The sequence below is a fragment of the Gorilla gorilla genome, chromosome 7, assembly GCF_029281585.2.
Source record: "Gorilla gorilla gorilla isolate KB3781 chromosome 7, NHGRI_mGorGor1-v2.1_pri, whole genome shotgun sequence".
In the NCBI taxonomy this organism is placed as follows: Eukaryota; Metazoa; Chordata; class Mammalia; order Primates; family Hominidae; genus Gorilla; species Gorilla gorilla.
Genome location: NC_073231.2, coordinates 65,172,818 through 65,749,533, shown reverse-complemented (window position 1 = coordinate 65,749,533; position 576,716 = coordinate 65,172,818). Strand labels below are relative to the sequence as shown.

Below are 576,716 nucleotides of genomic sequence, written 5' to 3'. Positions count from 1 at the left end.
CCAGCTATTCAGGAGGCTGAGACAGGAGAATGGCGTGACCTGCGATCATGTCACTGCATTCCAGCCTGGGCGACAGAGCAAGACTCCGTCTCAAAAATAAGTAAATAAATAAATAAAATAAAACAAACATTTTTATTTACTAGAACCATTTCTTTTTGGCTTTTAAGTTATTGTCTGGTGGCCAGGTGTGGTGGCTCACGCCTGTAATCCCAGCATTTTGGGAGGCCGAGGCGGGTGGATCACTTGAAGTCTGGAGTTCAAGACTAGCCTGATCAACATGGTGAAATCCTGTCTCTACTAAAAATACAAAAATTACCTGGGCGTGGTGGCACACGTCTGTAATCCCAGCAACTTGGGAGGCTGAGGCAAGAGAATTGCATGGACCCAGGAGGCGGCGGTTGCATGCTGCACTGCCCAGATAAATACTTGATTGAAACAAAGAGAAAATGTATTTCCTTTTTCTGGACTTTTTTGGCTCTCACAGTTTTTATATTTATTTTACATTTATTGTTACCTTATATAATTTTGTCAGAAGACACATGGTAAATATTCCTAAAGGTTCAAGGAGAGCCAGTACAAGAATGTGACAAATCTAGACTAGGTACAAGAACATGACTTGGGGAGTGGGGAACATTGGCATCTGGGAAGATGGAGTAGGAATGCTTTTCCATATTCCTGCCACTTAGCGCAACTGAAAACCCTGGACCGTGTATGCAGAACAACCACAGGAAGGTTCTGAAAGATGGAGATGGAAGATTAACAGGGACATGGGGACACTGGGGCCTGAGGAACAACCCTGCGTTTTTTATTTGCCTCACATATCAGGCTGAATAGTGGACAGGTTAACACCTGGAAAGGCCAACCCTCCAAATAAAATTTCCGCTCCCTCCAGACAAATGACAAGGAAAGGGCAGCCTACAAAGACAGAAAAGCTTTCAAACAATGACCACTCTACTCCAGCCAAACACCATAGAAAAAAAGGTCTGCTTCTTCACTCCCTGCCACCAAAAGCTGAATGGAGAGGCCATATTTCCACACTCCCCAGACCATAATAACTTTCCCAAATGCCCTGAGCAGAGTGATATCAGAGAAGAAGGAGGAGAAAGCCATAACTCTCATCCCCACTGGAGGGTAATGAGGTCCCTTTTCCACAAGATGACAATGAAGACCACATTGGGATCCTGGACTTCCAATTCACCTGGCAGTAATGAGGTACTCTTCCTTCCCCTATCAGAAGAGGACCAGTGAAGTGTCAGGACCTTCACCACCACTCAGGGGCAGCAAGGATACTCCTCCCCATAGTGTGAGCGGAGGCCACATGGGGCACAATGACAAAGCACTCCTACCACTCCCAGCCAGGGTGGTATCTGTGGGGACCCAACAAGGGGCTGTAGCTCCTATCCCACCGAGTTGTAGTGAGGATCACTCCCACTCCAGGATCAATACAGGTCAAGTGGGGAAACTGTACTTCCACCCCCTACCTGGCGGTCATGACGCAGTGACCCCCACCCCGACTCCTATTAGAGTAGTATCAGAAAAGGCCACATAAAACAAAGGATTTAAATAAGATCCAGAGTTTTATAACATAATACCCAAAGTATTATGTAATTAGAAATCACTCATTATGCTAAGAATCAACTTAAATAAGAAAAAACAATCAATAGACCAAAAACACCAACATGGCAGAGATGTTAGAATTATCTGGCAAGCATTTTATTGTATTATTTTTGTTTTTATTTTTACTTTTTGAGACAGGGCCTTGCTGCCACCCAGTGACATGAATGCAGTGGCATGATTATAGCTCACTGCAGCCTCAACCTCCTGGGCTCAAGCAATCCTTCCATATTAGCCTCTGGAGTAGCTGGGACTACAGGTACACGTTATACGTGGTTACTTTTTGTATTTTTTGTAGAGATGTGGTCTTGCTTTGTTGCCCAGGCTGGTCTCAAACTCCTAGGCAATTCTAGGTCTCAAACTCCTAAAGCAATCATCCTGCTTCAGCCTCCCGAAGTGCTGGGACTACAGGTGTGAGTCACTATGTCCAGCCTGACAAGGATTTTAAAGCACTCATGGTGAAAATGATCCAATGAGCAATTATAAACAACCTTGAAAATAATGAAAATATAGAAAATCTCAGCAAATAAATACAAAAAAGAAGGCCAAATGGAAATTTTAGCACTTATAAAATACAGTTACCAAAATACAAAACTCAATGAATGAACTCAAGAGCAGAATGGAGGAAAGAATCAGTGAACTGGAAGACAGAACAGGAGAAACTACCCAAGCTGAATAACTGAAGGAAATAGACAGGAAAAAAAAAAAAAAAGTTCAGAGCCTTAGGGACCTGAAGAACCATAATAATAAAGATCTAATGCTTACGTCATTAGAGTCCCTGGAGCAAAGTAGCTAAAAATATTTGCAGAAAATAATGGCTGAAAATTCACCAAATTTGGCAAAAGACATATGCCTATAGATTTAAGAAGCTATATGATCCAAACAGGGTAAATCCAAAGAAATCTATATAAAGGCACATTATCGTCAAAGTTCTAAAAAGCAAAAATAAAGAAAAACACTTGAAAGAAGTTAGAGAGAAAGAAAAGCTTACCTTTAGAAAAAAAAGCAATTTGAACAACAGCAGATTTCTTATTAGAAAACATGGAGCCCAGATGAAGAAGCACAATATTTTTAAGAGCTGAAATAAAAGAAGTGTCAACTAGAATTCTATAGCCAGTGAAAATGTCCTCCAGGAATGAAGGGGAAGTCAAGTCATTGTCAGATGAAGGAAAGATGAGATAATTTCTTGCTCACATACCTACCTTAAAAGAATGGGGAAAGAAGTTCTCTAAACAGAAAGGAAATAATAAAAGAGAGACTCTTGAAACATTAGGACAGAAGAAAGAACAAGATAAAGAGAAAATATATGAATTAATATTAATTTTCTTCTTTCTGACTTATGTTTGAAAGTTGAAACAAACATTATAACACTGACGAATGTGATTCTCAATGTATGTAGAGGAAATACATAAACAATTATAAATGGGAGAATAAAGAGATGGATTTCTACACATCACTCAAGCTGGTTGCCTCAGGAGATTGAAATAAGCCATATATACACATGCACAAACACACACACACATACACAAATATGTGATATATAAACCACTGAAAATCTTTGTATACAAAGTTATATAAAGAGATACACTCAAAAAATCTATAGATAAATAGAATTACTGGAATTATAAAAATAAATTCAAATAACTCAAAAAAAGATAAGAAAAGGAAACACAGAAACACAAAACAGAAAGAACAGATAACAAAAAATAAAATGGCAGATGTAAGCCCTATAATGCCAATAACTCCATTAAATGCATCAATTCAAGGACAGAGATTGGTAAATTTAATTTTTAAAAAACCATGACCCAACCATATTCTGTCTACAAAAAACTCTCTTCAAATATAATGATCTAGATAGGTTAAAATAAAAGGGTGAAAAAAGGTATACCATCAAAACACTAATCAATATTAAGCAGGGTGGGTATATTAATATCAGATAATGTAGACTTCAGGTCAAGGATAATTACAGGGACATTGAGGGCCATTACATAAGATCACTTCTTGATCTATCCACCAAGAAGCATAGCAATCCTGGTGTATCCACCAAACAATAGAACTGCAAAATATGTGAAGCCAGAACTGATACAATGAAAGGAGAAATAGACAAATCCACAATTATATGTGGAGACATCAACATCCTTCTTTCAATTACTGACAGAGCAGCTAGACAGAAAATCCAAGGATGAAGAATAACACAGCAGCTGACATTAATAGAACATGTTACCTAATAACAGAATAGATATTCTTTTCAAGTGCCCCAGGAACATATACTAAGATAAAACATATCCTGAGTCATGAAACAAACCACAACAAATTTAAAAGAATTTAAATCATTCAGAGAGTGGACTCAGTGACCACAATGGAACCAAACTAGAAATCAAAAGCAGAAAGTAACAGGAAAATCTCCAAACACTAAACAACACACCTCTAAATAAGCCATGAGTCAATGAGAAAGCCTGAGGGGAAAAATGAAAATTACATTTAAATGAATGAAAATTAAAATACAGACTATCAAAACTTTCAGAACACAGGTAAAGCAATGCTGAAGGAAATTTGCAGCACTAAATGCTTACATTAGAAGAGAAAAAGTTTTAATACAATAATCTAAGCTTTTACCTCAATAAACTATAAATATAAGATCAAAATGATCCCAAGGAAGCAGAAAGAAATAAATTATAAAAAAGCATGTATCAATGAAGTTAAAAACAGAAAAAAATTAATAGAGGTAATCAATGAAACAAGAACCTGGTTCTTTGAAAAATTGATAAAATTGTCAAATCTTTCACAAGTTTGACGAAGAAATAAAAAGACAGAAGACAATTACTAACTCAGGAATGAAGCATAGGATATCATTGCAGACCTTACACACATTTAATAAGGAAATGCTGCGCACAACCTCACAAATGTAAACTTGACAACTTAGATGAGGTGAACCAATTTCTCAAAAAGCGGGAACTATCACAAATCACCCAATATGAACTATATCATCTAAATGGTCCCAAAGTTATTAAGAAATTTACCTCTGTAGGGCCGGGCGTGGTGGCTCACGCCTGTAATCCCAGCACTTTGGGAGGCTGAGGCGGGAGGATCACAAGGTCAGGAGATCGAGACCATCTTGGCTAACATGGTGAAACCCCGTCTCTACTAAAAAATACAAAAATTAGCCGGGCGTGGTGGCAGGCGCTTGTATTTCCAGCTACTCCAGAGGCTGAGGTAGGAGAATGGCGTGAACCCGGGAGGCGGAGCTCACAGTGAGCCGAGATCGCGCCACTGCACTCCAGCCTAGGCGACAGAGTGAGACTCCGTCTCAAAAAAAAAAAGAAAAGAAAAGAAAAGAAAAGAAATTTATATCTGTAATTTAAAACTTTTCAAAGATTACGGATGGTTTCACTAAAGAATTCTTTGAAGCATTTAGGGAGAATTGGCATTGGTGCTACACAATATTTTCCAGAAATAGAAGAAGGAACACTTGCCAATTCATTTTATGAAGCCAATACAGAAACCAGACAAAGATAGCACAAAACAAAACTACGAACAAATACCCCTCATAAGTATAGACACAAAAATACTTAACGAAATATTAATTAATTTAATTCAGTGATACAACTATTTATACATACCTTAACCAAATTAAGTTTATTCCAGGGATGCAATACTGGTTCAATAATCAAAAGTCAATGTAGTCCATCATATAAACATTAAAATCACATAATTCTATCAATCGATGAATCATTTAACAAAATTCAGTACTTATTTGTGGTTAAAATCTCAGAATATGGGAGCATCAGAGTAAATAAAAATTAAATAAAAAATAGAAAGAAGAAAATCTCAGAACACTAGGAATAGATTGGATGTTCCTCAACTTGACAAAGAATACCTACAAAAAACCCACAACTAATATGGAATTAATGGTGAAAAATGGAATACTTTCTCTTTAAAATAGAAAAGAAGCAAGAATGACTAGCTCTATCACTGTTATTGAAATAGTACTAGAAGTTCTAGCCACTGCAATAAGGCAATAAAAAGAAACAAAGGCATGCAAATTGGAAAGGAAGAGGCAAAAATTATATTTGCTGATGATGTGATTGTATGTGTAGAAAATCCCCCCAAAATCTATTAAAAAACAAATATTTTAGAACTAATAATTTAATTCAGCAAGGTGACAGGATATGAGATCAACATAAAAAAATCAGTTGTATTTCTCTATACCACATGTCTACAATGGAAATGTGGACACTGAAATTAAAAATATGATAACATTTATGATCCTTAAAATATAAAGTGGGGAAAAACTTATATGTAAATCTAACAAAGCATATAAAAGACTTTTATGTTGAACACTACAAAAAGCTGATAAAAAGAAATCAAAGAATATCTACATAAATGAAAAGTAATATATGTTCATAAACCAGAAGGCCCACATAATATCAACTCACCCTAAGTTGATATACAAGTTTAATGTAATTTCTATCAAAATAACAGTAAGATATTTTGTAGACATAGAAAGTTATTCCAAAATAATATGTGGGAAGGCAAAAGAGCTGGAATAATTAAAACAATTTTGAAAAATAAGAATGAAGTAGGAAGAATAAGTCTATCAACTTATTATATAGTTATAGTGATCAAGACTGGGTGGCATTGATGGAGGGATAGACATATAGATTAATAGCACAAATTAGAAAACACAGAAAAATCCCTACACAAATATGCCTAACCGATCTTTGACAAGGGTTTAAAAGTGATTTAATGGAGGAAGGAAAGTCTTTTCAACAAATAGCATTGGAGCAATGAGACATTTATAGCAAAAAAGAAATAAACTTCAACTTAAACCTACCACCTATGCAAAGCAAATTAACAAAAAAAAACTGAAAATGTTCAAGATGGATTATAGGTTTAAAGGCAAAATGTAATAAAACAATAATATGTTTAGAAGAAAACAAGAGAAAAACTTCAGGGCCTATTGTTCACCAAGAGTTCTGAGACACAAAGAACACAATTCATAAAAGAGAAAAAAAATAATAAATTGGACTTCGTTAAAATTAAAAACATTTGCTCTACAAAAGACCCTTTTAAGATGACAAAAAGACAAGCTACGGACTGTGCAAACCACATACCTGTCAAAAGAGTCATCTCTAGATTATATTTTTTAAATTCTCAAAACTCAATAGTAAAAAACAAAAAAACCCAATCCAGTTAGAAAATAAGCAAAAAGCATAAAGAGACATTTCACTAAAGAAGTTATAGGGAGAGCAAATAAGCACATTAAAAGATGTTTTGCATTAGGAAAATGCAAATTAAAACCACAATGAGGTATCACTTCACACCTGTTAGAACAACTACAGTTTAAAAATAATTGATAATACCAAATGTCTGGGAGACACAACACAGAGAAACAGAACCTCTCATTCATTGCTTGTGGGAGTGTAAGATGGTGGAGCCACATTAAAAATTAGTTCAGCAGTTTTTTAAAAGAAACTAAACGTACACTTAAAATTGCCCTTCTGGGCATTTATTAAAGAGAAATAAAAACTTAGGTCCACACAAAAACCCATGCCTGATTGTTCATAGTAGCTTTATTTGAAATAGCCCCAGAGTAGAAAGAAGAAAAATGTCCTATAATAGGGGAATAGTTAAACAAACCTATACCATGGAATACTACTTGGCAAAAGAGAAGAATGGACAAAAATGAAAAGGAATGGAACTTGGATAGACCTCGAGAATATTATGCTGATTTTTAAAATCCAATATAAAAAAACACATATTTGCTATATGATTCCATTTACATAACATTCTTACAGTGACAAAAATTGGACTTCAGAGATGAAGAAAATATTAATTCCATGAGACAGAGATGGTGAGGAGGACGGCAAGGGATGGAATCATTGTGCATCTTGATTTCAGCAGTAGTTACAGAATCTACACATGTGATAACATGACATAGAACTATGCGCATACTTTATATCATTGTTAGTTTCCTAGTTTTGACCTTGTGCTCTATATAAGAGGGAGTCAACGAGAGAAACTGGGTGAAGGGTACACAAGTCCTCTCTGTATTATCTTTGCAATTTCCTATGAATCCATAGCTATTTCAGAACAAAACATTTTGAAAAGTTCCTAATTTGGCTGTGATATTCTATGGAACTCACAATCTATATTGACATCCTGTGCTTCAGAATCAAAGGACTTTTAAAGTATATATATATAGTTTTTTAAATGAGGGGGTTGTTCAATCAGGTGTTAATTTGGGTCATTGTCTTCTAGGTTCTTATCCCATTAACTTGGAAATGATCAATAAAGTACTACTTGGGCTGACGACTTTGAGAAGCAACACGTACCTGTCTTTATTATTTTAAAACGCAGAATAAAGCAACAATGGACATGTTTAGTCATTCTATAAATAAAACACTTCCTCTTCCTTTTAATGGAGACAGATGAATCGAGGCCCTGCTGAGTGACCATTAAGGGAAGCACTGTCTGTGAGGTCTCTATCTAGCTGTATTGAAAATGATAAATGATCCTAGAGGCTAGTATTATCTCGGTGACATTTTTCTCAAAGCACTACTTTTTTTTGTATGTTTAAAAATTTGTGAAAAGCCATCTATTACTCCTAGATTTAATTCTAATTAAATTGGAATTCATTTGGTTTTTGTTTTAGAATTAGCATAACTTAAAGCAAGTTAATTTTTTCCACACTTAAAGCTTTTCTAATAATGCATAGCTAAATGTGACTTTGCAAATTGCTCTACTTTCACATCCTTCAGCATCCTTCAGTGCTACTTTCTGGTGCCAGGGTGGCTCAGATCATAAAACTAGAAAAGACCTCACCCACCATCTGGTCCAGAGGTCTGGAATTGGCAGCCAATAGGTATGTTATCTCTTGGAACTTGACTTCTTTATTTTCCTGAAATTTGAATGTCTTTAGATTGGGCATGGGGTCTCCCATGGGCCACAGCTCATGCCAGCATCTCTGGGTTACCTCCACTGTTTTTCCCACGACCCCTTTCCTTGGTTGGAATTTGATTGTGAAATGCTTCCTCCTTCTTCAATACTCTCACAGATGGAGAAGCAGGGTATATTTTATCAAGGTCACATAGCTAATTCACTGCAAAACTCATAACATGCCCATGTCTCAGTCTCGTTCTGCACTTACTCTACTGCCCTCTATACCCCAGAGACATTTTTTTAAAGGGGTTGTGGGGCAGGGCTGGTCCTGAAGAGACAGCCAGAAACCTCACATGTACAGAAGGATTTCTTTGTGTCCAAAAATGCTTGAAGGTGCAGCTCAGCACAAGACCCAGGCTGAGTACAGAGTGATTTCTTGTTGCTTAATGTGGATCAGACCCGACGGGAGACACAGCCCGCCTCTCCACCAGCTTCCTCCCACCTCCAACCCCAGTTCAAATTGATTTTGTGCTTCCTGTTTTTCTGTGCTTGACAAAGGAAGCAAAAGTAACATGCTGTCAGTGGGTAGTTGCCAAAAAGCAAAGTGGCCCAAATCACCCGCTTCAAATTTCCAACTACAGTTCAAAGTTGTCTTGCAAGCAGCCACTGCAATTTGCTAATAAAATGCTAAATCATTAAGGTCTTCTTATTTGTCAACTGATTGTTTAAGTGGGATGTTATGACAGAGAAGTATTGGTGCTAGTTGTATCGACCCACCTACAGGGTGTTCTTAAGCAGGCAACTCCACCATAGGCATTCCACTAACTCTGATATATTGCTTGTCATAGCCATTTCATCAGGACCCTTGACATTACGCTGAGACAGTCTTTTAGGAACTTTAGCTTTCTGGAAAAATTGAGAAAATAGAGACTTTCATATAAAAATAACATTAATAATTATGTATTAAGTGGTTTCCCTGAGCCAGGTAAGGTGCCAGGATTTTGGCCTATATTATTTCTAACACAGCAATGCTACACATACGGATTGTTATCTTGCTTGTACACTTGGTGAAAATTGAGCTCTGAAAGGTGAAGTCACTCTTCTAAACTCTCATGGCTGGTAGTGGCTTTGTCAGAATTTGAACCTAGTCCATCTGAGTCGGAGTCCATGCTCTTAAATATATTGGTACATTGCTTAAGGAATAACTCAAACTTACTTGATCGTATTTCTGGTATCAGACTTCTGGGGTGTCAGATAAGGAATGATGGCTTAGTGAGTGAGTTGGAGAGTTCCAACCTTCACTAAAGCCAGTTCTCCTCCCATTGGTAACAAGGCAAAGGACACTGGGAATGGAGTGAGTCCAGCAGAGCAGCGTCCCCCTGTGATGTAGAAAAAAACACCCATGATTCATGCACATGCTTGGCACTACCCAGAGCCCAATGCACACTGCTGGTGGTCTAGATACTCTTGCTGACCCTCCAGCCCAAGCCTCCAGGGAGGCTGAACAGAGGAGAATGGGGAATATTGGGATTAGGAAGGTTACTTTGACACATGGTAAAACACATAGTGTTAAAAAATAATAGTCAAGTTTTTTAAAAGGTTAAGTAAATTACAGAATGGTTTTTAAATTGAGATCCATGGAGATGTCTCACCAGACAGAAGGCTGGAGAAAGAGACAGGAAGAAGAGTAGAGGGAACTGGAGTGACAACACATGGGGTCCCCACTGGCTTTGAGCAAAGAGGCATTTGTCTGTCATTATACATTAGAGAAAATGTATAAGCTTTGTCCAATAAAGAGAGTATTCTATGTGGGAAAAACCCTGAAATAGGAGTTGAATTGGCCTGAAGTATCTGGAAACCAATCTGAAATGTTCAACTTAATTAAATTAAATTACTTTGATTTAATTTAATAACTAGAAAATCATTTTAGAAAAATTTATGTTTCTTGACGATTCAGGTCTCTTCTTCTCTGATGTGGTTGAAATGTGCCCCTCAAAATTCATGTGTTGGAAATTTAATCCCCAGTGCAACAGTGTTGGCAGATGGGGCCTAATAAGAGATGATAAGGTCACGAGGGCTCTGCCTTTATGAATGGATAAATGGCATTGCCATGGGAATGGGTTAGTTATCTCGACAGTGAGATTGTTGAAAAAGTGAGTTCTACCCATTCTTGCTCTCTTGCTATCTGGAGTGCATGTTCTCCTGCTGCCTTCCTCCATTGGAAGACACAGCATGAAGGCCCTCACCAGATCCTGGCAACTTGATGCTGGACTTCCCAGCCTCCAGACTGTGAGGCATACATTTGTTTTATTTATAAATTATCCAGTCTGTGATATTCTCTTATAGTGACACAAAATAGACTAAGACATACACACTCTCTCTCACTATTCATTTAGAAAGTAGGATTATTTGACACTAAAACTATCCTGACTATGGACCTCCTTCTAGATTTCACCTTGTCAGCAGAGCTTGATGCACTGTAACCACATGCTAACTCTCCATTCATGCATTTCATGGATTAGCTTTCTGTCAAAGGGCCAGCCATTATATTCCACTGAGCAATTACTAACAACATTCCTTCTGTCATCAGGGACTAATGGTTTTCTTGCTGCCTTTGCTCTGAGCTTCAAAAAGCCTCTCTTATTTTCATGGATTTTTTTTCCCACCCACAATACCTTTTTCTTATCCATGTCTTCATTCATTAATCCTTCTTATGCATGACTCATTTTCCCTGTGTACAAGACAGCTCTCTTGGCTGCTTCTACGCCAATTGTTTTTTCATTAAGCTTTGGGTTCATTTCAAAGTCTTTCTAAATACCTGTTCCCCTTTCTTTCCCTTTTCATTTCCTCTTAACATTATTTACTTAAAGTGTTTAAAAGTGAAATTTCAAAGCCCTTCCCCAGACTTGGCTCTCATCAGCTGTGTTCCCTAGAGAAGAACAAGGTATCATCAAAAATTAGATAGAAAATCTAGCATTGTTTATATTTCAGTTCAAGGAACATTTGTTGAATCCTCCTACTTAAGTCACATGCATAGTACATAGAATCGCATAATTAAAATAAATTCTCAGTGCCAGAAACTCTCCGGTCCAGCCTCTGTATTTCCATAACCTTTGTCCTGACCACTTGCTCTCAGCATATAAGCATGCCTCTCCCATACACACATACACACACACACACACACACACACCCCTGAACCACACTGACATACAATTGATGCTGTCAGCTTCACAATCAAGCTTTTTAAAATGAAATATTATATTTCCTGTCTTCACTCCTTCAGCTCCTATTAAATGTTCTAATCCATTGCAACTTTCTCCATCTGTTAACATACCACCCATACTACTCCTACTTTTTAAAAAATATAACCCACTATTAAAAATCCTCTCTGATTATTCACCCTGCACTTGCATGTATTTATTTGTAAGTCTGCTTTCCTTAGCAGACTGATGCCCACGAGGACAAGCATTACATTTAACTTTGACTTAAACCCTGATTAATTACTGTTTAAATTGCTATTAACTGTGTTTAACTTATAAAAACAGCGATTTTGGTTCAACCTACTATTTATGTGTTCTTAGCACGAAATACAGTGAGTGGTACAAAGCTTAAGTTCAATAAATACTCAATAACCGAATTAATAAATAAAATATCCATAATTTATAGACTTGCAGAGTAGCTGTTGCAAACTTCAAAACTTACATTTATTTTTCCAAATGTATCTTTTCTTAAATATTTTCTTCTCAAAAGCTTCAAGGACCGAAATATATTTTACTAAAAGGAAAACCTATATATATATATTAGAATCTAATATATTGTAAACATTATTCTGTAAGTGTATAAGAAATCACATTATAGATTTTAGAAATAAAACATTTAACTGACATTGTTATTATATTACAATTATTAACATCATAGTAAAAATTTGGAACTTATATTATTTTTTATGAAAATTGTTTCAACTTTCTTTCAGTGTGTTTCCTTAAATGAAAAGACAATACTATGATTGAGAAGTAAAGTTTACATTTAGAACAATAACCTATAAGTCTGTTTCTTATCACAGGGCAGTGTTTAAGAATCAGGTGACACTGATTTCTAGCCATTTTCCTGAGTTGGAGAATTTACTTTACCTTAAAATTTTATCTTTGGAAACATTTGAGGCACAAAGATCTTTTCTCTAATCAGAAACCACATCCAAAAAAAGGTAGAAAGGTATTCTACCTTTCATTCTTTCTAGAAAATGCATTTCATTTTTCCTTTGCCTGAGTTAATAATGTTTTTCCAATTCTCTTTTTAATGGCTTGATCGTGATCCCGGACATTATTTTTGTTGCTCTTATAATTTTTTGTCCTGGAGGGTGTTGAACTGGGCAAATTATATCATATCATCCTTTATATTATCAAATCAAATGTATTATTTAAGTAAGCTAGAAGAGTTGAAGGAAAGTGTATTCAGTACAGATAGCTGGAGACAAAGGAAGCCTTTGTATCAAGCAGGAAAATTACGGCTCAGACATTCACCATGTAAGCATGGAAGCCAAAGTCCACCCTGGGACTGCACTCCTATTCATCTGAGAAAGCCTGGGAAGCGCAATGGAACAAGTGTCACTACTTGTGCATCCTTGTGGGGGAAGGACACGCTCAGGTGGATTTGTTTGCCTGTCTTCTGTGAAAGCCTATTGGAAACAGAGGGTACAGCAGTCCTAGCAAAAGGAGAATTCCAATAACAGAGGGAAGGAAACAAATCATTATTGTTCAGACACAGTGTTGTATACACCTTTACATATCTACTTGTATACAGTATTGGATACAATTAGGTAACCTATGGAAGGCTCAAAATTCTGTTTTTCCAAGAAAAGTCCAAATGACAGTGCTAATTGGATGGAAAAATGTTTATAATGGTGCAAATATCACATTGGCTGATTCATTTCAAAGAAATAACTCAACTTTCTAAAAGGGAAAATGCTCATGTAGAATTGTGTGCTAGATAAACAAAATAGTTTGAAGCCAGATGAGGTAGATTAGAACTGAATTTTGCAACTTTGGGCAAATTGCCTGAGTCTTGGGACACGGCTTCCTCAAATGGAAATGAAAATAAGAATTTATGCTTTTAACAATGGATAGATCAACTAGAAAGAAAATTAATAAAGAAATACTGGACTTGAATTGCACTTTTGTCTAAATGGACCCAACATACATTAGTGGAACTTTCCATGAGCAGCAGCAGAATACACATTTTTCTCTAGGCACGTGGATCGTTCTCCAGGATAGACCATATGTTAGGCCATGAAACAAATTTTAATAAATTTAAGGAATTGAAATAATATCCAGGATCATTTCAGATCATAATGGAATGAAACTAGAAATCAACAGCAAGAAGAATCTTGAAAAACTTACAAGTATGTATAAATTAAACAACAACCTCCTAAATGGCCAATAGGTCAAAGAGGAAATCAAAAGGAAAATTTAAAAACATCTTGAGACAAATGACAATGAAAACACAACATACCAAGACCTATGGGTTGCAACAAAAGCTTAGCTGTTCTAAGAAGAGCAATAAATGTCTACACTTGAAAAAGAAAAGAGATCCCAAGTATATATTCTAACACTAAGCCTTGAGGATGTAGAAAAAGAACAAACTAAGCCCAAAATTAGCAGAAGGAAGGAACTAATAAAAATCAGAACAGAAGTAAATCAAATAAAGAAAAGAAAAACCATAGAAAGAATCTATAAAACTAAGAGTTACTTTAAAAAAATAAACTAAATGTAAAAGCTCTTAGCTACTTTAAGAAGAAAAGAAGACTCAAAAATAAAATAAAATAATGAAAGTGAAGTTACAACAGAGACCTCAGAAATAAAAAGGATCCTAAGAGACTATTATGAACAATTATATTCCAACAAATTGGGTAATCTAGGGGAAATAGATAAATTCCTAGAAAATACAACTTACTAAAATTGAGTCAAGAAGAAATAAAAAGCCTGAATAGACCAATAACAAATAAAGAGATTAAAGAAGTAAGCAAAAACTGCCCAAAGAAAAGCCCAGGACCAGATGGCTTCCCTGCTGAATTCTGCCAAATATTCAAAAAAAGAGTTACTACTAATACTTCATAAACTCTTCCAAAACTACAGCTAGAGGAAATACTTCCTAACACATTTCATGAGTCCAAAATCACCTTGGTACCTAAGCCAGACAAAGATATCACAAGAAAAGAAAACTATATGCCAATTTATCTGATGAATATTGATGCAAAAATCCTTGATAAAATATGAACACTGAATTAAACAACATATCAGAAAGATTATATATCATGACCAAGTGGGATTTATCTCTGGCATGCAAGTCTGGCTTAACATACACAATCAATCAAGGTGATACATCACATTAGTAGAATGAAAGATAACCACATGATCATCTCAACTGACATGGAAAAAGCATTCAACGAAGTCCAACATTCTTTCTTGATTAAAAACTCTCAATAAGTTAAGTACAGAAGGAAAGCTCCTCAACAAAATAAACGGCATTTATTTTAACTCCCACAGCTAACATCAGTGGGGAAAAACTGAGTTTCTCCACTAAGATCTGGTACAAGGTAAGGGTGCCCACTTTTACTACTATTTAGCATATTACCATAAATACTGACAAAGGTAATCAGTCAAGAAAAAGAAATAAAAGGCATACAGAACTGAAATTATCTCTATTTGCAGATGATGTGATTCTATATGTAAAAAAACCCAAAGATTTTACCAAAAAAATCCTGTCAGAACTAGTAAGAGACTTCAGTAAAGCTGAAGGATACAAAATCAACATACAAAAATCTGTAGTGCTCTCACACACAAATAATGACCTAGCTGAAAAGAAATCAAGAAAACAATCCCCTTTATGATAGCATGAAAAATACTTGGGAAAAATTAAACCAAGGTGAAAGATTTGTAACTATAAACTGTAAACTATAAAACATTCATGAAAAACATTGCAAAGACACAATAAACAGAAAGATATCCAAAACCCATGGGGTGGAAGAATTAATATTGCTAAAATATCCATACTACCCAAAGCAAGACATAGATTCAACACAATTGCTATCAAAATCTCGACAACCTTCTTCACAGAAACAGAAGAAAATCCTAAAATTCATATGGAAACATAAAAGACCCCAAATAGCCAAAACTATGTTGAGCAAAAAGAACAAAGCTGGAAGCATTACACTTCCTGATTTAAAATTATATTACAAAGCTAAAGTAATTAAAACAGCATGGTACTGGCATAAAAACAGAAACACAGACCAATGGAACAGAATAGAGAGTCCAGAAATAAATCCAAACACACATGGTCAACTAATTTTTGATAAATCACCATCAAGAGGACATAATGGGGAAAGAACGGTCTTTTCTATAAATGGTGCTGGGAAAACTGGATTTTCACATGCAAAGGAATGTAATTAGAATCTTATCTTACATGATATGCAAAAATCAGCTCAAAATGGATAAAAGCTCTAAATGCAAGACCAGAAACTATAAAATTCCCAGAAGAGAACACAGGGGAAAAGTTCCTGGACATTGGCCTTGGCAATGATTTTCTGGATATCACACTAAATGCTCAGGCCACTAAAGGAAAAATAAATAAATGGGACTATATCAAACTAAAAACTTTTCCACAGCCAAAAAACAATTAACAAAATGAAATGGCAGCCTACAGATTGGAAAAAAACAAATATGCAACCCATACATCTGATAAAGGGTTAATATCCAAAATATGTAAAGAACTCATACAACTCAATAATAGAAAAGCTAATAACCTAATTAAAAAATGGGCAAAAGACCTGCATAGACCTTTCTTCAAGGAAAACATGAAAATCACCAACGGGTATATGAAAAGGTCATCTACATAATTAATTATCAGGGAAATGCAAATCAAAACTACTGAGATAACACCTCATGCCCATCAGGATGGCTATTATCAAAAAGTCAAAAGACAATAAATGTTGGCGAGGGTGTGAAGAAAGAGGAACTCTTGTACACCACTGGTGGGATTATAGATTGGTACATTCTACATTGGGAATGTAGAATGTAGATTGGTACAGCCATTATTAGAAATAGAACTACTGTGAGCCAGCAGTCTTTCTTTGGGGCATATACACAAAGGAAATGAAATCACTATCTCATAAAGATATCTGCACTCTGTTCATTGCAGCATTATTCACAGTAGCCAAGATATGGAAACAATCTAAGTGTCCATCAATGCACGAATGGGTTAAAACACCTGTGGTATATACATACCATGAAATATTATTCAGCCCTAAAAAAAGAATGAGATCTTGCCATTTGCCACAATATGGATGAACTTGGCATTATGCTAAATGAAATAAGTTAGACCAAAAAAATGCATAATCTCACTCATATGTGGAATTGTTTTAAAAAAATTCAAACCTACAGAGCTGGAGAGAGAACAAAACAGTGGTTACCAGGGGCAGGGTGTTGGGAAGAAATGGGAGATGCAGGTCAGAGGATACAAAGTAATAGGAACATAGAATGAGCAAATCCAGAGATGTAATGTACAAAATGAGGACTAGAGCTAATAAAATTTTACTGTATTTGGGTTTCATGCTAAATGAATACATTTTAGCTACTCGTGCCACAAGAACAACAAAAAAGAGGTAACTGTAAGAGTTGATAAATATGTAAATTGGAGTAACTATATGAGTTGATAAATATGTAAATTGGGATAAATATATGAATTGTTAATATGTAAATGTTTGACTCTAGTAACATTTTTACCATCTATATGTATCCATAACATCATGTTGTATACCTGAAATGTACACAATAAAACTTACTTTAAAAAATTTAAAAATAGCATGATTGTTACATTCAGCAGTATTTGATGTTCAACATGCAGCCATTTGGACTTTCTAAAGTTTAGTTAAATAATAAACCACTTGAAACATGGGAGAAAAAAGAATTCATGCTTCTCAGGGGGTATTGTGAACATTGAGCCTTTGAAAGTGTTTTGTATGAATGAAATCTGGAACTAATGTTAATGACCTTAGCTTCTACTTTCAGAGAGGTAGTTAGCAAGCTACAGCATAGTTGCCTGCTTTTTAGCCCTCTGGCAGTGGCCTTGTATTTGCTCACTGGGCCTTGAAAGAAGGTCAGCAAAGCAGAAAGAGTGGGGTGAAGCCAGACCTTACTTTGAATCCTGGCTCCATTACTGACATGTTGAGTAACCCTTAGAAAGTTATTTATTGGGAAGGTAGTGTGTGTAGTGGTCAAGTGAATTGAGTATGTGTTTCGAATTTCATCTCTATCACTTAGCAGTCTTGTAACCTTGGGGATATTGTTCAACCTCAATTAATATACTTGTTAAATGCAGATAACAATGTATATTTCTCTTAGTATTGAGAGGAATGATAATAATTCGATATTCATAGCCACATCTGATGGAGACTCATAAAAGAGAGTTCATTTGTGTTTTTGAAATGAATAAATAAGTTTTATCCTTAAAACTCACCAGACAATCTGGTGTGTAGGGACGTTGGGAGGAGGACTTTTAGCAAATATGTAGACTTGGAAATCTTCCCCCATATGTGAGAAAAGCAAGCTGTCTCATGAAGGGTCAAATGTTTCTACAGAGCTCAGGATGCTAATTCCCACACTACATTCCCGTACCACATGGACTGACTATGACTATGAAATAAACTTAAGAATGAATAACGCTTTAAACATAGTCTCCTGTACACCCGTAAGTATGGGTTGTCTTTGGAGACTCTGGTGACTGCCTTTATGGTGCACAATTCACATTGTTAAGACACAAGGCAGAGGTTCTAGCAACTGTAAACCCTATAGATCCTTCTCAGTCTCCAAAAAAAAAGGCAGGGGATGAGACATGTTCACATACAATGAGATGAAAAGCCAAACATCAGAGAACTGAACTCTGCCATCTGGGGCCTATTTCACATTTGTCATGAAATCCGGGCAAGGATCAATTAATGACAGGCAGCAATACCAGTTGTGAAAGGTGATGCAGCATCATGAATAACATGGTTTGGGGCAGAAAGAACTGGAACTGCAAGCTGTCTTCTGCCTGGAGATTCAATTCTATTTTTCCATATTCTATTTGTGACCAAAAACACAAGAAAGATGTTGGAAGCCCAGCTAAAACTTCTTATGACTGGAAGCACATGCTACCAGGGCATCTGTCTCTCTCTTTATTATAGCGAGTCATCAATCTTCCACTGGGTGAGACCTAACCAATCCCTCTCCTTACAGACATTTAGGTTATAATAATAATAAAAATAAATAATTATTATTATCCATAGAGAACTTCATAGTTTGAAAAGTCCTCTTTTATGTATTAGCTCATCTACTTCTCACAATAATCCCAGTGAATAAATGCTATGCGTTATAGGACAAAAACATTTGGCTGGAATTCTAAAATAAATTCTTGGTTAGCTGTCTACAATCATCACATATGTTGAAGGAGATGATCTCATAGAATTATCCAGGCAAAGGAAGACTCTAATACTATGCAAAGCTTCAGTTCCAAATCATTTTACTATGGCAAAAAAAAAAAAAAAAGGCTGGACAAAAGGTAAGATTTCTTTCTTCTTTTAAATCACTTTCCCCTGATCTTATGCTTGTTCCCACTTGATCATGCAGAGATAAAGTCACCTTTTCCTAAGTGTGAGGGTGATGAGTTGTAAGAGAGAAAAACATTCCAAAATGGAAAAAGGAGACCAAACAAGACCAAGAAGCAAATAGATAATCTAGAGTCATCAGTTTCACAGAAAACAGAAAAGCAACAACTCTGTTCTCTGTCCCAAAGCTCCACCTCTGGCTTACTACCCAGGAGTGTCATTTGAGTGATATTTCTCAGCAGTTCTCCTCCACAGAAAGGAGAAGATGGAGGAGATTTTGCACTCCACTCATGAAGGATCCAAGTGATGCAATGTCCCACTCAAGAAGGGAGAAATGAGATTGCCATACTAACAGAAAAAATCTTTTCTTCATCCCTCTGAGGCCAGTTTTCCAAACTAGCCTCTGCTTCTTTGTATCCATGTCATAACAATTGACATTGACCCTTCATACCTCTGAAAGGTATGCTTCTGGTTAAGATGTGGAAAAAGATGAGACTTTCATTCCCTTGATAACAAGCAGTAAAACCTGGGCAAAATTTTGAGGGTGTTTTCGACAGGGTTAGCAAGGAATGGTGAATGCAAGTGAGCCTCAATGCACCAAATTAGAAATTACCTCTAAACAGATGAGCCAAAACCAGTGGCAGATTGCATAAATAGGACCAGGTACCTAATATAATTATTGTCACGCAGAAAGGTTAATTAGCTGTAGATAGAGAGGCATTGTAGAAATGAGGAAAAAACAGCTAAGCCTTAGACCACAGTGTAGGCTGGCAACACTGATACTTTTTTTAATTTTTGATAAAAATTGTAGACCTATAAATTCAAAGAGCTGAAATAATTATTCAGGAGGAATAACTACCATATGACAGAGGGAGAGAGATTTTTAAAATAAAAAGACAATTAAAAAAACAAAAAAACATTAAAATAGCAAGAGAAAATGACACATTGCTTAGACATCATCAACAATAAGAATTATAACTGATTCTTTATCAGAAACAATGTAAGTCAGAAGATAATAAAGTGACATCTCTATAGTGTTATAAGAAAAAAAGATAACAACCCAAAATTCTATTCTATTATTCAAGAAGAATAGTCTTCAAACATTAAGGTGCAATAAAAATATTTTCAAATAAATGAAAGCTGTGAGAATTTGTCACCAGTACATTTGCACTTTAAGAAAGGCTAAAGGAAATACAGTTGTCTCTTGGTATATGTGGGGGATTGGGTACAGGACCCCTCTCTATAAAAAAAACTATGCATACTGAAGCCCCACAGTCAGCTCTACAGAACTCACAGTTAAGTAGAGTCTGCCCACTGTATGCTGATTTCACATTCTGCTAATACTGTATTTTTGATTTACTTTTTGTTGAAAAGAATCTGTGTATAAGTGGGCCTGTGCAGTTCAAACCCACGTCATTCAGGGTCAACTGTATTTCAGAAGAAAGAAGTTATACCATAAAGAAACTTGACTCTATAGGAAGAAATGTATATATGTATTAGGTAAATACAAAAAAATAATTTTTGCTTTTTATATTTATGTTAAATACCACTTAATTTTTTTATAGAAAAATAAGCAAAAATAATATCAGTGGGTTATAACGTGTAGAAGACAAAAATTGACAGCAGTACAAAGGATAGAAGGAGTTTAGATTAAAGTACAGCATTGTATTATTTTACAGAAAGTAGTATAATATTATTTTAAGGTTGATTGTGACAAGTTCAACATATCTATAATAACTCCTAGAGAAACACTAAAAGTAGAATAAAGAGGCATACCTAAAAAGTCAATAAATAGAAGACACAGAATACTAAAAAATACTTAAAAAGGTCCAAAATAAGGCAGGAAAGGAGGAACAAAGAAACAAATAATGGATGGGACAACCAGATAAGAAATTTTAAAAAAATAGCTTTAAATAAAACCTTATCAAAAATAAATTAAATGTAAATGAACTAAATGCTATCACTAAAATTCAGAGATTTTCAGACTGGATAAAAACATAGCATATTATGTTTATAGTTTCAAATATAAAGACAAATTGAAAGTAAAAGACGAAAAATGATATAAAATATAAAGCACTGAACACAAGAAATTGATGTGGCCAAATTAACATCAGTGTAGACTTCAAGACAAGAAATATTATCAGAGATAAGTTGCCCATTTCATAAAAATAGAGGTCAATTCACTAGGAAGACATAATCCTGAATGTGTTTTTAACCAATAATAGAGGTTCAAAATAAATGCACTAAAATTGAGAGAACTAAAGGCAGAAATATAGTCAAATTCAATTATCATGGAATATTATAACACTTCTCTGTAACCAATTGATAAAACAATTAGGCCAAAAAATCAGTAAAAATATAGAAGATTTGAACAACACTATCAGCTGTCGTAACCTAATTGCCTTGTAGAAGATGCTCCACCCAAGAGCAGCCTTTTCAAGCATGCATGGAGAATTCCCCAAGATATGCCATAGAGTGGGCTATTAAATATCTCATTAATTTTTTTTTTTTTTTTTTGAGATGGAGTCTTGCTCTGTTGCCACGCTGGAGTGCAGTGGTGCGATATCTGCTCACTGCAACCTCTGACTCCCTAGTTCAAGCAATTCTCCTGCCTCAGCCTCCTGAGTAGCTGGGATTATAGGCATATGCCACCATGCCCAGCTAATTTTTGTATTTTTAGTAGAGACGGGGTTTCACCATGTTGGCCAGGATGATCTCGATCTCCTGACCTCATAATCCGCCCACCGCAACCTCCCAAAGTGCTAGGATTACAGGTGTAAGCCACTGTGCCCAGACCTCATTAAATTTTAAAGGATTGAAATGATATGTATTCAAAACCGTTAACAATAAAATGTTGTGAAATTCCCCCTACAATTAGAAATTGAGCAATGAATACTCTCCAAGGAAGAAATCACAGAGAAATCAGAAAATACTTTGAATGGTGGTATGAACATAGCATATCAAAATTTATAGGCTGCAGCTAAGTCAGTATTTAGAAAAAAAAGTATTTGTTGGATTTTTATATTAGAAAATAGAACTGTTTTAAAGACAATGACTGTGCTTCCATATTAAGAAACCAAGAAAAAAGCAAATTAAACCCAAAGGAAGTAGAAAAAAATAAAATAATAAAGAGGAGAGTAATAATCGATGAAATAGAAAACAATAGAGGAAACCAACAGAACCAATAAGTGGTTCCTTGAAAATGTTATTAAAATTGTTAGATGACTAGCAATGCTGTTCAAGAAACATAAAAGTCACCAGTTACCAATATTAGGAATAAAATGGAGGATATAAGTATTGATCATACAAACAATAGGGAAGCATATTATAAACACCTTTATGCCATTAAATTTTACAGGTTACATGACATGGACAAACTTCTTGAAAGACATATGAAGAAACAGAAAATGTGAATAACTATCTGTTAAATAAATTGAATTGATGATTAAAAACCTTCCCATAAAGAAAATCTCTGAGCTCAAATGTCTGCCATGAATAATAGCAAGCTTAGACAAACTCTTTTAGAAAAGAGGAGAAATTATTTCTTCCCAACTTATTTAATGATATTAAAATAGCTTGACAACAAAAACATGACAAGGAGCATTATAAGAAAGGAAAATTAGGCCCGGCACAGTGGCTCACGCCTGTAATCCCAGCACTTTGGGAGGCCGAGGCAGGAGGATCACAAGGTCAGGAAATCAATACCATCCTGGCTAACATGGTGAAACCCCGTCTCTACTAAAAATACAAAAAATGAGCTGGGCGCGGTGGCGGGCACCTGTAGTCCCAGCTACTCAGGAGGCTGAGGCAGGAGAATAGTGTGAACCCAGGAGGCGGAGCTTGCAGAGACCCGAGATCGCGCTACTGCACTCTAGCCTGGGCGACAGAGCGAGACTCCATCTCAAAAAAAAAAAAAAAAGAAAGGAAAATTAAAGACTAATATTCCTAATGAACCTAGACATAAAAAGCTTTTACCTAGTATTAGCGATTATGCGAAATTATATTTAAATATATAATGTAATTAGTATATATAATGTAATTATATGTAAGTTACGTAAGTATATATAAGCATTTATATAAATTTAAATATAGTTATATATTTTTAAGTACATATAAGTACAAATTATTGAATTAGTATAATTTAAGTTATACTAAATATATACGAGAGGACTTCAAACACTTTGTGGAAAATGGAATTAAAAGATGAAAATAAGAAATGCAAAGTTTATTTTTCAATATAATCTCCATCAAGTTCAAGACAATTTTGTAAGTGATGATACCAGCCATTTAATTCATCCCTAAATAACTGAGAGTCCTGAAAATTTAACCATGTCAATGCAGTCTTTTTTATATTATTAACTGAAGAAAAATAGTTGCCCTTTAAAGATATTTTTAAGATTGGGAAATAAAAGGAAGTCAGAAGGAGTCAGATTAGGACTGTAACATGGACACCTAATGATTTCTGACCAAAACTCTCACAAAATTGCCCTTTGATTAGAGGAATTGCGGGAATACCATTGTGGTGGAGAACTCTCTGGTAAAGTTTCCCTGCCTTTTTTTTTTTTGGCTAAAGCTTTGGCTTTCCCAAAACACTGTCATAATAAGCCAATATTATCATCCTTCAGCCCTCCAGAGAGTCAAGAAGCAAAATGCCTTGAGCATCCCAAAAGCTATTGCCATGACTTTCGCTCTTGACTGGTCCACTTTGGCTTTGACTGGACCACTGCCACCTCTTGATAGTCATTGCTTTGATTGTACTTTGTCTTCAGGATCATACTGATAAAGCCATATTTTATCTCGTGTTAAAATTATTCAAAGAAATGCTTCAGGACTTTAGTCCCGCTTGTTTAAAATTTTCATTGAAAGCTCTGCTCTTGTCTGCAACTGACCTGGGCACAACAGTTTTGGCACCTGTTGGTGGAAAGTTTACTCAACTTTAAGTTTTCAGTCAGAATTGTGTAAGCTGAACCAGTTGAGATGTCTGTGATGTTGGCTATTGTTTGTGCAGATAATAATCAGTTTTTTTTTTTTTTAGTTAAGGCACAAGCAAGATTAATTTTCCCACACAAATTGATGTGGCTGGTCTGCTGCTGTAGGCTTCATCTTCAACATTATCTCATCCTTTTTTAAAATGAGTTATCCATATGTAAACTGCTAATCTGGGGGACAGACATTATCCGCATAAACTTTTTATAAAGCGTCAATAATTTCAGCATACTTCCACCAAAACGTCGTCATAAATTGGATGTTTATTTCTGTTTCAATTTTAGCAGAATTAATATGGTTTTGATAGGGGCTCTTTTAAAACTGATGTCTTATCCTTAGTTCCTCAAACTAGATCTGTTCAGACATGGTATAATATGATATTAGTATATTTTAGTGCAAAAAGTAATTGAAATCCATGTATAGTTTTTTGCATAATATATATTTTCCATGAACATTTTGAAGACTCTTCATGTGTGTGTGCGTATGTGTGTATGGACAGTGGGGAGGAAGAGAGAGAGTATGAGGAATTGCTTTATGCAATTATGGAGATTGACAAGTTCCAAGATCTGTAACTGGCTAGCTGGAGATCCATAAAAACTGATGATGTAGTTTCAGTCCAAGTTTGGAGGCAAGAAAATCCAATATCCCAGCCTGAAGACAGTGAGGCAAGAGGAGTTACCTCTTGCTCTTTGAATGGTCAGCTATTTTGTTCTATTCAGAGCTTCAGTGGATTGAATAAGGCCCACCCACATTGGAGAGAAAAATCTGTTTTTATTTTATCTACTGATTCAAGTGTTAATCTTATCCAGAAACACCCTCATAAACTCACTCAGAATAATGTTTGACCAAATATCTGGGTGCCCTATGGGCCTGTCAAGTTGACACACAAAATTAATCATCACGCTCCCTAAGATCAGGAACAAGACAAAAATATTCCCCTTTCACCATTTCTGTTCAACACATAATGGAGTTACTAGCCTGTGCAATTACATAAGAGAAAGAAATAAATGGCATAAAGATTGGGGAAGAAAAGTAAAGTTGTCTTTATTTACAGATGACATGATTATGTATGTAGAAAACTCAAGTAAATCTACCCCAAAATAAAAAAGATATTAGACTTAATAATTAAAGTTTTTGAGGTAATGAGATGTAAGATCAATATACAAAACTCAATTGTACTTCTATATACTAGCAGCAAACAATTGGTGAATGAGATTCAAATAAAACCATTCACATAACAGCATCAAGGAACATAAAACAGGAAACAAATAATCAAATGTGTATTAAACCTTTACTCTAAAAACTATAAAACATTTCTGAGATAAATTACAGTAGACATAAATAAAAAGACATAGCATATTTATTGATGGGAAGACGTAAACTCTCCCCAAACTGACCTATAGTTTCAAATAAATCTCAAATCAAATTAAAATAGCAGCAAGTACATTTTTGGTGAAGTTTATAAACTGGCTACCAAATTTATATGTAAAAGCAAAGGAGCTAGAATAGCCAAAACTATCTTGAAGAAAAAGCTGAAGTCCTTACACTACTTGATTGCAAGATTTACCATAAAGCTATGGTAATTGATAAAATTTGTTATTGGTGAAACAATAGGCAAGTATATCAGTGGAACATAATAGATCCCATAAATATTCTCACTTATAGTTACCTTATTTTCACAAAAGCATCAACAATTCAATGGGGAAATTTTTTTCAAAAAATTCTTTTAGAACTGGTTAACCAATTGAATAAAAGTGAACTTTGACAGGTACATCACACTTTAATAGAAAATTTATTCAATAAAAATCATAACAATTAACTCAATAAAATGCAATTTTGAAGGCAACTAGGCATCAATATAGGATAATATATTTATGACCTTTTGGTAGGCAAGGATTTATTCTAACACAATGAAAAAGTAAAGGATGTCAGCAAGATGGCCAACTAGAGATACCTGCCATTTGTTCTCCCCACTTAGCCACAACAAAAGGACCAAAAGCAACAAATAAACAGCTAAAATTTGACTGGAGTATTGAAGGGAAAGAGCTGGAGTACAGTGGGGTAGTGAAGAGGCACCTGTGGTGATTGGAAGTTTAGGAAGGCAGAACAGAGGCACTTGGCCTCTGAAGCCCCATCTTCCCCATCCAGATTAGATCTGCCTGGAATCAGGAGGGACTTCCTGTTTTGGGGAAAAGGTAAGCACAAGATCCCCGGTGACCCCCATTACCACCACAAACACTTACAGTCCTTACAACAGAAGAAACCCAGTCCTTGCAAGCCCTGAGCCCAGTTTGGAGAACTGTCAGGAATTCATGCAGCTGCATTGCCGCAGATTAAGAGCACAAGATATGCACTCCCCACCCCCTACACAACCCTTGTGAGTCAAGCTGCTGCAGCATGGCACCATCATGAGACCAGAGCCACCTCTGGAGTGCATCATGCTGTGGAGACCAGTAGCCACTGCACTGGGGCTCCATCTTCATTCCACCAAGCCCACAGAGGTGGTGGAACACCACAATTCCAGCTGTGTGGAGCCTGGGCCCAGGATTGGCTGTGACTCTGGTCCAGCACAGCAGAGAAACCAACCCCTGCTTTTTCCCTTCCCACTAGAGGAACAGATTGGCAGTACTGTTGAAGGCAAACTCACCTTTGAGCTGGCCAAACTGCTTCTTGCCCTTTCTCAAGATGGAGAGGCCCCCAAGCCTCCAAGCAGCTGATAGGTTCCCAGGCCAGAGGAACAGCTATGCACTCATGCTCAGAACCTGAGAAACAGACCTGCAGAATCCCCACCAAGCACAGCCTGCTCAATGGGCCTGCATCTATAATCAGGGACTAAGAAACAGTCCCACAGGCCCCCAGGCCAGCCAAGTAGTCAAGAGTTTAAACTACTGTAAGGACAAAAAACCAAACACCGCATGTTCTCACTCATAGGTGGGAATTGAACAATGAGAACACTTGGACACAGGAAGGGGAACATCACACACCGGAGCCTGTCATGGTGTGGGGGGAGGGGGGAGGGATAGCATTAGGAGAAATACCTAATGTAAATCACAAGTTAATGGGTGCAGCACACCAACATGGCACATGTATATATATGTAACAAACCTGCATATTGTGCACACGTACCCTAGAACTTAAAGTATAATTAAAAAAAAAAAAAAAAGAGTTTACAACTTGAATGTGAGAAACAGCCCCATGGGCCACTCCTGGTGGGTAAGTCCCAGACCAGTCAAGCAGCCTTGTTGCAATGTCACAAGCCTGATGCAGGGCCTTGTGCCCACAGACACCACCCCTAAGACCACCCAAGCAGCCTTGCACCAAGATCTCAGGCCAAAGAAGAAGAGCTGTTCCTAGCAGGTATGCCTTCCACATGCTTGCGTTCCTAATCAGAGTAACAAGCCTGAGGCCACAACCCCAGCAAGTCAGATCCCAAATTGGTAGATGCACTGTTTGCCTCTGAACACCCCGATATGAGAAATATCTCAGCAAGCACCCCTGACAAAGCTGTACTACCATCACTCAAACTCTCTCAGCCTAGGCTACTGAAAACCTCACAAATTCCATCAGTGTGGATTACAACTGAAGAAAGTAAATGGAGAATGAACTACTCCATTCACTTAGAAGCAAATCCAGTTCATTCTACTAAATTGACACCCTAAGACTCATTCATAGGAATAAGTCTTTCTCCATGAAACCTACTTCATAAAATTGGAAGAGGCAACTTCTCTACCAGATGCATAAAAATCAGTGTAGGACACATCAAACAGGAATAAGGAACGAAACATGATACTCCAAAGGGAAACAATAATTCTCCAATAACAGCCCCCAATCATGAGAAAATATATGACACACCAGAAAACAGACTTCAAAAAAAATCTTAAGGACACTCAGTGAGATACAAGAGAATACAGATAGACAATTCAACAAAATCAGGAATACAATTCAGATTTGAATAGGAAATTAAAAATATATATATATCATTAGAAAGAACCAAACAGAAATTCTAGAACTAAACAATTCAATGAATGAAATTTAAAAAAAAATACAATTGCGAGCTTCAACAACACACTAGACCAAGTGAAAGAAAGAATTTCTGAAGTTGAAAGCAGATCTTTTGAAGTAACACAGTCAAAGAAAGAAAAGAATAAAGAATAAAAAAGAATTTAAAAGCCTACAGGTTTTATGGGACATCAGTAAGTGAACAAATGTTTGTGTTATGGGCATTCAGAAGGAGAAGAGAAGGTGAGGAAAAGGTATGTAATGAAATCATAGCAAAAATATCCCCAAGTCCTGAGAGAGAGATGGACATCCAGGCCAAGGAAGTTCAAAGAACTGCAAATAGTTTCAATGCAAACAGGTCCCCATTCAGGCAGAGTATGGTCAAGCTGTGGAAAGTCAAATACAAAGAATTCTAAAAGCAGCAAGACAAAAGTATCAAGTCAAACCTAAGGGAATTCTCATTAGACTAGCGGCTAATTTCTCAGCAGGAACCTTACAGGCCAGGAGAGAATGCAATATTTCAAAGCATTGAAAGAAAAAAAAGCTGCCATTAAGCATATTATGGCCAGCAAAGCTGTCTTTTAAAAGTGAAGGGGAAATAAGTATTTTCACAGAGAAGCAGAAACTAAGGGAATTTATTACCCTTAGACCAGACCTAGAAGAAATTCCCAGGAGAGTTTTACATCTGAAAGTGAAAATTCAATACCATTGTGAAAAAACACACAAAACCATGAACCTCACAAGTAAAGCCAATACACAAAGGAGAAAGAGAAAGGAATAAAATGTTATCACTACAGAAAACCACTCAACCTCAAAAATAAGCAATAAGACAGGAATCAAGGAAAAAAAGACATACAAAACAATCAACAAAATGACGGGGTAATTCCTTGAACATCAATAATAATCTTGAATGCAAATGAGTTACCTTCCTTATTTAAAAGACATAGACTGGCTGAATGGATTAAAAACACAAGACCCACCTACATGCTGCCTACAAGAAACTCACCTCATCTCCAAAGACACACAAAAAATGAAAGTGAATGGATGGAAAAAAAATCCTGTGTAAATTTTAACCAAAAATGAGCAGGACTAGCTATATTTATATCAGACAAAGCAGAATTCAAGTCAAAGGTATAAAAAGAGACAAAGAAGGACATATAATAATAAAGGGATCAATTCAGCAAGAGAGTATAACAATAGTAAATATTTATGCACTCAACAATGGAGCACCCAGATATATAAAGCAAATATTATTAGATCTAAAGGGAGAAATAGGCCCCCAAATAATAGTAGTTCTGGACTTCAACACCCCACACTGAGCATTGGACAGATCATGTAGACAGAAAATCAACAAAGGAACAATGGATTTAAACTGCACCACAGACCAAATGGAATTAACATTTACAGGACATTTTACCCAACAGCTGCAGAATATGCATTCTTTTCATCAGCACATAGACTGGCCATATATTAGGACCCAAGGCAAATCTTAACATATTTTTCAAAGTCAAAAATCATATCTGACCACAATGGAATAAAATTAGACATCAATAACAAGTTAAACTTCAAAATTATACAAATACATGGAAATTGAACAACATAATTCTGAACAAACAGTGGGTAAAGGAAGAAATTCAGAATAAAATTTAAAATAGAAACACAATATACCAAAACCAATGCACAGCAAAAGCAGTATTAAGAGGCAAGTTTATAGCAATATATGTTTACATAAAAAAACTAGAAAGATTTTCAACAAACAATCTAAATCATTAAGTTGTTCACTGCAAGGAACTATGTATTAGTCAGGGTTCTCTAGAGAGACAGAACCTAGAAGAACAAAGCAAGCCCAAAATTAGTAGAAGGAAATAAATAATAAAAACCGGAGCAGAAATAAATGAAATTGAGACTTAAAAAACCACACAAAAAGATCAGCAAAACAAAAAGTTGTTTTATTATGCCTGGCATGATAGCTTGCACCTGAAATCTTAGCTACTCAGAAAGCTGAGGTAGGAGAAAAGCTTTAAGCCAGGAGTTTGAGACTAGACTGGGCAACATAGCAAGACCCCATCTCTTTAAAAAGTTGGTTTTACGAAAAAATAAACAAAATTGACAAACCATGAACTAGACTAAGAAAAAAGAGGAAAAACCTAAATAGATAAAATCAAAAATGAAAAAGTTGTCACAACAGATACCACAGAAATACAAAGGATCATTACGAACTAGTATGAATAAGCCAATAAATTTGAAAATCTGGAGGAAATTGATAAGCTTTGGTACACATATAACCTATCAAGACTGAAGCAAGAGGCAATAGAAAACCTGAAAGAGATGGAATCAGTAATAAAAAGTGTCCCAACAAAGAAAAGTCCAGGACTGGATGGCTTCACCACTGAATTCTGTTGAAAATTTAAAGAGGAATTAATACCAATACTTCTCAAACTATTCCAATAAATTGAAGGGGAAATAATTCTCCCTAATTCCATGAGCTAGCATTACCCTGACACCAAAACCAGACAATGACACAAGAAAAAAAGAAAACTACATGCCGATGTCTCTGATGAACACTGATGCAAAAATACTCGAGATAACACTAGCAAACAGCAACTAACAGCACATCAAAAAGATAGTATACCATGATCAAGTGGGATTTATTCCAGAAATGCAGGGGGATTCATTATCTGCAAATCAATAAACATCATACATTACATCAAAAAAATGAAGAGTAAACACCATATGATCATCACAATAGATCTAGAAAAACATTTGATGAAATTCAACATTCATTCATGATAAAAACTTTCAACAAATTAGGTGTATAATAATAAAGGCATAATAGAGGCCATATGTGACAAACCCACAGCTAACATCATAGTGAATGGGGGAAATCACAAAGTTTTTCTTCTAGGAACTGGAGCAAAATAAGGATGCCCACTCTCATTACCTTAATCAAATGGTAATGAAAGCCCTTTCCAGAGCAATTAGGCAAGACAAAGAAATAAAAGCCATCCAAATTGGAAAAAAGGAAGTCAAATTGTCCCTGTTTGTAGATGACATGATCTCATATGTAGAAAAACTTAAACTCTACCAAAAACTCATACAACAGAGCAGCAAATTCAGTAGTTGCAGTATCCAAAATTGATATACAAAAATCAGTACTGTTTCTATATACAAACGATGAACTAGCTGAAAAAAAATCAAGAAGGCAATCCCATTTACAATAGCTACAAATAAAATAAAATAAAATAAAATGCCTAGAAATAAATTTAACTAAGGAGATGAAAGGTTTCTATAAGGAAAATCACAAAACACTGATGAAAGAAATTGAAGAGGGTACAAACAAATGGGAAGACATCCATGCTCCTGAATTAGAAGAATTAATTTTGTTAAAATAACAATACTACACAATAAAATCTACAGATTCATTGTAATTCCTATCAAAATACCAGTGATATTATTCATGGAAATAGAAAAATAAATAAATTGTATAGAATCACAAAAGAACCTGAATATCCAAAGCAATCATGAGCAAAAAGAACAAAACTGGAGACATCACACTACCTGATTTCACAATTTACTACAAAGCTATAGTAATCAAAATAGCCATGGTGTTGCCATAAAAACAGACACACAGACCAATGGAATAGAATAGAGAACCCAGAAATCAACCAACCTATCTACAGCCAACTAATTTTTGACAAAGTTACCAAGAACACTCATGGGGAAAGGACAGTCTCTTCAATAAATGGAGCTGGGAAAACTGGATATCCATATGCAGAAGAATAAATCTAGACCCCTACCTCTCATGCTATATAAATATCAACTCAAAATAGATCAAAGAACTAAATGTAAGAACTGAAACTTAAAACTACTAGTAGAGGCTGGGTGCGGTGGCTCGTGCCTTTAATTCCAGCACTTTGGAAGGCTAAGGTGGGCGGATCACCAGGTAAAGAGATCAACACAATCCTGGCCAACATGGTGAAACCCTGTCTCTACTAAAAATGCAAAAATTAGCTGGGCATGGTGGCACACACCTGTAGTCCCAGCTACTTGGGAGGCTGAGGCAGGAGAATAACTTGAACCCGGGAGGCAGAGGTTGCAGTGAGCTGAAATGGTGCCATTGAACTCCAGCCTGGGTGACAGAGCAAGACTCCATCTAAAAAAAACTGCTAGTAGAAAATATAGGGAACATGCTTCAGGACATTGTTCCAAGGAAAGATTTTATGAATGAGAGCTCAAAAGCACAGGCAACACAAGCAAAAACAAATAAATGGGATTATATCAAACTACAAGCTTCTGCACAGCAAAGAAAACAATCAAGAGAATGAAAAGACAACCTACAGAATGGGAGAACATATTTGCAAACACTCATCTGACAGGGAATTAATATCCAGAATGTGAAAGAAACATAAATATCTCAACAACAACAACAACAATGGTGGCAGCCAAGATGGCCGAATAGGAACAGCTCTGGTCTACAGCTCCCAGTGTGAGCGACGCAGAAGATGGGTGATTTCTGCATTTCCATCTGAGGTACTGGGTTCATCTCACTAGGGAGTGCCAGACAGTGGGCGCAGGACAGTGGGTGCAGCACACCATGCATGAGCCGAAGCAGGACGAGGCATTGCCTCACTCGGGAAGTGCAAGGAGTCAGGGAGTTCCCTTTCCTACTCAAAGAAAGGGGTGACAAATGATGGGCTTAAAAAATGGCACACCAGGAGATTATATCCCGCACGTGACTTGGAGGGTCCTATGCCCATGGAGTCTCACTGATTGCTAGCACAGCAGTCTGAGATCAAACTGCAAGGCGGCAGCGAGGCTGGGGGAGGGGTGCCCGCCATTGCCCAGGCTTGCTTAGGTAAACAAAGCAGCCGGGAAGCTCGAACTGGGTGGAGCCCACCACAGCTCCAGGAGGCCTGCCTGCCTCTGTAGGCTCCACCTCTGGGGGCAGGGCACAGACAAACAAAAAGACAGCAGTAACCTCTGCAGACTTAAATGTCCCTCTCTGACAGCTTTGAAGAGACCAGTGGTTCTCCCAGCACGCAGCTGGAGATCTGAGAACGAGCAGACTGCCTCCTCAAGTGGGTCCCTGACCCCTGACCCCCAAGCAGCCTAACTGGGAGCCACACCCCAGTAGGGGCAGACTGACACCTCACAGGGCCAGGTACTCCTCTGAGACAGAACTTCCAGAGGAACAATCAGACAGCAGCATTCACAGTTCATGAAAATCCGCTGTTCTGCAGCCACGGTGCTGATACCCAGGAAAACAGGGTCTGGAGTGGACCTCTAGCAAACTCCAACAGACCTGCAGCTGAGGGTCCTGTCTGTTAGAAGGAAAACTAACAAATGGAAAGGACATCCACACCAAAAACCCATCTGTACATCACCATCATCAAAGACCAAAAGTAGATAAAACCACAAAGATGGGGAAAAAACAGAGCAGAGAAAATGGAAACTCTAAAAAGCACAGCGCCTCTCCTCCTCCAAAGGAATGCAGCTCCTCACCAGCAATGGAACAAAGCTGGACGGAGAATGACTTTGACTAGTTGAGAGAAGAAGGCTTCAGATGATCAAACTACTCTGAGCTACAGGAGGAAATTCAAACCAAAGGCAAAGAAGTTAAAAACTTTGAAAAAAATTTAGAAGAAGGTATAACTAGAATAACCAATACAGAGAAGTGCTTAAAGGAGCTGATGGAGCTGAAAGCCAAGGCTCGAGAACTACGTGAAGAATGCAGAAGCCTCAGGAGCCAATGCGATCAACTGGAAGAAAGGGTATCAGTGACGGAAGATGAAATGACTGAAATGAAGCGAGAAGGGAAGTTTAGAGAAAAAAAAATAAAAAGAAATGAGCAAAGCCTCCAAGAAATATGGGACTATGTGAAAAGACCAAATCTACGTCTGATTGGTGTACCTGAAAGTGATGGGGAGAATGGAACCAAGTTGGAAAACACTCTGCAGGATATTATCCAGGAGAACTTCCCCTATCTAGCAAGGCAGGCCAACATTCAGATTCAGGAAATACAGAGAATGCCACAAAGATACTCCTCGAGAAGAGCAACTCCAAGACACATAATTGTCAGATTCACCAAAGTTGAATGAAGGAAAAAATGTTAAAGGCAGCCAGAGAGAAAGGCCGGGTTACCCACAAAGGGAAGCCCATCAGACTAACAGCGGATCTCTCGGCAGAAACTCTACAAGCCAGAAGAGAGTAGGGGCCAATATTCAACATTCTTAAAGTAAAGAATTTTCAACCCAGAATTTCATATCCAGCCAAACTAGGCTTCACAAGTGAAGGAGAAATAGAACACTTTACAGAGAAGCATATGCTGAGAGATTTTGACACCACCAGGCCTGCCCTAAAAGAGCTCCTGAAGGAAGCACTAAACATGGAAAGGAACAACTGGTACCAGCTGCTGCAAAATCATGCCAAAATGTACAGACCATCAAGACTAGGAAGAAACTGCATCAACTAACGAGCAAAATAACCAGCTAACATCATCATGACAGGATCAAATTCACACATAACAATATTAACTTTAAATGTAAATGGACTAAATGCTCCAATTAAAAGACACGGATTGGCAAATTGGATAAAGAGTCAAGACCCATCAGTGTGCTGTATTCAGGAAACCCATCTCACGTGCAGAGACATACATAGGCTCAAAATAAAAGGATGGAGGAAGATCTACCAAGCAAATGGAAAATAAAAAAAGGCAGGGGTTGCAATCCTAGCCTCGGATAAAACAGACCTTAAACCAACAAAGATCAAAAGAGACAAAGAAGGCCATTACATAATGGTAAAGGGATCAATTCAACAAGAAGAGCTAACTATCCTAAATATATATGCACCCAATACAGGAGCACCCAGATTCATAAAGCAAGTCCTGAGTGATCTACAAAGAGACTTAGACTCCCACACAATAATAATGGGAGACTTTAACACCCCACTGTCAACATTAGACAGATCAACTAAACATAAAGTTAACAAGGATATCCACGAATTGAACTCAGCTCTGCAGCAAGCAGACCTAATAGACATCTGCAGAACTCTCCACCCCAAATCAACAGAATATACATTCTTTTCAGCACCACACCACACCTATTCCAAAATTGACCACATAGTCGGAAGTAAAGCACTCCTCAGAAAAGGTAAAAGAACAGAAATTATAACAAACTGTCTCTCAGACCACAGTGCAATCAAACTAGAACTCAGGATTAAGAAACTCACTCAAAACTGCTCAACTACATGGAAACTGAACAACCTGCTCCTGAATGACTACTGGGTACACAAAGAAATGAAAGCAGAAATAAAGATGTTCTTTGAAACCAACGAGAACAAAGACACAACATACCAGAATCTCTGGGACACATTCAAAGCAGTGTGTAGAGGGAAATTTATAGCACTAAATGCCCACAAGAGAAAGCAGGAAAGATCCAAAATTGATACCCTAACATCACAATTAAAAGAACTAGAAAAGCAAGAGCAAACACACTCAAAAGCTAGCAGAAGGCAAGAAATAACTAAAATCAGAGCAGAACTGAAGGAAATAGAGACACAAAAAACCCTTCAAAAAATTAATGAATCCAGGAGGTGGTTTTTTGAAAGGATCAACAAAATTGATAGACCACTAGCAAGACTAAAAGAAAAAAAGAGAGAAGAATCAAATAGACGCAATAAAAAATGATAAAGGGGATATCACCACCGATCCCACAGAAATACAAACTACCATCAGAGAATACTACAAACACCTCTACACAAATAAACTAGAAAATCTAGAAGAAATGGATACATTCCTCGACACATACACTCTCCCAAGACTAAACCAGGAAGAAGTTGAATCTCTGAATAGACCAATAACAGGAGCTGAAATCGTGGCAAAAATCAATAGCTTACCAACCAAAAAGAGTCCAGGACCAGATGGATTCACAGCCGAATTCTACCAGAGGTACAAGGAGGAACTGGTACCATTCCTTCTGAAACTATTCCAATCAATAGAAAAAGAGGGAATCCTCCCTAACTCATTTTATGAGGCCAGCATCATTCTGATACCAAAGCCGGGCAGAGACACAACCAAAAAAGAGAATTTTAGACCAATATCCTTGATGAACATTGATGCAAAAATCCTCAATAAAATACTGGCAAACCGAATCCAGCAGCACATCAAAAAGCTTATCCACCATGATCAAGTGGGCTTCATCCCTGGGATGCAAGGCTGGTTCAATATACGCAAATCAATAAATGTAATCCAGCATATAAACAGAGCCAAAGACAAAAACCACATGATTATCTCAATAGATGCAGAAAAAGCCTTTGACAAAATTCAACAACCCGTCATACTAAAAATTCTCAATAAATTAGGTATTGATGGGACGTATTTCAAAATAATAAGAGCTATCTATGACAAACCCACAGCCAATATCATACTGAATGGGCAAAAACTGGAAGCATTCCCTTTGAAAACTGGCACAAGACGGGGAAGCCCTCTCTCACCACTCCTATTCAACATAGTGTTGGAAGTTCTGGCCAGGGCAATTAGGCAGGAGAAGGAAATAAAGGGTATTCAATTAGGAAAAGAGGAAGTCAAATTGTCCCTGTTTGCAGATGACATGATTGTATATCTAGAAAACCCCACTGTCTCAGCCCAAAATATCCTTAAGCTGATAAGCAACTTCAGCAAAGTCTCAGGACACAAAATCAATGTACAAAAATCACAAGCATTCTTATATACCAATAACAGACAAACAGAGAGCCAAATCATGAGTGAACTCCCATTCACAATTGCCTCAAAGAGAATAAAATACCTAGGAATTGAACTTACAAGGGACATGAAGGAACTCTTCAAGGAGAACTACAAACCACTGCTCAATGAAATAAAAGAGGATACAAACAAATGGAAGAACATTCCATGCTCATGGGTAGGAAGAATCAATATCGTGAAAACGGCCATACTGCCCAAGGTAATTTATAGATTCAATGCCATCCCCATCAAGCTACCAATGACTTTCTTCACAGAATTGGAGAAAACTACTTTAAAGTTCATATGGAACCAAAAAAGAGCCTGCATCGCCAAGTCAATCGTAAGCCAACAGAACAAAGCTGGAGGCATCATGCTACCTGACTTTAAACTATACCACAAGGCTACAGTAACCAAAACAGCATGGTATTGGCACCAAAACAGAGATATAGATCAATGGAACAGAACAGAGCCCTCAGAAATAATGCCACATATCTACAACTATCTGATCTTTGACAAACCTGACAAAAACAAGCAATGGGGAAAGGATTCCCTATTTAATAAATGGTGCTGGGAAAACTGGCTAGCCATATGTAGAAAGCTGAAACTGGGTCCCTTCCTTACACCTTATATAAAAATTAATTCAAGATGGATTAAAGACTTAAATGTTAGACCTGAAACCATAAAAACCCTAGAAGAAAACCAAGGCATTACCATTCAGGACATAGGCATGGGCAAGGACTTCATGTCTAAAACACCAAAAGCAATGGCAACAAAAGACAAAATTGACAAATGGGATCTAATTAAGCTAAAGAGCTTCTGCACAGCAGAAGAAACTACCATCAGAGTGAGTGAACAGGCAACCTACAAAATGGGAGAAAATTTTCGCAGCCTACTCATCTGACAAAGGGATAATATCCAGAATCTACAATGAATTCAAACAAATTTACAAGAAAAACACAAACAACCCCATCAAAAAGTGGGCGAAGGACATGAACAGACACTTCTCAAAAGAAGACATTTATGCAGCCAAAAAACACATGAAAAAATGCTCACCATCACTGGCCATCAGAGAAATGCAAATGAAAACCGCAATGAGATACCATCTCACACCAGTTAGAATGGCGATCATTAAAAAGTCAGGAAAGAACAGGTTCTGGAGAGGATGTGGAGAAATAGGAACACTTTTACTCTGTTAGTGGGACTGTAAACTAGTTCAACCATTGTGGAAGTGAGTGTGGCGATTCCTCAGGGATCTAGAACTAGAAATACCATTTGACCCAGCCATCCCATTACTGGGTATATACTCAAAGGATTATAAATCATGCTGCTATAAAGACACATGCACACATATGTTTATTGTGACACTATTCACAACAGCAAAGACTTGGAACCAACCCAAATGTCCAACAATGATAGACTGGATTAAGAAAATGTGGCATATATACACCAGGGAATACTATACAGCCATAAAAAATGGTGAGTTCATGTCCTTTGTAGGGACATGGATGAAATTGGAAATCATCATTCTCAGTAAACTATCACAAGGACAAAAAACCAAACACCGCATGTTCTCACTCATAGGTGGGAACTGAACAATGAGAACACTTGGACACAGGAAGGGGAACATCACAATCTGGGGACTGTTGCGGGGTGGGGGAAGGGGGGAGGGATAGCATTAGGAGATATACCTAATGCTAAATGACGAGTTAATGGGTGCAGCACACCAGCACGGCACATGTATACATATGTAACTAACCTGCACATTGTGCACATGTACCCTAAAACTTAAAGTATAATAATAATAAAAAAAAGACATACATGTGGCCAAGATGCATATGAAAAAAAGCTCAATATCACTCATCATTAGTGAAATGCAAATCAAAAACACAATGAAATACCATCTTATACCAGTCAAAGTGGCTATTAATGAAAAATTAAAAAAAACAGATGCTGGCGAGGTTTTGGAGGAAAGGAACGCTTATATATTGCCAGTGGGAGTGTCAATTAGTTCAACCATTATGAAAAGCAGTGTGGCAATTTCTCAAAGAATTGAAAGCAGAACTACCATTTGACCCAGCAATCCCATTTCTGGATATATGCCCAAAGGAATATGAGTCGTTCAATCATAAAAACACATACATGTGTATGTTCCTTGCTGTACTATTCACAATAGCAAAAGACGTGGCAGCAACCTAAATGCCACATTGTCTTTTTATCAAGTCTAAATGGTAGACTTGATAAAGAAGATAAAGGATAGCCATAAAAAAGAGCAAGATTATGTCCTTTGCAGGAACTGGATGGAGATGGCGGCCATTATCCTTAGCAAGCTAATGCAGGAACAGAAAACCAAATATTGCATATTCTCACTTATAAGTGGGAGCTAAACGATGAGAAGACAAGGACACAAAGAGGGGAACAAAAGACACTGGGGCCTGCTTGAGGGTGGAGGATAGGAAAAGGGAGAGGATCAGAGAAAATAACTATTGAGTACTAGGCATAGTACCTGTGTAACAAAATAATCTGTACAACAAACTCCCATGACACGGGTTTATCTGTATAAAAACCTGCACATGTACCCTTGAACCTAAAACAACAGTTTAAAAAAAGAGGAAAAAAAAAGAAAAGAAATCATTATTCATGAGAGAAAGATAAAATCACAAGGAGATATATTTTTGTTCTACTAGAATAGCTAATTAAAAGGGCTAACATCACTAAATGTGGAGGAATTAGAACTTTCATACATTATTAGGGTGAATGTACAATGGTACAACCATTTTGAAAAGCAATTTGCCAAATCTTTACAAATGTAAACACGGAATTATCCTATAACAAAGCAATATCACATTCCCATATCTGCAGGAAAATGCCTGTGTAGTAATGTTCATAGCAGCTCTCTTCATAATTTCCTATAACTGAAAACAACACAAATGTCCATCAGTAAGAGAATGGAGAAATATATGATGCATTCCTACAAAGAAATACTTGTCAGTAATAAAAACAGCCAATAACCAACAACATGGATACATCTCAAAAACATAATCTGTTCAAATAAAAAATACATAAATAGAGTATGTGCTATAGGATTTCATTCATGTGTAGTTTAAAGAACGGGTAAAACTAATCTACAGTGGCAGACATCAGAATAGTGGTTGCCTCTTATTGGGGAGAGGATTAGTGAAGAACAGGAAAAAAGGGTTTTCTAAGTCAACATTCTTCATCTCAATCAGGGTATTGAGCACCTGGCTACATGCATTTGTCAAAACTCATGAACTATAAAATTAAGATTGATGCACGTAATTGTGCAGTAAATTATGCTGACGTTAAGGGAAGAGAAAAAAACACACTTAGACCATCTACCAGGTCAGAAAACCATCCTCATCTCTGTTATCTTAAGTTATGCTCACCTGCATCAACCAACAAAGCCCAGCAGATGAAATTAAATATCGTGTACTGGATTTCAACACTGTTCATAAAATAGAATAACAGCAACATAAGTGGCTTAAATTTGCCATCATCTCATAAATGTTTAGTCGTATTCATTAAATAACTCTTTTGAATCTTTCTAATTAATTTAGAAAAATGTAAATTACAAGACATGCACAAAGCTTCTTCCTTCTCATATTTTCCTTTTGCTCAGCCTTGGCAAAAGTGTTCCATTCTAAGGCCTGATGTTGAGAGGTGAAGCGGCTGGGCTTCTGGGTTGGGTGGGGACTTGGAGAACTTTTCTGTATAGCTAAAGGATTGTAAACGCACCAATCAGCACTCTGTCAAAACGGACCAATCAGCTCTCTGTAAAATAGACCAATCAACTCTCTATAAAATGGACCAATCAGCAGAATGTGGGTGGGGCCAGATAAGGGAATAAAAGCAGGCCACCCACGCCCACAGGGGCAAACTGCTGGGTGGTCTTCCATCTTTCGGGAGGTTTGTTGTTTTGCTATTCACAATAAATCTTGCTGCTGCTAGCTCTTTGGGTCCGCACTACCTTTATGAGCTGTAGCACTCACCGCCTAAGGTCTGTAGGTTGACTTTTGAAGCCAGTGAGACCACGAACCCAGCAGAAGGAAGAAACTCCTGACACATCTGAACCAGAAGGAACAAACTCCGGACACACCATCTTTAAGAACTGTAACACTCACCGTGAGGGTTGGTGGCTTCATTCCAGAAGTCAGCGAGACCAAGAACCTACCAATTCCGGACACAGTGTGAGCTGGGGTCACTGGCTGGTAGCTGAAGGTCAAGTCGGCTTCCACTGGAATTCATCCAGCTGTTTTCTCCTGGAAAGAGGAAATAAGCTAACGCTGACACTAGCCCATCTTCGTTTCAGTTTCAGGAGCCAACTGAACACAGCGGTGGACTGTAGCCACCACATCTGCAATATGTCCAAAGCACTGAACCCCAGAGCGTAATGACACCTCTGCAGTAGCCAATACCCCTAGTACATTTTTGTAAATGTCCCCCTAGCAAACAGGCTATTCCAGAACCAGACAATACTGCCATCAAGAGCTGTATGTCATTATTAGCTGGACAAGAGAACAGAGACAGTGGCTATGTCTGTTGTCTAGCAGGAGGAAGCAAATAGAGAAAAGGGAGGAGAAGAAAGATGAAGGGATTTTAGTTTTTGTTTATACCAGTTATCAAGACTCTATCACCAGTGATTTTATTTTATTTTAGAAAAGTCTAAAATAAAGGCCAGGGCTGCTCTTGAACAACTGGCCTCAAGGGCTCCACCTGCTTTGGCCTCCCAGGGTGCTGAAATTAGCAGAATGACCCACCATGCTTGGGCACACCAGTGATTTTAAAAATGCATTTGGCCGGAGGGGGTGGGGGCAGGTGGCTCACGCCTGTAATCCCAGCACTTTGGGAGGCCGAGGCGGGCGGATGACGAGGTCAGGAGATCGAGACTATCCCGGCTAACACGGTGAAACCCTGTCTCTACTTAAAAAAAAAAAAATACAAAAATTAGCTGGGCGCCGTGGCAGGAGCCTATAGTCCCAGCTACTCGGGAGGCTGAGGCAGGAGAATGGCGTGAACCCGGGAGGCGGAGCTTCCAGTGAGCCGCGATCGCGCCACTGCACTCCAGCCTGGGCGAAAGAGCGAGATTCCGTCTCAAAAAAAAAAAAAAAAAAAAAGAAAGAAAGAATGCATTTGGGGCAAGTTAACCATAAATAGGTTAACTACAGAATTAAGATTTCCTCAACTGTACTGACCATCTCCTCTGCAAGAGAATGCCTCCTGAAACTGTGTTTCTAACTACCTTTAGAAACTGTAAATACTGCCAACACTGGCGCTGGGGTCTTCCCTGAGGCTTTTTCATTCTCTTTAGCATCCTTAATACATATTTAAAGAACACTCTTTTAACCTTTCTCTTTAGCAGTTCCATTCCTGATGCTTCGCTCCTGAATTGAATAACTCGTCTAGGACAACCTTTCCGTCTGTGAGCATTTGTAATAGAACGTTTTCCAAGCAACACCAATGCCTGCGTCCTTTGGTAAGGGAGCTAAAAAGAAAGAGTACCTCTGTTTCATTCATCTGTGTCCCAAAGCCGCTGCTCAGAATCTCTGCCTCTCCAAGGGCAACCTGCTTGTCTTCAGAGGGATCCTCCTCCCTGTTGTACTCAGTTAGGATGTACACATCCAGGACTGCAGCTACTTTTGCTGCTTGAGAGACCTAAGTGAGGCTGCTTTACCCCACCCGTGAGCAAGCTTCTCTCTCAAAACTTTACCTTTTTGAGATAAATAAAAATGGATCCATGAGCTGTGCAGCTGCTCCAGCTTGGGGCTCCTGTGTGACCCAGCAAATAACCAAACTCAACTTTGGTTTGCTGAGCACTGTCAGGCATTCATCATTCTCAGGAAAAGGGACTCAGATAGGATCCCAAATCTTTGATTGCCTAACGTAGCCAAAGCCCAATAAAATCCTGGGAAAAATAAATGCAAGAGGACACTAACGGCAAAAGCGCATTCTGCAGGACTGAGTTCTAGCTTTGGGCCTAAATTCTAGCTCAGCTCTAACCATTGTGAGTTTGAGTGATATATAACTAGACTAGGGAGGACAAATTAGTGAGCTGCACGCTCTGGGACCCCCTGAAACACCCCTGGCAGACACTGATGATCCATAGTGACCCAGATGTGGCCTCAGAATCCTTCCCGACACAGCACTTTTTGGTACCGGAGAGGAAACCTATCTACAACCTTGCACTAGATTAAGCATAGACCTAAGAAGCCTGTCCATTGGCCTCTGTCCTAGTCTTTGTTCTTTCTTGTCTTTGGAGGGTGGGCAGGTGTTGTAATGAAGGAGGTCTCTTCTCTCCAAACAAGAGGTATTCTAAATCCCCTTGTAGCCCTAGAAGAGAATTCTTAGAAATTCTTAAAATTAGGGATACAAAAGGGCCTGAGATTCACCAAACAATTCTCCAAGTAGAAACAAGACTTTTTAATGCTTTACCCCAAACTGTGTTCTGGATCCATTTCAGATTGCTTCCTCTCTCGGCTAGCACTGGCAGGAAGGGTCATAGTGGGAGGGAGGATTGGAGTCTCCAGTCATGTTCAAATGTGTAACTAATTGTAGGGATTTGCATTGCTATTGTTACGTGAAAAAATATGGTTATATTTTCATTTTAAAGATTAGAAATCAGAGGCAAAGGTCTTGAGGTCATAGAGCCAGCAGGGGTCAGAGCTGGACTGAAAAATGTCCATGGCGGGGCGAGGTGGCTCACACCTGTAATCCCAGCTTCTTGGGAGGCTGAGGCGTGAGAATCCCTTGAACCTGGTTGCAGTGAGCCAAGATCCTGGTACTGCTCTCCAGCCTAGGTGATGCAGCAAGACTGTCTTAAAAAAAAAAAAAAAAAAAAAAAAAGCCCATGGTGTGGGTCCCTTGCTTCAACCTTCTCTTAGATAGTCCCCTTGACAAGAGGACTAGGAATCAACAATGTCTGTGGATCACAATAGGACTGGGCTTAACAGTAAACTGAATGATAATGTGGGCTAATGAAAAAGCCCACCACCTCCTCACCACTGCTCCTTCCGCACAACCTCCCCTCACATATATCTGCCTCAGCCCCAGTGCCCTGGTCCCTGGCACTCTACAATAAAGAATTCATCGTTTTGGAGTAATCATAGCTTCCACTGGTCATTCTTTTTTTCCCGTCAAGATACCCCTGAAAAGAATACACTTCCTTCATCACTCTCACCTTAGCATGGTAGTAGGCTGACAGAAGGCTTTTCTCTAGCACAAAACTTACCCCAGCTTTAGGGATGCACTAGCTACCTTGTTAGAAAAAAGGAGAGTATCTCCTACAAAGGCAGAAGGAAGCTTGGACTTGACAGCTGGACAGAAAGAGCTCCACCCCCTAATACTCACTCATGTGTGGTCATCCCCCTGTGGTTTCACTTTTCTTGTTTTCAGTTAGCCATAGTTAACTGCCGTCTGAAAATATTACATACAATAAGATACTTTGGGAGAGAGAGAGAGACCACATTCACATAACTTTTATTAAGTATATTGTATTATTATAAGTGTTCTATTTTATTATTAGTTACTGTTGTTCATCTCTGCTATAGTTTGGATGTTTGTCAAGTAAACCTCATGTTGAAATTTGATTCCCTATGTTGGAGGGGGGGCCTGATGGGAGGTGTTTTGTTCCTGGGTGTGGACCCTTCATGAACAGACGGATGCCCTCCCTGGGAGTGGGAAGACAGTTAATTGTCTCTCCGTTAATTCTCAAGAGAGCTGATTTTTAAAAAGAGGCCGGCCCCTCCCTCCCCTCTCTTGCTTCCTTTCTTCATGGGATCTGCATATGCCAGCTCTCCTTCCCCTTCTGCCATGAGGGGAAGCAGCCAAATAAACCTCTTTTCTTTATAAATCACCCAGCCTCATTTATTCCTTTACATAGGCACACATGGACTAAGACAATTCTTCCTGTGCCTAATTTACAAATTAAACTTTATTATCCATATGTACGTATAAGGACAAACATAGTGGACATGGCATTTGGTACTATCTATGGTTTCAGGCACCCACTGGGGGTCATAGAATGCATCCCCCATGCTTAAGAGGGGCTTTCTGGACTAACAGCCTGGCCTTTTCTAGATGAGCACAGATTGGCCCAGGGCAAGGAAGATGACTCATAGATTCTACTAAGTCTTGAATCTACTTGTCCATTTTAGCTCTCCTCCGTGGTGGGGAGTAGGTAGTCCTCCTCAGAAAACAAAGGCTTTCCAGAAGACAAACTTCCAAGCTTGTTACCTGAGTTTAACCTGTCCTTTTTCTTATGCTTTCTGGCTAAAGTGCTAACAAATCTCATTTTCATATTGATTTACTTGGCAGAAAGTTCATTATGAACACTGATAAGCCAGAAATTCAAGGAAAAAAAACTCAGCCTCTTCCATTATTAATTAAAAAGAAAAAAAAATGGCTGAGTGTGGTTGCTCACATCTATAATCCCAGCACTTTGGGAGGCTGAGGCAGGAATTATCACTTGAGGCCAGGAGTTCAAGACCAGCCTGGGCAACATAGTGAGACCCTGTCTCTGCAAAAATAAAATATGAAAAAAAAAAATGAGAAAGAAATAAACAAATTTTAAAAACAGAGCTGACTCTGGTGCTGAAATCATTCCTAATTCTCAGGTGACAAAGGGCCTGGATGCAGTCGGGGGACATATCAAATGAAGGTGCATGCAAGTGACACTAAAGCTCCAGGACGTGATGCAGATGTCCGCATAACTGGCTGGGACCAAGAGCGCATCTGAGCCTCTGCAACTCTCTCATCTCAGGACCACTCAGACCCCCTTGGAAGAGGAAAGGTGAGTCTTACATCCTGTTATATTAAACCTATTAACGTTACTCACACGACACTATCATTCTCTTCAGGTTCTGACAGGAAGGAAATCTTTGTAAAATGTGATATTTATGGGTCAGCTACTTTCTTCCTTTTTTGAGACCCCGAGTATTTTCCACTGCTTCAGCTACCTGAGCATAGGCCAAGGAGCAGGCTGGGTGAACATGGGGAGTGTTGGCTGTCCGGGCAGAGTCAGGTATTGTGATGGATGAGCCTTGGCTCCTGTTCCTTGGAGTTAAATGCTCCTATCTTGTTATATCTGTTCTCGTTCCACCTCCTGCTCTGTCAGTAATTCCTGTGCTGTGCCTGTGATAGGTGTGCAGGTCTGTGACCATTTTCTGAAGTTGTTTTCTTGATCTCGTTTCCCCATTTATTGCTAATCAGTTCCAAAATCCTTCAAGACTTTCTTTGTTAGCGAGAGATGTTTACCTTGACAACCACATTTTCAGGCTATATCTCCAAAAATAGATTTACAAAGGAAGAAGACAGAGAGACCAAGGCTAGCAAAGGGCTTCTTACGCTGCTGAAGATATTTTTAAATGTCAAATCGCCAATGGACAAGCTACTAGAGAAGGAGGCCAGGAAGGAACATCAAGGGGCTTTAGGGGGGCTTGGTGGAGGCCACAGAGAACAGCAGGTGGAGGGGCAGGACCAGGATCCGAATCCCGAAGACCTGAGCTTCCCATTCTGAAAACGGAGCTCAATAATAACCTGCCCTACTTTTGTCAGAAAGCATCGTGTTAATTATTATTACTGGCACAGCCTATGGAACCATACTTCTTTTTTCTCATCTGTATGTTTACAGTGCTCTAGAAGAAAGAGTCAAATTTAATATTTATTGCCATCTTTTAAATAACAGATGATGGGAGATAATATCATATTTCAAAACTAAAAAGAGGGTGAACTTGAGCATCATGACAACATCCAAAGCACTTATTATATTTTACTCCTTTCCATCTCTGAGTATCCTGTGGACAGAGGGCAAGAATAATAAAAAGTAAACTATCTGACTAGATTGGATATTTTCTTAAATTGCAGTTCCAACCATGTCGCTTTCCTGCTCAAAACTCTGCAAGCTGAAATCCCTTCATACAGGGCTAAGCCCTCCCTTTCAGCTTTTTATTTTACATCCTAATTGGATGACTTTATAGGTTCCCAAGTTTACTCTGCCCCCTCCCAAATTCAAAATCTTCACCTGTCAAAACCCTGCTAATTCTTCAAGGTCCATCTCCAAATCCCTTCTTGATTCCTTCTCCTTGATATAAATTCAATTTCTTTCTGTTCCCTTAGGGCATTTGTGGGTTTTGTGTGTGCATTCGTGTGTGTGTGTGTGTGTGCACTGAATCCACTGTGCATTATAGTAACAATTATTTGTACCAGCTATGCCAGTGTCCGAGTGTAGGTGCCTTCCTAAGGGACAGGTAGATTTGTTCATTATTTGGCTGCCTCTTCAATTCCTAACACTGTTGGTTGTGCAGTGTTCCCAGTATTAAATGCCTGTTTACTGAGTCCATTTGTCAAATTATAACTGAATGGGGACCTCATCCTCCACGTACCCCACTTCAAAGTTAGGAATTATAAGTTAATAACTTGGGAACTATATGTTTCATGTTTGAAGAACAGAATATTAATTCTGAATGGATGCACAAAACATCCTGTCATTTTTCTATTTGGAGCAGTCACCACCCTGACCCAGCCGAGATCGTGACTTTTAATGCTCTGACTTTATGTTTTAATAGCCCCATCTCTTTCTATTTTAAAGTCTGAGATATTCCATATTAAAAAAAAATCTGGGACAACTAGAGAGAATTGAATTTGGGCATAATGGAAAAGGACTTGGTAAGTCCTCCTTATGCAAAATTTAACTGAATTGGAGTTATCCCAGATATCTATCAGTGTCTTTTATACTCAAAGAAACTGCCACCGACTCTGTTACTAAATATGTGCAGCAGGAAGGCTGAAAGACCAATGTGACCAGCTGTCCTTTCTGCAGTGCATTTGAATGAAGGCTGTTCTTTCCTGAGCAGCTGTAGATGCTGTTTGCTGAGCGTGTTGCTATTTTTGATTCTGCCTTCTTCAAAAGAAGAAAAAGGAAAGAAAGAAAGGAAAAGTCACACCATCTTTGACAGCCCCATACCCAGCTGCTCTCTGTGCACCTTCCCCAGGCTTGGGACTGTAAATCAGCAAATATTCCTAGATTTTCTGTTCCATTTTCAGCTCACTTTATAGCGATTGCTACTAATTGAATCTATGGTCATACATTTGTCTCACATCTGGATCAGCAGAGAAGTTGTAAGCAATGTTTCAGTAGAGCCGGCTCACTGGCTGTATTCCAGGGCTTCATTTTTTTGTTCCCATCTAGCAGCTTATTAATGGGTATTAGTTTCTGGGTGACACTGGTTAAACTGCCCAAAAAGATTCATGTGAAGTCTGGAGACGAATCTGTCTCCTGGCCACATGGCTGCAGGTTCCAGCATTCTGTCAGCATTTAGATCTTCTGCAGCTTGACGCTTCACTTGACCTGGCAGAACCTGCACAGGCAAGGCCACCATCTTGATTGATCTCTCTGCGCTGTGGTCTGCTGGTTAGACAACTTGCCTCTTGGGAAGCAGAGTACAATGACTGCTTCCAGATCTTTATTAGCAAAGGAAATCTTTGGCTTTCTGCAGCTGCATGTGTACCCTCTATTCCCCACAGCTCACTCCCCTATTGTGCTGACTGGCCAGTCTAACATAATTGCTTGCAGAATCCTCCTGGCTCTAGACATTTATACCTCTGGCCTACATTAACAGATGTTAGAGAACATGCACTCCTGCCCTCCAAACCCTCCGGCATCACTAGGGTACCTTGTTCAGCAGGGCCCACTACCCCTCAGCAAAGCTGCTCAGGCCTTCCAGCTGTGACCTTCTTAGGCAGCTTCAATATTCTTCTCATCTGTCAAGGACTTCCTGCAAGAAAACAAGGCCTCTCTAGTATTTCCCAGTAAACAGTGCTCAATGGAAAACATTCTAAATTATTCGTATGAAACTTATAAACTGACCACAGTGTAACTGAAATAAACATACAAGATCCTTCAAAGGAAATCCTACTCCTTCACCTCTTCATGGCGAGGTCTCTGTGGGGTAGGGGCTCATGGTGAGGTCTCTTTGGGGTAGGGGCACAGGCGTGGCTCTGAAACTTGGTGTCCTGAGCTCATCACCAGCCTCTGTCTATTGTGAGCTCACAATCTTTGGAAGCTATTCATCTTCTCTCTCTTTCAGTTAAGTCATCTGTACAAGAATAATAATAGTACGTACATTGTGGAGTTGGTATGAGAAATAAATGATTTAATATATGTGCATATTATACAAATAAATATAAATTAATTAAGCTATGGAAAATTCTCATTTACATAAACAATTTGTATGTAGTTTATAAAAATCCACTAAATCCGTAGTTTTCAGAGTATTTTAGCTGGCCAAGATGTTGCCAGCACTACCAGATGAATTGCTTTGATCAGTTTTTATGATCCTCCCTCCCCTTCCTGGTTGTGAATCATGATAAAGATTTTTTGAAATCCTTATCTTTCCTCAGCAGCTTAAAGGTCAAGGGAAAAATTATGTAGAATAGTTAGGCATCCTCTTCCACCTATGGTTTTAAAATATCAAAGGCAGATTGTCTACCTTTGTGAGCCAATTTCTGTATATGCAATAGTTGTTACTAAAATATTAGTGTGCAGAAAGACATACATTTCAATCAGATTTTAGTGAGCATTTACAAATGCACTTAAATACACTGGAGTCTACCATTGTCTTCGTGTGCTTGCCATAAGTCAAATCAATGAATTACACATCAGCATTTCTCCTTTGAATGGTGGTAGAAAAGCATATTTCTTATATTTTGTGAACACAAATCAACTAGACTGTCGTGATTGCTTAGGCCAAGAAAACAATCACTCATGTTTATTAAATGCCAGAACTATGCTGAAATGTTAATGAAGAAAGAACTGAGTCTGTACAAAGAAGAATACATAGCACTGTTCTTTGAGATAAGTGTTTGTATTAGTGGAAAGTTACAATTTAGTGGGGCCACATGACTTACAACAATCATAATTTTATCAGTGAAGTAACTGAAGCCCAAAAAGATGGAGATCACAAAGCTAATTGTCCTTTAACCAAGTTCCTTCCTTTCAACTGCACTGCTCAAGTCAACAAAACAGCTCTCAAATAGAAAATACAGCCAGTGTGAAGTGCTCAAAATAGACATCTGTAATCCTTATTAGGTGCTTGCCAAAATCTCAAATATATTAGATGAGTAAATGCAGTGCAAAGCCTGAAGGTGATGAAGTAACTTCTACTTTAAATCTCATCTATTTAAAAATCTCTGTTTTTCTCAGGGGGAAAAGAAAATCTCTGGCCAGGTTTCCGTGGCTCATGCCTGTAATCCCAGCACTTTGGGAGGCCGAGGTAGACAGATCACTTGAGGTCAGGAGTTCGAGGCCAGCCTGGCCAACATGGTGAAACATCATCTCTACTAAAAATACAAAAATTAGCAGGGTATAGTGGTGGGCACTTGTAATCCCAGCTACTTGGGAGGCTGAGGCAGGAGAATTACTTAAACCCAGGAGGCAGAGGTTGCAGTGAGCCGAGATTGCGCCATTGCACTCCACAGTGGGTGACAAGAGCAAAACTCTGTCTCAAAAAAAAAAAAAAAAAAAAAGACTGGTTGTCTTACCTGGCCAGAGCACCAAGATCTACATTGTTGGGCTTTACTCACATTCTTTAATAGCATTTCACAGTAGGAGAAGCAGCAAAAATTAAAATGTAGACATTGGTCCTGCATTGCCTCATGTTGCTAATTTGATGTGATTCACTAAGCTGCTGTTTGGACTGCACTTTAAATGAGATCAAAACTCACCTTCAGGATTTCAGGCTTATCCTCAAAACCCCCACCACTAAATAACTTTCTAAAATGATCTGAATGGTTTATGTTATGGCTTTTGGTATAGGGTATGAGGAAGATAATAAATACTTCTCAGGCAGTATTTCTGTACAAACCTTAGGCTAGCGGTAAGAAGAAAAACAGAGAATCTTTATCTATGTCTGAATGTGCAGCATATTAAAATATTTTGTCACTTGAGTATTTTTCCCCTACAGCTTGTGGATGTTTGCTTTTTTAAAGTAGAAATTATAGAAATATCCAGGGAGAAAACACAGTTCACAGTTCCTTCTTTGCAATACGTATTTGCGTTTTTGTCTTGGAGTGAAGCCATCTTATAATTTATATAGTCTTCATCTATTGATATACTTTCACTTTCTACCTCTGGGATTTCTATCTTTCATCACTATATTAAATCAATTGAATGAAGATTCTTTTGATTCTAAGAACTTACTCTAACTTATAATAAGTTCATATTAGCTCAACTCAAAAAAAAGGAAATTTGTTTGTTTGGGCCTGTGGGAAGGCCAGAGGTAGACTGTGGCTCAAGCAAGGCTGGATCTACAAACTGAAACAATGTGGACAGTTTCTCTCTCTCAATTATAATTTCTTTTTTTCATAATTTCTTCTGTATGTTGGCCTGATTACCTCTTCGTGAAGATGTGCTTACTCTATTTTAGCAGGATGAAGGGCAAGGTGGAACCTCAGATTTACATGCCAACTTGGTATCACTGGTAGGAAGAGACTCTCTCTTTCCTTTCTACAAATAGCAGTCCAGGGAATGGGCTCTGAATGGCCTTCTTGAGTCAGATCCCCAGTAGATTAACATGTGCTGCCAAAGGCATGGGTGACTGTTACACATGCAGCCTGGGTCACATGCCCACCCTTCAGATAGAGGTTGGAAGTGGGGCACCATCTCTGGTATTTCCATCAGAACCTCAAGGAATGGGTAAGGAGTTCTGCAAACAAAAGGGAGTGCCGAAAGCAGAAGAAAAGATAGGTGAAAATGTGCTAGGCAGACCCAAAACAGTAACTGGCGTGTTCGGCGCACTTAGCTTTGGCTTTTTTAGCAGGGTTGGCCTAAAGATGAGACGCATGACCCCAATATGCATGCTACACTGCTGCTAGTGACCAACCCACCATCTGAGGGGCATCGCCTTCTTCAGCACCTCAAGTGTTCTTTACTCTTGTCCCTTATATAAGCTCCCACTTTATTCTCTGCAGGAGTACGGGGCAGCTTTCCTGCCAAGGGCCAGGAAGTAGACCGCTGAGGTGTGCCAAAGGCGATACAATGGGTGCTGGGAAACATGTATAGTTATCAGAGCACAGGCTTTGGTATCAGAAAGGACACACATTCAAATTGTAACGAAGAAACAGGTTAGTTGCTTTCCACATCAGAGTCCAATTAACAAGAGCCAGGTCTGATACAAAATAAGTGAATTCATTCTGAAGTTAGCTTGGGGAAGGGGCGCAAAATGTTCTACCTTTAAATGTGCCACTCCACCTCTGGAGCAGAAAGCAGGCACTTATATAAGGTTGCGAAGCAAATGAGTAAGGACAGGGGTACCCCTGCTAGCTTGGTGTCTTATCTACTGGGCAGTTGAGGTGGTGCCTTCCTGGGTAGAAGGAAGCTGTAAAAGTGTTCACGCGGGCATGCTTTCCATAAGCCCCCCTGATGGATGAAAGTTCCAAGGCAACCCCATGGAGGTGAGAGTCCCATGGTGGCTGTGCTTTAGTCCAAGAAGAGATCTGTCTTGGAGCACACAGAACTTGCCCTGTATGGAATGTCTGTGACGGGGCAGGTGAAAGGCTATACTTGCATTTCTGAAGGGCTAAGTAGGAAACAGGGAGCCCAGGAATACGAAAAGAAGAGGGAGAGGGGAAAAAAAAAGCCACCTCTAGAACAATGGGGGCACTACGTTACAAAACCCCAGCTTGACAATTTAGCAATTTTGTGACTCTGATTTTTCTGAGCCTCAGTTTCTATCTCATTGAGTTGTCAGAACTGGTTGAAGTATTATTTGTAAAGCATATAGCATAGCACCTGGTGACAGGTAAGCTCTTAATAAACAGTAGCCACCATTATTATCAAAGATATTATTATTATTTCCCTCCTTCCACTTCTCAAGCTAGGAATAAAGAGCAGCAATTTGGGATGATGGAGCCCTCTTGAATTAGGAGCTGCCTAGTACAATGACATACACAATGTGATATAGGTGCACAAAGCTTTTTCGTACAATAGCTTTGTGTTTTCTCATTTAGCCTTCAAAGCCCCCACTGAGCTGGATGCCATTAATATCTAGTTTTCAGGTGAGGAAGATGATGCCCAGTGGGACTGTGATTTTATTAGGTCACATAGCTGGTAAGTCACGGAGACAGGATTCAAACGTAGGCTTTCTGAATCCAGATTTTGTTCTCTCTTAATTATACCACACTGTAAAGACCTATTTTTCTGAGAGCCCAGCGTGTGCCCTGCTAATCAGATGGCATAATGGGCAAGAACAGGGCCCGAGAAGACCTGGAGAATTCTCATTGGGTCACCAAGGTTTTGAACGTTTTTACCAGGGATTGTTCCAGAAGGTGATAATAGCTGGCAAGCTGTGACCTGTTGGAGGGAAGAGAGGAGAGAAAAGTTAAGAAGAAGGAAAAGAAGCAGAGTGGAAGAAAGAAAGGGATTAAGGTTGGGGTGAGGAAAATTAAAATCTGCCTGATTAGAACTAGCAAAAAGCCAAAGTAATTTTTTAAACCTTAATGTACTTTTTGATTAAAGAAAATCTTTGCTCAAATGCAAGTATTACTTAGAAAGCCTAAGAAAGGAAAACAAATGATAATGCCCATTATTTTTGAAATGAATTATAAGATTTATCTGTGAATCTTTTAGATTTTAACCCTTGGGATGTGATATCCTTAGGGATTTCAATAAACACAGACTTATTTCACTTATGTATTTCATTCACCTTTGCATATAAAATCCCCCAGTTTTAATTTATATATCCTGTTACTCAAAGTATCATCCTCTAAAACACTCTTTATCCAATATTGACATGGAGATTTCATTTTTAATTACTATTCTAAACCCAATTTTCAGCTTCTCTGTTTTTCTCTGATATTTTCACCTTCTTTTACGAAAGTCTTGAAGCTGTCTTGAAGAGAATGGCAAACACGTAGAGATGAGTCATACAATATACACTTGAGATCTATAAAACGCCGAAAGATGCATCTATACAATGAAATCACAAACCTGTCATCTGATCTCTTCATTTTTATTCATCTAATTTTTATCTTTTGAGTTTCAGCCATTCTCTTCCCTACATGTGCAGGCAAAAGTCAGAGAGTATGCATGTATGAACAAAAGAAATGTCATAGAGGCTTCAGTCAGCCATTCCTTTGAGCAAAACTGTGCTGGGAGGAGGAAGGCAAGGCTGAGGCCTTGGACCTCTGCAGCAAGCAGTTCTACGATAACATGGGAGCGGAGGCCCTGGCTCATGTAATTTCAAAGCAAATAGAGACTAAAAGTGAACTTCCGGTTTCCGGTCCAGGAGGTAAGAAGCTTGGAAATCATTTCATTCATCTACCCAGCAAGAAAAAAAGCTGAGTGAATGCAAATTAACAACTTTCTTAGATCCATCAGATAACTAAGATCACAGGACAACCCTCTGCTCTTCAAATTAGAGAGGCAGATGGGCAGATGGGGAGGATCAGGACTTAGTGGCACAGGAGCCCAAACGCAGAAACCCTCAGGGGAACCAGAACCGGAGTTAGAATTGACTAATTGCTGGAGGCTCAGTGCAGACAAGGCTGAGGGTTAAAAGCTCCAGGGGGACCCAGTCATGGAGGGAAGAAGCCCACACTTTTGTGAGTTTTACCTCCTTCTAGGAGCCCTAGCAGGTTCTCATGGTGAAGATGAGAGAAAATTCCCCTCATGTCTCCATGGGTGGGGTGGGAGTGGATGGGGTGAGGGGGTTGGGGGTGCTTTTGAAAAACTCCAGAGCACTCTGCCCTTATAAGTTCTGCCCTCAGGAGACACAAACCTGGAAGCCTGGCTGAACTGGGGGAAGGGAAACACAACTCCAGGCCTCTCTTGCCTGCCTCTGTCTCACCCAGGGGAAAACAAAACAAAATAAACAAGACAAAACTGAGAAGCACTTGTGAAGATCATACCCCAGGGACACAGGCTCAGGAAAAGACTGAGACCCAGTACTTAGGATTAGCAAAACTAAAACATATCAGGAGAGACACATGTTCCAATAAAGTTTCTTTTGTTTCTAGGATTTAAAATCCATTCATACTTGCTCAAATATAATGAAAAAGTCTTCTTTGAAAGGAAGCAGAGAGGTCTTATAAGAACTCGGTGTAACGGGGCAGGGGGTTGGGGTGGGGGGTAGGGGAAGTGTCTCCGAGGCCAGATAAAGGGCACTACTGGAGCCTACATGGCCTGTGCCCTCAGCCTCCCCTCTGTGACTCTCCCTCCCTGTCACCCTCACTCCCTCCTCTGAGCCTCACTGGCCTCCTGGCTGTGATGCCAATATGCTGGGGGGCCCTCTAGCTTAAAGCATTGGCAGGGACTCCCTCTGCCTGAATTGTTCCTCCCCAACTATTAGCATGACTCACTGCTTCTCCATTCAGGCCTTTATTCAAATGTCACCTCACGAGCATTGACAGAGGCCTTCCTTAAGGATCTGATGATGTTCCTTGTTCCTAGCTCCCTTCCCCAGCTTTATCTGTCCTCAGAGCCCTTATTAGCACCCACTTGAACAGTAGCCCCTGCTAACCCACAGTGGGTTTATTCCAAGAGCCCAGTGGATGTCTGACCAAACCCTATGTACACTATGTTTTTTCTTATACATACATGCCTATGATAAAGCTTAAATTGTACCTTAGGCACAGGAAGAGATGAACAACAACAAATAATAATAAAATAGAACAATGACAGCAGGTTCTCAAATAATGTCATTTTGTTCAATGTTGTTTTGTTGATGATTTTAAAAAATCAGTTCCTGGCCAGATGCTGTGGCTCACCCCTGTAATCCCGGCACTTTGTGGGGCAGAAGCGGGTGGATTACTTGAGGTCAGGAGTTCAAGACCAGCCTGGCCAACATGGTGAAACCCCATCTCTATTAAAAATACAAAAATTGGCTGGGTGCAGTGGCACATGCCTGTAATCCCAGCTACTCAGGAGCTTGAGGCAGGAGAATCATTTGAACCCGGGAGGCGGAGGTTGCAGTGAGACGAGATGGTACCACTGGACTCCAGCCTGGGCGACAGAGTGAGACTTTGCCTCAAAATAAATAAACAAATAATAAATAAAAACATCATTTCCTGCCAGATCCACTGCATGGATGGAGTTTGCATGTTCTCCTCATGTCTGCCTGGTTTTTCGCCGGGTTCTCCAGTTTGCTCCCACATCCCAAAGCTGTGCCCATTAGGAGAACTGGCATGTCTACATGGTCCCAGTGTGAGTGAGTGTGGGTGTATGTGTGAGTGAGTGTGGATATGGGCGAATGTGGTTGTGTGTGAGTGCACCTTTGTTGTGGGAAGTCAGGGACCCCAAATGGAGGGACTGGCTGAAGCCATGGCAGAAGAACATGGATTGTGAAGATTTCATTGGACATTTATTTGTTCCCCAAATTAATACTCTTATAATTTCTTATGCCTGTCTTTACTGCAATCTCTAAACATAAATTATGCAGATTTCATGGACACTTATCACTTCCCCAATCAATACCCTTGTGATTTCCTATGCCTGTCTTTACTTTAGTCTCTTAATCCTGTCAGCTGAGGAGGATGTATGTCACCTCAGGACCCTGTGATAACTGCATTAACTGCACAAATTGTAGAGCATGTGTATTTGAACAATATGAAATCTGGGCACCTTGAAAAAAGAACAGGATAACAGCAACGTTCAGGGAATAAGAGAGATAACCTTAAACTCTGACTGCCAGTGAGCCGGGTGGAACAGAGACATATTTCTCTTCTTTCACAAGCAAATGGGAGAAATATTGCTGAATTCTTTTTCTCAGCAAGGAACATCCCTGAGAAAGAGAATGCGCCTGAGGGTAGGTCTCTAAAATGGCCCCCTTGCGTGTGGCCATCTTCTATGGTTGAAACTGTAGGGATGAAATAAACCCCAGTCTCCCAGGCTTATTAGGAAGAGGAAATTCCGGCCTAATAAATTTTGGTCAGACCGGTTGCTCTCAAACCCTGTCTCCTGATAAGATGTTATCAATGACAATGGTGCCTGAAACTTCATTAGCAATTTTAATTTCACGCCGGTCCTGTGGCCATGTGATCTCACCCTGCCTCCATTTGCCTTGTGATATTCTATTAACTCGTGAAGTACGTGATCTCTGTGACCCACACCCTATTCGTACACTCCCTCCCCTTTTGAAAATCCCTAATAAAAACTTGCTGGTTTTGCGGCTTGTGGGGCATCACGGAACCTACCGACATGTGATGTCTCCCCCGGACGCTCAGCTTTAAAATTGCTGTCTTTTGTACTCTGTCCCTTTATTTCTCAACCCGGCTGATGCTTAGGGAAAATAGAAGAGAATCTACGTGACATATTGGGGGTGAATTTTGCCCGATATCTGGCTGAATTTCCCCCTATACACCTTGCGATGAGATGGCACCCTATCCAGGGCTGGTTCCTACCTTGCACCCTGAACGGTTGATAGGTTTAGCCACCTGCCACCCTGAACTGCAATAAGTGGGTTGAAAAATAAATGAATGAATACAAATGGTTACCATGTAAAAATGTGTAAAGTATATGATAGTCATGCAAATACACAACAATATACAATGCTGGATGAAAGCAAGCCACCATGTTTATGATAGTTTTTTTTTCTTTTTTTTTGACAGAGTCTCGCTCTGTCACCCAGGCTGGAGTGCAGTGGTGCGATCTCGGCTCACTGCAGGCTCCACCTCCCAGGTTCATGCCATTCTCCTGCCTCAGCCTCCTGAGTAGCTGGGACTACAGGTGCCTGACACTACACCCAACTAATTTTTTTTCTTTCTTTTTTTTTTTTTTTAAGGAGAGATGGGGTTTCACTGTGTTAGCCAGGGTAGTCTCGATCTCCTGACCTCGTCATCTGCCAGCCTCGGCCTCCCAAAGTGTTGGGATTACAGGTGTGAGCCACCATGCCCGGCCTTGTGATGGTTTTTGAACTGCACGATGTGAGGAGGTGCTCCTAACAATTTTTTCTTCACAAACATTTATTCCTTGATTTAACTCACCACCACTTTGACCTCTGTTGCTCACTAATTCACCAAAAATTGAGTAAATAATTTTCTTATTTGTTATGAATCATTCTTAAATGTATGTACAGCTCACATTTATTTCAATGTTTAGTATTAGAAGTGTTCTGGGTCACTACTTAGTTTGGTGACTTTTTTAACCAGTAATGTGTTGTAGCAACTGAACTCTTGCTTATGTCATTTGCCATGGGGAAAATGGTTTTCTTATAATTAATTTTGCTCCAACAGCTATTGTAATAAAGATGTAAATGGTCTCTGTCTCTCTCAAAATATCTTCCTGTACTGTACTCATCCTTCTGCTTATGAAAGGGTGAAATGATCAAATGCTTACCTGATGAGATGAAGTGAGGTGAGTGTTATAGGCATTGTGATGCAGTGTTAGGCTACTGTTGACCTTCTGCTTTGAGTGATTCTGGTTCCTCGAGCCTTGACAACGTCAATGGATGAATGTCAGGATCAAGCAATGTTGATGGTGGGGAATCCTCAATAGTAGAAGGTTTTTTGGTTGAAACTTTCCGGAAGAACACTGTAATCAGAAGGTGTTGTCTCTTTTTAACTCATCAAAGTGTTTCTGCAGAGGTTTTAATCCTTCATTGATCATATGGGTGACTTTAATGCTGTGTTCCATTTAAGAATCATATTCCACAATTTTGTCCTTTAGTGTCTGTGCAACTCAAAACACTTTGGCAAATTTTGGTAATTTTCATATTGCTGGTTCAGCTTCAGTTCTTCTTTATCTTCCTTTTCCTCTGCAGAGGACTCAACAAGTTCTTCCAATTCTTCATTTGTTAATGCTTCTCAATGGCCTTCAATATGTTCTTTCATGCTTCCAAGCATGTTGGCAAATCTTTCTTCACCAACTTGTCTTGCTTCACGAATGGTCTTTCTAATTTCTCTAATGCTCCCCAGAAAGCCTTTTAAATTATTCAGGTCAGCACTCCATAAGTCTGTCCAGTAGCCATTTACAGCTTCTGGTTGTAATTCATTCATTGCAGCTTTGATAAATGCTGTTGCATCAGCACTGCATTATGTTCAGATTGGTGTTTGCATTAATTGCTGATCATGTGTGATCAAATATCAGGCAGTTGTATATTGACTTGACAAATCAAATGATGCCCAGGTAAATGAGCTGAAGCAATAAGATTGTATTTGGAGGTAAAAATATGACCTTGACTTTTCATTTTCACAGCAAACAGATTCAGGATGGCCAGGTTCGTTGTCTATTATTAATAGGACTTAAATTTCAACCCTTCCTCTTCCAAGTATTTTGTCATTTCTGGGATGAAGCATTGGTGGAACCATTCCATAAACAAGATGGCTGTCACCCACACTTTCTGATTATGTTGCCAGAACACAGAGACATAATTTTTGTTTTTGAGAACACAAGGGTTTCCTGTTCTGTACACTATGCTTGGCTTTGTTATATGCCCTGCATCATTGCTACACAGCAGCAGAATTGATCTGTCCTGCCATGTTTTATGCCCCAGTGTCTCTGTTGTAGGTCCTCTTAGGCGTTTTCTTCCAGAAGAGCCAGTTGAAGCCTTGCTTTGGATGCTAGTCTTTCTTCTTAATCAACTCTTCATTGGCAGACACAGACTTTCCTGTAATTTTTATAGTTTTCAGTTTAAGCCCATTCCTGAATCTGTGTAACCATCCCTTACTTTCTATGTAACCATTCCTTACTTTTAATAAATGGCTTGGTGTCACTCCTTTTCAAGGACCCCTTGCTGAAGGCTTCACATAGGCTCAGTGCTTTCTGGAGCACATATTGCCATCAATTGGAACATGTTTTCTCTTCATGTCTTCTACTCTCAAAATTACAACCGTAACAGGCCCATTGCCCAATGCACGTGGCAAATCAATATACCAAGCCATGGGGTTGCTGCAGAAAAAGAAGTTTAATTATAGGGTCACTGAATGAAGAGCTGGAGAAAACTTCAAGTCCGTCTGCCTGAGGAGTTTGGCACTAGGGTTGTTAAGGATTTTGGAGTGGGCTGAAGTGTGGAGATTGTTGGCTGGCCAAAGAGGACAGGGTGAAGTCATGGGACAGGGAGAGGAAGAAATTGTATGCTCATGATGTTTCCTTCCTTTGTGGGGATCTGCAGACTGAGTGGCATTCGCGGTTTTGCTACAATTTGGCATCCAAAAAACATCTTAAGCAATTCTTAAAAGCTTTATGAGTCTAACATAAGAAATCCTATCTAGCTTACACAGAATTCTTATGATTCTAATGTCAGAGATCCTACCTATAGGAACAATGGAAATGCAAATGGTGTCTACTGGGCCAAAGGGCAGCTTGATTAATGCTTAATTATAACTATACTATTAATTATACTTCTGTCCAGAATTTTTGTTAACCCTGTGAGGATGGCTTCAAAATTTAATGCCTTTTCTATCTTAACAAAGCACTTATCAGACACTGTGGCTGTAACTTTTGCAGTTGAAGTATGACAACAAAATTAGCACAAATTTCTTTTCCCTCCTTTATAATTTCACAGATAGAAGATTTGCTCTTACTGTAAATCCTAGCAACCTCAGCATACAATTTTTTTTCTTGGCTTATTAAGTTGAGAACTTTCACCTTTTCACTTAAAAAAAAAAGCAATTTAGGGCTCCTCTTTGGCATATTGGAATAGCCAGCCTCACTACTCTTTTGCTTTAAGGCCACTATTAAGTAAAATAAAGGTGACTTGAACACAAGCACTGCAATATTGTGACGGTCTATCTTATTACTGAGAAGGCTTCTGAGTGACTCACGGGCAGGGACTGCCTACAGCACAGATGTGCTGGACAAAGGCAGGATTCGTGTCCAGGGTGGATGGAGTGAGAGGACGCCAGACTTTGTCGCACTACTGAGAATGGTGTGCAGTTTAAAATGTATTAATTGTTTTTCTGAAATTTTACATCTAATATTTTCAGGGGTTGACTGGGTGTAATTGAAACATCAGAAAGCCAAATCGTGGATGAGGAGGGACTGCTGTATATGCCTTTCTGTTTATTTGTTTTCTCTTTTCACCCTAGAATGGTTCACAGTAGGCTCTTAGTAACTATTTGTGAAGTATTTGTGGAATAATTAAACAAATGGGTAAGCAAAGAGCAGGTTTTAAGGGATACCAGAGTCTACCACCCCAAAATATGCCTCTCTGGCATATGAATTGTTTTGAGTGAAAGGCCATTGAGAACCAGCAGAGGAAGGAAAGATTCTAAAAACAGCATCTTCCTTTTGGAAAGGAAATTTACATTTATAAAGGAAATTTTCATTTTTAGAGAGATCTGCTTCTCTGCACTGGGAAGAGGAAACTCTTAACAAGTCTTAAGGATGGAGAAGGCACAGACTTAAATCAGCATAACAAACCTTACTAAACAACCCTGGTACCAGGGCACGGCAGCTCACACCTGTAATCCCAGCACTTTGGTAGGCCAGGGCAGGTGGATCACCTGAGGTCAGGAGTTCAAGACCAGCCTGGTCAATATGGTAAAACCACATCTCTGCTAAGAGTATAAAAAAAATTAGCCGGGCATGGTGGAGGGGCACTTGTAATCCCAGCTACTCGAGAGGCTGAGGCAAGAGAATTGCTTGAACCTGGGAGGTGGAGGTTGCGGTGAGCCGAGGTCGTGCCACTGCACTCCAGCATGGGCAACAGAGTGAGACTCCATCTCAAAAAATCAAAACAAAAAGAAACAAAAAACAACTGTGGTTTGCATTACTTTTCCTGGTCACCTTCCCATAGCTTGCTTCTTCCTCATCCAGAGGCTGCAAACCCCTTTTCCTTTAGCCTAAGATGGTAGATAAGCCTAAGTTCTAAACACCCCCTTTGTGCTACTCATCTCTGGGTACTGTCGTGTGTCACATGCACGATGCACATGTTAATGAACTTCTATTGTTTTTCTCTTGTTAATCTATCTTTGCCCTGTCTGATTCAGTATAGAACCCTAGGTGGAGAATCTAAAATGGGTAAAGGAAAAGATTTTTCCTACCATACAGTACCAAGTCGGCTGTAGAGATGAGCTTGGATCTTACTGCTGCCTTTTAGCTTTGAGAAAGAAAAAAGCCTTTTATTTGAGGAATGCAAGCCCCTCTAAATTATCAGGCCCAGAGGGGCATTTAAAATGTAAAAGCGGTTATGTCTCACTTTCCCTGTGCTTAATAGTTACCTCTGGAAGCCACTTGCTTTGCAGGCTCTAAACTGATGCCTCGTAGCCATAAAATGCCACATACCCTGTAGTTCAACAATGTATAGCCAGTCACTAACCAGTGTTATTTCTGCAAACCTAAGAGAAGTCCTGGTGAACAGCTTTTGTAATCACTCTCTCTCATGAGTCGTCCTTTAGTTCTTTAATGACTTGATCCTCGCTTTTGTTCTCTGGAGCGCTCCCCAAGGCAACTTGGAAATGTGTCCTGGACTGCAGTCCTTAACCTCTGCGCTTGAATAAACTCTCTTTCAGCTACATTCTGACCTTTTTGATTACCTTAGGTTGACATCTTCTCTCTGTGTGTTTGCTTAATTTCTCTTGTTCTCCCACCTAGCTTCTGACTCACTGCTCCCTATGACATTGGGGAGCAATCACCTAAAGACCTGCACTCAGCCTCAGCTCTGCTGTTAGATCCACTGAAATGTTTATCTCCACCTGCTACTTTCCTAAGTCTCTTAGTTCAGGGTCATTACTTGTCCAGCAGGAGTTTTTCTTAGTTCTGGGTTTTCGTGTATGTGTTTTTGGGGGTGCGGGTGGAGGAATGAGGTATCACAGACTCTGCACCTACTTCTTATAGGTTGGGATTCTTCTGGAGGGAGTATGGAAGGAGAAGGCATGCACTTGAAACATGTCTTGTCAAGGTAAGATTTCATTCGAAGGAAGGAACTAATATTTACTTGTGGAGCCCCTGCTAACTGCCAAGCACTGAGCTCAGCATATGGAAAGCAATTCACTCAACCTTTCTATCCACTTTCCAAGCTAGATGTTATTCTCACCATTTTCACAGAGAGGTGCATGTGGGAAAAGAGAGAGAGCTCTCTGGGGTCTCTTCTTAGAAGAGTACTAGTCCATCACATCAGAGCCAGTCCTCCTGACTTCATCTAACCCTAATCACCTCCCAGAGGCCCTACCTCCAAATACGGTCACATTCGGCATTAGGGCTTCAATACATGAATTGGAGTGGGGGTGGTATAAACACTTCGTCCATAACATAGGCCAATCCAAATAAGAAAGATAATTAATATGAAGATACCATCAGAGTGACCACCTACCTCCTGAGAGCCTGTTTCCTGCATGAATCCATATGACTTCTGAGGGACCTGGCACCCAAAAAGGCAGACTTGGGAATTCAAATGGAGACTTCAAAACTGAAGGAGATCGTTTGTATAACGCCACTCAATTTAAAATTTTCCAGTAGCGCTTTCTGCATAGACAAAATATGAACTGCTGTTCAAACCCAAAATATTCCTCCAGGTAATTCAGCTGCTCTCCTTGCTCCAGTGTGGTCCACAAATCCTTATTGACTGTCATAAAAAAGGTTTATGAACCAGGAAGAAAGCCTATAGCTCAAGAAGCATCTCATTTATAGGAAACATAAAGTGGGGATTTTCTTTTGTCCTGAAATATCCAAATAATCCATCCAAAAAAATGAAATAATAAATCTCTCACTTGAGCTCTTCGCTTTGTTTATCTTCAGATTTACTTCTCAATTGTCTCATCCTGGTACAACCAGCTCAGAATCAGACACTAATCTGTGTATGAATGATATACAGCAGGACAGGGAAGGGAATGAGCATTTTTCAAACACCTGCTCTCCACCACACTTTATATATATTCCGTTGTAGAACTACCGAAACCCTAAAGAAAGTGTGTCCATAATGGGTATACATAGGTGAGAAAACTGAGGCTCAGAGAGATGCAGCTGTTTGTCTGAACAATCCCTGATTAGTCAGAATGCCAGCTGCAAAACCAGGGATCATGTGCCGGCATTTTTGCTACCTGAGCTGTTTCCCAGAAGCCTGTAACATTGAAATCGGCAGGATTTTAGTCACTCAAAATAGGTTGTAGTCCCTTAACAAGCCTTTTTTTGCAAAGCTTTAAAATTCCTCTAGGTCAGGATGCCAGAACAGTGCTTATTAGATCTCCTTCATCCAAAGGCTGAAAGAGATGGTTGTGGAGCTTCACCCATCATTTGCTCGTTATCATTGAGACTCCCAGGACTTAGGAGTGCATTTTGGTCCTTCAGGGATACTAAAGGTCCCCTGTGAGAGGCCGCTTTCCATCTCCTTGGCAAGATGCTTCTGTGCAGGCTTTTGGCATTCTGCTGCCTTGCAGTTGAAGCCTCTACTTCCTTTCTCACTACAGACGGTCCCAACTTACTATGGTTTGACGGTTTGACTTTACCATGGTGCAAAAGCGATATGCATTCAGTAGAAGTGGTGTGATAGATACTCTCTCACGATGCTGGCAGCGTAGCCAGAGAGCTCCCAGTCAAACACATGGTCATGAGGGTGAACAGCTGACGCTCTAGAGTGTGCTGTGCTGCTGGATGACTTTCCCCAACTGTAGGCTAGAAGCGTTCTGAGCGCGCTTACGGAAGGCTGGGCTCAGCTATGGTGTTCAGTAGGTTAGGTGTATTAAATGCATTTTCGACTTAATGATATCTTCAACTTATGATGGTTTTATCTGATATAACCCCACTGTAAGGTGAGGAACATCTGTGGTCTGAACTACACTTTGAAAGAAGGTATATACTGTCCCTGGATTTTTACTAGCAATTTCTATATTCCTCAGTATCTTCCATTCACCTACATAATGCACTCAACCAATATCTTAAAGAAGTCACATATTTATTCCTGCAGCAAAATTTTATACTGAACAAATAATATTTGTAAAAATTAAAACATAATAAAGTTCTTCACAAGAATCCCAAATCTTTTTCTTCTATCACCTCACAGCACCTAAGAAAACTAGGAGCAGAGAGCAGGTTTTCAATGAGTATCCACTGTGTGTGTGTGCCTTGGGGAAAGTCTTAGACAACAACCAATTATTTCTTCAGTGTGTTGGATGAATCACAGAAATAGCAATTTAGTTCATTTTCAGGACATAAGCAGGATAATTGGGTTTCAGATGAAGTGAGGATTAGTCCTTACAATTAGGGAACGTATTTGCTAACCGCCTCTTGGATTTACAGTGGGTTGTACCAATGGCCAGCAAGTTTTTCTCTCTCCCCAACATGGGTCACTGGTGGAGTGTGAAAGCAATGGACTCCTTGTTATGAAGCTTTACCCATGAATCTGCTTTTGGGTTTTCCAGCATTTATTCTTCATGTACTTCTCCTTTTTTTCCCCCTCAAGTAAAAGCTAATTTTATTTCTCACATTTCTTCACCTGAAATTATAAGCATATTATTATTATTTTATGAAGCATGTCAAAACAATACACTAATAGCATTGTAGTGTTTAAGGCTCTTTAGTATATAACCCATTTATAGGCAATAATAAGTAGCTTTGCTAGAATGATGAGTAAATAAAGAACAAATGAAGACACATGCTGGCAGTTTGCCATCTTTGTACATTTTCTATATTTGCAAGCTAGTTCATGTGCAATTCTTTGAATTAAGAAATTGTCCTTACATCTAGTAGCTGATTGTCCATATGGCTTTTAATAAGATGATATGAAGGAGTGATGATTATATGTGGACACATCTTTTTTTCTCCCAGGAATTTTTTACTGGATTTATATGGAGAAACATGGCAATGTGTTAAATTAATACAGTTAAAAGCTGAACTGGATGTGGTGATGACCTTTCCTCCTTCTCTTTCCAAAAGTTCCCAGCTGTGGACTTTGAGTGGGAGTAACCTTATTCTCTGCTGTAAGGGTGAGCCTTGGCTTAGTCCAATGGCTGTGTTTCTTCTGTCTGAAATTTGTCATGGATGAACATACATTGCAATTTGGGCCAATAAGACAGATGTTTACTAGGGACTCTGGAAAATAAGCTGCCTCTTCATTCTTTGGAGGCTGTCAGAAGAGAGATAATTTCTTTCTCTGGATAGTGTGCTATGGATTTGAGGTTGGAGCTGCTGCAGCTATGTTGCTGGCCAGAGGGGGTCATCCTAGAGATGATGACCCCACGCAGAGGAAGCCGATGCTGAGAGACTTTGGGGGAAAGAAAGGCTGATCGTAATGACCTGGGAAGCTCTGGATTCAGTCTCTCCTGAGTTAGATCTACTATTCTTTAGTTATGTTAATCAATATATTACCAGTGTTGCTTAAACCAGATTGAATCATACTTTCTATTTCTGGCAACCAAAGCATGCCAACAAATGTAACTTTCCAGCTACCCAAGCAAGAGAATCCTGCATCTACTTCACATTGATGGTAGTTTTTAAAGAGCCGTCTCCCCGCCCCCACTTTTTTTTTTTATTTTTCTATGCCAGAAAAGCCTTAATTCATATATTTTTTTTTTTTGTAGAGACGGAGTCTCACTATGTTGCTCAGGCTGGTCTGAAACTCCTGGCCTCAAGCCATCCTCTCACCTTAACCTCTCAAAGTGTTACAATTAGAGGTGTGAGCCACCACACCTGGTGGCTTTAACTCTTTATTCAAATTTTCAAAAGTAATTTAACCAAGATGCTCTGTGGAGTTCCTCACCTGCCTCTTAAATGAGTTTGAGATTCAATTTTTCAATCGGAGTTTACTGACCACATACTATGTAAGTAGCCATCACCCTTTCTTCCAAAAGAGCACTTCCATTTTTATGCAGCTAAATATATGAACTACTGATTTGGTCTAACCTCATCCTGATGATTACAGAATTGAGCCTAAAGGAGGCTAAGTGATTTGTTTGAGGTCTCCTGGTAAATTTCAGAGTTGAAATGAAACTCCTCGTTTCTTGATCCATGATTCAATGGCCTTTTGTTAGATTCTACTGCCTTCTCACATTGATTGTCACTACTTTCGATAATAATTATGATATTATTATTTTTTTCCAGGCTTTAATATCCAAATCAGTTTGGTCTGCAAAAATTGAATCAGAAAGCTAACAAGAACTGACTTTCCTATGAAATTTCTAGCACTTCCTATTTTCAGACAAGCTAGAAATACCCCGTGAACAGCCTTTCTCATGAGATTTGGCATCTGCCTCTTGCTATGATCAGAAATAAAAAGTGTAGAAGTTGGAGAAAATTAACTAGAAAAATACACCTGAAATGTCTTGGGTCTACATACACATGGGAATGTTCAAATATCAGACCCAGGTCCTAACACTGCTCAAACTCTGTTGATTTTTCCCTACAGACCAAAGGTTTGTCTGGACTTGTCGTGTTTTCACAGTGATCATTTGCCTATTTCGAAGCGCTATATGTTGTGATAATAATAATTTCAGAATTGAGATGAAAATTCTTTTTTTGCTTTTAACAATCAGATTCAGAAATGATTATTTACTGATCATCTCCTGTTAAGTTGTGACCTTTCTCCCAAAAGAAAACTACAGGGTCCACTTGGACATTGATCTTGGAAGTTTCTCTGTGTCCTGAATGGTAATAATGCAAGTGGCCCCTGATAGGATCCAAGAAGACAAATAAAGACATAAAATCAGCCCTTCAGAAATATAATTTCCTTACTTACTGCTGCAGTAGGGACTGGAATGGATTTTAACTCCAATCCCAGGAGTGCAGTCGGGTTACTTAGTATCAGTGTTCATTATACTAAACCACTTTGTGATCCACTATGTGCTTTGTTTCATTCCTGTGCCTTTCATTAGTTGTGTGTAACATAATTCTCTTTGATGCCATATTTGATTTTCATGTGTAAATAAGCCCTGCCTAATCTATTTGTTTTCCTTTAGTGGCTGTGTTGCTTATTGGGGTGGAGGATTCACCCTCTACCTCATCTGTCCTTTGTCTGATGAGTGTACTCATCCGGGGCGGATCAGCATGGGAAATGTATCCTAATCTTAAAACTCACTCAAAATATGTTGTTTTTATTGTGATCAAGTAGTGAGGGTAGTCACTTCCATCTCTTATATTAGAGACTGTCCTTGGAGACTACAGTCCCAGGCTTTCAGAGAGCAATGCCCAAGTTGCTTATATAAATGGAATGTTGGAAAAATCAACTGAACGAATAACTAGAAATATTTTATTTGAAAAGAAAAGAGGAAGTATAAACTGAAGAATGGGGTATCCCATTTTAACAAAGAGAAAAAACATTTGTCTTTCTGCCGTGGAGTGCAGTGGTGCCACCTCGCCTCACTGCAACCTCCGCCTCTGGGGTTCAAGCGATTTTCCCACCTCAGCTTCTCAAGTAGCTAGGATTACAGGTGTCCACCATCACTCCCAGCTAATTTTTGTATTTTTAGTAGAAACGGGGTTTCACCATCTTGGCCAGGCTGGTCTCGAACTCCTGAACTCAAGTGATCCACCCATCTCTCAAAGTGCTGGGATTGCAGGCATGAGCCACCATGCCCGGTCTCTCTTTCTGCTTTCTAAACTTTCTACTATGTCATATGAATATTTTATATAGGAGATTCTGGATAGGCAGATATATAGGTAGGTGGATAGATAGATAAATGGATATACACATATATGCGTGCATATACTTAATTATGAGGTATTTTTAGTAAGTAGATTACTCTGAAACATTCATTAAGTCAGGAAACAAATAGGAGATTTTTTAAAGCATTAAGGTAAAAAAGATCTGTAGAGAAATTTTAAAAATTATACAGACAAATATTTATTAAGTGAATCCTAATAACTTTGATTCTATCTCTTTTGGCCATCATCACGCTACAAGAAAGTTGTTACCCTGTTGTCTATAATAGTTAAATGATGGAGAGGATGCAACAAGATACTGAGTCTTGTTCAGTTGAGTCTTTTCCAACAATGCGTACTTGAATACATCCACTCTAGATATATTAGAGTTGTTCCTGATATAATTAAAAACAAACACTGCTCAAAGTTTCCTGATGGTCAAATCATGTCAGTCATCTCTTCTATGGTGTAGGCACCTGCAATGAACCCTCACAGTGTGATTTCAGTATAATGAGCTTAGTAGTGCGTCTGAGTGCTTTGTTTTAAAATCCTCAAAATACAAGTTTGGTTTGCTCATCAGTTTCATCTGACTGATTTACTTAGTTGGTAAGCACGATCAGAGCCAAATCCTGCCCTAAGAGTTTATGTGTCCTGTCACTGTGGACCAAGAGGGAGCAACACTGTCCTGATACCCCAGGGGCTCTGGTTAGCAGCCAACTGTGTGGTGATTGACCCAGTGTTTCTGAGTGACGATCACTGTCCTCTTTCCCACATTCACCTTCTTTTACAAGTCTCTCTGTTCATGATTTCAACACTACTGGACACATAACCATCCCCAAGGATGGCTTGGCAAGGATCCTTTGGTACAACCAGGAAACACCAGGGCTTCCAGCTTATCCTGCTTATCAACAGTGACATTTTCAGGATTCAAATGCAACACAAAATGGGTCTAGTGTGGACTTAACTCAGGCATCTGAAGCTCATCTTTATTGACTCCAGACTCTATTGATCCTAGAACCTCATGGCAGTGAAGACAGGTCTTGACCCTCCTCACTTCACCCTGGTCTCTGATTCTCTTCTTTCCTAATGAAGTATCTTTTATACTAAAACCTATGGCCTATAGATAAAAAGCTGTAGACATCCCCATTTTCTTGATTCAGGGAAGCCATTTGACTTCGTCACGTTCCAAAGATAAGAAACTGAATCCAATATTCAGAAGAACAAAGTCTGACTGACCTTAGTGCCTTTGACCTTGATGACACCCACAGTTTAAACAGCACCAGACTCTGTGAATGAAGCATATGCCAATATCATGTATAATCCACTTATTCAAAAACATACTTGTGTTGAATACATGATGTGACATTTGCTCTGTAACTACCCCCTGGATGTTGGAATTCTCAGGGAGGCTGTACTGGGTGGGCAGTCCACACAATATTCACTATGTATCCACAGCATGCTTCAGCAAACCAAATTTCTCATTTGAATCTGCCTTCTGAGAGTTATTTCATCAAAACCATATTTCTCCTTGCACTTGTTCCTATGTGAAGCAGACAGTTACACCTAACCTTTGTAAATTTAGAAAATAAAAATTGCATTTGAGTATAAAAAGTATTTGGTAGGCTTTTCAGGCTATTTAACTTAATTATTTCCATTAATCCTCTGTATATTTCTAATGTATTTACACATTTCCTTAAGAGTTTTACAGCATCTCAAATAATATCATTGCATTTTGGTGGATGTTTTACTAAATAATGTCTGTTTATTATCACCTTAAACAATTTGTCATGATTCAATTTAATTCAACTGAAATCAAATTCTCCTGAAATTGTTTATGTAAAAGATTATCAAATATTTTATCCATCCTGACAAGTGGTTTATTATATTTCTACAATTTATGGGTAACACACACTAGAGGCTTTGGGAAGCAGCAGGAACATTAAAACATTAAATACCTGTTATAATTCTGTCTGGGTGTTGAGTGTTTTTGCTTGTTTTGGTTAGGTTTGAGGATTTTTTTTTTGAAAGTACAGTATAAGCTTGAGTATGACAGAAAAGAGAATTATTCCAGCATTGCACATTTTCATTTTTATGTTTTATCTTTTTATCAGAATAATTAAAACCAATTTCAATCTACATCTAATTTGCGAAGAAGAAAAGTTGAACTGCAAAGCCACTGGGTTTTTCAATATCTTCCAGTTTTATTAGACAAACAATAGGGAGTTTCCATTTCTGCTGCTTTCTGCATCTTCATATTTTCCGAGGCATGCATGAATCACCTCCGTTTGTTATAATGCACTTTCTCAAGGAACTTCGGAACTTAATTAGGAAAAAGGAGCTCAGCATCGGCTGGAGCGGGGCCCAGTTCTCTCCAGACTTCAAAGGGAGCTCCTGCTGGGAAGGTGATTCAGGAGTAGGAAAGAGGAGGTGAGCATGGGGTCTCTGGACCCTCTGGAGCTGCTCTCTCCACTACCTTTGAATGAACGAAGCCCTGGGAGCCAATCTAGAAGCAGATTAAGGATAGTGAGGATCAAGTGCTGTGGGACAGAATTTGCTCACATCAATACCAGAGACATTGATGTTACAGCAATTCAGATTTTGATGGGCCCATTTTTCCCTCATCATCTTTTTACACCTTGAATATATCCCTTTAGGTGGATGGTTTTGGAAATTCTCTTCTCTCCATGTACTTATCTTCTTGTGAAATTAATTACACATAATTCACTAAATGTGCCATGCATGATTTCATGCAATGTCTCTACTCTGCTTCCCTGCTGAATTCCTGCTAATTCTTTAGGAGCCCTCATCACACATCATCTCCTCTGCAAAGCCGTCCCTGATTCCAGAGTTAATTATACACTACTTGAATTCTTGTTTTATGTTATATGTATCGCTAATATACTTTTCATGTTATATTATTGGTATGCATGTTTATTTGCCAAGGTAGAGCAAAAGCTTTTTGAAAGAGTGATCTACATCTTCTCCGCATTTTTTTTTTTTTAATTTGAGACGAAGTCTGGCTCTGTAACCCAGGCTGGAGTGCAGTGGCACGATCTCAGCTCACTGCAACCTCCGCCTTCTGGGTTCAAGAGATTCTACTGCCTCAGCCTCCGGAGTAGCTGGGATTACAGGCGCCCGCCACCATGCCCAGCTAATTTTTTTGTATTTTTAGTAGAGATGGGGTTTCACCATGTTGGCCAGGCTGGTCTGGAACTCCTGACCTTGGGTGATCTACCCACCTCGGCCTCCCAAAGTGCTGGAATTACAGGCTTGAGCCACTGCGCCTGGCAATCTTCTCCACTTTTTATACTCACGCATCAGGTACCAGAATGAAATTGTGATTGGCTGGATCTTAAAGTCCAGCGTCATTTAAGGCACTGCTATGCTCACTCCCTGCAGTTGTCTACACTTAGAAAGTGTGCCCTCCGTGTTTGTTGCATTAATGAAGTAATTAATTTGAAAACTTTTGGCCACACTCTTGGTACTTGAGATCTGTGCTACATGTGTGATGATCAGTTTGCGGTCAACTAAGAGAGATGCTCGGCTCTAGGAATAATAGACCTTAACAGACAGAGCTACTGCATCTTCTCTGGTTTTCCAGAAAATCCCCCTGGAGTAGGCGCTGCATGAATATAAATAGCGGGGTCCACAAAACACCAATGCACCCTCCATATGTTCATTCACACAGAGACCCACAGGCTTGGAGGACATGTCACATGTTAGGCAGCTAGCAAGTAGCAAAGAAGGGACCAGTGCAGAGGGAACTTGACCAGAATTGGTGGCAATCGGGATTTCTGATGTGACATGAAGCCAATAAAGCTTTGATTACTACTTATTCCCTCTGTTCCTTATCACTAGGCACAATTTAGCCTTTCATCTTTCTATATCTCCTTCTTTATTAAATAGAACTGGCAGAGGGCAACCTGGATCTCTTTGTTGTAAACCATAATGCCTTTACCTTTACCCTTTGTAGAATTCCTTGATGCCAAGTGTGGGGAAAGAACCTTCCTTGCCTCTTCCAGTTTCTGGTAGTTCCTGGCATTCCTTGGCTTGTGGTGACATCCCTCCTACTGCTGCCTTTGTTTCACATCATTTCCTCCCTTGTGTATCTGTGTGCCCTTTTCTGTCTCTTATAAGGACACTGTCATTAGATTTTTTAGGTCCTACCCTATTAATACCAGGATGATTTTATCTCAATCTTTTCCTTAATTATATCTGCAAAGACTCTGTTTCCAAATAAGGTTACTTTTTGTTGTTGTCGTTTTTTGAGGTGGAGTCTCGCTCTGTTGCCCAGGCTGGAGTGCAGTGGTGTGATCACGGCTCGCAGCAACCTCCGCCTCTTGGGTTTAAGTGATTTTCCTGCCTTAGCCTCCTGAGTAGCTGGGATTACAGGCATGCACCAGCACACCTGGCTAATTTTTGTAGTTTTAGTAGAGACAGGGTTTCACCATGTTGGCCAGGCAGGTCTTGAACTCCTGACTTCAGATGATCTACCTGCCTTGGCCTCCCAAAGTACTGGGATTACAGACGTGAGTCACTCACTGTGCCCGGCCTAAATAAGGTCACATTCTAACCTTCCAAGTGGACATGAATTTGGGGAGACACTCTTTAAGCCACTACAATGGAAAAAAAGTGTCTCTAAAGGTGGCTTGAAAGGTAGCCCCTGTCCAAAGAAGGCACATGGTGCACACTGCATGCCCTTCCCACCAGGCTGCCCATCCTCAGCCACTCTCCACTGCCAGCAAACCTGAGCTGGGGGGTCAGTCACCTGGCCACCTGTGAGTGAGTATATTCCTGATCCAGTGTCTTCTCCCAATACATCCTTTATTCTGCCCTCCCAGGCATATGTGAACACCTGGAATAATGGAATCCAGTGTGCAGAAAAGCCCTGCCTTGTGCCATTCCTGCATCTGGAAGAGGAGCACCCAGGAGCAGGAGGGGATGCCCTTGTCTGTGGTTCCATGCTATCTAGTCCTGGGCTGGTTGTGCCATGCTATGCCCACTCCCTCTATTTGCCTCATTTGGTCATTTCTGCAAGTTCATCTCTTTATTAAAACACATTGTGTTCTTTCCAGTCCTCCTTCTATCCCTCTTCTGAATTCCCACTGATCTCTCACAGAAATCTTTCCTCATTCTTGTCTTACTTCCTCTCCCCATCTCATGTGCATTTTATTTCTTAGCCCTTTATATCCCCAAAGCCCTAAAGTTAAAAATACTAGTGATATCTCTGCATCAACAAAAAGGACAACTATAAATTTTGAAGTAAAATCAGAAGAAAGAACCTGAACCATCAGCTTTTAATGCCCCTGAGAACAGGAGGCTGTCCACTCTGTCCCCCAGGTGAATGAATATCAGAAAGACTTTTTTTTTCAAGTTTCCTCCTTCCAGAAAGAGAGGAGAATGTGTTTTTCTGATTAGTGACAATGGAAAAAGCCTCTTCCTGGTTCTGTCTCCTCCAGCCCCTTATCTAAGGGAAACACCCTTGGGTAAGAGTTCAGTCTTCTCTACACATCCCCATGCAGACAAGTCGTGCAAAGCCAGAGCCAGGGACCAAGATTAGGAAGTTTAGTGCAGATGGATGGAAGCCACACTACCCAATGCACCTTAAAAAAAAACATTGAAGCTGATATTTTGACCTACAGAGGTGTGAAACTTGTGTCTGGTTCTCAATTGATTTGGAACTCAGAAGACTAGAAAAGGATGCTTGTAACTCTTACCTGCAAACCACAATAACTGAAATTGGAAAAAGCGATCCCATTGGCCTATCTGTAAATTTTCAAAATAAAATAATATGTGTTCCACCATTATAGAGAGCAGACACCATATATATTTTTTTAATTTAGGCAGGATTGTGCTGTCCATTATGGTAGCCACCAGCCACACATGGCTACTGAGCATTTGAAATGCATGGCATGGATTAAGAGGTGCTGTAAAAGTCACATACACATCAGAATACAATAACTTGGTTAATAAAAAGTAAAATATCTCAGTAATTTTTATGTGGATTATATCCTTAACATAGCAATATTTTGGACATAAGGGCTCAAATAAAATGTATTATTAAAATTTTTTAAAAAGAAGTGGGAAGGTCTCCTTCAATATATTTGCAAAACCCTCCTAGGTGTTTTTTCCTAAAAGTTGATGAATTTATTGGTGTAAAGTTGCTTATAATATGTCCCTATCATACACGTGTGTACTTTCAGCTCTATGCAACTTATCACATGTGCAGGCTCGTGTCTTCCCCACCAGTCCAGAGGCAGAACATTCTCACCATGACAGGATCTTTTTGTAGCCATCTCCACCATCCTTAACTCCTGGTAAGCACTAATTTCTTTGTCGTTTCTGTATTTGTATCACTTGAAGAATATTCTCTAAGGTTATACCACAGTATATAACTTTTTTTTTTTTTTTTAAACAGAGTCTTGCTCTGTCACTAGGCTGGAGTGCAGTGGCGCAATCTCGGCTCAAAGCAACCTCCGACTCCCTGTTCAAGTGATTCTCCTTCCTCAGCCTCCTGAGTAGCTGGGATTACAGGCACGTGCCACCACGCCCAGCTAATTTTTGTATTTTTGGTAGAGATGGCATTTCACCATGTTGGCCAGAATGGTCTTGATCTCCTGACCTCGTGATCTGCCCATGTTGGCCTCCCAAAGTGTTGGGATTACAGGTGTAAAAACCACACCCGGCCCACAGTATGTAACTTTGAACTGCTGAGTAGTATTTCACAGTGTGAATGTACTGCAGTTTGCTTAACCATTCACCCATTGAAAGGTGTCTGGATTGTTTTGTGTGTTTTTTTTTTTTTTTAGGATAATTACGAATAAAACTGCCATGAACATTCCTTTTCCTGAAAATGTAAATTTTCATTTCTCCAAGATAAATGCCCGAGGCTGCAATTGCTGAGCCCTATGGTCATTCTATGACATATTACCTTTTAAATCCTAGTGGAATTTGAAGTGACAGCCTCTCTTTCACACTGGATATTGATAATTTTTGTTTTCTCTTTTTCTTGCTTTTAACTTTATTGATTTTATTAATCATTTCCAAGTACCAATTTTTCCAATTTTAAAAAACGACAAATTTTAGAGTAGTTTTAGATTTACAGAAAACTAACAAAGATGGTACTGAGTCCCCATATACCTCTCATTGAGTTTCCCCATTCATGACATCTCACATTACTATGGCACATTTGTCACAACTTAGAAATCCACATTGGTACAATACTTTTAACTACCTCATAGGCTTCATTCACATTGCACTGCTTCATTCACTAATGTCAGCTCCAGGATCCCATCCAGGACACCACATGACATTCAATCATCATGTTATGCCCAGACCGTTAGTTCCCCAAAGAAGATCACCAGAGTCCAGAGTCAAAGCCAAGCGGCAAAGATCTTTACTACAAGTTCGAACCTGATCCCTCCATTCCACAGCATACAAGAGGGCCCTGAACAACGCGAGTGTTTGCTTTTTATAGCCTGAAAGTTACAGGGGAACAAAGGAATTCTTTTGGTTCCCGCTCTTTCAGTAAAACTTTGAATGGCTGTCCTCTTATCGGAGACTTTCCTGGTGGTGTTTGTACTGGGCTCAGGAAGTTTGAGAGATATATGGCGATATGTGGTGGGATGGGAGGATGGGATGTGTTTGTACTGGGCTTGTTTGTTTTGAGCCCGGGGCTGAGGAATGTGCCCGGCTCCTTTTATTCCCCCCCTTTCTTTTCAGGTATTTTTTTAGAGCCAATCTTGGGTCTTATAAGTCTGATTCTGTTTCAGCATTTACAGGTTGGTATTGGGCTCTGAGGACCATGAGTTGTACAGTGTTAAACCTTTCTTTAACGAACCACAAAATTCTGTTAACAACACAAGGTCCTACGATAAGCAGAAATAGTAGACTCAGCAGGGGTCCAAGGAAGGGGGCTAACAGAGAAAACATAGATGAGTTCCACCATTGGTCTGCAGCTGAAGCAAACTGCCATGTTCTTACTTCTGTGCTTAACTTGCATAACTGTTGGACCCGGTCTTCCACGAGCCCTGATTCATTTATGTAGAAACAACAGTCTTCCTTTAGAAACATACACGTTCCCCCTTTTTTAGCAGTGAGTAGGTCTAAGGCCCTCCGGTTCTGCAAGGTTACCTGTGCTAGGGATGTGAGCTGCCGCTGGAGGGAGGCAAGGGACTCAGCTGACCCCTCCATAGCAACGGCAAATTGTTGGTACAGCTTGTTACTTTCTATGAGGGTGTGACCTAGGGCTCCCCCAGCCAATCCGGCCGCCATGAAGGATGCGGTGAGGGAGATTCCTGCAATGAGGGGGAGAAATATGGCTCGTGCAGGTCTCGGTCTAGGGTCTGGGTGAATAACAGCACTAGTCCAGTTACTGGTATATCCTAGGAACTCGCCGGCAGTAAGTAGAGTTAACCGGGGGACTAATGTGACAGGAAGACACAGTAGGTTGGTAACAGAGGGGCTTGATAGGTTTTTAGATAATGTTCCATTACACCAGAAGAATATGCCTGACGGAGCCCTTAAGGTGATATTAGGGGGCATTGCAGTGATGTTGCAGAGGCTGGAATTAGTTCCTGAGAAACAGTAGGGAAACTTTTCTTGACTGGGGTTTAGGTATAGTGGCACGTTAGGGATAGGGGCATATGAGAGGTTTCGGTGGTTGTTAGCTTGGGCAGAGGTGGAGGATCCCCATGGCAGGGGGACAGCGGTTAGCGGTGGACACCCTAGAGTGGCACACAGAAAGCAGCCAGACAGGCTGTGAAGTCCTGTAAGGTTGGCAAGTTCTAACCCTTCTTGCAATAATTTTAACCAGGAAAAAGGACGTAAATCTTGTGTCAGGAGGTTTTCTTGTCGCTGGATATTTCCATGGACCAGGGGCCGTACCTGCACTAGACCCCACCACAGATAGAGGTGACTGCTAGGCCATGTGGAGGCGGAGGAGTAGTATACAGCCCCGTGTTGAGGCGTGGTCCAGCGGGAGTTCCAGGGGTCTCTAACTATCCATGTATATGAAAGGTCTCTATCTCGTCTGCGATGGAAGGGCCATCTGGGATCTATCTGTTCTTCTCCACCCCACCATTGGTATTTATGGATGTTACGATAGTTATAAGGGCAGCCGGCACTTTGGTGCCACCAGTAGTGCTTACAATTGTATTTAGTCTGATCATACTCGAAGCATATTATTGGTGCCACTGGTTTGGCTACTGGGAAATCGGTAAAATTTAGTAAAATTGGGCTATTGCACCCTGAGGAGGGGCAATCTGCACTGGCCACTAATTTCCCGGGCTTATGAGGTTGCCCAGGGTGGGTTTGGTTTTCATGAAGCCAGAATCTCCAGACAAAGGGATTAGGAGCTGGCTTTATGTTTTCCCCAGCGGCCACTAGGGCGACTAATGTTAGAGTTAGACTACCTAACTGCATGTTTGCAGTGAGCTATGCTGCCGGTGCAGGGTGAGTTTTAAGGGGTTGTTCTTAGCTCTGTCCACAGTCCACGTGTCCGGTGCTTCAGCCGCCGCTGTGATTGGCCCCAGAAGGTCGGAGGTTGGGTCCACTGGCTTGATGTGGGTGTAGTGGATCCACGACGCAATGCCTTCTGCCTTCAGGGCGGTGGGTGTGGTCAGGAGTACTTGGAGTGGTCCTTTCCACCTGGGCTCTAGGGTCTCTTGTTGGTGTCGCTTAACCAGGACCCAGTCTCCCTGCTGGTACGGATGGGGTGTCGGTGGGGGACTGGTCTCATATAACTCTTTCAGCTTGGGCCAGATTTCTTGGTGAATTTTCTGTAAGGCTTGTAGGGAAAATAAGAATTCAGAGACATTTTCTGTTTCAGACTTAAGCAGGTCATCTTTTAAGCTAGGAACCAGGGGTGGAGGTCTGCCATACATGATTTTGTAAGGGGTAAGGCCCAGTTTGTAAGGGGTATTACGGGCCCGGAACAGAGCATAGGGGAGAAGGACTACCCAATTAGCACCAGTCTCTATAGTCAATTTAGTTAAGGTCTCTTTTAAGGTCCGATTCATCCTTTCTACCTGTCCTGAACTCTGGGGCCTGTAAGCACAATGTAGTTTCCAATTTCCCCCAAGGATGGAAGCCAAGTCCTGACTTACCTTAGCGACGAAAGCGGGCCCATTATCTGACCCTATCTGGATGGGGAAGCCATACCTGGGAAGGATATCTTCCAGAATTTTCTTTGCTACGACCTGAGCAGTTTCTCTTTTGGTTGGGAATGCTTCAGTCCACCCTGAAAAAGTATCTACAAAGACAAGTAAGTACCGGTACCCGTACTTTCCTGGCTTTATTTCAGTAAAATCTACTTCCCAGTAGATACCGGGCCTGGTTCCCCTGAGCCTTGTTCCTGTTGCAGCTTGAGATTGGGGGTATGCGTTGTTAAGCTGGCAGACTTTGCAACTTGTCACGATACTGCTGGCCGTCTCAGCTATATGTCTGATTTTGAGCTTGGAGCGTCTGATCAGGTCTATCATCTGCCGGGCCCCCAGGTGGGTGGTTCGGTGGATGTGTTCTAACACCTGTTGTCCTAATTTTTCTGGTAGGACGGTTTGGTCATTAGTATCAGTCCACCACCCATTCTGGATTTGTTTCAGGGGAAGTTTGTCAATCCACTGGAGATCTTGTTCTGAATATTCAGGGAAATATGGCAAGTCCTGGGGGCCCGGGTCAGGGAGCTGGAGTGCAAGGAGTTGGCTGGGAGCCTTCGCCACATTCCTTGCAGTTTGGTCTGCCAGAAAGTTGCCTTGAGCAGTTGGAGTAGTTAGTTTCTGATGCCCTGGGCAATGTACAATGGCTAATTTTTCTGGCCTCCATAAGGCTGTTAGCAGGGCTAGGATCTCTTGCTTGTTTTTTATCTCTTTTCCTTTAGCCGTCAGTAACCCTCGCTCCCTGTAAATGGCCCCATGTATATGCGCCATTGCAAAAGCATATCGGCTGTCTGTATATACTGTCAGCTTTTTCCCCGCCCCTAAGGTAAGAGCTTGGGTGAGCGCTATCAATTCGGCCTTCTGGGCCGATGTCCCCGGGGGCAGGGGTTCCGCCCAGATTACCTCAGTCTCTGAAGTTACTGCCGCTCCAGCGTACCTCTGGCCTTGATGCATGAAGCTGCTCCCATCAGTGAACCAGACGAGGTCGGCATCAGGAAGTGGGCGGTCCTGCAGGTCTTCTCGAACTCCGTGCACCTGAGCTAGCATCTTGGTGCAGTCATGGAGTGGGGCATCCAGGTCCAGGTTGGGCAGCAGCGAGGCAGGGTTTAAGGTCGTTGGGGGCAGGAAAATTATCCTGAGAGGATTTAGTAGTAGTCCTTGGTAGTGGGTGAGCCGGGCATTACTCATCCATCGATTAGGTGGCTGTTTGAGTACACCTTCGATGGCATGTGGAGTAACGACCCGCAATTCTTGCCCCATGACAAGTTTATCAGCATCTTGCACCATCAGAGCCGTGGCCGCAATCATTCGGAGACAAGGGGGCCACCCGGCAGCCACTGGGTCTAACTTTTTTGACAGGTAGGCAACTGGCCTCCGCCAGGGGCCTAAGTTCTGAGTTATTACCACCTTGGTGACACCCTTATTCTTATCCACGTATAAGTGGAAGGGCTTGGTAACATCAGGTAGTCCTAGTGCAGGCGCGGAGAGTAGAGTGGTTTTAATCTGTTGGAAGGCCAACTCGGCTTCGTCTGTCCAATTAAATGGCTGTTGCCCCCGTGTTGCCTGATACAAGGGTTTAGCCAGTTCTGCGAACCCAGGTATCCATAGTCTGCAAAATCCTGCCAACCCCAGGAATTCTCTCACTTGTCGGGTGGATTGTGGCCTGGGGATCTGCAGAACAGTTTGTTTCCGGGCGTCTGTTAGCCAGCGCTGCCTTCCCTTAAGCAGGTACCCTAGATACGTTACCTCTGGCTTACAGATTTGAGCTTTCTTTGCCGAGGCTCGGTAGCCTAGATTTCCCAGAGCTTGTAAGAGACCCTTGGTCCCTTGGATGCAAGCTTCTTGGGTCTCAGCAGCAATTAGGAGGTCAACAACATACTGTAGTAAAATTATTTCAGGGTGTTTACATCGGTACTCACCCAGGTCTTCATGGAGGGCCTCATCGAACAGGGTAGGAGATTTTTGAATCCCTGCGGCAGCCTGGTCCATGTCAGTTGGCCACTTATGCCCCTATCAGGGTCATTCCACTTGAAGGCGAAGAGCTTTTGGCTCTGAGGGGCTAAAGGCAAACTGAAGAAAGCATCTTTCAAATCTAAAACAGTGTACCATTGATGTTTAGGGTTTAAGGTACTTAGGAGGGTATACGGGTTAGGCACAGTTGGATGTATGTCCACAACCCTCTTGTTGATTTCTCTTAAGTCTTGTACAGGTCTGTATTCTCCACTATTAGGTTTTCGTACCGGCAACAATGGAGTATTCCAGGGTGAGTGACATGGGCGAAGGACCCCTTGGTCAAGGAGCCGGCGGATATGCGGGGCAATCCCTTTCTTGGCCTCTAGGGGCATCGGGTATTGGCATACCCGCACGGGGTCTGTCCCAGGCTTAAGTTCAATAAATAAGGCAGGACGGTGTTTTGCTAGACCTAAGCCCCCCGTTTCCGCCCATGCTTCTGGATATTGCTGGAGCCAGGTTGCTATGTCCTGGTCAGGGGCTGCTTTCTTCTGGTGGAGCCGGTACTCATCTTCTAGGTTTATAGTCAGGACGGACACAGGTCGATTGTGGGAGTTGGTCACGACGGGCCCCTCAGGGAGGAAATGGATCTGTGCTCCCATTTTAGTTAGCAGGTCTCTCCCCAGTAGGGGACAGGGGCTCTCAGGGATGACCAGGAAAGAATGGGTTACATTCTTGGCTCCGAGGTTTACTGTTCTTTGTGTTGTCCGTGGGTATTTCTTAACTCCTGTGGCCCCTTGTACCCACGAGGATTTGGAGGATAATTTCCCATTACTTTTAACTAAGACCGAGTGCTGTGCTCCCGTATCGACCAAGAACTGGACTGGGGACCCCTCCACTTGCAAAGTTACCCTAGGTTCGGGGAGGGGGTCCGAACCCCGTCTTCCCTAGTCTTCGTCTTGAGTGACTAGTACGGGTGTAGACCTAGGGGGTCCGGGTCCCTGTCCTCATGGTTTCTTTTTGGGGCAGTCTCTTACCCAGTGGCCAGCCCCCTTACAGTAGGCACATTGGTCTTTGCTCAGATTATCATGCCGGGGGGGCTGCCTAGGTTGGGTGTACTCTGGCTGTAGATGCTCTTTCTGTATCACTGTTGCCAGGACCTTGGTCATTTTTTCAGTGGCCTTAAATTGCTTTTCCCCTGGAGTATCTCTGTTATTGTAAACCCGCTGGGCTATCTGAAGGAGGTCCTGAATCTGCTTTCCCTCCAAGTCTTCTAATTTCTGGAGTTTTCTCTTAATATCTGGGGCTGCCTGATTTACGAAAGACATTACAACAGCTGCCTGACTTCCTGGAGCCTCTGGATCTATGGGGGTGTACTGTCTAAAAGCTTCCATTAATCTTTCTAAGTAGGTAGCTGAGCTCTCTGTCTTTCCCTGCAGAATAGAATATACTTTAGCCAAATTAATGGGCTTGCGAGCAGCTGCCTGGAGACCTGCCATTAGAGTCTGGCGATAAAGGTGTAGCCGTCCCCTACCTTCTGCCGTGTTGTAGTCCCACGCCGGCCTGGTCAGAGGAAAGGTTGCGTTTATGAGGTCGGGGTTGGCAGTCAGTTGACCGTCGTCCCCCGGGACCAGCTTTCTAGCTTCTATCTGTATTCTCGCTCGCTCTTCCATGGTGAACAAGATTCGGAGGAGCTGCTGACAATCATCCCAAGTGGGCTGGTGGGTGAACATGACACTATCCAGTAAAGCCAGTAAATCTTTGGGGTTGTCTGAAAACCGAGCACTCTGAGTCTTCCAGTTATACAGATCACTGGTGGAGAATGGCCAGTACTGGAGTCTGGGGATTCCTGTGTCATCTGGGGGTCCTATTTCCCGAAGGGGTAAAGCCACCGTGGAGTCAGGCGGCTGAGGGGGGCTAGTCCACGAAGTGCGCCCTCGCGTCCGCCCCGCCGGCCCTTCAAAGTTACTTTCCCTTTCAGCGGGCCCGTGTGTGCTGGCCACCTCCCGTCTGCCTGCTCCCTCCCGCAGCTCAGCCAGGGGGGCTGGGGCCTGGGGCCCGGAGGGGTACGGAGGGGGTTCTGTGAACAGTGGGTCCCCGCTGTCAGGTAGAACAGGATGGGGGGGGCAGTTGGTTGCTTGGATTTTAGTGGTCGAGCAACCAGTGCCTTACAGGGTTCAGAGGCTAATTGGAAAGGGGACAGCCAAGGAGGCAGGTTCTCAACAAGGTCCTGCCATATGAGGATATATGGGATTTGATCTAAGTGGCCCGCACGCCCAGGTAGGAAAATCTTGGACTTTACCCTAGTGATGACAGCAAGTCGGAAGGTCCCTTCGGGCGGCCACCCCACATCAAAGGCAGGCCATTCAGAGTGACACAGAGTAATTAGCTTTCCTTTCCTGATTTCTATACCAAGATCATGGCCCCTTGCTCTAACTTCTTTGAAATTACTTGTAAGGAGAGATAGAGGAGTGCTCTGGGTATTACCCATCCTGTAATAATTTGTAGTCTCTTCCTGTAAAGGAATGTGGGTTTGAATCCCTGTAAAGGAAATCTGATCTGACTTATTAATGATATCTAATCGCAGGCGCACTTTGGCAGCCCTGGTCAGAGTTAGCTGCCTGGATCGCGATCGCGCTGGGGCAGCCCAGATAAGAGACGGCTGCTGCCCGCCAAACCAGGGCAGCTCAGATTGCAAGCGCGCACCGGAAGCCCGGGTCAGAGTTAGCTGCCTGGATCGCGATTGCGCTGGGGCAGCCCAGATCAGAGACAGCTGCTGCCCGCCAAACCGGGGCAGTTCAGATTGCAAGCACGCACCGGAAGCCTGGGTCAGAGTTAGCTGCCTGGATCGCGATCGCGCTGGGGCAGCCCAGATCAGAGACAGCTGCTGCCCGCCAAACCGGGGCAGTTCAGATTGCAAGCGCGCACCGGAAACCTGGGTCAGAGTTAGCTGCCTGGATCGCGATCGCGCTGGGGCAGCCCAGATCAGAGACAGCTGCTGCCCGCCAAACCGGGGCAGTTCAGATTGCAAGCGCGCACCGGAAGCCTGGGTCAGAGTTAGCTGCCTGGATCGCGATCGCACTGGGGCAGCCCAGATCAGAGACAGCTGCTGCCTGCCAAACCGGGGCAGCTCAGATTGCAAGCGCGCACCGGAAGCCCGGGTCAGAGTTAGCTGCCTGGATCGCAATCGTGCTGGGGCAGCCCAGATCAGAGACAGCTGCTGCCCGCCAAACCGGGGCAGCTCAGATCAGAGACGGCTGCTGCCCGCCAAACCGGGGCAGCTCAGATCAGAGACAGCTGCTGCCCGCCAAACCGGGGCAGCTCAGATTGCAATATAGATCAGATGAGAGCCAGGGGACGTCTCCCACCGGTCTCCACTGGCTGTCCTATAGCGCGTCCACCAGAACTGTGCCAGCTCCAGTTTCAGACCTCGTGAGTCACAGATTCAGATTCAGAACAGACACAGACAGACAAACGGAGACGAGCCAGCTCACTTATCAGTAGATCGATCCTAGCAGATCCGTTGACCAGGGGTCTGGTGGGCTTGGGGAATCCCGGACGAGCCCCCAGATGTTATGCCCAGACCGTTAGTTCCCCAAAGAAGATCACCAGAGTCCAGAGTCAAAGCCAAGTGGCAAGGATCTTTACTACAAGTTCGAACCTGGTCCCTCCATTCCACAGCATACAAGAGGGCCCTGAACAATGCGAGTGTTTGCTTTTTATAGCCTGAAAGTTACAGGGGAACAAAGGAATTCTTTTGGTTCCCGCTCTTTCAGTAAAACTTTGAATGGCTGTCCTCTTATCGGAGACTTTCCTGGTGGTGTTTGTACTGGGCTCAGGAAGTTTGAGAGATATATGGCGATACGTGGTGGGATGGGAGGATGGGATGTGTTTGTACTGGGCTTGTTTGTTTTGAGCCCGGGGCTGAGGAATGTGCCCGGCTCCTTTCAATCACATCTCCTTTGGCTCCTCTTGGCGGTGACAGTTTTTCAGATTTTCTTTGTGTTCAGTGCCCTCGACAGCCTTAAGAAATACTGGTCAGGTGTTTTGCAGGATGTCTCTCAATTTATGTTTCTCTTTTGTTTTCCTTATGTTTGGACTGGGGTCATAAGTTTTGGGGAAGAAAACCACAGAAATGAAGTGTCCTCATTCCATGTTGACAGCGGCGATCCCTTTTGATGTTGATCTTGATCACCCCGCTAAGGGAATTTTTGCAATATTCTCCAAAGAAAGTTATTCTTCCTCTTCCCACACTTTACTCTTTGGCAGCAAGTTGCTAAGCGCAGGCCACAATAAGAGGGGCTTGGTGGGAAGAATTAAGTTCCTTCTTCTGAAGGGCTCATTTACATTTCCATTATCTTACTTTTCTCTGAAGTACCAGCTTCTAATAGAAATAAAACTCTCTTGATAAATCTTAATTTTTTAATAATAAGTGTCAGTATGGAAATGATATGTTTTCTGCTTTTCTATTGCAAATTTACGTTTCAGCGCTGTCAGGGTTAAACAGGTTTTATTGGCTGTCTTGGGGATTTAATCACCATTTATCATCTGTTCCTATTGGAAAATGATGTCAATCTTTTGATTGACATCAAATCTAAACCTGTGTTCAATCTTTCAATTGATATCAAATCTAAACCTTTGTTTCCAGCATTTGAGATGCTTCATTTTGGATCCTAACCTACATTCTTTGTGGTTTTTTCCTTTACTTAGTTGATATTGCTATGCCAATATGGAAATTAAAATTTTGGGACAACTCAACCCCCTCAATTCTTCTAATGGCAATTGTTGCTACTTGTATCTCTTAGCACTAACCTGCTCCTTCTTCAACTAACTTTTAAACTTTAGTCTTTTAACATTGCCCTCACTTTTTCTGAACAGTCATTTTTGCTGATTTTTTGAGTAGCATTTCAGCAGTCTCTATGCTGTTCAAGCTTTAGCATTTCAAAAGCAACAATTATAGTTCTAACAATCCTCAGAAGAGCTGCAGAGTATTTGTCTGGGAAAGCGTTTTCTAGAATATTTATTAAATGTCTGTTAATATGCCAGACACTGTGTTAGGCTCTGGGCATGGAGTATACATGAGAGATTAGTGGACTATCATAAATCAGAAAGGTTTTATACAAAGTCGCCCTTTAATTCTCCACTCTGCTACCAGAATGCATATTTTAAAACACAAAACCAGGCATGCCACTCTTTTATTTTAAATGCTTCAAGAGTCTCTGTAGTTTTGGGAGAAAAACATTACACCCTCTTAACTTATCCCATAGGAATTGTGGTATTGGGCAGTCTTTCAAACTCTCAAAGTCTTATTTGACTCTCTCTCTCTCTCTCCTTTTTTAAATAGTAGTAGTAGATCTGTCTGGGTTTATTTCACAAACGTGTAATGAGGCTTTAGTAAGGCAATGTATCTGAAAAACATAGGGCATAACATAATTTTATTTCCTCTTGGTTGTAAGCTTTTAATCTCATAGTTTTACATTACATTACAGAGCCATGTGTTATTCCCTTTATTAAATGGATATCTGGAAAGTTAGTTACAAAAACGGATTTTGCAGCCTGGGCAACATATTGAGACCTCATCTCTACAAAAAATTAAAAAACAAAAATAGCTGGGTGTGGTAGCACACACTTGTAGTACCAGCTACCTGGGAAGCTGAAGTGGGAGAATCACATGAGCCCAGGAGGTTGAGGCTGCAGAGAACTATGATCATGCCACTGCACTCTAGCTTGAATGATAGCTGAGACTCCATCTTAAAAATAAATAAATATTTTTGACTATTTCCTACCATCCTCCCTGATCCCCCTGATTTGACACACAATTCTCTCAGCTAGATTCTTGTCTCCTTACTGGTCTTTCTGTTTTCACCCTTGCTTTCCTACCCTCAACAGAGCAGTCAGTGATCCTTTTAAAAAGCATGCCAGATCACACTATTCAACTACTCACTGACTGCTCCTCAGAGCTGGCTACATAACTTGTGGGGCCCAGTGCAAACTAAAATGCAGGACCCCAGCCAGGGGCAGGGAAATAAATCCCCCTTCCCATTGACCTCCACCCCAACCCACAGTGGCTAAGCAATTTCTAAGAGAGTGTGGTCTTTACCTGGACATGATCAGCACCTGGATCCCAGGTGGGCGACAGGCCCCAACTTAGTCTTTGGCTGAATGCACCTGGTGCTGCCAGCCCAGGGAGGAGAGAGTCACCCTTTCTCATCCTGAAATGTCATGGGGCACATGCTTGACTCTGACACCGCACACTTCTATGCCCAAGCCCCCATTGGGGTGGTGGGCAATAGCACAGAGGGAGTAGCCAGGCAGGCTACTCCAGGAGGTAGTTAGTAAGCATCTGGAGTCCATCCTAGGAAGACAGGGAGCCAGGAGCATAGGTGAGCTGAGGCGCCAGGTCCCTGGCACATGCTCTGTCATCCCATTGCACTTCACTTACAAAACACACAAAGATAAAATGTTGGAGACATGAGAGCACTGAAGCATGAGGACATTCTGAGCATGGAGCCCTGTGTACCTGCTCTGGTTGCACACCCATGAAGCCAGCCCTGGCTTATAGTTGTCCAATACCTTGTCATCTTGCACACATGAAAAGGAGAGTTTTTGTATTAGCATACAAGGTCCTACATAATCTGACCCCCAGAAAATCGGTTTTTCTCTAACCCTATTTCTGACTCCTCAGCTACTCTTTTCATCCACTCCAGCTACACTGTTCTCCTTACTAGTTCTCAAACACACCAGGAAAGCTACTGCCCCAGGATGGTTGCATGTGCTGTTCTTTATTCCTGGAATGTTTTTCTCCAAGTAGCCATAAGTCTTGTTTCATTTTCTTTACACCTTCACTACATATCCTCCTTTGGTTATCCTTATTGTGAGTGGGGTACTCTCCTCCCTTCATTCAGATACGTAATTCCTACCTCTAGGCCACCTTCAAGGCGGTCTTGCTCTGTTACCTGCCTACCTAGGGCCTTATAATTCTGATTTCCAATCCAAGATTCCACCTCACTTTGTGGTGACAAACATGGAGGAACAGGATAACTTCTCCATTCTGCAGAGAGCCTACACACTTCCCACTGAACTCTGAACTTATCCTAGTAGACGCCAACACAGAAGCCACACCAGAATATGCATTACTGCTAACATCTGACTGGGCCTCACTATGTTGCCTAGGCTAGTCTTAAACTCCTGGCCTCAGGCAATCCTCCTGCCTTGACCTCCCAAAGTTCTAGGATCATAGGTGTGAGCCACCACACCTGGCTTCAAAAATGTAATTTGAAGGTAGAACCAAAAGTATTTTCTGGCAGATGAGACAAGGGGTCTAAGAGAAAGATATAGTCAAGGATGATGACCCTGTTTTGGCTTGAGAAACTTAAAGAACAAAATTGTCATTAAAGGAAATGAGGAAGAAGCAGCAGATTTTGAAGGGGAAGTTCTGGAGTTCAGTTTTGGATGTTTTAAATTTGAGATGCCTAGAGGCATCCAAGTAGAGATGTTGAGAAAGCAGTTTGGTGTATTCTGGGATCCAGGGGGTTTCCAGCCTGGGGAAATAAATACAGGAGTCACCAGCATATAGGTGTAATTTTAAACATGACATTTTATGAAAGTATCAAGAGAGTGAGAATAGGTAGTAATATGGTTTGGCTGTGTCCCCACCCAAATCTCATCTTGAATTGTAGTTCCCATAATCCCCATGTGTCATAGGAGGGACCTGGTGGGAGGTAACTGAATCACAGGGGCAGTTACCTCCATGCTGTTTTTGTGATAGTGAGTGAGTTCCCATGAGATCTGATGGTTTTAAAAAAGGCTTTTCCCCTGCTTAACTCAGCACTTCTCCTTGCTGCCGCCATGTGAAGAAGGACATGTTTGCTTCTCCTTCTGTCAAGTTTTCTGAGGCCCCCCTAGCCCTGCAGAACTGTGAGTCAATTAAATCTCTTTCCTTTATAAGTTACCCAGTCTCAGGTATGTCCTTATAGCAGTGTGAGAATGGACTAATACACGTAGAGAAAGATATGAAGACTGAACCAGCTTAAAGGTAGGAGAAATGAGAAGAAATTAGCAAAGGACCCAGAATTAGCAAAGAAGCAGGCTTCAAAACAGGGGAAAACCCCAGAGTGTGTGATATAGTGAAAGCCAAGGGAAGAGCAGATTTCACTGAGAAGAGAAGGTTCTACCATGTCAAATGCCACTAGGGGGTCAAGGAAGTTGAGACTGAAATGTTCAGTAAGGTGGCAATAGGCTGCCAGCGACTTGGTAAGAACAGTTCCAGTGGAGCAATTGTTGGTTTATTTGAATGTATTCAAGAGAGGATCGAAGAACAGGAATTGAAGAAAGAAAGTTTAGGCAACTTTAGAGAGCTTTGTTGCAAAAGGTTTCAGGGAAATGCAGTGGTGACTAGAAAGGGAATTGGAATCAAAAGTTTTGTTTTGCTTTGTTTTTTAACTAGTGGATACATAGGAGTGTGTTTGTACACTGATGTACAGGAGAGAGGGAACATTGATAATTGAGGCAATGAGTGTGGAATTGAGCTCTTGAGCAGCAAGAGGGGTGGGGGCTGGTGAACAGCAAGGGAGTTGGCCTTGTAGAGCAGGAGGCTGAGTGGTACACATGCTAGCAGGTGGGCAGAGAAGGTGCTGAACGCTTGTGTGGGTTCTGCTCTGGTCGCTTCATCTTTCTCAGTGAAATAGGAAGCAGAGTCATCAGGGGAGAATAAGAATGGGGAAGGAGGTGTTTAAAGCTTGAGAAAGGAAAATGTAAAAAGACATAATTTAAAAGAGCAGGAATGCAAATGGACTGGGAAGATGAGGTGTGACTGTGGAGCAGCCTTTGGGTCCACTTCAGGGTAAAGGTCCGGGATAGAAAGAAGTGCAGTGTGCAGGGCCACGCCCCTTCTCCAGCTACAGCCAGTTACACAGGGTCAGGCCTGATGTAGGTGGAGAACAGAGTTTAACCAGGGCTGGTGTTTTGTCGAGTAAGAGGGACAACAGAGATGAGGAAATGTGTGAGAGGTGCCTATCATGATTGAGCATGGAATTTACATCGTGTAAGAAGAAAGGGGGGGGCATGAAGGGGTTAAGGGACATGAAAATGAGGTAGAAAACAGGTCCAGGGGTACAGGAGAGAGTGAGCTCATGAGTTAGGAGGGGTTAATCAGAGTGTGAGGTATGTAAAGTGGAGATTATGAAGCTGTTGAGTAATGCTAAGGTTTAGGTTATAGCAGCTGTCTCCAACCCTTTTGGAAGTAGGGACCGGTTTTGTGGAAGACAATTTTTCCACTGGGGTTGTTGGGGGGATGGTTTTGGGATGAAACTGTTCCACCTCAGATCATCAGGCATTTGTTAGATTTGCACAAGGAGGACACAACCTAGATCCCTTCAATGTGCAGTTCACAATAGGGGTTGCACTCCTATGAGAATCTAATGCCTCCAGGGATCTGACAGGCGGCAGAGCTCAGGTGGTAATTTCACCCTGCCTGCCACAGCTCACCTCCTGCTGTGTGGCCCAGTTCCTAACAGGCCACTGACCTATACCAGTTTATGGCCCAGGAATTGGGGACCCCTGGGTTATACAATGAGAATAAATCTCTAAGATTGGATGGAAGACAAAATCATTGATGGAGAGATCACATTTCTGATAGGCCAGGAATCTGTAAGAAACAACAACTGATTGTGATGCAGGTAGTCCAAGGACTGTGTTTTGAGGAACTCTAGTTTTAAGTAGAGTTGGAGAGCCAAACACAAAAGTTTAGAAGCCAGAAGACATGAGGGGGCTGGAAGAAACAGGAAAGATATTAACAGAATGTTGTGTGTGGAGTGTGCTGGACACAGCGTTAAACAGTTCACATGCCTCCTTGTTATTAGTATTAGTATTTGTTTCTGGCAACAAGACCAAATTCTAGAGATCATTATTGTCTCTATTTAACAAACGATGAGCATGAGGGACAGGCAAGTTAAATAACATGCACAAAGATAAGTCCAAACTCTGAACTTGCAACCATTATGTCCACCTGCCTTGACAGGTGCAATGATTATGATAGAGAAGGTAATATTAAAATCTATATCCTAAAATGTGATTACCAGACTTATGAGATTAGAGACTCTTGAGAACAGTATTGTATACAAAGCCCCGTAATATACATGATCTCATCTAATCCTCATATTAATCCTGTGTATTAATTTGCTAGGGTCATGGGGCCAGTAATTAGCAGAGCCTGGATGTGAAGCTCATCCTCTGACCTCCTGCTTGTAAACTCCTGCCACTAACTACGCGTCACCATTACTTTCCAGATACGGTTCAGACAGCAACCTTAAAGAGACTTTTGAATAAATGTATTGATAAAGAAACCGTTACTAGTTATTTCTTTTTAGAACCTAACATAAAAAGTTTCATAATTCCTATGTTTCCATGGGAACATTCGTTAGCACAGAATGCAGCATTCTTCCTGTCATGGAATGTTCTTTCTATAAATTCATGCATTCACTCAACTAATATTTATTGAGCAAATAGTCTGTGCATGTGCTGTGCCAGGTGCAGAGGATACAGTCGAATAAGAAACATCCCGTTTTAGGGGAACCTTTAGTCAGCCCCAGGTCTTCAGCACCTCAGATACTCTGCAGGGCCTTTTCATGCCTGGTGCAATTTAAGACACTGCATTTGACCTAGAATACACTCCATCCCTTAGGACCCAGTTACCTAAGAGATCATTTCTCTCCCTAATGGTTTGGCACAGAGTAAGATCAGCAGTAGCACCCTGGAGATGGAATCTTAGATTTGGACTCCAGAGAAATAGAATCAGGGTGTTTTCCAAAAAAGGATTCTTCTACTCCAAGAAGACCCAATTTTAAAGCTGGATTTAAAAATATACCCGCTTGCCTGGCATACTAAGCATCTTAGTGGGACTGTGTTGCCCCTCAGCCATCACTTGGCTATTCCTTTCGCTAGAAATACCGGATTTGTACATGCCATGTAATCGTGTAGAGACTCTATGACTCAACACCCTCCTGCCAAAATGTCAGGTCAAGGCCAACCAAGGGAGGGTCCTGGGCACCAGTCTGTGAGAATAAAAGGCAATGAATCCAGAGCGTGGGGCAAATTCCACTTTATCCAGGTTGGTGATGACACAGCCCTTGATATGTAGCACACAATGCGTGAGGCGGCTCTTTCCACGTGCAGAGAAATCCGTGCACTTCTATTTCATAATGTTACTCATTAAGAATGGCACTGTGTACTCGTTCGAACTCACCTGGCGCCTACCAGAGAGAAGCGGGGGTGGGTGGGGGGTGTCATGGTTTGCCTCCTGATTTAGAAGATCCAACTGGTGCTCCTAGTGGCAGTGTAACTCGTGTTGCCTCACTTACCTCCGCTCTTAAAGTATGTGAGTCACAGTATAATTTAAGAATTACACTATTTCTTACATTTGCAAAAGCTAAGTGTGACAAATCAAAGCTTAAGTTTCCTTATTAAAAAAATGAAGATCCTATATTTTATTGAGGTTTTAAAAATCTCTTAAAACCACAACATATTTTGTATTCTCCTTGAATCACTCCGATCACAGATTTAATTTTTCGAGTCATTTCTGGAGTTGTGGGACCACACAGCTAGTTTGCAATCCCTATAGCTTTAAGAGAAGGTATTTCTAGTTTTGGAGTAGGGAGTAAGGGAGGTGGCGCCTGCTCCGGGCTCCGCCACTCCCCGCCCGCGGGCCGGGGGTGGGGTGGCACTCGGTTTCCCGCGGCTGCCTGCCGCGCCCCGCGGCCCCACCGCGCCCCGCGCCGCCGCCAGGGGTGCTGCGCTTCCCACCTGCCGCAGGACGCCTCGAGGGCCGGTGCGGTGCCCACTGGGCTGCCGCTCCTCCCGGCTCAGAGCTTTCCAGCCGCCGAGAGCGTGCGAGGGACCCCGGCGTCGGGCAGGGGCCTGGGCCACGGAGGGCGGGAGCGCCTCCGCACCTGCCTGAGCTCAGGCACCCCCGCCCGCCGGAGAAGCCGGGAGCCCTCGGAATGCCGGCTGCCTCCACCGAGGGGGCTGGCTCGGGGCTCCCAGCGGACCCGCCCGCCCTCAGCTGCCGGCGCGGCACCAGGCTCCGCGCTCCGAGCCCCGTACGCCTTTCTCTCCCCTGCACTCTCTGGCAAGGCCGGGCACGCCCACTGCCGCTGCTGGCCTCTGAGCCCGGGCGCCCGAGTTACACCCATTCTCCCCACTATCGTCGGCCAGAGCCGCGCTCCCAGCCCTTCTCCAGGTGCTGGCGGCTCCGAGCGGAATACAAAGAGGCCTGCTCCTCCGGGGCCCTTGCTGCCGCCACACCCGTCCGTGCCCACTCTCCGCCGTCCTCCGCGAGGGCTGCACGCAGGGACCCCTCCTCTCAGCGCGCTCCTCCCCCTCCCCCAGTGTCGCTCAAATCCACCCAGCGTTCCTAAATCCCGGGAGTGGGGGCCTTCGACTGTCACCCTCAGGCCCCCTTGGCCGCTCCTCCCGGCCCTTGGGACCCGCCAGGGCAGTCCCCCAACCCCCGCCCGCCGCTCCTCTCGGTCCCGGCCCCTCCTCCGGGTCCCTCCTCCTCCCTCGCCCCTCCCGAGCTAGGGTGGGAGCGACGGCAGCTGGAAGAGAAGGGATGAGGTCATCCTCTCCCTCGGAGTCAGCTGGTGGAGGAGAGGAAGCGGGAGGAGGGAGCGCGCGCGAGGGGAGGAGAGGAATGTGCAGGTCCGAGGAGCGCCGCGGCGGCCGCTGCTGCTCCTGCTGCTGGCGGCGGCGGCGGCTCGGGCGGCAGCAGCGAAGCCGGGACGGCGAGGAGCGCGGGCGGCGGGCAGGGGCGCGCGCGGGGCGCCGCGAGCAGCTTGGCTCCGCGCAGGCAGCCAGGCGGCGCTCCTGCCGGCCCCAGGCGCGCCGCTAGCCCGGCCCAGCGCCCAGCCCGGCGGGCGGCGGGCGGCGGCGGACGGCGGGCGAGCCGGCGCAGGAGCAGGAGGAGGGGGAGCCGCACCGCCTGGGAGGGAAGCCGGGGCGAGGCGAGGAGGTGGCGGGAGGAGGAGACAGCGGGGAAAGGTGTCAGATAAAGGAGGGTTCTCCTCCGGTGTGGAGGCATCATGGCCGCTAAATCAGACGGGAGGCTGAAAATGAAGAAAAGCAGCGACGTGGCGTTCACCCCGCTGCAGAACTCGGACCACTCGGGCTCGGTGCAGGGATTGGCTCCAGGCTTGCCGTCGGGGTCGGGAGCCGAGGACGAGGAGGCGGCCGGGGGCGGCTGCTGCCCGGACGGCGGCGGCTGCTCGCGCTGCTGCTGCTGCTGCGCCGGGAGCGGCGGCTCCGCGGGCTCGGGCGGCTCCGGCGGCGTCGCCGGCCCGGGCGGCGGCGGGGCGGGCTCGGCGGCGCTGTGCCTGCGCCTGGGCAGGGAGCAGCGGCGCTACTCACTGTGGGACTGCCTCTGGATCCTGGCCGCCGTGGCCGTGTACTTCGCGGACGTGGGCACAGACGTCTGGCTCGCCGTGGACTACTACCTGCGCGGCCAGCGCTGGTGGTTCGGGCTCACGCTCTTCTTCGTGGTGCTCGGCTCGCTGTCGGTGCAAGTGTTCAGCTTCCGCTGGTTTGTGCACGATTTCAGCACCGAGGACAGCGCCACGGCCGCTGCTGCCTCCAGCTGCCCGCAGCCTGGAGCCGATTGCAAGACGGTGGTCGGCGGTGGGTCTGCAGCCGGGGAAGGCGAGGCTCGTCCTTCCACGCCGCAAAGGCAAGCATCTAACGCCAGCAAGAGCAACATCGCCGCGGCCAACAGCGGCAGCAACAGCAGCGGGGCTACCCGGGCCAGTGGCAAGCACAGGTCTGCGTCCTGCTCCTTCTGCATCTGGCTCCTGCAGTCACTCATCCACATCTTGCAGCTCGGGCAAATCTGGAGGTACTGTAATGGGTGGGGGAAAAGGGAGGCTTGCTGCTGCTACGACATCCCCACTGCTTTGCTTTTGCACGGAAATCTTTCAGGGTTGCTTTGGTAGTAACCCTAGTCACACTCTTCCAGTTTTTTGGGTTTCTTTTGAACTGGGGGCTTGCATTTTTAAAATTTGCAATCTCAGTCTAGGGTGGGAGGGAAGTGAGAAGCAAGGGAAGGACAGCAAAGTGGTTTCGATCACCTCATCCCTTCTGTCTTCCCACTCTGCCTTACTGGCTTCTCGCTCTTGGCATGCCACAACCCCCCTCCCCCCTTCCCCATTTTTAGTGATATTGTTTCAGTGAGTAGGAGAGGATTCCTGTCACATCTTCTAAAATTCCTTTATTATTATATTGAATTTGAGGTGTGTGTTGCCATTTGGATGGTTTCTTTTGTTCCCTGGGAAAAAAAAATTGCTAATTCTAGTGAAATGGGAGTTGCTGCTGCTCAAAAGTACCCACATATTAATGATCACTGCTGGAGAAGTGCTTTGCTCAAAGTAAAGATCCTAATAGGCAAATGACTTTGTGTATATATATATAGATATATATATATATATATATATATATATCCCCGAGCATGATTCAGTAAACTTTATGGGGCCCAGATTTACTTTTAGAGTGCCCTTTCTGATTATCTTGCAATATCTCCATATCTAATTTCTCATATAATTACAAGCCTTTGGAAAAGGGGTGGGGCACCATGTTAACTTTAGTTGTACCTGGCATCTTCGTTGGCTACTTTGCTACTTGTCATCTGATCTACCAAGTCTTTTTACACAGGGATCACTTCAGTTATAAACTGGAATACAAGGCTAAACTTGGGCAGAGGGAAACCACCACTTGAACAGTCACTGCATGGACTTAGGAGCAGAATGAAATAGTATGCTCAGGAATACATTCTTTTGACTTTTATGTGCTACTAGCAGATTTCGAAGCAATATTTTACATCTATAAAAATTACTTGTATGGACGTCTATAGATTCTAACATGTCAGAGCTTTTTTGGTTTTAAAATAACTTAGTAAACAGGTGGTATAAGCGAAATGAGGACAATTCCTAGAAAGTACACCAATATGGGACTGTGGTACTGGTGCTCTTTTTCAATTTTATTTGTGGCTATTTTTGTGATAAAAGATATGAGTTGTTGACTATGCCGAAGTATCCCCTGTGGAAACAAGTTAGACGATTTGTGGACTAGAACCACAAACTTCTTTTTATTTGTGATGAACAACCATATGTTCACCTGAGAAGAGCAAGTGTGGTGATTTCACAACCTTTCCTGGGACCAGAGCTTTGTAAAGCAGACTGAACATTGCCATAGATGGTGACCTTTAAGATTGTGAAACATTTTTTTTTCAAGCACACACTTTCTGGAAAAGTGATATTTGATATGCAGTCAGACAAATTGATGTTGGAAACCTTCATACATATTTTGGACTCAAAGTAACTTTTTGAAATGCTAGTTAAATATGATAGCTATATTTCCCATGGATGACTATTGGGAAGACTTACAGCTTGATGCTCTTCAGGTATGATGAAGGACTTAAGTGCTTAATTTAATTACTGAAATTACTGACTGGCTAGGATGCATCTGATTAGCATTTCTAATCTGATAATTTGGTAAATTAAGCTTAACATTCCATTTGTTAACTTTTTCAAACTTTATCAAGATTTGGAAATCACTTAATTTCAACCACCTTTCAAGTTTCTAGACTTATGTAAATAATTCAAATACTTCTCTATCCTATTAACTGAAAAACTGTAATTTTTTTTACAGATTGATTCTTTATGAAAAATCTGATATTAAATTCTGTGAACCGAGGAAGTCCTTTTAATTATAGTTGTGTTTACTATACCTTCTAAACCAAACATCTCCCCAATTGAAAAATGATTCTTAATTTTCTCGGGGAATAATATACAGAGTGTGAGAAATAATTAGGAAAAGATATGAGCCTAAAAACATGTCAGAGAGACCATAGCCACTGGGCCAACTTATCATACAGAAAAGTTATTGCAGAGGTAGGGAGTGGGGGCGGGGAGAGAAGGGATGGAAGGGTAAGGTTTGAATGTAGAAAGAAAACCGCAGGCTGTCAGACAAATGCACTAACTGACCCAGACTTGGAGAAACTGTGGTCACACATGGCTCCTTTTAGTTAAGCATTTCTATAGTATTTTCCTTAGAGGCTTTAAAGTTAATACTGATAATGCGTGATCATCTAGGAGGAATATTGTAGTTGGAAATATTATCAGATATAATATTCTGGAAATATTTGTTAACATTTTCAGAATAATGTGTGTAGTAGATAAGTTTGAATTATCATCTAATCTAACTATTCTCAGATTCTGATTAAAATATTTGGGGGATGCCAGAGTAATCTGGTGAAAGCATGATCTAAGACTAATCAGCATCATTTTCTGTTTATGAAGTATAGTTTTCAAAAAAACAAAACTTTAGCCTAATGTAGGAAGTTGGAAAGGGATAAGAAAGCTTATGGAACTTAACACTCAGATGCGCTCTAATATGTTTCTATTTCTCTGAGTGTTGAACATTCATATGGAACTTTGGGGGAGTAGATGCATCTTTGATAATAAGCCGACGAAGTGCAACTCATCTCACATTTTTCTATTAGACTCACTATGATTCCTTAAATTAGAAGCATCCCTCTGCCTCTTCTAGCTTTTCTTTTCAATACATTATACACAAATATTGCAGAAACACCAGAGTACTGAGTGGTTCAAAGCACAGAGGTCATTATTCATGTTTTAACATGCTACTTTCTGGGATCAATAAAATAGATTTTAGCTAGGTTGGTAACTGCTTCTTGTGTTTCCATGAAATTCTAATTATTTTAGGGAAGGACCAGATTCTAAAAGCTTTCTCTAAATACAGTCTTTTGAAATAACATCAAAGCATTTGCTTGTTTAGAAATAGCCATTGAAACATTGTGGGTAAGATTTGCATGTATTTATACATGTGTTACAATGCAACTGCTAAAAGCAATGATACATATTCATTTTAATTAAAGTTTACTAATGGGAAATTAATGGCAGCTTTTAAAGTCACAGGAGGTGAGCTTGGGAAAGAGCTATTTGAAATAATAAAGTGAATTTTTGCTACCATGTGAAAAGAGCAATTATGACTTTAAAGGAACTGTGCCTGTGAATGAATGCAAAAGTACTTTCCTTTCTTATTTTTCTCATATGATTCCAGAAATTACTAAGAGTGCAGTTTAGCCAGTGGGAATCACAAATTCCCTAAGAGAACAGTTTTTAGTCCTCATGCTTTTGATCAATTGCCTCCAAATGTCTTTTTCCTTCAGAAATTATGAAGTTTACTCTTAAAACTCTACCTGAATTTCTCCTATGTATGTATGTACATAGTTAATTGTTTTCTAGAAAATATGCACATTGTAAAAAATAAGTCAGTGGATGGTAGAGTGGGGAGCATTTTCACTATTCTTACTCTTTTGGGTTTTGTTTTTGAGTCTCCATCGTGAGAATTATCTGGGAAAAATGTGAGGAAAATGCAGTTTTTTCTGCTCTTGTCATGCTTGCTATTCCAGAAGGCACTGATTGTGTCCCATGTTCAAATAAGTTGGGAAAATGACAGATTAGACAAAGTTAAACAGATCTCTCTACAGCAGGACTTCTCAGAGCCTTTTATAAGCTAAGGTACAGTTATCAGTAAGTTTTTAAAATCACATCTATTAAATATTCTTATAATGATGCATGCAAAGCACTTTGATAAACATGCCATTCTTAAAACTGGCCAAACAAAAATAATAACAATTTTATTGGCACTTAAAAAATATACAAATGTTTTTTTCTACTTTTTATGTCATCTACATTTTAAAATAACCTAAAAGGAAATTATTAGTATCTGTATATGTGAGACAACTGTCTCAGAGAGGTTAAGTAAGAGGCTTAACCTCTTAATAGGGTCACCCAACTATTATGTAGTGTAGTTAGGATTAAAAACGGGGCCCGTTTTACCATACAGTCTATGCTTTTTCTGGCTGAACTGGCTACCTCCAAATGCCGACTTGGATAATGATGACAACAATGTATAAAAATAACAATTTACCTTCACTGTGGAGGGCAAAGTGGGAAAGGGAGCTGCAGTTTAGATGGATTAGGGGATCTTTCCAATAACACACCGGTAGTTAAACAGTAAAACAGAGACTTGAGCTTAGCTCTTTGAACTCCCAGTTCATTGCCTAACTTACTATACCATTTGGACATACTGAGGTTGTTTTATTAAATCCCAGCTAAGGAACATGATCTCGTAGTAGTTTTAATGATTACATGGCATAATGTATGTGAATATGTGAAAAGTTAATTACAAATGATAAAGAGGTTCTAGAAATAAGGAATGGGTAGAAAAACTAAGGAGGATATAGGTTACACATTTGACTATTAAAAAAGGTGATTTTCAATTCTGAGTTAGTCCTGAATTCTGATATAGATTAGGCAAGATTGGTGCCATTTGCTGAGTTTATCAAATGGTTATTTTCTGCATATATGTGTTTCCCCTCTATACATATAAATTAATTAGTCATTCAACACACACTGAGCACCTGCTATGTGCAAGGCACTGTGCTTGTTACTAATTATTCCAAGATGAATAACATATATATATTTCAAGGAATCTACTCTCTAATAGGGAAGACAGAAAAGTCAGTAGACCATCTCAATAGAAGAAAATAAGCACGATAGAAACAGGAAACGCAAACTGCCTTGATGGTTCAAGTAAGACTCTCTGGAAGAGGGGATATCTGAGCAAAGGTTTGAGGGATGAGAAAAATCTGCTTTCTGAGTAAAGTGGGACATTGACTTTAGAGCCCTGGATGCAATGTGTAAAGGCAGAGAGGCAAGAAAGAACAAGGCAGGTTAAGTGCATGCTCTACCTATGGAGTGAGGGAGGGAGAGTAGCTAGAGATGAGATGAAGAACTAGTTGGGCCAGATAATGAAAGGAATTTAGATTGTATTTTGAAGGCATGAAGGAGTCATGAAGGATTATAGGGGGTGAGGACTGTTAACAAAAGTGTTAAAACACTGTTTTATTCAAAGGAATGGCAGAAAGTTGAAAGCTTCAGAGGCTATGTCATTATTCATCTCTGACTCAGTCATGTCTCTGTCACTCATGGAAATCTATTGGCTTCACAGGCTTTGAGTTTGGATGTCATTGGGACATATAAATAGACCCATCATAATGGGAGAGTCATTTTTCAGAAAAACAAGTTGGTTGAAAGTTTTAATTGTATTTATATTAAAGTAAATTATTGGCAAAACTTTCTTTGGTGTTACTATTTGAAGAGTTATTTTCTTAGGATACAGTGGTTTTTACCTTATTGAAAGTTAGTTCTTCTGATACATAGAAATATATTCCTTATGTTTATTAGTCACATTTAACTGTCCAGAGAGCTTCTATGTTCTATTTCTTATTTGACCCTTTGAATTATCTTGGAGGTAGCACTTCTATTTTGCAGATGTGGAAATTGAGAGAGAGAATTTTAATTGTTTTCCTCCTTGGGTCATATATTTCTGGACAGATTTTAAGCTAGAACTCAATACTGATATGGGAGGGGTGAAAGCAACATGGAAAATGGCTGATGGTACTGAGGATGATGAGGTAGAAGAGAAGCCCGAAAACTTGAGAGCTCCATAGTAAGTGCTGAACTGTTGTAACATGGAAGAGGCATTGGACTTTTGTGTAGGCCCCCGGGACAAAATGGGTGGGACCTATAGGAAGAGATTTTGAATTGATGGAAGGAAGAATTTTTTTAGTAGTCGAAGATATCTGCAGATCAACTGGGCTTCCTTAGAAGCAGTGAGTTTCCCATCACTGGAGTGTCGAAGCATAGTCAGGAAAATTAGGTAGAGATGTGGTAGAGAGACTAACTCTCATACAGAGGGTTGTACCAGAAGATCATCTTCCAGCTCTGAGATTTTGTGATAATCTCCATCATAACATGCTGCTCCAAACATATTAGACTAACCTTTGCTTTTTTGTGGATGAAAGAAGTAGAATGCATTTTCGTGCAACACTGTAATTGTGCCACTTTAAAATCTATTCATTGGTTTATAGACTCAGTATCTTCCCTGGAGCATCACAAATCCATATGCCACCCCTGAGTGCTGGCTTTGGCATCAAGATCTCTGAGTTAGCTGACAGGTATAAATCCACACACAATCAGACAGCTCCTTGTGCATTTACCTGGGTTTCTGTATGAATTGGAATAATTTATGTATAAATCTCTGTGGTGGGTATATCTCTGTGATATCTTTGCAATAACTAGTGCAAAGATTGTAAATTTTTTCCATTCACTTGAACTATGAAGTGTTTACTTCATAAGGGTAAATATTTTTATACTTATTACTCCCCAACAGACTAACTTAACAGAACAGTTGAATGTGTAGCATCTGTATACATGTATACTATCAGTTTTGAACAATGTCCACAAATCCTTGGAGCAATAGCTTTGAAAGTCTTTGCTCAATCTCTTACAAAATGTTTCTTCATGATTGAGTATCCAAGCACACAACTTGCTAGTAAATATATTTTATATGTTACAGTTTGAATGATATAGTCCACCTATGAATTTAAGTAACACCAATCACTGTCTAACAAATAATGTACTGATTCTCCTTCACATGGACTTACTGGCTAATCTGATTAGTACATTTCTTTACTTACTTTAGAAATTTGTATGGAACAACTAACTGGACCTATGGAAGCAAGACCAGAGATTAGAGTTGGATTTATTATTCTTATGCATTTTCACATAAAAGGCTCAGTATGGTGCTAGTCAGGAGGGAAGGTTTTATCAGGTGTGATCTTGTAATGTGTAATTGTTGGAATTTAGGGAAAATTATATTTAATAATACTCTATAAGAAATATTCTCTTAAATGGCATTGCATGATTCTGACCACCATAACAAGTGACCTCATCCCAACAACATGATGGTGTCCTTGGTAAGTGACAGCATGGCTGGTCAGGAGGGAAGACCATGGCAAGTTCTCATGAAGTTAGTCTAGTGGTTGTGGAACTTAAGGTAAAAGAATACATACTCAGTGAATATCTACTGATCTGTGAATAGAACCCAGGCACTATTCTTTCTTCTTGATGAAGGTGTAGCTAAACTTACTACTTAGTGGCTTCTCTGAGATTCTAATGGTGCGGTGAATCAGAAAAGGTGCAATGTCATCTGGGAAGGATAGGAAAAATCACCCCGGCTCTTTTTTTAGATTACTAGTGTTGGGAAAATAGGGGTAAATTTTGTGAATCGCTAGTTACACTCTGAGAAAAATGCAGCTAGAAGCCCAGCTTTGTATTCCTGGTTTTGCTGATAGAATAGTCAGGGTGGAGAAGCTATCTGATAGGTATTTTTCATTGAATTCTTACCTATACTTGACTATCTGAAAATATACTTATATGTGGAAGAATTTTTGGTATTTTTTATGCTTCAGTCTACTCAAAACGTTTGCAGCCTCCACTGTTACTACCACCACCACCATCATCACTGTAATTCTTATCATCATAAAACATCAATTCTACATCTAGTATATGTATAGAACTGATACAGATCGCTGGTTGTAGGAGAACCTAGAGAAAGATTAAAAGGAAAATGGATCAGTCTGGAAATCCCTGAGGTGGTCTGAGTGACACCATTAGGTCTTTTTTAACCCTAAAATAGACAGAGAGGGTCATAGTTAGAATGTCAGTGATAAACCTTATTTAAAGAGGCATCTGTCCTTTTGGGAACTGGACTAAATATGGGGTATCAGAAGAAATGATTTGGTCTCCAATAGCAGCAGATTCCAGGCAGGCTATCTGACTGCTCTGGGTCATGTGCCATTGTGGGTGCAGATGACACACACGGCCCAGCTCCTGGAGCCTCACAGACTAGGTCTTCTTTTGGTTTCCTCCTTCTGGGTCTTAATTTTCTATCTGTATGATGTGATTGGTTAAAAATAATATCCTAGGTTCTTTCCAGGTCTAAAGTTCTGATTCTGCTCTTATTATACATTCTTTTCACTTGCCTAGTACCTAGGGTATATGCACTAGAATGTCTACAGGTGTTCTAAGGCCACTGTTGTAGGCTTTCTCTGTTTATGTAAGTCCAAGGGGATATACAAGGGACTTTCCAGGGTTGATAATATTAGTGTCTAAACTCCCAGGAACTGGCATGATTCATACATAGAGAGTCTTAAGCGTATTTACATAATGCAATTAACCTTACGTCATTTCCAAATTTTAGCTATAATCCAATAAAACAATTTTCATTAAAAACACATATCTACGTATTCGAAATGATGTCAAAAGTCTTCCGTGTCACTGATTCTAAGATATATACCATATAGACTGGAGAAGCCAAAATTGCCATCTAGATTTCATGTGGTGAGGTATGCACAGCTGGAGTGCTGTGATTAACAAATAAGAACAACGCTTCGCAGGCTTGAAAGAACTATCCATTATGTCAATGAGAAAAATGGTTGCCAGAGCTAGATTTGCTTTTAAATTAAAAGCTTGTCCTGGGTTACACTGTCACTGATTTAATATTCTGAAAATTGGATTTAAAATTGGATTTAAAACAAAGATATGACATCCAGGCCTATCCTTGTTAAAAACAGGGATATGGTGCACTCTGCTAGAAGAACAGAGCATTGCATTAGCCTTCCCTGAGAACTCCCTGGGGATGGGAATTCCCTGGATTCTAGGTTCTTAGAAATCTGATGTGAAGCTGAACGATTTTTAACCCCATGCCAACATTTCAGATTTAAAATTTTTAAAAACCTTAAGCATCTGTTTTAAAATTATCTGAACAAAGTATGTCAAACTATTTTCTCATCTTTATGATTCATAAGTAGGCTGTTTGAATCAGTTCTACTTCTTTTGTTTAATTTATACACATGCCATATTTCCCTGTTGGGGAATCCTTTTACATAAACAGAGCAGTGGGCATTGTGTGGGGTGAGTAACGATGAGTCGAACAGAGAATCATGCACATATAGAAGTAGGATCTATAGTGAACACCACTTGAAAAAGACTTGAGATGACTGGTTTGACTTCCCCTCAAGTCCATTCTATTTAAGAAGGACAGAGTTGCCTTTCTGAATCACCAATCTGACAGATTTCATCCATGTGAAAGCAGTCTGACTTCTTTTATCTGCAGTACAGGTAATAGTCATGAATAAAGATCTCAGTCTGGGGCTGAATTCTTTACTTTTCAGGTTTTTTTTTTTTAAGGTAGCAGAGAGTCAATAATCAAAGCAAAGGTAGCAATCGTAGCAATAACAGCAACTACATGATTCCCTATAACTTCTATCATTAGTTCATGGCATAGTCACTGTATCAGTGTGACGGTAACAATGAGGAAATGATCCTTTAGTGAGGCAAGGAAAGGATTTGTAAAGGCTTTTTTTGTTTTGATAGACTTTCAGCTCATTAATTAACTTCCTGTTTTGCAAGAGTAAAATTAATAACAATCCATTTTTAAAATGTAGGCTAATTCCAGAAGACTGTCCCAAACACTTTATAATACCTGAATTTGTTATTATAACATAAATTAAGAGGCATGTCTCAATAAAGTTTTGTATTTCCAGGAAATCTACTACTCGTAAGAGTGGCAGCCACAAATATATACCTTGTGGGATTTTCTTCCTGATGGGGTGATGGCTAGGTTTGAAAACTTGAGTTCTAGAGGGGTGTGGGTTTCCTTACCCCACCCTAAGGAAAGCACAAATATTAGTTGAGTTCTTACTTCTGAAAAGTCATAAAGAGTTACAATTATTTAAGGATATAATATCTACCTACTTTGAAATAAGATTGGAATCAAATGAGAAAGAGGGAGGAAGCCTGAAGGTTTTATCTAACAAGCATGTCCAAATACTCTAGAAAATATCACTGTGTTGCCTTCTCTAACCTGCTAATAGGAAAGTAGCATGTTGTCCATAAGGCATGCATCTGTTAGCTAGTGGAAGAAAAATTTAGCCCTGAGAGAAATGAACAAAAAGAAATAATTTTATTCCACAATCGGAGAGCAGATTTTCAGTTCTTAGAAGGAGTAGGAAAATCGTACTGACCTCCATTATGAGATACATCACAGCTAAGCTTAAAGCAGGGCTTCACCAGCCAGGCCAAGCTCCTCTTAGATGAGTTTGTTCCAGGGGCAAAGAAAGAAAAACTTGAGTTGTGATAATGATCAGGTTTTTGAGGTCAACTTGATATATATTTATTTAATTTTTATAGATTAACTGGGTGCATGTACAGTTGTTTTACATGGATACATTGTATAGTGGTGAAGTCTGGGCTTTTAGTATACCTGTCACCCAAAGAGTGAACATTGTACCCAATAGGTGGCATTTCATTCCTCATGCCCCTTCCACCCTCCCACCTTTTGGAGTCTCCAGTGTCTGTTATTCCACTCTGTATGTCCATGTGTACCCATTGTTTAGCTCCTACTTAGAAGTGAGAAGATGTGTTTTTTGACTTCCTGTTTATGTCATTTCACTTAGGATAATGACCTCCAGTTCCATCCAGTTGCTGCAAAATTCATGATTTTACTCTTTTTAGTGGCTGTATAGTATTCCATGGCGTCTATGTACTACATTTTCTTTATCCAGTCTGCTATTGATGGGCATTTAGGTTGATTCTATACCTTTGCTATTGTGAATGGTGCTGCAGTGAACATACACGCACATTTGTTTTTATGATAGAACGATTTATATTCCTTTGGGTATATACCCAGAAATGGGATTGCTGGATCAAATGGTAGTTCTATTTTTAGCTCTTTGAGGGATTGCCACATTGCTTTCCCACAATGTTTGAACTAATTTAGACTCCTGCCAGCAGTGTATGAAAGCATTCCCTTTTATCTGCAACCTCACAGGCGTCTGTTATTTTTTGACTTTTTGATAATAGCCATTCTAACTGGTGTAAGATGGTACTCTTGTGATTTTAATTTGCACTTCTCTGATGATTAGTGATGTTGAGCATTTTTTTCATATGTCTGTTGGCTGCTTATATATCTTCTTTTGAAAAATGTATTGAGAGCACCAGTGGGGTCAGCAGTTTGTGCATGTTTGACTGAGAATTTTATGTTATCAGAAGTGGACAGGAAGTCAGAGTCCAGAGGGTGAAGGCCAAAGCACATCATCACAAATGGGGCCAAAGCACAACATCCCAACCCTGGGAATCCAAGCAAAGGCCAGAAATAAGCTTACTAATTGAAGAGGTGGGTGAGAATCTGAAATCAAGGACATCAAGACAGTAAACCATGCCCATGCTTCAAAATGTAAAACTGAAGAGAAATTTGTTTGATTTATATTCACAATAGATCTACTTCTGTTCCAACTGAGGGGAGGGCAGAGAGCTGGGACTGCAGGCAGGTTCTCACTCAGGGACGTCAACTGCCTGCAAGCTCATGAGCAACTCATCTGCTAAACCACTGCCTGGTCACTAAGATCAGTTGCTGAGAATAGAATGACTAAAATAAGCAACCAGTGTTAGCCCCTTTATTCATGGACTCCACAAACATCTGCTTAGGACTATAGTAAGGAAAATACATTAAAATAATATGTTTTCAAAAAGTCTACTCACTAGGTAAGCAGCCTAGTCATGGGCATCCCCCCTAAATCTCTTCGTGATGATGTGCCAAGGACAAAGCTGTGGGCTTGTTACTGAAGGTGGAATCTGCAAACCCAAACTGTCAGCATCTCTTGGAAGCTTCTCAGACATGCAGAATCTCAGGCCCACCCTAGCCCTGCCAAATCACCACCAGCATTGTAGCAAGATGCCCAGGTGATTAGTATGCACATTAGAGTTTGAAAAGCATGGAGCAACTACTGCTGCTACAGAGGAGGGAAATTTCAGCTCAAATGGTCAGAAAGGCTAATGTGAGCTGGACATTAATGGGAAATATGGTTGCTCCAGATATTTGTAACTGGCTTTCTCACCAAACACCTAGTATGAGCTAGGTTATATAGCAAGTGTAGTATAGCAAGGGTTGTTGCTTGGAAACTTAACAGTGATAGGTGCATACACACACACACACAAATGAATCTCCTTATAGACAATGCTTTAAGCAAAATGTGAAATGTTTTGATTGGCAAAAGAAGTGAAAGATTGAAGTCTTTATTGAAAGTCCATTATTGGCTGGGTGCGGTGGCTCACACCTGTAATCCCAGCACTTTGGGAGGCCATGCTGGGCAGATCATGAGGTCAAGAGATCGAGACCATCCTGGCCAACATGGCGAAACCCCATCTCTACTCAAAATACAAGAATTAGCTGGGCATGGTGGTGCGCACCTGTAGTCCCAGCTACTCTGGAGGCTAAGGCAAGAGAATTGCTTGAACCTGAAGGTGGAGGTTGCAGTGAGCCGAGATCATGCCACTGCACTCCAGCCTGGTGACAGAGCTTCATCTCACACACACACACACAAAGTCCATTATTTTATGGTTTTATGTTGCAGAACCAATCTCTAAGAAGATAATTAAGCACACTGACTGCCTACCTCTCACAGTTTTATGCAGTACTCAGACCCTATGTCATTTGGGCTTTAGGACTGGAGTCATCAAAGTGGACAGGAGGTGGTGAGAGAGGGACCAGGCCTTCACAACAGTGGTGGATGCTGAGGGAACCATTGGCTTCAGAGTAACCAGACACCAAGAATACAGAGTGAAGAGCTGTGACCAAGACATGATAGTGGTTGTCTTTGCTCAGAGAAGTGGAGTGGGCTGGTTCTGGGCTTATTTTTATATTTTTCTGAAAAAGAAGTAGTGAGGGTGGACAAAGTTTGTGTATGCTGGCTGGATGGAAGGGATAGTGGAGAGCGAGGCTGGGTTTCTGAACATTCCTCTGCCTTAGCTTTTAATCTCCTAGACCGAAGAGCCTCTGTATCTACACGGAGAAAGAACTGAGATAGGAACTGAGGAAAACTGAACTGGGACTCCAGGTGTGAAGGACTAATCCCCAGCCAGGAGTTAGCTGCATATTTAAATAAAACAATACAGAAAGAGTTCTGGTGAACAACCTGCTCCTTGCACTTCCCCTCCTCACAGTGACCCCTGAGGCCCACAAGGCACAGGTTTACTGTAAGGAGAAATAGGATGGCTCAGTGTGATGGCATGCTTCACCATTTGTCTTCCTACGTGAGAAATGTAACGTTCAACAATATGACAAGACATGTCAGTGTCTATAGTTTAGAATAAAGGGATAATGAGAATGATGCCTTATAAAATGCATATTTGTGTAGACATGTTATTGATTTCCTTATTTCACATTAAACAAGATAGAAATGGATGACCTTCCCAGAAATGCCTCTTTTCAAAGTAATAGTTTTCTGATTTCCCTTTCATGTAAGAGCTGGTGTTGCTATGCTGTCACTTTTCTTGCTAGGGTTCCCTCCCCCATCTATGTGCTGGGAGGTGATTTTTTGGTTCAGTGTTCTTAAATGTTTCCATGGAGAGTTACTAAGGTAATTTTTCTAAGTCTCCTCTTTCAGTAGGTGTGGTCACCCCACATGGCTTTCCATATGCTTGCTACTACCCACCTGTGTCCGCTGAGCACTTGAAATGGGCTGGTCCCTATTGAGATGTGTTCTAAGTGTCAAATACCCAAGGGATCTTAAAAGACTTGATATGAAGAAAAAAGATAATATCTATCGTATTATTTTTATTCTGATTTCACGTTGAACCAATAATGTTTTGGATATACCAGGTTAAATAAAAAATATATGATAAAAGTTAATTTTACTGGTTGTTTTTTACTTTATAAATATGGCTACCAGAAAATTAGAATTGTGTATGTGGCTTGCATTATTCTGTTCTATTGGACATTGCTGAGCTAGATGATGTCAGAGCTTTTTGAGGAGTGAGAAGAGGGAAATCCAAAGTGAAATATTTCAAAATACTAGATAAGAATTTACTAGAAGTTACCAGGGAAAGGGCAGTGAGTTATTTTGCTGCTGAGGCAGGTTTACTTAATGGATTTTGCAAATAAGATTAGCTGCTGGTAAAAATGGACTCTTTAGGAGACAAAATCCCTAATATGAGTAAAGCTCATTGCCTTCCCTGCTTCCTGCCTTGCTTAAGGCCGAGCGACATGCTGTGCTTATTTGGTGGATTAATAAATAGTACTTGATGATGATGATAAGGAGTAAATCTTTGTAAGTGCCATTGTAGCTTGCCATGCACATTCATTCTATTAAACCATCCGATCTTCTCATCAGGCTCCCAGGGTAGGTATTATTGCTATTCCCATCTGAGGATGAACCAGCTGAGGTTCAGAGAGGGCAAGAGACTTGCTCAAGTGCACACAGCTACCAAGTAGCAAGTACCTGGGCTCACTTTCATGACTTTTGTTTCCGAATCTCATGCTTTTCCCACTATATCTTACTATTCCAGGGTTAATCCAAGACTCACCTGGAGAAGCATTTCTTGACCTTTCAGACTGTGCTAAAAATGGTAATGAGTTCAATGTTACCATAATATCAATGAGAACTAATTAAGACCAATTATGGGATTTTCTGCTGACCACCAGGGTGACCACCAGCTGTTGGAGTCAAATTTGAGTCTTCACTTAGTGCTGTTAAATTCTCAGCTATAAAATGTTGGGTGGGAGTGAAATCAGATCATTTCCGGATCTTTTCTAGTTCTGCAGTTCTCTGAAAACTGGCACCTAAACCGAGAACATCAATTCTTTTTATATACCTTATTGAATATCTGCGTGTGGACTGATATTCACATTTTATTGACCTGGGCTAGATTTCTGATAAACTATTCCTGGAATTGATATGTCACACAGATTTCAAACACGGAGACTATAGGTCAGTTTTATCTAAAATGTGTCAAATTCATTTGATACCTACTGGTAAAATACATATTATTTCCATGGAGAAATGCATAGTACTAAAGAATGCTAAGTAGATTCCATTCCCATGTGAATAGTATATCATTAGCTTGTATTTATATCCTCATTTTGTATGTAGTCATGCTTTGCATATACTAGCAGCATTCTACCCCACATATGTTCATGAATTATGAATTCTACTACAAGCATTCAAGGCAAAGCTCCTCTGTCAGTCACATCTCTCTCTCTCTGAGGCCACTAGGATTTATATCTATGTGACATACTTCAAACTGACCTCCTAAGACCTATCTCAGAGGACCAACTCTAACAGTCCAGCATAGGCAAGTGCTAGAAGATTCATCATTCTCAAATGCATGCAATTCAAAATTTTCAGTATCAGATACAGCTAGTCTTTGTATAAACAATGCCAAACGTTCATTTCTAAAAATCAAAAGAATTCCCTTGTTCCCGTTCAAAAGATGCTTCTCAAAAGTGAATATGACTTGCATTGAAAGGGCTCACCAACTTTATTCTGGTCCTTATTTTAATTTCTTTGTAGCATTCCATGAATAATTGTGCAGTATCATTTTTCTTTTAGTTAAATGATTTTATTGCAAAGTATGTTTTTTTTGGAGAGACTAGGTGATTTCTAAATATGTTTTTCGAAGTTCATGGCACAAAAATTTGTTCTAATTTACTTAGATTTTTGATACTGAGTAATATGCTGTAAGAAACATGAAAATCTATAGCACTTTTTTTTCATGATTTTCTTCCATATATACATGTGATCATGTAGTTCAGGATGTGTGGGTAAAAGCAGACATGATTTAATTAAACTCAGATACTGTGGAGTGAAAATGCCTTCACTCATTCATTTAATAAATATTTACCAAGCATTCACTCTAAGCAGGCTCTGAGCACGCACACGTTATTAAAATGTGCTCTCTGACTTCAAGGAATTCACTGTCCTGCAAGAGTCTGCCATTTGTAACTGTTTATATCTCAAAGGTGCCCTGCATTATCAGCAAGGGCAGAGAGAATGTAGTCTGGGAAGGGACTCCCATACTGGGAAGTCCCTCCCAGAAGAGACTCTCAGACTGGGAAGTCCCTCCCAGAAGGGACTCCTGCTGGGACGGTTTCACAGAGGTAGGAGCTTTTAAGTGGGACTTAAGAGAATGTTAAGCAGAAAAAAAAAGGAATGGGCAAAGATATCTTCTGCTGTGTTGTGTAGAGGGCTGAAATGGAAGGGGAGAGGGAGAGAAGGACAGCAGATGAGAAGGGGGTTTGGGGCCAAACTAACCAGCAACTTGGGTGCTCTCTTAAGGAATCCGAAGTTGACTGTGTTGGGGAATGCGCAGCAATGGGTGTCAGGGGAGGCTCACAGGCCACACTCAGACATGTATTTTCAAACAGTTTCCTTTTCAAAGTGGGAAAGAATCAATTGCAGTTTGAAAATACTGGAGAAAGAAGTTTCCTGTACTCTTCAGAGGTGGGGAAAAGGAAGTGTGAGTGAGGGGTGGACTTGAAAAATCTTCTGAGCTTTAAAAGGCTCCATAATGAGTGGAGTGAAAGCATTTAAGTGGGCTTGGCTGAGTTCTTACTAAAGATTCTGGTAGTGCTGGTTAAGAGCTCTGCTTAATGAATTATTGGAAAAGGCATAAACATAAACAGAGTTGGGAGCATGTTAAATAAAGATGCTCTGTAAATGCAGGCTGGGCAATTAAAAAAGATTTACCAGAGTAAAGCTAAATACAGTATAGTGGATAATTAATGAGCCTGTGACAACTCAGTAATAACTACCCTGAACTTTTACAATGGTGCATGAACATGTGTGCAAGTCAGAAGGAGGGTTTGTTTTCACAATCAGCTCCAGTTAGCTAGGAAATTTCTTGACAGAAGTTAATTAGGGATTCCTGGTAATGGAGCCTGCTGCTTAACCAACCTCCTGTGCCAAAGGTAACTGACTTTGCCATTCATTCATGGGTTTCTTGTTGAGCCTAAAGGGAGTTTGGTTGTAAATTTGATTCTCCCTTTTCTCAGTTCCCTAAGCTCTCACTGTAGCACATGTTTTGAGTTTAAGTAGGGCTTACCTTTCTTACTTTAAGAAATGAACTTCTGTTTGTTTTATAGGCGGGTGAACTCCACCCTGGAAAGACCTCTGTTGGTGAGCTATAGGTGCCTGACTGGTCCAGGAAATTCAAATTATTAGGATGTGGTGAATTCTCTGTCTTTGATACTTTGGAAACATGGGTTAGAAACTGCTCAGTAAATATTCTTAAGAAAATGGTACTTTTGAGACCCCTGTCACCTTTTATTTCAGTATACCTTCATTTGAGAAGTTTTTGGTTTACAGAAAAATTGAATGGAAAGTACTGAAAGTTCCCATATGCCCTCTTCCCCTTCTCCCACCCACCATTTCCAGTTTCCCCTATTATTAACATCTTGCATTAGTATGGTACATTTGTTACAATTGATGGAAAATATTGATATATTGTCATGAACTAAAGTCTATAGTTTACATTAGGGTTCACTTGTTGTGTTTTAAATACTTGTATGATGACATGTATTTATCATGACGTATCATACAGAATAGTTTCATTGTCCGAAACCTCCCTTTTGCTCTGCCTAATTCACCTTCCCTCCATCCCCACAAACTCCTGGCAATGACTGGTGTTTTTACTGTCTGAAGTTGTGCCTTTTCCAAAATGTCATGTAGTTGGAATCATATAGTATGTAGCCTTTGCAGATTGTCTTCTTTCACTTAGCAGTATGCATTTAGGATTCCTCCATATCTTTTATGGCTTGACAGCTCATTTCTTTTTAATGCTGAATAATATTCTGTTGTCTGAATGTACTACAGTTTATTTATCACTTCACCTATTGAAGGACATCTTGGTTGCTTCCAAATTGTGGCAATTATGAGCAAGGCTGCTATAAACATCTGTATGCAGGGTTTTGTGTGGACATAAGTTTTCAATTTATTTGGGTAGATACCAAGTAGCATGATTGCTGGATTATGTGGGAAGAATGCATTTAGTTTTGTAAGAAACTACCAAACTGTCTTCCAAAGTGGCTGTACCGTTTCACATTCCCACACTTACCAACTTCTGAGCACCTACCCTGTGCCAAATGACCCTATGTTGGGCAACAGAGTAGTGAACCAGGGCACATGATGTTATTCTAGAAAGAGTTAAGATACTGTGAACTTGTCCAAGTTACAGACACACTAAAATTAGGGAGTAGTTTGCTATTTAGAATTTATGCTTTATAGTACAGATCACATAATTATGCTTGATGAGAAATGGATAAAATAATAAAAATTTAAATTACTGTAAAAGATTATATTTATTTCTAGTGATTAGGTAGTTCTATGGAATTATTCTGCTGGACATGTAGACATTGAGTTCTGGTACCAACTCTCTAGATTCACATGGGGGAAATAAAAAACTATTGGAAGAAAACTTGTCTTTGTACCTTGGGAATTAGTGATTTTTGTGGGTTTTTAAACTTGCTCAGTATAATTATTACTTTACAAATGTAATTATGAGGTAAATAATTTTTATGTTACAGAAAAAAAGGCACAGCACAAATACAACATTACACACACACACACACACACACACACACACACAGCCCTTTGACGTACTTTGGAGCTCTGCCTGAGAGTTGGACAGTTGCCCTGGGATGGCAGCCTGATTCACTCACCTCTGCTCCGCTTGGGCTGTGCCTCTAATGGGCCTGAATGGAAACTGTATGTATAAATGGCAGAAAATCTTCTTTTTAAAAAATATTTTAAAAGGCCTTGCCAGAATCTATATTTAAATTGTTATAGTATTAGCTAGGATTGAGCTGAATTATTTTTATAATTTTTAAAAGCAGATAATGAATTAAAAATTTCATCCTCATTTGTTTGACTAAAGCCAACAAATAAAATGGCTATGTTAATAATTTTTGGCCTAAATTATATAGTCAGATAATTTTATTGTTTACTTTGCACTGTATAGAAACAACTTTTGTGTCAAATGTCAGTGTCACATGTCAAAGTAGTAGAAATGTCTTTTCATTTTGCATAAAAATTTGTTTCAATCTGTGTTCACAAATTTGTTAATGTATCTTAAACCTTTTTGGTTTTAAAATTTTATACAAATATCTGTGAAACTGAAAATTTTACATGATGCATTATGACTATTCTAGTAAGGCTGAGAATGACACTAAAACCTTATTAAATTAATTAAACATAATCAGTATTCTATCTGGTTGAAGCGTCTTAGCTTTGAAAGGGATTGAGACTTTTACCTCTCAGGAGTGAAAATAATTTGTAAGTCTGTTGATTAGAATGGAATGACTTGTGAATAGTCAGTATGTGAGCATGTCTTTCTGTTTTTGGAATTAGCACGTGTTAAAGAATCACGTTTTCGTGTACTTCAAAGGAAGAACAAAGTTCTACCTGATTTAGAGATGAATGCTCTGGAATTCCACTGGACAAATGTGAGATGCAATAACAATTGAATGAAATATTGTTCAAATGAACTCTATTCTAAATGCTGTGACTTGCAGCAAAGTGCCTGCCTTTTTTTTTTTTTCCTTCTGTTTAAGAAATGATTAATTAAACTTGTAGTCACCTGAGGAGTTTACTGTGGTCACGTGGAGGGGGTCTTCCAGCGAATGAGAGGAAAGTGAACTGGAAGGATGGGTGAAGACGGAATGGCAGGGTGTGGATCGAGCTTCATGGGCTGTGTGTACAAGCTCCTCTATGAACCCACTTGTACCTGATATTTATCTGTTGGCTTGCACTTCTTTACTAATACCTTCCACTTACTGTGGAACAGGGTTATTGATTCAGATTGACTCTTGGTTTTATTAGCCTCACACTGGTTAGTTTCTTTTCTAAATTCTGCCACTTTCTGAAATGTGCTCCTCATGGAAAGAGAAACATTTTAATTTGCTCACAGTAGTATCCCCAGCATGTGGTATGGTATATGGTCCATGTCATTTAATACATATTTATTGATTGAATGAATGAAATGGAAATCAGCACATTATTAGAGGACTTTATATTCATTCCCATGAAAACTGAGTAAATTCCTCATTTCTAGATACTCTGTTTTACTTGTGAACCTCATCCACAGAAATGAAAAGGCATATGATGCCCAGGACATTCCCATGAAGCATGCCCCTGGCCTCCCTGTTGAGTTTAGCAGCTGGCATCAGGCCAGTGGGTGGAAGGAGTGGATTTCTGCAGTCCACACTCCCTTTGAGCCCAGAGCATAGGCTCAGGAATCTCAGAACCCTTCAGTCCACGATGACACTGCATTGTCTAAGTCTGCCTGTTGGTTCCCTTTGAGAACATCTCAGGAGCAGCTATCCACTGAGAAAATGGGAGTACCTTCCATCCCAGACTCAGGACAGGCCTGGCCCTTAACAAGTAGCTTTGGTCCTGCTGGTTTCACTGCTCCTTCTCAGAAGCAGCCTCGGACACATGCCTCTATGTAATATCCTCCTGCTGTGTGTGTGTCCCACAGGGGACACCCCCACACCTCCAAGTGGCAGCCATGATTTATTGATTTATCAGTGTGCTGATCCCATTCTTGTTTTCTCTTAAGGACTGAGAGCAAACAAGTGATGAAATTTGCACCATTTTTTTAGACTCTGAAACTACAATTTACAGTTAACAATTCTCATTGGACAAAAATCAATGGCAAGAGTAATCCTAGCATCCCCCCAATCTTGACCTGCCTGCACGTCACCATAAACTGTTTTTAGGTATAGCAATCCCATGAGATCTACTTTTTTGTTTTGCCACTATCTTTAAAACAAGGTGAGTTTTCTTGTCTTAAATGTGGCCCATACCCTCTCTCTGCCCTCCTCAAAGCTGTCATCTTAACACCACGCAGATTTACAAATGCCTCCCCTAACTTCCCCTGATTTCTCCTGCCTGACTTGGAATGCTGGCTCAGACTTTCCCAAGCTGGCGACGCTGCTCACTCTCCATGTGGTTCCTTCTGCTGTGCTCCTTGGCCATTCATCTACTTGCTTGCTCCTATCACCACACCCTCTTCTCAGCTCTTTCTGGAACCTTCTTTAGTAGAGCAAAACTGCATTCCTTCTCCCCAGCCTCTGGTTCATACAGAGTGAACAGCATTGTTCCCTGAAGGCGGGACAAAAGGAGCTGTGGTGGTTTCCCTTTTCAAGGTTCCTTTTAGTTTGTTTCTGAGCAGCAGTGCTGCTGTAAGATTTAAAGCTCGTGATTGTTTATTATTATTACTGTAATATGGTATCTCCTTGCATTCACTTGGTGTCATTTTTAATCTTTTCCATTAACTTTTAAAGCTACATTTTTAAAATCACAATTCCTTCTGTAACATGAGAGTAAGCGTTGAGCTTCAAAGGAGCTTTCAGCATCTCAATAATTCAGTGACATTTGGCCATGGTTTTTGCTGTTTTCTCAGACATACATGCCATCCAAACCATTTTCAATATCCTTTTATTTTATTTTTTATTCTTTTTAGATACAGCATTTTACTCTGTCACCCAGGCTGTAGAGCAGTGGCATAATCATAGCTCACTGCAACCTTGAACTCCTGGCCTCAAGCAATCCTCCTACCTTAGCCTCCCAAAGTCAATATCCTCATTTTTACTTGGAAAGCTAGATGGAGATTTCTAAGTGCAATATAAGATTACCATCATTTTATTCAAAGGTGATTAGTCTATCCATGCTTGAAATATTACATTTGATAATTCATCAAAGTATTTAATAAAGTTCTATCAAGTGCTAGGCAGCTAATTGTGGCAACATCTAGCCTCTGCTAATTCTATGAAGGTATTTTAAACTCATAAGTTTTAACATGAAGCTGTTTTCCTACAAAATGCTGTTGATGGTAGAAGTAAGTATAACAGATCTTACCTATTTTTAAAAAATCCATTTTAGCAAGTGCTTCTCATAGGGTTATAGATCGTAAGAAGTTTTATTTGCAATTATTATTATTAACTTGCTGGTTTTTCTCTTCTTTTTTCTTTTTTTCTTCAGATGGAGTTTCACCCTTGTCACCCAGGCTGGAGTGTAGTGACATGATCTCAGCTCACCGCAAACTCTGCCTCCTGGGTTCAAGAGATTCTCCTGCCTCAGCCTCCCGAGTAGCTGGGATTACAGGCATGCGTCACCACACCCGGCTAATTTTGTATTTTTAGTAGAGATGGGGTTTCTCCATGTTGGTCAGGCTGGTCTCAAACTCCCGACCTCAGGTGATCTGCCCACCTTGGCCTCCCAAAGTCCTGGGATTACAGGCATAAGCCACCACGCCCAGCCTTGGTTTTTTATTTCTTCACAAACATTGCCCATTAATATGGTAAAATCCTTTTGCAAAATAAGTAAAGGAAAAGCCATAAACAGTCCAAAGACATCGCAAACTGGAAAAATTTATTTGCAATATATATTACACACAAAAGCCTATTTTCCCTAGCATCAAATTTCTTACCAATTAATAAGAAAAAATGGCCAACAACTCATTTTAAAAAATGAGCAAAGAATATGCAAAGACAATTCCCAGAAAAAAAAATTAACATACAAAAAGATGAACAAGTTCATTTATAAGTAAATAAATCTGTCCTTGTTTTAAAATTCTGTTTGTATTTGCTCAATATCTAAAATCTGCCTCTCTTGAAACCAAATACAAGGCCCTTCTAAGTGTGAGCCCTGTGTTACTACACAGGTTGTATGTCCTTGAAGTGGGCCCTGTTTGTAGTCCTCACCTGGAGAGGTGGAGAGTTTTGTATTCCTTTTTTTTTGAGCAGTTATTATAGATTGGCTCACTGGACACCCACACCAACTCACTTCTGGTGCATCTTATGTGATAGAAACTGAAAGCTACAGAAATAAATTAATTAATAAAAGAAAGAAGGAAGGAAGAGAGTGAGGGAGAAGGAAAGAAAAAAAAGTTTCAGCCCTTTCATGCAGCTGGAGAACCCATTTCTACCAAAAACTTGTATTGGTGGTAACTTGGAATGATGAAGTGAGCAAGTTAAGGTAATGGCTGCGTGCTGGGAAATGTTTTGTTCTTCTGGGGAAACAGTGATGGAGATTCTAATGTCCTGTCCCTGTTGTCCTCCTTTGAGCAGCAGGTCATAGCTCCAGTAGAGCTGCTGGAAGTAAAGTCTCCATTGTTGTTCATCATTGTCCAGCTGCATTGCTCCTGGCCATGGGGCATCGAGGCTTGGTTCTGCAGTCCCTCCAGAAATTCTTCAAGTCATATAATATCTTGTAATAAATCTTTCTCTACTTAAACCAGCTGGAGTGGATTCAAAAAATACAATTCAGAAGGCAAATTGTGCTTTGGCAGTCGTAGGGTAGAGGTGGAATATGATGGGGAGAACAGAGGTATATAAAGAAATAAGCCCATCACAACCCAGAGAAGTTCCATAAAAAGTTCCCATCAGACTTTCAGTTCTAGCTACTTCACTGCTGAAAAATACAGTTTGTCAATTACAGCTAAATTTGCTTTAGGGTCTCCCTACTGGAATCCCATAAAATGCTATTTTTAGGCATTCACTCATTCATTTAGTCAAATAGCATGTATCAGTCAAGTGCTTCACCAGGTTAACCACGATTAGAGAATTCAAGTGACTTTGATTTATGCAATGTCTTTTCCTTAAAATGTACAAAAGCCCAAGTAATAACTTGCTATTTTCAAAACATCTTAAACAGGAATCCTTTTTATAAAACAAAGAGAGTTCACAGATAAACAGGATGTGGTTTCTGACCTTCAGGGAAATTTCATCCAGTTGGATAAACAGATCAGAAAACTAGTCATACATAGCAAGTGATGAGTCCTGTGCTAGTGGGTTGCATGGAGTACTGTGGGAAGACAGTGGCATGCAAGAAACTGGTTAACAAACTCAGGATTTCTCCACTTTTCACCTATTCTCTTATGAGCCAGCTAAAATGCCCCCCAAAAGAAGTGTTAAAACCTACTGAAGGCTATCATTTGCTATCATTTAAGTTTAGGTGCCTAACTCTTTTTTTTTTTTTTTTTTCATTTTTTTTTAATTTTGAGACAGAGTCTCACTCTGTCGGCCAGACTGGAGTGCAGTGGCATGATCTCGGCTCACTGCAACCTCCGCCTCCTGGGCTTAAGCAATTCTCCTGCCTCAGCCTCCCAAGTAGCTGGGATTACAGGCATGCACCACCATGCCCAGCTAATATTTGTATTTTTAGTAGAGATGGGGTTTCACCATGTTGGCCAGCCTGGTCTCAAACTCTTGATCTCAGGTAATCTGCCCTCCTTGGCCTCCCAAAGTGCTGGGATTACAGGCGTGAGCCACCATGCCCAGCCTGGTGCCTAACTCTTTTTTTTTTTTAATTTTATTTTATTATTATTATACTTTAAGTTTTAGCGTACATGTGCACAACGTGCAGGTTTGTTACATATGTAAACATGTGCCATGTTGGTGTGCTGCACCCATTAACTCGTCATTTAGCATTAGGTATATCTCCTAATGCTATCCCTCCCCCCTCCCCCACCCCACACAGTCCCCAGTGTGTGATGTTCCCCTTCCTGTGTCCATGTGTTCTCATTGTTCAGTTCCCACCTATGAGTGAGAACGTGGTGTTTGGTTTTTTGTCCTTGCGATAGTTTGCTGAGAATGATGGTTTCCAGTTTCAACCATGTTCCTACAAAGGACATGAACTCATCATTTTTTACGGCTGCATAGTATTCCATGGTGTATATGTGCCACATTTTCTTAATCCAGTCTATTATTGTTGGACATTTGGGTTGGTTCCAAGTCTTTGCTATTGTGAATAGTGTCGCAATACACATACGTGTGCATGTGTCTTTATAGCAGCATGATTTATAATCCCTTGGGTATATACCCAGTAATGGGATGGCTGGGTCAAATGGTATTTCTAGTTCTAGATCCCTGAGGAATCGCCACAGTGACTTCCACAATGGTTGAACTAGTTTACAGTCCCACCAACAGTGTAAAAGTGTTCCTATTTCTCCACATCCTCTCCAGGATGTCGAGAACAGGAAACCTGTTGTTTCCTGACTTTTTAATGATCGCCATTCTAACTGGTGTGAGATGGTATCTCATTGTAGTGCCTAACTCTTAAGCAGGGCCAGTGCTCTACTAGAACTTCTGCAGTCTCAGCTCTCATGCACATAGAAGTGCAAGCATCCCACTGAGAGGTAACTGAAGACACTCACAGGCTGCTGAGCTGGCCTTGACTTGGCTTCAGCCAAGAATGGTCATCCATGTGTCTCCGGATGAAGACACAGGGATGCAGAGTGACTTAGTCAAGTCTGACTTTGAGGCAAGCCTTCAAAGTCAGTATTCAGTTACTTCATCTTGTAAAAGCACCACACTTCATGTGACGACGTAAGTGAAAAAGCAGCTGAGTCTGTCTTGGATGACTGTTTAAACTCATTTAAACATGTCGGAAAAAAACACAAAAACCAGCAAACCAAACATACCATGATTGCTGACATTTCAGCTCTTTATGTTTGACCTGTGCAACAAACAGACAGATTCTTGTTTTCTCATTCTGGAGAAAGCTTATGGGAGGTTTCTCTCCAAGACAACGAATGACACAGGTAATCAAAGTGCAAATGGCACCCGCTGTCATCCATGCAGCAGTACTGTTATTCATGCAGCAGTACTGTTATTCAGGATGTTGAAACGCAGATGCTTGGTCAGGAGGTGGATTGAGGATTGGAATTTGGGAGAGATGGATACCAACATTTTGTTTATAGGATCGTCTAACCAACAATGGTGATAGGCTCTCAATCTTCATCAGCACAACCACAGGAGACCTGGAAGCTTCTACAAATATTCTCACATGCCAGCTGAACTTAGAAGACTTTTGACTCAGAATAAGGAAATATTAAACTTACAGTGAGAACAATATTTTTCATAAAATTTTTGAGACAGCACGAACATCTGTTGAGTTTTGAAAATGGAGAGAGAACCCAAAGAGGAAAATATAGTTTTTTCTTTCTGGTTACAAGGCTGGTTACCCATACGATATTCTGAGTCAAGAAAAGAATTTTCTAAGATAAAGAAATAATGCCCTCAAAGGACTTCTTTCCTGTAGGCAAATTCCAATGAAAAAAATTCTCCTATCCGTTCTCACTCCTGCAGGTCGGGTGCCAGGAGGTAAAACTGCCTTACACTCTGAGCTGAACCTCCTGATGAGGAGAGGTGGGGTTACAGTTACATTTCAGTTTTATAAACCATTCTCTTTACTAACCCGCATTAGTTTGACCTCATTTGTGTAGATCTTAACTGCTTGACTGTGGCATGTTTAATGGATTTAGTAACATGGAAACCCAAGTAAGAGCCGTTTTGCTGAAGTGCGGTGGCAGAGGCCAGATTTTTGAGAGTGGTGGACAGACTCGGGGTGAGAAAGTTGACCCTGAGGACCAGAAGAGGGGATGGAGAGGAATATAGGTCCAGGAAGGTAGGAGTCTTCAGTTTACTTTTTCTTTAGGGCCTTATTGTTATATTTTACATGAGAGAGTCTGGAACATGTTTGAATATAGTTGAAAAGGGTGAGGGGGGTGGTGGGAGAGGGAGAGGAAGATTAAAATTGACATGGATGATACTGGAGACTGAGTTTGATTCTACCTGTAGGGTTTCTGAGACACACAGAGGAGCGGTGTTAAGAGCACATGTGGAAGAAATGGTCTGTGTTGGGTGGAGAAAGGAGGAGACAGGTGCAGATTCAGGGATTGCTGTCCATCTGGTCACTTCCATTATCTTTGAATTAGGAGGCAAGGCTATCTGCGGAGGTGTGGGGTATGGGTAGAGCAGGATTACAAGTTTGAAGGAATGATGGTTGAAATCATCACTTAAGAGAATGGAAGAATAAGCTGACTAGAGAAACTTTTCAGCTCCAATCAGCTGTTTTGATATATCAGGTACTATTATTGGCATCAAAGATATAGCAACTTACATTCCAGAGAGGAAATACAGATATACTCAAAAAAGCTAATAAATAGGTAATATGTCAGGTGTTATCTGCTACAAAAAAGTAATAAAGCAGAAGGAAAAGAGAACAGGGAGAAGGGTTCCATTTTATACAGAGTGTTCTGCTAAGGTGACATTTGAGCAGAGAGCTGAAGCAAGTGAGGAAGTCAGCTATGCAGAAACCTGAGACAGGAGCATTTCAGGTAGCAGTAACACACCTGGTACAGTGACAAAAGCAAAGGGGCTGTGTGCCTGGAGCACAGGGAGCAAGTGGCAGCAGAGGAGGAAGGAGGGGCAAGCAGGGAGCCATGCCCTGGAAGTCTTGTCAGCCAAGGTGAGGACTTCGGGTTTTAATTTGGGCAATTGGGAAACTCAGATTTACTCTATCTGCCTCATACCAGCCCCTTTGGACAGAGCCTCAATTTGCAATGTCTGTGCACCTGGTTCCTGGCTTTGCCTTCACAGTGTTCCTAGATGCCAACCTGTTAGGTCAGGTTGACCAGATGACCAGGCCCCCATTATCTATGAGAGAGTTCATGTAAGTTGTAGTGTATATGTGCACGTGTGTGTGTGTGTGGACATGACACAAGTTTCTTTGGTAAAGGAAGTAAAAGCCCTGACAATCTGAACATAACCTATTGACCTTTCACGGCCTTGCTACTCCAAGTTTGACCTCACCTTCTTGTTAGAAATGCAGACTCTTGCGGTGGCTTGCGTCTGTAATCCCAGCACTTTGAGAGGCCAAGGTGGGTGGATCACCTGAGGTCGGGAGTTTGAGACCAGCTTGACCGACATGGAGAAACCCCGTCTCTACTAAAAACAAAATTAGCCAGGCATGGTGGTGTATGCCGGTAATCCCAGCTACTCGGGAGGCTGAGGCAGGAGAATCGCTTGAACCCGGGAGGCGGAGGTTGAGGTGAGCTGAGATCACACCATTGCACTCCAGCCTGGGCAACAAGAGCGAAATGCTGTCTCAAAAACAACAACAACAACAATAACAAATGCAGACTCTTGAGCCACACCTCAAATCCATTAGATCACAATCAGATTTTGCATTTTAATGAGTTCCTCAGGTGACTCATATGCACTTTAAACTTGAGAAGCCTGACTTTAGAGATCCTCAGAGAAAACAGGAAGGTTTTCCCCCTGCATTTAAGTTCATTTTTCAGGGATCCTTCTCATTCTAAACACATTCTAACAGGCCTTCTCTACTTTCTCTGAATGAAGTGGAAACATTTCTATGATTACTTTGTTACACAGTGGAGCATACGCCTAATTATTTGTGTAGTGGGAAATCATTCCTTTCTCTCTTGCCTATTCTCAAGATCCAGATCCTTTTGTCTTTCTAGATAAGAGTCCTCTCGCCTTGCAGTTTGAATCTCTTCAGCACATTAGATGCCTCGCATTAGCATCCCCTGAACTGAGTGGAGTTAAATAACTCAGTGCGCGACTGACATGCTCATCACAAGGCCTTTGTAAAAGATACCCCAGCATCTTCTTGATATTGAGTTCAGTAAAGGAAGTAAAAGCCCTGACAATCTGAACATAACTTTTTTCTGTTTCTTTTCTTTTCTTTTTTCTTTTTTATTTTTTTTTTTGAGATAGAGTATGCTCTACCGTCCAGGCTGGAGTGCAGTGGTATGATCACAGCTCACTGCAGCCAAAGCTGCATAGCCAGGACTGCAGGCATTGGGCCACCATGCCCAGCCTCCCTAATATTTGTTACAGTGAGCATGCTGTTTACACTTGGCCTGTGCACAGTCTTAATTAGAGCCATTCTGGGGATAAAATGATCAGATGTCTGCCCTAGAGGAGCAGTTTCATATGGCAGGTATAGCGCAGAGCCCGAAGGGTGTGGCACTACCAGATAATTGGTCAGGCCATGGGAATGTCCAGGTAACCAGCAGTCAGCAGTCATTATAGATGGGCAGAGTTTGGGAACATGGCCTGACAACAATGGGTTCAATTTATTGAGCTTGTATCATGCACCAGGCAGTGTGCTTCACATTAACGATCTCCTTTAATTCTCACAATCACTACAGAATATGCACTGTTGTTCCATTTTACTAACAGGTTGAAAGAGAAGTTAAGGGGCCTGCCCACTATCATATAATTAACAGGGAATGCTAATTTTCAATCCATGTGTATAGTTGTCCCCCCTTATCCACAAGGAATACACTTGAAGACCCCTTGAAAGTGTGGATAGTACCAAATCATATATATACTGTTTTTCCCTATGTGTACATACCTATGATAAAGTTTAAATTAGCCACTGTAAGAGATTAACAATAATAACTAAAAATTAAATAAAACATTTATAACAATATACTGTAATAAAAGTTGTGAATGTGGTCTCTCTCTGTGGCTCTCAGAATATCTTACTGTACTGTACCACGGGTAAGTGAAACCATGTACAGTGAAACCGAAGATATGGGGAGACTACTGTGCCTGACTCCAGGGCCATATTATTAACCTCTGCACTAGAACCCCGTGTCAGAAATTGAGCTCGTCAGACCATTAACTTCAAGGTGGTGTGGCTGCTGGGTCCTAACGTACTTGCCTGGTGAGGAGTTCCTAAGTGGGAAAGCCTGGGTGTAAAGGAGGAGTGGTGCATCCAGGATGTTCTCAGAATAGAATTCTACTAAAAGGAATGGGTGTCCGAGGCCCAGGATCAGGTGAGTTACTCAAACCAGGGTGTCCCATCTGTGCTCAGCTCCCTGTGCCATGTGATGGGGGGCCATTCTCCAATTTGTGAGGACAGCTGGAAGCACATGATCATCAGGTAAGCTTAGTCCTGGCTAGGGTGGGTTGAGCCAGTGGGTGACAAGTGACTATGTGACCAGGTTGGTCCTTGAAAGATGACTGAGGTTTGGACACCTTTGCGGGGTGGAGATGAGAGGAAAGAGAGAGAAATGCATTTTTGCCTGAGCAAAAAGGGGCCTTGTTTGTCTTGTTCATTTCATTTATCTAAATTCATGTTCAAGAAAAATACGAACAATTAGTGGAAAACAGCCACAAACTTATGGAAAAGCAGATAGTGGAATACACAAGAAATTTTTAAGAGTCTACAATAAAGGGTAAGTGTGAGTGTGGAAAGAAAACTTTTTAAACTGCTCTGGCTAAAACTGCTGGGCCAAGACCTGGAAACAGCGGGGATGCATCTCATCTTGCACAGGAATGTGGATAAATAGGTTTCAATGCATAAGACATGTGAGTCTACCCAAGGCACACACATGCAGTTTCCATCAAATTCCACACACTCGGTTCTGTTGGAAATAAGCGTGTCATCTGTGTGATTCAGTTCAATGGTTGGTGTAATGGATTAGGATGAAATGCTGCTTCATGAATAGGAATTGGGTGCTGAGGTATCTCATGTCTGTGAATAAGGTGAGAGTGACTGATTCTTGCAGTGGTTGATACTGGCGATTACCAAGTAGTAAGTTAACACTCCAGAGCCTAGGGAATATAAGTAGCGTGAATTAATACGACAACAATAGTTTGCATAGGAAGACTGAGAATGTGCTAACCAGCCAAAGTTGCTGAAATCTTAATTAGGTATTTTGATACATAATGAAGGATATTTGCTCCCCTCAGTAACTGTCATCAATTAAAAGAGATGGACAGGGAGAATTACATTGCACTTAATTTTATCTGAATATTTAATCACAAATAATGGAGATGAAAATTTATGAGATATTTTGACATTCTGGGAAATACAGCAAAGTTAATATTGTTAGAAGCTTCTCAGCTGTGCATTGCTCAGAAGTGAAAACGTCCATAATAGCTATAGAGACTGGGGAGATTCACAAATTCAACTTTTTAGATCATTTGGAAGAATTTTCTCTCCAGTTTTTTTTCCTAAAACAATTTGTCAATTGTTTTTAATTACTAAATTTCAAAGTAAAGACTGTTTATAACAGCTAATTACAGAAAATAATCATGTCCTCACAATGCTAAATTTATATCTACCATATATTAATATTTGCTCCCAAATGGCAACTGCCCAGGTCAGCTGAGCTCACCCGAAATTCTAGAAGAGAAAGCAGGTGAAGATCAGAGTAGTGGATGCTATTTGGAGTGGGACCTTCCTTTCTTTTCTGTTTTTCAAAGTTAATTTGATTTATCAAAAAATATTTATGTGATTATGAGAAGCTATTTGTGTGTGCTCATGTAGATGACAGTAGCCTGTATATAATTTGTGAGGGTAAAGAAAGCAAAATGTAAAAAGAAGAGATGTATACATTCGTGTGCCAATGCTCCTTTCATGTAAAACCTAGGAAAGGACAAAAAAGAAGGCAGAGAAAAAGTCAAAATAATGTTAGCTACGTTCATTCATGCATTCACTCTCTCTCTGTTCATTCTTCCCAGCATGGCAATGAGCTCCATTTTCCTGGGTGTCTCTTACATAGTGGGAAGAGAGACATGGGGTGGTCAGAAGACCTGGGTTCTGCCTTTATCACTGCCATTTATTAGCTGCATGACTGAGGAAGTTACAATCTCTGAGTTACAGTTTCTTCATTTGTATGTGGGGTAATAATATCTGTAACCCTGCCTTGGTGGGCTCTTGCACCAAATGAAGCAAGTTGTTTTGTGAAACTTCATTTAGCTTATACCCTTTGTTAAAATGCACACATATACTGAGTGCTGTTCACCACATTGAGCACATTCAGTGGATGATGTCATTTAATTCTCGCAACCCAAGCCCTAATAAGCAGACAGAGAATATGGGGTACAGAGTACTTTGAGGGCACAGAGCTAGTAAATGGAGAAGCTGGATTTTTTTTTTTAGTTTTTTGACAACATGCATAGTAGGAAATACATTTTACAGTCCGAATCAGTACAGGTAGATATGATAAATATACGCTTACATGTATCTACACATATATGTATGAATGGAAAAACAAAAATTTCATGAAACAGTGTAATGGCAAAAGCCGCAATTACATTTGCACCAACCTAATATACATGTAAGTCTACACGCATACATGGCTTGAAAGTAATGCCAAAAATCACAATTACATTTGCACCACCCTAATATATACAAATATATTCTAAATTGAATATATTCTGTTCTATATTATTTCTTTTTTATAACATACTAAATTGATTATACAAATCAATTGTGATGCACAGTTTTTAAAACACTTATCTAAAGCCTACACTCTTTAACCACTATGTTGTAATCCTTCTATTTAGAGCAGATCTTTATACATAGTAGATATGCAATATATATTTGTTGGATGTTGTATGAATAGGGACAGAAAGAATGAAATCTAAGGGTCCCCCCAAATCATATCTGAATCGGTGGCTTCACTCTTTGTCCATCTGTAATGTTAACTCTTTTCCCTCAGTTGATGACAAGGAGCACAGTCCAACATGTCCATTGCTTTCTGTATTGCTTTCTGCTTTCTCTGTCATCGGAGCTGTCTACTGAGGAAAAGCCAAGGACAGATGGCTCCCTGGATAGAGGAGTTTTCAAAAAACAGGGAGAGTAAAGTCGAAGCTGAGATTTTCCAGCTTATGCCCATTACACCTTGTACACCTCCTCTGGGCACCTTCCTGACACCTGACCCAGCAGGCCGGTGCACTCACACCCTTCCTGCGTGTTGACCACTTCCTCTCTCTGGTCTTTGGAAGTGGAACAGCTCTGAAGAAAACACTGGATATAAATCTTTTCTTTTTCTCTGAGATTTCCTTTCAACATGCTCACTTTTTTTTTTTTTTTTTTTTTTTGAGACAGAGTCTCGCTCTGTCCCCAGGCTGGAGTGCAGTGGCACGATCTTGGCTCACTGCAACCTCCGCCTCCCGGGTTCAAGTGATGCTCCCACCTCAGTCTCCCAAGTAGCTGGGATTACAGGTGCACACCACCATACCTGGCTAATTTTTGTATTTTTAGTAGAAACACGGTTTCACCATGTTGGCCAGGCTGGCCTCAATCTCCTGACCTTGTGATCCACCCCCCTTCACCTCGCAAAGTGCTGGGATTACACGTGTGAGCCACTATGCCTGGCCCATGCTCACTAATTTGTCTTTACTGCAAACAATTTACAATATACTCACCATTATTTTATAATCAAGACACATTGTTGGATGTGCCTGGGTGAGCAGGGAATTATTTTGGCAGCAGCAGATGCACTTCCTTCACAGAGAACAGTCTCAACTTGACAAATACTTGGGGTTGAATGAATGACTCTTCAAGTATTTCCTCAGTTTCATGACTGCTTTTTAAGCATTTTAAACAAAGATCATATCCTTTAATTTTTTTCCTCACACCAGCAAAGTGTTACGCACATAAGAGTTTTGAGTAAGTAGTAGTATGTGGGTAATAGTGTATTGAATATAATATCAACGCTCCACGAATAGTCTAAATGCCTTTAATGACTGTGTTATCAGAAAGCTTGGCCAGCAGTCAAACAATAATAATTGGAATAATTAAAATGTATAGATTTCGATCTTTTTTGCTCCCTAATAACAAATGAATTGTACATCCTCTTTTTACTGTGGGTAAACCTGATGTGTTTTAACAAATTGGTTATGCTTCTTTAGTGATGGAGACTTTAAAATGGTAGATATAAAAAAGTGAGAAAGTCTGTTAAATCATTTTAGCTTAAGTTTAAACAACTTTAGCTCTTAAAATACTTCCCAAAAAAACCTCTTGGGCTTCCCACATGTATTACAGTTTTAAATTAACAACAACTGGCATATCCAGAAAAGAATATGTAAAAAAGAAAGCATTCAAAGGCACCCGTCTTTGAGGCATAGAGAGAGAGCTAATTACAATATAGCAGAATAAGTGTCTGTTATCTCTGCTGAGGACAGAACTGGAATGAATATATGGCCTTAACTCCAGAAAACCGATAATGTTAGACATTTCTGAAAACAATAGTTTTTAGATTCTGGAGCTGAACTTCTAGTGTGAGCATTTTATGTCTAGTAATCTCCTAGACTCCCAGGTCAACTCCTGGGAAGATAGCCCAATAATCTGCTAGAAAAAAGGTTAGAAGACCTTCTACAAAGTCAAAAGAAAGTTGGAGGTGGGAATGGGTTAGGGATGTGAGTAGAGAGAGGAGGGGAAAAAAAAAGAAAACTTGTGAAATTCCTTGCAGGCCTTTCAACCTCTCCCTAAAGATTTTAAAATTTACCTTTAAAGTGATTACCTCAATTGCCCGTTATTTACCAGTCAATTATTATATATTGAGCACCTGCTGTGATCAAGGCATTTAGTTAAATCCAAGAGGAATCTAAAGAATAGCAGGTTTTCTCAAGGTCTTTTAGGGATTATTATATAATTGGAAAGGAAAATATAAAAATATCTGAAATTAATAATCTGAATAACTTATAACCCAAAGCTAAAAATGTTAAGAGGTTTAGATGCTTCACAGAAGATAACTTTTTTTTTTTTTTTTTTTTGAGATAGGGGCTTGCTCTGTTGCCTAGGCTGGAGTGCAGTGGCACACTGCAGTCTCAAACTCCTGGGCTCAAGTGATCTTCCTGCTTCAACCTCTCAAGTAGCTGGGACTACAGGTGCATGCCACCACACCTGGCTAATTTTTATTTATTTATTTTTTTGTAGAAACAAGGTCTCATTCTTCTGCCTAGGCTGGTCTCGAACTCCTGATCTCAAGTGATCCTCCCATCTTGGCCTTCCAAAGTGCTGGGATTACAGATGTGAGCTTGCCCTTCACAGAAAATTATAAAAGACCCAACCTTGGAATGAAAGAAAAATTTGGATAGTAACAATAATAACTTTATTATCTAGTATAAAGGGCACACCCAACTGTGTTATTTGTATTAAAAAGATTGTTCTGGTATCTTGAAAGTGTGGCTGTTTTTGCATGTCTAATTAATAATCTCACACAGTGAAGGAGCTGTCTCATTACCTTCTTGAAGCCCGCCATGACTTTGGCATTCTACAATGTATACCAAGGAGGGATGACTAATTCCAAAGCAAATGTCTGTCTGTTCATGCTCAGTCCAGAGGGTTCCTTTTTTTTTGTTCTCAGGCTGTCTCACCAGTTACTCCTTTATTGATATTTAGCTCATTTATGTAAGTTTGCCAGCTCAAGAGAGATAATAGGTGAGGGAGAACTTGAAGTCAATGGAGGCCACAAGGCTTTTGGATCATCGTTGGTACCAAAACCCAATTTATCCTACCCCTCCAATAACAAAACCAAGAGCGTGTGCTCTGGGAAGAGGAAAGAGAGAGGAGCTGGGCAAAGTGGAGAAATGGGAGAAGTTTTTAAAGTCAGCTCACAGGAAAGTATTTAGAGAATCATCTCAAAAAAAAATAGAATAGATAAAAATGAAGTCTTTCTTAGATGCTCTAGAAATATATTAATGTAACAGTGGTTGCTAAAGAGCACTTAAATATTTCTAAAGCATGATGTCTAAAAATTGAAGCTAAGTGCCACCAAGCAAGGGATGTGCTTCTAATTAAAGGTAACTGTCAATTTGTGTTTCCTTTTATGAAATGAGGCCTACATTCAGCTCATTTATTTATTCAACAAATATTGTTGAGGGTCTGCCATGCACTGGTCACTGTACTAAGGGAAGGTGATAGAGTTTCTAGATGGAGATGCAGAGTTGAGGGAGGTGGTTCTTTTGCTTGCTTCATTTTGCTTACTTTTTATTTTTTTGGAGATGAGAGTAAATTGATGTTGGTTATGAAGGACCCCATGTAAAAAGATTAAGTTGAATATGCAGGGATGAGAGAAGATAACTGTTGAATTAAGTCCTAGAAGAGAGTGGAGGGAACAAGGTTGAGAACACAGATTCAGTGATCACCCTTAAGTAAGAAATGATGTGGCTCGTCTGTCTGAGATCTTTAAATTCTGTGCTTAATCTGTGCACAGTAGGGAGTGAAAGTGTACATGGTACCTGTGTATATTTTTTTCATATTGGGACAAGATTCTGTAAACTCAAATTTGAATTCTCCTACAGCTGTCTGGCTTCAAACTCTGTTTCATCCCATTAAAAAGGGGGCAGTAATATCAGTCCCATATTTGTCTCAGGGGGATCCCACGTGCTGATGAGAAGGGACTTGCAATAAGGAAATGTAAGAAGTATTGGCTTAGGCCGGGCACAGTGGCTCATGCCTGTAATCCCAGCATTTTGGGAGGCCAAGGCAGGTGGATCATGAGGTCAGGAGTTCGAGACCAGCCTGGCCAATATGGTAAAACCCTATCTCTACTAAAAATACAAAAATCATCTGGATGCGGTGGTGGCAGGCCCCTGTAATCCCAGCTACTTGGGAGGCTGAGGCAGAAGGATTGCTTGAAACTTTCAGTGAGCCACTGTACTCCAGCCTGGGTGACAGAGCAAGACTCCATCTCAAAAAAAAAAAAAAAAAAAAAAAAAAGTGCTGGCTTAGCACCTTTGAGCCCTAACTGAAATAGGGTTCTCCTAAAACAGATGACTCAGAGAACATCCTTGACATCAATGCCATATTCAGAATGAAGATCTTGAAAAGCAGACATGTAATGTTAAAAAGAGAATAGTAGTTGTTTTTTTTTTTTAACAATGCTTAATTTCTTTGAGAGAATACTGAACTCCTGAAACATCCAATTCCTCATTTGCAAAATGGGAGTAATGATGATTGCTGCCTCAAAAGGTTTGTGTGAGCATTTCACCAGCAGATGTATTTAAAGTATGCCTGGCAGAGAGTATTTAGGAATGCTTAGCTATTATTTATCTCATCCTCATCAATAAAAAACAATGATAAAACCTTTTAACGTAATTAAATATGTACACCATTAAGCACATATCCTTAATTTACCAAGTTTTATATAATTAATATATTTACAAATCATTGCTTTTCCACTTTAATTAGCTAACAGTTAATTTCTAAGGTACCAAAAATTGAGACTCTTACTGAGAAAGATTCTCATCCTATTTTATTTATTCAATTAGAAAAACAGTACCTCTTAAGAGTTTACAAGGTGAATTTCTTTTAGATGAAAATTCTCCCTCAATTATTCCTGGGTTGGTATCTTGACTGAGTGTCTTTTCTTCTTTCTTTATCTCAAAGGTGAGTTCCGTCTGCAGACTCTGATAAATAATGATTAGTTTCAAATCATAGATTCTATTTTAACTCTTAGGAAGGGAAGTGTGACAATTCAGGAATGTGGTGTTCATGGAAGTCTGTGAAAACTTTGTGTTTGGGTCCATTCGTTTGTTCACACTGTTTAAGACTTTTGTCTCCTGATGCCACATGTGACAGAGAAACTTCTTCATTTTGCTCATGACAAGATGCTCCTGTTGCTGGGGTCCCACAGGGGTCTCAGTGCCTGCAGATCTCAATTTAAGGAATGGCTTCAGCCCAAGAGCTTAGGGCACAGTTCCCCAGGCTCTTACCAACACCATGATGCAGTTATTCTTCGCTAATAAAAGGTGGGCTAGAAAATGCATTGTTCTGGGGTTTTCAACTTCTGAGTTTGTTTGTTGTTCATATTGGAATGGACATAAGCTTATGCCTACAGGGATGTCTGGTGTATCAGATGTCTGGAGTGTTGCTCCAGCAGCTCCCAGAGCGTGGCCTGAGGGTGCTTGGCCCTGGGCTGGCTGTGGATTCGTGGGCCCATCCTGCATTATGCTTGAGGCAGGATCTCAGCTTGGTGATGAAGGGCGCCTTGCCCATCATCTGTGGCCTATTTTTAGAAGAGTAATCTCTGTCAACTAAGAAAATAAAACTGGGATCATTAGGCTGTCTGAGAGACCTTTCAGATGAACTGTAGATGTTCATTTGTCCATTTTGTGTTGTGACAAGCATTTTTTAATAAACTTTTATTGAAATATAACTCACATACCACACAATTCACCCATTTAAAGTGTACATTTCAGTATTTTTAGTATGTCCACTGGGTGTGAAAACATCACCACAATCAATTTTGTAACACTTTTGTACCCCACAGAAGAAACTCTGTACCCATTAGCAATCAGTCCCCATTCCCCTCCCATCCGCGCCTTCCCAGCCCTAAGCAACCACTAATCTGCTTTCTATTTCTATAAATTGTGCGGCAAACATTTTATTTTAAACTCCGCACTGGGACCGCCCTGCCTAGCAGCCTGGCTGTCGCAGGACCGCCTCCCTCCTCCTCTGCCTCCAGCTCCCTCTCCAGACGCATCTCCTGGAGGTATTCTTCCTCTCTTCCCCTGTGTCCTGTCCCTCCCGCGCCCCTCAACTGTGGCCGCTCTGGCATCGCTGTGGGCCACAGTGGGGAGGTCGGATTTCTCTTCTGCCCTCCTCCTCCTCACCTTCCGTCTCTACTGGGGCCCCAAATCCCATCTTCCTCAGGGACTTTAGGGTCACACGAGTCAGAAACCTATGAAAACCGATGCAATCAAAGGAGAGAAGAGTGGGGGAAGGCCAGGGGAACCCCAGTGCAGGGACTTGGCAGTGGGGGTTGATTCTCGTCACCCTCTGCATCCGAGTGGGTCTGAGCTCTCCTTTCTGTCTCTCTTGGTGCTTCTGCTTCTCTCTGTCTCTCTCTCTCTCTCTCTCTCTCTGTGTGTGTGTGTGTGTGTGTGTGTGTGTCTCTGTGGACTGGCGTCTTCTGGTCCTCTTCCTCCCAGTCCATAAGTAATAGTCCCTAAAACAGCTTGACACAGATTCAAATCCCTGAATCTCAATTATAAGCTCCCAGAAAAGAAAATGAGTTGACTTGGACTGAATTGGGTGAGTCAAGCAGCTCTAAGGGGCATAGAGGGGTGGAGGGTCACGTGCTCACTGCATAGTCCGCAGGAGCTCTACCTGCAAGTGGGAGCCACATGCCTACAGGCTTCAGAGCAGACCCTTCCCCAGGCCCCGCCTCTCTATTTCCAGGGGTGATAAAGCCATCTCTGGGCTGGCTTAAGAGACTGAGGGCTGAACTCAGAGCCCTGCCACCCCCAACAGCCTTGCAGCCTCCCTGGTGACTCTCTGGGCTGCTGGGGAGTCTTAACTATTCTCTCCTCCCTACCTCCATTCTTTCCCCCACAGGGAGCCCATTGGCCTCACTGCTGCTCTCCTGAGCGCTTTGTCTTCTGCTGATCTGCTGGTCAAAAGGCAGAACTTCACGTCATTGAAACTTGCTCTTAGACCTCTCCTAGTAGGAGAAGTTGCCATTCTCCTGGATAAGGAAAGGGTGTAGTACACACTGGTCTCTTCAGAGTACTGGCTGCCTGCCCTCTTTCCTACTTCCTCATCCTCATTAACGGTCTGTCCTGCCTCTTGGCAACCCACTGGCGCTCCTTAAGTTGTCTGTGGCCCACTTGATCCTCCCAGGTCCTCCTGAAAAGAAGGCCCCAGGGCCTCCAAACCACATGCAGGCAAAGAACATGTTCAAAATGAAGAGATTTCTATATTTTAAAATATAAATGCTTACTTAATTATATTTTAAAACCTTTTATTTCAAGTGTACCATAGCTTAGATTTGGAAAGTTGACCTCTAGAAATCTAAACACAAATAACAAAGTGGGACCAAAAGTGTATTAATTCTTAGTACCCGATAAACTTAAAAAAAAATTTCCAGTTTTGGTAAATAAATCCAGCAATCGTCTAGACTTTGAAGCTAGACAATTGGGACTGACATTTTCTGTGGCTGTCATTGTTGCTGTTTAGTAAGCTTTTATTGCATGTATGCGTAATGTGTAACATACGTGCACAAACACAGTGAAATGCAGCTCCAGGAGCATCTACAGAATGAACCCTCTCATATCACCAGCATGTGGACGAAGGAGCAGCACCTGAAGGCCCCTTTGATGCCCCTGCTAGGCAGCGGTCCCTTGCGGGTGACCGTGAGCATGGCTTCTAATACTCTGAATTCATTTGCCTTTTTTTTTAGCTTCACATGAATGGTATTATACAAGATATATTCATTTTTGTCTGACTTCTTTCACTCAAAGTTGAACTGAAGAGACACATTCCTGCTGTATGTTGTTATGGTTCACTTATTCTCATTGCTGTGTAGTATTCCATCTTGCAGATTTGCCAAGTCACTCTATTATTGCTTCATGTTTAGAAATTTATTTCCAATTTGGGCTGTTAAAAACAGTGCTGCTCTGATCATTTGAATGCATTTCTTTGTTGAACACATGCACACATTTCTCTGGGTATATACTTGGGAGTGGAACTGCTGGGTCCTAAAGTGTGTATGCGTAGACACTGCCCAATAATTTTGCAAGTTGTTTTGCCTTTTAATAATGATTTTAAAGTATAAAAAAATTATCTAACTTCTGATAAAATTTTGATTTTCCCCAAAAGAGCCAACATCTGTGTAATGCAATAACTACATTTTTTCTACTTCTAGAAGAAAAGGAATCGTTATTCAGAGAAGGAAATGGCACAGAAGAGATTATAATTTTTCGATTAAAAGGGGCCATCAAGGTCTTATAGGACACTGAGATATGAAACACACACACTTGGTGGTGTGCCCATAGTCACAACATGAAGGAGAGTCAGGACAGGATGTGCCTCCAAGTCCCAAGAATGACCCATGTGCTTTTCTTTGTTATTCAATTCTACAGACAAGTGTGGGTTCTTCTGTGGGCATGTCAGTACACTAAGCAATGTGCGAATTTCCGGTAAATACAGCAAAGAGCCTTGTGGCGTAGGAGCCTCCCCTTAGTGGAAAACCAAATCTCTACACACAGTAATTTTGCTGGAGTGAATTTTGGCTCTTACCAGACTTCTATCTCTAACAGGTAATCTATCATTTACAACAACTTGGCCCCTTTCTCTCTGCTTTTTATTACTTCTCCCCTAATTCAAATCCTCATTACTTCAGAGCTGAATTATCGCAGCAGACTTTTGGCTAGGTTCCTCATTTATAACTTCTGCCCTCTCTAATCTATCTCAGCCTATTTCTGATCAGATTAGTCTTTATAAAACAACACATTCATTTTGCATCTCTTCTTGTCAATATTATTTAACAGGAGTTTCACACCCAAATCCCTAGGGGACCTGGTAATGCAAATGTGTAAAGGCCAGATAATGGCCTTTGCAATGTTAAACATCTAGAGAATTATGCTTTCTTTAATTTTCATTGAAACCCAGGGATGTCTTGGTCTGGGTTTCATTTCCTGATTTGACAAAGTCTGTATGGAAAACAAAAAAATTTACTTTAAAAAAAAAATTCTATAATTAGAAAGCCAACAGCACAAGCCCACCTAGAAATAGTGCTTGAAACCCAGGGAAAACCCATTTAAAGAGAGCCGTCTGCAGCTATTCAGCTCCAGGCAACCGTTGCCATGATGGATTTTGGCCTAGTGCTGTTAGATCTTCCAATTTTTCAAAAGAAATTGGAAAGCCAGATTTTTCTGTGAAATTTCCTGATATTTAAATTTTGGCATCTAATCCAATTTTTTTTGGATAAAACTTGTAAGTCATAGACAAAACAAAACAACATGAAAAAGAGGTTCGGTATGTGAAGTGTGGTTCTCGAGCTGCCTGTTTGAGCTCTGCCCTGTATAAGATGCCTTAAATGCATTCACATAATCCCAACAGTCCTGACATGGGAAGCTAGGCCACCCTCCCTATTCACAGTATTACCACTATTTTATTTTATTTTATTTTATTATTATTTTTTGAGACAGAATTTCCCATTGTCACCCAGGCTGGAGTGTAGTGGCGCAATCTTGGCTCACTGCAACCACCACCTCCCGGGTTCAAGCGATTCTCCTGCCTCAGCCTCCCAAGTAGCTGGGACTGTGGGTGCCTGCCACCATGCCCGACTGATTTTTGTATTTTTAGTAGAAACAGAGTTTCATCATGTTGGCCAAGCTGGTCTCAAACCCCTGGCCTCCAGGGATCCGCCCGCCTTGGGCTCTCAATGTGCTGGGATTATAGGTGTGAGCCGCCACACCTGGCCTAGTACCACTATTTGTTATTCTCCCCAACATGTGCTTCTGCAGGCAGATTGGATCACCCCTTCATAGAACATGCCTACTCATTCCTGTGGTCATCACTTTGGTCATTTAAACATTTTAATCCACTCATACGGTCTGCAAACATCTACTCCATGTCCTTCTCTTCTTGAGTGCTCCTCTGACATTCTACTTCACCTATGAAGCCATTCTTAGTACTTCAGTATACATTGATTTATTCTTTTTCTGAACAGAGTGTATTTAAAATCACTGCCACTACAGTTAACACCTAAAATTTTTTCTCAAAAAAAAAATGTAATTTCCCTAAGAGGATTGCAATGTTTTAGATTCATTCTGTAGTGCTCCTCCTCCCAGAAATATTTGGCATAATTTGGGGCACTGGAGAGAGTGTCCAATATCTGGCCGATTTATACAAAATGTGAGATGGTATCTACAGCGCATCAAAATGATCCAAATATTTTTGCAACTTTTTGAATAGTTGCAATATATACATACTTTTTAACTCAAGCTGTTTTATTTGCTATTCAAGAACCTAAAAGAGATTTAAATAGTCTGGATTTTGAAATAAACTTCTCTAATTACATGTATGCTCATGAAAGTACATTTCTATTGTCCTTAAGAACAAGAGCTATCTGTTCACATCTTTTCGTCTCATAAATTTTGTGTGCAGTAGATGCAAAATGAATGCATAGCAGCCCTCCAGTTCACTCCAGTGTCTCATGGGGAGATTTGAGTGGTTTCATGTTTGGAAACAGATCTATCTGTGAAGTAAGGACATATCACTCATTTTGATTTGGAAAAAATGTTTTAGGTTCATGTGGTAATGTAGACATTATCTTTGGCTTATGTTTATTGATTGGGTGAGATGTGAAGGAAAACTGATGCTTTGCAAATAGGAACTATGAAATGACATTGTAACCTGAGTCATCATAGAACATGAAATGTGATCTAAGGCCACACTATTTTTGCTATACCTTTTATGTTTCATAATTTGAGTTGACTACTAGTGTTCTAAGAGGTCTGGAAGATGCATTCTTTACCTACTTTAAAATCAAGCTTGAAATTACCAAAGAAAAGCCGAGACTGCCTGGGAACCTTCCTAAACCGCTGACATGAGCTTGGCAGAGAAGACTGACGGGAAGGACTGTTCAGAGTTGAGGACAAGAAGGGACCTGTTTTCCAAGAAGTTAAGGAAAGACTTTCTGAAAGAATGTTCTTACATATAAGTATAATGAGGTGGAAATTAGTTTCCACCATGACAAATAGCATTCTTTTACAAAGTACCATATTTTCTAGAAGAGTGCTTTCCACTGCAGAACTTTCTGCAGTGATAGAACTGATCTGTGTCTGTGCTGTCCGACATGTGTCTATTTGCACACTTGAAATGTGGCAATGTGGCAATTGTGATTGAGAAATTGAATTTTTAATTTTAACTCACTCAAATATAAATAGTCACATGTGGCTAGTGGCTACTGTATTGGACATAACATGCTGGAGGAAACTGTATCTTTTTCATGTCTTTTAAAGGGGCTTAAAATAATTTTTTGCTCTGCTGTCTGGGTCAAAGACCTCAAATATTTTCACTGAGGGCATTTGCTTTTTAATTTCTCAAGGTGAAACGTTTTTAGGAAGAAATAGGGTGCGGGCAGTGCAAATGAAAGGTGGGACTGGCCTGGCTTCAGGGATGTACCACCTTCTGCTGTCCCTTGATACAGATGCCCTTTGGGTAGGGGATGGGGCAGCTGCTTCTGCCCACGCTGGAGCTCCCTTCTGGAGAGATGCACATAGCAGCCGATGTTGCAGTTTAGAGGTAATCATTCCATAGAAGGGAAGCCATGCAATATCCAACACAATGAAATGCTGTTTTTGAAAATAATTTGGGCACTTTATTAAAGCCAAAGGCCATATGATATGATAGGTCACAGTATTCAACATATTCATACTTATCACTAAAATGGGTTCTGGAGATCTTTAAAGTCAAGCATTTGTTTTTCAGTGTATTTTATTCCAGTAAATGTGAGAAACAGGTATATAAGAAAATCAAGCTTCAATTAACATGTCCTGTGACTCAAACAAAAGAAAGGAAAGCTTTACTTAGAAAAAAAATAACTCTTCAGAAAATAACAGAAAATGTGAACTGTCAGATAATACAACAGCCAATAGCCATAAGCAAGAGATTGGGAAAGCCTTGGGCCACTTAGGTGGACCAGCCTCAAGAGTGAGCTGAGAATGCTGAAATCACATTAAAGAGAGGAAAGTCTCTCCTATTTTTAAAGACACTTAGGGAGGAGACCTAATAACCTCTTTCAGTAATTATGCCTTTTAATTATGAAGCACAAACTATTTTGTGCTGAAGCTCATGATTCAGATTCTAGTTCACATGCTTTTGAGGGGCCTCCTTGCCTCCTGGTGGGGTAGTTCCCGTCCGAGGAGGCAAGAGGCTTGTGGCCTGCTTGTCCCTTTCCCATGCCTCTAAATCTGTCTCTTTGGCTTGAAATGTAGTGTGTATTAGAGCACTGGCATCGAGATTTGGGGAGAATTTCTATGAATGGATGCATGTGATGGCAGACCCATAAATTACCAATGATGCACGAGAAGTAAAATCTCATCTTTGAAGTTTTGGTCCTGTGGGCCTATTTTGTCCATTTTATGATTGTCCATCACAAATATGACATTGCGCCAAAAGAGAAAAATGTAACCAGATGAATGACATAAACCAAGAAAAAGAAGGCTATGACATCAGTGAGCCAAGATGTCTGTTCTTTATGGATCCATAGCTGTCTCTGTCTCTGGGGGACAAGACTCTTGGACTCTCAGTGGGGACAGGGGCTGGGACTTCTGGTGGCCTTGGTCTCTCATTCCTCATTTCTCCAACCTGTAAAAAAAGGAGGTGACATTGAATTACAGGTGCACTGGTCCATTTCACAAAACTGCAAAAAATGCATTAACACCGAGTGCTCAAGTGGTTCCATAAATACAGAGCTCTGATATCTGAATTTTAAGATGGAAACATTTCACAAAGGCATATAGCTTCCTTTTCTTAAAAATTACCATAGCTCCAGCCTGGACAACATGGTGAAACCCCGTCTCTACTAAAAATACAAAAATTAGCTGAGCGTGGTGGTGCACACCTGTAGTCCCAGCCACTTGGGAGGCTGAGGCACAAGAATCACTTGAACCCAGGAGGCGGAGGTTGCAGTGATCCTAGATCACACCACTGCACTCCAGTGTGGGTAACAGAGGAAGACCCTGTCTAAAAAAAAAAAAAAAAAAAAAAAAAATATATATATATATATATATACCATAGTTTAGGTTGACCAGTAAATGACAATCCAATCCCTATCTCCTTGAAGAGGACTGTGCCTCATGTTCAGACCTAGAATGCAATGAGGAGCTTTTTCTTTTCAGTTATTGTTATCAGGTCAAATAATGTAAAATGCATGTCAGAGCATAAGGTATTTAAATTCTGGACTCTTTATTTTCCCCAACAAACCACATTATATTTTATCTGATTTAATTACTTTAGGATTATAATTTATTATTTGTCTTTGAAATAATTAAAGATTTTTTTCTTTTCTTTATTTCCTTAAACAATTAACAGCCAACTCTAAACCCATGAAGTGGTCAATTAGCTCAAGTGGAAATTAAAATTTGGCGCATCTATTTTAAGGTCGATGGTATTTTATTTCTCAGAGCTGGACTGCAGACTTCCTTGGCTCTGTCACAGAAAGCATCCTTAGCAGAGAATGGGTTTCTCTTCCTACTGAGGTGCTTCCCCACTATGAATTATTAAAGACTTGAGGATGAAAGTGTTATTGAAGACAAAAGTACAAATAAGCCAAGTGCACCCATGTCTTAATTAGATGACATTGAAGAAATGCTGCTCAGGAAACACATTTACTTTTTTTTTCCTTTACTTCTAAGGTGTAGCCCTATTTAATCTTTGCCTAGAAACAAGTTTGTAATGAATGTATTTGGATAATGGGCAGCATGGCTTGGCCTGAGCCTTGCAAGCAGAGCTGCTGGCTGTGTCTCTGCCATTCGAGAGTCTATGGCTTCTTTACAACTTGCTAGACCCATCCAGGTATCCTGATTGTCCCCCATATTATCCAACTAATTGTTTCCATCATTTACTTTAGTCAACTAGTTCTCTCTTTCAATTGACTCCCTTTTTCTAGGTGCTAGGGAACATGAAAAAATATAATACTAGAGTTGCCTTACGCTGTGATGTAGGAGAATCTGAAGGGAGGTCGGGGTGGGGACAGGAGCAGGATATGATGCATTTGAAAGGCTTAACACACACAAGTAGGAGAGCAAGAGAAACAAAAGAAAAGAAGTGGGCCTGGATGGGGTAGTGGGGAGCCCTTGGCATCGAGAAAAAGTTTAAATTTATACATTACATAATGTTCATCAGAGTTTCTTGGCAGCACAGGGATGGTTTTTGATAACTAACAGGGTGATCGTTCTCAGAATGGTTGTCAAATGGGAAGAGCGTTTCAGAAGATGTCCCAAGCTCTGGCCTTTGGAGTATTTATAGCTTAGCTGAGCCCATAGCCGGACAGCAGCCAGCAGGCTGGGATTAGGAAAAAACTAGCTGATATATTTGAGTCTAGTTGTTTGTTAACTATTGCAGAAGCAGGTGCTGCCTTAAGATGTACCTCATGAACACCTTTCTTAGGAGCATGTGGTGCTGGATCTAAGGAAACTTGCCTATCAAAAATCATAGTGAGGGCCTTGGCTATTTATGGATAACCAATCCATACAAGGGGAAACCATATTGACACATTCTTTATATTGGAAAGGCTTGCCTTCAAAGGTGTACCACGGTTCAAGGGGAAAACCTGCTCTTCAAGCTCAAAGATTTAGATCCAAGTACTGGCCATTCTATTCCTAGATGTATCATCCCAGACAAATCAGCCTAAAGCTTCCATTTTTCATCTGTAAAATGTGGGACAATATTACCCGGATTATGTATTACTGCTCTAAGATTATATAAACACCATTTCATGGGTTATTTACTAAAATTGTTGTTGATCTACATAACTAGGTCTTCAAGTTAATCAGAGCAATAGTTTAAACACTGAACATTGCTAGGTAACTGTAACTGTATTTCTGTGCCATTTTTTTCTCTTCTTGTTTTGGTTCAGTTTACATTAAAATCTGTGCTTATAAGTAAAACACAGCAGATTTATTGCAGGCTGATGCTGGTATGTTTTAGTATACGGGTTGCTAAAGAGGAAAGTAGGAGGAAGAAAGTTGTTAGCAGAGGGTTAGATTTAACTATTCCAGACTACGTAGATAAAATATAATTTGAGCATGCAACGATTATAGTATGGTTCTTGTAAAGATATCACTCATACTTAGGAAGTCGTGCATGACCCTTCATAACTCTCCCCTTCCTCAGCTCACCCCCGGAACCCTGCCAGGGCCCTCTGCTCCCTATAACTGCACCTGTCTGTCCTTCTTCCCTTTTTCTGCTCAGCAAACTCCTCCTCACCCTGGAAAATCCAGTTCAGGTGTTACCAGACAATTTTTTTGTGTGTGGACATGCACAACCCCTTCTAAGCATCTCTTATATAACATTTATGACATGTCACAGCCATTTATGTGTTTTTATACCCCAGTAAAGTTCAAGCTCCATGGGTAGATGATGGTGTCTTTCTCGTGGTGGTCTCCACAATACTGGTGCATAGTAAGTGCCAAAAGTCATCGGAAAAAAAGAAGGCATAGATGGAAGAATGGAGAGTGAATGAACACATTTGTTTATATTTATGTCAGCAAGACAGCTAACATTTCTCCCTGCACCATTCCGTCTAACCTTTTTAAGAAACAGATGCTTTAGCCAAGGTATGATTGGTTGGAAATCCATCTCTAATTTTGGCAATTACTCAACTTGCACTCAGTATTTAAAGGAAGTTGAATAACAGCAGTGTATTAGTACTTTTTGTCAGTGTAAGATTGTCTTTTATTTATCATCTCTCAAGCTATAGGTAATACACACCCCAAATCATCTCCAGACGGAAAAGGCAATATTAGCAACATATGAATATTTAAAGAACAAGAATAGCACCACTATCTTGTTAAATCTAGAATTTATACTTTCATTTCCGGCCTGCAAAGCAAACTTCACAGGACATTATCTGACCTTAACAATTATCTGATCTAACACTGACAGTAAAAGAAGCTGAGGCTAAGGGAAAAACAGCAGGAATACAAGGTGAATTTCTATCACCAACTTCATCTGAAGCATAAGACATGCTGCCAATTGTACCGCAAACTTCTGTCTCTCCTCATTGTCTCATACATGACATGACTACAAAATGATCAGTGAATAAGCTGCACATAGAAATTCAAGCATTATGCTGCATTCCCAGCACAAATATCTAGCTATATGACAAAAAATAGATTATCATAATCTATTATAGTAGAGTGTACTTAAGAAACATTTATATATTGTTTTTTATAAGTATAAAAGTAATACATATTTCTTGTAAACATTGAAAAATCTAGAAAGGCATGAAAAAAGAAATTTTAAATTGCTGTATGCGCTCCCCTCACTATCAATAATTTTGTGTATTTCTATTGAAATGCAGAGACAGAGACAGGTCTACAGAATTGCACGCTACTATTTTCACTAACACTTCATTATCCTTATATCATTAGTTATCAAAAACATTATTTTAATGCCTTATTAATATTCCAATGAGTGAATTTACCAAAATTTATTTGACCAATTTAGCCATTTCCCTAACATCGTCACTATCTTTACTGTCAAAATACAATGAAGAATCTTGCAAGTAATTCTTTCTTGGTATTTTTATTTCATTAAATTAAATTCCTAGAAATGTAATTGCTGGGTGAAAATATGAAGATTTTTGAGGCTTCTGATTTATAATGGCAAATTGCCCATCTTATCTGCATTTTCTAAGAGCAGCAAGATCCACTTAAATGAGAATAATTTCTACCCTTCCAATAGAAGAAAAGTAGTTTTGAAATTACCCTTACCTAGAAAACTTCCAAAGAAAAGGGAATATTAGCAAAATAAGGTGCTTCTAACATGAACTATGTTTATGAAAGAGGACTCTAGATCACAGATTCACCAGAGGTTAATGAGGTACTAGCTTTGATAGTTTTGTTATCTTTACATTTCCATACTGTTTAAAGTTAGATGATAGATTCTATGTAATTTTAAAGGATTCTCCAGAGAGTTTTAAGGCCTGATTTGAAATCCAATAAGATGTTCATTATATACCATATATCTTTGCTTTACAGAAAAATGGCAGGTTTTATACAGAACCATTAATGAGGTAAAAATTAAGAAAATAATACACAGGTTATGAAAAATTTTTTTGTCTTCAAAGAATGATAAATGAATGGTCAGTCATTTACATTCTAAATTATTAATTCTTATAAAGGGTAGATTACTTTTTAATTGATTCTTTCCAACTTTCATGTAATTTAAATTATATACCAAATCTAGCAATGGTACTCATCCAAACAAAAAATGAGAAAAGCTGATAATACTAATGCTTTGTGAAGCTGGAAACACCAAGATAACTGATTAAAAAGTAAAGGGAAAAAAATCAACTGATTTGTTTTGCTCTAATACAGTTCAGTCATTTCAGTATTCAGATAATAGGAGATGACATAACGTTTTGGACTGAGATACTGAAATCCAATTTGAGCTCATCCCTTAACTACATTTGAGCCTAGGCAAGTTACTTCATGGCTACCACCTCAATTACTCACCTGTGAAGTGTGAGCATTAAATGATGCAGTGTAGCTCTAGGGTCTAACTTGAAGTCTGGTACCTGTTCTTTATAGTATGAACCCAGGGCTTTGGGGTTAAAATGGAGAAGTACTAGAGGCCATAGCTTCTATTCCAGGGGATGTCATTGCACTAGTTCTTTCTGGAGCTCCCATAGGAGGATCCAGGCTCACGCTGGGTTGACCTTAGTGTGCTTCCTTGTTTGGGAATGATCGAGACTGAAGGTCCACGCTTGCCACACACACACTCTAGCATCAAGGTGACCTTTTCTGAGGGCCTCCCAGTTTTAAAATTGGAAGAGTTGTTTGTGTTTACTCAACTTACAAACAATTCTTGGTCCAACTGAGTTATAGAAAAGCTTTTGCTGGAGCAAACATCAAAAAATAGACATTTTTAGTGTTTTTACCTTCTAGTTTTTCTCCCAAGGGAAGATATAAGAGAGAATGAATTAGTTATTTCTCAAAGCATTGGACTCTTAATGGAAGAAAATATTCAAAGACTATTCCATGACCTTGTGACCTTCGAAGAACATATACACCAACACTTCAGCCTGCCAGACAAAAGAAGAGGAGGAAATTAGCATTGCTGTTTCTAGGAGAACTACCTTCACAGATATGTGTCCACTACAATGACAAAAATAAAATCAATGTGGGACAATTTGAATCACATGTTTCTTCATACTTTATGATACGTGATGAACCCTGAGAATATGCCTTAAGAGTTCCAATACAAAAGTAACATGCTTGGATTAAGAAGAATTCCTTTCTCTTTGAAAGGCTTATTTTGATGACAAATCTTAACTGTTAAGTGCCCAGTGCTGATATCCTCCTGGGCATGGAGACAGAGATCAAGTGCTTGGTACAGACAAATCAAAGATTTCCTCTGCCACTAGCTGATATGCTCATGCTTTTTTGACACTATGCAAATCCACTTGGAAAAAAGAAAGCAAGATTTGTTAATGCAGGAAGATATTAGACATACAGGCAAATCAAAGATAGAGGGGAATTGATAAAGCATGTTGGCTTAGAGTATACTTTTGATGAGATGTATTCCCAGGAAAAGTAAACACATTGATAAACTCATTGCTCTTGATCTTCCTACACAGTTTCTATTGACATTTCTTTCAGCTCCAGGCACAGATTAGAGAGTATATGGCCCATTGATTGCATTTAGGACTCTTAATGACAGGAAAGAAGATTGAATTCCTCTCCCTATATACATAGGGAAGATTAGTAGCATTTCTGATCTTAACACATTCTTGGATTTGCAAATCTGTTTTCAGAATCTCTTACTAATTCAATAATTATTTCAGGGGATGCTTTTACTGTAATCCTTAAAAAGTTGAAAAATGTTATGCTATATATGACAATTTAAGTTATAGTTTTGAGCCTCTATACAAATAAAATTTTGAGAAAGCTGTTTGAAAAAGGCTCACATCGTTCTTGTGTTGTGATGCTTTCCATATAATATCAATCATACGTTTTACAAACTTGAAGCCTAGCGAGAGTTGATATTCTTATTTAGAGAACATTTTCTATTTAAATTTAATTTTCTACTTTTACTTAGTTTTTAAAAGTTAAATATTCCCAAGAAAAATGTACTTAATGCCAGTGACATCAGTTATTAGATTCCACCAAACCATGTCCAATGTTGGATAGGAGACAGTTAACCTGCACCCATTTGCCTTTCCTGGGCTTCAGACTTTGACAACATTCTTTGTATATTCTTGGTACTGGGCAAAATCCTCTGAAAAGCTTTCCAGGGAGATATGCTGGGGCCAGAGACCTATTTATCACAACCCTGCACTTTAATAGAGACAAGAAGTTCATTCCCATCATTAGGTTATTAGCAGCTGCAAATAGCCTAAATTCACTTAAAAAGTGTTCATAGAAAGTGGTTATAATTAATTAAAAGCAGCTTGTTTATTGAGAAGAGAAATAAGTCAATTAAAGAGAGATTTGGGAGTATGTATTGACTGGGAAGGATCACTATAAAATTTATATTCACACAGCCCATAAAATGTCGCTGGTGTACGACGTGAGGACCAAATCAGGGAACGTCAGTATAAACATGGCAGAATGGACACATGGGTCTTTGTAGCAGTTCAAGGAGCTCTTTCCTCCGTCCCAGGAAAACAGATGACTTCTCTTCTTCACCCTTTCTGCAGACCAGAAATTGATTCTCTAGAGAAATTGATTCAGAGGCTTTGGACATGAGTCCAAAACAGAGTAGGGTTTGAGGTGTCAGTCTGAAAACACATTGAATATAATGCTGCACGCTGATCTCCAAGATCCCTCTCCTCTTCCCGCATTGCTGCTCCCAGAGAGCTGCAGCAGCTGTATACCCGTCATCCTTTTCAGAAGAAAATGAACAACCCTGGTGAAAATACAACCACATACTCTTCAATGTGAGCAGACAGCTAACGATGACGAGAAGGCAGAACATCCTCGATGCGAAGCACAGACCAGAACAAATTAAAAAATGAAAGAATTATTAGAAATAATATGGGAGTAGAAGATTTCAAAATAGATATACATTTTAAAAGAGATTACATATGATGTAAAATAACAGGATGTTGTAAAAACAGGAACGTCAGAAAATAATAAAGTGCTCTTGGGAATTTAAGATAAGGTAGAAATGTGAAAAAAAAAGAAGTCGAGGATTTGGAAGAAGTTAATGAATTTCCTAGAAAGTAGAACAAAAAGATAAAGGCATTAAGAGAGAGAGAGAAAAAAATAATAAAGTTCGAAATTAAAAGGGACCATCAAACACCCAGCCTAATAAACAAGGAAGAATGCATATACCCACCCGAATCAAAAATATTAGAATATCGGGGACAAAGACTAAATACAAGTGTTGGGAAAAGATGAGTCACCCACAGTGAATAGCTTTCAACCCTGGCATCAACAGTAGATAACAGGAAACAGCAGAGATATACTCTAAAATTCTGAGGGGAATATGATTTTCAATATGAAATTCTATATTCAGCCAATTTATCCATCAAGCATAAGAGCAAAATAAAGACACTTTCAGACATGCAAGAACTCACACACAAAAAAATACCACTCAAAAACCTATCTTAAGACACTGCTAGAGAATGTGATTCTGCCAAATTAAGAATTTAACTGAGAGTGAGTAAGACCTATGAGATACAAGAAACCGCTTCAAACCCAGGAAGGTGGCCTTTAGGAGGCGATAGTGTTGATGGGAGCTGGGAAGTGTGACTGTGGGAGAGGAGCTTCCGCAGGGAAAACAAGGCTTAGACTGTTTAGTATTGTTTCTGTGTATTTGGTGGGGGGCGGGGAGGAATCTTGCTAGGTATTTGGCAGATCTGTTGGAACACTCAGGGAAAAAAATAGCAATAAATGTAAGAAAAAAACATGAAAATATGCAATAATTTTGAATCCAAATGACCGCGTAAAGACTCGTAAGGACTTGCAGTCAACAGTGCGCTCAAGGTAAGACGCTGCGCGCATAGTCACGGCGTAAGATGGCGGGGTGGGGGTGGGGAGAGGGAGGAAGGGCGGGGGTGGGGTGGGGTGTGTAAGTCAGATCTTTGCCTTCTGTAACAGGTGTTCACTAATAGTTCATTCTGTAACTGTGTCTAAGTTTCATAAGACAACAAATATAAAGAGTTTGGCGATAACTGAAGAAATGCCTAAAAAGGGTTAAAAGTGCTTGGGGTGTGGGATTGGGCATCCTAACTAGAAAAGAATGGAGTGTGGGCTTGTTTTTCTTTCCCCATTGTAAGTCTCTTGATACTATTTCATTTTAAAAAATAAGTTTAAACGTTAATAAAAGTTAAAAAGTTCTTAAGAAATGAAAGATGGGAAAAGGGATGTATGCTTTAAGTGTTCAGGGAGCCAAAATCCTGTGACATGTCCCCTGGGCCAGCATGTAAGGTTCACCTGTAGGAAGATTACACCAACAACACGTTTCCGTAAACTTTCTGCATAAACAAGTCTCTGAGAAAATTGTTAACAATTGGATGAAACTGGTATCCAGAATACAGTAACAGTCCATAAAATATGAAGCAGAGGAACAGCACCTTGTCTTCTGATTTGAAGCTCAGCAAATATGTACATAATCACTTTTCATTGTGTTTGAAGTTTCATGCTGTATGTTAGTGTCTGCTGTGAAAGCTTCTATAGCAACTTTCCATGACCCAGTTGTCCTATGGAATTCTAGAACAAACCACCACCTACATGTCTGACTTAAGGCAAATCACGAACCTTTATGATTTTTAAAAATCTGTTGACTAACATTGATTGTATCCTACATTATTTATAGAGATATTTATGAATAGGTTTAAAAATAGAAGTGGAGGAAGCTTCAAAGTGGAACTTATTCAGTGATTGTAAAATTGGAATAATGTGTATTGAAGGAATCTCTTTTTCTTAGGAATAAAGAAATTATGATAAAGAGATAGCATCATCTAGATAACACTAGATAACATGATAAGAGGGAGATGTGGTCTATTTTAGTTATTTAGAACATTATTTCAACTCTTAATGTTTGCTTTTCTTCTGCAAGATGAGAAAAGCTTATAATACCTCTAAACGTTTTTGGAAATACTTTTTTTTTTTTAAGAATTTTGCCTTTTAAAAAAACTTTTAGGTTCAAGGGTACGTGTGCAGGTTTGTGGTACAGGTAAATTGTGTGTCATGGGGGTTGGGTATACAGATTATTTCATCACCCAGGTAATAAGCATAGTACCTGATGGGTAGTTTTTTTTATTCTCACCCTCTTCCCACCCTGCACCCTCAAGTAGGCCCCAATGTCTGTTGTTCCCTTCCTTGTGTTCATATGTACTCAATGTTTAGCTCCCACTTACAAGTGAGAACATGCAGTATTTGGTTTTCTGTTCCTGCATTAGTTTGCATAGGATAATGGCCTCTAGCCCCATCCATGTTGCTGCAAAGGACATGATCTCTCTCTTTTTTATGGCTGTGTAGTATTCCATGCTGTCTATGTACATTTTCTTTATCCAATCCACTGTTGATGGGCATTGATTTCATGTCTTTGCTATTGCGAATAGCAATGCGATGAACATACGTGTGCATGTGTCTTTATGGTACAATGATTTATATTCCTTTGAAAATATACCCAGTAATGGGATTGCTGGGTTGAATGGTAATTCTGTTTTAAGTTCTTTGAGAAATCACCAAACTGCTCTCCACAACGGCTGAACTCCTCACTGGCAGTTTGTAAGCCTTCCCTTTTCTCTGCAGCCTTGCCAGCATCTGTTATTTTTTGACTTTTTAATAGCCATTCTGACTAGTGTGAGATGGTATCCCATGGTGGTTTTGATTTGCATTTCTCTAAAGATTAGTGATGTTGAGGATTTTTAAATATTTGTTGCTAGTGTGTATGTCTTCTTCTGAAAGGTGTCTGTTCATGCCTTTGACTACTTTTTAATGAGGTTATTTTTTGCTTTTTGATTAGTTTAAGTTCCTTATAGATTCTGGATATTAGACCTTTGCTGGATGCATAGTTTGCAAATATTTTCTCCATTCTATAGGTTGTCTGTTTACTCTGTTGGTAGTTTCTTTTACTGTGCAGAAGCTCGTTAGTTTAATTAGGTCCCATTTGTCATGTTTTGTTTTTGTTGCAATTGCTTTTGGCAATTTTGTCATGAAATCTTTGCCATATCCTATGTCCAGAATAGTGTTTTCTAGGTTATTTTATAGGGTTTTTATAGTTCTGTGTTATACATTTAAGTTTTTAATCCACCTTGAGGTGATTTTTGTATATGGTATAAGGAAGGGGTTCCGTTTCAATCTTCAGCATATGGCTAGCCAGTTATTCCAGGACCATTTACCTTTCCACATTGCTTGGTTTTGTTAACTTTGTTGAAGATCAGATGGTTGTAGATGTGTGGCATTATTTCTGAGCTCTCTATTCTGTTCCATTGGTGTATGTGTCTGTTTTTGTACCAATACCATGCTGTTTTGGTTACTGTAGCCTTGTAGTGTATGTCAAAGTCAGGTAATGTGATGTCTCCAGCTTTGTTCTTTCTGCTTAGAATTACCTTGGCTATTCTGGCTCTTTTTTGGTTTCATATGAATTTTAAAAGTTTTTTTCTAATTCTGTGTAGAGTATCATTGGTAGTTTGATAGGAATAGCATGGATCTGTAAGTTTCTTTAGGCAGTATGTCCATTTAAACAAGATTGATTCATTCTGTTCATGAGTATGGCATGTTTTCCATTTGTTTGTGTCATCTCTGACTTTTTTGAGCAGTATTTTGTATCTCTACAATTCTCATTGTAGAGATATTTCACCACCCTGGTTAGCTATATTTCTAGGTATTTTATTCTTTTATTGGTAGAAGTAGTCTTTTAATCCACAAACATTTATTGAATGTCAACTCTATGCCATACATTTCAAAGCACTTGGGATATATCGATGAACAGAGCAAACATCCCTGCCCTCACAGAGCTTAAATTCTAGCAGACAAGACAAATACTAAGCAAAATAAATGAGTCAAGTATACACACACATTTTATATTACAAGGCAATACATGCTATAAAAACAGAAAGATGAGTATGACGGGGTTGTAGGGAACATCCAATTTGAATATTATGAAATGGCATCTATCTTTTGAGCAAAAACTTGGGGTCATGTTGCCCTATATAAGAACAGTTTAAAGGGAATGATGAAAAAGTCTGAAGGCACGTGAGTAAGCGAGAACATGGGATGAGGAATGACTTGTAAACATCGAGTACAAATGACCCTATAAAACAATTTTCGTGCCAACCTGAACATCAAAAAAAGGCAAGATAAGATTCCATTTGTCTGTTGGTTTAAGATGGGAAAAATAATAGTTGGTAGAAGTAATCCATGAAGTTGAAACTGAAGAAGGAATGAGATCTAGAGCACAGAGAGAAGGACTAACTAGAGATACATGCGAGGCTAGTTCATCTGTGGTCCTGGCTGCATAGCATTGCATATAGACTCAAGTAGTGATGTGGTAGGAAAGTTGACATGATGCTAGGGATGGTTCTTCTCTGATCACTTCTTGTCATGAGATTATTGGATAAGAGTCAGGATGTGGGGAGGTGCTATTGATTTGAGCAAAGAAAAGAATGTAGAAAAGAAATGATTTAGGAATGTAGAAAAGAAATGATATAGGAATGTAGAGAATTGTCTAGGAAAGTAGGGAATTAGTGCACTAAGGAAGTGTGCATGATTGTCTGGAAGCGTAAGGGTGTAGTCATGAGTGGGAGTCAAGGGTGTAACATGAGACCATTGGCATGGTTGTATTTTTACTCCAGCCATATTCAGCTCATGGGTGCAGGCCTGAACTGGGCAGAAAGTTGAGTTTATTTAAGATGTGGTGTTTTCAAGTGAGAATGCAGCATTGTGTATGCAAGGAGTGTTTAAATTAGTTGCCATGTAATTTGCAATATAAGCTGGAAAGGAGGGGAGGAAAGGTGAGAGACAGTGAGAAGGGAGTAGGATCAGTGGATCAGGAGGGTTAGGATTAGAGGTCTGTAGGTATGAACTAGAAGAAAAAGAGGCAGGGGTAATTTAGTGGGATGGTGGGCCTAAGATTTCAGATTGGTTGCTAACTGCAGCTTTTGGCAAGGACAAGGTCTAGGGTGAGTCCAAAGGCCAGAGTAGGCAGGGTGTTATAATTTCACAAAACACAGTTCCTGGCAGAGCCTTCCTTACCCCCTCAGAGGGATTCACATGCCTCACTCTGTTTCCGTAATTCCCTATGAATATGCATTGTATTTCATTTTCATTGTTATATTCAGTTGAACCACACAAAATGGTCAATGTTTGACTGTTTTGCCTGTAAAAAAAAGGGCAGATTCATGTGGCTCAACCTAATATTTGTACTAGTCTGAGCTGCTTAAGAATAGGGACTGTTACATTTCTCTATTTCTAGCCCTTATCACAGTGTCTCTGGTATAACTGGAATTCATTAAATATTTGCTGAATAAATAAATAAATGAAATTCCATTAATAAAATTCACACAAAAAAGTTTGAAGGCAACATCTGGTGTATTTCGGTGGGAGGAGTTTTTCAAAGCATACTGGAGATTTAAAGGAAAGACAAGGGTGCTTTCTGGAGACACTGGTGATTGTTGAGTAGGTGTGATGGCTTCTTTAATCCAAATCAGACCTGCGTTCTGAGCTTCGGCTTTGGTGATTGTCTCTTCCATTGAGTATTGCCAGCACCTGGACCTGCACAGGAAGTGCTTCCCATGGTGGCTCTGAATGTGGGCTGGGGGTTCCATCCTTCACAACACGTGGCCATGTACAGGAGCAGCAGCCATCTTTCTACACAGTCACAGATACCACACAGGTGTCATAAAACCGGAAGCTATCCTTTCTGCTTTAACAGACACATTTATTTCACTCGCAGACATCTTTCCCAGAAAAAAAAAAAAGATGCAGATTTAGACTTATTCAAATGTGTTCATAGCATTTTTCTGTGTAGTGGGATTGGTTGGTCCCCTCCTTACATCACAGTGATGGTCATAATTCCCTGCTTCTCTCTGAGGTCCCAAGGGAAACTAGAGTCTTTGAGCACCTGCTGGGCTGGGCAGTGATGGGTTCTTTACAGCCACCATCTGAAAAAGCAGAAAAGGGCAGGATGAGCAGCGCTGAAAACCTCCCACTACTGCGGCTGTCTGTCTGGTCCTAGGCAAGTTGTCTGCATTTGTTAGATGTGGACGAATAGTAGTACCAACTTCTAATGTTGCAGTGGGGATTGGGTAAGTGAATACTTGGACAGCGTTTAGAAGTACCTGTTACCTGCCTACTGGTCACTGAGCAATTCCTCCAGGCAGGTGCCACCCATGGCCACTTACTGCACATACATTCATCACTAAATTCTTTTCTCCACTTCACAGGTTACAAAACTGTGCTCAGCAAAGTTAAGTATCTGAGGTCTTAAAAACCAGTGCATTTCTGTCAGCTCCTCTTTAAAATCCTATGATGCTTCCTATATTTTTGATCAATTCTTTCACAAACTGGCCTGTGCATTTTCTGCAATCTCTGCTTGCTACCACCACAGGCCTTTGATTTGCAGAAGAGCTGGTGGTGCCATATTATTTCAAGGCTTTAGATAGAAGTGTATTCATGATCTCACCTTTATCTATTGGTCATCCTTGTCTAAATAATTCCTACCTGTCTTTCAAAGCTCACCTTGATCACCACCTTCTCCAGGAAGCCCTTCCTAACCTAACTCCATGTCTGACTGTGACTCTTTTCCTCTCCACTCCTGGAGAACCTTGTTCATTTTCTCCTCATGATGTTCATCACAGTCTACTGTGGTCCCTAGAGTACACACCGAGTGCCTCCGACAGGCTGTAAGGGCTTCAAGAATACAACCCACACCTTATTTGTCTCTGTGTCCTTGGCATCCAGCACTGTCCAGCACTGTGCAGAGGAGCAGCAATAAGCGTCTTTTAAAATAAGTGAGTTAATGGTGAAGCCTACTGATCTTTGCCTTGAGATAGACCTAAATGTTACTGTCTCCTGCACAACTTGTAACTGAATGAACTATGTTTCTTAAATTCTTAAGACCACAACTTCTTCATTTGCAAAATGAAATAATAATATCTTCTTTATAAAAGTGTTGTGAGGATTAAATAAGACAATGTATCTAAGTGCTTTACTCAAAGCATGGTACATACTAGTCGTTGAATAAATGATATTATTGTTAATGATTGTTACTTTTAAAACCAGGGTTCCAAAATCCCTGTTCTTTCCACTACAATTGAAAGTCCCTCCTTGAAAACAAGGTAGACACACAGAAAGCATATTCAGTGTTGTGGTCTCAATAGTACAATTTAGGGTACTACTGTGTGAAATTGAACTACCCTTTCAATATTTAAACTACTTGGTTAGAAATGTCCAAAACCTATGCTAGATTCTTTTTTCTAATGAAAAAAAACTGTACTATATATGCACATATGAAATAGTTATTCTTAGCTGAATTCTACAGAATATCTGAATAGTATGTATCCCTGAACATTTATATGGGGCATAATTTTAAAAATATAATAGCCTAAAGTGTTACGAAATACATATTATACAAATATATAATATTGTAAAATGCTTTACATTTTTTATTAATGTCACCATGCAGAGAAGGATCAGAGTTCACATCATTTCTAGTCTTGGCCTTGCCTGTCACGAGGCAAAATTCTTTATGTTGTAATTTCAGTGACAGTAGAATGTCTCTCTCCCTAAAATAAATCCACCCCCCTCCCGTTACATACACATACCTGCTGGGACATCTAAAGCTTAATTCTTTGAACTTAAGCCTCTGATCTCTGTTAACATGAAGATAACCCTGGAAAGAGAAGGCTTTTACTTATTATTAGCTACTTGCTTTTAAGTGTGAGTGGCTTTCAGATCCTTCTATTAAAATAGATCGCATTTAGGTAAGGGCTGCAGGAAGAGAGGATGAGGCCCTTGTAGGCCTGAGAGAAAATACAGAAGCAAGTAAATGGCAAAAGAGGCAGCTCCAGTTTTGTTGGTGAGCTGTGTGGTTCCATATAGAATTTCACTTCAATGTAGACTTCTAAATATTCCCAGTTTATTCCTGCGGACTCTGTGTTTTTTTGTTCCATAGCTCAGATAAACATGTTACATAATTTGCATTATTTTAAATAATTATAAATATTAGAATGGGCATGGTGGCTCACACCTGTAATCCCAGCACTTTGGGAGGCTGGGGTGGGCTGATCACCTGAGTTCAGGAGTTCAAGACCAGACTGGCCAACATGATGGAACCCTGTCTCTACAAAAATACAAAAATTAGCCAAGCATGATGGCAGGTGCCCATAATCCCAGCTACTTGGGAGGCTGAGGCAGGAGAATCGGTTGAACTTAGGAGGCATAGGTTGCAGTGAGCCGAGATCGTGCCACTGCACTCCAGCCTGGGCAATAGAACAAGACTCCGTCTCAAAAATAAATAAATAAATGAAGTATAAATAAATAAATATTATATAAAGAATGTTAATTAGTACCAATAATGATCACTTGTGCTCTTTAAACTAGAATGGGAAAACATACTTAGAAGTGCTCAGCTCATTAATGCCTGCGTGCATATGCTAGCATGGAAGCAGTTATAAAAATATTTGCACACACATCCCTCGCACACATGCACACAAGTGCTTCAGGAGGCTCCTTTGCCCTTATCTGTGACCCACATTAAGACCTCCACCTTCTCTTTTCAGCAGACCACAGTCCCAGACCAGCCCTACAGGAGTTTGCTCCAAGCGCCACTGGCCTGGCCCAGCACACAGGTTGCCTCGTCCCCCGCCTCCCCACAGCACCTTTCCTGAATTCTGTAGGCATTGAGACCCATCCTCTCTTTCTCTGTCTCTCTTTGCCTGACCCTCATCCATTCTCCTAGTGGGCAGGATGCTGTCAGCTATTGCTATTTGGGGGGCGAGATGACCCCTGAGTAGAAATAACTCCTATAAGTTCAGAGGTTCAGCCTTTAACAAACTCACATTCCTGTTTGACTGGCAGATCTCCCAAAAAGGAAAATAAAAGCACCTTGAGGACAGAGCTGGAAATAGTCTACCTGGGTATTCTCCACAGCTGCAAGCTCAACGTCCTGAGCTTGCTGGTATTCAGAAAATGTTTAGGAACTTTTTTTTACGTTGAGGGTAGTGCTTATGGGCAAAATGAATGCCCATGGGCCTAGCCCTGAGATGGCTGGACAGCAAGAAAGGAGAAAGGACAGCATGGGCAATTTTCCACACATGTTTTAAGTTTACAGGGGGAAGGAGACCAACAGAATAAGATCAAGTCAAATCAAACCCATGTATAATAATACCATTACCAATTGTTTTCTTATTTTATGCTTTATTCTGATTCCTTCTAACAAAAGTTCACACACACACACACACGCACACGCACACGTTCAGCAGAGCTCAGGTTGAAAATAAGTGCCAGTCCTTATACCAAAAAGTAGTATGCTGTGCTTTGAAATTCCTGAAAGCTCATTTGCTGCCTCACCCTCCCTCTCCCCATGTCCTACAGACCCTGTGTTCAGGATCCATCCTTTGAATTCACTCGGAGGCAAGGTGGTCATTTCTTATCAAAAGGCGAAATCTACAAAATTATGGCCCAGTGGCAGAAAGGAAGTAGAATAGGCAGCCCTAGGAAGTAGGATGAGCAGATCCCGTAGAACATGGGACAATGAAAATTCAGTATGCTTGTTCCTCCCAATAGTTCCTTTTTGAATGCAGAGACAAAGTTAACTCAACTGGTCTTTACTGGAATTAGAATGCTGATTGGTGAGTCTCTCAATGTGAGACTAATGACATGTTAGAGGTGTGAATTTATGTAAAGGGAGACAAAAGAGGAACCAGGGCTAATCAAAATGCCAGCTATTTTAAGATCTTTGACCATGTAATGACCTTCATACATATTATGCACCATTAGTATTCATGACAATCATAGCTTTTTAATTTTCTCGGTGTTATAAAACATTAATCATCTGTACCAGCAAATAAGATATTTTTGCCTGAATAGTTCATATAAAATTTTGGCAATGCTAAACTTGCAAAGTATCATGAAATATATTTCAAAAAGGGCCGCAAACTGAAAGTAATCCACGAAACTCTCACTGAATTCTAATCATTGACAATTTTTGGTGTCATAATCAACGTCAGTGAAGAGGGGTTTCAAACTCTCAGTGACTTAAAATCTTCATCTCTTCATCTGAAAATTCATGAAATAAATACAAAAAATTAGCCAGGTGTGGTGGCGGGCACCTGTAGTCCCAGCTGCGTGGGAGGCTGAGGCAGGAGAATGGTGTGAACCCGGGAAGCGGAGCTTGCAGTGAGCCGAGATTGTGCCACTGCACTCCAGCCTGGGCAACAGAGCAAGACTCCGTCTCAAAAAAAAAAAAAAAAAGAAAAGAAAAAGAGAAAGAAAATTCATGAAATATGGTATTTGAAGGTCAAAGAGGTTTATGGGAAAATAGGATGTCAATGCTTATATATCCTGAGAAAAAGTAACCACTTGCCTACAAGTAAAATGAATCCAGATACTTTCTACCTTTGCTGTGTGTGTATCTTTGCTACTCAGGGTCAAGTGTGATGTCGTCAGAAATGACTTTGGCATTACTCTGAACAAGCTTAATGGGAGCAGGGAAACATACATGTAGTGAGGCCTGTGGATCTGGCTGCCTCTCTCATGCAAATGAGGTGGGAAGGGAGGAAGTAATGATACTGGGGTTTCCCAAATTGTGGCCCAATAAATATTAAATCAGCAATAAAGTTGCTCAATTCAACTGTATCTATTATATTTGGTCGTAGAAGGTATCTTCTTTTCTTTTGCTGTGATGCACAGCGACTCTGATTATCCTGAGGGATAACTGAACTCTGAATCTACAGAGAAGTTCCAGCACCATCCTTCTGCTGATGGAGCACAAGGAGACAGTCTGGTTGGAAGGGGAACAGTCATCTCTGCTGAGTCTTTAAAGGGAAATATTTTATCTGTTCATTTAAAAAATATGTGTTAAGCACCTACTATGTGTCACACAGTATCCTAGCACTGTGGATACAGCAGCAAAAGCAAACAAACAATAGACAAAAGTGTCTACCTTAATGGAGCTCACATTCTAATGGAAGGAAACAGAATGAAACACCTTAATAGAAAAGCACATAGTGTGTATGATGATGATATGCACTCTGAAGAAAAAATAAAGCAGAGAGTGGCATGAGGAGTTTTGGGTATGCTGTTGGAATAATTTAAATCTCCCTGAGAACATGATGGTAGTGAATTATGTGATATGTGGGAATATGCAGGCAGGGGGATCTCAGACAGATCACATTGCATGTTCAAGGGCAGCAAGAAGGTCAATGTGTCTGGAGTGAGCAGTGGGTGAAGAGCAGGAGATAAGAATGGGACCAAACCCAGTACCATCTGGTGGACTAGAGCACAGATTGTCTTTTGCTTTGAATGATATATGAAGCCATTGGAGACTTTTGAGCAGATTCATGATCAGATTTAGATTTTAAAAGGCTCATTTGGGCTAAGTGTTGAGAACAGACTTCAAGAAGGTGAGACATTTAAAGCTTTCAAGGGAGAGAGGATGGAAACTTAGACTAGGATGGAAGGGGCAAAAGTGGTGGAAAGTGACCTAGTTCTGGATATATTCTGAAGGTAGCATCAGCAGATTTCTTACTGGACTGGATGTGGGAAGTGGAAGGAAGACAGTTGAATTGGGATGATGCCATGGCTTGAGCAAATGGCAGAATTGAGTAGTTATTTAATGTGAAGGGGAAGACTCTGGAAAGGATGAGTTTTTTGGAGAGGTATATTATAAGTTCTGTACTTGGGTATACTAAGACTGAGATGTTTGTCACACTTCTTTCATGAGATTCAGTGAAGCTGTGTGTCCTGGCCTCCTTGCAGTGAGTCTGGGTTTGTGACTGAGCTCTAGCCAATAGAAAGTGAGCACAAGTATTATGTGTCACATCCAGGCTTAGCTGTGAAGACCTCATGAGTATGATGCTCCAAGCTCTTTCCCCATCCTTAGAGGACTGCTGAAAGGAGAAGTCAGAACCGTAGGATGAAAAGAGCTCAGGACCCCAAATAACCAGGTGCAAAGCCACCTGCCAACAAGGAATGATTGCAATAGACTTAGGAAGCAAGACATGAATTTGTGTTGCATATAACCACTGAGATTCAGTAGTTTATCTGCATATAACCACTGAGATTCAGTAGTTTATCTGAGACAGAAATTAGTGTTGCACTAACTAGTACGGTGTCCAGATTGGACATATACTTTTGGGAGTCACGAACTAACAGATGGGTGTTAGAGTCATACAAATGGATGTAATCCCCAAGGTAATGAACACTGATTGAAAAGAAAAGAGGTGTAATGATTGAGCTTTGGGGACTCCAACATTTAGAGACCAAAGAGATGGGGCTGAACCAGCATAGAAGCCAGAGAAGTGGCCAGGGAAGTAGGGCAACCAGGCAAGTGTGATATCCAGAAAACCACTTAAAGCAAGAATTTCAAGGAGTAACCGACTGTAAAATGAAGCTGATGGGTCAAATCAGCTAATAAATTGGTCATTTCATTATTAGAAATATAGGTACTTCTGGGAGAAGATTTTATGGTAGAATAAAATACAACCATGAAAACTGGGAAACTCTTAGATTCTTTAAAAATAATAATCATTGTTTAAGAAGAGAATCATACAGAAAGTCTGTTGTTCTAAATGATAGTCCAGTGAAATATTTATCATTCACTCTCTGAATCTGGAACTCTTCTATTGGCCAAACATTCCCTTTTTCTTCATTTCTGGACAAGTGGGACCCTGAGCAGAAGAGCTGTTTCCATTTCCCTTGCTGTTTTTGGTTTGTGTGTGATGGTGTTTTTCATCAAAAACGTAGAGGACAGAATGGATGTTTTAAGTTGGGGAGCAGGAGATGAGTGAATCCAATATCATCTGTCAAATCCTTCATCTTGTTTTGTTTCATTCTAAAGTACATGAGAGGCTGAAGGATTATTACCTTATAATAATTTTAAAATGCATCCTATGTTCCCACTTCTGTGCACTTTTCTCTGTTCCTGTGCTTTGAGTATCGGGTAAGTCACTCTGGAAATGTCACTCTCATTAAAATGAATGGTTTTGATCCTCACCTTGGAAAAAACAGATGTCTACTTCCCCTGCCTCATTTCATCTGTTTGCTTTAGTTTTTCACTCTCTTGTTTTTAATTCTGAAGCCTATCCAATGTATCTTCTTCTATCAAAACTGTGGTAAAAATTCTATCAGCTCATCCTTATACTTTTAGAGATGTTTCAAATCTCCTGCTCAGCTTCTCCTTGCTGGTCAGACTCTCTCCCTTCATTATGAGCAAGAAATGCCAGGACTGTCTGCCTTTATTTTACAAATGCAGGTATGGCAATTCATTCCAAGTATATATGCTGAATATTCTGAATCTACCAGCTTGTCTGTGTCCTGTTAACTGATTAACCAGTCGTGTGGAATAGTCCTAGCAAACTGCAGGCCTATGGAAAATCCACTTCATATTTGATAGATCACGTCTTGATGAACATTTCAGAAATTGATAGGTTTATTTGTTTCAAATCATGTTCTTTTAAAAATACTTTCTGGTCCAATTTTTATTCTTTCTAGACATGTTGCATACTAAATTCTGAAAGGGTAAGCAATCAGGTTTTTAACATGTGCCCTTTAAAATATTGACATGATTCAATACTTTCATATTTCATATTCAATTGTTCTTAGCCATTTGCAAGTGTCTTCATATGTAGTTTGAAACATTAGAAAACTTGTCTATCTTATTTCCCTTACCTCTGTGCTGGGTGGCTCGTAGTTCTTTAAGCCTTTCTGCCAGTGGTGGTTTCTAACTAGACTGTTGCCACTGAACGCTGCAGGGAGGAAGGTGGGAAGGGCAGGTAAAATGGCAGTAATGCCCATCCGTGGTTTCATCCCTTTTCAAAGATTGAATCTGAACAGTAAATGCCAAACCCAATATGAAAGTCATCAGTTTAGAGTTACAGAAGGGTATCGACTCAATGTTTTCTCCAGGTCCTGTGTGTTTTTACCTCTCACTTCCAACATAATGCCAGGTGGGCAAGGACCCAGCATCTTATCCTGGATTATGTAGGGGCACCAGGTTGGCCCTTTCACAAAACCATCATGACAGCATGGACACCTGGATCAGGACAGTCCTTTCTCTCTTGTTGTCAGAAACACAGTAGTGTGCAAAAAGATTTCATTTTTTCCCCACGTTCCATCTAACTGTATTTTATGATTTCAAAGAAAGTGGTATTAAACTCTTTCATTAATTAAATCAAAATTGAAAGTTGTAAAGCCACAGTGGAACTATCTCCTATTCAGAATTTAAGTGTAGAACTTTGAATAAGGATATTTGTATAGATAAGAAATCCCAACTAGAAAGGAGTCATTGTGTGCAAGGAATTCCTACTCTGCTCCTAAACAACATTGATTCTTATAAGAATAACCAGAATTTGCTAACACTTGTTGAGCCTAGCTTAACTTTTATTAATCTGCCATTTTATAATGTTGCATATATCTTGAGTTATTAAAATAACTTAGTTATTTCATAGTTCAACAAAACAGGCAATAGTTCTCCTTCCTCCTTCAAATTTGTATTCATATTCATATTCTTTATGTACTTCAACCAAAAGTTCACAGCATGTTCTAAACATACCACTTTTGGATTATGCATGATGAGCTAGTCAAGTTTGTAAGAGAGTGTGATGGGCAGAATAACGGGCCCCCCAAATATATTCGTATCCTAATGCCTGGAACCTGTGAACACGTTAGCTTATAAAGCAAAGGGGACTCCGTGATGCAGATGAAAATAAGGTTGTGAATCGACTGACTTTCGATCAGGGAGATTATCCTGGATTATGTAGGGATGTGTTGTCATCATAATGGTCCTAAAAGTGCAAGAGGGAGGCAGGAATGGGGAGTCACAGGCATGCTGTGGAGATGGAGGTATGGGGACATGAGCCAAGGAATGTGGTGGCCCCAGGCAGCAGGCAAGGACAGGAAGACAGATTCTCCCCAGAGCCTGCAGAAGGAACATAGACCCGCTGCTTGATTTTAGCCCAGTGAGACCTGTGTCTGAGAACTGACCTACAGAGCTGTAAGCAAAGTAAATTGTAGGGCTTTAAGTCCCTAAATTTGTGGTAGCTTGTTACAGCACCAATAAGAAATTAATGCAGATATGCATGAGACATATGTATTCATCACCTTCTCTGATTATTGATTACACCCATTTTAACCTGGAAGGCATAACGACTGTCATGATGGGCTCTACCGAAACATTTCAGTCAGCAAACCAAAGATGGAGCACTTAGGCCCCACAGTTTGAGTTTCTGGGATAAAGTTTTCCTCTGACTTTCCGGACACGGGCAGGAGCTTGGAACTTGGCAAGGGGTGAGCTGCACTGCTCCTAGTCTGCCCGTCCAACCTCAGAAGGTCAAAGTCTCTCCCGCTCCCTTCTTCTTTAACATGGAACTTTCTGCTTCCTGTCAGTATTATCTGATAATTTCCTGCCAACTCTCCTGTGGTATTTTTGGTATCAGATTATTACATACCTTCTGGAAATTAATATTTCCTGGGAATAGCCAATATACTTACTTCCTAGATTATATTGCTTTCTACAGATAAGAGCAGAAAATGGGTCAAAATACTTACACACACACACTGTACCATGAAGAAGAGCTCAGGAAATAGTGAAGATGATTTTCAGTACCTACAATCGAGAAAATAAAAATACATTTCTGAGTAATTAAGAAATATTTGTGAGGTGTTAATGCTGACATTGTATTTAATGGTGAGGCGTTTGATAGAAAATGTGTCCTTACCATCATCTGTTACAGCGTCTGGTGGGAGACACAGTGGAGAGAAGGGAAGAGATGAGGCTTGGGGACAGGAAAGCCGGTGCTTGAACCCCACATCTAGCACTCAGCCATAGACTTTTGGAAAGCTTCTCACCAGCTCAGGGCCTCTGTGGGCTCACCTACAACATGGATATGGCAGGTCTTCATAGGTCTCCGTGTCATTTTACCTGGTGACCAGCTTAGGTCTCCCTGGCCTTTATTTTGAGCCTTATACCTCTGGAGAGTTGCCTAATGGGACTTGGTTCCTCGTCTGTATTTTCTTAGCACCTAAAACACATTTCCAAAATGAATCCCTTCACCCTTCCTCCCACAAGTTGTCTTTTGCTTTGTTTTCCCTATCTCTGTTGGGCAGCCTGCCAACACTGACAGCCTACACTGTCAACCACAGACCCAGGCATTGCCCTGCATTTTTCCTCCCCTTTGCCTGACAGCCTGGTCATAAGCCGAGTTTATGTTGCCTTCCAGTATCCCCGAGCTACATTCCCTGTTCTCCATCTGTGCCTCCCGAGTCCAGATCCCCATCGTCCATCACCTGCACTATGGCCACTGCTTCCCGGCTGTCCTTCTTGCCCCACTGCCAGGCTTTACAATCCATTCCTCCAGAGGGGTCTTTCTGATAGACGTGTTCTATCATTAAAATTCTTCCCTGGCCGAGGCAGGCAGATCACGTAAGGTCAGGAGTTTGAGACCAGCCTGGCCAACATGGTGAAACCTCGTCTCTACTAAAAATACAAAAATTAGCTGGGCGTGGTGCCGCATTCCTGTAATCCTAGCTACTCACAAGGCTGAGGCATGAGAATCACTTGAACCCAGGTTGTCGGGGGTGGCTGCAGTGAGCCAAGATCATGCCACTGCACTGGTCGACAGAGCAAGACTCTCTCAAAAAACAAAAAAAAAGAAAAGAAAAAAGTCCCCATTTTCCTTCACTTACAGGATATAGGCCTTAGGAAGCTACTCACCTTTTCTCTGCCTCAGTTTCCTCATCTCTGAAATGGAGATCATCATGCTTTATTTTTAAGTAGGTAATATATCTTCATGGTACAAAAATCCATCCAGCGTGAAAAATCTTGCACCTACTCTTGCCCCACCCATCCAATTGCTCCCCTGCTCCAAATTGGTAAAAAATGTTATATTTTCTTCTACATCCTTTCAAAATTAATAAAATATATGCATATACACACCCATATGCATATAAATACATATATATAATTTTCTAAAATTCCCCCTTTCCTATAGTATAAAACAAAGACAGAGTGAAAAGCATTTAGAAAAAGAAACAAACTTGTGCCTAAGTATAAGGTGGATAGCCAAATTGAAAACAGCACGGGTATTTAAAAAACGCATGTATGACATTACCAAATTTATCAGGTTTACAGTCTGTCTGTTCATACAGACAAAAAAGAAATGTTCTTGCATGATTATCATAGCCACAAAGACCATGACACATTTTCAGATGTCTGCAATAGAAAATCTGGGAGTAAAATGGCTTTTGTTAGGGTATCAGTGATTTACGGGAAATGCTCAAGGTTTCATTTATCTTGGGAATGAGAGCTAGACGTATGACCCCTTGAGTTTCTATTGGTTGGTTGATCTGGTTTCGTTTCAGTGTTCCATGTGATAGTGTTCTTTTCTTTTCCTTTGACTGTAGAACATGCTTGCTCATCATGGTAGCAGGGAAAAATGTCAGTGTTGCTTGCACACAAATTTTGTAGCTGGAGTGAGTATTGTTATTTGTGTTATGGGAAATGCTCACTTCTTAACCTCTTTTGTCCTGGAGCATAGAATTACTGCAAATGCTTACCCCTGGGAGCTGTCCTGCCCCCGGATCTCCCATACAAACACTCAGCTGATAGGCAGGCACATTAGCACTTAAGAGTGCCCTTGGCAGGCCCCCTTTCCAGCATTGTGCCGACAATTGGATGGGTACTGCACGCACACTAAAGTCCGCTCCCAGCATGGCACAGGGGTTCCCATCAACATTTGTTTTTTTTTTTATTATTGTTGGTATGACCATACTCCTTCCTACTTCTTTAACCTACTTTCCAAATACTCCCCTTCCTCCATTGTCTTGCACTTCATGCAACATCAATACAAAAATGTATATAGTTTGTTTTAAAAATATTTCTTTAGCATTCTGTTTCTGAAAGAACGTATAGCTTTAGAACACATGATACTGTTTCATGCTTTATGCCTTTGATTGTGTTGTCCTCTATTCTCCACCCTTCCTCCAACACCTTTTCTGGTCTCCTTATGGAGGAGCTGATTTTTATTCTGACAGTGTTTTCCTCATCTCGGAAACCCCACTGCCTAGCACAGTGCCAGGCACATTGTGAAAAAAGTTTGTTGAACTCACGTAGGTCAATTACAAGGCTAGACACAATAGCCTTTCCCAAGCATACTTGGCTTGTCGGCAGTACCACCAATTAAGAATGCAAATGCTGTCCTACACTGCATTTCTTACTTATCTCCAGCATCAAAGGAATTTGAACAATTTGGCTGGTGGGCACAAGGGAAGGTTATGCCTCACTGTATATATAATCATTTACACACTTAGTGCTCTCAAAAATGTGTCATTCTTTCACAACTCAAATTTTGCATGATGTATTTATAAAAGATAAATTGACATATTTTAAGAAAATATTGCAAGAATTATGGATGTGAGCATTTGAAGCATCATTATACATTAAAAATCCATAAAGTTTTCAGAGATACTGCTATTTTGGTGTAGCATCAAATCATTGTTCTAATAAGGAACACTTTTGAACTATGAAATATTATTGGTATCTAGAGTTCGGTGCAGATAATACAATTAAAATGTTTTTATATGATTATTTAAAAAAAAAGAATGCAAATGCTTAGTCTAATGACAAGTTTCCTGTTTCCTGGCAGACTTTTTTTTTAAACAATGGGAACACTGAAAAAATATCTTCTAAATTTCTCGCATAAATCCATCATCCTAAGATGTCAAACGATCTGGCTTTTGTAGGTCAGTTTCTATTTAGAGTAAAAGCAGTTGTTTAAATGGACCTTGACTCCACCTGAAAGAAGAGTATAGCTGTTTTTTCTGCATCCTGCATTGAACATCTCACAAAGAACTAAAGGATGTTGCTTGGACTAGAGGAAAAGGATGGGGACTACATCTTCTGTATTTTGGAGTGTCCGGGGCTTCACAAAGTGCTTGTCATAAGGCATTTAACAGTGCTTGATGAATATCTAATTGAACATTTCCATTATAAAAAAAAAATACAACAACCACCTGGTGATGTTAGGTTAATTCCTACTACCCTTCGTCCGTAGCTGAATGGCTCTTTGTTGTAATGTGTTGGATGGTACGTAGGTAAAGATGGGAAGGCCTGGGGCTTTGACTTTTTTCAGTCCTACTTATCGGGTGGTTGAAGTAGTAACTGTCACTAGTCTCTCCCAGTTGACAGGATAATCCTGCACCACTTAGAGACAATTCAGGGATGGTTTGTCATTCAAGAGGCTTACGGTGGGACTGATTCGATGGCACCAGAAACATCTCACGGAGCAGCATGTGTCACAGCATGACTGTCTCAGCCAACGATCCCATATCATGGCCTGTTTGTCTCAGGTTGCTCTCTAGGATCTCATTAGGGATCTCAAGTTCCTCTCCAGATGAGAAGACAATCAAAGGAGATGTGATGGAGGTCAGCTACCACTGAAAGAAAGGAATTTCACTGGTAGATTTCAGAATTTTACACATGTACACACACTGTAATGTTAAATGGTATAATTCAAAATAAGACCTAATAAGATGCTGTTGCATTTGGCTCAGAGTATACCCAAAGATAGCATTTTGAAACTTATCATCATTCACGTGAGATTTGTCAGGAAACTCAGGGAATGTTGTGCCACTGTGAATAAGTAGAGATTTAGAACCAAAGTTTCACCTAACGGCTAAAGAGGTTTCAAAGATATTTTAATGAGAAGCTTAGGTTTTGTAACTGAAAGATTCAACAGAAATTGGCTTTGACAGAAAGCAGTTTTATATTCAATATTCTGGTTGCTATGGAGTCCATTTGGGCAGATTATGAGTAATATAAGAATAATATAAACTTCAGCTTCCAAAGACTTGATGCCCTGGTTAAGAGATGCAGCCACTTGACAAGTGAATGTTGACTACATTTTTAAATGCCCAGTTTTATAATTGAATATTCCTGCTGAAATAATCAAGATTTATGCTTGGTCGTTCAGTGACTGAAGAAACCTTATTTAGGCACTTTACTACATGTCTAGAATTATGTCAAATGTTAGTTCCACAAAGAATTGCATCCATTCAGAATCTGAGCTTTCTTAATGGCTAGGTCAATGTCATGGAAATAGAGGCACCAAAAAACATGAGCACCGTCAGAATAAAAATAAAATGCACTAAGCTTGATTATGCTCTATTTTAGGTTCTGTCTGTAAAGAAGTGATCTGCTTTTGTGTCATTTATAGAGAAGACCATATCAGTGTGTAATAATACTTAAAATAAATAGTAAATAAATAAAATAATCATGTATCCATTACGTGAGTGGTGCATAAAGTTCTAGGGAAAGTGCACATTTAGATGTTTGGGATGTAAGACCCATCAGACTAGTTATTGTTGTTAGAAGAAATATGTTAAGTCATATAATGGTCACTTTGCACTCTATAGAATGAAAATATTAATATCCATAAAAATATGCCACTTTTTTCTCTATTTGGCAGATAGAGAGTTGAGGCTCTCTTCTAAAGCTTGAGATAAACACACATCCTCTTTCTAAGTTACCTACTGAAATAAATCATAGATACGCAGGTGACCTGTGACAAAGTGCAGATCTATATTGTCAGAATGAAAGAACAATTTGTGCACAATCACTAATATTTATATCTGGCATGTGGAACTTACATTGCATCATTTTTCAAGGTGTTGAGAAGTATGTATTCTATAAATGCAGCATCCAGGGTTGGGGCTGAGCACTGCGACATGGATTAGATCCATTTGCCACTGAAAGAGTTCACTGTGGGGTTTGCTCTGCTAGCCTTGCACCCTGTGCATGGTCCCCAGCCACTGCCTCCAGAGACATGTTGAAAGGTAGAGTGCTCCACTCCATTGTGCACATCCTACTCACATGGCTGGGCACTGGGGTGTGAGTGTGTGTGCGTGTGTGTGTGTGCATATGTAGGAAAACTTTCCAGTTAAATCTTAATGTCAGGTCTTTGGAACACAGAATAAAGTCGTTCTTTCTAAAAGCAATTCATTTTATTTATAGTAGGCACCAGACATTCACAAGACATTGTTACTCTAGACCTTCATAAATGTCCAGTTTCTCAACTGTGGACAGGCTTCTGACTTCGACCTTATTTCTGTTGACAATCATGTGTTTCTTGTTCAGATTCCTCATGGTACACCTTGGTATACTTTTTACATCTATTAAAATTTCTCCCACAAGATAGCTAATTTTTTTCTCATACATAAATAATGGACTAATGATTGCATGAGAATCATGTGCCCAGGATGATGGTGATAGGGTGAGCTGTGGAAGTGTTGATCAGTTATCTTACTCCGTGGCTCATTCGCTTCTACACACCAATATCTATCTCCAGCAAATGACCACGAGGCAAATTTGTGCGCAGCCAAATTACAAAAGTACCCCATATAATTTGCCTAGTAATTTTCAGATAAACACAAGCAGAAGTGTTAAATCCATAAATGTGAGTGGCCTACCCTTCTTCTTCTTTTTTTTTTTTTTTTTTCCAGACAGAGTCTTGCTCTGTTACCCAGGCTGGAGTGTAGTGGCACGATCTAAGCTCACTGCAACCTCCGCCTCCCAGGTTCAAGCAATTCTCCCACCTCAGCTTCCCAAGTAGCTGGGATTACAGGTGTATGCCACCATACCTGGCTAACTTTTGTATTTTTAGTAGAAACAGGGTTTCACCATGTTGGCCAGGCTGGTCTCAAACTCCTGACCTCAGGTGATCTGCCCACCTCGGCCTCCCAAAGTGCTGGGATTACAGGCGTGAGCCACCACGCCTGACCACTTCTTAACTATAAGACAACTTGACTCTAGGGACTCCTAATAACACAGTTAAGTACTGGGCTCCCACCCAGGGGACATCTCAGGCACAGCTGAGTTTTGGGGAAGAATCTGAGTGTAGCAGCACATAAGAATATCAGGAAGAGGATCATGTGCCCACCTTTTAATCTCTTCATAGAGCTGACCCATGCACAGATCTCCTGTGGGCTTTGAAAGTTTGTTCCCCAACTTGAGTTAGCTGTGTGTGTCACAGAGTGAGCAGGCCTGTGAGCCCTGGCAGACATACTCCTGCTGGGAGGAAACATGTTCTCTTTGTCATTCCTCGTAGGCAGCCTTCACTAACACCAACTAGGGAGATGTCATTGTTCTGAAGTTATAAATGTCACATTGCTTCTTTCCCAGAGGATTTGATTTTATAGCATGGCTATTGTGGACTTTGAGATGGTTCCAATTTGTTTGGCATTTGTCATGGTTGTTCTTCATCTCCTGAAAGCTACTTTTTTTAAGGTGTGATGTCCATACCTTCTCTGCTCAACTCCAGTCCCCTTTCCTCAAATCCCACTGGCCAGAGCTGTGTAGGCAGCCAAGGATCAATCTCCTGCCAGGACCAGCCTTGACTCACTTAAGGACACCTCAGTGCCCTGTGGAGGTGCTCCAAAATTTATATTATTAAGGATTGAAATAAACCCCTTTAATAATGGTGATTTCTCAGGAAGAGAAGCCACTGTCAGCAATTTCTGCATTGCCCTCCGGTTTTTCCAAGGTTGCTCACATTCTTGTGCTTGTGTGCATACAAATGGACAAAGCGATAAGAAGCATTAGAAGCCTTCTAGGAAAATTGCTACAAAGCAGAGAATGTTATTCCTTACACTTAATTGTAGAAGTGGACAGTCATATAGTTTAATCCTCTCATTGTCTTGGTGAAGTAATCGCTGAGATACATTAAATAACCTAGTTGAGTGAGCTTTGAAGACCAGCTATACCAACTATTGTGTGATCTTGGGCTGACAGCTTAAACTGTGCCAGACTCTCCCCGTCTGTAAAATGAAAATGGTGATATCACCTAATTCACTGAGCTGTTATGAAGGTTAAAAGGGTTACTGAACGTCAAACATTTAGTACAATGCCTATCATATTTTAAACAGTGTTTTCTATAATAACTATTATTACTAAAACAGATCTCCTGACCCCACCCAGCAGAGGGCTTCTTCTATCATTCTATCATGTGTTCTCCTGGCAAAATAAAACCAAAACCTGTCTTTGTACTGTGGTGGAAGAGAGACCCCTGAGCTGACCATCAGAACTAGACCACATGGTTTCTAGTCCTAGCTCGACACTAACTAGTTGTGTGACCTCAGAAAATTAACCCAACTTCTTTTGACCTCCATTTCCTCATTTGCAACATTAAAACCAGAGTTGGAAAAACCTTTTGGAACTCTTCCGTCTCTAACAGTTCTGGTCTGCATAGACAAAAATGGCCCCGCTTATATGTCCTATCTTGCTTCCTACTGTTGGTTGTCACCATGGCCCCAACTACCTTGGTGTTCCCCAAAGAATAATCCAAGGCACTCCTCTCAGTAGCACAGAATTCAGAATGTTTACTTTTTGGCATCAAGTTGGTGGGGTATGGCATAGTTAAGTGGATTTATCTGAGGACTAGGGAAATATGAATATAGTGAGAACCTGTTCTTTGTGTTCCCAGAAAAAATTAGACAAGAGGAAGAGGGCTTAAATATGGCAGGAGGAGCTAGACATCATGAAATCAGAGATTGATTGGTATGGAGTCATAAAATATCAGAGTTTACTAGTAGAAAAAAATCCTGACAATAAAAACTGAATTGAATTAGCAAACAATATTTGGAATATCTACCTTAGAAACTTTAAAATAAAGCAGGCTAATTTTTCTGAGATGGTTTAACTACAACTCTGTCCAATGACAGGAGCATGACAACATTCCACCTATTCATTCACTCATTCGTCCTGCGTTGAGTGAGTGACTGCTGTATGCCAGTGCCGACATGCAAGACTTCTCAAAATTTCTTTCGGTTCTAACGTTCTCAGGTTTTAGCAAGAGGGGTATTGTTTTGCCCCAAAACAGGCCATCTCTCACATTTTCAGACTGGTATCCATTTGTGGCTTTTGTGCTGGGCCGTTGATCATTAGAAAGTAATCTGTAGCCTGAAAATGATTGATTTTTAAATAGCCGAAGTATATTAATCAGCTTTTTGTACAGATTGAAGGAGTCTGTTTCAGCTTTGCATCCTTATCTGTAAATGCCAAAAGCACAACTAGCTTGAGGTAGAGTATTTATTCTCTACGTTCTCGGTGAGAAATTGTCTAAGTCTATTTTTGTTGCCTAGATAATAATACAGCTTTACTTTGGTTTCTTGGAGTGCAGCAATAGTACAGAATGGATTATAAGAAACAGTGCACTGTGACTGGCATAATGGAATATTGTCAGAAGACTATCAGTTTTACCCTTTTTTATTTATCTTCTGTGTTATTCCCGCTAATATCACATTATAATAACATTACATATTTGAATATAATCATATTTTCTTTTCAATGAAAGCTGGAAAATTTAGAGAAGTATTTATAGAAGAGTTTCTTCCTCTAGCAGAACCTAGAATAACAAGCTCTCCTAGAAGACCTTAATTATACTCATTCTTTTTGTGCAGTGACGTTTAAACACAATGTTATTATAATTATATGCATAATAAGCTATATCTTGATGTCAACACATGGATTATAAACCCTTCTATTTGAATTAAATACTGGTTCAAATGAACTAAATCATCTTAGATTAGATAGTTGAAAAGATTCATGAGTCGGAGGTACTTTATAATGACCATCAATAGCAGCACACATTTCAGCATTTGTTGACCATTAATCAGTCAGGGATTATCTGTAAAGGCACAGCTGCATGGGGTGGTGTGTGAATATACCTTTACATGAATGAGCATAAATTGGATGGATATGCAGCTGCTGTATCCAAGTCTTCATCAAGGAAAATGAATATGCAATGTTGATAGCTCTAATGAATTTTATTTTAGAGAGGTAAAACACCAACTTTATTCGAGAGATAACTCATTCCCTATGTATCTTCTCTGCTAATATAGCTCAGGGGTGTCAATGTGGCGAAAGGAACTTGGGAGACATTTTTCTAGCGTCACCAGGTATATTCACACAAAAATACGTATTCTTTTTTTTTCTTTGAGACGAAGTCTCACTCTGTCACCCAGGCTGGAGTGCAATGGTGCAATCTTGGTTCACTGCAACCTCCGCCTCCTGGTTCAAATGATTCTCCTGCCTCAGCCTCCCGAGCAGCTGGGATTACAGGCACCCGCCACCACACTTGGCTAATTTTTTGTATTTTTAGTAGAGACGTGGTTTCACCATGTTAGCCAGGCTGGTCTTGAACTCCTGACCTCAAGTGTTCCACCCGCCTTGGCCTCCCAAAGTGCTGGGATTACAGGTGTAAGCCACCGCACCTGGCCCCAAAATAGGTATTTTTTTTTAATTATTTCTTTCTCACTAGGCTTTCTTGTCTAACAGAAGAGATTCACTTTTCTCTCAAATACTGAGGAGTTACTTGACACAGATCACAACAGACTTGCTAATGGGTAGTATGAATGAATGATGCCAATGATGGTATCAGTGCAAATTGATTGAGGAATCCATTGAATTAAAACATTAAAGTTAGACTTAAAGTCCTATTGGCAGATCTTCTATGAATAGATCCAAGCTCCTACTATGTCTCGAGAGTAAATTTGCAATTACAAGAAAATGAACCAAGTATTATTTATGACACCTACTCTGGTTTCTGATGTTGTCTTGGTACTTAAGCTTAAACGTCAAATAAGCATCTAGATTCTCCAGCTCATCCTTTGTGAGAATTAATTGGTTGGGTCTAGTATCATCGTTTCTTTCTCTGTGTGTGTCTCATTCTGACCCTAACAACAGTGTCAGCTCCTTGCATCCCACAGGTGTTCTCCATGTGTCACTCTGATAACTATTCCACAAACTTTTCTACATCCTCCCCTCATATCTCTACATTTTACACTCCTCCCTTCTCTCTTTTCTCCTCAGCCCCTTCCCCTCTTTACTGTCCTCCTTCCTTTCATCCTTCCAGAAACATGTATTATTTTTATTGAAATATCTTAGCCAAGCTGAGGGACCACTATGGATATGCAGTAGGCATTTGATAGACATTCGTGGAGCAGGTAAGTGAATAATTTGTATGCATTTTAGAAGGGTCATGTGGGCAGCAGCATGAAGGTTGAGGCAGTAATCCTATTAGAAGCCTGCTGCATCCTTGCAGGCAGGAGATGATGACAGTGACTTTGGGGATAGAGGAAAAGAAAACGGTGAAAGAAGAGGAAGTCAGCTGGTAGAATGAAGAGGACTTCGAGGTTGACTTCATGAAGGTCAGCTGTAAAATACAGCTATGGAGCACGGAGAAGGTAAGCATTTTTGTGCTGGGAAATTTAAGACCAATCAGCTTAAAAATCTTCTCCCGTGTGAATCCTTTTTGAACTCCCTCAGACTGAATTAATTGCTCCCTTATCTTGATTTCCATAATGCTATATGTAATTAAAATATTTGTTTTTGTTGATTTTCAGCATCTAAAAGTTATGATCTCCCAAAGGCCGAGGCTGTACCTGACTCTGTGTTCCCTCCTCATGTATTCCATGACTTACTTGCTATCCATTATTCTTTTTTGAAGTGTCTACTCAGATCTTTTGCTGTCTTTTATCAAATTTTTCGTTTTCTTATTGTTCTAGTTTAAAAATTCATTATGAATTTTGGAAGTTAGTTGTTTTTTTTTAATTGAATATGTGGCTTATAAATGTTACCTTCCAGCCTGTGGCTTGCCTTCTCATTCCCATAACATTCTCTTTCACAGAGCAAAAGTTTTAAATTTTGGTAAAGTTTATCAATTTTTTTCTTTTATGGATCACACTTTGGGTGCATTTCTTTTATGGATTACACTTTGGTGCATTTCTTTTATGGATCACACTTGGTGCATTTGCAAAAATAAAGATAATACAGATTTTTCTACTATATTTTCTTCTAAAAGTTTCATAGTTTTATGTTTTAGATTTAGTCTATAATCTTTATTGTTAGTGTTTGTACATGAGGTGAGGTAAGTGTCAAGGTTTATGTTTTTACATTTGGATGTCTAGGGTTTCTTTTTGTTGAAAAGGCTTCCATTTCTTAATTGAATTGCTACTTTACCGTTGTCAAAAATTGATTGACTATATTTGTGCACATCTATTTTTGGGCTCTCTGTTCTGTTTTATAGCTCTATGTGTCTATGGCTTTACCAATACCACATAGTTTTGATTACTGTAGATTAATAGTATGTTATAAAATTGTGTAATATGAATCTTTCAACTTTGTTATTTTGAAATATTGGCTTGACTATTCTAGACCTTTTGCCTTTCATATAAAGTTTACAATCAACTTAACATATACAAAAAAATTATCCTGAGATTTGATTGGAATTGTGTAGAACTGTAGATGAGTTTGGGAAAAATTGAGGTCCTAATTATATCTCCCTAATTGTGTCTCCCAAACCATGAACATGGTATCTCTCTCCATTTATTTGTCTTAAAACGTTTGTAATGAGCATTTTGGTAGTTTATGTCTTTCAGGAATTGATTGATTTTATCTGCATTGTCAAATTTATGAGGAGAGAGTTGTTCCTAGTATTCCATTATTATCCTTTTAATGTCTATGGGGTTAATATTGATTTTCTTTTTTTATCCCCAAGATAAGTAATTTCTGATTAGAGTTTATCAATTTTATTGATCTAAGAATCAGCTTTAGCTTCATAGATTTAAAAATACGTATCTTTCTATTTTCAATTTCATTGATTTTTGCTCTAATATGTATTATTGCCTTTCTTCTGCTTGCTTTGGATTGGAATTGATCTTTTTTTCCTCTGGTTTCCTATGGTAAAAGCTTAGGTTAATGGTTCAAGACTTTTCTTCTTTTGAAAATGTAATCATCAATGCTACTTTTCTCTTATCACTTTTCTCTAATGCTGCTTTAGCTGTGCCCATAAATTTTTATGATGTATGTTCATTGTTCATTTTCATTCAATTCAAAATATTTTAAAGTTTATTTTGACACTTCCTCATTGATCCATGGGTTATTTACAAGTATACTGCTTAATTTTCAAATTCTTAGGAATTTTTCTTATATCTCTCTGTTACTGATTTAGAGTTTAATCCCATTATGATCTGAGAACATGCTTTGTATGATTTCTATTATTTTAAATGTGTCAAGATTTGTTTTATGCCACAGGATGTGGTTTATTAGGGTGAATGGTCTCAGTGCACTTGAGAATGTCTATTCTGCTGCTATTGGGTGGAATGAGCCATAAAGGTCAGTTAGATCAAATTGGCAGTTAGTGTTGTTCAAATCATCTATATCCTTACTTATTCTCTGCCTACTTACTGTATTAATTACTGAGAGAGGAGTGTTGAAGTCTCTTAAGTACAGCTGGGATTTGCCTATTTCTCTTTTCAGTCCTATTAGTGTTCTCTTTATGTAATTTGAATCTCTATTAGGTGTTTACACATTGAGGATGGCTACTTTTCCCCTCCCCCTGCCAGCTCCATCAAGGATGCTTTCTCAGGATTCTTATCAAACTTTCCCGAATGCCTAATAGGGTTCATGGAGAGAAATCTGACCAGAGTGTGAACACTTTTATTCTGCATCTACAGGGCTTCTCCCTTTTTGGTAGCCCATATTTAGCCTATAGCAATATATTTAAAAAAAAATTTAGCTGAATCTTCTTAACAGCTTACATGGAGTGTTTGCAATGCTGGGTTTTGCTGGTCCCTGTAGATACCTTTCTGACCCCAGATGCATCTTGGTTGGTTGCTGTCCATCCTTAGTGTTCTCATGGGATTAAGAAAAGTTGTTAATATACTGTTTATTTACCCTTTTCCTTGTTGTAAGGGTGGGAGTGATACTTTCAACATCTCCAAGCTGAAACCAGATGTCTCGCAGATAATTTTGAGATTTGAAAATCTCTGTCTTTTTCTTTTTGCCACCATATTACTCAGCGCAACTTGTGCTTTTTGCCCTTTTGCTTCTCTTGTTGTAGGAATCAGAGTCCCCTGAAGCCCTTTGCTGGGAGAATTTTACTTACATCTTTCTGGACATTACCAAGCCTTGACTTTTCACAATGGAAGTTGTGTATTTTTCTGCTGTTTTCTTTCATGTGTATCTGCTCTGTGTGTCTGCACAATTACATTGGCTCTTCTTTGGAAACAAACTTCGTATACATCTCTGTGCCACGCTGGGTTTCACTGTTAAGTACGTGTTAAATAAGGGTGGTGATGATCTCAGTGATAATTTTGGTAAACATTAGTCACCTTTACAACCTCCAAAAAATTACTTCTCCAATGTCAACCTTAACTCTTACGTCTTCTAATCAGGATGTCTGTTGTGTTTAGGTAATATAAATTATTATTCTCGGGTGTAGATCTATTTTTTCTTTTTTAAGGCTAAATAATTATTAGTCACAGCATAGTAATATGCAACCAAAGGGTTATTTAATTCCCAAAAGTTATGAATATCAATATCTTAATATTCAATAGTGAACACGCCCAACAATGAATGCCAATCATTAATTACGGTTCATCTAACCTTATACCATTTGAGGTTCAGTTTAAAATTATTAAATAAAAAATGCACACAGCCAAACAATAGTTTCTGCACATAAACTGATCTGAGCCATTGTATTTTTAAGCAGTAACACAAAGTAAATTTATTTTTTAATAGCTTGGTTTGATGAAAAGGGATCAGAGAAATATGGCAATTCTGTTTTTATTGCTTGAGGCAATCTCATTTGCAAAATCATTTCAAATCAAAGTTCATCTATCACTATGTAAATGACATGGAATAATTTTTTCGGTATTGATATGTTTCAGTTGAGAAATCCCACTTCAACCACTGGCATTGAGGCAGTAATTCCTGTTGAAAGGTCACCTTCTCATGCTTTATTTCTTCTTTTAACTTCTTTACACTACGGGTGTGCATGTATTCCTCTTCAATAAGCTATTTTTCTTATCAGCTGGGTTTTCTGATGGACAGAAACAGAAAATAACCATAATTTGAACGCTCTTTTAATAATTGCGAGACAATCCAGGAGCTAATAAAAGGCCTTCTTGCTAGCATACCTGTTAATATAATATTTAGACTAATAGTAATGAAACAAGCTTGAACATTTTATGAAAAGCAGTTGTAAATATTCAAGTATTATTTGGAATTCTGGAACATTTGGGCTCCAGGGCTTGCCATCACTTTCTATAGCTAGGTAAAAGGTACCTGTTTTAAATACTTAGTTCTGGGAAGAGAACTATGTGCCTCATGGCTCTAGCTGAAATTGCAGATTATTCACTCATTAATGGACAGTGGGAATTTCTCAGAATAGAGTATAAGAGAGTTTGATTCCACCTAGATTGCCTAGTTGACCCTCAACTACCCTATCACTTTTGATCATTCTGGGGACTTCATGCAGTCAAATTATTGTTAATTTCATGTGACCCTCTTAGACTCAAAAAAGGCCAGTGGTGTTGTTGATATACCAAAACCTAAAATTGATCATAAAAAATCATTGGTAATTGCCAAACTATATTTTGGGGAAAGAAAATACCTCATATTTACATTGAAATAAGGGTCATTCTAAGGTTTTAGACATTCAAAGTCTAAAACAGTGTGGTACAGGCAAGCTGCAAACACAGTCATTCAGTTTTCCCACCCTCCTGGCTGCAAACCAATTCATCTCCCAGAATAATGTGAAAGATCAACAAGTTTGACCCTCGTATCAAAACTGCTAATTTGTATTTTTCCTAAAGGGCAGAGAAATAATAGTTTAGATTTAAAAGGTCTTTTCTTCTGATTCTTGCACATACATAGGCCCCATTTATTTTAACAAAATGCTTAATTAAGCCAAAAAGATGACCATATGAGTAAAAATTTGAAAACAATATTTGCCTTTAAAAATTCAAATAGAGGCCGGGCGCTGTGGCTCATGCCTGTAATCGCAGCACTTTGGGAGGCCAAGGAGGGCGGATCACGAGGGCAGGAGATCGAGACCATCCTGGCTAACATGGTGAAACCCCGTCTCTACTAAAAATAAAAAAAAATAGCCGGGCATGGTGGCGGGCGCTTGTAGCCCCAGCTACTCAGGAGGCTGAGGCAGGAGAATGGCATGAACCCGGGAGGCGGAGCTTGCAGTGAGCCGAGACGGTGCCACTGCACTCCAGCCTGGGGGACAGAGCGAGACTCCGTCTCAAAAAATAAATAAATAAATAAATAAATAAATAAATAAATAAATAAATAATTCAAATAGAGATGAACCCCTGACATAATCAACTGTGCATTCTTTTATATAGAATATATACTTTTTTTTCCACACTCAGATGTGCTTAATAATATATCCTGCTTTTCTTGAAGGAAAATATGATCCCCCAGATTAAGTAATAATAGTAATGAAATAAAAGATTGTTATATTTGTAATCAGTAATTATGCAGTCACCAAATAAGTGGCTGGTATCTAGGGAACAAGCAATTATATGAGCTATGATTACTAAAGAAGTAATTATGATGGAAGATAAACCTCTCTTAGTTGCGCTATTTTTTTTTTCTGAAGACTGGCATTTACATAATGGTTCCTAATCCACAGAGAATGTTTGTTTAGGTCTGAGAGAATGTGTATCTGTCATGCACAGTTTAGTACAGGAACCCTTGCCTTTCACAGCCTTGACATTCTCAATTTCAGCTCTTCGTTAACGGTTTGAAGGACAGTGGCTTCCTGTAACTTTTCTATGGCATGAATTTGAATCACTTGCTGTAGTGTTTCTGCGGGGGAATCTAGACTGCCAGGCACCACACTCCAGTGTTACTCAGGTGCGACATGTAGAGTCTCTTCTCTAGTGGGAAAATCTCTGTTTCCAGGACCGAAAAAAAAAAAAAAAAAAAGAAGAAGAAGAATACCTGCTATTGATAGTGACACAATTAAGGAAATATAGTGAACACATAGATACACTAAAAAGTGGGGAGAATTATAGACTGAAGTTGTTGTAATGAATTTAGGAATTCTTAAGATTCTGAGATCATGATGTCGTAATTAGGAAGGGGCTTTAATGAACTTGGTTGACAGGGGAGTCAAGTCGACCAATGTCCCCTTCTCAGGAATCTGACCATCAGGACTTGGTTTTAACTGGCACAATGTGACATAAGAACTTTACTTTAGAAATAATAGCACTTAAAAAATTACATTTGGCAAAAATACTTTCAGGTTATTGTTATTGTTTTCTATTTGTCTCTGTTTGGGGATGTTTTATGTTTTCTTAGCTCATTGGTAATTCTATGTGTTTATTCATGCTGCACATATAGAGAATAAGAGCTATGGTAGGCAGAGAAATTGAGATAAGACAAGATCACCAATCGCTGAAAACATATGATAGATCAAAAGTTGCAAGCAGGTCTCATGAAACATGTCCAGGAGTTAATTTATTTTTTGTAAGCAATTTCTTGCATTTAAAGTGACGATTAATTATATAAACCATTTCTTTTGCAAACATTTGAAGATTGAGTTTTCTGTATGTACTTGGAAATTTAAGTGCTTTTTTTCAGAATGTGCATCCTTTTTTGCCTTTTCCAATGAAGACAAAAATCAAAATAACTTTTGCCTAGTGCCAGTATCATTTTTTAACTGTAGAAATAACCTGTTAAAGTAATGCTGTTAATTCTGTTTTATAATATAAGACATATTTTTAAGTAGACACTTGGGTTTGAATTCATAGGAACTTAGAGGAGTATATAGTTGAGTTACAACTAGAATTAAATCTATGAAACACCTCTTGCAACTAATCTCCTTTTAAAGTTGTTTAGCAGTGTTTCATGAGTAATAGTCATGTTTATTGTCTTACTCTTCTAAGTCTTAACCATGAAGTCGATTTGATTTATTCTTAATTTTCCTTTATAATGGTGGGAATTGAATTTACCAAATTCAAAGTAATTACTTATTTCTCCTAAAAAGACAAAACAACCTCTCAACTTTGAGATCTTATAATAATCCACAATTTGTCCAAAGTAATCCTTAGTCATTAAAAGAAGCCAAATAGTAAGAATAAGACCTCAAGTTGAGACTACACCCTCTTCCAAGACAGTCGTTCGACAGCTCCTGTCTCATGCATCCTCTTAAGTTTAAAGACAGGAACGTTTTCTGAAGTGTCTCCTTTGAAAACAGAAACCTGAATTCCTGATATTAACCAAGTAAGTTGATACCTATACAAGAGTAAAGTGAAATACTCAAGAGTTTTTGGGTCTAGGGTCAAACTGCTAGGGTTTAAATTCCTGTTCCAGCACTTTCAAGATGGGTGACAAAATCATGAAGATGCTTAGTAATTGTGTGAGTTGGGCATGTTACTTAACCCTGCTAAGCCTCAGTTCCCCCATCTATAAAATGGCAATAATAATAAAAGTACCTACTAATAGAGTTATTGGGAGGATTAGCAAGATAATGCAAGTTAAAGTCCTTAATACAGAATCTATCCATAACAAGTGTTCAGTTAAAGTCGGTTATTATTATTTATTCAGCTGGAAGATATGGAATGCCTGCTCTGTGGTAGGTGATAGGATTCACAAATCTCTTCTGTCGTCTAGATCGGGAACTAGAATCTAAACACACAAGTGTAATTTGAGGTCCAAGCTGAGGTAAATAGGATTGGAGTCTTGAACTTCTCTCTCTGCCCTACTACATCCTGGGCTCCTAAGTTGAAGAGTTAATTGTGATTTCAATAGGATTAGGATGCCTGTTAAATTTATTTTCATTTATTTCCATTTTTTTCCTGAGAATAAGCATACCTTGGTATATAGTAAAAGAGCCTTGCATACTCTGAAAAAGGTGGAACTTTGCCTGTCAGCTGACAATCTTTTTAAAACTTCCTTTCAAAGATGTAGTTCTGAAGCTTCTTAAGAAATGTCTGCCGAGGCACAGCTAACGTATGAGTACAATCATGCCTCAATGAACGGCGGGGATACATTCTGAGAAATGCATCGGTAAGCAGTTTCATCACTGGGAACGTCACAGAGTGCACTTTCACAAACCTGGATGGTAGCACCTCCTACATGCCTAGGCTATATGATAGAACCTGTTGCTCCTAGGCTACAAATCTGTATCGTATGTTATTGTACTGAATACTGTAGGCAGTTGTAATGCTGTGGTACTTGAGCATCTAAACATAGAAAAGGTAATATGTTGTGCTATAACATCACAATGGCTAGAATGTCACTAGGTGACAGAAATTTTTTAGCTTCCACTATAATCTTATGGGACCACTATGGTAAGTGAGGTCTGCTGTTGACCAAAACATCGTTATGCTGCACATTACTGTATTTGTATTTGTCAGCACTTTTGTTTCCTGTTCTTTATAAAGTCTCCTTTCTGCCACCATTTGTTCTATGCTGAGTTGGTATCATTGTGAATCTCATATTAGGAAAAGGAGAGGGAATTAGAAAGAGGTGTTCACATAGCCTAAAAACTCACATGACAGGCACTTCTGTCACATTTCAACTAAGCCATATGCTTTATTCCTTAAAGAACTTTGGTTCTGTTAGTCAGAAAGGTATTCCTGAATTGAAATAAAAATTCTGAATCACCAACTCACTTGCCTGGAGACAAACCTACTGGGAGTATATTGCTAGACTGAATCCACCTGAAACATTGGCTTTAATCTGCATGTGTGTTTAAACCATTTTGAGATGACTTTTTATTGGAGCATGTCTATGAATGGAGCCTGTGAAGGTTTGTCCTCTGTTTGTGCAGTTTCTTTTCCTAAGCATGTGGGAGCAGAAGTGGGGCTGGAATGGCTGGGCTTGGAGGAGGAAGGACCATCAAGCCCTGCACTTCACCAAGTAAAATTGTCTGTGCCTAATGATACAGGGCAAACAATTACTAGGCTTCAGTGACTTATAGTAAGACAAGGGCAATAAGGGCAATTCCTTGCCAGTGGTCATAGCTGTATGATTAGGAAAAGAAATATTTCTTTTCAGAAAGTGTGAGGTAGAGAAAGAGGCCTTGGTTTAATTCAACAGTTCTTTAGCACAGTTTTTCCAAAAACTTCCCTCACTTGACCCAGCCACTCTTTACAAATGTACATTCTTGGGCCAACTACAAAAGTAGGGAATCAGACTGCCTGAGAGATGGTCCTCTGAATTTCTATGTTTAAGAAGAACTCCGTTGATTCTATGATCACTTAACTTTAGGAGACACTGCTATGTGGGCTTAGATAAAAATAAGGGAATAAAAATGTATGTGAAAAGGCATAATAATTTTAGAAAGGTAACGTGTGGTATGCTGAACAGACAGTGGCCATCACTTGTTTTAAAGTATGTTGTGTTCTGGACCAGCAGCAAAAAGAGAGGAATGCCAGGGTCCAGAGGGCCTCCGCTTTATGGAAACTCGTACATGACGTGCAGCCTTGAAAATCCGAAAATGGTTATTTTTGAAAATATTGAAAACAGTGTTTTTTCAGTCTTTGAAACCATATCGTATAGGATTAGCCTTTTCCTTCTCTCACTTCATCTTATATGGACTAAGCTTGCTGATAATGCCAACCTTTTCGTTTTAGCAAAGGGCTTCCATGGAGAACTAAAATGAGCCAGAACCAGTTGGATCCACAGGGCTTCCCATCTTTCCTAGGATTTGGTGATGGAGTTTGCCTTAGTCTGTAGCTCTGTGGAAAAACTCCCTTCTGTGCTTTAGAGCCTGGGTGAATAGGAGGACTTCTGAGGGGTCCTTCTCCAAGCTATTCATGAGTCTGGAGAGTCTTCCATGCACAGGATAAAGACCACCCCCACCTCCTCCTCCAGCCATCCAAACCCTCCTGGCTTTGCCACCTGCTTGGACTGCTCCTCTCTCCTCCCAAATCCTGCAACCATCTTGAAATGCATTCTACAGCAGGGATTGCAGAGTGGCCAGCCTTCTCTATGGTAATAATATGTGTTCCATTTATATCTACTGGTTTAGTCTTTCGATTTTATCTGAAACCAGGTCTATGGCATTAGACTTTTAGACCTTCATTTGTCCACTTTGGCCAGTAGAGCTCTTCTGTGCCCAGGGCCTGACTTTTACTAAAGATCATGATCTGCTCTCTAATGATCTTCCCACTCTTCACAAGTGTTCACTGAAATGGTCTGATGGATATGGCTTTAATGTCTATGTAAATAGTCATTAAGTCATTCAGCCATTATGTAAAGACACACTGTGACATTTAGACTAGGACACGCTTCCATTTCCCAGTTTCTTTCTCTCCTTCTCTTTTTTTCTTTTAATACAATTCTTTTTTTTTTTTTTTGGGAGTTTCAGAAAGTGTTTTTAATAGTAAAATTTTAGAATAGTCTGAAGATTTTTTCCTTTAATTTTACAATTTTACTATTACATTCTTGACAAAGAATCAGAAGAACATTCCCACTTTTTGACTTTAATATCCACAGCTGCCATTCCTAAAAGTATCACTGTATGGCCTTCAAAAATGCCAGCTACTTTTCTCCCTCCTGGAATCTTTAATACATCTTGAAACTCTAGTCACTTTCTTATCATTTGTGATGACATAATGACTTGCTCAGCAGATGTATAATTTATTAACTTTGAGAGAGTTCTGCCTTAAAAGTGTTACTTTTGTGGTTCTGCTGCTGTGTCTATGTACTTGTTGACAATTTACAACTAATGAATATATTTAGGAAGCAATAAATCTCAAAAATGATTACTTTTCACTACTATATACTTTTGTTTTTATGCTCCAAGTCACTTCTGACTATAATGGTTTGTGGAATGGCTAGCACAGGATTTCAACAAAGTTAAGGGACTTTGTAAGAATTGTATTAAGTCCCTTAACTTTGTTGAAATCCTGTGCTAGCCATTCCACAAACCATTATAGTCAGAAGTGACTTGGAGCATAAAACTACTAAGATAGAAGGGATTTTTCCCCCTCAAGTATTAAAAAAATGGCCACACTGATGTTTATTTAACAATATTTGGGGCTATTTTGAATGATTGGGAGTTGCACCAATTATTGAAAGTGAATGTTTTGTTTATGCAATTTTTCTATACCTACTTATTTTGCAGTTAGGCAGAAAAATAAAGCCTAATGGCTTGAAAAGAAAGTCCAACTTTTTCCATACTGGATCAAAATTAATCTGAAATACAGAGCCATGTGAAAAACAGGAGACTCGGGTTATTGAGGCAGACCCTGAGGGAGAATTCCAGATTTTTCCTGTTGTCAGGTGCAGACCAACACAGCAGCTGGGACTGTATGGGTACATTGTGCACATGTAAAATAAAGCAGTGATTCCTCTGTCCATCTTTAATCTCGGGGTCATTATTCTGGTTAGATTTGTGGGGCAAATGGGGGTGAGAACACATGAAAATGAACAAACTTGTATGTAGGAAGCTCCATTTGATTGAGGAAAACTGTGGAATTACAGTGAGGCTGGGCCTTTATGGGAGCGTTGTAGGGTGGAAGAGGCTGTGGGGGCTTTCCGTCCCCATGTGGGAGTGGGAACTCCACTGAGTGAGGCTGTGTGGATGTGTGACCAGCAGGGCCACAGTGTCATGGCTGTCCCCACCCCACCCCAAGGGCCTTTTTTTGTTTCTCCTCCTTCATTCTTCCCTTCCCCTCCTTTCCTCTTTGTGAGATGACAGAAGGCAGTGGTGATGGGAGTGTCCGTATCACAGGAGACCTTAGGTCTTCGGATGAAAAAAATTCAATTATATCGGACTGGGTTAGAACTGCACTTCCCATTTTCCCCCCATTACCCGTTGAACTGTGTGTTGCCTGAGAAGAATGATTTGCTTTCTCTGTGCCCCTCTTTCTTCTTTTTAACCTTCGTGCTTGCATGAGGATTGATCAGTAGATGTTTTTTCTGTTTCTACACTTCTCAGTCCCTTTCATGCCTTCTCTCTGTGGTTCCCTTGTTTTTCGCTTGCTCCAGTCCTTCTTCCCTCCCCAGGTCTCTCCGCCGCCCCACTGCATGCATCTTTCCCTCACTGCTCACTTACAGAGCTGCTGGGATGTTTCCCACCTGTCATCAGTCCCTCCCTGCCCTGACCTCTCTCTATCCGGCTGAGGCTGGGTCTCTCACTGCCACACATCTTTAGAGCTGCTGTGCTAGGGTGGCTGGGGCCCCCTTCTGGGCCTACAGCTGCTCTTTGGGGTCCATGCGCCTGTGCTCACCTTCCTGATAGATCCCTTCGGGAGCAAGTTATTTGAGTTGTCCCCACTGTCGGGGTTAACAAATGCTGCTCATCTGCAGAAATGAGAGTCCCCATGCTAAAAATAATCTGAAGCAATACAGGAGAGATTGAAGCCTAGCTGTGTGGTTTGCTTAGGACCCCGTGGGGTGAAGCCCCCTCAGGTCCCCAGATCCCCTGCCACAGTCACACAGGCTGGTGCTTAATGGTGCCTCCACCAGTGTTTGGGAGCTCTGGGTATGAGATGGCTGAGGATCAGAGGCTGTGCTTGTGACCATTTGGCCAGCTACCAGGCCACTCTGCCCTCCTGCCTCATAGCCGACCTTGCAGAGTGGCTGGGAATGTGAGGCCTCTTCACTGGCCTTATTTTCCTGTCCCCTGGGGCCCTGCCGTAGCCTTCCCTAGCACTTAGCCTGAAACCACAGAGCTCCCTGCCTGGGTCCCCCTCCTGTCCACCTTTCAGTCTGTGCCCCAGGCAGTGGTCAGGGCCTGCTCCATCAGTGAGCCACTCTCTTTGAGTACCTAAGTAACTAAATGCCAGGTCGGATTTCTCTGATGAGTCAGAGAAAGAGTGGTTTCTTAGCCCATAGGGCATGGTCTAGCTGTCCTGCAAATTGAGAGTGTGGCGCTGCCAGCAACCACTGAAATGATATGTCTTTTAGCCATGGAGACGTTCCTGAAATATTTTTGTCAGCTCCCATGAACCCTGACTACGACTGGCCAGTCCTCCCTCTCTGGCTGCTTCAGGGAGATCTCAAGGCTGACCCACTTAGAGGACCTCACAGCCAAGGCAAGTAAGCCTCCCTTCTCTCCAGCCAGGATTCAGGCTTAGGTGCCTTCTACCCATATATCACGATTGCAGGACATTATTCTTGCCTTAGCTACTCTGTGGGTGCCAATCAAAGTTACAGAAAGAGACTCGCAGCACACTTTAAGGCAGCGGTCTTCAAACAGGTATAAATATACCACTGGAAAAAAATGATGGCTCTCAACAGGATATGTGGGCTCAGACTTTTCAGATCATTTGCTTCCTTATATATTGTGCTAAAATTAATCTCCACAGTGCTCCCTTCCTGCTAAGGCTTTCACAGTCAGTCTTTCTCACTTTATGAGAAAGAGATGCACCCATTTGGAGCCCTCTAATAGCCCTGGGGTAGCAAAAACCTCTCAGGTGTCAAACAAAGGAATGATTCAAATATTGATGAAAGAAGTCAGTGGTATTAGTGAGTGGGAGGCAATCTGTGGCTAACAAATCCTTTTACAAGCTAGCTGGTTTCTAATTCTTTGCTTTTCATAAAATTAAAAGAGGGCCTAATCAAGTTGCCAGGTGATAGATGAGTAAAAAAATTATATTCCATGATAGATGTCTACGTGACTGGGAACGTATAATTTGGAAAGAGTACAGTGAATTGAATAGATCTCTAAAAAGAAACTGCTTCTGTTCCCATCTATTTATGTGAACAAGATTTTTTAGTATTTAATTCTAAAAATAAAAAGGGAGAGAAGAAATAGAGTCGATACTATCCCTTGTTTATTTCAGCAACAAATAATTTTCACCGACAAGTCCATGAACTAATTGGAAAAAAAGCAGTATCTATCTCATATTAGATGCATTTGCCATCAAATTTTACTATTAACGTTAATAATTATCTATCAAAAATATAACATTTATGTTTTTGATGAATTGTACACTAATAATAATATAACAAAAATAAAATTTAACACTGAGAGTTCTATGATCATCTCTTTTTCATTTTCACTTTAGTTTGTATACATACCTTTTATTTCAGGCAAATATAATTGCATGATCAATTAGTTTTTTAAATAAAATATACTATTATATATAACATATATTTTAGTATATTATAATATATAGCCTAAATATAAATAATTTATTATTAGCCTGAAATACAGTATAGGAAGTACAATGGAAATAAAAACTCAAGGAGAAAAAGGAGTTATAAAAAATGTCTAGTTTTTAAAAACTGTTTACATATTTTTAAAATGAACAATTTAAACTCCCAAATTGCTCAGATATTTGGATACCATTGCAAAATTAAAATTGTAAAAGTTAAAATTGAAAATGATGTCAATTATATGTCCTTTACAATTTTTAAAACTTAAGCACTTTTAGGTTTCTACTTTAAATATCAGAGGAGGTGTTTAGTTTTGCATATACAAACAAATATTTGAAGACTGCTATTTATGTTAGCTGCCATGGTTTCTAAACAAGGCTGCCCATCAAAGCACCTAGAGGTATTTTCACATTTTACCAATACCACAGCTCAGGCCGCGCCCCAAACCTGCCAAATCAGTCTCTCACCAGATGGCTTAGGAATTTATGGTTTTATAGCTGTCTCCGGGAAAGTCAGCGAGTAGTTGGCTTGCCATCTGCTGCTTTATGGCACCAGAGGGACACAGCATGCTCCTGTCGGAAACTGTTGCAGAGGGACTCTTCTCTAGCTCTCAGAGCTGAGGGTGGTGTCCTCATGCTGCAGGTCAGGCAGAGAGAAGCCACTCAGTCAAGAGACAGTTTCCCTCTACTTCTTTATAGTAAATATAGCAAATCCCACAGGAACATGAGGGTGGCTGTGCTTTCTTTTTTTTTTTTTTTTTTTTGAGATGGAGTTTCGCTCTTGTTGCCCGGGCTGGAGTGCAATGGTGCGATCTTGGCTAACCATAACCTCCACCTCCCAGGTTCAAGCAATTCTCCTGTCTCAGCCTCCTGAGTAGCTGGGATTACAGGCATTCACCACCATGCGCAGCTAATTTTTTGTATTTTTAGTAGAGATGGGGTTTCTCCATGTCGGTCAGGCTGGTCTTGAACTCCTGGCCTCAGGTGATCTGCCCGCCTCAGCCTCCTAAAGTGCTGGGATTACAGGCATGAGCCACCGCACCTGGCCGGTTGTACTTTCACTAAGGATTTTGAATCCAGATTTGGAAAGTTTGTAATGGAATATCTTTAAAACATTGCATTATTATCTAACAAACTAAGAAAATCAGATTGTAGGTTTGCAAGAGAAAATGTCATATGGGGATTAAGGCATGGTTTGCTTAAATAATGTTAAGTGCTGGGGAAATTTAGGAAACAATTGAATTAGCTGAATAAAGGAAAGAATCCAAAAAAAGCACCAGTGCTATAATATTTAGATTTTCATTCTATTAAAAGAATAAGAATGAATTAGAAAGAGGGAGAGTGAATTAGAATCTTTTAGGACAGCATAAAATGGACGGAATGAAGGATGACCCTCTTTTTGGTGCTCTCTGGGTGTCTGCCTCTGCTTGCACACAGTGAATGTTATGTGATTGGACGGACGCTAGAAGAAGAAAGGTAGCATTGGCTCAACAGAGGACGTCTGGCTCCTTCACCTATAGCCATTTCTGGTATGAATGATGATGCAAGCTCAGTAACTAGTAACACAACCCATAATGGAGACAAGTGGGGAGAGAAAAACAATTCATATTCCCTTACAATAATCTGCTAGTTATGGATGTCAGGAGGGAGAACTGAGGACCTGATGGTTTACACTGCAGTTTGAGGGGCTATGATAATGCCACTGATGCTTTGGGGTAATAACATAAAAGCTGTAACAACTCTTGATGATTCAGCTCAACAGTCGTCTCAGCCATTTCCATATATCTATAATCTGATTCTCTCCTGCTTTGTGATCCTTTGAATGGGGTGTCTCCACACACCTCTATATTAAGTGATACATTGCTGATATATTAATACCATTTAGTAGGATACGTCCTTAACCACATCAGCTGTTAAAGAGCTGCTTGTTAAGGAACTGCTTGCGAAAAGTGGATTTTTGCTACTTCATGGACAAAAAGTATTCACTTTGTGATATCTTTAATGTGATTACATGAATGGATAAAATAAGCTCCATATGAGCTTTCTATTTTAAACTTTAAAATGAAATCTGTCTAACACCAAAGCGCTGGGTTCAGCTAATTTTTTTTTTTTTTTTTTTTTTTTTGAGACAGAGTCTCGCTCTGTCACCCAGGCTGGAGTGCAGTGGCACAATCTCGGCTCACTGCAAGCTCCGCCTCCTGGGTTCACGCCATTCTCCTGCCTCAGCCTCCCAAGTAGCTGGGACTACAGGCACCTGCCACCATGCCTGGCTAGTTTTTTGTATTTTTAGTAGAGACAGGGTTTCATTGTGTTAGCCAGGATGGTCTTGATCTCCTGACCTCGTGACCCACCCGCCTCAGCCTCCGAAAGTGCTGGGATTACAGGCGTGAGCCACCACACCCGACCGGGTTCAGCTCATTTTTAAAAACAAAGTTTCATGACTAAAATTCCTGATTAAAATTACAGTAAAAAATTTTCACTGAAGTTGTGCCTAATTGTTTGTTGGGCCTGAGAATTGTGGTACCATAAATAAATAAATAAATGCCCAGACTGAAGGCCTCTACACTGGCCAAGTAAAATATTTTAATGAAAATCAAAGGTCTTGCTTACTTGGCAATGTCAGGCCCTAATGCTCTGGATCTGTTCTTCATGAAGCGCAGGAACATCTCTATCACGGCTGCCATTGATTCCAATTTGGCAGCCAACAAATTCAGGGCAGAATTCCTCTGCCTGTGCAGATCAACCAGGTTGGGTCTCCGTGGCCTGAGACCAAATAATATAATATTTGCGCTACCCTGATGGGGATTTTATCAAAGTAATGACTGGTTGTGACAATGACGTCTACTCAACCTGGATAACTTGTAGTGTGATGCCAAATCTAAAACATACCTTCCTGAATGTCAATAGCCTTTTTTATGGAATATGGTATGGATGATCAAAAACCAGTATAAACAGTAAAAGAACAACTTTAAACTGATAATAAGGCATTAGTTATTGAGGGTCTAAGTCAAGAAAAGTTATAAATATAATGTTATAAATAGGTGCATATTTTTATATGTTATAATAAAATGTATATATAAATATATGTTAATATATTTATTTGTATAACTGTAACTCATATGGGTGCTTTCATATAAGTTGGGAAATGGATTCTTACTTTTGGATACACTTGTCATCAGTTAGAAAATTATAGTAAAATACTGATTTTGCTAGAAAAATTATGTTCATATCTTAGAAAATGTTAGAAGAAATACTCGTATCTGCCAGAAATTTGTTATAATAAATAACAATCATTACAATGTGAATGGCATTCTTATAGCTGTATAATATACAACCCTGTAATAGTGGGTGATAGCCAGAATCCTTTTATGACATTAGGACAAGCACAGCAAACACACCCTGACCCCCCACTTTGTTATAGTGAGAGATGCTATGTATCTTGATGTCTACAAAAAATATAATTTAGCCTTAACTTTAGCAAACTGACAATCTAAGTTTGAACCAGCTATAAACCCCCCATCTTCCTGCAGTTGGAAAGGATATGCAAAACAATTTTTTAAAAGATTCAGCTCACGTATAAGGAAGTGATTAAAAACTTATCTCAATGTAGACAACAAGGTTAAGGCAATAAATGCACTCGTAGTACTTACAGTTTGTATTTAGGAAGTTCTTACATATTAATGCAGCATTGTAAAGTGGCTCATTACAGAGCTAGAGGTGATGTACAGTGATAGAAGGTCAAAGGCACTTCCCAAAACAACAGTGGACTGGGTCAGACTTTGTTTACAAAAAAGAAAAAAAATGGTAAAACTAGAGAGGTGAATATCAGAATTCAGCTATCCATAGATTGCTAAACTGCATAATTTCCTTTCTGTGATATCAGATTACAGTTAGGGACAGGAGATAATGAATCAAGTGCTTAGCATTGTGTGTAGTTCATAGATAATTGTTAGTTTTTGTCATCATTTCCTTTTATTTAAAACACCCATTAATAACTTACATCATTTAGGTACTGTGCACTTTCTAAAATAATTCTGCATATGGTTATTTTAGTTCATCTTTACCACAGACCTATCTGTAAGTTATCTTTAGGTTCCCATTGTGCAGATGAGGGGGAACAGAGGCTCACGGATATTAACGACCTGCACACAGTTTCAGAATTCATAAGTAACAGGATCTGAGCACTGAGTCTTTGGACTGTTAATTTGACTCTCTCTACCACATGCCAACTCTTCTGATCACAGCTATGGATCACTAACATTAGAGAAAATAAACAAACAACTCCTCTAGCTTGATCAGTGGTCCCTTTAGTGTTGTACTGTAGGATAGCCATGTAATAGTAGCAGCTAACATTTATCCGAGGCTTATTACATGACAGATACTGTGTTATGCACTTTATTTGCATTGTTTTTTAATTTTCTCAGTATCCTTTTGGGTAGGTACTATTATTTTCTCCATTTTTCAGATGAAGAAACCAAAGCTTAAAAAGGTTAAATTGCTTGCCTGAGGTCAGGTAGCTGGCAAGGTGTAGAACCTTGTATCAGTTATAATCTCTGATTCCAAAGCCCTCAACTCCAAACTGCATCACTATGTCACCCACATCAGTTAGACAGTACCATGTGGGTAAATCTGTATCCTTTTTTCTTTTTCGAGACGGAATCTGGTTCTGTCACCTAGGCTGGAGTGTAGTGGCACAATCTCGGCTCACAGCTGCAACCTCTGCCTCCTGGGTTCAAGTGATTCCCCTGCCTCAGCCTCCTAAGTAAATAGGATTACAGGCACCCACCACAAAGCCCAGCTAATTTTTGTATTTTTAGTAGAGACGGGGTTTCACCATGTTGGCCAGGCTGTCCTTGAACTCCTGACTTCACGTGATCCACCTGCCTCGGCCTCCCAAAGTGCTGGGATTACAGGCGTGAGCCACTGCGCCCGGCCAGTCTATATCCTTTTACAGTTCCAATAAAACATGGTGAGGGTAAAGGTAGCCAGACATGTGATTACAAATACAGTTACATATTCAGAACTTTTGGTGGATAATTTAGGCAATCCTACAATTTATACTTCATCTATTTGCTAAGAAAATTAAGTATAAACATAATATTAGTAAAATGTTTATGGAAATAGAAGTGACCATAGCTTTTCCAAGCACTTAAGACATATGAGTCAAAAAATCACTCTATCCAATAAGTCAGGTTATTCTCTAATTCAGATTTGCAATAATATGTTGACATAGTAGTATGATGTAGTGTGATTTTTACTGTTACAAAAAGAAAGCCTTGCTATGAAAGTCTTACCGGAGAGAGGTATCTGTGGCTGCTTGATTATACATGAGATAATTACCTTCTGGACTTCTGTAGCATATACCAGCAGAAACAGTAATGTTTTAATATTTTAATAATGGCTAAACAGGTTACACATTTGGTAATAAACTAAGAACTTTATGTTTGTAGACAGTTGCTATTAGCTGTATTAGTATTGAATCATAATTAACAATGGGCTAACTGAATCATACTAAAATATCCTTTCTATTTATATTAACTAATAATGTAGGTACTACTTATTTGAGAAGCATTTCCTGCCAGTGGAAACATCATATTAATTTCTTGGGGATTTTGTTATTGTTGTGGTTATCTGTTGTTTTTTTAAGGATATGTATTGGCTCCAGCACAGATAATTAAACAAATGTGAATTTAAAAATAAATCAAGTTTATAAAATTGACTTTATGTCTGCTAGTTGAAAGCCTTGAAGAAATCAAGATTAATCAGTGCTCTGTCTTTTCAATATATATCTGCAGAGCCTAGAATAAGGCAGGCAAATAAAGAGGTACTGAAAAATATTGTGGCTGCAGTTGAATTGAGAAGACAATGCATCTGAAAAATTGTCATGTCACTGGGACATTTCTATGCCAACAATAGGTATGGTGACAGCCCATGCTGTGATAATGCAAGCTTAGTTTAACCTGCACAGTAAGGAGACTACTCTGTTATATTTATATATCCCTGTCCTCTCTAGACTGGAGAGTAATTTAAAATTTGTCATTTTCCTCATAGCATTTCTGGGAAAATTGAGACCCAGAGAATGTCTGGAATTCATCAGGGAGGACACAGGTGCTATGTGGTGGGCAGCCCCCTCCTGTCTCCACTTTGACCTCTTACCCTGTCTCTAGAAAGCTTGCTATTTCTATGGCTAAAATTTGTGACTTAAGTGGGGAGCTTTGTAACCATAAGCTATAAGAACTGAAGTTTTAGACCTGTTTCTGGAATTTTCCAGTGTTCTGTGTGAAGTGAGGGATGGCTGCATGGCCCAATTGAAAGCCAATGTTCTGATGGCCCTGGATAAGTACTGAAATCGCATGCACATTCCTGCTGAATTGGTACAGCCTCTTGTTGCCTACAAAGTTGAGCATTTATAGGAAAGGATGGTTTCCAATCAGTATCTTGTGTCCATACAGGGCATCTATTTGTGTTGTTTGAGAAATGTGTTATTAAATCAGGTGTCCTCTATTAAAAAGGAGTGTCTTTCTTTGGTTGCTAAAACTTTGAGATATGGTTTATTTACAAAATGGAGGCCATGATATTAGCTTTATTACCCGCATTAAAGAAGAGTAACTGCTCAAGAATTTTCCCACTCAGGCAAATGGTGTGAAGAGGAAAGAACTGGTGCCAACAACTGCTCAGATTCTAATAAGGACAAAATCCTAACAAGGAAGTTGGCTCCAAATTTGAAGGGCACTTGATAGCTTGGACCTGCCTTTTAAAAGTTGGTGAATACATAATCAGTCGGGGGTATGAGGGACCTGAGGGTTCGATATGTCATTACAGCCAGTTGGCTCGTGGCCTTACCAGAAGTGAAATGATTTATGGAACCAGAGTGGGATAGCTAGCGAGGGAGGCTGGGAGTTGCCTCAGGAGGTTTATAAAAAGGGCGAAGCAATGTAGTTTCTAGGCTGGAGTCATGCCCTGAAAGGATGCCCTCACCAAGAGGCCCCTCCACAAACGTGGAATTCATCTTCAGTGCCTTCCAGACAATTCCAGGCCAACAATTAACATTTCAGGGTTTGCCAAGGAGCGTTAATTTCCTGCTCAGCATTTGGCTTACTATAAGGCTCTTTAGGTGTGTTTTCCAAAGTTTTGTCATCGTGGCTCACCTGGAAATGATGACCAGCACTTACAGCTGAAGGTCTGGGGTTTGCTGGGCTCCATGCCCTGTGCTGGGATCTCAGCATGCTTGTGATTTGTAACTTTCGAGATACTGGAGTACTTTCATTTGGCTAAGATTTAAGTCTGCTTCTAAGCAAAAGCCAGGCAGACTAAAATGAATCATCGTTGATTAAGATTTGAAAAACAAAATGAGACCATTTCTAAAGTCAAATGCTCAAAGGCAAACTTATTTTTCAATGTCCAAAAGAGCAACCTTTAGACATGGAGATTTCCAAGCTCATTGCAAAGTCTGCAGAGCAGCCCTGCTGGCTCGTACACCCTGACCTTTAGGGAGAGCCTGTGGATCCAGCCACAGCTGGAGGGTTGGTCACACTTCACTGAACGAAGTTGCAGGCATTTGAAAGACCGAGGAGACTGCTTCACTGAGTGCTTGTTCCCTGTGTAGCAAGGTACAAACAATTTCAGGCTTGGTAAAATGTGGGGTAAGGAGCTTGGCACAGAATAGCTACCAGGGTGTCGGATAAAATGACAGACATGTGTGCCCAGCACAACTGGCACCAGCTGTGATTCATTGTCTGTAATAATAAAGCATTGGCCCGCCAAGCACGGCGCCTGTAACTTGGCTTTGCACTATTGTGCCTGCCATGCTGTCCTCGCTTCTCTGCCCTTCCCTGCCAACCCAGTCCCCAACTGCATCTTCACACACCTCACAGCTGCATCCGCTGGGGAAAGGTTCGCAAAGGTGGGCACGAAGACGACATGGCACAGATGAATAAGAGTTGGCTTTATTGCACCTAGTTACTTTCAGGGGAGCCATGAGCTATCCCTGTGTTTCCCAATTTCCCTGAGGATAAAGATTACTGCAGGGGTGGTTAGATTTCATAAGAGAGACCTCATCTCAGACCTACTGAATGAGGTTGATGTAAGACAGGCTTGGTAGCCTGTGTGTACAATAAACTTCCAGGTCCTTCTTGCTGGGGAGGTTTGAAGAAGATTGTGGCAGGGGCAGCAGTGCTCAGCCTGGGCTGGAGTTAGAACCACCTGGGGAACCTGACTCAGCACCACGTCCAGGCCATACACAGACAAGTTAACTCACAGGCTTTGGTAATGGGGTCCCAGCATTGCTATCTTTTAAACTCCCCAGGTCACTGGAATGTGTAGCCGACACTGAAAACCACTAAGCTGCAGAAAATGACTCATAAAGGGGTTTCTAGCTCTCAGGAAAATCTGGGTCTTCACAAGCACTCACGTAACTTTTGTGTCCAGAGCACTTTGCAGGGCACTATGGAGATATGTGGCCTTATTTTAAGTAACAGAAAGAACCTCACCTTTCTGGAGTCTTTGATTCACTGGAAGAGATGTGTACATAAAGTGAATCCATAGTAGTTTTGGGTGTTTGTTTTGTTTTTTGTTTTTTGTTTGTTCGTTTTTAGACAGGGTCTTGCTCTGTCCCCTAGGCTGGAGTACAGTGGTGTAATCATAGCTCACTGCAGCCTCAACCTCCCGGACTCAAGCAGCCCTCCCACCGCAGCCTCTGGAGTAGCTGGGACTATACCAAGTGCCAACATACCCTGCTAATTTATTGTTTTGTAGAGACAGGTCTCGCAATGTTGCCCAGGCTGGTCTTGAACTCCTGGTTTCAAGTAATCCTCCCACCTCAGCCTCCTAAAATAAATCCAAACTTATTGACCAACAAATCACAACAACAAGCAGCATTAAAAATGGAATTAAATGGAATGGACCAAACTTTATGTCACCATTTAGCCACCGAAATATTTACATTATATATAATTTTTTCTTTTAAATAATTGTGATAAAAATCTTCACACATCTATATGTAATTCTCTGATATTTTGGATAAATTCTGAAGCACAAAAGTTCCTTGACAAAGAGTATAAATATTTGTGAGTGTTGATAAATATTGCCAGATGTCACCCACAAAGGCTGTGCCAGTTTATACCCACGTAGCCCATGTCTGCAACTCTTTTCTACACACGAGGTCGTCAATAAAAAATGAAACACATGAACAAAAAACCTGGATAACGTAAATCTGAGGATACAGAGAGTAGAGAAAGATTGGAATTTGGAGTGGGTTAAGGAAGGGAAAATTCTTGGAAAGAATATTTTGAGCTGGAATTTCAAACATATAACTTCTCATCCCTGAGAATAATTTATAAAAAATGTAGAAGTACATTTTCTATACTTTTTTTAGTTTCTGGTAATAATAGAAACGACAAAATGGAAGAGAATAAGAATGACTCGGTGATACATTTTCACATTTTGATAGTAGATACAAAAAGCTCTGAGACACTCCCAAAAGGGGCACTGTTAGATCAAATGGAAGGCAGCTGGGTGGGCCCTTGGTGCCTGGCTAGGCACTGACTCAGATCATGTGTCAGGCGTAACTCGTGTTCCTAATTGCTGCCGACGAGCTGTGAAGACAGTTCCCCAGGAGGCTTTCCAGAAGTGCTGTGATTAATGCTAGCACAGCTGGAAAAGTGAAAAACACCCATTTGATTTTGTGCTTTCTTATATTTACTAAAACATAAACAGCAAAATAAAATTTTCCTTATTTTGAGTAAAGGAGATGGTTATTAGGCCAGCCTTTTCTAAGAAGCAAAAATCTTTCTTGCCTAGCTGATCATGTTTTACAATTTTCATGTCATACAACATGCACATTGTACTTTTATTTTATTTTGTACTTAAATTATTTGACATGTATTTGTTGTCATAAAATTAGACTCAAATTTGTTGTCATAAAATTAGACTCAAATTTAGAGGCAGAGACTGTTCCTTCTATTCTGTTTTTATAACGAGAGGCTGCATTAAGACTTGGGAAATAAATGAACAAATGTACTTAGGATGACAACAAACCGGAAATAGCAAATTCAGAAAAAAAGAAGTGCAGCATTATTTTCTTGGGGATACTGGCCAAAGAATGTTTCCTATAACATCTTTTTAAAAAACTAATTATTAGTGAAAAATGTGACCTAGAAAAATCAACATTGTTTAATTTCCATTCTTTTGCAGTATCATTTACTCAATAATTTTAAGAAGGTAGTAAAGCCACAGTAAAGTTTTATATTTGATAAAACATTAGATGTGGGAATTCAAGTAAGTAATTTTTCTCTGGAGCATCTCATGATGAGAAAATGTACGTCCCATATGGTCTTACTGTGTCTGGAATTGGTTCCTTCCGGTGGGTTCTTGGTCTCACTGACTTCAAGAATGAAGTCGCGGACCCTCGTGGTGAGTGTTAGGGTTCTTAAAGATGGTGTGTCCAGAGTTTGTTCCTTCAGATGCTCAGATGTGTCCGGAGTTTCTTCCTTCTGGTGGGTTCGTGGTCTCGCTGACTTCAGGAGTCAAGCCACAGTTCTTTGCAGTGAGTGTTACAGCTCTTAAAGGTGGGGCGTCTGGAGTTGTTTGCTCCTACCCGTGGGTTCGTGGTTTCTCTGGCTTCAGGAGTGAAGCTGCAGACCTTCGCAGTTGAGTGTTAACAGCTCATAAAGGTACTGCGGACCCAAAGAGTGACCAGCAGCAAGATTTATTGCGAAAAGCAAAAGAACAAACCTTCCAAACCATGGAAGGGGGCCGGAGTGGGTTGCCACTGCTGGCTGGGTGGCCAGCTTTTATTCCCTTATTTGGCCCCACCCACATCCTGCTGATTGGTCCATTTTACAGAGTGCTGATTGGTCCATTTTTACAGAGTGCTGATTGGTGCATTTACAAACTGTTAGCTGGACACAGAGTGCTGATTGGTGTGTTTACAATCCTCTAGCTAAACAGAAAAGTTCTCCCAGTCCCCACCCACCCAGGAGCCCACCCAGCTTCACCTCTCATTAGGGCATATATTAATAAAAATAACTTATGAAGCATGTAAATTTACCTTCGTACACAGCACACACAAAACGAAAAACATTCTTTTTCCTTTTGCTCGTCTACATTTATTGAGTATCTGCTCTGAGCCAGAGATGAAATTAGAAATAAACCTACAATTATGATAAAGAAAACCCCAACTTCTCAAAAAGAGAAATTACCAGATAAACCACAAATATTGTCCCTGAAAAAGTTAGACTGTTCACCTTAGCGGGCATTTGATTTTTGACATACTTATGATTTTGCAGAAACATTAATTTTTGGTTAAAAATATGCAGTTTTGAAGACCATTTTTTTTCATGGTCAGGAGTAAAGATTTAGATTTGAACTGGTGAAAGAAATCCCATATAGTTATGCAGAAAGAATGTAAATTTTACTAAAGATGCCAAGGCTTAGAATTACAGAGCATTCTTGCAGGAATGGGAATTGGAAACCCTCTCATTCCGCTGAATAACTGACAAATAGAAGACCACCCTGCCCCGCGGCATAGTCTGCTTAATCAGGTAGAATCCAGCTGAGTCCTGTGATCCACTTGGCATTTCTACTAGCAATAGAGGCTTGGAAGAGAAATTTCACTCTCCCCAAATTCCCAAACTGAAAGCACGCTAAGCAGGGAAGGACAGGTCCTGCCCCAGATGGCATGGTGCTCTGCTGTCCCGTTCTCATCCCCCCTGCCTCACTGGTAAGGACTGTACTTCTTTGCAGCTTCCAAGCTAGCTAGCTGGAATTTATCATCTAGCATGCATGGGTCCTAGGGGCAGGGTGGGGCAGTGGCTGACCGGTGACCTGCCCAACACCCCTGTTCCTCCCACAGTGGGACATTTGTGTCCAGAGCCTATCTACAAATAGAGATTCAGGATGCTGTGTCAATCTCACATTCTCTGTGACCATGCCTTTCCTCAAGCATCGCCCCAACCCTAATTATTCCATTCATTCCCTGCACCGGAGATTGTATCATACTGTACATGTGTGTACTGGGCTTTCTTTTATGTGTGACACACTTGTCAGCCCCATTACGTTTTGAGTTCTGTCATAGCAGGGATCTTTATTACCTTGTCATTATCATCCCTAGCCCCAATCCTTCCTCAATTACTGTCCATTCTCTTGCAAAATACGAATGTCACACCTTATACACACGCACACGTGCGCGCACACACACACACACACACACGTCTTTTGCCCCTATTGAATTTTAGTAAATGGGACACCAATGCTTGTTCATCTTCTCATAAAGAAGAAGAGGAAGAGGAAGAGGAGGAGGAAGAGGAAGAAAAAGATGAAGACAGGGGGAGGGGGAGAGGGAGTGGGGAGGAAGAATCAATTTGGGCCATGTGATTAAATCTAACAAACCAGAGAGGTTGATTTTAGGGTGTCTAGACCTCACCTCCAGCACGTTCCCCAGGCCGTCTCTTCTTCCTCAACTCCCCTTGTTACAACTGCTTCAGGAAACCATGTCATAAATGTTTGGAGACGACATTTGACCCACAAACTTCCAGCTACCTTGTTTTAGCAGAATGATAGTAGCCTGTGGGCTATAGTGATCCTCTGGTCTAATGTGGGATGTTTTTTATTATTATGTTTATTGTGTATATTTAAGGTGCACATCATGATGTTTTGACAGACATATTCATAAATGACTACTACAGTCAAATAATTAACATATTCTTCATCTCACAGAGTTACCTTTTTTGTGTGTGGTCAGAACACCTAAAATCTATTCTTGTTAGCAAATTTCCAGTATGTAATATTATTAACTAGAGTCCTAGTGCTGTATTTTAGTTAAAGAAACTCAAGTCCGTAAAACCCAATTCGCTTGTTCTGTGACATGCCTAGTAGCAGAGATATGATGAAAATTCCTCACATTTAGTATTTTTTCCCAATACACCTCTTAGCCATTAGAGAAAATACCTTTAAGTGAAGCGGGTTTCTAATTGTGTTATTTTAGATCCAGTGATTAAGTGGGAATAAAGTTTCTCATTGTTGTAGTTTGTTTTCTTTTTTCTTTTCTTTTTTTTTGAGACTGAATCTCGCTATATCACCCAGGCAGTGGTGTGATCTCTGCTCACTGCAACCTCTGCCTCCCGGGTTCAAGTGATTCTCCTGCCTCAGCCTCCCAAGTAGCTAGGAGTACAGGCGCCCACCACCACACCCAGCTAATTTTTGTATTTTTAGTAGAGACAGGATTTCACCATACTGGCCAGGCTGGTCTTGAACTCCTGACTTTGTGATCTGCCTGCCTTGGCCTCCCAAAGTGCTAGGATTACAGGCATGAGCCACCACACCCAGCCTAGTTTGTTTTCTTTTGTGAGAGAAACCTTAAAACCCTACCGTGTGGACCCCCACAGTTTGTCCCCTGCAAGCCTGGCCTGTGCTGATGCACGTGAATGGACAAGCTGCTCTTGGATCAGTCCCAAGCTAATAAGTAAAAAGATCCTTCCAGTGGATGGACACATATCAAAGGTTGTATGTAGAGGATGAAGAGAAGTTTTGCCTTATTTGATAAACTGTAATTCGGCACTGTCATTGGTTTTCTTGGTCTTTTTTTCTCCAATGTTTCAAATTAATATCTTCCCAAAAGATCCCCTGTGGCTCATAGGCAACCAGGTTTGCGCTGAATAACCAGCTGAGTAGCTGCAGAAAGCCATCCCAAGCCAGTAAATTCCAGCTCTGACCTCACTCAATTCCACACAATGAACGTGACCCCAAAGAGGGAGAGCAGTGTGTTTGTGTGTGTGTGTGTGTGTGTGTGTGTGTGTGTGTGTGTGTGTGTGTTATTCTTCTCTCACCTGCTCAGCCCCCACTTGCTAGGGGCATGCACTGAGCTCAGTGCTTTACACATGGGCTCCCACACTTGCTGTCCTCGTTCCCATTTTGCAGACGAGGAGACTCAGCACAGAGAGAAATCAATTAATCTGCTCATCACTTAGAGTCTCACCCTAGCTAGTGATGGGTCTGGAATTTAAACACAGACAGTCTGACTCCAGAGCCCGTGCGCTTAATTCCACGCTGTGCATCCTCCACCTGATTTTATTAAGACACGTTTTTTAAGATAGAGAGTATTGTGGGGAGGGCAGGGTTAAGGATAGCAATCGTAACTGGTGTTGGCAGAGTTCTTCCACACACTGCTGTGGTGTGCTCCGCGGACATGCCGTGGGGAAGCCAACTTTCTCAGGAGGTCCCATTGTGGTCCATGTCCCACACATGGTTTGTGAGGTTGATGTGGCTGTGAGGCCAGGTGCATGTTGCTGCAAGGAGCTGCTCATCTGCTCTGCAGGCCAGGAGGCCTGTCCTCTTCTTTTCACATCACAACACACATCCCACCCCTTTCCAGAGAGAGACCAGAATAGGCTTGAGTGCCTGCTGGCCTTCTAAGTAAGATTTAAAGGGACAGACCAGTATGAGAACCCATGCCTTTTTCTGATTTTGAACATATGTTTTTTCCTCTAGACATGAGTCCAAGTATTTGGGGCCCAAGAAGACAGAATCTTTGGGAGTACTTGTTTTTTGCAGACCTAGTTATGGAAAGATCCTATAATTTTCCCAAAGATTGAATGATGAACTCATATTGGTGTCCAGGCCAGGAAACACAGACTTCATCTTTTCTAGAGTTTTATGCCTTCATCCTCTCCATTTTTTTTTTTTTTTTTTTGAGACAGTTTTGCTTTTGTTGCCCAGGCTGAAGTGCAGTGGCATGATCTTGGCTCACTGTAACCTCCACCTAATGGGTTCAAATGATTCTCCTGCCTCAGCCTCCTGAGAAGCTGGGATTACAGGTGCTCACCACCATGCCTGGCTAATTTTGTATTTTTAGTAGAGATGGGGTTTCATCATGTTGCCCAGGCTGGTCTCGAACTCCTGACCTCAAATGATCCACCTGCCTCAGCCTCCCAAAGTTCTGGAATTACAGGCATGAACCACCACATCCAGCCCATCCTCTCCAATCTTTAATTCTGGTCTTGTAATTTGCATTTGTCTAGGTAGTTACCACACCTATGTGTGATCAAGATTAACCGCTGTGGTAAATGTAAATATTTTTTATGACAGTTTTCAGACCTTTTTCATAGTTTTCATCTTTCTCCCATGAATAAAATGGCAGGTTTGTAAGTGATTATAAAAGGAAGAAAAACTATTTTTTCAGTATTGTTGAGGGATTTGAAGAAGCCCCATTTTCTGGGGTGACACCCAAGTTTTGTTGTCTCATGGCCACAGAGATCAAGGACGTGGACACACACAGGGTGAGGTTTAGAGCAGAAATGTAATAAGTGAAAGAAAGAGAATAGCTCTTTGCTACAGAGAGGGGTGGGTCCCAGAAAAATGGGTTGCCAATTCACAGTTTCGATACAGAGGCTTTTATAAGAAATTGACAGGGGGCGGGGTGTCTCATTTGCATAAGGTGTGCATTTCTGGTAGTTCCACCCTTTCCTCCTAGTGCATACATAGGTTCTTAGCTTTGAGTTACTCCATGCTACTTTGTTCCCCTGACTGCACATATGTCAGGGGATGAAATTTTCCATTGTGGGCTTGTCTCGGCAAGTATCCTGTGTAGTCTTTCTTAGCTATGCAGCTGTGGGGATATCTTAATCAAGGCCTTGGTCATGTTCCCTTATCTGTGCCTGCAACTTGATTTTTCAGGCTGTTCTTTTGTTTGAAAGAATTTAACCAAGGACCCACCTTAACTGCCTGCCTCATTGGTTTCTTCCTTTCTCCTCTCTCAGATTCAAATTGGGTTCTTAAACTATCAGTCAGTTAGAGACAATTTAGATAGAAGGTCCTAAAGCATTCAAATATCATTTATAGTACATCTACATTTATTTACTCAGAAGCTTTAAGTATTGCCATTTTGTTCTTTATATTTCAAAGAAGAGGAAAATTTCATTGTCCCCCCCTTAATCAGATTCAGGCTTGGAGATTAAGTCAAGCACTTTGTCAAAATGACCATTGCACACATCAAGATTTGAAATACAACTTCTTTGACAGGTGTCTGCCAGGAATGTCCTAGGTTGGGAAGGGAGTACTCAATATTTCCAACTCAAATTGGGTCTTTACTATGGTATGTCACTATATTAATTTCACTTTTTAAAATTACTGTTTCTCTGTCTTTTAATAATTACCATAAGACAGTTTTATTTAATTACTCCATGGGAAAGAATGTGGGCATGGGTTTTCAATTTTTAAGAATTTGTGCTTCATTTTTCACTCAGGTAAAATAAAGCCATTTAGAGTTATGTTTAAAGTATATCCTGCCCAAATACTAACCTACTGGTTTCAGTTATAGACATGAAAAAATAGTTTTCCACAAGTATTCTTCATTGTCTTTGTTGTTGAAAAAGAGTTAAACTCTGTAAAATATTTGAAGAGATTTATTCTCAAGCAAATATGAGGACCATGGCCCATGACAGAGCCCCAGAGGATCCTGAGAACATGTGCCCAAGGTGGTCACGGTACATCTTGGTTTTATACATTTTAGGGAGACATAAGACATCAATCAATACATGTAAGATGTGCATGGGTTTGTTCTAACTTGGAATGAGGTGGTGGAGGCCCCAAGGGGGTGGAGGGGCAGGGAGCTTCCAGGTCATAGATGGATTCAAAGACTTTCTGATTGGCAATTGGTGTTTATCTAAAGACCTGGAATCAATAGAAGGCAGTGTCTGGGTGAAAAAAAAAAAAAAAAAAGGCAGAGGTGTGGGGTTGCAGAGACCAAGGTTCTTATTATGCAGATGAAGCCTCCAGGTGGCAGGCTTCAGAGGCAATAGATTGTAAATGTTTCTTATTAGACTTTAAAAGGTACCATACACTTAGTTAATTCTCTCCTGGATCAGGAAAAAGACATGGAAAATGAAGAAGATTCTTTGTGGAATGTAGATTTTCCCCACAGGAGATAGCTTTGCAGGGCCATTTCTAAGTAGGTCAAAGAAATATATTTTGGAGTAAAATACTTCGATTTTATCCAAGATCTGCTCTCTGTCATGTTGGTATCTTATTGCTAGAAAGAGTCTGTTTGGTCAGTCTTAAGGTGTCTGTGTTAATGTTAATGCTGGTCAGCTGTGCCTAAATTCCAAGCGGAGGGAGGTATAATGAGGCATATCCTACCATCTATTCCCATCATGGCCTAAACTAGTACTTCAGGTTTACTTTAAAGTGCCATTGGCTGAGGAGAGGGCCAAAGGCATTTAAAGGCAGCTGGTTGGGAAGCTTAGAATTTTATTTTTGGTTAACACCTTTTTGTTTTGTCCTTAAAAATTCAGAGGCTACTATTATGAGTGCTATTCATGGAATTCAGACAGAAGCAAATCTCGTTACAGCAAAACTCTGCAAGGGATGATGCATTCCTGGGTTTTCTCCATTCTGAGCACCAGCCTCGACCAAATCGTTGGGTGGTGTTCATCCAGTTTTTGTAACAGAATAGCTATACATTAAAGAGTATAGGAATTATTTTAAAATATTAGAATTATTTATTAAAGAATATCGGAATACCAAAATAAAATTTACTGAAAAGGATTGATTGCACACTGTGAGATAAAGGTATTATTATCTTTAAAGCAAAATTAGGAATGCTTCTGTTCTCAAGATATTGGACTATCAGGACACTCGTAAGTCTGGGTCTGTTTAGTAAATGCTATCAGTCTGTTCCTTTAACCGTAAACGTCTAGAAGCTAGGAATGCCTAACTTTCTGAGAATGCAGCTAAGCAAGTCCCAGCCTCATTTTCCTAGCCCTCACTTAAGATGGAGTTGCTTTGGCTCGAACACCTCTGACAAAATCAGTCTCCCTGAAAATTCAGAGACTGGGGTTTTCGAAGCATAATTTGGTGGGTAGGGGTCAGAGGGTGAGGAGTGTTGATTGTTGGGTCGGAGATGAAATTATAGGGAGTCGAAGCTGTCCTCTTGCACTAAGTCAGTTCTTAGGTTGGAGCTGCAAGACCAGATGAGCCAGTTTATCAGTCTGGGTGGCATCAGCTGATCCATGGAGTGCAGGGTCTGAAAAGTATCTCGAGTACCAATCTTAGGTTTTACAATAGTGATGTAACCTCTAGGAGCAATTGGGAAAGTTTAGAATCTTGCAGTCTCTAGCTGCGTAACTCCTAAATCATAATTTCTAATGTTGTGACTAATTTGTTAGTTAGACTATCTTTAAAGGTAGTCTGGCTCCCAGGCAAGAAGGGGGTTTGTTTTGGGAAAGGGCTGCTGTCATCTTTGTTTCAAAATTAAACGATAAACTAAGTTCCTCCCAAGGTAGTTCAGCCTATGCCCAGGAATGAACAAGGACATTTTGGAGGTTAGAAGTAAGATGAACTCAGTTAGGTCAGATCTCTTTCACTATCGTAATTTTCTCTGTTATAATTTTCGCAAAGGCAGTTTCAATAGAGTCAATAACAGTTTACTATTAATACTTCTTTTTTTTCTTTTTTTTTTTTTTGAGACGAGTCTCCTGCTGCTGCCCAGGCTGGAGTGCAGTGGTGCAATCTCCGCCCACTGCAAGCTCCGCCTCCCGGGCTCAAGCAATTCTCCTGTTTGAGTCTCCAGAGTAGTTGGGATTACAGGCGTGCGCCACCACACCTGGCTAATTTTTGTATTTTCAGTAGAGACAGGGTTTCACCATGTTGGCCTGGCTGTTCTCAAATTCCTGCCCTCTAGTGATTTGCCTGTCTCAGCCTCCTAAAGTTGCCGGGATTACAGGCATGAGCCACTGCACCCAGCTGTTTAGTATTTATTATTTACTTTGTCAGTTCAGACAAAGTAAAATAAAAATTTAAGTAACTAAAACACAATTCAGTAAATTTAAAAAGCCCTGGTACCTGTATGCATATTGTGAATAAAAATGTTAGATCGTAAACATGGTGAGGGCAATACCATTTCTAAGCTCATCCAAGTCAATCATGCTGCCTTATTTAACTTTGTAATTTTCACAGTGCTTAACTTAGTGTCTAGTACTATTTTATTTTCTGTTTTTTACATAATTCTTAGCTCAATACCCTACTATAGTGAGTATTGTACATATGGTGATAAAGAAGGAATAAATGAATGAGAAGATTAATTTGTCCTGAATGTCCAGCTATCATTGATCACATTTATAGAGGTACATGGACATCACCAAAATATACTGAGTAGTGATGGTTTTTCATTTTAAAACACCACAGATTCATTTAGGAAAGCCCCTCAATCTCATTGAAATTGAAGTTTTGCATCCCTGTAATGACCGTGGTAATCTAGAGTTTAATTCTCTGGCCCAGGGGTGGAGTGGGCAGGGTTGCACTGACCCCAAAGTCCCCTGTTTACCTGTGGGTACCTAAGGGGAGGGGTAAAAGGAGGAGGAACTACCCTCCACTTTACTGTGTGAAGGAGCTTTTTGCTTGTCTCTGGGACCAGTAATAAAACAAAACAAAGCATCATTTTTTTATGTCTTTCTTGATGTATGAGAGAATTTTGATTTATGAAATACACATATAAAAGAAGAAAATATGCCAGAAATTATTCTTTCTCCAGGGTATGTGTCTTTAGCAACATAGAATAGTAAATTGTGATTCTACCATCAGTTCATATGTCCTATATTGTGAATTTTTAACATCTTTATCATTTGCCTCTTAAACTTACTTGGGTTTAGAGTATGGTTAAAAAAAAAAAAAAAAATCCTAAAGCCCAGACCAAGTTTGTTATTTTTTCCCTTACTCTTCATTTAGCTGCTGAGTATTATCACATGTGATAGATCATAACTCGTCATTCATCTCCTGTGACATTAGGGGGAACCCTGTAGGGCTTACTACTGAGGTCATAACTTGCCCAAACATGTATAGGTCGTATGCCTAAACTGGTCCAACAAAGCTCCTTGGGTGCATATAGCATAATAAAGCTTTTTCTGGAATAAGTAGTTAAGAATTATTTCAATCTTAAAATATTTTTCCCAAAGAATAGAAAAAAGGCAACACACCTTACAGACAATTCATTATATGATAAGAAACTACACAACATCAGTGTGAGAAAGAAAAATTTCAGACCCATTGCACTATGGATACAGAAGTTAAATTGCCAGACAAAATACTAGCAAACTGAATCCAACTAGGATCAAATTGGATTCATCTTTAGAAGGCAAGAATAATTTAACATTAGAAAACCTATAAATGTATTTCACCATAACAATAGACAAAAATGTTAAAAAATCTGATTTTTAGATTTTTAGGTTAAAAGCCTTTGTTTAATAATCGTCTTATTTGATGCAGGAAAAAAATAATAAAATTCAACAACTAATTATAATTAAACTTTCTCAGAAACTAGGACAAGAACATATTTCTTTAAACTGAGAAAGGGCCTCTACCTATAACAAACATTATTCTTAGTAGTGAGACATTAGAAATATTTCCTTTAAAATCAAGAGCAAGACAAAAATGCCCACTAGTGCTGATTTTGTTTTGAGGTATTGAATGATGCAAGGACACAAAATAAATAATGATGGCGATTGAAAAGAAACTGTTTTCTTGTAGATGGCATGATTGTCTACATAGAAAACTGCCCTCTCCCCACAAAAACATAGCACTTACCACTTTAGTAGAATCTAAACACATAAGTTACTAAAGAAAAATACATATGATGAAAATAAACCAGACAATTGTGGAAAAATCTTATAAGTCATTTAACATTTTTATAGAGGAATTACTTAAGTGGATATATACTATATTCATGGATAGGAAAATTAAAAATCATGCATTATCAATTCTCTACAAATTGATCAAGGAAAATGTAATCCAGATCCATAGAGTACTTTCACAGGAATGTGACAAATTGATTCTAAAATGTGTATGGAAGGGAAATGGGGGCAAAAAAGCAAGTATTGCCAAAACTCTCCTGGAGAAGCAAATGAGGTGTCACATGCCCTGCTTGCTATCAAGCCCTAGTGACCAAGGAATTAAAATTGAGCAATATACAGTAATATTTTTATGAACTTAGGGTAGAGAAGGACTTTTAAAATATTAAAAATTGTTAGCCACAGACCAGGCATGGTGGCTCATGCCTGTAATCCCAGCACTTTGAGAGGCCAAGGTGGGCTGATCACCTGAGGTCAGGAGTTCGAGACCAGCCTGTCCAACATGGAGAAACCCCATCTCTACTAAAAATACAAAATTAGCTGGGTGTGGTGGCACATGCCTGTAATCCCAGCTACTCAGGAGGCTGAGGCAGAAGAATAGCTTGAACCTGGGAGGCAGAGGTTGCAGTGAGCTGAGATTGTACCATTGCACTCCAGCCTGGGTGACAAGAGCGAAATTGCATCTCAAAAAAAAAAAAAAAATTATTAGCCACAAAACGTTGATAAGTTCAACAGCATTAAAATTAAGAAGTTCTATTTATAAAAAAAAAAACTATAAAGATAATGGAAAAGCAAGTCATGAGCTGGAGTAAGATATTTGCCGTATATATAAATAAGAAAGCATTAGAATTGCAAATAAATAAATATTTTTGACAAAAAATACTGAAAAGAAATATGCAAAAAAGACATGGGTAGTCCTTGCCAGGCACAGTGGCTTACGCCTATAATCTCAGCACTTTGGGAGGTTGAGGCAGGTGGATCACGAGGTCAGGAGATCGAGACCATCCTGGCCAACATGGTGAAACACTGTCTCTACTGAAAATACAAAAACTTAGCCGGGCGTGGTGGCAGGCGCCTGTAGTCCCAGCTACTCGGGAGGCTGAGCCAGGAGAATGGCGTGAACCCGGGAGGCAGAGCTTGCAGTGAGCCAAGATCACGCCACTGCACTCCAGCCTGGGCAACACGGCGAGACTCCGTCACAAAAAAAAAAAAAAAAAAAAAAGACATGGATAGTCCTTTCACCGAAAAAATAAATAAATGGCTGGTAAACATATGAAAATATGCTGAACTACATTAGTAATCTGAGAAATTCAAATTTAAACTACAAAGTGACACCACTTTATATCCTTCGGATTGGCAAAAACTAAGAAGTCTGATAATACTGAGCACTGGAGGAGATTGGAAGCCATAAGATCTCCTACATACTGCCAGTAAGAGTGTGAATTGGTACACCATGTTAGAAAATAATCTGGCTTTATCTCATGAAGTTGAACATGTGACCTAGCCATTGCATTCCTGAGGGAATATATAGCCCAGAGATACTCTTGCACTTTTGTGGTATATTCAAAGCATGGACTATTACTCAAAAGAAAAAATGAGTCATTGACAACTAAAAAGAGTTGTGGATACAGGCTGGTTCCTGAAGTTCAGGTAAGTATAATACCCTTTTTTACAGAGTTCAAAATACATAGGAAGACAGATTAGATAGATAGATAGATAGATAGATAGATAGATAGATAGATAGATAGATAGATAGATACACACAGGTAAATGCATTCTCAGAAGACTGCTTTGCAATGGCAATAAAATCATAAATATGAATCAGGATGGTAGTTACTTCTAATGGGGGAAAAAGTAAGAAGAGCAAAGGTAAACATATAAGAAGACTTTGTTCTATCCAGTACTCCAATGGCAAAAACAAACAACAATGATAGTAGAAGGTCTTTTATAATTCTTCCCTGTGCCTCTCTCCTTTCCTTTTTGACTGGATGTTTCAAAGCTGTTTGTCTCAAAAAAATAATAGGAGATGGAGAAAGGGAACTGTGGGCCAGCATTCAACAAATGTTATCTCATTTACTCTTCACAAGAACCAGTAAGCTACATATTACCTTACTTACTGCAAAGATACAAAAACTAAAGCCAAAAAGGAATAATTATCTGCACAATGTCTTACAGCTATAAAAGCTGAGGTTTGAATTCACATCCGTATTCTAAAAGTCCACTTTTGTAACAAGTGATATAATTATGTCATGTGATATGTGGTTATTATCCTTTAAAACCAAAGGACATTTTTTCCCTAGAAAAAGGAAGCATTTCAGTTTGCACTTAGCAAGAAACTCAACTCTCTATGAAACATAGTATGAGGCAAAATGCTCTAAAATTTAAGTGAGGGTTATCCACATATCAGAAGAGACTGAGATACTGTCTAATATACATTTGTCCTGCACAGGTTTTGAGTGATAAAAATAAACAAAAATTACCACCAGAATTAAATTTAAAGGTTAAAAACTGGTCTCCAAATCATTGCAAACAATCCCTTTTAAGTTATAAGAAATAGGAAGATTTTTACATCTATTGTGAAAATGGATTTTAAAATAGTTCCAATGTGTATGGGCCCATAGGCCTTGTTTTTCCTTATGATATAAACTTTCATACAGAACATTTCAGTGTTCAGTCACAAGGCACCTTTATAGCAAGCTATCATATTATTTGAAGTAAGTATAAATTTGAACAAACAGTAGATAATGATTCTACAGTTTTGGAGATGTTGTTACATTTCTCCAAAAAAAGAGCATTCCTCTCATCTGCTAAGAATCATTACTCGGCTTATGAAGAGCTGTTAGTGTTCTGTAGGAATTGTTCTCACATCTGAGACGCACACAAGAGCAGGCATTTGAAACACCTCCAAGGTTCAGATAGATATTTGTCTCAAAGGCCCACCCAGCAAAATTTTAGATCCTCAAATCAAATTCTAGAAGCAGTCTTTTTTTTTTTTTTTTTTTTTGTAAGATAGAAGGGCCTTTATTCTTTATTCTGGCATAAACGTCTGAAAAAAAGGATAGTCATGAATCCCTTGTTAGAGTTGGGTTTCTGTGAGCCATTCCCCAAGCAATCAGTTGCTCAGTTCTCATCATCTCTCAGTAATTACAGGAAATGGCAGTAATGTCTAAGGTACCTGTCAAAAGCATTGTTGTTTGCCGGGCCCTTAAGTAGTAAATGATAGCTGATTCATTCATGGCCCTGCGATGGATCTTTGTTCCTTTCCCATTCAGAATCTGCTCTTCCCACTTCACTCTGGATGTTTGCAGTTCATGCTGAGAGTAGCAATTCATTCTTGGCAAAGGCTCCCCTACGGCTTGGATTACACAGCTCTTGTGTAACTGAGCTCTGCACAGGAGCATGGCAGGTTGGGGTGGGGCGGGGGAAGTGAGTCGTACTGGTTTTCAGTCTGTGCCAGTTCTCTTAAAATTGATCTGCTTACCAAGCGGCTCCAAAAACTAAAATACCTCAGTTATTTTGTCTGGACTCTGAGAAGGATGTCCCTGCATAATGAATGATATGCTCTCTTCAGTCAATTTCTGATGAATCAGAAATGGACCTCAAGTCTTGCAAACCAACAACCTCTCCCCATCCCTTCTTAGAGCAAACCAATGTTGACTCCCAGTGAAATAAATTTTTTTTAAAAATCCAAATCTGAGGCTCATATAAATGTAAGCTATTCTATAGATGTTTGCTTTTTTATAATCTTTACTCTTCCCTTTGCTTTGGTGACAAGGGCTCAGAAATAAAAAAACTTTTTACATATCTTCTGTTTTATGGGAGCTTTAAGGAAAGAGAAAAATTGGAGATTTCTCCTGTGCATTTGTTTCACATATATATACTCCAAAAATTTTCTAGGATTCCATGTTTAGGCAATGGATTTTTTATGGGCACTAATCTGGAATTTTGTAAGAATAAGATTTCGTGATCTATTGCACTATGATAACCATGGTTAAAAATAATATATTGTATGTTTCAAAATTGCTAATGAATAGATTTTTAATATTCTCACTTCAAAAAAAATGAGAAATTGGTGAGGTGATAGATATGTCAATTAGGTTTACTGAATCTTTCTATAATGTATGCATAGATAAAAATATCACGTTGCATCCCATAAATATACATAATTATTATTTATCAATTAAAAATAAATAATTTTTTTAATGTATGATAGCATTGAAAACTACAGATTTCATTTTTTGGCCTGTGTAATCAAATGAATAGAATAAACAAATGATTAAGTGTAACGAATGTAAATGCTCTGAAAATGGGCAATTATATTCCACAAGGGAAAGGAAGCAAGTCAGTCTTTTTTGGACATTAAACATCTTATATAAATGCTGCAACGCCAATGAAAGTGAACATAAATATTTAATTTTCTTGAAATATAAAACAAATTTCAAAATGTTTAAAAGGATATAGCATTGTCTGTTTGTTCTAGCACCAACTGGGCTTCATGACTAAAGCCCACAGTTCCTGAGCCTGTAGTCATCAAGCCTGGCTCTAGAGGAAGTGGGGCAGGTCCCAGTGTGACTGAAATGGACTCCATAGACTCTCAAAGCTCTCCCACTGGGGCCTTCCCACTGAACTGCACACATTTTTGCTCTCAAACCCAGCCAGTTTGGTTTGAACTCCGACCACCTTCTAGGTCTTACCGTCTCCTTTTTCCCCAGAAGCTGAGACCTCCATTCTCTTCCCCCAGTATCTGGTTCTAGCATTACCACTTACTGAGTAGGTGATCTTGAAATAGTTAATCTCCATTTTAGTCTTTAATCATAATCTTTTAAATGAGGACATTAATATATAGGATTGTTATAAGGATTAAATCTAAAGTACTTAATACAGTGACTTGCATATAGCAGGCTCCACGTTCGTGGTAGATACTATACTAATGGTTCAATGTGGCCAGACCTTTCCTTACCTGCAATCCATGTCCAATGATTATCTCTTTCAAGAGATACTTATTGTTCCTCCCATCTCCTCATTGGCTTATATGTTTTGAGAATCATTGCCAGCCAAGATTTGATTTGAGTGGCCTTGGAACACTAGAATTTGCAAGGCTGGCCGGCCAATGTGGAGCCCAGCCCTGCTGGTTGGAGTAGTCCTTCTGGAAGAGTCTTCTAGGTTTTTTCTTACTTTTATTGCCTGTCAACCTATGGATAAAACAATACAAAAATTATATAAGATAAGCTGACAATGTGTTTTATGAACCTGGGACACAGATGAATTATGTCAACCTAATCTCTAAAGAGGTGTGGTAAAATAGAAAAGGATAAAGCAACAATAATGACAGTCTTTGTCACTAAGAAAGTCAATGAGACTGTCTCATTTTATGCTGTAAGGTCCCCACAGGCTTCATTTGCTCTCCTGGGCAGCCCCTCCCTTGAGAGCAGGGTGTGGTGGTTTCTTGGCCCACACACTGAAGGCCCTGGTTTGCACCCTGATGTTTCTGATGGTCAAAGCCAAGGTGATCATCACCTTAGGGCTCAGATGTCCTTGGGGGAACTTTGTGGTGCTCAGACTACACATTGGTGACCCTCTTTGCATTGGCACTATCATTCTTTGGCTGAGCTCAGGAAGTTCCCTCTCCCATCCCCATCACTCTCTTCAGCAACCTCCCCAGTGCAGTGATGGGGAGGGAGACACAAGCTCTTCCAGGGTGCTCTAGTGCCACAGTGACTCACTGGACTCACTCGCTGTCTTACAGCCCCTTCTCCAGAGGGTCTCACCGGACAAGTTTTCCTCTGTCAGCTGGGGTTTGGGTGACACCAATGGTTGGACACTGGCCCACTCCAGCCACCAACCCCAGCTGTCAGTTCATGAGGAAAGAGGAGGGTGAATCCACCTGTCTCACCAGATGTAGGACTAGACACAGAGTAGATTCTCTACTCTATATTTGTTGAATTGGAATGAGTGAATTCTTCCTTACAACTAATCTGTCCCAGGAGACTGAGTCCACGGACCCTGCATATTTCCTGTCCCAGAGAGTGCCCCCTGCCCACTTACTAACTCTGAGATGTGGGTGCATTCTCTTCTCCACCTTCCCGTCCTTGCTTAAGACTTTTGTCCTGGTACTGTTAGTTGTAGCATGTGTAGTCTCTGTCTTCTCAGATGTTTTCTTAGATCATGTTTTTCAAACTCATTTAAACCATGACCCATGGAAACAAAAATTTAATGAAATACTCACCTTTCCTGTGGGCGATGTTTTCTGATATTTCCGCATTCTGCTCTGCTCTGCTCTGCTTCTCTAGTCTATTTTATTCTGTCCTATTGCACTTTTAAAAGACTGGCCACAGCTCACTGAATTGATTTTTAAACTCCTGAATAGGTCACTGTTCACAGTTTTAAAAAAATACTATATGAAGACCATATTCCAGTAAAGCCACTGACATTCAGCCATGACATGCCACAGTCTCCTTAGTGAGGAAGCTTTTGTCCACCTCACAGTCTTCTCAGTTACTGAATCTAAAGTAGATCATTACTATGATTCTTTGTTAATTCCCTTCATAACATTAACAGCAATCCACACGTATTTTATTCATTTGTCTATGTCCTTATTTCTGCCTCTTCAAAATGAAAGATCCATAAAGGTAGAACTTTGTCTTATTCACGATTGTGTTCCCAGCACAAATTCTCTGGTACAACCATGTTGAATGATGGAATGAGTGAATGAAACCCTCACTACACATGTATTTACAAGGAAGTTTGGTTCTCTGAGGACATTTTGATTCTCTGTCAATTTTGTGTAAATGATTATTGCTAATATATTTAAAGGAGGGGATTTTTTTTTTTTTAAAGAATATAAGGTCATTCACACCACAGAAAGGGCAGGAGCCAGGCAGCTTCCAGAGTCAAAGTGGTAGATGTAGGGGACTATGTCATTAGGGCAACATCATGAGGTTGAATTGGCTCCAGTCACTGTTCAGATTCCCAGAAAAGAGCATCTGACTGTCTGCTCTTTATCTCATGGCCCTCTCTTGTCCAGGAGAGGAAAGAGCACCTGACTGAGGTCAAGACTGCAAGCATGAGGAGGCAAAGTTAGGTCCTCAAAGAAAAACCCTGATGCTATCAGCACAGGTAAGGCTGCACAGGCAGAACCAATGGGTGTCAACTACGCATGTCTTTATGTCTGTCATTCTTGCAACAGTTAAATTATAGCCCGGGTCTGATGTTCGCGTAACTGACATAAGATTTCTTAGTCTTCTAACCCTTCCCTTCTCCAGATCTATAGATGCCTCCCATGGAAGACCTCTCTTGTACTCTGGTTTTGTATTAGAATTATTCTGAATCTATTTATCCAAAAATTATTTAATATCCTGTTTTGTGTTCAGTAATATATGGGACACTGTGGAAACTTACAAGATAAAAATGTGACATCGTACCCTACTCCAGTTTACAGTCCAAATGGAGTTCAGACATTTGACACTTTAAGAAAGTGATATAAAATAGGATTGTATCAAAATTTGTAAAGTAAATAATTGCATTTCTTTCATTCTGCATTTCTAGAAAGTAGCTAAAATTTTTCCAATGCATTTCTAGAAAGTAGTTGAAATTCTTCTAAATGTTTGGAGTAGTTATAATGAAAAATATGATTGCTCACCTTCACTGTAAACATCCTTAAACAACTGCTTGGGTTGTTAGCTGATTGAATATAGGGATAAAAGAAATAAAAATGTTTAGAGTGAAGGCTAGATTTTTGTCATGGGCACTCAAGCAGACAGATATTGTTACCTTTCGCCGGAGGGCAACAGATTTTTGGGGCTGAAGAGAGATAGTCGGGTTTTGGACATGGTAAGATTAAGCTGTGTGATTCTTCACCAAACTTCTCTTTATTCTTTACCAAACTTCTCTTTATTCTTTCTGCTAGTGAGCAGAAAGAATAGACCTAGCCGAAAGAATAGACTTGCTCACAAGCAGAAAAGGAAAGGAATCAGAGGAGAGAAAGACAACTCTAAAATAAATTACTGCATTTGCAGAAAAATATTTAAACCTATTTGTCTTACATTTAGTGAGATGGAAAGAACATCGCGTAACTAAATGTGCATAAATATATACATCTGCTTTTTCTACATTTTCTTTTTCCCTCCTCTTTCCCTTTTCATTTTTGCCTCCTTCCTCTAAGAATTATATTCTTTTATTCTGTCAGGTACTGATTATCCTATTTCCTTTTATTTCACACTGGTTCTCATTTGCCCTGAGATATTAAATTTCTACCTTTTAAAATTAGTTCCAATTAATCGAGTCCAGTTTAGCAAATCTTAGAATTAAGAATATGGATAATTGTCAAACAATATAGATAATTGCAGTTGTGTCTTGAAAGGAAGTTTACCTTTCATTGAAGCAATTCTAGACTTTGCAAACGGATATATTAAGATAGAAAATTAAATGATGTTTGGCTCTTGTGTAGTCTACAGAACAGACTCAATGATTTTGTCATATGACTTAGTTCACTCTCAACTTTGTCACTTACTTTTAATTATTCTTGACTCTCTACGATTGATTTAAGCTATAAACTCCTTTAAAAATAGCACTTCCAAAAGTGTGCTGTATGGAACTTTAGTTTCACGAGAATTTGATGTTCAATATTGCGGGACAAAAAAGAATGGCCTAATGAAATACTGGGTTAAACAAATTTGGCAAATTTCATTTCTCAAGTGTGTTGAGGGTTACTGAGAGATGTATTATGTAGAACTTCCTAAACTCATTTAACTTTACATTCTTTTTTCCTACAAAGAATCCTAAATGTTTATTATCCCATGGTAAACATTTTGGAAAATGCTAGATTATATTATCTAAATGTTGCTTTATGGCATTTCTTGTTCTATAGAAACATTGGTTTCAAATAATGGCATTTACCGTGCATGATTTCAGAAGCACTAAAGGGGTTAAAAGACCTTAAGAATAAGAATTAGGTGTTTTCTGTTACTAATTAATGAACAATACATATGTTGATTTGGGTATATGGCATTGTGAATTAAGTAAAATAATTTTAAAGCTTATTAGTACATTATAAATACTTAGAATAAAACATAATATAAAACTTACATTCCCTGTGCTTTCCTTAAACTATTCAAGTAAATACCTGTGTCTCACTTCGTATTTATGCAACATAACGTCACACAGTATGACTATGCATAATCCCGATTTTACACACTTGAGTGACTCTTTTACTGCTTCATTTGGCTATTTTTAATTTTGGTAGGATATAATGTTTCAATTCACAATGTACATTTTAAAAAGATGACGACTAACTCTACAAGATAAACAGTTACTTACACATAAATATATGCACTGTATGGCACAATTGTAATATTTAGAAATTACACTTTAGGTGGGATAGATTATATAAAGAGTTAACATGGTGTTCTTTGCCTGTTAGCCATTTTGCATTGCCCACAGTCTAAATGGGCTATATAATAGGATCATTGCTATCATTGACCCTATCATGGTGCTCAGCGACCAATGGTCCTATTAATGACATTCCATGCCTGGAAATGTCTATGGAACCATTCTCCTCCTATGGAGACAGATGGTGGGTTTAACAGTGACCCACAAGGCCAGCCTAGTCGTCTGTTTTCATTTTAGTCATAATTCATCCAGAGCCAGATGCAGAACTATGCATGAAACCATCACATTCTTAGTGAATGCCCACATGAACGTATGCACATCAAGTTTGTTTGAAAGCAATGAGTGGTTGTTTTGAATGAAATGACATTGCCTTGCATGGTGCTGACGATTGTTTCCTAGAGAATTTTAGAGACAGGCGCCAACCAGTAAGTGAAACTAGATACTCCACATAAAATGTACTATTATAATGTCTCAAGTGTTTTAGTTTGTTTGCTTTTGTTGAGTAGGAAAGTTTGTTTTGTTCTGTAAGAAGTGAAGAGTATAGGAGGCATTTGGTGACCAGATTTGGCCAGGATCATGAAGGCCAAAGTTTTAGGACCCTTGCCTCTGTCTGGCCCAGACAACACCGTCCCTGACCAGGGTGCCCACTTTGCATCCACAGCAACTGTGGTCCACATGAATGCCTGGGCCAAAATGATCAATGAGTCAGCATTTAAAAAGAAAAAATCCTTCAAAATGTAACCAAGAACCTCAAAGTCCATACTCTGATGAGCTAAGTCAATCATATCTTTAAATACAAAGATTAACAAAACAATTTATTTGAGGATTCATGAAAGGAGACAGGAAATGCTGGAAATGTGGTTTAATGAACTTCAAAATAAAAGCAAGAGTATAAATCTTTTCTCAGGTCTATAAGAATTGTGTGCATTAATTCATGGAGGAAAGAAAATGCACTCTCAGTAGGTGATTGAACATATAAATTAGGCCGAAGGAGAAACTTTGCTATGTGTGAAGTTAAAAGCATGGTAAAAGAGGTCTTTCACACTGCCTGTAACCTATGACATAATTGCTGACTCAGAGAACAAAGCATTTTTACACTCAATGTCCAGGAGAATGGTGGTGGGGCTGGAGGTAGGGACAAGACGTATCCATCCTATTAAGTGAAAAATATCTTCCCAACCCATTTTTTAGAAATCCCTCCGAGATTCCTCCTTCCTCCTCAGAACTCCTGAAGTCCAACAAGCCATCCAGTGTGACCTGTCCTACTTTCTAAACATCTCCCAACTCTACCTTTCCTCCTCATCCCCACTGTCACTAAACTAGTTCATGCCTTCATTGTTCTTGCCCAGACTGCTGAAATCACCTTCTAACAGATCTTACCCTCCCACCTTCCTTTAATACCTCTTGTTTGAAGAATCTTACCACTGATAGCAGAGTATCTTCCTCAAACACGAGTCTTATCCCGTTATCCTGTTACCCAGGAGCCTTTACCAGCTATCCATCACTGTTGAGATGAAAGTCAGGAGCCTGAGCAAAATATGCGAGGACCTTGATCAACTTGCCCTTCCTATCTGGCTGCTTCCCAAAAGGCACCCACAACCCGGCTCACTCTTACTTACCTGTGTACTCCCAGGCATGCTCTCATTCAAGAAGTCCTCTGGAATACTGCAACACCACCCCCACCCCCTTCTGTGTGGTGGCAACCCCCACCTTCTGCCAGTGCACCCTGAGCATAGAGTCCTCGTGGCGTTTAGCACATGCCATCGTGGCTGTTGGTTTTCTCATCTGTGTTGTTCCCTACCCTATGAGCAACTCTGCCATTTGGCAGGCCTCAACTAATTATAGATGTTATTATCATAGCTGAAAGATGTGATGATCCCACTACACTGTGCACAAAGACTTACAAAGACTTGAAAATCTTTACTTAGTCAACAGATACAATTTCCAGATCATGGTTTCATTCTATAAAGAACCACTGAGGGACCAAGGCAGGCCCAAGACTGAGGGTGGTACCAACACTTGCTCACTACCCTCCCAATGACGTTGCTTGGTAAGAGTTGCCATTCCTTTCTCAGATGAGGAGGAGGAGGTGCTCATCCAGCCTGAGGTTGAATCAGTGCACCAACCAGGTGTGTCTGAGTCCAAGCCCACGCGCTCTCCACTTCCATTCAAAGATAATCACTGTCTCTTCCTTAAAATGTGGCAGTAAAATTAATTGCTTGAACTAATAAGACTTGAAAGGGCCCTGGCTGAGCTGCCTGACTCATGGTTACATTGGGACAGTTGGGTGACACTTCTGCAGAGACAGCCTGAGACCAGGTGGAGACAGATAGAGGAAAGGGGTGCAAGTGCTGAGAGCACAGATCTGCCACAGCCACCCCTGTGTGAGTGGGACATTCAATGCAGCCCAGGGACTGCTCCCTGCTGTGCATGGGCATGACCAAGAATGTGCAGCTCAGGCTGTTCTATGAATCCATGGCTTTTGTTGGTTCTCTGTATGCCACATAATGTCATTACCGTTTTTTGTTTTTTGTGTTTTTTTTTGAGATAGAGTCTTGCTATGTCATCCAGGACGGAGGGCAGTGGTGTGATCTTGGCTCACTGCAGCCTCCGTCTCCTGGGCTCCAGCAATTCTCCTGCCTCAGCCTCCAGAGTAGCTGGGATTGCGGACACGCACCACCACGCCCAGCTAATTTTTGTATTTTTAGTAGAGACGGGGTTTCATCATGTTGGCCAGGCTGGTCTCAAACTCCTGACCTCAGTCCAGGTGATCCACCCACCTTGGCCTCACAAAGTGCTGGGATTACAGGTGTGAGCCAGTGCACCCGGCCATGTCATTACTGTTTTTAGCAGAGCTGCCACGTGGGAACTGAGATCATCACAATAGAGACAGCGGCATGCATAGCTTTGAATATGGCATATTTCACGATGCAGTCCTTAAGTATGATTTGCTAAACATATTAGATATCAAAAAGAACCACTTAATAAAAAATAACTACTGTTCATCTAAAGAGGATGAATCTACAAGAAATCATTTTTAAGGAAAGTCAGATTTTAACCTAGAATCCTTGAAGAATGTCTTTTATTTATTATGTATTATTTATTTGACTTATTACAAGTTCTCATTCTCAGAAGCCTTAGGCACGTATGTGAAATATAAATGGAATAATTAAATCCAATAGCTACAATCCCCACAAAGAAAAAAAAATCAATGTAATGTTACTATTTGCAATTTAATTGAAGAAATCACTTAAAACATGTAGCAATTTAAGGAATTTAATAAGACCTTCACCTGCTTCTACAAAATGAGGAGGCAATCTACTGCTGGCCTCCTTCTGTTCTTCTTTATGTAGTAGCGCCATGTCTATATTCTTCATAGCTCACCACAGTTGTAATTACTTTGTTTTCATTTTGCATGGTTCATTAAATAAGTGTTAAAATGTATGTATATGTGTGTATGTACACACACACACACACACACACACACACATTCTGTCTTCTATTTCTATCTCTAAAATATGATTCTGGATTAGGGAATTTATTAAAAGAAAAGCCTCTGAAAAACTCTGATCATGGGGTTCCCTTCCATTCAACTGGTGTTTTTCTAAAGAACTTGAAAAACAAACAAACAAAACAAAACAAAACAACAACAACAACAAAAATACTCCTTTGCAAAGGGAGCTGCTGTCCCTGACTGGAGCATGTTGTCATATGTCCATGACCAGGTTCCCAATCCCAGCCTACCTGCTCTAGCAGGCTTCTAGTGGGGCTGCTTAAATCCATCCTGTTTGTAATGCAGGCAGCAGGCAGCCATGGAGCCTGCCCACTCTCTGAAAGGGGCCGGCTGACAGCACTACCCATCCACCCTGTGTCGATTTCCACACCGCACCTCAGACCAATGCTCCTGGACAGGACCAGAGGTTGTGGAGCAAAAGAGGTTAGTGAAGGAAAGAGACAGCTGGGAGACGCAGAGCTGACGCAGGTGAGGCACATCCCTCAGCTGGCGCTCCCTTCCCGGAAACCTGATTGTCTCCGTCAGTCGTTTCAGGCTTCATGGTATCTAGAGCAGCACTGGACTATTCCGTGTAGGGCTCAGGGCCTGGAACACAGGAAGTGCTCCACGCGCAGTTGCATGGCTGGATGGATGGAGGATGAATAGTGCATGGGTGGATATAATTAAGAAAGGAAAGAATTGAACATTATTTCTTTCATGTAAAAACTTCTGATTCCTCCTGAGTTTCTCCACTTTCACTTGTCTCCTTCACTGTCTGCTTCCTTCCTTTCTGTCAAGGATGTATTACTGTCTCCAGTCCTTGGTCCCTTGTGTGTCTCTCTTCTTGCGTCTACTGCATTTATGTGGGTTTTCCCATAGGATCACCTTGGCCCCCATACAGAAGCTTAGTCCTGCATTGCCAACTCGAGCTGGACATTCTCACTTATGCATCTACCATATCCTCAAAGCCGGTATAACTATTGTTAAGTTAATTAGCTTTTTTTTTTTTTTCTAATTCCTTCTCCAGATTTTCCTGGTGCCTGTGTAACTCATGCCCCTTTTGAGCACCTGGCTCGAGGCCTTGGCATCGTCTTTGCTCTGCTCCTCCGTTGCCTGGTGTCCTTTGTTGCGGGCCTTCCTGCCATTTCTCTCACTCTATGTGGGTTGTGTTGCAATCATTTTCTAAGTACACTTCCTGACTCCATTTTCTTCCCACTAAAGTTGATACTATCCACTAAAGAACAATTAATTTTCTCAAATTACTTCTCTGTTCATGTTACTCCCTGATTTAAAAATCTCCAGTGACTCGTTATGGCTTAAGGCAGTGGTTTCCCAGAATGTTAGATATGATAGAGTAGTAAATAAAACAATTAGAGAAAAAAATCAAAACTAGAAAAAACTAGGGAGGGGAATCACTTTTATTTCTCCTACTGCAGACATGTTTTAAATTACCATCTATGGTAGCAATGATTGTGTTTAGAAAGAGACACTTTTTTTTTTTTTGAGACAGAGTTTCTCTCCCATCACCCAGCCTTGAGTGCAGTGGTGCAAGCTCAGCTCACTACAACCTCTGCCTCCTGGGCACAAGCAATCCTCCTGCCTCAGCCTCCCGAGTAGCTGGGACTATGGCATGTGCCACCATGCCTGACTAATTTTCATATTTTTAGTAGAGACAGGGTTTCACCATGTTGGCCAGGCTGGTCTCGAACTCCTGTCCTCAAGTGATCCGCCCACCTCGGCCTCCCAAAGTGCTGGGATTATAGGCATGAGCCACCGTGCCCAGCTGGATGAGACATTTTAATCTTAAAAAGTAGGAATGAAAATCTCATAATGGAGGAAAAACTGGAAATAATAGAATAATAATAATAATAACTGGAAATAATGCTTTTATGAAAAGCTCAAACCACTGGTCACCTTTATCTCCTTGTTCTGGTTCCTTGACTGGTGACAACATCTCTGTGCTACACAGAGATCCCGCCAAGCCACTGGTGCTCGGAGTAGGAGAGAGCTTCAACAAGCACTCACGGTCCTTTCATCCATCCATCCTTCCACACTCATCTCTCCTCCTGCCTTCAGCTGCTCAGTCTGATTGTGTCTGAGCTCTGGGGATTTTGCTTAAGAGGCATGTGACACATTGCCTGGTCTCTTTGGGCCTTTCCTTCCTGCTCTTTAAAATGAAGAGTTGGAAGCTGACGTTAATGAGGTTTCTTCCATTGCTAAAGTCTGTATTCAAATTGATTGATTCGTTTATCTAATTAAAGGCGGTATCTATATATGCACTTAAATCTAGCTTTCTGTCTCATAAACTCAAAATTAAAATATTGAGGCTTATAGGCAAGCATTTATCATCTGAATATGAGGAATGAACTGAAGTATGCAATTGAAACCTTTCCTTATTTACATGTAGTTAGCTTGACATCAGGGAACACCCTGAGTAAAGTAGGACAAGATGATGAAAATACTCATTTCATACATATTGCTTTAGTGTATGTGTGTGGAACATATTATAATAGAATATCTGCCCTTCCATTTCACTTAGCTATGAAGGAACCAGTGATTTAACGTATACTGTTGTTTTTGCTTTTATCTTATTTTATTTTGATACAGGGTCTCACTCAATTGCCCAGGCTGGGCAGTGATCATGGCTCACTGCTTGTTTTTATCCCCAGCCTGCCCCATCCTTCCCACACAACTAAGATGGGGTTCAAATTGAAGTAGCACAGACAAAAAAAGGGGAAAGGGATGATCAATCATATTTTTTTTTCAAAGGAATTACCAGGCTTGGGATGGTTAATCTTGGCAGATGGATGCAGTCTCATGAGCCTGTTTTGCAGATTTCCAGTGCTATCTGGGCAGAGCCAAATGAAAAATAAATGCAGGGGAACATGGACACGGGGTCTAGAGTGGGCAATCCCTCCTGCAGAGTGGAAGTCCTTACAAATCCTATAAACTCCACTCCAGTCTCTTAAATTTGAGAGATTCCCTACCACTCTGTGTACATGAAGAGCAGAGAGTTTAGAGACCTTGAGATGCTTGGCTGTAATCTATTCATGTGCACATTTCCCACCTGAGGGCCAATTATCATCTCAGATTCATTTAGTTGTGACTGAGAGCTTCATAAACACTTCTTTGATATTGACATCACTATGAAACTGATAGATGGGCTCCTAAAAGAAAGACATGGGTGATTCAAAATGGAATCTTATCTCAATCCTGTCATTCTGACCACAGATCACATCTTGCCCCTCAGGAGTCATTTTCCGTTGGGTTGTACATCCCAGTCCCCTGGCTCTTGTGGCCAAGGGGAGGGACCTCTGGATAGCTCTCTTCAAATAGGAAAGTGGAATTCTCACTCTTGGGGTGGGCAGGCAACTTGCCGGACATTAGTGATGCTTGACCAAGTGCCAGGAAGAGGCCATTAGCTGGGTGCACTGCTGAGAAGAGCCCATTAGCACCCAGCTGCCAGGCCACAGTTTGGAACTTGGAGCAAGCTATATATTCACAGCTTAGAAATTGTGATTCTCTCAGTGTCCTACAGATGGCTTGGAAAGCGTGCAAAGATGAATCATACTCTATAATCATTTTGAAACTTTTTCCCCAAGACATCAAAAAGACAGAAGAAAAATTAAAATTGTGGTCAGTTTCCTGAACATTTTATACACTTGGGGCTGCTTTGGAAACATCAACTTTTTAAAATTTTTATGAACATACAAAAAATCATGTAGAACTTGAAAATTGCCTGAATTTTTCCCATAGTAGCATTTTGTTAAATGCAAAACCCATTTTTCAAAAATTACTCATGAGCTAAATAAAAAATAACAATTATAATGTATCAAACTCTCAGGATGATTTTCCTCCCTATTCTTAAGACAGCATCTGTTTTGCCCTCCAAGTCTTAGGTATTCCCACATTTCCAATGAGGAGATCAGGGACCAACCAGGGTGTGTTTATGAGCTCTCTGCAGCCTGGCCCACCTTCATTGTCTGATTCTTTCTGCTGTGCATTTTGGTCTCTTCCACTCTCTCTGTTCTGGCTCTGTATGACCCTTGCTCTCTTAATAGCCTCTGTTCTTGCCTCCTTTGCAAGCTATGTTAATCTATGTCTTTGCTGCCCACTGTAAGTGGGCATGGACTAGAATGAAGGATGGTGTATCTGCGTGGGAGGAAGTAGGTATCTGGAGGGCTGGATGACTGGTTTGAGGTCACTTTACACTCTGTGTTTTGATCCAGGCAACTGATTGTAAATTAAAGTCACTCAATTGAAAGGGGGAATTCATTATAAGGACACCGAGCTGCCTCACAGAAATCCAGGGAAAGCTACAACGCCTGGCTTCAGAAAGGGAGGAACTGGAGCATTTTTGTTGATCTCTGCAGCAATAATTCAGAGTTTCACCCCAGTTTTCTACAATGAATAAAATTTATCTATACTCCTCATGTCTTCTGGTTTTTGTCCTTTGTCCTTTTGCTAACGTAGTCTCTTATGTCATTCTAAATTCCCACTGGGGCCATCTGATCTTTTTTTTTTTTTAAACCAGGTCAAAGTTATGGTCAGGCCAGAGATAGCTACCTTTCAGGTCAGGGAACAGCACTTGGTCCCATCACCTGGAAGGGCATGGCCTCATGCCTGCACAGGCTTGCAAAGGAAGTGGGTTCATTGCAAAGGTGTGGGCATGCCAGGCACACAGAGCATGTCTTATCACATGGCTAGGGGCCATGAGGCCTGCCACACTGAGGTGGACCTGATTGTTCAGTCACACTGCATATTTGTCATGGGGGATGGGGACACCCCCAAAGTATGCAAATGCCTGAACTGTGATTTTAAGGAAAATGCAAAATCATGAAGTCTGACATTTTCGGGAACTTTTCCCACATTTGCTTTAGCCTTTCATTTCCTTAACCCCATTGAAACACCGTCCTTTAATATTGGATTAAAAAAATGCAGCAAGCACATACCTGTTGCTAACACACTGAATAAAGCATGAAAAAAAGCAGAAGCAGAAGATTGTATTTCAGAGACTGTGATTATTACATTTATGGACTTAGAGATGAAAGATAACAATCAGATAATAAAATTTGTCCTAAATAGGAACCCCAGAATACATGTGTCAGAGCCAGAAGGAGCTCATGGGTCAGTAGTACCAAAGCCAATACCATTATCGATTCCCTGAAGTCCGAATTAATAGCACACAGGATTTAGGAAACTGTGGTCAAGATAGATATTAGCAAAATGTGATTCCTGTGGACCAGGGAGACAGAAGCCTTTGTTACCCACAGAGATGCAGCTTTCAATTTCACACTGCTGTAATTTTAACAGCCTGGAGCTGCTCAGACCTGAAAATACTGTCAGCCTTATACCCACCCTATAGATTTGGATATTCTCCTCCAAAAAGAAATTGTTCCTTTTGTACTTAAAGTAGTGCAAAATCAGATTTTTGCAAAAATACATTGTTTTCCATCCTTGTTCATTTATGGCTACCTCGAACATATTTTTCACTAAAAATAAACTTGAATTTTGAACTAAAATTGTTAATAGAAATAGAAAATGCATAGCTTTTTAGATCACCCCAAATTGAGTATCTTTGGGGGCCGAGTCTGAAGGCTGCTTCTGAATTTAAACATCTCCTGTCTGAAGTAGACATTACTAAATGTCTCATACTGAAATCACTCTACATTACACCTCTCACAAAACCTTATTACTTCCAAATTCAAACTCTTGTTAAAATTTGCATCACTCCAGTACTTTTATATCAGTAGGAACACTGGCAATGTTGAGTGATTTTAAGGTAATTGAAGCATATTTATTTTAATAGGCATTGTAATCTGGCAGGCAGTGAAGCAAACACAGGAATATTGTAGCAAATAGGGATACTGAATGGCTCATCATCAAGAATACAATAATCAAACGCATTAAAGACACACAGTGAAAACCAGGTGTGAGGCTCTAGGGAAGCCTCTCAGGACATAGCGCAGACCCCTATGGCTGTGGAGGCTTCAGAGCAGGGTGACCGGGAACATGAGCTCTGCATCCAGGCTCCTTGGCCCTGCCTTTAATACCAGTGTGTTCAATGGGCAAGGGCATCAGCTGCCACACTAGTTTCCTGTGGCCGCCGTAACAAATTATACAAACTGGGTGGCTTGAAACAATAACAACTTATTCTTTCACAGCTCAGGAGGCCAGAAGTATAAAATGAAGGATTGGCAGGGTTGGTTGCTGGAGCCTCTGAGGGAGAATCTGTTCCATGCTTTGCTCCCACCTTCTGAGGCTGCTGGCAGTCCTGGTGCTCATTGGCATCACCCAGTCTCTGTCTCCATCCTCACATGGCCTTCTCCTCTGTACCTGTGTTCTCTCCTCTTCGAATAATGATACTGACCATTGGATTTAGGGCCCACCCTGATCCAGCGTGATCTCAGCTTCATCCTCACACTAATTACACCTGCAAAAGCCCTATTTTCAAATAAGGTTACATTCTAAGATTCCTGGTGGACATGACTTTTGAGAGGATCATGATTCAAACCACTACAGTTGCCTCAAACGTAAAATATGGATGCAAAAAATATCTGCTTCGTAGGTTGTTGAAATGTAGCACTTAATGAAAATAAAGTGCTTAGAACAGTATTTGGTATGTTGTAAGCAGTGTATGTGTTTTAACTATTAATTGTATTAGTAAGTTAAAAGATCACACTACATAAATATGTTTGTTTTTATTTGGCAAAGAATCATTTGCAGGTATGTTTACAAGAACATTACCTTTCCCCACCACACCAACTGTCTCCCTACCTCCCTCTCCTTGACCTACAAACTATCCACCTTTAACAAAAAAGAGAGTTCAGACCTGAAGGCAAAGCTTGGCATGAAATGATGCTGCAGCAATAGAAAGGAAAATGTAAGCCAAACCAGTGCCCAGCCTGATCCTGGGTGATAGAGGACAGAGAATCTGTCAAAAAAGCCCATGACTGCTGGGTGCCAAGTTACAAATTGGCAAGCTTTGTTGGGCCTAGATAACCAACTCACTTTAATTAAATTGCCTCTGATTGAGCTTTGGGCCATGATTTTTCATACTGAGTTTGGCTCTGTGGTGAGCCAGCTCAGGCCTCTCTGCATTAAATTGTTCAGAGGTGTCTTTATCTGACCATATTTAGAACCCCAAAGCTTGCCTTGTTCCAGGCCTGCTTGGCTGGTGTAGTCATCACACCTGGTTTGCACTGATCCTAAAGTGTAGCATGTTCCCAGCCTACAGGCTCAGGGTGGCCCTTGCAGGACACAGTGAGTCAGGGCAGGTGGAGAAAAATAAACACCAATGTGGAACTAATGAGGTTCAGGTGGGAGCCAAAGAAGCCCAGATCCTGGCAAAACAAAGAGAGGTGAGTGATGCTTTGCTGCCTTTTCTCTTCTCCTTACCTTTGAATGGAAAATGGTATTAAAGGGAGGCCTCATGAGGCTGCATACAGTCCAGCCCTGGCCTGGATCTCCAGTGGTTCCTGACCTTGTACCTCCTGGTCTGCATGAAGGAGCATTTCATGCCTCAGAGATAATCGATTCAACCTGACTCCAGTGCAATCCAGGTGAGGCTGAGACCTTTCCAAATGCAGGTGTGAAGGGAGTCACCTGTGCTTGCTTCCCAGAGGAAAAACAGTCAAGAGGCTGGCCTACAGAGCTGTCCTTAGTGGGCTCCCTGCCATCAAATGCTGCATGACCGATAAACCTCCCCCTGAAGCCATGGGTGACCAGACTCGATTGTCTAAAATCAATTCAGCACCCTTGATAGACCTCTCTCATCACACCTGCCCCAATCAGGCCCTCTACCCTCCCGCATCTCTCGCCCCAGCTCCTCCCCATTTCCTGAGCAACAGGCCCTTTTCTCCTGTTTCTCTTTGAATGTGTCTTCCCCACATCTCACCCGAAATATTGCTATTTGTCTTCTGAGAAGCCAGGCCATGTTTTCATGCCTTTGAGAGGGAGCCAAGGAAAAGGCTGGAGGGAAACCAAGCCACTTTGACCCGCCTTGTCTGGACTCTCTCTCCCTCTTTCTGGTGTTTTCAGTCACTATTCCTACCACCTCATTTAATGATCATGGTCTTCAAAACCTTCTGGCAAGCTGTCATCTATTTATTGTTGAAAAGTGGGAAATGAATTTCTCCCATGTCCCCTCTGGTTGTGCTTCTTCTTCAAGGTCTAGTTCAATTGTTCCTCTGATTTGAAGTCGACTTCCACTCTCTAAGGCAGAGGTAGTTTTAGTTTCCTCCTCTGAGTCCGCATAACTTTATAGAAAACTTTGTGATCATATATCACTCTCCTTCATAGAGCTGAATTCCTTGGGGAGGTGAGGGGGTGCAACAGAGAATACAGTTGACCTTTAAAAAACATGAGGGTTAGGGGCATCAACCCCCCACAAAGTCAAAAATTCACAAGTATCATTTGCCTCCCCCAAAACTTAAATAGCTTACTGTTGATTAGAAGCCTTACCAATAACATAAACAGTGGATTAACACATAATTTGTACATTGTACGTATTATATACTGTATTCTTACAATAAAGTCAGTTAGAGAAAAGATAATGTTACTAAGAAAATCATACAGAAGAGAAAATATACTTGCTATTCATTGAGTGGAAGTGGATTATCATAAAGTTCTTCATGCTCATTATCTTATCTTGAGAAGGTGAAGGAAGAGGAGGGTCTCAGGGGTGGCAGAGGCAGAAGAAATCCACATATAAATTGACCCATGCAGTTCAAGCACATGTTGTTCAAGGATCAACTTCTGCATATCTCCACTACTTTCACACCTTGATTATGAGCAGAGCGTCTAACATATAGTAGAAGAACTAATACAAGGACTAAAGGGGATGAACACTGTGTGACGCACATGATATTTGTTAATTGATTTTATCCTGATGTAGTATGTCAAAATCCATCAAGTATAAAAGACATAATCATTTTATTTTCTGTTACTTCACCTGATTTATGACTGACTCCTTGTGCTTCTAGACTGGTGGAAAATTAGCCTGTCACCATCTGTCTTCTCTCCTCCTCCATCCCCAGGGTAGTGCCTAGCTGAAGAGCTTAGGTAAGAAAAAAAAGGAAGAGGGAAAGAGACAGAAAGAGAGAGAAAGAAGGATGGAAGGAAGGAAGGAAGGAAGGAAAGAAGGAAGGAAAAAGAAAATAAACAAACAGAAGTCTTGGTCACACATTTCCTCTGAGACAGTGATATAAAAAAAATAAGATTTGAAGGAGCTAGAGATGAAAATGAGAATTAATTTGTAGGCAAAGCAACCCCAAAGTACAATAGCATAAATAGACATTTATCTCTCTCTCTCTCTCATAACACAATCCAAAAGTAGATAGGCCACCCAGCCACATGTATAGCTATGCGCCAAGAGGCCAATGAAAGCATTCTAAGCATGCAGGTTTCATCTCTAGGCCCAAGGCTGCTGGTTTAGCTGCACCATCTTCCAGCCAGCAGGGAGACGGAAGCAGAATTCAGGAAAAGCATGGCTAAGTGGAAGTGGATCATCATAAAGGTGTTCATCCTTATCCTCTTGTTTGAGTAGGCTGAGGAGGAGGAGGAAAAGGAAGGTTGGTCTTGCTGTCTCAGGTGGCAGAGGCAGAAGAAAATCCAGATATAATTGACCTATATAGTTCAAACCCTTGTTGTTCAAGGGTCACCTATATATGCCAGGAGGGGTCAAAGCCCCTGACCTGGAGTTACACATACCCTAAACCTGATCTGGAGTTACACATACCATTTTTGCCCACTTCCCTGTGCCCTCATCTAAATATGGCCACACCTAGCTGCGAGAGAGGCTGGGATGTAGGGACAGGAGCCAGCCACCAGCTGCCCAGCGAAAACCCAGGAGGAAGTGCAGTTCTGTTATTAAAAGGAGAAGGAGAAAATTAAAAGTGGGTCCCAGTCAGCAGTCTGCCACATACAGAGAGAAATTAAAACAACATAAATTAAAACCTCAAATTTCATCCATCCATGTTAGCAACAAAGTGATTCTTATTTTAATAAGTGAGGTTCAGAAACATGAATAATTTATCTAGGTTCATATAGGTAGTAAATAAGTAAATGGTGAAGTTACAACTCAATTCTCTATCTATCTGACTTCAAAACCTATGCATTTCCCCTAAACTCCACTAGTTGTTGACACATTTTATTCACACATGAGTGAATAAAATTTAAGTTCATCTTTCCATTTCCCTGGTTAACTGGCAGGTTTTATTTTTTCATATTAACCCATATAAAAAATGTAATAATTTGGGCTCTGTTTTAACATCCTTTGTTCTCCACAATGATTTAATTTATTGTTGCAGTGATGTTTGAGATATCAATAAATTTTTTGGATATCGGAGCCTGGAAAACACTATTAGCTTCACCATTCTGTGTTAGGTAGAGATGTCATGAATTTGTGTCGCTTTATACATGAAGTATCTTGTTGTTTGGTCACGGGTGATAGCTCAAATTGTGTTCAGATAGAAAAGGAAGGCAACAGATCAATATCAATAAAGCCTGTGCTCAACCATATGATACTTTTTTATATGCAAAAGACATACTGCCTGCAGCCCAGAGCAATTTAGAAATGCCTGTTGCTCACTGAAAACCAAGTAGCATCTTTGCACTGACTTTTAAGCTCTGGAGAATAGGAACATGTCTTTGTCTGCATAACTTACTGCACTACCTTTTGTCTCTGTGCCACTCTCCTTCTGCTGCCCCACCTGGCTTCTGTTGAATTGATTGTGTTCCTCTTCCCCCCTCAGCCTTTCTATGTAGACATTCTTCTAATATTCTGCCCTGTAACTGTTCTCATGTGAGGTGTTCCCATTCACTCCCATTTCTTCAATAATTTGGAAAAATAACCAAGTTTATACATCTGGTCATGACCCTTCCTGGTATATTATAATCATCTCTTGACATCACTTCTTCAATTATTCAACCCAAATTCCCATTCCATCCTGCAGCTTTCAAAAGTGGCCTCCTACACACCAGTTGCATGGTAGTTGATACTTCAAGGCAGCTCTTGAGAAGGAGAACTGTTGCAAACCATTTCCTCAAAGTGCTTCTTATTCACACTTGACCTAATGGTCTCTCCCCAGACCTCAGCACCCTCTGCCACCAGCAGGCTGAACTAAGTACCCTGCTTCTGTGAGTGTGTATATCTACCTATATCTGTATCAGTGAACCTAGAGTATCTCATTGTGTGCATGTTTCTGTCTACCTGCTAAACTGTTAAGATTTTTAAGGCAGGGGTCATGTTCTTGTCCCCAGCATCTGGCACAGTGCCTGAAACATAGTTGATGTGCAGGCAACTTTGAACTGAATTAATCATATCCTTTTCTAACAATGAATTCTCACAAGCCAGCCAATTAGAATACATTTATGAAATGCCCCAAATAGTAAAAGGATATATTTATTTTAAAAAAATATAAAAATACAGATCAAATACATAAGAAGCTAAATGAAATATATTAGACATCAAAGCTAACATTCAAGTACTAAACAACCTATATGTTCTAAGATATATAGTCCATGTGTTTTTAAAAAAAATACATTTACAGACATAATGCTGAAGGACTTTGTCACTTATATTGATGAATTATGGGACAGTTTAACTAGCATCTGAAGGAGTATCTGAACCTGACATGGCAGAGAGATAGGAAAGGCTCAAGAGCCAGAGAGAACATGATCAAGTGGAATGGGAGATTAAAACTTTAGTTGTCCAGGAATCATTTGAGCCTCATTATCCTACAGAGGACAATACGGAAAATAAATCTTATTTTCCCCACAAGGAGCATGAGCCTATGAGGAATATTAGTAGATTCCAGGGCACACAGGCAAGGGAATAGCCTCACATCTCTGGAAGTCCATTGCTAAAAAAAGAGAGAGAAAGAGCTTTTCATAAGTAAATTATCATTTCACAAGATAACATACTAACTTTATGGCCATGACATTTTCCAAGATACATGTGACTCATGTGACTCAGAAATGAAGAAATGATTGAGTTGCACATGGTGAGGAAAGCAACTCCAATATGAGAGACCGTCCTTATTTCCAGTGTTATACTCTGGTTTGTAGAAAAGGTAAGGCATTCTGGAAACCATCTGAAGAGGACTACTTTGCCCTGTCTTATAACAGATGACTTCACATGGTAATCAGACTGAGTCTTCAGCCAGCAGGGCCAAGCAGCCTGTCTATTTTAAGAATAAAGGCTTCAAACTTTCTGTGCTCACATCTACTTTAAAAAAAGAAACCTTCAAAACTAGTGTATTTGACTTTGCTTAACCTCAGACATTTGAGTGCACAGTAGATTTTTTATTCTTAGCCCATCAAGTGTTTGTTATTGGAACTTTCAACCCATGCATTCATGGACTCAGTCATTTATTCTTTCAACAATAATTTATTGAGCAACTTGTATATCCCTGTTTCTCTTCCCTCATAGATCTCTATCCTCATGGCACTTACCTCTCAGGCCCTTCTTGCATAGGAGTCCAGTGAGTCCTGACACACACTTAGTGTTTTTTCTGCCCTACAGCAACCTTTATGGTCCTGGCATTGCAGCTGTTCTCACTTTTCTTTAAGTTGCAGGAGCATTTTAATCATTAAAGTGAATAAGAGTTAATTTTTAAGTCCTGAAAAGCTAGGCTTTCTCTGTCTTCACTGCAGTCCATCAGCCCAGGCACATGACCAATCCCTGGGGTATTGGCCTAGGGACTCCTGGGACAGCAGTAAGTGATGCAAGGAGCCTTCAGTGTACCTGGCACTGATATGTATGTTGTTTCCTGCCTAAAGGAGGATTTCTGGCCTTCTGATAAGCCAAATTTGGCTTCATACCCTTTTCTTTCCAAATCTCAATACTAGAATTTCAGGGTTTCAATCATTCCCCTAGGTCTCCTTCATTATTTCTCATATATGGCTTAAGGAATGTGATGTGAATACCTTTCCTTCCTGCTTACCTTGATGTTTCAGAATTCTAGAGGTGGATTTTAATCTGATGAGATAATGTTCATAAAGTGCTTAACATCTAACAGGTAGTGATACTCAGTGAATGATATCTATTAGAGCTAGTCTATAATAATGATGACAAGTGTACAGATTAAACTCTGCACATAAACCTTGCTCTGTGTAGCAACAGCAAGATGACAATAATAATAATAATAATAATGTTATGGCTATAGCTGTGTTTATAAATCTGTACATGCTAAACTTTTAGTTATTATTTCTTCTTGAAATGTAAATAATTTTAAAAAATAAACCCTTTTATATTCTGAATGGTTTAAGTGCCAGAAGATTTTACCTATGAATGCAGCTCATATTCATTCATATATTCACTATTAAATAAATACTTGCCTCATTCCTGCTTCCCCTCAACTTAATCACATCTGAATCTTTTTTAGTCCCCCATAAGGTTTCAAAAGGTTTGTTCTTGTCCTGAGTGGCATGTGTTTCTTCAGAGACACCACTTTGGAGTGGAAGTCAGCACCAGCATCTCCTTGGCAATCTTCTCTCCTGACAGTGTAATTTAAGGTTATGAGTACAAAGGGTCTGGTGGGGACCCGTCTACAGCAGCCTTATCTCGGCTCCATCCCTGCCACATCAGCATTTATCGTCTTCCTGAGTCTCTGAGGGAGACAGACTGGAACTCAGGACTTGGATCACCTGTGACAAAGGAAATGAGAGGAGGTAACAAGGCACTGCAAGAAGGAAGCATAGACAAGATTCTGAATCACTTTGTTCAAAATTGGATATAGAGTAAATAACAGTATTTTAAGATGTTTGCTAAAAATCAAGTAAGTGCAAACAGAATAATTGATGAGATGCCATTATCACTTTCAAAATGGCATCGATTAAAAAAATAAGCACTCAGAAGGTTGGTGAGTGGGCAACAGAAGGGACGTGTGCCCACCCCGCAGCGGGATGTTGAGTTAGCCCCTGGCTTTAGAAGGCAGTTGGCAGGGAGCCGCAGAGGAAGCGTGTGTGCAGAGCTACGTCTCGGATCTAGTCTGCGGGCATTACCAGAGATGTGTCCAGAGAGTTCTACAGAGAGCTGTCTGTTACATGAGGGAAACTATGATGTGAAGTTTTTAAAAGTCCAAAAATAAGAAGTGGATCAGATAAATAATGGCACATCTGAGTCGTATAAACTATGAAATCACCAAAGTTATGTTTAATAAAACTAATACCTGGGGGTAAAGCAACTTATAAGACAATAGGCCTATTTTTGTTGTATTCCTTTTTTCACTATATTTATTTTTTAGAGCAGTTTTATGTTCACAGCAAAATTGAAGAGCAAGTACAGAGGTTTCCCATATACCATCTACCCCTGCACATGCACAGCCTCCCCACTTATCAACATCCTCCAGAGGAATACATTTGTTACAGTTGACTAACCTGAATTGACACATCATTATCACCCAGAGTCCATAGTTTACCTTAGGTTCACTCTTCGTGGTGTACATTGTTCTGGTTTGGACAAATGTACAATGCCATGTATCCACCATTGTAGTATCTTACAGAATAGTCTCACTGCCTAAAAATCCTCTGTGCTCTACCCATTCATCCTTCCCTCCCTTGAAAACCACTGATCTCTTTATAGTCTCCACAGTTTTGCCTTTTTCAGTATTTTACAGGATGTAACTTTTTCAGATTGGCTTTCTTTAACTATTAATATGCATCTAAGTTTCCTCCCCATCTTTTCATCGGTTGCTTCCAAGTTTTAGCAATTATGAATGAGCTGCTATAAACATCTGTGTACAAGTTTTTGTGTGGACATAAGTTTTCAATTCATTTCGGTAAATACCAAGGAACTCAATTGCTGGGCTGTTGGTGAGAGTGTGCTTAGCCTTATAAAAAACTACCAAACTATCTTCCAAAGTGGCTTTACCATTTTGCATTCCCACCAGCAATAAATGAGAGTTCCTGTTGCTCAATATGTGCATTTTAATTGCAATTCTGTAAGGCTCTAGAAAGAAGTAGGCAAAGTCCTGGCCCTGCAATCAAAAAACTTGAGTTCCAGACACAGCTCTGCCAAGGGACAACTGGAAGAGGAAGGTGATGGTAGGATCTCCCTGCATGGTAGCGATGAAGGATAACCTAGACAGTGCATGCAAGTGCATTCACAGCACCTGCCACACACAATAAACACTAAATAAACACAACAGTAATTATTCTATGTGCGTGTGCATGCTCATTTAGGAAAAAGTAGTCAGTGGCTACTTTTGAAAAAACCAAATATCCAATATTCTGGTTCTTATTTTTCTTCTTTGAGTATTTTACAGCTTTTTAGACATTTTTATTTTAGGTTCAGGGGAACATGTGCAGGTATGTTATACAGGTAAATTGTATGTCACAGGGGCTTAGTATACAGATTATTTCATCATGCAGTAATAAGCATAGTACCAGATAGGTAGTTTTTCTATCCTCTCCCTCCTCTCACCCTCCAGCCTCAAGTAGACCCCATGTCTGTTGTTCCTTTCTTTGTGTCCACGTGTGCTCAATGTTTAGCTGCCACTTATAAGCGAGAACATGTGGTATTTGGTTTTCTGTTACTGCGTTAGTTCGCTCAGGATAATGGCCTCCAGCTCCATCCATGTTGCTGCATAGGACATGATCACATTCTTTTTTATGGCTGTGTAGCATTCCATGGTGTATATGTACCACATTTCCTTTATTCAGTCTACCATTGATGGGCATTTAGGTTAATTCTATGTTTTTGCTATTGTGAATAGTACTGTGATGAACATACATGTGCATGTGTCTTTATGGTAGAAATATTTATATTCCTTTGGGTATATACCTAATAATGGGATTGCTGGATCAAATGGTAGTTCTGTTTTAAGTTGTTTGAGAAATCGACACTGCTTTCCATAACGGCGGAACTAACGTACATTCCACCAGCAGTGTATAAGCATTCCCTTTTCTTTGCAATCACACCAGCATCTGTTATTTTTTGACTTTTTAATAATATCCATTCTGACTGATGTGAGATGGCATCACATTGTGGTTTTGATTTGCATTTCTCTAATGATAGTGATGTTGAGCATTTTTTCATATGCTCGCTGGCTGCATGTATATCTTCTTTTGAAAAGCGTCTGTTCATGTCCTTTGCCAACATTTTTTTTTTTTTTTTTTTTTTTTTTTTTTTTGAGATAGAGTCTCACTGTTGTCGCCTGGGCTGGAGTGTAATAGCGCGATCTTGGTTCACTGCACTCTCTGCCTCCCAGGTTCCAGCAATTCTCCTGCCTCAGCCTCCCGAGTAGCTGAGATTATAGGCACCTGCCACCATGCCTGGCTAATTTTTATATTTTTTAGTAGAGATTTTATATTTTTCACCATGTTGGCAAGGCTGGTCTCGAACTCCTGACCTCAGATGATCCACCCACCTCAGCCTCCCAAAGTGCTGGGATTACAGGCATGAGCCACCATGCCCGGCCCTTTGCCTACTTTTTAATGGGCTTGTTTTTTGCTTGCTAGTTGGTTTAAGTTCCTCATAGATTCTGGTATTAGACCTTTGATGGATGCATAGTTTGCAAAAATTTTCTCACATTCTGTAGGTTGTTTACTCTGTTTCTTTTGCTGTGCAGAAGCTCATTCATATTCTTTTTGTAGCGGGGGAAAATTACCTATATATTTAATAATCCTATATTAATATAATATGTATATTTAAATAATCCTACTGTGTGGTATAGCAGCTTAAATAAAGGGTCCATACCTTTCCCTGCTAACTATCTCTGGCTCTCACATAATCTTTAGCTCACTGATTGCATCTCTGTTTTCTTTGCTGTCCTCTTTTCCCTGGTCTTGTTGCCTGTATAGTATCTCTACTTGGATGTCAAACTTGCCAAGTTCAAAGCAGAATTCTTAAATTTTCCACAGAAGCCTGCTGCTCCAAGAGTCTCCCCATCTCAGTGAGGAACTGAGGACCCCTGTTAGAATCAGTCTGAGAGTTTTGATGTCTTTGATTCCAATCTGTCTCTCACTTCACATTCAACCCATCATCAGCTCCAGTTAACTGTGTCTTAGAAATGCCTCCCAATCTAGGCTGGGTGCCATGGTTCATGCTGGTAATCCCACCACTTTAGGAGGCTGAGGTGGGTGGATTACTTGAGGCCAGGAGTTCAAGACCAACTTGGGCAACATGGCAAAACCCCGTCTCTACTAAATAAATAAATAAATAAAATTAGCTGGGCGTGGTGGCTCATGCCTGTAATCCCAGCTATTCAGGAGGCTGAGGCACAAGAACCGCTTGAACCCAGGAGGCAGAGATTGCAGTGAGCCGAGATCGTGTCACTGCACTATAGCCTGGGTGACAGAGTGAGACTCTGTCCTTCTCCCCTTTCATAGCCTCTGCCTTTGTGTTTTTATTTAGGGATGGTGCCTACTTTGTTTTTTGCTGCATCCCTAACACCCAACACCATATCTTGTGTATACTGCTGAACTGAAGAAATCACAAGGGTCTGAAAGAGGACTTAGAGCAAAGTTGGTATGGATAGGAATCTTCTGCTCCTCAGTGCCTCGGGGTCAGTGGACACAATCTGAGGGCAGCCACTAGGGAAGCATAGATAGCAAGGAGAGAGAGAGAAGAGCTTATCACAAGGCAGTATGATGTGGCTTCACCAGTGTATCACCAGCCAGAACATAATTTGGGGAAAGGGATTAAAGAACATCTTGGTCTCATCTATTTGTGATCACTTGTACCTACAGACAAATTGAATGTACTGATCAGCCATGTCAACTGAGTGGCTTACAGAACAGAAAGTTTCCTCATTCTAAGCCCTTGAAAAGCTCTCTTCTACTTACTAAGTATATAACTAATAGCATGCACATTTTCCTTTGTTTTTCAATCTGGGATGGATAAAGCAGATTTCTCCAAAAACTATTGAGAGTCATGGGTATTCTGTAAGGTTTTGGGGTCTGAAAAAGAAAGACCCCATTAAAGTCTTTTTTTTTTTTTGGTTCACATTCACATTCAACCCATGTGTTTTTTTAGTGTTTTTAGTTTACTTTGAGGGGCTTTGGATTCCATTTTCAGCTTCATCAATGACTCATAGTAGTTCTTTGAATCAATCACTCAACCTTTTAGCCACAAAACTTCCTCATTTGTAACAGGAGAATAATGAGAGCTGCTATAGGTAAGTTCCCAGAGAGTCATGGAGATCCCTCTTTATTCACTGTGCTCTGGATTTCTTCGAGGAAAATCCCTGGGGGCCGGCTGAGTACAGACCTGCAGAAAGAGAGATAAGATGTCTTAGTGTCTGGAGAAGTCATGACAAAGCCAAGCCAGGAGGAAAAGGGAAAGGCAAGTGTGCTCCCTTAAGAAACCAGGGCTAAGGTAAACCATCCCAAGTATCGTTTCTTTTTCTTCTTCTTCCTCATGTTCCAATATTTTTAAGCCAAAGAGGAGAAATTAGGTTAATATGAATAGCAGGGGGAGTTCTGAAAGTGAAAATGAACCTCCAATTGTCAGATGAAGCCCGAGGTTCCAGTGGTAAGTGTGGGCAGGAAGATGGAGAAGCTATGAGCTGGAAGGTTTCCTATAATCATCTAGGAGAAGGCCCCTTTTTCCTGCCCCTTAAACTGCCTCCCAAATTGCCTGACCTCAGCTTTGCTATAGGACTTCTTAAAGGAATTATTTTAAATTATTTAATAGACTTCATATGACATTGGTTTTCAAAGTACTTGTATAAACATTAGCTCTTTTGATTTTTACAAATCCTTATTTTGAGCAAAACCATCGTCATCATCATTAATTTACCAATAAAAAACTGAGTTTTAGAGGGATTAAATGACTTATTTGAGCCCATATGACCAACAGGTGATATAGCCAATAGAAAGCTGGATCTTACCACTATGAGTCCTATATTCTCTTGATACAAAAAATGTTGCTAAACATGCAGGGAGATGGTGCTTGAACTCCCGAGTCACCTTCATGATCTCATTCCCTTTCTTGACATTTTCTGCCAGACTTAAGATCTGGTTTCTTCTGCAGTTCACAATTACAATCACAGCGCTTCATCCTTTCTCTTATGAGTTCCAGAGCCCTACTGGGCTACTCTTTCAGTAACCAGTACAGAACCACTTACATTATTAATTTTAATTTTTCTTTTTCTTTCTTTCTTTTTTTTTTTTTTTTTTTTTTTTTTTTTGAGACAGAGTCTTGCTCTGTCTCCAGGCTGGAGTGCAGTGGCACAGTCTCGGCTCACTGCAACCTCTACTTCCCAGGTTCAAGCAATTCTCCTGCCTCAGCCTCCTAAGTAGCTGGGACTACAGGTGCGTGCCACCACACCCAGCTAATTTTTTGTATTTTTAGTAGAGATGGGGTTTCATTGTGTTAGCCAGGGTGGTCTCGATCTGACCTCGTGATCCACCCACCTCGACCTCCCAAAGTGCTGGGATTACAGGCGTGAGCCACCATGCCCGGCCTATTTTTTCTTATTCACCCCCCCAAAGATCCAATGGAGAGAGGCTGGAAGCCTCTTCCTGGAACATTTATCATTCATCACAAGGAACCCAGTTTCTAATAATATTTTTAGTTTCTTTTTCATAGGCATACAATACTACATAGGCTTTCTAAATAGCTGATTCATCCCCACCAAAGTGCATTCATCCTCTGTTCTGTAATTTAGTTTCTGCCATTTGACATTCATGCATACAAGTAATTGCCTCTACCTGTATCATAGCTCAGCATTAGCAGATGTGTAAGCCAAGTCTGAAAGTCAGATTGCATTACACACAGCTTGTACCTCCATGTTTCTCAGTCAGTGATAAATATTTTATCATATATCAAAACAATACGTAACACTAGTAGTGTTTATACAGGGCCTTGTGTTTATAAATGGCCCTTCTACTTCTCAAAGTACTCATATATTCACTCTGCTTCATTTATCTTCAGAGGTTTTCTAATTTTTTTTTTTTGCATGTTTCATAGGGCCACATGAATGTAAATAATGTAAATATTCTTATATAAGCAGATATATGTTTCAGCATATTTTCAAACTTAATATTCTTTCATGTAAGTTAAACTTTTTTTTCTGTATTTCTCGGCTTTTCCCTGTCTGGGGTCTCCTGCCTGCAGGCTGGAGTCTCAGAGTGTCCCAGGGCAATGTGACATCCCATAGACTTGTGACTTGTTTTTTTCCTTATTCTACTTCACTATCATATCTCAGTAGAGACATAAAGATGGGCCTTCTGGGACCTTGATTTGGCAAAGGAAGATGGAATCCTCACCATCTATCCTTCGCAGATTCCTTTGGCAGAATTTCTCTCTCTTTCTCTCTGTAGTCAATTCATTAACAATTTTTGTTGATCTTTAAGTATGGTTCCTAAGTCATGGTTAAAACAGGCAATATCCCTGCTTTCATGAAGTTCTTATTCTGGTCAGACACTGTTTGGCTATAGCAAAATGAAGCCCTCTCAAAGCAACTTAAGCAAAAAAAGATCATTGTTGAAAGGGGTATTTCCTGCAATTCAAGGACACGAATATAAACAGTACTCATGAAGAGCTAGAACCTGAAATTGGGAAGTCACTGGAGACAAAGCAATGACTCTCTCGCCCTCTGCTCCTTTTGCTGGAGCCACCTGGGGTTTATGTCTTCTCTTTTGGAGGGTGTTTAGCAACATCAGTCTCCTTTCTGTAGACGATTTATCTACTCAATTACATGGTCAATATGGTTGCCTAGGCTCAACTTCATGTGACCTCCTAGTCGAATCTGAATTGCCAGTTCTCATGATCAACCCTGTCCACCCAATGGGTTGACTCCTTTTCATCAGGAGTTCATCCCTGGGCCAAGTGCATGGTGCTGCTTACATGCTTTATGGATTTACAGTTTCAAATTGTCATTCAAGTTTTAAGCTTTGGAAAATTTTTAGTAATAGATTATGTTCTTTCCAGTTGTTTGGCAGCTCCATCAAATGAAGCATCAGTTGAAGATGCACCAAAAAATATTCACAAAGACCTATGTAAAGGTCAATTAGAAAGATTTTGTTTTCAATAAGCCAATGAGGTAGCCATACTCAAATTTAGAGTCTTATTTAGGATTGTCTAGTATTCTGTGGAATTAATGTGTCAACTCTTGTCATTCTTACTTCACATCCATATTGACTATCTTCATTTATACAGAGAATTACACAGTGTTAAATAGCACCATTTGATTTGCGGTACTCTAATGTATAAGAATGTGAGTAGGAAACTGAAACTTCAGTAACCAGGAAACTACTTACTTATTTTTTTTTAGTGCCCTGTGAAGCACAGAAATTATCTGAAAAATTAAGTGTACATATTTTTTCCTCGCATTAGGAAGTTGTGTGAGCCTTTTCTTATCCACTAAAATCTTAATGGAATTTAAGCTAATATACATTGTTCAAGGTCATTTGTAAGTTTTATAATTCTTTCAGGAAAAGGATCTTAGGTTCCTGATGGTTTCACTAGAAAGTTGCTATGGCTTCTTAAGAAGTGAACTTTCGAGACAGCTAAGGGATAGCTGTATGTGAATCTAAGAACACATTTTCTTTTCAAAAGGGCTGCAGCAGGTCAGTTTCCAAATATAAAGTCAAAATTATCAAATTATCTCTCTTCTGACAATAACATAATAGAATGAAGCACATTTATTGTAAAGAAGCCCATAGACCCTCAGAAATGTCTAAAAAAGCAGGTCATACAGTGCTCCTTTGATTTATTTACTTATTTTTTACATTCTAGCTCTGGCTGCCCTGATTCTGGACCTTTGGATGTCTAATTTAGGGCTTCATAGGAGGCTTTTCTCTAAGGGAGCTGGCTGTGTTCCCTAACTCCTACAAGGACATTTGGAATCACCTTGTGTGGTCCTGACCCAAGCTTCTCATTTCAGCTCATCCTGTACATCCTACCTGGCCTAACTGGCTGTGAACTCTCCTGAATTAAAAAGATATTTAATAGAGGCAATTTTGCCATTTGCACTTTCTAATATCTAAGACATTCTTTGGCTGCTAATCATCTTATTTGAAATGGAAAAAAATGTACTAGCAACTGTGAATGTCAATTTTAGAATGTTCAATTACAATAGAAGTGAAGACAGCACTTAGAATATACTAGGAAATTTACTCATACTTTTTGAATAATTCAAATAAATGATTATTTACCTTAAAACCATGGAAAACCCTGTTGTTAGGCACTTAGACAGCAAATTGGTGTTAGACCATTTTCAGTGGTCAACATAATTCATCCTTATCTATGGGAGAACCATGTTTTCACAGAATACACACAATTTATAAAGCACACTTTGAGAGTGCTAGGAATCCAACAGGGACGAAGTACACCCTCAAGAAGCTGTAGGTATAGGTGTACGTATAGATATATGTGCGGTATAGGTACAGTATAGGCATAGGCGTAGACGTAAGTATAGTTACAGGTGTAGTGTAGATATAGGTGTATGTGTAGGTATAGATATGCATGTAGGTGTATATTTAACTATCGGTGTAGGTATAGGTATAATAGAGGTAAGGTATAGACATTGGCATAGGTAAGAATACAGTCCTTTTCTGTAACCTGTTTTTACCAATGTTATTACTTTCAGGTGTCATCCAGAACTATGAAAATCGCCCACATTCATTTAAGGTCAAGATTAACAGAGGCAGAGACAGCTTTCAGCAGCTGAATTTTAGAGGAGATGCTGAATTTCAAATTGCATATAAGTGGCAGTTGGCTCTTTTGCAGGTTTATATAAAATTTTGTCTGCTGCCACTGCCTGCCTATTAACTTTTTTTAAACATAAAGACCATTGAAAGATAATTAGTTATGTGACTGGGATAGAATGGGTCCTATAGATCCATATAGCTTTGGAAAATTGTAAGTAGCTATTTCCTATAAAAGATTTGGAAGCTTAATGAATAAAAATATCCAGATTTTTTTTTAAGTCAAGACTCTAAATCTCTAAACCATGAAGGAAGTTCATTTTCTTTTAAGACAGTAGGTGTGGAGGATCAGAATGAACATGAAGTTGTGATTCTAATACCTTTGTCGCTTACGCCTCTTTTGAAATACAGTAATGAGATAGCATTCGTTTTGCTTTATGACTCTGCAAATGTTTGGCTTGAGCCACCAGTGAAACACTATGCCAACATAATTTATCAGTCTCTAAAACAAATACATTAGCCTTCTCATTCTCAAGCCTGCCTTACTCTAATATCTGGTCCCTTTTTTCATGCATTTGTTCTATTTGTCATTATTGGCCAAGATAGCAATTGTTTCACAGCATATTACACTGACTGGCCAATCCCATGAGTACCAGAGCCTCTGTATTTCTACAGAAGTATCAGTTTCTTCTCAAATGGAAAATGCTTATTTGTCCCACCTTGGATTAGAATGGATAAAGCTTTGTAAAAGTGTTATTCCCCCTCCAATGGATTTAAATTATGTGCATTTGTAGAAAACTTCTCTAACCAGACTCAGTATGTCCCAATGGTTTAAGAAAGAGGGTTTTTCCGGGTGGCAGCAACTGTATACTAAGCATACGAAAAGCAAATTTGTCTATGATGTCTTCGTTTCAGTTAGATTCTTGCCATCAAGTTGGGCAAGTCTGCTGAAACCTCCTGTTTAAAAAATGCAGATGTGAAACTGTATAAACCATTGCCTTTTATTTCCTAAAATTGAAGGATCTCAAACATGTACCCTGAGAGGCAAGGACTATTTTTGTTTTATTGTGTATTTTGACTGCCTACTCTTGGAACAAAGCAGACACTTAAATGTCTGTTGAATACACGGGTAGCTGGCTGGGGAGGAGGGCAACAAACACAAGACGCCGCCCGACCTTGATTCATTTGCCATAGATGGGAAATTAGGAGTTGGTGCAAATAACAATCCGAAATGTGTAAAATTTGTCAGTCCACATTCTTATGCATAAACTGACTCAGGTTTTGCTTTGACAGAACTGGGCCATCCCCAGGATACACTGCCTCGATGGCTATATGTAAATGAGAACATGCATTGTTTATGCCAGAAGGTGTGTAGTTTACTGCTTTCTGATGTGTCAGTCCGTGGGAAAGCCTCAAAAGAAAGAGACCCTCCTCAAAGTCTGTGAGGAGCTGGGACTCAGCTTGATTCTTTGTCCAGTGGGAGAGTCAGAGGCAGAAGGAATGGCAGAGAATGAATGTTGATCAAAATCAGAAAGAGTACAGACCAAATGAGATATGCATGGGCTATTTCTGGGGCTGGTTGCCTTCAGCTTGTCCTGCCTTATGCTATATTCAGGCAGGGGATGGAACATAGGGAGGAAATGTCATCTTGGCCTCCAGCTTTCCAAAAACCAGGGAGAGTAGGATATGATACAGGAAAGCGCAGGGAGTGGAAAGAACACAAATCAAATGCATTTGCTTGATTTTACCTGCTTTGTTGAAGAGTTTTGTATGTAGAAACAGAAACTGTTTTGAAAATGGAGCATTTGGGTGATCTGAAAATTTTAGTTGCTATGCTATGCCTTTTCCTTCCGACGTAAATATTATCTTCCTTCCTCAGCTCCATGGTAGTAAAAAAAAAAATATGACTAAAACTTTTCACCACCATGGAAGCCAAATGCAATTCAATGGCGACATGCCTCTGTGTTGCTTTCCTGAGATGCTTCTTTACAAAGACGATGAATTTAATACCATTTATCTACATAGATGGCAGGGAAACCACACTTTTTTTTGTAATCTTCGTCTATAATTTCTACTGGGTTTATTTTTATAGCTACAATTAAAGTGGCAATAGAATAATATCCAACCCCATAATTTTTCCAACTAACCATTGTGCAAAATAAAAGGCTAGCAGTTCTGTAATGTTTCTTTTCCAGCACTGCATAGATTGTGTCTTGTTCCAAGATTCTTACCTTAAGGATTTATGATGAACTTTAGTGCAGGCAGCAAGTCACATTTTATTTAGAGAAGATCAAAGCCAAGGAGGCAAAGGGGTTATTGTTTTTGTGACAGTGTTGTGGGGTTCAGAGCTAGTCTCTCACAGATTATTTCATATTTTCTTTTCTTTTTTTTTTTTTTTTTTTGAGACAGGGTCTCACTCTGTTGCCCAGGCTGGGATGCAGTGGCATGATCACGGCTTACTGCAGCCTCCACCTCCCATGCTAAAGCAATCCTCCCAAGTATCTGGGCCTGTAAGTGCACGTCACCATGCCTCAGGAATTTTTGTGTTTCTTGTGGAGGCAGAGTTTCACCACATTGCCCAGGCTGGTCTCGAACTCCTGAGTGTAAGCGCTTCACCTGCCTGGCCCCCCAAAGTGCTGGAATTATAGGCGTGAGCCACTGTGCCTGGCCTGTCGCCTATTTTCCTGTACACCTTGCCTCTCCTCTCTGTCTTGTGCTTGGTCTTATTTTTCTCTTCAACAAATGAGAGCGCTTGCTGTAGAGAAGTTGTTACATTCACATAGATTAATTCTTTAATCGAGCCTTTCTTCTTATGTTGTGTCAAGAAGAAAGAGAGATATATATATAGAGAGAGAGAGATAAGGTATGCTCTTTCTGTTCTCACAGCCCTTCTCTTCCATTCCAAATGAGAAAAATGATTATTCACTTGTACGGTGCTGTGAGAATGGACCTGAACACATTTTAAACACACTGTAACTGTTTGTTCCAAGCAAATAATCACTGTATGTAATCCTGTCACAATTAGTGCTCTCTTATCCATGGCCCACGGTTGTCATGGATTGGGCGTGTGGCAGTTCAGAGAGTACAGGATAAAGCACAAACTTCAAGTGCTTTTCTTTTTCTAGGCAAAATCTATAAATGACCTTTTTCAGTGTCTTGCTAAACAATCTCATGGAACTCGTGATCCTTTTTTTGACTAGAAAGGAATGTTCACGGTTTGACAAAGGAAGCATTGATCTCAGAACTGCACCTAGACAATATCGTTCCTGATGCTAGAAAGGCACTGAGCAGAGGGTCAGGTTGTGCCTGGAGGCTGGGGAGCAGTATGCCAAACTGTTCGGGGAACCCTAGAACTGCATGCTCTCTAGAGTCAGCCTGTCATTTCACCTCCCCACATGCGGTGGCCTCTGCCTCAGGGAATGAAGCCCAGGCTCAACCTGATTTCCCACAGGTTCGAACTGACTTATTTGTGGGTTAAAAACTTCCTGACTACCAAAGACTCCTCTTTCTATTTCTCCCCACTGGCCCCCAATATTGAAAGATTCTCTCTGCTCATGAATTATATTCTGAAATCATGATACACTTTCTCTGTTAGCGGATGTCATGCACAACAACCAAGCTGATGCTTTCTGGATGCTATGAAAGAATCAGCATTGCCACACCCAGTGCACTGAATTTAAGCTAAAGCCAAGCAAAACAAATAGGCTTTTAATTATTCTGCACAACTTCCTTGAGTATCAGTGCAAAATTTCCAGTAAATACCTGCATGTCTCCAAAATTACATTCATGAGCTTTTTAGAGAAAACTCTTATCTATGAACATGTTCTCTTTTCTGGCTCTGGATGGTAGAGTGCCTGGGGTTTGGAAATCTGTCAGACCTGACTTAGAATTTTACTAGCGGTGTGACCTTAGATAAGTTATTTTACTTCTCAGAGCCTACAGTCAGAAATAAAGAAAAAACATAGAAAGTGCCTACAACAGGATACAATGAGGAGTCAATGAATGCAGTATTTTAAAAATTAGGTACTTACTGTCTGCTAGCTATCATCATAATTTCCCACACAATTGCCAGCATTTATCCCAATAACTTTTTATTTTCATCCAATTACCAAATTAATATAATAAATAATTTATTGTAAATTTCATGAAGGCGAAGACTGGGTCTTTTGTCTTTGGATTCTCAGCACTTAGAGTGATGCTTAGGCATAAAGAAAGTGATCTGGGTATGCTTAGTGTGTAAATGAATGACCAAATCTAAAAACTGATGTTAAATAATAATTATTATATTTATATATCTGCACATATACAAATGTACAAGAATTGTAATTAAACATAAAAGTAAGCCCCTCGAGAAAAACTACACAAATAGGAGACAGTTAACCTTAAGAGATTAGCAAGGAGCTCTTTGTTTAAGTTTGTGAAGTCATAAATTACATGAACTGTGATAGACAAATTGCCTGTGGTCAGAGCTGGTGCGATACAAATGAGTGTCCGTTGTCTGCCAGGTAAAGTTGTAGGTGCTGAAGATGGTGCACAAAGGGTATGTTTCCTGCCCATAATGAGCTTACAGAAGAATAGTACAAGAGACACATCGTCCAATCATTCCAACAGAGGGAGATTTGTGCAATGATAGGGGTGTGTCTAGGATGCCGGGATGCGTCAAGCCCTGGGGTAGAAAAGGGATGCCCCTTTTCTAGGGGTTGTATCTAGGCAGAGTTAAAAGGATTAATAGCTCAGGGGAGCTGAAGCATGAGCTGAGGCTGAGGAAGGCAGGGTAAAAATATTCCAGGAAAAGGATACTTCACAAAATTAGGTGGAGACTTCATAGAGTCTTACATTGCTAGAAGGTAAAGTATGAGGCTGAGAATGAAGGAAGTTGAGACTGAGGACTTGGGTCTTATGGATCTTATTGAAGAACTTGAACTTTATTCTGAACTTTCACTGGTACCTTGAAAAAATTTAAACCAAAGAATGGCACGGCCAGATTGCATTTTGTATGAATCCCCTTGGTGGCTGTACAGAGAATGGATTTGAGGAAGATGAGACTGGGTTCTGGGAAACTATTCAGCGGCTGCATTTGCAATTAGTCCAGGAAACTGGAAACCAAGGCATTGAAGTTGGGATGGAAAGGAGATAGTAATTTGGGAAACATTTAGGAAACAATATCAGCAGAAGTTGGTAATTAATGGGATGTTAGAGTTGAGCTGAGGGAAGAGTCTAAGTTCTTCATTTGCATGACTAGATGTAAGGGTATTTTCTCCATTGAGAGAGAGAATGCTGATGGAGGAATGGGATTTCAGAGGTGGGGAATGAGGCATGTCTGAGATGCCTGCTAAATGCTAAAGGTGGTGGAGCTGAAACCTCAAAGGTGAAATTTAAAATAGAGTCTCAGTCAGGTCATCTGCACCTGGAAGATGAGAAGTTTTACTTCTGAGATGGTTCTGTGCATAAACCAAGACTGGGTTGACATGGTGTCTTAGTCCATTTGGCTGTATAACAAAATTTCTTAGGCTGGGTAATGCATCAATCACAGAAATATATTGCTCACACTTCTGGAGGCTGGGAAGTTCAAAATCAAGGGTCCAACAGATGTGGTGTCTGGTGAGGGCCCATTCTTCATAAACGGCACCTACTTGCTGCGTCCTTTCCACCTCTTTTGTAAGGGTACTGATCCCATTCATGAGGGTGGAGCCCTCCTGACTTAATCACTCCCAAAGCCTTCATCTCTTAATACCATCACATTGCGTATTAGGTTCCAACATAGGAATTTTGGGGGAACACCAACATTCAGACCATGCACACAGCTTCATAATGTAAGGAGGAAGCTGATCCAAACAGGGGCAGATAAAAGCCCATATATAGCTTTGTTACATATTCTAAGGCTTCCTTAAGAATTAGACAAGAGTCAACTCACGAAGTCTGAAATAAAGGACAGGGCATCAAGTGAGTTCATATAATAAATATATATCCACAGTTGAAAATTTAAAAATAGATATTTCTAAAGAGAAAGATGGAGTCAGAAATGAAAAAAGAGAGCAGAGTGGAGGAGAAAGAGAAGAAAGAGCAATTCAGAGAGAGGAAGGGACGAGGGGAGAAAATGAGAGAGAGAGAGAGAGAAAGAGAGAGAAAGGGCATGCACTTAAGAGAAGAAAAAGAGTTCCTGCTCCTGGGAATTTCAAAGCAATCCTGGCCACTCATCTGCAATCTGGAATGAAAACCCTATAGCAGAATGTTTCCTTTCTGCTTTAAGTTCAAAAACTTAAACTTTTATGCAAATATATGCAGAGTCAATATTATATGTGTATACTAAATACTCATGGGTTTGCATTTTAAGCTTTCAAGAGTATGTTTAGTTATGTGACACTTTATTAATATTGAACTGATACTGTGGCTTTTCGCTCTCAAATAAAGGAAACACATTTCCAGGGTTTGAAAAGAGGAAAACGATTGATTTTTGCATTCCGGTGTTTTCTATGAGCCCCTCCAACATCTAAAATGTATCTCAGGTCATATTTGTTTTCTTCATACACAAATTCTGTTCTCTCCTCTGAGGTGGCCTTTCTGTTGGCTTCTTCCTGCCCCCAGTGGGAATCCAGCAGGAGCCACACAAGATGAAACAGTCAGTGAAATAGCTCAGACCATGGGCTCTGGACTGGATTCCAGCCCCAGTGCTGAGTCCTGAGCTGGCGACCCCAGGCACCTCACCTAACAGCTGTGTCTCAGTTATGTTACTGAAAAAAACAGGGTACCTATGACTGGTGAGCAACAAACAACTCTCCATGAGAATGCAGGTTTTGCTCAGTAGTTTTATTACTTGGCACAAGGAAGGAGGACACTGGGTATATCCTTCAAAGCAGTGTCTTCCCGAGGGAAAGCGACAGACAGGTTTTACAGAGCAATGGGGAGGGAAGAGAGGTTTGGGTGCATCCTCACGTGTAGAGGAGGAGCCCAGTTGCTCAGATGCAGTGAGTGATTAGGCCAGCACATGGATCACAGGGAGGCTTTAGCAAGGTAAAGAGGAACGTTCACTTGGGTTCATCTATAAATTGCTGGGGTCTGTCAGAAGCTGTTTCTAAAACCACTGCATGACAGAAGGCTGTAAAACAGGCCAATTGCTCAAGTCAATTAAATTCCTATAATCCCTGGAGACCCTCCCTGCCTTCCTACAGTTATGAGAAACCTAAAGCGGGAATGACATCATTGTCTACCTCACAGAGCTGTCCGGTGAAATGGGAAAAATTTCAGCAAAGCACTTAGCCTGATGTCTGGTAATGGGTCAACACTCCATACTGAGCAATCATTATTATTATTTAAACAGATTTGATTAGTTTTTAATTAAAAGCATCATCATTTAATAGCTTGCTAATGATCATTTGTATTGTTATTCTTATTTAAGGATTAAATCTGCACTCCCATGGGGCATAGGCCTCTAGCATTGCTGTCACTTCCTTGCTGTCCCCTCCAAGCCCCAAACTCAAAAGTTCAGGACCTGTGGCCCCAGAAAGAGAATGTGCAGCCACCGGGGAGTGGGAAAAGCTGGGTAAAACCAAGATTGGTTTTAGGATCTTCTCAGATTTAAGAATACTCCTTCTTTTGGATGGATGGTGGCTTGAATGTCTTCATCACAAGGAGACTGAATTTCAGGACACAGAAGAAAGACAGGCTCAAGGCAGGGGAAGCTCAGGCATTCGTGTCCCTGCCTGCAGGGAAAAAGCCTGGGACTCTTTAGCCACCATGTTCTACAACACAGTGCATGAGGTCAGAGAAGGTGAACTTCATACTGGCCAAGCACTGCTGCACTGCAGATCACAGCACCTGCATGCACTGCGTGGGGACGCACCTGGGGTGGGCCTCACAGCTTTAGATCCATGATTCTGAGTTCAGGTTCTTCTTGAGAATTTAGCCATTGTAACCCTTGGCTTCCGTGTTTGTGAAATGGTGGTGAAATTACCTAGTTTGATCATGAAGATTAAATTAGATAATATATGTAAAGGACTTAATATCGGGCATTAACAAACATGATAGGAATGGTAGCTACTAGTGCGATATGAGTTGATTTCGTTCTCCTACCCTATGATGGATCAGTTGCTGAGGTACAGAGAATGACGGAAGAGTGCCCAAGGTTACAGCGATTGAAGAAGTGGTGAGGTTGGGGTTTGCCCTTCGTTGTAACTGACTCCAGAGCCCACACTCCACAGCTCTGAGAGGCTGGAGTGCATGGGGACCCTCGCTTGATGTGGGGACCCTCGCTTGATGTGCGTGAGGGTAAAGCACATTCCTGGAGCAGAGGGAAGTGATTCATCTCTCCCGAGGCTCTTGCACTGTAATGATGTAAATTATTAGCCCTATTGATCTACCTATCTGGTCATTTTATGGCACTTTTCAGTGGAGAACCGAAAGGCTTATGCTAATTAATAGTCCTGAATTCTAACAGACTTTATTACATTTAGAAATGGGAAATTCTAATTAAACTTAATGAATCTAATTTCCTTCTGGCCTTTATTCAAATTCACTGAGACCTGCCCTAGCCGTCCTATCTAAAATTTCCACACCACACACTCACCCACCTACCCACTGCCTCTCCCCACCCCTTGCGTATAAAACTTCCTGTGGCTCTTCCCTTCTTTCTGTGTTCACCTTAACACTTATCACTATCCAGGATTCTCTGCAATTACTCCTCTATCTCACTTGCTGTCTATCTCCCCTACTAGGTGTACTTCATGAGGGCTTGCATTTTGGATTTTTTCGCTGGCTGTATCATCAACACCTAAAGCAGTACCAGGCACAGTGGGCCCTTAAAGAATACTTGCAGAATATACAGACAAATGAATCCCTATTCTTTCCCCTACACCTGTTCACTCTTTAACCTGACTCTCTCAGAGATCCAAAATTCTCCAGCTAGTTGAACTACTCTCCTTTTTTATAATTTGCTTCTAAAATTCCTCATGGTGTTTCATTTCTGTTCCATCACCTGTTGTGACCTCAATTAAACAAGTAAATAGACAAAATGGATCTGTTTGCCCTAGAGGTATTGAATTGATTTCTATGAAAGGTATGGAAAAGGCTATTTAGTATTTCCACCACCCTACTGAAGCAGTATTGTTGTCTGGTGTAAATATCCAAGGTTTGTTGCCTCACGCCAAGGAAATCAAGGACATGGACACACATGGAGTGAGGTTTAGAGTGCGGGTTTACTAGGCAAAAGAAAAAGAAAAAAAGAGAATAGCTCACTCTCCTGTGAGAGAGAGGGGCCTGCAAGTGGGTCTTCCAGCTGGTGGCAGAGTGCACAGGGTTTTATAGACAGGCTTGAGGAGGCGGTGTCTGATTTACACAGGGCCCAAAGATTGGTTGGACCAGGTGTCACATTTGCATAGTGCATAGGGAAGCTGGCCACCCCACCCTAATTTTATTATGCAAGTGAAATCTTTGCCTGACTGGTGCCATGTAGTCTGCTCCAGACTGCACATGTGGTTGGCAAGGAAAAGGGAAGATGGAGCCGCCATTTTGAACATGCCTGGTCCCAGGTAGCCTTTTCCTATTGGCACAGCTGCCAGCATTCACCTGTGCAAGCTTCTAGCTTGTCTATGTCTGCAGCTTGATTTTACAGGCTGCTCCTTGTTAGAAAAGAAAATGATTTGGGGGCTGCTTTTCATTAAAAGCAAAACTTTATCAAGGACTTCCTTACCCTCACAATCTGTCTAAATAATTTCTTCTTAACTCATATATCACTACCTGGGAAGGTGAGATGTTAGGGGAACCATATTTTATTAAAGGGAAGAAAAGGAGAGGAAAGAAGAGACACAGAAGAAAAATTAGTAGACTAGGAATCAGGGTGCCTGGGTTCTAATGCTGGCAGTTGCTAATCACGTGACCTTGGGAAAGCATTGAACCTTTCCAGAACTAAGCTTCCTCTTCTGGAAAAGAAATGGGTCAGACAAGATACCCCCAAATTCTTCAAAGACCTAATATCCTAGACCTAGCCATATATAGATCTAACTAGCTCTAACATTCTGTGACTCAAGATAACTTAAAATATGTTTTCTAACATCAGAAACACTTTCAGATCTTAGTTTATGCTAGGATTTTTAAAAATATTATTTTCTTTTCTCGGGTGTAAGCATTGATCCAACAATGTTTAGGTCAAAGATCTTTCATTTTGAATTCCTTTGCGCCCAAGCCAACCCATCATTTTTTGAAGAGTAATAGAAACAAAACTGTCAGGATTTTCAAAATTGATGGAAGGTGGCCTTTGGCAGTCTTTTGAATTTGCTCTCTAGGCTCATGCAAAACATGCAAAATAAAGCTTCAAGCTTTCTTTGAAAATGAAATTGGTTTGAAACTAATAGGGATTTGGAAACAGGCAGCTGAGCAGATTTCCTTCTGTAAATATCACGTGAGTTCTCCATGGGGCATGGAAATTCGAGGAATTTAAAAATAGTCTTTGGTCATTAATAGATCAAAGTGTCACTTCTGGAATATGAGAAGGTGATATTAAGTTCTCATCTAAGAAAGAAAAGGGAAGATTTGGCTTTTTTTTTAAAAAAAAGTATATTCATATAAAGTATCTTTTTGTAGACTGTAAGCAGTATCTTTATCCACGTCCTGGAAGAGAGAGGGTTATTAGTCTTAATAAAATGAGAGGTCATGAGAGCATTGAGAAATTTCAATGAATAAGGTTGAGATGAACTTTTCCCAGATATCATCTGAAAACTGCCTTAGATGAGTTTTAAAATGAGTCTGACTTTGCATAATAATGGAGAATATAGATGTAAATATTTTATGGACATTAATAAATAGGTAGGATATTGATAAATTAATTCTTTAATGAAACATGTTAAGTATAATGGCTCTGACATTTATTAAGTACCTTCTGTGAACTAGTTATTTATATAAATTGCCAGAATTAATCCATGTAACAAATGTGTGAGGGAGATATGATTTTTCCATTAATCTTAGAGGAAACAGGCTCAGAAAGATCTGAATATTTGCTTAAGACAAAATATCTAATAAGTGGTTATTATGGACTGAATGTTTGTGTCCCTGAAAAAATTCACATGTTGAAGCCTTACCCCCATTGTGATGGAATTAGGAGGTGGGAGACTTTTGGAAGTGATGGGGTTTAGTTTAGGGCAGGAAGGCAGAGCCCCATAGAGCCCCAGTGATGGGATTAGTGTCCTTAAAGAAGATAACGGAAAGATCAGAGCTTTCTCTCACATGCACTGAAGAAAGGCCATGTAGGGACACAGTGAGAAGACAACTGTCTTTAAACCAGAAAGAGAGGCCTCTCCAGGAATCAAGTCAACCAGGACCTTGGTCTTGAACTTCCCGGCTTCCAGAGCTGAGAGCGGTAAACGTCTCTTGTTTAAGCCACACACCCTGTGGCGCTTTATTATTGCAGCCCAAGCTGACTATGACAGTGGTAGAGCTGGCATTAGATGCCCACTCTTAGATTTCAAAGTCCATGCCAACGAGGATGTGAGATCAAGAAACTGTCATGGGCTGGAGGCATCCCATAGGCTAGATGGATGCACTAAAGGATTTTGGATCACTGTGGTCCACGGGGCAAGAGCATAATGTGGTGAAATCTTTTCCTACAAGAATAGAAACCCTGAAGGCAGGGAGATACCTTCCCAAGTCTCTCACTTCCCCACACGCCCTGCACAGCATTGGCCTCTGAGTCCTGCAGCTTTTTCTCTGTCCCTCTGATCACCCTGCTCTTTCTGCCTCAGTTCAGTTCAGCCCCCTCTCCCCACTGAGCTTCCTGCCTTCAGTCTAGCCCCTTTAGTCCATCATAACCCAGGAGTGATCTCCTTAAAACTCTTAAAACTAGAAATGACTTATGTTACTTTCCTGCTTTAAACCTTTCTATGGCACATGGAGTGTCACTACCCCATGCGGGGAGCATTAGTGTCCCACTCTAAGGAGAACATATGGATGTGTGACACCACCGTGGCCATTGTTGCCATCACAAGGTGGTGCCAAGGGCTGTAATCTGTGCCCTGGTCATGGCCCATGAGGTGAGGTCCTAAGTGCACCCCATGTTGTCTTCTTTGTGTGATCTGATGCCATTCTTCTCATTTTCTTCCCTGCACTTTTCCTTAGGGTCAGCCAGATCTGGTAAGTAGGTATGCTCTTCTAGGGATAAAGGCAGAAATAAATACAAAACTAGAGCACTCAGATTTTGAAGCTGAAATAGCATGCGTATGTAAATAATGCATATTTGAAGTAATCACTGTAATGCTATTTATAGCACACCTTTTCACCCAAGGATGGCAAAACAGTTTACAAATATTCTCTTTCTAGTCCTTACTGTATTCCAATATATTGTGCTATACGTGCAATTTTGAGCTATGAATTTCTTTCTTTCACCTTACAAACAATATCTGGGTAATTTGTTGAGTCATTTAACATAGGGTCAACACTTGGGAATCGATGTCTTTTTGAATGCAGACTAAAACACAGCACTTGGCTGAAACAAACGTCTGAGTACTGCAGTCATCAAGCCACACTCAGGGTTGCAGAAATGCATTGAAGAACTTTTAGGGCCGCTTCTCATTCTCTTGATTGAAATTAGGAAAATGGTCATTGCAAGTGTATTGAAGGCCAAGGGAGCCTCCATACATGAGTTGTTTTAAAGGCACATTTCTTCACCATCCAGAACAGGACCCATGGCTGAGGCACGGTACTCCAAAGCACTACATAATGTCTCCCAAATCTCCCTTGCTCATCTTATTGCTGCTACCCTGGCCTCCTTCCATTACTAGAATATGCCGGGCATGGTCTGGACTCAGGGCCTTGGCACCTGCTGTTCTCACTGGCTGGAGGCTCTTCCCCTGCATGTCATCCCAGCTCCCTCCTCACTCCACTTTGGTCTAAAGCAGCATCCTTAATTATCCTTGCCTCCCATCACCCTGCTTTCTATTTCTCCTTTGCCTTTATCAGTATGTGGCAGATTTTATGTTTATTGGTTTATTTTTTTTCTTTCTTTTCCATAATACACACTCCATGAGAACAGAAATTTTGCCTATTTTGTTCACTGTTGTATCCACTAGTGCCTAGAACAGTGCCTGAAACATAGAAGTCCTTAGGAAATATTTGATGTAAGCAAATAGATGAACAAACTGTCCCTGGCTAACATCTGTAGGGTTACTAGAACAATCAGTATGATTATTCACAACTGTGTTTCACTGGCTCTTCTCCAGATAAACTGGTAAAGTCAATGTCTAAGCCACATTTAGTACCTTAGTATGTGAAACTATGAATTTCCATGAGGTTTGTAATTTTAACTAAGAAATCATGTAAAGGGAAGATACTTTCATGGTTTGCAAGTTGTCCTTAAGGCAGAAACCCTCACACAAAGCAATTAATTAGCATGCAGAATAGAAAACCCTGAATTGAGAATTGCAGTGCATCAATATGGTCATTATACATCATTCCTCTTAATATGATTTGTTTCTGTCTACACAAAATATAGACAGAAGGTATATTCCTATATATAACACACATGCTTTGTATTTGCTTTTGAAGACAGATTGCTTTTAAGACCTGGGGATATATGGGAAGAATCTCAGTCTTTCCAAATTCCAAACCAAAAAAGTCTCTTCTAGCTGCTAGATGCCAGATAGTTCTGTCTGCTACATCCAGGTTTCCACAGGCCATATGCATCATCTTAAATTATGACTTTGAAGCATTTCTTTTGACCACTGTGTTCGCAATCATCCTAAGATGTCTGCTTGTGTATTTTTCTGCAAGCCATCTTCCACCCTTATCCTGTCAAGGAGAAGCTAATGAAGCTAGTAGGATATCAGTACAAGCAGATGGATTTTATTCCAGAATCCCATTCCTGGTGAAGATGCACCATCATCAGGACCACTAGCAGTGTCCTCTCTGCAGAGTGTTTTCCAACTGGTCAGGAAATAAAGACTAGGAAATATGTGTCTACAACTGCTTCAAAATGTGCATTTGACACGTGTCTGTTTCAGGGCTGAAGTCAGTTTTGGCTTCATGCCAGCTGAAGGCAACTGTGAATTATTCCAGAAGGTTAAGATCCCCATGTGGCTCCAAGGCTGGCCTGAAAACGAACCCATTCCAAACTTGGTCCCTCAGCAGTGGGATCCCGAAGGCCAGAGCTGGGTTTGGCAGATGGGGTGAGTTTCTCAGGGACAGAAGTAGGGAAGATAAGTAGGGTGTAAAAACCATGTTCAACCTAAGAGTAAGAAAGGGAGGGGGCTCGGCATGGTGGCTCATTCCTGTAATCCCAGCAATTTGGGAGGCCAAGGCAGGAGGATTGCTTGAGCCTAGGAGCCTAGGAGCCTGGGCAAAATAGCAAGACCCTGTCTCTATAAAAATTCCTGGCTGGGCATGATGGCTTATGCCTGTAATCCCAGCATTTTGGGGGGTCAAGGCAGGCAGATCATGAGATCAAGAGATCAAGACCATCCTGGTCAACATGGTGAAACCATGTCTCTACTAAAAAAAAAAATACAAAAATTAGCTGGGTGTGGTGGCGTGCACCTGTAGTCCCAGCTACTTGGGAGGCTGAGGCAGGAGAATCACTTGAACCTGGGAGGCAGAGGTTGCAGTGAGCTGAGATCATGCCACTGCACTCCAGCCTGGCTGGAGTGAAACTCCATCTCAAAAAATAAATAAATATATAATAAAAAATTTAAAAATTCTTAAATATAGGCATGTAGTCCCAGCTACTTGAGGGCCTGAGGTGGGAGGATTGCTTGAGCCTGGGAGGTTGAGGTTGCAGTGAGCTATGATTGTGTCACTGCACTCCAGTCTCAGTGACAGAGTGAGATCCTATCTCAAGAAAAGAAATGGAAACTTACAAGTCTGATGATTCGGTGTGATGGGGCAACATGGGAGCAGGTATGAGGCAAAGCTGACAAGGAGTGATGTGAGCGCAGTACAGTGGGGCTTTCTAGGGGTATGGAGCAACCCCTGTGTTTCCATGGCTGCGTCCTCCAGCTGCCTCTGTCTTAGTGCATTGCATGGCACCATCCTCCAGCTGGCTCTGTCTTAGTGCATTGCATGGCACCCCATGGGTTTGACTTAAAGGTCCACAGTCAGAATGGACACAGATTTAATCTGCGAAGAGGGTAATAGAGCAGAAAGGGTGCCCGTGACATTTGCTAATGACAGCACACAGAGAAGGAGAGGCATTCAGCCCTTTTGAAAGAAGATAGAAACTCAATATACCCATGAAAAAGTTAAAGACTAGTCAGTTGCAACCAGAATGGAATACAAGATGTACATGGAGAGGGAGGGAAAAGCAACCTGTTCAAGTATGAGATCAAAAATGAGAGGTTTTGTGATTTTCTGGATGGAATGGCTGTGTTTTGCTGTTAAAGAATTAAGAAGGAAGCTGAGATTCTGTCTTGGGGCAAGAACCAGAACAGCCCTCTATTCCTCACCCTGAGTGTCCTGGGTGGATCTGATGCTCTTAAAGAGACCCCTCCTCTGAGTTTGTCTAATAGAAAGCAGAGACAAAAAGTGTATATCCTGTATAAATATCATTAGCATCGCATGCCTGTGGGATAGAGTGCATGTTATGTGGTGGTAGTGGCCAAGAGGCATTACAGGACTTGTGTCCCCTAATGATGGTCAAAATGAATTCACAACCTCTCTTCCTATTATGCAATGACAAGATCAAAGATTAGGTAATATTTTAATAATTACTGGAACAAGAAAGATGGAGAAATCTGATGGGGTTGGTGCAGGAAGCATTTTGGAAGTTTTAGTATAACCAGAGCATGAGGATGGTGAGGATATCAAGTAGGTGTGGGAGGTGAAGAGGAGCTAGCAGAAAATCAATGGAGCCAATTCAGAGGCTTAGACAAAAGTGAAATATAATAAGGAATATCCAAACTAGAGAAAAAAAAAACCTATGGGTTACTATATGGTAGGCATCTGGTGACCATCCAGTGTTACAAATAAACTAAATTCCAGTATAGTAAGTAACATTTATGTGACACTGTTGAGGCTGTAAAGAATGTCTGCATATAATGTAAACTGCTTTTTCCAGCAACCCTGTGGAGTAAGTGTAGTGTTATTATCCTCACTTCACAGGTGAGGAAGTGAGACCCAGAAAACTTAAATGACTGTCTCAAGGCCACAGAACAGGTCTTAGTTGGCATAATGCACACCTAGCTGCTGAAACAAACAATTCCCAAAGCAAAGGGACTTATTAATAGAGTTGTATGCTTGCAATCCACCAGTAAAATTAAGTACAGCATAAGGAAGAGGTTTCAGGCATTAAATTGTAACCAACGTGTTAATAAGGGTTGTGATAGTTTGGTGGGTTTAGGGTTTTATTCCTATTATCTTTTTTTTTCATTTTTGCAATAGAGTTGCATTATTTTTATAATGACTATAATAATTTTACAATTGACAAAAGATTTATAATTTGATAGAAGATCCTCTGATTACTCTCTGAACTTAAGGATAGACTCATCTAAGAGCTTCTTCCATACTGCACCTCACGTCCAATTATTTCTTAGACAGTAGAAGTGCTCTGTAGGAAGAAGAGAAATCTCATAAGATGTTTGCTGACCTGCTGAATAGTTTCTGGTGATGTATAAACTGAGCCAACCCTATTTCTCTTTTAAATGGTGTTAATTTAGAAAAACAAGTTCTGGCTAAGGGATAAAAGAGGACATATGGAAATGAAAGATTAAGCGATTAATTGAGGAGAAAAAGCCGTGCAGTTGGGCTCTGTCCTATATTGGATGTTCATTACACCAACTAATGGATAATATATAATTATGAAAAGACATTGTCGGAACAGCACCCAAGTCTATTGATTTTGCCATCATGAGTACATTATGCTCTATCTTCACGAGATTAAAACGAATGGAGAGGGTAACAAGATTCTCTATGAATTAGAGTCATTCATTTTCATTTCGAGAAAGGGAAGTTTGCTATATTTTCAGCATTTTAATTGAGATCTAGCAGATGAGAACTTTACAAGGCAATAATTTTAAACAGAATTTATTTCTATCTTAACAGTAAATTGGTATAATGATACCAATGTTAGTCTCAAGGTAAAATGTTGAAGAGATTTAGCACCATAGAGGAAAGATAGCTTGCAACTGATGTTGATACTGCTAATTGTGCTAGCCCATGTCGTGTACTTTAATACATGGTAGGTAAAAATGCTGCATTACATAATTAGGTTTTTAAAATTCAGCAGATATTTACTACATATCTACCAAAAGCAAGGCCCTATTTTATAGGTAATAAAAAGAATTTTAGTATATGTTCCTTCCCTTCAAAAAAGATAGTTAGGAAGATAATTAATAATAATAATAGCAACAGCATCAACGTTTGTTGGGCACTTAAAATGAACCTAGCCTTGAGTGAATTGTTTTTACTGGCATTAAATCACTTAAACCCCGCAAGATCCCTGTAAGTGCCATATTTCTATTCCTATTTTATTAGATGAGGAGATGGAGGTGGAGAGTGTTTATCTAGCTTTGTCAGATAAGCAGTTGTTCTACATAAATGAATTTCCAGGTAACTGAAGAAATATTCAAAGCCCCTACATCTATATGTTCTAAATAGACTTCTACATGTTTTAATCATTTTGGATGAACTTGTGCTAAAGTGTGTGCAAAAGTTCCACCTTAAACAGGATTCTGGAAATCTTTCCTTAATGACTTAGGCCGCTCATGGAGTACCTCAGATGTTTCCTTTTAACTTGGTGATTTGGGGGCTACAGCTTCTACTGTGCGTGGTGCACAGTAGGATTGACAGGAACCAAAATAGTTAGAATTTTATGTAAAATAAGAGTAAATTATCTCTAAATAAAGCCCAGATGAATTTTCTTTAAACAATGTAATACATTTTTTTAAATAAACTTCCTGTATTTTGGGCATTAGGGCTTTTAGTCATTTGTTTATTTTGTGGTCTCTCTTTCTCACTCTCTTTTTTTTTGTTGTTCTAAGCTGTGTTTTGAGGATTTAGTTTGTGGAATAAAAGAGTTGATACCATTGCATATGTTGCAAGAAAGAAACAATACTTTTTTTTTGTATAATTGGTGTAGGATCACTAAATCCATACCACAGTTTATAAATTGTTTAATCTGAAATTGTTAATATGGTTCAGAAAGACTTCAATTTTTGGTTCCATGATAAAAATATACATTTATATGCATGTGGTATTATCAGAGTTGTTGAAGGTGTGTGAACACTCCTTTCCCAGAATACTGCATATTTTAGTGAGTGGAGAAAGAATGAAGGGAGGAGGGATTATAAAGAGTTGTCATGCATACACTATGTCATGGTAAATAACAGCTCAGAGCCAAGTGTTGAGAAACTGGCCTTCCTTAAAAAGTTAGCACCCTATCAGAGCTACCATTAGTCTTTAAGAATCAATTCCGCTGCCCGAAAGCTCAGATTGAGTTGACAAAACCTCAAAGGAATCCTGGAATATGGAACCTGTATTTTCTGTCCGTTGTGGAGATTTTGTATATTTTTTCATGTTAATAATGGCACTAAGGGACCCTATATATGTTGGTAAATTAGTAAGCACGGAAACTTCAGTTATAGAAATGCCAGTAAATAAGTTCAGAATAGATCAGGGAAGAGGTTAACTATGGTAGGTTGATGATGCAACTGTGCCATGCTTTTGGAAGTGTTATTTTGGAGTCATTGGCATTGCTGTCAAAATCTTTACATGTCATTTAACAGTAGGCCAAATGTGAATTAAGCATCCTCACTATGTCACAGGCCATTTAGGTGTATTCCACAGAGGATGGAACCCTTCTTGTGGGGTGTGTTCCCTGCACTCTGGTTATTCCTTGAGAAGGATGAATGCCACATGCCTAGGGGGTGGTAGAGGGAGTTTGTGCATCAGATACATGTTGGAGTGAATCACCTCTGAAGTCCACCTTGCTTCTCTGCAGGTCCTTGCTGTGTGCCTGGCACTGCTATGACTCACTGTCTTCCCCTTTATCATTGTCCCCACCTCCCACATTTACCTCTACTGAGGTCTTGGCTGCTAGTGACCTCCTAGTCATCCTTCAAGTGTCATCTCAAATGCTTCCAGTCTTAGCATCCTCCCCACTCTCCCAGGAAGGGTTAGGAGTTTCCTTCACGAACCGCCTCAGTGTGTCAGGCCCAGCTCTGGAGTGTTGATCACCTCGTGTTGTTGTCTATCTGATGATTCCCATTGTGAACATCTCACAAAGGGCACCATGTGTTAACAGACTTATATTTCTGGGGTGTAACATAATGTTTGGAACATTACAGGTACTTATGCAATACTGTTGGAGTTTGATTCTACTCCTCTGAGAGTGTATGTCCCAAACATACCTACACTGGGTAATGTAAGCTAAACTGCTTTAACAAGAAGCTCTCAAATCATTCAGTGCTGAAGAGTATGAAAACTTATCCTCACAGGTAGCAGAGGTGCTCCATTTTGGTGATAGCTCTCTTTGCAAAGTCATTCATTTCTTCTTCCACGCATGACTTTCAGGTTACTCTGCACATGGCTATCTCAGCCAGGAGAGAGGGGTGAAAGGCATATAAAATAGAATCCATGCTCAGCCTTAAGACCCCTGCCTGCAGGGCTCTGGTTAAGAGTGAGCTGCAATACTTCAACTCGTTTCCATTGGCCAGAACATCAACCTCTGACCATACCTAAGAGCTAGGGAGGCTGAGCATGGGCTCTGCTTGTGCTCAAGAAGAATGAAGAACATGCATGTTGGTGGACAGTTGGCATCTTCTCCTCCTCCAGACTTCCCCTTTTTTTAAAAATCATGACCATCTTCCCCATCATTTGGCTTCAAAACATTACAATTATGTTTGCCTTCTAACTCTTCTTTCTCACCTCCCACCTAGAAAGTCTGAAGGTCCTCTTTCAACGTGTGGAATCTCTTTTCCTCTCCGTGGCTTCCTTTATAGTTCAACAGAACATAATACCTTAAAGTGAATCATTAATTAATAGTAAGCTACAAAGAATGAGAAAGGCAGAAAGCAGAGTGGCTATTACTAAATAAATTTGACCCTAGGGGAAATAAAATCATGGAAGGCAAGGTTAAGTGCACATATCTTTAACTACTTGTTTTTGTTTTGAGGATTTCAAAAAGTAGTAATTAAGAGAGAAGGCAGAGAAGGAAAAAACTGGAAATAAAGGAAGACCAACCAAATAGAAAAGAAGCAAAGAATATGCAGAGCCTGCTGTAGCAAGGGAGTCAGTCACCATCCCCTGAGTTTGGCAGAGACTCACTTATCACAGGCAGAGGGCTGGAAAGCTTTATAGAGGAGAAACAAATGGCTCCAGGTGTGCCCTGATGGCGGCTAATGGCCATGGGCAGCTGGAGGCAGCTAACTAGAAACAGGACATCCTGTGTGAGTGGTTGGGGTGTGTATTTGGCTTTCTTTGGTTGGTCTTAAGTGGGAACTGTGGACAAAACTCAGGGACACAGTCAGTTATTAATCAATTCCCAGCCATTTGGGGCTGATTGTTTCAGCAGTTTTTGTTTAGCTTCCTGGACTGTCTCTAGAGAGCAATCTGGCCTCCTGCAAGTCTCACTTACAGCAGGCTGGCTTCCTGGGTTGCTTATTGTATATAAAGGGACAGTTTCCTGGCAAGATGCTACAGATTGTGGGTCAAAATTCTGTTTTTTATATGGTCTAGCCTTGTCCATTTGTATCTTCAGTCTCTCAAGACAATAATGTGAATGAAGAATTTTCTGTTTTATACATAAAGGTGGTGGTGGCAGTGGATGGTGGAGAGTTGGGTACACAAGTGTTTAGGGAGAGTTTGATCCTAACAGGTACAATGAAAAGAACAAAGAATAAGAAGTGATTCTATGCATGACAAGCAACTACTGAAGTGGCTAGGGCTTCTTCATACAGGCATAGATCAAGCTCCATTGCTATCAGAGCAAGAACACAATGGAAGGCTTTTGATCTTTATTAAAAAATAAAATTCTGAGTAAGCTGGTAACTCAACATTAACAAGCAATTGGATAATAAGTAAAGTTTAGAATGGTGTGAGCAGCACCTTAAAGATGTTGCTGGGTAAAGCCACTGTGTCATGAGATAGCCCCATAAAAACAGCCATGGCAAAAGAAAGGTGTTCAACAGAATGTATGGGCCCTCCATTTGTCACAGAGCAAATGGCAGTCCCCAATTTTCAGTCTAAGCCTGCTCCTCAGGATACAGGCTTAGAACCTCTTTGACACGGCCTCAGCACTTCATACCGTATTTCTGTTTATTGCCTGTCTGCCAGCCCGCCCCCAGATCTGCCTTGGAGATCTCTGACTGAATGTCTTCCCTGCCAGCATGTTCAGTGCCTGCATGCCTCTCTCACACAGTAACTAACCCCAAAGTGTGTTAAATCAGCATACACAGCAAGTGTGACTTTCTGCATAAACATTCTCAGACCCTTAAAACTTGCTACCCATGACATCTTTGTTTAGCTACCATTGTGGCAAATAGTTAATTAATTTATTCTGTCCTTTAAAGAAGAATTCCAAGAATTATGTTTTAGAGTAAATTTTAATTAGCTGTAGAATGACTTCCTTTCCTCTAATAAATTATTCATGTCTGGAGATATTTCAACTATTGGGTATAAACTTCTCGGATAAACACCACTGCCTACATTGGAACAATTAACTGAATTTTCAACAAAAGTGTCTAGAATGCCTCAGCCTGTCTCTAAGGGTGTGATGTGGTGATGTAATTCCATTCAATGGAAGAAAACATTACAAGATCTGTTAGCTTCATTTTTCCCTCTAGTAAAATAGGAATAGCATAGAATGGAGATAATGTAGTCTGGAGAAAAGAGGACTGTGTGTGTGTGTGTGTGTGTGTCTGTGTGTGTGTGTGTTGCTGCACCCTCACTGACTAAATGTGCTCTTGTTAGATTTGTCACGAGTCACTACTGAAACCATCTTTGCAAAATTATGACTGAAACACTGAAAGAGATCTAACTTAACTGACTCCATCTTGCTTCTAACCTCCAAGCTGTCCTTATTCATTCCTAGGCGTAGGCTGAACTAACTTTGGGAGAAGTTTAGTTTATAGTTTAAACAAAGATGGTAACAGCTCTTTCCCAAAGCAGACCTCCTTCTTGCCTGGGGACTAGATTGTCTTTGTAAGACTAACATTAGCCACAAGATTAGAAATTATGGTTTAGGAGTCATGTAGCTGGAGTGTACAAGATTCTGACCCTCCTTAAACTTCTCCTAAGATCAGTGCTTGAGATATTTTGCAGACCCTGAACTTGATGGATCAGCTGGCACCACTCAGATCAATAAACTGGCTCATCCAATCTTGTGGCCCCCACCCTGGAACTGACTGAGCACAAGAAGACACCTTCGACTCCCTATGATTTCATCCCTGACCAATCAGCACTCCTGGCTCACTGGCTTCCCCCCACTCACCAAGTTATCCTTAAAAACGCTGCCCCTCAAATACTCTGGGAGACTGATTTGAGTAATAATAAAACTCTGGTCTCCCACACAGCCAGCTCTGCTTAAATTACTCTTTCTCTATAGCAATTCCCATCTTGATGAATCGGTTCTGTCTAGGCAGCAGGCAAGGTGAACCCCTTGGGTGGTTACACTACCATCTAGTGGGGCTAAAAGGAGAGGGTAGATATGAAGCCTTCTGATTCTGAATTTTTGCTTTTAAATTGAAGAATACAGGAATGAGGCTTATTTGTCCAGAGTCATTTCATTCACTGTCTTCATGCATAAGATCTTCAGCAAACTGAAATCAGGGCATTGAGCAAGTTCAGGACCTGAAGCAAGATAAAGATGATTACCAAAATCAAGAATCCAGAAATGTGAAAAACCAAGTTATGTCAGTGTCTCTATCACTAATAATATATGACTAGTGCTATATTACTTACTAGGGCTGCCATAACAAATACCACAGGCGAGGAGTCTTCAACAACAGAAATTTCTTTTCTCTCAGTTCTGCAGGCCAAAGCCCAAGATCAAGGGGCCAGCAAGATTGGTTTCTCTTGAGGCCTCTCTCCTTAGCTTGCAGACAGCAGCCTTCTCCCTATATCCTCATATGGTCATCTCTGTGTGTGCACATTTGTTGAATATATTTGTGGGTCCAAATTTCCCTTTTTTTTTTTTTTGAGACTGAGTCTCGCTCTGTCACCCGGCCTGGAGTGCAGTGGCATGATCTTGGCTTACTGCAGCCTCCGCCTCCCGGGTTCAAGCAATTCTCCTGCCCCAGGCTCCCGAGTAGCTGGGACTACAGGCTCGCACCACCACACCCAGCTAATGTTTGTATTTTCAGTAGAGACGGGGTCTCACCATGTTGACTAGGCTGGTCTCGAACTCCTGGCCTCAAGTGATCTGCCTGCCTCGTCCTTTCAAAGTACTGGGATTACAGGCATGAGCCACAGTGCCTGGCCAAATTTCTTCTTTTTCTAAGGACTCCATCATTCATACTGGGGACCTTATTTTAACTTAATCACCTCTTCAGAGGCCCTGTCTCCAAATACAGTGACATTCTCAGGTACTGTTGGTTAGAACTTAAACATGGGGAAGTGGGGCAGATAGGCGACAGTTCAGTCCATGACAGTGCCAACTGCAGTCAAGCAGGCTCCTTTATCATGTGCTTGGGTGGAAAACAGGACTCCTGTATTGAAACTAATCTGGGATTACATCTTATTTCCTAGGAAAATATTAGAAAACTGGAATTTGAAAATCTTATTTTAAATTTAATAAGAAGTTTATGTATTTTGCAGAAGATTATTCCTAAAAAATGAAACATATGTACAAAATATTTAGAAAGTAGATACGGTATTTTTGTTCTAAAGAAAATATTTCCATTTCAAAAGTAAAATACTCATCATTTCAAATTTCTATTTTAATAGATAATTAATAGGAGCAAAATGTCTAATAAGAGTTTTTAAAGCATGTGATTAAAATATAATATTCTTATAAGTCTATCTTATATCCTATTGTTACAGAAAAAAGTGTAAATGGATTTTATAGTAATAGATATAAGGAATAATTTAGCTAATATAGTTGAAACAAAAGGGAATACAAAAGTGAAATTTGCTTTTCAGTTACATAGGGAAAAGAATTAAATCACATGGATATCTTTGACTCCTCCAAGATATTGTATAATAAATATATTCATTTTTGGCTGAACAGGATAAATAGCATTGTTGGTTTGGGTGTAATTAAGCTAGAGAATATCAGGGAAGGGTCTCAGTGATGTTCAACCCCATGACCTTTCTTCATAACTGGGTCATCCTAAGAATAAATACATCCCCCATTGCAGAATCTAGATCTGCAACATTGATATTTTGCCATAAAATACTTTTTGTTATTTCAAGAAGATATTGCCTATACTCCTCATTAATTTCTTCTTGAACAATTTACTCAGCCAAGAAAAAATTTCCAAAGAGTCCACTGGTTTATAAAGTTCTTACCACATTTATCTAGCTTATACTAATTAGTCCAGGTCACCTGGAATAAGTGTTGATCCTAAGTATAAGGCTTTTCCTCTGTCAGATTCCCCTCAGAACACCTTGTCCTCACTAGAGGACCATGAGCCGAGACTGTCCCACCTGGGCCAGCCTTGCTAAGATCTCCTCCAAATAGAACTTCTGCTTTTCTTCTCCGCCCTGTTGTGATGCTAAAGGTTATTCATGTTAACATTTTGATGCCTCGTTTACATATTAACTCTTCCAAATCTTTCTTAACAGTGCTTCAAATAGTGTGATTGTTAAGGCTCCTGGTAAATTGGTAAAAACAATTTCTTCTTACTAGAGAGACTGAAATCGTTATACACAGTGCATCCCTAGTAATAGAACTATACTTCACACAGCGTTTAAAATGTCATTCTTTTCCTGGATCTCTTAGATTGTATTTAACACAACACCCTCGATGACTCGTTTATTTAAAGACATTGGTTTGGTGATGAACAGTAGAAAGCTGAAGGGACTTTTACCCAGAGAAACAAAGCTGCTCAGCAATAAACTCTACTCCCTCCGAAACAGCAGATTTTGGACAAAATTATTCCAATGATCTGACAAATGCACAAGAAAGTTGAATGCCTTTCTAACTCCCTTTGCTCAAGTAGTCGCTGTCAATACAACAATAGCTATAACCACTGAAGGAATGAGAGCTTTGTGAAGAAATTAATAATCACCCCTCCATCTCTACATTTTTGAGAAGGTAGCTTGAATGCTAGGAAACCACAATGCAATTCTTCACATTAATTTGTAGATAGAGATGCAAGGGCAAAATCTGAAGTAATTTCTATTTCCTATCATTCCTTAGAACCCCACAATTTCTGAGAATCCTGCTATGAAACAGACAACAATTTTTCTTACTGTTTTCTAAATAAGTGATTACAGAGAAATTTGATTTATACTATTTCAGTAAATATTGGGCACATTAATTACTGTTTTTGAAATGTCAAGACAGAAACAAATCATCGACTATTATTCTATTTTGCAATAATTCAAAAAAAAGGCAATTTCATTTTTTTGCAAATTCCAGAGAGGCATCAACATATGAAGTGGAAAGAGAAAGAACAAAATAAATCCAGTCAGACAAACGAAAAGATAAATTCAATTTTAGGTAAAGCCATGCAAACTGTGGTTGTGTCATGGAATATTTGTTTATGTGGAACTATTGGAGGGATTAAACCTATAAGGACTGGGTTTCATCAGCTGTGTTTGTGTATAGCTGAGTCTGACAGCACTTAGGAGAAGAGAGTTAAAAGCCAAGTTGGATCATTGAGCAATGCGTGACAGAATGACTGCTTCCCAGGATTTATGTACCAGCTCCTGCCCTTAAGAGGACTGTAGGCTCCCACTGAGGTCAATATGAACTATGGACATGAGACCCTGTTCAATTATGTGCATCTCTCAGCTATCATGATGTGTTCACCATCCATCATTTATAAATCCATGATGCTAAGGTGCTACTAACAAAGGTGCTGAATAAATAATAAATGGAATACAATAACATATTCACTGATATACTGTTTGATAACAGGCAGAGCTATTTTACATGTATATACACATACAAGTTGAGTATCTCTTATCTAAAATGCTTGGGACCAAAAGTGTTTCCATTTTTGAATTTTTTCAGATTTTGGGATATTTCCATAAAAATAATGAGATATCTTGGGGATGGGACTCAAGTCTAAGCATGAAATTCATTTCTACTTTATGTACACCTTATATACACATAGCCTGAAGTTAATTTTATATAATGTTTTTAATAATTTTGTGTATGAAATAAAGTTTTGACTGCAACCCACCATATTAGGTCAGGTGTGGAATTTTCTACTTTCTAGGTGTGTCGATGCTCAAAAACTCAGATGTTGGAGCATTTTGGATTCTCGATTTTTGAATGAGAGATGCTCAACCTGTACTTACATACACATATCTCCTCAAACACTTCTGGGTTGTGGAATAAAACTACAGAGGGAGGCCCATGTGCCATGTCTAAACACTTAAAAGTCAAAAATGAATCTTACAAATTGCTAAATGAAATATTTTCTATTGTGTTTATTCTCCTACTTTGATAAATATACCTTCAAAATGTCAAAATAAAAAAATATGTGAATGTTTATCATTATTGCTTATATAGGTCTGAAAGTGAGTGAAATATCAATTGTGACTGGACTTAATTATTAATGCAGGAGTCCTAAGCATTAGGCTATGGATCAGCAGCACCTGCTAAGTAATAAAACAAAGCATATGTCTAGTCAGGCGCAATGGCTTACATCTATAATCCCAGCACTTTGGGAGGGTGAGGTGGGTGCATCAGTCGAGTCCAGGAGTTCAAGACCAGCCTGGCCAACGTGGCAAAACCCTGTCCCTACTAAAAATTGAAAAAAATTAGCCAGGCATGGTGATGCACACCTGTAATCCCAGCTTCTCGGGAAGCTGGGGCACAAGAATCGTTCCAACCCAGGAGACGGAGGTTGCAGTGAGCCAAGATCCTGCCACTGCACTTCAGTCTGGGTAACAGAGCAAGATCCTGTCTAAAAAAAAAAAAAAAAAAAAAAAAGCATACATCATTCACAAATTATTATCTATTTATTGTAAATATTTGTCTTTATTTCCAAAAACCTCTAATATGTTGCTATAATCAATATCTTCACACAATTTTTGTCCTAAAGATAGTAATGTTAAATTAGGAAGTTTTCTTGGGTGTCGTTGTAATTTTTAAATTGTTTTTTACTAATTTCAGTTTATAAAAACTTCCCTTGACTGAGGAAGTACCAACTGGAATTGTCACTGACATTTTTAAAGCAATACTTAGATTCAGAACTCAAGTTCATATTTGAATATTACAATAGATTACATATAATAAGTTGTCATAATTTTATAAAATATTACAAAATATTTTAATTTCATTATATAACTCAACATCACAAAGTACAATTTTCACCACCTCTAGAAGCAATAGCCAAAATCATATGTAAAAATTGGCCTGCACTTCTTTCCTGTTACAGCTACAACTGCATATATAACAATTTAATTGTGTAATGAACTGTTTAGTATTTCAAAGTCTTCTCCAGCTTCTGTGGGCAACTCTTGAGATACTATGCTAACTCATGAGCACCTCAGGGAACCACAGATTGCAACATGAAGAGAAGCAAAAAAACAAAAACAAAAACAAAAACCCAGACATTCACTAGCTTTTGGGAAATAATTATTATTTGAGAACCTATTGTGTCCATAAAGATGAATTCATTTTTCTTTTCTCTTACCTAAGTGATTCCACAGCTTATATAATCACTGTACATCAAAGAAGTTCAACTCTGATGACAAAGTATCACAAAACTGCAAGGCATTTGGCTGTGATCTCAGACAGGAGATCCCATCACTGGTAACCAGCGACGTAGGTTGGGGAAGTGTCCTCACTTCAAGCTTTCAAGTGAAGCTTGAAAAGTGTTAACCGTGAGTGTGTTTGTGAACTGTGGGGCTCAGCTCCAGCTTCTCTTTGCAATGTCTAGGGTGCTGTAAGAGACACTGACTCTACACCATGGTTCTCCACCCACAGCGTATCTGTAAATTCCCAAATGATGCTGAGGTGGGAGCACTTTCAGTGGCTCCGCTCTCGGCTTGGCAGAGGGCACTTGCATTGCTCCAACTGTGATGTGCTCTTTTGCTCACTTTTTAAATTGCCAGCCGTTGTTTAGGTGAATCTGTGATCCTCTCCTCTATTTTGTTATACATCAGAAGTGGAAAAGGGTAGCAAATTATATAGTTTAGTAGATCAAATATAGTTTCAACTCAACTGTCATGTTTTGCTGGTTTGAAAGCTTCCTCTGAATCAAGAGCCTTTACTTTCCATGTGGACCACCTCTTCCAATGCTCATAGAGTGAGCCAGTATGGCGCTCTGGGGACAGCTGTTTGCCTCAACCCATCAGCCAGGGCACACAATCTTCATCATGAAGTCGTGCTCATTTCCTCCAGAATGGGGCCATGTCTTGGAGTGCTGTTCCCAGAAAGACGTATCTCTTAGAGACCAGCAGAGATGACTAGGTATGGGTGCAATAGATGTGAACAGCTGTGCTTTTTTGCAGAATAAAGCCATACATTTGCTCTTCTCTCAAATGTAAACCAATGATCATGTGAGGCTGAGATGAATAAGGGTTGACAAAGCTTTCTACATTGTTCTCGAAGAGATACACCAAATTTCTAAAGGTAACAACACCATTAATGATGACCAAATAATCTCCCTTTGGCCTTGTAATGTGTTTGTGTTTCATTCAAATGCAAGCTATCTGATATTAAAACATTGCCCACTTTTCAAATTAAAATGAAGCCATTTTATGAAGGTCTGTGTCAGGAGAGCACAGAAAAGCGTTCCAATATCCCTGACCAAATGTTGTGTTGCAAGCCTGGGTAAGAATGAGCCAAATTGTTTTTACGTTTGTCCGAGCCATTATTTCTCTTTCCTTTGGCTCAAAAGGGAGTTTGTTTGTTAGGCGCCCACTGAGCCATCAGATCTGCAACTGAGAATGCTGTCAAGATTCAGTAAATGTGCAAATGGGAAAACCCACTAGGTAAACTAGGTTAACTCAGGTTGTGCTGTTACTTAAACACAAACGTGTAGTAGCAAACACCCTGCTGTCAATCAGCTTGTAAATAACTACATTATTACAAGACTAGGAAAGGTGCTTCCTGCAGCCCTCTAGTCCTATGTGTGTCTATCCCCCTCATCTTTCCATGATGATAAGACCATATAAATAAGAAGCACAGCTTAAGCCTACAGTTTGCTTGACTATTTCTAATTGTTCTCAATGAGTGGACAGATAAATATACTCACTCTTTACTTTGGCATAACCATTTATAATCCTTAAGGAGTTAAAATCATTTTAAACTAATAGGATATATGAATTTTTAAAAAATACTTGATTTTAGATGTGAAAACATAAATTATTCAGAGGCCTTTAATGATAATATGAGGTATCAATGGCCTTACTGAAATCAATGAGTTTAGAAAACAAGACTAAATGCCCATTCTATACGTTAAAATACTGTAATATATATAGGTATGACGACTCTAAAATTTTATCCTAAAAATTCATCCATTTCCTGTTGAACGACAAAATTAAGTCTTCCAATGAACAGTTCTAGGTTGCTCGAAGAAGATTTTATTCTGTATCTGAACTAACAGTTTTGTTAAAATGTACTATATACGAACTACTTTTTCTACCACGTTCTTTTCTCTGGGAAGAAAGACAGGTCTTTCACAGTGGTTCAGGTTTCAAATGACAATAGACACTAATGGAAAAGTAACATCCTTATTTGCCCCTAGAAAAAAATCAGGGAACTTCCTTAGGTTTTAGTCTTTCCCTCTGTAGGAGCTGGGCACTGACTTTTCTGAGATAATTTCAATATTAATTATTCATACATTTTAAATAAATTACTAGTGCTATGGTGCACCTTAAATAATGATCCTCTGACCTCAACTGAGTTGGGTTGCCACAATTAAGTAGTTCATCAAATAGTCACACATACCGTTAAGAGAGGTTGGTTTTGTTATTCTGCAAAATTATTGGTTGATCAGCACCACACACCTCATGTATCGTATCCTGAAGGAATTCATGTGCATAGGGAGAGGGGAGAGGAGGGACTCAAGGTCAAAATGGGAAATGGGAAATCCCTACAGTTAAACTTAAATGAGAAAAAATACTGATTTCAGATGGAAAACATAGAAACATGCATGCCACTCACATTGACCTATGACCTCACAGTCAATGTCAAGTTCATCAACCTGTAAGAAAGGAGGGAAATACAGACTGCATGGAGAAAACTTCTTGTTGTAACTCATTCCACATTTGAGAGTGCTGGGGAACCCTGAGGGAAGTATCTTTTCATTGAAATGCTTTAAGTAATTTATCTCGCTGTTTATATTCTGGGGTCTTCACATGTTCTGTCAAAAAATCCCCAAATGAAATCCTTAGTATGATTTCTTCCCCCATATACCAGGAAAGACTACTTCACAACTTTACATCCCCAAACACCAAGCACAGCTCTCAGACTGTGTATTAACAATTCTGAATTGCTCTTTCTTGGCTAAACCTGCATTATTCCCAATGAAAATTGGCAAAGTAACTGTAGGACTCACCTAACATCTTCCCTGGCTTATGTGCTTCCTGCTGGAGCTTGGTCAGTGGAAGCAACAAAATAACCCTGATGTCAGCTCTGTGAAGTGATTAGGCAGTCAAGTGGGTGTTCTGATGAGATGGGACAGAGAGATTCTGGTCCAAAACTCACTTGAGGGAAAGAACTCTAGCCATAGTTCTTCAATAGAGCAGGGTATTATCCTGGTTCCTTTAATGATAATACAGTCATGTGCTGCAAAATGGCATCTCATTTGACTACGGACCTCATATACAACAGCAGTCCCATAGATTATAATGGAGCCAAAAATTCCTATTGCCTTGTGACATCATGGCCATCATATGGTCACAGCACAATGCATAATTCATGTGTTTGTGGTGTATCTTAGTCAATTTGCTGTTGCTATAAAGGAATACCTGAGACTGGGTGATTTATGAAGAAAAGAGGTTTATTTGGTTCATGAACTGCAGGCTATATAAGAAGCATGGGTGCCAGCATCTGCTTCTGATGATCATCTCAGCAAATTTTAAACCATGGTCAAAGTGGAAGAGGGGAGCCAGCATCACATGGTGCTAGATGGAGCAATAGATAGAGAGGAGAGGGACGCCACACTCTTTGAATCAACCAGTTCTCCTGTGAAGCAATAGAGCAAGAACTCATTCATTACTCTGAGGATGGCACCAAGCCATTCATGAGGGATCTGCCCCCATGACCCAGCCACCTCCCACTTGTCCTACCTCCAACATTGGGGATCAAATTTTGACACGAGATTTGGAGGGAATGAATATCCAAACTATATTGAGTGACATTGGTATAAACAAACCTACTGCTCTGCCAGTTATACAAAACTGTATAGTAATGGCCTAGGCTTTCACATTCACTCACCACTCACTCACTGAGTCTTCCAGAGCAGTTTCCAGTCCTTCAAGTTCCATTCATTGTAAAATTACTATTGTCATGGTACTATGAATGTATGATATATAAGCATACCATTTTTTAATCTTTTATATCATATTTTTACTCTACCTTTCTTATATTGAGACATATTCAGATACACAAATACTTACCATGGTGTTACAATTCCCTAAAGTATTGAGTACAGTCACATGCTGTACAGGTGTGTAGCCTAGGAGCAATAGGCCATACCATATAGCCTAGGTGTATAGTAGGCTCTACTATCTAGTTTTGCATAAGTACACTCTATGATGTTCACATAATGATGCAATTCTCAGAACATATCATCATCGCTAAGTGATGCATGACTGTAATAATTTATTGTGTTATTATCATATGCCTGACATGGTGCTAAGTGCTTTATTTTTTCATGACAGCTGGATGACTTGAAGAAGTAGCTATGGAATAGTGGACATAGACTGAGAAGGCCCAATTTTAAATACCAGCTCCGTCACCAGCTGCTCTGTGGCCCAAGGCAATTCCAGACTTCTCTGAAACTCAGGATCTTGTCTGTCAACTTTGTACATTAACACTTCCCTCACAAGACTGTGATGTAGATGACAAATTCCTTAGTTTATGTGAAAGTGATTTATAAACTGTAAAGTAGTAGCCAAATGTCAGCAGTGACTTTGATTAAAATTATGCAGCAAATGAGCACTCGAATAGAAACCACCATTCTGACAGCCAGGGCTATTTTTGTGGAGGAGAATGCTACTGATCTTTTTCTGAAGCTGAAAAAGCATTCCAGAATCTTCTTCTTGAGAAATAAACTCCAATAAAATTATAATTAACAAAATATTTGTTTTTGCACATCCAAATGCACATATATTTCTCTATTCAGAATAAAGAAAACTGTAGTTTCATCAGATGCTCTCCTGGAAGCCTGTGAATAACTCACAGTTATTTTCCTTGGGTCTGATGTGAGGCCAGCTCATTTCACAATGATGCTACTGGGACATTACCAAGAAAGAGAAAGTGGACAAAGGAAGCAATTGCCCTTTGGTAAGTTTTTAAACTAGATAACCAAATTGTGATTCTGTGACGTGATCCCTCCATCCTTCCAGCTCTGCCATGACTACACATTGAAGGATAGATCACAGAAGTCTAACATAATTGACTCATGGGTGCAACATGCCTTCTCTTCTCCTCTTTGGTACTATGCCTAGAAACCTATTTATCATTTGTTTTTCTAATAATAAAGAGAGACACAGAGGCTTGATTTATGATGAGATGATGGCCAAGATGTTAGGTTTCTTTGTAGGTAATAACTTCTTATTTCTTATGTGAGAAAATACAGAAATTATATCAATAAATTTACTAGGTTATATAATGTGAACTCTCATTAATATTTGTAAATGTTATTTTATTAAATTTTAATGATTCATTAGTTTGTTTCTAAACAACAAATATTTATTTTCTCACAATTTCCATGGGTCAGAAATTCAGGAGCAGCTTAGTTGGGTGATTCTGGCTCAGAATCTCCCATGAGGTAGGTGAAATAACATCATCTGGGGCTGCAGTCACCTGAAGGCTTGACTGGGGTTGGAGGATACCCTTCCAAGATGGCCCAACTCGTATGGCTACTGACAAAAAGCCTGGGTTCCATGCTGGCTGTTGGCAAGAGGCCTCAGTTGCCCACCACATGAGCATCTCCATAGGTCTACTTGAGTGTCATTGTGACATGGCAGCTGGCTTTCTCCAGAACAGGTGATTGAGAGAGAGAGAGCCCAATAAGGAAACCACAATGCCTTTTATGTCCTAGTCATGGGACATAGTCATGTGTCCTATGATGTGACACACACCCTGAGCCTGTCCCTCCCACCACATTCCATTCATTAGAAGCAAGTCACGAGTCCCACCTACACTAAAGGGGAGGGGAATTAGTCTCCACCTTCTGAGGGAGGATTGCCAAAGAATATGTAGACATATGTTTATTGCATCAGCCTCAACTCCTTTTCACTCACAATCTACATCTGATCCATGAGGGAGGCCTGTTGGTTATACCCTCAGAAAAAAACCTAGAACCCTACCCTCTGCCACTAATTCAAATGCTACTCCTAAGTCACTGCAATCTCTCGCTTTGCTGCCCCAAACCCTCAGGCTCTTTTAAATACAGCAGTCAGATTGATCCAGTTAAAAACCAGCTCAGATCATATCACACTGCTGTTCACAACCCATCTCCCTCAGAGTGGAAGCCCAAGATCTTACAATGGTTTGTAAGGGCTGTACTACTTGCTATGTCTTTAAACAAATCTTCTACTTTTTCTCAATTCTCTAATTTTTTTTAATGTCAGCTGATTGGATCTCCACACTTAAGTAGTACATCAAGTAGGCACACATACCCATTATGTAAAGTGGAGTATGATTCTACAAAATGATCAGTTGTCAGGGACATGAATATCATGGAATGGATGTGAGTAGGGAGATGCAAGGGGAGGGACTCAAGGTCTATGATAGGAAGCGGAAATTCCTAAAGTTAAGAGATGAATAGGAAAAATAAATCTTTATTTCAGGTGAAAACTTAGCAACAGACAGTATAGAGTGAATGAATGAAGAATTGAATTAATGAAATGGTAGATATGCATGACAGAGAGAGGAGAGAAGGAGGGAAGGAGGGAGGAAAGGAGGAGGGAAAGCACAGAGAATAGGTGGAAACAATTTAAAAAATGGTATATTTAGAGCAAGGCTTGCTAATCCCTTTTAATTGAATTGAAACAGGAAGAGAACTCCTCAAAGAGTTTTCGCGCCCCTTCTTCCAGTACTTCCATATTGTACACATTGCTTCCACCTCTCTGTTAGGGGTGTTCAGGATCTCCAAGTTGTCTGAGTTTATCTGGTCTTGGGGATGCATGGAGATGGCTTTGTCTGGCTCAGTCAGTCTATAGCCAAGTTCTATGGGCCCATAGGGGCAACTGTTTCTGAACGTGTTTATCAACCCCTATACCCCTCCCCCAAAACAGCCATCCTTGATGTCAACCTATTACACCTCTCTTACCTATTCACAGCAGTTTGATGGTGACATTGCCTCATTCAGGACACTAAGAAGCAAATCTGAGTTTATTTTCTAATGCAGTTGAAAGCAGGCTCACAGGAATTCTACAGACATCAATTTCTCACCTACTGTGTGTATAAGTCTATCTGCCGAGCTGCACAGAATCGGCTGTACCTGGCTTGGGAACAGCAGTCACATTTGTTGCCAAGTAAAAGAAAGAATTCTCATCAATGTTGTCAAAGAGCCCCAGTGCAAAACAAAGAGGGTCTCCTCCCTCAAAATGACAATTGTGAAATGAGTGGCTCTGAAAATACAGAGAAAAAGAATGGAGATCTTCTCAGACATAATGAGATCGTCTGAGAAGGTCAGAAGATGGTGAGATGGGAATTGGGCTGCGAAGAGAAATGTGGAGTTTATGAAAATGGGAAGAGAGAAGGGGCAACCCAGAGAATGCACTTAGCCTTCAGGGCTACTGTTGGACACCGCAGGGTCCGTTCTTCCCCTTCCTCATGTGAATGTCAAGAACAGACACCCTTCGAAGGCATTGTACCAAGGGGCAGCCTCTTTGGTCTGGAGTACTGGGTGGGAGGGCTCAGTCTCTGGCTTCCTAGGGGATACGGGGGCATGCATATTGTTTTTTGAGGAGCTAGCCCACAGTGAGGCAGCAGTGAGCGTCCCTGGAGAGGGAGCGCCCTCCAGCAGCAGGGCTGTTGGAGGTCCCAGAGCAGGCAGCTGTCAGCCAGTGTTGTCCTGGAAACAGATTTACACACCTTTCTCACAGCATGCCTTCAGCCAAAAGCTGCTGACAGCAGGGAGGCTGTGCCCTTTTCCTCTTTTTATGGGATCTCATAGCTTTTAACTTCATTCCTTTAGTGCACACACCTTATTGGGAAACCCTTGAATGTGATGGGCACTCACCTCCCATCAAATGGGGAATGTGTCTTTAAAATACCAAGAATTAAAAATATTTAGAGCTAAATGTTAAAAGGTCTACTTTCTAATGAAAGATACATAAAGTGATCAGCTACAGATTTTTGCTCAGGATTGAATTAAAGCCTTTTTTAAGTATATTAATTCTAGTTATTCCATACCTGTAAAATGTGAAAATTAGGCAAACCAGATCTGGTTGGTTAGAAGCTCTCTGTTTGGTTTTCTGTAGACCATTGAAACTATAGAAGAGAAAGTTATACTTTGAGGTTGGAAATTTAAATGTCAAAATGAGTTATATCAAATAATTATTGGGTGGTGGGGGGGAACCTTCAATAATACAGGAAGCAATTTAAATTAAAAAAAATACAAAAACAAATCACCAAACACTTTCAACCACCGACAAATCAAAATAAAGATTAGAAGTGCCAAAAGTTGGAGCACAAGCTATATATTTAGTAATGTGTTACTGGTTGCTGGAGAATTTGAAAAAAGCAACCTCATATGGGAGCTGTTACACTCAAGATCATATTTAGAAAATCAATTTAAATCTAAGCACATTTGCATATTAGAGGCTTCACGTGCGTCTATTAACACTATGACTGACATGCTATGCTGGTGAGCGTACCCATTAGGAATCCCAATATCCAAGATGTTTCAACTTCTCCTAAGAGGCCTTAGGATCCCAGCCAGGGAACCCAGAGCAAAACAGAATCTTGAACCTAATGAGAGACGGAATCTTGGAAATGAGTGCTGCATTGCACCATTGTGCCATCAGACCCTGCTGTCCTGACAAAGCCGGCAGCATATCACTCCAGAGGCTTTCTTTGCAGATTTGCAGGTAGCTCACCCTTTGTGGGGAGGGGATCAGCCTCTCAGCCCTCTTTTTCCTTCCTGTCTTCGCCATCCCCATTCTCCCTAAGGGGCTTACACAAAATGCCATTCCTTTGGGGCTTTGCTTTGGGGAACTAGGTGTGCTGTTGAAGATAAGTATGTTGTTTGCTAACAGTCTGCAAGCAAAAATTTTAAAAAGAAGCTTTCCCTGAGTGCTGCCTACCCTAGTTAGCAGGAATAAAGGAACTCTGACTATTAGAACCTGACAGAATTCACTTTGCACAAGACATATCCCCATCTTCCTTTCCTCCTCTAAATCTAATATGGCAAGCTTGTCCAACCCATGGCCTGACACAAATTTGTAAACTCTCTTAAAACATTATTATATTTTTTTGTGATTTTTTTGTTTTTGTTAGCTTATCAGCTATCATTAGTGTTAGTGTATTTTATATGTGGCCCAAGACAATTCTTCTTCCAGTGTGGCCCAGGGAAGCCAAAAGATTGGACACCCCTAGAGTATGGGGAAGCGTATCAGTTTTCAGAGGCAATGTGTCTCCACCAAAGGGACATTCAGTATTCAGTCACATACAAAGACTGCAATTCGGCTTTCAAGGGCTTGGGGAAAGAGCTCTGTTGTTTGTGAAGATTACAATGCCTAGTGACTTAATTTTAGGCTTTGCTGTTTTGCAGTAATTTTAAAAAGTTGCTAAAGATGTTGCCAGAAAAGTAAGGGGTGTAAAATTCATTTAATTCACTTAAGAACTTTATTCTTAAAATTTTTTAAACAGTAGCTTCTACAATGGATCCTGAAAGTACTTTCTGGAATGAAACCAGATATTTTAATTCACTTGTAAATGTAATTTCAGGCTCATCCTACTAGTATGCCAGATAATAATGAATCTTATACTTGGAGAATATTTAAGCTCAGTACAGAGCAAATTGTTTTTAAAGCAAATATTCATTGCTTTCTCCAACTACCATATTTATCTATTGTATTTTTAATACTTTTTTTAATTTGGAGAAAATTAGAGATTGGCATGCATTTGTAAGAAATAATACAGAGAGATCATTGTATGCTTTACCCAGTTTCCCCAAAGGTAACATCTTGCAAAACTTGAGGACAATAATCCAACACAAGGGTCCCTCATGTTATTCCTTGATAGCCACACTCAATTCCCTCCATTCTTACCCCCAGTTTGAACCATGGCAATAACAAATCTGTTCTCTTTGCAAGAATGTTGTATCAATGGAATCATGTAGCACATAACCTTTTGGAATCGGCTGTTTTTATTTTTTTCATTGAGCATGGTTATCTGGACATCCCACCAGGACGTTGCATGGATCGGCAGTTTGCTCTATTATTACCAAGTAGTGCACCATGGTATGGATGTACCCATCAGTTTTTTGTCGTTTACCTGTTCAAAGACACAAGGGTAGTTTCCAGTTTTTTACTATTATGAATAAAGCTGTCATAAACATTTATGTATATTAGCATGAACATAAATTTTTATTTCTCTGGGACACCATCCTAAGAGTGCTATGGCTAGGTTAAATGGAGGTTGCAGTTTTAGTTTTATAAGAAATTGCCAGGCCAGTTGAGGTGGCTCACGCCTGCAATCCCCAGCACTTTGGGAGACCAAGGAGGGTGGATCACTTGAGGTCAGGAGTTTGAGACCAGGCTGCCCAATGTGGTGAAATTCCATCTCTACAAAATACAAAAATTAGCTGGTCATGGTGGTGGGTTCCTGTAATCCTAGCTACTTGGGAGGCTGAGGCAGTAGAACTGTTTGAACCCAGGAGGCAGAGGTTGCAGTGAGCCAAGACAGTGCCACTGCCCTCCAGCCTGGGAGGCAGAGTGAGATTCTGTCTCAAAAAAAAAGAAAGAAAAGAAAGAAGGAAGGAAGGAAGGAAGGAAGGAAGGAGAGAGAGAGAGAGAGAGAAAGAAAGGAAGAAAGAAAGAAAGAGAAAGAAAGAAAGAAAGAAAGAAAAAGAAAGAAAAGAAAAGAAAGAAAGAAAAGAAAGGGAGAGAGGGAGGGGGAGAGAGAGAGAGAGAAAGAAAGGAAAGAAGAAAGGAAGGAAGGAAGAAAGAAAGAGAAAGAAAGAAAGAAAGAAAGAAAGAAAGAAAGAAAGAAAGAAAGAAAGAAAGAAAGAAAGAAATTGCCAAATTATTGTCCAGAATAGCTGTGCCATTTTTTATTCCCGCTTATAATGTATGACTGGTTAAATTTTTTGCATCCTCACTGGTATTTGGCATTGTCATTGTTTTTTAATTTTAGTCATTTTGGTAAGTGTTTAGTGGTACCTCATTGTGGTTTTAATTCATTTTCCTAGTGACCAATAATATTGAATTTTTGTGTGCGATGTTAATTCTTTAATTTAATTTTTTTTTTTTTTTTTTTTTTGAGATGGAGTCTCACCCTATCACCCGGGCTAGAGTGCAGTGGTGCGATCTTGGCTCACTGCAACCTCTGCTTCCCGGGTTCAATTGATTCTCTTGCCTCAGCCTCCGGAGTAGCTGGGACTATAGGCGCCAGCCACCACACCTGGCTAATTTTTGTATTTTTAGTAGGAATGGGGTTTCACCATGCTGCCCAAGCTGGTCTCAAACTCCTGAGCTCAAAGTGATTTGCCCAGCTTGGCCTCCCAAAGTGCTGGGATTACAGGCATGAGCCACTTCATTTTATTTTATTTTAAGTTCTGGGATACATGTGCAGGATATGCAGGTTTGTTACATAGGTAAATGTGTTCCATGGTGGTTTGTTTCACCTATCGACCTGTCACCTAGGTATTAAGCCCAACATGCATTAGCTATTTTTCCCAATGCTCTCCCTCCCCCTGCACCACCCCCAACAGGCCCCAGTGTGTGGTGTTCCCCTCCCTGTGTCCATGAATATTGAACATTTTAAAAATGTACTTATTTGTCATCTGTATATCCTCCTTGGTGAAAATTCTCTTCATGTTTTTGCCCAAGTACTAATGGTAATGTCTATTTTATTTTTTTACCATTAAGTAAGAAAATTTCTTTATATATTCTAGATACTATTCCTTTGTAAAATATGTGGTTTTAAATATTTTTTCCCAGACTGTGGGAAAAACAGACTTTGTCTCTTTAATGGGGTCTTTTGCAGAGCAAAAGTTTTTAATTTTTATGTCACCTAATTTGTTAATATCCTTTATGAATTATGCTTTTGGTGTCAAATCTAAGAACTTTGCTCTAGATCTCAAAGATTTTCTCCCTTTTTTTTCCTAAAAGTTTAATCATTTCATGTTTTACTGGGATCCATTGTAAATTAACTTGTATATAAAATGTGAGATTTAGGTTAAGGTTCCTGCTTTTGCCTATAGGTGTCTGATTGTTCCAAGCACTATTTATTGAAAATGCTATTTTTCCTCTGTTGAATTTCTTTTATATCTTTGTCAAAAATCAGTTGGTGATATATGTGTGGGTCCATTTCTAGATTCCGTATTCTGTTCCATTATCTATGTGTCTACTCTTGGCCAATACCACACAGTCTTGATTACTATAGATGTATAATAAGTCTTGAAATTGTGTGGACTGATTCTTCTCATGTTATTCTTCATCGAAACTGTTTTGGCTATTCTAGTTCCTTTGCCTGTCCTTATAAATTTTAGAACAATCTTGTCTATGTCTACAAACAATCTTGCTGGAACTTTTACAGAAATTTTGTTAAAACTGTATGTCAGTCTGGAAATAACTGCCATCTTTACTATGCTGAGTCTCCCAGTCCACCACTTTGGTATATCTTTCAGTTTATTTAGATCTTTTATTTCTTTCACCAGCATCTTGTAGTTTTCAGCATACAGTTTTGTACATTGTATTAGGTTTACACATAACTATTTCATTGATTTGAGTGACTGTAAGAGGTAATAATGTTAGTCTCAGCTCCCTGGTGTTCATTACATGTATGTAGAAATACAACTGAGTTTTTTGTGTTATCATACATCTTGCGATTTTGCTGAATTGGCTTACTAGTTCTAGGAGGGTTGTTGTTTTTTGTAGATTCTTTGGGATTTTCTATGTAGACAATCATGCCATCTGCAAATAGGGACAAAGTTTTTTGTAGATGCTCCTTATCAAGCTGAGGAAGTACTTCTTTATCCTTACTTTTCTGAGGTATTTTTAAAAATCATAAATGAATGTAGAATTTTGTCAAATGCTTTTTGTGAATAATTTGATATGATCATGTGATTCTTCCTTCGTGGCCTATTAAGGTGGATTACATTGTTTGATTTTCAAATATTGAAACAAACTTGCATCTCTGACATAAACCCCATTTATTATGGTATATAATTTTTATATGTATTGCTTAATTCTATTTGTGAATATTTTGTTAAAGATTCTTTAGTCTATATTCATGAGGGATATTGGCCTATAGTTTTTCCTTTTGTGCTGTGTCTGTCTAGTTTTGACATTAGGGTAATACTAGCTTTATAAAATGAACTGGGAAGGGTTCTCTTCTACATTTTGGAAGAGTGCATAGAGTTTATGTTAATTATTCAAACCAAGCCAATAAAACCATTTAGACCTGGAGATTTTTGCAGGGAGAGTCTTTAAATTATGAATTCAATTTTTCTCAAAGTTATAGGGGTATTCAAGTTATCTATTTCATATGGGTGAGTTATAGTGGTTTGTGTTTTTTTTAAGTAGTTTGTTTCATCTTAGTTGTCAGATTTATATGTACAGAATTGTTCATACCATTCTCTTTTATGGATTTGATGTCTGTGGGGTCTGTAGTCATGTCACCTGTTTCATTCTGGATACTGGTAATGTGTGTTCTCTCTTTTTTTACCCAAACTTGATAAAGATTGGCCAATTTTATTAATCTTTTCAAAAAACAAGCAATTGGTTGCTCTATTTTACTGTTTTTAATTTCATTGATTTCTGCTCTAATCTTTATTATTTCCTTCCTTCTACTTGCTTTGAATTCATTTACCTCTTTCTTTCTAGGTTCTAGAGGTAGGGGCATGAATTGTTAATTTGAGACTCTTCTTTTCTAATGTGGGTGTTTAGTTCTACTAATTTTCCTCTCAGTACTGTGTTAACTATGCATCATAAATTTGGAAATATTGTATTTTCATTTTCATTCAGTTTTTTATATATTTTTTAATTTCTTTTGAAACTTCCTGTTTGGTCCATGGGTTACTTAGCAGTGTGTTGTTTGGTGTCCATGTGTTTGGAGGTTTCCCTATCTTTCTGTTATAGGGTTCTAGCTGATTCTATTACATTCAGAGGACATACTCATTAGTGTTGCCAACTGCCATTTTTTCTGTTGTATTTTAAAATCCATATAGTTTGGCCAGGTGTGGTGGCTCACACCTGTAATCCCAGCATTGTAGGAAGCCGAGGCAGGCAGATCACCTGAGGTCAGGAGTTTGAGACCAGCCTGCTCAACATGGTGAAACCTCATCTCTACTAAAAATACAAAAATTAGCTGGGAGTGGTGGTGGGTGCCTGTAATTCCAGCTATTTGGGAGGCTGAGGCAGGAGAATCACTTGAACCCAAGAGGCAAAGGTTGCAGTGAGCCGAGATTGCAGCTCCAGCCTGGGCAACAAGAGTGAAACTCCATCTCAAAAAATAAAATAAAATAAAATCCATATAGTTTAATATAAGCTCTTTTATAAGAAGAAGGAACAAGTGTGAAATTATAAATGTTCAGTTGTAATCATTTAAAAAATATTTCGTATAAAATTAGTGTAAGAAGTTCTTTTTTGAACATGATTAGCTACATTATGGGGAAAAAATTCTAAATGACATCACATACATTTTATCATTTATATCTGCTTAAGTTTTGAGAAACACTTTATATATTATCAAAATAAATGCTTTTTATGATTTGATTTTAGTAAAATCATGATGTAATTTTAGTAAAATTGCAGATATTCTATCAGGAAGAAACTGTAAAAGCTTTACCCATTTTTAAGGAAAATATTCTATTCTAAGCCATTTTCCTAAAGAAAATGTTTATACGAAATTTTGTTTCTTTGCATAGATGGGTACTTATAGGATTCAAAGATAAATTTGAGGTTACAATATTGATTTGACTCATTCTGTCATAATTAATTTGATATAGTGAATCTAGACTCATAGTTAGGAAATAAAATACTTAGAAAAAATAACCATCCAGTCTTGATTTATTTATATCTGCATTTAAGCTGTTTATTCCAGTTACCATCAAAGTAACTTTTCAAAAAGCTCATTAACATCTACGTTTTGATATCTTGAAACATTAACCCATTGAAATTCTTCACGCCCAACACACTGGAAAACAGGAATATAAACATTTGGATCCATTGGAATATTTTCAAAGCCTTCTATCAACTTACCTTGCTACATCTTCAACTTTGTTTCTTATTATCCACCATTATGATTTTACAATACTGATAATTGTCTCCTACCTCACGATTTGCTCATTTCTGTTAGTTTGCTTCTCATTCTTAGAATTCCCTCCCAAGCCCTCTCTATCATCCTCATAAAGACTTAATTAAATTTTATCTTCTCTAAGAAGCTCTTGAACAGGGACAGGTATTCTTTACAAGGCCACTTGATTGGATAAATTTACACCAACTACTCCCATCTTGATCAAGTGTGTTTTCTTTCATGACATTATCACTTCTCAAGATATCCGTGTTCCTACCACCATTCCAGCACACACGCTAATCTCCTCCACCTTACCTCATGAGTGATGGTGTCTTCCCTGGGCTAAAGGGATGTAGTCGAGGTGGGAGACACTGAGAAAAGCCTTGGTGCACAGGTTATCATATCTCCAACTGGAACATTAATAGACAACATCTGGTGATTGGCAATCCTCAATGGATGGCATCAAGAGGGGCAATTAACTGCTGACTCTTTGTTCACACAACATCCTGATATGCTTTATTCTTGCTTCCTTACTCCCTCACTGTCACCAGACCTGTTCCATCTTTTTATCCAGTATCTTAAGATTTGGCAAATTTATTTGTCTAACATTCCTTTAGCATACTTCTATCAGTTAGACACCTGCTTTGGTTACTTAATAGGTGAGTGTTTGCAGCCTTTGTTTCTGGCTGTGCAATCGATGACTCAAGTCTGTCTTAATACCATGGGGGAAAGACGAAGACCTCAGGATGTGAGTAGGGAAATTCATGCAAAACCTATTGAAAATATTACCCAATGAATCCAGTGTTCCTTTGCACATTAAGTTGTCAATACAAAAGTATTGAACTCATATATTTCTCTCATTTTCTTTCTCCTTATTGTTCTTTCTCCATGCCAAATCAACAAGACCAGTTGAGATAATTCATGATAAAAATAATCTACAAAAATATGCATTTTATTATCATTATTCACATATTAATACTGCTAACACTAAGTGTAAGACACGAGGCTAGCTGTAAAGGGAAGGAATCAAGAGGTGATTCTGCCACGAGTTCTCTTCCTCCATTGCTTTCAAGCTCCACATAGGAGGGAAGAGGAGATAAAAATGAATTTCTGGGGGGGAGGAGCCAAGATGGCCGAATAGGAACAGCTCCGGTCTACAGCTCCCAGCGTGAGTGACGCAGAAGACGGGTGATTTCTGCATTTCCATCTGAGGTACCGGGTTCATCTCACTAGGGAGTGCCAGACAGTGGGTGCAGGCCAGTGGGTGCGCGCACCGTGCGCGAGCCGAAGCAAGGCGAGGCATTGCCTCACCTGGGAAGCGCAAGGGGTCAGGGAGTTCCCTTTCTGAGTCAAAGAAAGGGGTGACGGACGCACCTGGAAAATCGGGTCACTCCCACCCGAATATTGCGCTTTTCAGACCGGCTTAAAAAACGGCGCACTACGAGACTATATCCCACACCTGACTCGGAGGGTCCTACGCCCACGGAATCTCGCTGATTGCTAGCACAGCAGTCTGAGATCAAACTGCAAGGCGGCAGCGAGGCTGGGGGAGGGGCGCCCGCCATTGCCCAGGCTTGCTTAGGTAAACAAAGCAGCTGGGAACTCGAACTGGGTGGAGCCCACAACAGCTCAAGGAGGCCTGCCTGCCTCTGTATGCTCCACCTCTGGGGGCAGGGCACAGACAAACAAAAAGACAGCAGTAACCTCTGCAGACTTAAATGTCCCTGTCTGACAGCTTTGAAGAGAGCAGTGGTTCTCCCAGCATGCAGCTGGAGATCTGAGAACGGGCAGACTGCCTCCTCAAGTGGTTCCCTGACCCCTGACCCCCGAGCAGCCTAACTGGGAGGCACCCCCCAGCAGGGGCACACTGACACCTCACACGGCAGGGTATTCCAACAGACCTGCAGCTGAGGGTCCTGTCTGTTAGAAGGAAAACTAACAAACAGAAAGGACATCCACACCGAAAACCCATCTGTACATCACCATCATCAAAGACCAAAAGTAGATAAAACCACAAAGATGGGGAAAAAACAGAACAGAAAAACTGGAAACTCTAAAACGCAGAGCACCTCTCCTCCTCCAAAGGAACGCAGTTCCTCACCAGCAACGGAACAAAGCTGGATGGAGAATGATTTTGACGAGCTGAGAGAAGAAGGCTTCAGACGATCAAATTACTCTGAGCTACGGGAGGACATTCAAACCAAAGGCAAAGAAGTTGAAAACTTTGAAAAAAATTTAGAAGAATGTGTAACTAGAATAACCAATACAGAGAAGTGCTTAAAGGAGCTGATGGAGCTGAAAACCAAGGCTCGAGAACTACGTGAAGAATGCAGAAGCCTCAGGAGCCGATGCGATCAACTGGAAGAAAGGGTATCAGCAATGGAAGATGAAATGAATGAAATGAAGCGAGAAGGGAAGTCTAGAGAAAAAAGAATAAAAAGAAATGAGCAAAGCCTCCAAGAAATATGGGACTATGTGAAAAGACCAAATCTATGTCTGATTGGTGTACCTGAAAGTGATGCGGAGAATGGAACCAAGTTGGAAAACACTCTGCAGGATATTATCCAGGAGAACTTCCCCAATCTAGCAAGGCAGGCCAACATTCAGATTCAGGAAATACAGAGAACGCCACAAAGATACTCCTCGAGAAGAGCAACTCCAAGACACATAATTGTCAGATTCACCAAAGTTGAAATGAAGGAAAAAATGTTAAGGGCAGCCAGAGAGAAAGGTCGGGTTACCCTCAAAGGGAAGCCCATCAGACTAACAGCGGATTTCTCGGCAGAAACCCTACAAGCCAGAAGAGAGTGGGGGCCAATATTCAACATTCTTAAAGAAAAGAATTTTCAACCCAGAATTTCATATCCAGCCAAATTAAGCTTCATAAGTGAAGGAGGAATAAAATACTTTACAGACAAGCAAATGCTGAGAGATTTTGTCACCACCAGGCCTGCCCTAAAAGAGCTCCTGAAGGAAGCGCTAAACATGGAAAGGAACAACCGGTACCAGCCGCTGCAAAATCATGCCAAAATGTAAAGACCATCGAGACTAGGAAGAAACTGCATCAACTAATGAGCAAAATCACCAGCTAACATCATAATGACAGGATCAAATTCACACATAACAATATTGACTTTAAATGTAAATGGACTAAATTCTCCAATTAAAAGACACAGACTGGCAAGTTGGATAAAGAGTCAAGACCCATCAGTGTGCTGTATTCAGGAAACCCATCTCACGTGCAGAGACACACATAGGCTCAAAATAAAAGGATGGAGGAAGATCTACCAAGCAAATGGAAAACAAAAAAAGGCAGGGGTTGCAATCCTAGTCTCTGATAAAACAGACTTTAAACCAACAAAGATCAAAAGAGACAAAGAAGGCCATTACATAATGGTAAAGGGATCAATTCAGCAAGAGGAGCTAACTATCCTAAATATATATGCACCCAATACAGGAGCACCCAGATTCATAAAGCAAGTCCTGAGTGACCTACAAAGAGACTTAGACTCCCACACATTAATAATGGGAGACTTTAACAACCCACTGTCAACATTAGACAGATCAACGAGACAGAAAGTCAACAAGGATACCCAGGAATTGAACTCAGCTCTGCACCAAGCGGACCTAATAGACATCTACAGAACTCTCCACCCCAAATCAACAAAATATACATTTTTTTCAGCACCACACCACACCTATTCCAAAATTGACCACATAATGGGAAGTAAAGCTCTCCTCAGCAAATGTAAAAGAACAGAAATTATAACAAACTATCTCTCAGACCACAGTGCAATCAAACTAGAACTCAGGATTAAAAATCTCACTCAAAGCCGCTCAACTACATGGAAACTGAACAACCTGCTCCTGAATGACTACTGGGTACATAACGAAATAAAGGCAGAAATAAAGATGTTCTTTGAAACCAATGAGAACAAAGACACAACATACCAGAATCTCTGGGATGCATTCAAAGCAGTGTGTAGAGGGAAATTTATAGCACTAAATGCCCACAAGAGAAAGCAGGAAAGATCCAAAATTGACACCCTAACATCACAATTAAAAGAACTAGAAAAGCAAGAGCAAACACATTCAAAAGCTAGCAGAAGGCAAGAAATAACTAAAATCAGAGCAGAACTGAAGGAAATAGAGACACAAAAAACCCTTCAAAAAATCAATGAATCCAGGAGCTGGTTTTTTGAAAGGATCAACAAAATTGATAGACCGCTAGCAAGACTAATAAAGAAAAAAAGAGAGAAGAATCAAATAGACACAATAAAAAATGATAAAGGGGATATCACCACCGATCCCACAGAAATACAAACTACCATCAGAGAATACTACAAACACCTCTACACAAATAAACTAGAAAATCTAGAAGAAATGGATACATTCCTCGACACATACACTCTCCCAAGACTAAACCAGGAAGAAGTTGAATCTCTGAATAGACCAATAACAGGAGCTGAAATTGTGGCAATAATCAATAGTTTACCAACCAAAAAGAGTCCAGGACCAGATGGATTCACAGCCAAATTCTACCAGAGGTACAAGGAGGAACTGGTACCATTGCTTCTGAAACTATTCCAATCAATAGAAAAAGAGGGAATCCTCCCTAACTCATTTTATGAGGCCAGCATCATTCTGATACCAAAGCCTGGCAGAGACACAACCAAAAAAGAGAATTTTAGACCAATATCCTTGATGAACATTGATGCAAAAATCCTCAATAAAATACTGGCAAACCGAATCCAGCAGCACATCAAAAAGCTTATCCACCATGATCAAGTGGGCTTCATCCCTGGGATGCAAGGCTGGTTCAATATACGCAAATCAATAAATGTAATCCAGCATATAAACAGAGCCAAAGACAAAAACCACATGATTATCTCAATAGATGCAGAAAAAGCCTTTGACAAAATTCAACAACCCTTCATGCTAAAAACTCTCAATAAATTAGGTATTGATGGGACGTATTTCAAAATAATAAGAGCTATCTATGACAAACCCACAGCCAATATCATACTGAATGGGCAAAAACTGGAAGCATTCCCTTTGAAAACTGGCAGCATTCCCTTTGAAAACTGGCACAAGACAGGGATGCCCTCTCTCACCGCTCCTATTCAACATAGTGTTGGAAGTTCTGGCCAGGGCAATCAGGCAGGAGAAGGAAATAAAGGGTATTCAATTAGGAAAAGAGGAAGTCAAATTGTCCCTGTTTGCAGATGACATGATTGTATATCTAGAAAACCCCATTGTCTCAGCCCAAAATCTCCTTAAGCTGATAAGCAACTTCAGCAAAGTCTCAGGATACAAAATCAATGTACAAAAATCACAAGCATTCTTATACACCAACAACAGACAAACAGAGAGCCAAATCATGAGTGAACTCCCATTCACAATTGCTTCAAAGAGAATAAAATACCTAGGAATCCAACTTACAAGGGATGTGAAGGACCTCTTCAAGGAGAACTACAAACCACTGCTCAAGGAAATAAAAGAGGATACAAACAAATGGAAGAACATTCCATGCTCATGGGTAGGAAGAATCAAGATCGTGAAAATGGCCATACTGCCCAAGGTCATTTACAGATTCAATGCCATCCCCATCAAGCTACCAATGACTTTCTTCACAGAATTGGAAAAAATTACTTTAAAGTTCATATGGAACCAAAAAAGAGACCGCATCGCCAAGTCAATCCTAAGCCAAAAGAACAAAGCTGGAGGCATCACACTACCTGACTTCAAACTATACTACAAGGCTACAGTAACAAAAACAGCATGGTACTGGTACCAAAACAGAGATATAGATCAATGGAACAGAACAGAGCCCTCAGAAATAATGCCGCATACCTACAACTATCTGATCTTTGACAAACGTGAGAAAAACAAGCAATGGGGAAAGGATTCCCTATTTAATAAATGGTGCTGAGAAAACTGGCTAGCCATATGTAGAAAGCTGAAACTGGATCCCTTCCTTACACCTTATACAAAAATCAATTCAAGATGGATTAAAGATTTAAACGTTAGACCTAAAACCATAAAAACCCTAGAAGAAAACCTGGGCATTGCCATTCAGGACATAGGCGTGGGCAAGGACTTCATGTCCAAAACACCAAAAGCAATGGCAACAAAAGACAAAACTGACAAATGGGATCTAATTAAACTAAAGAGCTTCTGCACAGCAAAAGAAACTACAATCAGAGTGAACAGGCAACCTACAACATGGGAGAAAATTTTTGCAACCTACTCATCTGACAAAGGGCTAATATCCAGAATCTACAATGAACTCAAACAAATTTACAAGAAAAAAACAACCCCATCAAAAAGTGGGCGAAGGATATGAACAGACACTTCTCAAAAGAAGACATTTATGCAGCCAAAAACACATGAAAAAATGCTCATCATCACTGGCCATCAGAGAAATGCAAATCAAAACCACTATGAGATATCATCTCACACCAGTTAGAATGGCAATCATTAAAAAGTCAGGAAACAACAGGTGCTGGAGAGGATGTGGAGAAATAGGAACACTTTTACACTGTTGGTGGGACTGTAAACTAGTTCAACCATTGTGGAAGTCAGTGTGGCGATTCCTCAGGGATCTAGAACTAGAAATACCATTTGACCCAGCCATCCCATTACTGGGTATATACCCAAAGGACTATAAATCATGCTGCTATAAAGACACATGCACACATATGTTTATTGAGGCATTATTCACAATAGCAAAGACTTGGAACCAACCCACATGTCCAACAATGATAGACTGGATTAAGAAAATGTGGCACGTATACACCATGGAATACTATGCAGCCATAAAAAATGATGAGTTCATGTCCTTTGTAGGGACATGGATGGAATTGGAAACCATCATTCTCAGTAAACTGTCGCAAGAACAAAAAACCAAACACCACATATTCTCACTCATAGGTGGGAATTGAACAATGAGATCACATGGACACAGGAAGGGGAATATCACACTCTGGGGACTGTTGTGGGGTGGGGGGATGGGGGGTGGGATAGCACTGGGAGATATACCTAATGCTAGATGACGAGTTAGTGGGTGCAGCGCACCAGCATGGCACATGTATACATATGTAACTAACCTGCACAATGTGCACATGTACCCTAAAACTTAAAGTATAATAAAAAAATAAATAAATAAAAATAAATATTAATTTATTTCATAAAAAAATGAATTTCTATGACAGAAGGTAGTAATGAATGACATGAGAAAGACAGAAAAGTATTATGAGAAGGCACAGAAAAAGGGGATCATTTCCAGCTGAGGACATCAGAGAATATTTCTTCTAGGAGATAGATTCTGATGCTTGTACTTTAGTATTATTAATAAGACTGAGACATTTAGAGATAGGGAAGAGGTATTCTACAGTGAAGAAAGATTGAATTGTTCTTTTGATACATAGTAACTGGGCACTTACTATGTGCTGGTAGCAGGGACAAAGAAATAACAACAATATGTTAAATGATTTTTGCATGAAACTGTAAATAATTCAATTTAGCTAGAACAATGGTTTGAACAAAGGCATGGTGGGAAATATGGAATAAAAGTTGTATGTGTGTAAAATAAGATTATTGAGATAAGAATAAGGCACTTACTGATCTGACCCTTTGCAGGGTGTGTTTCCTTGGCATTTACTGAATTTCAAGCTTCTTTTTGGCTAGGACTGTGTCTCCTAAGCGTATTTTTCAAAAAGGATGATAAAATTGCTCAATAGAGCATAAATACTAATTATCTGTCTACTCTTGACGAGCTTATATATGGGGGTAGATTTACTGATCACATGTATTCACTTTATGTTTGAGTGTTTTAGTTAATGTTTTATTCCATTTTTATTATTTTGTACTCCACAAATCTGTTGACTGATTGAATAGCATAAAACAAAGATAGCATTTCATAGACTAACAGTTCACCTGTTGTAGCAGAGAAATTCAAAATAATGATGACATAGATAAACAGAAGTTTATTTTTCTCATGCAGAAGTTGGGATCAATGGTCTAAAGCTGGTATGGGGCTGGGCTGTCCTCAGGGGTCCAGGTTCCTTCCATTTTGTTGCTCTAACATCCTGGTCACACCTCCACCATGTGATACTGAAGGTGACTGCTCTGTCCAACAGCAACATCCCAGGAATCCAGCATGAGGAGAAGGAGGGAGAGGTGGGGGCATATTCTTTCCTTTTAAGGAAATGCTGTTGCACTTATCACTTCCATTTTCATTCCCTGGTTTAGAAGTTAGTCACACAGCCACCCTCAGCTACTGCTAGTGAGGCTGCAAAATGGGGTCTTTGACTGAACGTCCATATGGCCAGCTAAAATGTGGCATCCCACTATTAAAAGAAAAGGGTAGACTGGAGATCGGGCAGAAGCTAATGGTTTCCTTCATAATTACCTGTTAAGATTATGAACAAGTAATTTAATTAATTACCTTTTCAAAAGGCTTTTGCACCTTTTTCCATCCTCCAATTTGCCAATATTATTTTTTTTCTTATGGAGAAAACAAATACAGATACCACACAGAAACCAAGCTTTGCAATCCAATTCCAGTGCAAATTTAGAGAATTAATGAACAACAAGGAACCAATTATGCATAAGTAAGAAGGTCATAGTTGAGCTCCTGTTGAGATTAGAAGATGGAAGTAACAGTTTTAGATGGAAAGAAACTGCCCAAGACTATGCAGGACCAGAGGAGACCCTAAGATTGGAGAAGTCAAGCAGGACTGCTGAGATAAAGTTGGCAATTTTCATACTCACCACAACTGTTGTTTTGGACCAAAACATGTATGTGTTTATGAATGTAGGTAGATGTTCAAAAGAAATAACAAAATTATATATTATACAAGAAAGAATAAGGGCCATCAGTTAATACATTTGGGTTCTTATTTCTATTTTTAATACTTAGTTGTGTGACCCCAAACAAAATGCTTAACTATTGAGGGTCTCTATTTCTTCATCCATAAAATAGAGATGTTGACTTAGATTTATAAGCAATAGAAAACACATTTCAAAAGCCCATTCTGTGCTAGACTACATTCCAGACACGTAAGTAAATGCTTTAAGGAGCTCACAGTGTCTTGGGCTGGAGGATTGGTGTCTACTCATAAACAGACAATTCCAACATGCTGATCAACACAGCATCAGGAAATGATACCCAAGAGCTAGGGGAGCACATTTAAAAGAGGCTTCAGACTAGAAACGTGAGATTTGATGAATGAGTAATACTGGATTAAAATTTCATTAGCTCAAGGTCCAGTACGACGTTAAATTTGGCGATCAAATTAGAAAGTGCATACAATGTTCAGTTAAGGCAAGATGGGTTAGAATGGAGCTGTTTCTGCATAAAATATTTGTTAAAAATCAATATGTACCAGGTACTCAATGGAGGTTGAAACAGGCAAGATTCCTGCCCTTGAAAACCTACAACATATAATCTAGAATTTAGGATTTTTGAGATTTGGCACAGGGTGGCATGTAATCTGGCTATGACCTACTGAGATAAAAAAGCTCACCCTTACAGGGGAAAGGTTACAGTTTCTGCTTTATTGGGAAAGTTATACAAATAAAGAAAAGAGACTGGGAATGTTGTCATAACTTTTAAACACATAAGTTTTTAAAAAATATTTCTCTAATGAAGACATATGACTACTTAGGTACATAGATAATCAAGTAGTTCAAGATACGCCCAAAGGGGGCTCTCTCTAAAGGTACTTTACTCCCAGATCCTATCAACTGAAGCTTTGGGGAAGATGGACCTATTGGCTTTCTTTTCTTTATATAGTCATTGTTAAAGCACCTAAAATTTATTTGCAATCTTATTAACCAACTTACACATATTTACTATAGTAAATTAGAAGAAAACAGGCAATAAGAACAAGGAAAATGAAATCATGTAAAGTTCCATCAGCGATTTCATCATCCAATTATAATATTACTTTGTATATACTCAGAATTTTTCTAAACATTGCATATGATTAGTTACATTTATGGTCTATTTTTCTGGCCTTTACCCAGCAAGTTTTTAAATAAAATATTTTATACTGGAAGAATTTCTACAACACCTTTTAATTTTAGCTCTTATGTACCAAAAATAATGATGACAGAATCTCTCACATTTGCTCAACAGTTACAAAACTGGAAATCAAAGAATCCTAGAACTTCCTTTTTAACTTTCTTTTGTAAAATAATGTAAAAACTTACAGAAAAATTCCAGGAATAACACACAGATTACCTATAACCTTTACTCAAAATTCAGCAAATTTAATATATTGCCTGTGCTAGTCCATTTGCATTGCTATAAAGGAATATCTGAGACTGGATAATTATAAAGAAAGGAATTTTATGTGGCTTACAGCTCTGCAGGCTCTACAAGCATGGCACCAGCATTACTTCTGATGAGGACCTCAGGAAGCTTCCAGTCATGGCAGAAGGCAAAAAGGAGGCGGCATATCACATGGAGAAAGAAGGAGCAAGAGAAGGAGAGGAGGGGGAGGTCCTAGATCTCCTGTGAACTCATTACTGGAGGGAGGGCAGCAAGCCATTAATGTGGGATCGGCCCCCATGATTCAGCACCTCCCACCAGGCCCCATCTCCAACATTAGGGATCACATTTCAACATGATATTTGGAGGGGACAAACGTCCAACCTATATCATTGCCACATTTGCTCTACCATTTTCTCTTCTGTCTGTCCCTCTGTGTGCATGCACACACGTATATGTATGTACATATATAAACATAGATGTGTCATGCAAATATAAACACATATATGTGTGTAAAATTTTTTCTGAGCTATTCGAGAATAGGTTGAATACACCATGCCCATTTACCCTTTAATAATTCAGTGTGTATTTCTAAGGAACAAGGTTATTCTCTATTGGAACAGTCGTGTAGTTATCAAACTCAGGACATTCACACTGACACAAGACCTTTATCTGATTTACAGTCCACATTCTATGTTGTCAATTGTCTGGCCCTTCCTTACAACATCTTTTGCCTTTCAAACAGGGTCCAGCCCAGGACCATGTGTTGCATTTCATCTTCATGTCTCTTTCGTTTTCGTCAGTCTGGAATAGGTTTATTTCTCTTTCATTACATTGACATTTTGGAGAACACCAGCCAGTCGTTTTATAGAGTGACTCTCAAGATGGATTTGTCTGGCCCTGCTAATTTTAATAAGTAGGTGATAATAAGCACCCTCCAGGACAAAGTGGAGATATTTCTGGCAGCCTGAGGAGCACAAGGCTAAGAGAACAAGAGGGAGCTTGTCACAGATGAGGAAATGAACAAGGCTCCGTGTGACCTCCTCACCACTTGTGGAATTGAAGGGCTGAGGGAGAAGCAAACAGTGAGACCAGGCAGGCCAGCCAGGGTCAGGTGCTGAAGGGTTTAGACCGTGAACTTGATTCTGAAATCATTGGGGATCACTGGGGAATTTCAGTCAAGGACATAATAATGTTTGTTTCTGAGAAAGACAATGTCTTAAAGATAATTTAGTGACGATCTGAGAGCACAGCAGAGTGAGTAAGAATTCTGTTAAAATTATTGTGATATGGACTGCAGGAAGACTTGGGGTGAAAAGACGCAACATATTGGGATAAATGTTGTAGAAAATAGAACGACTTGGTGACTTGGTATACAGAGTGAAGAACAGGAAGGGCCAGGGTGACAGCTGGAATTCTGTTGTGTGCGCTGAATGTCAGGTGCCTGATCCTCTAAGGCTGGAGGTGGGATATAGGGGAAGCAGCTCTGAGTCAGAAGAGGCTGAACACTGTTTTGGACATGGTACATTCGAGGTCTCTGTGGGACATCCAAGGGGAGCTGTCTTCCAGGACCTGAGGAGGGAGATTTGCACCGGAGATACAGATTTAGACGTCACCAACTCACAGTCACTGAAACCATGGGCTGGAGGAGCTCCCCAGGAGAGGGAGGCCTTCTGGGAGGGGAGGGAGCATGACTAAGGACACAAGACTGTCTGGAGGTGTCAAAGCCCCAGCTGCAGGTGGAGAACCACGAATTCATGGATACCAAGAGCTGATAGGACGACTCTTCCAGCAGCACATTATTGCTCAGGCATGTGAAAGGTGAAGCAGGTGGTTCAGTCAAACCAGGGGTGCAGGAAAGGCATTGAGATTATTGATAAGGGAGTCACTGAAATGATGGATGACAGACTCTATGCTGTGTGTTGAAGGAGGGAAAGATAGATGAGCCTGAAAGATAAGTGTTGGGACCTGGAAGTCTCCATGGGTTAAATGACAGATGCAGGAGCTGAATCTGAGTGAAAATGAAGGCATTATAAACAGCAGGTGGAAATCAGAAATGGGAATGTTTGCGGCTTCAGAATTTCTTAAGTTTACTTCTGGGTGATGACTAGTTCAGGGACAGGTGACAGACAGGAGCTGAGGTGGAGTGAAGGTGGGAGTCCTCGAGGGCAAGGAGGTAGAGTGGGCAGGCATCTAAGCCTCAGATGCATTGTCCTCATGAGCATGAAAGCATCTGGATGGAGATGGGTCATGGAATGGAAAGTGAGTCTATGGGCACTGAGGCTGCAGTGGAGGATGGAAATGAGGGTAGACAGAGGGCTTACACAAGGGGGAGGAGCAAGCATGCGGAAATAGCCCTAAAGGGAGAGAGTCTGCTGGCCACCTTCAGGGCAGCTTTACTAAATGTGGGGGAATAAGGTGCTTCCATCGTGGGGATGCAAGACAAGAGTCAGGCAGGATGATCGCCCCAACAAAGGTGAAGCCATCATTGGAGAAGAACATCTGAAGAACTGGGTTTTCAGAAGGCAGCTTTTGGTCTGGAAAGGAAGGAAAAACGAAGGCTCTACACTATAAGGCTAAGAGTAAAGGAGGATTATATTTTAATTTAAGAATAATAGTGATGAAATGAGGTCCAAACTGGTGTTTCTCACTGTTCTCATCAGACACTTTATTTTTTTATTTATTTATTATTATTATTATACTTTAAGTTTTAGGGTACATGTGCACAATGTGCAGGTTTGTTACATATGTATACATGTACCATGCTGGTGTGCTGCACCCATTAACTCATCATTTAGCATTAGGTGTATCTCCTAATGCTATCCCTCCCCCCTCCCCCCACCCCACAACAGACCCCGGAGTGTGATGTTCCCCTTCCTGTGTCCATGTGTTCTCATTGTTCAGTTGCCACCTATGAGTGAGAACATGCGGTGTTAGGTTTTTTGTCCTTGCGATAGTTTGCTGAGAATGATGGTTTCCAGTTTCATCCATGTCTCTACAAAGGACACGAACTCTTCATTTTTTATGGCTGCATAGTATTCCCTGGTGTATATGCGCCACATTTTCTTAATCCAGTATATCGTTGTTGGACATTTGGGTTGGTTCCAAGTCTTTGCTATTGTGAATAGTGCCGCAATAAACATACATGTGCATGTGTCTTTATAGCAGCATGATTTATAATCCTTTGGGTATATACCCAGTAATGAGATGGCTGGGTCAAATGGTATTTCTAGTTCTAGATCCCTGAGGAATCGCCACACTGACTTCTACAATGGTTGAACTAGTTTACAGTCCCACCAACAGTGTAAAAGTGTTCCTATTTCTCCACATCCTCTCCAGCACCTGTTGTTTCCTGACTTTTTAATGATCGCCATTCTAACTGGTGTGAGATGGTATCTCATTGTGCTTTTGATTTGCATTTCTCTGATGGCCAGTGATGATGAACATTTTTTCGTGTGTCTTTTGGGTGCATAAATGTCTTCTTTTGAGAAGTGTCTGTTCATATCCTTTGCCCACTTTTTGATGGGGTTGTTTGTTTTTTTCTTGTAAATTGTTTGAGTTCATCGTGGATTCTGGATATTAGCCCTTTGTCAGATAAGCAGGTTGCAAAAATTTTCTCCCATTTTGTAGGTTGCCTGTTCACTCTGGTGGTAGTTTCTTTTGCTGTGCAGAAGATCTTTAGTTTATTTAGATCCCATTTGTCAATTATGGCTTTTGTTGCCATTGCTTTTGGTGTTTTAGACATGAAGTCCTTGCCCACGCCTATGTCCTGAATGGTATTGCCTAGGTTTTCTTCTAGGGTTTTTATAGTGTTAGGTCTAACATTTAAGTCTTTAATCCATCTTGAATTAATTTTTGTATAAGGTGTAAGGAAGGGATCCAGTTTCAGCTTTCTACATATGGCCAGCCAGTTTTCCCAGCACCATTTATTAAATAGGGAATCCTTTCCCCATTGCTTGTTTTTCTCAGGTTTGTCAAAGATCAGATGGTTGTAGATATGTGGCATTATTTCTGAGGGCTCTGTTCTGTTCCATTGATCTATATCTCTGTTTTGGTACCAGTACCATGCTGTTTTGGTTACTGTAGCCTTGTGGTATGGTTTGAAGTCAGGTAGCATGATGCCTCCAGCTTTGTTCTTTTGGCTTAGGATTGACTTGACAATGTGGGCTCTTTTTTGATTCCATATGAACTTGAAAGTAGTTTTTTCCAATTCTGTGAAGAAAGTCATTGGTAGCTTGATGGGGATGGCATTGAATCTATAAATTACCTTGGGCAGTATGGCCATTTTCACGATATTGATTCTTCCTACCCATGAGCATGGAATGTTCTTCCATTTGTTTGTATCCTCTTTTATTTCATCGAGCAGTGGTTTGTAGTTCTCCTTGAAGAGGTCCTTCACATCCCTTGTAAGTTGGATTCCTAGGTATTTTATTCTCTTTGAAGCAATTGTGAATGGGAGTTCACTCATGATTTGGCTCTCTGTTTGTCTGTTAGTGGTGTATAAGAATGCTTGTGATTTTTGTACAATGATTTTGTATCCTGACACTTTGCTGAAGTTGCTTATCAGCTTAAGGAGATTTTGGGCTGAGATGATGGGGTTTTCTAAATATACAATCATGTCATCTGCAAACAGGGACAATTTGACTTCCTCTTTTCCTAACTGAATACCCTTTATTTCCTTCTCCTGCCTAATTGCCCTGGCCAGCGCTTCCAACACTATGTTGAATAGGAGCGGTGAGAGAAGGCATCCATGTCTTGTGCCCGTTTTCAAAGGGAATGCTTCCAGTTTTTGCCCATTCAGTATGATATTGGCTGTGGGTTTGTCATAGATAGCTCTTATTATTTTGAGATACGTCCCATCAATACCTAATTTATTGAGAGTTTTTAGCATGAAGAGTTGTTGAATTTTGTCAAAGGCCTTTTCTGCATCTATTGAGATAATCCTGTGGTTTTTGTCTTTGGCTCTGTTTTTATGCTGGATTACATTTATTGATTTGTGTATGTTGAAACAGGCTTGCATCCCAGGGATGAAGCCCACTTGATCATGGTGGATAAGCTTTTTGATGTGCTGCTGGATTCGGTTTGCCAGTATTTTATTGAGGATTTTTGCATCAATGTTCATCAAGGATATTGGTCTAAAATTCTCTTTTTTGGTTGTGTCTCTGCCCGGCTTTGGTATCAGGATGATGCTGGCCTCATAAAATGAGTTAAGGAGGATTCCCTCTTTTTCTATTGATTGGAATAGTTTCAGAAGCAATGGTACCAGCTCCTCCTTGTACCTCTGGTAGAATTTGGCTGTGAATCCATCTGGTCCTGGACTTTTTTTGGTTGGTAAGCTATTGATTATTGCCACAATTTCAGAGCCTGTTATTGGTCTATTCAGAGATTCAACTTCTTCCTGGTTTAGTCTTGGGAGGGTGTATGTGTCGAGGAATTTATCCATTTCTTCTAGATTTTCTAGTTTATTTGCGTAGAGGTGTTTGTAGTATTCTCTGATGGTAGTTTGTATTTCTGTGGGATCGGTGGTGATATCCCCTTTATCATTTTTTATTGCATCTATTTTCTTCTCTCTTTTCTTCTTTATCAGTCTTGCTAGCGGTCTATTGATTTTGTTGATCTTTTCAAAAAACCAGCTCCTGGATTTATTAATTTTTTGAAGATTTTTTTGTGTCTCTATTTCCTTCAGTTCTGCTCTGATTTTAGTTATTTCTTGCCTTCTGCTAGCTTTTGAATGTGTTTGCTCTTGCTTTTCTAGTTCTTTTAATTGTGACGTTAGGGTGTCGATTTTGGATCTTTCCTGCTTTCTCTTGTGGGCATTTAGTGCTATAAATTTCCCTCTACACACTGCTTTGAATGTGTCCCAGAGATTCTGGTATGTTGTGTCTTTGTTCTTGTTGGTTTCAAAGAACATCATTATTTCTGCCTTCATTTCGTTATGTACCCAGTAGTCATTCAGGAGCAGGTTGTTCAGTTTCCATGTAGTTGAGCAGTTTTGAGTGAGTTACTTAATCCTGAGTTCTAGTTTGATTGCACTGTGGTCTGAGAGACAGTTTGTTATAATTTCTGTTCTTTTACATTTGCTGAGGAGTGCTTTACTTCCAACTATGTGGTCAATTTTGGAATAGGTGTGGTGTAGTGCTGAGAAGAATGTATATTCTGTTGATTTGGGGTGGAGAGTTCTGTAGATGTCTTTTAGGTCCACTTGGTGCAGAGCTGAGTTCAATTCCTGGGTATCCTTGTTAACTTTCTGTTTAGTTGATCTGTCTAATGTTGACAGTGGGGTGTTAAAGTCTCCCATTATTATTGTGTGGGAGTCTAAGTCTCTTTGTAGGTCACTAAGGACTTGCTTTATGAATCTTGGTGCTTCTGTATTGGGTGCATATATATTTAGGATAGTTAGCTCTTCTTGTTGAATTGATCCTTTACCATTATGTAATGGCCTTCTTTGTCTCTTTTGATCTTTGTTGGTTTAAGGTCTGTTTTATCAGAGACTAGGATTGCAACCCCTGCCTTTTTTTGTTTTCTATTTGCTTGGTAGCTCTTCCTCCATCCCTTTATTTTGAGCCTATGTGCAGACACTTTATTACCAGAGGCAGAAATGATAACTTCATCATAACAGAAAAGAGATAATAACAATAAGATGATTAAACACTTGAAGAAAATAACTGAATTTAAAAATACTTATTGATATTAATGTAAGACTATGAAACAGACTACAATCAGAAATGATGGGAGAGAGAGGCACCCAGATTGGGCTCAGCCAGTGGCGATGGGACTACAGGGGAAAGGTCTAGAACCCACTGTTCTGTATAGCAGCCACTGGCCTTACATAGCTATACAAACTTACATTTTAATTAATGATCATTAAAATTCAATTCCTTGCAGCACTACATGCCAAAGATTCAATAGCCACAGGTGGCTGTGGCTACTATATTGGGCAGGGCCAATACCAGACATCTCTGTCATTACAGAAAGTGCTGATGGCGTTGTGCCAGCAGGGGAATCTCATATGTGGCAGGGTGGGCCCCAGTTCTCCTGGAGTGAGTATTCCTGGACACCTGATGGCTCCAGGGAACCAGAGAAAGGAGGGGGTCACAGGAAGGCTACAGAGAGAGTCCTCATCTCTTACTCCCAAATTAGCCTAAAAAGGTCAAGCTTTTCTGCTTGTTAGAGTGAAGCAAATACTGGACTGGAAGGCAGAAGATTCAGTCAAGTTCATACGTGCCTTGAGTATGTCACTTAGCATGTCTGATTTTTAGACTTTATCTATGTAAATTGGGTATAATAATATTAATACTTCACAATGGCAATGAGGATTAAATTTGACATATTTTATAAAATTACTGATTAGCTTAACAAACACAGCACTGTATAAATATTAGGACTGATGCTGGTGATGTTGGGGAAATTAGCCTAATGAGATTCTAGCAGTTCTCATTCCCAACCCACCAAGCTCAATGCCCTTCCAATCACTGAAGGAAAAATATATGACTTGTATATTGATCCATGAAATGATCTTACCATTGCCCCTCAATAAAAATAAAACTCTTTCATACCCCCAATTAGATATCAAAAGCTTTAAATTCTTAATTTTAATGGTAGATGTACCATGTAAGTAAAAATTAGTTTCAGTGTATTCAACCAAGAAATGTAGGTAAATTGTTTAGTTTTCTCTCTTCTGATTAAGAGAAACTAACAAAAGGGGCTGAAGGGATCGGGTGAAAGATAAGATTTAGATGATGCTTGGAGAAGGCAAATTTTACAAACCACAATTTTGTTTAAAGTGGGGTGTATTTACCTGCTCCTAAACAGAGATGAAAAAAACTGTGTATTTTTGTCCAAAAGCTGTGCATGTGGGCCGGTAAACTGTAGATGGTTTATAAACATTGAAATGGGTGGTAGGCTGTTTTCATTTAAGGAAATGTTTATTGAACCTTCATTGTACTTTGCTATTTAGCATCTCCTGCAGGTAGCTATCCAGCTTTCAAGTACAGAGACACAGCAAAAAAGGTCAATGTAACTAAGACTAAGAAAAGCAGCTCCTAAAACAGCACAAAAAGGGTCCATATGGAATCATGACATGGTGATTTGTCCATTTTCATGCTGCTGATAAAGTATACCTGAGACTGGACAATGTACGAAAGAAAGAGATTTAATTAGACTTACGTTCCATGTGGCTGGGGAAGCCTCACTATCATGGCAGAAGGCAAGGAGGAACAAGTCACATCTTACATGGATGGCAGCAGGAAATAAAGAGCTTGTGCAAGAAAACTCCCACTTATAGTAGCCATCAGATCTCATGAGATTTACTCACTATCATGAGAACAACATAAAGATCTGCCCCCATAATTCAGTTACCTCCCACCAGGTCCCTCACACAGCACGTGGGAATTCAAGATGAGATTTGGGTGGGGACGCAGCCTAACCTTATCACATGGTATAAAAGGTAATGGATTCATATAAGTGCTCAACTGATTTTTGGCAAAGGTACAAAGGCAATTCAATGACAGAAAGATAGCCTTGGAGATGGAGCAATTGGTGGTAAGATGGATTTCCATATGCAAAATCCAAATTCTCTTGAATTACTATTTAAGGTGTGAGAGCAATTGGACATCCATATGCAGAAAAAAAAAAAAGAGCCTCAACCTAAGCCTCACACCTATACACAAATTAGATCAATACGGATCACAGACTTAAATGTACATTTTAAACCTATACACTTTTAGAAAAAAAAATAGGAGAAAATATTTGAGACCTAGGACTAGGCAATGAGTTCTTAGATTTGACACCAAAAGCATGATTCAGAAAAGGAAAATTGATAAATTGGACTATATCAAAATTAAAAACATTTGCTCTGTGGAAGACTCTGCTAAGGGGATGAAAAGACATGCTGTGGACTGCAAGAAAATATTTGCAGACCAGATACCCAACAAAGGACTAGTACCTAGAAGTTACAAAGAACTCCCAAACTCAACAGTCAAAAAACAAACAACCTAAGTACAAATTGGGCAAAAGACAAGACGAAACATTTTACTAAACAGCATATACAGGAGGGGTGCAGTGGCTCACACCTGTAATAATCTCCCAACACTTTGGGAGGCCAAGGAGTGAGGATCACTTGAGCCCAGGAGTTCAAGACCAGCCTGAGCAATATAGGGAGACCCTATCTTTACAAACAATAATTTTAAAAATTAGCCAGACATGGTGGCACATGTCTAGTCCCAGCTACTTGGGAGGCTGAGGTGGAAGGATCGCTTGAGCCTGGGAGGTTGAGGCTGTAGTGAGCTGTGATTGTACCACTGCATTCCAGCCTGGGTGACAATGAGGCCTTGTCTCCAAAAGAAAAAAGAGAATCTATAGATGGGTAGTAAGCTCATGAAAAAATGTGCAACATCTTCAGAAATTAGGGGAGTACAAATTAAAACCAAAGTGAGATATCAACATACACCTATCAAAATGGCTAAAATTAAGAACAGTGACAGCAGCAGTTGCTGGCAAGGATGTGAAGAATCCAGATCACTTATACATTGCTGGTGGGAATGGAGAATGGTAGAGCCACTCTAGCAAACAGCTTGGTAGTTTGTTATAAAACTAAACTAAATACAGTTATCATATGTATTAGTCCATTCTCACACTGCTATAAAGATACTACCAGAGGGCCAGGCATGGTATCTCATGCCTGTAATCCCAGCACTTTGGGAGGCTGAGGCGGGCAGATCACGAGGTCAGGAGTTCAAGACCAGCCTGGCCAACATGGTGAAACCCCGTCTCTACTAAAAATACAAAAATTAGCTGGGCATGGTGGCATGTGCCTGTAGTCCCAGTTACTCGGGAGGCTGAGGCAGGAGAATTGCTTGAACCTGGGAGGCATAGGTTGCAGTGAGCAGAGATCGTGCCCTTGCGATCCAGCCTGGGCGATGCAGCAAGACTCCATCTCAAAAAATAAAAATGAAAATAAATAAATAAAGATACTACCAGAGACTGGATAATTTATAAAGGAAAGAGGTTTAATTGACTCACAGTTCTGCCTGGCTGGGGAGGCCTAAGGAAACTTACAATCATGGTGAAAGGCAAAGCAGTCACCTTTTTCACAAGGCAGCAGGAGAGAGAGTGTGTGTGGAGGAGGAACTGTCAAAAACTTATAAAACCATCAGATGTCATGAGAACTCACTATCACAAGAACAGCATGGGGGAAACTGCCCCCAGGATCCAATCACCTCCCACCAGGTCCCTCCCTTGACACGTGGAGATTATGGGGATTACAATTTGCTATGAGATTTGGGTGGGGACACAGAGACAAACCATATCACCATACAATCTAACAATCTGAATCTTGAGTATTTATATCAGAAAAATGAAAATTTGTGTTCGTATAAAATCCTGTACCTGAATGTTCATAGTGGCTTTATTTGAAATAATCCAGAAACTGGAATCAGCCCAGACATCCTTCAACAGGTGAATAATGCCCCTCTCAAAGATGTCCACATCATGATCCCTGGAACGTGTGAATATGCTATAGTATATGGCAATGGCAAATTAAAGTTGCATGGAATTAAGATTGCTTATCAGCTGTCCTGGAAATGGAGAGATTCTCCTGGATTTTCTGAGTGGTACCAATGGAATCTGAAGAGAGGAGGTTGGAATGCTGCAAGTTCAGAAAAGGCCTACCCTGTTTTTGCTGGTTTTAAAGAGGAAGGAAGAGGTCATAAGCCAAGGAATGCAGCAGCCTCTGGAAGCTAGAAAGGGCAAGGGAATGGATTCCTCCCTACAGCCTCCAGGAAGAAACACAGCCCTGCCAACTCCTTCATTTTCACCCAGTGACACCAACACAAAAAGTTGTAAGTCACTTAGTGTGTGGAAATTCATTACAGCAGCAATCAAAAACTAATACACATACCATGGCACACTACTCAGCAATAGAAAAAGCACCAACACTCACAACAGATTGGATGAATCTCCAGAGAATTATACTGGGTGAAAAAACCCAGCCCTGAAAGATTACATACTATTTGATTCCACTTAAATCTCGTATTTAATATGACAACATTTCAGAAATGGAGGAAAGATTTAGGGGTTGCAAAGAGTTTAGAATGGGAATGGAAGAGAAAGTGTGAGAGGGAATAGATGTCATTATAAAAGGGCAACATGGTATTTGTAGTAATGGAACTTCTCAGTATCTTGACTATAGTGGTGTATACGTGAACATAAATGTGTGATAAAATTGTATAGAATTTAATACACACAAGCACACAAATAAGTACAAGTGAAATGAGAGAAATATAAGTAAGATTGGTGGAGTGTTATCATGTCAATACTCTAGTTGAGATATTATATTATAGTTTTGCAAAATGTTAGCATTAGGGAAAATAAGGCAAAGTGTACAAGAGATCTCTGTATTACTTCTTGCAGCTGCATGTGAATCAACAATTATCTCAGTACAATTTTTAATAAAGAATACTGTAGGAAATTGTTATCTTGCTGCTTATTATAGCCACGACTATGGATTGCCTTAGTTAAAACCTAGAATGTAGGGGCAAAGCTATCTAATTCGCTTGGTACACTAGCTCCCTTGCCATCATCTGCTGCTAATCATTTAGAGGCTTTTCATTAATGATGATGATATGTCTGAATGTGCCTTACAGCAGAGAATGTTAACCTATTTATGTGGATCCTTAATTCAGGGGGTCCTTCATTCATCTGGAAACTCTAGTCAATATTTGTGTGTGCATGTGTGTCTGTGTGTGTGTGTGTGCATGTTTTTGAAGAAAACACGTATAACTTTCAAAAGGGCTCCATTACCCCCTCTGAAAAAAAAAAGAAAAAGAAAAACACCAAGAGCCAAAGTCCTTAGAAACACACTAAGTGTGAACTTAAAAATATATTTCTTTGGAGTGATTTAAAATAATGCTATGCACAACTGCGTCAATATTTTTAAATCGGAGAAAATATGCATGGTCTTTGGTAGAATGGGCTCCGGGGTCAGACTTCCAAGTGCGTGACCTTCAGCAAAGTCCTTATCCTTTCTAAGCCCCAGTTTTCTCATCTATAAAATGGGAAAAATAATACTTCCTATTTTATAGAACATTGTGAGTTTCAAATGAAATAATGTATATGTCATTTAGCATAGCACCTGACACATGATAAGCACTCCATAAATATTAGCTTATTTCTGTTATTACTATTGTGTTTAAAATGGAAAGATCTAAAGATTCAAATTATTCTTTTCCAAGTATCTTTTCAATATAATGGAATAAATGGCATATAATTTTGTAGAAGGGGCACTGGTGTTAGTAGACTTGTTCTGCCATTGGTTCCCTGAGTAAGTTTGGACAAGCCTCCATCCATAACATAAGAGGGCTAAAAGTTTGGGTGTAAAAAGATGCTTGAATTAACTCAACAAACATTTATGGGAGTTCTTTATATGGTTTTCAGGTTGAGTTCCTCAGAAGCCAACCCTGAGTGGGAGATTCGTGAGAGAAGGTTTATTCCGGAATGCTCAGGAAAAACTTGGAGGAATAAAGAAGTGGGACAGGAAGGGGAAGAAAGGAAAGCAAAGACCCACAGAGGGTGTTATAGGGTCAATCCTTCAGAAAGCTCTAGAGAGACCACTAAGTCACCCTCAGCATCATCTCCACCTGGGAATTAGGGTGCTTATATCCCCACTGCAGCTGGTTATTATTTAAGGGCAGTCCACACTCGCATGAATTCCCAGGCACTACCTGCTCCATGTGTGAGCCAGCTGAGCAAATTCCAGCTGCCTGAGGGCAGCCTTCTGGCAAAGAGTTGCAACAGTTGGCATTTTGGGAGTGAAAGCCCACAGGGAGCTCATGTGCCTAGAATTGGTAAAGGGACCCAAGGGAAAACCAGCAGAGCAATGACAGCATATGCAAGCTCTCAGAGCCTTCCTCTGCCTTTGTGGATGACACTCACAGTGTCATGGGGAAACACATGAGCAGCCACACAATTGCTAAAGAACTCCCAGGAGAGGGCCTCAGTTCAGCCTGGAGTGTCAGAGAGGGGCTCAGAGGGCCCCCAGGAGCAAATGAAGACAGAGAAAGAATTAATCAAGCAAAATAGGGAAGTGATGAGAGGGTCCAGCCAGCTGAAGAGAGCATGATACTCAAGGAATTAAAATAAGCCCAGTGTAACCAGATCAAAGGAGCGGGGCAGCTGGAGATGTGGCTAGAAGGTGAGGGGAACCCAGATCATGCAGTGAATCAGGTGAGTTAATTTGTAGGCTCTTAGGGTCTAACACAGTTTGTTACAGACAAGTATCATAGCTAAGAAAAGGGTACAAATTTCTTAATATACAATGGAAATGATAGCCTAGTTTCCTATTAGCATCCCCAGGTTATAGAGAAAAAAGTCATTGGGGACATATCATCATTTTTAAAGAATTGAAGTTGGGTAGATTTAAAATTCTTTTTATTTCCTTTGCATGCTGGAAGGTAAAAGAAAAGTCATATAGAACCTAAAATAACTGAAACTGTCTCTGTAATTTAGCAAAAAAAAAAAAAAAAAAAAAAAAAAGAAAAAGAAAAGAAAAGAAAAGAAAAAACTAAACACAAGAAGAGCTTCTGCAGTTGATTATGTCAATAAAACCCTGGCTTCTCCTTGGTCTGCAGTCCCGAGTCGTCTACCAGCTACTGAATTAAAAATTAAATCAGTAGATTCTGGTTAAATTTGCTCTGAAACAGCCTGTTCTAGCACCATTTAATTTCATGGTCAAATGAGGATAATTATTCTAAAAAGCTTCCAGCCATGAGGTTCTTGTGATTTTTTAGTTAAAAATGTGGCCACTTTGAACCCTGTTCTGTGATTTTTAGATGTGGATACAATGAAGTTTTTGCCTTTATTCACTCTGACTCTGTTTTTTTTTAATGGGAAAAATCAGCACTTTCCATCTGAAAATAGGAGATTAGACCACGATATTTCTATCAATAGAGGTTACTAAACCATTTCCTCAAGTTAATAAAACGAAATAACAAAAATTCATAGTTGCCAACTTATAATGACACCTTTGTCTTTTTCAAGGTTCATGGAATGAGAACTTTAAGTAATGAATTTGATATTTGTTTCCTTTATTTATATAGCCAATTACAAAGGCAGAATAAGAAGGCATATTTAAGAAGTTGATACAAACCCCACACTATGGTTATTTTTGCCACCTCGGAGATTCTTATCCTGGGATCCCAATTTAGCACTTTTGGTGAGATTTAAACAATAAGTCTCTAAATAGTCAAAACTGCAGGCACTTTAGGGAATGATCATTGGAATTTAGCATGAATACCAAAATTCTTTATGTTGGAATGTCGGTAGAACAATAGTCCATCATTGATGTAATTAACGCCCATCAAGATCTTATTTAGAAGTATTCTCTTTTCATGAATTTTATGAGCATCTATTTTATTTGATGTTATTCTTTTCCTCTTTTGGGTTTAATTTAAATTTTTCTCATAAAGCTGTCTCTAATCACTAGAATCCAAAGACAGCTATATAATCTAAGACCCTTTCTATCATCTTCTATTCATAGATGGTGTCAAGACAAGGAGAAAGAGACTGGACCCAGGTTGTTGTGGTTCTTAGATGTGGACTCTGTCTCCTCCCTAGGATAGTTCTGAATTAGATTCTTTACACAAGACAAAACATTTGATTAGTTTTTTCTTAAGGAACTTCATATGACACAGTTGTTTGGTTACATTATTCTGCTTCCTTTCTCTGGTTTTATAGCATTTTAATTGCTGTTTTAATCCTGTGTTTTATATAAAGCATCTGTAATTCCCTTGGTGGATGGAAACCATAGAAGTAAAAAGTGTTATTATTATGCATTTCCCAGTCTGTTAGTGCTTTGATAGATTCCCTAATTCACTCTTGAAAAAAAATTGCTATATACATTGTGTTCTTTTTACAACATTACTATCATGAGTAGGAGGAATATTTTAGGTTAGGATAAACAGTAATTGGCAAGGAGCTATAACATTGATTTGTACAAGCTTCATGTCCAATCCATTCTGAGGATGCTATTAGAGTAATGGGTGAAATGAAGGGAGTGCTGATTTGCTAAATTTACTTCGGGAAAAGATCAAAGTGGTGCTAGGGCTTTGGAGGCACTGCCCCTGGCAGTTTCCTGAGGTGCACTCTGGCCCTTGTGGAAGAAAGAGCACAAGTTACCCAGCAGCAGCATGCATGGTCTTTGGCCAAAAGAGGCCCAAGATGCTGAGAGAGAGCAGGGTACTCTGGAAGCCACTAGATGGGGGTGTCTACTTGTTCAGTCTGGGCAAATACCCCACCAACCAGCTGGCATGAAAGAAATAAAGGTTAAAATGAGGGTAAATTCCATATTCCTCAATGCCATTCTTTTACAGAAAGTGAACTGTGTTGAATGTCAAAAGCAACTTCGAGTCACCTGCTGCCTCCAGTGATTTGGCCTGGGAGGATAGCCACTGAGATCTTCTCATGCTGGGGTTTTGGGGGCTCTCGTTTGAAAGCAGCATTCCTCTGGGAAACCAATGAATACAGAATAACGAATTAGAATGGAGGTGAGGTATTTCACCAAGTTTTTCTGCAGAGTTATGAGTGTTTCTGACCTAGTCATTTAAACCCTGGACACCCACAGTTTCCTACCTTTTCAACGAACAGACTAATCTTTGTCCATCACAGCTACCAATAATAATGATAACTTATGATTTTATAAGCAATCTCCAAATGTGATCAGTCCTAAAATAAATGTATCTGAGCAGGAGGAGGGGCAGCAGAAGCAGCTACAATTTCAGGATTCATCCAGCACCAGATGGAAATTCCATCCTTTGGTTAAAATTCTTCTAAGACCTTGGCTGGCTTGTGAACTTGGCAGACCCAATTATTATAGCAATTAAGATTTTAAAATGTGAGTCAAATTATGAGCCAAGCTCGTGCCAAAAGCTGGCAGACAGACACCCTGAATTTAGGTCAGGGATGTTGTTCCCTGTACCAGTGGTAATTCAATTACATCCCAGCCCCAGGCATGCAAGTTCCAACCCCAGGAGACCTGGTAGTCATAATAGGTCTTCTCTGGGCTAAAGAAACCCTGGGATGCCCATTCTGCCTGAGGCCCCCCCCATCGCTGGGGCACCGACCTCAAGGAACAGCAGGAGAGGCCACCATTTGTCCCGACATTCAGCTCCCGGGGAAACCGCCGTGCTGAGACAAACACCTGTGAGGGCCAAATCTGCTTTGCTATATTTATTACAAAAAGACTCCTGGAGGACTGGCTGGTATTCTGATAAGAACTTGAAGGAGAAATATTTTTCTTTAAGGATTAGAATTTTTTGACCACAATATTTGATTTTTAGCATTAAGTATTCTGAATTTAAACTACTAAAGAGAGAAAGAATGCGTGTGCACATTAGGGCAATTGGTAACAGGCTCCCAAAGTCTGGGAGCTAATCCCACCTCCCCGACCTAACTCTTGTGAGAGTCATTTCACACTCTGAACCTCAATTTTCCCATCCGCAAAATGGTGAGGATAAACTACATTCAAGAAGGGAAGGCCATTTCTTCTGCAGTGGCAGCTCAGTGTGGAGAAGGCTCTGTGGTTGGAGAGGTCCACATGGAATGTGTATCCAGAGGGACTGTGTTGGAGCCATGCTGACTGCAAGGACAGGAGTGGAGAGAGGGCAAAAACGCTGTGCATTTGCTGTCCCTAAACTAGGTGATTTCACGGTGTCATTTTCATTACAAACGATCTTTAAGACTATACATGCATTTCCTGAGTGTTCAAGTGAGAGAGCAGGTCCAGGTTAGAGCAATGTGTCAACTTGATACCTGAGTGGAATGGGACAGGGAGACCTATTTTAAATGACAGGTACTAATTTTATTAGCAGGTAGCTTTAGCACTCATTCATGGACCAGCTGTTGTGTACACAGCACTATTCTGAGCTGCAAGGACACAGAGATAAGTAAGCCAGGCACTAAATGTCAGGTGTTCAGAGTCCAGTGGTTCCAGGGGAATTTTTGTAAATGCAATAAATGGTTGGGTTTTCCGTCCAGCCTTGGTCAGTGTCCGTGAGGAGCATGTTCTTATTAATATTGCAAAATAAGTAAATAAGATCTGTGGCAGTGCCTAACCTGCTCTCTGGAGGACCTTCTGGAGAGGGCTATTGCTGGTACTCCCACGCTGAGGCTGTGCCATTCCCAGGAGAGACTCAGCACCCATTTGAATGGGAATAACTTGCCTGTAGTCCTAGTTAATTGGGATGGTGAGGGAGAAGGATTGCTTGGGTCCAGGAGTTCAAGGCCACAGTGAACTATGATCATGCCATTGTACTCCAGCCTGAGTGACAGAGCAAGACCCTGTCTCTAAAAAAATAAAACCAAATGGAAAGAACTTTTTATTCTACAAAACCACCTCATTAAGCCCATGCCTCATCAGTCTAGAAAACCCCCAAGGTGTGTTTAATCAATGTTCTGTGAAAAGGAGAAAGTGGCTACCTATTCAAGAAACACTGGAGTTTTTAATGCACTTTCCATATTTTCCATGCTCTTCTCCAAGTAAAAACCTTAACACAGGAACATGATAGCATCTCTCTGAAAATCCTAAAAATTTTATGGACCCTCATGATTTAGTGTGATTTGAGCTAAAGGCAAGAAGACTCACTAATGAATCTCACAGAGTCCCTGCTACTCTGGGATCTTAGATCTTAGCTGGTGGCTAGAAGAAGCCAAAAACAATCACCTACACTGTAAAAAATCATTGCAACATGAATTCAAAATTCAAATGAATGGAGTCTTAGCACCATAAAGGATTTTTCTAATTTCAGATGAACCCGTTCAATGTGGCCCCCTCCAAAGTAACAATGACAGCTCACGCTAATAATTTACAGTCTCTAAAGCACGTTCACAGCCATTTTATCTTATTTTGAAAATCTGTTGAGGGATGTTTCCTACCAAAACACCAAATCTTCCACATCTTGTGACCAGTAGCACCGATTCTCAGGCTGTGAAAAATAGGACAGTCACATCCGATCTCCAGCCTCACCGTGGTCCATCCCACTCTCCTCATTCATGATTCCTGGTATGTAGCGAGAAAGCCAAGGATGAGACAAATAGTTTTGGTTCAGGATTAAAGTCATGAGTTGTCTAGATATACTCCTTTTGTCAAAGGTGATTATAGCATAGATCTATTTAGGACAGAATCTTTGTTAAGAATATTTATGATTTACAGATGACATTGGAAGAAAATCACACATTGATTTTGGTTTAGAAAGATGGTTTACAGAACACAGTAGTGTTCTGAGACTGTGCGATTGAGCTAACCCATCCAAATGTCCAGTTCCTCCCTTTTCCTCTGCCCCTTCCTCTGGCCTGCCCCACCACATCCCTAGATTGCAGCAAACCTATCTGAAAACCCAGTTTCCCCTTTACCTGGTTCCTTCCTCCGGTCCACTCCACCCTTTCTCTACCGCAACCCCCAAGCATATTTGAGATGACTCAGAGGCATTATGGTTTGGACTGAATTAAAATGATGGAAACATAAAGGAATTCTTACACTGCTTGTATCTAATGAATTTCCCTGGTGCAAATTCAATATTAAATGCAGATTGAAGCTAAAATGGTCCTTAAGGGAATAACAGAAGTATATCAGATGTTAAAGGGACTTTTAATCAAAAGGAATAGCTGGCTGGGAAGCTTTTAATAAATATTTATTTTCAGTGGCTCAAAAAATAAGTCTCCCAGAGGAGGGCACCTACTACCTCTACTACCCTCTAAAATAAGAATTGTTTTTTATGCCAAAGTGTACATAGACATCTGTTCTGGAAACTTACAGACTAGGAAAAAAAACAAAATTATAGCAATCATTAGCTTGCTCATTTCTGAAAGATTTTATAATCACTCATGTGAAATATTTACCTAAATTACTTGGCATTCTATCATAGATGATGAGTGAACAAAATAATTACTTATATCTAAAGTAGCATTGAATTAGTCTGAGTTTTGCATCTAATGTCCCCGAAATGATTGATCACAGGTAAACAAATAAAAAGCCCCTCCCCCCATTGGTTGTTATTTTTCTAACTTCAGATTTATTGTGGCTTTTTGAGGCTGGGGTTTTAGTCTATGTTTTTTGGGGTAAAGCTTTGATAAATTAACATACCTCCTCACATTTCATTTTCATTAGAAAAAATAACATACTGCATCTGAGAAAGCAGGATTCATAAAATAAAGAGTTTTCATGCTAAATATTAACATTGGCTCTGATTTGTTTATGGATAAGAGACAGTACTGTAGCATTTTCAGCTCAGCCCCAGCCTTCCAGCCAGTTGTCATGTCAGACCTCAGTCCATGCTAGGCCCAGGCAGTGATGGAGGGCTCAGTATCTGGAGGTCACCCCGTTACTGTGAGTGACAGAGAACCACTGTGGACAACTCAGGCAGGACGTGGTCAACAAAAGCATGATGTCAAGAAAATACTGTGGAAATCACCCAGCAATACAGAGAGCTGATGAATGGCATAGGGGTCCTCGTGACATAGGAGGTCCTAACATCAGGGGCTGAGACTCAGGAGCAGAATTCTGAGCCCAAGGAAGATGGCTTCAATCTAAGTGTAGTTGGAGACTCCAGAAAAAATAAAAATAAAAACCACTAAGAAAACAGATAGGAAGCCAGGTCATGAAATGGTAGTACCACACTGTAATTCATTCACACGAACCAAGTAATAATCCAGTTTATTAGAACCAATGTTCAAGGTCGGACTAAAACCAGTAGAAAGTTAGCTTAATGCTAAGTTGTCTCAATTGTTGGCTTGAATCAATGTCTTCTGACACTAGATCATTTTAGGGTTAGAACTGGGAGACAGGCAGGATGATCATTTATCTTGTAAGTATCTTCCTAAAAATTACCCTGACTAGCCTGAATCATTAGCCCATATCTTCCATTTTATCAAAATCATGACAAATAGGTACTATGAGAGCAGATAATCCTGAGGGAAGTCAAAAGTAGCATTATAAATATCTCAAACATCAATAAATGGTTGTTATGGAGTATTATAAAAATGCAGTGAAGTCTTTCTGTTCATGTCAATGAGAGTTTGTTGAACACCTACTATCAACTAGAAGTACAGGAGGCTTTGATGGCACAAACCAAACAATTTTGACCTCAGCGCCTCTTCTCTGTTCTCATTAGCAGTTTGTCCCAAACTCAACCAAACCAAAGTATATCTCTCCATGGCATAGACCCAATCCAGGGAGAAAGCAAAATGCAATTTTGCTTTGGGCTTGCATCACCTTTTTGTTAAATGAGATTAATGCTTGCTACCTGGAAACATTCATTGAGAACCTACTACCCTAACATTACAATGAACTTTTGGAGTACAAAGATGAATACAGAATGGTTACTGTATTGAAACAGCTAACAGTTCAAGCGGGAAGACATACACGCAGAACATTAGAAACAAACATACCTGCCCCCATCAGGCACGCAACCTCCAGAGCAGTGTTTCATATAAGACAGTGCTTCCAACTTTGCAGGAAAAGAGTTGTTATAAGTTTCTCTATTGTCAGATGTGACAAATTAACAAGTAGGGCAATGTAGATCCACAACAGGAAAGAGTATTTGAAGACCTAAACAATTAGTTTCAATATTAAAATTCAATAGTACAGGATAGCAATGTTCTAGTACAGTACCTATTGTCAAAGCAAAAGAGAGGTGCCTCCCATGAAATCATAAGTTGTCTGACTTTTGTTCATTTTCTTCTCTTTGTGGCAGCTTGTTCTCTCTGCAACTAATTTTTTCCATGGAAAACTGTTAAGGTCATTGTGACATCCTGTGAAAAAGAAAAGAGAGAAATACACTGACAAAAATTCATAATCAAGTCAGATCAAAAGAACTCTTATATTACTTTTTTTTCCTGTGATATTTTTCTTTAAAAAAATCAAAAGAAAAGTAAAACCTAGACCTACAAGTTGTGACTTGATACCTACAAGTAAGGTATAGTTTGTGATTTGTGGTTCTTTGGTAGATTTTAAATGGTTTACTACAGAAATGCAAAAGCATTATTCTTTGACCATTAACATTACATGAAATAAAAGGATCTAAATTCATTTCATGTATCAAGTATGTCATTCTTTTGATGCACATACCATTGAACTCCAAAAGGTTATTGCAGTGAAGTCATTTGCCATGTTTCTAAAGGCCATTCCATTGTAAGGATAAAAAAATGAAACAGTTATTTTCTAATTTACATTGATTCATGGGCAAGAAACTGTAACGTTCTGCTGGCCTTCAAAGATGAATATGTTGCAATCTTGTTTCTGGAAGAGCTTACAGTCAGAGGACACAACTGTGAAATTCAAGGCACATCATAAAAAATGCTATAAAATATAATGCACATATTAATAATGTAACAAAGTATGAAGGACCTACATTAGGCAAAAGCTATTTTCATCTCCTTTAGTCTTTACAATTCTAGGAAGTAAGTTATTTTTATTTTAGACATAAAGAAAAGTTACTTGGTGAGATGAAATAATTTTTCCTTGTTTTCTCAGTTAGGCAGTGGTAGAAATGAAATTCATGTCCATCTGATTGCAGGATCCATAATCTGTACTTTTTAGCAAAGAGTGTGGTCAAGAGGAGGGAGCATTAATTGAAGATGTAGAATAAGGGTGAACCTTAGCAGTAGCCGTTATGTCTTTCTCTCCCAGTTTCTTGCTGGAAAGGTGAAACTTACTTCTCTGTCCTCTCTCATTTTAGCACTTATTTTTCTTGCACCATCTCTTGCAGAACACAAGGGCTTAATAATTCAGCAGCCAGTGCGTTCAATGTGTTATATTATGTTAGGCAGGCTAGAAAGCCTTACTCTGTATTGATCTGAAAAACAGTCATTGAAAAGCAGTGCTCTAACAGTGCAAAACAACAGAGCTGACAGTTGGTTCAAACAATGAGTACTTTTAGTGAGAGGAAAAAAGTCAGAACTTGCTTGACTTCTGTACAACCTCAAGACCTCACCTGTTAGGCTCAGAACTTGCCCTGATAATATGTAGGAGTTAAAGTACTTACCTACCCTTAACTTCCTATTTGAAGGAAGGAAGAGATTTAAGTTCAATGTAAATTAACTCACTCATCACCAACAAAAGATACCCAATTGACGCTGAACCAACCAAGCTCTGAGTAGTAGCTTGTTTTGGAAAAGGGTAGAAGGGGGAGAAAGTTTCTGCTATTCGCACAAATACTATGAAAGCTCACGGTATTTGGCCTTCTTTTCACAAAAGTAGAAATGTTTTATCCAGATGTTAAATTAGGGGCATTATATCAGGTCTGCCTCAGATCCTAACATGATTTGTGGGGAGCATATCCTTCTTTTTTCATCTCCACTAAATATTGCTTGATTCCATTATGCCTGATTCTGGCAGTCTGCATGTATAACAGATAGCAAATCATTTGTCAGACCCCAACTCAGTAGTAACCCTTTCTATAAAGTCAGACTCGATTCCTTCACTGACATGAGACACACCTTTCTTTGTGTTAGAAACATCAGAAACTATGACAGAAGGCTTCTGTCGTAGTTTTTTATGTATTGGTGTGCTCCCTCTAAATTTAAGGTAGCCACAAACTCCTTGAATGAAAGGACCATTAATCTGTCTTCTCTTTCCTTCACTTAACTCTTTACCTCCCCCAAACATCCTTCTTTGCATAGAAGAGAAGAGCCAGATTGGAATCCCTCAGCCTCCCACCACCACACCTGCATCTTATCTCTGCTTGCCTCTCTTGTGCCCTGATAGAAACGAGGAGGTAAGCTTCCTTGCATCTAGGTCCAAACCTTCTGTTTGGCTTTATTTTTGGTCATTGCCTCCTCCTGCCTTCTTATAACACCTAAACCACTGACTATCCCTCTTCTATTTTGCAGATTCAAGTTCTCTCTTCCAACAGATTCTTTGTCATTAGTTTCAACCCAGTTCCTCTCTCTGTTATTAAACTAAACAAAACAAAATCTTCCCTCAGCAGGCTCCTTAATCACCAGCTCCTCAGCCCTGTCTCTCTGGTCTTCTTTACAACATGAATTACTGAAAGTGTTGTCTATACTTATTGGTGCCATTTCTTAACCTTGACTTTCTGCTCAGCCCACCCCTCCCATGAGCTACTTCATCAAAACAAAGCTGTTCTCACGGAGGGTGTTACTGAGTTCCAGGACTCATCTGCACCTGAGACTATAGACCCTGGCCTTGACTCTGGGACAGCATACTCTGTGCTTTCTCCTCTTCATAGTCTGTCTTCCTTGTAGACTCATCCTTCCCTACCTACTTATTAGAATTTTTACCTTAAATGGTGGATATTTTAAAAATGTATTAACTAGATGAAGGGCATCTAGCATTCAGCATATATTTGTGAACCCACCACCTATTAAAAACATATCTTGGGCCAGGCACGGTGGCTCATGCCTGTAATCCCAGCACTTTGGGAGGCCAAGGCAGGTGGATCACGAGGTCAAGAGATCAAGAACATCCTGGCCAACGTGGTGAAACCCCGTCTCTACTAAAAACACAAAAATTAGCTGGGCGTGGTGGCACGCGCCTGTAGTCCCAGCTACTTGAGAGGCTGAGGCAGGAGAATCTCTTGAACGCAGGAGGCGGAGGTTGCAGCGAGCCGAGATCATGCCACTACACTCCAGCCTGGTGACAGCGAGACTCCATCTCGAAAAACAAACAAACAAACAAAAAATTACTTATCTTTACAATCTTTGACATCCTTCCTGACTTTCCCCAATTCCACCTTGCTTGTCTCCTCAGTGATAACCACTATTCTAAATTTTGTGTTCTTTATTCTTACACCCTTCTTTATAGGTTTACCACATGCTTTTATCCCTAAGTAATTGCTTAATTTAGCATGTTTTTCAAATTTTGTATAAATGGATTCACGTTGCAAGTAGTCTTTCTTAACTCGCTTTTTCACTCGAGTATGTTTCTAAATCTCATTCATGTTCTTATTTATAGCTGTAGTTTCTCTATCTTTACCTGTATATAGTAATTCTTATGTCCATATGTATTTGAATGAGTCATCATTATGATTTATTTATTCATTCCGCTGTTGTTGAAAATTTTCCTGTTTCAAGTCATTTGCTAGTAAAAACAGCAACTATGAACATTATCATACATGCCATCTCTTACAAATGTTCAAACATTTCTGTGGAACAGACTTTTGCTTGAAATTGTGAAACCATAAGGCAGAAGCATTTCTAAATTTTCCTGATATTTTAAAATTATTTTCCAAAGAATTTTAACAATTTATACTCCTACCATTAGAGAAGACGAGTTCTCTTGCTCTATAATCTTACCAAACATGATATGGCCAGATATTTGTTTAAGTTTTACCAGTCAGATGAGTATAGATTAGTATCTCATTAAGATCTTAATTTATACTTCCCTGCTAGAGTACGTGATATGTCTTTACATTATATTTGCATTTTATTTTTGTTCATTGATTTTGCTAACACTGTCATTTATCTTCTTCTATTCTTTTTGTTGTAATATAGGAACAATCATATTATCTTTCAAAAATGGCAACTCTGTTTTCTATTGTCAATATTTACATCTTATTTCTTTTTCTTGCATTCTTCCCGTGAGGACTTCCCATATGTTGTTGAATAAATGTTGTAAAAATAGTCATCTTGTATTTTTTTCTCATATTAAAAAGAAATATTCCAACATTTTGCCATTCAGTATGATGTTTTCTGTAAGGATTTTGCACTTACCATATATTAGCTTAAGAAATTTCTTTTATAGTTCTAGCTTGCTAAAATACTTTAAATCATGAATGGATGTTACATTATAACAAGTGATTTTTCTGCATTTATTGAGATGAGTATATAATTTTGCTTTTTAACATATATGTGGTAAATATTACTACTATTAATTTATGTGTGGTAAAATTCACTTTTTTTGGTGTAGAGTTCTATGACTTTTGACAAAGGCACACAGCCCTATACTCATCATTGCAATCAAGATACAGAACAGTTCCATCTCCCAAATATTCAGTAGTGCTACCCCTTTGCGGTCAATCCTAACCCCAACTCTTGCCCTTGGCAATCACTGACCTGTTTTTTTCTCTCTATAGTTTTACCTTTTCCAGAATGTCATATAAATGGAATCATACAATATGCAGCTTTTGAGACAGGCTTTTTTCACTGGAAACTTGAGATTTGAGATTTAGCCATGTTATTGTGTTTATAAGTCCTCTGTTCCTTTTTATTGCTAAATAGTATTCTATTGTGTGGATGTACCATTTGTCTATCCATTCACCAGTTAAAGGACATTTGGGTTGTTTCCAGGTTTGGGTAATTTTGAATAAAAACCTCTGTAAATGTGTATGTGCAGGTTTGTATGTAATTCTGTTTATTTCTCCTGTGTAAATACCAAGAAGTGGGATTTCTCAGTATGAGACTGTGGAACATTGTTCTATGTGTCCTTAATGCTTTGTTCATTTCAGCCCCCTCTCCAAGTCTTTTTTTGTCTTTGTTCTTCACATTGGATCATTTTTCTATTGATCTGTCTTCAAGTTCACTGACTTCTCTATTATCACTATTCCACTATTGTCTAGCCATTTTTTTAAATTTGAGATATTGTGTTTTTAAGTTTAATATTTCCATTTAGTTCACTTTTTATTCCTCTGCTTTCATTCCTCTGCTAGGAATGTCAACCTTTTCATTTACTTAAATGTGTTTGCCTTTATCTTATATAGTACAGTTATAATAGTCATTTTAATATTTTTGATAATTCTAACATCTGGGTTATCTTAGGGTTAACATTTTTTATTGTCTTTTTTTGAGACAAGGTCTTGCTCTGTCACCCAGGCCAGAGTGCAGTGGTGCAAATGCTACTCACTGCAGCCTCAACCTCCTGAGCTCAAGCAATCCTCCCACCTCAGCCTCATGAGTAGCTGGGCCTACAGGAGAAAGCCATCATGCCTGGCTACTTTTTTAATGTTTTGTAGAGACAGGGTCTTGCTACGTTGTCCAGACTGGTCTCAAAATCATAGGCTCAAGCAATCCACCCACCTTGGCCTCCCAGAGTGCTGGGATTAAGTGTGAGCCACCGCACCCAGCATTTATTTTCTTTGCCCTTAAGAAGTGGCCACATTTTCCTGGTTCTTGAATGTCATGTAACTTTAGATCATATCCTAGACACTGTGTACTGGTCCTGTTATTATCCTCTGAAGTACACATGTTCTCATTATTATACAAACATGCCATTTTCCTCTGACCACGAAGTTTTGCTCAGTGCTCTATTGACCTAATGCCTTTCCCTTTATCCCTTCATTTCTACTTACGGCTTAACTCACTGTAGGGGAAAACTATCATTTATTAAGTTCCTGATATGCATTTGATATTGTGTTAGAATGCAGTGTTCCAATTAAGGGATATGTGTATGTCTAATTTCTGTAGGAAGAGGCTGAGACTAGGGGACAGGAAATAACTTTTCCAAGATCACATAGATATTAAGAGTCAGCACCAGGTTTCAAACTCACCAAACTCCGATTCAAAAATCCATTCCTTTACCACTACCTCTCCCAACTTCATGAAACCTTCCCTTCCCATATCAAACTTTAAAATAACTTTGCCTCCTATACAAATATTTTACCACCTTTCTCATCACATAATTCTACAGGGTCACTGATTGTTTAATGTATATCTGATTCATTCAGTAAGAATTAAGGATCCTTGACAGTCAAAACTGAGTCTTCTATTTCTTTTACATACCTTTCAAAAGATGTACCACGTATTTTATGTGCCACAAAATTTATGTGCCACAAAGTAGATGCTAAGTAAATGCATATCAAAGAGATTTTAAAAAATAAATAAAAACCTAGTTAAAAGGTAAAATATGAGGCATAATTTTAGCACAAAGAATAGACCATTTGGAAGATGTTAGTGTTGCTGTGCTATAATCAGAAAACAAAAATGGAGAAAAAACTGTTTTAATTAACCCTCCTATACATTTGCCTATAGATGTATTCTGAGCTTAATGGATTGGGCTTAATTACCTATACTGCACTAACCTTTGAATGGGCGTCAGGGCTTTCTCACCTCAGGGATTTCTTCCACTCATCTCTTGAATTTCCAAGCAGGGGGGCAGAAAGGTGAGTTGTGACCCCAAATCTTCCACTGATTTACTGTATTGGCATGAGCAAATAATTTACCCTGCGCGGTCTTCAGTTAATTTTAAAACTAAAATAAGGAAAACAACTCTTAAATGTCTCCTTTGAATTTGAATATAAATAAAATATGCTAAACCTAAAGAGCTTTGAAGACTTCTAAGAAAAGCTTTACATAAACTTCCTTTATTTCTATTTTAAATATTATTTTTTCTTTCCTAACTAATTTTAAAAAGATTCAAGAAGAGGTGACAAGATGTCAAGATATGGCTCACTCCCCCATCATTGTTAGACATAATTTCCTGTCTTCCTGGCCCCAAATGTTATCACTGTGAGGAACAATTGTTTAAAAATTGTCTATGTAAGAGACACTATACAAATGGGTTCTATGGGGAAATTTTTACAAAAGAATAAGACCTGGTAATTCCTCTCTAAGAAATTGATATATAGTTGAGGAGATAAAGCTCGTTCAGACAGAAAAGAAACTGTTACATAAGGTGGAATATAAATTTCAAATCAGTAGCATAAATGTGCCAGGGTTTATGCAATACAGATAAGGATGAAGTATGGATTAAGCCAATTGTTTAGCCTGTGATTTTGAATGCCAAACCAAAGAATGTGGGCTTGATCCTGTAGACAACAGAGAGCACTGAGGACTTCCGAATTGCGAATGACCTGATATGAGGGGTATTTTGGAAGATAAATACAGAGGAAAGAAAACCGGAGACAGGCAGATCTGTTAGTATACTGCAATTGTTCAGGCAAAAAAAATCATATACACCTGGGTGGGGATGTTGGCGATTGTAATAATCACCATTTGTTTAATGCCTACTGTGCCAGGCCCTGTCATGAGTGCTTGACATAAGTTCTAGTTCTCACAATAACCAGGCATGATCAGTGTTGTTGTTTTATCTTGCAGATGAAGAGTTTCAAAGTGCTTATGTGATTTGTTTAATGAGATTATAAATTAAGTCTCTCTGGTTTGTAAGATATACTACACAATATTCCCCTCAACTGATTTTTTTTTTCTTTTTTTTTTCTTTTTTTTTTTTTTTTGGAAACAGGGTTTTGCTCTGTCACCCAGGTTGGAGTGCAGTGGCCCAATCTCGGCTCACTGCAACCTCCACCTCCTGGGCTCAAGTGATCCTCCCACCTCAGCCTCCTGAGTAGCTGGGAGTACAGGCGTGCACCACTGTGCCTGGATAATTTTTGTACTTTTTATGGAGACGAGGCTTCACCATGTTGCCCAAGCTGGTTTCAAACTCCTTGGCTCAGGCGATCTGCTCACCTCGGCCTCCCAAAGTGCTGAGATTACAGGTGTGAGCCACCACATCCAGCCTACAACTGGTTCCAAAAGTTGTGAAAGTTAGGCGGATTTGAGTTATGAGCTTAGGCTGCAAGATTATATTTGAGTTTTTATGCCTAATTAATTTGACTTTTCAAGGAGAAGACGGCCTAAAGAAGCCAGAAAGAAATGTGGCCAATGGTCAAATGTGGGATCACAAGATGATTTTCAGGGACAATGAGGAAACCTCTCTCCCTTGCTTCTTTAAGCTTGAAGTCACCTTATTCGAGAAAAAGACCTCGGAGGCCGGTAGCCTCAAGAACAGAAACACAATCACTTAAGATCGTTGCAAGGCGTTTATGAAACATGTCAGGTCATTCCAAATGCTTTTGTCTAGCTTGTCCAGAAATCAAAGCATAAGGTCAGTAGGCACCTAAATGAGAGGAACAGGGAAATCATTAGCTTCATAATCATTGTAAACAATTTATAATCATTAACATTACCTCACAATTTGGTTAGAAGTGACCTTTTAAAGTCAGGGCACTTTTATTGAAGCCACTAGGTTTTCTCCCCCATTTAGAAAAATAAAATGTTTATAATATATGCTCAAAATTCATCTCTTCCTTTGAAGAAAGCCAAAAAAAAAAAAAACTTTTTGTTTGGATGGCATCTTTTATGCTATCCCCAAATCAAGAGTGTGAAGGAAAGTAGGTGCTCATAAAGTACACAAACTACTCAAGTACCCTGTTTAAGGCACTTTCTCTTTCAATTTCTAACCATATCATTTATTCATTGCTGGATATGGCACAGAGGTCAAACTAGAGTTAAAATAAGCCTAATGCATAATAATTCTAATTATTATAGTTCTAAATTGCTTCAAGGTTGTATTTTGCTGGAGCCATACTTGAATGAGACCTTGCAATCAAATAGTATTTGTGTCTTTTAATACATATAAGTATAGCATGTCTTTTCAGTGATGGTCTTAATGTTAATTAACATTCTTTGGTCATAAAGAACCATATTTGACAGAAGAATTTAGCAAAATATCTGGGTAAAAACAAATGTTCTCTAGAATAGCTTTGACTTTTGTGACATTTTACATGGAGAAAAATAAAGTCTGTCCAACCTTTCAACCAGAACAAATAAGATGCCAGTTGCCAAATTCACATGGATAACTCTAGCAGCAAAAAATTAGATACAGCTTTGCGATAAAAATGCTAGTATCTAGTGCTGATGGTGTCAACCAAATCTTAGAAAAGTTCAGATTCTTACTGTTATTTGTATTAGTCTTTTCCAACACTGCTATGAAAAAATACCCGAGACTGCGTAATTTATAAAGAAAGAGGGGAAATGCCAGATGCTTATAAAACCATCAGATCTCATGAGACTCACTCACTATCAAGAGAGCAGCATGGGAGAAACCACCCTCATGATCCGATTACCTCCACCTGGTCCTGCCCTTGACACGTGGGGGTTACAATTCAAGATGAGATTTTGGGTGGGGACTCAGCCAAACCATATCACTATTGATTGAATTTTTCATATGTGGGCTTCAAGTTAAAGGCCCATACATAATATTACTGAAACAGTACATGGTGAATAAGGAAGAGGCAGCCCCCGTCTTCAGGTAGTCCACCTTCACCAGAACATAACATCAGTGTCCCAAACATGAGATACCATGCCAGTGCTATATAATTATTCCTAACGGATCATTGTCTTGAGATGCATCTCCTCACTCCCCACATCCTGTCCTTTGGAAAGTGTGGTCACTTTGACCTCTTGAAGGCCTTCAGCCCATCTAATTCCTTTTAACCTCACTACCATGACCTCTTACTTGAAGAGCACAACAGCTTCACCTGTGTTTCCTGCAATCCAATCTCCTCAGAGTAGCAATCAGATGGGTTCACATTGCACAGAGAGCAGAGCCCAGCCCCTGGCTCCCTCCAGTTTCAATTGCTGTCACTCATAGTGATGCCACCGCATGACCTTTTTTCTAGTCTTTGAATGTGCCTCACTCAACCCAGATTTAGCCCCTTGTGCTTGCACTGCCTGCAGCTCCCTTCCCTGAATCTTCACAGGGCTGGCAGTGCCATTTCTTTCGGATCTCAGCTTTACTACCCCCTCCTCAGAGAACCTGTCCTTAATTACCCAATCTAATTTACCACCAACACCCGCCATGTTTTCTTTTCTTCATAGAAATTATCAATTATCTTGTTGGTGTGTTTGCTCATGGTCTCTCCTCCACTACCTCGTAGACACCCTGGCACAAGGGTCCCTGATTCTCTTGTCCACTGCTCTGTCTCCAGTGCCTAGATCAGTTCCTGGAACAAGGTGGGCCCTCAGTGAATATGCATTGAATCTTCATAACAATCCTGATTTAATAGTGTTGTGTTTTCTTTTCAACCGTGAAATTTGAGTTCCTAAATCTCATGCCCCTGCCCCTGCCCCAGGATAGTAGAACTCAGAGTTGATATATTTAAATTCTGTGAAGAAAAATAGAATGAGGAAAAAGTTGAGAAAAAGGGAGACTACAGTTCCAAATTAGCCTATAGAGTCTTAAGCTTGTTTAACCCAACGCCCACAGCTGCATGTAGCCCAGGACGGCTCTGCATTGCCGCCCAACACAAATTCATAAACTTTCTTCAAACATGAGATTGTTTTTTTGCACTTTTTTTTTTTTTTTTTTTTAGCTCATCAGGTATCGTCAGTGTTAGTATATTTCATGTAAGGCCCACAATAATTTTTCTTCTTCCAATGTGGCCCAGGGAAGCCAAAAGATTGAACACCCCTGGTCTACATAAATATTCTACATGGACTAAGTTTCAGCAATAAAAGTAATACACTAAATAAAAGGGAACATAATCACATTCGTCATGTCTTAACTAAGTAATTAGAGATTCTAAATACCTAGTTCTTGTTTACTGGTGTGTGCTTCCTAGGCTTTCTGTAGGAACTCCTTCCCTTGTTCCTTCTCTAAAATGTATTGAGGTTTCCAAGTTCCATATGTTATAAGGCTTTGTTTAATCCACTCATGCAAATAAATCCTATTGTTTTATCATCAAGAAGTATACAAGAACATTGCTGTGTGTTTCCCTGTCTATGCCCACTTTCGACTACCAAAAGCACAATCACCCCAGTACATGAGGCAGCATAATGTAATGGAAGATACTAGGCATAGAGGTTTGGTTTAAATATGAGTCTACCACTCTCTTGTTTTCATTTAATCTCTCCAAGCTTCAGGCTCCATATGGAAAATAAGAATAATAACTAATTCTCAGGGTTAATTCTAGGATTATGTGAACAAATATATATAAAGGGACTTTATGAATTGGGTGTGGTTGTAAATATAAGGAGTGTCATCATCATCAGTATTATCATCATCAGCAGCACTATCACCATCACCATATTTGAGCCGGATCAGACATTACTGGTGATTTTTAATTGACATATAATATTTATCTTCTACCAGAACCAGTCTCAAAAACCAATAAGGCAGTGTAGGTAAGCAGTTAAAAGCATGGGCATGATAATCAAACCTACTTGAGTCTAAAGCCCAGCTGTGCCACTTACTAGGTAGGGGACTTCTCTCCAGTGACCCAATCTCATTAAGACTCAGTTTCCTCACCTGAAAAATTAGAAAAATAAAATTATCTCTACCCCAGTGGCAAGAAATGTGGATTAAATGAAAAAATGCCCAGAAGGGAGTAATATATCTGACACATGATAAGCAATCAATTATCACTTGTGTAAGCAGTGAATTCCCACAGAGTAAAAAATGGAAAAAACATGCTGTTCTATTAAAAAAAAATACATTGTAGTCCAGAGTAAATTAATTACCTTTAAATCCTCTTAATGTCATGGATTTGAAGGGCTGCTTCTTCTACCCAAAACAACTGAATTCAGCAGTAATGAAGTTATGCTCACTTGCAGCTTTCTACTGAAATCCTAAACTTCCTGAAATCTTCACCTACATATCCCCAAGTCATCCACATCCAAGCACCTTCCATGAGTCTCCGTGATAAGGCTCATTCCCTTCCTCCCCAGAAGTCGTGAGTGTTCATGGCATGAAGTACTTCTTCCCTCAGACACTCACCAATCTTGCTGACCAGGACAAGATGGCAAGAGTGGGGAAAGGACCGCAGTATTGGCTCACATGTGACTGGCTACAATGATCTGCATTTTGTACAAGTTGTGAGTCCATGGAATCATTTGCTTGCTGTACAATCTTTTTTTATTGTGGTATATATACATAATATAAAATTTAATTTTATATTTTAATCATTTTAATCATTTTCAAGTATACAGTTCAGTGGTATTAAGTATATTCACACTATTGTGCAAATATCACCACCATCCATTGCCAGAACTTTTCCATCACCCCAAACTGAAACTGTACACATGAAACCATAACTCCCCATTGCCTCGAGCCCCTGGTGTGTTGTTTCTATTTTTATTTGCCTGAAGATACTTTCTAATTTTCCTTGTGATTTCTTCCTTGGGCCATTGATTATTTAACAGTATGTTGTTTAATTTCTACATATTTGTGAATTTTCCAGTTTTTCTACTGCCATTGATTTCTAGTTTTATTCCACTGTGATTAGAAAAGATGCTTTGTATAATTTCAGTCCTTTTAAATTTATTGAGACTTGTTTTGTGTCCTAACATATGGTCTGTTCTAGAGAATATCTCATGTGCATTTGAAAAGAATGTGTATTCTACTGTTGTTGGGTGGAGTTCAATAGATGTATTTCAGTCTAATTGGGTATATATTGTTCAAATCTTCTATTTCCTTGTTCATCTTTTTTTTAGTGCTCTATCCATTACTGAAGGTCAGGTATTGAAGTCTCCAACTATTATTGTAGGAATGTTAACTTCTCCTTTACATTCTGTCAATGCTGCAGATATTTAGGAAGTCTGATGCTTGAGGCATATACATTGTAATTGTTACATCTGTTTGATAAATTGACCCTTTATCATTACATAAGGTCCTTTTCTGTACCTTATAACAGTTTTATACTTAAAGTCTATAATATTTTGTATGATATTAGTTTGCCAACCCTACCCTCTTTTGGTTACTGTATGAATGAAATATCTTCTATTCTTTCACTTTCAATCTATTCTTAGATATAAGATATGTGTCTTACAGACAGCATGTAATTGGATGCTGGTTTCTAAATCCATTCTACTAATCTGTGTCTTTTGATTGGGAGAGTTTAATCTATTTATATTCAAAATAATTACCGATAAGGAAGGACTTACTATTATCATTTTGTTGTTTTCTGTATGTCTTTTAGCTATAGCGTCCATTATTTCCTCTATTACTGCCCTCCTTAGTATTTAGTTGATTTTTTGTGGTGACATGTTTTGATTACCTTCTCGTTTCCTTTTGTGTATAGCCTATAGATTTTCTTTTTTTGGTTACCATAGGGATTACGTATAACATCCTAAAGTTATAACAAAACTTTAATTTCAATCACACACAAAAACTACTCTTTCACAACTGTACTCATTCACTTTTTATTATGGATGTCACAAATTATATCTTCATATATCATATACCCACTAACATACATTCATGTTATTTTTATGAATCTACCTTTTAAATCCTGCAGAAAAATAAAAGCTGGAGTTACCAAACAAATTATAATTTTTTTATATTTATTCATGTATTTACCTTTACCAGAAAACTTTATGCTTTCATCTGGCATCAAGTTACCATCTTGCATCCTTTCACTTCAATTTGAAGGACTCCCTTAAAATTTCTTGTAGGACATATCTAGTTGCAAGGAACTTCTTCAGCTTTTGTTTACCTAGTAGTGTCTTAATTTCTCCCACATTTTGAAAGGACAGTGTTGCCAGATATGGAATTTTTAGTTGACAGTTTTTTCCCCCTTTCAGTTCTTTAAATATATCATCCCACTGCCATCTGTCTGCAAGGTTTCAGCTAAGAAAAATGTTAATTATCTTATTGAGTATAATGTGTCTTGCTATGGGTTTAAGTTTATCATACTTGGAGTTCATTCAGCTGTTTGTATTTGTATACACATATCTTTCCTGAAATTCGGGAAGTTTTTGGCCATTATTTCCTCAAGTAATCCCTCTATTCCTTTCTCTCTCTTTCATTTTTTTTTTTACTGGAACTTCCATAATGTGTATGTTAGTTTGCTTGATGATGTCTCATAAGTCCCTCAGGCTCTATTTACTTTTTTTCTTCTTCTTTTTTTTTTTCCTCAGACTGGACAATTTCAAATGACCTGAATTCAAGTTTGCTGATTTATTCTACCTGTTTTGAGTCCGCTGTTGAACCCTCTGGTGAATTTTTCAATTCATTTATTATATTTTTTAGCTCCAGGATTTCTCTTTTTAAAGATTTTCTCTCTTTCTTGATATTCTAATTTTGTTGATACATTGTTTTCCTGAGTTTTTCTTTTTAGTTCTTTGTCCATGTTCTCTTTTAGCTCTTTGAGCATATATAAGATAGTTATTTTAAAGTCTTGTTTAGTAAGTCTGATGCCTGTGTTTCTTTAGGGTTGGTTTCTGGAGATTTATTTTGTGCCATTGAATTGGCCATGTTTGTCCATGTCTTTGTATGCCTTCTGATTTTGTTGAAAATTGGGCATTTGAACAAATAGCCACCCCTCTATCTTTGCAAACTGGTTCTATGGAGGGGAAGACCTTCACTAATCAGCTCAACCTGAAGACTTAAAGTCTTCTCAGGCCTTTTCTGGGCATGCCTCTACCTTGGGCCTATGAGTGTGGTTTATTCTGATTCCCCCATATACATGGCTGCTTTTAAAAATCTTAATTTCCCTAGGAGTTTCACCCCTTTTCTTTCTCATGACCTTAGCTGTTCTATTGTATTTCTCAATCAGTAATCTCTGGCCTCAGGTATCTGTGGGTGTGTAGTCCCCTTGCAATTTTCTTGAGTTATAACAATAGCCTCCAATGGCTTTCTCTAGCCTGAAATTCAAGCTGTGCCACTTTTGGAAGTCTGAGTGCTGAGTTAGGTGACACAGAGACCATTATCTGAAGATGTCCCCAGACAAGGTAGAATGTTACAAATTTGGTCTGATTCACACTCCTGGTTTGTAGAAAGGAGCTGGGGACTGGAGCACTGCTTTCCCCAGACTGTATTGCACCACATCAAGGAGGGGATGGGGCAAAGGTGAGTAAAAATGTCATGAAATGTTGTAGCATTTTAAATGTAGTTTTCTCTTAATGAGGAGATTGGTTGCTGTATATCTTTGACTGACTTCCAGTGCTCCTATAAAATTATTTTAGCCACTCTAGTTGTTTACTTAATGTTCACCTGAGAGAACAAGGATCTGGAGTTTCCTAGTGTATCATGTTTCTGACATCACTATAAAATTTTAATAGAGAAAAATGAAAGAAGGAAAAAAAAAACAAATCTAAGTTATAAACATAGAGGACATTACCTGATAGATGTCAGAGAGGACTGAATAACCTAGAAAGGTGAAGCTCAAGTGTTTGGTAATCACTATGAAGTGATTACATAGAAGAACAGAAGTGTCTGCTGCTACATATGGGGTAAATGACTTCACAAATACATTTATGGAAGTCCTTAGCATGTCTGGAGGATATAAATTAAATCAGGAGAACTGACATAAGTGCACATATTAATAAGACATAATTGGAGCTTAGGGCTGGGTCATGATAACATCTCCATCTATAACAGTTTCTCAATCTGTGGCCCTCAGAGCAGCAGGATCAGCAAATTCTTGATTTTTTATCCCTGGTCTACTGTTTCACAAATTCTGGGAGAAGAGCTCAGCACTTAGTGTTTTAACCAGCCCTCCAGGTGCCTCTGATGTATACTCAAGGTTGATCTGGACAAACTTGCAGCAATATTCCTGGACCCCTCTCTTCACTCCCAACTTCATGCCATCATAAAGACCAACCTCATATACCTGTGCATTTCAGAATTTTAAAGTAATTTTAAGAAAGCAACTGATGACCTGATGGCCTGAGATGTGTATGGGGGCAGGTGCACACATACAGATAATGTGTGGGCCATTGCTAGAATTACTGTCTTCCACAGGAGGAAGTCACACTAAAAAACAAAATTTCCCTCAGACACATGTCTGAAGGACTGGGGTTATGTGACCTCTAGTCCTGTGTGAAAATCAAGCACTTTGAGCTAATTTTCCTGGGTCCTTTGCTAATGTAGATACTGTTCCTGGATGACTTCATGCTGTTTCTGGGTCTGTCATCCATAGGCTTTGGATCAGCTCTTTAGAGATGGATAGCAGTGTACAAGAAAAGCCTCAGCCTATGAAACTGCTCCATGTATGGCAGGGTCAGTTCTACTGCTATTAACTCTGGAAAAATTTTAGACAACATAGGGCCTGGATTGTAGACATGACCTGGGTCTAAACTCAGATGGCTGCTGTCAGTACCTGATAATGTTTTCATCTATGAATAAAACCATGAAGCAAGCCCAGAGGCAATAAAGTTAACAACTATATTAAGGAAACCCAAGAAGCAGAAATCTAAATTCACTAAACAAATTATTTGTGGGGTGCATACATTTCCAAAGAATCATTTACTTCACAAAATGACTTATTATAGAATTATTTGAAGTAGAGAGCTTCTTTGAAGTACTATGCAGCAGTTTAAAAAAATCTTTATGTGAATTAGACATACACATGGCAATATCTATGGATCTTAAAAACATGGCACTGCGAGAAAAAAATAAAGGAAAATGTTTTTAACAAAATACCATTTAATAAAAAATGCATGCCAACAGAACAAATGCAAAAACAAATGCCAATAATGCCAATGTCTTAGAGTGTGATGCATGCAATTATCATGTAAAGCAGCAATCCCACTTATAGTTATTTATTCCAGTGAAAGGAAACCTATGTTCACACAAAATCCTGTATTTGAATATTTGTAGCAGTATATTCATAATTGCAAAAGCCTGGAGACAATCCAAATGTCCTACAAAGGGTGAGTGGATAAACAAACTTGTACATTTATACAAGAAAACTACTTGGCAATAAAAAGAAATGAATGACTGATACATGCAACAACTTGGGTAGATCTCAAAGACATTATGCCGAATGAAAAAAATCTAATCTCAAAATGTTATACACCATATAATTCCATTTATATAACATTCTTGAACTGTCAAAGTGTAGTGATGGAGAACAGATCTGTGGTTGTCAGGGTTAGTGTTGGTGGTGGTTAGAACCATAAATGGGTAGCATAATGGAGTTAATTTTGGATTATCTGCATCCTAACTGCAGTGTTAGTTACATGAATCCACATATGTTATAAAAAATTTTATGCAACTCTATACCAAAAAAAAAAGAAAGAAAAGAAAAACAGAGTACTTATAAAAGTGGGTGATATGGTTTGGCTGTGTCTCCACCCAAATCTCATCTTAAATTGTAACTCCCACAATTCCCATGTGTCGTGGGAGGAACCTGGTGAGAGGTGATTGAATTATGGGGGCGGGTCTTTTCTGGGCTATTCTTGTGATAGTTAATGGGTCTCACAAGATCTGATGGGTTTATCACGGGTTTCCACTTTTGCTTCTTCCTCATTTTGTCTTGCCGTCACCATGTAAGAAGTGCCTTTTGCCTCCCACCACAATTCTGAGGCCTCCCCAGCCATGTGGAACTTTAAGTCCAATTAAACCTCTTTTTCTTCCCAGTTTTGGGTATGTCTTTATCAGCAACATGAAAACAGACTAATACACTGGGCAAAAGTCAAAATAAGGTCTGTAACTTAGTTAATAGCATTGTTCCAATGTCAATGTCAATACCTTGGTTTTGATCATTGTGCTATGGTTATGTAGGATGTTATCACTGGGAAAAGCTGAGTCACATGAGAACTCTATATACTATTTTTTTCAATTTCTATGTAAGCCTAAAACTACTTCTAAATGAAAAGATTTTCTAAAGAACAAATGACAACTAAAATAATGCATATTAAACACATTTTAATGGTTGCCTGGGGGAGAAAGGGAAGGCAGATTAGAGGGGGAGGGAGAAAGATATTCCAGAGTATATTTAAATATTTGATTTACAATTTTGGGGGGTACACTACAATTCTCTATTATTAAACCATCAGCACCATGAGGTCAAGAACTGTTTTCTCCCAGTGACTAGCCTAGTGGTGTGCATGCATCAGGCACACATGAACCTTTATTCTATTATTAAACAAATGAGCTCCTGAACATGTATTTATTTCATAGCTGAACTCCATAAAGCAAATAATCCTAAACTTTCAAGGGTTATTTTGGTGGAAATCTTGACATTTTAGGAATACTTACTTTAAATATTATGCTTTATATTTGGGTCTGAAACATTTCTGTGTGCTGCAGTTACATCCTGGCCAGCCTTTACCCAACAGTGGATGTGACTGCCATCTATATATTCAGAAATTCAGTGGGAAACAGCAGATGGGGAGCCAATTTGGTCTCATCACTAAAAAGGGCCCTAGTGTCTCCTACTACCAAAATTTGCCTTTTATCAGAAAAGAAATTATAGTCCCTAGAAATATCAACATGGGGGTTTCTGGAACCCAAGCTGGACCCTTGAAGAGAGTGCCCCATTAATCAAATCATGGGGTTTTGTTTGTTTGTTTTGCTCACCAGTTTTTATATTTTCTTTATCCTCCTTTCCACCTTAAGAGGGTCTGCATGCAATTTAATATTTCTTTATGATATTTTATGAATCAGGGCCATGTTTCTCAACTAGTAATTGCAGTCTTTTCATGTGTAATGAAGGCTGCTCAGAAATGCACCAAGCTGTATTTTCTATTCCTTGTTGCCAGTTTATGCCTGGGAAGGGTGAAAACATCTAGGAGGGTATATCATATTAACAACTGAGGTGGAGGAAAGACAGAGGCCAGTGAAAGAGAAAGAAGGACAAAGGGAAACGATGAAAGAATTGTATGCAGTGGCAGGGGCAATGGTAAGATAAACAGCTATTTTAATAAATTAGTAGATATGAAGGGAGTGGCTGTGAAAAAATTACATAATCTGAAAACATCACTGAAATACCTAGAATAAAGGCTTTTTAAAGGAATACCCTTTGCTAGCTTGTCTCAGCTCTGAATCCTGTGGTCCTTTTGAGAACAGGATAAGTAGTTTTCTTATTCTTGACAGGAAAGGCAGAATATTTTCCTCACTGTGTTATGAGAAAGTCATACATGTGACATTTGGTTACCTTGCTGCCATATTCAATATGAAGGGTCTTCCTTTTGCTATGAACAGCATGTCTCCCATATTGCCTCTTGCCTAAGCTGACTGAAATCAAAAACTGATTACAGAAATAGGCCGATTTGGCCTGCCCTGTACGACAAAGCTAATTGAGCAATAAGAAAAAAATGTAAAATTTTCATCAGGCATTGTGAAGAGGGAAGGTCACATGGATATTAGAGAAATCTTCTCTTTAAAAAAGGATCTGTTTTTTAAAATGCTAATTGCTTTCCCAAATTTTGTTTTAAAATTTGCATCTTTTATTTGGGCAACTGTTGTTTTCCTAGATCCCCCTCCCACACAATCCTTGGTGAGAAAAATAAAGTTATTGATTCACTTATGGTAAACGTCTTACCTTGGGTCCCTCCAAAGCCCAGCCTGTGACAAGAGCTAGTGTGCATGTGCTGTATTTTGGGTTGTGGTTCCAGGGCACCAGAGTAGGAGCCAAGAAAGCAGCAATGGCTAGCCCAGGGTGCAATGGCAAGCTGGTCACCACTGTGGGGCATGGGAGCTGGACACCTGGAGACAGGATAGAGGGGGGCGCTTATCCAATAACTCTTCCCATCCTTCCTGGTCAAGGGGTGCCCCATCACATGCAACACCCTCTTATTTACACATTGTTTCTGACAAGTCCTGGGACAAAAAGTGGGAGCAAACACTGCAACTCAAGAAGATGTGGTCAGGTTATACCTGTGCAAAGCCAATGACCTTGGCAGTGGCTGGAGTACTGCTGAACTGGGAGGCTGGCCGCAATACAGTAAAGAGAGCCGAGAGGACACAATCATCAGCACTTGAAACCTGAAGCTCCTCAACCAAATTAAGCTTTAGGGGTTGATTTTTGGATATTTTGGATTTACATAGACAATTTAAAAATGCTCAAGAAAAATCATACTTGATTGTTTGGATTCCAGACAAAGCTAACATTTCTTAGGCCAGTAAGATTGCTCCAGATGAAGTTGAGCAATAAGTAAATTGAACTGTTTAATGCAGCTGTTGACCAGTAGATAGTTTGGTGTTAGGATTCACAGCAGGATTCCTTCTAGAAACCAGAACTATAAAGGCTGTTCAGAATGAAATAGTATATCAAGTTCAACTGCATATTGAGGGAACTAGATAGTTCCGACTCAAATAAAATTTTAATAGAAGAACAGAAGGCAATTTAGGCATGAGTAATTGACAAATTTTCCTGGACTGGAAACGCGAGGCTGTTTGATAACATAGGATGCTGTGGCCATGGGGCTGGCTGTGTCTGAAGGGCATGAACTTTGGAGGCCAACACAAATGGCATCTATGCTCAGCTCCACTTCTCACTAGCTGTGGAAACTTTACACGTGATCTAACCCCCCTACGGTGAAGACTCCTCATGGGTCAAAAAGAGTAAGTAGCACCACTTTCATAAGGCTTCTGAGAAGGCTAAGAAAACATATATAAAGCATTTTACCCATTAAGCACATATTTTAGGCAGAAACACTGTTAATTTCCTTTGCCTGATCATGCGTGTTCATTCCTGAAAGCTGACAGGCAGAAGCAAACCTTACAGCTGCCCACATACACAGTCATGCCTCACTTTGATGCATTCCTTCGACTGCCCCTCAGTCACCATTCATAGCCAAGTGGGAAGTTTGAATCTGGGTGACATGGCACCTTCTTTTTCTTTAATGTTAGCAAGTTTAAATTTAATACTAGGCTTTCATAAAACAGGAGGATGTAGGCAGTCCTTCGTTATCTATGCAGCATGCTAAAAATTGTATGCTAGACAGTAAATTAGAAAAAGCTGCCCTATAAATTTCAATTAATCTTACTTTAGTTTTAATATTTAATATGTCATCATGAATCACATTTCCACAAACCACACTGGAAGTTCAGGAAAAGAATATAGGAATGTGTTAGATTTTTACTATTATGTTTTTTCCAAAAAAAAAAAAAAAAAAAAGCTATTCCCTAAATAAAGCATGAAATCGGTTGGATTTTCCTCTATGACCTGAAAAAGAAAATCAAGTCTTATTGTCCACTGGTGTTGCTAAATTGAGTCCAAAGCATGACATATAACTTCAGTTCATAAATGACCAGAATGATTCAAATTATATCCTAAAAGAATACGTGTGCATGCCCATTCTGTATTGATTTATTTTGTGATTAAAAACAATTGGCTAGGAGGCACTGGTTGATAGTAAAATATGATATGGCACAAAAGGAAGGTCTGTATAGCACAATGCTCAAAGACAAGAACAAAAGAAATGGTTTAAAGTCCTTTATATTTGAATGCATACATAGTTAACTGTAAGCTCACAGCCAACAGAGATGCATTTTCAGCTGAGGCTGTGTGGTGTTTGGTGGTGGCATTGGTTCTTGACACATTGTGCGTATGTGCATGTGTGTGTATGTTAGAACCTCATAATTCAACTTTGTTTCAATTAATGAATTTACATTTAGAATGATGAGTTGGATAGGCACAAAGGAGAGAGAAACTATGTACAACAGAATCACCAGCCTGAGGAGTTTGTAATCAAGTGAGACAGTTAAGACTAAATAGTATATGAAGTAATTTGAGCAAATACCTGTTGCACTGGCTTCTGCTCACCAAAGAGCAGATGTCACTAACTGACACTAGGGATCCCAAAGGCCAGCTCAGGATCCTTCCCGGTGCAGTCACCTCCAGTGGGTCACAGTTAGGATGCACAACAAAATCTATTTTTCATTCATGAATTAGGGATCACTCCTCGGCATCAAGACTTTTCATGCCGAGTGAGTTCAGTAGAATCTCAGGGGACAAGAGTCACTGTGGTAGGAACAGCAGTTAGGGAAAGCTTGAGCTAAACCTGAAGGAATGGTTCTTGGATTTGGTCATGCCTTTTGTATAGGGGGTTGTCTCTACCAAGGGAGGAAGCAGTAGGGACATGAAGGACCAGGGAGAGCAGCCTGCATGGGTCACTCATGTGTCACCACGCAGAGATAACCTGTGAAGCTGGACCTGATAATCGACAACCTGAAGAACTCAAAAGAAGAATCAAGAGACAGTGGGAAAATTAGGAACCATTCTGGGGTGTTTGAGCATGGAACTCATGTAATACCAATGGTACTTTTGGAGGATTTATGTCTAGAGAAAGAAGCACATCATTGGGGGTGCTGCTGGGAACCTGTGATACAACTGAGATCAGGATTTGAGTGCAAGAGGTTTATTTAAAGGTGGTCCCAGGAAGTACTAGTCAGAGAATAGGGAAGGGGAACACACAGAGAAACTAGTGTGTTCATGAGCAGGTCACCTCTGTGGGCAGCTGGGACCCAAGCCCACTGGGGACTCCTCTGTGAGGCAGTGGTCAGAACCCTTCAGAATTAGGTTACCTGGCAGGTGGGCAGCAGGGGTATTGATGCTCCCATTCCCACTTTTCATTGGCAGAGGGCTGCTCCCAGGGCATTGGCTCTCCAGTCCTTTTAGGCTGCCCTGCATGAGGTCTACAACAAAACCCTCAGGATGTACCAGAGTGTGAGTGCTACAGGACCACGGGCAGAGACATGTCTCAGCGTACATATGCCAGGAAGGCGCCCTGGATTCTCTGTGTTTCCTTCTGTCCCTTTCCAGTAAGGATATTTCTGACTACTCTGCAATGAAGAACTTTCTGAAGACATCTGTGTCATTTCCACGAGCACACCCACCAAAAAAAAAAGACCAAAGAGCATGTAGGTTTAGACATCATGGAAACCTTATCTTCAAGTTAATTTCAAACCGATGCCATTTAATTTCCTCCTAACCCCATAGGTGGACAACAGGTCGGCTTTCAAACTCTTGGCCTTGGGAAGGAAGAGACCTTCTGAACATTCACACGTCCCTGAGAGAAGCTGGATCCTTGGCCCCTGGGGCCGCCTGATGTATTTAAGCATGGTGCCTTTTGAAGTAAAACCCTCTTGGTGGGCACTGAACCCACTCACGGTAAGGATGCACAGGAAGACATTAAGGCTGGCACTGTAAGTGAGGGCAGTCTCATCTTGTCTTATGGCTTTAAATACCATAACATCTCCCAAATAATCCCTTAGACTGGACCTGAATTCCAATGCATGCATCCAACTGTCTACTCAAGATCTCTGCTTGAATATTTAAAAAGCATGTCAAACTTAAACTGTCCAAAGCTCATCATGATCTGTGGATCTCGCATCTAAGTTGCCCCATCTCTGTAAATGGCAACTCTATCTTTCCAGGAGCTCAGGGCAAACATCTTGGAGTCAGCATTGCCTCCTCTTTCTCTCACACCCCACGTCTTCCATGAGTATTACAAATAACGTGTAACATGGTTACAAATCCCACTGGCTTTAACTTCAAAATAAATACCCAGAATCTACCCAGTTCCTCACTGCTATTGTGCAGGTCCTAACAACCATCATCACTTGCCAGGTTATTGCAACAGCCTGCCTCTGACTCTACACTCGCTCCCCTTCATGCCATTCTCAGCACAGCTGCTGGAAGTCCTCATGAGATGTTAGCCTCACTGTGCTCCTCCCCTTTTTAAGCCCTCTAATTGCTTCCCATCTCACTCGCATAGTCCACACAGTGCCCACCACGCCCTATGTGATCAGACCCTCCCACTGCCTCTCTGCTCTGATCTCCCACTTCTCCCCCCGATCTGCTCCACCACTCGTCTCCCTGATGCTCCTGGAATGGACCACACACACTGCCACCTCAACGCCTCCTGTTCATTCTGCCTGGAATGTTCTTCCAGATTTTAAACGAAGAGGGCTTGCTTCCTCTTCCTCCTTTGGACTTTGACCCAGGTTTTACCTCTCTAGTATATTTCCCTGCCACACATCTGAACTTGCAAGCCCCGTGAAACTCCTTACTTTCCTTCCTGGCTTACTTCATTATTGGCACTTAGCATAAACTTGTATATTTTATCTTGTACTTGGTTATTGCTTATCTTCCCCATCTAAAATGTAAGTCCCTATTTCATTTGCTGCTCTATTCCCTCGAGAGGAGTGTTGATCTCCAAGTAGGTGCTCAACAAATACTTGTTGAATGAAAGAGTAGAATGAATCAATTGTTTTAGTCAAAGGAGACTTTCCTTTTGGAAACACTGAACTTTTGTCTGTAGGCACAATGCCTAGGTAAAATTCTTTATAGTACCTAGCTTGGAAAGTGATCTCAGAAACTTTTATCGAGAAGGGCTCTGCATGCTGCTAGATGGTTTGTATGGAGGATCATCCAACTCCTGCCATGGTTAGCACATTGTTTTCAACAGCCCATTTACCAAATTCTTACACCCAGTTGTGGTATGATGATTTTCCCTGGGGTGCTAAAAACAGTTGAGAGCAAATATTGCTGAACCAATCAGATAAGAAAAATTATGGTTCTTATGATGGTGAAAGTTTTTCCCCCTTTCCTGGACTCATCTTCAAGAGCTGCTCTGTGCTATATTCCACGGAAGCCATTTCCAGAAACATTCCCACCACAGGCATGGGCAGGCTGTTGGCACAGGGAGCTCAGATGCTTTCCTCCTATTGGATTGGTCTCACAGCCTCTGAAATGCTGGCCCATGAAGCCTTTCAGCATTCCACTCTCAGAAATTAGCTGCCCACATGAAACAGTGATAAACTGTAGACCAAACCTGCCAATGTACGCTGGGAGCAGACAAACATTGTCTGCTCTCCTCCCAGAATCTTGCTGCAGAGGGCACAGTTAATGGCCCCTGCAGACTGGGCTCATGCAGAGAAGGGGCACTGCTGCTTTCAAGAAAGTCCTCCTATTCACAACCACTAAAGTATTTCAGACTCAATCTAGCCAGACCTTGGGTTCTTTTATTCTCCATCTTTGCACAACACTGTATTTTATGTTTTCTAATTCTGACAAGATTCTGGAGAGACACAGCTTGAATTTCTTCTTCCCCTAGAATGGATGAATGAATGAATAAATAATACAATTATAATGAGACAATAATGTGCACAATAACACACTGCCTTAAAAAGAACACAAAATGATTGCATTTGGACCTAAACCTCTGAAAGCGTTCAGATGAGATGGGGTGTGGCGGGTGCAGGTTGTGTGGCTGTAGATGCTGCAAGCATCGAAGCTCTTGGAAGTTGGCACTTTGCTGGTGAAATCAATCCCTGTGATGTGCACTGCTTCTGGACACTTCAGACAGGACCTCAGGGCCACCAGAAACACACAACACCCCAAGTTGTTACGCCCCGACTCTCTCTCTCCCCTCCCTACTTGGCTGCCCAATGGATGTGACGGGTCAGGCACCCTAGGCCTATGGATTTTTCAGTTATCTTTTAAAACTATAAACATCCATAAATCTGCTAAAGTGAAGCAGTAAAATGCTATAAGGTAGTGCTGTGACTTTACAAAGAATGAACCACTGCACAAACACATACACACAGACACTCGGTGCTTTCCTTATTTATCATAAAATCACTTGAACAGGGCTTAGGATGAAGATTCTGATTCTATCACGATCACTGCTTCCTGAGTTGTGAGAACAAATATTCTGTTAACCCTGTCTGTTTTTTTTTTAAATGTGACTAATAATTTCTGCCAGTAGCCTCTTAATCATTTGAAGACTTGGATCACAGTCACCATGTCAATATTATGTCAAATAGTAACCACCGCTCTATTTACTTCAAGCCACTCTTCTCCATTTGAATACACATTTTACTGTTAAAATATTTGCATGTAGGAGCTCTACAGAAGAATAATTTGGGGAGAAATGCTGCTTTTGTTAGGTACAGTTGCTATGAGGCGATGCAAGTACATAGAGAACCTTCCTTCCAAGTTCAGCAACTTCCTCTCCTATTTCAGCCAGACTCACCAAGTTGCCCAAGAGGCCCTGGCCATAGTGCCTACTACAGGAGAAATTATTTAATAGAGAAAAAACTTCTATTACTTCCTCCTCTAGGTCTAAGGAAATGCCTGGAGAGTAACTACTCATGTAAAAAATATCTTCATGAGAGATATGTATAAAATTTAAGCAAAACATATCCCAAAGATAAATCTTGTTTTCATATAATAATAAAAAGGAGACCAGGCGCAGTGGCTTATGCCTATAATCCCAGCACTTTGGGAGGCCAAGATGGGCAGATCACAGCAATTTGGGAGGCCATGGCAGGTGGATCACTTGAGGTCAGGAGTTCAAGACAAGCCTCGCCAACATGGTGAAACTCTGTCTCTACTAAAAATACAAAAGTTAGCTGGGTGTGGTGGTGCACACCACACCTACTTGGTGTAATCCCCACTACTTGGGAGGCTGAGGCAGGAGAATCACTTGACCTCGGGAGGCAGAGGTTGCAGTGAGCCAAGAACATGCCACTGCACTCCAGCCTGGGTGACAGAGTGAGACTCCATCTCAAAAAAAGAAAAAAAAAAGAATAAAAGAATAAAAAGGAAATAAATAAAAAGAAGCCTTTATGAAATACAAGATGCTGAATAAGTATGACTGTACTTTGTGTAAGCTTACAATGCCATATGCCATGATGTGTAGCCACTGAAACATGTTCTTCTTTGAGGGCCAAAATTAATTCTCCTTATTTCTATCTAGGAAGGAGATGGAGGCGATCAAAGTGCAGCTCATGGGTCAAGTGTGTGCAGAGAAACCTAAAGCCTCATTAGTCTGAGAGTCAGTGTTTCCCTTGGGAAGAACAATTAAAGTGTGCTTAAAAAGGAAAAAGTGATCAGGTTCAAGGATTTCTTGGAAGGCCCTGTGCATATTCCCCATCTCTCTTTTCCTGCTGTGAATGTTCGTAACATCAGCATGAGCGGGACATTACATGCACACTCATTGCTTTGGGAGAAGTTTGGTGCCTCTGGTGAGAGGTGGTGTGCTCTGGGCACTGAGACAATGACAACGAAGAGTGGAGTGTGGGTCACAGCCTGCTCTGGTACTCTCAGAGTGGAAGACAGCCCCAACTGTCCCCTATGACCATGACCCCTAATGCCTGTGTCAAATAGAAGGTTATCCAATTCATTCACTTTTTTTTTTGAGACAAATACTGCATGATTTCACTTATATCCAGAGAAGATATCTGGAGTAGTCAAATCCAGAGAAGACAGAAAGTAGAATGGTGTTTGTCAGGGGCTGGGGAAAGAGGAGGAATGGAGAATCGTTGTTTAGTGAGTATAGAGTTTACATTTTCTTTTTCTTTTCCTTTTTTTCTTTTTTGAGACAGAGTCTTGCTCTGTCACCTAGGCTGGAGTGCAGTGGCACAATCTTGGCTCACCGCAACCTCCACCTCCTGGGTTCAAGTGATTCTCCTGCCTCAGCCTTCCAAGTAGCTGGGATTACAGGCGCGCACTACCACATTCGGCTAATTTTTTATATTTTTAGTAGAGACTGGCTTCACCACGTTGGCCAGGATATTCTCAAACTCCTGACCTCAAGTGATCCACCTGCCATGGCCTCCCAAATTGCTGGGATTAGAGGCGTGAGCCACAACACTCAGCCCTGATTCATTCTTTCTCCCTCAATTCACATAGTTTTTTCTTCCTTTGGATGATTAGTGGGAAATAAAGTCTAATCTTGAAACAAGAGCCACTAGGAAAATGTTCTACCATAGAATATAGGCCAGAATTTTAAGTTATTTTTACTATTATTCACCACAGAATGGAGAAGGCAGAAGCCTAATATCCTGGTACTAAAACAAAGTGGTGTTGTGAGTGTCCTTGTTGCTTAGCTTACCCAATAAAGAACTTCTTAGGATGACAAGTCATACAATTTTCTTAAGAGTAACAAAAACAGAAACCTGTTGAGGTTATGTGTGTGTGTGTGTGTGTGTGTGTGTTTAGAAAGCTTTGTAGCCAGGCAACAGAAGAAAATATCACTTGCCGGAATCACTGTTTAGTAATGTTGTTTATTTAAAGCTCTTCTGCACAGATTTCACTCTGTATTTTTCAGACAGTAAAAATAACAACTGATGACAGCCAAACTGTTTAATGTACAAAAGATAGCAAAATAAAATTCAATATTAGAATACATTTGCATAGTATCATCATCGGTATTAATGATTTCTTATTCAGCTATGGATATATCAGCAGTTAATGTAACACTCGGTCAAATCTTATTTAGGGATTGAAATATTTATCTTACATATGAACTGTCTGAAACATGACTCACATACATCCCATTTCCCCACAAGTAATGTAAGGATTATGTCAATCATTTCAATTTTAGATTAAATATGTACTAGCTATGTGATCTTTGACATACCAGATGTTTGAGATTTCCCTGCCAAGCTTGTCACTTAGGCCATATTATGTTTCAGTCTGAACTTAGTGACATAGGAGGCTGTGGTTTGAGTCCATGGTGCTGTTTAGCACTTGGAAAATACTGATGAAAAGGAGCTGAGAATTTAAATGCAATTTACATGTTCAGAATCTCACTGGACTTGATTTTGTGCCTGCGTTGTGGAGGGGGATGGATTACATATAGGTGTCCATGTGCATGGTGTAGTGGGGAGTTATGCATGTGTATTTTCATGCACATCTTCAAAAATGCTAAGGAAATCACAAAGTCAAGATGTTGTTGGATTGAGATTATGTGGATAAAGGCAGTGCAGAATTCTTGGTGACCTTTGTGATGTAAACAAAACTATATCTTCCCTTAGCATGCTTCCCAGGGCAATAAATAATAAGACTGACCATATGAGAAAATGAATCAGTCATATGGTAAGGAAAGCAAGTGTCTTGTAAAATGTGTTTACCTCTGAAGAGGAGGCAGAACACATTGACATTTCAGAGAGGGCTTTTATCGGGAACATCTCCCATTAGCACTAATGAGAGCTGGGTATTTAATCCACTGTTCTCTCATGCTCATGGCATATTTCATCCTTGATGGCAAGGCCTTGAAACTTTTTTCCTCCTTTAATGATACTCTGTGGTAGTTATGCTAAATTTTTAACTGTGTATATGGCTTTCTGTGACTTCTCTCTGCCATCTGTATAAATATCTAAGTGGAACTGAAGCTTTTCATTACTGTGAACTTCCCTGACCAACCTCTTTAGAGATATTTTCTTACAACCATGCAGAATCCTCAAAAGGAAAACCTTAGTGAGCCCCAACCTCCACCCTACCTAGCCCCCAGCCTGGATTCCCTGGATTTCAGGAAGCCCAGAAATCAGCTTGTTTCTCAGTAGGGTGGTGACATCTTCGTCTTCTCCTCTGGAAGGTCAGTCGAAGCCCAGATCCTGATTAACAGACTGATCTAACCCAATGTGACAAAACATCACGCAGGATAACATGCCTAGAGAAAATGACGAGGACTGAAGACGTCAAATCACCTCAGTTATGAGGGGGGAAAAGACCAGCAATCTAGAGGAATCCAGAACATCAAGAGCCACGGTTCACGGCAGCGTGCTTGTCATGAGTGAGGCATGTGTGTGCCAGGCACATCCTCCCATCTAATCCCCACACAGCCTGTGAGGGAGGGACGGCCATCCCTGCCTTCTCGGGGGGTAATTCTGGCTCACAGGATATCGTCTATGAGAACCAGAAGGAAAGAATATTTTCTAGATACAATCAGCACAGTTTCCAAGGAGACAAGACTGCTTGGCTTTTCTCTTCAAGTGTGCAAAGGGTCATTTTCCAGGGACTGGCTGTCAGCCATCCTCCTCTCCCCAGTGTCAGAAGTGGACATGGGGTTACAATATAGGACATGAGGTTACAATACAATCCAGGAAGGACCTGGATAGACTGGATGAATAGATAATGGATAGGTAGATGATAGAGGGAGAGAGAGACAGACATACATAAACACACACACACACACACACACACACACACACACACACACAGAGAGAGATGATAGATAAAAGAGACAGAAAGATACAGAAATAGGTAGAGATCTAGTTAGAGTAACAGAGACAGACAGATAAGTAGATAGAGATGTTTACATAGAGATATAGACAGATATACAGGTAGAGAGATAGAGATGGATACAGATAGACATATAGAACTAGATAAATACAGATAGAGACAGACAGAGAGAGAGAGATGAAAGAGAGAATGGTTTCCACAGACTTTGGGTTCTCTGATACAAGCTGACCCACACAAATCACTGAGTCTCAAGATGTCTTGGAGCCCAGGTAGCTGAAAGGAAAATCCAAAGATTAAGGTATCATTGCTACTTTGATTTTACTCCTGAAAAAAAACAACTTATTTTTACTGACATCTAATATTTACTTATTGCTTACTAGGTAATTTATGTACATCATCTCATCTTATTTTTAATTAGTCATTTTTTAACAGGATGGAAACCTAAAGTTTAGAAATTAGAAAGTAATTCCCCAGAGTTCTGGAACTGACAGAGCCATGATTGTTCAGAACTGAAGTCCTTAACCTCTGCACCTATTGTCTCTCAGCAAAAAAGCATGTAGAAGACTGGGAAATGCAGTAAATACCATCTGAGCGTTTTTGCTATGGTGAATTCCAGAATAATGCAAGCTGGACAGATGTAATGTATGATCATGGAACCTGGCATTGGGATATCGGGGACCTTGGCCCAGCTTCCATCTCTCAGCCATATCACCTTGGACATCTGATCCCTACATCCCTCCAGCTTCTGCATCCTCTGATTCCAAGCTAGAATATTATAGTATAAAATATGTGGTAGGAATTTGTCAATGATTTGGTTACCACGGTCCGTGTTAAATAAGCCAAATTTGAGGATCAGGGCCTGAAAAATAAACACATTAAAATTGAAAATGACGTTCAGGCAAATCACAGAATAATAAATACAAGAGGCTAATACACACCAACGAATGTTAAACCTCAGTAAGAATAAAAGTCACTAATCGAACATGCATTTTGTCCACCTATATAATTGGCAATTTTAATGATAATACATAAGGGTTTAAGAAAATAAGGACACTTATCACTACCAATTAGTACAGTCTTTCTAGAGAACAATTTTACAATATATATCAAAAGCTTAAAAAATATGAAAGCTATTTCAGCACTTTAGCTACATGAAAGTTTATTACAGCATTGTTTATGAATTTCAAAAATAACAATAACACATGATCCCACCACTGAGAGATCATCACTTTAATATTTTGGTGTTAAATGTCCTAAATTTTATTCTGTGTGTACACACACACACATACACACACACACACTTAAAATTATTAATGGGATACATTGACTATACTATTTTAACCTGCCTTTTGCCTTAACAATATACAATGAATGGATGTGTTATAATTTGTTTAATACCTTATCATTGGGCATTTGGGTTTTAACCATTTTTTGTACTATAAATAACACAATGCTGTATATCCTCATAGCTAATCCTGAGTGAATTTGTGCATGCTCTTTGTCTATAGTTATTTTCAAAGAGCAAGAGCATGTGCAGGACACCAGCCTGGCACTTCACATGACCCACCCGCCCCTACTTCCTAAGGGAAGGACTTCCAGGCTGGTAGATGAAGCCTTATTCTAGAATATTTTCCTGTGTCATTCTTTGTAAGCTGGACCCATCAAGGAGTTTCTATGTTGTATGGAGGTCTTTCCTCCATCAAAAATTCAGGCATTTTAAAACTCCCCATCTAAAAGTAAAGTTTGATACGAGCTATATAGCACAGATGAACCTTGAGGACATTATGCTAAATTAAATAAGCCAGTCAAAAAAGACCAATACTGTATGATTCCACTTATATCCAGAGAAGATATCCAGAGTAGTTAAATCCAGAGATTCATCCAGAGTTAAATCCAGAGAAGAGAGAAAGTAGAATGGTAGTTGCCAGGGGCTGGGGAAGGAGGGGAATGGAGAATTGTTGTTTAGTGGATATAGAGATTATGTTTTCTTTTCTTTTTCTTTTCTTTTCTTTTCTTTTTTTTTTTTTTTTTTTGAGACAGAGTCTCGCTCTGTCACCCTGGCTGGAGTGCAGTGGCACAATCTCGGTTCACTGCAACCTCCGCCTCCCAGGTTCAAGTGATTCTCCTGCCTCAGCCTCCTGAGTAGCTGGGATTACATGCGTGTGCCACCACACCTGGCTAATTTTTTATGTTTTTGGTAGAGATGGGGTTTCACCATGTTGGCAAGGCTGGTCTCGAACTCCTGACCTCAAGTGATCCACCCACCTTGGCCTCCCAAAGTGCTGGGATTACAGGCATAAGCCACCATGCCCAGTCAGTGTTTCCATTTTCTAAGGTGAACGGACTTCTGAAGATGGGTGGTGGTGATGTTTGCACAGCAATGTGATGGCACTTCACACTCCTGAACTGCACACTTAAAATAATTAGGATGGTAAATTTTATGTTATATATAGTTTACCAAAATTAAAACAAAAAAACTCCCCATTCAGGACCTGAAAATAGGTTTTTTGTTTTTTGTTTTTTGTTTTTTTTTTGCCATCCTTGGTTTATAGATCTTTGAACTCTGCATGTGCAGTATTAGAAGGTTTGATTTTGTGTCTTATGTGAAACTCTGTGAAACCTAATACTGGTTGTTTTATTCTATTGGAAGAAACCTGTCACCAGGATCAGATTAACTGTGAGCTCAAGGTGCTATAAAAACAAACGTCTCATTTTACCAGAAGAGTTCAAGTCCCTGGGGAGCATGTTTGTAGCTTTTTAGCCTATAGAAACAAACAGCTGGGAGTATACATAGCCTTCTCCCAGAAAAAAACTAGAAAGAAAGTAGCTCAGGGAGGCATTTGTGGGAGTTCTACTGACCATGGAGGTCCTGAATTTAAACCTTCTGTTAGAATTGCAAGGAAGTAGAGCATTTATTCATTAATTTGTTCACTCCCTGCAAACACTGTCTGTGCTTTCTTCACAAGATAACCAACTCTTACATCTTCACACAGCCAACATCACTGGCCCCCCTGATCAAAGCCAGCATCTTCTCTCACCTGGATTATTGCACTAGTCTTCCAGCCAATGCCCCTACTTTTCTCCTGGCCCTACTATCCTTTGTTTTCCACACAATAACCAACTTTGTTAAAATGCAAGTCAGATTCCCTACTTTTCCATTCAAATCTCTCCAGTGACTTCCTGTTTCCCTTGGACAAAAACACAAAATTGCAAATATTGCATGTGTTCAATACATACTCATTGAATCCATAAAAGGATGCATGTTAATTGAGTGCTTATTAATCATCAGAAACTGAGCCAGATGTTTCTTTATAGGGGTACAAAGACAAATGACATTCTTTCCTCTCTGGGAGTTTATATTCTAGAATATGAGATGAACTCACAGATGAATACATACAAAAATAATGTTATTTTTCCCTAGTATAAATAAAGATAGAATAAAGATAATTTGGGCTCAAACAATGGAATGGCCAGTTTTACCCGGGTGGGGAGAGAGGCCAAGGGAGAGGGAATGCTTGAGTATTATAAAATAGTAGAGATTCCAGCGTGATAAGGAATGCGTAGAGGCATTCCAGGGCAGGAGAACCACATAAGCAAAGGCACGAAGTGTGGATTCATCTCCAAGGAGCAGGGAGTGTTTCAATGAGTGTGGGAACACAGAATATGGGATAGGGCATAGAGGCCAAAGGTTAGGAAGAAAGGTTAAACTAAAAGTTTTAAACTTAAATGCCTTCATTTGCATTGATTGACTTTACTGTTTTATCTTCTAGGCAGTGGGGAGTCATTGAGGTTTTAAAGGTGATGGAAATTGGATTCAATGTATGTCACAGACAGGTCACACTAGAAGCAATGGGAAGAATCCATTAGCATTTTCAAAGTCAATCAATAAATAGTAAGAACTAGCATTTACTGAATGCTTACTATCTATTAATACCAAGCTCTGTGCTGAGTCCTTCACTTTTATTACATTTAATTCTCAGGTCAACCTATGTGATTGGTACTGTGATTTTCCCCCTTTAAAGATGGACATATTAAGGCAGAGAGATTTTAATCCCAAAGTCATACCATTAGTAGATTAAAGAACCAAAATAGAAACCCAAAGAATCTGACTTTAGTAAAGGGAGAGGAAAAGAAATATATTAAAGAGATAAAAGCTCCAGAATATAGTTACCAGATGTAAGTAGTAAAGGCCTAAAATGCCCCCTAGATTTAGCTTGGACAACTTAATGGATGGAAGTGTCTCCCCAGTATAGCAAATGGGACAAATTTAGAAAGAAGGCTAACAAGGTGTTTTGAATATGTTTGCTTTTATGTGATTGCAGGAAATCTGGAAAGTAGATGGGGACATGGGTTTGAATCTCAGGTGAGGGTTGGAGTTTGAGATGCAGACTTGGAAATCACTAAACAGGGGAGGAGAAGTCATGGAGTGAACAAGATCAAACACTGATAGAAAAGTGTTAGGGTTGAATTGTGTCCTCCCTTACAGATACTGAAGTCCTAACCTCATACTTGTGAATGTGACCTTATTTTGGAAATAGACTAAGATCTTTGTCATGATCAAGTGAAGATGAGATCATTGGGGTGACTGCTAATCAATATGACTGTGTAGTTATATAAAGAAGAAATTTAGACACAGAAACAGACACACACACACAGGGAGAATGCCCTGTGAAGAAGACAGAAATTGGGATGATGCCTCTACAAGTTGAGGAATGCCAAAGATTGCCAGCAAACCACCAGAAACTACTGAAGGGCGGCATGCAATAGATGCTTCCTTACAGGCTTCAGAAGGAATGAACTCTGATGACACCCTGATCTCAGACTTCCAGTCTTCAGAACTGTGAGATAATAAATTTCTGTGATTTAAACCACAGTCTGTGACACTTTGTTAAAGCAGCTCTAGGAAACTAATACAAACAGGTTGCATATGCATGGAGTATTCAAGGATGATTGGTGATGATCGAATGGAGACTATTTATTCAAAAATGTGCCTGGCAGTCAGAGAATCAGGAAAGGCTATTCCAGGGCTATTCCAAGCATAAGCATGTGAACAGCCATGGAGGTAGAAGAAAGGAAACACCAGCAGTTTGCACTGAGCTCATCACAAGCTGCAGCTGTGGAGCGGTGGGAGAAAGAGATCTGCCCATGAAAGTCCCTGTAAAGTGCACAATAGCAAGCTTCACCTTAGAGTTCATACAGAGCAGCCAAAGGTTCAAGGGAATGATTAAAGCCATTTTGTGTTTTAAAATGGTATGTTCTGCAAATATGGTGACAATGGCAACATCATTCTTTAGTCTACCAAAATTATCGAATTAAAATAGGCAGAGCAACTAGGTTGACAAAACTGAAGAATTGTGGATGATAAAACAGTGTTGAGATACCCCCATAATTACCTAGAGACAAATTAGTGACAACATGTAAGAGCCAATGTGATATCAAAACCATGCAGAAGAAAGCAGAGGGAAGACCTTGAGAACCAGATACTCCCTGAGAAGTGCCCTGAACCAAGCTCTGAGTAGGAGGAGAGACATGGAGAGAGGGTGTTCTCAATGATCCAATGCAGGGGTGAGTCCAAGGAGGCCACAGTGCAACCTAATCTGATGCTACTGGAGCGGGCTGGGTCCTTTAATCCCATTAACTAAGAAACTGAAGGCCTTTCCCAAACAAGGCTCCATACTGAGGAGAATCTGCTGGGAATAGATTCCAAACTGAGCAGGACAGGGACAACCACAAAAGATGAAAGAGAATGTCCAAATAAAAGGGGGGAGGAGCAGAGGCAGCTGATAGCAGAAAGTAACAAGTGATTCTGTTTACCACTTCATGAGAACACCAGAAGAGTGTGTTAGAGCTGTAAAACCAGCTCAGCTATCCTGGCCCACTCATCCCTCCTAAAAGTATAGGAAACTAAATTAACTTTTAAAACTTAGCAACAAGAAAATTATCAATTATTACAATGAAAAGAAAGTAAGAAAACTAATGATGTTTCTATAGACAATGAAACAAAAAAAAACACATGCACAAAATGCATAAAAATCGTAAGCAAATACTTCTAAATGAGCTGAAAGAAAATTTTAAAATTGTAAAAGCTATGAAGAACAATATAAATCAGAATTAGAAAAATTCATAAAAGAAATAAGAAGAAAAAAGTAATATTTGACACAAAGGATGATGGATAGGACTCATCAGTATAGAATTTTTTTTTTTTTTTGAGATGGAGTTTCATTCTTGTCGCCCAGGCTGGAGTGCAATGACATGATCTCGGCTCACTGCAACCTCCGCCTCCTGGGTTCAAGTGATTCTCCTGTCTCAGCCTCCCAAGTAGCTGGGATTACAGGCATGTGCCACCACACCCAGCTAATTTTTGTATTTTTAGTAGTGAGGGGGTTTCATCATATTGGTCAGGCTGGTCTTGAACTCCTGACCTCAGGTGGTCCGCCCACCTCAGCCTCCCAAAGTGCTAGGATTACAGGTGTGAGCCACCATGCCCAGCCTAGAGTTTTATATTAAAAAAAAAAAGCAGGACAGACATGAAAACTCAACTGGAAGGGATATGGCACTATACACACACCATAGTGAGAAGATGAATAGAAGATGGAGAGGAGGAAAAATCAAGAAGAAATTTGAGATTAGAAGGATTCAAGAGAAACTGTTAGACACAGAATAAAGCAGATATAGCATATATAATCAATAGGAGGCATCCAAGAAGAAAGACAAAGCAATGGATTAGAAAAAGTACTGAATGCTATCATTCAAGAAAAATTAAAACTACACATGGAAACCTGAAGCTATATAATGAAGATACATATCACATTCTTCAGAAAATGGATGCAGAACAGCCGATATCAAGGTACATTCTAATAAAACCATAGATCTCTAAAAAGAAACAAAATACGCTTGGGACTTCAAAGCAAAAAGATCAAGTAGCTTATAAGAGAACGAATGTCAGATTTCTATCAGACTTTTCCATAAGAACACTAGGCTAGTAAACAACGAAGTGACAGATTTAAAGGGCTCAAATAAATAAATTGCAGATCTTGGACCTTGCATGGAATATGCATGAATTCTATATCCATCCAACCTAAGCTTTCGGTGAAAAGCTTGCCTGGATTTTCTGCACCTGCACTTCCTTGCTGTATCTCTGCTATCCTTCGCTCTTGGCATCTGAGAATCTTTGCACTAGGTAAATGCAGTTCATTCACAGACTCTAAAAGTAGGTACCAATCTCCAACTAAAACTGTGAAACTTTTGGGTCTGTGTAACCAAAAGAACCTATACTCACCCAAGGCAAGATTGAGAACTACATACTGTTATAAATATGCAAGAGCTCAGGAAATATTATCCCTATGTTTCTTGAGGGATCTACCAGACAGCAAGCTCCAGACAACCAAATACTGTAGAGACATTGGCAAGAGAGCTGGAGAAGTATTCTAACAAGTAAGTAAAGAAGGATGATGGACTCTGAATATCACCATTTTGCAACCTTGATTGCAATATCATCAGTATATGGTAAGATCATAAAATAGAACAACTAATTCTGATGTGCTTCCTGATGAAAGTACACAACATCACCTGCCAAAAACAGTCGAACTTGAAGCTGATCAAAATTCTAACACTAATTACCCATTTGCAGAAAACACAAAGGATAGATATGTTAACCACACCATGCAAATACAATCATTAAAATCAAGACAAACAAAATATGCAAGAAATTTAAAAGGACATGGAAGGATAATCCATGTTGTAAAAAAGACTTAAGATACGTATCAAATAATCATCTTATGTGGATCCTGTTTGGACTGCATTTCAAACAAACTTAAAAAATTGTGATAATCAGGAAAATATGAACATCGAGTATTTGATACTGTTAAGAAATTATTGTCTTTATTTGTAAATGTGATCACAATATTGGTTTTAAAATTATTTTAAATAAAATACTTATAGATGAAATAATGTGATGCCCGGGGTTTGCTTTAAAATAATTTGGTGACAGGACGTAAGTAGAGGTACAAATAAAAAAGATTGGCAATATGTTGATAACTCCAGTTGACCCTTGAACAATACAAGTTTGAACTGTGCAGGTCTACTTACAGGCAGATTTTATTCCACCTCTACCACCCCTGAGACAGCAAAACCAACCCCTCCTCTTCCTCCTCAGCCTATTCAATGTAAAGATGATGATGATGAAGACATTTATGATCCACTTCAACTTAATGGATAGTTAATATTTTTTCTTTTCCTTATGATTTTAATATTTTCTTTTCTCTTTATTGTAGAAATACAGTATATAATACATATAGAAAATATGTGTTGATAGACTGTTTCTGTTATCAGTAAGGCTTCCAATCAACTATAGGCTATTAGTGAAGTGGAGAGTCAAAAATTATATGCAGATTTTCAACTACATTGATATCCCAACCCTCATTGTTCAAGGATCAACTGTACTTACACTGAGTGGAAGGGTATAGTGGATGCATTACTTTATTTTTTTCTCCTTTTGTATATGTTGGGAATTTGCAATAATAAAAAGTGGTTTTTTAAGGCATAAGAAGGTTTATATGCACATACATTTTGGTATTTCAGGCTTTCATTCTGTCCTAGGAGAAATCTCCTCATGAACACCGTTGAGCACATAAAGAAGCTGACAAAAAAGAATGTATCTAGATCTTTAAAGTAGCAAACCCATTCTCCACCTGAATTTCCGCCACATTCCACCTCACGCTTCTTCATATTGCAATTGAGCAGAAGGTCTTTATGAGGACTAAAATTGCAGTGACTTCTCAAAGTGAGCATTTACAAATATGGGTACTCTTAAGCAGCTAACTTTGGACTTTAACTCATAAGCCCCCGAGGTAATTGTTTCTTGTGCTTGCTTGCATATGGTGGCTTGCAGAAAAGAACAACCCTGGAGTTTGAATTATAAACTATCATCACTCATCTCTTTCTTATTCTCCATGTTTTCTTTCTAGATATTTCCACACAATATACTTAGGTATTCGAAGCCGACAGAGTGGGGAGAATGACAGATGGAGGTTTTACTGGAAAATGGTATATGAGTATGCGGATGTGAGTATGCTGCATTTGCTAGCCACCTTTCTGGAAAGTGCTCCACAGCTGGTCCTGCAGCTCTGCATTATCGTACAGACTCATAGCTTACAGGCCCTCCAAGGTAAGGGCTTGCAATTTGGTTTCTGAATTTGGGGAAAGATTGACTGGCTACTTTTGTCACTATCCGAGGAACTGTTCTAATGCCCTTTGTTGACACAGGCCTGTGATGTGTCTGCTGTTTTACATGTGTTTTGTGAATGATGCATGATGTTTTCCTACCATTACTTCTCATGACTGATTAATTGAAAGACAGTGCATTTTTGCTCTCCAGCTGTCCTCTTAGTAGGAAAAAAAAATCTTTATGATTTTACACTTGGTCGATGTGGGGATAGAGTCAGTCAACTGAGGCTTTCTGGTTTTTATAATGGTATAATTTCCAAAAGTTGCAAAGAAAGCAGTAACTCTCTCTCTCTCTCTCTAATATACATATGTGTGTATGCATGTGTGTGTGTGTGTATATATGGTATTAGAGTAATTCCTACTATTTCCTTTTGATGAGAGAGAGAGAGAGAGAGACAATGAGAAAAAGGAGATTAAAAGGAAATGGTAGAGATTACCCTAATATTTAAAGAAAGAAGGTCATAAAGGAAAAAAAGTTGTGAATGTTTATTAATATTTATATACTATGAAGTTTTATAAAATGGATATTATCAGATTAATATCTTTGTGCTTTCTCATATTTGATGATCTCATCGGTAGGACTATTCCAGTTACAGCAGAGCTGCCAGGCATTTCCTTAAAGCCTGCTGCTCAAATCCTTTCTAGAATAAGGCAGCAAGAAGATTAGACAGACTGGTGGGTAAGCAGGTGAATACATGGGCACATGGATGATGGATAAGAGGGCATTTTCTAAGGAAAGCATTTCCCATTAATTTGTCAATCCTGTAACTAAATAGATGCTGTTACACAGTTAACGTATTGTAAGGTGCTCGTTTTGTCTGGATCTCAGCAGGGCCTCTGTGCACCCCTCTGGGCACACGCTGCTCCCTTGTGCTGGGTTATGCTCCAATTTGAGTTTTGTTCTGGTTAGTCTGGGGAATCTCCTCACTGTCCTTATAACTTTTTATGGCATGGAGCATGCTAGTTTAAGCTGAGTGCTTTAATTAGGGGGACAGAATCAGGGTGCATGTTACCTGTATAGGAAAAGGAAGAGAAAATGTGTATTGGTAGCTGGTGACCCATTTATTCATAGATTTCTGTCCCAACCCTAGTTTCACACTAGAATAGCTTTGGTCCAAGAAGTTTGAGAAGAAGGTCAAAGAGATCCACAATGTATGTTTCTCAATTGCTAGACAGCAAATTGGAAGAAGAGGAAGGTGGAGTCTTTGCACAGAAAAAGAGAAAAGCACGGAGAAGGCAGAAGGCCGTGTGAATTAGTTGTGGATGACTGTTTTTTGTTGCATCTGGTGGTTGAAGACCATAAGCTGGGCATGCAGAGGCCTGGGCTCTGGCTGTCTCACTACCTCACTATAAAACCTCACACAGCCACTTAATCTCTCTGGGCCCCAGGTTGCTCAAATGTAAAGGTCACAAGTTAAACTGGATGATTTCCAAACTCCCTGACAGCTCTATTCTATCTTTGAATCAATGAATTCCCAATAGGCATATAATGCCAGGTATATGTTTTAGGAAATGATCTGTAAACCAGAATACAAATGAAATTGAAAGGCAACATCAAACTAAATCTGTCAGGAATTTAGTGCTCATCTCCAGAACAACTTGGCAACTCCTTAGTACAATTATACAATTGGGAACTCTCTAGAGGGATAAAATCCAGGAGCACACGTGGAGGGTTGCAAGTCACCTTCTGGTGGCCTGAAGTCACTGAGTATCTCTACTAGTTTTCTAAAAGATTTGGAAAATTATGGAGAGATTTTTCTTCCAAAGATGATGGAGACAGAGAAGGGAAGGTGAGAGAGGGATCTGAGAAAATGAGGTCACATTTTCAGTTTAAGGACGATACATAAAATTGTACAGAAAAAAAAAAAATGAGGAAAATGCAATCCTTAGTCTTCATCAGATTATTTATCCTAAACATAGGAACCAAGAGTTGAGTTGCGTTTTTTGAGTCTTTGGCTCTTTCCTCACATCTAGTGTCCCCAGCTAACCGATTAAGCTTGACACATATACGTCAGGTGTACCGCAGGCATTGAATGCCAGACCTCGTCCTTAGCCAAGGCAAGCCTTGCTGTCAAGTTTCAGAATGGCGTAGGGAAACTAGGTTCTGTTTCACTCCAAAGGTGGCCAAAAGACAGGTTGATCCAAATATCACTAAGAATCAATGCAAGTCATTGAGTCAAGAGGAGGAATAAGCCCACTATGTTGATCTTATTGCTACTGATTTTTTAACAAGGCAGGTGGGTAGACGGTTGTGATACAAAACAAAGAGTGAAAATATCTGACAGTAAAAAACAACGACAAACCCTCCAGCCAACGAAGACCAGCCCAGGCAACACTCTGTGATTCCTTTTGCATTTTGAAGAGAAACCTGAAACCTGTCTTCAGAGGGACAGCTTCTAAATACCCCTCTGCTGATAGATGATCCCACTTACAAACAAACCAGCTGATAAATTAAATTGATGTGAGTTCTAAGAACAGAGCTGTTCCCCTTTAGGAAAAGAAAAATAAATGTGATAACCTAGTTTGACATGTATTTTCATACATCTTCAATGGTTAAAAAAAAATTATTGGGATTTACATGTGAAAACACAGCTCTCTGTTATGAATGTAAATAATCAATAGGCATGAAATCTGTAAAGGATTTGCAGATAGCTCTGAATCAAAATATCTAAAACATTCTTATTTATCAGGGAGAGAATGGTCACTCTGTATGTGACTGTCTAAAATTGCTATTTTTTAGGATAGAAGGAAAATTGATCTTTAAACCCAATTTCAACCATCCACCACTCTCTGCAGTGTTTTTAAAACAATGAGAAAAATCAGACAAGAAATATGACATTTTATAACTGTTATTAGGTATTGTATTCTCTTCGTGGAAGCTGGGTAGCCCTAGAACACTGTCAGCTGCTTCTCCTTCCTTATGTAGTCACTCAGTCAGAGGAGCCTCCTCATGCTGGAGGCTGACAGGCCCAGGGAGAACTGTTGGAGCATAATTGTTTCTCCATTTGCACTGGCCCAAGAGGCACAGTTTGGCATCTGTTCAGAGAGCAGGAATCAGGGCAAAGCTGAGTCTCAAACCTGAATATGCAGCTCTTCACGCTCCACAGTCACATTGGACATATTACAGGGCAGCAGCTACTCTCCACGGGATCTGGGATGTCCCAGAGCCAGCTCCCCGCGGAGTATAAGATACACACCAGGAGGCCCGACTGCATGCACAGCTGTACCTGCACAGGTAGTGCTCACTGTACTTCCAGAGAGTTTCCAGTTTACATGTCATTATGGTTTTCCAATCCCAATCCCTTATCCTCACTAGGAGAGAGGTGGAGAGGGGAGAGGGACGTTGAGAGGGGGAGAGGAGGGCAGGCAGGAAGGAAAGTGGGATGGGGAGAAGGAGGGAGGGAGACCCCACTCGACCGCGGAGATGGACCATGGCATTTCTGTTAGTGTCCACATGGAGGGTGCTGCTCTCTACCTGTTTAGTGAGGGTGCCAAAGATGCTGAGGAAGATGTGGTCCGAGGCCTGTCAGTTGTATCTTCCAGCAAAATCTCACTCATTCGTTTCACCTCATTTCTATTGTGCTCCCCTGGCCGGACCACATGCACTCCCACCCAGAACCCTGTGGATAGCCCACAGCTTCATCCTCACCTGTGCCCTCTTCATTCCCTTCTCCTTGGAGCGGTCCTAGAGCCTCTTAGACTCTAATCTAAACTACTTCAGTGTTCCCCTTGGCACTCATTAAAATTAAACAAGGTGCCTGAGCAAGTTCCAAGGCCTTTGTGTCACAGCCTTCTCCTCATTAGTCACTGCTCTGCAACCACGCTGCGCTCCTCTCTGTTCCGAAAATGTTCCCATTTCTCTCCCACCTCCAGGCCTTTGCACCTGCTATTAACCTCTCCAGAATATTCTCGTCCCCTCTCTCTTAGCCTGTTTAGTTCTTACTCGTCCTGCAGAATTCAGTTTAACCTCCTCAGAGTATCCGGTCCTAACTGCTCGTTCACATTTTTATTTCCACATTAGTATTTCCTCAAGGTGTCCTGAACTTCAGCCCCTGATCTCAGGCAATTTTCTTATCGTTGTTAAGCCTCAATTTGCCCATGAATACTGAGGGATAATAATAGTGCTAATTCATAGGATTGTAGAGATTAAATGAGAGAGTACACACAAAGGATTCGGCAGACCCTTGGCCCATTGCATAGGGCTTCTTAGGCTTGATCTTGCAGAAATCTACCAGGGAATCTTATGGAAAAGCAAATTCTCACTGAGTAGGTCTCAGGTGGGGCCTGAGTTTTAGAACAGGGAAATAACAGGTGAAGAATTTGAGGCATGTGAAAACGGGAAAAATAGTTCAAATTTGAGCTCATGAACCCTGAATTAAGGGGTGTGTGTCAGAAAGGAAGTGCAAGAAACATCGTGAAGAGAGAATGGTCAGGTCTTTTGACAGACAGAGCATGGACCAAAAGAGACCGAAGCTTGAGTCCATTTGACTGAGAGAGAACCTGGTGACAATAAAATCAAGCAGGTAAGCAGGAGCAGCCACTTAGGGGGAGAGCATTTTAGACATTTTAAGCCTGAAATGGTGGAGGACAATCAAGTTAAAAAGTCTTGAGACTGCAAAAACAAAGACAGCTTAATATAAGTCACCCAGAATTTCAGACCTCCATGTCTGTCTAAATGACGCCAGCAAAGGTAGAAGGTTCATGGTCAGAGTTACCCCATCTGGACTTTTGAATGACCCCAAGAACCTGTAAAATGAGCAGTCAGTTTTAGTTTTGTGATTGTCATATTATGAATAGTTTATTTTGGTTGCACAGACCCAGCCTCCCATGATAGGCAGAGAAAATACCAGTTCATGTACAGACAACTGTCCACAGCCTTCCTCAGCAATACAGCGTGGCTGTATCAGAGCTCCCTGGGGTCAAAGGGTGTGCTCCCCAGAGCAGCCCAGAACACCACGTAGAATCACGGCACATCGCGGATGCTCTCAATGAGGGTGTATAAACCACAGCCCAGGCTGAGTACAGCACAGTCACCCGGCTGCACAGGGGAAACATTGTGCGGAAATAATGCTTCCTTGTAGAGGAACTATCTAAGTAAAACAAACAAACAAATGTCTGGCCTTCACTAGATGAATTGTTTGAGTGCCAATCCACCAACCTAAATGTTTCCACTTTTTCCAGAAGGCTTTAGTTCTTTGTTTCCCATTGCTACCTTATCACTAATGGAAAATCTCATCCTACACCCTAAGTGTATTTAGCTGGGGTGTGCTGAGTGAGTTACCAACAAATGCTGTCCCACAGGCCATGTGCCCAGGAAAGCTTTACTGAACAAAAACGAAAAACACCAACTTCTCATTCCTTCATATTCTAGAAGAATATGAAAAAAACTCCTTTTGCCAACAGTTTATCCTGAATACTTTGTGAAAGGAAAAGGGAAACAGGGAGCTGGAAGGCGTTTCTAATTATTCCTCTCCTGTCTTGCATCCTATGAAGCTCCACAGGAAGTCAGAAGTAAAGTTGTCCTCAAATATCCGGCAAACACTGTTACCTGCTAACTAGGGTAACCAAGAAATACCTGAATTGTGAAAAACACCTCATTTGTCCTCTCCTGTTGAGCACTCTTGAGACCTAACACTGGCTTGCAACTTGCCCCACCTCATCGCGAAGCAGGTGGAGACAGGTCCCAGCCTGTCTCCAGCCGCATTTAAATGACCTGGGTTAGAGAAAATCCCAGTCACCCCTGTGCCCAAGGCCTTCCTCCTTTGCCCCGTACCACTGTCTTCTAATGTGCTTGCCCCTACCTCTGGATTCTGCAGAGGGGGGAAGAGTGCAGGCGAGAGTGCCAGTCTGTGAGGGGTCTGGGCTCCAAGTCCCTCTGGATCTGCCTACTCTGCAGTTGCTATTATCGTAGTTAATTAACACATTTATTGAAAGCTTGTTTGTGCATGATGGTGTGTGAAGCTCTGTGCAACATTTGTACTAAAGAAGTTCACTTTTTACTAAAAGTTTATAATGTGACGCTATAAACAACACGACAGAACATATTTAGAAACACCCATTTATCTGGGTGCATTCCAGACTGAGTGGTGCCATTTTGTAGAAGGACCAATAATTTGGTTTAATTAGTTAGGTTAATTAGTTTAAAATGAGAGGGAGGCTTACAGCACTTCCAGCTCACCTGCTCCGGGAAGGGGCCAGGCAGCCTCTGCCTGAGCAGCCGTGTGTCCATTGTCAGACGGTTCTGATGGACTGAATCACACAGTTCCGATCGGACAGTTCTGACGTCCTTGATGGTACTGGAAGGAGCAGGAAGGCAGCATCAAGGACATCTGGTCCCCTCCTCTATCTGACGCGCGAGTCTTTGCTCAAATCCAACTTTGCCCAGCACATTCCACCCCCCGGGCCCACCGCCTCAGCTGGAAGGATGCTCATCATCGCGAGACTCCTACAGGATGAGCCCTCCTCTCCAGCTCTGCTCAGGCCACGCCCTGCTCCTTCTGTAGCGTGTTCTCCCCGCTGCCCCTCAGGACATTGAATATTCATGCCAAGCAGGTTGCTTTTAGTCCCCAGGCAGAGTTGTCTGAAGTTGAGCTATGCACTCTGCCAGAGTCAAGCTGAGTGTCTGAAACTGTTTTTCTCAATGTCCTTCTTATTGTTCGTTTGGTTGGTTGGGTTTTTGTTTTGTTTTGTTTTGTTGGTTTTTTTTGTTTTCTGAGACAGAGTCTTGCTCTGTTGCTTAGGCTGGAATGCAGTGGTGCGATCTTGGCTCACTGCAACCTCTGCCTCCCGAATTCAAGCAATTCTCCTGCCTCAGCCTCCTGAGTAGCTGGAATTACAGGCCCCTGCCACCACGCCCGACTAATTTTGTATTTTTAGTAGAGATGGGATTTCTCCATGTTGGCCAGGCTGGTCTCCTGACCTCTGGTAATCTGCCCACCTCGGCCACCCAAAGTTCTGGGATTACAGGCGTGAGCCACCACACCCGACCAATTTGTCCTTTTTATTGTAAACTTAGGTTTGCGTTACATAATTTAGTTAGGTTAATTAGTTTAATTTAGTTTAATTAGTATTATTAATAGATAAACTGATGAAATATAGTGTGAAAGAGAGTTGTTTCTATGAAATTTATGTTGACAGCTTTTGAAAACTTGGGTAGGACCAGGGCAAAGTGGTGTGTTTAATCCAGTTGCATCACAGCCTCAGGAGCCCTGGGAGGACCTTTTGGCTGCCCTGGGATGTGGAGCATGAGGCTGCAGCCGGCTCCACTCTTCCGCAGCCTGCTGTGCGCGCTGGCTGCCGCTGGCCCTTCACGCACGACGTTCACTAGGGTGGCACGCACAGTCTTCCAGTGGGTCCAAACCACTGAGCTTTGTTGTTGTATGGAAGATCATTAGCTGCTGGATTTTGCTTTTTGTAATGATGTATCAAGTAGCATACCACCCCAGACCAGGAAAGTAGAACATGTTAGATATTTTTAAAGAAGGGGGCCGGACGCGGTGACTCACGCCTGTAATCCCAGCACTTCGGGAGGCCAAGGCGGGCGGATCACCTGAGGTTGGGAGTTCGAGACCACCCTGACCAACATGGAGAAACCCCGTCTCTACTAAAATTACAAAAAAATTAGCCGGGCATGGTGGCGCATGCCTGTAATCCCAGCTACTTGGGAGGCTGAGGCAGGAGAATCGCTTGAACCCGGGAGGCGGAGGTTGCAGTGGGCCGAGATCACACCATTGCACTCCAGCCTGGGCAACAAGAGTGAAACTTCGTCTCAAAAAAAAAAGGGGGGGATTTAGATCGAGGAATGGGCGGCACAGGTGCTGGGAGGGTGAGAGGATGAAAAGTGATGCTCATGAAATCAGGAGATTCGTAACTGAAGGAAGAAGCTCTTATGTGTAGGGCTAGAGGAGTGAAGGAAGAGGGCTCAGACCTCTAGGGAAGGGTAGAGGAGTGCTGGGTGACAGAAGGGGTGCAACCTCGCAGCTGCGGGGACAGCCATGGAGCCAGCCAGGCAGCGAGGGAGTGGGGCGCACCTGGAACATTCCGGCTGCGGAGGGCACAGGCCGGCTGCTGCTGCCTCCCCTGGGCTGGGACGAGGCTGGGGCCAGGAATGCCAAAAGCAGCGGCTGGCTGGAGACAGGCGCTGTGGAGGCCCAGTGATAATAGGATGCTGATCTGCAGAGGAAACCAGAAAGTCTCCTCTCCTCCTGCCTTCCAACCTCCCACCAGTGCCACCTATTGGCAGAACCCACCGGGCAGCCAGCCAGTCAGGGAGTCCAGAACAGGGTCTGCAGAGTCCCCCCTTTCAGGTGGAGGGAGCTGGCACACACTTCCCATTCTTTTTTGTGACTTGCGTCTGCTCCCAGCCGAGAAACTTGATAACGAAGCTTGTTAAAGCTATTTCTGAGTAACAGTTGGAGGTGAAGGCCTGAAAGGCTATGGTATGAGACAAAAGCAGGCGCTCTAGATCATGGAGGTTGTGTCATGAAAATGCCCAGGCAGCCGAGTCTGGCAACTGACATGTCCTTCCTTAAATGTGTGACCACAGACCTCACGTGGCCACTCAACCTTGTCCAGCAAGCCTACCTTATGTCCCCCTTGAAATTCCGTTTCCTGCTCCAAAATGAACTGCTTCCTACTTTCTCTGGTGGCCTCATATTCCAACGGTCTGACTCCAGTATTCTTAACCTGATTTCAGTAAGAAAATAGAGGCAATAAAACAAGAGCTATTTCATTTTCTCACCCATATGTCCTGCCTTTCCTCTGAGAATATGCTGGCTCCCAGCTAAAGTCCCTCTCTTCTACCCTGGAGTCCACTGCCACCTGCTCAAGCACCCTGTTCTTGGAATTACCCTCTCTCTCCCTATTCTGCATTGTCAGTTTTTCCTCACTCCTGCATCACTGCCATCATCACACAAACAAACATGCTGTAATCAAGAAAAAATGGACCCATGCCACCACCCACTACCACATTACTTTCTTGCTCTTCACAAACTGCTTGAAAAATTCATCTTATCCTCTGTCTCCTCTTCCTCACTTCCTATCCTCTGTTTTTGTTTCCTAATTTTTAAACATTGTTTTCAAGTGCAACATATATACAGAAAAGTATACAGTTGTGAGAAACTACTCCCAAGGTCAAAGGAAGAGCGTTTTCAGCATCACAGAAGCCCTGCTCTTACCGCCTCCTTACCTGTGTGCCCACCGTTCTACATGTGATCACTATTTGAAAAAATTAGTTTTGCAAGTTTTTGACCTTTATATAAATAGAAACATACATTATTGTGTGTGTGTGTGTGTGTGTGTGTTTCTGGATTCTTTCATTCAGTGTTGTGCTTGTGAGATATGATTCCATGTAACTGTAACCCGTTCATTTCATTGCTCTATAATAATTTATTGTAAGAATAAATCTCTGTCCATTTTGTGGTTGTTGATGTACACTGGTTTGTTTTCAGTTTAGGAGTATTATGGTTAATGTTACTATTGAATATTTTTAATGTGTCTTTAATACATGTGCACACCTATTACTTCTGGGTTCATACCTAAGAGTGAAATTGCTGAGTCATGGGGTACAGACAGACACACTGAATGTGAGTAGATGATGCCAAAGAGTTTTCCAAAGTGCTGGTACCAATTTATATTCCTACCAGCAGTGTGTGTCTTGAGATTGCTCCAAATCCACTCCAAAACGTGGCATTGTGAGTCCTCTGAATTTTACCTATGGGTTAGTATCTCAACATGACTTTAATTTGCATCTGCTGATAATAATCAAACTGAAAAGTATCTTTCATTCTTCTTTTTCCTCACCCCCTGATCCAGTCCATCCGCAAGTCCTGTCTGCTCCACCTCCAAAACACATCCCAAATCCGACCACCCTTTGCCGCCTCCGCTGATAACACTCTCTCCAAACACCAGCTCAGTTACCCTTCTCCAGTGAACTGGTACCCACCTTCACCTTTTCCCACAGCCTACTTGCCACACAGCAGCCATAGCGATGTGTTTTGTTTTGTTTTTGTTTTTTGTTTTTTTTGAGACAGAGTCTCACTTTGTCACCCAGGCTGGAGTGCAGTGGCACAATCTCGGCTCACTGCAACCTCTGCCTCCTGGGTTCAAGCGATTCCTGTGCCTCAGCCTCCCAAGTAGCTGAGACTACAGGCACACGCCACCACACCCAGCTAATTTTTGTATTTTTAGTAAAGACAGTGTTTCACCATGTTGGCCAGGCTGGTCTTGAACTCCCGACCTCAGGTGATCCACCCGCCTCCCAAAGTGCTGGGATTACAGGTGTGAGCCATGGTGCCTGGCCCACAATGATCTTTCTATCACTTCACTGCTCTCATTATAACTCCCTGTGGACTTCTTGCTGCAATTAAATGAAGTACAAACTGGTGACAGACATGTGACAAGGCCCCTGCTGTGGAGCCTCCAAGTCTCCCCACTCTCCCGCTGGCTCGTGTGAGTCCTGCAGCTCTGGCTGGCCGTCCTCTGTCTCTGAGACAGGCCCTGGCTGCTGCCCCATCAAGGACCCTGCATTTGCTGGACCATTGCCCTTTCACTCTCCCAGGTCTTCACATAGCTCATCCCTTTCCAATCAGGATGGGACTCCAACATCACTCATAAAACACACAGCTCTCCCCCTTCCCACAGACGCCCCCATCTACTTACTCTGCGTGATTTTCTCTTTGGACTTTTGAAATTCTGTTCATTCATATGTTTTATTATTATTCTCATCACCTTTACTAGAGTGTGAGCACCATGAAGCAAGAAGTATAGGAAAAGGCCTATAACATGGAAGGCACTCAAAAGTCCTCTGACTGAAGAATGCTGGCAGATTTTTACCATCTTCAGAAGCTACTTCAGTTTGTATTGGCTTTTCAGTTGGACTAGCCAATACAGACTGCTCACAAGTTCCTGTGGAATGTCACAGTGTTATTTTACATAAAGGAAAGGACACAATATAAGTTCCCCTCCTCCAAATGCTGTATTTGTAAAACTTTTACATATTTGGAATTTTTAAAATATTTACTTTTATTCCCTATTACACATATTATTAAAGATAAAATAGAAAACCCAAGTATGCATGAAGGAGAAAGTATAAATCACCTTCCTGCCACTCAGAAATGAAAATCTTGGCTGGTTATGGTGGCTCACACCTATAATCCTAGCACTTTGGGAGTCCAAGGCAGGAGGATTGCTTGAGGCCAGGAGTTTGAGACCAGCCTGAGCAACACAGCAAGACCCCATCTCTACAAAAGAGAAAAGAAATTAGCCAGGTGTGGTGGTGCATTCATATAGTCCCAGCTACTTGAGAGGCTAAGGTGGGAGGACCCCTTGAGGCTGCAGTGAGCTGAGAGCATGCCACTGCACTCCAGCCTAGGGCACAAGCATGATGCTGAGAAAGGGAAAGGGAAAGGGAAAGGGAAAGGGAAAGGGAAGGGAAGGGAAGGGAAGGGAAGGGAAGGGAAGGGAAGGGAAGGGAAGGGAAGGGAAGGGAAAGGGAGGGGAGGGGAGGACAGAGAGAGAGAAAGAAAAGAAAAGAAAGAAAAGGGAAGGAGAGAGGGAAGGAAGGAGAAAGAGAGAGAGAAGGAAAGGGAAGGAAGGGAGGGAGGGAGGGAGGGAAAGAGAATAAAAATATTGCCCCTAAGAAATAATTAAGAATTATATTTTGTTGCTTATCTGTGTAAACTTATTTAATGTTTTAATATATATTACATTAAAATAGAATCAATATTGGATACCAGTTTGTGTCCTTTTTTAATAACACATCACAAACATATTCATAATAATATATATAGTTCTTCATTTTTAATGACCACATAACATACCAATATATGGATTATCCTTTTCTTTTTGAGTAATTTTCTATTTCTGAAACCATAAGTTATTATATATATTTGCTATAATAAATAATGCTATGATAAACACATTAAGAACTAAATCTTAGCTGGCTTCAGTGGCACACGTCTGCAGTCCCAGCTACTCAGGAGGCTGAGGCAGGAAGATTACTTGAGCCAAAGAGTTCAAGGCTACAGTGAGCTATAATTGTACCACTGTACTCCAGTCTGGGTGAAAGAGCGAGACCCCCATCTGTAGGAAAAACAACAACAACAACAACAACAACACTAAGTCTTTGCAGCAAGCCTTAATTATTTCTTAAAAATAAATACCTAAAAGTGGAACTGCTGGATTCAAAGGCAAGCAGGCTTTCAAAGTTTTTTATTATATAATGTCAAATTGGTCATTTTGATGACTATGAAGAGCTCTGTAACATCTCAAGTTTCTGACACAAATGCTCAGGAAGTCAGTGAGGTCAATAAAGGTGACAAAGGCTGAGAATGGGGCAAATCTGTTGAGATTTAAGAAAGAGCTCTTAATAGTGCCCCATCTGAATGTAAAGGGCATAATTCTCAGAAGTGTTCTAATTTCTTCCTTTGTTACTTTATTGTATCCACCTTCATAATAAGCTTTATTAAATCTATTAAGTAGCAGTAGTTCATTAGTAATGAAACAAAATTGTAAGAGCGGCTTCATCTTCATCAGAGACTTGATTTGAACCAAAATTATAAGGAGAGTAGACATAAGCTCCTCAAAACACTTCACAAAAGTCTGACCAATGAGAAGTTGTGAAGAGCCAAACTTATAAAAATTAGGAGCAGCAGCCCCTACATCGGAGAGTTGTGATTTTTTTCTTTGTCTTTCTAAATATATTACATTTATCCAATAGCACTTAGTGCTAAGCCCTCAGGGTATAAAAGAAAGATGACAGCTCCTCCCTGCCAGGTGCTGGAAAATTCCTTCGAGATGCAAAAACAAGCGTGGCAGCATGATGGGGGCAGCACTCCAGGACACTCGCACATTCCTTCCCAACACAGTGGAACCACCATACTCAGCACAGAGCAGGCGATCCTGGGTGTTTGTTGAATAGAAGCAAGAATGGACGCCTGGTATGTGACAAAGCCTTATGCTAGGCAAGACAGATACAAAGACACAGCCCCTGCTCTCCAAAATTTCAGTCTAATGGAAAAGAGAGACCAAAACATTATTAGAAGTCAATGTGCTGTGTCCTAGTGGTGGTCACTTTGAGGTCCTTTGGTGACACAAAGCAATCTTGTATGCAAAATGGTACAAGGGAAGTAGCAATTCCATGCTATTGATGTTTGAAGGAGGAGGACATCAGGGAGTGTGGAATCAGGAAAGTTTTTGTGAAAATAGTGGCTTTGAGCTGGGCCACAAATTATGCCCGATACTTTGTCAGGAAAAATGATATTCTGTAAGGAAAAGATAGCAATGTGAATAAAACCAGACTGGGGATGCCATATGTGCCCGTGTCTGTGCAGCAATGCTGGTGATCAGTCTCCACAAAGCAATGGAATTGCTGATGTTATTGACAGCACGTAATTAGATTTATTCCCAACACTTGAAAGAGGTGTTCGGTACCAGAGTAAATCCTTGCATATATACTTTTAAAGTACCACAACCTATTTTCCTGTATTTCTGACTTTTGAGTCTGTCTTTGCATTGTTCAATACTTGGGATACTTGGGAATATCAGTAAATAGATCAATAAAATAGTAAACCACTAGTCTGCTTAATCAATACATTTATGGAGTTCAATTTTAAAGACTCATCACCAACAACTTCATAAGGAAAGAATCACAAAACTCACTGGTGTGTTGGCCATATGGCTCCACTTTATTTAAAAGTATTGGCAGAATAAATGATGGTTGTCGTGGGGGTAATGATATTATTGATCTCTTTATTTCACATTCAGTAGTCTCTTGAGTCATGGTACCACCCCAAGTTATACTTAGAAGAACAGAAAGACGTTTCTTCTACTTATCATTGATTCAAGTGCTTGAAATCAGCTCTATGGTATATCAACCCCCAGCACAGCTGTGAATAGCTTTGAAGTTGAATCATTTTGAACATAATATGAAATAAGGGGCCTGACTATTTTTAGGTTCTACTTAATTATCTCCAATAATCAAGCACAAATCTTGGTATTTTTCCACTCAGTATTTCTCCTCTCTCCTGCCTCTCCTTCCCTCTGAGGTGTGGTGAGCACACAGACATGTTCAGGCACAGGGAGAGGAGCGGGGTCATGGATGTGGTGGACAGTGTAATTAGTCACATGCTATGGCTATGGGAAGAGGAGAGCTGGAGGAAAGATCCAGAGCAGTCAGTTCAATCCTGTTTGGAACAAAGAAGCATCAATAAGGAGCTCTCTGCAAGGAATGGTGCCCCAAACACTGGCTGCTTGTTGGCCTTTCCTGTGGTGTCTTCATTTGCCAACCTCTAACCTCCCCAAATTTCAGTAATGTGTTAGCACTTCACACCTTAGAGGAAACAGAAGCCCACATTTATCTCCCATTCACCTGACCTTTAGCCGGTGTGGGAACTTAGAGCTGATGTTTGCTTTGACTGAATATCAACACACTGTAATTATTATTTCTAAACACTAAAAATAACCATGTGAACGGTAATCAGAATGCTTGCTGAGCAAGGACAAAAGGAAAGATGGGTAAGGTCAACTTAATAAAAAATTCAAAAGTGGTTTACTATGGTACTTTCCCAAATAGCTTTTTTTTTTTTCTAGAAAGCCACAGACAGTTATAGGATCAGGATTTTGTGACCCAATTTGGATTGGGTAGGTGGGTGGGTAAGGGAAGCTCCCACAACCTCTTAAATAGTTTTCACATCATGATGTGTATATTCTAGGGTATAAATATATTTTGCATTTATTCAGCAGATTGCTATTAGACTGATTTTAAAAGTATTCCTCAGAGAGGTAAGCTAATATTTTCTTGATGACTCAGCAGAACTTAAAAGCCAGGATCACTTCCTATTGAGGGATTTTAAAACAGCTTTTTTCCCCCCAGGGTACTGCTCATACACAGGAGGGTATATGTGTGGAAGAGAGACAGCCCTGCAAACTGTCAGAGCAGATGCAAGGGGGTTGGGAAGGAGAAGCTGATTCAATTGGTATGTAAACGTTTGTTAGGATAAAATCACATGGAGATTCACTCTTCAAAGCTCACAATGAGCCCTGATTGCAGAAGGACAGGGCCTGCTGAGCTCTGCCTGGCTAAGGTTTTGTCAGCACTTTCATTGTGATCTTAAATTTCCACAGCTCATAACTCAGCTGTAGAAAAAGTCTCAGAGACTACAAGACTAACAAGACTCGAAAACTACAAAAACTTTTGGGTTTTTTTTTAGATGGAGACTCACCCTGTCGTCTAGTCGGGAGTACAGTGGTGCCATCTTGGCTCACTGCACCCGCCACCTCTGGGGTTCGAGGGATTCTCCTGCCTCAGCCTCCTGAGTAGCTGGGATTACAGGCATGCACCACCACACTCAGCTAATGTTTGTATTTTTAGTAGAGATGGGGTTTCACCATGTTGGCCAGGCTGGTCTCAAACTCCTGACCTCAAGTGATCTACCAGCCTTGGCCTCCCAAAGTACTAGGATTACAGGCATGAACCACCGCGCCTGGCCAACACTCCAAAAACATTTTAAACATCCATAGTATTACCGGTTCAAATGCTTGGGCAATTTGATGGGGCATGAACTTCCCTACACTAGGGTTGAAAAGTGGGAGTTTCCAGCATAGAGCCTTCAATGAAGGGGCACCTCCAGATATTTGTTATCTAAAACATTGACTTAACATTCATATTTTAAAAAATCTAAAATATATCCTCTATGATGCCAATGGAAAACAGGTATTTTTAACAAAGACTTTTGGAATAAATGGTAGAATAAGTAATTGCAAAACACTTTGTCACATCTTTTTAAAGAAATCAACACAGAAAAGCTGTTACAAAAACTATGTGAAGTAAGTTTTATTTTTTTTTTTTTTAATGTTTTGTGAACACAGGAGATCTCTCTTTCAAATTCACTTTGGCCAGGAAGTTTGATAGCAAAGGGAGTGAGTATTGAACCTTTCAGAATGAGTGCAGTGATTTCAAGTGTACAAATGCTTGGAGGGGAGATCAGATAAGAGCAGGTCAGGAAGTCGGAGAAGTGGGAGGTCTCTTACTCAGGCCAAGTGCGGTAGCACAGCCAAACCAGGAACAGGAGGGAATGATGTGAACTTGATCCTGAAACCCAAGGGTCCTGAAAAATCACTCCTTGTTCTCATCCAGCTACACACCTCCCAAAGACAGGCTGCAGTGTCTTCATCAAGACCTGAAGGAAATCTTCATTATTTAGTGTATATTACAAAATATAATAATGTATCACATTATTACGATAAACATGCAGTGGGCACCTATCCATGGCAGGCACTGACTTGGATACTAGAAAGTGAGCATGAGTAACACCCTTCACCCTTGAAGGGCTTACAGCCTCATAAGGGGGAGCAGCATATGAATAAGTGCTTAAGTGGTCCTGGGTAGGCCCAGAGGTCAGTGGACACCCAAAGAGAGAAGTGACCGGTTCCACCTGGAGAGAGTGAGAGAGGATTTGCACACACTGTACCTCAAGCTGAGTTGATAGTTGAAGCAGGGAAAAATAGAAGAGACACCCTAGGGAGAGCTCATTGGAGAAGGCCAAGCGCAGAACTGGTAAAGTGAACCACCATTTAAGGGCCATAGTGGAGAAAGAGCCAGAGAAGAAAATAAGAGAGAGGTGGGTGTATTGGAATCATGTCTATTCCTTAACAGTCCTGCAACAGGAAAAGCATGGGGATGGGGAGTTTCCAAAGAAATGCCCTTGAGGGACCTGTGGAGATGAGAGCTGAAAAGAGCCTGATGGGTCTGACAATTCAGAGACCACAGGGGCACACAGCAGAACACATCAGTGCGAAGTTTAGGAAAGAAATGAAGAATGCAAATTAGAGGAGAAGGCATCGTGGTAGCAAGGGTAGAATTTCTAGACTATAAAGGAAAGAATAAAACTAGTGAAGTGGCCCAGAGCACACGTTTTAGGACAGAGACATAAACCGAATGTGGACTGTGGTGATGGAGCTGTGAAAAGCTGGTCATGGGAAATGCAGCAGGAGCACTTTTCCTGCCTCTTCCAGCAGTTTGCAGTAACAAGGGTGATGCCCCCAGCAACTAGCAATGGGTGGAGCTGCAACCAGGGCCTGTGCTCCAAGTTCCATCCCACCGGGAAAGGACCTCAGTGTGGAGGAATTCCATTGCCAATGATCTTTGATGTCTTCACACAGCGTGTGGCCTTGAGTGTGTGACTTCATGACACTGAGCCTTGGCTTTTCTGATTGGAAAATAATTTTAAAGATCTAAATTGCAGTGTTGTGTTAGAACAGAATAAAATAAACAATGTAAAGCACCTAAGCCATCTGACAATGGAGCGTGCACCACCTGCCCATGTCCTCCTCTGGCCTCTTCCTTGCCTGCCTCCAATGGATAAGGGGAAGAGCGCCCTCAGCCTCTGTCTAAATTTATCAGAAAAGAGTTCCCTCATTCACATTCTGTTTCTCTCCTAAATGGATGTGGACCAATTTAAACTCGTTTCACCTAACCTTGAGGTGAAATGTTACCTCGTCCTGCCCAAGGTCTTGGTCTGGGCTGAGCTCCTCGCCCTCTAGAGCCAGAGCTGACTGCACCTGCTGGCTCCTGTCCTCTCACCCAGGCTGCCCCCAAGGCCTGAAATCTCACGAATCTTCCAGCAAACAGCACTTAGACTTTGCTCTGTCCACTCACCTATAATTTTAGCACAGAATACTTTTAGCCTTGACATTTTTGAAAATAATATTTATGAGGAAATAAGATACATTTTCTTCTTTTTCTTTTTTTTTAAAAAAATATATTTTTTAAGTTCCAGGGTACACGTGCAGGATGTGCAGGTTTGTTACACAGGTAGCAATGTGTGCCATGGTGGTTTGCTGCACCTGTCAACCCATCACCTAGGTATTAAGCCCCGCATGCGTTAGCTCTTTTCCCTGATGCGATCCCCCACACCCTCCCCTAACAGGCCCCAGTGTGTGTTGTTCCCTGCCATGTGTCCACGTGTTCTCATTGTTCAGCTCCCACTTATAAGTGAGAACATGCGGTGTTTGGTTTTCTGTTCCTATATTAGTTTGTTGAGAATAATGGCTTCCAGCTTCATCCATGACCCTACAAAGGACGCAATCTCATTCCTTTTTATGGCTGCATAGTATTCCATGGTGTGTATGTACCACATTTTCTCTAACCGTTCTATCATTAATGGGCATTTGGGTTGATTCCATGTCTTTGCTATTGTGAATAGCCCTGCAGTGAACATACATGTGCATGTATCTTTGCAATATAATGATTTATATTCCTTTGGGTATATACCTAGTAATGGGATTGCTGGGTAAAATGGTATTTCTGGTTCTAGGTCTTTGAGGAATCGCCACACTGTCTTCCACATGGTTGAACTAATTTACATTCCCACCAACAACGTAAAAGCATTCCTATTTCTCTGCAACCTCACCAGTATCTGCTATTTCTTGACTTTTTAATCATCATCATTCTGATTGGCATGAGATAGTATCTCATTGTGGTATTGATTTGCATTTCTCTAATGATCAGTGATGCTGAGCTTTTTTAAAGTTTATTGGCCACATGTATGTCTTTTTTTAAGAAGTGTCTGTTCATGTTCTTTGCCCACTTTTTAATGGGGTTGTTTGTTTTTTCTTGTAAATTTGCTTAAGTTCTTTGTAGATTCTGGATATTAGACTTTTGTCAGATGGATAGACATCAACTTCACTCCATTAAATGTGAAAACTAATCTTTTTTCTCACAAGGTCATCTGTATCATATGTGTGGAGATATTTCCTACAGTTCTGGGAAAGTATAGGATTCCTAAAACTGGTGGCCATATTTTAATGATGTTAGAGGCAGTCTGGGCTGAGTGCATAGCATTAATTCTAATAAATGAGTCATCAAAAGTCATTATATTTCTTTCTATTTTCTCATCTCTCACCCTCTCTCTCTCTCTCTCTGTCTCTCTGTCTCTACCTCTCTCTCCACACCCCTCTCCATACACACACACACACACACACACACTCACACACACACACACACACAGAGAGAGCGAGAGAGAGAGAGACGGACCCACAAATATACCTGGTGTAACTGGCACAGACTTTCTGAAGCTGTAGCACAATATTTGCGAGTTATAATGCCTGATGACAATGGCACTTGTCCCCGCCACCACCACCACCTGGAGAATGAAAGAAGTCTGCAGGTTGCCTCCTCCAGTGAGTTTTGAGGCTCTCAATGGAAACTTGAGTCAAAAAACCCTTGCTGGAAATCTTGTCTCCACCACTTAGTAACTTTCACCTGTGGTGCACTCCTCTACTTCTCTGCATCTGCTTCCTTATCAATAGAGTGGGGATAGTAACCCGTACCTCATAGGCAGGCACCTGGGAGAATTTGCTGAGACAATGTGAAGGGTGGATGCTCTGTCTCATACCTGATATTGGCAGGTACCCAAGAAGTATCTTTTCCTCTTTGTCACATAGGGAATATTTAGCTCTGATGTGTTAGTACAGATTTCAAAGGAACAGACCATTTACAATCCACAGTATCTACCTTACAGCCAAGGCAGCGCTAGCAAATAAACTCAGAAAATGAGCGAGGAATACATCACTGCTTTTTCCCTTAAGGAGCAACAGAAGAAAGAGGAAAGGAGGGAAACAGGGGAGAGAGAAAGGGAGGAAGGAAGAAGGAAAGGAAAGGAGAGAAGGAGGAAGGAAAAAACCTGAACAACCTGAAATAGGAAAAGTCAGAGAAAAATCCCAGAACACCGTGAGTTGGTTTTGCCTGCATGTCCTGAGGCCACCTTGATGTTCCCTCCCTTGCCACTTGTCAGGACATCTATAGGCTGTGCCTGCGCCTTGTGAATACAGGATAAAATATGAACAGTAATCTGATATAATCAGACCCCAGAAAGGCACTTCTGGAAACACTAATTAGATTTTCTTCAACCTTGTTTAATTTAGTGAGTTCTAGGAGAAGATCACACCTCTCCTAACACTTATAAAGAGAATTTGTGAGGAAGATTGTGTGCAAGTAATACCTATTCGATGCTCGAGGCAACCTGTTGCCGTAGTACCAATCAGATGCTGTCTTCATCGGGGGAATAGAAATTAAAAGTAACAGGGCTTGAGTACAAATGTTTTTGTTTGTCCCCATGAACAGTGTGAATGTTGGGAAAAGGAGATCTGGTCTTGTTGTTATTTTCTGGTTTTGAAACAAGACTACATTAACATGTGTAGAATATGAAATAGTACAATGAATTTAGAGAAACAAAGAATCCCCAAAGAAGTGCATTATTCTTATAAATTTACACTATCAAAGGATGTGGAAATGCCAAAAAAGCAAGTTCTTAATGGTCAGAGTCAGCAGTGTCATCTCAGAGCCAAAGAGAGCTGTCAGTGGCTAATAACATGCAAATGCAAGATTGGTCTGAATGCTAACTGGCTATTTTTATTGCCTTAGAATTCTGATCTTATATTAAGAGCTATAAAATATCCATTGTGCTTTGGGGAACATCTGTGCATCTGGGTCTCATAATAAAAGAAATATTGAAAATCAAGAGAGGTAGCTTGCTATGGAGAAAAACAAGAGTACGATTAACATGAAATTCAGGAAAGTGGTTGCCTGTGGGAATGAGGCAGAGGGAGGAAGAAGTTTCATAGACATTGGTAATATTTAATTTCTTAAGTGGAAGGGCATTTTATTCTGTTCAAAACTGCACATAGAAATTGCCTATACTCACAATAAAAACTTACATAAAAAGGTGGAGAGAGAGACAGAAATGGAGAATGGGAAGTCAATGGACAGAAGGCAGTGGATTCAAGCCCTGACTCTATGATTCTCTAGCTAAGGGAATGAGCGCATGTCTTACCTTGGCAGATACTTAGTTTTCTCATCATCTAATATTTTAATAAAAATATTAAATGGTCCCAACACCCCCTTCTAGCTTGAACACTAGCCAACTCTATGTACATCACATGGAATACAATATTGCCAAATGAATCATGTTGGGGAAATACTGTCTTTTCTTCATGTAAAAACAAAAACTCCCACAGTCACCATCCAGTCATCCATAACAGTTTACTAGCTGTGTGTGAGTTACTCTCTTATTCCAGGTGAACCCTCATGAGTAACCCTGCTGTTCTTTGAGCAGAATTTTGGAGCTTCTTTTTAGAAGCAAGATATCATGAAGTCAGTGATAGGGCTTACAGTCTGGGGGTCAGATATCCTGCTGGTGGCCGGGAAGAAGACTCCACACTCTTCTCTCTGTCAGCTCATCATGTCAGCTCCTCTGAATGCAAAATATCAAGATAATGCACTCAAGAGGCATGTCATTATTTCTTGCTCATCAATTGTGCATCAAATGCTGTCAGGTGCTTCATAGTCCATCCCCCAATACCAAAAAATTACCAAATTTACCAAATTACAAAAAAAAAACCTCTACTTTTCAGGACTAGGATACTCACCATACCAATTAGAAATGTTTCAAAGAAATGCTCTTTTTAGTTTGCAACATCAGGAAGCTAGAAACATCCTCTTTACTCATGCATTCAACGCGTTTTTGCAGAATGCCTGCTGTGGGCAAGTCCCATGCTGGCTACCGGTTTCTACTTAATTTCTCAGAGCACAGACACGAGATGTGATTACAACAAATGCGCTCTGGGGCATTGCAGCATTTCCCGGATGCTGGTGTTCACTTGTTCTTCGGATTTGTATGTCCAAGGAGAGCAGATAGAACCAGGCTGCTGTCATCCTGCTTCTGGTTTTGTTGCAGTCTGGGGTCCAGCGGAATCAGGATGCACTTTGTTTGGCCCCAACCAGCTCCTCACTCCACCCGGAGCACAGGGTTCCAGGGCATCCTCGGGTGGGTCCTGGGGCAGAGGCCCTCCCCTCCAGAGGCTGTGGGAGAACCGACCATCCAGGCTGGTGCACCAAGCTCTGAAAACTGGAACAGATTTCTCAGCCTTTCTGAGACTTCATTTATTTCTCTGAAATGGGAAACTACCTCAAGTGTTATGAGCACTGTCAACACTTCTTATAGCTTATAGCTTATTATGACATCATGCACGTTAAGGCATTGAGCTCAAAGCCAGGCACTTAATATTGACTCAAAAATACATTTGTGCTTCCTCTTCCTGTTCTAACATAATTAAACACACAGTCCCGTGGCAAAGGGAAATTGCCTGTCCCTGCTGTCTGAATGTTCCATTGGTTCTGATGAGAGACTGACTTGAGAAACATTGGCAACATCTATTTCTCTCAAATATGTGCTAGAATCCTTGAGGAATCATAGGTTTTAGGCACACACTTAAATGAAGGGGAATAAGGTTGGGCACCAAATGTGCTATGGCATCCTGGGAAAAAAATCAGAAGACCGAAGTCAACAGGAAGCAAATCTGAAAGCAATTCTGCCATGTTTCCTATCATAACCCCCTTCAAAAAGAGTTTAGTGTAAGGAGTGCAAGAGTGCAAGACACTCTCATAATAACCAAAATTATCCAGCAAAGACATGTTCATTTTAAATGTTGAAAGAGAAAGGAAACCCCTCAGGAAATTAAGTTTGAGTTCCATGACATCTTTCTTCTTATGCAGACATTGAGACAACAACAAGAACACTCAGTCTGTTTGAGCTTTCAGCTACTGTATTTTTCCATTTCATTCATTCTTAGTTATTTTTAATGTTTTCAATTTATTCAGAGAACTAATAAGTGATTTATTATGGGAAACTAAGTAGGGTTTACACCCAAATGCCAAGAGAGAAACTAAATTCTATCCACTAAGTCACCAAAAGAAGTGCCTCTATCAGCTCACCCTGTGTGTTTCTAGGACAGGAACCTGCTACTGATTTCGCAGATGTATCTTTGTTGTCTCTAGTAACTGCTCTGTGCTTAGCACCTACTGTTAATTCACGCAGTCGACCTATAACCAAACACTGAAAAGGTGATGTATGCATTTGATAAAAGAGTCAAACTAGGTCATCTCTGAATCTCAGATTGAAAGTAAGTAAAACCATGTTTATTTCAGTTTATAAAATGTTTTATTAATACTCTATCTTCTTTGGTGGATCTAGTATTTAGGTAACAGTTTTCCTTTAAAACAATTTTACATCTAAGAATAAATTAGATGCTGATGCAGTGAATGTCCGCTTCAAGAGACTTGGCAATATATACATTATATATAGTCAAAAATAAAGTCAGGAATAAAAAATCCAGATTTATTGGAGATGATGAAAAGTAATTATTTTCATTTCAAGATGAAAAAATTAAAATTACTCTAAATATGATGTATTTCAGATCTTAGCTTTTATATTTTACCATTCTATTGTCGATTCCAAATTATTTTCCTTTGCCTCTTTCTTTTAACTGAGAAAACTTTTATCTTTGTTGCCAAGGCACATAATTTGGAATCAACAAGGTGTTTAAGTTTCTAAATATGAGAGATGGGATTTATTAGGGAAATTGGCTCACACAATTATGGAGGCTAAAAGGTCCCACTCTAGGCTGTCTGCAAGCTGAAGAACCAGGAAAGTGGACAGTGTAGCTCAGCCAGGGCCAAAGGCCTGAGAACCTTGAGGGGCCATTGGTGCAAGTCCTAGAGTTGAAAGGCCATGGAATCTGGACTTTTGATGTCCGAGGGGAGGAGAAGGGCGTCCCAGCCTCAGAAAAGGCAGTGAATTGACCTTTCCACTGCCTTTTTGTTCTATCTGGACCCCCAGCCAATTGGGTGGAAGCCACCCACATTGAGAGCAGATCTCCACCACTGAGTCCATGGACCGACGTGCTGTTCTCCTCCAGAAACACCCTCATAGACATACCAGGAAATAATGCTTTGCCAGCTATCCAGATATCCCTTAATTAAGTCAAGTTGCCACCTAAAATTATGACATTGCACTGTAGCATCATTTCACAGAAACACTTCCCCCTCTATCACATCTCTTTCTATACCCACACATGGAATGTGTATTCTTATTCTCATTTCCCAAATTGAGGGTGTGGGGGCACTGAGATCCAGGAGGTTAAATGCCAGGACTAAGGGGAGAGGTCACATCAGGATCAGAAAGAGACCTTATGTTTTGTCTTCCAGTTATGTTGTGTTTCTATTCTAAAGCTTCTCCCAAAAAATTAAATCTTATGCAAATTTTAAATACTACAATTAAAGGAAAGAGTTATGTTTGAAGGCTTTATAACGTTATAATTGGAGATGCCTTTGTCAAATTTTCCCATTTTAAATGGCCAGAAAAAACAATAATTATTTTTCTGATGCTGAGGTTTTATATTTTAGTAGAAGAACTTAAACTATGACTTGTATTTAAGTCTAACAGGAATAGAGGTAATGAATGAAAGTAGTCATTGACCTGGGACAAGATCGCTTTGAACATGACACTATTACACAAAGTGTAATATTTATTTTTAAACAACCACTTTTCAAAAGCAGTTGTGCATACATTCCAAAGAATAAAATGCTAGCTACTAGGTTTTGAGAAGCAGAATAAAATATGATGCTGAATTACTGAGGGGTGATAAATTTGGGCCAATATGGCTGAGGTGGTTTGTTTTAGACTTTATAGCAATAAAGGTAATCAGGTGATTCTTAACGTTGCCAGAGTACTGCGGTGGAACCATTAGAGGAAGGAGAAAGGGAGCGTATTTAAAAAAGTTCAGATCTTTGATTCTGGAAAATCTCAACTAGGTATTAATTCTATTGATAACTGATAGCATCTTAAGGGGGGGAAATTCATCTGTTAAAAAGTCTGTTACAGAAGGTTGGGTGGATGCCCAAATAATACCAAGCTTTATCAGCTTATATTCTGGAGAGTAGTTCCATTTATCAATACTTGATTTCTTTTTAGCATCTGGTTTTTTTTTAACTATTCAGGATTTTAGGTATATGGTCTCATTAATTTCCAAAATATTCTTATGGATAGGTGAATTACAGGGAGAGTCCAATGTGTAGATATCTATGTACCACAGACCCAGGCACATTTGGGTGAGTAAATGAATGAACACATGTTCAAACTAAAACAGACTGAGGCCGGGCGTGGTGTAATCCCAGCACTTTGGGAGGCTGAGGCGGGTGGATCATTAGAAGTTAGGAGTTTGAGACCAGCCTGGCCCACAGAGTGAAACCCCGTTTCTACTAAAAATACAAAAATTAGCTGGGCCTGGTGGCGCACTCCTGTAATCCCAGCTACTCAGAAGGCTGAGGCAGGAGAATCGCTTGAACCTGGGAGGCAGAGGTTGCAGTAAGCTGAGATCTCGCCACTGCACTCCAGCCTGGATGACAGAGGGAGACTCTGTCTCAAAAAATAACAATAAAAAATGAATAAATAAATAAAAGAGACTGAAAGCACAGTTGCATTTGATGCAGCCTTTGCAAAGACCCAGCCTTTGATCTACCTAATTACATCTCTGACCTGAAGAGGTTTCTTATACATCCCAAGTCTCATGTGCAGTTTCTGATTCTCAGTACATATAGTAAAGAGCAACAGGAACTGCTGGGGGCCTAGAAGAAGGACAAGGAGAAGGAGAGGAAATCGCTCAGCTGAGTATACGGGGAACCATTAAGTTACTCCTGGTTTAGGCATTCTGATTACGTAGAAGAGCAGGAATTTGGGTGTTTGGCTTTTAATTTTTTGGAATTTTTAGGCAAATTCGCATTATAATTTCAAATTTGCTAAAATGATTGACAGATATTAAATGGTTAACATTTCTGAAATGATCCAATTTTTCTAATAATTAGAACAGTGTTCTAATTGTTCACGTATTAATTTCATTTAATCCTCCCAGTGGCCTTTAAAGTTCCATTATTATCCCAATCTTATATCTGAGTCTGCTTAGAAGATTGGGTAGATCCTTTATTATCCCAATGTCACTTATAAGGAAACGGAGGTGCAGAAAAATAACTTGTCTAAGGTTATAGGAAGAAAAAGGACAGAACCAGGATTCATATTCAGACAATCTGGCTCCCGAGACACAGCACATGTACCCTTCTACACAATACTGCAAATCATGTTTACTCAGAAATAGTCCCACGTTCTGTCTTATATTTTAATATATTATTAGTAAGGGGAGGCATCAAGTGAGAATTTGGAAGCTTAATCTGCAAGTCTCCCTTTTGAGTTGTCCTAGGTATCGTCGCATCATTTTTGGACACACAGAATGTGATTGCAGAAAAGGGAGACACTAGAGGTGAGGACTTTTTGAGAGAAGGAAACAGCACATGGCAAAACACAGGACGTGTTTCAGGTAGGACAATTTGTCCTGTGTGCGTACAGGTGGTGAATGAGGGTCAAGACAGGAGCTGGGAGGCTAAGTTTGGAAGAATGTGTTCGAGTTGGGTCTTCCTTCAGGCAGGAAAAGGCATGAGCAAAACCAGGAAAAACATTTTTTCACTTTCTTCAGGAAAGGAAAATGTGTGCTGGGAAAAATGTGTAAGATAGCAAATGTGTTATTTATTTTTTATTATTTTATTGACTGTGTTTAACTTGTCAGATTATGGTTAGAGTAAGAATGGCTGCAGGCTTGGAACAAAAATGTTCTAGAAATAGTAGCCTACTAACTTACCATCTGAACTGCTGAAATATTTTTACCAGGGGAGAAAAAAAATAGCCAAACGTTAGATTGAGAAATGGCAGTTCCAAGCAAGGACTCTCCTTTTTTGCTGTGTTTGTTTTTAACTGAATCATTGGCTAGAATCACTCAAAAAGCTAAGTTTATTCTGACTGGAGGAGGAGGTCCCTGAACACAGTGAGGTGGAGACATTGACCTACAAATTAATAAACAGGGAATTAGGAATAATGACAGTAAATGTAAGCTGTCAAGAAAACCAACCCAAGCCAGTAGCTGAGAGCAAATCCAATGTGCCTCTAAAAGCATCCATCAGTCTCCAATGTGTGTTTATAAGGCAATCATTCTGACTCTTTAGCAAATACACTCAACTTACAAATTTCAAATATTTTTGGCACCCAAAACAGGTTCCATGGATGAGCTCAGTGATTTATTCTCATGGCTAAAAATACAGCAGGGACTCCTCTTTGAGAATGGCCATCATAACTAGTGACCATTCTTTTGAATGGCCTTAATACAACAATAGTGTAGCCTCTTTTTTTTAAAGTAGTTATAATTTTTGGAAAATGTCAAGAAAATACAGATTTAAGTCAGGTAAAGAAGGATGCTCTACATTGGCAATATGCTCTAAGGGCAACTAAAATTTGTGATTATAAAGAAAGAGATAGGAGTCATTGACAACATGATATGCTGGTTCTGAAGGCCTTACTATTCCTCCCAGGCCCTGCCTACTCTCCGCCTCATCTTTCTTGTTTTCCCATCACACCCCACTTGACAAATACCACCTATGCAAAGGCTGCGGACAGGCTTCAGAACTCCAGCCTGTGTGGACATCTACTTACTGTTTCCTGGGGCTCACCCTGTGCTCCTCCCATTTTCGTCTGGCACATCCTCCCCTTCAAGAATTTGCACATATATCACCTCCTTTCTGTGAAGCTGTCTCTGAGCCTCCGCACACACCTTACTCTTCCCTTCCCCGCTAAGCCATATGCTTCTGAAAGTCAAGCATCATGCTTTATTTATCTTCAGCTGTATCTATAGCTTCTACAGAGTACCTAGCCCGTAAGTACTCAATATCTACTGAATAAGTGAATGAAATAATTTAATTCCAGAGACAGCTCAGCAAAGTAACATCACGGAATACAGTAGATAGAGCAGGCTTCCAAGAAAATTGCTTTGAAATATCGGTCATTAGAGATTTCATGTGTACATTTTGGTATATTTGTTTAAAAAGATTGGATCCATCTTTGGAGTCTCACCTTTTAGAAAGTACATAGCACATTAGAAATACATTGCACTCGTATGCAAATATTTTGCTTAACCTGTTAGAAAGAACCATGAGGAGAGACATTCCATTATACCAACAAAAAGAACACCAAACAAAAAGAACTGGCAATTAAAGTGATAGGAATAAAAATGTGTTTTATGGCTCCTAATTCTTTGTGTTGTCTTTATTTTTTTTTTCTGTTAATTGCTTAGATATTTCATATGTATAATTTTAAAAATCCTTTTAAAATCATTTTATCCAAAGTGTATTTAAAATGAGTCTGAAGGCAGAAGACAGAGTCTGAACCATGTGAAATGGAATACACCCGTGCCTAATGAAATGTCAAGACATCAAAATGCTTATCCATTTTATAGGACGAGGAGATAGCAAATAATCACCACCATGATCTGAAACATCCATGATGTTTCATTTAGTAATGTTCACATCCTCGGGGAGCCCTTCCTGGGATCAGGGGAGTGTCTTGCATCACCACCTCGTGAGTTCCTGGGTCCCTCGCTGAGTCTTCCCCAGAGTCCACTGCATGCATGATATCCACACGGGATGCAGCAAGCCTGAGAGTCCCTGCAAAGGGAGTTCTGGCCCTGATCTTTCATCGTGGATGCTTGCTTCCAGTAGTTAATTAGCACACCCCACAAAGTACTGATGAAAGCCATTTTTATAAAAGTCTTACCTAATGGTTTGGATATGGCTGAGCCAGAAAGGCGTTCATTCAAATAACTGCCAGGCAGATTGACACCTGTTGCAATGTGTTCCCGCGTTCCTAATTGAGGATTCAATAAGAAGTTTCTGTAGGTTAAAGTTCTACCCAGTATTGCCAAAATGGAGATTGGGAAGGTATTTCCACACCTGCTGCCATTGAAACAATTTGCTTTTAATATATCATGGAGTGTAGTAGCGAAGAGGAGATAAGTCTGCAACTGGAAAAATGAAGACTCTGGATCCCTGCATTGTACAATGGGAAGTGGGAGTACAGGCCAGTGGACTTAATGCACCTCGTTTTAAATTGACAGGACTAGCTTTTCTAACACATTTATCTTCTTTTGTTTTTAAACAGATTTTCTTTTTCATCTAGGAAGAAACTTCATTACAACATTTATTATGTATCTTAGTCCCTCACTTCTAAAAAATCCAGATCTGATACATTGTATCATATAACAAATGTCTATTGCTTCTGCAGTTATTAACAATACTATATGTTGCATAAAATACTATGCAAGTCACAGACACTTTATATCTTAGTCTTAATGTGGCAGTTTTCTAGTTATTTTAGCTGGGCTCTCTTTGTCTCTTTCCCTGATCTCCCCAGTAAGCTTCCAGGTCTGCTTCTGTAGTATCACACCTGGCCGTTAGCCTCTGCTAATTACTAGCTGATTGCTGTACTGTTTTTGACAATACCCTGTGCATAAAGTGCCCTATGGTCTGATCTGATTAAAGTTGTAAGGCATTGCTTGTCTTTAAGGCTGCTCTGACTCCAGGAGCACTCTTAGCCCTCTGGGCTGTCCTTGGCTCTCTGTAAAACCTCCTGGGGATCTGCCATTTCACTCTTGCTGTGACTATCGTGGATCACCTTCTTTATTGCTCACCACCAAGATCTACATTGGTTTTGACAGTGCCCTTAGGCATGAACTTCCACATTCTCTGTTACAGATAAAGTTTGTCCCCTTTGGAAGAGATGCTGGAGCTCTTTCTTCTTACGCCTTGCCTCTTTCCCTAGGCAGAATCTTTGTACTACTTCCCTAGGGCTAGGGCTGTGGTCAGCAACCTGCTTCTCCCACAATGACTCCCCTGCTCCATTAACTGGGGCTCTGGGTAGGAAGGGTAGACCCTAGTCTTCTCAGCTTGCTCCTCCCCATAAGGACATAGACCTTCTGCCCTCTGAGTGAGCTGGGGCTAGGGAGACCAGGGCCCAGTATTCTCAGCCAGCTGCCTTGCTGCTACAAGTGGGAGACTGGAGGGAGAGGGGAACCACATCCTCTTGGCTGTACCCACATGCAACCCAAAACTGGGAGTAATGAGACAGGCCAATAGCCTGTCCCTCTCAGGGTGAACTGTAGCTCTAGACTGAGAGCCAAGGGGAAATGGAGCCCCATCTCTGTTCCCACTCAGAATGGAACTTCTGTCACACTGAGCTGAGAGATGGGAGGGTGATATGGGCAGGTCGTGACTTAAGTGTCACTGTGTCTTATTGTTCTCACAGAGATTTAATAGATTTTCTTGAATAGATGCTTCACTACTTGGTGTTGTAAGTTAGGACAATTATCAGATTTTAATAGTAATTTTTTAAAAAATAATTTTCAGTAGTTAAATGGTTGTTTCACTAGGGAGGGGGTCTGCTGGGCTCCTAACTCTGCCATTTAGGAAGTCAATCTCTTTCTACTTTTAAATGTTTGCAACCAGGACAGCCTAAACATTTACCTTCTTTTCATTGCAGGTTCAGAACAATGTCATTTAATATTAACCAATTTGTTGTTTTCTAAATTATATGTATCCTGGCATCTCAACAAGATAATTTCCTTTTAAGGCCAAAAATGTCTTATTCATAATGACATATTCTCAAAAGGCTGTTTCTGGAATAAAAAAGAGCAACTTTTTACTCTTAAATTTTTATTATTGACAGATGTCTTGATCCTTTGAGGCTACTATAAAAATATACCATAGACTGGATAGCTTATAAATAGCAGAAATTTATTTTTCACAGTTCCAGAGGCTGGGAAGTTCAAGATGAAAGCACCAGCAGTTTCAGTGTATGGTGAGGCTGGTTCCTCATTCATACGTGGTGCCTTCTTGCTTTGTCCTCCTGTGGCAGAGAGCAGAAAGAGGGGAAGCAAGCTCCCTCATGTCTCTTTGTATAAGGGCACTCATCTCATTTATGAGGGCTTTACCTCCATGACCTAATCACCTCCCAAAGGCCCCACCTCCTAGTACCATCACCTTAGGAATTAGGACTTCCACGTATGAGTTTGAGAGGACACAACCATTCAGTCCACAGCAATGGACTTCCTTAGCTACATCCAACTCATAGGACAATTAAAGGATAGTGAGCTCTACTAATTCCCTATTCAGATCTGTTATCCTCGGCTTACACTCAAGCATTTAATGACACATAATTGATGATCTCTCCACTAAGACTCTGTTATGGGTTGAATTGTGACACCACAAAATATGTCGGAGTCTTATGCCCCAGCACCTCAGAATGGGACCTTATTCACAAATAGGTTCCTTGCAGATATGATTAGCTAAGATGAGGTGATCAGGGTGGGGGATCATAATTTAATATAACAGGTCTTCTTTTAAAAAGGGGCAATTTGGACACATGAACATGAACATGCACACACAGGGAGAGAGACACGTGAAAACTGTTGTCTCGCTGCCACCAGCTAGGGAAATACCAGAAGCTGGGAAGGAGGCCTGAAACAAATCCTTCTCCAGCACTTCCAAAGAGTGCATGGCCCTGCAGGCACCTTGGTACTGGACTTCCAGCCTCCAGAACTGTGAGACAATAAATTTCTGTTGTTGAAGACACACAGTCTGTGGTACTTGGTTACAGTAGCCCCAGAAAACTAATATATTCTCAGCCTGATAGGAAATGATTTCTTGCTAGCTAATATGTCACTCCAAGTTTCCTGTAACCTATGCAGAATTTATATAATGTTCAGAAGGCCCCAGATTATTATAAAACTAATCTTTTACAATAAAGAGCGATATAAGATTAAGACTACATACTGGCTAATGGATTCTATTTGTCTCGTGGAATCCATCAGAAAATGATTGGAAGAAGTGCATTTTAATATGAAATTTCAAGGGAAGATGGAATAAATCAATGGCAAATAGTGAAGAAGGAATACAGATATACCATCCACGTGAGAAAAATAAAGTCAGAGCTAGATTGTTATCTCCTGTGCCTCTACTCCAGAGTCTCGCAATCATTTACTCATTTAACAAATATTTATTGAGTACCCCCAGTTTGCCAGACTCTTGTAGTCTCAGTGCTTATTAAACATCTGTGGAAATGAAGTGAAGTTATAAGCCTGTCTTTTAGTCCCTGGCAACACACTCCCTTCTCTGCTTAGTTACTGCTATTTTCAGTTACTTGGAAACACATCCGTGTCCTCAGGTTCCTAGTGCCTACTGGAGCCCACACAGCTAATATTTCTCTTTCCCGCTCTCTGACCCAAGACTCACCTCAATGTTGCTGCCCAGGGCTGATTTCTAGGTTCTAATTGTTATGTGGATGTTGTTCAGAGGCCTCCGAAATGCCCCTCAGTCCTAAGGGGAAATGCTAACGGGAAAAAACAAACTTTAACAAATGGAAGCTGGCCCGTGGTTATCTCAATTTCCAGTAAGTTTGTCTGTAAGGCCAAAAGATAAACTTAACAACACATTTGTGAGCATGTGGAGGCTTCTGGCTAAGGTTTATTTAAAAACAAAAAGAAAATCAATTTCTTTCTCTAGTTAACTTCTTGACCTTAGATTTCTAGTGATGTTCCTGTGACTCTCATCAAAAAACTGAGGAAGTTAGGTTAATGGTATCATTTGCCAATTTCAATTTAACATTCATGATTAGCAATGGAAAGCCTACTAAATACAATTTTTATATCAGAAAGGAATTACAGTCTTTGTCCTTTATATTTGCTCTTTCATTAGAAGACTCTGAAAAGGGTTTTTTACAAAGTAAATGCTGCATTTTTGTTCCATCAACATACATTATAGTTTACATCAATTGATTGTTTTTCTCTAACATATAGGAAACCTTAATGTTGTAAGTACCTGTAAAACTGACTCTTTTAGTAACTTTCTCCCTCCATTAGAGGCTGTATTTGCCTAAGTTTAGACTGTGGGCGGCAGGGCTAGAATCTCATTTCGCTAAAGCTCAGTACTGGGCACTTTGGTGTTAGTGTTTGAATCACTTTCTCACATACTGATTATAAAATGAGGTTTTGCTTTCTCCCTGCTGCTGTTTTTCATGCACCATCTTCTGGCCCTGAATCACCTGGCACTGGTTTCTTCCCTGTACCTGGGCAGTGGCCTTGACAATGACTTTGTTCGCTGTACATTGCCAAGTGCACTGGGAGATTTACTTACGTGAGAGAGACCCAGAATATAGTTTTAGAAAAAAGAGACTTCAAAGCCATTCTCATCTCCTTCTTATCCTGCTACCAAATCGTTAAATGTAAAAATAAATTTGAGTTTTCGAGTTGGCAAGTTACATGGTGAGTTTGATTAAATGCTTTACTCTAAGGAATCAAAAACTTTTACAACATTCTCTGCTGACATATGAAACACAAAAAAAAATGGTTTGCATTCCTTACAATAAGAGAAACTGGATCAAAACTACACTAAGATATTCCTGTAACATTGAGAGAGGTCCGAAAGTCTCACAACATTCTCTTTCCGGGAGGCAGTGAAGAAACAGGAGCTCCCATGTATGGCTGATGGGATGCCACATGACCCCATGGAGTCATACCTCAGAAAGTTACAGGTGCATTCTTCCCTGGCCCAGAAACCCTTCTCAGAGTCTACCCTAAAGATACACCTCCCAAAAATGAAGTGATATTTACACAAGTTTATTCATTGTAGCTTTATTATAACAACAAAAATTGGAATCAGCCCAAATGTCCACCACTAAGGAACTAGTTGAATAAATTCTTATATAGCTACACAGTGGAGCATAATGTACGTTTAAAAAGAAAAGAAAAAGAAAAAGAAATCTGTGTTCCAATTGGAGCAATTTCTAGGATATATTGTTAAAAACTGTAAATTCAAAAAAAAATATATATGGTATATATCCTTTATGCGAAGAAAAATACACATACACACACATTCTTATGTTTGCAAAAGCAAACACTAAAAGGGTAAACCAAAATAAAGAATATACAAAAGAATAGGAAGTAGGAATGAAAGGATACTTCTCTAAATATACTTTGTTATATAAATTTGACTTTAGAAATATATATTTTCCATATTCAAAACATAAAAAACAAAATATAACTATACCTAAAATATTAAAATAAGCATATGAATTAATCTATAGGCCAAGTTAATGACATAACTACAAAGAAATGACTTATTTCAAATGTTTTAAACCAGTGTTTTGGCCATACTAACTTAGTGAGACATATTCTAAAGAAAAATAGAGACGCAAAGAAGATCTTACACTTTAATAGTCAATTTTGTAGTTGTAATATTACCATCGATCATTTTGTAACTCTCCTATATAGGGTGTAGGATGGTGGAAATAAGTAACTTTGTTAATGTTGTTAGGGATCAAGGCTATCAGTGTAAAATGAAGGAGTTACAAGTATAAGATGAAAGAAGGTAAGTAAAAAGCTCATTATAATAGTTCAAGTTTAACTTGTCAGGATAAGCTCATGATTTTTTTTCCTGAAGCTTTGTGTTTTGTATGGATGTCCTCTAAAAAGGCATGGAAAAAATGACAACCCAACTGCAATGAACACACCAATAGTCCTGATTGTCAAGTGCAGGTATCACTCACTACTGAGAGAGGGCTCCTTGGAGGAATGGTGGGTTCCCAGGCCAGGGGAGGAAATACACAGGCTGAGACTGGAGCGTCTTACTGTCCCAGAAAGCAAAGAGGCTACCAAAGACTCATAGGTCACACTAAAAGAAAACCAAAGCCAACACAAAGGGACTTTGGCCAAAGATGAGACAATGTTTTTTAAAAAGACAATTAATTAATTGACTGAAACACATTAAATATATTTTTTAAAAAGTACATTCGAGTTACTATTAAAAATTAAAAGAGGCCGAGCATGGTGGTTCACGCCTATAATCCCAGCACTTTGGGAGGCTGAGGCAGGTAGATTGCTTGACGCTAGGAGTTTGAGACCAGCCTGGACAACATAGCCAAACCCTATTTCTACAAAAAGTACAAAAATTAGCCAGGAGTGGTGGCACACGCCTATAGTCCCAGCTATTCAGGAGGCTGAGGTAGAAGGATCATTTGAGCCTAAGAAGCAGAGGTTACAGTGAGCTGAGATTGAACCACTGCACTCCAGCCTGGGCAAAAGAGCCAGACCCTTTCTCAAATAAATAAATAAATATCAATGAATAAACAAGGAAAAGTTCAAAAGAGGGGAAGAGTGGACCTTATTCAACATTTTGGAATTAAGTAGGGTGCCAACTTTTTACTCTGAAAGTTGGCAATTAAAAGTTAAGAAGTAAGCATTTATCTTGCCTTTCCTGTAAGCACTGAATGCAGGGTAACCAAATTCCCCTGTTGATGAGGGGAAGTTCTTATTAAAAAAAAATTCAGCCAATAAATCTGGAAAGAATAATAGAATTAGAAGCATCATCATTTTAAAATGCCAAATAAAATAATGGATTTAGCAAGGATCATTAAATGGTTGAAGCCATTTGATGAAAGATTGATGAGAAACTTCTTGATGTGAAGATCAGACTGTCTTCGAATCATAAAAAGTGAGACAAGGTGTCATATGTCTCCTAAAATAATGCACTATGAAGGAGACATCAACATCTCTTCTTCAGAAAATAACAAAAATATAATTGAGTTACATTTCACCACAAAGAATCAAGCAGAAAATCGTAAAATATGGGATTTCTAAAGGATAATTGGTCTCATTTCTCTTCTGAAGTACATAAGAATAGAATGACATATGGCTGGAATATACTTCTTAAGGAGGAAGGAAGAAAGGAAGGAAGGAAGGAAGGAAGGAAGGAGGGAAGAAAGGAAGGAAATAAGTGAAACAATTGTGGCAAAAATATTCATAATAGTTGAAGCTATATGATGGCTATATGGGGGCTTATTATACTAAACTTTCTGCTTTTGTTTGGTTTGAAATCTTGGTAAAAAGTTAAGAAAATGTTTTGTTATATGAAATATAGAAATCTGGGAGCAATTTGGCCTGCTCAACCGTCCACAATACAGTTGTAGGCAGCATGATAACTGGCAAGGAAGTTAGGGCCAGAAGTCATCAAGCTGGCTACTAGTTTCAGCTGAAAATCCTAAACATAGAAGTTGAGTTGGTAATAATAAACAAACGTCCCTTTTAAAGACATTGAGTCATCTTAAAGCACTACCCATAAAATATAAATGCCTCCTTTTTCCAAGTAAATAAATGAGATCCAGAATTTTCTCTTCTTTCAAAAAGTCAAGATTGTGCCCATGAGCCTGTCTGAGTAATTCCCTTCTGCCCAAGACAGTTCATCACCAAGTGGAGCTCTAGAATGATGCCTTTATAGGAACAATGAGGATTAACGATGCAAGCAGACCCTGACCATGAGAAGTTTAACTGGAAATGTAGAACAAATGCAATAAATCGATGTAAGAAAACAAAAATAATCTCTCAATTTGGTAGCCAAAATGATAAAACTCAACTGCTTTTTTGAAACCCAAGGAAACCTAATTCTCAAAAGAAAACCAAACCAATTTTTGTATTCACTATTAATTTTAACTAGCTCACCTTCATTCAGTCTCCCTTGGATACTAGTTATGCACTATCGATATAAGAATGAAGATTGGCATCTTCATTGATGATTCAATGATGTCTACAAGGAGCTTACTGCCTAATTAGGTATGTAGTCATCTGAGTAACTAACTAGAGGAGGTCCTTATTATTTGAGGAAAATTAATGCCAAAGAAGAACAAGTTACAATAGCTCTCATAAGAGCCAAACCTCATAGAGCTAAAAAAGTTATCTTTATTTTGAAAAATAAAACTAAGCATCATGAAAATACATTTGTTTTATTATATTTAATAAGACATGGTTTTGACTTACACCATACACTGATTCATAGAACAAATAATTACACATTGATGGAGGGTATGGGCATCATCTTATCAACAGATTATATACTGGCATGGCGAAATATCTTTCACTTCCTCTTTGGCTTTCACAGCATGCTCATAAAGAGAGTTATTTAAACACACACACAAGTTTCACCAGCTATTCCATAAGCATTTCTTACTCAATTCTCTTCAAATCATTCTCTCTAGGAGGAGCTACCATGACATTAATTATCACTTTTAGTTTTTTTCTTCAATTATCTGGCCTTCATACACTGATATTCATTTTTCTTGCTTGTGATTTAGAGTTCCCCAGCATCACCAGCATCGGTTTAATCAACTTCATGAAATTCTCCATCTTTTCATCTTCATTTTGTAATCACTTTGCATTGAAATGCCATCCAAAAATCAGCTAGGCTTTCCAGCAGATACTACCAAGATAGTATTAGTCAGGGAGGCATGATTGAGGGAGCTAATTGTGTAAGTGGTCAATTTATTGATAATATTTTACTTCTCTATGGAGTGCTATAATTATAATGCCTGGGATTATGAATATTCAGGTAATGAGCCCTCTTGAATAATCAAAGCAATAGTGTGCAATCTTTCCACCTCAGGGAGGTAGCAAATCACTGAGGAGCTTTATGAAGTGATTTTGGGAGAAGGAAAGGAAAGTTAGGAATTGTTCGAGGAAACTCCTCAAAAAATTGTGACAAGCACCTCTTCCCATGAGAACCACTGAGGAAGATGGGGCACATGCTCTGGGAGCTCAAGTTGATTGGATCGGGGCTCACGCTGCATTCCCATGGAGAAAGCAGCACATGAATGGACAGTTTGCAAGCAGAGAACGGAGGCAGAGAGAGTCCAGGAAAGGCATGACCATGAAGTAGAAAAGTGAGGAATTGATTGAGAAATCATAAGTCATGTGGCATCATGAGAGCACAGGATGTGTACCAGGGTGCAGTCAAACAGAAGGCTGGGGAAGCAGATGGACTCAGCCCACAGGCCATCTAGAGAGACAGAATAAGGAGTCTGGAATTCATAGATAGGTGATGGGAAATCACTGAGGGTCTTTGAGAGGAGAATGGCCTGTCATTCACTCTGCAGAAAGATGGTCATTCACCAGAATGTGTGGGACAAGTGGGCTGGAAAAGCAAGTGATGAGGACGGAGAACAAGTTGGGAGGCTTTTAGGTAGATGGGGCCCATCTTGCCTACACTAGGTCTAGGTGGAAAGCTGGAAGCTGAGCCATCATCCAGGAGGTATGACCTAAGGAACAGTAAAAAAACTGCCTTAAATCTTAGTCTGTTCTGGCGGCTACAACAAATCACCATGGACTGGGTGGCTTCAACAACAGACATTTATTTCTCACAGTTCTCAAGACTGGACAGTCCATGGTATTGAAAAACCCAGTGTCTGCTGAGGGCCCACTTTCTGGTTTACAGGCAGCCTTCTCACTATATCCTCACATGGAGGAGAGCAGACAGAGAGGAAGCGGGTTCCCTCCTGTCTCTTTTTACAAGGAGAGTCATCCCATTCATGGGGGTCCTTCCTCGCGTCCTGACCACCTCCTAATACCATGGGGGTATTAGGGTTTTAACACAGGAATTTCAAAAGGACACATTCAGTTCATAACATGCCCTTCCACAAAATGTTTTACCACTGACCCTGATAATAGTGCTGCTCATTTTTACACGACTCAATCGTTCTGGGGGCTCAAGGCCTCTTCTGAGATGCGTGTGCTGTTTGGCTGGGGAAGAGCCCCAGTGGCAAAGCTCTGCCTTATTTTCACTTCTTTATCACCTGGACTGGGTAGATGCCCTGCAAACATTTTGTTGGGACAGAGGGCAAGGGGAAGGTTTTTTTGTTTTTTTGTTTTTTGTGTTTTTTTTGCAGAGGATGAAATCAATGTCACGGAAAACTTGGGGTAATTGGGGATCAATTTGAGAGCTTCAGCTGGCTAAAGGGAAGAGAGGAATGTCACCAGAGTCCCCAAGGGATGGGAGAGAAAAAGAACAGCCCAGAAGAAAGGACCTGAAGAAAAGTTCCATCTATTTCACAGTCATAGTTAGAACCGGCATCTCTATCCTCTGTTTTCTTTCATTTCTCACTCCTGGATATTGACTTTAGGACAGGGAGGTAAAGCGGAACTGGAAATATTTGTGTGGTGATTTCTTCAAAGGAGAATGGATTCTGAATGCAAATATTGGTGTTAATATTGGCTTTCCAGCCTTGTTTGTTTTTTAAAATAAATTAGTGAGGCTTAACAGTACTTTAAAAACTAAAATCATGCTTTAAAGACTTTACATGTATTTACCTTTGGATTTTCCAACTATTGTAATGGGCTAAATTGTATTCAGTATAAAATAAAGCGTGAAATCTACTGGGAAATCTCTTTGAATATATTTTCCCATGTCTGACAATAACCACTGTCACACTTTCATTTGCAGGGCAGTAGTTTGCATAGAACAGTGTAAGATAAAACAAATTTAGGTTAATTTTCAAAGCCAGTCTTTTTATTCAAAGATGAGTATTTCTCCACCTTTTCTCTACGATTGACTGGCCTAATTCTATGTCTGCACAAAAAAGCAGAAAACAAGGCAATATTCTAGGTAACTCAAAAGAAAATTAACTTTTTGCCTCAATTATTCTCTTTAATTTCAAGGGAAAAATCTTTGAGAGGAAGTTTTGTGGACATTCACTGTACTTCTTTGGCAGACCCTGTGTTTGTGTAAATAATATGAGTAGTATTTAAACTTTCTCTTGCCGCAATTATTCTTTCCTCTATTGTGTAATCTCAGTGGAAAAGTTTTCAGGAAACAATGCAGGGAAAGCCAGAGCCCTTCTCACTGCTTTATTCAAAAGATTGCCAGCTCCTACCTGGGAGCAGCACAACCACATTAAAACAAGCATCTGTCTGCTGTGGGTTAGGTTGGGGCTTGGCAGCTTGTGACCTGAAAGCAACAGGTGGCCAAGTGGCACAGTCAGGAACAACCAGGTTGAATACTGTTGGGCTATGACCTTGCCTCCACTGGAGCTGTGCCCTTAACGAAGTTCAATGTTTTTTTTTCTTTCTAGGAACTACTTCCTGCCACTGCATCCCACCACACATGCACACACACATGGGTGCACACACAGGCATGCAGGCATGTACACACCACTCCCAAGCCCATGGGTGCATTCTAAGTCCCATTGTCACAGTCAGCTCATTTTCAGCTAAGCCCTTCATCAATGGTCTTCCAGCTTCACTGCAAGTCCTTAAAAACCTTGATGTCTTGGTCCAGTTTCAGATGCTGATTCAGACCTTAGCAGATTCTATGTAGGACTCAAGGGCTACTCAGTGGGAGCCTGCAGCCACTCATCATCCCTGAGGGTGGGAACCACCCAAGGGCTCCTCCAGTCACACCTCTCAGAGGTTAATCTCTTTGACATCACCCATGTATGTGTCACAGCATTATTTGAAATCAGCCCAACCCAAACTGTCCCCTGGCTTAAGTGAAAATCTATCTAGTCTTTTTAAAGAAATGTGATAACAGATAGAAAATTTGTTTTTATATACAGAATAAAACTCTGATATCCCCACCAGGGATATGTACACTTTCAGAGGATGGAAGGGATAAAACTTTCCTCTCCTTTTCAAAACCTCCCTCTATCTCCAAAAGGGCTGCCTACAGCAAAAAGCATTCCCAGAAGTAGACCTGACCCCACACCTGCTCACCCCAGAGCAACTTTAGAGAGGGAGGTGAGGAGGACTGCCATGGGCCATCAAGCACCCTCGCCATGCACCTTCGCCCCATCCCTACCCACCCAAATGAGGGAGTCATCGGAAGTTAAAAGTTCTTGTTTAGATATTGGTCCAGGGTTGTCATTCTGCAGATATCATTTTATATATTTATGAATTTCTACAGCAGTCTAAAATAGCATGCTATTTAAAAATACATCAGAATAGCTCCGTTCTTTGTTGGTAGGATTAAAAAATAAGGAGAGAGCATCCTTCGGTGAAAGGAGGATGTGTTCCTCCACACGGTGGAGGAGGGCGTGTTCATCTTTGCTTGGGCATTAATTGGCTCTGCGGCTTTAGTTCAATCACTTCACCTCTCCGGACCTTCACCTTTAAAATAAAGACACTGAGTACCAATCCAGCATCAGATTAATAACATCCAGGAGGAGACAAGAAGGAACTGGAAATGAGTGAAACCAGACAGGGTTGTGAGGAAACAGGACTTGATAGCAAAACTGAAGACACTTATATTTAAAATGTTAAAGCCAAATAAAACATGTTGACAAATTCATTGCAAGGGCAGCCAATGTGACCGTTTCCCTGGAGAGTTTTTAAGATTCTTGTTGCTTTCGAATATTATCATCTGAAAAAATAATGTTTTAGTGCATGTGGAGCTCTACAGATATCATGTGGTTTTCTGCAAAAGTTTTGATGTCTGTTGAATTTCATAATATTTCAAATTCAAAAGTTTAGTATTCATCATGGCAATATTTTAGTACACCACAGCACTGTATTTCTTATTCCTCTGAATACCTCTAAGGAAGATTTTCTGGAAGTAGCGAGTGCTGTTCTTTAGGTTTATCACAAAGAAAAAGATTTATTTCTAGTGGGATTGGAGCCTCTCTTCTGACACTGACTTCCAGTGGGGAGTCTGGACTTTCTACAATATTTGTCCCAACAGGACTGCATGCCAGAGCCACCCCACACTCTCCAGGCTTAGCATTTTCTGCGCTCATTATGTCCACGTGTACAGAAGATGAATGTCTGCTATGGAAGGAGGCAGAAAGTACCAAAGGAAAAGATAATTCACCCTAAAGTACTACCAACACTTACAGTCACTCTTTCTGGAATGCGCCAGTAGCTAAACAATAGGTTTGTGAGCTAACTTCTTCCCGATGATAGCTCAGCAGTTACAATAACTGTGTGAGCAGAATAGTCCCCATAATCTTGATTTCTACCTGATTTTATTAAACCTTTCTTGCTATTTCTCTCTGTCATTTAAAATGCATGTTCCTATTCCCATCCCTAACCACAACATGTGTGGAAATGCACTAGAAACCCTGGGTTCTTAGAATAAGGGCACAGACAGGAATCCAAGTCTGTAATCCCACTTGGCCTCAACAAGGAAACTGCTCACAGCTCTGACATGGGCGCTCGTGCCAGTGTAGCCACTGGGAGGGCAGCCTGGCTGGATAATGGCAAGGAACAGACCGAAGGCTTTGTCTGATCTTTCTTCTACATAGGAGGGCTGGGCAAGGCGAGTTAACCTAAGAACAGAAGAGAAGAGGGGAGTAGTCAGAAGTGGGCACGGGAGTCCATCGTGGAGACTTGGTGAGGCTATGAGGATGCAGGCACAAAACCTCCAGGACAGGAGCAGCCTGCTCGCCCACACCTTGGAAGGGAGAATCAGGGAGCTTCAGTGTCTCCAGGTTCTGCCCCTCGGGTTTCTCCCACTGCCCCCAACATGCTAAGTGTATGCTGCTCTTCCTTAAAAACTTGCACTCAAGGGCATCTCTGATGCATCCATACCTTTGTCTTTCTCAGCACAGTTCAGAAAGGTGGAAATCTCAAAACACCTATAAAAACTAAAGGAGAATGAAGAGAACTTTGTCTTAGAGAACACAACCACACATAAGTCCACTTTCCAAATGACAGGTTTTAGATCCTGAGGAAACTAACAGGGGTAGCAACATCTCTGTTAGACCTAAAATCCTCTAGCTCGTGATGGGTGCCACTCCTAAGATTCACATGGCACCCCACCATCATCAGACTCCCCATCCCCTAGAAATGTTCTGCCAAAATATTGTCTCTCTCTAAGAAATGCTGAAAAACGTCTAGTTCAGATCTACATACCCATACCTCCCAGGTTCTGGTGTCTGGTGTCCTGACGTGTCTGAGGTGGATCCTCCGAGGCAAGGAATCGTTAGACCACACGGAGAAGCACCTAGCAGTACAGGAACCCAAGTCCCTGCTGAATCATTTTCTCTTTGAGGCTGACACACAGCGAGAGGAGGAATCCCCATGGGGCGGTAATGAGGGAGTCCGAGTGGCTTGAGGAGAGGATGGCAGAGAGACAGCCTGAGCAAGGACAGCTGAGTCAGCTTCTCCCCACACTTCCAAACCCAAAAGGTCTCCATTCCCACAGGGAATGAAAAGCTCTAGAATCCTATAAGTGAAGTCAGCAATGGGCTGCTGAATAACACAGACCCAGATATGTTCACAGACTGCTTCCAAAATCTGGGGTGGTCGTGCCTTGCCTTCCCTCTTCCACCTTGTATTCGTAAGATTGCCTGCCTGTCTGCTGCCCTGTTTCTTAAGAGCCTCTCTCTCCAGGAAGACTACTGAAGGCCTTAGTATCATGAACGTGCTCAGAGAATTTGAGTTCACATCTTAAAGGCAGACACAGTGGGAGAAGCCACAAATGGATGATGTATTAACTCAGCCATACACACCTAGCACTTGACTCATAGGTACATGCTGCTTATGCCGTTCCTTATGGATGCTGTACCTGACTAGGTCAAGTCCAGGTGACTGCCCCAGGGAAAGCATGGTATCTGGGTCAGTAACCGTGGAGACACGCAGGCGCCAGCATTTGCACACTCACTCCCCACTTTGGAACTGCAGACATTGGTCTGATGCTTTGTGCTCCACTTGTTCCACCTGCAACCTGAGAGGACATGCCTGCTGAGCTGGCATTTGTTGTGGCTGTCCTGAGGACAGCTCCCTTTGTGATTGAAATGGCCCATTTCCTGCCATCTGGTATCCCAGAGCACAAAAGGAGTGGGAGGCACGATGGTTATCATGAATCTTCAGGAGAGGAAAGGAAAGTGAGTCTATGTGAATGACTCAGTTCCTGGAAGTTCACTAAAGCAGTTTTCTTGCACCAGCTAAGGCTGAGGACAAAGGGAACGATGCAGTCACTCAATTTTCCAGCCGGTGGCTAGTGGACCTGCTGGAGGGCTGTCCACAGCTGCGGCTGTAGCTCCAGCTGAGGCTCCTGCATCCTACCTGCAGAACCTCCTTGGGGATTAGCATGATCTGCGTTCCACAGATAAGCAAGCTGAAGCTCAGCAAAGGCAGGCTGCTTGCCAACACCCTCAGAGCTAAGGGGAGAAGTTAGGATTCAAGCCTGGGTCCACCTGGGGCCAAAGGCCAGGTCCTTTCCATTAAGGCAGCCATTCACAAGCGTTTTGTGATCAGGATCCTCTTTTCACTCAAAGATCCCTGAAGGACCCGAAAAGGCCTTTGTTTGTGTTGGTTACACCTATCAATTATCATTACGATGTGGTGATATCATATCTAATCCCATATTATATTAGAAATTAAAACAGGAATTATAAGTACATATTTACTAATTCATTTGAAATTAGAAGTAATAAATTAGCATTACATGTTAACAAAAGTAAACTACTTTATGTAAAATAACTTGACTATTGATACAAAAAAATTAATGACACGGACATCATTTTGTATTTTCGCGAATCTTTTTCACGTCTGGCTAATAATAGATGATTCTTGTATCTCCTTCTGTATTCAATCTGTTGCAATAGCAGTAGGTAGCCTCTAGAAAACTCCAGTGGATAAGTCATGGAAAAATGTCTTAGAATTATTATAAAAACAGTTTTTACTTCAAAGATCCTTGGGAAAGGTATGAGGGACCTCAGAGGTCTACTGGCCACATTTTGGGAACTACTGCACTAGGGTACCTGCCCCTGCGTGGAGGATAGAGATTGGAACTGCTCTGTGCTGAGCCCTGGCTGTGTTTGCTCTGGGGCCGCCTTCACCCATGCAGACCAAACACTTAGAACATGAACCACTGCGCAAATAGGTCTTAGTGACATTGCTTTAAGGAACTCAGGATTGAGGTTTCCTTCAAGGACAAGATACCTTCTCACTGGCCAATGTGGGACAAAAAGAGTAACCCTGTCACTCCTATGGTGCTCACAAGGCCACACTTCTTAGAAAGTAGGGTTAGCACCCTGTGGGAGGCCACATGCACATCCTTCCATACCAGAACTGACCCAGCCATAAGCCCCATCCATTTCTGCAGCTTGTATTCAAAATGATGAGAGACTTTTACTATGATTCAAATTGCTGCTGTAATTTTCACTGTGAAAATATGGACCAGTGCATGTCGTGGGGCAAAACTGTGGGCACTTCCTTCCTTTGTCTTGATCAGGGTTAAGCAGAGTGAGGGCAACATTCAGGATAATGCCCATCAGAGTGAATCTTCGAGCAAGAGAAGCAGACAAGGGCCACGGGCAGGTTCACAAGCTGGAGCCAGATGAATGGATACGAAAACTTGGCAGGGAAAACACAGCAAATACGAAGGGAGAGTGGGCCCACAGACCTGCCTGAGTCAGGGTGTGCAGCCACAGTCAGAAAACAGACCTCTTTCAGCTCCATCCAGGTCAGGAGCATCACAAATCAGAATCAGAAAGGGCCAGGAGCAAGCTGGGGTTTGGTTCCTATCCTACGACACTCTTCACAGCCACAGGAGGCTTCTCAGACATCATTGCGGTCCTGGTTGTAGGTTGCTTTACCTGGACACCATTCTGTCCCTGCAGAATCTAACCTCATTTCTATAATAGAGTACTTGTACCTATTCAACTTTATCAGTAATTAAATTAAATTTTGTTGATTTAAAAAATAGTATGTCATATCAGCTTCAAGCATCTGCAGATTTCTTTTTTTATGCCTTTAATTATTTTATTGAATGTCTAGCCTACAGAAATAATCTATTTTTATTTTTATTTTTATTTGTTTATTTATTTATTTATTTTATTATACTTTAAGTTTTAGGGTACATGTGCACATTGTGCAGGTTAGTTACATATGTATACATGTGCCATGCTGGTGCGCTGCACCCACTAACTCGTCATCTAGCATTAGATATATCTCCCAATGCTATCCCTCCCCACCTCCCCCCACCCCACCACAGGCCCCAGAGTGTGATATTCCCCTTCCTGTATCCATGTGATCTCATTGTTCAATTCCCACCTATGAGTGAGAATATGCGGTGTTTGGTTTTTTGTTCTTGTGATAGTTTACTGAGAATGATGATTTCCAATTTCATCCATGTCCCTACAAAGGACATGAACTCATCATTTTTTATGGCTGCATAGTATTCCATGGTGTATACGTGCCACATTTTCTTAATCCAGTCTATCGTTGTTGGACATGTGGGTTGGTTCCAAGTCTTTGCTATTGTGAATAATGCCGCAATAAACATACGTGTGCATGTGTCTTTATAGCAGCATGATTTATAGTCCTTTGGGTATATACCCAGTAATGGGATGGCTGGGTCAAATGGTATTTCTAGTTCTAGATCCCTGAGGAATCGCCACACTGACTTCCACAATGGTTGAACTAGTTTACAGTCCCACCAACAGTGTAAAAGTGTTCCTATTTCTCCACATCCTCTCCAGCACCTGTTGTTTCCTGACTTTTTAATGATTGCCATTCTAACTGGTGTGAGATGGTATCTCATAGTGGTTTTGATTTGCATTTCTCTGATGGCCAGTGATGATGAGCATCTTTTCATTTGTTTTTTGGCTGCATAAATGTCTTCTTTTGAGAAGTGTCTGTTCATGTCCTTCGCCCACTTTTTGATGGGGTTGTTTGTTTTTTTCTTGTAAATTTGTTTGAGTTCATTGTAGATTCTGGATATTAGCCCTTTGTCAGATGAGTAGGTTGCGAAAATTTTCTCCCGTGTGGTAGGTTGCCTGTTCACTCTGATGGTAGTTTCTTTTGCTGTGCAGAAGCTCTTTAGTTTAATTAGATCCCATTTGTCAATTTTGTCTTTTGTTGCCATTGCTTTTGGTGTTTTAGACATGAAGTCCTTGCCCATGCCTATGTCCTGAATGGTAATGCCTAGGATTTCTTCTAGGGTTTTTATTGCTTTAAGTCTAACGTTTAAATCTTTAATCCATCTTGAATTGATTTTTGTATAAGGTGTAAGGAAGGGATCCAGTTTCAGCTTCCTACATATCGCTAGCCAGTTTTCCCAGCACCATTTATTAAATAGGGAATCCTTTCCCCATTGCTTGTTTTTCTCAGGTTTGTCAAAGATCAGATAGTTGTAGGTATGCGGCGTTATTTCTGAGGGCTCTGTTCTGTTCCATTGATCTATATCTCTGTTTTGGTACCAGTACCATGCTGTTTTGGTTACTGTAGCCTTGTAGTATAGTTTGAAGTCAGGTAGTGTGATGCCTCCAGCTTTGTTCTTTTGGCTTAGGATTGACTTGGCAATGTGGGCTCTTTTTTGGTTCCATATGAACTTTAAAGTAGTTTTTTCCAATTCTGTGAAGAAAGTCATTGGTAGCTTGATGGGGATGGCACTGAATCTGTAAATTACCTTGGGCAACATGGCCATTTTCACGATATTTATTCTTCCTACCCATGAGCATGGAATGTTCTTCCACTTGTTTGTATCGTCTTTTATTTCCTTGAGCAGTGATTTGTAGTTCTCCTTGAAGAGGTCCTTCACATCCCTTGTAAGTTGGATTCCTAGGTATTTTATTCTCTTTGAAGCAATTGTGAATGGGAGTTCACTCATGATTTGGCTCTCTGTTTGTCTGTTGTTGGTGTATAAGAATGCTTGTGATTTTTGTACATTGATTTTGTATCCTGAGACTTTGCTGAAGTTGCTTATCAGCTTAAGGAGATTTTGGGCTGAGACAATGGGGTTTTCTAGATAGACAATCATGTCATCTGCAAACAGGGACAATTTGACTTCCTCTTTTCCTAACTGAATACCCTTTATTTCCTTCTCCTGCCTGATTGCCCTGGCCAGAACTTCCAACACTATGTTGAATAGGAGCGGTGAGAGAGGGCATCCCTGTCTTGTGCCAGTTTTCAAAGGGAATGCTTCCAGTTTTTGCCCATTCAGTATGATATTGGCTGTGGGTTTGTCATAGATAGCTCTTATTATTTTGAAATACGTCCCATCAATACTTAATTTATTGAGAGTTTTTAGCATGAAGGGTTGTTGAATTTTGTCAAAGGCTTTTTCTGCATCTATTGAGATAATCATGTGGTTTTTGTCTTTGGCTCTGTTTATATGCTGGATTACATTTATTGATTTGCGTATATTGAACCAGCCTTGCATCGAGGGATGAAGCCCACTTGATCATGGTGGATAAGCTTTTTGATGTGCTGCTGGATTTGGTTTGCCAGTATTTTATTGAGGATTTTTGCATCGATGTTCATCAAGGATATTGGTCTAAAATTCTCTTTTTTGGTTGTGTCTCTGCCTGGCTGTGGTATCAGAATGATGCTGGCCTCATAAAATGAGTTAGGGAGGATTCCCTCTTTTTCTATTGATTGGAATAGTTTCAGAAGCAATGGTACCAGTTCCTCCTTGTACCTCTGGTAGAATTCGGCTTTGAATCCATCTGGTCCTGGACTCTTTTTGGTTGGTAAACTATTGATTATTGCCACAATTTCAGCTCCTGTTATTGGTCTATTCAGAGATTCAACTTCTTCCTGGTTTAGTCTTGGGAGAGTGTATGTGTCGAGGAATTTATCCATTTCTTCTAGATTTTCTAGTTTATTTGTGTAGAGGTGTTTGTAGTATTCTCTGATGGTAGTTTGTATTTCTGTGGGAACAGTGGTGATATCCCCTTTATCATTTTTTATTGTGTCTATTTGATTCTTCTCTCTTTTTTTCTTTATTAGTCTTGCTAGCAGTCTATCAATTTTGTTGATCCTTTCAAAAAACCAGCTCCTGGATTCATTGATTTTTTGAAGGGTTTTTTGTGTCTCTATTTCCTTCAGTTCTGCTCTGATTTTAGTTATTTCTTGCCTTCTGCTAGCTTTTGAATGTGTTTGCTCTTGCTTTTCTAGTTCTTTTAATTGTGATGTTAGGGTATCAATTTTGGATCTTTCCTTCTTTCTCTTGTGGGCATTTAGTGCTATAAATTTCCCTCTACACACTGCTTTGAATGCGTCCCAGAGATTCTGGTATGTTGTGTCTTTGTTCTCGTTGGTTTCAAAGAACATCTTTATTTCTGCCTTCATTTCATTATGTACCCAGTAGTCACTTAGGAGCAGGTTGTTCAGTTTCCACGTAGTTGAGCGGCTTTGAGTGAGATTCTTAATCCTGAGTTCTAGTTTGATTGCACTGTGGTCTGAGAGATAGTTTGTTATAATTTCTGTTCTTTTACATTTGCTGAGGAGAGCTTTACTTCCAACTATGTGGTCAATTTTGGAATAGGTGTGGTGTGATGCTGAAAAAAATGTACATTCTGTTGATTTGGGGTGGAGAGTTCTGTAGATGTCTATTAGGTCCACTTGGTGCAGAGCTGAGTTCAATTCCTGGGTATCCTTGTTGACTTTCTGTCTCATTGATCTGTCTAATGTTGACAGTGGGGTGTTAAAGTCTCCCATTATTAATGTGTGGGAGCCTAAGTCTCTTTGTAGGTCACTCAGGACTTGCTTTATGAATCTGGGTGCTCCTGTATTGGGTGCATATATATTTAGGATAGTTAGCTCTTCTTGTTGAATTGATCCCTTTACCATTATGTAATGGCCTTCTTTGTCTCTTTTGATCTTTGTTGGTTTAAAGTCTGTTTTATCAGAGACTAGGATTGCAACCCCTGCCTTTTTTTGTTTTCCATTTGCTTGGTAGATCTTCCTCCATCCTTTTATTTTGAGCCTATGTGAGTCTCTGCACGTGAGATGGGTTTCCTGAATACAGCACACTGATGGGTCTTGATTCTTTATCCAATTTGCCAGTGTGTGTCTTTTAATTGGAGAATTTAGTCCATTTACATTTAAAGTTAATATTGTTATGTGTGAAGTTGATCCTGTCATTATGATGTTAGCTGGTGATTTTGCTCGTTAGTTGATGCAGTTTCTTCCTAGTCTCGATGGTCTTTACATTTTGGCATGATTTTGCAGCAGCTGGTACTGGTTGTTCCTTTCCATGTTTAGCGCTTCCTTCAGGAGCTCTTTTAGGGCAGGCCTGGTGGTGACAAAATCTCTCAGCATTTGCTTGTCTGTAAAGTATTTTATTTCTCCTTCACTTATGAAGCTTAATTTGGCTGGATATGAAATTCTGGGTTGAAAATTCTTTTCTTTAAGAATGTTGAATATTGGCCCCCACTCTCTTCTGGCTTGTAGGGTTTCTGCCGAGAGATCCACTGTTAGTCTGATGGGCTTCCCTTTGTGGGTAACCCGGCCTTTCTCTCTGGCTGCCCTTAACATTTTTTCCTTCATTTCAACTTTGGTGAATCTGACAATTATGTGTCTTGGAGTTGCTCTTCTCCAGGAGTATCTTTGTGGCGTTCTCTGTATTTCCTGAATCTGAATGTTGGCCTGCCTTGCTAGATTGGGGAAGTTCTCCTGGATAATATCCTGCAGAGTGTTTTCCAACTTGGTTCCATTCTCCCCATCACTTTCAGGTACACCAATCAGACGTAGATTTGGTCTTTTCACATAGTCCCATATTTCTTGGAGGCTTTGCTCATTTCTTTTTATTCTTTTTTCTCTAAACTTCCCTTCTCACTTCATTTCATTTATTTCATCTTCCATTGCTGATGCCCTTTCTTCCAGTTGATCGCATCGGCTCCTGAGGCTTCTGTATTCTTCACGTAGTTCTCAAGCCTTGGTTTTCAGCTCCATCAGCTCCTTTAAGCACTTCTCTGTATTGGTTATTCTAGTTACACACTCTTCTAATTTTTTTTCAAAGTTTTCAACTTCTTTGCCTTTGGTTTGAATGTCCTCCCGTAGCTCAGAGTAATTTGATCGTCTGAAGCCTTCTTCTCTCAGCTCGTCAAAGTCATTCTCCATCCAGCTTTGTTCCATTGCTGGTGAGGAACTGCATTCCTTTGGAGGAGGAGAGATGCTCTGCATTTTAGTTTTTCTGTTCTGTTTTTTCCCCATCTTTGTGGTTTTATCTACTTTTGGTCTTTGATGATGGTGATGTACAGATGGGTTTTCGGTGTGGATGTCCTTTCTGTTTGTTAGTTTTCCTTCTAACAGACAGGACCCTCAGCTGCAGGTCTGTTGGAATACCCTGCCATGTGAGGTGTCAGTGTGCCCCTGCTGGGGGGTGCCTCCCAGTTAGGCTGCTCGGGGGTCAGGGGTCAGGGACCCACTTGAGGAGGCAGTCTGCCGGTTCTCAGATCTCCAGCTGCGTGCTGGGAGAACCACTGCTCTCTTCAAAGCTGTCAGACAGGGACATTTAAGTCTGCAGAGGTTACTGCTGTCTTTTTGTTTGTCTATGCTCTGCCCCCAGAGGTGGAGCCTACAGAGGCAGGCAGGCCTCCTTGAGCTGCGGTGGGCTCCACCCAGTTCGAGCTTCCCTTCTGCTTTGTTTACCTAAGCAAGCCTGGGCAATGGTGGGCGCCCCTCCCCCAGCCTCGCTGCCGCCTTGCAGTTTGATCTCAGACTGCTGTGCTAGCAATCAGCGAGATTCCGTGGGCGTAGGACCCTCCGAGCCAGGTGTGGGATATAGTCTCCTGGTGTTTTTTAAGCCGGTCTGAAAAGCGCAATATTCGGGTGGGAGTGACCCAATTTTCCAGGTGCGTCCGTCACCCCTTTCTTTGACTCAGAAAGGGAACTCCCTGACCCCTTGCGCTTCCCAGGTGAGGCAATGCCTCGCCCTGCTTAGTCTCGCGCACGGTGCGTGCACCCACTGGCCTGTGCCCACTGTCTGGCACTCCCTAGTGAGATGAACCCGGTACCTCAGATGGAAATGCAGAAATCACCCGTCTTCGCATCTGCAGATTTCTATGTACACGTTTTTTAAACCACAGTTTTCATTAACTTTGCAAATTTTGCCTTTAGGGTCAAAAAGGATCTCTTACCAGCCGATTACTTGGGCTTTTAAATAGTTTTCCTAACATTTTATTTTCTCGCTTTATAGCTAGGCTACTTCTGTGAGAAAGATCTATAAATTAAGTAAGATAAGTGAATTAGAAGTAACTTTTTCAAACTATGTTTTTTAGGCACCTGTCAGTGAAGGACAAATAAAAAATAAATAGACTTAACTTTAGAAAAATATCACCTGAATGCAGACAACCATTAGCCTTTTGGCAGTCAGCCATCACTTTATGGCCACCAATTAAGCAATTAAAAGGTTGCAGTTCCATTTTTCTCGTCACTGTATTAATCACTCAAATCTGTATTGAGCATCCACTGTAAGCAAGGCTGGGGAAAGCAAGATGCCTGTTGAGACAGTTTAACCTTCCCAGTCTTCTGAGGGTTCAAAACATGCTGTCAGAGCTTCCACTAGCCTCTCCCCACCAACTTTCTTCTCTGTTCTTCCTCTTTTTCTTTTCCTCCCTCTCTCCCTCACTTGTTCAACAAACATTTTGTAAGTAACTTTAGTAGTTAGCAACAATTTTCTTCTCAATAAAAAGCTTTATGGTGTTCACTGATGAGACCTGGCAAGTATCACATCCCGGAAGCTCATAGAACGCCAGGGCACACCTGGCTGCACCCCTTCCAACCTGACCTGAATATCAACCCTGCATCACTCGCTCTTCTCAGGCCTCTTTATGCCCTCAACCTGCTATAGCCTTGGAGAAAGAGAAGAGCAGAGGGAAGGCCCAGGAGTAGTTTCTGAAAGAGTCTACACGTATATGTGTACGTGTGCTTTTTTTATTACCTTAAACTCTGTTTTGCAGCATCCTCAGAGTATCCAAAATACGAACACTGTTTCTCTTGGTATCTGTTAACATTAGGAGGGATAAATGTGTATGTAAGGAGATAGATTAGGTAGATGGGTGGATAGATAGGAAAGAGAGATAGGTAGATAGATGACAGATGACAGATAGATAGGTAGACAATAGATAAGATAGATAATCACATGACACATAGAGTCACTGAATTTTATAATAAAAAATATTAGAGCACAATCCCTTTATTCCTTGATTACAGGTCAGGAAATGAACCCAAAGGCTTATTTAGGAACCATGATCAGCAGCAACCTTGTCCAAAGCCCCCTGTATGTTGAACTCCACTTCTGCCTTGTGTTTTAGGGGACAATGGTAGCGTCATTTCCCCAGGAGCTTCCAGTCTGAAGAAAGAACAAGCAGGCAAACATCCATTTCCATGCTCACTACAGAAAGATCCTTGTGTCCATTCATCTTGCTAACCCACTTGTTAGTTTAATTTCTGTGATCTATAAATAGTAAGTCCAACAGTTCACATGCCTGAATCTGCTAAGTCTGAGCATGCCCTGTTTCTTAATATTAAGGATTTGAACAAAGCTCTTAATTTGTACTACTCTGGATTGCTGCTTGTCTTGCTGGCTGCTTTTTGTAGAATATCAAAAGAAAATAGATATCTAGGGGCCAGGAGAACCACAGTAACTCTTGCCAAGGCATTCACCTGTCCATCATGGTGGAGGTACAAAGTGTGTTTGGATTCCACTTCGCTCGCTGGGTTTATTAATGGTAACTTCTGCCTGACAAAGCGACAAGCACAGATTACGTCTTTGATGCTGTGTTGCGCTGCGGCTTTATGTGATTTGACATCTTTGCAAAATGCCTGTCTTGCCACAACGAAAAAAATGTCTGGTACAATTTGTGCAAGAACTTGATGCCTTAATACACCAGATGATTTAGACATTCTTTTAAAGTGTTTCTCTGCTTCATGGGAATGAAGAGCAATTTTCCTGAGACACCAGTGCTAACCCAGCTCTCTTAACACCCATCGGGCCAGAGGAGAAACCCTCCCATCCTCTGTGGAAGTCAAGCCGTCAGTATTGTCACAGTCGAATTGGACACATGTAGCGAAGAATCAGGCCTGGCAGCCTGGATGGGCAAACTGAGAGGGGCCAGAGATAGGACACGGAAATCTAATAGCAGCAGACAGGAGAGCTGCTACCCACATTGGGATTTGCTCCCTGGAAAGCTTAAATTATAGTGATGTTGGCAACTGTCCACATAGCTGCTGCCTTTCATTATTTGCTTTCTGAAAACTTCAAAAGTCTCATCACCTTGTTTATGGTGAGGAGAGCCGAGAGACGCAGCAGGTCAATCACCTCTTGGCTTCCAAGATTCTATCAGTGCAGAGAAACAGCTTAAGAGAGAACAACATTAAAACTTGTCACATGTATGGCATTTGACTCTAAGCAGGGATCAGCCTGCCCTGATTAGCTGGTGAGGAATCCGCAGATTCCATTGATGGTAGCACACCCTTGATACTCTTCAATTCCCAAATTTCTTTGATTTTGAAATTTCTTCAACTCCCTTTGATAGTCCAGACTCTAGGAGTCTAGAGAAGGAAGTGAGTTGAGAACACACTTAGTCCAAAAGAGTATGACCTTATCAAAACAGAGACATTTTACAATGATCATTTCACTGCTGCCACTTCAGTGTTCAGAGGCCTCTGTTAAAGGAGAATGTGTGTGATGGAAATAGGCCTCCAAGGCATCTCTGCTGACTTCCTTCTCTGTAAGTGAGCCCTTCCACCTGCATGCAGAAGGGACCAACATCTGGACCCCACAGCAGTGAGCAGCCTCAAAGCCATGTGATTCCAAACCATCAGTAAAACACATGTAGATTTTATAGTCTCAACCAATTTGCAATTGATCAGTTGACCCTGATCAACGATGAGATGTCTCTGTTCCTCCTCAGCCTCTGAGTGTATGACATCTGATCTGAGACATGGCCTTTGGATAAAGTGATTTGACAGTAATAAGACTTGTAAAATTTATTTAATTAATATGATAATGAGGGCAATCAGGGAATTAATGGGAAAGTTTAACTTTGGTTGATCTATATGGTGCAGTTATTGAAGCCTAAGTGCTCCCTAGTTGCATCTTTTCTTCCAGCCTTTCCATTCCATATCAGAAATAGGGGTTAAAAAAGTAATAGTCCCTACCACCTATCAGCATTAACTGTGCTCAGGACTACACTCAAAGCACCTTATTCAATCCTCGCATCACCTCTATGAGGTAGATGCTGTCACCATCTCATTGCACAGATGAGACTAGGCCTCACAAGGGCTAAGTGCCCTGCCCACAATCCCACAGATCATATATATAAATATATACATGCAACTGCCAGAAAGGCCCAGGTCTGCCTGGCCCCAGAACCAAGGTCTTACCTACTTCCTGTTCTCCTGCCAAAGAAGCTTCATGTAGATGTCAGCATGTGTGTCAACAACCACTTGATCCCAGCTCCCTCTTTTGGGAGCTCTGTGATTCAGGGCAAATTATTTAATGCTTCTGAGCCTCATTTGCCCTAGCTATAAATTAGGAACAATAACACACAATAACAATAATAATGGGCATGTGCCCATTGTTATAAAGGCCAATGTCTTTGGCGTTTTGGCCACAAATGTCTAATATGTTATCTGATGCATATGAATCACTCAGTGTCTACTATAGGAAAGAGTGAGAGAATGAATGAAAAAGTGAGACTCTAAGGCCTTTTACTTCTGTACAGTGTCAGTAAATACAGAAGGCAGGAAGACAGGGAATCATTATTAGCTAACATATTCAATAAGTACATTGTTGGAACTATCCAATACCTTATAGGGGTTCTTAGTAGAAAAGGATTCACATGTTTTTGTCCTTGTTACCCATGTCTACATCCTGGAGCCAGGAAACCAGAAACATGGCCAAGGACAGCGATCCTTCTTTTTGCCTCTCCAGCCAGCAAACCCCATCATGGCTCATCAGAGGTTTCTGTGGAGTCCTAAGGTGGCTGCAGGTCTCCAAATGAAAAATCTCAAAATCACAGGGAGCCTGGGGTGCCAGGGAGGCAGCCTCCCCACACAGGCCATGGCCAGAAAGAACTTGGGGCCAGCCTCGCATGGAGAGGACTTGGGTTTTTAAAATGCAGAGGAACAGAGGAAGAACGTCTCGGGTGTGAAGCGGAGCTTTCGTACTCGTTCCCAGGAATCACCGCCCCATGGAGGGAGGAGAAGGAACTCCAGGCATTTGATTATGGAGTTACAGTGGTCATTAAAGCAATTTTCAGTATCCCACTTGAGAATTACGGACTTAGAAGAGCTGCAGTGTCACCTACAGGTCCCGCTGTCCACGCTGCCTCCGCTGGAGTGATGAACCTGTCTGTTGCACATTCACGGGCCTGATGAACTGAGAGGCAGCTCCATGCAGTGAGCAGAGCGGGCCCTCGGGTCAGACGTCCCGGGCTCAACATCGGCTCCACCGCACTCTTTTCCCCCTGACACCCGGGGAAGTCTCTGAGCCTCTCCAGGGTTCTTGTGAGGTCTAAGTAAGATCACATTTGTGGAGCACTGGCCACTAGAGGTGCTCACGGAAAAGACCGTTCCTAAGAAGGTCAGGCATTTCAAAGGCTGCTTTCTTCTTGTTAAATATTTCAGTTAAGCAGTGTCATTGAATTTTCTTCCATATGGGGATTTTTGCTTTTATTTTTGCTTTTACACTTTCAGAAGGGAGTATCATTGTGTCCATTCTTTTGTGGGAGACAAAACATAAGCAAAGAAAGGCCTTAAAGAGACCATGAAACTAGGGCAACGGATTTCATTTCATGAGGTATTTATTGCAAGTCCATGTGTCACTAACTTGAAGATGTGATCCTACTTTCAAAGGTATGCCCACCACTTTTCTTGTCAGTGAGTGAAGAAAGGTGGAGCGGCATCCCAGTGCTGTTCCAATGCCTGTCCACAAATGTATGTGTCCCTGCAGTAAGCCCTTATCACACAGGGAAAAAGCAGGCGATTAGTAAAAAAGGGATGAGAGGTTACAGAAGAGCCTTCAGGGAAGGTTAAACAGTTTTGAGTGCCAAGTATATACCAGCAGCTCTTTTATCTCATTAATCCTCCTAACGACCCTTGGAAGTTAGTATGATCATCCTGATTTTTCTTCCAATAAGAATGTTGCCCAGAGTTTGCCCAAATTTACACTGCTAGGAAGTGGCAGACCTAGAACAAACAGGAAACAAAAGACAAAGCATGACTCAATCAAAAAAATGCTGGCTCAGAAGTTAGGAGTTCTGGCTTCACTACTCAATAATTCTGTATCATATCTCAAGATGTGGCCCAGGGAACTGCAGCAGGATGAGGAAGACTACATGTGGAACAGCCCCCCAGTGGGTGGTGCAGGCCCCAAAGGAACAGACACAACCCAGAGGGGCTGGGAGTCCAGAGCGTCAGGCAGAAGGGCTTCCGGACTATGTGGACACAATGGTCCTGAAAAAGCCCTGAGGTCTCCTGGCAGGTGGCAAAGATTGGCAACCAGGCAATGAGCAACCCAAGCTTGTAGGCTACTGGAAGGTAGCAGGGCCCCAGGCTCAAAGATGGAGCCACAAGCCGGGTGCGGTGGTTCGCGCCTGTAATCCCAGCACTTTCGGAGGTTGAGGCGGGCAGATCATGGGGTCAGGAGTTCGAGACAAGCCTGGCCAATATGGTGAAACCCTGTCTCTACCAAATATACAAAAATTAGCGGGGCATGGTGGCGTGCGCCTGTAGTCCCAGCTACTCAGGAGGCTGAGTTAGAAGAATCCCTTGAACCCGGGAAGCAGAGGTTGCAGTGAGCCGAGATCGTGCCACTGCACTCCAGCCTGGGCGACAGAGCAAGACTCTGTCTCAAAAAAAAAAAAAAAAAAAAAAAAAAAATGGAGCCACAGCACCAGGAGGGGAGTGGACAGGGGTCCAGGAGGCTCTGGTGTCTAGGAAGGACTAAGATGCTGGACATAGGACCATGAGGCACAGAAACAAGGCAGACACGTGGTTGCCAAAGCTGTGAACCAATTCTCAGGCATAAAGCCAAAGCCATGTGTAAACCCTGTGTTGGAGAGGCGTTGCAGGCCTGGCAGGCAGCAAGCAGGCACCTGCCTGCTCTAGCTCTACACTAGAGTTTCTTAAATCCCTCCCCTCTAAGGCACATTTCACCTGAGCGAGTGAGACCGAGCTTGTGGGTGGTGAGAAGAAACTTCAACTGTGGGAGCTGTGGGCTTTTATAAGGACATCCAGACATTTCTGACCGCAGGACTTTGGGTAAATTATTTAACCAGAGTGAGCTTCAGTCAGTAAATGAAGAGGCAGAATGTGATGATTTCAGTGGCAGCTTGTTGTAAGAATCTGTAAGTGGTAAGACTCAACAAGCATAGAGACTGAAATGGGATTTGCCTGCAGAGGTCAGTGGAACATGAAACAGTTTTTTTTTTTCTTTTTTTGACACTGCCTAACCTACAGTGTTTAATTTTACGTGAACTCTTAACTTTGATTTGCCTGTCCTAAAATTGGGGATAAAGGAATGAGTTCTTTAGGCATGCTAAAGTTTAAACTAAATATAGCACTCCTATGCTTAGATGGCATACATGGCATAAACACTGAAAATAAAAATCTATGGCCCTAGGATCTCTTTTTAAAAAACCTATAGGAGAAAATAAATAGCTTCTGTTGAATTCCAACAGACAAAGAACAGAGGGTAAGGAAATTCTGATTGCTGAGAAAGTGGAGAAAGCACAGCTGCAGAAGAAACTAAAACTTAAATACTTTTGCTGTAGCAGCCTTTCTGCCTTTAATCTCTTTAATTGACTGCTCCCAGCTACACAGAAGCACATCTTCATCTGTCTGAAGTAAATCGTGAGAACAGTCTGACTGGAGCAGGGAGATGATGGAGAATTGCTGTATTTCTGTTTGCCATGGCTAGTTGATTCCTCTCTGTCATTTGCCTTTAAAAAAAAAAAAAAAGCCTTTTGAAATGGAAATGGTAAAAGTTCTCCCTCTTTCCTGAAGCCCTCTCCTCCCATTTCTTGACTCACCCCCCTTCTGGCTGCATCTCTCAGACAACACCCCATCCTCCACTGCTGCTCGCTGCCAGAAGGTACTCCAATCGGCCTCATCCTTGTCTCCTCCCTTCTCCACTGATTTCCGGGTCCATCCACTGGCTGTGATGGCTTTCCAAGCATGTCTGCATGCTTGGACTGTAGCCCTGATCTCTCCCTGGGCCATGAGCCCCTACTGGGCAGTCAAGGGTATTTCCACACAGGTGACCTGCAGGAGCCTCACACATGTACAAGAACTAAGTCTATAATTGGGTTATAATCCTCAGCTCCAAAGCAGCTACCAGAGTCTCTCCTTCCCTGGGCTTCCACTGGACAGACGCTCCACCAGCCTCTCAGCCACCCAGGCTAGTAACCAGGGCCCTTTGTGGACTCACATTCATCCCCCTGTACATGCACACTGTCACCAGGCCTTGAAGCACCATGCCTCTGCTCCCCATCCGTCCCCATTTGCCCCTGCCTGCCTCTCCCCCGGGACCCTGATGGGCCTCCCTGCCCCAATCTCTCTTACCTAAATCCACCTCCTGACATCCAGGTTTCCTCCCTGTAACACAGGTGTCTCGTGACACTCTTCTCTAAAATTTAAAAGTAGTACCTGTGGTCTGCAGAATAAAATCCACCCACCTTTGTTTGGATTCAAACCCACTTTGCTACAAACTGTGTTCTAGGCTGTTCCCCACCCTGGGCTCCATAGAGTGCACACTGTGGGCATGCTGCACCCCATCCTTCCCAAGACAGATTGAGCCCCTCCAGACCCTCATGTCACTGTGCATTCTTCACTCGTGCCTCTGCCAGGAAGGCTTGCCATCTTCTCACATGCTCTGACTTACAACCACATCTTTCTCCCTTGCACTTCTGCATCACATTGCCTTTACCCCTATTTAGTAATTATTTCACATGGTCTTGTACTAACGTTAGTTAGCACAAGGAGGCTGCAAGTTTCTTGAGTAGTGAATGGTGGTTTAGGAGGCAGCCCTGCAGAAGGACCCTGGGAACAAAGCCCAAGTCTACCACTAATGAGCCCTGCCTGGACTCTTGGGCAAGAGACCTCATCCCTGTCACCTCACTTTCCTGACCTGAGAGATGAGGATCATAACTGATTTGACCTCATCAAATTCTTGTGAGGATTGAATGTCCTCATATTTGTATAGTGTGTAGCACAGAGCCTGGCACATTTACGTGCTCAGTGAGCGTGAGCTTTGATTTTTTTAAAATTATCATTGTTATTATTCCTCAACAGTCAACAAGCACTCAGTGAGTTTTCAAAATTGAATTCTTCCAAGAAAAGGTGGTCAGATCCAAGAACTCGAGTCACACGCAGAGAATCTAAGAATGATGTGAGGTTGGAATGTTTCTGCTGGCTCTTCAACTGACCACTTGCCTAACCCTGATTCCCAAAACACGATGTGGAAAAGAGATGAGCGACCCAAGCCCATTGACTCTGTGGGAATGAGGTCAGACTCGTAAAGGAGGCCAGCATTCTCTTCCCCTCCCCTGACAGTCAGCGTCTGTCTTCCAGCTGAGTGCAGTGGAATTCGCTAGAGTGCCTTCGCCCTGTCACCAAGGTGGCGAACTGGCCCAGGTGCAGTAATAATCGCTCTCAGTGGGCGCCTGAGCCCCTCAGGCCCAGCACTGCCTGACAGCACTCTGCTGCAGCCACCCATGAAGGACAGTGACGAGAAATCCTGTCAGCTAATGACAACTAAGTGCTTTCCTGAAAAAGAAAAGCATCCCTTAAAGATGCTCATCTGAGGAGATTCACATTTAGTCTACCCAAAATCATGTATGGAAACTATTCAAGGAAACATTATGCCACTTTTTAACCTCTTTATGGCAGTTGAAAATTTCACAGAGCACAGAATGGAAGTATTTCTCAGATCTGTGGCTGGCAGCAGGAAAGGGGCATCAGGGTGGACGCTGATTTCCATGGGGTCCTGGAGAGATCCCTGGACTGGTCACTGAGGGGAAGAAGAAAGGAGACAGGAGGGAGAGCTGGCTCGTTTGTGGACTGAGCCCAAAACCAACCGTTTACCAAGCCCCGGTGCTCATCCATGCACCGCGAAAATGCGAACTCATCTCTCTCTAAAGCTGCAGTGGGAGGGGACAACTCTGAGATTTCTAAAGCTCTTTTCAGCCACAAAGTTGTGATTCTATTAGCCATCATGCCAGTTCATAGCTCTAAATAAATAAAGGGGAAAATATGGCTTTGCTTATTTAAATTTTTTTTAAAGCCAAAATCCTTGAAGTGACAATGGCAGAGTCAAGGCTGACATCCAGGGTCCCGACTCCCAGTCCAGTATTCCTTTATTCCCAACATTTGCACCCGGCGCTGCGGTTTGCATGATGCACACTGCCCCTTCCTTCAGTCTTACCAGGCCATGCGACTCCCATGAAACAGAAACATTTTCAAGCCCTCCAAAATTTATTCACAAAAGGATATGTAAAACAATGGAAACAAAAAGTCCTTGAATACCTTCTTGCTAGTCAGCCTGATTCAAATAGGAGAATTTCAGCTCTGGCAGCATCAAGTGTGTTAAGAACAGGAGAACACTCAGAGCTGCTCTCATGCTTCTGTTCCCACCATGCGTGTGCAGTTCCCGAGGAGCCTCACTAAAGTTGGCAACACCAAATGATTTCCTGCCATTCCTGATGAACAACGGAGGGAGGAGAATCATTTGTCCTTTAAGGTGTCCTAGAAGGCAAAGAAGAAATTTCTGGAGCTGTCCAATGTGGCTTTGATGAGAAAGTAATTAAAGTCGCCGGCAGAACGATCCTCATGTTTAAGTCAGATAACAATGTCATTGACAGCAACGTTCTGCTCTGAAGGGCAGGGATGGAAGACAAATGAAACCAGATTTACCCTGAGTAGTTTTATTGACATCGTTCTTGTGTCCAGTTACTAATATTTAGTCCACAATTATACATATATGACATTGTTTTACTGATTATTTCCTCCTTTTTGTGAGAAGAAATGAAGACAAAGAAATTAGTTGTTCTATTGATCCTACGACAGACATATCTTCACTTTTCTTTTCTTTTTCTTTTTCTTTTTTAAATGGAGTCTCACTCTGTCATCTAGGCTGGAGTGCAGTGGCGCAATCTTGGCTCACTGCAACCTCCACCTCCCGGGCTCAAGCGATTCTCCTGCTGCTTCAGCCCTCTGAGTAGCTGGAATTACAGGTGCGTGCCACCATGCTTGGCTAATTTTTGTATTTTTAATGGAGACGGGGTTTCACCAGATTGGCCAGGCTGGTCTCAAACTCCTGACCTCAAGCGATCCACCTGCCTTGGCCTCCCAAAGTGCTGAGATTACAGGCATGAGCCACTGCTCCCGGCAGTATCTCTTCTATGACAATATTTACTCGAAGTTTCTTTCTATTGTTACTTCCTTTTTCATGGCAGCAAAAGAGCATCCTTTAAATGTCCTTTAATATAATTAAACAAGTTTTTAAAATCTCTGGTTCTGTTTGAGTTCTTTAAAACTTGGTCTGATTTTTTCTTGATGTGTATAATAACCAGAGAGATGCCTTTTGCCACTCAAGCGATATAGATGTAGCTCAGGCTCACAGGTCTCACTTAATCCAATCAGTCTCACCGCTTTCCCCTCCTTCCTGTAGCAGTTATGTTTTATGTGAAAGATAACCATAACAAAGTAGTAAGGAACAAGAGTATAAAAGTATAACTTCAAGTAAAACATTGCTTTGCTACTTATTAGTTAACAGTCTGTTAATTGCCAATGAAGACAATCTCATTTTCTATAGACTTTTAATGATATGTACCCATTTTTACATAAACTGTATTCTTTTGATAATCAAAATATAGAGATTTGCATTAATTTATGATCACATGTTATAAAGTTCCTTCATCATAAAGAAATAATGAAGCCATGTCATTTATTCAAGGTTTAACTGTGTCTTCTACAGTAAGAAAGAGAAACCTCAAGCAGAGATTATACTTGGAAGTCAGTTATTAATATGTTAAAAATGTGTGAATAATCAAGGGAAATGATTAGAATATTAAATAGAGGCCTTGTCTAACATCAAGTTGCCTAACTGTTCCTTGGTCTTCAAAGGCAACATTTATTCACATATTTACTAATCAGATATTTAGTCAGCATTTGCTTCTTGCAAGGCGCATTCCTGGGACCTACAGGAATTCAAAAAGTAATAGCATTGAGTTTCTGTTCTCCAGAAGTTTTATAGACTAGCAGAAGAAATGATGAGTGGCCTAAGAGAGAACACCCAATAAGATGGAAGCCACAGTTTGTTTCATATGTAATAGATTATAAATTATATATATTAGATATATAGTATATAATATATGTGAGATATATAATCTATGTAGATTATATATAGAGATCTCTATGTTGAGATTATAATCTCAGATGTACTATATTCTATTTAAGTAAGTCCAGCCCACAACCAAGGAAAGGACATTTCACAAGTGCATAAAGACCAGGAAGTGGAGATCACTAGGGACCATTTAAGAGGCAGCTGACCACATATACGTTATTTTTCCTGTTTAAATGCTAAGATTCACTGTTGTGCCTAGAGTAATCCATGCAATTTTCCAAGCCATCTTTAATGAAAAGTCTAATAAGGATGCTGGAAAGAGGACAAGAGTGCTGTGTGTCTCTTCCTCTGCCTTCTATCTATTATTAAGGAATAATAATTTTTCCTCCAGCATCTCAAAGTAGACGCCACATTTTCTACACATTCATTTAACTCACAAAACTCCAGACCAGGCCTTTAATTTCTGTGCCATCAGAAAGTAATGTGGTATTGGAGTGCCTCCAGGACAGAGACCTAGGTGTGCAGGATAGCTATACATATCTGTTCTTGTTTCTTGTTCAGAACATTTAGTCCTGTCAAAACAGGCAGAGTACATCTTACATCACTAACAATAGTCTGTGATCATGCAGAGGAAAGAAAAGAAATCTTAAAGACAGCTTGACAAAGTGATGTCAGACTATAGGTACTGCCTTTTCAAAGTCATGATTTTATCTGAGATTATTCAGATCAGAAATCAAGGGACAGTTTTATCCTTCAGAATGTCTGATTACCCTGTTAGGTTCATATAAGGCAGGCAGGGCAAGGGCACCTCACTTGGACAGAGGAGGGTTAAGCTTAGACATTGGCAGAGACTGGAAGAAAGAATATATTAACCCATCAGAAAAACCATGGCTGTAAAAAGTAATGATTATGTCCGAAGCTAAATACATAACAGCAAAGTTATCTTCATGTAATGTAGGAAAAGATGCAGATCCTTAGACCTCACCTCACATTCAGCAAGCATTTATTGAGCTCCTGTTGTGGGCTGGGTGCTGAGTCTTTGGATAGAGAAAAAAAAATCTGAATGTATGTTAATGAACTATTGCTACAGGAAACCCATGTCTCCTTTTGTATTTGCAAACCATTAAACTCCTTCAAAGCCACTGTTACAGAAGAATTCCTGGTCTACATTATTTTTATTTTCTAATTTTCAAACAATTAAAACCTCATTAGAAAATTATTTTAGGACAGAGTGATTATAGGGTGAAAAATACATAGATTATGCAGTCATAGAAACTAGATCATTGTCTTGCAAGTTAAAAACTGTAGACTTGGGCATAAGGCTTCAATTCATAGAGTTACATGAATTAAACAACACAACTCTTGACAGTCTTCTACTGCGGTGCCTGGCGTAGAGTAGCCTTATGGTATATGGATGCTGTCATTATTATTGATAATCATCATACTAATCAAAACAATGGTAACCTGGTGACTCAGAGGAACGGCAGAGTTGAGGCTACTGCAGTAAAAGCAATATGATTTTGTCTTTAGGAGTAAGTATAGCACTAAGCAATATGAGGTCATGTTTTTCCACTCCCGCCATAATTTTTAAGTTTGTAATTAAAGACCTGGTCTGGAGCCCTGAAAGTTAAATGAATGCTTAGAACTAGGAGAATTCTCTAAAGGGAGGCACTGGAAGTGATTAAAGGGCTAGAAAATGGAGCAACGAGAAAAGTCCATAGGTAATGAAGCTACAGAGTATGGAAAAGAGAAAGCTCTGAGGCTTCTAACTTGGGAAACATAACACTGGTTGTTCTTCATTTTATTTCGGTGATGTTATAGAAGAAACGTCTGGATTAGCATAGAAAGTTTCAGGATCTTTGCAAACATATTTAGGCCATGAGTCTAAATTACATGCTCACCATGTAATCTTACCCTACCAGTTCCATACCCTGTGTGAACCATAGCTTCACAATCTCATTCGCTGGAATAATAGTGACTGCAGGGTGCTCAAGGATCTGGCCGGATATTACTTGGCTGAGATCAGTTTTGCTGATAGAAAGTCTGTCGACATCAATATGCTAAGGTGATCGGAGGTGGATTGTTCTGGGCTGCAGGAAGAGCTTGACTCATTGCAGAAGGCCAGCCTGGCTGGAGGATCACAAGCAGGGGGGTGACAAGAAGAGGACGATGGCAGGGGACAGTGGCCAGGACCCATCAGTCAGCTCATTTCCATCAATGGCATTTAGCTATATTGTATCTAGCCAAAAGCTTCCAATCTGATTGTAGCCAGAAATGTATTTTACCTGATACCACAGCGATTCTCTATGAATTTCAGCCGTATGCCCAAGTCTACAGTTTTTAACTCACAAGACAATGATCTAGTTTCTATGACTGCATAATCTATGCATTTAATCCCATAATCACTCTGTCCTTAAAACAATTTTCTAATGAAGTTTTAATTGTTTCAAAATTAGAAAATAAAATAATATTCAAACCTGCTCTGAATATTAGAGTCCCCTGGGGCGGGGTTACATATCCCATTGCCCAGGCCACACCCAGACCAATTATATCAGTACCTCTGAAGGTGGGAGCCAGGCATCAGAGGTGTTAAAGGTCCCCAGGTGATTTAATGAGCAGCGAAGGCTGAGAACCATTGTCGTCGTGGGTACTAGTGAGGCTTAAGTGAAGAACCCCCACAAATGAACTCTAGTTTCTCTCTTCCCTAAATACAGCTTTTAGAAGGCATGTGGGTTTTCCCAAGCGGGCAGTTTAGGAATGGAGTAGATGATGCCTTGCAGCCCATTCTGCACCCAGCCACGGTTTAGGAGAGAAGTTTTTCTTTTCTTTTCTTTACATGCTGTCTAAATGGCCAAGCATTTCATAAATTGGTTAATTCGGTTCACACAAGTCTATTCAAAAGGGTACAGTCGAATCTGATGTTCTCGGGCACAAGGTAGACAAAAACAGTTGCATATAGTTGCTTAGATTTTTCTGTTTTCAAATTTTGGATAGAATGCAGATCCACACATAGATTTAGAGGCCGGAGGAGAAAACAAATTAATTGCAAACTGGTCATCACTCTAACAGACTGACAGCACTCCAACTTTCAAAAAAGTGTAGCTGTAGGGTATTATCATTTTGCTGGATGTATGTGAATCACAAAAGTAGGACGACATATCCGATTTCAATTTAAAAGTGTTGTTTTTCATCTTTAATTACTTGTTTTTAGCTTCTGTTCAGAGGTATCATTATTATCTGTTAACCACATAACGAATGTTCATGCACTACCTTTTATGAGCAAACTGTAGAAAAAGGACCGCACTCTGGGGACCTAGTATTATCTAGTTGGGGAGATCATCACCACAGTTTTCTGCAAGGCAGACGCTGAATGGAATTCGGGTGGTATTGGCTACACCAAGAAGAAAGACAGGAATCTATCAGGAGCTCGTGTCATTCCTATTTTGGGAGCCCACAGAAGGTGTCTTAAGGTGGATCCCCTGAGGAAGAGACAGCGATTTGGGTGCAGAAAATTTACTGAGGTGTGCTCTCAGAAACAACACAGTGACGGTGGAGGAGGCAGGACAGGACCAGAGGAGCTAGATGGCAATATTCTTGCTACAGAGGCCTCAGCCCATCCCCCTGAGAGGAAAGCCTTTCAACTGTCCCTTATTAAGGCAAGGGGGTGAGACTTCCTATCCACACCTCGAGTGGCCATTGGATTAGATACAGGCTGTACTCATGGAGGGGGTGTGGATAGCCGTGGCAGGGCAGATCCCTGAGAGGGCATTCAGCTTAGAGCCATCAGCAGCAACAGCATTTCAAGCCTGACAGGAGCTCCTGATGGTTCTCTGCAAACACTTTCCCATCTCAGTGAATGGCAAATCCATTCTTCTAGTTGTTCAGGCTAAAACCCTTTCTGCTATTCTAGATTTCTCTGTATGTTTTACATGCACATCTCTTCCATCAGCAAATCCTGCTGGTTTTAACTTAGAAATAGGCCCAGAATTCAGCATGCATCTCACCCCCTCCGCTGCCCTCATCCTGATCCTATAACTTTGCTCAGGTCCTGGTAGCCTGAGGTACTGGTCTAACCGGCCTCCCCTCTTCTGCCCTGTCCCCTCAGTCCATTTTCAACACAACAGCCCAAATGATTCTGTGAAAACACAAAGCCAGTTCATCTCACTCCTCTATTCAAAATCCTTCAACATCGTCCCAGATCTTCTCGGACCCTCCATGACCCACCATTCAGTGAGGCACAGGCTCAGTGATAGCGGCTGTTTCCTCTGCCTGGAAGGCCCTTCCTGACACATGTCCAGCTCCCGCACTTTTTCAGGCGGTGGCTTGAAAGTCGCTTTCTCATTACAACCTTCCTGCCCGTACTGCTCTCTGATGCTTCTGCTCTCCAATTTGCCCTGCTTTTTTTTTTAATTAGCATTTACTTCTACCCATTTTCCCATACTTTTGTTCTTTAGATTTGATTATTGACTGTATTTCCCAGCAGAATATGAGCTCCATCAAGACAGGCAGCGCTTTCTCCTGCTGCAGTTACCAGTTATCTCCAATTACTTACAGCGGTGTCTGACATATGTTCCAGCCTCGAATAAAGAGCATGAAAACCAAGAAGAGGGCCAGGCACGGTGGCTCACAGCTGTAATCCCAGCACTTTGGGAGGCTCAGGCAGGTGGATCACCTGAGGTCAGGAGTTCAAGACCAGCCTGGCCAACATGTTGAAACCCCGTCTCTACTAAAAATACAAAAAAATTAGCCGGAGTGGTGGTGGGTGCCTGTAATCCCAGCTATTCAAGAGGCTGAGGCATGAGAATCGCTTGAACCCTGGAGGCAGAGATTGCAGTGAGCCAAGATCACACCATTGCACTCCAGCCTGGGCAACAAGAGCGAAACTCCATCTGGGAGGTCTTCCATGACACAACACCTCATTGGTATTCCAATGTATTGGGCTTATCTTTTAAATCTGACTGCTCTAGACTCCATGATTCAATACGAACTACTAGTTCTAACCGTTTTCACTTTCGTGTTTTGTTGTTACTACTGAAATTGTATTCAAATATTTTTAATACACGATGTAATTGAACTAGCTCCCTGAGGCTTTTAACAGGAGTGATACATTCTTAAGTAGATAATGAATCAATAACATGATCTCCTGAGACCTAGTTAGGGTCCTGCCACTTAGCAAATTAATAATGGATTGATTCATTCCACAGCAGTGTCCAGAGTCTCAGTCTCTTCAATAACTGACCATTCTTTTCATCACTTAAGCTTCAAGAAAGTTTTTGTTTGGGTTTTGTTCAGCTTGGTTGTCATTGCTTACTCGGGATACTTAAGAAAATTGGATGGGTAGAATGGAGAAGATTTTGGAACTATTACTCTTTATTTTTCATTAGCTGCTTCTTCCAATTTCTTCCTTCTGTATCCGACTCTTAAATAACGATGACAGCTGGTAACACAATGATAAAAGGACTTCGACGTTAACAGTGAAATTCTTGCTGTTTGATTTCTGAAATAAGGATCACTCCAACAATTGTTATAAAAAGCCTTGGTATATTCAGTCAAGTACTATGACAAACATAGAAAGCACTTGGTTTGTTTTGTTTTGATGTGGTTTGGGCTTTTTTTTTTTTTTTGGATTTGTTGCTATTGTCTTATAGATTAAATCTTTCTCTCTAAGAAAGCAAAAGAACAATGAGCTGAGTCAACCCCTGTGAAAAGATTGTGCATAAAAGGAAGCCATGCTATCTTTCTAGTCTAGAACAACAAAAACAAATATCCATAAAGATGTTTAGAAAGATTCTTTGGCTGTTAAACGACTATAAATCATGCTGCTATAAAGACACATGCACACGTATGTTTATTGCGGCATTATTCACAATAGCAAAGACTTGGAACCAACCCAAATGTCCAACAATGATAGACTGGATTAAGAAAATGTGGCACATATACACCATGGAATACTATGCAGCCATAAAAAATGATGAGTTCATGTCCTTTGTAGGGACATGGATGAAATTGGAAATCATCATTCTCAGTAAACTATCGCAAGAACAAAAAACCAAACACCGCATATTCTCACTCATAGGTGGGAATTGAACAATGAGAACACATGGACACAGGAAGGGGAACATCACACTCTGGGGACTGTTGTGGGGTGGGGGGAGGGGGGAGGGACAGCATTGGGAGATATACCTAATGCTAGATGACGAGTTAGTGGGTGCAGCGCACCAGCATGGTACATGTATACATATGTAACTAACCTGCACAATGTGCACATGTACCCTAAAACTTAAAGTATAATAATAAATAAATAAATTAATTAATTAATTAATTTAAAAAAAAGATCCTTTGGCTGTTGTTGTTCAGATAGTATGATAAACTACACTTTTCTATTTGGTTATCTTTATAGATTGTGATTACTCTTCATTCCTTGTGGTTCAATGACTAAATCTGATGAATAAAGTTGAAAAATGTAAGGCAGTGGTACATAGGTTTCTGGAATAACCTAGCAAGTGCTATGCTACTTTCACTTTATAAAATGCTTCCCAAAATAACAAGTAGGCAAGTGAAATCGACTTTTTATTCAAGCTTTTAGACAGAATTGAATTCAAGCCCTTGCTTTATTTCTCTCTTCTAATAATAATAGTGATTCTAAAAACATTTCCCCTTGTAAAGTGTTCTGAGGTTTACCAAGTGCTTTCACATATGTTATCCTATTTGATTCTCACAATAACTTTTTAAAGAGATTAGGCAATAAAACCTCTGGTAGATTAAGCAAATTTCCCGGGTCACAAAATGATTAATGATGGAGCTAAAAGAAAGATGAAAACTTATCTTTGAAGTTTAAGTCCAGGGATCTTCCCACCTTGCCATACGGTTTACTTGCTGGACGCAAGTTCATAGAAAAAGAAACTGGATCCAACCAACGGGCCATGGAGCTGACCTGCAAATGTCAGCTCTCCCTGAAGCCTAATGCAGCAACAACAAATAATTCTGACACTAAGAGGAAACATCCAGGCATCGCACCTCGGCATCTCTCTCTCTCTCTCTCTCTGTCTTTCCAGGGACACGTCAACAGACAACAGGCCTGCATGCAATAACAGTCATTGAAAATTAGCTGATGGTAGTTATTTAACAAATTTAGGGTATAAGGATAGACACTGAATAATTTGGGCTACACGCCTGGGTTTTAGACTGAGACTTGACAACCAACAGAGGCTAAATTGCAATTCCTCCCTCAGTTTGTTACAATAACCAAGTTCAGTCTTAATTGACATCTGTGTGTATAGTGAGTAAATACTGATTTCAGTAATTGTATTTAAATTGAACTGAGTCTTTGGAAGAAAGAATGAGACACTAGGGAAGCAACTGCAGGTGGCAAATGGTAGGGCTCAGAACAAAAGGTACTTGGTTCCAGCCCCATCTTTGTCTTCGCTAATTCAGTAAGCTCCTGGGAGCCATTTGTCTTCTCACCTTTCTGCACTTACACCAAGGAGAAGCTGTATTGATGTATGTATTAATGTCCCATGAGCTTTAAGGCATAAAACAAAAGAATAACTACGGCCTATATGTGCTGAACATATACAAGACAAAAATATTAGTGGTTCCATGAATTGAGACCATACTAAATAAAATTACATAACATTGGGACTTTTTCAATTCATAAATAAAATTGGCAGTGAAAAAACATTACTAGCTAGTAGAATTGGTAGATATTCATCACCTACAATGTGAGGAATTCTATGCTAAAAGATATAAAAAATACAAAGTTGAAAAGTACACAGCTCTTACTTCCAATGCATCAGAATAATATACACACTGCACAAATAAAGGCATAATTTTACAAATGCAATACAAACAGTAGACATATAGTGTTGTGTATATGGGTAGAGCACTGGGGATTTAAAGGAAGGAGAGAATGCAATAATGGGAGTGGGGAGGCTGAGGGAGGACCTCACAAACAGTAGAGGATTTGATTTGGTCCGTGAGATGAATATTGCAACATGTACTGGCTGCGGAAGTGTATTCGAGACTGAAGGATGTTCTAAAGCAAAGCTAGTGAGGCAGGAAAGCAGAACAGCAAGTAGTCTACATCGAATCCCAGGGAACACAGCAGTGCAAGAGCAGCTGAGAAAGGTAGGCTGGAATCACGTGAAAGGTGGACAATGCCAGACTGGTGGTTTATTATTAACGCCGCAGACTTTGAGGATAGCATGAGAAACTTCAAGCACTAGAATGATAGCATCAGAGTTGCACTTCAGGAAATTTAATTCTGCAGCAAAGCATAAAATTGGAATAGGAAAAAAACTTGAGGTAAAGAGATCAGTGAAGACAGCATTGCATTCGTTTAATAAGAAGTAAAAAGATCTAAATGAGAGGGGTGGCAATGGGAGAGGGGAAGATAAATGGGTGATGGATTGCTTGTCTCTGTGACATCAATACAGATATGAATGTCTTTGAGCTCTATGGAACTGGCAGGTAATAGGCTTATTTAGAAATGACATTAAGTCTAAGACAATGCCCCATGTCAACATGTACATTAATAATATGCATAATCTATTAAATCAACAAAAACATACATCTTGAAAGTTATCGTAAAGCCAAATCTTGACACTTTTTTTTTTTTGAGACAAAGTCTTGCTCTGTTGCCCAGGCTGGAGGGCAGTGGCACGATTTTGGCTTACTGCAACCTCTACCTCCCAGGTTCAAGCGATTCTCATGCCTCAGCCTCCTGAGTAGATAGGATTACAGGCGCCTGCCACCACGCCCAGCTAATTTTTGTATTTTAGTAGAGAAGGGGTTTCACCATGTTGGCCAGGCTGGTCCCAAACTCCTGACCTCAGGTAATCCACCTGCCTCAGCCTCCCAAAGTGCTGGGATTATAGGCGTGAGCCACCGCACCCGCCAGTACATAATTTTTAAAAATAGTAGCCAGTTAAGTCAAAAGATGCTTTATTTGCCTCTGTTATGCAATAAAAACGTGGCCCCTGCTTATTCTGAAGTGTGAGCCATCTTTCCTTGTCTGGCTTACTCTGTTACTTGATCTGTTACTTGATCTTAAAGGTCAGTTTTCACATCACTTTCTTTGGGAAGCCATGACTATCCCTCAGATTAAGTGCTCCTTCTATGCACGACAGTATGAGCCTCAACTTATGTTATTTCTTGCTGACTAGAACAATTTCTTCATTAGACTATAATCTCCATGATGTCTGGGCATTTGTCCAATTTGTTCTCAAACCCGGCACCAGTCTCAGTGCTTGGCACATAGGAAGTTCTTAATTAACGTTTCACTGAAGCAGTAAGTGCTTTCTATTGCAAGACAGATCTTTGAAATGCGCCATTCTTGTCAGACCCAGTCAAACTCACAGGTTCTGTCTCATGAGATCAGCAGGACAGCATTGCCACAGAGGGTCAGGAATAGATTCTCCATGAATCAGTTCACTTGAAAGACAAGAGGAGGTGTTAGTTTGTGTGGATGGGAGCGAACCTTTCCTTTAGTAACTCCATTGTCAAGAGCATCCTCACAGTCCCCACATAATCCAAACGCACACCTGGGCCATCCCAGGAGCACAGCTTGAGGGAGCTTATCTGTAGGAGCACATGCAACTGACTGGCAATTAATTTCATTTTGCACCTGCTTCAGATCACCTCGGGGCATTGCCCTGTACCCCAGGAATCAGTTTCTTCAAAGTACAACTTTCAAAAATGTAGGCTTGCCTCTCAAACAACTATCCATATTTCCATGACCAAAAGTCATATTTACATCCTCTATGCGTTACAAAAAATACTTGTTTTAGACACATAGGCAGGGTGCCAAGTAGACCATAACCATAATTGTTACAGTCAACATTTTTTATAGTTAACATGAGCCAGAATGTGGACTTAACGCTTTCTAGACATCATCTCAGTCTATTCACGCAACGATTCTATCAGTTGGTACTATCATTACGCACATTTTACAGGCAAGAAAACAGAAGCACAGAGAATTTAAGAACCTTTCCAGGGTCTGCTTTTAATATTTGCAGAGATAAATACAAGGCATCTAATGAATGGCACTGCTAAATATCAACCTGTCAGGCACTAGCAGCCAACAACTGGCTGGTTCTTCTGCCACAAACACTGAGGTTTGTTTCAACCACACGTCAGTATCACAAAGAGAATATCCACAAGGGAAAACAACCTCCTTGTGTGTAATTCACTTTGGGGAAGCTTTGGCTCTTCTATTCACTGCCAAATTCCTTGAACCTGGCACGTGTTAGGAATGAAATAGGTATTTGTTGATGAACAGAGTTCAGTCTCTGTGAATGGGACTTCATTACTTCCTGAACTTCAGCGTCACTCTCAGTCACTCCACCCCGTTGCCTACTGCAGATCACAAAGCAGTGGACCACAGACATTTTCATTTTCCCCTTGGCCTCTGGCATAGAGTTTTACATTTAATTAGCTGCCACGGTTTAAAAAAATGGCATACTTTACGTTAAAATGTGGATTTCCTAATCCCCATAAAAAACTGGAACATCTAAATCTCTGCCTGTATTCTGTAATGGTGACAGCTGTGGTGAGCTGTGACTGCCCTCTAATGAGCACACTCAGTTTGCCCCAGTCCTCATCAAGCCCTATTGTCTTAACTCCACATAGAGGCCCTCAATAATAGGGTCACATATGGTCTTACAACCTAGTGGCCTCACTGAATGATATTCTTTTCTGATCCCTGGAGGCACACAGTTGGCTTAGACCTAGAGTAACTAAGATTCCAGCCTAGAGTTAGGTCTTCCATGGTTTCAAAGAGCCACAAAAAATGTAGCATCAATGCCAATTCTGGGATTTGAATGCACACCTGGAGGTTGGCGCCTCACCGTTTGGGAATTTAGTCTTCCTTAGAATCTGTTCTTGCCCCGTTGTTTGTTTCATTCGACGCACTCTCGTCTAGCCTCTCTCATCATCTTGATGACAACTATTACCCTCAGGCTGATAATTATTAGATCCTTCTGAGCTTCAGGCTATCACACGCTACTTCCTTTAACATCTTCACCTTTAACTCTTAGAGTCACCTCCCAAATGAGTATGTTCAAAGCAGAAAGTGCCCATTCTTCCATCATTTCCTCCCCTGTATCCTCTATCTGTTGGAGTTAGCCCCTCCGTTACCCACGCCAGAAACCTGGGTGGTCCCATAATTTTCCCCCTCTGAGCTCACTGCATTCAAACCCTGATCCCTGATGACTGTGTCAAGCTCATTATCTCTTCTCCATTTGCCTTGCCACTTCCTGGTGTGGGCCTCATACCTCTCAGCTGATCCTCTGTAACAGCCATTCTCTCTGTTCAAGGCTTCTTCAAGGCCACCCTGCATGGAGACATCAGAGCAATCAAGCTACAAATTAAATGTAATTGAGTGACCCAACTACTTAAATACCATCCGCGGCTTTCCTTTTTCACTCAGTCTAGCACGGGGGCTCTCAGGGGAAGCACCTCCCTCTCTACCCCATCTTCAGACTGGATTCTCACATTTTACTTCCCTCCTCGTTCCTCACCAACACCATACTGCTTTCAGTTCCCTGGGTAAATCATAAATGGGTGACTGGAGCTATCTCTGGGGTGATATAAACACTAAATAGGCAGAGACTTTTGTAAGGAAGACACTTCTTCACAAACATGGAAATGGAAGTCTATACTTGAGTTGAAAAGAATTTAACTTTTCAAACTTAGATATGGACAATTGCACAGAGTTTATTTTGCTTTAGTAATGCTAGCTCAATTCCTTTTCTCCCCACTGCCTTTGCCTGGTTAATTGCTACTACTGAGTATTTATGACTCTGCTCAAGTATTTTCTTCTCCTGAAGCCTTTCCTAAAACTCATGGCATGCTCACTTTGGCTCTCTCTCTCTCTCCCTCTCTCTCTGTCACACACACACACACACACACACACACACTCAGAGGCTGGGTTTGGGTTTGGTGCCCTTACTGTACGTTCCTTTAAGGTTCTGTCCATACATTTATCACGGAACTTAATAAGTCATATTTAATTATCTTTTTGCATTTGTATCTCCCTCACTTAACTTGTACATGCTTAAGAATAAAGGCTGTGTGTTATTCTTCTTTGATCCCCAGAACCAAGCAGAGTAGTTCAAAACTGCTAAACGAATGAATGAATAAATAAGCAAGCAAATGATGACACCAGAAAACATATACACGAGTCAGGCATTAAAAATAGGCTCTGATATTTAGGATAAATTGAGCCAGAGGCAACTCAACCACCAGTTTGAAATTAGATGATATTTTTGCCACCACTAATCATGAAACCAACCCAAACTATGCTAAAAAGTTAAGCAGTTGAATACATTTTGTATTAGTCTAAATGTCCTAGTATAGGCAACAGAATAGTGTTCCTCTATCAGAGAGATAAAATTGATTTTTAAATATTGACTGACTTTCTGTAAATTCATAGATGATGTAATAACATTGTGGAATAATGATTTCCTACCACTGCCTACAGTTGCTATTCATAGCAAATTATTTACCAGAATTTCCAGGTAATAAAAGTGAATCAGGTCAGTGCCACATATAAAATATGGCAATTGCTAGTAACGGTCTCTTAGATTATTACTGTAATACTACATTTTGCATTATATAAACATGTATTGGATAATAGCAGCATTATTGAATTTGATGTTCAGCAGTTATCTAAAAACACTTATAAATGATGCTCTACTATACATAGAATAGACGTCCAATAACTGGAAGAAGTTTTCTCAAAGTAAAAGTATATTAGATGATTATTCCCAGAAAAGTTAAAAAATAAAAGGATGTGTTAACTCTAAAGTATCTATGTTTAGAGCTGGGCGAGTATGTCAAAGTTGATATATTTTTATGGTATTAATTGAAACCACTTCTTTAAAAAAAATTTTTTTAACAGAGACAGGGTCTCACTATGTTGCCCAGGCTGGTCTCAAACACCTGGCCTCAAGCAATCCCCCTGCCTCGACCTCCCAAAGTGCTGGGATTATAGGCATGAACCACCACACCTGACCCTGGAGCCAGTTATTAATTAAAATTTTGGTTACAGGCACATATATAACACAAGGGGAACAAATTCTCACCATTTCTCTAAAATTAAGACAACAGAAAGAGCTATTTGTAATACACACTCTGAATAATAAGCTCTGTGCAATTGTCCATATTTAATTTTAGAAAGACTTGTTCTTTCAAACTAAATAGTAGACTTTTATTTCAAGAGCAAATGTACCTCAACAGATGTCTTACTTCCAACAGTGTCTAGCTACTTAATGGTTGTATCATTCCAAGTATATCATTTGTTTATTTATCCAACAAATGTTTATTAATCCTTTGTTTCCCAGTGTGTAAAGGTGAAAAAGAGGCAGACACCACTCTCTTATAGTTTATAATCATTACCCTAATCTGCAGATGAGCTCATTCAGACCAACACTCAGGGTCTCACAATGAGGCTACTACAGGCAGTCTCCAAGTACAGATTATCATTTGCGTAGTTAAAATTTAATTAAATTGTATTGAGACAAATAGAATGTTATATAACTTTTTTCAGTCTATGGGAACTGGATGTGATTTATACAACTTTATGTGCTTTAAAAATATTTGTAGGACTTCTGCATCCAGGAAGATGTAGTATACATGCATATCCTATTTTTTTCACTAAGTAAAACTAAAAACCCTGAACATTATATATAAAGCAAACATAAGAAAACTCTGAACAGTATAGAGATTAGCAAGACCAGACAGGGATTTTTGGCGCCCAATGAACAACACAGCAAAGAGTTCCCTGAGTTTTCTTTTTGCCTCATATGTTTCAGATTTGGGGATGACGTCCGGCAACCTGGTAATCCCATCAATCAAAAAAGCCCCCAAAAAGCCTGCGCTCTCTAGCCAAATGACCAGGTGGAGAGACATCCCAGCAAGACGGTAGACTTTTAGACAGTTGCCACTCTACTCCAGCCAAACACCACAGAAAACACTTCCCACCCTCATTTACACCGCCACGGCTAAGCAAGGAGCTGACTTCCACCCTGGTCAGGCTATAACGAGTCATCCCAAACCGCATTGGAATGGTGTTAGAGAAGAAGTCCGGACTTTCATCCCCGCTAGGCAGCGAGTCTGCTTTTCTCAACTCCCCCGTGTGTCACATGAGACTTTATGGAGAGCCTGAACTTCCACGCCCATCCAGTAGAAACCAGAGAGCCCTCCTACTTCAGTGTAGAGTCAGCAAAACATGTGCAGGACTTCTATGCCAAAATTATAAAGCACTGACGAAAGAAAGTGAAAGGGATCTAAGTAAATAGGGAGACATACTATGTTCATTCATTTTAAGACTCAACATAGCAAAGTTGTCAATTCTTCCCAAATGGATGTGGGTTTAATGCAATTCCTATCAAAATCTCAGCAATAGTGTTTCTAGATAAAGACAAAATTATTCTAACATTTACATGGAAAAGCAAGCGAACTAGAATAGCTCAAACAATTCTGGATGAAAAGAACAAACTAGTAGGAATCAATTTCAATATAGCTACATAATCAAGACCCTGTGGTATTGCTGAAGAAACAGACACGTAGATCAATGGAACTAACACAATATACCCACAAATATATAGACACACAATATACCCACAAATATATCAAAATGATGTTTTGTGAAGATGTGATGGCAATTTAGTATAATAAAAATAGTCTTTCCAACAAATGGTGCTGGAGCAACTGGACATTCATAGGCAATAACAAACAAAAACCTTCAGCCTAAATCTCACTTCTTATACAAGAATTAATTCAAAATGGATAACAGACTTCAGTGTACAACATAAAACTACAAAACCTTTAGAAGACAATACTGATGAAAACCTTGGGGATCTAGAGCAAAGAGTTTTAAACTTCATTAGCAAAAGCAAGATTGATAACAAAAAAAAAAAGAAAAGAAATATTGAGGTCGGGTGTGGTGGCTCATGCCTGTAATCCCATAACTTTGGGAGCCAAGGCAGGAGAATTGCTTAAGACCAGCAGTTCAAGACCAGCCTGGGCAACATAGCAAGACCTCATCTGTATGAAAAAAAAATGTTTTAAATTAGCCAGGTGTGGTGACATGCACCTGTCATACCAGCTACTCTGGAGGCTGAGCTAGTGGGGCACTGAGGTAGAAGGATCACTTGAACCCAAGAGTTCAAGGTTACAGCGAGCAGAGCACAGCACTGCATTCCAGACTGGGTGACAGACCAAGACCCTGTCTTTCTGGAAAAAAAAAAAGAAAAGAAAAAGAAAGAAAGAAAAAGAAAAATTGCTAAATTGGGCTTTACAAAACTTTTAAACTTTTGCTCTGCAGAAGACACTGTTAAGGGGAGAAACAAGCTATACTACAGACTGGGAGAATATATTTACAAACCACACATCTGACGAATGACTAGTATCTAGAAAATATAAAGAGCTCTCAAAACTCAACAATAAAAAACCCTAAATAATCTAGCTGGGACATGGGCAAATGATATGAAGAGACATTTCACCAAAGAGGATATATAGATTGCAATAAGCATATGAAAAGATGCTCCGAAATCATTAGCTTTTAGGGAAATGCAAATTAAAGCTACAATGAAATATTACTACTTACCTATTATAATGGTTAAAATAAAAAATAGAGATAACACCAAATGCTGGTGAGGATGCAGAGAAAATGAATTCTGCACCACCCCACACACATTGCTGATGGGAATTAAAAATGGTATAGCCACTATGGAAAATAGTTTGGCAATTTCTTTAAAAATGAAACATTAAAATAGCATATGACCAAGCCATTGCACTCCTGGACACTTATGCTAGAGAAATTAAAAATATGTCCACACAAAAACCTGTGCATAAATAGTCATAGCAGCTTTATTCATAATACCCCAAACTGGAAACAATCTACATTTCCTTCAACTGGTGCATTAATAAACAAACTGATGATTCAATTTATATAACATTCTTGGAATGCTAGATTATACAAATACTGAGCAGACGATTGGTTGCCAGAGGGTAAATATGGGGTAAGGATGGAGGGAGGTATTGTGGCTGAAAACGGTGATGGAAATATTCTGCTTCCTGATTGTATCAATATTAATACTCCAGCTGTGCTATCCTACTATAGTTTTGTAAGAGGTCACTATGTTAGTGCTAGGACTGCCTTAGCAAAGTATCATAGATGGTGGCTCAAACAACAGAAATTTATATCTCACTGTTCTGGAGTGTGGAAGTCTGAGATGAAGGTGTAGGTAAGGTTGGTTTCTTCTGAGGCCTCTCTCCTTGGCTTGTAGCTGCCTGTCTTCTGGTGTCTTCACATGTCTTCATTCTGTATCAGTCCTATAGGATTAGGACTCACTCTTGTGACCTAATCTTAACTTAATTACCTCTTTAAAGCCTCAGTCTTCAAATAGAGTCACATTCTGAGGACCTGGGATTTCAACACACGAATGTGGGGCAACGGACACAATTCAGTTCAATTCAGCCCCTAGCAGTTACCATGGGCAGGGAGGCGAACTGAGTAAAGGGTATACAGGATCTCTCCGTATTATTTCTTACAACTGCATGTGAACTCACAATTATCTCAAAATGAAAAGCTTCTTTAGAAAAAGATTTGTAAAGGAGTTTGATTAACTAATAAGTCAAATGTAGTGGAAGTGGCTGGACCTTAACTGGAGAAGTAATTAGAATGTGCTCACATTGAAGTTTAGTCTTTTCCCTGAGATAAAACAAAATGTCAGAAGAGGGAAAAAATATCTAAGTGCCTCTGTTTGCTTTATGTATAGAGAGAAGCTTTTTAGTGATGTTAATAGACATAATTTATTTAATTCCCAAAGCATCATTAGGCTGTACAACTCCATGTATACATTGAATGAGAATTTATTTCACATTAAAGGGAATTCAGAATCAAAGTTCAAAATGCTTTTAAATGCCAGTATTTAATAATATCAGTAACTACAACTAAAGATCAATTATCTTCACCTTCAGTTTTTCCAAAAAAAAGAGATTTCAGAAAGCAGATTGTCTTTAGCTTGAAAACTCCTCATGTTGTTCCTAGTAGTTTGAGCATCAAATGTATACACCTGTGTTTATGTTACTGAAGCTGATTCTTTGTTAGCATTTATCAAAAACATAAGATAGATAGTGTGTACAACTTCTCAATTTCTCAGAGTATTTGACTACTATCACTACATGCAGTCATCTGAAATCAGACGTTTCAGTTCCTAGCATAAATACATTTTATGTATATTTTTGTCATCCGATACTACCTTCTGTATTTTTTCTCAACTGTCTTCTTGAAGAAGCTAACAACCTATTCAAGAAAAATTCACCCTTATCAGATAAGACTCATTTGTTGGGGTTACTCAACTGAACTATTCTAGCATCTGATTCTTTCTTCATGGACTGGAAGAGCAAACCCATTGATCATTAATCCAGTCCTGCTCACATAACATTACGGGTTATAGCATTTAGCTCTTCCTAGCATCTGATTCTTTCTTCATGGACTGGAAAAGCAAACCCATTGATAGTTAATCCAATCATGCTCACATAATATTGTGGGTTATAGCATTTAGCTCTTTCTATAATTTCAAATGCCTTCTCTCTGTGGTTGTAAATTTTATCCAGGAGAAGGCTCACTGCAATCTGAGCATTGGCTTGTGTGTGTGCTGGGTGGCTGGGGCAGGAGGACGGTTATTCATTGTTGCAATGTGTAGTGAACTCAGAACCAGGCCACCTGGGTTGGAATCCTGGCTCCACCATTTACTAGCTATGTGACTTTGGGCAACTATTTTAACCTCTCTGCATTTGTCTCCTTAGCTGAAAAATGAGGGCAATTGTAGCACCTACCTCCTAGGGGTTTTCTGAAGATTAAATATTTGTACAGTTCTTTAAATGGCACCTGGCAGGAAGTAAATGCTGTGCCAGTGCAGGCCTTTCATACCCCTGTGCTGCAGTAAACAGCCTGCTGCCTGTATGATCCTTGCATCGCCAGTTTGCCTTTGTCTTCCATTAGAAAAAGACAGATAGTGAGAGCAAGGGGGTCTTCATAGGAATTGCAGTGATCTTTACCATAGGTGAGTGGTGGATCATTGAACATATCTACACATTAAATATTGCTTTGTAAATATGAAAACGTTTTGAAGAAAGAAATCTGAGGTTTGCAGAAAATTCCATTTACCAGAGGAATTATGTTAGTCATATTCCTATTGCTCCCATTTCTTCTGGGAGGCCTTCTTGTCTGCCTTCCTGAACCTTATTTTCATTAACTTTTTCCCAAAAAAGTCTACACTTGGCCCTCTAAAATCTAGGCTCTTTCCCTGCTTGATCTTACCTTTCCTTCTACACTAGAGGAGAGGAAAGGAAAGGAAGATCATGGAATGCATGTTTCGATGTGGGGCCTTCTGTGGCCACCAAAGGCCTTTCTGAGTAAAGTAGCAGGTGGGGTAGGGTCTTCACTCATGTCCTGCTCTCATGATCATGGCCTGCCCTCTGTGTCCAGCCTTCAAGGTAGCAAACTGGCTTGTAAAGGAGTATCACTTTTATGTAGTTTACTTTATATATTTTAAAATTTAAACCTGAAATTCAAATTCACTTTTTAAAAATTCATATGACACTTTTTTCACAGTAACAACTTTTTTCCCAGCCCAAGAATTATTTCTTATCATTCAAAATACTGAGACCAAAATATATCACAGAGGAAAAGAGCTAACTATCTAAATGCAATTGGTTTATAATTTCTTAAATACTAGTTAACAAACAAGCTGTGACTTGGAACTATAACACACCAAGGAGAGAATGTGTTTTCATTAATGGCATAAAGTAATAGTGAGCCTATACAGAAGTCGCTAAATGATGACATTACACATAGGATTTAGTTCTCTGCATTATAATTGTGACCAAACAACAGTTAATATAGGAAGAGATAATAATAGCAAATCATTAACTTGGGCTCTGTTACTTTTTTATACTCTTATTTTCAAGATTACTGATTTAAGTGTAGTTTTCTTTTTATGGGTCTACCAATGGTCATTTGTACATAAAGAGAAGTTTCACTTTCTATGAGTCTATTTCACCCGAGACAAAAAGGCATTGTCACCTCTTCAAAGGGAAAAACATTCCTTAAACAAATGAAACCTTTGAAAAGGCAAGTATAACCAAAAAGATCGAAGGGAGAGAAGGGAGCTAATTGTCTTGTTATGTACGATAGACACAGCAAGTGTGTATTAAATATTAGGAGGAAGGGTTGCAGAGCAAGAATCTAGTTCTTTGCCTATAATCCCAGCACTTAGAGAAGCTGAGGTGGGAAGATTGCTTGAGCCTAGGAGTTTGAGACCAGGCTGGACAACATAGGGAGATCCCATCTCTACAAAAAATTAAAATAAAAAACATTAGCTGGGCATGGCACACAGGCTTGTAGTCCGAGCTACTCAGGAGACTGAGGTGGAAGGATTGCTTCATAGCCGAGGAGACTGAGGTTGCAGTGAGCTGTGATCACACCACTGCACTCCAGCCTGGGCAACAGAGCAAGACCCTGTCTCAAAAAATAAATAAATAAATTAGCTATCACCAGAGAAAAATCAAGTTCAAGATAAGATGCTTCACTCTTTATTTTTAAAAGTTTACTTACTAAAAAATAAGTACATATGTAAAATGTGGAATATGACCACCTATATATACATTAGAGAAAATTAACAATGACCCAGAATGTAAATCTACAGCATATTTTCTCTCTGTTCTCTAAAACTTGTAACCTAATTGAATTAGCTACGAAGGGAGCCTTTGTAGTTTAACCTTATTCGTAGATTTGAATTAGTCTTACCAAAAAGAATTAAATTCAACATTGAAAATATTTTATGTAAAAATTTAATATGAGTTTGAAAATCTTCATCTTGATTGTTCTTACTTGATACCAATCATATGTGTGTGTGTGTGTGTGTGTCTGTGTGTGTGTATGCAGAAATGGCAATCAAGACTGTTTAGATATTAGTTAATTGGGTAAAATCCAATCACAGAATACAAGCCAGATTGAAAATGAGAGTCCATCATGGGATTGGTGATATGGAGACAAAAGCTACACCTCATTAATATGCACAGAATAAACAGTCCTGAGATTTTAGTTTTATCATTATTATTTATCATACAATGTTTGCAAACAGAGTCTCCTGTGGATATGCTGGACTTCTGTGAGTAAATCTGTTAATGGTAATGGGATTTCCACCCACTCAGTGTGGTGAAGATTAATACCACTGTGTTTCGACTTTCGACTTTGCTGCTTTTTTATTTGTTAGTGGACAAATAATTTACTTCAGAGCTCCTTCACACAGTTACACTGTGCCTGCTGATTGCCCCAGAGCTGTCCTTGTCTGTCTTCAAAGGCTACGCAGGGGCACACATGGCCAGCTCTCCCTTCCCTGCTGTGCCACGTGGGGTTCACCCTGCAGCCCATCATACAACTCCTTACTCCACAAAAATCAGCAATGCTTGGGTGTGGAGTTCACTACACACACACAAGCATGCCTGCAGTCACTTCTGAAAGTCTAATAAATGTTCATGCTTTTGGAAACAGGGCCACTCATACACACACAATGGAAACAGAGGTCTTGGCTGGTCAAAAGATGCCCCCACTTGTCTACCAGACTGTGCATGAATCCAGCTTTTGTGTCAGCTGCTCAGAGCTTTCCAAAGCTGCATGCATTTTGTCCAGGTTAAAACATTCAGTCCACTTATAGGGCTAATATATTAGCTTGCTGATACATTTACTAGGATTAGTTTGAATCCTTGCTCCTTATTACCCATTGTGCCCTAGACCAAAGCAGGAGTCTCCTCCCTTAGAATTGAGTACAATGAAGGAAAACATCCATGAGGGGGAGAAAGGAGACAAGTTTGAAGCTTAGGGCATCTCTCAGACCCTGTGAGTACCCTAAGGGTACTCACAAAGATCAGCATAAAGGGTCCAGCATATGACTGCAGTGGTAGGAAAGGAACTTCAAGGCCAATTTCACCCTTTTTATAGCTTTTTACAGCCCTTTTTATAGCTTTGCCTACAGCTATACCTAATAGGCAACCTCTTTATTTTTTTTATTTATTTTTTTATTTTGAGATGTGGTCTTGCTCTTTCTCTCAAGAAAGAGTGCAGTGGCATGAACACAGCTAACTGCAGTCTCAACCTCCCGGGCTCAAGCAATGCCCCTGCCTCACCCTCCTGAATAGCTGGGACCCTAGGCATATGTCACCACACCTGACTAATTTTTTAAAAAATTTTTATTGTGATAAGGTCTTGCCGTGTTGCGCAGGCTGGTCTTGAACTCCTGGGCTGAAGCGATCCTCCTTCCTGAGCTTCTCAAGGTGTTAGGATTATAGTAACTTTAATCTAATCAAAAGATATGCTCAGATATGAGTTAGCTGCCCTGAAACCCTCCACAGGATTTTCAAAGAACTGCTAGTGTTCCATCTGAAGACGGAAAGACACATTCCCTGCAACATTTTCTGCACAGTGAGCTGCCCCAAACAAGCTGCCCTGTTGCAAATCACCTTTCAATACAGCATATTTTTTTTCAAATGCTACATATTTATTAAGCACACCATTTTTCCTGCGTATGGAATTCTATTCTCTCTCAATGTTAATCTTTAATGTGCAAGCCATCTTATGATTGGGTTTCAAAGTGAACCATATAATATATTCAATGAGGAACATTTTTCTTATTAAGACTAATTAACAGGTTCTCGATTCCCACAAATGCCTAGGTGCTTTACCGTGATTCTCTTTTCAATGACAATATTTAGCCAACCAAAATTTAACCCTTGAGAGTCCTTCATTACCACAGTCAATTAAGGAGTGAGTCACTGATGTTACATCTCTGCTAAGAATAGTCTGCAGATGTGCTTTTAAGGAAAGAGGAATTTAAAAATAAATGTGTTTGACAAGTTCCTGATCAGATGCCTATATTTACCTCAACCAAATTAGAATGGTGTTGCACAGAAGTTGAAGTTTATCCTGGAAAATTCCTAAGATGTGTTCAGGTTTGACCTCAGAAGTCTTTTTCCATGACTTCGGAAAAACATTTTGACTTCCTTGGGCCATGCTTTTTCTTATAACTCAAAAAGGACTTTTCTTCCTATGGTCTTTTGGCCTCCAACCTCACAGACTGACAATTTATTGTGACGTACATGTCATCAGAAATAGCTCGGTGTCATGTCTCTGTGAAAGGAGAGCCTCGCTGGCACCAGGCACAGGATTCAGGGGCAACCACCATGCAAATCACTTCTCTTCTTGGAGCCTCCACTTCCCCTTCTCAAAGCCAAAGTGTTGGACTTGATTATCTTTATGGACCTTTTGAGCTTCAAGAGTTGATTGATCCAAATATCACAGAGGGCCCGGTAGCTGGTTCCCTGAGCCCAAAGTCTGTACATTCTGAGGGGGCTCTCAGACACACATGTATATGCACAGCATGTTTTGTTACTTCCATTGTTAGTTCTGCCCTATCGAGTTTTCTAAACAAGGAAATCTATGTTATAAAAGGTACGGGATTTGCCGTTCCTATTCAGAATTCAACACAGAGATTGAATATGTGTTCTTCATAGTAAACTAATTTTTAAATGTTTTTGTTAAGGAAATAAGTTCTGCATAAAAGTATTAATAATCTCATATCCAAACCGAATCAAGAGATGACTTTAGCAAACTGCTTATTCAATTTTCTTTTATATCTTTTTTATTTTATTCTTTTAAATTTATTTTTATTTTTCACCATGTTGGCAAGGCTGATCTCGAACTCCAGACCTCAAGAGATCTACGTTCCTTGGCCTCAAGATGCTGGGATTACAGGCGTGAGCCACTGTGCCTGGCCTCAATTTTCAATATTAAGGGAGGAGGTTTCTACCCCAAATCAGATTTAGAAGTTTACATGTGATTTTTGAATCAGGGTTAAGTAGAGATACAGCTGACAGTCTAGGGATTCTGACCTACTCTCAAGGATTTATAACATGAGTCCAAGGCTTCCCTCATTCTAATTATGTTCCTAGCTACCTACATGGTCAATGTTAGAGTCCTGTGGTTAAAAACCCCAACAGTTCCCCAAAAATCATATGGATCTGAGAATGTGAATGATATAAGGAGATGTAGCAAACACTCATTGAGTGCTCACTGTGTAAGCTGCACAATGCTAGTTACTCTACAAACATAGTTTTATTTATTGGGAGGAAGTGTTGCATACTGGTATAGATATGGGCTCTGAAATCAGACTGTTCTTGTTTTGCATGTGGCTCACAGACTGGCAATGGTGATTTAGATATGTGAACAACAAGAATAAGAAATTTCTAAAAGGAAACATTGAGTGAGCTGCAAAAAGCAGATAAAGCAGCAGTGTAAATAATCATGGCCATCTTTTAAAGAAACTAGGGAATTGGGTGAGACCCCAGCTGCACCCCTTCAAGGGAGTTAGGGCCTGTGCAGGTCCTCCAAACAAACAAACAAACGAAAAGAAGAAGAAGAAGAAGAAGAAGAAGAAGAAGAAGAAGAAGAAGAAGAAGAAGAAGAAGAAGAAGAAGAAGAAGAAGAAGAAGAAGAAGAAGAAGAAGAAGAAGAAGAAGAAGAAGAAGAAGAAGAAGAAGAAGAGGAAGAAGAAGAAGAAGAAGAAGGAAAGAAAGAAAGAAAGAAAGTAGGAACAGGCAGAAACAAGATGAATAGATTAAAACTGAAAAGGTTCTGGAAGCAATCATGAAGGAAGATGTAACAGCCAGAGTCCCTGTAAGAGCAAGAGAGGGTGGCTTGAAAATGACTCAATGAGCAGGGCTCTAGGAACACATTACCAGATTAAAAAAAAAGTTAACTAAGTCCCAATTCAATTCAAAGGGGAACACCTAGAGAAATGCACTGAAATAGCCTTGCATGCTCAGGGATAATGACTCATAATAGGCTTCTTCCTGGTCTGAAGATTACGAAAATACGGAAATAAGAGATAAAACACAAAGAGAGGATTGTGGTAGCTCATGCCTGTAATCCCAGCACTTTGGGAGGCCGAGGCGGGCAGATCACAAGGTCAGGAGTCCGAAACCATCCTGGCCAACATGGTGAAACCCTGTCTCTATTAAAAAAAAAATACAAAAATGAGCCGGGCGTGGTGGTGAGCACCTGTAATCCCAGCTACTCAGGAGGCTGAGGCAGGAGAATTGCTTCAACCTGAGAGGTGGAGGTAGCAGTGAGCCGAGATTGTGCCACTGCACTCCAGCCTGGGTGACAGAGCAAGACTCCATCTCGAAAAAAAAAAAAAAAAAAGAGAGAGAGACTTATAAAAGAAGATGCCAAGAAATGAGACTGCCTAAGTCAATTTAAAGAAGAAATTGGTGATCTTGTATGCCTGACAATATGGCTTATTATATAAAGAAAGAAAATCCTCTGGTACAAAAACTCATAAAATGTTATATAAAATATATCTTAAAATATTGAGACATAGCTGAGTTGGCAGGAATATAAGGACAAGAGAGGCTGTAAACAACAGGAAAGCACTATCTGGAGCAACAAGTATGACGCTAGCTTTCACTTGGAGAGCATCTGCTTATTTCTATTGACAGAGAAACTGAGTTTTAATGAGCCCAAGTAATGCAGGAGACCAATCTGAAATACCCACATAAAGCCAGAACCTCAAAGTGTGGGAAAACTAGGACGGGGGTGAGGGGTTGGAAATGAAGGAAAAAGTCTTGCGTAGGGACCTTGTGTAATTCAGCCTAGACTCTGAGTACAGAAGTAAATAAGATTAAAATGTCTTTTGTGAGAATTTCCAACTACCTGCTCACTCTGACATGGACATGTGTCTTAAGTTCACATTACTTGTGTGACCTTAGAATCTTCAAGCTAAAAACGTAATTGAATGTACCATGGGTTGATTTTTATCCCCAAGCACCCATCAGAAGCAAACAAATACTCTTTGAAAAATGCACATTAAATCCATGCCTCAAATAATGCCCACGTATAAAGTCCCAAAGAAGATGAGCTCCTTCCCAGTCAAAATTCTCTAAACAGGGAATTCTCTAAACAGGGAATACTCTAAAGAGACAAAATTCTCTAAAGGGAACAGACCACCATGAGTGTGAGGCAGAAGACCTCAGCAACAGATTGGCAAAGTCAGCAGATACTGGATCTATTAGATTCAAATATAAAATAAGTATTTTAAATAAAGAAATGAAAGCATGGTGCAAGAATAAGAGGCAATCAGGCAGAGTAGGGACAAATACAATTTCTGAAAGCAAAACATTGAAAAACTAAAATAAAATTTGTATGTGTAGATTAAACAGCAGATTAGATATAGCCAAAGAAGTAATAGGTGAAGTGGAAGAGAAATCTGAAGAAATGCAGCACAAAGAGACAAAGACATATAAAATAGGTTTAATGTCAAAATACATAGATGATAGAGTAAAAAGGGTTAACATATATTTAATTGTACTTCCAGAAAAATAAAATAAAGGAAATTAGAGATAGGCTATATTTGAAGAGGTAATAGCTAAGAATTTTTTAGAGTCGATTAAAGATGTCTATCTTCATACTCAAGAAGCCTAATTAATCTTAACAAGAATAAATCAAGTTAATCCTTAAGTAGACATAGTAGCGTGAAGCTGCAGGACACCAAAAAACCAAAGATAAATAGAGGAATATAGGGAGCTGCAGGATGCAGAGAAGGATGAAGCCAGATTTTTACAAAGAAATGAGTTTTGTTACTAACAGCTAGGCTCTCAAGAACAGAAATGGAAGTTAGATGATGTCAGAATAGTATCTTCAAAGTGTGGAGAGATTTTAAAAAACTATCAGCCTAGAAGTGTGTATCCAGAAAATAGTATGTTTTAGTTACAAGAGTGAAATATATTTTCATAAAACAGAACAGAAAATTTAATATTAACAGACCTTTACTAAAGAAACATAAAATATGTGCACTCCAAGTAGAATGATTCTATAAAAAAGGTAGAAGATGCAAGAAGGAATTCAGTGGGTGCAGGGATGAGAGAAGGTTACTGTGTAGGTAAATCTAAGCAAAGAGTAATGGTATTAAAACAATTTTAAAAAGTCTGACTTAGGGAGAGTTAGAATTTAAAATATATATAAATTCCTCCAAAAATAATAGCATATTAATCTGGACAGAATGATCAGACTTAAAAGGAGTTATGATGTGGGAATTATTTGGGAGGTGGGCAAATATTCTGATTTAGACCTTAGGTTAAATATGCACATGAAGATTTCTAAGACAATCTCTAAAAGAATACAAATAGAGTGTATAACTTCCAAACTAGCAGCAAGAAGAATGGAATGAGGGATACATTAATCAATCAAAGGGATCACAAGAAGAGCAGAAAACAAGAGCCCAAAAGAGTGGGCAAATATAAAACGTAAATTATATAGTAGAGATAGATATAAATATATTGAAAATAACAATGATTGTAAAGGAACTATAATCACAATTAAAACATGAGAGCAATTAGGCTCTTTCTACATCTACAATAACAATAATAATGATCCTAAAACCTAAGGATTCAAAAAGATTAAAAGGTAAAAATATGATTAAAAAAAGATAGCTGGTACAATTATTCAAGTATCAGGAATAAATAGAAGCTGTCAAATACAACACAGCTAGTCACGGTGGCTCATGCCTGTAATCCCAATACTTTGCGGAGCTGTGGCAGGAAGATTGCTTGAGCCCAGAAGCTTGATCCCAAAAGCTTGATACCTGCCTGGACAACACAATGACACCTCATCTCTACAAAAAAAAAAAAAAAATGTTTAAAATTAGCCAGGCATGCTGATGCATGCCTGTAGTCCTAGCTACTCTGGAAGCTGAGGTGGGAGGATCACTTAAGCTTGGGAGGTTGAGGATGCAGTGAACTGTGATTGGACTACTGCACTACAGCCTGGGTGACAGGGTAAGACCCTGTCTCAAGAAAAAACATAAAAAAATAAAGTACAGCACATTGTCAGTGATAGAAGGTAATTACAATTAAAAATAAATAAATCACCAGGAAAATATAACAGTTCTAAACTTACAGGCATTTAATAATATACCAACAAAATATAAAAGGCAAAGATTTTCAGAAATATGAGGAGAAATTGACAGATTTTAACACAGCTCTCAGTAAATAATAGATTAAGTAGATAAAAATGAGGAAGTATATAGAATATTTGAAAAATGCATTTTTTTAAGCTTGATCTAACAATGGAGATATGGGGAACATTGCACTCGACTCCATAATACATGTTATTCTAGAGTAATGCATGGATCATTTATGACAACAGACCAAATTCTGGACCCTAAACCAAGTCTCAATATATTTCAGAGTTGGTTTCACACAGATACATTTCTTTGACTACAACATTCTGAAGTTATAAATTAATTAAAAAATATATAACTTAATAAGCGTTGGTCAGTTAAAAGGCATAATTCTCAACACAAACAGAAATCATGAATCGAAGTATAGAGCATAATGTAAATTGAAAAATAATTTGGATGAAATGCAATAAAAGCATGATATATTATTACTTACGAGGTATAGCTAAAACAGTGTTTAGAAGAAAACAATAAGTTTAAAAATAATATATTGGAAAAAGAAGAAAGACTCAAAGTTAGTGAGTTTGGTATCAAATTAGGAAGTTAAAATAGAAAATAATAAGCCCAAAGAAAATAGAAAAAAATGAGATTATAATTATGAAAACAGAAATAAGTAAAATGGAAAGACACAATACAAAAGATTAACAAAAATTTTTTTCTTTGAAAATAATAACAAATTGATCAATACCTAACAAAGATGATCAAAAATTTAAGAGGAAAGCACAAATTTTAAAAAGAAATAAAAAGGGGCATTAATATATTTGCTGAAGAAAAGATATTACTAATAACTTTATGCCTAAAAATTTGAAAACTTGGTTGAATTGGACAAAGTTCTGGAAAAATACATATTATAAAAGCTGATTCAAAATGAAATAGATACCACTTTATACTCAGTAGGATGGCTAAGACCAAAAAGATAGACCCTAACAAGTGTTGAGAAGGATGTGAACACAGTGGAGCCATCAAATATTAATGCTGGGAGTGTCACCTGGTGCAGTTGTTTTGGAAAACAGTTTGAAGCACAGTTCCTCAAAAAGCTAAACACAGAGGCACCACATGAGCCAGCAATCCCATTCCTAGATATACGCCCAAGAGATTTGAACACACACGTTTCAGAAAAATTTGTACATTAAAGTGCGTTATTCATAACAGCCAAAAATAGAAAAAACCAAGCATCTGTGGACTGATGAGTGAATGAATCAAACATAGCATAGCCATGCAACAAAATATTACTTAGCCTTAGAAAGGAATGAAGTACTGGTAAATGCTACATGGATAAACCAGGAAACCATCATGCTAAGTGAAAGAAACCAGACACAAAATATCAAACGTTATATGATTCCATTTATATGAATTGTCCAGAATAGGAAAATCCAAGACACAGAAGGTAGATTAGTGGTTGCAATGGGCTAGAGAGAAAGAGGCATGGGGAGTGACTGCTAATAGAAATGTGGTTTTTTTTTGCAGGGGGTGATGAAAATGTTCTGGAATTTGGACAACACTGAATTGTACACTTTAAATAGGTGAATTTAATAGTATATAAAATATATCTCAATTAAAAAGGGCAATGGAAAGCCTAAGTGTTCCATAATCACAAGAACATTAATCACTACATTCAAATCTTTCTAAAAAGACATCAGTCTCATTTGGTTTTACAACTGAATTCTATAAACTTTAACAGACTTTTTATAGGTAAGAAAGTGAATACTACACAACTAATTTATCATGCTAGTGTAACACTGATATATAAAACAGCAAAGGAATTCTAAGAAATAAAAATTACAGGACATGTTTCCTATGAACATGCACACAGAAATTATAAATAAATATTAATAAACTGAATACTGCAATGTACAATAAGAGCCAAAGGCCAGTATCAGGTTAATACATTTGAATATATATTACTATATAATATCCACATTAACAAATTAATGGAGGCACATCTCAATAGATGCAGAAAAACTTCTGATAAAATTCAACAACCATGAGTGATTTTTTTTTTTAATTCCACAGCAAAGGTCCTGTTCAATGATTGAGGTTGTTTAAAAAACCCTTAAGAGCAAGAGACATAGGGATTAGGAAGAAAGAAACAATACTGTTTGTTTGTAGATTTATAATCAGTTACATTTAAAAAAAAAAAAAAACAGAAGGCGGGGAGCAGTGGCTCACACCTGTAAGCCCAGCACTTTGGGAGGCTGAGGCAGATGGATCATGAGGTCAGGAGATCGAAACCATCCTGGCCAACAAGGTGAAACCCCGTCTCTACTAAAATACAAAAAACAGCCGGGCATGGTGGCCTGTGCCTGTAGTCCCAGCTACTCGGGAGACTGAGGCAGGGGAATCACTTGAACCCAGGAGGCGGAGGTTTCAGTGAGCTGAGATTGTGCCACTGCACTCTAGCCTGGTGACAGAGTAAAACTCCGTCTCAAAAAAAAAAAAAAAAAGAAAGAAAAGAAAGAAAAAATCAAAATGGGCCAGGCACAGGGGCTCACACCTGTAATTTCAACACTTTGAGAAGCCAAGGAGGGCGGATCACTTGAGCTCAGGAATTTGAGACCAGCTTGGCCAACATGGCAAAGCCCTGTCTCTACCAAAAATATGAAAATTAGCCAGGCATAATGGCACACACCTGTAGTACCAGCTACTCAGGAGGCTGAGGCACAAGAATCACTTGAACCGCGGAGGTGGAGGTTGCAGGGAGCTGAGATAGCACCACTGTACTCCAGCCTGGGCAACAGAGCCAGACTGTCTCCAAAAACAAAAAACAAACAAACAAAAAAGACTCCTGCCTCATAATACAAAACAAAAGTAATTTCAGATGAATGAGGAAATAAAATATGAAAAGCAGAATGTTAAAACCATTAAGAGAAAGTATAGGAAGCGAACTCAGGATATGGATTAATCTCTCTTAAAATTACAGAAAATGAAAACCATACAGAGAGTTATTAATAAATTCAACTACATTAAAAATGAGTACTTTTTCTTTCATCAAAAGACTTCACAAAACAGGAAAGAGAAGTAGATAAACAGTAGATATTTCCAGGAAATATAATTGGCAAAGGATTGGTATCCAGAATATGTAAAGAACTTTTAATAATCAATTAAAAAGGTGAATGATTTGCACATTTCATAGAAAAGGAAATACAAATTACTAATAAACTTTGCAAAAATGTGCTCCAGCATTTCAGCAATCATGGGAATATACATCAAAATCATTTTCAGCAAGTTGAAAATTTAAAAGTTACACAATGCCAAAGGTTGGTTAGAATGAGTAGTGACAGGAACTCTTGCGTACTGCTAATGGGAATGTATGTTACTTTATGTATTTTATGTACTATCACTTTAGAAAATAATTTGGCATCATCTATTAAAGTTTAATATACACAGCCCCAAAACTCAGCAATTCTACTTCTATGCATATGCACTAGAGAATTCTTACACACACATCACTATATAAATACAAGATGATTCATAGCAGCATTATCTATAATTATGGCAAAACAACCTAGATGTCCATTGATTGTAAAAAGGAAAAATAAAAATTGTGATATAGTCATATCATGAAATCCTATACTGCCATGAAAATGAATAAACCACAGCTATATTGACATGTATGAATTTTGTTTTTTTGTTTTTGTTTTGAGACAGAGTCTCCCTCTGTCGCCCAGGCTGGAGTGCAGTGGTGCGATCTCGGCTCACTGCAAGCTCTGCCTCCCGGGTTCATGCCATTCTCCTGCCTCAGCTTCCCTAGTAACTGGGACTACAGGTGCCCACCACCACACCTGGCTAATTTTTTGTATTTTTAGTAGAGACGGCGTTTCACTGTGTTAGCCAGGATGGTCTCGATCTCCTGACCTCGTGATCTACCCGCCTCAGCCTCCCAAAGTGCTGGGATTACAGGTGTGAGCCATCGTGCCCAGCCACATATATGAATGTTTAAAACACAATGTTGGGTGGGAGAGGCAAATCACAGAAGGGCACTATACTTTGATTATTTTATATGTATTTAATTTTATATAAAGTGACTATATGAATATGTCTGCCCCATTAATATGACAGCTTTCCTGAACTAAGGAAAACTTGCAAAATATTTTGTCCCTAAGAGAAAAGGCCCTAGAAATCAGAGTTTAAAATTTCTGGCCTGAAATTATGTCTGCTAGGGTAAGCTTTTAGACCATGAACAGATAAAAGTGGTTTCTCAGAGCATGTACTGTCTAGGGCGGGAGATTAGGGTGGGATCCTTCCCACTTAGCCTGCTGATTGGGCACTATTGCCCCTAGTCAAATCAGAAGATACAATCTGTCCCTCCTCCGCCACACACAAAAAGCCTTTGAGAGAATGAGAAAAACAATTGTAAGAGTAACGGTTACCACAGTAAGAGTAGCAACAAGGTTATTTCAGGTATTGTTATTCATGTACACAGGTGTTCAGTACAAAGCCTTGCTAAATAGGCTGCCATGCTGTCAGCAATGCCAGCTGCATAAGCCCAATCTCCTAACAGAAAAGGCCTCCGACTGCATACTTCTGAGAATCTTCCAAAGAAAAATCTCCTTGTGCTGTGTGAGCCATTTCTGTCCGAAGGGCTGATTGATGGAGTGAGCCAATGAGAGATTACTGTTCCCAACCTGCAGCCTGTGTGCTGCTGCACTTTGTCCTCCCGCCTCACTCCACTCCAATACTTAGCTCAGCCCCCACCCTGAAACTATAGCGTTATTCCCAGGAAGGCAGAAAAAAGCTATGCTGAAAGTTCAACTCAACCATCATGTGGAGGTACCTGGCCCAGCGCAAACTAACCTTGGAGCTTTTATCCACATGTTACAATGTGCATAACACGGGCTCAACCTCAGCAGGCACAGCCATTCTGCCAGGGTTTTGGCACTGGGAGATGAATCAAAAACTTTAACTGACCGATTTCTTTTTTTTTCTTTTTTTTTGACACAGAATCTCACTTTGTAGCCCAAGCTAAAGTGCAGTGGTGCAATCTCAGCTCACTGCAACCTCCATCTCCAGGGTTCAAGTGATTCTCCAGCCTCAGCCTCCCGAGTAGCTGGGATTACAGGTGCACGCCACCAGTCCTGGCCAATTTTTTTGTTGCTGTATTTTAGTAGAGATGAGGTTTCACCGTGTTGCCCAGGCTGGTCGTGAACTCCTGAGCTCAGGAGATCTGCCCACCTCGGCCTCCCAAAGTGCTGGGATTACAGGCGTGAGCTACTGTGCCCGGCTAACTGACCAATTTCAAGAGGGGATCAGTAGTAGTTCCATTGCGACCAGCTTGCCCAATAAAGTTGAGGGGACAGTGGCTTTATGTTTTCACCATCAGACAAATACCTACGCAATGACAAGCAAAACTTTTGCCAGGCAGTATCTTCTGAAAGAGATTCCTGCAGTTATCCAAGGAAATAGCCACTTAGGTCAATGGACATTTGCAGAGTGGAAGATAGTCTTCAAAGAGCAAACCCTTACAGAAAAGCAATAGTGCCTGCCCCAAATGTATGTTTATTGTCAAAAACCTCAATCCGTCTTTTTAGAAAAATTGGATAGGAAAAAATTCATTAACCCTAGAGAAGTAACTTAGTCCTATCTTTCACCCGATTTTTGTTTGAAATGATGGTATAGCCTACCTGATTGGGGGAAAAAAAAAAAAAGCAGAGGTTAGGAGTGAGGAATGAAGCAACTAATAGTAAAAATACACAGATCTAGATGGTGAACCAGTGATCTGGACAGGACCTTTATGATCTGCCAGCCAAGAAACCATCAAAGCTAACTCTAGGAATGTGCTGATAATTAAAAGGTAGGTGAGCACAAAAGAATATTAGAAACCATTCTATGTGGCAAGACTGAAAAGAGGATATGACTTCTTAATAAATTAGATAGAAAGTGAGAGCCAAATCCGTGCATCATTCCAAAGTTGAGATCACAGAAGGTAGATGCACCCTAGGGCTCTTGGTAGACGGACCCTAGGGCTCCCCTGAGAGGGGAGAAAGGGAAGATAACACACACAGACTAGCTTTTCAAAAAGGTTGGCTAAGAAAGAAAGGAAAGACCCCACATAATAACAGGGGTGGAAGTAAAGTTTCCATTCAACAAGTGTTTTGATTCTTTTACACTGTTTTGTACAGCTATGTTAGTGTCACTATCTACAATTATCATTATTCTTTCATTAAAAGTTTGTGGAGTACCATGAAATGATATCTGTCCACTACTATATAATAGACAGCCCTGTAGTCCTCCCTTCACAGAAAAGAAACCGCTAATCACTAGCAGTTCTGTTAAAGATTGCAATAAAATTCAGGCAAGACATTTTTTCTTGAGAACTTCATTTTTAGAGTACTGTATTTTCTAACCTGTAGAATTTTAAGGGACAGCCCATAAATTCCTTTTCTTTCTAGCTGAAGAATTAGGAATCTGAGACTGGGGAATTTGAGACTTCTTTAAGTCAGTTTTGATGCTTGGTTTATTAAACCATTCGTTTTAAAGGAAGGTAACATTAACCTCTCACAGTAAATTGTGTCTGTCAAATACTTTGATACGATGTCAGTTGGCGAGTGAATGACACTGAGCCCCCACCCTCACTCCTGAGATTGAGTCAGCCCCAGTTACAAAGCTTGCTGGCAAGCAAACTGCCTGTCAAGTTTGCTAAAAAGAACAGCAAAAGTGGGAACAGCCAAGCTTGTACAATTTTGCAGTTTCTTTCTTTCTTTGGTATATTTTTAGGTTGCCAGGAATCGATTTCCTCTTCTATGCTTTATAAGTTTCTATTCATAAGCCTGGCAATTTATTAAACTTCATTTTATTCATATAAAATAGTCACTGCTCTGGAAAAGAGTGACTCAATAAAGCGCTCTTCTTCCCATACACCTGGACTTCTAGCCAGAGAACGAGATGCGGTGTGCACAAGCACCAATCAATGAAATGAAAAACACTTTATGAAAAACAAAGCTTAGTCTTGAAAATCTGAACATTTATTTTACAAGTCACTGACTGAAGGGATTTTTGCAATCAAAATGAATCCAGGCAAACCCATGCTACTGGATTTTGATTAATTAAGCCAAAATCTGCACATCTGCGTAATGTCTAGCTCATAAGTGAGATGGTTTTAATCAGTGAGGAAAATGTGGTTGGGGAAGAGGCTGCAGGTGGAGTTTGCTAACTAGCACATTTTATTTATTTTTCTCTTAGTGGGTTTCTACTCTTTAGTAAGGTTATTATAATCCTTGGTTTTCTGGTTTCCTGCCCACTATTTATCTCTCCCACTAAAGATCTCCCACATGCCCTACATAACAATAATCAACTAAAATGCAGTAGTCAACCTGGTAGGCTGGAGCTTTGCTTCATAGAACAGGGATGAAGCTAGAAACCACATTTTGTGCATTATGTCTATTCCTAGCTTCGTAAAGAACCATGGTGAACCAGTCAAGACAGCCATGTATACAAATAAAGAAAATTATTACAAATAAAGAAAAAAAAGAGAGTGTTACTGGAAGGATAAGCAACTGCCTGTAGCTCTGTGATTGAGGCCTTACATATCTAAAAGAGCATTTTGCATTGAACTCTTCCAGTAGCCCTAAAATCCAATGTTATGACTTATTATATAAATAGTAAATGACTTGAACTTTTAGTCATGGTGGTATTAAGAGATTAGCAAATCCTCTCAGGTTAAAAAAAAACATATAAAGTTGGACAAAATTGTCGAAAATTGACCAAAGGTGATAACAAATTGAGATATTTATTCTTTATTTATTTATTTATTTATTTATTTATTTATTTATTTTATTTTGCATTCATTCTCTCTTTATATAGACTCTGGTTCTAGAAACAATTCGCCTGCAGCCAGCTGGCTGGACTATTTACAGGCCCATTGTGGGCTGTACGTTGGCCACCTCCCCGCATGGTGCTCAGCTGTGACGCCGAAATAAGTTAGGGCTGGCCAGGCGGGGCAGGGCAGGGACTAGGGCTGTACACAGAAGTGCTGGAGGCTCGGGGCCTCACTACTGCCGAGGGCCGGGCCGGGGCTGTAAACATGGCCAGGGCTGCCCTGCCCACCCCTAGTGGTCGGTAACGACTGGAAGCAGAGCAGCCAGGCAAGGCCGGGAGGCTCAGGCGTCCGACAGTCAGCTCTGGATCCGGTCCACCCACTGCTGGGCTGAGGGCACGTCCTGGGCACAAAAGTCGTAAACGCGAGGAGTTGTCTTCACGTCAAAGAAGGCCTTCTCATCCACGCTTTTAGGGGCGCCCATGGTGGCCATGCCAGGGGCCACAGCCTCCACTTCCACCAGGTCGATGACACCCTTGCACTCAGTGTCCACACGGTGGTCGTAGTAGCGTAGCTGGTGCTTGGTCTTGTCTAACATGAACCAGCGGGCCTTCCAAGGCTTCATGAAGGCCCCCTTCTTGTACAGAGTGCCCTCGTAGGACCTGTTCTCACTCTCAGCTGTCTGGAACTGGCTGTAAGGGTGTTGGTGCTGCCGCAGGCAGCCTGGCGGGAGCCAGATGTGGTCGAGCCTCTATTCTGGTCACTCTCCAGGCTGAGGCTCAAGGTGGAGCCCACGGGTTCCTCCTGCAGGTACATACCCAGCGAGCAGCGGTGGTGAGGTGCCGTGGACACTAGGAGGGAGCTAGGGGTGCCACGTCCATCTGGCCGGGCTTCAAGGCGCCGTGCAGCCTTCACGCGGTCCCAGGTGTCCTTCCAGCGCTTAGCTGGTTGGCTCAACTCTGTCTCCAACCTCTGCAGGCGTGAGATGGCGTCAGGCTGGGCTCGGGGGCAGCTGTGGTAGCAGGGCCACACCACACAGCACCTGCTCTGGGGAGCGCCTCCGTCAAACCGTTCTTCCTCAGGGGCTCAGGGGGCCCCTGAGCCAGTTCCCAGTCATAGGGAGGGCCCTCGGCCAGCATCTCCTCAGCGCAGAAGTCCTACACTTTCAGGTTGGACACGTTGCTGTAGGGCCGCAGGACCTCTGTGTCCTCGGGTGCATTCATGTAGTTGTGGAACATGGCTGTCCTCTTGCTCATCCAGTCCACACAGAGATCTGCAAGGCAGCTGGCTCCTGCGCTGCCCCTTCTCCTGGTACAGCAGCCCCAGCTCAATGTGCTCATAGTCAGAGTCCAGCAGGAAGATCTGGAAACAGCGGGACACGTGGTGGTAGCCGAGGAACTTGAGATAGAACTGGCTGAACTCAAACTCCATGGGGAACTGCAGGTGGACCTGGTGTAGGCAGTCCAAGAACTACAGGAAGATAGTGTGAAGCCGCTGCTCTGTCCAGCCAGAATGTGGGCTCCCCCGTGGCTGAAGCGATGACTGAAGGACAGCCACTCCTTCTCCACCAGCAGGCGGAACCCCTCCAGCGTGCAGTAGAAGGGGTCTGAGAACAGCTGCACCAAGGATACCACATGGGTGGTGATGTCCCAGCCGTCCTCCAGGCCCATCAGCATGGAGGAACTTGAGTCCAGGAGCTCCCACCTCCCAGCACCGACACCTGCAGCAGCTTGTGGATCTGAATCAGCCACTCTGAGTCCTCCAGCAAGCACAGGAAGGAGGCTAGGCTGGGCTCAGCAGTAGGGCAGCCCAGGACACATGCCTTCAGCAGCTTCTTGAAGCTAGCCTTCACCTGCCGTGCCTGGAGTACCTTAATGGGCACCAGCTCTCACTGCTGCAGGGGGTCCGGCCGCACATTCTTGAGCTGGCCTTTGTCCCTGAGGATGTAGAGGGCTGCTTGCTGTGGCCACAGGAAGCCCGGGTCGGGGGCCGGGGGACACCCGTTGGCCTGGGGTGGGGCCATCGCGTCTCTGCCAGCTAGCTGGGAGCCCACATTGGCACCAAGCCCACTGCTGCGCCCACAGGTCCAGACACTGCCCCCACTTACCTCGGGGTGTAGTCAGTCTGGATGCCGCCGCCATGGGGTTGGACAGAGTGGTGACCCTGGCTCTGGGGCTGCCAATGTGACTCCCCACGTGGGCTGAGGAGAAGCCACTAAGCGTGTTGCGTCCGGACGCACTGGAGTAGCGGGGCATGGAGCTGACAACAGCCTGCAGGTACTTCTCCTGCTCCAGGCTACTCGAGTCTGCCTGGAACTGGCCTGGAGAAGGTGCGTTCTGGGCCTTAAAAAGTCCGACGACACCTATGCCGTACAGGCCCCCAGAATGCAGCAGTACTGCCTTGGACCGCCGGATGCGCCAGCAGACAACGGTGAAGCGGTTCTGGCGGTAACAGTAGGACACGCGCTGCAGCGCGTTGTCCTGGACACTCTGGGGCACGATCAGCAGCCCCGGGTACCTGCGGTAGATGGCATACATGCGGTTGACCAGAGAAATGCGGAAGGATTCAGACTTGGCCCGGCTCAGGCGGCTGATCAGGGGGCCCAGGCCAAGGCACTGATAGTCGCGGCAGCAAGCCCTTTCCACCAGGAGGCTGCTCATGGTCATGCGGTCCGAGGGCTTCAAGGCTGAGGACGGGGTCAGCGTGCTGGGCTCCAGCTCTTCCGACACTGAGATCTCCTCCTCCTGGTCCTCCGAGGGCGGCTGGCCCCAGTGCTCCTAGCTGAGTGGGGGTCGTACTTCTTGCGAGTGACATGCTGCCGCCCGATGGTCTTATTGACGTTCTTAACCAGGTTCCAGGACAGGGTTCTGAGGGAAGGACCCTTGTTCTTGGTGACTCGGGGTGGCTGGCCGGGTGTGTAGGTAGAGCCCAGGGTGAAGGAGAAGGTGGTCCTGACATCCGGTGTGTACTGCAGCTTATGCAGCTGCTTGCGGAAGAGCTCGGCACTGTCAGACCCTACCTCCTCATCAAAGGCCATTTTCAGCAGCTGGAATGTGCAGGAGCGCAGCTGCAGCCCGTCCTGCAATAGCTGATCCACAGGGGTCTGGATGCTGATGCATTTCTCCTTGGTCAGCGCGGCCACCGGGAAGGAGCGGAACACCACCTTCTGCCCCACCAGGGGGTCTGTGAGCATCCCCGTGAAGATGACCCGGTACATAGTAAGGAAGAGGGTGCCCTCAGCTGGGAGCAGTGCTGGCCACCCCGCACTGCCCGCCCCCACACCCTCCTCACGCCCATCCGGTGGCAGGTAGATGCCCAGGCCATCCAGCACACACTCCTCACCAGACAGCAGGCGCAGCCTTAATAGCTTGGGTTTCTGGATGGGCATCAGCCTCCGGTTCTCCCGCTGCACCGCCTCCAGGGTCTCAATGTTTATCTGGAGGATGTCTGGCACCATGACATGCAGCCCCTTGAGGTGGTCACTGGTGACCCCACTCTCTGTGCAGACTTTGTCCACAAAGCGGTTGATGAAGCGGACCACAGCCCCAGCTACATTGCAGGTCTCTCTGTCCTCAAAGCCGCTCCCCGTGTCATAGCTCTCAGCCACACTGCCAGCCATGCTGTTGGGGACCAGGCTGTTGCTGGTGCTCTCCAGGTCACCCAGCCTGGGCGCTCCTGAAGCAGGCGGCTCTTGCTGCTGTCCAGAGGCAGCAGGAGGTAGCTCACACAGTTGGCATAGTGGATGGCCTGGCTGAACACTGTGCTCTCCTCCTTCTGCATCAGCTCCTGCTGCTTCTCACCGCTCAGGGATGGCCACAGGCACCGCTGCTCAGAAGCCACTTCTAGGGCAGAGCGCTCTCTCATCCTCCTGGGAAGGTGCCTCCCCAACCTCCTGGGCTGGGGCCTGGTCCTCGGTGGGCTCCAGGTAAAGGACCCAGATATGAGTCTGCATGTCCCAGTAGAACACGGCCTCCCAGAACTGTGGCATGCTCCACACCACGTGCTCCTGCACAGAGCTGTAAGAGAACTACCTCACCCCTCGGCTCAGCTTCCAGGAAGGCTGTGACCAGAGGCAGCAGAGCAGCCGAGATGCTATGCTTGTCCAGAGAAGTGCAGTCCTGCAGGCAGCAGTTCATCATACTGATGACAAAGTCAAACTGCTGGTGGTCCAGGACCGCCCAGTTCTGTTGCACATGCAGGTACAGTTCCCGGGTGAGGCAGTGGCAGGCAGCTCGCCCCTGCAGGGCCCTCAGCACAGCTAGGAGCAGCTTCTTGGCCTCAAGCATCTTCCCCTCAAACACGTGGGAGATGCAGTTGCCCATGACCTCCAGCTGCCCTGGGCTCTTGACCTGCAGCCTGCTGCACCCATCCAGTATGGCAGTCATGCGGGGCCCTGAGGGCCCTGTGGTCCTCCTCGCAGCCTTCATGGCTAGGGTTGCACCTTGCATCTTGGCCTCAGCCTGGTCCACGATCCACTGCATGGCGCCCTCATCCAGCCAGGGGAAGGGCCGGGGCTCCCATCTCAGGTGGCTGCTGTCACCCGGCCTCTGCATCTTGTGCATCGCCAAGTCTGGGTACAGGTTCTCATTCTTGTAGAGCTGCTCTGCCAGTTCTTGGATGTGATGCAGGACTCGTTGGGGGTGGTTCTCATCTGCCCACCTCTGTGCCACCTCGTGGGCCACCAGCTCATCAAACAGGTCCGTGGGGCAGTACGGGACCCCACACTCCAACACAAAGAGAGCAAAGGCCATGCCCTCCAGCACATTCATCAGGAAATTGTCCTCCACCAGCCCACGCTGGCCCAGGAAGGTTGCCTTATGGAAGCTGATGACAGGCTCCGGGTGAATGCACACGATGTGCAGGCACCAGAGATAGCCCTGCAGCAGCTGATGGAAGAGCCGCAGCTCTTTGTCCTGCATATTCAAGGAGGAGGGGGACGTCATGGGTGGAGGGAAGACGAGGTCAACCAACTCCAGCTCCGGGTCCAGGACCATTCTTAGAACACTGTGCGTCTGACTCTGCAGTGGCTCTAGCAAGGGTGGAATGTGCACACACTCAGGGATGGTCACCCTCTCTCCATCCAGATCAGCTACAATCACGTCTAGCAGCTCCTGGGTCTCTGCCTGGAAGGCCGCATTGACCCCGATTATGAAGGGCGTGGGTGTGCTGAGGACCTCCAGCAGCTGGGCCGGCAGGATGGGCACATAGGTGAAGCTGTATCTGAGAGGAAACAGCAACGCCAGGAGGCTCCTGCAGGCATCGGTGAGCTGCTGGTAGCTCCGGGACAGGAAGAGAACCTCGTGCTCCATGAGGGCGGCACAGAACAAAGACAGTACGTTGGTGATGCCCAGCTGGCAGAAGAGCAGGCCATGCTGCAGCTGCTGATGGGCAGGGAGTCGGCCAGTGGAGTCTGGATGACCTGCCGGTCACCAGCCCCCAAAGAAATCATCCTCTGCTAGCCCCCACCCAGGGGCACGGTGCACGTCAGCAGGTTCCCAATTACGTTCCCTGGGAACACATTCAGGCCCTCCACGTGGATGGCATAGATGAGGCCGAGGCTGTTCCTGAACACCTCCGCATGGTCAAGTCGCGACACAGGTACCAGCGTCTTTGGGGCAAACATCTGGGCAGATGGGCAGGCTCTGTGGGCGACAGGTGCGTCTGGCCTCCCTCATCCTCCTCTTCCTCCCACTCTGTGGCATCCTTAGCGCGTGTCGTTTCCTGCTCCCAGAAGGTCAAGCAGCACAGTAGTGGCGCCCAGAGTTGATGTCGGTGAGGACAGCAACAAAGAAGGTCGGTGGATTCCTCTCGGGACACAGCTGCCACCCGCTGGACTGGCAAAACAGCTGGGGGAATAGGTTGGCCTCCAAGTCCTTCTCCGGGAAGAACTGCAGAATCTGGCCCTGGCCTTTTCCACTCCCGCGCGGTGCAGCCTGAATGCCACCAGCAGGAAGTAGTCTGTGATCCGCGCCATGGGGAGGGACGCTGGGCGGCCCGAGGGGCGCGGGCGGGCTCCGCGGCTCGGGGACTCGAGGGCTGCGCGCTCATGGCCCGGGCCTGGCCCTGGACCGCGCACCCCGGACACCCCGGGTTCGCTCGGCGGCGGCCCGGGCTCCAGACACCATCTTCTCAGCCAGCTGGCCCGCCTGGCTGTTCTTGAAAATGTTATAGAGCTTCAGGTAAAGGCAGCAGGAATCTGTGGCCCTCTTCGCAAAGACTACCTCCATCCTTCCTCCCCCTCAGTCAGTAAGAACAGTAATTTTACCAACCTGAAGTTCAACACGGAATTCATAAACTTTGGTGCTAGAGGGGGCTGACTCAATTGGGCAATAGGTCAAAATACTACAGCCTTCCTCGCTAAAAGTGGAAACTCAGTAGGAAACAAAAAAAGAAAGAAGACTTGTAGCTTTTCCAGCTCAAGGTTACAATCACAGTTACAAGTGGTAGACCAATAAGAAATTGAATAGCGAGATCCTGGATATGATACATCCACAGTAGGATTAGATAAGATCACCACACATTTCTGGCCTGCAGATAACCAATGCATTTGTGCAGGTGAGACTCAAGAAAGCCAGGTGGGAAAGTAAGGCCATGGCAGACTTGAGAATGGGAGAACTCTGAATGTGCTTCCTGACCCACACAAAGATCAGTCATCAGGAGGTAGGAGCTTTATGGGTTCAAGGTGCTTGAGAAAAATCTGGCCAAATCTTGATTGATCTCTAAGTTATGCAGACAAAGGGACAACCTCAATAGCTACATGTCATGGGGAAGAAAGATTATACAGTTTAAATCTATGGAAATTACTTAATCAACAACAACATCCTCAGAAAAATTAGTCAGAATTCAGAGTTGCCATAATATATTATCTAAAATTTCCATTTTGGGGCAAAACAACTACTAAGCATGCAAATAATTAGGAAAGCATGATCCACACTCACGAAAAAAAGGAATCAATAGAGATTGACTCAGAGTAGCAGCTGGGTGCAGTGGCTCACACCTGTAATCCCAGCACTTTGGAAGGCCAAGGCGGGTGGATCACCTGAGGTAGGGATTTCGAGACCAGCCTGACCAACATGGAGAAACCCTGTCTCTACTAAAAATACAAAATTAGCCTGGCTTGGTGGCGTGTGCCTGTCATCCCAGCTACTGGAGAGGCTGAGGCAGGAGAATCACTTGAACCCAGGGGGCAGAGGTTGTGGTGAGCTGAGGTTGCACCATTGTACTCCAGCCTGGGCAACAAGAGCGAAACTCTGTCTTGAAAAAAAAAAAAAAGAAGAAAGAAAGAAAAAGAAAAAAAGAAATTGACTCAGAGTAGACCTAGATGATGTATGTGGCAAACAAATAATTAATGAAACACATGATGTCTACGATTCCGTAAATAATCTTTACAGAGAAATAGAACCCAAAAACCCAAATATTGGAAGTGAAAAAGAAGCAAATAGAAATTCCAGAGTTGAAAAGTATTTTCAATATGAAGATTTTGCTTGTTATATCAACAACAAATTTGAGATGAGGGGCGAAAGAAGCAGTAAGCTGAAATATAGTTCAGTAGAAATATCTCAATCTGAAAAGTACAGACAATTTTTTTTTAATAAACGTAGCATCAGAGGCATGTGGGGCAATGTTAAGCCTACCAACATATGTGAAATAAGGGTCCCAGAAGTAAAAAAAGAGAAGGGAAGGGGAAAATAATTTATGTGAAAAAATAATAGATAAAATCCTCCAAAATTTGATGAAAGGCTGTCTACAAATATTAAAAGCTCCACAAACCCCAAATAGGATAAGCATATCAGAATTCACACCTAGACACATCATAATCAATGACTGAAATAGAAATACAAAGACAAAATCTTGAAAAAAGTAAGAGAAAAAAATGACTCATCAGATATGGAAAAAAATATGATTAATAGCTGACTTATCATTATAAACAGTGAAGACCAGGAAGCAGTAAAATGACATATTCAAGTGCTGAATTTTTTTTTCTTTTTCTTTTTTTTTTTTTTTTTGAGACTGAGTCTTGCTCTGTCACCCAGGCTGGAGTGCAGTGGCATGATCTCTGCTCATTGCAAGTTCCGCCTCGCAGGTTCACGCCATTCTCCTGCCTCAGCCTCCTGAATAGCTGGGACTACAGGCACCCACCACCACGCCCAGCTAATTTTTTGTATTTTTAGTAGAGATGGGGTTTCACCGTGTTAGGCAGGATGGTCTCAATCTCCTGACCTTGTGATCTGCCCGCCTTGGCCTCCCAAAGTGCTGGGATTATAGGCATGAGCCACCGTGCCCGGCTTTGCTGAATATTTTTAACTGTCAACCAAGAATTCTGTGTCCATCAAAACTATTCTCCAAAAAATAAAAGCAAAATAAACACATTTCCAAGTAAATGAAAACTGAGAAAATGCATTACTAGAAGATTTGACCTAGAAGCAGCACTAAAGGAAGAACTTTAGGCTTAACAAAATATTCCCAGCACCTTAGGCTTAATAAAACATTCCCAGACAGAAACTAAAGTTCACGGGGAGAAATGAAGAGCACTGGAAGTGGTAAAATGTAGGTAGATTGAAAGACCCCCTTTTCCACTTACTTTCCTTTTGAAAATAGACATTTTAAACAATTATTGTAAAACTTTATTGTTAAAGTTTTACATATTCATACACACACAGTTAGATGTATGGATATGTGTGTGTATTTATTTATGACGGTAATAATCAAAAAAGAGGAAAGAAATGGAATTATATTAAAGTTGCTCTATTTTACTGGAATTATGTTAGCATTAACCTGAGGTAGAACTACACACAAAAAAACCCATAAAACATTACTGTGAGAAATTTAAAGATCTAAATGAAAGGAGATGTACCATGCTCACTGATTGAAAAACATTATTGTTAATATGACAGTCCTCCCCAGATTGATCTACAGCTGAAACTCAATCCATACGAAAATTCCAGGAGCATTTTTTCACAGACATAGACAAGCCAATCCAAAAAAAATTATTTGGCAATGCAAAATACTTAGAACAGCCTAAACAGTTTTGAATAAGAAATACAAATTTGGTAAATGTATATTTGAAATGAAATAGTTCCCTTGACCCCTTCATGAGTCTTGTGAAGGGGTTGGCTTGTTTACTCAGCCCACAGGTCTCAACCCCTCATGGGAGGGGAAGCATGCAGGTGAGCAGGTGCAGAGGCTAGGATGAGTGCTTCTGGGCAACCAGGAGGAGCAGAACTCCATGTGGTCCCGTGGCAGTGTCTAGGAGTTGCCCATGACCCCTGGAGTTACAGTATGCCCTTTTAGTTTTGCTATCCGTGGATGGCTTAAGTATTAGACAGCTCAGTGGAGGGCCAGTGTGACAGCCTTTTGCACCCACACCTGGGACCTTGTCCAGCATCCAGGAGGAGTCAGGTTGCATGAATGAATTGAAGGATGGTAAATGCAGAAGATTTTATTGCCAATGAAAGTGGCTCTCAGTGGGATGGGCAGCTGGAAAGGGAATGGAGTGGGAAAGTGGTCTTCCCCTGGAGTTCAGCTGGGAATGTCCCCAGACAAACTCTTCTCTGAGGTCCTACTGTCAAGCTGTCCCTCTGAAGTCAAGCTGCTTCTCACTGACATCAAGGTGCTGCTTCTCTTCTCTCCTTCTCTGCTGCACTGCTTTGCCCCTCTGCCAGTGGAGCCTAGGGTTTATATGGGTGCAGGATGGGGAGCAGGGCAGGCCAGGGTGGTTTTGGAAAACGCAACATTCAAGGGGGAAAACAGAAATGCACATTCTCACTTTGGGTCACAGGTCCAGGCTTGAGGGGGAGACCTCACCAGGGACCCCACCCTTTTCTACCTAGTACCTCCTATTCATATCACACTGACTAATTTTGATACTAACCATAAAGCTACAGTAATCAAGAGTGTAATGATACTGGAGTAATAAAGACAGACAAATAAATCAAAGGAACAGAATATAGAGTCCAGAAATAAACTCTTACCTTTATGGTCAATTGAGTTTTAACAAAGAGGCCAAGACAATTCATTAGAAAAGGAGAGTGATTTCAACAAATGATGCTAAAACAATTGAATATTCATGAGAAAAAAATGATCATAAACCCTTGGCTTATATTAGACATAAAAACTACTCCAAAATAGAACATAGACCTAAATGTAAGTAAGAGCTAAAACTATAAAACTTTAGAATAAAACATAGAAGAAAATCTTTCTGGCCTTAATTTAGGCAAAATTTTACTTGATTGGATACCAAAAGTATCCAATCATTAAATAATATAATTGGAAATTGAACTTCATAAAAATTTTAAAAATATGCTTTTCAAATGCCAACTTTAGAAAAATAAAGAAAACCAAAGACTGAAAAAAGATATTTGAAAATAACATATCTAATAGAGGACTTGTGTCCAGAATATATCAATAACTCTTACAACTCAATAATATAACAAACAATTCAATAAAAATAGATAAAATGTTTGAACAGACATTTCACTAAAAAAAAAACCAAAAACACATACACAGAAATTGCTCACAAGCTCATGAAGAGATACTAAACATCTTTTAGTAACTAGGGAAAAGTAAATTAAAAGCGCACACCCACTATAATGACTGCAATAAAAAAGATTGACAATACCAGGTGTTGGCATGAATGTGAAGAAACTAGAACTCTTAGCCATTGCTAGTGATGAAGTAAAATGGTACAGTCACTTTAGAAAACAGTTTGATGGGGTTTTTTAAAGTTAAATATTAATAATATTAATGTATGACCCAGTAATTCCATTCCCAGGTAACTTCTCAAGAGAAATGAAATATGTCTACACACAGTTTTGTCCACAAATATTTCTAGCAGAATTATTCATAATAACCAAATGCTGAAAAAAAAAAACCAAATGTCCATCAACTGGTGAATGCATAAACAAAGTATACAAAGTATTTATACAATTGGATACTATTCAGCAATACAAAAGAATAACAACTGATAGATACAACAATAAAATGAACCTCAAAAATCTGGCAAATAAAAGAAACCATACACAAAGACTACCTATTGTATTATTCCAATTCTAAAATTCTAAATAATAAAAAAGGCAAAACCACAGTAACAGAAAGCAGATCAGAGGCTATCTGAAATGGGATGGGAGTGAGAATTGACTGCAAACAGGCATGAGGGATTTTGGAGTGATAGGGTATTCTCAAATCGGATTATGACACTGGTTGTGCCACTGAATAAATTTGCTCAAAATCATTGAACCGTATGCTTAAAACAAGTGGATATTATGGCTTTAAATTATGCATCAATAAGGCTGTTTTAGAAACCAATAGATATTTATCAAAGAAAATAAAAACAAAAAGTGTGGGAGGGTGGAGCCAAGATGGCTGAATAGGAACAGCTCCAGTCTATAGCTCCCAGCATGAGCAACACAGAAGATGGGTGATTTCTGCATTTCCAACTGAGGTATCGGGTTCATCTCACTAGGGAGTGCCAGACAGTGGGTGCAGTGCACCAAGCATGAGCCGAAGCAGGGCGAGGCATCGCCTCACCCGGGAAGCACAAGGGGTCAGGGAATTCCCTTTCCTAGTCAAAGAAATGGGTGACAGATGGCACCTGGAAAATCGGGTCACTCCCACCCTAATACTGTGCTTTTCCAATGGGCTTATCAAACGGCACACCAGGAAATTATATCCCGCACCTGGCTTGGAGGGTCCTACTCCCACAGAGCCTTGCTCATTGCTAGCACAGCAGTCTGAGATCAAACTGCAAGGCGGCAGTGAGGCTGGGGGAGGGGCACCCGCCATTGCTCAGGCTTGAGTAGGTAAACAAAGCGTCCCGGAAGCTTGAACTGGGTGGAGCCCACCACAGCTCAAGGAGGCCGGCCTGCCTGCCTCTGTAGGCTCCACCTCTGGGACAGGGCACAGACAAACAAAAGACAGCAATAACCTCTGCAGACTTAAATGTCCCTGTCTGACAGCTTTGAAGAGAGTAGTGGTTCTCCCAGCATGCAGCTTGAGATCTGAGAACGGGCAGACTGCCTCCTCAAGTGGGTCCCCGACCCCGGAGTAGCCTAACTGGAAGGCACCCCCCAGTAGGGGCGGACTGACACCTCACACAGCCAGGTACTCCTCTGAGACAAAACTTCCAGAGGAACGGTCAGGCAGCAGCATTTGCAATTCACCAATATCTGCTGTTCTAGAGCCTCCGCTGCTGATACCTAGGCAAACAGGGTCTGGAGTGGACCTCCAGTAAACTCCAACAGACCTGCAGCTGAGGGTCCTGACTGTTAGAAGGAAAACTAACAAACAGAAAGGACATCCACACCAAAAACCCATCTGTACGTCACCATCATAAAAGACCAAAGGTAGATAAAACCACAAAGATGGGGAAAAAAATAGAGCAGAAAAACCGGAAACTCTAAAAATCAGAGCGCCTCTCCTTCTCCAAAGGAACACAGCTCCTCACCAGCAATGGAACAAAGCTGGACAGAGAATGATTTTGATGAGTTGAGAGAGGAAGGCTTCAGAACATCAAACTACTCTGAGCTAAAGGAGGAAGTTCGAACCAATGGCAAATAAGTTTAAAACTTTGAAAAAAATTAGACGAATGGATAACTGGAATAACCAATGCAGAGAAGTCCTTCAAGGACCTGATGGAGCTGAAAACCAAGGCACGAGAACTATGTGACAAATGCACAAGCCTCAGTAACTGACGCAATCAACTGGAAGAAAGGGTATCAGCGATGGAAGACGAAATGAATGATATGAAGCGTGAAGAGAAGTTTAGAGAAAAAAGAATACAAAGAAACAAACAAAGCCTCAAAGAAATATAGGACTATGTGAAAAGACCTAATCAACGTCTACTTGGTGTACCTGAAAGTGACGGGGAGAAAGGAACCAAGTTGGAAAACACTCTGCAGGATATTATCCAGGAGAACTTCCCCAATCTAGCAAGGCAGGCCAACATTCAAATTCAGAAAATACAGAGAATGTCACAAAGATACTCCTCGAGAAGAGCAACTCCAAGACACATAATTGTCAGATTCACCAAAGTTGAAATGAAGGAAAAAATGTTAAGGGCAGCCAGAGAGAAAGGTCGGGTTACCCACAAAGGGAAGCCCATCAGACTAACAGCTGATAGCTTGGCAGAAACTCTACAAGCCAGAAGAGAGTGGGGGCCAATATTCACCATTCTTAAAGAAAAGAATTTTCAACCCAGAATTTCACATCCAGACAAACTAAGCTTCATAAATGAAGGAGAAATAAAATACTTTACAGACAAGCAAATGCTGAGAGATTTTGTCACCACCAGGCCTGCCCTAAAAGAGCTCCTGAAGGAAGCATTAAACATGGGAAGGAACAACCGGTACCAGCCACTCCAAAAACATGCCAAATTGTAAAGACCATCAAGGCTAGGAAGAAACTGCATCAACTAACGAGCAAAATAACCAGTTAACATCATAATGACAGGATCAAATTCACACATAACAATACTAACCTTAAATGTAAATGGGCTAAATGCTCCAATTAAAAGTCACAGACTGGCAAATTGGATAAAGAGTCAAGACCCATCAGTGTGCTTTATTCAGGAAACCCATCTCACGTGCAGAGACACACATAGGCTCAAAATAAAGGCATGGAGTAAGATCTACCAAGTTAATGGAAAACAAAAAAAGGCAGGGGTTGCAATCCTAGTCTCAGGTAAAACAGACTTTAAACCAACAAAGATCAAAAGAGACAAAGAAGGCCATTACATAATGGTAAAGGGATCAATTCAAAAAGAAGAACTAACTATCCTAAATATATATGCACCCAATACAGGAGCACCCAGATTCATAAAGCAAGTCCTTAGTGACCTACAGAGAGACTTAGACTCCCACACAATAATAATGGGAGACTTTAACACCCCACTGTCAACATTAGACAGATCAACGAGACAGAAAGTTAATGAGGATATCCAGGAATTGAACTCAGCTCTACACCAAGCAGACCTAATAGACATCTACAGAACTCTCCACCCCAAATCAACAGAATATACATTCTTTTCAGCACCACACCACACCTATTCCAAAATTGACCACATACTTGGAAGTAAAGCACTCCTCAGCAAATGAAAAAGAACACAAATTATAACAAACTGTCTCTCAGACCATAGTGCAATCAAACTGGAACTCAGGATTAAGAAACTCACTCAAAACTGCTCAACTACATGGAAACTGAACAACCTGCTCCTGAATGACTACTGGGTACATAACGAAATGAAGGCAGAAATAAAGATGTTCTTTCAAACCAATGAGAACAAAGACGCAACATACCAGAATCTCTGGGACACATTCAAAGCAGTGTGTAGAGGGAAATTTATAGCACTAAATGCCCACAAGAGAAAGCAGGAAAGATCTAAAACTGACACCCTAACATCACAATTAAAAGAACTAGAGAAGCAAGAGCAAACACGTTCAAAAGCTAGCAGAAGGCAAGAAATAACTAAAATCAGAGCAGAACTGAAGGAAATAGAGACACAAAAAACCCTTCAAAAAATCAATGAATCCAGGAGCTGGTTTTTTGAAAGGATCAACAAAATTGATAGACTGCTAGCAAGACTAATAAAGAAGAAAAGAGAGAAGAATCAAACAGACCCAATAAAAAAATGATAAAGGGGATATCACCACCGATCCCACAGAAATACAAACTACCATCAGAGAATACTATAAACACCTCTACACAAATAAACTAGAAAATCTAGAAGAAATGGATAAATTCCTCAACACATACACTCTCCCAAGACTAAACCAGGAAGAAGTTGAATCTCTGAATAGACCAAAAGCAGGCTCTGAAATTGAGGCAATAATTAACAGCTTACCAACCAAAAAAAGTCCAGGACCAGATGGATTCACACCCAAATTCTACCAGAGGTACAAGGAGAAGATGGTACCATTCCTTCTGAAACTATTCCAATCAATAGAAAAAGAGGGAATCCTCCCTAACTCATTTTATGTGGCCAGCATCATCCTGATACCAATGCCTGGCAGAGACACAACAAAAAAAGAGAATTTTAGACCAATATCCTTGATGAACATTGATGCAAAAATCCTCAATAAAATACTGACAAACCAAATCCAGCAACACATCAAAAAGCTTATCTACCATGATCAAGTGGGCTTCATCCCTGAGATGCAAGGCTGGTTCAACATACACAAATCAATAAACATAATCCAGCATATGAACAGAACCAAAGACAAAAACCACATGATTATCTCAATAGATGCAGAAAAGGCCTTTGACAAAATTCAATAACGCTTCATGCTAAAAACTCTCAATAAATTAGGTATTGATGGGACGTATCTCAAAATAATAAGAGCTATCTATGACAAACCCACAGCCAATATCATACTGAATGGGCAAAAACTGGAAGCATTCCCTTTGAAAACTGGCACAAGACAGGGATGCCCTCTCTCACTACTCCTATTCAACATGGTGCTGGAAGTTCTGGCCAGGGCAATCAGGCAGGAGAAGGAAAGAAAGGGTATTCAATTAGGAAAAGAGGAAGTCAAATTGTCCCTGTTTGCAGATGACATGATTGTATATTTAGAAAACCCCATTGTCTCAGCCCAAAATCTCCTTAAGCTGATAAGCAACTTCAGCAATGTCTCAGGATACAAAATCAATGTACAAAAATCAAAAGCATTCTTATACACCAAAAACAGACAAACAGAGAGCCAAATCATGAGTGAACTCCCATTCACAATTGCTTCAAAGAGAATAAAATACCTAGGAATCCAACTTACAAGGGATGTGAAGGACCTCTTCAAGGAGAACTACAAACCACTGCTCAGTGAAATAAAAGAGGATACAAACAAATGGAAGAACATTCCATGCTCATGGGTACGAAGAATCAATATCATGAAAATGGCCATGCTGCCCAAGGTAATTTATAGATTCAGTGCCATCCCCATCAAGCTACCAATGACTTTCTTCACAGAATTGGAAAAAACTACTTTAAAGTTCATATGGAACCAAGAAAAAGCCTGCATTGCCAAGTCAATCCTAAGCCAAAAGAACAAAGCTGGAGGCATCATGCTACCTGACTTCAAACTATACTACAAGTCGGAGCCATTGTGGCTCTGGCCGATTGCGCCGGCCTTCGGGCCCTCAGGGAGGCGAGGGTGCGAGAGCCTCGAGTTCGAGGCCGACCTCGTCCACATTGGTAGGAAAAAAACAAACTATACGACAAGGCTACAGTAACCAAAACAGCATGGTACTGGTACCAAAACAGAGATATAGACCAAAGGAACAGAACAGAGCCCCACAAATAATGCCGCATATCTACAACTATCTGATCTTTGACAAACCTGACAAAAACAAGAAATGGGGAAAAGATTCCCTATTTAATAAATGGTGCTGGGAAAACTGGCTAGCCATATGTAGAAAGCTGAAACTGGATCCCTTCCTTACACCTTATACAAAAATTAACTCAAGATGGATTAAAGACTTAAATGTTAGACCTAAAACCATAAAAACCCTAGAAGAAGACCTAGGCAATACCATTCAGGACATAGGCATGGGCAAGGACTTCATCTCTAAAACACCAAAAGCAATGGCAACAAAAGCCAAAATTGACAAATGGGATCTAATTAAACTAAAGAGCTTCTGCAAAGCAAAAGAAACCACCATCAGAGTGAACAGGCAACCTACAGAATGGGAGGAAATTTTTGCAACCTACTCATCTGACAAAGGGCTAATATCCAGAATCTATAATGAACTCAAACAAATTTACAAGAAAAAAACAAACAACCCCATCAAAAAGTGGGCAAAGGATATGAACAGACACTTCTCTAAAGAAGACATTTATGCAGCCAAAAGACACATGAAAAAATGCTCATCATCACTGGCCATCAGAGAAATTCAAATCAAAACCACAATGAGATACCATCTCACACCAGTTAGAATGGCGATCATTAAAAAGTCAGGTAACAACAGGTCCTGTAGAGGATGTGGAGAGATAGGAACACTTTTCCACTGTTGGTGGGACTGTAAACTAGTTCAACCATTGTGGAAGTTGTTGTGGTGATTCCTCAGGGATCTAGAACTAGAAATACCATTTGACCCAGCCATCCCATCACTGGGTATATACCCAAAGGATTATAAATCATGCTGCTATAAAGACACATGCACATGTATGTTTATTGCGGCACTATTCACAATAGCAAAGACTTGGAACCAACCCAAATGTCCATCAATGATAGACTGGATTAAGAAAATGTGGCACATACACCATGGAATACTATGCAGCCATAAAAAATGATGAGTTCATGTCCTTTGTAGGGACATGGATGAAGCTGGAAACCATCATTCTCAGCAAACTATTGCAAGGACAAAAAACCAAACACTGCATGTTCTCACTCATAGATGGGAATTGAACAATGAGAACACATGGACACAGGAAGGGGAACATCTCACACCGGGGACTGTTATGGGGTGGGGGGAGGGGGGAGGGATAGCATTAGGTGATATACCTAATGCTAAATGACGAGTTAATGGGTGCAGCACACCAACATGGCACATGTATACATATGTAACAAACCTGCACGTTGTGCACATGTACCGTAAAACTTAAAGTATAATTAAAAAAAAAAGTATGGATAAGCACATTTCTTTACCCTCTTACTATCCATATAATCAGTTGCCACTTTGGTTTAACTCTTTCCATGTAATATATGATGTATCAGAATGAGTTGAATCAATCCACTATGATTGGAGTTTTAGGTTGTTTCTGGTCTTTTATCAGTAAGTGATTCTAAAATAAACATCCTTATACATTTATTTTTTGTTTGGATATCTGATTAATACCTCAGGATAAATTCTCAAGATTGGGCTAAGTTATTTGATTAAAAAATTTGTTAGTTTTTGATTTTGCAAAACAAATTACCACAGACTCAGCAGCTTAAAACAACACATGTTTGTGACCTCACAGTTTCTGTGGGTCAGGGACCTAGTCAGGGCTTGGCTGGGTTTTCCACTCTGTGTCTCACAAGGCTGCATTCAAGGTGTCAGCCAAGGCTGCAATCTCATCTGGACACAGGGTCCTTCCCAAGCTCCCTGTGGCTGGCAGAATGCAGGTCCCTGTGGGTACAGAACTGTCAGCTCCTAGAGCTCAGTCACCATTCTCTGCCATGTAGCCATCTCCACAATAGGACAATGTGTGTCTCCAAGGCCAACAGGACAGCATCTGTTCCTGCTTCGTGTCACTTGCCTCCAGACTCTTTTTTAAAGAGCTCATTTCTTTAGACCAGCCCCACTGAGGATAATCTTCCTTTTGGTTAACTCAAAGTCAACTGATTAGGCACCTTCATTACATTTGCAAAATCTCTTAACCTTTGCCATATTCTGTAACACAATCACAGGAGTGCTATCCCTTCATATCCACAGTCTCTCCCTCACTCAAGGGGAGTGGATTGCACATGTGTGTTTACTGAGTTGGGAGTTGGCGAGGGTGGGGACTGGGGGCCATCTTAGAAATCTCCCTCCCACAAAGAATTTGCAAATTTATTAAGATTTATGATTTAAATTGCCAGATTTTCTGAAGAACATTTATACTCCACCGGTAAAGTGCTAATTTCCCCAACACTGGGTATTATCATTATGCTTAATCTTTGCCAAAGACAGGCAAATATTGTTGGCTTGGGACCACTGGGCAAAGATTGTGACAGTGAGAGAACAAGTATTGAATTCTTTGATTAATAGTAAGATTATTATGGCCTTTGGCAAGTTTTGCTTTTCTTTTGCAAATTACCAGTCCATTTATGTGGTTGTTTTCCTCTAAGGGTAATTATCTGTTACTTGTTTTTTAATAACCTCATGTTGAATATTCAGAATATTAACTATTTATGGTTTCTATAGTATTTTCTTTCAGTGTCTTAAAAATTGGGTTACAGAGACTTATGCCATGTAAAAATTTTTAACTTTCATAATCAGATCTATTAACATTTATGGTTTTTTTATGCTTTAACATATTTTTGCACTGTTTATTTCTAAAAAGAGAGAACCATATAAATCAAATGGGATTTCCAGCTTCCATCACAGAAGACATGAACTATAGAGTGGGAAATCATGTACAAAGATGTTTCTCATAATGCATTGCCCATCCATCTTCTGATTGTTATGTAAACCAATTCTTAACCTAAGGTATCCAGCCAGAGAGATGAATGTATCATTCCTCTAAATGACTTGGTCATGGGAAATATACCACATCATTCTGTTAGCTTTCAGGATGCAGCATGTCAACTTCAATTATTTTTTTCATTTCTTGTCTTGGACTGTCAGATTACAGCTCTGAGTATTTGAAAAGAGACAGAAGTATGAAACCAACTTTTTCTAGAGTATTTAGTTTTAATCTTGAGTTTTATCCCCCTCTCTGAGCACTATTTCCATGTTATATCTAATATTTTTTTCTTAATATGGGACCTAAAACATGCCTTATTTAAAAAAAATACCTTGGATAATCAAGAAAGTATGCCTTTTAGGCAAGATCTCTTCTCCCTGCTGTATTAAAAAATAATGATGAAATATTTCCGTGACAGAAACAAAATCACTTTATATCTATTAAAAAGTTGGTTCAAATCTCTCCTTTTTTATAGATGAATGAATCATAATATAAGGATATAAGTTTCTTAAACCTTCCTTGACGTCTCAGGCATTAAATGTCCTCATCTATAAAACGAAAAAGTGAAACAAGCTGATCTCTAAGGTCCAGTGAAATCTAACACTCTGATTCGTCTTGATGTTTGACTTGAGGTTTTCTGCTTATATTCTTTCTTTGCCCTTTTCAAATTCCCAGTCTAAAATCTTGCCTTCAAGGTTTTTCCTCTTTTCATTTTCAGATTCTAACTATGCATTCTTGTAAAACATTCCATTGTCACTTCCAAGTCAAATATTCAAAACCAAACTCTTGCTATCCCTCTCGAACTACTTGGTTTCCATATTTATTGGATTTGTACCACAGTCCTTGGTATGCAGGCATGAAAAAAGGAATAATTTTTCATCATCCTTCCCTCACCCCATAGCTAATCAGTATCTAAGGACAGAATATTTGTCAGCTGCAACATCTGTCTCCCTGCCTTTTTCCAGTTCCTCCAAACACATTAGTTCTGAGCTGCCGTGTGTCCCTCCAGGACCCAATGTTGAAAATTCTTTATCTTCTTCAACTTTCCTGATACGATAACTCCACTACACTGTAGCCAGGTTGACATTCCTATGGTTCCCTATTTTTTGTTAGATTAAGAACAATGGCAATGAAACCCCTCTACAATATGTCTCAGTCTGGCTTTTCACACTTCTTTTTGTCTTCCGCATGCTTATGCCCAGTGTCTTAGCCTCCCAAGATCCTTGCTATTAATATTTCCTGATTACACACTATATTTTGCCATTTCCTGCCTTTTAGGGTTGGTTTTGAATTTCTATTTTCAGTGTTTAAAGTTTCTGTAAATGTTGGGATATTGACTTTAGCTAAAACAAACAAAAAATAACAAGTAATCACTTTAAATCTGTATCCTACTTCCAAGAAACAATATTTTCATTGGTGCCAAAATAATATATTCCATGTTAGCATAATATAGCAGAACTTAAAAAAAATTAAGTCTATGTAGAAGACAATGAGGATAGAGTGTGTTGGAGCTGTACGGAATCTTGGGAGGCTCTATTCCAATCTCCAGCTTCTAAGGATCAAGGAAGCCAGTAGCCTGACTACAAGCTATGAGCTAACTAGGAACAAATCTTGTACGAAAGATTTGAATTGTTTTCTATTGCTCAGGAAACTACCGAACTCTGCCCTTTAACAGGACCTGGTCAATCATTCACTCAACAAACAGGTTTTAAGTGCCTGCAATGTATCATGTACTGGGTCCTAAGAGGTGAAATATTTAAAATGGTGCCGCTTTCTAGGAATGCAGTCTTGGAGAAGGAATTACACATGGACAAATAAGTGCAATAAGAAGTGCCATGATAGAAATGGTGCATTGTAGACACAAAGGAGGAGGTACTCAGCTCTATCTGACGTAATGGGGGAAAGTAAAGGTTTTCCTAGATAAAGTAACACTATCGGCTTAATATAAAAAGATAAGTAATGTTCACAAGGGTGGACTAGCAAGGAACCATTATTACCGAAGGCACAGAAGTATGCATTAGATGATAATATTGGGGGGAAATGTAAACAATTTAGAATTCTAGAAGTTAAGGTACAAGACAAGGTGATATGGTTTTTGGCTGTGTTCCCACCTAAATCTCATCTTTAATTGTAGCTCTCATAATTCCCTCATGTTGTGGGAGGGACCCCGTGGGAGATAAATGAATCATGGGAGCAATTTCCCCATACTGTTCTCGTGGTAGTGAATAAGTCTCACAAGATCTGATGGTTTTATAAGTGGAAACCCCTTTCACTTGGCTCTCATTCTCTTCTCTTGTCTGCCGCCGCGTGAGACATGTCACCATGATTGTGAGGCCTCCCCACTCCTGTGGAAGTGGGAGTCCATTAAACCTCTTTCTTTTTACATTGCCAAGTCTCAGGTGTGTCTTTATCAGCAGCGTGAAAACAGACTAATACACAAGATATATCAAAATCAAATTTTTTAAGCAAGGCAAGCCCCCAGTTGTGAAGGGACTTACATGTCTTACAAAGAAGTTTGGAACAATAACTATCATTATCATTATTATTAGTGAGTATGTATCAGCTTCTCATTATAATTTATGGATCCTGCCTACTGATCACTTTCTATGATCACTATAATAAGTAATTTACATTGACAGACAAGGAAACTGAGGATCAATGATTAACTCACTTACCTAAAGCAACATGGCTATTAAATATTTCAGCCAAGATTCAAACTCAGGTCCACCTCATTTCAAAGCTAGACATGAATCACACTATAATCCTCACCTTGAGTCTGTAGACAATGTGGCACCATCAGGACATTTTAAATAAAGAAGAAATATGAATAGACTCTTGTCCTGGAAAGGTCTGGCAACAATATAGAGTTGCACCATCCAATACAGTAGCCACTAGCCACATTGAAAATTAAATAACTATTTAATAATTGAGAATTCAGTTCCTTGAGGGCAGCAGCCACGTTTAAAGTGTTCAGTACCTACATGTGTCTGGTGGCAGCTGTGTTGGACAGTACATGTGAACAGTTCCATCCTCACAGAAAGTTCTATCAGGCAGTACAGGTAGAGAGGAAAAGTAAAGAGTTTGTGAGGTGGGGTGAGGAAAGTAAAGAGACTATTACCTATGACAAGCAGGAAAGGATTAGAGACAAAACAAAGCACTAAGAGCAATGAGTTAAGCCTGTGTTTCCCAAAGTGTGACTGCCCCCCCTTTTCCCCTCAACCAGCAGCATCAGCATGGTGTGGAAATTTGTTAGAAGTGTGCATCCACGCAGAATCTGAAACTCGGAGTTGGGGCCCGGCCATCTGTGTTGTACCAAGCCCTCCCAGGGATTCTGATGTTCACTAACATGTGAAGGCCATGGATTTAGAGGAAGGAACAGAGCTGTAAAGCATGGTACAGAAATATAGACAATTTGGAGGCCAGATGCAAATGTGGATGATATGGTTTGAATGTTTGTCCTCTCCAAATCTCATGCTGAAATGTGATGCCCAGTGTTGGAGGTGGGGCCTGGTGGGAGGTGATTGGATCATGGGGCAGATCCCTCATGAATGGTTTAGCACCATCCCCTTGGTGATGAGTAAGTTCTTGCTCAGTGAGTTCTGGGACCTTCCCCACCCCCTCTTGCTCCTGCTCTTGCAATGTGATGTGCCAGCTCTCCCTTTGCCTTCTGCCATGACTGGAAGCTTCCTGAGGCCTCCCCAGAAGCAGATGCTGGCACCACACTTCCTGTACAGCCTGCAGAACTGTGAGACAATTAAACCTCTTTTCTTTATAAATTACCCAACTTTAGGTATTTCTTTATAGCAATGCGAGAACAGACACAAACACAGTGGTGCATATAGGAGAATAAATCTAGGATAACTCCTGGTGGGTTGATGAATAAAAGAGAGATGTTCAGAGGGAAATGATAATGAATTTGAGTTTGAATTCCTAAGGGACATTCGAGTATCATGATCCTGTTCAGTGTCAGCCTAGAAGTCAGGAGAAAGTTCTGGGATAAAGATGCAGTTTTAGGGTCACTGGGATTAGATGGTAGATTAGCTAGGGATGGAAGGGATAGGTAGCTCTCAATTTTTTTCCTGCATAAATGATAATTATCTGTGTGTCTGTAAAGGATGAAGGGTATATCTGGACTTATATACAATTCTCCACATGCTAGTTCCTTTTCTCTCTGATTCAAGGAGTCATTTCAAAATGCAAATTCAGTCAGATAGATGTGAATATGTTCTATTTTTAAAAGTAAGTGATGAACATGCATTGTTATGCTGACTATTATTAGTATGTATAACTTGTCAAACAAGATACCCAGAATCCTAAAGTGTACAGAGGGAAATGAGACCAGGTCTAAGGGCTGACCCCAGTTCAGTGAGTGTTGGAGTGTGGCTGCAGCAGAGGAACCAGCAACAAGGGGGAGAAAAATGGTCAGAGAGAGGGATGGGGTCCTGCAACTCCAGACAGGAGCACTTCGTAGACAAGGTGATGAGCACTGTCATATTCCAGAGAGACCTGTAAGATGAAACCTCGGACTTCGTTATTCTGAGGTCACCACTGAACTTTATTCAAAGTCATTTCTATTATTAGGGATAAATTGGCTGATCACCTCAAGAAGATTGGAGTATTCTGAAGAATAACGGGGGGTGAGGAAACGGAGGCACCACTGGTAGATTTATGCTTTGCACTATTACTTGGTTACAGAAGCGTTGCCTTATGTTCTCGGCATCTTACAGAGATTTTAGTGGAACAGGTCTTCTAATTTTTATACTTTCCCTACCCAGGGCCTCAGCATAAGTATGGCATAAAGGGGCTAGCATAGTATGAATACGATTACTCCACCCACTAATATTGATCCATTGGCCCTGGACAATGAGCTCACCTTAGTCCTCCATTCACCCAATTGGATTGATTCCCTTCTAGAATCCACTCTCTCCTCCAGTCTTCCTTGGCCTGCCTCATACACCTTAGTGACCTCTCCAAATCCTTAGAGTAAATATAGCTTCAGCTTTAAAGCTGGGACCTTCTCTGCAAAAAAATACCTTCTGTATAGTTCCTTATAATTGACCTGGCCTAAATTAATCCTCACACCCATCCTGTTAAGGAAGTAGGAAAGTGTTATTGTTCTTGTTTAGTGGGTGAAAATTGAGGTTCTGTGATAGCCAATATCTTCACCCCTCCTAAGTCACAAAGCAACAACCCTATCTTATTTATTTTACTAATTTATTCATTCCACATTTTTCCATGAAAGATTTCAGGTACAGGGCATCTGAAAAATAATAAGTAGAATGTCAAGATAACTTGATAAAGTAACATAGATATTCAGCTGCTAAATCTCCACATAATTGGTATAGCTGAGCTTTAAATTTGGTTCTAAGGTTTTTGGCAGCCAAACAGAAAGGCAGACACTGTCAATTATGCAGTTCCTATTTTCAAAAAGGAATAAGTGTGCCAGTTTCTCAGAGGCAGCGAAGTACATCCTTGTCTTAGTTCTAAAAGAAACTTCAGATCCATGTCTTTGCATATGGACCATTTCTATAAACAAGTGTAGTGAAACATATCTTATATTGGCTATAATGGTTTACTTTGGTAAAATTTCACTTAAACCCAAAGTTACAACAGGTTCTCTTTCCTTCCTTCCTTCCTTCTTTCCTCCCTTCTTTCCTTCTTTTCTTTTCTTTTTCTTCCTTCCTGTCTCTCTTCCCACCCCACCTTCCTCCCTCCTTCCCTCCCTCCCTCTCTCTGTCTTTCCTTCTTTCTTTCAATGAGATATTGTTCTGTCACCCAGGCTAGAGTGCAGTGGCGCGATCATAGCTCATTGCAACCTCCAACACCTGGGCTCCAGTGATCTCCTGCCTCAGGCTCTCCAGTAGCTAGGACTATAGGAGCACTTCACCACACCCAACTAATTTTATTTAATTTTATTTTTATAGAGACGGGGTCTCGCTATGTTACCCAGGCTGGTCTTGAACTCCTGGCTCAAGGGATCTTCCCACCTCTGTCTCTCAACACACTGGGATTACAGGCATCAGCCACCATTCCTAGCCTAAAACAGACTTATCAACACAAGCACACTTACTAACTTACTGATCACTGATGGACAGTTACCACAAAGATATAAAACTTTACATATTGGGCTGAATTGAATTTTTATAGTTGTGACTAAATTCTTTGCACCAATTAGCACATATTCCTGGAGTATGCTCTCTCTATAGAGAGTTAAAAATCAGGTAGCTTTTCTAACTGTCTACATATTTGTATACACACTGTGCACACACATATACACACAAAGTCTACCATCTTAAAAGAAAAAATATAAAGATTTTTCTAGAAAAATCTGTTTCTGAGTTTTCAGGAAATGCTCATTGGCTTCAGTGAAATGTCATCTAGTATTTTAAGATACTCCTGGAATAAATAGATATTCAGATGATTAGAATATAGACAAAAATTGGGGGCATTTAAGTTATTATTGGAGCAGATGCTGAGTATCCATCTCCCCTGACTCTCAGGCACTGATGATCACTAACATTTTTAATTAATCACAAATCCCTATGGATGCTAATGAGGCTCTGCCAAAATGGTCCTTTCCCTCACACAAAGTGCTGGAGGAACCATGCACCCAATGCTTTATTCCCGTATCTCATTAGGTAATCTATATCTGGACACCCAGGCACCACATTATCAGAGTGTTCTTCTAAAACTGAATGTTTGTATGCAGAAAACCAGTCTGTTAAAATGCATTAATGAACACCTGCTGGCCTTAGAGTCCCGAGCAAGGAACTGTTCCAGAATATTAAAGAAACAAAGTCATTCTCTCTGTCTTCAAGGAGTTTAAATCCTGTTGGAGAGACAAAATATACTGACATGTTATACAACTAAAAACAATAACCTAAGAACTTATAAATACATGCAAAATAATACAATAAATAGTCAGTGATACTAAATAGTACACGGATACCAAGGCAGTAGGTAAGGGAAATGACTGCTGAGAAAATGGAGAGTAAAGTGGTGACCTCTGCCCCCATCAGTTCATACAAAAGTAATGTGAAATGGCACCCAGATGCAGAGAGCAATGTTAGGTAGAATAATAGCTGCACTGTATGTGATGGCCCAGGGTTGTGGGCAGGTGAGCCAAATTACACAACATACAGGGGAATTCCATGCCTGAAAATGTGGATTGTCTTATTTCAGACCAGCGATTCATAAATGTTTTTTGTTTATTTTGTTGTTGTTGTTGTTGTTGTTGTTAGGCTATTTGGGGTGATGGGGGAAGGTCTTGCTCTGTCATGCAGGCTGGAGAGCAATGGTGTGATCAGATCTCACTGCAGCCTCAATCTCCCAAGCTCAAGCAATCCTCCTACCTCAGCCTCCTGAATAGCTGGCACTATAGGTGTGCACCACCATGCTCACTAATTTATTTATTTATTTATTTATTTATTTATTTATTTATTTGAGATGGAGTCTCACTCTGTTGTCTAGGCTGGAGTGCAGTGGCATGATCTTGGCTCACTGCAACCTCCACCTCCCAGGTTCAAACAGTTCTCTACCTCAGCCTCCCAAGTAGCTGGGATTATAGGCACGCACCACCACGCCCAGCTAATTTTTGTATTTTTAGTAGAGACAGGATTTCACTTTCTTGGCCAGGCTGATCTTGAACTCGTGACCTTGTGATCCACCCTCCCCAGCCTCCCAAAGTGCTGGGATTACAGGCATGAGCCACCACGCCCAGCCTCACATTCGCTAATTTTTTAATTTTCTGTAGACACAGGGTTTTGCCAATTGCTCGGGCTGGTCTTGAACTCCTTGGCTCAAGTGATCCATTCACTTCAGCCTTCCAAAGTGCTGGGATTACAGGTGTTAGCCACCGCACCTGGCTACGTCATAAATAATGAGCTCTTAGTTCACTTAGGGTACTTGAAAAACATGCTGATTTCGGGATCACTCACAGAGAGTCTAATTCTGTGGGTAGTAGGTAGAGCCTCAGAAAGTACATTTTCACAGTTCTCCCAAGGATAGAGTTAGTCTAAGGACCCCAACGGGAGGCCCACTGCCTAATGCACTAACCCAAGACCCACTCGTGTGGCATGAAGGAAAAGCCAGTATCAGAATTCACAGGGCATCCGACTGTCTTTAGGAAGCAGTACCTGGGAAGGGATAGGAATTCTAGAATGCTCCCCCCAGAGGTCAAAATGCCACTCAGGCAGGAAACGGATATGGTTTTAATCAGTGAAATTGCATGTTAGAAATAAACACATCTGAGCCAAGATGGCCGAATAGGAACAGCTCCGGTCTACAGCTCCCAGCATGAGCGACACAGAAGATGGGTGATTTCTGCATTTCCATCTGAGGTACTGGGTTCATCTCACTAGGCAGTGCCAGACAGTGGGTGCAGCGCACTGTGCGTGAGCCAAAGCAGGGCAAGGCATTGCCTCACTCAGGAAGTGCAAGGGGTCAGGGAGTTCCCTTACCTAGTCAAAGAAAGGGGTGACAGATGGCACCTGGAAAATCAGGTCACTCCCACCCTAATAATGCGCTTTTCCAACAGGCTTAAAAAATGGCACACCAGGAGATTATATCCCGCACATGGCTCAGAGGGTCCTATGCCCATGGAGTCTTGCTCATTGCTAGCACAGCAGTCTGAGATCAAACTGCAAGATGGTAGCGAGGCTGGGGGAGGGGCACCTGCCATTACCCAGGCTTGATTAGGTAAACAAAGCAGCCGGGAAGCTCGAACTGGGTGGAGCCCACCACAGCTCAAGGAGGCCTGCCTGCCTCTGTAGGCTCCACCTCTGGGGGCAGGACGCAGACAAACAAAAAGACAGCAGTAACCTCTGCAGACAAAAATGTCCCTGTCTGACAGCTTTGAAGAGAGTAGTGGTTCTCCCAGCATGCAGCTTGAGATCTGAGAATGGGCAGACTGCCTCCTCAAGTGGGTCCCTGACCCCTGAGCAGCCTAACTGGGAGGCACCGCCTGGTAGGGGCAGACTGACACCTCACACGGCCGGGTACTCCTCTGAGACAAAACTTCCAGAGGAATGATCAGGCAGCAGCATTTGCAGTTCACCAAGATCCGCTGTCCTACAGCCACCGCTGTTCTTCAGCCACCACTGCTGATACCCAGGCAAACAGGGTCTGGAGTGGACCTCTAGCAAACTCCAACGGAACTGCAGCTGAGGGTCCTGTCTGTTAGAAGGAAAACTAACAAACAGAAAGGACATCCACACCAAAAACCCTTCTGTACATCAACATCAACAAAGACCAAAAGTAGATAAAACCACAAAGATGGGAAAAAAACAGAGCAGAAGAACTGGAAACTCTAAAAAGCAGAGTGCCTCTCTTCCTCCAAAGGAATGCAGCTCCTCACTAGCAATGGAACAAAGCTGGATGGAGAATGACTTTGACAAGATGAGAGAAGAAGGCTTCATCGGATGATCAAACTACTCCGAGCTACAGGAGGAAATTCAAACCAATGGCAAAGAAGTTAAAAACGGTGAAAAAAAAATTAGATGAATGGATAACTAGGATAACAAACGCAGAGAGTCCTTAAAGGAGCTGATGGAGCTGAAAGCCAAGGCTCGAGAACTACGTGAAGAATGCAAAAGCCTCAGGAGCCGATGCGATCAACTGGGAGAAAAGGTATCAGTGACAGAAGACGAAATGAATGAAATGAAGTGAGAAGGGAAGTTTAGAGAAAAAGGAATACAAAGAAACAAACAAAGCCTCCAAGAAATAAGGGACTATGTGAAAAGACCAAATCTATGTCTGATTGGTGTACCTGAAAGTGATGGGGAGAATGCAACCAAGTTGGGAAACACTATGCAGGATATTATCCAGGAGAACTTCCCCAGTCTAGCAAAGCAGGCCAACATTCAGAATCAGAAAATACAGAGAACGCCACAAAGATACTCCTCGAGAAGAGCAACTGCAAGACACATAATTGTCAGTCACCAAAGTTGAAATGAAGGAAAAAATGTTAAGGGCAGCCAGAGAGAAAGGCCGGGTTACCCAAAAAGGGAAGCCCATCAGACTAACAGCGGATCTCTCGGCAGAAACTCTACAAACCAGAAGAGAGTGGGGGCCAATATTCAACATTCTTAAAAAAAGAATTTTCAACCCAGAATTTCATATCCAGCCAAACTAAGCTTCATAAGTGAAGGAGAAATAAAATACTTTACAGACAAGCAAATGCTGAGAGATTTTGTCACCAGCAGGCCTGCCCTAAAAGAGCTCCTGAAGGAAGCGCTAAACATGGAAAGGAACAACCGGTACCAGCCACTGCAAAAACATGCCAAAATGTAAAGACCATCAAGGCTAGGAAGAAACTGCATCAACTAATGAGCAAAATAACCAGCTAACATCATAATGACAGGACCAAATCCACACATAACAATATTAACTTTAAATGTAAATGGGCTAAATGCTCCAATTAAAAGACACAGACTGGCAAATTGGATAAAGAGTCAAGACCCATCTGTGTGCTGTATTCAGGAAACCCATCTCATGTGCAGAGACACACATAGGCTCAAAATAAAAGGATGGAGGAAGATCTACCAAGAAAATGGAAAACAAAAAAAGGCAGGGGTTGCAATCCTAGTCTCTGATAAAACAGACTTTAAACCAACAGAGATCAAAAGAGACAAAGAAGGCCATTATATAATGGTAAAGGGATCAATTCAACAAGAAGAGCTAACTATCCTAAATATATATGCACCCAATGCAGGAGCACCCAGATTCATAAAGCAAGTCCTTAGTGACCTACAAAGAGACTTAGACTCCCACACAATAATAATGGGAGACTTTAACACCCCACTGTCAACATTAGACAGATCAACTAAACAGAAAGTTAACAAGGATACCCAGGAATTGAACTCAGCTTTGCACCACGTGGACCTAATAGACATCTACAGAACTCTCCACCCCAAATCAACAGAATATACATTTTTTTCAGCACCACACCACACCTATTCCAAAATTGATCACATGCTTGGAAGTAAAGCACTCCCCAGCAAATATAAAAGAACAGAAATTATAACAAACTGCCTCTCAGACCACAGTGCAATCAAACTAGAACTCAGGATTAAGAAACTCACTCAAAACTGCTCAACTACATGGAAACTGAATAACCTGCTCCTGAATGACTTCTGGGTGCATAACGAAATGAAGGCAGAAATAAAGATGTTCTTTGAAACCAATGAGAACAAAGACACAACATACCAGAATCTCTGGGACACAATCAAAGCAGTGTGTAGAGGAAATTTATAGCACTAAATGCCCACAAGAGAAAGCAGGAAAGATCCAAAATTGACACCCTAACATCACAATTAAAAGAATTAGAAAAGCAAGAGCAAACACATTCAAAACCTAGCAGAAGGCAAGAAATAACTAAAATCAGAGCAGAACTGAAGGAAATAGAGACACAAAAAACCCTTCAAAAAATTAATGAATCCAGGAGATGGTTTTTTGAAAAGATCAACAGAATCGATAGACCACTAGCAAGACTAATAAAGAAGAAAAGAGAGAAGAATCTAATAGGCGCAATAAAAATGATAAAGGGGATATCACCACCGATCCCACAGAAATACAAACTACCATCAGAGAATACTATAAACACCTCTACAGAAATAAACTAGAAAATCTGGAAGAAATGGATAAATTCCTCGACAAACACACTCTCCCAAGACTAAACCAGGAAGAAGTTGAATCTCTGAATAGACCAATAACAGGCTCTGAAAATTACGGCAATAATCAGTAGCTTACCAAGCAAAAAAAAAGTCCAGGACCAGACGGATTCACTGCCGAATTTTACCAGAGGTACAAGGAGGAGCTGTTACCATTCCTTCTGAAACTATTCCAATCAATAGAAAAAGAGGGAATCCTCCCTAACTCATTTTATGAGGCCAGCATCATCCTGATACCAAAGCCTGGCAGAGACACAAACAAAAAAGAGAATTTTAGACCAATATCCTTGATGAACATTGATGCAAAAATCCTCAATAAAATACTGGCAAACCGAATCCAGCAGCACATCAAAAAGCTTATCCACCACAATCAAGTGGGCTTCATCCCTGGGATGCAAGGCTGGTTCAACATACGCAAATCAATAAATGTAATCCAGCATATAAACAGAACCAAAGACAAAAACCACATGATTATCTCAATAGATGCAGAAAAGGCCTTTGACAAAATTCAATAATGCTTCATGCTAAAAACTCTCAATAAATTAGGTATTGTTGGGACGTATCTCAAAATAATAAGAGCTATCTATGACAAACCCACAGCCAATATCATACTGAATGGGCAAAAACTGGAAGCATTCCCTTTGAAAACTGGCACAAGACAGGGATGCCCTCTCTCACTACTCCTATTCAACATGGTGCTGGAAGTTCTGGCCAAGGCAATCAGGCAGGAGAAGGAAATAAAGGGTATTCAATTAGGAAAAGAGGAAGTCAAATTGTCCCTGTTTGCAGATGACATGATTGTATATTTAGAAAACCCCATTGTCTCAGCCCAAAATCTCCTTAAGCTGATAAGCAACTTCAGCAAAGTCTCAGGATACAAAATCAATGTACAAAAATCAAAAGCATTCTTATACACCAAAAACAGACAGAGAGCCAAATCATGAGCGAATTCCCATTCACAATTGCTTCAAAGAGAATAAAATACCTAGGAATCCAACTTACAAGGGATGTGAAGGACCTCTTCAAGGAGAACTATAAACCACTGCTCAGTGAAATAAAAGAGGATACAAACAAATGGAAGAATATTCCATGCTCATGGGTGGGAAGAATCCATATCATGAAAATGGACATATTGCACAAGGTAATTTATAGATTCAATGCCATCCCCATCAAGCTACCAATGACTTTCTTCACAGAATTGGAAAAAACTACTTTAAAGTTCATATGGAACCAAAAAAGAGCCCACATTGCCAAGTCAATCCTAAGCCAAAAGAACAAAGCCGGAAGCATCACACTACCTGACTTCAAACTATACTACAAGGCTACAGTAACCAAAACAGCATGGTACTGGTACCAAAACAGAGATATAGATCAATGGAACAGAACAGAGCCCTTAGAAATAATGCCACATATCTACAACCATCTGACTTCGACAACCTTAGAAAAACAAGCAATGGGGAAAGGATTCCCTATTTAATAAATGGTGCTGGGAAAACTGGCTAGCCATATGTAGAAAGCTGAAACTGGATCCCTTCCTTACACCTTATACAAAAATGAATTCAAGATGGATTAAAGACTTACATGTTAGACCTAAAACCATAAAAACCCTAGAAGAAAACCTAGGCAATACCATTCAGGACATAGGCATGGGCAAGGACTTCATGTCTAAAACATCAAAAGCAATGGCAACAAAAGCCAAAATTGACAATGGGGTCTAATTAAACTAAAGAGCTTCTGCACAGCAAAAGAAACTACCATCAGAGTGAACAGGCAACCTACAGAATGGGAGAAAATTTTTGCAACCGACTCATCTGACAAAGGGCTAATATCCAGAATCTTTAATGAACTCAAACAAATTTACAAGAAAAAAACAAACAACCCCATCAAAAAGTGGGCGAAGGATATGAACACACACACTTCTCAAAAGAAGACACTTATGCAGCCAAAAAACACATGAAAAAATGCTCATCATCACTGGCCATCAGAGAAATTCAAATCAAAACCACAATGAGATACCATCTCACACCAGTTAGAATGGCAATCATTAAAAAGTCAGGAAACAACAGGTCCTGTAGAGGATGTGGAGAAATAGGAACACTTTTCCACTGTTGGTGGGACTGTAAACTAGTTCAACCATTGTAGAAGTCAGTATGGCGATTCCTCAGGGAACTAGAACTAGAAATACCATTTGACCCAGTCATCCCATTACTGAGTATATAACCAAAGGATTATAAATCATGTTGCTATAAAGACACATGCACACGTATGTTTATTGCGGCACTATTCACAATAGCAAAGACTTGGAACCAACCCAAATGTCTAACAACGATAGACTGGATTAAGAAAATGTGGCACATATACACCATGGAATACTATGCAGCCATAAAAAATGATGAGTTCATGTCCTTTGTAGGGACATGGATGAAGCTGGAAACCATCATTCTCAGCAAACTATTGCAAGGACAAAAAACCAAACACCGTATGTTCTCACTCATAGGTGGGAATTAAACAATGAGAACACATGGACACAGGAAGGGGAACATCACACTCTGGGGACTGTTGTGGGGTCGGGGCAGGGGGGAGGGATAGCATTAGGAGATATACCTAATGCTAAATGACGAGTTAATGGGTGCAGCACACCAACATGGCACATGTATACATATGTAACAAACCTGCACATTGTGCACATGTACCCTAAAACTTAAAGTATAATAATGATAAAATTAAAAATAAATAAATAAATAAGCACATCTGCAAACCTGCATAGAAAACTATTATTCGATGATTCATTTACTACCCAGTAGACTTTACTGGATGATTATATGTTGGATTTTGTAAAAAATAATTGAACTAAACTCTTTGAACTTTGAAAGGAGTCCAATATATACTCAAAGGGTTATAATAAAATGGAATTGTTTGCATGAAATTTGCTAACTGATAATTTTCATTGAATGTATTTTGGATTTCCAAAACAGAATTTTTATTTTTCATTATTTAGCAGGCCTCAATTAGATATGTTTATTTTCTTAGATTAAAGACTATAATAATTTCTGAGAAACCTTATGCCATGCTATTATCAATTATATTTTTAAAAGCTGTTCAAATTTGAGATCTTCTTACCCTAGGCACTTTGCAAATGAATCATTGTTAGCTCTGTTCATAATAAACTGAGAAAATTACTCAAATTCTCTAAGTAAATGAATATGAGTGCAAATTGACTGTAGGCTCACTCATTCAGGTGGTGGTAGACATTCATCCTACATCCTCAGGGCTTAGTGTTCTGTGTAGTTTGGGGAAAAAATGGGTGTATAATTAGGAACCCGGATTCCGAACATTAATCTGATCAATTTTTTCAGACCACATCTTTCACCCAGCATCATCACTCCTCATTATATTTCTATAATTTCAACTGCAAACTTTTTCTAAACTAAGATTTAGTATGAGCTTCCTTATAGTATAGCCTTAAGGTAACTTTGCAACTGTTATTTAGGAAATGAAAATAAAATGTGGTCATCCAAGAATTTTAAAAATAAGCAAAAATGCAAAGCCAAAAAGGCACATGTTAATGTTAAGAGAGTGGTATGAAACATTAAATTTGGCTAGAAATAAGGTTTTTGTTGCAAGAAGTAATGAGAAATGGGGCTGGAAAACTGAATTGAGCCAAGATATGAAGGATTTAACAGCCAATTTGATCCCCTCACTCATGGGTGATCATGGACGCCAGGTGGAAACACTTGAAAACTAAACAACACCCTTCAAAAATAATACATAGGTAAAAAATGAAGTCTCAAGGGAAACTTTTTAAATGCACTGTACTGAATAAAAACAAAAATACAACATATAAAAATGTATGGGACACAGGTATAGCAGTGCTGAGAGGGAAATACTAAATGCATCCATTAGAAAAGTGAAAAGCCTCTCCCTTAAACAAAAAAAAAAGTAGAAAGGGAAGAGCAAAATTAATGCAAAACACGAGGGAGGAAAATAATAAAGGTAAGAGAAGACAGCAATGTAAGTGAAAACAGAAAAACAATAGAGAAAATGAAATGAAATGAAATGAAATGAAATGAAATGAAATGAAAATGAAAAGCTGGTTCTTTGAAAAGATCAATAAAATTGACAAACCTCTCAAGAGACTGACAAAGAAAAAGGAGAGAAGACAAAATATGCATATCAGGAATGAAACAAGAAACATCACTACAGACCATACAATATCCAGAGTGAAGCAAGAGAATACCAGGAATAACACTACTCTCATAAAGCACTTAGGTGAAACGAACCAATTCCTTAAAACACATAAGCTACCCCAACTCACCCAGCATGAAAGAGATGACTTGAATAGCCCCATATCTATGAAGAATATTGAATTAATAATTTTAAAACTCCTTAAAAGAACTCTCCAGGCCAAGAAAGCTTTACTGGAAAATTCTACCAAACGTTTAAATAATTAATAGTAATCTACACAATCATCCAGAGCATAGAAAAGGAAGAAACATTTTCCAATTATTTTTATGAAACTCATATTACCCTGACTCTACATATAAAACGATGCAAAAAGAAAACTCCAGATTAATATCTCTCATGAAAATAGATGCAAAAACCATTGACAAAATATTTGCAAACTAGAATTCCACAACATTTAAAAGAGAAGGATACACCATAACCAAGCAGGGTTTGTACTAAGGATACAGTCTGATTCAATATTTGAAAATCAATCAATGTAATCCACCTGATTAACATGCCAAAGAAGAAAAATTACATGATGTGATGTTTAATTTTACGTGTCCGCTTGACTGGACCACAGGGTGCCCAGTTATTTGGTTAAATATTGTTCTGGGTGTGTCTGTAAGGGTGCTTTTGGGTGAGATTGACATTTGAATCATTAGATTGAGTAAAGAAGGCTGTCCTCCCCAGTGTGGGTGGGCCTCCTTCAACCCACTGAAGGCCTGAATGGAAAAGAAAGGTTAAGTAAGAAAGAATTCTTTCTCTTTGCCTGTCTTGTCACTGGGCCATTGATCTTCTCCTGTCTTCAGACTTGGACTTGTACTGGAACCTACATCACTGGCGCTTCTATTTCTCTGGCTTTCAGTCCCAGACTGGGACTATACCATCAGCTTTCCTGGATCTGACTTCTCAGCCTCCACGATTGTATGAGCTGATTCCTTATCATTTCTGTTTCTCTGGAGAATCCTCTCTAACACATGTGATCATATCAACTGAGGCAGAAAAAGCACTTGAGAAAATTCAACATCCATTCATGATAAAAATTCTCAGAAATCTAGGAAGAGAGGAGAACATCCTCAACTTGATAAATCTACAAAAACCTACAGTTTACAATGTACTTTATGATTGAAGACTATATGCTTTTTCCGTAAGGTCAGGAGCAAAGCAAGGTGTCCTCTGTGGCCACTGTTATTCTACATACTACTGGAAGTTCTAGACAGTGCAATAAGGCAAGAAAAGGAAATAAAAAGCACATACTTTGAAATGGAGGAAATAAAACTATCCCTGTTTGCAGACAGCATGCTTATCTGCACAAGAAATCACAAGGAATCTACAAAAACAAACAAAAAACTAGAACTAAAAAGTTCAGCAAGCTCATAGAATATAAGATAAACATAGAAAACTGAATTATATTTCTACTTATTATCAATAAACATATGGACTCTGAAATGTAAAATATAATACTATTTACAATCACTCAGAAACAAAGGAAATACTTAGGTCTAAGCATTTTGTATTTTTAGTAGAGATGGGGTTTCACCATGTTGGCCAGGCTGGTCTCGAACTCCTTACCTCCTGCCCCCCTCAGCCTCCAAAAGTGATCCGTCTGCCTTGGCCTCCGAAAGTGCTGGGATTACAGGCGTGAACCACCGTACCCGGACTAAGTGTTTCTTTTTCTACTGGTTATAGAGCTGGCTACTGTACTCCTTCTGGTTTCTCTCCATTGGGGTGGTCAGTTGCCCACTGGGGCACAGGAAAGGGGTTGGCTTCTGTTGAGGGCCCCAGGAGCTAAGTATAAGGATGTTCTGGGATTGGAAAAACCAGTGCTGATCATAATCTCAAAAGACTCGATCTGAATGCCATAATCCCAAAAACATAATTCTGGAAAATATAATTTTAATTTTGTTCTTAAAAAGCATTTATTTATGTTCTTCAAAGGGAATTTAAGAAACATAAAACATGAAAGAATACTACTTCATAGGCCACTTTATATGGTAAAATAGATACATATAAATAATCACATATAAATTTTTGCAAGCATAAACACCCAGGAATTCTAAAGACAGTCACACAGGTATAAGAGCTATGAAGAGATGAACCACAAAAAAATCTGTCAGAAAGTGAGGTATAAGTGCACATCACTTTAGTGCATAATTGTGTGCACCCAGCTTTATAGCTACAGTCATCTGAAATATTAATATCATGACAGAAAACCTAAGTCTTTTGACCAGATCTATCAAAAACCTCAGTGAGTCACCCCTGCATATGCAGTCACCCAAAGAGCTGAGCTGTCAAGAAATAGTATCTTTTACAACCACAGATGCACAAAAAGAACATCTCTACATTTATTGAGGAAGTTTTAATGTTCTTATATGCAAAGTCAACAATTGTGATAATGTACTTTCCTGAAGTCAAATTTGCAAAAATTGCATGAAACAAATTAGAACTCTCTAAAAGTCTCTGCACAATTATACCTCCAGCATCAGAAATAACACAAAGATGATATACATGGCATAGCCAGTTGGCATTATGTGTGAAGGGGCAGAAGTCATACACAATTGAATAGTTTGGCAGGAGAGATTTCTTGTATTTTTTGCCTGTGTTTTCACTTGATCTTTGAAACACTCACTGCACTTTTATTTGGATAGTGGTTGGGGTCTACAAATTTTGGAGGTATATGCTACCCATTTGAAAGTCTGGTCGTTGCTCAGCAATTAAGCAATTTTCCACCTTCACAGCACCAATAATAATTAGCTTTTAAACTTTTATCTTTCACCATTAAGTACCTTCATACACTTAACTTATCACAGTCTTTTGTGAGGGAGCAATTTCACAGATCTCTTTTATTGTGTTGTAAGGAATACGGTAAGAAGGAATGAAATTCAGTTTCCCCAATACCAAATTTGTACTAGTCAGGGTTCTCCAGAGAACTAGAACCAATAGAATATGTATATAGAGATATGAGAGGGGATTTATTAGGGAAATTGGCTCACACAATTCTGATGACTAAGAAGTCCCATGACAGACTGTCTGCAAGCTGGAGACCATGGGATGGCTGCAGGATGGCTGAATCCAACTCAGATGGCCTCAGAGCCAGGAAAGCCAATGATGTCACTCTCAGTCCAAGGCCAAAAGCCTCTGGACCTGGGGGACAGGTGGTGTAAGTCTTAGAGTCTGAAGGCCAGTGAGCCTGGAGTTCTGATGTTCAAGACAGCAGGAGACAAGTCTGCCCCAACTCTCAGAGAAAGACCAATTCACATTCTTTATTTGTTCTCTATGAGCCCACAGTCAGTTGGCTGGTGCCCACCAACATTCAGGGCAGGTCTTTCTCCACATAGTCCACTCAGACTCACACACTAATTGCCTCTGGAAACACCCTCACAGAAACACCCAAAATAATGCATTTACTGGGTTTCTAGACATGCCTTCTTTTTTTTTTTTTTTTTTTTTTTTTTGAGACAGTCTTACTCTGTCACCCAGGCTTGGAGCACAGTGGAACAATCCTGGCTCACTACAACCTCTGCCTCCCAGGGTCAAGCGATTCTCATGCCTCAGCTTCCCGAGTAAGTGGGATTACAGGTATGCACCACCATGCCCAGATAACTTTTTTGTATTTTTAGTAGAGATGAGGTTTCACCATGTTGGCCAGGCTGGTCTTGAACTCCTGGCCTCATGTGATCCACCTGCCTCAGCCTCCCAAAGTGCTGGGATTGATTACAGGCATAAGCCACCACCTAGTTACTCCTTAATGCAGTCAAAATGACACCTAAAATTAAATTCACGAGTCCTCCCATTGTCAGCCTGGCACCCCTACACATTGCCTTACAACATACTTCACTTCCAAGTAAAGCCAATAACAGATAATAGTTCCTCTTAACATGATGCCACCATCCCAAATACAACCAAAAATGCACTAATCCCTTCCACAGAACTCTGCTTTCAGGATTTCCAACTCTGGAATTTTAATCATTCAGGATTGTATATGGTGAACATTAGACATTAGTGCTTTTGATCATTCTGTATTTCAACATACAGGATTATGGCCTTTGGGACTGTCTTTCAGGATTATGATCAGCCGCAGATTGTAACATGTAAAAAGTCACGGACAATGAGTTACTCCTACACACCTTTTAGAATGGCAGAAATCCAAAATACTGACACCACCAAATACTGATGAGGATGCGGGGCAACAGGAACTCTTATTCACTGCTGAGGGATGTAAAATGATGCAGCCACTTTGGAAAAACTAAACATGCTCTTATCATATGATCCAGGAATCACATTCCTAGATATTTACTCAAGTTAGTTAAAAATGTAAACTCCTACAAAAATGTGCACACAAATGTTTACAGCAACTTTATTCATAATTGCCAAACCTGGAAGCAACTAGGATGTCCTTTGATAGATAAATAGATAAATAGATAAACTGTGGTACATCCAGACAATAGAATATTATTCAGCACTAAAAAGAAATGAGCTATCAAGCCACAGAAAGACTTGGAGGAATTTTAAACGTATTGTACTAAGTGAAAGAAGCCAATCTGAAAAGACTTCATATTGCGGAATTTCAACTATATGATATTCTGGAAAAGAATGGAGAGAATAAAAAGACCAATGGTTGCTGGAGGTTAGGGGGCTGACAAGGATGAATAGATGGGACACAAAAGATTCTCAGGGCAGTAAAACCACTCTGTATGATACTACAATGGTGGATACATGGCATTATACATTTGTCCAAACCCGTATGATTTACAACACGAAGAGTAAACCCTAATGTAAACAGTAGGCTTTCGTTAAAAATAATGTATTCATATTGGCTCATCAATGTACTGCATCGGTAACAAATGCATCACAATAATTAATGCAAGATGTTAATAATAAGGGAAACTGGCAGAATAAGGCTATGGAAACTCCCTGTACTTTCTACTCAATTTTCTTATAAACCTAATACCGCTCTAAAAAATAGTCTATTAATTTTTTAAAGGTGTAACTTAACAGTAACCATGTTACCCTTTCAAAAACTGTTTGTCAATTTTGCTACAAAAGAGAATTTCAAGTATTTATCTGTTAAGAACAATAGTTACAACAAAAACATGGAGATATTTTTGCAAATTAAAAACCCGTGGAGAGATAAGTTTGGAAACAAACCTAGGACTTAAAAGATGAAGTCCTGGCTCCTCATGTTGTGTTACTTTAGGTAAGTCAGTTACCCTCTTAGACCTCAGTCTAACACTTTTGTTATTTAAAAAAAAAAGGATTATTATGATGCATCAAATATTTTTACTAGATCTATTCACTTAATATATTTATTTTTAAGTATCTCAGTAAGTAAAATGAATTATTTAAACATTTTCAAATTCTACATAATTCCTAGATATATGTCTCCCATGAATATAAACATATACTTTAAATTATATGAACTAGGTAAGTCATCAACATGAAAATCAAGTCTAAATCAATTACACATTAAATTGGTTATGGTATGTATCTTTAACTTACCACCACCATCTATCTTCAAATCACTTTATGCCACTTGATGTATAAAAACTTTATAATAGTATACTTCTGCTTTCCCCTCCCAGCCTTTGTGCTATTGCCATCATACATTTACATGTGTTATAAACCCCCATGGTACATTATAATTGTTTTTGCCTAAATAGTTATGTTTTACATAAATTGAAAGTATGGAGATCCATTTTATATTTACCTAATCTTTACCATTTCTGACACTCTTCATTACTTTGCATACATCCAAGTTTGCTTCTAATATCCTTTCCCTACAACCTAAACCGTCTATAATATTTCTTATGAGATCATTTATAGTGCCAATCTATGGTGACCTAGGTAAAGAATATGTGGTACCTATACACATGGAATACTATGCAGCCATAAAAAAGAATAAAATGATGTAAAATGATGTTCTTTGCAGCGACATGGATGCAGCTGAAGGTCATTATCCTAAGTGAATTACCACAGGAACAAAAAAACAAATACCAAATGTTCTTACTTAAAAGTAGGAGTTAAACAATGGGTATTCATGGACATAATACTACTAGGGGAGAGAGGGAAGGAGAGGGGCAAGGGTTGAAAAACTCACCATTGGGTACTATGCTTAGTACCTGATGACAGGATCAATTGTACCCCAAAATTCAGCATCACACAATATACCCAGGTAACAAACCTGCAGATGTACCCTCTAAATCTAAAAGTTGTAATTATTAAAACCAAAAAACCTCACTTCTCACCTCCAAAAAATATAAAATTAAAAATAAAAGACGCTGTTTCATTCTCTCCTGGCTTGCATTGTTTATAACGTCAGCAGTTATCTTTGTTCATGTGTACATGACATGTTTTTTTTAATTATTTTTTTACTCTGACTACTTTTAAGATTTTTTTCTCTATCACATCTTTCTAGCAATTTAATACAAAGTACTTTGGAGTATGTATAGTGTGTGTGTGTGCACACACGCACACTTGTGTTTTGTTTTTTCTGCTTGTGGTTTGTTGAGAAACTTGGTTTACAGTTTCTTCAAATTTAGAAATGTTTCAGCCATTATTTCTTCCAATATTTTTTCTGACCACCCCCCCACCTTTATGACATTCCAGTTACACAAGTGATAGACAGTTTGCTATTGTTTCATAGCTTACTGAGGCTCAGATGGGTTTTTCCAGCCTTTTTCTCTCTGTGCTTCAGTCTAGATAGTTTCTATTCCTATGTATTCAAGTTCACTGACTTTATCTTATGAGGTCTAATATTCTGTTCTTCCTATCCAGTGTATTTTTTATTTCTGATATAACATTTTTCACCTTTAAAGTTTCATTTGGCTCTATTTTATATCTTTTCTTTCCTCATCATGTCCATGTTTTCTTCTACATTCATGAGCACATTTATAATAGCAGTTTTTAAATTAACACTTGCTAATTCCATCATCTTCATTATTTCAGGTTATGTTTCTATTGGCTGATTTTTCTCTGGGTTATTGGTCACATTTTTCTGTAGCTTTACATTGTCAATGATTTTTTATTGGATGTGGCATATTTGGAATTTGAATTTTGTTGTCTTCTTTGAAAGAATGTTGAATTTTGTCCTGGCAGGCAATTAACTTACTTGTGGATGAGCTTGATGTTTTGGGGGCCTCTTTTAAAACACTGGTAGGGCACATCTGGAGTATCTTTTATTCTAAGGCTAGTTTAGCTCTACTTTTTAAGACATAGCCTTCTGGGGTCTTTTCTGAATGCTCCAGGTGTTCAATGGGTTCTTTTATGTCTTTGGGGGTTTGTTTGTTTGTTTGTTTGTTTTTTATTGCTGGGGAGAGGAGAGGGAACAGAGTCTCGCTGTGTTGCCCAGACTGGCCTGAGACTCCTAGGTTCAAGTGATCCTCCCACCTCAGCCTCTTGAGTAGCTAGGATTACGGGCACACACCACAGCCCTGGCTTCTTTTATTTTGGATGGTCAAAACGTACAGTATCACAGCCCTATGTAAGCTCTGAGAATTGTTCCGTTTACAACTCCCCAGGAGTCTATTTTTGCCTAGTTTATGCATACATGGCAGAGCATTCAACAAAAAACTCAAAAGGATGCCTATGCAGGTTTCTGGAACTTTTTCTTTGCATCACTCCCTGCTCTCCGGTATTCTTCCCCACAAAGTTCAGCCATCTCAGCTCTCCTGAACACTGACAACTGCCTTTTTCAGAGTAATGCTCTACTTGAATTCCCCTTCCCTGTGCCACAGTTTAGAAGGTGTCTCCAGGCAAAGAGCCAGGGCAATTGCTGGTCTCACCTAATTTATTTTCTTTCTATTTAAGATACAGGCCTGTTCTGTTGTTCAGTATCTGAAATTGTTGTCTGTTATATTTTTTCCAGTTGTCTAGTTGTTTATGGAAAGGAAAAAAATTCAGAACCGGATAATTTGTCCATGCTTTATATATTTAGTAGGAGTTTCAAGAATGTCTTTATAATAGGCCAGATTGTCTCAAAAATTACAAGTATATTAAACACTAAATATGTATATGTTTCTTCTTAACCCCAAAATACTAAGCCATGATTTTATTTCTCTTAAACATTTCTATATTTAATTCTGAATTTTACTGGGTTTAAAAGATTCTCACCTGTTAAGGAAAACAGTCACCATCCCCATTAACTGAACCACAACACTGATTGTACTGATTGTGTTCTAGGCAGTCCTGAGGGGACTCACTGAGTACTGTTTGTGATTGCCATGTCCATGATGCCATCGCTTAGAAGAAGTGCCACTTGGCCCAAATTCCTGAATGCAAGATAAACACATTAATTCTTCTGTCTACTCACAGCAGTGCTCAACTCCAACTCCAGTTGATCGTTTGATCAGATTCTTCATTTGTTTGGTTCCTAAGATATAGACGTGTCTTTCTTTATGTCTTAAAAGGCCTTTAAATTCCATGGAATCCTGCATTTTTTTCAGTCCCGTGATTTACAGATGATGTATTGTGCTATTCAGTTGAATTTTAGATCTCTCTCCTGGCATTATCAAACTTGCAGCCATAACATCTGAGGTCACTCTCTCAGCACCAGGGGCCCTGTGAATCTGTGAGCACTGTGCCAGCACAGCCTTACAAAGTTGTGGCTCAGACAGGGCAGATGTGATACTCAGTAGCAGGGCAATTGTAACTATGCCAACAATGACTCTTTGGGTCTGGGGGAAAGTTTCTGTCTATCCACAGTGGACTCTAGAGGATAGTGTGGGCCAAGTGGATATAGTATTGGTTCATTCAGAAAAACACAAACTTCTCTAGGTATCTCAAGCTAGAAAGTGATTTAAATTAAGGAATTAAGAGACAAAATGTGGGAGCTAAAGGAGCAAAAATTGGGAAAGTTGGTGGTTTCCAAAGATGAGAAACATCAGAAAATCATAGCATCCTACCATGAGTAATGCCCATCTAATTCCTCATTTCTCTGCCCTGATACAGCATGTAAGCTCCAAAAAGCCTGGGTTTTGCTAGCTATTTCCTCTGCAGGCATCCATGCTCACCTCCAGAGGTACTAGAACTGCTGGCACTATTGCAATAGTCTGTAGTCACCTGCCTCTGCCATAAGCAGGGTAGTTTCTATTTTCTTCCCACATTTAACTTGTTATGAGTGCCTCCCATTGCCAGCAAGGAATCCCAACTGAGCACAAAATCTGGCAAATGCAGTTTGCAGGTTTCCAGCCACAGTGGCTTAGGGAAGAGTATAAAAGACCAAGTATGGGTCTGTAGCTATAGCTACATTAAAGCTATGGCTTTAATGACTCTATTTTTGAAAAGCCTGACACATAGGAAACTCTCAAAAAATAACTGTGGTTTCTGTTATTTTTATTTAATAATCAGTGGAATGAAAAGTCAACCTATATCTGGGCTAACCATACAGGAACAGACTGTAAAGATGACTGTGCCCTTTACCCAATAGTGCTACCCATCCACACAGTTCTCCTTTTTCCATTTCAGGAATGGATAAAACAATGATTGTATTGATTTCCTTCTCACTGTGGTATTAATTGCTTGTGGTCCCCAAACACAATGTAAGTTAGTAACCTTTGTATCCATCCATTTGTTATAGGATTTTTGGGGTGTCACTTCACCAGCCGGAAACCTCTGTGGCTAGTGGTGCCTTTGCCCGAGTTTTGCTCTGTCCCACTGGGCTCATTCTGCCCACTTGGCCTGTCAGGCTGCGTTTGGCTCATGCTACTGGCCTAGATCCCATGCCTGCCAAGGGCAAGCCAGGCACAGAGCAGCGAGGGGTGTATGAGTGGAGCGTGGGGTCCAGGCATGCTAGCTGCTGCTGCAGGGTGGGCAGCTCCAGGTGCCAACACAGGCACTGGCTCCCTGTGAGGGCACAGCTGGACCAGGCACACCACAAGCAGCACCCACAGCTGGCACTAGGGAACATAGTGGTGCCCACAAGCTTGGAGATGCCAGGAACCACAGGGCTCCAAAGAGGGAGTCACGGCCCTGGCTTGGGGAGTTCCCAGGTCTGGGCTCCCCGAAGAGCCGCAGCTCTCCTCTCCTTTTCTTCACCCACAACATGGCAAGCAAGAGGCATGTTTCAGCCCTGTTTGTGTTACAGCTCTTTAGCCCCGCCATTCAATGGGTCCCAAGTTCTCGTCCTGCATCCAGGAAGAATGAGGTATGCAGAGAAGTGGAGGGTGAGCAAGACGAAGAGGAGTTTTATTAAGTGACAGAACAGCTCAGAGGAGACCCAAAGTGGGTAGCTCCTCTCTGCAGCCAGGGTGTCCAACGAGTGTTCAGCTCTCAGCAGAGAGGGTAGCTCCTCTCTGTGAGCAGGTCATCCTATCATCGTTTCAGTTCTCAGCAGAGAGTGCCGCTCCTCTCTATAGCTGGTTGTCTGTCCTCTCTCCATCCTCTCTTTGAGTCTGGCTGAGTCTGGGGTTTTTATGGACCTCAGACGGGAGGAAGCGCATGCCGATTGGTCCATGCACAGCCATGGGTGGCCATGGGCAGGCCCAGGGAAAAGCACTACAAGTTCCCCCTCTGGTCTGCAGGACTGACTGCCCTGCCCCCAGGCTTCATGACCTCCCCAGCTGGAAGGTGGGGCATCACCAGGCACATGCCCCCTTCCACCCAGGAGCCTGTCTGTCTCCTGCCACTGTTCATGGCTCCCAGGCTGTTCATGCTGAGGGGTGCTGGCAGGCCAGCACCAGGCTGTCCTCAATACCTGCTTGGCCTCCCTCCCACGCTTGTCAGTGCCCAAAGTCCAGAGCAGGCTGAGGTAGCAGGGAGCTGGCAAGTCAGTGCTGCCTCGAGCATGTGCACACCCAGCCAGGCTTACAGTGCCTAGACTTGGCCCAGACTTGTCCCCTACTTTGCTCTGAGATTGGAGTGGGCACTGACAACAGGGAGAAGCCAGGCAGTGAGAGCAGGTACTTCTGAGCCTGCTGCAGGTAGGGAGGGCCTTCCTGGACCCCCAAGAGCACAGAGATGCCTGGGTCTGGAGCTGCAGCAGAGTAGCTACAGCCGCACCCAAGGAGCTCCCACCCCACCCACTCAGAAGGAGCAGGGCTTCCACTTGTCCCAGCTCCTGCTGGCTCCATGGAGCATGAACCCCCAGCTGTGCTTCCTCACAGCCTGTGGCAGGTGTTCCAGGTTCTCACTGTGCCCCTCTCTACCCATTCCTCCGTGCCCTACCACATTGGCACGCAGCTCAGCCCAGCCCCATCGCAGTGGCTTGCATGGTGGTGGGCTCCAGGGGGCCTCCCAGGGGTGGATTTGAGGATTGTCTGCTTCCCCCCCAGGCCCTCCCCACAGTGGCGGTGGATGATAGTAGTGATGTAGGGCCAGGGTCTGGAGGAGCAGAGGCTCTGGGCAAGGGAGTGGGTCCCACCCAGCTGCGAGAGGTTGGAATGGGGGCAGCTCAGTCGACTGCCTTAGGGATGCAAAGCACAGGCGACCCATCACTGCCACTACTGCTCCTGCAGCTGCTTCTGCTGCCACTGCTACTGCCTCTTCGCTGCAGCTGGCGGCCACTCCAGATGGCCTGCAGCTGCCATCACATTTGCAGTGAAAGAAGTTCTTTACCAGATGTATATATTCACACACCTCAAAAGCACCATATGAGAAATATTTTAGAAAAATTGCCTCAAGCATAACATCAAGGTCAAATTAACTTGAGAATATGAAGTCAGCAATGTTTGCTTAGAAATTAATTCAGTCACTCAGTCAAAGCTCACCTGCTGGCTGTTGCCAAGAGGGCTTTGACGATATGGTCTGTAAGGAAATGGGACACCGTAGGCATTTGATATATGTTAAGTAATAGTAATGAGGGCAATAAGTACTCGCATACTGAGTGGAGGGAGCTGTTCAGGTTAAGAAGAATGCTTCTAAGCTCTAATGCTTAATGGATAAAGATTAGGACTCTGGAAACCTTTCTATAGTCAACAGAATCATTGTCTCTTATTCACCCTGGCTGCCAATTCCTGGACCAGGGTCTGATAATGCAAATATCTCTTTAAATAGCAGTCTAAAAGAAAACTCATACTGTGTTTCTTTAAAACAAAAAAAAAATTACCATTTGAGCCAACCAGAGACCTGGGCTTAAATTCTGATTCTGTCCCTTACAAAAGGAGAGATCTTAAGACAACCAACCTCTCAGAGCTTCAGTTTACTCATCTAAAAATTAGGGCATTGATAATACATTTTTAAGATTGCACAGTGCTTCTCACATAAGTAATGAGTATTCTTATAAAACCAATCTGCAATTACAGGCAACTTCGGACCAATTTCTTTTTTAAGAAACTACAGTGAAAACCTAGATTCCCTCCCAACTCCCCTGCAAAAACTATGTAGGCTTTTGAATGTGATTTTATGTTTGAATCTCTATATGTTATATATCCTTCAAGTGCACCTCAGACAAAACACTGCATATCTAATTCTGGTTGAGGTGAGCAATTCATTTTCCTAGTTCAACATTTCTCAAATATTTGACGTATTTTCATAAATTATAATCCCATCACTAGAAAGTACCATTTAACAGATCAGAATTTATTCAATATATCTGAATAGTTCTAGGGGAAAATAACTGTGTCAAATATCCATACCAGTCTACCCAATCTGTCCCTTCAGTAGTGATCTCCACCAGAAAAATGAAGCCTGTAAGATCCTGCCCAGGAGCTCCCTAATCCTACACCTCAATGTCCAGTAAATACATCCGTCCTGTGTGCATTCAGGAGAGACTCATGCAGCAATACACTTTCGTCCATGAAAATGTCTCTTCTCTTCACTGATCTATGAGAAATATTTTTGAGCTGTAAAAGCAAACTCCTGAACCGTATTTCCCAGATGTCTATTTAACAAACTGCCATTTCCCTATTATGCTAAGCACTTAAACTCAACACTAAAAGTCAAATAAGAGATTGAATATAAATGTATATGTGCTGATCAAAATACAATAATGAAAAAGGCTCTGATAAGGACTCTACAAAATTTGTGGGAGGATTTGTTTGTGTGTGTTTTTAATATGTTTTTAAATGGGCCATCATAACAGGCAGCTTATTGACTATATTTTTTTGATGTTTATAAAGTTGGGAAAATAATAACCAATAATTATTGAATGTTTATTTTATGTGTCTGTTCTAACCTTTTGCTTTATTAACTTTTTTACCCTCAAAACAATCCAGTGAAATAAGTCCCATTATAATCTTTATTGTCTTCCCAAGAAGACCCCACTTCAGAAAATGTGAACTTCGTTCTTCTAGTTGTTCAGGCAAGACCTTTGGCATCATCCTTGAGTCTTCTTGTTCACACCCGACATTCAATCCAAATTCAAGTAAACAAATGCAAGTGTCAAACACAAATGTGCAATGTACATTTCTCCTATTTCGAGCCTCCTGGATTATTCCAATGACCTTATTGGCCTCTTTGCACTAGCCCTTGTCCCTGAAGTCTAGTGACCACACAACAGCCTGGGGATTCTTGTGAGACCCAAGCCAGATCCTGTCACCTCTCTTCTCAAGAGCCCCTGATACCTTCCCACCTCACACCGAGTGAACCCCAAAGTCCTCATGCTCTCCTGCAAGACCCTACACCACTGGCCCGGGATCTCCCAGACTCAGATACCCATCCCCGCTGCTGTTCCACACTCAGCCCTCTGGTCACACCCACTCCAGGCTGGCCCCGAGGATTAGGGAGGGAGCCAGAAGAGGGGTGCAGGGCCTGGCTTTGCAGGGCTCCGATTGGGGTTTAAGACTACTCTTTGTTGCTGTCTTGATATTCTTAATAATAAAATATCTCTGAATGTGTGTTTGCTAAGAAAAGACCAAAAGCGCCTCAGCTGGGGACCACACACCTCAGCCTCCCGTGGCCTAACCTCCAAGGATGGGCTCTGGCAGCCGCTGCGCCCTAAGGCCCACCTGTCTAATTGGACTAACCCGGTCCCACTGCTAGGGAAGACGGATCCCCACGGTCGCCTTCCGTCCCAGAGTGAACCTGGACAGGGCATGCAGGGGGTCAGGTCATGTGCAGAGGGTCAGGATGGTGCATGTCCCCGGCACCTCTGCTTGGCCCGTGCAGCAGGCTTTGTCACCAGTCCTGTCCAGGCACCGAGCGCATCCTAGCAGGAAGGTTACAGTCTCCAGGGGTCGCCTGGCTGCTGTGAAACGGGGTGATGCAGGGCCGGGCACAGTGGCTCACCCCTGTAATCCCAGCACTTTGGGAGGCCGAGGTGGGAGGATCACTTGAGGTCAGAATTTTGGACCAGCCTGGACAACATGGTCATCTCTACAAAAAAATGCAAAAATTAGCTGGGGCCAGTAGTGTGCACCTGTAGTCCCAGCTACTCAGGCGGCTGAGGCAGGAGGATCGCTTGAGGCCAGGAGGTCAAGGGTGCAGTGAGCTCTGATCCTGCCACTGCACTCCACCCTGGGCAACAGAATAAGACCCTGAGAGAGACAGTGACAGAGAGAGAGAGAGAGAGAAGCTCACTACTTTATGTCTATATCCCTAGCATTGGATACTTGCAATGGAAATTCATCCAAATTTTCTGAAAAACTGAGTTTCCACTTTGTAGATGAGGAAATTGGGACTCAGAGAAGCGAAAGGACTTGACTTTCTAGGATCCATCCACTCCCAGGCAGTCTGCCTCAGGGGCAAGATATTCAAGGCCATAAATAAAGCCAATTTATCTGCTGACATTTCAATCAAACATAAGATGAAATCCTCCTTTTTTTATTTGGTCTTCTCCTGGTTAGTTGAGGAAACGTTAACAAATATCTTCAGAATCCAGAAAGAATGTCGACTGACTTCTGGATAGTAATCTTATAGAAACTATAGGCACCAAAGTTAAACATTAAATGTGAAAATATGAAACCCACAGGCTATGCTAAGATAATGTATGGGGAAGCACTTTGAAATTTGACATTAAGGTGACATTATCATTATTTTAAATGCCTGGAGCATAGACGTCCTTTAAAGAAGGGGGTTATTAACATGTTCCTTAAATCAATGCAACTTTTCTCTCAATACTATTTATCCCACTGTTTGAAAATCATTTCCCACCTACCATGTGACACACATCAGATAGTCCTTGGGACCCCGAGGACAGAGTTATTCCACTCCAGAGAGCTTCATTTTTGCAAAAATAATGACGGGCAAATATCTTTTCTGGTGTTATTTTAGAAAATTTACAAGTTAGGAACCTGAAAAGTGTTCCAGAAGTGTGGTCTGTTAACAGGCAGAGAGAACTTGTTCTCCTCACATCTGCAGTGACCTATTGTGAGATGGCCCCTGGGACTGATCACGCCACTGAACTGAGACTTGCAAAGATGATGAAAAGAATTCAAGGCAACTGACTACAGCAGCTTGGCAGAGAGAGCTGTCACACACTAATAATACTAATTTGGTCTTTATTTATATATTTACACAGCAGTCGGCTGAATATCCAGCTGTTGCGCTGTCTTTAGCAAATAGTTCTCCTTTCTGATTTTGCTTTGTTTTGTTTGGGTTATCACTGTAATTCAGGATGGAGCCTGGAGATTTTCCTCCAGTATGTGAATTTCTCAATCCCTAGGTGTGCCTTCCTTGTGTCTATATGAAACAGAGTATGCATACCTCTTGAAAGTAAGAGGAAAGAATATAATAGCCAGTGTCAAAAATGTTATCACATTCATTTTCTTCTTTCATCTCTTCCGTCTTCCTTCTCTAGAGCTTGAGAGCAAAGGTGAGAGGAAATGCTTTTACTGCCTGAAAGGTGTCCTCGAAATGCTCTGTCCTGAAGGGAGGAAGGGCACAATGAGGAGCAAGCTACTCAGAAGTTCTGGGAAAAGCATCTGCTCCTTCAAATTGGGCCAAAAAGCAAAACAAAACAAAACTTAATGTAACAAGTACATTGCAGCAACAAGGAAAAAATAATCATAATCCTTGAATTCCCCTTGTTTTCCTGGCTTTATTTTTTCTCCATATTTCTGCAAGTATAAGATATCTTCACCAGTATTGAAAGCCATATTCTATTCTCAAAGGTCCAGATGACCTATTTTTCTCCCTGAGATTGTCATCAAAGATAGGTGAATGTCATTATGATGCTTATTTTACCACATTGACAAGCTCCACCCATTATTCTCTAAGCACTTATTAAGCAGCATGTTAGACATACAGCTAAAAGACAAAGTAGACAAGAGTCCTTCTCATCTAGGATCTTACAGTCTAGCTCACCACAGGAGACCCTTATGGAAATTACTAAACCACCCTCCTCTGTCCTTTTCCAACCCTAATCTAGGAAAACTGTATGACACCGTCACTATTCCCTCTCATGGGAAGACTGATCACTTATGGGGGCAAAGAGAAGACGGAAACCAACATTTGCTGAACCTTCCGGTGTCTGACAGGGACACGCTAGGTGCTTTTGTATTTACAGTCTCATTTAACCCTGCAAAACCCCTAAAAAATTAATGTTGCTATCCCTATTCCACAAATGAGAATACTGAAGCTCTGCATGTCACGGAGCTATAGGTAGAACCAGCATTCAACTCTAGTTCTAAACCCAGGTTCAAAATACAGCCTTTGCCATTATACACACATGCCTACAAGTAACTAAGAATGGCTCTTCACCCAAAAGATATGTGCTGGCAAGCTGATAGATAGAAACAGGAGAGATGCAAGATAGAGTTACTTGAGTTTCAAATTTACATAACTCTGGAGCCCTGGCAGGTAATCAGTTAAGTAGAACAGACAGGTGTAATACTGTAGAGAATGCCAAGGCTTGTGGCAGATTGGAGGGACTAGTCAATGTAAAGCAACAAATTCAATTTTTTAAAAAACTTTATAGAAACCTAAATGTATCTGGTGCCAAATTAGTACTCAGCGACGGTGTACAACTTCCTCTTGAACTGTTAAGTTTATTAGAAATAGCTCCTGATTGTTTTTATTGTAGTAAAATATATGCAAAATAAAATTTATGGTTTGATATTATGTATATTTTACATAACATGTTAACCATTTTTAAGTGTACGGTTCAATGGCATTGAGTACATTCACACTGTTCTGAGACATTCACCACCATCCATCTCCAGAAATGTTTTGTCTTCCCAAACTGAAATTCTGTACCCATCAAACACTAACTGTTAATTCTCCCCTCACCTCCAGCCCCTGGCGACCACCATTCAACTTTCTATCTCTATGAATATGACTACTCTAGGTGCCTCATAGAAGTGGAATCATGCCATATTTGTCTTTTTGTGACTGACTTATTTCACTTATTGTAATATTTTCAAGGTTCGTCCATGTAGCACGTGTCAGAATTTCCTTCCTTTTTAAGACTGAATAATTTTCTATTGTGTATGTTGTAAATACATACATATATATATATAACATGTTGTTTATCCATTCATCCATCAATAAACATTTGGGTTGTTTCCACTTTTTTGGCTATTGTGAATAATGCTGTTATGAACATGGGTGAACAAATATCTTTCTGAGTCCCTGCTTTCAGTTCTTTTGGGTATACAGTCATCCCTCAGTATCCATGGGGTACTGGTCCCAGGACCCCCTGGGATAGCAGACTCCACAAATGCTCAAGTCTCTTATATAAAATGGTGTAGTATTTCTATAACCTATAGCACATCTTCCCATATACTCTAAGTCATCTTTAAATTACTTACAATGTACAATACAGTGTAAATGCTATGTAAGGAGTTGGTAAACCATATTGTTTAGGGGATAATGACAAGAAAATAAAAGTCTGTACATGTTGAGTACAGAGACAACCATCCTCTTTTTTCAAATATTTTTGATCCATGAATCTTTTCAATTCGAAAAATATATTTTTTCAATGTTTTTCAAATATATTTGAATCCATGGATGCAGAACCCATGGGCAAAGAGGGCTGACTATGTATCCAGAAATGGAATTGCCGGATCATGTGGTAATTCTATGTTTAATTGCTTGGAGAACTGACATGCTGTTTTTCATACGGGATGCACCATTTAACATTCCCACCAACAGTACACAAGTATTCCTATTTCTTCACATTCTCACCAACACCTGCTATTTTCTTTTTTTTTTAAGTAATAGCCATACTAATAGGTATGAAATATGAAATTATATCTCATTATGGTTTTTATTGGTATTTCTCTAATCCTTAGTGATACTGAGTATCTTTTCATGTGCTATTGGCCATCTGTGTAACCACTTTGAAGAAATATCTGTTCAAATTCCTTTGCCCATTTCTAAGTTGAATTTTGCGGTGGGGAGGTTGTTATTGAGTTATAGTTTTTTTTTAATATATCTTTATCAGATATATGGTTTACAAATATTTTTCCCATTCTATGACTGTCTTTTTACTCTGTTGATAGTATCCTTTGATGTACAAAGATTTACATTTTGATGAAGTCCAATTTATTTTTTTCTTTTGTTGCCTATACTTTTGGTGTCATACCCAAGAAATCATTGCCAAATCAAATATCATAAAGCTTTTCCTCTATATTTTCTTCTAAGAATTTTCTACTTTTAGTTTTTACATTTAGGCTTTTGATCCATTTTAGGTAATTTTTGCATGTGGTTTAAGGTAAGAGTCCACCCCTTTTGCATATGTTTTCCCAGACCATTTGTTGAAAAGACTTTCCTTTCCCCATTGAATGTCTTGGCAATCTTGTCAAAAATCATTTGACCATCTATGTGGCGGTATATTTCTGGGCTCACTCTTCTATTTCATTGGTCTATTTGTCTGTCTTTCTGTCAGTACTACACTGTTTTGATTACTGTAGCTTTGTAGTAAGCTTTCAAATCAGAAATTGTGATTCAAATTTTTTTTTCAAGATTATTTTTGCTTTTCTGGGATCTCTGTGATTCCATATGAATTTTAGGATGGATTTTTCTATTTTTGTAAAAAATGTCATTGTGATAGGTATTTCTCTGAGTCTGTAGATCACTTTGGGTAGTATTGACATCTTAACAATATTAAGACTTCTAACCCATGAAAACAGGATATCTTTCCACTTATTTATGGCTTCTTTCATTTCCTTTAGCAACAGTTTGTAGTTTTCAATATACATATCTTTTGCTTCTTTGGTTAATTTATAAGTACTTTATTCTTTTTCAAACTATTATAAATGAAATTTTTTCTTAATTTCCTTTTCATGTTTCCGTTATATGTATTGCAAATATATTCATGTTGTCCACTGTTAGCATATAGAAGCACAACTGATTTTATATTTATTTTTTATCCTGCAACTTTGCAATATTGGCTTATTAGTTCTGTCATGTTTTTTGTGGAATCTTTAGAATTGTCTACAAATTATGTTATCTCTTCAGAGATAATTTTAATTCTTCTTTTCTCATTTGGGTGTCTTTTATTTCATTTTCTTGCCTAATTGCTCTGATTGGGACTTTTAATACTACTTTGAAGAGAAGTGGCAAAAGTGGGCATCCTTGTCTTTTTCTTGACCTTAGAAGAAAAGCTTTCAGTCCTTTACCATCAGGTATTTTTTTAGCTGTGGGCTTTTCGTTTATGGCCTTTATTATGATGAGGTAGTTTCCTTCTATTCTTAGTTTGTTGAGTTTTTTTAATCTTGAAATAGTGTTAAATTTTGTCAAATGCTTTTTTTGCATCTGTTGAGATGATAATGTGGTGTGTTTTCCCCCTCCATTCTGTTAATGTGTTATATTACATTAATTAATTTTTATATCTTAAACCATCCTTGTATTTCAGGAATAAATCCTACTTGGTCATGGTACAAAATCCGTTTAGTATGCTACTGAATTCAGTTTGCCAGTATTTTGTTGAGGATTTTTGCATCAATGTTCATATGGGATATTGGTTTGTAGTTTTCTTTTTTGTTGTTTTTGTTTTGTTTTGTTTTGTTTTGTTTTGTTTTGTTTTGTTTGAGACAGAGTCTCACTCTGTCACCCAGGCTGGAGTGCAGTGATGCGATCTCAGCTCACTGCAACCTCCACCTCCCTGGCTCAAGCAATTCCCCTGTCTCAGCCTCCCAAGTAGCTAGGATTACAGGCACACCCCACCACACCTGGCTAATTTTTTTTTTTTTTAGTAGAGATGGGGTTTCACCATGTTGGCCAGACTGGTCTCCAACTCCTGACCTCAGGCAATCTGCCCACCTCAGCCTCCCAAAGTGTTGGGATTACAGGCGTGAGCCACCGTTCCCAGCTGTAGTTTTCTTTACTTGTAGTGTTTCTATCTAGCTTTGGTATAAAGGTAATTCTTGAATGAAGTAGGAATTATTCCCTTCTTTTCAGTATTTTGAGAGTATTTGAGAAGGATTTATGTTAATTCCTCTTTAAATATTTGGTAAAATTTACCAGGGAATCCATCAGATCCCTGGGCTTTTCTTTGTTAGATGGTTTTGCCTAACAGATGCTACCTGCTTACTAGTGATAGGTCTGTTCAAATTTTTTATTTCTTTATGATTCAGTCTTGGTAGATTTTGTATTTCTAGGAATTTGTCCACTTCTTTTAGATTACCCAATTCTAATTGGCATACAACTCTTCATAGTATTCTCTTATAATTCTTTTTACTTCTGTAAAATTGGTAGTGATGTCCCAACTTTTGCTACTGATTTTAATAATTGAGGTTCTTTTTTTTTTCTTAATCTAGCTAAAGATTTGTCAGTTTTGTTGATCCTTTTAAAGAACTAACTTTTGGTTTTCTTGATTTTCTCTATTGTTTTTCTATTCTCTGTTTTATTTCTGCTCTAATTATTATTATTTCCTTTCTCCGGCAAGCTTTGTGTTTAGTTTGTTCTACTTTTTATAGTTTCTTAAGGTGTAAAGTTAGATTATTGATTTGAGATCTTATTTTTCAATGTGAGCATTTATATCTATAGATGTTTTAGCTTAGCATTGCTTTGCTGCATCTATTAGTTTTTGCTGTGTTGTTTTTTCATTTTTATTTGTCTCAAGATATTTTATAATTTCCCTTGTGATTTCTTCTTTGACCCACTGGTTAAGAGTATGTTGTTTAAGCCTGGGCAACATAGCAAGACTTCATCTCTACTAAATAAAATAAAATAAAATAAAATAAAATAAAATAAAATAAAATAGCCAGGCATGATGGCACACACCCATAGTCCCAGCTACCTGAGAAGCTGATGTAGGAGGATCCCTTGAGCCCAGGAGTTCCAGGTTGCAGTGAGCTATGATTGCACCATGATACTCCTGCCTGGGCAACAGAACAAGACCCCATCTCAAAAAAAACAAATTTTAAAAAAATAAAAATAAAGAGTATGTAGTTTAATTTCCATGTATTTGTGAATTTTACAGATTTCCCTCTGCTATTCATTTCTAGTTTCATCTCATTGTGATCCGAAAAGACACTTTCTATAATTTCAGTCCTTTGAAATGGTTTAGGACCTGTTTTGTGGCCTAATGTATGGTCTATCCTGGAGAATGTTGCATGGGTGCTTAAGAAAAATGTATTTGCTGCTGAAGTCCTCTATCTCCTTATTAATCTTCTTTTTGGTTGAACAACCTGATTTTTAAAAACAGGAAAACTAAAACAGATACTAAGATACATGAAGTAATTTGTTTTAAATCAGGCCATGTCCATCATGACACCAAATAATCTTCCTATATCAAAATATATATTTGAACTTTTAAAGCAACTTTTTCAAGAGCTGTCATATGTGGTCATACAGGTTCTGCACTGCTCAACATAAATGTGTGCAAATGCTTTAACTTCTAACTGGCAGTAGCCACCATTTTATAGCTCTGAAGTAATTGAAAGACAGAATGAGATTCCCCTCCCAAAACACAGCCTGTATCCTTTCAGAGGTTTTTTTTGTGTGTGTGCCCCCTCTCCCACGAATGCATGAAATGCAAATTAAACCCAACAGGTGTTTTCTCTCAGCCCACAGGGCATCTGGGAGGACTTAGGGCAGTGGGTGATGTAGGAGAGGACTCCTGAATCAGTCTGGCATCTCTACTAACTAGAGATCAAATAGATAGGCCTGAAAGGCTCACAGCAAAAATCAGATACCAGCCACAAGGTTTCCCACTCAAGACCTCAGCCAGAAGGAAAAGCTGCAGATCAGGCACACACTATAGACCTGTACTGCAGTGCCTTGATCAGTCACTACCCCCAGCAGCAGCACTGACTTCATGTATGCCTTCCTTTCTCTTAGTGTCTTATTAAGAGCTTGGCTGAAGCCCTAGGAAGGTCAACACCCCGTCTTCCACCTTGCACCATCTTTGTTTAAGATCTCATCTTGTTAATAGTGTAGAGATCATTTAATGTGCATACCAGTCCATTATCTGCCCATGACCTACTTCCCCTTTCCCTAACTAATATCTGAGAAAAGCTGATTTTGTGCCTGCTTGACTCAGACACGAAGTCCATTCTGCCCTCATTGTGTTTCAACTCAGAGATGAAAAGTCCATACAGACCTACTGTGTATACGAGTTGGTTTAGATTTCTGATGAAGTATATAATGCAAGCAATAAACTGTGAATGCAGCATTTATTGCATTCCACGGAAAATGCAATGACTATGCTGGTTCACTGCTGACAGAATATTCCACAAGGACAATTACTACTTGCTTTTATCCAATGACAAGAATTATTTAACTCATTAAATTTTTTTTTCACTTTGGCTTCTTGGAAGCTCAGTTAATATTAGCTTAGGGTTGTGGTGTCACTTTTTTTTCTTATTCTCTATCAATCATTTACTGAGATATGTTTCTTTATGATTATCTGGTTCAAGTCTTTTTTACAAGTTTATCATTCAGAATAAGCTTAATGGGGACTATTGGCCTCAGAATGATCACATGATTGTCACAGCCATTGGATCACATATATAACAGCATCGCCAAATTTTTCAGTCCCTTGTATTGTACTAACCCCAAAGTCTGAGACATGTATAAATCCAGAGTTTTTGTTGAGAACTTAGACTTGGTTTCTTTAATACTATCAAAGCACCCCTATACATATATTTATAAAAGCTGAAAATAATTGATTCTCATCCATTTTCTTTTTTTTATTATTACTGTTGGATTTTTTTTTATTTTTTTATTATACTTTAAGTTTAACATTAGGTATATCTCCAAATGCTATCCTTAACCCCTCCCCCCACCCTACAACAGGCCCCAGTGTGTGATGCTCCCCTTCCTGTGTCCATGTGTTCTCATTGTTCAATTCCCACCTGTGAGTGAGAACATGTGGTAGTTGGTTTTTTGTCCTTGCAATAGTTTGCTGAGAATGATGGTTTCCAGCTTCATCCATGTCCCTACAAAGGACATGAACTCATCATTTTTTATGGCTGCATAGTATTCCATGGTGTATATGTGCCACATTTTCTTAATCCAGTCTATCCTCGTTGGACATTTGGGTTGGTTCCAAGTCTTTGCTATTGTGAATAGTGCCGCAATAAACATACGTGTGCATGTGTCTTTATAGCAGCATGATTTATAATCCTTTGGGTATATACCCAGTAATGGGATGACTGAGTCAAATGGTATTTCTAGTTCTAGATCCCTGAGGAATCGCCACACTGACTTCCACAATGGTTGAACTAGTTTACAGTCCCACCAACTGTGTAAAAGTGTTCCTATTTCTCCACGATTCTCATCCATTTTCAAAGATTTAGAAAGAGCCTTGAATGTGGAATTGGTCATTTCCATTTAAAAGTCTCTGTCTTGGGAAATTACTGTTCTTTTATTGCTAGCTAGCATACAAATTCCTAATTGAAAAACCTTTACAAGCAGTGATGGCATGAATTGAACTTACTTCTCTCCTATTAGGGACATGTCTTGGTCAGGAAAGGAATGCACGTTGGATTCTTAATGATTTGTGTTTTATACGGTCTGTCCTCAAGGGCTATTTCAGTCCCCAGGATGCTAATAAGCAGTCCCTGATCCAGGTCATTTGTATTTTTTTATCAGCAAAAACAGCATCCAAGCCATACCTCAATTTAGAGCATCTCTAAATTCAATTCTGTTCAATTCAATACAACTTATCAAATAATTATCAATTGTGCTAGGCATTTTCTGTTTCTGGAAGTACAGCAATGAATAGATCTCGGTCCCTACCCTCATGAATGCCACAAAAGAGAAAGGCTGACAAGTAGCTTGACAATTAAGTCACACAGAGGAGAAGCTTCTTTCTGGCCACCAGTAGGGAGAGGACAGGATGGGTTTCTCAAAGGAGATGGCTCAAGCAAGCATCACAGACTTGTCAGCCTGGAAGGATGATGGAGGACTAGACCCAGATACAGTTCAGAGAACACAAGAGGTTCAAGAGAGAAGGAGGTGGAGGTCCTGAGCATTCCCAGGGGCTAGCTTGGGGCAACCCAAGGTGGGCATTCAGTTAGTGTTTACTGAATTGAACAACTGAGTATAAAGAAATCAGAAAAGAACACAACAATGTGAAAATGAATGGAGTCATCGCTGCTTATTCATCAGGGTCACTGAACTCAGGCTACAGACTGCCTGGGACAGGGGATTCGTGTACTGACTTGACTTTGAGGTGAGTCTTAGTATAAAGCAACCCTCCATTTTCCCAATGAAAGGAGAACATATAAAACAGTTTTGAAGCCAACTTAAGTATATAAACTTTTGGAACTGGAGATGAAATAGCTGAATGTCAATGTATACTATTTAATTCATTATCTTAGTCACAAATACGAATCAAATAATATATGGATTGAAACAGTTTACTTCTTTCCTTCATCATCATTTTTCAGTCTTCTAGAAGGCATAGTTGGGGAGCACTGCCTCTGTCCTCCGCTGCCTGTTGAATACGTAGCACTGCTCTGAACAGGCGTGTGAGGCGCTTACTAGAGACAACACCTGACCAAGGTTCTTTCTTGCCATTTATGATCTTCAGAACTACTCACTATGTTGCTTCAAGAGGTTGATTTGTAAGATCCAAAACTTAATTGTGAACTCATACTTCCAGGAATGCTTCTTAAACTGAATTAAATTTCTGTACTTCCTTTTTCGTTTCCATCTTGTCCTCTGTTTCACTGGTTCTGTCAGTAAATTTCTATAATCAGCCCAAACGTGCAATGATTTAGGTCACTTCAAATATGTAGGCCTTCCCAAACAGAATTTTGTTATTTAAAAAATACAGTAATTATCAGAGCACCTCAAAATTTGGCAGGTCTGCTAAAAGGTGACTCCTGTTCCTAGGAGTGTGTATGGGGAAGAATCTCTCTATAATCATCCATGACAAATATGGAAGTAATTCACATAAGCTGGTGAAAGGCTCATTTATCTCTAAAAATAAGGTTATACTAGAAAAGATTGGCTGGACTGGCCTTGGTACTCCTGAACCTGGAAGCTGGTTATCACACGCCAAGTTTCTAAAGGCTGCCAAAGTGCCAGCCATTTCATCCTCTAAGAACCCTAGACTAGAAGGATCCTTCATAGGTCTGATCATCTATTCTTTCGGCAAGAAAGGCATCTCTCACAGCCAGCGATTTTCTAAAAGAAAGTTCATAGTGCTCCTGGTTAACCAAGACTGTGAGGTTCTTTCCTTTGGGCTTTGTTTTCTGAATGATGGAGGTAATACCTAGTATTTGTAAAACTCTACAGTTTACAAAGCACTTCCACAGCCTCTCTCTCCCCTAACCCCAGCACAGTCCTTGGATTTAAGAGCAGAACCTACTTGGGATCTGCTCAAGGTGACAGACCCACACCCAGCAGGCAGAATGGCCCCTGTGTCTCCCCTCCCAGGGGCAGGAGAGACACCCACAGGCTGAGTCCTCAGGGAAAGTCAATACTGCAAGAAGGCCATGCAGAAGGCCTAGGTGGCAGAGAGGATGGAAAGGGACAAAACGGCTTCCTAAGCCAGGATCCCAGGAGTCCTCCAGGTGGGCAAAGGAGTCCTTCAGGTGGAGAAAGGAGACCCTGAGACCAGGAGAGAGAGGAAGGGGGTCTCCAGGCAGAAAGTGGACGAGAAGCGGGAAGGCGCAATTCTGGAAGGACTTGGTATGTCATTTATCTTGTGGGGACATAAATAGGGAGTCCTTGAAGGGTTTTCAGCTGGGGAGATATTTGGTCAGATTTCCATCATAGACAGTTCATTTTAATTACAAACTAAAAACCCCACGGGAGGGAGAGGGGTTACCAGGAGGACAGATAGGAGGCTGCAACTGATGGGGTCCTAAACTCAGGGATGGGCAGATGATAATGAAGAGGAGCCCACTCTCCCAAAGCCCTGCAGGGCCCCAGTGTGGCCCCCTCCCACCCCACATCTGATCCTAAATCCTAAACTGTGTCAGCTGAGATCAAGCTGCTGCTCCGGAAAAAGAGCAGTGAGTTACTCTCCTCTCCAAGGTGATCTTCATCATATTACTAGATGCTCTCATAGTCTGTCTTCCCCAGGAAAAACTTTTTCCTTTTTCAAAAGCCCTGAGCATCTCCCAGAGACAGCGTGTAAAGGAGCATGCCAAGTGATGCCCTAAGAGTTGCAGGAGCATTGGCCCAGGTCCCGTGCCCTGCGATGAGAAGGGTGACTGAGAAGTCTGGGCCACTTCTGAGCCCTTGGGGTCCTCACACGGTGGGCTTTCTCCCAGCCAGTCCAACCATTAGAGCAGAGAATGCTACCCATCCTTGTCCTCAGGGTATTGAGTTGTTTTTTGTAAATCACCTAGAAAGGCACTGCTGGGCTTGAAAGCACAATTTATTGCTGCATTATTAAATGGTCCCAGCAGCAAGCCACGTTCTTTTTATTGACAGAGTAAAAATGAAGCAACCCAGGGGGTGGGACCCTGGAAAATAGGACAGAAGCCGTGGTTCCAGTCCCTTCCCACCCCAGACACACAGAAAAAGTCCTTTTTCTGCTCCCCCTGAACCCCGCAGGCCAAGGAACCAATTCTATATTCAAGATCCTTAGAGAAAGCTACTGTGTGTAAAAGGTGAGGTATTTTTAAAGGGCATCAATTTCTGCCAGAAATTATTTGTGGAATGAAGCCAGGAAACATAAGCAATCAAAAGCAGACAAAGGAAGTGTCCATTGAGGTCCCAGGACCTCAGAAGGGTTTGGACAGGCATTCCCTCTACCTTCTGCCTTCCCCCAACCAGCCCCTTGCCCCCAGGTCCTTCCCTTTCTGCCTTCTTTTCAGCATCGGGAGGAACCCCCACATATAGGGGCCCTATATTATGAGCTGGGCCATGCCCTCCTTTCTTGTACACAATTCAGGAAAATCCTGAGGAAGGAAGCCACTAAAACCTGCTTCTGTCTCAGACTTCTCTGCAAATCCTGGAACAGCTTCGACTTCACCCTTCCTTTTTTCCAACAAAGTGGCCTCTATTGCATAGGCCTTTAAGCCAATAATATTAAGTACACATTCTGCACAGGTAAATAATGGCCAGTATTTTATCTCATACTTTGAGCTGATTTTTAAAAATATTATCCTGTCAAAAGCATTTCTTTTATATCTCTAAGGAAGAAAAAAATATTTATTCTGTAGCTTGTACCTTTTATTGTATTCTTTTTCTGTCATGCTATTCTATTCAAACCAACATCCTCCAATAAAATTTCCTTCAATCCCGGGGCATTGAAAAGCTCCAGAGGGGGAGTGGAGTGGGGAGGGCAAAACTGCAAGCAAAGCTAGGATTCAGAATGGCCAATTATATTTATAGAGAAGCTTTTCTGTTCATAAAGTGCTCTAAAGGACACATGGTGTCACTGATTCTCACTCACTCAAATCCATGAAAAATGGGTGAAGTCAAGTGACTCACCCAGAGGCACGCAGCTCCAGAAGTGACCTCTGCATCCTCTAGGGCTCCACAGAAATTGCTTCCCCACCCTCACTGCCATCTTCACCCAAGTATTGAGATAACTCCCGCCTCTGTCTGGAGGGTCCCCTTCCCTCTGGCACACTCTGCCCACTCAGGGATCGTACACGCACCTTGCCAGGTGGCTGCCAAAGGTGCCACTGCCTCAGGTGCCACTGCCTCAGGAAGATACCTGAGTCCCTTTGTCTGGGATATCATGACCACAGCCTCCTGCCTCCTCTGGCCAGCCCTCCTCAGCCCTGCCTCAGACACACCCAGGCCAGCCTCAGCCACACCTGCAAGCTTTGGCCTGTGCCCATCTCTTCTTGAGCTGCCTTTCCCCTCCTGGACCAAGCCTTAGTGCACAGGTTCTCTCTTCTCTACACTCTGCTCACTATGCTGTAAATATGTATGTTGCAAATATATGTCTGTCTTCCATGCTGATTTTTCAGTTCCTCTAGGGAACGATGTTTGTGTCCTTAGTGCCTGGCACTTAGTAGGTGTTCAATAAACATTTATGAGAGGAAAGAATTGAGAGAGGGATGGAGAGAGGAGGAAGAAGTGGGGAGGATCTGAGTCTGGGCCTTCTGAGTGCAACCCGCAGGTCACTGGAACACAGCTACCAATACACCCCTCCATGGATGGGCACACCAGTGTGTTCTCTCTGGGGTCTCTCCTTGAGAAACTCTCCCACCACAGGTGTTCTTTCTGCCTTCCTCTCTACCTGGTAGGCAGAGACTTGTTTAAGCAGACTCCCAGCTGTCCTACCAGAAAAGGGCTTCAGGTCTCAAGGTTCACAAATGCAAATATTGGTGCCACCTTGTGTGATCATGAACATCCCACACGAGCACCGCCTCTACTTGTGCCACCTACCCCAACACCTGCTGCCAAAGCACATCTTGTGCTCCTTAGTTTCATTCACCCTGGTCCCAGTGTGAGGCAGTGTGAGTGTCACCATTTCTCATCTTCTGGGCCCCCTTCCAAGTCCTCGAAGCATGAATAACTCTGAATGTGGGTGAGTGGATAGTAGTTCTCCTTAGAATTCACACTTGATTACAGACCCCAGGGATGCAGACTCACTCTCCCAGGGATGCACTCATTACACATTCCCCTAAATAGGCCAGTAACTGTCAATATTAGTGATGCTTGCGGATGTTTTGTGGCATGTGGGCCATCGAATTCACATGCATGGCAGACTACAAAGGCACCTTAGGGACATCTAGGAAGGAGGAACAGCTAAATTTCCATCTCAGAGGCTTTGGCCATCATGTTCGGGGGTGAGGCTGGGTGGAAGAGCTGCCCTTCCCACAAATAGGGGCAGAATGAAGCACCCAGGGGACCAGCCTGAACCTATCATGCCTGTTCACTCTGCAAGCGCTTGCCTGCTGTCCTGGCAATAATCAGGAAGTGTATCGAGATGTGGCATCTGCGGTCCTTAACAGATACCCACAGGTGGAAAGAGTCCCTTTTCAAGAGGTTTATTCATGTCCAGACTCCACCTTGTGTATAGGATGTACTGACACCAGGAGGTTCCATAGGTTTGTTTGGTTGTTTGGCTGGCCACCGTGCCTCTGGACTTTCATGCAGACAGCACCACCTATGCCCATACTGTAACCATCTAAAAAGGTTTCTTTGAGTTACCAGGTTTCACAACTGGCCTAAAATGTTTCCATGCATATAGGAAAAAGTGTAAGGACTTCGAAGTCAGAAAAATGTGGGTGTAAATCCTGCTTCTGTTACATGTTAGAAATGTGTCCACCAGTGAAATGAGTGAGGGGCCAGGAAACTGAGGCCCATGGGCCACATCCAGCCCACCTCCTATTTTTTCATCTGTTTAAGTATTTATGGCTGTGTTCTCTCAATAACAGCCAAGCCAAATGCTTGTGACAGAGACCCATATGGCTGACAAAGCCCAAAATATATATCTGGGCCTCTACAGAAAAAGTGTGCCACCCCTGGGTAAGATTATTTCACTTCTCTAACCCTCAGTTTTTTCATCTGTAAAATGGACAAAAAATTTACATTGAAGAAGTAGTGCTGTGAGAAATAAATGAGAAAAAGTCAGACACATAGCAATGCTTGCTTGCTACATGCTGGGATTCTTTTTTTTTTTTTTTTTTTTTTTGAGAAGGAGTCTCTCTCACTCTTGTCACCCAGGCTGGAGTGCAGTGGCATGATCTTGGCTCACTGCAACCTCCGCCTCCTAGGTTCAAGTGATGCTCCTGCCTCAGCCTCCCGAGTAGCTGGGATTACAGGCATGTGCCATCATGCTGGGATTACAGGCATGTGCCATCATGCCAGGCTAATTTTTGTATTTTTAATAGAGACGGGGTTTCACCACGTTGGCCAGACTGGTCTCGAACTCCTGACCTCAAGTGATCCGCCCGCCTCGGCCTCCCAAAGCATGCTGGGATCATTAAATGCAGATTAACCTTGCTGTTTTCTAGCCATGTCATTCACGGACAGGTAAGAAAGGGACACAGCTTGTCTTCCTGTCTCCATCCGTGTTTCCCTCTTCATTTCTCACCTGCCCCTGAAAGTAGAAAAGCAACAAAAAAACAAACAAAAAAATCATTCAGTGTCTTTTTTTTAAACGTGGGATGGAAAATAAACTTACCCTAAACAAAAACTTAATTCTACTGGGCATCTCAGGTTACTTATTGTATCATCATTTTATTTTTAGTGTAAAATTAATCACGCAATATGTAGTACTGAACAAAGAAGAGGGCCTTCTTGCTTTCTCCCATTTACAGAATTTTTTTCTCAGAGAAAGTATTGTTTAGATAGTTTCAAATTCCCACACTTAAAATATTTGTCTTCTTGAGAAATTTTAATAAAAAACTAAATTTTATAATGGAATGGAGCTATGTGAGATTATCTGAGATATGTTTTCCCAACCAGAAGGAAATAATCTTCCATATTTGTCAAGAAGGAGGAGAGACACTGCTTCTCCCAACAACTTCCTTCAACTCTTTTTATATTAAAACTTTTTAAAATTTCAATTCGTTGTTTTCCTTATCATCTCCTCAGCAGACTTACAATTTGCCTTGCAAAGAAGTAGAAATCCTCCAAATGGATTACCAAAAGAAAGTATATCCCTACCAAAACTAAACATATTAAAGCATTTAAATATTTTTAATCAGAACTATTACAAGGTTTAAAACAGAGATAAAATGGCTTCAGTGCAGGGATACTGAGAAAGCCCTAGACCCGGTGGAGCTTGTATTACCTTTCTTCCCTTCACTGCACTCAGCAAAGATCTGAGCATAGAGGGTGTCACGTTTTTTTTTTCAATTATTACCTTCCTTCAACTAGGTTAATTAGCTATGATTCCAGCCAAGAGGATCTACTGCTTTTATACTTGTAACTAGAAGACAGTCTCTAAACACACTGCAGAAATGGGGAACCATTCTGGCTCTGGATATTCATTTTGTGACCTGCTACTCTTAGATCACATGATTCAACTCAAATATGGAACTGTCTTTCCTCAGGCAACAATCCAAGAAGACTAGGAGGCCTCTTTTAGATCAGAAAGTGCAAAGAGGAGAAAAGCATGGCTTTCCTCCCAGGTGCTTGTGCCTCTGATCCATTTTGTGAAAAGAATCCAAAAATTGATCCTTTGGCCTTGGCACCAATACGGTTGCTACAGTCCTACAGGAATTAGTGTGAGGCAAGCCTATTAGGTAGCAGTTGCCTAAAGAGGGGGCAAGAGTTAAAGACCTCCAGGGTCCTCCACAGCCTGCCATGTACCCTGTGAGTGTGAACTGTGGGAGATTTGACACGTCCCTGCACTTGTAAGTCTCATGCTCTGGTTGTTGGTGAAGGTAACCATACCAATCCATTGTGGTGGATGGAGCTTTGGAAGCAGGACTTCTGATGCCTGTTCTCATTGCTAATTACATGAGTGTGGGCAAGTCATTTAACCTCTTTTTGGTTCTGTTTGCCTGTTTGCAAAAAACAATACTTGCCTCAAAGTGTTCTTATGACATTTAAATTGCACAAAGGCTGTAGTTGCCTAACGTATCACTGTGCACAAAGCAAGGGCCCAACAAATGCTTGTTCCTTCTTAATTTGTCTATGATTATGAGCCTCATATGCACTAAAGAAACTATAAAATTTCTTGACTGCAAGAAATCGATATTATACTGCCATCTAAAATTCAGTATTGTGTTTGTTAGTTGGTTGGTTTACTTAGAAATCATGCCTTTAGGGGAAAAAATTATGGTTAGAGTGTGAGGAGAAGATATATGTGTAATGAATGGTCATGTGATCATCTCACCTCTATAGTAGGGTTATGTTGTAAATCATCCATTCTTAAAACTACTTGTGAGAAGATACTTTAAATTTCCTCTAAAAATGTTGAAATCAACAGAAAGGATGAAGAAATGGGGAGAGAAAAAGGGAAGTCAAGATGTTTGCAATGATGTTGGGAAGAGAGGGAAATGATATGAGAAAAGCTACTGTATGGCAAATGTACTCATTCATTAAAAAGTCAGAAAAACAACAGATGTTGACAAGGATGTGGAGAAAAGGGGATGCTTATACACTGTTGGTGGGAATGTAAATCAGTACAACCTTTATGGAAAACAGTATGGAGATTTCTCAAAGAACTAAAATTAGAACTATCATTCCATCCATCAATCTCACTACTGGGTACATACCCAAAGGGAAGGAAATGATTATACTGAAAAGACACCTGCACTTGTATGTTGATCGTGGCACTATACACAATAGCAAAAATATGGAGTCAGCCTAAGTGTCCATCAAAGGAGGATTGGATTTAAAAAATGGTACATGTACACCATGGAAATACCATGCAGGCATAAAAAAGACTGAAATCATGTTTTTTTGCAGCAACATAGATGGAACTGGGAGCCACTATCCTAAGTGAAATAACTCAGAAACAGGAGGTCAAATACCGCATGTTCTCACTCACAAGTGGGAGCTAAACAATGGGTACATGTGGACATATGGAGTGGAATAATAGACATTGGAGACTCGAAAAGGTGGGAGAGTGGAGGGGGGTGAGGGCTGAAAAATTACCTCTCAGGCACAATGTTTACTATTTGAGTGATGGGTACACATAGAAGCCCAGACTTTACCACAATACAACATAGGCATGCAAGAAATCTGTACTTGTGCTCTGTCGATATATACAAATGAAAAAATTAAAGTTTTTTTTTTTTAAATGACAGGGGAAAATGCACTAATTTAGGAAGTTAATAGGCAAGCAGAGAGACAGGTGCTGGGGATACCGTGGTGAGCCACAGGCTGCACATCCTCCCTCCTGGGGTCACATCCGTCAGTACCCACGCAGATACAGAGCTACAGCAGTCATGCCAAGGTATGTTAGGACCAATGCAGGGTGTTAGGGGCTAGAAAAGGTTTCCCAAAGGAATGAATGATGCTTCAACTGAAAACTGAGGAATGAGTGGGAATTCATTGGAGAGAGAGGCTTTTCAAGGGCGAGCACAGCATTTTCTATCTGTGGGAAGAGAATGCGGCTTTACGTAGCATTTGAGAAATGGAGAGATGGCAGTGTGGCTGGAGCACAGAGAGGCAGGTACAAGACAAGGCAGGAGAGCTCCAGTGGGCCCAGAGAGCTGCCAGATCGGGCCTTTCAAGCTGTCCTGAGAGAGTCCCAGCCATCAGCACAGCTGTTCTGACTCTGGAAATAAAGAGAAAGGAGAAGTCAATGAGAACCCTTTAGTTGATTCCGTATGAAGGATGCATTTGTTGTTTTATTCTCTCTGCTTTTTTGTGTGTTTGTAAATGTTCATGATAGTAAATTTTTAAGTTAGAACAAAAAAAAAGAGCCCTTCTCACCAGCTGCAGTTTGGTTGTGAATGTGGGCCAGTGACCAGAAGTTTATCTTAGAGTGCAAACTTTGGCTTGCATGTCGCAGGGGAAGGTTATGGCCTCCTTAGGGAGAAAGAAAAAGACAGGCCCATTCTCTTCGTGGAAGAATCAAAGAATTCGAGCACTTGGTTAATTTACTGAGCTTCTTCCATCTAGAGAATTAGGCTGTACATCCTACGAAGCGTGCTCTGGGGATTTCCACGAATTCTTGTTTACACCCAGACCACAAACAACACAACAGGAGTTCAGATTTTATTACACAGTGATTTGGCATTTGCAGCTGAAACTGAAATTGCAAAGAAGCAGAAGAGAGGAACAATAAAGAACCATGCAAATCTTTTGAACACTTCATTCTCTCTGTGGTTCTGGCTCTACATTTTGAATACTCTTTCTTTTTCTCCTTCCGTCCTTCCTTCTTTTCCCTCTAAGTGTCAATTCTGAATATATGTTAAGCACTTTGCAATGCTCAAGGGGACAGAAAGATAAACAAGTATTTATCCCCGCCTAAAAGACCCTCTGTAGTGAGAAATACAATAATTAAACAAGCACAAAATGAAGCATAATTATAAAGTGGGATCCATGCTCTTAAGGAACAGGAATGGGTACTTGGTATGGAAACATGTCTGTGGAGAGACCCAATTTACATCTGGGGGCCAGAGATAGCCCTCTCCTAGTCTAGAGGTTTCAAAATCAAAGGGACTCAGATTATAATGTTTTCAAGGGGCGGGGGGGGGTTACAACCGACATTAACCCTTTATCCATTATTTCCAACAGGAAATAATGCATAAGTTGAGATGACAGTTTTTGCCCGCCACACACACCCGTTCTCAACCATACTCTAAGCTATCATTTTTTATAATCCTAATACACAGAATTCTCTACCTCTCTCATTTAAACTGCTTTTAGACACAAATTAGAGGAAGGTTATAGGAAAGCAATTTACTGGTGATGAAAAGCAGAGTTTAGTGATGTTGAGTCCGTCTAATGGGCCCTGTGGGAAGCCTTGAAATCGAATCTGAATTTGGAGCAAAGCCACAGGAATCAGAGCAAAGGTAAAGAAAAGAATAGTTAGAGCAGACAACTGGCATTTAAACAGAGTACCTTCCTTTCTTATTCTGAGCTTTACTTGTGCTTTAAGAACATATGTGGAGTTAGATTTGGGGAACACCAAACATGTCATTAATACAACTTTTTTTTTCTTTTTTTGAGACAGAGTCTCACTCTGTCGCCCAGGCTGGAGTGCAGTGGCACGATCTTGGCTCACTGCAAGCTCCGCCTCCTGGGTTCACGTAACACAGCTATTTTTTAAATAATTTAATTCCATACTATGTTCAATAAAAAGAGGAAATAGGTGACAGCACAGTTAAAGCAGGGGAGGAGGGGAAAGAAGGGGAGGAAAACAAGGGCATGAAGAGAGATGCCCTAAAGGGAACATAAACCCATGAGAAGCAAAAAGAAGAGGGAAGGAATTCAAAATTTTGTTGTGCACTTGGACTACATCATATTGATTTCTATCAGTTCCTCTTGCAATGTTAATTCGCTAATGAGCTACTATTAGACCCATAACCCTTATTCTGAAAAATCTTTATTGAAAATGGACAAGTATCTTAGACATCTGAGAAATTAGCCTCTGGCTTACTCAGCAGTGTCTACAATAATTCAGATGCACAAATCTGAAAGGCTAGAAGTAGATATCTCCTAGTCTAGAGTTTCAAAATGAAAACTCTTGGATTATAATATGTCCAAATTCCTTTACCACCCGTATTCAAAAAAAAAGAATCTCTCTACATACATATCTATTTGATAATCAGTTCAAAATGATGGAATAAACTGTCATACCAACTTTACGGTCATTGAACTGTTGTATTCAAAGTCAGATTGATTAGTCAGGCTGTGATACAGTAAGAAAGCAAAGACATCTAGATCAGCCCGACTCAGTTCAGTGACAGAAGCAATGCCCCAAAATGGTGCACATTATGAACACATGGATTTGGGTGACTTCGGACATGGCATTTCAGTCAAGCTGCACATAAAATCCTTTTCTTAGAACTGTGGCCACCTATCTGGAAATTCATGTTCCCTCTAATTCTGAGAAGGGCATTACACTAGCAACAGGGGGGGATAAAGGGAAGAAGAACTGTGTTCTTTCCACGAGAAAGCAAATGTTGTCACCTACAGCCAGATTGCTTCCAGGTATTTCATCGTAGGCCCGTGGGGTTTCAGGTCTCACAGTCAGACACACAGTTCCGGGGCTCAGAAAGGCTGGGAGTCCAGATGGGCATTTGCTGTCTGCTGGATTCAAGACATGGAGTGACTGAGGTCACCCAGAAAAAGGCTGAGAAGGGAAGAGGACTGAGGACTGCATCCCAAGCAATGCCAGTAGCTAAAGGACAACCAGACCAAAATGGGGGAACAAGAAACAACAGGAGAGAAAACAGGAGACACGTCTGAAATAAAGAAGAGGAGATAGAAAAAAATCACACCAATGGTGTTTCTTGGGATAAAGGAGGCTTGTTACATGTTTGTAAGATCTGGGGAAGGCGCTCTTATAGAGGAGGAGATGGAATCCAGAGAAAGGCAGGTTAACTGTTAGCGCCCTTGTTTAGGAAGCAGGAGAGTTCACTTTGGAGAAGGACAATTTTCACCCAAGATAAATGGGAGGCAGGAGAGAGGGAAGATAACCTCTCAAAGTGAGAATCAATTTCTTTTCTAGAAAATAAGATTATTGCACTAGGTAAGCTCTAAGGTCTTATCACCTATTTTCACATTTTAAGAAATAATATATAATCCCTTTTAGTCCCCTGTAGCTATTTTTATAGCTTGATCTTAGAAGCAAGCTTTCATGACTGATATACTATTCATTATTTTGAAAAAAAAGACTGACAGACCCATTATATATTTTTTCCTGGGGCCACTGAAGGAATCGTCATATTTTAGTATGATGATCCTGAAAAAATACATTGTTCGATGTCACTTATATATTCCTGCCTAGCAATGCAACCATGAAGAAGCAGCAGGTAAACCCAAAATTAGGAGCACCTTTTTTTTTCCTTTTTTCTTATTTTCAAGTACTATACTCTTCAAACAATGTCAGTGTCATAAAGTCAAAGAAAGTATTTGGAAATAATCCAGATTAAAGAAAACTGAATTAATACAACAGCTAAATGTAGTACCTGATTCTAGACTTGATCCTGTATAGGAGAGAAAAATTTTGGAATGGACATTGTTAATGTCAATTGGTGAAACTAGAATACTGATAGTGGATTTTTTTAAAGTACTGTGTCAATGTTAAATTGATTGAAGTTGATAACTTTATGTGGTTATGTAAGAGAATGCCTCTATTCATAGGAAATAAACACTGGTATATTTTAGGATAAAGGACCATAATGTATGCATTTAATCGCAAACGGGTGAGAGAGAGAGACAGAGACAGAGAGAGGGCAATGATAAAGTCAGTTGACAATTAGGGCAAATGAAATATAGATGTTCAATATAATATTTCTAGTCTTATAATTTTTCTGTAAGTTTGAAATTATTTTCAAATAACAACTTAAAATACACATTAATAGCTAAAGGAGTGCTCAGATTCCTGAGTTCCAGCACTGTGCCACTGCATATCAGAAGCTCCAGAGAACTCTGAGAATAAGGCCATGCCTTGCTGAGGAAGTCTGTCTTGGCACTGGAAAAAACTGAGCTCGTATTATTTGTATAAAGAGCAAAAGAACTAAGTGTTCTGTGGCAGTTGTGAATTTGTGAAGTTGTAAGGGTCTTAACTTGTATATGACCCCATATTTTCTGTTCAGCATATATTTGTCTTATAAAAATCAATTGTTAAACAGAAGAAAAAGTAAATAATAATCAAAGGAAGGCCCAGCACGGTGGCTCACGCCTAAAATCCTAGCACTTTGGGAGGCCAAGGCAGGAGGATCACTTGAAGCAAGGAGTTCGAGACCAGCCTGGCCAACATGGTGAAACCCCCTCTCTACTAAAAATACAAAACTTAGCCGGGCGTGGTGGCACACACCTATGGTCCCAGCTACTCAGGAGGCTGGGGCATGAGGATGGGTTGAACCCAGGAGGTGACGGCTACAGTAAGCTGAGATCGTGCCACTGCACTCCAGCCAGAGTGAGACTCTGTCTCAAAAAATCATCATCATCATCAACAACAAAGGAAGAAGAGAAATTCTCATTGCTAAAGCAGAGAATTCATAAAGAGGGTATCACAGGGACATGAAATTTCCCTTTGGTGTAGATTTTTTAAATTGTAAGATATAGAGAGAGCAAAGCTGATAGAAAGCCTTCATTTTTCTACGGCTACAGTATCATCTTAACAAGCTCCTGGAGTGTCAAACGCAGGCTGAATTACTCTTTTAGGACACGCAATAAAAGGGGTAGAGATTACAGGGTAATTTGAAGGAGGCTAATGTTTCTATTCTTTTAAATCTGACAACAGATCATATCATCATTTCATGATACTGTGTACTTTAAGTTTTCTTACTATTTTTTCACTGCTTTGGAAAGCAGCCTTAAGTAACGTCTTCCTGTGCAAACTGGTAGAACCATTCTGACCACCCCGCTAACACCCCCGCTTTGGTTGGCGCGAGCCTGACCGGCGGTGCAGTTATCTTCCTGAAGGCGGCGCTGTGCCCCAGCTGTGCTGAAGGAGGCCGGCGTGCAGGAAGGGGAGGGGCGTTCCCGGGCAGAAACCCAGCTGGGCGCCGCGTTTAAAAGCACAAAGGGAGCATAGTCTAGTGAGAAGCTACACGTTTGCAAGTGGTACACATAAGGAGAGAGATATGAGCGGCTTCTATGCCCTACAAAAGCGTCGAAATTAAAACGGCACAATCTTTTGTTCTTAAATCCCCAAGTGATAATAAAGATGTTCGCATAGTCATTATCCCATTACCTTTTATTTCGCATTTCTCTCACCTTCTTTTGTCATTTTTTAAACTTTTTCTCCTTCCCCCTCTTTTCACTCCAGAATTTGTTTTATAATTGATGTCGGTGTTTTCTGTTGCTTAGAAATTAAATTATCAGAAACTCCTTTGTATACTGGTCTCTAACTGACCTATAAATAGCACCACAGCTGCCTGTGACTTACAGCAATTAAAGATTTTTGTGCTAGCCAGAAAAAGAAAAGAAAAGAAAAACCTGAAGGTCCCAGTGTAGCATGTCTAGTTGTTCTGCTGACTTTATTGGGAGGAAATATGAGAAATGGCTCTTAGAAAATATTTTCCTTATCAATAATTGTTCTTTGGAGTTCACCTTACTCAACCAGGATGTATCAGAAATAATTATTGGGGTTGAATGTATTTCCTGTCAATTAGTGTGGTCTTTTTCCACAAGAGTACTTTCTTTTCATTTTTCAAGGATCATAGACAACAGCTCTTCCCTATAAAAATATTTTTGAATAAAAAGTACCAATTCCATTATAAGATCTTGGCAATCAACATATCTTCTATTATATCCAAAAGAAGAGAAAGGCTTTAATGGGGCCTGGTTATGATTAATAATAGATTTGGTGAAGAAAAAGCCAGCCAGACTTTAAAATAGATGAGACCATTCTAAGTCTTGGTGAGTCTTGGTTCAGCTCATTAGGGAAGCCAGCTGCGATGCAGATTGGCATACCATTTCTGTGACAGAGGAATTTCCCATAAGAGCTCTCTCCTAAAGGAGGCCAGTGTGCTTTTAGGTGAGCCCTGGCCACATCTGGACGATAGAGATGAACTGTGCCACACAGGAGGTGGAACAAGATTCGAGGAAAACAATAAAAATGACTTTTAACATTTGGAAGCCTACTTTTAGAGGGAATACCAACCAAATGGGGCCAATAAAATGATAAAATAAGAGAAGTGATTGAAAAATAATTTCAGCACTATCTTTAATCTATGAAGAGCTAAGAGATGGAAGACAGGGAACGGACATGACTTCTTTTATGGGAAAGGCAATAAGGAACAGATAAAGGCTGTAGGAAGAGTGCCAGATTGCACTAGGACAAACTGTGCACCAGGTATCACAAGAAACATTGCCAAGGATGTTGTACAGACATCTTTTATTTTTAAGAATGCATAAACTGTCTTTTGTGAATAAACTACATTTAATCCTGCTTACAAGCAGAAAGATAAACCAGGTAGTCCCTGGTTTCTTGTGATTATATATCCCCTTCAATCATGGAATCACAAAGCTGACAGGGAGCTTTGGAGATCACCCACTTTATAAATGAGGACACCTATTTTAACAATAGTCCAAGGTCGTGAGGGTAGTAAGTGGCAAAGTTGAAGCAGCAACCCAGTTCTGACAGCCTCCGGTCCATGGTTATTTTCCCACTTCACAAAACTACCTCCTTAGTCCATTTACACCAAATACAGAAAGTTAAACTCCAGCCCATTTCCAGGCCTCACACCCATGCTGGGTTTGAGTAGCATTCCTATTAGCTTCATGACTTCTCCATATGGGTGAGCCTTAGAGAGGACAGATAGGAGGATCCCCATCTGAGTTAAAACCCAAAGAAAATCCTGGCTAACATGGTGAAACCCCGTCTCTACTAAAAAATATAAAAAATTAGCCAGGCATGGTAGTGGGCGCCTGTAGTCCCAGCTACTGGGGAGGCTGAGGCAGGAGAATGGCATGAACCCAGGAGGCGGAGCTTGCAGTGAGCAGAGATGGCGCCACTGCACTCCAGTCTGGGCAACAGAGCGAAACTCTGTCTCCAAAAAAAAAAAAAAAAAAAAAAAAAAAAAACAAAGAAATTAAGAGCCTTTGCTGAGGTCAAAGCCAGCCTTTCCCAAGCCCCCAGCTCTGTGTGACTTCCAGGGGGCATTGCTGCAACTGATTTCTGACAGACTGTCTTCCTGTTTGCCTTTGTAGGTTTCACAGCGGCAGCTTCCCTCGTGTCCCTGGCCTGGGCCTTGGCCTCCTACCAGAAGGCCCTCCGGGACTCTCGAGACGACAAGAAGCCCATCAGCTACATGGCTGTCATCATCCAGTTCTGCTGGCACTTCTTCACCATCGCCGCCAGGGTCATCACGTTTGCCCTCTTTGCCTCGGTTTTCCAGCTGTACTTTGGTATCTTCATCGTCCTTCACTGGTGCATCATGACCTTCTGGATCGTCCACTGTGAGACAGAATTCTGTATCACCAAATGGGAAGAGATTGTGTTCGACATGGTGGTGGGGATTATCTATATCTTCAGTTGGTTCAATGTCAAGGAAGGCAGGACACGCTGCAGGCTATTCATTTACTATTTTGTGATCCTTTTGGAAAATACAGCCTTGAGTGCCCTCTGGTACCTCTACAAGGCTCCCCAGATTGCAGACGCATTTGCCATTCCAGCGCTGTGTGTGGTGTTCAGCAGCTTTTTAACTGGCGTTGTTTTTATGCTGATGTATTATGCCTTCTTTCATCCCAATGGACCCAGATTCGGGCAGTCACCAAGTTGTGCTTGTGAGGACCCAGCGGCTGCCTTCACTTTGCCCCCAGACGTGGCCACAAGCACCCTACGGTCCATCTCCAACAACCGCAGTGTTGTCAGCGACCGCGATCAGAAATTCGCAGAGCGGGATGGGTGTGTACCTGTCTTTCAAGTGAGGCCCACTGCCCCATCCACCCCATCATCTCGCCCACCACGGATTGAAGAATCAGTCATTAAAATTGACTTGTTCAGGAATAGGTACCCAGCATGGGAGAGACATGTTTTGGACCGAAGCCTCCGAAAGGCTATTTTAGCTTTTGAATGTTCCCCATCTCCTCCAAGGCTGCAGTACAAAGATGATGCCCTTATTCAGGAGCGGCTGGAGTACGAAACCACTTTATAAAGCAAAAGGAGTTGCAGGACCCACAACATCCAGATGAAGGGGTGACAGCAGGGCTGTGGCCATAATGACACTTCATCCTAGAGCAGGGCAGTGAGCCGTGAAGTTCCTAGTGGGACCGTCATCACCATTATCATTTGATCCTGTCGGCTGGGGGCGGCTGGTCTCCTTCCAAAGCAGCTGCACCCGAGAGTCTCTGACTCCACCTGAAAGAATGACGCTGGCTTAGTAAGACTCTCCATTGCTACCAAACTCCTCCTGCACGGTCTTGGGTGCACCCACCAGAGGGTACTATTATTATGGAAAAATTTTGCCTCCAATCATTAGGGTGTCTTGATGGCGTTAAGTGATCTTTCCATAAAAATAGATTCAGTCATACACACATACACACACTAACACACACAAGTTACACCAGTCCTCTGTCAAAAAGGCTTAGGTGACTTTTCTTGATGCAAAGCTCCGATTCCCACAGGAATATAAAAACAAAGAAAGAGGGAAACATCCCTCGAGAAAAAAAATAGTATTGCTTAGAAAAGAATTCATAAACCATTTTCTCATTTGGAAATCCATACCATGTGTGAAAATCCTATCCAACGGACAGCAAACCCAAATGTTGTCTACACATGTGTTAGCATTGATGGAGTGGTTCATTTTCTACACATTTCAGGATTTGTTTTATATTTTAAATTTTCAGTTGCGAACATCCTTTTTGACAGAAATCCTATGCAGCCCATGTACGGCTTTCAACAAGACCAAGGAGCTCAATAACTTCATGATGTAAATTAAATAGTAATCATGATTCAGTATTCAATTGCAAAAATGTAACAGGTACACAAAGAGGAAGTGGGGAAAAAGGCAAAATGAGAGTCTGATTCCCAGGCATGTGCAGCGCCCATTGGGACATAACGGCAGTGCGGCGCGAGCCAGAGGAATGGGCTGGAACCGGATCTGTTTCCAGACGCAGAATGAGTGGCTCTGTGTGACCATAGAAAGACGCTGACTCTGGAAGACTCCGTGCCACTCCTTTCTAGTGCCAAACACCATCCAACCACAGGACTGACGTGGAAGCCCCCCCAAACAACTGAGAATGAGTGGCATGAGCCCCCTAAAAGCAGGCGAGAGAACGAGCAATCAAGTTCTCCACTGTGTACAGACTTTTCCTCCCCCCAATCCAAGGTCAAAGTGATGTGTCTTTTAGAGGCTTTGGGACACTTTTTAGTAAGTATGAGCAGACAAATGCAATGAATATGCTATGAAAAACCCCTTCTGAACTGAGAGAGGGCTTATCACTATATCCAGCTAAGATTTGTATTTGAATCATCTGTAAAGTCGCACTCTTACAACAAGCTTCTGGGTTTTAAATACCTCCGTACAGCAAGTAAACGTTCCCCGCTTTCTGTTCTCAGTGTCCTCGGTCATGGTGCTTTTCGTTGCATTAAAAGTGCCGGTCAAACTTTGATAGTATTTTTTTATAGTTGGTGCAGAGTGGAATAACTCATGGATTATTTCAATATTTTTGTAATAAAAAATATAGGGTATACACATAGGCATCATCACATTTTTTATAGACCTGGAATCGTTTAAAATACTTTAAGCATCATAATTACTTGGGATGTCAGAAACTGGTCCACAAATTCCATCAGCCTGCCTCAGCAGATTGAAAACATTTGTCTCTTGCAAGATCACCCTACTTTGCAAGTTGGTGCCCCCAGGAACCTGGCCAGGGGTGCTATCAGAATATCAGGTGAAGAGAGAATCAGCTTAAATAGAAAGGGCTTGTCAAGACTGGCCAATGTTTCCCAGGAAATCAAAGATGTAAATGATTACTTTCATCCATCCATTATAACAAACCTGACCACAGTGGAAGATGTCTTAAACTTCCTTCCCTGGTTTTATATTAACCCAACTGATAGATTAAGTATTAGTCAAACCACTAAAAAAGAAAAAGAAAAAAGTTTAACTTAATTATTCGGTTATTTGGACCTAATTCACACAAAGTAGTCCAGTTCTCTAGCCACCACCTGTAATGGGTGTGTCATCCAGAGACTGTGTCCCCACGATGACATCCACAGGAAGTAACAGAGGGCTCAACCTAGGACTTCTTTTGGTACAAAGCCCCAAATCAATTTTTTTAAAAAATAGACAATTTTTATAAGTAGACATACTTCCTAGTACTCCATGATTTGATCCTCCAAGCAAGATTTCCACTAAAAAATACTAATCTTTTGTTGGGATGTGGAAAGATTACCTAGTCACCAGTAAAGGCCCAGGAAAAGGCTCTTCTTGTCAGCACATGGTGAAAACATTCCACCCCCACTGTAGAAGGAAAAAACAATTTTGGCAAATTCTTCACTTTTGTGCAGAACCTTGAGTTATTAGCTTCATTGTTTCCAAGACAACTTTTAACTGATGATCTTTGGAAATTGAGTTTCTCAGTTGAACTGTACCTTTGATTCTATGAGTAAATCACAGATTACAATCTAATAGAGTCAATCAATCAACACAAACCCAACAGGCCCCATCATGCTTCAATCATGTAAGTTCTAAGTTATTTCTCAACTTGATCCCTCATTCAACATGTTAAGCGTCAGAATGAATACTATGTCAATGAAAAATGATGTACTGTGCTTTGACTTGGAGGTGAGATTGGCAGTCAGGAGAATGTAAGGAGGTTGAATTTTTCAGTGATTTCCCAAATACTGTAAATACTCTGTTATCCGACATATTTGGAGATTATGATGTTTTAATTAGGCATGAATTCTCGTTAAGGAAAGAACATATCCATGATGTGATGAATTACAACCTTTCAAAAGATTACAAGAGCAAAACAAGAGATAAATCATGATTTAGCCTTGCTTCCATGATTCAGGAAGCACTACACTGCCATCAGACTGTTTTGGTAATAACAACTTTTACTCGTTTTCTAGATGGACAGATAACAGAGAGTTTAAAGTATTCGGATTTAAAGAGACATCATCAATGTACAAAGAAACAAAGTTTCATTTTTGTATTTATATTTTAATTCTAACATTTCCTTTTCAATCTGCCATTAAACCCTCCGCAGACAGTAACTGGAGAATCCCAAAGGAAAAAATTGGAAATGCTGGGTTCCTTATCTGCAGGCTCCTTTCCGTGTCTGAGTCCACTTTGATTCCATTTAAGAGGGAGATCTGCTCTTACTCACTTTTTGCATAGGATCAGGAAATTTTCTAAAGGAACAACATTGTAATTTGTTTTACTTTTAAACTTGCATTTCTAAATATGAAACCATGTTTAATGAATATATATAATGTGTGTGTGTGTATCTTAACCATAGTGACACTTTAAGTGTTTGTGTGAAAGAAAAGGAAATAATTTTTCCATGTAAGTCAAAGTTTAGTCTCCCAAAATGACTATGTCCTTTAAATCCTCTTTGCTTATTTACTTAACTACATACTGTCTAGTTCAGTAGCATTGACTTTGCAGACACTTAGTTACTACTCATTTGTGATAAACGCTGTTAACCCAACAAATATAATAAATTCTCTTACTGACATGGCAAGAATATATAATTCAAGTATTAGCAAAAGATAATCTGAAGATAAAAGTAAAATGAAGTATTTTATGGTTAATTTCTAAATGCCCAATTTATTTTGCTCTATGAGTAAAGGAAGTGATTGCACAGAACAATTAAAAGTGAATGAGAATAGTTAAAAACTCAATGGCTGTTTTTTAAAAATGATATGTGCCTTTTAAGTGTGTGTGTGTACATACATATATGTATATATACGTACCTATATATGTATGTACACACACACACACTTTCCAACTAAAGTAACAGAGATGAAAAGGATAAAGTATATACTGCTTTTGAATGTATATAAAGTGGTATGTTATGCATATAAAGTGTACATAAACTTTTTAGAAAAGAAGCATTTTCCTACTCCTTTTTCAAAACCAACCCAAGCTTACAGTCCATCTGTAAGACCAACACACTTACGAACTTCAGTTGGAAATACCTAAATATAATTCAGCACTTCTTAGCTCGAATGAGTTTTATCACTTCTTAAGGATCTCATCTTTTAAACAGCTGAATAAAATAGTTCTGTGTCACTTCAAAGTTTCTTTCTCTGAACAGATTGAATTGAGCAAAGACAACCTCTTCTGTCCTTACCAGGATTGTGTAAGGTTACACATTTGCTTTTAAATATACCAAATGCCGTTGAATGGAAACAAGTTCTGACACAATGTTTAGACAAGAATCCAGAGATTTTTTCTAATGAACCATTTTCTAGACTAAATATATGCTCCCTTGCATTTTCCACATATCTTTGCCATTAGCCATTGCTGTTTCTATATAAAGCTTGGATGAGATGCCTGCATTTTTATGTGCTAAGGAGAATTCCTTAAAGCCTTTTTAAAAATAGCTCATACTGTCATTCAGATTATAGCTCAGAGGATGGTTGAAGCGCATGGTGAAAACACAGGAGGACTGGGGTGGTCATTCCTATAATTTCAGTGACAGATGCAGATCGACGTTCCTTTGTCTCGGCAATCCAATGTCATTTTTGAAAACAATCAAAAAGATCGCTTGTGTCAGCTTCTGACTCATAACACTCCTCCCACCTGATGCTCCAGTGTTTCAAAATGGCCAAGGATTGGCGATTCCACTCTATCCCCCATTTCTGAGACTCTTGTCTGGACCTGTAACAGGCCATGAAATGCCCTGAGCATTCGAGTGGCATCCCTTCTCCTCACATACGCACCTGGGTGGCAGCATCAGACCACTGCAGTTGTTGTGTTGACATATGTCTTATCTAGTTGATGTCCTAAAAATGGGCACGTGGCAAGACTCTCAATCTACAGCCTCGACAGTATCATTACTCATTCTAAAGTAAAACTGCAGAATGTGGGTGGAATTGTATAAAAACATAATGAGCCATTTAATTTTGCTAATTGAAGCAATTAGGCTAGCATGCAAGCAGCCTGCTCTCACAGCAGAAAGCCACATGGAAGAAGTGCCAAACAGCCATTTGCATTTATATATATATATTGCAGGCAGTGACCTAGCCCCCAAATGTAAAGCTTTTGTCAACCTTGAGGCCTATATTCTGCTAAACAAGAGATGACTTAATGTCCTTGAAATATTTTCATAATATACTGACAGCCTAATGTCAGAAACGAGCTGCCTAAATCAAGTTTTGCTTTTGGTTATTTCATTTCCCCATAGACTTTCTTACGGTTCCGTCTCCCACATTGAGAGTAGCTCACCACGATGGATGGTTTACTGCGTACCTAGTGCTGGACTAAGAGCTGTATCTATGTGGTTTCATTTAGTCCTCACTGCCATCTGTGAGTTAAGCATCATTTACAGATGACAAAATCTGTAAATGGCTTAGAGATGTCAAGCAATTTGCCCAAAGGTCCCACAGCTAGGAAACAGTGGGGCTGAGGTTTGAGCACAGCTTTCAACAACTGCGACTTCTGGGAGCCCAAAGACTCTTCCCACAAAATCTAGTCCTGATTTGGCAAGTCTTCAGAAGAAACAGAATCATGGTCTGATGATCAAATTTTTCCAAGAAAATTTTATTTAAAAGTCAAAGATGTCCTTCAAAATGAACAATTAAAAACGTAAAAGTCGATGTAAAATGGAAGTCTCTATCACCTGCAACTAAATTTTACCTTAACTCTAACTCATAGTAGGCAGATAAATGCTATTCTTCCATTCCAGGCAACTGTCCCCCTCCTATGGCTCCACTATGTATTCAACTAAGTGATAAATATAAATTAACCTGATGCCACGTCTCTTGTATTTTATATGTGTATGCTGTTTTTATCCAATTAAGCAGACTGAAAAAAAACTAAACCCCATTACTTACTTTGGCATTTTGACAAGATAGAGAGGAAAAGAAAGAGGGAGGGAGAGAGGGAGGGAAGGAAGAAGGAAGGAAGGAAGGAAGGAAGGAAGGAAGGAAGGAAGGAAGGAAGGAAGGAGATCTAACAAGTCTTTGAAGTGATGTTTTTAAATTATAAGGTAATTCTGTTTCACTGCCATAATTTTTCCCTAAATTTTATTTAATATCTTGCAGGTCACAAACTTTAATATTTAAGAGGATTATTAAACCACTAGCTTGAACAATCATATAAGTCTAGGAACCTTATTTTAGTGTTAGATGCCAATAATACTGCAAGTGTCAACCAAATATTTGTTGAATTGAATTATAAAATACTTGATGTGTTCTTTCCCTTCTCACTTTAGATATAGCATGTCTGAAGGTCTGCAAGATGACAGAGTTGTAACCCATTCAATGATATTGTTGCCTAGTAAGCTGTGTGTGTGTTGTTTGAACTGATACTAAAAAGGTAGCCGATAATAAACCAAAAATTTTCTCAACCCTGGTGTTTATTTTTAAAAAATCTTCAATGATCAATATGAATGTAGTGTATTAAAATACAAGTAACTATCTTCCTACTTTGATTTAAGGGATCTTTATGAATTTATATAAAATTAGAAGTCACTGATTTTTATAGGAAATAGCATGTAAAATAAATCTAAGTATTGCTTTATCACTTTATTTTATAGATGAGACAACTGAGATCCAAAAAGAACAGGTAATTTTTGTGATCAGGATTACACAATACACTTTTATTTTTTCCCTGAGTCATTTATTCAACAAGTTTGACCTCTACAACTCATTTGGCTAGGCAATGCACAGTCAAGCACAAAAGGAAAGTTGCACTGGAATAGCTCACAGTCTGGCTATTAGCAGCACAATCATAGTTTTCTGACGTCAGCTCTTACTCTTTTCTACTCTACCACACTGCTTCTTCTCTTCTCAATATCTATATTTAATTCTATATTGAAGCAAGAAAGAAACACAGCTTTTCTAAGACTATGCAGTCATGTGTCACTTAAGGATGGGGATATGTTCTGAGATATGCATCGTCAGGCAATTTTGTCATTGTGTGATGGAGTGTGCTTACACAAGCTTAGATGGTAGAGCCTACCATGCTCCTAGGCTATATGGTAGAGCCTATTGTCCCTAGGCTACAAACCTGTACAGCATGCTACTGTACCGAATACTGTAGGCAACTGTAACACCATGGTAAGTACTTGTGTATTTAAATATAGAAAAGTTACAGTAAAAAATATAGTATTATTGTCTTATGGGATCGCTGTAATATGTGCAGTCTATTATTGACCAAAATGCCATTGTGTGGCATGTGAGCCTTACAATATATAATTAACATATAAAATAATGATGATGAGCATAAAGTAACAATACAAATACAAAAAAAAACACTAGATGACTGCTTATAAAGAGAAAAGTAATTTTATAATTTGTTTATATGACTCTCCAACACTAGATATTTTTAAATTGATATCACAACACACAAAAAATTGAAATACTCTCTTGGTGCATAGTATTTGATTGAAAACAATCATTTTTGGATAAACTTTGAAGCGATTCTTGAGAACTTATTTCAAGAAAAGGCATGAAATTAGGGAGACTCCAAAGTGAAGAGTTTTCCAATAGATGACTTCTCTGATTTTTCAAGAAAGCATTCTTCACTAACTGTATTTCTCCAGCGTACTGGTTATTTAGGAATAACAAATTTCCGGACATAAACATGAGCTGTTGCTCTAAAGCCTTTCCTCCGATGCCCAGAAGAGCAGCACTGTGCTGCGTGACAATTTCAGGAGTCAGGAGTCAGGAGTCAGGAGTCAGGACAGTCAGCCCCAGCTTCCTGGGGAAACCCACACTGGCTTTGGACCCAATTGCATTCTCTCCTGAGTGATTGGCTTCCCACATATGTAAGGAGCAGATTGTTAAAGATCACTATTAACTTGTATAACTAATTTTCCTTATGTGAAATAATTCTGGTCAGGGAATATATAAACCCTTTGGCCCTCTAAGGAGTAGAAGAAAAGAGAGAAGAAAGCATATTAACTTTTATGAGTACAGAATAATTCAAGTTCCTTGGCGAGTCACATTTGCATTAATAAAAGAGTTGACCTAATAAATGTTACAAGGTACCATGATCTCTAGGTCCATGCCACCATTACCACATTCCTTACTACAATTATTGCTATTTTAGTCATTGGACCAGACAAAAAGAAGCATATAATTACTGATATAATATTTGCTAAGCAAAAATCTTGTTTAACAAAACAAATCAATACCAAAACTAATTAATCAAAATATTAAGCAAATATTACCAGCACAGTACTGACACAAAATTTTCTCTTGTGCTAGTAATTGAAGTATGTCATCTACCCTGTTATTAGAATTTCAGAAAATAGGCCGGGCGCGGTGGCTCACGCCTGTAATCCCAACACTTTGGGAGGCCGAGGCGGGCGGATCACAAGGTCAGGAGATCGAGACCATCCTGGCTAACACAGTGAAACCCCGTCTCTACTAAAACTACAAAAAAATTAGCCGGGCATGGTGGTGGGCGCCTGTGGTCCCAGCTACTCGGGAGGCTGAGGCAGGAGAATGGCATGAACCCAGGAGGCAGAGCTTGCAGTAAGCCAAGATCGTGCCACTGCACTCCAGCCTGGGTGACAGAGCAAGAGTCCATCTCAAAAAAAAAAAAAAAAAGAATTTCAGAAAATATAAAGTTTTGTGTTTTAATTGTATTTCCATCTACCAAATTGTTGACCTTCTCCTCCTCTCCATTGCTTAATTTATATTAAAACAGATTTAATCAAATTATTACTTAAGTACTACAAATGTTATCAGATGGAGATGTGGTTAAGCTAATTTAACTTACCTATTCTAGTGGCATTCTGGTATGGAGCTGTATCAAATCAACACTTTTAATTATTTCAGATTAATTCATCAAGAAGTTCCAAAACACTACTAAATGTGTTGAAAATACAGTTTGAGTTTCTATGATTATAATCAAAATTCCTATTTTGATCGCACACCAGTAGAACGCATCTTAACACCAGCATTGCCATTGTGAGTCTAGAAAATGAGCATTTTGTGTGTTGAGCACTGTTGCATTCACTTAGCAATTAACCTTTGACCTGTGGTTTTCTGCTGAGCCCCTTGTGATTTTTTTTATTCTATTCAAATTGGGAGCAATAACACACCTTAACATAACCAAAAAAAGGAGACCTGTCAGCTAGTGAAAGAATTGTCATTTTATATCATTCTTTCAAAAAATTAAAATATTCAACTTCCCTTATTAACCTTTCTAATGCATTGTACATAAAAGAGGAAATGGATTTCTGAAGTATATTTTGAAAGCCTGGGGTGAAACATTTTCCACGGTCTGAATCGGAAGCTTGGGGCTCTGTGGAAAGATGTAAATCCCTCCTGCTGTAAGAGGAGGGAAGGCAGCAGTGAGCTGTCACTCAGAAATACAGTCTCAGTCTCCACTGTCACAAAGCTGCCTATTGCTGATGCTATCGATTCCCTTCTTTTTCTACAGAAACATCTTGGAGCTTGTCAAGCTTTACTGGAGGTGATTTGCAGTTAATTAATTCAACAGACACTTTAATCTTGCAAATTCTTGACTTGTAATATTGTAACCAAGCTCCTGCAAGGGAACATTAATCAGTTAGTGAAAAAGGAGCACTTCCATTCAGCCGTAGTACCATGACGTGCACAGGCCTGAAGAGAAAGACCTCTGTGAAGTGGAGCGCTAGTGAATTCCTGCTACCTGCTTCTTATTGCTCACGCTATGAATATTCATCTGCTTCATTTGTTTTTTCCAGTAAACGCTGTTTTGAAAAAAAAGAAAAATATTCCCGGGGGCTTGCATAGCTCAGAGAACGGGGTACTGGGTCGTGAAGACTTGCTTTAAATGGATTCAAATCCACATGTTTGGAAATGAAAATAATGCACTGTCATCTGTTGAATAATTGATCTGTCTGAGTACAGTTGCTGCTTTTATTTCATTTCTTGAGACTACCATTGTCAGCATTGTAATAACCAATTTATAAAAATTGAGTTTTTATTCAGTTTCAGAGGTAAAATCTGCAAGGGTGCAGCTACTGAATAATTTGATTCCTGCCTTCTTAGGTGGTGACATTAGCAGTTCCAAACCGAGATCCATTTCTATGTGGAACTGGCTATCCTGTTGCTTCTCAGGCCCTGCAAAACCTTGGTTACGAGCTCAAAGATCACGAATCTGATATTCTTTTTTTTTTTTTTTTTTTTTTTTGAGACAGAGTCTCGCTCTGTCACAGGGGCTGGAGTGCAGTGGCACAATCTCGGCTCACTGCAAGCTCTGCCTCCCAGGTTCACACCATCCTTCTGCCTCAGCCTTCTGAGTAGGTGGGACTACAGGCGCCTGTCACCACGCCCGGCTAATTTTTTTGTATTTTTTAGTAGAGATGGGGTTTCACCATGTTAGCCAGGATGGTCTCGATCTCCTGACCTTGTGATCTGCCCTCCTTGGCCTCCCAAAGTTCTGGGATTACAGGCGTGAGCCACCACACCCGGCCCCGATATTCTTAATGACTAAATTTTCACATAGAGGTAAACAGATCATCTTTTAATTTAAGACATGGTTCTTTCTCCCTTGCTTCTGGGTTTTTTTTTTTTTTTCAAAGAAAGATTTGAGCTACGAGATAAGAATGAAGTTACCAGAAGTTATCAGGTCATAGTTTCAGAGTATGCAAGAGAGTCGGGCCTTCATATGTTCTTGTAAAGTTTTCTGTCTAATCTTTTGGTATAACAATTTTAGGAGTTCACCCTAGATGAAAGAGTGGAAGTCATCAGATTTGTCAATAAGCAGTCTAGAGGAAAAATGAGAAGAGAAAGAAGCAGGGATTCTTTTTCTTGTGTTTCGAAGATGTTTCTCCTCCCAAAGCTATCACCTTGGTAGTTATCACCAAGATGTATAATAGCAAGCACTACTGAATGATCTTCCCAGTTATCAGCACTAGTATCACGGCAAGTCAGTTTTCAGAACTAGCTCTTGGCTCAAGCCCTGAAATAAAATGGGGACAAAAAGTGGTCTACCACCATGTGACTTATTTTCTTTTTTTTTTTAAATTTTATTATTATTATACTTTAAGTTTTAGGGTACATGTGCACAACGTGCAGGTTTGTTACATATGTATACATGTGCCATGTTGGTGTGCTGCACCTATTAACTCGTCATTTAGCATTAGGTATATCTCCTAATGCTATCCCTCCCCCCTCCCCCCACCCCACAACTGTCCCCAGTGTGTGATGTTCCCCTTCCTGTGCACGTGACTTATTTTCAATTGCCGAGCAATGAAAACTAACAAGTTAAAGAAAATGTTCATTTTCTGAACCCCAGAGCCCACATAGGTACAAAGATACTCTGTAATGTACAATGAGGTGGCCAATCGTGAGGATATAGGAGCAATAAATAGTCCTCTTAAGCAAGGTTCATGGGTAAGAGTTACTCTAGCAGGATTGGGTGTTGGGTCAGAGGGTATCTATTAATGTAGAGGCCCAAGTATGGTGATGAAGAGAAAACCTGTCAGTGGCTCATCCATAGTATTTGCCTTTTCACAGAGCAGAGAAGTTCAAAATAGTCACTGCCAGTCCATAACTATAACAACAGACATGTCCACTTTGGAAAGGCTAGGGCCTGACGAAAGTGGGAAAACAGAGATGTCAGTGGTGCCATGTCTAAGAGTGACTCTGTCATTAGGGGAACCCACCCCCTGTAATAGTTCTTCTTGACCACTGGTCCCTATGGGCTCTGCAGGAGAGCTTCTCGTGGGTTCTAAGATAAGGTATTCCAAGGTATTGTAAGTTACCCTTGTTTGTAGAACATGAACCACTTAACCATCCCTCCTTTTAACAGCAATGAGATTCAGGGTTACCATGGCCTTACTCATCTTCCCATTGTAAATATATCACAATGTCACAAGAGCCTCTGTGTCCAAACACACTAAACTGGGTTTACAAGCATTAGAATCTTTCACTCATATTGTGAATCTCAATTCTGCCAGTCACCTAGTCTGTGTATCTATTCCCAAACTGGAAAAAATAATTCTTGAGAGAATAATTTTCAGAATAATGGAGGTGGAAAGAAATGAACAGTTAAGCAATTTTTCAACATAGACAAAACCACTGGACCATTGATAGCCCTCAAGCTCTGATTCTTCCTCCTAAGTTTCTTTTCTTTGGGGGGCTTTCAACATCTGAATTTTCCAGATGATTGCTGAACCATCGTCACTAAACCAAAGTAGACAAGGAGTTATTAAAAAATAAAGACTGTCCACATGACTGCAAATATCCTGATGAAAAGTGGCCAAGTAGATCACTCAAGTGGTAAATTTGGTCTTCATGATATCAAACATACGGATATTTGGAAAAGTCGAGATGTTTGAATCATACAGTTTTCCGTCTGGGTGTCTGGTGTTTCTGGATAGACAGACTGCTCAGGTGTTGTAAGTAATGGAATTGAACTTTCTTGCACCATAAGCAATTGCTGGTCATATTCTGCTGCTAAAAGTCTCTTTGTTGTGCAAAGAGAAATAATGCAGAACAAATGTTATTTAATTTTTATTTACTTTCAGCAAACACATGAATGAAAGAGGTCAGGTAGGCTGTCCTGGGCATTCTGGGCCTGGCTGCGGCACACCCTCCTTCACTTGGCCCCTGCCAGGCAAGAAACTTTCTATTCAGTCTTTGCTATCTTTCATAAATTGTATCATTGCTCTTCTGCTGTTCATATCATCTTAGTTATTCACAAAGTCTACTTGATAAAATGGCTCAAGGGAAATACAAGTTTGTTAAGTTTTTTATTCTTCAAATAGAAGTTTTAATTTTAAGCATTCCTTATGATATTTTTTAAGCCTAAAAACCATTCAAACTGCTTGACAAAATTATTTCATGGTGAATTTTATGATGTTGATAGAAGTAAAAGCTATTTTTCCCAAACCAAACAAAATACCATACATAGTTTTTTGGGTTTGGTTTGTTGTTGATGTCATGCCAATTTCCAAGCACCAACTGGTTACCACAAACATGGGAATATTTAGTGATATCTTTGTAGTCATCGTTAAAATTCCCGGGAAAAAAAGAAAAAGTTTATGTCAAAGGAAAATTCACCTCCCACAAGGAAAGTCTGAGATGTTCATCCTGACATTTGCGTTCCTGATTATTTGTGGACATTTCTTCATTGTGACAGTAGGAAGCTGAGCTTGTTTCTCCTGATTTGACACTGGGTTGGTGAGCATTGTCTCAAATTTTGTGCTTGCCTCATTTATGGTCCTGAAGCTTAGCAGAAAAACAGACAAGCTATTCAGACCAGTTTTCTTTAAGAGCACTTATGTTGCAGAACATGATACAAATGATTCACCGTGAGCAGGCACACAGAGTACTGAAAGGTATTCAACTATGCAAAGATATTGAGGGGATTTCCAGAGAAAACTTAAATGTTTTGAAGATTTGTAGGTAGGGTTTTGATTGTGTCACATTCTACACTCAGTGCCAAGTTAGAATGTCTTTATGGGGAAGGCAATAAAGTTACTTGTTGGGTCCTTCCTTCCCTTACAAGCAGAATGTTTTTATGAAATCAAATGGATCCTCCACTTTGTGTAGTAAGGACCCCCCAGGCCCCACAACATCATCACTGTGAGTCCTATCGCAGATGTGTGTACCAGCCCAATTCAGTTTTGCTTTTCTTTTTCCCTAAGATTTCTACTTCACCAAATCCCATTTCAAAACTTTTTACCTTCATGTTACCAACAGGATGTTTAGTTGAATCAGCAACAAAGAGGTGACAACCTATTGTCCTCCACAAAAGCATGAGTCATTTTATTCAGTGATCTTTGGTAGTACGATAATCAATGGAATTTATGGTGTTGTAGAAAACCAAAAATCCATGTTGAATATAGTGACTGTCTTAAATATACTTAAATATGTTATTCTACAAAACAATATCCTTTTACACTATGGGATGGATTCCTTTCTGGATGCAGGGATGGGAGGGTCTATGGGTCAGTGACTGGGACAAAGGAACTGGGAATCTCTGCACAACCGAGCCCTAATCCCTGGTCCATCTCTCCAGCCTCAGAAACTCACCCTCGGCCTCATTTTTCCCATATGCAAAAGAGAGATATTTATTCACCTACCTCATAGGGGTGTTGTGGAGATTAGCTAGATTTGCTAAAGTGCTTGTAGGTTAGAAAGCGCTGTCATTCCTGAGAACTGGCATTAACAGAGGAGAGGAGAGCTGTGTGCAGCACGGAGGAAGTGGAGTCTGAGGAACACAACAGCAACAACTCACCAAGCAGAGAATACAATGGTTCTTCATCACTATATAAAACTAACACTTTTCCTTCAAAGGTCTATGTATAATTTTCTTCAATGATTAGCTTTTTAATGAGACAACTCCTTTCATCCAGACATTCAGATGCTTTATATAAGTTGGCAATTTTCCTGTTAACCAAACTGAATTTTACTAAATGTTTATTAAAATGCACCCAGAAAACTTGTCTCCTCCTGATGCCTGAGGGGTTTGCATGCCTGATCCCAAGCTGCATTTTTTCAGAACACGTGCATGATGCCCCAGTTCTGTATTCATGATCACCAGGTGGCGTTCTGAAATCCACTACTGGTGAAAGATTTTTAACAGATATCAGTGAGATTAGAGTTGGTGTCATTTCCATTGAGTATGCTCTTCACCCCTAAGATGACACATCTTTACAACACAATAAAAGAACGTAAAGCCTTATTTCCACCTGTAACTCCTGAATTGATTCATTTTCACGTTATAACTACATTTCAAATATTTCGGAGAAGTTTTTACACAGGGCTTCAGCTATATACTGATATACATATGCTTACATGTGCTTAGGTGGGAATTCTACTAAAGGATAAAGGAGACAGTGTGAAAACAACATCAGAGAATATCCTGTACAACTTCCCCAAAAGTGACAAGTTTACTTGTACTTAAAAATTTAATTCTGATAAGAACTAATGTGAAATAACATCATTTTGGTTTATAAATATTTGTAATTTTTGAGACATAGAGGCAATATCATGATATAGGAATACATTCATAAAACTAGACTAGCAAAGCAGATAATGTTTTCATGATATGGCTTCATGAGGCAAAGTTGTTGTACATCAATACTGTCATTGTGTCCTTATTTAATGATTATATTCCATTGTGAAAAAAATGTGCACACTCTTAAAAATACAAAATGGGTTTCATAAAGTTTACCTTGAGAAGTGGGTTTGAAATCATCTTGTGCTTGGAGCTGACATAAGATACGCACTCAATATAATCTCTTCTGGATTCTAAAATCTAATTGGCAGTGATATTTCAAAGCCTTAACATTTCGAGGTGGTTAATTAATATCTAATGCATGGTATTAAACTTTCTGAAGCATGAATTTAACCTAGGCAATTATCTGATTCATTTTTTTTAAAGTTTGTGCTGCCAAACCAGACTGAAGTATTGTTTTTCTAGACTAATACTATGAGAATAGTAAGTGAGTCAAAAAATAATTGGGACTGTCCTTTTTCCCCCGCCCAGTTCCTAGTATCAATACTCCCCCAACCAGAAATGCAGCAGAATATCCCTTTTTGCTATAAAGGAAAATACTGTGTTTTTATTTGTTTTTGCAGAAGAAAACTGGTGTTACCTATTTGGACTAGATGTAGGGGCCTGGAAGAAGGAAGTGGCAGATTCACAGGTGGGGTGACCAGGATGGGAGGAAGATAGTGGGGCGAGTATGTCATGGGGAGATTTTGCCACAAAGATACAAAACAGAATTGAAGTGTGTTAGAGCTGGACAACCCTTTGAAATGACAGAGTCTAGATTCTTCACCAAACAGATGAAAAGACAAGTAGAGACAACATGTACTTGAGATATAAGCTATACATCTCATCACTAGAAGAAAGGAGACTTCAGCCTCTTTTCAAGGCTTTCCAGACCACATGGAACTCTCCAGAGCCCTCCTTGAAAGTTTTTAGAAAAACTACAATTTTCAGCAAAGATTCATGTGATTATGCTGCTGAGGACCAGTCATTCTGTAAACATCACATATGTGATGCTTTGTAAATGTATTAATTGTGGTCAACTTTCATGGATATTTCCCATTAACATTGTATTCCATGAACAAGTGATAGAAAACATATGGAAATTCTCTTTTCATCAAAAGGAATGTCTCCCAATTAGTTTACGTGTGTTAGTATTGCTGACATATTATTATCATCACAAAATTCCTTTTATATCTAGATGGTATCAAATAAGAAAAGAATGCATCATTTGGTCAATTGCTTATTGAAGATCCCAACTGAAGCCTTTCTTTGGTAAAGAGCGCAGAAAGAGACCATAGCTATTCTTGGATGAGAACCTTGCCTCTACTAAATAGTTTCTGCTTTTCCTCTCTGTAGCCAGACAGCTCAATAGCCTAGGGAGAGTCGATGAAGGATATGCAAATTACATTTTTCCCATTCTCAGAACAAAGACAGCAACCAATGAGCCAGAGGTTTCTTCTCTCTTTGAAACCAAATAGCACGCTGAATTTAGGGCTATGACAAAAATATTGTTAAAGCAAGAGCAAAATCATCCTTCCTATGGATTCTTTTCTCAGTGTTTACTTAATTCTTTTTGCAGTTTGGATTGGAGTTTCTAGTAATGATAATTAATGCCATTTTACATGATAGCTTCAAGGCGGAAATGGTGTGAGCCTGAGTTACAAACGAGATGACTAGGGATACAAACTTCGTCTGTACTAACATCCTACCAAGCAGATTGGAAACAAATACTACTACCACTAATATTCTGATTTAATTAATAACATCTAATAGAAAAATAGAAACATCGTGCTTAGCATGAAACCATTGCACAATGTAAACCTGCTCCCAAATGGCAAGGATTTTTGCTACCAATATTTGTTCTTAATTCTCCAGTTATTTTAAGTAAATAAGTTTCACATCTAACTACCTCAGCTACTGTTGTTTTATTTAGAAACATGAAACCATGCACTTTGTAATCAATAAGTCTTTCGTTTAACATTTCAAAAGGATATTTGGTGCAAAGCAATTTTCAAAAATTTGTACATGATATACCCAACCTCAGGAGGTTGTACTTAATTTTGTTTGTTTGTTTCTAAGGTTGGTTTTGGGTAAAATCCTCATTTCCACTCAACATCAAGATAAGCTGCTCTATATTTGCTTAATTTGCCTTAAACATTTTGTGCTCCTTTCCCTGTTCAATTTTTTTGTTTTGTTTTAAATCTATCTCTGAAAAAAAATGGAACAGGTGGCAGGTGAACAGCAAATGGAAGAGAATGGACCAGTAATTTCTCAGTCCCCTGTTGTCAACTATCTGCATGACATTCTGATTGTGCAAAAATGCCATTCCTGTGCTTCCCCCTCCATTACAGAAATAAGGTCCGAGAGACCCCACAAGTGTGCGTAGGGAACGGTGTAGACATTTCCCCCAGTATGAGCACAGTGCCTGGACCCGAATGATCATCTTGGCAGTTCTTGTGCTTTTACTTTGTAAACATTGTACAAATGTATTTGGAATTTTATTTGAAATGGAGACTTATACTAGTTATTAAATTTGTTTCCTTCCTGTAAATATATATATTCAAATTCCATGTATCCAAACATCCCTTTAGCGTTCAGATTGTAAGTGTGTCTTTATTCGCGGGAGGCCACTGTCAGCAGGCAGTGACCCCCAGTGCCCTAGTTTGAAGCACAGTGTGTGGAGTATTTGATGTACTACAGTACCATAGTTATTTTGGTCTGTTAAGTAAGTTGCAATTTGTGATGAAATGAAGTGGAAAGTAGTATTTCATAATGAACAAATTTCCTTGGTTACATGGTTTTTCTTGTAAAACTTAAAGAAAAAAAGAAAACTTGAAATTTTATATATTTGGATTTTGTAGGTTTTTTTTTTATTTTAATGCAACACAAGGTACCAAAATCATTAAATAAAGTACACTGTGGTCATTTTAACAGAAGTCTGTGTTCCTGATTCTGTCTAAGTCTAGGAAGAGGGCAGGACACCATAGGAGTTGGATGGGAAGGGAAAGGAGGAGGCCATGTACACAGGCATGTTCCCAAGGCAACATGATGTAAGTCTGAAATAAGCAAAGCTGAGTTCTGTCAAATTTAAAATACATTAAAAATTAAGTTATACCTCTTTTTAGTAGATGTTTTATTTATTTATTTTATTTCTGAGAAGTCCTAAAGGGTATTCCTCTAGAGCTACTATAAAAGCAAAGAGATTTTCAGATCACAAAGGAGCTTAAAAATCCAAATAAATTGTTCAATTATTAATGAACAGAAAAAGTGTCAATGGACAAGAGTACTTTTTTTTTTTTTTTTGAGACAAGGTCTTGTTCTGTCACGCAGCCTGGAGTACAGTGGCACCACCATAACTTGCTACAGCCACAAACTCCTGGGCTCAAGTGATCCTCCCACCTCAGCCTCTTGAGCAGCTGGGACTACAGGTACACACCACCACATCTGGCTAACTTTTTATTTTTGTGGGCACAGGGACTTGTTATGTTGCCAGGGCTGATCTCAAACTCCTGGCCTCAAGAGATTCTCCCACTCTGGCCTTCAAATGTGCTGGGATTACAGGTGTGAGCCACTGCACCTGGCTCAAAAGTACTTTTTAAAAAGATTATGTGTCTAAATGTTTGCCTTTTCTAAAAATCAGTGCTATATGTTATGTAATTGTTTTTCTTAAAATATTATATTTTCATTTTAAAGAGTTTTTCTATTTTCTATGCAGTTGGTAAGCATTCTACTGGTTTATAAAAGCCTTCTTTCATAAAATGTTAAATAATAACTGTACCATAAGAACTGACTATATATGTAGAGACTTCTATGGATAAAACTATTAATAGAAACAGATAAGGAAATGATCAGAAGAAACAAAGAAATGAAAAAAAAGTCAATCATTCACTCATCATTTTTTACGGTCAGTTATTAAGGTCTCCTTTTTTCCTGATTATAATAGTAACACATGTTAAATGCACAAACACTAGAAACTCACCATTGCAATGCACTTCTAGTCTTTTTTGAAAGCATTTGTATTTTTATTCTATTAATTTAATTAACATTTTTAAAAATCACAACTATGTGCCATGCATGGTATTAGTATTGTAAATATGAATAAAACACATTTTCTTCTTAAAGTATACAGTCTAGTGGGGAAGCAGTTCAGATACACTAATTATGGTGTTATTTGGTGATGCAAAAGTAGAGACATTCATAGATTATGATGAGCGCATCTGACATAGTCTGCAAGGGGTCAGGGTGGAAGAGGGAGCCACACCAAGAAAGGAGCCTGGCCCCAAACCAGAGGATGGAGCAGAGTCCCCACCCCACCCTCACTGAACCAAAATGGACATGAACAAAATATAAACTTCTACTGGGTTGAGCCACTGACGTTTGGGGTTGTTTGTTATAGCAGTTACGCTTTTATAACTTTTACAGAGCACTCCATGGACCAGAGAAGTATAAAGAACTCAAACTTGAATATGATTAGCTCAATTCTCTCTACCTGAGGTCCAAAAACAAAAAGAAAAAAGAAATGGCTATGCATTTTTCATGTTCTCTACAGTAAGTAGATATTGTGATTGTAATCTGAAAACAAATAAAATTTATGTTTAAGGGGAATTTTTAAAAAAGAAAAGCATACCAAAATCCTGAATTTGAAAACTTAATTTAGTAAGGAATGCAATTTGCCCCTAATTAATCTAGAAACATGATAAAATTCCAAACAAATCCACAAAGGTCTTTTATAAAGCTTTGCAAAATGGTTTTAAACTTTATATGGGACCAGGCACAGTGGACCATGCCGGTAATTCCAGCAATTTGAAAGGCCAAAGAGAGAGGATCTCTTGAGGCCAGGAGTTTAAGACCAGCCTGGGCATCATAATGACACCCTGACACTACAAAATAAAAAATTTTTTTAAAACTTAGCCAGGCATGGTGGCATGCCCTCTAGTCCCAGCTACTCAGAAGGCTGAGGTGAGAGATCACTGAGGCTCAGGAGGTCAAGGCTACAGTGATCTGTTATGGTGCCACTGCATTCCAGCTTAGGTGACAAAGAGAGAGACCACTTGCCCTCCCAACTGTTTTAAGTAATAGTAACCACAAGAGTGTGCTACCAGCACAGGAATGTATAAATCAATAACCCCCCCACTCCCCAAAAAAGTCCAGAAATAGAGTCTACACATATTAAACAAGTGAATTTAGTATATGATAATTTAAAATCAGTGAAAAAATAATGGCCTCTTCATTAGAAGGTCTTGGGATAACAGACTCACCACTAAGAACATCTTCTTACCCAAAAATAAGATCCTATGAGCTGAGTGCAGTGGATCATGCCTGTAGTCTCAGCTACTCAGGAGGAGGCTCAGGCAGGAGTACCCCCTAAGCACAGGAGTTCAAGGACAGCCTGGGCAACATAGTGAGATCCAGTCTCTAAAAACAAACAAAAACAAGTGTTGTGGGAAGTCAGGGATCCCAAATGGAGGGATCAGCTGAAGCCACGGCAGAAGAACATAAATTATGAAGATTTCATGGACACCTGTTAGTTACTCAAATTAATACTTTTATAGTTTCCTATGCCTGTCTTTACTGCAACCTCTGAACATAAATTGTGAAGATTTCATGGATATTTATCATTTCCCCAATCAATACCCTCATAATTTCCTATGCTTGTCTTTACTTTAATCTCTTAATCCCGTCATCTTCGTAAGCTGAGGATGTATGTTGCTTCAGGACCCTGGGATGATTGCGTCATCTGCACAAATTGTAAATCATGTGTGTGTGAACAATATGAAATCCGGGCACCTTGAAAAGAACAGGATAACAGAGATTTTCAGGGAACAAGAGAGATAACCATAAAGTCTGACTGCCTGTGGGGCCAGGCAGAACAGAGTCATATTTCTTTTCTTTCAGAAAGCAAATAGGAGAAATATCACTGAATTCTTTTCTCAGCAAGGAATAACCCTGGGAAACGAATGCATTCCCAGGGGGAGGTCTCTAAAATGGCCGCTCTGGGAGTGTCTCTCTTATGCAGTTGTAGATAAGGGATGAAATATGCCCTGGTCTCCTGCAGCACCCCCAGGCTTGTTAGGATTGGGAAACTCCAGACTGGCGAAATTCTAGTCAGACCGGTTGTCTGCTCTCAAACCCTGTTTCCTGTTAAGATGTTTATCAATGACAATGTGTGCCCAGTGGGACATGGACCTTCATCAGTAATTCTAGTTTCGCCCTGGCCTTGTGATCTCACTCTGCCTCTCTGCCCTTGTGATATTTCATTGTCTTTGAAGCACGTGATCTCTGTGATCCACTCCCTATTCGTACACCCTCCCCTTTTGAAATCTATAATAATAATGTGCTGGTTTTGCGGCTCAGGGGGGATCACGGAACCTGCCGACATGTGATGTCACCCCCGGAGACCCAGCTGTAAAATTTCTTTCTTTTGTACTCTTTCTCTTTATTTCTCAGACTGGCCGACACTTAGGGAAAATAGAAAAGAACCTATGTTGAGATATTGGGGGCTGGTTCCCCCAATAAACAAGATCCTATCGATTTAAGATATAATTGTAAAAAAGTACAGCTACAAAAATGGTATATTAATATCATCTCAAGGTGAGAAATATTTTCTAAATTTTATTTAAAATTTAAAACAGAGAGAAAAATTATAATCAAGAAGAAACACAAAGCTCCAAAAAGCAACTGATAAAAATACTGAACCTCACTAGACTGAAAAAAATCTCCTAAAATGTATATACAAAGCTGTTTATAACAGGGAAAGCTGGAAATACCTGAAAAACAAACAATATGCAATTAAACTAGAGTACATCTTCGCAATGAAACACCCTACAACAATTAAAAATAACAAATACTAAGGTAACTTTATTGCATTAAATAAAAATATTAATTATTAATAATTCATTTTGAAAGTAAAGAACAAAGAAATAAGTGTCTTGGTAAACCATAAACAAAAAAAAAACAGTAATATAATTAAGATCCCAAGCAAATAGGCAAAGACTATTTGAAGCGAAGAAAATTAGCTGTAGCTGAATGCACAGCTATCTGAGAATATTCTTGTCTGATACACCAGTTAATCAGTGAGTAAGAAATTGGCAGCTATGGTAGGTGTGAATTGAATTTATCTGACAGATTTTTGAAAAAGGGGTAACCACCTAAGGGAATAACTGGAAATTCCTCTGACAGATTTGTACCTAGAAATCACATTTATAAGGCATGATTGGGTCTGGAGAGACTTGAGGAAATGGCTGAGTTTTTCAGACAATCAAAGTGAGTACTCAGAAAAAGAGGAGAAAATGGGAAATGATCACCTTGAATCAGTGTGCAGGAAACCGGGGTTGCTGAAGGAGTCTTGCAAAGAAAGCACTTGTGGTTATGCAGGAGTGTCAAAGGTATACCAGTGCCTACTGCATGGAGCAGGATCTCAGTTGAATTAATAGGGAATCCAAAGCCGACAGTCACCGAAACAGTTTAATTGAATCAGTGCTGTCTTTAAAATCCTTCTACACATTTCCCTGCAATGCTCACATATGACCAAACCCACCAAGTGCCTTGTCCCACCCTGACCATTCACATAATAAATGCCCTTGCTGTATTTCCACCTCCAGAAAAAATAACAGCCATAAATTCAGGCCCTCCTCCTAAAAATCAAAATCCATCTGTATGTACAACCATTCTTGCCAAATTTAATGTATTTAAGGTTAAATCCCTAGATGTTTGGGACTTCCATCAACAATATTTCATGTGTCAGTGGGAATCCAAAATAATTTCCTGAGGAAAATTTTTACCCTGCATGTCAGGGTAAAGAGAGAGAGACATTACATTCAGACACAATTTTTTGAATCCATAAAAAGATAACAGCCTTAACTCAAGTGCAATGAGTAGCTGAAGCATACAGATCTCACCAAAACATGCTGATGGATATTCCTACCTGTGTTCCAAATTTTTTTTATAGAATATAACCTTATATTCTCTATCACACAATTACTATCTAAAGTTGTCGTAAGTAATTCACATTAAGGATTCTCTAAGTGGCATGTGGTCCATATGTGTCCCTGTAGCAGAAATCACAAATGTCATATCTGCAGGGGCCAGGCAGGTAACGTAATTGAGGAAAGACTGGGGCAACCTGGAGACCACAGCCAGGTTGGCCCTGTGGCACTAGGTCTTCTCACAGTTCAAGAGAAGCCAAAAATAAAAATGGATTTTTAACTATGAAAATTAATGTTTCATGTTTTCCAGTAATTCAAATAATTACTTTTTTTAAAAAAAATTACATATTACAAACAATGTCTACTGACCAGATGTGGACCTATGGGCAACCGCTTATGATCTTTCTAGGTCTAGATTTTATTTTTTATTTTTGTAAAAACCAGATAGCTTGCCAACCTGGATCCCATCATCTCCCCCCAAAACAATTGCTTCAGGTGTTATGCCACTGGCTTATATTAAAGGACTTTTTACAAATCCGAGCTCACATGTGTTAAATTTGTTCTGTGGATCTTGTTAAGAGTCTTGTTCTCTGTAGTCACATGCTGCCCTCTTTATGAAAACCCATAGAAGAAGCGTCTTTCAGATGTCAGTACCAAGGATAGTCATAACCCTCCGTAGCATTTCTATCTCATAAATACAGTGAATCGAGTGTTTCCTCTTTGCATCAACTCATAAAAATCTCAGAGTAGCCTACCTCTAGAAAAATGTAAATGCACATGTGTGTGTGTGTGCACGTGTGCACCCATGCATCCTACAGACTTGTTTTTTTAAGCCTTACATTTTTGTTCTCCACTGCCAACTCCACTCTGAAAATTCCTTGTTTTATGGTATGCCAGTATCTTTGAAATCTGCTTCAAATCGGTTTATTTTGACAACTATGATTTATCAATAAAAGATAAAATAGCTAAATCTTAAAAAACTGTTTATTTTGAAAATTAGAAGCATATGAATAAGCAAATTAAAAAACTAAATAAATTAATAATGTTCATCATCAGCCCTGAACCATCTCCCTAATGCCACACAGATAACTTTAGTTGTTTACCAGACTTCAGTACCCAAACATGCCATAGATGCTTGAAATTCAACATTAAGAAATTCAACATAAAGAAATAAAACCACTATCATTCCATTTCTGTTTATTCATTACACATCATGGTAAATGGCACATCCAGCTGGCAATCCCAGTGCTGTCTTCAACTATTCCCACCCCTTCCTCCCCAATAGCCCATCTGCCACCAAGTCCTGTGGATTATTGCATCGAAATGTCTTAAATCTTATCCCAACTTTTCTACTTCACACCTTTGTCATTTCTCACCTTAAACTACTAGATTGACTCATATTTCTCACTTGGACAGTACTAACTCAACTTTTATTTGAGTTCTCTGTCCCAACTATCTCCCTCAAGCCTCAGATGCCTGAACAGTTTTTGTTTGTTTTTGTTTATTTGTTTTGAGAAAGGGTATTGTTCTGTCACCCAGGCTAGAGAGCAGTGGTGCAATCACAGCCCATTGTAACTTCCTGGGCTCCAGCAATCCTCCCTCCTCCGCCTCCCAAAGTGCTGGGATTACAGGTGTGAGCCACTGCACCTGGCACCTGGGCAGTTTTTAAATATTTTGTAGAGATCTTTTAAAAACATGTAACTGAAATGCCTGGGCCTCACCTGTGATGGTTAATATTGAGTGTCAACTTGATTGGATTGAAGGACACAAAGTATTGTTCCTGGGTGTGTCTGTGAGAGTGTTGCCAAAGGAGATTAACATTTGAGTCAGTGGACTGGGAGAGGCAGACCTACCCTCAATGTGGGTGGGCACCATCTAATCAGCTGCCAGTGCAGCTAGAACAAAGCAGGTAGGAGAAGATAGAAGAGCAGACTTGCTGAGTCTTCCGGCTTTCATCTTTCTCCCATGCTGGATGCTTCCTGCCCTTGAACATCAGACTCCAAGTTCTTCAACTTTTCGATTCTTGAACTTACACCAGTGGTTTGCCAGGGACTCTCGGGCCTTTGGCCACAGACTGAAGGCTGCATTGTAGGCTTCCCTACTTTTGGAGTTTCGGGACTCAGACTGATCCACCACTGGCTTCCTTTGCTACTCAGCTTGCAGGGGGCCTATTGTGGGACTTTACCTTGTGATCGTGTGAGTCAAGTCTCCTTAATAAACTCCCTTTCATACAAACATATATCCTATTAGTTCTGTCCCTCTAGAGAACCCTAATACATCACCAATCTATGATTATGGAGTGAGTAACTAAATAGGTGAATGAAGAACAAAGAGGTGAATTAGGCCACTTTCAATCATCTTACATGGTCAGACCCAAATCTTACCCGTCATGCAGCTGTCCAGAAACCCCACAGCTATACAGCACTGCATGCAGACAGGCCATGGGGAAGTAAGTTACAGGCCAGAGCAGAATCCTGAGAGGTTCACAGCAATCCCTGGGGAACAGAATCCAAACAGGGTCAGAGAGGTGCATCCTGACACCACACAGTGAAGAGAGGACAGGCTGCTCTCAGTGGGGTGGACAGGAGTCACACTGCAAAAGTAAGCTGGGGGCTTGGACACAGACACCTCCTGATAAGCTGGAGGATGAACACACATCAGAAGAAGCTCCTTGGGACTGGAGAGATAGAGGGAATCTAGAGAAGGGTGGGATTGCCCACTAAGCTCAAGACTGAATGGGCAGAGAAAGTGGATGGGTTAAAAAATTAGGCACGGTTAGAGGCAAAGCTTGACTCTTTCCCAAGAAACTGACTCAAGACCACTTCCCTTGATGGTTTTCCTCAGAGCCATCCATTTCAGTCTCAGAAGAACAGAGACTATTAGGTGCAGAAATGACTCTTCCCTGGTTGAGGGGTTCTTCAGTTTCTTTGGGGAGACATACTTCTTCCTAACCCTCCCTAGGATCAAACCAAGAGGATTGGTTGAGCAGGTGTTTGGTCGACCAGGACCTATCTCTGTATTTTGAATTCCATTCAAGGCAACAAGCAGGACCAGGGCTTCTGGTGGTAAGCACTTGTTAAGCTGGGCCACTCTGATCCTGCACAGCAGTGTTGGAAGGAGAGGAGTGAAAACTTGTCAAAAATCCCCTTTGCCTCAACCACATCCTAATCCATAAAATTAAGAGAAACATCATCAATCACAGAATCCCATTCTAGAAGTCCATGTGCCCAGCAACATCATTCTATCCTCCTTATATACCGCATGGAAAATGGGCAACAGTGCATTGCAGTGAATAGTGCTCCAATAAAGAATGAGCCTCCCCACGTAGACCAAAGGAACAGAATAGAGAGCCCAGAAGTAAGGCCGCACATCCACGGCCATCTAATCTTTGACAAAGCTGACAAAAACAAGCAATGAGGAAAAAACTCCCTATTCAATAAATGGTGCTGGGATAACTGGCTAGCCACATGCAGAAGATTGAAGCTGGACCCTTATACAAAGATCAACTTAAGATTAATTAAAGACTTAAATATAAAACCTAAAACTATAAAAACCCAGAAGACAAACTAGGCAATACCATCCTGGACGTAGGAATGGGCTAAGATTTCATGACAAAGACACCAAAAGCAATTGCAACAAAAGCAAAAATTGACAAATGGAATCTAATTAAACTTAAGAGCTTCTGCACAGCAAAAGAAACTATCAACAGGGTAAACAGACAAACTATACAACAGCAGAAAATATTTGCAAACTATGCATCTGACAAAGTTCTAATATCCAAAATCTATAAGGAACTTAAATTTACAAGAGAAAAATTTTAAAACACCGTTAAAAAGTGGGCAAAGGATATGAACAGACCCTTTTCAAAAGAAGACATACATGTGGCCAACAAGCCTATGAAGAAAAGCTCAATATCACTGATTATTAGAGAAATGCAAATCAAGACAATGAGATACCATCTCACATCAGTCTGAATGGCTATTACTAAAAAGTCAAAAATAACAGATGCTGGCGAGGTTGCAGAGAAAAGGGAACCCTTAAACACTGTTAGTGGGGGTGTAAATTAGTTCGACCATTGTGGAAAGCAGCACAGAAATTCCTCAAAGAGCTAAAAGCAGAACTACCAACCAACCCAGCAATTTCATTACTGGGTATATACCCAGAAAAATATAAACCATTCTACCACAAAGACACATGCATGTGAATATTTATTGCAGCACTATTCACAATAGCAAAGACATGGAATCAACCTAAATGCCTATCAGTGACACAGATTGGATAAAGAAAATGTGGTACATATGTACTATGGAGTACTATGTAGCCATAAAAAATAGAGATATTATGTCTTTTGTGGAAACATGGATGGAGCTGGAAGCTATTATCTTTAGCAGACTACCACAGGAACAGAAAACTGAATACTCCATGTTCTCACTTAAAAGTGGGAGCTAAATGATAAGAACTTATGAACACAAAGAAGGAAACAACAGACACTAGGATCTTCCTTGAGGGTGGGAGGAGGGAGAGGATCAGAAAAGATAACTATTGGGTACTGGGCTTAACACCTGGGTGATGAAATAACATATACAACAAATCCCCATGACCCATGTTTACCTATATAACAAACCTTCACACGTACCACCAAACTTAAAATAAAAGTTAAAAATTAAAAAAAAATTAAAAATTAAGTACACAATTTTTTTTAAAAAAAAAGAATAGGCCTCCCTAATTAGCTCCATTTCTTTGCCTTCGACTGACTCCTTCAGTCACTCCAGTCTGGCCTCCATGCTCCTGTGATGCTTCTCATCAAGGTCCTCACAGACCTTTCTAAACAAAGTCCAGGGGATACTTTACTTCTGTTTTATTTGACCTGTCATTAGCATGTGATAGCGAGATATCCAGAGGTTATCCTCCACTCCTCCCTCTCTTTCACCTCCCCCCAACATCCAATCAATTACCAAATGGGTCTAGCTTCTTAGTACCTCTCAATTCTACCCATTTCTTCCCATCTCTGTCATCTCCTCCTGGATTGCTACAACCCTTCCAGGTGTTGGGTACCATTGCCACCTTTCTTGCCCTATTCCAGTCCATCTCACATAGAAACCAGAACAGTCTTTCTAAAATGCAAATATAACCAAGTTGTTACCAAGTGCTTCATCAGTGGCCTTAAAATAAACTTCAGACTCCCACGGCTGAGAAGGCCCAGCATAGTCCCGACATGGAAAACTCTTTCAGGTTCATCTCTCATGATATTCTTTCTCAACTCTATGTGCTAACTACAAAAAAAATTATTTGAGTTTCTCAAACAGCTCTCTGCCTGCAACTCTTCCTGCTCTTTGCCTCTGATTTTTGACCACCCTTAAACCTCAGCTTCTCTGCCTTCTCCTCCCAGGGGCTCCTAGTGCTCCCCCGCATCCTGTCCTTCAGAGCACTCATTCTCGTAATTGCCTATTTTCATGTTTTCTCCCTAACAGGTATATTAGCACAATGACAGCTTGAGCTACATGTGTCTTATTGACCATTGCATGCCCACTGCCTCACAAAGGGCTAACATGTAGAATATAAAGAATTTCAATACCAGGTGGTTGATTTTTATTTTTAATCTTTTTCAGGGTATGCTAGTAAGATCATGACAACACAGACAGATTGGTCAGCATTTAGATTTGGATTAACAAGAAATAGGGTCTATTCTTACATGGACTGAATTTTTTTCCTACCTTGAAGTTTAAAAAACTTGGACCTCCAGAGTGTTCACAAATATGATCATCATGTATGAATGTCTCTCTTAGTCAGTTTGAGCTGCTGTAGCAAAATGCTATGGATTGGGTAGCTTAAACAACAGACATTTATTTCTCACAGTTCTGGGGGCTGGGAAGTCCAAGATTATGATGGTGGCAGATTTAGTGCCTTGTGGGAGCTCTCTTCCTGGTTTGTAGACAGCTGCCTTCTCGCTGTCTCTTCATATGGCTTTTCCTCTGCACATGTGCATGGAGAGAGAGAGTAAGCTCTCTGGTCTCTTCTTATAAGTGTACTAGTCCCATCACGAGGGCAGCACCCCCATAAACTCATCTAAACCTAATCACCTCCCTAAGGCCCCATCTCCAAATATCATTACATTGGGGGTCCAGGCTTCAACATATGAACTGATGTGGGGGGACTATAATTTAGTCCATAGCAATTTATAACAGCCTTCCAACCCCAAATCTGAAATTTTGTCTCCTTTTAACTGAACCTAATTGGATAATATTTTTACAGAGGATTTCTTAAGATTAATACTTCTTGGGAGCACAGCACTAATCAACAGTTGCTAAAAAATTAAAGTCTTTGTTAATTTCTGAGACAATGAATTCAATTGTTAAACTTGTCTTTAACAAGAAAAGAAATTTAGGGCAATTAGGAAGTAAGAAAGTCTTTGCCAAAAACAGCAATTGATTAAAAAAGAAAAGAAAAGTAAAAGAATGCCCTGAAACTGTTGCAGCAGGTATAGATACTATATTTTAGAGTAGCGGATCCAAAATGTTTCAAACAAGATCTATATTGTTTTTTTTCATATTCTTTTCTGTTTCCACAGCATATGCATTTCAGCATCTAATCAACTTAATGCAGCCACACTTGGCAAACAACAGCCCTTATACTCTATTTATAAAGTGACTCTCACAATAATTTTAAACAGACTCAAATATTCAGTGACCTTTTGGAAAATATACTCTAACAGACTTAGATAAGATGAATGCTGATGATTGCCATTCTTCATGAGAACCAATGTTGGAAGAAGTACCAGGGAGTTGAGAGAACCAGAGCAGGCAGTTGGAAACCCAATGGCATCTGTGGCTTGCTGTGACCTTCATGTGTGTTGCTGATCCTAATGATAAAGCATGCAGAGAGAAGTTTTAGAAATAAACCCTCACAGTACTCCATCTCAACATATCTGTAAAACACCTGTAAGACTGACTTGCTCTGCTGCCTCTTTGTGACTACACCTGACTTTTGCCAGAGTAAGTCACCTGCCAGCTTCCTCCCAGTCTTACCAAACTGCCTTGTCTTGAGCATGATCAAACCTGGCCTAGTGATGCCTAAACTCAACCAAGAATTCTCTGCTCCCCAGTAATTTTTATGCCTAAGTTCCTTTAGGCACCACACCACTTGGTAAGGTGAGGGGTGGTCTAGACAAGATGAAGGTCAAGATAAGGTGGGGAACTGGGGAAAGGGCACAAAAAGCCATACACGATTGAGGTCCAGTTCAACCTTCTCCTTTTCCTTTCTTCCCTTATTCTCAATCCCCTACTGCCAGCTCTGTTTCACTGATGTGTGTTATGGGTGGAATTATGTCCCTCCAAAATTAATATGTTGAAGTCCTCACCCCTAGTACCTCAGAATATGACTGTAGTTGGAGACAGAACCTTTAAAGAAGTGACTAAGTTGAACTGGAGTTGTTAGGGTGGGCCCTAAACCAATATGACTGGCGCCCTTATCAGAGGAAAAATTGCACACAAAAAGAGACACCAGGGTTGCTCATGAACAGAGGAAAGACCATGTGAGAGCACACCAAGAAGATGGTCATCTACAAGCCAAGGAGAGAGGCCTCACAAGAAACCAACACTGCGGACTCCTTGATCTTGGACTTCCGGCCTCCAGAACTGTGAGAAAATAAATTTCTGTTGTTTAAGCCAGACAATCACAATGCTTTTATTATGACAGCCTGAGCAAACTAACACAATATGTTTAATCAAATCCTACTACATTACTGTATGTTTTCTCTTATTTTTCCTATTGAACAGCTTTCAATCAGGTTTTTTCAATTCTCATGGACCCACCCCATTGCAAGCAGAGAATGATAGCATACGCAAAGACACTGAGGCATGAGAGTGGATGGGTTCGGGAAACTACAAGTGGCTCGGAGGCAGCACTGTGATAAGAGGAATCAAGGCATCCTGGAAGCCCTCAAATTTGCAAGAGCCTGTAAAGACCCCAGAAAGTTTGCAGCATTTGATTATCAAATATGATGTTGTTCCCCCTGCATTCATACAAGTGCAGTTTATGTCAATTGCACATGTACACGTTTGCAGTCATTGTTTAGAAAGAGATTGTGATCTAAGGCATTTCACCAGAAGAATTCATTAAGTTAAATATCTTTATAGCTTTCCTTTAGAACAAATTCAAGGAACAAAATATGCACATGAATTCAGTATGAGAGCATTTATCATCACATTGTCAACAGACAAAATTATAACAAATTTAGTTTAAAATATTAATTGGCTATTATTTGTGACTCCAGCATTGGGCAACACCTCATTCTGTAAAATAGAATGAGTATTCTGATCAGCTGAGCAGAGGAGGTTGACTTTATAGACAAAGGGGCTGAGGAAAACTGAAAGCAGATTGGTCATTTCAGTATTATTTTCCTTATAAAGGTGAAAGCAGAGGATAATTCCTTATCTTGCCAGCTAAAACTAGCCTGTCTGGGGATTTGGCTATTATCTCTCTCTCTCCTGATTTCTTGGAAGTTCACGTAAACAACTTAGTTTCAGATTGGTGGCATGGAGCTTCAGCCAGAGTGGCTTTGGGTTAGTCTGCTGGGCCTAGTGCAGGAGCTCAGTCCAAACCAAAGGCCTCCTAAAACTTTCACTTAACACCATGCACTCTTATGAATGCACATCTCTGATCCTCAGTCAGACTAACTGGTTCAAGAACAAATCTCAATAATCAGAAGCCTAGCATTTCCTATCATTAATGAGACACATAGAGAGGGGTAAATATCTAAATTTTTAAAGTAGTTAATAGGTCAATTGACTTATATGTCAGTGGTGAGTAATGGTTTAAAAAAAACAACTCAATCGCATGAAAACAAATTAGTTTTTTAAATGGACAAATAACTTGATATTTCTCAAAACAAGGCATACAAATGGCCAACAGGATCATGAAAAAAATGTTTGGCATCCTTAATCATTAGGGAAATGCAAATTAAAGCCACAATAAGACATCACCTCACACTTGTTAGGATGGCCATTATCAAAAAAACAAAAGATAACAAGTGTTAGTGAAGATGTAGAGAAAAGGGAAATTTATATATGTGAGAATGTAAATTAGTACAGCCATTATGAAATACAGTAAGGAGGTTACCCAAAAAATTAAAAATAGAACTACCATATGATTCAACAATCCCACTACTGATTATATATCCAAAAGAAATAAAATCAATATGTCGAAGAAATAGCCACACTCCCATGTTTATTGCAGCATTATTTATAATAGCTAAGACATAAAAGCAACTCAAGTGCCCATCACTGGATGAATGGAGATAGACAAATAAAATGGAATATTATGCAGCCTTTAAAAAGGGAGACACTATCATTTATGACAACATGGATGAACCTGGAGGATATTGTGTTAAGTGAAAGAAGCCAGACACAGAAAGACAAATACTGTATGACCTCACTTATGTTTGGAATCTAGAAAAGTGGAACTCAAAAGAAGAGAGTAGAATGATGGTTACTGGGATGAGGGAGAAATAGATGTTGGTCAAAGGGTATAAAGTTTAAGTTATGCAGGATGAATAAGTTCTGAAGACAATGTACAGCATGGTAACTATAATTAATATTACTATACTGTACACTTGAAATTTTCTAAGAGAGTAGATCTTAAATGTTCTCACCATTAAAAAAATTATAACTGTGTGAGGTGATGGATATGCTAACTAGCTTGACTGTGGTAATCATTTCATGTTTTCAGGAAACAAAGTACCACAATTAGCTCTAGTAGTGGAAAAGTTGAGTAGATCAATAACAATAGAAGAAATTGAAAAGGAAATCAAAAATAGGAAAAATACGATTTTCCAGGTGACCTCCTTTGCAGATTTCAGAAATATGGAATTTCTGTGTCTTTTTTAATGTGGTTCCATAACATGGAAAAATAAGGAAATTCTAATTTATTCTAGGAAGATGGTACAACCCTCACCTAAAAACTGCTCATATATAGCACACACACAGAAACTATAACTGTCTTTTCTACGAATACTAGATACAACAATTCTATAAAATTGCTATTCAATCCAATGCAGAAGTACACCTTATTTATTTATGTATTTATGTATGTATTTATTTTTGAGACAGAGTCTTGCTGTGTCACCCAGGCTGGACTGCGGTGGTGCGATCTTGACTCACTGCAACGTCCACCTTCCAGGTTCAAGCGATTCTCCTGTCTCAGCCTCCCGAGTATGTGGGATTACAGGCATATGCCACCATGCCTGGCAATGTTTTTGTATTTTTAGTAGAGATGGGGGTTTTGCTGTGTTGGCCAGGCTGGTCTTGAACTCCTAGCCTCAAGTAATCCACCTGCCTTGGCCTCCCAAAATGCTGGGATTACAGGCATGAGCCACCATGCCCAGCCTATTTAATTTTAAAGTAAGATTTATTCAAGGAATGCAAAGATTTCTCAACATTACATAATATTCACTGACAGATTAAAGAAAAGTTACATTGTCTTTTCAATAAGTGCTAAAAAGAAGATGTTAGTAAATTTGGCACGTACAAAACACAACTCTTTGAATAACCTAGGAATAGAAAGAAATGTCCTTAATCAATTACAGAGTAGGCAGAAAATACAAAAGTTTAGCTCACAATGTACCTATTCTAACATGTTTCTAAGAAATGGCAAGTTCAACAATGCCCTATGCCAGGGTCCTTTGTAGCTGGCATGTAACCTAGCTCTGCCAAGCAGAAGCACCCATGTGAGATATTCAAAATTAAGCAATTTAACTCAGGGGCCTTGTAAGAAGAGCTCAGATATTTGGCAATTGGAGTGATAGAGGCACCTGGCTCTCCTGAGTCAGCTGCAATAAAGTTTCTGAATGCATTCCTTGACATCACAGTTCTAAATGATGGGGGGTGGTGGTGCTTCCATTATAAAAGTCCGGTGATGTGACTGGGGCTTTCTCCTGGCTTTATCATCCCAGACTGCATTGTTTCTGTGTATGGGGCATCCCAGTCCTGTTTTCAGGCCCACGTAGAAATACTGTGAGCTATCTAAAATCCTTCTAAACTAGTTAGAGTGAGTAAAACTAAGAACCCTCACTAGTATATGATATTTACCAGCAAGAGACAGCAAACATATTAATTATGAAACATTAGAATAATTTCTATTCATAAATGAACACATCAAGGACAGCTCACTATCTTAATGATATTCAAGATTATTTTACAGATTCCAGACAGTGCAATAAGAGAAGAAAAATAAATGAGATGCATTATATTATAAATCCATAAATATATTTGAAACTATCATTATTGGCATGTGACAAATTTCACCTAGACAGTATTAAGAAAGCCAGTTGAAAAGCTATTAGAATTAGTGGCCAGGTGCAGTGGGTCACACTTTGGGAGGCCAAGGTGGGCAGAGAGCTTGAGCTCAGGAATTCAAGACCAGCCTGAGCAACATGACAAAACCCCATCGCTACAAAAAAAATACAGATGTTAGCCACGCATGGTGGCACGCATCTGTGGTCCCAACTATTTGGGAGGCTGATGTGGAAGGATTGCTTCAGCCTGGGAGGCAGGGGTTGCAGTGAGCCAAGATCGCTTCACTGCACTCCAGTCTGGGTGACGGAGTAAGACTCCATCTCAAAAAAAAAAAAAAAACTATTAGAATTAGTAAGAGACTTAGTAAGGTGACAGGTACAAGAGGAACACTGTGCTATGAATCAGAGAAAAATACTTTTAAACACAACAGAAATTTAAAAATTCTCATTCAAGTAACAACAAAAATATTTCTCTCCACATTATATAGTAATAAACAAGAAAGCATAAAGCTTTTCAAAAAGAACATTTTTTAAATGACCTGAATAAATGTGGTTATATGTGCATTTTTAACATTGTAAATTATCATATCTCTCCAAACTAATCTATTCATTTAATTCAATCACAGTAAAAACCTAAATCAGCTTTGTGGGCAGCTGTTTTTTTTTTTTTTTTCTTTGAAAGAGTCTCGCTCTGTCACCCAGGCTGAAGTTCAGTGGCCCAGTCTCGGCTCACTGCAACCTCCACCTCCCGAGTTCAAGTGATTCTCCTGCCTTAGCCTCCTGAGTAGCTGGGATTACAGGCGCCCGCCACCACGCCCGGCTAATTCTTGTATTTTTAGTAGAGACAGGGTTTCACCATGTTGGCCAGGCTGGTGTCGAACTCCTGACCTCAGGAGATCCACCGGCCTCGGCCCCCCAAATTGTTGGGATTACAGGCATGAGCTACCGTGCCCGGCCTTTTTTTTTTAATGGCCAGAAATTCTTTGTTGTTGTTTCTCCCATCAAGGGGCAGCAGCCCATGTTCCCTATCCATGGATCTCAGAAGAGGGGATGTGCTGCGCTGGGGGGAAACCCACTTGTCTGGGCTGCCTGGATTCCTCAGAACTAGCAGGAGGAAAGACTAAGTCTGCTGGTCCGAGGAGACTACAGCCACTCCTCCCCTAGGGGCTCAGGCCCAGGGAGATCAGAGTTCTGTCCCTGAGTCCCTGACTGGAGTTGTTGGAGTTCCTGCAGGAAGTCCCCATTCGGTGAGCCGGGAGGGGTCAGTGTCAGGCCTGAAGAGGCACTATGGCCAAAGTCAGCCACAGTCAGGTGTGCTGGGTTGTGGGGAATACTTCTTGGGACCAAGCTGCCTAGCCTCCCTGGCTCCAGCAGGGGAAAAGCACAGCCTGGAGCTGTAGAGATTGCTGCCACCCTTCTCCCACCCTGGGAGCTTAGCGTGTTAGGCAGCTAGCAGTCCCAGTGTTGGCTGCCGCCCCTCCCGCAAGGAGCTCAGATGGCTTAGACAGCAGGCAGCTGCAGCTGTGGTGATGGCCGCCCATTCCCCAGGAACTCAGCTTAGGCAGATTCTAGCCGAGTGGCTGTTAAGAATCTGCGCATGTCTGTGGTTGGGACCCTCAGCCTCGGTGGCACGGGCTCACAAGTGGGATCTTTTAATCCGTGGGTTGCACAGTTCTGTGGAAAAAGCACAGTTTCCCAGGCTGGGTAGCACGCTCACTCACCGACTCCCTTGGCTGGGGGATAGGGGCTCCCCTGCCCGTGTGGTTCTCAGGTGGGCTGCCGCACCACACTGCTCTTCCTTCTTCTCCTTGGGTCACGCTAGCCGCCTAGTCAGTCCTGGTGACAGAACGCGGATACTTCAGTTGCTGGTGCAAGATTCACACTCTGTTTTGGTTCTTTTCAATGGCGGCCTGCAATTACTGCTGCTTCTAGTCGGCCATCTTGGCCCCGCCCCCTCTGATTTAATTTTTTAAGTACATACATATAGGGCTACCCAGATTGGGTCTTTCAAGGAACTGATTCATTTTATCTAAGTTCTCAAATTTGCAGGCATAAAGTTGTCCAAAATATTCTTTTATTGTCCTTTTAATGTCCAAGGGATTTGTAGTGATGTCTCTTTTTTTATTTCTGATGCTAATAATTTGTGTTCTCTCCTTTTTTTTTTTTAGCTAGCCTGGCTAGAAGCTTATTAATCTTTTCAAAGAAAGAGCTTTAGATTTTGTTGAATTTTTTCTATTGATTTTCTGTTTCTAATTTTACTGATTTCAGCTCTATATTTTCTCGTTTCTTTCCAACTTTGGAGTAATTTGCTCTTCTTTTAGGGAATTATTTATTTTACATTTTTCTTCCGTTCTAATGTATGCATCCAATGCTATAAATTTCTCTCTAAGCACTGCTTTCATTGCATCCCACAAATGTCAACAAATTGCTTTCATTTTCAGTTAGTTCAAAATATTTTTAAATTTCTCTTGAGATTTCTTCATTGATTCATGTTATTTAGAAGTGTATTGCTTAAACTCCAAGTATTTTGGAATTTTCCAAACATTTTTTCTGTTCTGATTCCTAGTTTTGTTAACTGCATGAGAGCAGACGTCGTGTGATTTCTTTTCTATTTAATTTTTAAGGTGTGTTTTATGATGCAAAATGTGGTCTATTTGGGTGAATGTTTCATGTGAGCTCAAGAATAATGTGTATTGTCCTGCTGTTTGATGAAGTTCTCTATAGATGTCAATTATACCCAGTTGAATGATGGTGTTGTTGAATTTAACTACATAATTACTGATTTTCTGCCTGCTGGGATTTGTCCATTTCTGATAGAATGGTGTTGAAGTCTCTGATTATGACAGTGGATTCATCAATTTCTCCTTGCAGTTCTGTTTCTGCATCACATTTTTATGCTCTGTTTTCAGGCACATATATATTAAAAATTTTTATGCCTTCTTGGAGAACTGACCCCTTTATCATTATGTAATGCCTCACTCTATCTCTGATAAATTTCCTTGCTCTGAAGACCTATTATTAATCTATAAGTGTCATTGTATTTAAAACGGGCTTCTTGTAGACAACATATGCTTAGGTCCTGTTTTTTGATCCATTCTGATAAACTCTTTCATTTCATTGGTGAATTTAGATGACTGACATTCAAAGTGATTATTGATATAGTTAGATTAATATCTATCATATTTGTCATTGTTTTATATTTGTTGTCCTTGTTATTTCTATTTTTGTCTCCTATTCTTTTTCTACCTTTTGTAGTTTTCTTTGTTTGTTTTGTTTTTGAGAAACAGTCTCACTCTGTCGCCCAGGCTGGAGTGCAGTGGCATGCTCCTGGCTCACTGCAACCTCCACCTCCCAGGGTCAAGAGATTCTTCTGCCTCAGCCACCCGAGTAGCTGGGATTACAGGTGCCTGCCACCACACCTGGCTAATTTTTGTATTTTTAGTAGAGACAGGGTTTCACCATGTTGGCCAGTCTGGTCTCAAACTCCTGACCTCAGGTGATCCACCCGTCTCAGCCTCCCAAAGTGCTGGGATTACAGGCATGAGCCACTGCACCCGGCCTGTAGTTTTTATTAAGCATTTTTAAAATAATTTCATTCTCTCATCTTTCTTATCATATTAGATTAGTTATACTTCTTTTTATAAAAATTTCTTTAGCAATTGCCCTAGAATTTGCAGTATACATTTATAATAAAAAAAATTGCAATATACATTTACAACTTTCAAGAACCATTATACCACTTCTTATATAGTGCAAGTACCTTATAATAAGAAAATAACCCTAAGTCCCTTCTCCCATCCTTTGGATCATAACTGTCATTCATTTTGCTTATATTTAAATATATATGTGTATATATATTTATTTAGATACATATATGTATATATATTTATATAATATATATCAAATACAGTGTAGAATGTTGCCATTATTATTTTAAATTAACTGTTATTTGTTAGGTCAATTGAAAATAAGAAAACAAAAGTTTTTACTTTATCTTTAATTATTCCTTCTCTCATGCTCTTTATGCAGAACCCAGTTTCTGACCTATATCATTTTCCTTCTCTGTAAAGAATTGCTTTTAACATTTCTTGTGAGGCAGGCTTACCGGCAACAAATTCTTTCAATTTTTGTGTTTCTGGAAAAGTCTTTGTTTTTCCTTCATTTTTGAAGGATGATTTCTCTTTAAATATTTCACTTCACTTCCTTCTCTCCTGCATGATTTCTGAAGAGAAGTCAGTCAGTTCTTATCTTTGCTCTTCTATAGGTGTAAGGTGATTTCTTCCTTCTGATTTCTTTTAGAATTTTTTCTTAATCTTTGATTTTCTGTAATTTGAATATAATATGCTTTTGACTTTTTTTTTTTTTTTTTTTTTTTTTTGGCTTTCATCCTACGTGATTTTCTCTAGGCTTCCTAAGTCTGTGGTTTGGTGTCTGACATTAATTTTGGGAAATTCTCAGTCATTATTGTTACAAATACTTCTTCTCTTCCTGGCTATATTTCTTCTTCTAGTATTTTCATTAAATGTTTTTAAACTTTTGTAGTTGTCCCAGTCCTTAAATATCTTTTCCTTTTTTTTTTTTTCTTTGCTTTCAGTTTGGGCACTTTCTCTTGAGAGATGCTCAAGCTCAGAGATTCCTTCCTCAACCGTGTTCAGTCTGCTCATAAGCCCATAGAAGCATTCTTCATTTCTGTTACGTTTTCTGATCTCCAGCATTTCTTTTCAGTTTTTACTTAGAATATTCATCTCTCTGCTTATATTGCCTATCTGTTCTTGCATGCCATCTACTTTATTCATCAATGTCCTTAGCATATTAATCATAGTTCTAGATTCCTGATCTAATAATTTCAATACCCCTGTCACATCTGAGTAAGGTTCTCATGCTTGTTATCTCTTCAGCCTGTTTTTGCCTTTTAATATGCCTTGTAATTTTTTCTTTTTTTCCAAACACTCAGACTTCAATGGAGATGGAATTTTTTCTTAATAGCAGACACGTTGTACTCAGTAAAAGGAACTGCTATAAGTAGACCTTTAGTAATGTGTAGGTAAGGTGAGAGGAGGGACTGGAAAGCATACTATAGTCCTATGATTCAATTTCAGTCTTTTAGTGGGCTTGTGCCTCTGGACTATGAACTTCACAAGTGCTTCCCCCTCCCCCCTTACCCCCACTCCCCCATCCACCACCCCAGTAGGTGAGACAGGATGGCAGAGTAGGCTGAAGTTGGGAATTTTCCTTCTTCCAGGTGGAAAGCTAGAGGGAGCTGAAGTTGGATACTGTTCAGGAGAAAAAACCAAGGATGTGGCCAAAGATTAGTCACCATTTAAACAGAAGACAGGACCTATCATCCAAGACAATGGAAGAATGATCCCAAAGGCAACTGAGAATTCATCAGGGCTGCTACTCCCTTCACATACCCAGAGTGCCCAAAGCCCCATGTGGTCACTGCAGGGAGCCCTTGTTAGGGCGATGCTCAGCAGATTCACGGCAGCCTGGCTACCCCTGTGACTTCAGGCTAATAGACTCACCAGTGTCCAATTCTAGCTCTGGGGAACTTCAGACACATGGCCCAGGCACACAACCACCTTGGAGGTGGGCACCACACAGAATGCCAAAGCCATGGGGACAAGGTTGCCAATCCCATAGGTCCAGAAAGCAGGACTCCTGCTCCAGGGGCCTGGAAGGCAAATTATCAAATTAAAGAAAATTATTCTCACACTTTACCAGGTGTGAGAATAATTAATCTGGTAAAATAGTTTCTTCTGAGGGTAGACCTTGCTGAGAACAACAGACTACTCTGATATATTTTCAACTAGTTCCTTTTATCCTCCCTCTGCTGGAAGCGTAAGCAGATTTTTCTCCAATATTCACTGTGAGAACCTGGTGAAAGTAAAGATTCTCACACTTTAAGATTTTGGACTGACTTGGGATTTGTCACTGTTTTCTTTTCTATTTCTCCATTTTGGAATGGGAATGTCTATCCTATACCTGTGTCATTACTATATTTTGGAAGCATATGTTTGATTTCATGTGTTCAGAGCTGGAGAGCAATTTGCCTCAGAATGAAGTGTACCTTGAGTCTCACTTATATCTGATTTAGACAATATTTAGATAAAACTTTGGACTTCAGGCTTTTGAGTTGATAATTGGAATGGCTTAAAACTTTGGGGACTATTGTGATGGAATGAACATATTTTTCATGCAGGAAGAACATAAATTTGGAGAGGCCAGGAGCAGAATGTTATGGGCTGAATATTTGTGTCTCCTCAAAATTCATGTATTGAAATCCTAATCACCAAGGTAATGCTATTTGGAAGTGGGACGTTTAGGAGGTGATTCTGTTATAAAGGTATAGCCTTCATTAATGAGATTAGTGCCCTTGTAAAAGAGTCTCAAGAGAGACCCATGCTCCTTCCACCATGTGAGGACATAAAGGGGAAGATGGCCATCTATGAACCAGGAAGTGGGCTTTCATGAGACACTGAATCTGCTGTTGCCTTGATCTTGGACTTCCCAGCCTCTAGAACTATCAGAAATAAATTTCTGTTATTTAGAAGCCACCCAGTCTAGGGTATTTTGTTACAGCAACCTGAATGGACTAAGACAAATATTTTTCTTCTTCCACAAGGAAAGTTAAAACTTGCTGAAGTTGAATATTTCTCTTTCCCCAGGTCAGTTAGGCTCTGATAAAATCCCAGCAGTGTAGGCTCTGGTAAAATAGTTTCTTCTGAGTGTAGACCTTGTTGAGAACAACAGACTACTCTGATATATTTTTAAATAGTTCCTTTTATCCTCCCTCTGCCGGAAGTGTAAGCAGTTTTTTCTCCAGTATTCACTGTGAGAACCTGGTCAAGCTCCTGGAGGAAAAACTCAACAACAGTATGGGGCCCCAAATGACTGGACCCACACCCCTGGAGTTTTTATCTCTCAGACTTGTCCATGCTGAGCCTCCTGTGATTGATCAATTACAATTCAGTTTCCCAACTCTGGTCATGGTTCCTGTGGATGTTCTTGTTCTGGTGAATTGTTATTCTCTTTATCTTCCTGTCTGTCTTTCCAATTCTAAAGGCAGCAATTTGTCCTGTGATATCGTTTCTCTTACAAATTCATGAAGAGTTTTTAATTTTTCAGTTTGTTCAGCTTTTTACTTATTGGTAGGACAGAGTGGCAACTTCCAGACTTCTTACATGCCAGACTGGAAACTGGAAGTCTCTGAATTGGTTTTAATATGTGTCTTAGTCTACTTATGCTGCTACAACATAATATCTGAGAATGTGTAATTTATAAAGAACAGAAATTTATTTCTCACAGTTCTAGAGGCTGACAAGTTAAGATAAAGTTACTAGCATTGAAATCGCCTTTGCAGAATTATAAGAAATGAGAGGAATCTAGCATGACTAACTCAATCTTGCTTCTAACTTCATAGGCTAAATTGGTTTTTGCTCATTCTAGTGTGGAGCTGAAGATACCTATGAGAGGAATTTAGTTTATAGTTAAACTTTGAGGTGAAGAAAACTGACCCCTCTCCTTGTTCAGAGATTGAAGCCACATTCATAAGACAAGCTTAGAATTATGGGAGTGGCTTGAACTTTGCTAAAGAATAGGCATAGTTAAACAAGAACTTGCCAATGCTTAGCTTGCTTTTCTATAAGTTGCTTTCTGCCTCAGATCATTTATCTGGAGGTCACAAGACTTATAACTTCCCCAACTACTCCTATAGATAACACCACAATTGTAAAACCTGAACAATCAGTCTTTGAGATATTATTCAGATTTAGTATTTCAGCAAACCAAGAGATGCCATCTGGTTCTGAGATCCCCTCCAAGAAACTGACTCAGCTGCATGAAGACAGTTCAGACAGCTCTGTGATTTCATCCCCAGCCAATCAATTGTTTCAGTTCCTTAGCCCCCTGCCTGCCAAAGTACCCTTAAAATCCCTAGCCTCTGAATTCAGGGAGGTAGATTTGAGAAGTACCCCCTGTTCTTCTGTTTGGCTGGCAGATAATTATTAAACTCATTCTTTGCAGCAATACTGCTGTTTTCGGTGTATTGGCTTTTCTGGGAAGCAGGCAAGAAGAACCTATCAGGCTTTGACAGCAACCTATACATCCAACAGATGACAAATATCCAGAATCGACAAAGAACTTAAACAAATAGAAAAAGACAAACAATTCCATCAAAAAGTGGGCTAAGGACATGAACAGACAATTCTCAAAAGACAATATACAAATGGCCAACAAGCATATGGAAAAATGCTCAACATCACTAATGATCAGGGAAATGCAAATCAAAACCACAATGCAATACCTCCTTACTCCTGCAAGAATGGCCATAATAAAAAAATAATAGATGTTGGCATGGATGCAGTGAAAAGGGAACACTTTTACACTATTGGTAGGAATGTAAACTAGTACAACCACTATGGGAAACAGTGTGGAGATTCCTTAAAGAACTAAAAGTAGATCTACCATTTTATCCAGCAATCCCACTACTAAGTATCTACCCAGAGTAAAAGAAGTCACTATACAAAAAAGATACTTCCACACACGTTTATAGCAGCACAATCCGCAATTGCAAAAATACGGAGCCAACTCAAATGGCCATCAGTCAATGAATAGATAAAATATGATTTTATATATGTGTGTGTGTGTGTGTGTGTGTGTGTGTGTGTGTGTCATGGAATACTACTGAGCCTTTACAAGGAATGAAATAATGGCATTCACAGCAACCTAGATAGAATTGGAGATTATTATTATTCTAAGTGAAGTAACTCAGGAATGGAAAACCAAACATCATATGTTGTCACTCATATGTGGAAGCTAAGCTATGAGGACACAAAGGCATAAGAATGATACACTGGACTTTGGGGACTCAGGGGAAAGGGTGGGGTGTGGTGAGGGATAAAAGACTACCCATTGGATACAGTGTACACTGCTCAGGTGATGGGTGCACCAAAACCTCAGAAATCACCACTAAAGAACTTATTCATGTGACCAAACACCACTTGTTCCCCAAAAAACCTATTGAAATAAAAAAGTCATTAAAAAAAATCAGTGGTGAAAGGTGGCAATTTATATGTTTCTCTGAACCCGTGAGAAATAACTACAATATAATAAAAATTTTATGTTAAAATCAGAGAAATATTTGGATAAAAATTTAATAATTGCATGGCTTGAAATCTATCAAGTTGGGTAACTTATTGGTGGGAAAAAGGGAATTTAATACTGATAATTCTTAATTCTTATTTCAAAGTTATTTTATAATAAAATATAAACATAATGAATAATATTTGTATGGAGAAAAAAGAGACTACCTTAGTATCTGTCAGCTGAAGTCCATTTGACACTTCTCAGCTCAAAGTATTAAATGGTTTTTTGCAAAGGAGAAGCAGAAATAATGAACCTTTATACATGTGTATAAAAGAAAGTGAAAAACACCCCCTCCTGGACACAGAAAAGGAAACTGCCTGCAACTTCCTCACAGTTGGGACACAGTTGTAGTATAATTTCCCAGGAAAGTGGTTTATGCTATTTAGGCTACAACTATATTGTTACTATTGAACCAATACAGAACAGTTCTAGCTACAAGTCACCTGACTATATCACAGTTAGACTACTCAGCTCTCAGAGCCCCTTCTCCTTCTATCAGACATCCGTCAGAAAACGTTAATAAATTAACAACAGTCTGAGCTCTTATTCCACAATTTAAGACCCATTCCTCCCAAATGTGACCCTTTTTCAAAAATAGAAAGAAAGAAGCAAGGATGAGCCTTCCCTTGCTCCTGGTGCTCCTGCTGTGGACTTACTAGACAGTTTTACATTTTAATAGGATTTACAGGTTTATAGATCTTTCTCCCCTGAGTCAGCATCAGCCCCTAGGACTGGTTCTTGGCACATACCACATATTTGTTGAATGAACAAACGGAAAAATAAATGGAAAGATGAGAACTAATTTGCACATCTGATAGTCTCCCATATATAATTTGAAAGGAACTCCAGATGTAACAAGTTTACAGTTTTTAAGGAGAGTTTGAGTTGCAGGAGTTCCCTTACACTGTGTTGCAAGGACCTTTGCATTTTGTTATGTCATGACAGGTAGCTTCCAGGAATTAATTTTACAAATTAATTCAGAGATAGAAGAGCCACAGGAAAGAGTCATACTAACTAAATGTAGAAGAATCAAATTAGGGTAGAAAAATGAAATCATTTCACAGGGACTTCCTCTAACTAGGTTGGTTCTACAGCCTCCCCCAACTCTCTCTGCTAACAGAGAGAGGAACTCACAACTTGGCTATGCAATCGCATTACCTCACACTGCCGTGATGGTCCAGGGGTGGACCCAGGGCCAAAGCCAGGGCAGCAGACTGCATCCCAGCCTCATTCAAACTGGCACTTTCTCCTTGGCCATGGCTGTGAGACTGTTCGGTGAGAAGCTCCTGGCAGCTATGCTTTAAGAACACAGTCCACTTTCATAAAGAAGCAGAGAAGTGAACTAGAGAGTTTTGTGTCAATGTTGCACCTCCACTTCTAGTAAATTGCAAAAATACCACAGTCCTTTCATGTTAAATGAGCCCTCGATGAGCTACATAATCTGCAGGGTCCAGTGCACAATGAAATTGGGGAGTCCCTTGTCCAAAAGCAGGAAAAACATGCCCTTAAATACTATTAAAACATAACGTATTTTCCTTTCTTCCGCGGTCTTCTGACTCGCCAAGTGTTTGTTGTTGCTCTTGTTGTTAACTAGCTCTTGCAGGCCGTGAGGATACTGACTGGCCAGCCCTGAACGTCACGCTCCTAGGGCCAAGACTTGGTGCACCTGAAGCTCTCCATGACAGGGGTCTGAGCCAGGAGTTTCCCCTTCCCAATGTGGACAGGGGGCCCCCAAGGCATTGCACTTCCCCTCCAGGCCCACAGAGGTACCTAAATGAGAGATGGGCAACACCTTCGCTCCCTAACAACTCACACCATGATCCCAGCCTGGAACTACCCAAGGCCATGTGTAACCCGACCCTCCTGGTACTTCCCCCAGGCTGGCCTGCAGCTGAGGGCCACAGAGGGTGGCTAGGTTACCCAAGGCCATGTGTTACCCAGCTGAGGGCCACAGAGGGTGGCTACGGTTGGAAAGAGGGGTGCCAGATAAAATATGGACACTCAGCTAAATTTGAATTTCAGATAAACAACAAAATTTTTTAGTATATCCCATGCAATATTTGGGACATATATTTGAAAACTATTTACTGTTTACCTGAAATTCAAATATAATTGGGCATCCTGTCTTGTTCTTTGCTTTTGTTTGTTTTTGCTAAATCTGGCAACCCTAGACCTGGGCACCAGAGGCTGGAGAAGTAGTCGGTGGAGAACCCATGCAGCCGGGGGAAGGAGACCTGTGAGCAGAAGCACCGAGCCTCTGGTCCATGCTCCCTTGTCCCATCAGACTTCACTTACAAATTCAGAGATAAAATTATTAAGAACATCAAAATGGCAAGCACAGAGCATTAAACCCCAAGTGCAAGGCCTCTCTGACCTGGGTTCCCTGCCCCCGCATACCCCATTCCCTCCTGCAGCTACCTGAGTCACACCACATGACACCTCCCCAGTGAGCCGTCAGAACTCCTTTCCTACATAAGCCAAGCTGGTCTGAGACCATTTCTGCTACTTGTTCACAAGAAGATTCTGATTAACACAACAAGATTCATATTTGCAAACTGAAAGGCTAAAGTTATGCATTTACAGAGGCAATGGAACTGTTAACATCTACAGTTTCATGATAAATTTTTATTCCCTGCCCTAGGGAAAATATTTCTTCCTAAGCCACCTGGATCTCTACTGTACTCAAGAAATATTGAAAAATTCTTACTCACCCTTATTTCTTTTCCAATCTCCATGCAGAATATCACCCTCCTGTCTTGCCAATAATAAATGTCATTATTAATTAGGCCAAGTTTATTAAATTATATTTGTATTACCTCCTTGAGAATTTTTTCATGTGATTTAAAGGGCTTCCTCCTAGTCTCATCAGTAACAAATTATCTCTGAAGGTGATTTTCCCATTTTCATTTCTCTGTCAAAGCCTAAGTGTACACCCTATTTGTGGTATACATCATTCTTGCACAAAATATAGATTCTGCCACAATGTCATCTACAGGAATTTGCAGGTGGAAAGGCTGCCTCTCCCATAGTTCATCCCTTCAGGGGTAACTGATTATGAAGGAAAATACTGGGCTGAACTAATTTATCAACGTAAGCAACATATAATGCTAAGTGGAAAATTCTGCCATAAAAGAAGGGGGATTTTTCCCAGTTCATTGTCCAAGGGAATAGCATTATTGACTACTCAATAATTGTCCTTTGATTGCTTATCTCCATTCTTAAGATGGATTTCTAGACTGTTGAAATCAATATACCCCCCCTAAAGTTTATAAGGGAGCTCAATATTGCCGACCTTGAGCCTTACTGGTCACATAGCACTAATGACAAACAAGGGGAATTAGGCAGTGGAAAAGAAGAAAAGAGCTCTTCACTTCCTTGATTTAATTCCCTGGGGACTAAGGACTGATATTGAAACAATAAGAAAATAATCAGTAACGTCAGATTAAGCACATTAATAAACCATCTCCAATAAATTTGATAGCTCTATTTTTAAGATTAGCAAAATTTGTGAATAACAAGAAGACAACAGATGTTCTCGTTTGAAAGTTCATTAGTATATCAAATATAACAACTTTACAAAATGTACTTTCAAAAATTATGACATTAATTAATGATACCATCAATCATTGAAAGATACTGAAATGACCATGGCTCTACCACCAAAAACAATTGGATGACTCATTAATTTGAAGAAAAAAATTAGTTGTGTTTTTTAATATGCTATTTCTGGATCATTGTTTAGGTTTTTTAATTAGGGAACATTCATACCAGCCACCTCAACATTCTTCTCAAATGATCACTGGTGTATATTATCCGTCTGTTTTTCAACCTGGCTAGACAGTTTCATTAACTAACATTTTCCCTTGATTTTCAGTTGCACTCCACTTAGTGGGGATAGTTAACGAGTTGCTGGACAAGTCCATCTTTACTTTAAAAGGAGGAAAAAAACCTGTATCTTAGCTCAGACTGCTATAATAAAATATCATAGACAGGGTAGTTTAAACCAGGGGTCCCCATCCCTGGTGCCTTGTATCGGTTCATGGCCTGTTAGGAACTGGGCTGCACAGCAGGAGGTGAGCAACAGGCAAGTGAGCATTACCACCTGAGCTCTGCCTCCTATGAGACCAGCAGCAGCATTAGATTCTCATGGGAGCACGAACCCTGTTGTGAAGTGTGCATGCAAGGTATCTAGGTTGCGCACTCCTTATAAGAGTCTAATGGCTGATGATTTGTCACTGTCTCCCATCACCTCCAGATGGGACCATCTAGTTACCAAAAAACAAGCTCAGGGCTCCCACTGATTCTACATTACAGTGAGTTGTATAGTTATTTCATTATATGTTACAATGTAATAATAATAGAAATAAAGTGCACGATGAATGTAATGTGCTTTAATCATCCTGAAACCACCCCCCCAACCCCCACAGTCTGTGGAAAAATTGTCTTCCACAAAAACAGTCCCTGGTACC

The 576,716-nt window shown here is 40.3% G+C and overlaps 1 protein-coding gene, 5 long non-coding RNA genes and 1 pseudogene across 7 annotated transcripts; 3 read left to right on the top strand and 4 right to left on the bottom strand.

The window, feature by feature from the left end:
• Window positions 1-9,037: 9,037 nt before the first annotated feature.
• On the bottom strand, window positions 9,038-41,127 carry LOC129524165 (uncharacterized). The gene is made up of 3 exons (XR_008667867.2): window positions 40,994-41,127; window positions 9,713-9,875; window positions 9,038-9,402 (listed from the first exon to the last, which is right to left on the bottom strand). It is a non-coding gene; the product is annotated as an uncharacterized lncRNA (long non-coding RNA).
• On the top strand, window positions 40,987-45,540 carry LOC134759026 (uncharacterized). The gene is made up of 3 exons (XR_010134878.1): window positions 40,987-41,059; window positions 42,232-42,345; window positions 45,482-45,540. It is a non-coding gene; the product is annotated as an uncharacterized lncRNA (long non-coding RNA).
• LOC129524164 (uncharacterized) lies at window positions 44,213-48,854 on the bottom strand. Its single transcript, XR_008667866.2, has 3 exons — window positions 48,758-48,854; window positions 48,539-48,640; window positions 44,213-44,282 (listed from the first exon to the last, which is right to left on the bottom strand). It is a non-coding gene; the product is annotated as an uncharacterized lncRNA (long non-coding RNA).
• A 44,231-nt stretch (window positions 48,855-93,085) lies between these two features.
• On the top strand, window positions 93,086-546,821 carry XKR4 (XK related 4). Of its 2 annotated transcripts, XR_008667862.2 has the most exons (4): window positions 93,119-94,353; window positions 354,825-355,024; window positions 527,969-531,448; window positions 538,333-546,821. XR_008667862.2 is itself a non-coding variant. In XM_031014008.3 (3 exons), the coding sequence occupies exons 1-3, from the start codon at window positions 93,548-93,550 to the stop codon at window positions 528,913-528,915; spliced, it is 1,953 nt and encodes a 650-aa protein (XP_030869868.1). In that variant the 5' UTR covers window positions 93,086-93,547; the 3' UTR covers window positions 528,916-546,821. The 2 variants fall into 2 exon arrangements, 1 of the variants encoding a protein (XP_030869868.1); XM_031014008.3 differs by having other exon boundaries at window positions 93,086-94,353; window positions 527,969-546,821.
• On the top strand, window positions 179,746-183,636 carry LOC129524162 (uncharacterized). The gene is made up of 2 exons (XR_008667864.2): window positions 179,746-180,336; window positions 183,404-183,636. It is a non-coding gene; the product is annotated as an uncharacterized lncRNA (long non-coding RNA).
• On the bottom strand, window positions 273,494-278,181 carry LOC129524163 (uncharacterized). Its single transcript, XR_008667865.1, has 2 exons — window positions 278,104-278,181; window positions 273,494-273,699 (listed from the first exon to the last, which is right to left on the bottom strand). It is a non-coding gene; the product is annotated as an uncharacterized lncRNA (long non-coding RNA).
• LOC101144240 (myotubularin-related protein 5-like) lies at window positions 452,865-458,525 on the bottom strand (annotated as a pseudogene).
• Window positions 546,822-576,716: the final 29,895 nt, after the last annotated feature.

Bases quoted from the DNA above. Each gene is read 5' to 3' on its own strand.
- XKR4 (XM_031014008.3), top strand. From the start codon at position 93,548: ATGGCCGCTAAATCAGACGGGAGGCTGAAAATGAAGAAAAGCAGCGAC. The intron at 94,354-354,824 runs GTACTGTAATGG...TTTTCTTTCTAG, and splicing joins CAGCTCGGGCAAATCTGGAG to ATATTTCCACACAATATACT. The intron at 355,025-527,968 runs GTAAGGGCTTGC...TTGCCTTTGTAG, and splicing joins TAGCTTACAGGCCCTCCAAG to GTTTCACAGCGGCAGCTTCC.